Source organism: Pseudorca crassidens, chromosome 9, assembly GCF_039906515.1.
Source record: "Pseudorca crassidens isolate mPseCra1 chromosome 9, mPseCra1.hap1, whole genome shotgun sequence".
NCBI classification, from domain to species: Eukaryota; Metazoa; Chordata; class Mammalia; order Artiodactyla; family Delphinidae; genus Pseudorca; species Pseudorca crassidens.
The window spans coordinates 4997069-5542548 of record NC_090304.1 but is presented as its reverse complement, the minus strand read 5'-3'; the positions used below and the strand labels follow the sequence as shown (position 1 = coordinate 5542548).

Here is a 545480-nt window from a genome sequence, read left to right as displayed (position 1 = left end):
TTCTAGCAGCTCTGCCTCTGTCCTCACATGGCCTTCGCCGTGTGTGTCGAATCTCCTTCTGCCTCTCTCTTATGGGGACACACCTCCTCAAAAACTCGAAAGGTCTCCAGACACTGCCAAGTGTCCCCAGGGGAATGACATCAGCCCGGTTGAGAGCCACCACCCTAGATGATTCTTGCAAGAGGTTCTGCTGCTCTAGGGAAGCAGAGAATGGGTGACGGCTGACAGGCGGGGTCGGGTAGCGAGTGGTGGTCCAGGGACACGCTGGGTGCTTACAGGATGATCCCCTTGATGGGGATGTCACCGGGGGTGGCGCGTGTGGATGTGGGGTGGGGCTTTGCAGAGTTGGGGGTGGGAGAATGAGGGGCGATTTCCTCTGGGGGTTTCTGTGTTTTCCAGGAAGTAACCACCAGCCAGGGTAGGGGAGTGAGGGATTTGCTGTGACAAATCTGAGGGCAGAGCAGCAGCCTCTGGTCTAGGCCATGACCTTCCAGTGAGATCTGACAGACTCCTGTGGTCTGAATGGTGTCTCCGCAAATTCATATGTTGAAGCCCTAACCCCCAGTGTGTGGTATTTAGAGCTGGGGTCTTTGGGAGGTGATTAAGGTTAGAGGAGGTCAGGAGGTGGGGCCCCTGTGATGAGATCGGTGCCCTAATAAGAAGAGACACTAGGGAGATTGCTGGCTCTCTCTGCCACGAGAGGCTATAGGGAGAAGACAGCCACCTGCAAGCCAAGAAAAGAGCCCCCATGAGAAACCTAATCAGCTGGTACCTTGGTCTTGGACTTCCAGCCTCCAGAACTGCAAGAAAGAAATGTTTGTGGTATTTTGTTAGAACAGCCCAAGCTGCCTAAGATACGGACCTGGCATGATTCTCCACCTGGTGGGCGGGGCCTGGAGAAAGGGACCCTCTATTCCCTCAGGTAGGAGCAGGGAGAGAGCCAAGTTGCTGGGTGCCCTGTGAGGGGGATCCTTCTTGGGGGGAAAAATAACAGCAGTGCCCAGGACTCCAGGACCCCGGCCTCCTCAGTGGGACTCAACAGATTAATTCAGGGACCCTCGAACCTCCCTGGGGACCTGAAGATTCCAGGGGCTCACTCTGTGTTTCTGCCCCAGCAGGTGGCATCAGCGTTTTTAACCAGCTCCCAAATGATCTCAAGGCTCAGATGGATTTAGAAACTGCCACTGGATTCCCTGGGTGGAGCAGGTGGTTGCTCCCTGGTCATTCCTGGGAACAGCTACCCAATAGGTTTGTGACAGATCTGGGGGCCCCTGGCAGCACCCCTCCGGGCCTCTTCCACGTGGAAGCTCTTCAGACAGGAACCAACCCTGTCCAGAAAGCCCAAAGCCTCAGTCTCCCCATCCATAGAATGGGGAAAAAGAAGCAAAAAAGTGACACCCATCTGACAAGGTTGCTGGGAGGTAGTTATCGGACCAGGTGGGATGCTTCCAGAAACTTCAAAGCACTGCAGGCAGTGAGAAGCCTAAGGGGTGGTGGGAGGGACAAAGGTTGATGTGTCCTTTCCAGCTCCAAGAACCCAGCCAGGTGAGGCTGTGGCAAGGAGCAGAGGCAGGGCCAGAGGAGCCTGCATGCCCCTCACACCACGGGGCAGAGGGGCAGCTGGGGAGCTGTGGTCCCAGGACGGGCTTGAATCTCAGTGTGGGAAAACCCCAGAACCACTCTGCTTTAGCACCGTGGACCCAGGGAAACGTGTGGTCTTGAGAGCTCAAGCTCTTCTTAGCCGCTCTAAACTTCAGAATATGGAGAACACTAGGATTTGGGACACACAGAATCCTCTTTTTTTCTTTATGCCTTATGCGATGTTTCAAGCATACAAAAACACACAGGATAGCATATAATCATTCATGTACACACCACCCAGCTTCGTCAGACCTTTGCCTTACGTTTATCACCCTGTGAGTGGCATCATGCTCTTGGTGTATATCTGCTATCATTGAACATTACATAGGATTGCTTTGCATAGCTTAAACTTTAGACCACTGGTGTCATATTCTTATCTTTCTGCAATGTGCTCTGTTCCTCAACATTCTGTTTCTGAGGTTTTCCCACCATGATCCGTACTTACTCATACTGTGGTTGAATAAACACACCACAGTTTACTTACCCATTCCGCTGCTGGTGGACATTTAGGAAGTGCTCCCCTTTTGTGGATTACAAACATTGCTGCCAGTAACATTGGGTCACGTCTCTTGGTGTGTATCTGGGAGTGAAACAGGTGATACGGTTCCTACATCTTCAACTTTCCCGGGATTGTGGATGCTGCCTCCAAAGAGACTAATTAAAAGTCCTCTTCACAATTGTATGACAGTCCCCTTGTTCCATATGGTCTCCAGCACTTGGTATGGTTGGACTTTTTATTTTTTGCCAATGGGTGTAGCAGGTTGAATGGTGCCACCCTTCCCCACGAAGGTATGTGCATGTCCTGGAACCTGCGAATATGATCTTATTTGGAAAAGTGGTCTTTCAAGATGTAATCAAGTTAAGGGTCTTGAGATGAGATCATCCCGGATTGTTCAGGAAAGCCCTAAATCCAATGAAAAGGGTCCTCATAAGAAAAAGGAAGAGAGAGATTTGAGACAGAAGAGAAGAAAGCCATGTGAACACGAGGCGGAGACTGGAGTGATGCCGCCACACGCCAAGGAATGCCTGGAACCCTCAGAAGCCGGAAGAGGTGGGAAGGATCCTCCCCTAGAGGCTTCGGAGGGAGCACGGCCCTGTGACACCTTGATTTCAGACTCCTGCCCTCCAAAACTGTGAAAGAATAAACATCTGGTTTTTAAGCCACCAAGCTTGTGTAATTTGTTACGGCCGTCTTAGGAAATTGATCCAATAGATGTGCAAAGGCATTTACAATTGTTTTACTTTACGTTCTCCCAGTTGCTCTCGAGGCTGACCATATTGTCATTGGCGTGTGGGCCATTCAGGCTTCCTGTCAGTTCAGTTTTTTGCTCAGTTTCCTATTGTTTATTTTTCTTTTGTCTTACTGGTTTGTAGGAATTCTCTATATATTCGCAACAGTAATCCTTTGCCAAGCATCTTTTTAAAATTAATTCACTTTATTTTCTAGAGTAGTTTTAGGTTTACAGCAAAATTGAGCAAAAAATAAAGAGAGTTCCCTTTGTCCCCCCTCCACGCACACCGTCAGCATCCTCCACCAGAGGGGTACATTTGTTACAACCAACAAACCTCCCCTGACACACCATCATCCCCCAAACATGAACGTTGTCCAGACCACAAAAGTGACTAAGCGTTCCACTATCCTGGCTAGTATGGGTAACTGCTGGACCAATTACAGCTTTACCCTCATTCTAGTCTATACTCGCTACAGATAAGATTTATTCAGATACCCAACCATAGAAATAGCCCTGCTTCTTGTGTTTTTTTAAATTAATTAATTAATTAACTTTTGGCTGCATTGGGTCTTCTTTGCTGCGTGCACACTTTCTCTAGTTGCAGCGAGTGGGGACCATCTTCATTGTGGTGCACAAGCTTCTCACTGTGGTGGCTTCTCTTATTGCGGAGCACGGGCTCTAGGCGCATGGGCATCAGTAGTTGTGACACGTGGGCTCAGTAGCTGTGGCTCGCAGGTTCTAGAGCTCAGGTTCAGTAGTTGTGGTGCATGGGTTTAGTTGCTCCATGGCATGTGGGATCTTCTCGGACCAGGGCTCGAACCCGTGTCCCCTGCATTGGCAGGCAGATTCTCAACAACTGCGCCACCAGGGAAGTCCCAGCCACCGCAATAAGAAGCCCGCGCACCATAACAAGGAGTGGCCTCCACTCTCTGCAACTAGAGAAAGCCCACGCACAGCAAAGAAGACCCAACGCAGCCAAAAATAAATAACAAGTAAAGTAAATATTAAAAAAAAAAAGAAATGTCCCTGATGGCTGCAGCCTCTGCTGTGTTTTGAATGATGAACTTCTTTTTTCAAATGTTTATTTATTTATTTTTTGGCTGCATTGGGTCTTCATTGCTACGCGTGGTCCTTCTCTAGTGGTGGCGAGCAGGGGCTACTCTTCGTTGCGGTGCGTGGGCTTCTCATTGTGGCGGCTTCTCTTGTTGCGGAACACAGGCTTTAGGCGTGAGGGCTTCAGCAGTTGTGGCACTGGGGCTTAGTAGTTGTGGCACGGGGGCTCTAGAGCACAGACTCAGTAGTTGTGGCACACGGGCTTAGTTGCTCCGTGGCATGTGGGATCTTCCCGGACCGGGGCTCGAACCCATGTCCCCTGCATTGGCAGGCAGATTCTTAACCACTGCGCCACCAGGAAGTCCCTGAATGATGAACTTCTTAATGGATTTGCCCTTGGGCACACACTGGGCACAGTTGGTGCAACGAGTAGGCTGCATGTTGCCACAGCCCTTTTAGGCACAACTATTGTTCCTTCTTTTCCTGGTCATCTTGGAAGCAGGACCCGAGAGCTGGAAAACTGAATAATTTTTAATATGGCAATACTCCCCAAAGCGATCTATGATACAATGTAATCTCTATCAAAACTGCAATGTTTTGCAGAAATGGAAAAGCCAATCCTCATACATAATTGCAAGGGGCTCTAAATAGCCAAAAATATACTTAAAAAGAAAACCAAAGAGGACTTACATTTCCTGATTTCTCAACTTACTTCAAGTTATAGTAATCAAAAACAGTTTGGGGGCTTCCCTGGTGGCGCAGTGGTTGAGAGTCTGCCTGCCGATGCAGGGGACGCGGGTTCGTGCCCCAATCCGGGAAGATCCCACATGCCGCGGAGCGGCTGGGCCCGTGAGCCATGGCCGCTGAGCCTGCGCGTCCAGAGCCTGTGCTCCGCAACGGGAGAGGCCACAACAGTGAGAGGCCCGCGTACCGCAAAAAAAAAAAAAAAGTTTTGTTCTGGCTTAAGGACAGACATATAGACCAATAGAATAGCACCGAGAGACTAAAAATAAACCCAAACATCTATGAGCAATCGATTGCCAACTAGGTGCCAATATCACTCAGTAGGGAAAGAATAGTCTCTTCAACAAATGGTGCTGGGTTACCAGGACAACCACAGGCCAAAGAAGCTGAATACCTACCTCACTCCACGTATAAAAATTAACTCAAAATGTATCAACAACCTAGTATGGGAGCTAAAACAATAAAACTCTTAGAAGAAAACAGGGATGGGGGGGACTCCCCTGGTGGTCCAGTGGTAAAGAATCTGCCTTCCAATGCAGGGGACGCAGGTTCCCTGGTCGGGGAACTAAGATCCCACGTGCCGCAGGTCAACTAAGCCTGCACGCCGCAACTACTGAGCCCACGTGCCTCAGCTAGAGAAAGAAAACCCCACACGCCACAACTAGAGAGAAGCCCGCACACTGCAGAGAAGATCCCGGGTGCTGCAACTAAGACCCAACGCAGCCAAAAATAAAAATAATAAATACATAAATAAATTAATTAATAAAATAATAAAAGAAAATAAAACTTCTAAAAAAGAGAGAGAGAATACAGTGGGAAATATATTGCACTCTACTTAAAAAAAAGAAAACATAGGGATGAATCTTCATGACCTTGGATTTGACAATGGATTCTTAAATTTGACACCAAAAGCACAAATAACAAAAGAGCAAATAGATAAATTGGGCTTCACAAAAATTTAAAACTTTTGTGCATCAAAGGACATTATTAAGAAAGGGAAAAGACAACCTACAGAATGGGAGAAAATATTTGCAATTCCTATATCTGGTAAGGGTTCTATATCTAGAATATATGAAGAACTCTCACAAGTCAGCAACAAAAAGGCAAACAACACAATTTAAATATGGACAAAGTACTTGAATAGACATTTCTCCAAAGAAGATGTACAAATGACCAAAAAGCATATGGAAAGACGTCTAACCTCATCGATCATTATGGAAATGCAAATCAAAACCACAATAAGATACCACTTCACCCCCATTAGGATAGCTATAATGAGATGACAACAATAAAACCCCATAAAAACAGAAAATAACAAGTCTTGGTTAGGATGTGTAGACATTAGAATCTTCATACATCGCTGGTGAGAATATAAAACGGTGCATCTGCTTTGGAAAACAGTTTGCAAGTTTCTCAAAAAGTTTAACATAGATACCACACGACTAAGCAATTCCACTCCTAGGTGTATACCCCCCAAAACTGAAAACAGGTGTTCAAACAAATATTTGTTCATAAATGTTCATGGAAGCATTATTCACAGCAGCCAAAATATGGAAACAACCCAAATGTCCATCAATGGATGAATGGATAAACCAAATATGGTATAGCCATACAATAGAATATTATTCTGCCATAGAAAGGAATGAAGTTTTGCTGTGAACTTAAAACTGCGATAAAAAATAAAGTCTATTTTTTTTAAATGAAGTAGTGATACATGTGCTACGATATGGGCGAAACTTGAAAACATTATGTTAAGTGGAAAAAAAACAGATACCAAACATACTGCATGCTTCCTTTTACATGAAATGTCTAGAATAGGCAAAGCCATAGAGACAGAAAGCAGACTGTTGGCTGCCAAGGTCTGGGGACAGGAAAAATGGGGAGTGATTGCTGAATGGGTACAGGGTGTTCATCTAGTGGTGACGAAAATGTTTTGAAACTAGAGAGGGGTATGGATTGCATAATATCACAAATGCAGAAAATGCCACTGAATTGCGACTTTAAAATGGTGAGTTGCGTGTTATTTGAATTTTGTTTCCATGAAACTAAAAGACTATTGTTCCATCGGCTCATGCTCTTTCTGCTTCTTCTCTTGTTTACTCCCATCTGAGCCCTGAGATGCCTGGAATTCTGGCTGATGCCTTGACTGCAGTCTTATAACCTCAGTGCAGGATAACTGCCATAGACATTCCCGTTAAAAGAGGGAGAAAATGTGAGGCACGGTGGACCAGACTGGTCCAGAGCAATTCTTTTTTTTTTTTAAATATTTATTTATTATTTATATTTATTTATTCATTTTGGCTGTGCCGGGTCTTAGTTGTGGCATGCAGGATATTTAGTTGAGGCGTGCAGACTTCTTAGTTGTGGCATGCACGCAGAATCTAGTTCCCCCACCAGGGATCGAAACCAGGACCCCTGCATTGGGATCATGGAGTCTTACTCACTAGACCGCCAGGAAGTCCCATGGTCCAAAGCAATTCTGCAATCCAGCCAGGAACATGCTGGAAGTTCCTTGATCAGCTTCCAAGGTTTGGGAAGAATTCTCCATGGCTCTTGGCTCTGCTCTCTGGGTCCTGGTCGTCTGAGTCCTTCCTTTTTCATGAAAGGAAGCATGTGTTTGCAGCTGAGTGGTTTTCTCAGCCTACTTCCTGCCGGTAGAATTTGATGGATTCGGCAGGGTTCTGACGGCCTCTTTTTGTTTTGAATTGTCTGCGTCCTTTCAGTCCAAGCTGGCGAAATTTCTCAAAAACTTTGTGGGAATTCTGTGACTCTCACTGAAGTTCAGTCCATGTGATGAAAGGTACACCCACAGTTCTTTCTGAGGTAAGTCCTTCTCTATGTGGAGCTCCAGCAGAGAGGGCTAAGGGATTACCCTGTTAACCTTCTTGGAGGCCCCACTGTTCAATCGGGGCCCTCCCGTGTGGCACACCGTCACCCTCAGCAACTTGCATTCACCTTGGACCAGGCACAGTGCACCTGTGTTCCACTCCCCAGGATACCTGAAGAGCCCAGCTGTGGCATGAAATCCATGCAGACAGACCCTCGGTCACATGTAGTTGTCCGCAGAATCCAAGTGTGACATTTTATTGACAACACTTTCCACAGAAGTGTCCAAATACTTTTTTTTTTTTTTTTTTTCTGGCTGCACTGTGTGGCTTGCAGGATCGTAGTTCCCTGACCAGAGATTGAACCAAAGCCCTCAGCAGTGAAAGCGTGGAGTCTTAACTACTGGACCACCAGGGAGTTCCCCCAAATGCTTATTAAAGAGTTTTCTAATAATATTTCTTAGGCCTACTTGGATTTTTTTTTTTCCTACTTGGATTTTTGAGGTGACATATTCCCATTTACAAATTTCATGAAAACTATTTATACAAGCAGGATACAAGATTCATGATACAGATTCAGAAATCTGTTGCTTTTCTATACACTAATAATGAAACATCAGAAAGAGAAAGTTAAAAAAAAATCCCATGTAAAATCACATCAAAGAGAATAAAATACCTAGGAATAAACTTAACCAAGGAAGTGAAAGAACTGTACACCGAAAACTATAAAGCATTGATGAAGGAAATTGAAGATGACTCAAAGAAATGGAAAGATATCCCTTGCTCTTGGATTGGAAGAATCAATATTATTAACATGGCCACACTACCCAAAGCAATCTACAGACTTAATGCAATCCCTATCAAAATACCCAAGACATTTTTCCCAGAACTAGAACAAATAATCCTAACGTTTATATGGAACCACAAAACACCATGAGTTGCCAAAGCAATCCTGAGAAAAAAGAACACAGCTGAAGGTATAACCCGCCCAGGCTTCAGACTATACTACAAAGCGACAGAAATCAAAACAGCATGGTGGGACTTCCCTGGTGGTGCAGTGGTTAAGAATCCATCTGCCAATGCAGGAGACACAGGTTTGAGCCCTGGTCCGGGAAGATCCCACATGCCGCGGAGCAACTAAGCCCATGTGCCACAACTACTGAGCCTGTGCTCTAGAGACTGCGAGCCACAGCTACGGAGACCGCATGCCACAACTACTGAAGCCTGTGCGCCTAGAGCCTGTGCTCCACAACAAGAGAAGCCACTGCAATGAGAAGCCCATGCACCGCGACAAAGACCAAATGCAGCCATAAATAAATAACTAAATAAATTTATTAAAAAAAAAAACAAACAGGGCTTCCCTGGTGGCACAGTGGTTAAGAATCCACCTGCCAGTGCAGGGGACACGGGTTCGAGCCCTGGTCGGGGAGAATCCCACATGGTGCGGAGCAACCAGGCCCGTGCACCACACTACTGAGCTTGAGCTCTAGAGCCCGTGAGCCACAACTACTGGGCCCACGTGCCACAACTACTGAAGCCCACACGCCTAGAGCCTGTGCTCCACAACAAGGGAAGCCACTGCAATGAGAAGCCCATGCACTGCAACCAAGAGTAGCCCCTGCCTGCCACAACTGGAGAAAGCCCGGGCAGTAACAAAGACCCAACGCAGCCAAAAATAAATAAATTAAAAAAAAAAATGTGGTGTATATATATATATATATATATATATATATATATATATATATATACACATACGATAGAATATGACTCGGCCATAAAAAAGAATGAACTACTGCCATTTGCAGCAACATGGATGGACTTGGTATTATGCTCAGTGAAATAAGTCAAAGACAAATATTATATGATATCACTTACACGTGGAATCTAAAAAATAATACAAACGAATGTATATGCAAAACAGACTCACAGACATAGAAAACACACTTGGGGTTACCAAAGAGGGAAGGCGGGGGGGCAAATTAAGGGTATGGGATTAATAGATACAAACTACTCTATACCAAGTAGATGAGCAACAAAGATTTATTGTATAGCACAGGGAATTACACCCATTACCTTGTAATGACCTATAACGGAATATAATCTGCAAAAAATACTGAATCACTGTGCTTGTTCACCTGAAACTAATACAATATCATAAATCAACTATACTTCAATTTTAAAAAAAAGGAAAAAAGAAACCTAATTATACAAGTTCTCAGAAGTCTGCTCGTCATAAATGGAGCCCACCTGGGCACAAGCCCTCAAGGTTCCATTGCGCCCCAGTGACCCGCACGTGTCCACACGGGCCACACAGGCAGAGGTCTGAACCGCAGCTCATCTGAGTCTTGGCAGGAAGCTATAATCCACCAGGACTCCAGAGGGTGGGAGGCCTGTGGGAGCTGCTGCGAGGCCGTCTGCCTCTCGCCCACCTACCCACCTTGGAGGCTGTCCTGAGAGCTTCTTATCACCTCCAGTCTGATGAGGCCTGAGGCTTTCTGCTGCCCTCCTCAGAAGAAAGCACAGGATAAAAAGCCACTCAGCAGTGGTCTAGAATCAGCTCCCCAGCTGCAGGGTCTCCCACAGCAGCCTCGCAGTCTGGGCCCCTTGAGCTCGGAGCGAGTGACAAGGACCTCCAGGGGCTGGCACCTTGGGCTTATTCTCCTTTTCACTGTCCATGGAAATAATATGCCTTGAATCTAAAAGTGGCTCATTGTGCCTTTACCAGCCAAACCAGTCGGGTTGACCCTGGCTTGGCCTTGTCTTGGGTATGAGCTTGACCAGCCGTACCATCACCTACAGGCAGACCTCGGAGACCCTGCAGGTTCTGTTCCACACCCCACAAGGAAGCAAGTATCGTAATAGAGCAAGTCTCGCAAGAAATTTTTTTGGTTCCCCAGCGCATATAAAACTTCTGTTTACATAACAGCTCGCTGGTTCTGACCTGATGACCTTTCAGACAGCTGCGCATATGTCTTAGGTCAGGAAGGTGGGCCACAGAAGCTTCCTTGCTACAGTAAAGACGACATCTCTAGGATAAAGCCAGACCTGGGTCATCTGGCATAGTCTCGCCCCACCCCTTCCCCATCCCCACCCCCGCCCTTGGTCCCTTGCCCGAGACTATGATGCTGGGCGAGGCCACCCCTGTCCCAGAGTCGTTAACCACTTTGGGGTCCCCTAGGAATAAGTGAGTAAACAAGAAAGGGGCTCCCTGAGAGCGGCGGTTCCCTCTCTCGTGGGCCTTCCCTGATCAACACGGGGCAGCTCAGCTGGACGAAGCGGGTGCTACTGTTAGCACCAGAGCAGGACCCTGACTAGCCGGGGCCTCGTGCGCACTTCTCCTGACTCCTGGGCTGTGCTGATGGGTTGGCTGTCTCTAAAAGCAAAACTACAACATCTGTTGCCTCATAAGCCGTAATATCCAACACAAAAGGATTTGCCCATGTGCCAAATTTTGAAACTTCAACAACTATCAGAAGGTCTCCCCTTCTCATAAAAGGCTCATAGCCTGAACAATACCCTCAGGAAAATGTCCACGTTCACAAGCTTGCTCCGCATCCTGTAAGGGATGGAGACCAGACTGACCCTCTAAATATAAACCCGAAGACCCTCTAAATATCGACTTTCACTTTTGGTATCCTGCTGACATAGATCAACCTAAGTTGCAGAATTTATCAAAAATACGGACTTCCCTGGCGGTCCAGTGGTTAGGAGTCCGAGCTTCCATTGCAGGGGCACGGGTTCGATCCCTGGTCGGGGAACTAAGATCCCACAAGCTGTGCAGTGTGGCAAAAAAAAAAAAATTATCAAAAATATAAAATGCATAATTAACAATTCTAACGCAAATTTCTCACAGTACAGGTGAGAATCAAAATCAGCACATCATGAAGTGTCTTCCAGTAGGAGGTGCTCCCAAGTCCTGAATATGCAGATATTAAGCAAGCCCCCACCCGCCTATTCCAAGTCCAGGCCTTCCACCTCCTCAGACCTTTAAACCCAGGCGGTTACACAAGAACCGCTGCTCAGCCTTCTGCCTATTCCTTCAGTACGTCTTGGGTCTGGGACGCTGCCACGCATCGGGGCACCCTGCTCATGTCTGAAATACTCAGTGGGCCATCTTTTGGTCTCAGAGCCCAGCCCCTCCCCCTGGGCGACTGCTTACTTTCTTGAGAGCTCAGCTATGTATTTGAAAATCAATTTGTTTCTGATCCAGGATCTCTAGGTGTTTCTAGCAGGAGACTTTTCAGGCTCTCTAACACGTCATTGAGAAGTTAAAGATAGTTAAAATCTTACACTGTAGAGTCTTGGAATCAGATAATTTTGAAATTACCCTGGTGCAAGGACTTCCCTGGTGGCGCAGTGGTTAAGACCCCACGCTCCCAATGCAGGGGGCCTGGGTTCGATCTCTGGTCAGGAAACTAGATCCCACGTGCATGCTGCAACTAAGAGTTCTCATGCCACAACTAAGGAGTTTGCATGCTGCAACTAAGACCCAGCACTACCAAATAAATAAATATTAAAAAAAAAACATTCAATACCAACATTGTGAATGTACTAACTGTCACAAAAGTGTTCACTTAAAAATAAAAAAAGATAAAATAACCCTGGGGAAGATTGACGAAATCACAGAAACTGAGACCATGACACAGAGTCTGATCTTCCACTTCGGAGTCCAGACCTCTGCCCGGTCGCCTTATCCAGAGGTGACAGAGACATCAATGTCATACTTTACAACCAGGCCTGGAGCTGCCAAGGGGCTCCATCATTCACATCTGATGGCTTAATTAGGCTTTCCAAAAGAACTGGCCTGCTGGGGCTTGCGGCGGTGACAGTTACCCCGCTTGTCCTGGGTGTGTGTGTGTGTGTTGCTTGTCATGGGTGTGGCCTGTTACGTGTGTCTGTCTGTGGGTCTTGTCCGTGTGCCAGGAGCAGCGAGAGGAGGTATGGAGTCTTCTGATGGGGAACTTACCTTGGTGTGAGGCATGTGATCGGAAGCCGCGCTCCCTCCGTGTGCCTGGGCCACGCTTTCATTTGCTCATCACCGGAAATGACTCTGAAATGAGACCAGTTGTAGAACCATCCTCATCCCCTCCCCCACCTTGCCCGGCATGCCCAGGGGCCCACACGCTTCCAAATGGCACCCTGCCCTGCATTCACAGGCCTATTGCCCAAGCATCTGGTTGCCCATCTCTGACCGGAATTTAGCTGGAATCCTGCCAGGAGAATGTTGCCACATCTGCCGTCAGAGAAGTTCCGTTCCATGCCAGAGGCGGGTGGGGAACGGGAAGGACAGAGTGCTGGTCACACCGCGTGACCAGTCTTGGTCTGTTTGTCACTGAAAGTCTGTGTATGAGGCAGGCAGTTTTCAGCCCTTCATCTGTCTGAGTCTAGAGACCACCTGGTAGGGAGGCTGGGGAGAGGAGACCTATGGCCTTCACGGTCCCCCATGACTGCAAGACCCCCGAATCTGCCGAAAACAACTTGGTATCTAGTTCATGTTGGTTCGCAGCAGACCCTGGGGGTTCCCTTCCCAGGCATCACAGACCATAGGTTTAATCACCTTCCCTAGGCTGGGTCCAAAAAGGATCCCGCCGGTTCTCTGGACAAGGTGGGGGGTGGAGGCACGGGGTCCAACAAGGGACTCACTGTAAGTTACTCTGAGCCAGCCCTGGGCTAACAAGAGCCAAACTTGCCCTGTTCATGGAACCCTCAGTGTCTCAGGAGTTTTTTCATGGTGCTCCTAGGCCAAAAGAAATATCTAACTGTTCTATTTGTGAGTTATTTTAGGTCCAACCAATAAGTACTTAGGCTCTAATAACTTAGTAGTCGCTTAGAAAATGTAACACACACCAAGAGAAAGAAAAACTGTGTTTATTTCATTCTTTAATAACCGCCACGACTTACTAATTGGCCGTGTGCACCGGGCCAGCTTCTCAAACCTTGGAATCAGACTGGAGACCCCAGGCCTCACTTCCTATTCCACAGTGATTTTCACTTTTTATCCCCAAAGCACAGGAAACCCAGCTTCTCGAAGACATGACATGAAAGGATCGTGGTGTGATCTAACAGTGAAACTGTGGACCACCTGAACCTATTAATTTGCTCAGAGTGGGAAGACGTCCAAATTTTAGAAAAGCTCTGATATCCTCTGTGCCCTTGTGAGTTTCCTGCAGGGCCTGGGGACCTTGGTGCCACCACAGATACACTTTACCGAGGAGGAAACTGTGGCTCAGATGGGCCGACCCCCTGCCTGAGGTCGCAGAGCCTGGCTCCGGGGCCCCCGCTGAGGCTGCTGGAACCAAACTCAAGAGGACTGTATGAGGCAGAGGAGAGAGGGGGCCGCCGTTTACAGGTGGAAGAATCTAGGAGACCTGACGCTGAAGTGGGTGTAGACCAGGGTCTGGCAGTCAGCCAGGGGTGGAGGGTGTGTGAGGAGTGAGGAATGGTGTGGCCCCCAGCTTTGGTGGTACGGATCTGGGGTGCAATTGAGGGATCCAGGACTCTCCCCTTGCCTGTCCTCACCCCACCGTTCAAAGCTCTTCACAGTGGGACCTTAGTTCCCTCTCCCCACGGTGGGGGGCGCCCTCGGGCTGTAGGGGTCAGACCCTCCCACCAGCCTCTGCATCCCTCACGGGCATCACAGCTGAGGCTGTAGCCCAGAGACATCAGTAGCCAAGTTTACCTGGGCTCAGACATCTATGCCCCAGGCCCACACTGGACACGGGGTGACCTGCACTCGCCTCAGAAGTGGACTTGGCCCCCAAAGGAGTCCCTTGGGGAGCTGTGGGCAGAAGCGTCCCAAGGGATAAAAAAAAAAAAAGGATGGGGGTGGGCATGAGGGCTGGGGACGCTTGAGGACGGGGCAGCGGGACCTGGGTTTCTGGGCTTCGTCCCATCCTCTAGACTGACGAGGGACTGGCAGCCCCATCACACTCCGCTGCGGTCCCTACAGACCACCCAGAGCGCTTCTTTGTCCTGAGCTGATCGGGTGCGACTGGCAAAAGCCAGCTGGTGTGGGGAGGGGTGGTGCCTCCGGGAGCCAGGACAGTCTGGTGGGCGGGGCTTAAGGGACCCCCCCCCCCGCCCCCTCACCCCCCCACCCCCCGGATCAAGGCAGACGGCCACAGCGCCCAATGGGCAGGGTCAGCCAGGCACACACCCCGGGTGGTCAATGTCCTCCCACAGCAGGAGACTTCCGGATCAGGACAATACACAAATCTCTTTATTGCTCATGTTCTTAAAGTCGTACCTCTTGGCGGACCATGGGGATAGGATGTGCAAAGCGGGCGACGCACACGGCCCAGGCCTGTAGCCGAGAGCTGGGACGGGACTGGCGGGGTCCCAGCCCCGGGGCTGGGGCCGGTAGGGGGTCGTGGAGAGCGGCCCCTGGGGTCGGAAGAGGGTTTCGGCTGTGCGGTCCCTAGGCACTCTGGGCCTGGCCAAGAGGTCTCAAGGCCCCACCCTCCCTTGGAGGGGGCTGCGGGGAGGATCCCAAGCGCCCGGGGCTCTGGGAGGGCCGTTCCTGAACCCCGGGTGGGCCAAGGGTCTTTCCAGAAGTTGGCGCTGAATCATAGAGGCCCTGACCCGAGACGCGTTAAACCGAGGCCGGCGATCAGGCTTGGCCCCTCACTGCTCCTCGGGCCCATCGCCTCCCAGCGCCTGTTCGTAGGGGCAGGGCCGGCGGCAGAGACCGGCTGGTTTGGGGCCGGGCTCTGACCCCACGGGCCCCGCCTCCTCCTCCGCGCAGTCCCCCCGGCCGCCGCCGCACTCGCCCTCTGTGTCGCTCTCGTCAGAGTTGTCCTCCTCCAGGTAGCGGTAGCCGCGCACCTTGTGCTGGGGCCGCGGGATGCGGGGCTGGCGCGGGACCACGCCCCGCCGCAGCTTCTGCTCCATCCACAGGTACGAGGCTGCGGCCGCCACCAGCGTCACCAGCAGCACCGTCAGCTTAGCCTGGGCACACAGGGAGGGATGCGGCGGACCCGCGGGCATTCAGTCCTGCGCCCTCCCCGCCCAGCCCCTCGCCCCGATAAGCCCACTCCCATCTGGGACTTGAGCCCCGCAGCTCCTCTGCTGTCCTTCCCTCCTCCTGGGAGCCGCCCCGCCACCCATGCTTCCTGGGCACCCTCCTGCCCAGCCCTGTCCCTTATGGTCACCCTATCCATCAGGGCCTCGGTTTCCCTAACTGTAATGGTAATCCCTTTGCCTCACAGGGTAGATGTGAAGGGAGGCCTGGCCCTCCCTTACCAGAGCTTAGATTACTCTGTCCCTTACATGTGGGATCATAAGTAATGCTTCTTAGAGGTTTTGACTGTAACAGGCAGTCAGAAATCACTGTAAATAACTCAGTACGTACACACATATTCACAGGCATACTCCCTGCTATTCCCTATTCCATCCCATTTTTTAAAAAGTTGGCCGGAACCTGCTAAACTGACCCGCCAGTAGGTGAGAGCAGAGGACGAGGACCCCTGAGAGCCAAGAAGGGAGACAGACCCTCGGCAACCATCTCAGAGCCCAACGTCTAGAGAACAGGTTACCAAACTACCCACAAGGCGGCTGGGATGTGCCCACAAGTAGAGAGCAAACTGTGAATCCTTTCAGAAATGGGTAAACTGAGGCCTGCAGGAGGGGATGCGGTAAGTAATAAGCCAGTGATGGGTGTGGGGCCGCCCAGTGGACTTGGCCCAGGACCTGGCCTGGGGCAGTGGTGCCCTTCAGGGGCTGTGAGGCCAGGGCGGGCACTCAGGAAGTTTCTGTTGTCTAGGGGGTCGAGTGGGGGCGGGGCACTCACCTTCATGGGCAGGCTTGAGCCCAAGTAGACTGCGAAGACGGCTATGGCCTGCCACCAGTGGTAGATGGTGAAGATGAAGTCTTGCCTCTCCTTGTCCTCGTACAGGATTCCCAGGAGTGCTGCAGGTGGGCAGGACGGGGCAGAAAGGGGAGAGGTGCCAGCTGGGGCCCAGAGCTGCTGTTCTCCCACTAGTGACCCCCGATGCCCTGTGCTGGTCCCAGCCCTTGGCAGGAGCACCCAGAAAGCCGCTGTAAACCAGTCCTGGCTGGCCCCCTAGTGTACACACTGGTTATCACGCTGCCTGGGAGCTGAGCAGAGGCTGGAGCAGCGGGCCCCCCTGCTGGGATGCAACGGGCCTGCTCTGGGACCCATCTGTGGCCTCAGAAGTGGGAAGTTCTGTGAGCAGTCACATCCTGCCTTCTTCCGAACCCCAGGCATGCAGTGCCAGGCCTGCAGGGGCTGTTTTTCCTCACCCAGGGCTCAGGGTGAGCAAATCGCTGTAGCAACAAGCTTTCTGCAAATCAAACCTGAAGATGGGAGGGAGGAATGTGTTTCCCAAAGCATCCTCCCCTGGGTGGGGCAGAAAGAGCCTCGGACAGGGAATCAGGAGACTCAGATTCCACTCTCGGGACTGAAAGGTGGAGAGAGTTGGCACAGGGATGTGGATTCAGATGTTGGGTCTGTGGGTGACTCGGGGTAAGTGAACTCCCCAGAGCCACTTTTCTCATCTGTGAAATGAGATGACACGTATATGCTGTGCTGTGAGATTTTAATGGGAGAAAGCCTGCACGGCAGCCACTCAGGACATTGACACTCCCATCCTGAGGTCCTGCAGTGCGACTGTACCCCATGGGGGTGCTGTGAAGGGACACGGAGCCCCCCCCCGGGGGGTGGGGCATAAGAGGAGGGAGTAAGCAGAGCTGGGCAGAAGAGGATGCTGGGATCTGGCCCAAGTCCAGACATATCATGGGCTCAAGGTCCAGAGGCAAAACAGCCAGGACAGTGTGGTCCAGGGTGTGGGGCTCCATCCCCTGTGGCAGATATAGTGTCTGATTCTCTCTCTCGGATGTTGGGTGCTGGGGTTGCCTGAACCATCCCCTGCCCAGCCCGCAGCAGGCATGACCTCCACCATGCCATATAGGGGTGATGCTCAAAACTGCTAACGGCACCGGCCCATCAGAACAGGTGCCGATGTGGGAGACCCAAATGGCTGCACCCATGTGTACCAGCTGCCTGTCACTGGCAAGGGCTCACCTGTGGGCCCAGAGCATCACACAGATGAACTCTGTCCCACCCCCTCCTTTCTGCAAGCAGGGCCCCAGGCCCCAGTGCCTCCACCCTAGCAGCCCAGACTTGGGGCCTGGACTTGGCTACTCTGAAGGTTGCTGTTGGGATCTTACAGCCTGCTTCCAGCTCCTCTCCATAAAAATGCCATATGTGCACTTTCCCCCTGGGGTGTGGACAGGGCCACCTGCTGCGTCCCATGCTCCCTGGGGCACAGACCCTGACACCTGCTTCCAGTGTCACGAAAACTATGCCAGGCTGCGCCCTGTCCCCTGGTATGAAATGAGGCATCCCCAATGTGTTTTTTTGCACTGTCCCTAAGAGGGGTCCACAGAGCCCCATATCCAGCCCATGGAGCCACAAGATCTCACCCTGACTCCCATGCCCACCCTGGGGGTCCACAGGATGTCCATGGCGTGCCTCGAGGGTGTTCACAGCCCTCATCTGTCCCCGCAGTGTCCACGGGACTTCCTTCCACCCCTAGAGTGCACACAGGGATTCCCCACCTACCTCCACCAAGTGCACGGGACCCCATAACAGCCCTCCAGTGTGCCCATCAACCCCATGTCTGTCCCTGGGATGTCTGTGCTCCCCGCAACCGCCCTGAGGAAGCCCCAGGGTCCCCTGCCCAGCCATCCAGGGCCCACGGCTATACTCACTGCTAAGCCCCGTCTTGTTGAGGGCACTGCCCACACCCCAGAGCACGGCTACTGCATAGAGGACCCCGATGTGTTGCAGGACCCGGGGCGCGGGGGCCCAGAAAAAGAGGCTGACAGTGAGCAGCAGGTGCAGCCCAGCCCCGGCCACCAGAGGCGCCGGGCGCGGCAGCCACAGCCCCAGCAGGCCCAGCGCCGAGGCGGCCGAGGCACCCAGGCTATAAGCCACGAGGACGTACGCCAGGCGTTCCAGCCCCACCGAGCACACGCCATAGCCCTGGGGGAACAGAGATGAGGGTTGGAGGTCAGGAAGTTTGAGGGTTGGAGGTCAGGCCCAGGCTCTGGCCCTCCCCACGAGGTCTCACTTCAGGCCACGTCCTGCCCTCTCTAGGCCACCGCAGGGCCAGCTTCCTCCGAGGCTTGTGGGAAGGTTCCTCGGGGACAGACAGTGAGAAAATGCTTGGACAGTGTCCCCAGACACCAAGGCTGAAACCCGCACGGAGCCAAACACTTGATGGCTGTTTATCCCATCTCAACAGTGCAACTCCTCTGGAAGTCAGCATGGCCATTAGAGACTTCACAGATGAGGAAACAGGCTTAGAGAGGTGAAAGTAACTTTCCCAAGGTAGGGGCGGGATCGGGGGAGAGAGGGAAAAGGAGGAGGGGAATATCTGGGCCTACAATTGTCCCTTGGTGTCTGCGGGGGATTGGTTCCAGGACGCTTCACGGACACTAAAACCTGCGGATGCTCAAGTCCCTTATATAAAATGGGGTAGTACAGGCTTCCCTGGTGGCGCAGCGGTTGAGAGTCCGCCTGCCAATGCGGGGGACACGGGTTCGTGCCCCGGTCCGGGAGGATCCCACATGCCGCGGAGCGGCTGGGCCCGTGAGCCATGGCCGCTGAGCCTGCGCGTCCGGAGCCTGTGCTCCGCAACAGGAGAGGCCACAACAGTGAGAGGCCCGCGTACCGCAAAAAAAAAAAAAAAAAAAATGGGGTAGTACAGTGGGCCCTCCGGATCCGCGAATGCAGAGAGCCCACTGTACTTGTACATACTTATACATATATATTCAAAACTTATTCGTTGTTATTCTGTGATTCAAATTTAACGAACGTCGTGTAATTTTATCTGGCAACGCTCTTCAGGCTGCCCTTACCAGGGCGAGACCAGTGCAGGCAAAGAGCACCTCGAAGCCGCTGTAGATAAAGAAGGGCACGAGGTGGCGCAGGCGGAAGTCGCGCACGTGCTTGAAGGGCAGCTGGAAAATGTTGCCCCAGCCCACGCTGCGCAGGTCTATCTCCTCCGTGGGCCGGTACGCCGCGCCGCAAAGGCCCAGCACCTGCAGGCAAGAAGGTGCGGGAGGGGGGCGGGCATCCGGGCATCCTGGCCCCGCCCCCGGGACCCAGCCCCGCCCCCAGGCAAATCCACAAATGAGCCTCCGAGCCCTGCCTCCAGCCCGAAGACACGACCTAGTCACGCCCCCAACGCCTTAGCTCTGCCTCCTGGTCCCACCCCCAGGTTGGAGCCATACCTTCTGACCCTCGGCCCTAGATCCAGCCCGTGTCACAGCCAATCCTCTAGGACCCTGTCTTCAGCTCGACCCCGGACCAGGCCTGGACCCCCTCTTACTGGCCTCTGGGATTCCAATTCCTCTCTCAGTCCGCAGGCACCAGCCACACCTCCGAGCCTCCAGCCCAGCTCCTCGGCTCAGGCCCCCTCCCCAGGACTCAGCCCTAACTCTGGACTCAGAATAAGCCTCCGGCCCGCCCTCCGCGCGCCCAGCCCGCATTCCTCTCTCCCCGCCACGGTCCCCAGATCTGACCCCGTCACACCCCCAACCCGGGCCGCACCAGCAGCATGGCCAGGAAGGCCACCGCCATGAGCACGCTCTCCACCACGATGAGGTTTCGGCTCCGCGGTAGCGTCCGCAGAACCGTCTTGTTGAAGCCGGTGAGGATGCCCTGGCTGTTTGTGCCTGAGAAAGAGGAGGGTGGGGGGCATCGTGAGGCAGGGAGCAGGGCACACTGTCAGCTGGGCCACAAAGAAATGCAGCAAAGCAGGCAGGGGAGGGGAGGGTTAGAGGGGGTGGGCAAGGACCCTGCCGGCAAAGGCAGGGTTCCTTTGGGAAGCACTTTGGAGGTGAGGGCCACTGGGGCTGAAAGCACCTCCCCTCCCTCCTGCCCTATTGCCCTGAGGCTGCCGTGGGAGCCAGTCCACCTCCCACCTCCATACATTTGCCCTGCACTGAGGGTATACTTGGCCCTGAGAGACCCCACAGGCAGCCTCAGCCCAGATGGCACCTCCTCCAGGCAGCCTTCCCTGATGCACCTCACCACCACCCCAAGCTGGATCAGATGTCCTAACGACAAGGCCCTGTGCCTTGGTCATCAGAGCTGTAGGACACCAGGCTCTCAGCCCTGAGTCCTGTGAGCGAGGGCATCCTTTCTTCCCTTGAGGGCCCAGTGTCTGCTGGGTGACTCAGTGGGGGAGGTGAGCAGACCTTAGGGACCCCACCCCCATGAGCACTAACCGCAGTTCTGCACTTTGTATAGTGTGTGGTTCAGGTCATACAGGTAATGGTTCAGGAAGTAGATCATGGGCAGCTGGGCGCAGGCAAAGCTCAGCTGTGGGCAGGAGGGTAGCTTGGGTCAGGCTTGGGGCATGGAACCGGGCAAGGAGCACAGGCACAATCTGGGAGCGGGTCTGGGCACAGCCCTGGGGGAACAGGAGCCCTCCCACCTCTCGGGGGGCAGCCTGGTTGGGGGGGGATGCCCAGTGCAGGAAGACTTCCTCCTGGTCAGCGCTGTAGACAGGGAGGGAATGAGGTCTCTGTCACCAGAGGTAAGCAAACAGGAGTTGGCTCAAGAAAGGGCAGTGGGATTAGAGGGCTGAAAAGACTGTGGAATGGGCTCCAATGTGTGATTCTGGACCTGGAATACCCCACCCCCAGGGTCCCCACACACGGCACTCACGTGGAAGAAGCTGTAGAAGATGGCCTGGAAGACCAGGAGGTAGGGTGCGTGGGAGCCCCGAGGCGGGCGCTGCTGGGGGCCCTGTTCGTCCTGCTCTTTGTAGTGGGAGTACTCATAGTATTTCTGGGCCATCCTGGACCACAAAGGAGAGAAGGCTCTCCCCAGCCCAACCTCTGCACCCAGGCTTATGGACTGGCCAGCCAATGTCTCACGAACAGGAAAACTGAGGCCCAGAGGGCGGATGGGGCTGGTCCAAGGTCCCCAAGACGAGGTGGGCAACACAGGAGAGGCTCTGCCAGGTCTCCAGTTTCCCACCCTGCTGCCCACCAGGCTCACCTGGTGATGTAGTTGCCCATGGAGGCCCAAAGAGGCACAATGGCCATGCCCAGCGCCACGGCTGAGGGCACAAGCGTGTAGTAGCGCTCCCAGTAGTTGGTGGAGACAAAGAGGGCGTAGATGCCCACAGCCAGGAACATCATCCACTTGGTGCCAAAAAACCTGCGAGCAGTAGGATGAGGATGCTGCCACCACGCGCACATCCAGACCGCTGCAGCCCGAAAGCAGCGTGGCCACAACGCCAGGCCCCAGCTCCTGAGGCTGTATGAGGTGGGGAGGGACCCCTGGCCTTGGAGTCGAGGGTCCTAAGATAAGTCTCAGAGACATGGACTTGCAGGTGGCCTCAGGGGAGCCACTCTAACCAGACACCTGTAATGTGGGCTCTGCCCCAACCTCGAGCCTCTCACGGCCACTGCAGGGATAGAGGAGATAAAGCGGGGAGAGGGTGTCATAAGTCAGTGGCCCTTGGGCACATGCAACCCTCATTTGTGTCCTGGGCTGACTCGCCAGCCCCCCTTCTCCACCCACGTGCAGTGACTACAGGACCCAGGTGAACAGCTGAGGGACTTGTCCCAAGCTGGGACTGAGGACCAGGGAGAGGAACCCTGGCGCCCCTTCCCCTCTGCACTTTGCCCTTTCAGTCCACTGTGGTCAGTCGGGAAGTTTCTTGTAGAACAACGGCCTCACTGGCTCTGGGAGAATGTTGCACCGTGTTAGAGGCAGGTTGACGAGGGACAGGATAAGGGCCCATTCAGGGCACTGGAGGCTGATCAGGCTAGACACAACCATTGCGGTCTTTGGGTTGGTTTTGTTTTCGGTTCTGTTTGTTTGAATATTTGTGCTCATTATTTCCTTTCTTTATCTGAGTTTCCAGGAAGCTCAAAGCTCAATGACTCTGGTTTTCTGATACAATTACTTTCTCTTCTATTGCAGGGTCCTGGTTCTTTAACTATCCTTATCCTGCCATATAATAAATTGACAGGCAGCCTCCTCTGATCTATTTGGGGAAGGGCACCCAAACTGCACTGTAAATTTTGAAACACAAAAAGTAAAAATACTAGCACTCATTGCTGGTGAGGCTGTGGTTTTAAAAAGAATACATACAGCCAGAGGTCATGCAGATAGTACAGCCCTTTGGAAAGTCAGCCTGGTAGTTTGGGTTGGGGGGCAAGCATGGGGTTTGGAGTCACTGCCTGGGTTCAGACCTTCAATCTGCCAGTTGCTGCCTGTGGGGATGGGTTCAACCTCTTGGTCTCCCCGTGTCTAAGATCAGAGCATCCACCTTGGTTGTAGGGAATGCGATACGCTTATACAACGCCCAGCACATAGGAAATGAAATGAGTTTGCCATTAATAATACTGCTAGGTTTCAAGAGCCAGAAAGCCTTTTATACGCTTCTGACCTAGTAAGGGCGGTTCTGAGAGTTTATTCTAGGAGGCTTTCTTTCTTTCCTTCTTCCTTCCTTCCTCCCTCCCTCCCTTTCTTTCTCTCTCTCTTTCTTTCTTTAATTTTAAGATGAGGAAACAGCCAGAAGCATAAAGGGAACATGCAAAACAGAAGAGGGAGCCGCAACGTCCAGCCCTGAGCCACAGTTCAGTGCCCCCACGTCTGCAGAAGATGCTAACATCACGAAAGTCCCCACTGTGAAGCAGGCCAAGAGGTGTGCAGTGAAAAGAAAGCAAAAGTGACACTGCACATGCACATATGCACGCCCATACACGTACTCCAGTTGACAAGGACAGAAACGTTATCCATGCATGCCGCTGGGAAAACAAAGTCAGCTGATTGCCTGGAGGGCTTGGGAGGGGTTTTCTTTTTTCTGATTTCAATTACGATTCTAATGTTGCTTGTGCAATTGTGATAAAAGAGTGTGAGGGGGTTGTTATTGTTTCGGAAAGACAGGGGAACTCATCTAATGTGTCCACTGATCTCTGGGTCCCATCTGAGCACAGATCTACTGCCTGGCGGTAGGATACTTGTGGAGGGCATTTTTGTACTGCACCAGATGCCACTAAGGCTCCAGTATGGAGGAGACCCCCTGGGGCGCCTGCCCAGCCACACCCTTTTCAGTGAGAAATGTCCCTCAACACTGCCACAGCTGGTTGGGCTCGCGGTGCGTTCCTGGGCTTTGCCGGCTGATCAGATTCTCTCCAGAAACTCCACAGCCCTGATCTCAAAAGGTCATTGTAGCTCCAGGCCATAAAGGAGGGCATGAAGATGATGCCACATGGGGTACGGGCAATCTGAGGGAAGGAGCCTGAGTGAATTTCTGTTGCTTGAAACCCAAGGTGCCTTGGTTGCAAAGCTCTTGTTTCTTCCCCAAACCTGGGTTTCACCCCTTCTCTCTCACCCCTCCAGGTAGGCAAGTTCTCTCCCCACCCCACCCCCAAGAACACCAGGACAGCTGGAGACGCCATGTCCACCAGCCCTCGCACCCCTTCAAGATCAGGGAGGCAGCCCTCATAGAGACAGCAGTGTCGCACCTGATGAGCACAGGTGTGTAGAGCAGGGCCACGATGGGGGTCACGTTGATGCCCATCAGCATCTTGCTGTCGATGTCAGGCAGCCCCATGTTGCCGTATTTCACCTCCCGGTAGGTCTCATCGTAGTGCAGGATCAGCTGCATCTGCAGAAGGCCTGGGTACAGGGAGCAGGCATGGAGGGGGCGACCTGGCTCTGGGGGCAACCAAGCAGAGGCTGGAACGCAAGCCTGGCACCAAAGGGATCCCCGACTCCAACGCCTATGAGGACAGAGGGGAAGCCCAGGCTGGGCCAAGAGTCCTACCTGCCAGTGGCCACGACAGCGACTTGAATCCAGACCCCCGCCCCGCCCCCGCCCCCCCCCTCCGCCAGCCACTTGGACCTCAGCGCCCCTGATTCCGAAGGCAGCAGACCTGCCCAGGGCGCCCAGGGCCCGCCCACACACTCACGAAGCCTGTGGCTGGGCCCCGGGGACACTGCACCGTCCCCCCATTGCGGAGGCCGCAGCTGCAGCTGTGAGGGCGCAGAAGAAGTGAAAGAGGAAGGGAGCCGACTGGCCCCAAGGTTTCTCTTTCCCTGAGAAACCTCAGGTCTGGGGAGGGCGCGCGGGGGGAAGGGGAAAGACTTGGGTCCCAGCGCAGAACCCGCCGGGCCGTGCCACCTCGCCTGGCCCGGGGCGGAACGGCGTGGCCAGAGGCCCAACCCGCCAACCCGCGGGGCGCGGCGGGCCGCCTACCCAGGTAGACGCCGTAGGTGAGCATGCCGCCCGCGCTGGCCGCCAGCACGTTCTTGAGCACGCCGAGCCGCTTGCGGCGGTAGTAGCGGCGCTCCTCCTCCTGCTCGTTGTAGTTGGGGTACGCGCCCACCAGCTCGTCCAGCTGCGGGGCACGACGGCGCTCGAACCCGGCCACTGCACCCCCGGAGCCCCGCGTCCATCCCCGGCCGCCCCCGGCACCCCCCCTGGCCCTGGGGCCGCATCCCGCTCCCGCGGGGGAGACCCCGGCCCTTCTGGTCCCCGCGCCGCCACGCCTTCCCCGTCCCCGCTCACCGGGGCCTCGGGCCCGTCTGGGACCCCGAGTTGGTCCTCATCGCCCTGCGCACCCACGGCCCCCGCCACCGGATAGAGCGGCGGCTCCGCCTCCATGGCTGGACCAGCCGGAGGACTAGTCCGGCAGCGGACCCCTACTTCCTCCGGGCGCCGGGACCTGCCTCGCCCCGCCCCGGGGCCCACCTCCTCCACGAGGGGAGGGCCTGGCGCCGCTGGGGGCGTGCCCAGCGCGTGTGCGTGTGCGTGTGCGTGTGTGTAGGGGAGTGCCCGTGCGTCCATCGCGGCCTCAGGAATGCGAGGTGCGAGTTGGAATCCCAGCTCTGCCACTTCCCGGTATTGTAACTTTGGGGATTAACTCCACTTCTCTGTGCCTCATTTCCTCACCTGTAAATCAGGGATACTCAGCACGACTTCCAAGGGCTCTTTCGGGATTACTGAGTTAATGCAAAACCTTAGGAAAGTGCCAGGCCCATAATAACTCCCCTCAGCCTTACCCCTACCACTGTCATCCCTACCCCACCTCCAGCCCTACCCCTACCACTGTCATCCCTACCCCACCTCCAGCCCTACCCCTACCACTGTCATCCCTACCCCACCTCCAGCCCTACCCCTACCACTGTCATCCCTACCCCACCTCCAGCCCTACCCCTACCACTGTCATCCCTGACCCATTTGGTTTGTTTGCAGGTCAGCAAAGAGCCCTCATAGCGGGTGGGGGGGGGAGAGGGCTCCCGCCGCAGGACTTGGCAGCCCGTGCCCACCTCCCGCTCACCCTGAGCTTCCTTTGGGCACCCGTAAGTGGGAGCTCTGGCAGGGCCCCTGGGAGGCCGAGATTGTGGGGGCTGCCGGACTGCAGGGGGGCGACCCCCACACACACACACACCACCCTGTAGCAGGGACCAGAGCCTCCTGCCCCTGCCTGACTGGGCCCTGGGTCTGGGGCTGCAGTGAGAGCCCATGAAATTTCTGCTTTGCTCGAGCTGACACTCCACAGCTCTGGGTGTCAGCCTGGTTAGAAGTACTCTGGGAAGCTTTTAAAAATATTGGTTTCAGGATAGTCTCCTCAACAAATGGTGTCGGGAAAACTGGATAACCACATGCCCAGAATGAAATGGGACCTCTGTCGCACAGTATGCACAGAAATTAACTTCAAATGGATCAAAGACACATAAGACCCCATAACCTAAAACTCCTAGAAGAAAACAGTAGCTCCTCAACATGGGTCTTGGTAATGATTTCTCGGACACGACATCAAAAGCATGAAAAACAAAAGAAAAAACAAGTGGGACTACATCAAACTTAAAATGTCTACACTGCAAAAGAAATAATTAAAATAAAAAGGCAACCGATGGAATGTGGGAGAGTGTTTACAAACTATGCATCTAATAAGGGGTTAATATCCAAAATACATAAAGGAATTCATACAACTCAATAACAACAACAACAAAAACCGATTTAAAGATGGGTAGAGGGGGCTTCCCTGGTGGCGCAGTGGTTAAGAATCCGCCTGCCAATGCAGGGGACACAGGTTTGAGCCCTGGTCCAGGAAGATCCCACATGCCGCGGAGCAGCTAAGCCCACACGCCACAACTACTGAAATCCATGTGCCACAACTACTGAGCCCGCATGCTGCAACTACTGAGTCCACGCGCCTAGAGCCTGTGCTCTGCAACACGAGAAGCCACTGCAATGAGAAGCCCGCGTGCAGCAACCAAGACCCAATGCAGCCGAAAATTAATTAATTAATTATTTTAAATGACCCAGTTCCCCTCCTTCCCCCCCCACTCTGAACAATGCACAAGCTGTTCCTTCCGGTTGGAGAGCCCCTTCCCCTGCTCCTTCCAGGAGGGGTCCTTCCCGGGGCGGGTAAATGGATGACAAATACCCACCCCAGAAGGGCTGCTGGGAAGGTGGAGAGCTGGCCATGTGGAGGGTGTGAATTTACAGAGGCTCCTGGCTGCAAGGTGGTGGAACTTTCTCCAGACCGTGCCCAGGTGCAGATGTGAGTAAAGCAGACAGGCGGAGTCAGGCAGCCAGGACCTGGCAGTGGGAGACAGGGAAGGAGCAAGAGAGAGGGCGGGGCCCAAGGTGGTCCAGAGGCAAGGAGGAGGCGGGAGAGCAGGGATGCAGTGGGCACTGGGGGGCCTGTGGTCAGAGAGTGGATGCAGGGCTCATTACCTTGGGAGATGACAAAGTCCAGGGTATGGCCATGGCACGGGGTGGGGAAGGATGATGAGGTCCAGGAGGTCATGGGGCTTGGGGCACATGCAGGCAGTGGACTTTGCCGCCCCCAGGAGGATGCAGTCCTGTAGAACTGAGCGGGCCGGTGGGAGACCAGGCCGGAGGGGAAGGTAGCTGTCCGAGGTGGCCGGTGTGACCACAGAGGGTGGGTGAGGAGGATACCAGGGAGGAGCCCTGGCCCCTCCTAAGAGGGCACCCTCCTGAAACCGTATCAGAAAGGGGGCCCCTGGGCCTGGGTGGAGACTGGCATCTGTGGTCTGGAAATGACCTCCCTGTCTGCCACCTTCTGCACCTGCAGCAGTCATGGAACGAAATCCCTCAGCCAAGTGCACCTGGCTCCTCCAGCTCCTTGGACGGAGAACGGAGAAGCTGGGATGAGCCAGGGAGGAAGGGTGGGGGAAGGGCCCGCTTGCCATGCAGCGGGGTCCCCAGGGTGCCCGGTCTTGTCTGGGCGTTAGTGTGGGAAGCCCCCTCACCTCATCTTCCCTCACCCCAATATTTCCTCCCTTGCAAAACAGGAGTAGGTGAAAAAGGCTTCTGCACACTGAAAACAGGATGGAGGGGGCCAGCCTAGGGGCCAGGAGGAAGAGCAGCATCTCAGAGGCCAGAGGAGACCTTTAGGGGCAAGAGAGGGGAGTGTGACACCTGTCAATGAAAAAATAATCAATAAACAATCTGTACTGGGAATAGAAAAGAGTTTTATTTGAGCCAAACTGAGGGCTATAGCCCAGAAGACAGCCTCTCAGATAACTCCGAGGAACTGCTCTGGAGAAGCGTGGTTTTCAGCACAGTTTTATGCCTTGTCAGAACAAAGAACATCCAACAAGTCAGGGAGACATTCCTTCATGGTTTCAAAAAAACAGATCAGTACGTACACAGAGAGTCAGTATGGCCTTGGCACTTGAGAAAGAAGTCTTATTATCAAAGGAGCACCAGCATTGGCGTCCCTGGAAGGGACGCATTTCATCTTTATTTTTCCCTTTTGTTTTGTTTTGGTTTTTTTTTTGCGGTACGCGGGCCTCCCACTGCCGCGGCCCCTCCCGTCGCGGAGCACAGGCTCCGGACGCGCAGGCTCAGCGGCCATGGCTCACGGGCCCAGCCGCTCCGCGGCATGTGGGATCCTCCCGGACCGGGGCACGAACCCGCGGCCCCCGCATCGGCAGGCGGACCCCCAACAACTGCGCCACCAGGGAAGCCCTCATCTTTATTTTAACATGGACATTCTTTGCTTCTGGTCAGTGTGCCCTTTTCTTTAATGGTTAAAGCAGATGTACAATGTATGCTTGGAAGGCCACAAACAGACTGTTCCAGTTAGCATCAAGTTCAAGTTAACTCACGGATAAGCCAGCATGACTTCCCCAGACATCAATATGTGAGCATTTCTTTTATTGCACCCAAGGAAAGAGAGGGGCAGTGTCCCAGGCCCAATGGCTCTTAGAGAGAGAGAGGACAGGGAAGATTTTTAGTTGTCCCTATGTTGGAAAGAGGGCAAGCCCACAAAAGTCCTATAAAGGGGCAAAGGGAAGATGGCGTGACCTCTGAAGGGGTCAGGAAGCTCCCAGATGCAGCCACCTGAAGCTCCCTTCGCCCGAGAGCCCCCCGTCCAGCATTTTGAGGTTTTCAGGTGGCCCAGTATTTACCCAGAGCGGGTGTGCGTCGTCGAAGAAAGGGTAAAGGCCTCCTGGGCGGGCTTGTGTGCTCATGGGGAAGGGGGGCAAGGCTTACTGAACAGCAGATGCCTTGGGCAGACCCAGAACTCACAGGCTGTTTATCTCCCACCAGGAGGGACCCCCAAGACGAAATCAAGTGGAGTGTGTTTTGTGAACCAGCCAGAAAGCAAAGAGAAGGTAGGAGGGGAGCAGAGACACTGCTCCAGGAAGTGGGTGGTCTGCCTATACCAGTGGATCCTCCTGGCCTCCCCTGTGCTGAGCCCCACTGACAGCTACTTCTTTTTTCTTTTCCTTTTTTTTTTTTGGCCGCCGCTACAGCATGTGGGATCTTAGTTCCCTGACCAGGGATCAAACTCGCGCCCCCTGCAGTGGAAGCTCGGAGTCAACCACTGGACGGCCAGGGAAGTCTCTGGCAGCTACTTCTTAGGTGTTGGCTTTCTGCAATATTGCTTGCTTTCTGTGGGGTCTTGGTCCATGCCTAAAACAGAGGTTACTGTACCATTTAGGGCCCTAAAATGATTTAATTAAGTCCTTGGAGTCCTTGTTACATGTGGACTCCTTCTGTGATGTTGGTAACTTTTAATTTTGAATTGCATTATTAAAATCAACTCATTTTAGAACATTTGTGGCGGGGGCGGGGGTGGGGTCCTGGTAGCTTGTTTCCACACCTGCCATTACGGCACCCAGTGGTTAATGACACTGTCCTAATCTTATTAAAAGCGAAAAGGAAATATATTTACATCTAAATTTTAAATATCGATTAATTTTTAAAAACACTGACATGAAGAATGCAAATTCAAATGTCCCAAGCTGAGTGAGGAGTAATTTCGGTCTTGTTAGCTTTTGACACAGTGACCCTGGATGAATTTGAGAAGCAGGTGGTTTCAGGCTCTGGGCTCCTAGAATCCGCTGACGCTCAGGAACTCTGTCAATTACCAAGAAAATATCTCCGGATCAGTCCAGACTGGGGTTCGGATGTGACTGGCAAACTGCTCCTGGAGAGACAAATACTTGTGCAACAGGCTCCCTGGTTAGGCTCGGCCAGTGGGAGGTTCTGGGTTTGGGAGGAGGTGAGAGCCAGGGCATAACTAGGGTGGGGATGGGGGAGCACGTGGACAGTGGCTTGACTCCTCCAGGGTCCCAGTGTCCACAGAGCAGTCCTACCATGGTCTAGCTTTCCCTGGCTGACCTTGACCCTCTGGGGTCTGGTGACACCACTTCCTCCCTTTGACCTTTCCAGGCTCCCTCACCAACCCAATTCCCTGTACTAGATCTTCTCTACTCAAAAGACCTAGGTTGGTTTCTGTTCACTAAACCCTGACTTATAAATCCCCTTGTTTCCAGAAAGAATTTTTGCATGGCTTAAGAAGCTGCTGTCAGGGAGCCTTGAGACTTCCTATGAGGCTGTCCTAGAGGGGACCCAGATAAACACAGCCCATGTGACCTGCAGGGCAGAGAACAGAGCAAGGTCAGCGGCCCCTCCCACCCCATCCAGACCTCAAGCACTCCCTGTCACGTCTACCCTCACTGTTGTCTAATGGTTTTCTCTATACTAGGTTCTATTTTTGTTCTCACTATAAAAATAATAGATGCTCCTTGTAGAAAAACAAGCAGGAGAGATACATATTGCTCCCGGTTCGAACACCCTGAGACAGCTCCGGGGGTCTTGTGAAGTGTCACCCTGCCTTGCATCCAAAGTAGCAGGCAGGGTCCACTGCTGATTCATCTAACTCCACTTCCCTGGCATTGAGGCAAATCTTTACCATTTGTGTTTTTTATAAATGTATTTAGTTTATTTTTTTTTGGCTGCATTGGGTCTTCGTTGCTGCACGCGGGCTTTCTCTAGTTGCAGCGAGCGGGGGCTACCCTTTGTTGCGGTGCGCGGACTTCTCATTGTGCTGGCTTCTCTTGTTGTGGAGCACAGGCTCTAGGCACATGGGCTCAGTAGTTGTGGCTCGCAGGCTCTAGAGCGCAGGCTCAGTAGCCGTGGCTCACGGGCTTAGTTGCTCCACGGCATGTGGGATCTTCCTGGACCAGGGCTCGAACCTGTGTCGCCTGCATTGGCAGGCGGATTCTTAACCACTGCGCCACCAGGGAAGCCCTAATCTTTACCATTTTTTAAACTAAAAACCATGGGGTTGATGATTGTCACAAGCTGTCGGGAGGTCCCTGAGCTGGGATGTGCCAAAGACCCTGCCCAGCTCCTGGCACAGCAAGTGTCCAGGAGAGATGCTGCTTTCGGCTGAGACTCCTGGGAGTGGGGGTAACCACCCCCCAGCTCCTAAGCAAGAATTCGGGGTACCCTGGAGACGCTGCGGGCTGGGGACTTGGGGCTGGCTGGGTTAGAATCCCCACCTGTCCCTCTCCTGTGTGGCCCCAGCCCGGCCACTGTCCCTCTCTGAGCCTGTTGTTTCATCTGTAAAGCTCAGACCATAACATCTGAGAATTTGTGTCAAGTGCTTGGCGCAGGGCTTAGCACACAGTAGGTGCTTAGTAAAGCTTTGCTAAGTGAGCACATGGGTGAGTGCTGAGTGTGTCCAGGCACTGCACCCCAGTGGCCTCTGACTGCACCCCAGGGTCACACTGGCCTCTGTGGGTGGCTGCTGGGGGGAGCCAGGTGGTCCTGCCTTCAAGGCTGGGAGGGGGAAGGAAGCGGGGGCGGGGCCCCAGGACAAGGCCTGGGGTGGCCACTCCCTTAGGAAGGTGGGGAAAGGGACAGAAAAGCCTTCACACCTATTGAGCACCTACTGTATACCAGGTGCATTCCAGATGTGCTCTGATTTCGCCCTCACTGCAGCCCTGTGAGGCAGGTCGAATCAATCCCATTTTGGGGGGAGGAAACGGAGGCCCAGAGAGGGGCCTAACTTGCTCGAGGTCACCCAGCAGGTGGGCTGCGGAGCCAGGTTTGAATCTGTCGCAGGTGACGGTGGTGAGGTGCTCTTGGGCAGGTCTGAGGCTCTGTGAGCCAGGCTCACCAGGTGAGGGAGGGAATGATGAATGAAGGAATGAAGGAATGATGCCTTAGCCCATGACCAGCTCGTCCTCCCCGACCTCTGCCCGGAGAGGGAGGCCAACAGCGACACTCATGAGGGTCTTTTCATCCCGTTCTCCAAACTGAAACCCAGAGGAGTTGCAGAAGAGCAGCGCCTGGCTGGGCAGATGTGTCCCCTCCAACCTCGGTGCTCCCCCCAGCACCCGCCCCACCGGCTGACCCGGGACCTCGGCACAGCCTGCCACCCGCCGCAGCTGGTTCTAAGAGTGGCTCTTAGTGGTACCCCACGCAACGTCCCCCATTTATCTCGAGCTCCCTGCGACAAGGATGTCACCCCTAGGAACCACGGAGCCCTTGGAGCTGCTTTTTGTTTGTTTTTTTTTAAATTAATTAATTTGGCTGCGTCGGTTCTTGATTGCGGTGCACGGGCTTCTCTCTAGTTGTGGCGCGTGGGCTTAGTTGCCCCACGGCGTGTGGGATCTTAGTTCCCCGACTGGGGATCGAACCCTCGTCCCCTGCATTGCAAGGCAGATTCTTAACCACTGCGCCACCAGGGAAGTTCTGCTCCTGGAGCTCTGAGGATCAAAGAGGCATCCAAACCAGAAAGGGGAGAGGGCCGGTCCCTGTTCCTCCCCAAGGGGCAGTGCCCCCTCAGACTGGCGAGCTTCACTCCCAGGCCAGGTTAGGACCCCTGTGTCAGGAGGACAGGCCTCTTTGGGGACCTCCCAGGCTGAATTCATGACAAGTTCGGGGTAACCCCTGCAGGAGGTATCCCCGGTCAGGGAGGGGTCCCTCAGGATCCTGCAATACCCCTCCCACCCACCATACCTCCCCAGGTGGGTCCCTGATTTGCTGTGTGGCCTTAGATCAGTGGCTGCCCCTCTCTGGACCTGGTTCCTGGCTGACCGCTGCCAGGCTCAGCTCCAGCCCAGCCCCGCCTGACACTGGCTCTGCCTCTGCCTGGCTCAGCTCCAGACAGCAGGGCAGGGCTGTCACATGCTGAGCCACGTGACAGGCAGCGGCTGGGGGTTCCATCCCACGAAGAGGACGGGGCCCCTGCAGCCCCTTACCCCAGTCCCAAACGGCTGAAGCCTCCAGGGGCTACCAGAGCAGGTGTGGGCCAGGAGACCTCTCCTACCCTCCCAGGTAGGCAGGGGCAGCGGGGAGGGTGGGGGCAGTGAGGAGCATCTCCCAGGTGCCCAGTCGGCCCAGAGGCCCTGGGCCAGCATCCCAGACAAGACCTAGGGCACCAAGGTGGAAGGGCAGCAGCGGGCCCAGGGCGACAGGCATGGGGCAATAGCACAAAGGATATTCCTGTCCCCCTACCTGTAACCTAATCGCCTGCCTGTCTGACACCAGCACCTGCCAGGGGATCGTCCCCCTTTGTGCTGGCTCTGACAGGTGTGCCCGGGGTGGGGGTGGGGTGAGGCTGAGGGGCAGGGACACAGGAACCTCATGGCGACACTTATATCATGACGGCTCACCTAGAGGGCAGAGGGTGGCGCTCTTTCCGGGGAGGCAGGAGGGGACAGCAGGGGGTGGACCCAGCCCCGCTCTGGAGCAACACTTTCTCATGTGGGTCCCAGCCTGCCACTCATGCCCTGTGCCCTCTCTCTGGACTTCCATTTCCTCATTGTAAAATGTCAGGTTGCAGGGTGACAGGTGCTGTGAGCGGGGTGCTGGATGACGTGATGTCGGACACAGACGCGCCCAGGGCAGGGACGAAGCCTGCAGCAGGCAGGCCTGGGCCCTGGGATTGGATTTCTGGACTCCAGCTGTCTTTGGATCAGACCTCTTCATTTTGCAGATGGGAAACTGAGGCTCAGAGGGGCTGGCGGTGGGGGGGCTGGGTGTGGGGAGCAGGGCTTTCCCCCTGCTACTCCAGGCCACAGCCCGCACCCCACACCGTAATTCCTGGGTCCACTACTCTGGACTCATCCTCCATCCTTCCCATCAGGGGTCGAGATGGACCCCTCAGCTCAGAGCTCCCTGGAGACCTGCTGTGTGGCCCTGGCCTGGTGCTGGCCCTCTCTGCGCCCTGGCTCCTTCTCTGTGGTCCAGGAAAGGATCTAGAGGCCCCTGAGGGAAGTGATGGGGAAATCTCAGCCTGCAGCCTCCAGCCAGCCCAGAGTCAAAGTCAGGCACAAGGCCAGGACAGCCCCACCCCAGGGGCTGGCCCAGCCTTGCACATTTCATAACGGAAGGGCAGCTGGGTAGAGCAGGGCCCACCAGGAGGAAGGGCAGCTTCGCAGGGCCTCAGGTACGGTGTTCTGCAGAGGCTGGGCATAGAGCAGCGAGCAGTCAGGGCCAGGGACCCGCTGGCAGGTTGGCTTGGGCACTCTGGGCTGCCGTCAGTCCTGGAAAGCCTGGCCACTCACGGCCGCGCGCAGGGACTAGCTTTGTCTTCTCGGAGCTTCTCTGCTCGCCTGAGGAGAAAGGGGAAGGGGGAAGGGAGTTCCGTTTGCCCCAGCCTAAGAGAGCGAAGAGAGAGGCCAAGAGCCCCTGCTCTGGACGGCCGCCCCAGGAAGGAGTGCACCCCTGTCCCGGGGGCGGCCAAGTATCCATTTGGCAGCACATTTCCCGGGCAGCTGCCACGCATGCCCGCTGCTGGGGTGGGCTGTGCAGCGAGCGGTTCTGAGCGGTCGCGTTCCTGGGAATGGACTCTGCCGGGGTCCAGGAAGGCGAGGTTGCCAGCGTCAGGCAGCCGGGGCACAGCCTCTCCGTGCGGTGGGGCGGGGGTTGGCTTGGCCCACGGCCAAGGGTTGGTCCCCAGCTCCCCACACCCGCCGTGGAAGGGAGGGGGCCGCTCCCCAGAGTTTGGGAGACCTTGTAAAAATCCAGGTTAAGGCTCCACGGGGCAGGGAGGGGAGATCAGATTGGAGACCCTAGGGTACTGGGACCTGCAGAGCCTTCGAGGCAGCCCCGTGCCGTCCACCTTCTGACAGCCTGATGGGGGTCCCCTGGGCCCTCAGACCACCATGTTCACCTCTGTCACTCTTCCCAGCCCCGCATCCCTGCCCCCACCTGGGTCTCAAGTTGATGTCCTTGCCTCCCTGGTGCCCACACTGGGCCAAGGTCTCCTCGGGTTCCCACCCCAGGGTCTCCTCCCCGAGACCCCCCAGCACAGCTGTCCTTTGCAGTCTGAATAACCATCGTTCAGAGCCGTCCTCACTGAGCACTCACGGGGCTCGGCCCTGCACCAAGCACTTCACAGCACTATGGGGTGCCTACAAGGCACCATCCCCATTGCACAGATGGGAAGAGTGAGCCACAGAGAGGCCAAGCCACCTGCCCAAGGTCTCCTTGGGCAGCTAATAAACAGAGTTGCTGGGATTTGGGTCCAGGTCCTCAGGCCCCCGACACGCCATACAGAGGGTGCTCTTAGAAGGCCTGTGGCATAGACAGGGAAACCGAGGCAGAAAGGATGAGAGGGTGGGCAGAGGTGGGGGCTGGGAGGTAGCTCATCTGCAGGACCAGCCGGGGCCCAGGGACGGGGCTCGGGCAGCAGCTGTTCCCTGATGATGTTTGGAGGCAGCAGACCTGAGTGCCTGCCCCTTTTGTCTCCCTCCTTGATGCCCCATGACCTGGGCCTCAGCTTCCTACAGGGGTGCCAGCCAAAAGCTATGCTGCACTCACATCAGGCACCCACACTGGCACAGTGCCCGGCACAGTCAGTGCTTAGTCACTAGTATTATTATTATTATTATTATAGAATCCCCAGGCTCATGGCCTTGAGGGAAGGTGGCTGGCCCTGGGGCCCGGGGAACCAGGCCCATCCCTTGCCACATCAAGTGACTTAGCAACTCCCAGGGAGGTGGGCTTAGGGCCGCCAGACCACCCGATGAAGGAACCCCCTCATTTGTGTGTCCACAGTGGCTGCTCAGCTCCCTTGTGAGGTCACAGGCCCGGGGTCCCCCCAGGCCCGAGGCAGCCTTGCACATCTGCTTACCTGGGTTGAGTCCAGTTCCCTGCCCTGCAGCAGTCTCCCCTTGGGACCTCGGTCCTGACCAAACTGCAATATGGTGTGAGCTGGCCTCAGTGTTGCCAGGAGAGGCTGCTGGAATGTTCCAACCAGACCACCACCCCCGCAGAGCTCCCCACCCCACACTGTACTCGGAGATGCCCTCTTCAAGTGACGTGCCTTACATTTTTGTGGGTTCTGCAGGCTCTTAGGAAAGTGCAAAGACCCTTGCGGAGGCGGGAGAGGGGCGGGTGTGGTTTGCCCTCAGCATCCATCAGCAGAAGTCTGAAGGTGAGAGAGGATGGGGGAAAGGAAGAGGGATAAATATTTGTTGAGTACTTCGTAACAATAACCACAGCTGACCATTATTAAGCTCTTACCATGCACACAATGGCCGGTGCTTCATGTGGTGGAACGGTAGCATCCCCTTTTTACAGGCATGGAAACTGAGGCAGGGAAAAGATGAGTGACTTGCCCAAGGTCACACAGCTACAGAGGCAGGGTCAGGGTTTGAGCTCAGGTGGCGGCTTTAGGGGTCAGCAAGTCTCTTAGCTCTTGGGTCTCTGGCCAGTATGCCTTCCTCTCTGGAGGAGGGTTGGAGCTGGGGACAAGCCTGGAGTGACAGGGGCTCTGATGATGTCCCTGTTCTGCTACAGTCACCCTCTCTGGGGGATGTGGTGCCCGCCCTGTGCCCGAGACAACTGCCCCGTTTCTCCTGATCAGAGTAGGAGGCCTGTGGGGTCAGTTTGGCCCCCATCATGCCTATGGGGACAGCGTAGGGCTCCAGCAGGCTCTCAGCCCAGAGTGCCCATCAGGGCAGGCCATCCTGTTGGCTGGAACAGCTCATGGAGTCCTCCAGAAAACTTAGGGCCGTGGTGGCAGTAGTCACTTAACAATAGCTGGCAACCCTGAGGGCACTGACGCCCTGTCCTGGGCTTAGAACTGGCCAGCACGGTCTCATCCTTGATAAACACCCATCAGGTGGTAGGTGGAAGGGTGACCTTAACAGATGAGGAGATTGGGGCACAAAGCCCCAAATGATAAGTTAAGTAGGCAAGAGGGGTCCTGCTGCCCAGTCCAGTGGGAGAGGAAAGAGAGGGATGGGGAGGCGGGGCAGGGAGGTGGGCAGAAGGAAACCAGGTATTCATCACAAGGTATGACACAGTGCGGGGGGGAGCAGAGCCAAGGGCCCACTGTGAGAATGTGTAAGGGAGTAATCATGGTGGGCTGCCTGAAGGAGGCATCAGTCAAGCAGAGACCAGAAGAGAAGTGAGTCAGAGAGAGAAGGAGGAAAGGGTCCCCACTGGTCCTTGGCACCAGGCCGAGGACTAAGTGCATCAGAGAGCTCCTCTGATGAACTTCAAGTAAGCAGGCGGGCGCCCGGGGGAATGTCAGAGCCCCTACCCTGCCTTCCAGCCCTGGCTGATGACAGCATGGAGGTCTGAGTGCCCCCTCACCCCTCACCCCTCAGCATCCCCTGCTTTTCCAACACTGTGGCCGATGGGGCTGGGATGGGCAGCAGGGCCTCTGGGAGGTGGGGTTCTTCTTTCCCAGTCTTGTTGCGGAGCTGGGGCACAGGGAGAGGAGTCCTGTCACCCAGCCCTCTGAGCCACCACCAGCCAGCCTGGCCACCCTGGGCAGGGCCCCCAGGCTGGGGACAGTGGGAACAGAGCATTCGTATTGGGAGTGTCCCAAAGTGGTGGTTGGTGGACTCCGCCTCTAGTTACCAAACTTCCCCTGGTTACTCCACTCAGACCTGCTGGGGTAAGGGCTACCCGTCTCCAGGAGGGGCACCGGAGTAGGGTGGGGCCATGGCTTAGGGCTAATTTCCGGGTGGCAGGAAGAAGCGTGACCCCCTGGCTCCCTGCTCACTCTTAGGGGCCACGGAGTAGCTGTCCCCCAAGCCCACACCCAGTCCCGTGACTGCCTTGGGGTCCAGAACCCTCCTGCCCACTGGTTAAGAGGTGTGGTCTGTAGCTCTGTCAGTGGGTGTCCAAGTGTGCCCCTTGTGTGTGTGTTTGTGTGTATGTGTAGGTGGGGCAGCCCTGGTCCCTGCACTTACGTGCGAGTCCCCATGGGGGTGCCCGTGGGCCCACGCGGGTGCAGGCAGGGGCGGTGGAGGGCGCCTGGAGGTGGGGCGCCCCGGCCCACGCTGCCCCGCCCGGCAGGATGGACCCCTTCGCGGACACGCTGCAGCGGCTGCGGGAGGCCTTCGACTCGGGGTGCACGCGGCCGGCCGAGTTCCGGGCTGCCCAGCTGAAGGGCCTGAGCCGCTTCCTGCAAGAGAACAAGCAGCTTCTGCAGGAGGCGCTGGCGCAGGACCTGCACAAGGTGGGTTGTGGGGGGACAGGCAGGGGTGGGAGGAGGAGGGCAGGGGTGGGGAGGTTGAGACAGGGGGGATGGGGACAGCTGCATCCTCCATGAAGGGGGAACTAAAAGCCGTCAAACCCCGCCTCCTTTCCTGTGCCGTAACCCGCTCTTCTGCATTCACCCATTCATTCATTTCTTCCTTCACTCCACTATTTTTTTCTTTTTTTTGGTCGTGCGGTGCAGCTTGCGGGATGTTAGTTCCCCGACCAGGGATTGAACCCGCGCCCTTGGCAGTGAGAGCGCGGAGTCCTAACCACTGGACCGCCAGGGAATTCCCCCACGCCACTACTATTTATTGAACACTTACTATGGGCCAGGTACTGTTGTAGGCTCTGGGGATACAACAAATAAAACAAAGTTCCTGTGTCCAGGGAGCTGGACTCCTGGGGAGAGACACAGCTAGACAGTAAATAAATACACAGCATGTTGGATGGTAATGAATGCCATGGAGAGACACTCCCAGTGTGAAGGGGGTGAGAGAGGGCCAGGGTCAGGGTGCGGTTTTGTATGTGGGGGTCAGGGAAGGTTTCTCTGAGACAGTGGCGTTTGAAGGAGGAGGGGGAAGGATCCACGTGGACAAGGGGGAAAACAGCAGAGGGCACAGCATGTGCAAAGGCCCTGAGGCAGGAGGTGCTTGGTGTATTTGTGCTTGAGGAGCAGCAAGGAGGCCAGAGTGGCTGAAGGGGAGTGGAAGAGGCAGAGGTATGCAAGGGATGAGGTCCAGGGAGCTGGGTCACACCGCTAGGGCCGCATGTGGAGGACTTCTGCTTCACTAGGTACCGTGGGCATCACGGCCTCTGTCCAAACCCTGGAGGCCTGGGGGCTCAGCCCCTCCCATCTCCAGCAGCAGCCACAGCAGGACCTCAAGAAATACACTTCCTTGTAGGCAGCCTTCCACCGTCTCAGCCAGCAGGGCCCACCCGTGTGGCTGCCGCTGCCCTAGGACAACTGTCCAGGGGCTTCTTCTCTGGACAAAATGTCCCTTGAGCTTGCCACGAAGGCCACGGTGCCCAAGCTCACCCCTGACGCCCCACTGGCCCCTCACCACCTGTAACTCTCCAAGGCTGTGACTCTTTACCAGCTGGTGAGGTGCTGTTTTGATACTTAACACCTAGGACAGGCCCATGGTGCATATTGGCTGCCGGCCAGCCCCTGTGGTCACCACTTGTCCCCAGGGGGCTGCAGCAGTCCCACACTGGCTCGTGCTGAGCGCTGAGCTCATCTTCTCCCCAAACCTCCTGAGCCCATGAGCAGAACCCTGGGGTCATCCCTTTCTGCCCTCCTGCCTCCCCTGCCCTTCCGGTGGGCCTGCTGGCCCCACCCAGCTCATGAAAGAGATGCCGGCACTGGCAGGCCTGGGAGGCCCTCTGCAGCCTCCTTGGGCCCCACCTGATTTGCAGGCACCCAGCCAGGTGTCCAGAGCAGTCACTTCGAGACTAGTACCTCGTGGCACCTGGGGTCATGGATCAGGGCACCCCCGTTCACGGGGGCAGCACAAGTTGGCCACAAGGACTTGTCCTGAGGACGTGGCCTCCTGGTGACGCCTACTCCCTTTCTCGGGGTCCTCAAACCTTCTGTTTATCACCACGCTCCAGGACTGTAGCCAGGTGAGACCGGGCTCCCTCGTCTGCCATTTCTGGAATCGTCTGCTACCCCATTTATGAAACCAAGGCACCGGGTCGTACTCTCCTTGGCTCTCTGACACCCAAGGAGCCTGGCTTTGCCTCCCTGTGGGGAGTGTCCATTCACTGGACCTGGTCCAGGACAGAGGGGGCTCACACCCCCTACCCTGGCATGTCGGGCTCCCTGGGGACTGACACCCCACTGAGCCTCTGCCCTGCCCACCAGCTGGCCTGGCCTGGCCGCCTCCGTGAGACCTGACCCGATGGTCTGTCTGGTCCCTGTTCTCCCTATGGCTCAAATTTCACCTCCTGCCTGCAACCCTCAAGCCTCCAGGAGCCCGCGCCCCACAAAGGAAGCAGCAGCCCAGAAAATCCAATCTGGTCCCGGCCTCTGGCCTGGTCCCTCCCTCTGGGCTCAGCCAGCCCTGTCCCCCGCCTTCCCAGCAGGCAGCATCTGCCCTGTCTGACCTGCACAAATCGTCCCATTTAACCCCCAACAGCCCTTCCAGGTAGAGGTGGTCACCCCCAGTCACCCCCAGAGGAGACTCAGAGAGGGCGTGTTCTTGCCTAAGGGCACAGAACCCGGGCTCAAAACAGCCTCTACTCTTCCAAACTCCTGGCATTCAGCAGGGTTCAGATTAGCCCTCAAACAGGCCCAAACCTCAGTCAGGTCACAGGAGACCTCGCTGGGCAGGAGTGTGGGCTGTGGACACAGACATAGTAGAAGGCGTGCCTGAAGCAGGCTCAGCCCCTAGAAGCGCTGGGGGGCGTGGCTTCTCCCCCAAGGCCCTGCGCCCTCCCCCTCCCCCCAAGGCTCAGCTCTGGCACTCCTGGGCCCATCGCCCTCTCCTCTGACAGGAAGGAACTTGCACCATAATGGCTGAGTCTCAGGCATCAGGACAGCCTGGCTCTTGTGTCCTAGGCCGTGGGCCTCCAGCTGCCTGCAGCCCACAGGCTGCTCCCTCCTCCCTCGTGGGGGTGGGGCAGGCATGCCAGCCAGCATAGATCAGGACAAAAGCCCTATTGATTGTCTCCTTCTTCCGACTCCTGCCCTTGAAATCTGCCCTGGCCCCTGGGCTGTGGGAACTGATGGCAGAGACACCTGTCCCCAGTGACCAGTCCCCAGTGACCCAGAGACACCTGTCCCCAGTGTCCCCTGCAGACTGACATCCACACAGCAGGCCACAGAGGGCCACACAGACAGTCCTGTTCAAACTTAAGTTAGAGCCTGTCCCTGCTCTGCTCAACAGTCCTCACCCCAGCTGCCTGGCCTCATCACCTCACCCACTCTTCTCCCTGCTAATCAGGAACATAGCAAGCCTGAACCCGCCCCAGGGCCTTTGCACAGGACATACCATCTGCCTGGAATATTCTGCCTCCAGGTATCCATGGGCTCCTTCCCTCCCTTTCCTCACTGCTCAAATGTCACCCCATCCCAGAGGCTGGCACTGACCATCTTATATAAAATAGAGCAAAGACACACACACAGATACATGCGCACATGCACTCACACACACGCACACACACTCCAGCAGTCTCTATCCCTCTTACCCTGTTTCATCCTCCCATTGCGCTTGTCACGTCCTAATGGAGTAGTCAGCGTTCTCATCATCACGTCGACCGTCCCCCTACAATGTCAGCTCCGTGGGGCAGGTTTTCTGTCTGTTTCAGTCACGGCTGCATCCCCAGCACAGAAACGGCACCCACGCGCTCTAACCATTCAGTGAACATGGAGTGAATGCACGAATGAATGAGTGAATAAGACAGACCTTGCCTGGGGAGGCTTTGCCCACCCCAGGGCTCCGGCCACCTGCGGATCCTGGCTACCCTGGCCCAAGCCCTGCCCTTGCCCCTCCCCCTCCCCCGCAGTCAGCCTTCGAGTCAGAGGTGTCTGAAATCAGCATCAGCCAGAACGAGATTAACTCGGCCCTTAGGAACCTGCGGGCCTGGATGAAGGATGAGAAAGTGCCCAGGAACCTGGTGAGTGACCCTGGGCATCAGGGCCGCAGGCAGCCTCTCTGGGTGGCAGGCGGTGCTGAGGGGCTGGGGTCTTGGCACCTCACCATTCACCATCACTCTGGCCCCGACCCAGGCCACACAGCTGGACTCGGCCTTCATCCGGAAGGAGCCCTTCGGCCTGGTGCTCGTCATCGCCCCCTGGAACTACCCTCTGAACCTGAGCCTAGAGCCCCTGGTGGGCGCCCTCGCAGCAGGTGAGAGGGAAGCACCACCTTCTCCCTCCACCCCCCCCCCCCCCCCCCCCCCCCCCCCGTCCATCCTCCCAGGCTCACAGCCGCCCACAGAGCCAGGGAGGAGGGGGGAGCTGGCACCAGGTAGCTAAGAAGGCCTGGTTCCCATCTGGCCCACCATCCGCAGGCTGTGTGGCCTTGGGGCCGGCAGGGCACCTCTCTGAGCCATATTCTTCCCCTGAAGGTGGAGTGAGGCCGGCACCTGCCCTGCAGGTGTGAGGACTGAATGGAGACAGGGAGTGGCTACAACTGGCCCCCCCTCTCCCCGCCCCACCCTGCCCCACCCCCTCTCCCCGCCCCGCCCCTCAGGGAACTGTGTGGTGCTGAAGCCCTCGGAGGTCAGCAAGAGCACTGAGAAGGTCCTGGCCGAGGTGCTGCCCCGATACCTGGACCAGGTGAGCAGGGCCAGGTACAGAGCAAGCAGCAACACTGGGGCTGAGCACGGCTAAGCAGGCCCCGCTGGGCTGGGCAGCCCTTGGCGTGGCTCCTCAGACAGGACCTGAGTTCCAGCCTCACTCCTGCCTCCTCTGGGTTGTGTGGCCTTGGCCAGGTCACCGCCCCTCTCAGCCTGTTTCCCTCTGAGTGAAACAGAGGGGTGGGGCCTGTCCCCCGGGGGTCCCTGTCTGTCTCTGGTCGGCCCTGCTGGCCCAGCCCCGGCCTCAGTCCCAACCCCAAACCCGCCAGGCCCCAACCTTACACCTGCTGGGCTGGGACTGCCTGTGCCTAGTGCCCCTGGGGAGCTCCCCGCTCCCCACTGCCCCCGACCCAGCCCACCTGGAGCCCGGGCACCAGGCAAGGGGGGAGCCGTCCCAGGCACGCAGGTAGGCAGGCAGGTGCCCTCTGGGCCCTCAGGCTGGGGTCCCAGAGGGAGCCCTCCGCCCGTCTGGCTTGCAGAGCTGCTTTGCCGTGGTGCTGGGCGGGCCCCAGGAGACCGGGCAGCTACTGGAGCACAAGTTCGACTATATCTTCTTCACAGGTGAGGAGCCAGTCTGGGGGTTGTGCGGGATGGGAGAGGTGAGAAGCTTGCCCGGCCCCACCCTTAGGGGTCTTATCCCCAACTCTGAGAGAGGGACAGAAGCAGCCAGCCAGCCAGGGAGGATGCAGACTGGGGCAAGTGCTGGGTGGTGCTCTCGGCCCCAGGACGAGCTTGCTCCACTCTCCCTGAGCAGGCTGGGGAGCAGCCCCGGACCCCTGGGGACCCTTGGGAGGGATGGGCCCCATCCCGGAAACAGGGCTCTCCACCACTCACAACCTCACGCATCACAGCATCTGTCCTTGCTGAGCTCCCGCTGTGCCAGGCGCTCATTCCTGCGCCCACGGCCCTTCTGGAGGGCTGGATGAGGGTTTGGGGGCTTGGGTGACAAAAAGATGCGGTGCCCACTGCACTAGCCAGGATTGGGGCAGGCTGTATTTTGCTCCCAGAGGTCACCTGCCATCACCCTGACATGTGCCCATGTGGTCCAGACACCACCTAGCTTCAAGTGACCAGGATGGAGTTTCCAGAAGAGATGACAGCGTGGAGGATACAGACAAGGCGAGGCCCTGGAGGAGGGAGGAGGGGACCCGCCTCCTGTGTTGCACACTTTGTCCCCATCAGAGCAGGGGACATGCCATCTCTGCCTTTCTCCTCCCCAGACCCTGCCACGAGCCCAGGACAAGGCCTGCCAGCTGCCACCTTAACAGACAGGGAGGGCGACTGTGGGAGCAGAGGGGCCAGGGTCCTCAGCTGTCCCTACAGATTCCCAGGGGCCGGAAACACCAGGAGAAGGAAGCCGGGGTGGGGGCTGGCGGGGCGCCTGACCACCCTCCACCATCACAGCCCGAAGCTCAGTGGACTCTGGGCCCTGGCCCCCCAGGACCGAGGGTGCAGAGGCAAGGCAGGCAGATCCCCGGAGGCCAGCTTCTACACCAGGTCCCCGAGGCAGTCTGTGCAGAGGCCGATGGACCGCCCGAAGCTACTCCACCATAATCTCCTGACTTCTCCAGGCCTCAGTTTCCTTATTGGTATGATAGGGACCATCCCCAAGTCACAGGCCTGTCTTAAGGACAAATGAATGAATGGAAGCCTTTGTCACAGCACGTGGCCTGGGCAGCAGCCACTCACTCACTCACTCACTCACTCGGTGAATGTTTACTGAGAGCGCAGACGGGCACCGCGAGGCCTTGGGATAAAGCAGGGCTAAAGCCTCCTCCATTGTCATGGAGCCCGTGCAAAGGTGACCAGGGTGGAGGTGGGGAATTCAGTTGTGGGCGTAGTCAGGAAGGCGGGACAGACTAGGAGGTGTTTGAACAAAGATAGGAGGACCTAAGGGAGGAGCCGTGGTAGGGAGAGGCCCCTGGGGCCGGCTCAGCCGACAAGGGGGCCTGGATGGGAGGGAACGAGGGCAGGGAAGCAGGAGGAAGTGAGACCAGAGAGGTGTCTGGACTCTGGGCTCCCTCGGGCTGCGGTGGCTGGCGAGAAAGGCCAGGGTTATCACATCACAGGAATGGCAGCGTGGGGCCCTGGGCCAGGCGTGGGCAAGAGTGTGTCGAGGCCTGGGGGCGCTGTCAGGAGTGTTTGGGGGTGGCTGAGTGGAAGAGGGGACTGTGAGACCCAGGACACCAGCCCAGAGGAGAGGTGGGGACCCAGGGGAAGAGGGGGCAGACGGTGGGTGTGGAGGGCGCCAAGGCTGCCAGATTAGGTCAGGGAGGGGAGACCCAAATGAGGACCAGCTAGAGCTGGAGCCGGGCCATAGGAGTTACTTTCTGAGGAGAGTGGAGAGTGGGGAGGGACTTAGGGTGGCAGGTTAGAAAGAGTCGCCTGCAGGCCCAGCTGGGATCAGAAGCAGGGAGACGGGGGCTCCTGGCTGTCTACCTGGGCAGGTCAGGACAGGGAGCTGGGCCTGGCTTGCAGCTGTGGGCAGAGCTCCTCGGAGGGGCTGGTGGGGGAGTGGGGGAGGAAGGGGAGGGGGGACGACCTGAAAAAGGTCCCAGTGCAGCAGCAACTGACAAGGAAAAGCCAGGTGAGGGCAACTCTCCCCCGCCCACCCCCACCCACCCCCACCCCGCCCTCTACTCTACTGCCTCTCCAGGGAGCCGCAGGGCAGAGAGTGAGCCCCCTCGAGGGGTCCCAGCCCTGGGCTGAGGCCATCCCACCTGGCCCAAGTGACCGAGAGCCACTCTGGTTCCTTCCACCACAGGGAGCCCCCGAGTCGGCAAGATTGTCATGGCTGCTGCCGCCAAGCACCTGACCCCCGTCACGCTGGAGCTGGGGGGCAAGAACCCCTGCTACGTGGATGACAACTGCGACCCCCAGACCGTGGCCAACCGCGTGGCCTTCTTCCGCTATTTCAACTCCGGCCAGACCTGCGTGGCCCCCGACTATATCCTGTGCAGCCCCGAAACGCAGGCTCGACTGCTGCCCGCCCTGCAGAGTGCCATCACCCGTTTCTATGGCGAAGACCCCCAGAGCTCCCCAGACCTGGGCCGCATCATCAGTGAGAAGAATTTCCAGCGGCTCCGGGGCCTGCTGAGCTGTGGCCACGTGGCCATCGGGGGCCAGACTGATGAAAGCGATCGCTACATCGGTGAGTCCCGCCCTCCCTGCCACTGTGCCCCACTCCCAGCCCACCCCAGCTAAGGCCCCCCCACGCTGGGGGCCACAGCTGGGCCCCGAGTCTGGGCCCAGCCTGTAACCTCGGGCCCTGAGGCTCCCCGACCCCACTGCTAGAGCCCAGCCTGGTCCACGGCTCTGGTGCCACGATTCTGTGACACCAGTGTTCCGCGTTGCCGTGTCTGAGCCTGTGACCCCACGACTCAGCCCTCTGGCCCAGGCTCTGGATTCTCCAAGCTCAGACCCCAGAGTTCTAGGGCTCAGGTTCCAAACTTCAGCCCCAAGATCTGCTGCTCCACGGGGCCATGACCCCAGGTCCTGTGAGCCCACGATTCCTGGTTCTGAATTTCAACAGCCCGTCCTGAGCACCCGCTACGCTGTGAACAAAGCAGCCCCAGTCTCCCGGGCCGAACGGCTCAGAGGGTGATGCTGCTCCCCAGCAGGCTGGGACCCGGGACCTCAGGTCCGGTCACCCTCTGACTGTAAGACCAAGGCTGAGGGGCTCTCTGGGCCCCACAGGCCCCGGTCAGGCTGGGGAGCCCCTCAAGGTCACTTCCCGGGGGCTGTGGGGAGATCACCTTCCCCAGAACGTCCCTGAGCCTGGAGCCCTGGGTCCCTGGGCCCTGCCTGCCCGAGGCCCCAGCCCTGGGGCTGAGCCGTGCCCTGTGCCCGGGCAGCTCCCACGGTGCTGGTGGGCGTGCAGGAGACGGAGCCGGTGATGCAGGAGGAGATCTTCGGGCCCATCCTGCCCATCATGAACGTGAGGAGCCTGGACGAGGCCGTCGAGTTCATCCGCCATCGGGAGAAGCCCCTGGCCCTGTACGCCTTCTCCAACAGCAGCCAGGTGGGGCTGGACAGAGGTGGGAGCGGGTGGCAGCAGTGGAGGGTGGAGTGAGGTCAGCAGAGGGTGAGGTGGCACCAGGACCAGAGTGGACCAAGGGGCCTGGCAGGAGGGGCGGGCGTCCTGGTCCCTCGGGGGCAGTCATAGGAGCTCTGGGACGGTGGCGCTATCTTGGCTCTGTCCCTCTCCTTCCTGCTCGGGGCAGCAGGGCCTCCCCCTGCCGTCCAATCTAGGCCACATTCTTCTGGGCCTTTAGTCGGCGGCTCCCCAGGGTCTTCTCTAGGGTCCAGTGTCCCCTCTAAGTCAGCCCCACCTCCATGCTTCTGCATCATCATGGCCTGGTGGCGGCAGTGTCCCCTTCCTCTGCCTGGCTCATGGAAGGCACACACGACGTGGGATGGCACGACTGGGGGAGGATGAATGACCAGGACATGCAGGCCCAAGCATGAGCCCTGGTCCCCTGCCCTTCCCTGGGATTTCTCTCAGTGGGATTTCTGAGTTGGCGGATGGGGGTCCACTCCACCCACCAGCAGGCAAGCCCCGACCTAGCTGTTACCTGAGGGTCACACGTTGCAACTAACTATAGCCAAGTTTTCGTGCAACTACTGTTTAGTGTCTACTAATCATTCCCCCCCACTTTTTCTTCTTTTTTATAAATTTATTTATTTATTTTTGGCTGCACTGCGTCTTCGTTCCTGCGCGTGGGCTTTTCTCTAGTTGAGGTAAACGGGGGCTTGAGGCGAACGGGGGCTACTCTTCGTTGCAGTGCACAGGCTTCTCATTGCCGTGGCTTCTCTTGTTGCGGAGCACAGGCTCTAGGCGCACGGGCTTCAGTAGTTGTGGCAGTGGGCTCAGTAGTTGTGGCTCGCGGGCTCTAGAGCGCAGGCTCAGTAGTTGTGGGCTTAGTTGCTCCGCAGCATGTGGGATCTTCCCAGATCAGGGCTTGAACCCGTGTCCCCTGCATTGGCAGGCAGATTCTTAACCACTGCGCCACAAGGGAAGTCCCCCACCCCCACCCCACCACCCTCATTCTTCAAATACACCTACAGGCTGAAGAGGAAGGGCCTTCATTAAGTCAAGCAAGGATCAAGTTCATGTTTCCAAAACCCAAATCTCAACGTCCTCCCTGTGCTGCACACAGGCCCCCCGCTGCGTCCCTGCCCCGCCCCACCCCTGGCCTCCCCACCTGCCCTTCACTCTGCCTGGGGGGCCCTCCTACTCATCTCTGCCCCGCCTTGAGACTCAGCAGGCACCTCACATCCCTCCCAGGAACGCCTCCCTGACTGCCCGCCCCTCACCGTGCACCCTCCACGTCCCCAGGAGGATGCTGGGTTTCCCACCTCCCCATCAGGCCTGAGTCTGTGTCCACAGTCACCTGCATGGGCCACAAGCAAGGGATGCTCAGGAAACACGTCTCCAGTTGGGGACGGGTGGCAGGCTGCTCCACAGCCACCGCCTCCAGCTCTCACGGTGGCCTCAGACCCTGCAGTGGGTCCCAGGGCCCTGAGGGGTCTGGACAGAGCCCCTGCGGCCCCGGCAGCTCCGCCCCCAGCCTCATAGCTGCTTCTCTCCCAGGTGGTCAAGCGGGTACTGGCCCAGACCAGCAGCGGGGGCTTCTGTGGGAACGACGGCTTCATGCACATGACTGTCGCCAGCCTGCCCTTCGGAGGAGTGGGTACGTGCCGGCAGAGCCATGCCCTCTTACCGTCATCTCTCACCCTGCTCCCCTCTGCAGAGTCTGAGGCGGAACCTTCCATACCTGTCTCTGCATTTACATATGTGGGGGGACCCACAGATACACAGTTCAGGGTTTTTTAAACATCACTGTGATTGCAGGGGCTTAGCACACGCAGGGCGGCCTTGGGCCTTCTCTTTACTCCACAGTGAGGCTACGTGCTGCTCCTTTAACCCCTCCTGTGTCCCCTCTGTCCCATGCTTGGCATGTCGCACAGGAGACAGGGGCTCCTGCCGGCTCCCCCCTCCACCAAGCCCCAGCAGCCCCCAGTACCGCTGTGAAGTCCTGGCCTCTGAGGCTGGTCCCAGCAAGCCTGACGGCTGTGTGATGCGAGGCCACCACTTCCCCTCTCTGAGCCCACCTCCTCCTCAGGGGACGAGAGGGCCAGAGGCTTGCCGTCCCGCCACCTGCCTGCACCTGGCACTAGAGTAAATGACCAGCAGGTCCTGGCGGGCTGCCCTGGTGGGCCTGGACCCTCCCTGGGGAGCGGCTGGTGTCACAGGAGCACGGCAGGCTGAGATCAATGCTGTGGTGGTGGAGGTCCAGGGCTGCGCACCGCTGCCGTCCCCAGTTCTGGAACCCTCTTCCCCAGCACCCCCTCCTCAGGGAAGCGTGGGGCTCTGTCTGCAGGTGAATCTGACCCTGCTGCTCCCCTGGCAAAGCCTTCCACGGCTCCCAGGCCCTCAGACGGAGCCAGGGCTCTGACTCAGCTCCCTGAGGCCACCCTTCCTGGTCTGGCCACGGAGTCCTGCTCCCGCCCCTGCCCCGCTTCCCTGGTTGCTGCCCCAGACACACAGAGCTCTGCCCAAGTCCTGACACACCACGGTCACCCACCTCCAAGGCTCCCTGAGTTGTCCCCGAGCCTGGGCCCCTCTTGCCCCACACATCCACTTTATGTGGTCAACTCCACATCCCTCAGGCCCCACTCACTCAAGGAAGCCCTCCCGGATTACCCCTGATCCCACCAGGCTGGGTGCCCTGGACTTCCCACTGCCGGGTCCTTGACTGCCTCCCTACCTGGACATTGCGACTCATAACAACACAGCACTTACTGTATCTATGGGTCTGAACACTTGCTCAATCCCCACAACTCTAGGAGGTGGGTGCCACCGTCACCCCATGTCACAGAGGAGACCAAGGCGAAATCACTTGCTTAAGGTGACATGGCTACTTCAGAGCTGGGATTCAACCCTGGGCAGCTGCCCCGGAATCCACTTTTTTTTTTTTTTTTTACTTTCCATCTTTCCTCTCTCTTTTTTTCTAATTGAAAATGTTGTGGTTGAGAGTCCGCCTGCCGATGCAGGGGACACGGGTTCGTGCCCCGGTCCGGGAAGATCCCACATGCCGTGGAGCGGCTGGGCCCGTGAGCCGTGGCCGCTGGGCCTGCGCGTCCAGAGCCTGTGCTCCGCAACGGGAGAGGCCACAACAGTGAGAGGCCCGCGTACCGCAAAAAAAAAAAAAAAAGAAAATGTTGATTTACAATGTTGTGTTAGTTTCAGGTGTACAGCAGTGATTCAGTTATATTTCAGTTATATATATATACATGCTCTTCTTTTCAGATTCTTTTCCATTATAGGTTATTACAAAATATTGAATATAGTTCCCTGTGCTATATAGTAGGTCCTTGTTTATCTATTTTATATAGAGTAGTGTGTGTCTGTTAATCCCAAATTCCCAATACATCCCCCACCCCCCCAGAATCCACTCTTGACCACTGTCTACCCATCGTGCCCCAGCACCTGGTGTCCCCAGTATTTATTTGAGTGGGTGCTGGGGCCAGGCTCAGGGCTAAGCCCTTTACCCACAGCATCTCATGATTAGCCCACTTTACAGCTGGGGAAACCAAGGATCGGGGGGTGAAGTAGCCCACCCAGGTCATACTGTGTGACTGGCAGAGCCCAGGTCTGTCTGACGCTCCTCGGCTGGTCACTGGGGGCCTAACTGCTGTGTTCCCTGTCACTGTACAGGCGCCAGTGGGATGGGCAGCTACCACGGCAAGTTCTCCTTCGACACCTTCTCCCACCACCGCGCCTGCCTGCTGCGCCGCCCTGGGCTGGAGAAGGTCTACGCTCTCCGCTACCCGCCCCACACCCCACGCAACCTGAGGGTGCTGCTCGCAGCCATGGAGACACGCAGCTGCAGCTGCGCCCTGCTCTGAGCCACCCTGCACACAGGGGATCCGAGCGTCCCTCCCAGCTCACGTCTACGAGTCCTCCGCTGCCGTGGCCACCTGAGGCTGGTGGAGACATGACCTGGGGTCCACGACGCAGGGGGAAAACACCTGCCGGGGCCACGGCCCAGACCAGTGCTTGCCCTCCTCCCGCCTGGGGCTTCTCTTTTCAGGCCCTCAGCTGCCCCCCAGCCAGGATGGGCCAAGGTTTGGGAGCATCGGAAACAGTGCAGTAACCTGCCCTCCCGCTCCCACGCTGGCCACCTGTGTTCCGGGAGACGAGGGAAGATGTGGGTACCTCTCAGGACAGAAGGTGCCCTTTCTGTGGAGGGTGCAGAAGGGGTCCTGGCATCCGGTCCATGACACACTGTGGGCCTGCTGTGACCTGGGTCGTCCCTGCCCTCTCTGAGCCTGGTTCCCTATCTGTTGCACAGAGGAGGTGATTAACACCTCCTGAGATCATCATGAGGATTAAATTTTGGAGCTTAATTGCCGACTCCAGGCTCCAGGCGTCCTGTCTCCTCATTTGGGAGGGGGGAGGCTGCTTCCCTCTACTCTCTCCGCACCTCTCCCTCCAGGTCAGGTTGATGAGATGCCCATAGTAGGATCTCCCTTCTCTTCACCTCGGGCCTCTTAGGAGCTCTGAACTAGCTCCTGTTCCCCAAGTGGCTGGCCCTGGGCACCTTCCCCTTATCATGTCCCACACTGGACTCCTCCCCTTCCCTCTCCTGCTCATCCTCCTGGGCCCCCATGCCGTGGAGTGATCCCCCATCCACTCAGCCACAAAGCCAGACTCCCCGGCCTCCTGCTAGACACTCCCTTCTCACCTCCCAAGTCCCATCTTTGAGTAATTCTTGATGATTCTATAAAATACCACAGACTTCCCCAATCCACACACTAATCGCTGTGCCCCGGGCCATCCATCACCTACCCTCTTTCCCCGGGGCCCAGCCCTTCTCCTCAGAGATCTTCCCAAAGCCCACTGGACCATACTAGCCCTCAGCCTGAACCCCTTCAGTGGTGCCCCTGGCTCACAAGTCTGGACCCATAACAATCCTTGGGAGGCTCTGCACAGCCCTGTACACGCTCCCCCCCCACCCCCCACCGCCAACCCATCCTTGCCCTCTTCTAACGCACTGGATGTGTCCTCCTTCTCTGGTGGACCTACGCACAGAAGCTGGGCATGCTCTCTGGCCCTTCTGGTTCTGCTCGACTCCTCCTTGCGCTCTACTTGGATATCATCTCCTCCAGGAAGCCCTCCCTGACCACCTTCCACTCCCCCCAACACACAGGCGGCCTCAGGGGCTTTCTCAGTGTCCGCAGCCTCCCGGGTCCCTCTGCCACACAATTCACTGGGAGGAAACACGGGTTTGGAGGCTGTTGAGGGACGGGGCTCCCGGGTCATACAGATCCAGGAGTGGCTCAGGCGGCCGCACTTCGCAGATCTAAGGCTTAGGCCAAGTTACTACAGAAGTCCGTGCCTCAGTTTCCCCATCTGTAAAGCGAAATTAATCGTTCCTCCCCACAGGGCTGCCGGGGGAATTAAATGAAGACGCCAGGATGAAGGTTTAGCATAGAGTAGGCATGGCTCCCGCGAGGAATCACCACAGGCTACGATTCTCATCACCGTTATCATACACGCCCCGCCGAGGGCGAGCGGGTGTCCTCCAGCCCAGGGCGCCGGGTCCGACAGGAGCAGCAACCTTAAACCACGCCTCGGATGTCCCGCCTCCAAGAGCTCGGGAGTCCCGGCTCACTAGTTTCTCGCACCCAACCCGGCGGCGCTCTACACCACTTCAAGCCCCTGCCTGCTCCCCTAGCCAATCGGAGAAAAGACTTTTTCGATCCCGCCTCTTTCGGCTGCGCCACCAGCCAATCAGACCACACCACGAAGAGTCCACGCCCAATGGCAGCATCCCAGGATGTAGGCTCCGCCTCTCGACGGACAGGCCCCTCGGCCCTGGAAGGAGAGGCAGCGATTCAAGGTGGGTGTTCGGGGCTCAGGTGTTAAGGCCCAGCCTGGGCAGCGCGGCATCGGGGTCGAGTGTGCGGCCCCCGTTGGCTCCGCCGGCTCCGCTCCCGGGCTTTATCTCGGCCCGCTCAGAACCCGCGGCCTCTGTGTCCTTGAGCGTGCAGCGGGCGGGAAACCGGCACCGTCAGGGCGCATATGCACCTCCTGCGCCCGTCGGGTCAGAGGTCATGAGGAAGGGCGGGGAAGGAGCCGGGTTGGGTGCCTGGCACTGAAGTCAGCGGTCAAAAGAAATGGTCCCACTAGAGGTCACAGGTCACGAGAGGGGCACTTTTGGCCTCGGCTAAGTGCCAGGCTCTGGGCTAAACCCTTGGCATCTTCGAGCCTCCTCCATTCTCGTGACCTCCCATTTCACAAGTGAGAAAACCCAAGGTCACTTGGCAGGCTGGGAGACAGTTCCAGAAGGACCTTGATGCTGGGGAGAGGAATTTGATCTTGAGGGTTATTTAAGCCTTTAAAAGGTTCATTAGGGGAGGGCTGGGGGTGTAAAGGGAGGGGTCTGGCCTGGGTTCACATCCTGGTCCCACCCCCTCAGTGTGTGACTTTGGGCAAGTCACTTAACACGACTGAGCTGTGGCTTCTCATCTGTGCCTCCCTCTGAGGTCATCATGTGGACAAAGTGACAGTGCGTGTGACCCTTAGCACAGTGCCTGGCACGGTGAGCTCTGAATAAACGCCGGTGGCAGGTGGCAGTGTTAACCTGGGTCAGGTTGGAGGCCGGGAGGGCCTGCACCTGGGAACAGGAAGCCCGTCTGTGCCTCTGACAGGAATGGGGGTGAGCAGGGACAAGCTGACACAGTGGCACTGGGGTCAAGGGTCAAGGCTCCTGCAATGCTAGGGTTCCCGGGGGTGGGGGTGGGGAACCATGCCTGTCTGAGACCCACCTATGCCTCACTTCTTGCCCACAGATGCGCTGCCTGACCACGCCCATGCTGCTTCGGGCCCTGGCCCAGGCCGCACGTGCAGGTAGGACCAAGGGAGCCTTTCCTGGGTGTGAGGGGCCCAGCCTCCTAGCATGAGGTCGCATCTGCACAGCATAACCCCTATCCTTGCAGGGCATCCCAGTGGCCGGAGCCTCCACAGAAGCACAGTGGCAGCCACCTACAGTGAGTCCCGGGGCGCCGCAAGCCTCAGGCTTTCTGATCATCGTCCTGCCAGAGGCAGGGGAGAAGGCCTGTGTTCTGGTCCTGGCTTTGCTGGGGGCTCGCCCTCTCGGAGCCTCAGTTTCCACTCTGTATAAAGAGGATGGTGATCAAGATTGAATATGATTCTTGGGGGCCGGGTCTGTCATTGCAGGGGGTGGAGGGCCTTCCATGTGGCTACACCGTGTGATCTCAGACCTTCCCCGTGTAGGACAAGGAGGGAGCTGCCAGGTGTGAGCCCTGGGAGCTGTGCCTCTTCATCAGGACCCCAGTACCCAAGCCCCTTCCAACCCCCATCAACTCCTGGCTTGGATGGCCACACAGGCACAGGGAGAAGCTGGCGAGGACTGCCCAGGGCCTGAGGCTGGCCTCGAGGGTGCTCACTGAGGCGGGGGAGGTTTGGTGAATGAACAAACCCCTGGGGGGCCCAGCTGTTGCACCTAGAAGGAGGCCAGGCCTCGTCTCCCTGAGCTGGAGTCCTTGGGGAGGGCCTGTGTGAGGCCTGCTGCCACGGCCTCTCTGCCCTCCTCCCCTGCAGAATATGTGAACATGCGGGAGCCCTCAATGGACATGAAGTCGGTGACCGACCGGGCAGCTCAGACCCTGCTGTGGACCGAGCTCATCCGAGGTGGGCCCTGGGGGGAGGGGGGAGGCCGGCTGGTCGGGGGCACAGATGTGTTAGGGAGGAGGGCCCCCTCCCACCGTGCCTGTGCCGCCCCCAGGCCTGGGCATGACCCTGAGCTACCTGTTCCGAGAGCCAGCCACCATCAACTACCCATTTGAGAAGGGCCCACTGAGCCCGCGCTTCCGTGGCGAGCATGCGCTGCGCCGGTACCCGTCCGGGGAGGAGCGCTGCATCGCCTGCAAGCTCTGCGAGGCCATCTGCCCAGCCCAGGTGAGCCCCTGACCCCAACTGACCGCCCCCCGGCCCCTGCCGCTGGGAGAGGGAGGCCACAGCCTGCTGCAGAGAGAGTGAAGCGGGCAGCCCTGGGCCCGAACTCTGGGCCCCCTGCCGGGTGGGTGTCCTCAGAAAGTCCCTTTCCCGATCTGAGCCTCTTCCTCCCGTGAATGGGAGCCGACTCAGAGGCAGTGAGTCAGGGGAGGGAAACTTCCAGCCCTGAGCAGGCCACGTGACACACGTGGGTCCTGCCCTTGGGGGTCTGGTCGGGGGCATGAAACCCAGGCCTCGAGCCACGAGGCGGCACCTGAGGGTCTCCACTTTTACCCGGATGCAGCAGCCGTTTCAGGAGCGCTGCCTGTGTGCCTACCACAGGACCGGACCTAGGGACACGTGTGCCACAGCCGAGGCCCTCGCTGCCCCTGGTTGCTGCTCCTTTGAGCCCCTGGCATCTGGTTCTGTCGGAGGGTCCCACACGGACTGTTAGTGCAGAAACAGACAGACACAGCTGGGGCTCTTGGGCTGGCGGATGTGCCCGGCAGGAGCCCAGCAGGCTCAGGGGTCCTCACGGTCCACACAGCGACCCCCTCCCGGCGGCCGCTCCAGGCCACATCTCTGTGACTCCGGATGGCTGCTGTCCACAACCTGCCTCATTTCCTGGACCACTCCCAGGTCCTGCAGGCCACGGGTTGTGGCCTTGCTGTCCCCAGTCTAGCCACCGACCTGGAGCACGTAGGAGAGCCCCGAAAAAATAATAACAGTGGTGGCATCCAGACAGTGAGTGCCGGCTGTGGACCAGGCACTGAGCCAAACTCATGACTCATCTCTGCAACAACTCTAGGAGGTAGAGATTATTATCCCCATTTTTATAGATGAGGAAACGGAGGCACAAAGAGATGAGGCTAATAGCCAAAGGTCCCACTATGAGTGGTGGGCATTACACTCCTGGGGACATCTGAGGGCCTTTGCCACCTCCCTTTGAAGGTCCTCCCAGCTGTGGGAGGCCCCAGGCCACCCCTTCCCCCAGCTGGTGCAAGTGTGCACCCAGGAAGTGAGAGTTAAGGACCTGTGTTTGAGTCTGGGCTCTGCCCCCCACGTACTGTGTGGCTTTGGGAAACCCCTCAACCTCTCTGAGCCTCAGTTTTCTCATCCATTAAATGGGGATAACTAGATGTAATTGGGAAGGTTGTTCAACATGCAACCGACAGTAATGGGGCATTTTTTTACCGGGTGGGACCCCTTGGGTCTGCAGGTGCTATGGTGAACAAGGCAGGCAACGGCCCTCTCCTTGTGGGACTCACGTTCTCAGGGAGGAGGTGCTGGCCGTTAACAAACAAGAGAATGTCAGCTAGGGCAAGCGCTCAGAGGCCGACGTCACAGCCGCGCCGGGCGGCCTGTTAGGAGAGGGGTCCGGAAAGGTACATGCGGGCCGAGAGTGGATGACAGAGGGTCCGCTCTGTAGGCCCCGGGGGGCCAGTCCCGCAGGAGTGGGAATGAGCCGTGGCGGGGGCTGGATCCTGTGCCTGGGGCCAGCGTGGCTGGCAGGTGACAGTACCCTGTGCCACCCCCCAGGCCATCACCATTGAGGCTGAGCCTCGGGCCGATGGCAGCCGCCGGACCACACGTTACGACATCGACATGACCAAGTGTATCTACTGCGGCTTCTGCCAGGAGGCCTGCCCTGTGGACGCCATCGTTGAGGTGAGCAGGCCCCGCGGCGGGGGAGGCCGGGGCGGAAGCTCCTTGGAGGGGCCTGACGTGGCTGCGCCTGCTCCCCCGCTCGCAGGGCCCCAACTTCGAGTTCTCCACGGAGACGCACGAGGAGCTGCTCTACAACAAGGAGAAGCTGCTCAACAACGGGGACAAGTGGGAGGCCGAGATCGCCGCCAACATCCAGGCCGACTACCTCTACCGGTGACCGGCCCGCCGGCTGGCCCGAGGTCCCCTTCTGCCCAATAAAAGAGCTCTGACCTCCCCACCGCCTCTGTCATCAGTCCGCCGTCCAGGCCGAGACCGTCTGCGGCCTGACCACGGCCTGTGGCTTCCTCCATTGGACCAGGTCCTCGGACAGAGTCGCCCTCCTGTGCGACTCTGTGGGACCTGCCAGGCCCTCCCCGTGGCTGGGCCCGGGCCCGCGGCAGTGTGTGGCCCACACATCTTCCTGGGCATGTTCCCCAAGGCTCCGCAGGCTGGAGGTCGGCCCAGGTCCACTGTTCCCATAATCCTGTGTGCCCAAGGGGTGGGGCTGGGGCCTGTCCTCTCCTGAGGGCCACCCACAGCTGAGACCCTAAGGACCTAGAGCCTCTCGCAAGGCCGCAGGCAGAAATACATCAAGAGCAGGAACTTGGAAAGGCCAGAGCATCCTTGCTGGGAGGCAGGGGAAGGCTGCTCTGGGGGGGGGGGGGGGTGACAGTCACGAGGGGGTGACCCAGGCCCTGCTGCCTGTGAGCTGGCTCTGCCTCTCCTCCAGCCACATCCGCTTTTCTCCCCAGCTTCCCCAGACCAGGCTGCTGGCATGGCTTCTGCCGCTCAGGACTTCCTGCTTTGCAGTCCCTGCCAAGTGACATGGTTCCTTCTGGGGCCACACGCAAGCCCAGTGGCAGCAGAGTAGCCAAAAACAGCCCCCTCTAACTTGGTGCTAAGAGGTGTGAGAGGATTTCAATTCATTCTCAGCAATGAGGAAACTGGCTCAGAGGGGCGAAGTGTCTTGCTCAGGATCACACAGCACACATCTGATGAAAAAACTAATTCGGGCCTGAGAGATCTCGGAGTTCCCTTTCTCCATTATTTCCAAAAGTGCTTTTTACAAAACACTGATCTCCCAAGATGCTTCTTGGAAGGGTGTTCTAGGCACCAGTAAGTGTGGGAAATGCCCCAAGTGCCTCTCCCCTCTGGGACAGGCACTGCATGATAGCACATTCAAGGCTCTGAGAAGGCCTGCAGCAAAGAAACCCAGATTACCCAGCTCATTACCAGGAAGCCCCTTTTCTCAGATCCCCTGCTGACACCTGGACCTACTTACCAGGCCAGGATGGGCCATCTCCTGATGCAGAAGTGGCCCAGGACTTGTGTGGGCCCCACCACTGGCCAAGGTTCTGGGGTCCTTTGAACCCACAAAATGGCACAGAGGTGAGAAGTGCAGGACCAGGAAGGAAGACTTGAGCCCGGGGAGTGTCCACGAGTCCAGCACCACTAGTCCTGCTGGCTGCTGGGGGCAGGAGCTCTCCAAAAACAAGGCCAGTTGTAAGAGGCAGGCTTGAAAATCCTAAATCGCCTCTAATTTTGCTTTTCCCACACATAACCAGCACTAGACGCTTGACATGGAGCCTCCATCTGTACGCAGGTAAATAGAATACTTTCATTTAAAGTGGATGAGTCTAGGGACTTCCCTGGCGGTCCAGTGGTTAAGACTCCACACTTCCAGTGCAGGGGCTGTGGGTTCGATCCCTGGTTGGGGAACTAAGATTGCCCATGCCATGCAGCACAGCCAAAAAAAAAAAAATAAAATGGATGAGTGTATCCAGCTCCTGACTTGATTCTCTCCCTTACTGCTGGGTCAGAGTGCAGCTCTAACGCCATTTTGTAACATGATAGAGTTCCAGTTTGCCCTGAGCAGGAAGTATCGACCCGAGGCCCCCACTGGTACTCTGGTTGTGTCGAGGTTACTCCTTGAAAGTAGCCCCTCCGTGCCCCAGAAAGTGTCTCCCACTTTGCTGAAGACACTAGCCTTGGCTGTGACTCAGTTGCCAGCGCCCAGCTCTGGGGCTCCGTTTGCCCACCCTCCCCCCACCTCTCACAGGCCCTTGCCCTGAGGGGCCCCAGCGGGTGCAGGCTTGGCCTGTCCAAAGTGCAGGCAGCTGGACAGTCGTGAGCCCCAGGTTGTGGGTGCTGCGATAGGACAAACTGCACGGAGCTCAGTAGCAGCAAGGTCATGGGGACACATCCAGCCACAGGAGGAGTGACAGCCAGGGCAGAGCATTGCCCAGTGCCTGCTGGGTGCGGGTCCCAGGCCCTGGCCCTTGGTGTCCTGCTGCCATTGAGGAAAGAGGCCCAGAGAAGGGCAGCCACCTGCCCAAAGGCCCAGACCACTGGACCTGGAGTCCAAGGTGGTGGTCAGAAGCAGGAAGCTATAAGGACCTGTGTAATTGCGTGCGGCCTCACGCAAGGGGGAGGGGGTCCTAGAGGTGGGGACACGTAGGTGTTGGGCCCCAGGCCTGAGCGTATTGGGGTCTAATCAGCCCAGTGAGCCCTCTAGATGGTGGGTAGCCCCGGAGCTGGGCCTAGGCTGGGCATCTCCCCACGTCCCGGCCACGTAGATGTGCGCGGTTGGTGCTGGTCAGTGTCTGCTCCAGCCTCCGGGCCTCCTCGCCCGTATTAGGCGGCCCAAAGCTCCGAATGGTCTCCCAGCCTGGAGCGAGGAAGCGAGGCCGCCAGGCAAAATCCTAGCCCAGGGCCTGCCTCCGACCCGCGCTCCAGCTCCCAGGACTTCGGGTGGGGGTTCGGGGCGGGCCAGGGGCGGAGCTTCCATGGCTCCGCCCCTCCCGGCCCCGCCCGCCGCGGAAAGTGAGTTGCGTGGGCGCCGCGCCGGGGATCTCAGAGCTGGGAGTGCAGAGCAGCGCCGCGTGCAGCCGACCCGGGGGTAAGTGCCCCAGACGGGGGCTGCAGAGACCCCAGTTCTGCCTACCACCCTCGCTTCCCACTGCCCTGGGAAGCGGAGGGTGTCGTGGCGCCCCAACCCAGCTGGGTCAGTAGAGGCAGCTCAATCGTCCGGCCCGCGGGTGTCAGCCGTTGCCGGGGGCCACAGAGGCGAAAGAGGAGAAAGAAGGCGAAAGAGGAGAAAGAAGAGGAGAATGGGGGTGTTAACAGTCTATAACAAACAAGTAGTATTGAGCTCAGCTGTGCCGGGCTAGGTGGTGCTCAGAGCTTTCTCTGCTGCATCTTCCTGGCAGGGAGGGACCCATTCTACAGATGAGCAAACTGAGGCCCACCCAACTAGGAAGAGGCGGAGCTAGAAGAGAGCGCACGCAGACCCTCGTCTCCAGCCCAGCTCGTCGTGGCGGGCCAGGGGCTCAGAGGAGAGATCTGGTGGTTTTCTGGAGGAGTTGGCTTTAAGCCTCCAGCCTCCCAAGGGAGCAGGAGGAGAGGGGCACAGAGTGACTAGAGCCTGGACCCTGAAGGGTGGAGGCACCTTCATTTGTTCTGTAAATGTCTCTGGGTGGCCCCTGGCTCAGGAAGGGGTCAGGGAGGATGAGGGGGAGGGGATGAGACAGTGGAGGCCTGAAATGCCAGGGGAGGGATCTGCCCAGGTCTCTGCACCCCTGTGCTCACCATGGCTTGTCCCATCCAAGGGACGTGCCCAGGCCGCAGGGCTGCTGCCCTGCCTGGATCCCCAGACCTAGCTCCCTACAACCCCCCTTTGGCCAGCCCAGCCTTTTGGGGTACCTGGGGCAGAGAACAGCCCTTCCCTGAGCGCATACTGTGGGCTGGGACTTCCAAACCTGCAGCCCCAGGGCCTGGCTCCGGCCTGGCTCCGTCCCCTGCTGACCCGTCTATAAAACAGGGCTACAGTGCCCCCTCCCCCAAGGATTGCTGTTAGATTTAAATGAGGTATTGCGGGCGAGGGAGTTACATGGGGGCCCTTGTTATTTTTATCTCCCCACCTAGGTCCTGTCTCTGGTGGGGTGGCCAAGTCCCATTCACCCAAAGAGGAAGTGGAGGCCCAGAGAGGGTGAGAGACTCCCCAAAGAACACACAGTAATCACAGCTTGGTAGGGCTCAGAGCCTTGGTCCCTGGCCCTCTTGCCCACCCTTCCCTGTTCAGGGCCTGCTGCTTCCAGAGCCCGCAGCTGTCTCTCCCCATTCTCTCTTGTATTCTCCCGGGGCTGGGGAAGGGGCTGCTTTTCCTTTTTTTTTTTTTTCTTTTACATTTAAGTAAACCAGACCCAGGAGAGGAAGTGACCAACTAGGCAGGCCCCAGCCCAGCCCAGACAGCACTGGCAGGGTGTCAGATGTTCACCCTCTCAGCGGGGCTCTGGCCTGTTCCTGTCCCCTCCCCTCCCCCGCTCAATTTGCGAGCTAAGGAAACTGAGTCCCACAGAGGGGCAGGGGCCGGCCCTGGGCCCCAAGGGCAGTGGCCATGGAGCCCTGGCTTGTGGGCTGGGCGTCTACAGGGCCCAGGGAGGCTACCCTGGCGCTCCCCCTGCCCTGCGGGCGGCGATTAAGCAAAGGCCCGGCCAGGCCCTTCCTGCCCATTTCAGTTTCCACAGTTTCACTTTTGTTGGTTTCGACACCTGGAGGGCTCCTCCCTCAGCCCCTACCAGCTCGGCTGCTGCCGGACAGCCCGGGCCTCAGGGGAAGGTCCCGCTTCCTCAGCGCCCTCTGCCTGTCCTCTCTACCCTTCCTGAGTCCCAGAGGAGGCCCCCACCCCTCAGCGCCCACAGACCGGCAGGGAGGGAGGAGGGCCCTGGCTGCCTGTGGGGATGGGGCGGACCTCAGCCCTGCTGTTCCTGTCAAGGTTGCTCCCCAGGGTAGAAAGGCGAGGGCAGTCAGGTGGCCGGCGCTGGAGGTGGCCCTTGGCCTGGGGCCCCGAGGATGTGTAGGATCTCGGGTGAGGGCAGGTCACAGAGAGGGGACAGCAGGAGCAGGGGCCAGGTGTGAGAAGAGCCAGTGTCCCCAGGAGCCACTAGGGGTGGGGGGTAGGGGTCTCAGACGGGGCAGAGCCAGCTGGGAAGGAGCTTGACGTTGGACTATGGGTCCGGCTGTAAGGTCAGCTCGCCGCTTACTTCCTGTGTGACCTAAGCACCCCGCTAAGCCATCCTGGGCCTCAGTCTCCCCATCTGTCAGATAGGGGTGGTAGCGGGACCTTGCAGGATCATGTGAACCCAGAATTCACACCTGGTGGGGAACTGCCTGGGACCCCACCCGCCTGAGCTCCCACCCCTGTCGGCCCCACAGGACCATGGGCTCCATGTTCCGGAGTGAGGAGGTGGCGCTCGTCCAGCTCTTCCTGCCCACAGCTGCTGCCTACGCCTGCGTGAGCCAGCTTGGGGAGCTGGGCCTTGTGGAGTTCAGAGACGTGAGTGGGGCTGGGGTGGGCGTGAGGGGAGGCCTCGTTCTTGGGTGTCCCATACGGTGGACCATCTCCCCCAGACTGACCCCCGGCCCTGCTTGAATCCCGGCAACCTCTGCCATATATACTTTGCTCTCAGGCCGGCTTTACTCGTGGCTGAGACCGCCCTGTGCCAGCCTGGGTTCAGCCAGGCCTCCTGGGCCCTGCCTCACCCTTCCCAGGCCACATGGGGTCTGGTGTGTCTTCAGCTGGGCATCTGGAGGGTCACAGTATACTCAGCACCTTTCTGGGGGAGGCAGCTATGGCCTGAGGAGAGCCGGGCCTGGGCCCTGGTGGGGGGACCTCCTTGGCCCTCTGCCTGGAAAACTGATCCCTCCGTTTGGCAACCACAGCTCAATGCCTCGGTGAGTGCCTTCCAGAGACGTTTCGTGGTAGATGTTCGTCGCTGTGAAGAGCTGGAGAAGACCTTCGGTGAGTTGGCCCTGGGCCCACACCCCAGGCACACTTCCTGGAGGAGGCGCCAGTCAAGCTTGGTCTGAAAGGAAGAGTCCGAGTTGCCCAGGCGGACGGCAGAGAAGGGAGGTCCGGGCCAGGCCCTGCAGAGCCAGGACGGGGCAGCTGGGATCTTTGGGGTGTTCTTGGGTGAGCTGAGCAGAGGGTCCAGGCCAGGCCCGGTTTGGAAGAGGCCTTGAATACCGAATGAGGGCTCGGGACTTCACCCTCTGGGCGCCAGGAGCCACCCATAGGTTCCTAAGCAGGAGAGAAGCATGGACAGAACTTTTTCTGCTGCAGATGGACTGGGATGGGCAGAGGCCAGGATCCTGGGTCAGGTGCCCCCAAGGAGCAGCTGCTTGGCCCTGGGCAAGAGGGACCCCTGCCCTGGGTTCTATTCTGGAAATGCCTCTTAGGAGGGTCCTGCAAGGTGGGAGGATAGAGCATGTCTGTTTAATGGTTAGATTGACTGATAGGTTTTAAGTCATCAGGCAGGTACCCTGTGGGCCTCCATTGCAAGCTCTCATCCCCTGCAGTGCTAGGGCCACCTGCCCGAAGACCGCTATGGGACCCAGGCCAGGGGCTGGGGACGGAGAGCAGCCCAGAAGAGCCCCAGGGCGGGGGGAGGCGGAGAAGACCTGCAGGGATGGAGGTTTAGCCTGAGGTTTTTCCGGGGTCTCAGACTCAGTGAATCAGTTAGCTGGTGGCCAGCAGAGTTTGGGGTGGCAGTTGGAATTCCCTAGATGTTAGCCATCCCTTGGCTAATAGTGGCCATTGGCTGGTGGTGGCTCCTGAGCCGGCTCCCCGATGCCCGTCCCTCTGCACCCAGCCTTCCTGCAGGAGGAGGTACGGCAGGCTGGGCTGACGCTGCCTCTGCCTGAGGGGGCGCTGCCGGCGCCCTTGCCCCGCGACCTTCTGCACATCCAGGAGGAGACGGATCGCCTAGAACAGGAGCTCCGGGACGTGCGGGGCAACCGGCAGGCCCTGCGGGCCCAACTCCACCAGCTGCAGCTCCACTCGGCTGTACTGGGCCAGGGCCATGGCCCCTCGGTCAGCTCCGGCCCGGGCAGGGCGTGGGGAGGGGCGGGGGCCCCAGACCCCACCTGGGCCGGGACTCATGGCGCCTCTCGGCTCCTAGTTGGCAGCCAGCCACACAGATGGGCCCCTGGAAAGAACACCCCTGCTCCAGTCCCCCGGGGGGCCGCACCAGGACCTGAGGGTCAAGTAAGTGAGGGGCAGCTTCGCTCTCTTTCTGGTTGGTGCAGGGTGAGGCAGGCCAGCTCGGACTTCTTGTCCAGGGCCCTCGTGCAGCCGCCCTCAGGCCTGGACTTCCCTTTGCCCCTGGGGGTCTCTTCTGGCCCTGCCTGGCGGGCTCCTGCCTCCTCTGTGCGGACGGGGGCAGTGTGCCTGGCCCGGGTGAGGCGGGGAGAGGCTGGAGCAGCCCCTGCCCAGCCCCGCCCGTCCTTGCAGCTTCGTAGCAGGTGCCGTGGAGCCCCACAAGGCCGCCGCCCTGGAGCGCCTGCTCTGGAGGGCCTGCCACGGCTTCCTCATCGCCAGCTTCAGGGACGTGGAGCAGCCGCTGGAGGGGCCCGTGACGGTGAGCGGCCCGGGCGCGCAGGCTGGGGTGCGTGCTGGGTGGAGCCGGGACTGCAGGGTGATGTGCGCCCCGCTCCGGCAGGGTGAGCCTGCGACGTGGGTGACCTTCCTCATCTCCTACTGGGGAGAGCAGATCGGGCAGAAGATTCGCAAGATCACTGACTGGTGAGCCCCCGTCGGGTGGGGGGCTGGCCCCCCGCTGCCCTCGTGCCCGGGCCCCTGCGTGTCACCTCCACCAAGCCCGCTCTGTCTGCCACACTGCCCTGTGGGCTCCCTTTCGACTCAGCCTCTGCAAGCCCTGGACCCTGTGCCCACCTCACCTCCCCCCTCCTCCCTGCCAGCTTCCACTGCCACGTCTTCCCATTTGTGGAGCAGGAGGAGGCCCGCCGCGCAGCCCTGCAGCAGCTGCAGCAGCAGAGCCAAGAGCTGCAGGAGGTGGGCGCCCGTGGCCTGGCTGTAGCCCTGCCTTCCCCCCGCCCCTCCCCTCCTGACACCCCTCCCCCTCCCCGCCCCTCCCCTCCTGACACCCCTCCCCCTCCCCGCCCCTCCCCTCCTGACACCCCTCCCCCTCCCCGCCCCTCCTCCCCCTGCCACTCCTCCTGACCCCCTGCTCTGGTCGCAGGTCCTGGGTGAGACGGAGCACTTCCTGAGCCAGGTGCTGGGCCGGGTGCAGAGACTGTTGCCGCCCTGGCAGGTGCAGATCCGCAAGATGAAGGCCGTGTACCTGGCCCTCAACCAGTGCAGCGTGAGCACCACGCACAAGTGCCTCATCGCCGAGGCCTGGTGTGCCACGCGCGACCTGCCCACCCTGCAGCAGTCGCTGCAGGGCAGCTCGGTGAGCATGGGGGGGTGGTCTCCCACCCTCCCCTACTGCCAGGCAGGGGCTGGTTTCCTCCACACAACACATCTCCCATTCCCGGTGCCATCAGCGCCGTGCCTTTGCCGGGGCTCATCCTCCTCCAGGGAGTCCACCGTGATGGCCCTGGCCCAGCAAGCCCTCTTCCTGCCCCGACTTCCCAGAGGCCCTGGGATGGGCCGTCACACCCTGGAAGCTGCACTGGGTGTTAAGTTAGAAACCGGGTTCAAATCCAGGCTCTGCAGGTACTGGCCCTGTGACCTTGGGCCAACTGGAGGGAGCCTTGGGCTCATCTGTGAAATGGGGTTGCTGACCCTGCTTCCAGGGGTCGCCGTGCTAGGTGCTCACCTGTGGCCATGGGGCTCCCTCTCCTGGGCCACCTGGATGGGAAGAAGCACGCTTCTGTTTCCCGAGTGACTTTTGGGCCAATCTCTGGCCCTCCCTGAATCCCCCTGAACTGGGGCAGGTGGGGCTGGTCATGCTATTTCACAGGGAGAGGAGGGGCTGCCCTGGGTCCCCTGGCTCCCACCCAGCGAGTCCCCACAGTGTTCTCCATCTCTAGCTGGCCGTGGCTGGAGGGTCCGAGCGTCCCTGAAGGCCCCTGCCATCAGTCTTGTCTGTCTGTCTGCCTGCCGGGTGCCCCAGAGCGAGGCGGGTGTGAGCGCCGTGGTTCACCGCATCCCCTGCCGGGACATGCCCCCCACACTCATCCGTACCAACCGCTTCACGGCCAGCTTCCAGGGCATCGTGGACGCCTATGGTGTGGGCCGCTACCAGGAGGTCAACCCCGGTGAGAGGCACCACGTCCCCAGCCCCGGCCTTCGGGAGGCTCAGCTGCTGCCCTGGGTGGAAGCATGGGAGGGCTGCGTCGCCACCTGGGCCTGTCCCGCCCTCCTGAGGTGAGGGGCGCACTCCTGGTCATGTTCTTGGGGGCCCAGTGGAGGCACTTCACGTTTATCCCCCGCAGACACCCCCACTGCCCTGCTGTTAAGCTAACAGGGGAACCGGCAGAGTTGTGCAAAGGATAGCAGCTTTGCAGTAGGAATGGACCAGGTTGGAGGTCCTACTCACTTACTTTGATGAGTTTCTTAGCTTCTCTGAGCCTCAGTTTCCTCATCTATAAAATGGGGTTGATGGTACATACTTGAGCGGTGTTGGGAAGATTAATGATCGCCAAAGGCTGCAAACCAGTGGTCCACGAGGCCAGCATCAGTCTGCAGACGTGTTTTGCTTGGCCACGTTGTCTGGCCACGTTGAAAGGTTTGAATTGGGTGCAGCCCCAGGTCAGGTTCTCCCAGAAGCAGACCCTGAGATGGGGTCTCTGATGCAAGTGGCGTATTAAGAGAGGTGTTCCTGGGAGAAACCAGTAAGGGACCTTAGGGGACGGGGAAGCAGGCAGGAAGGGGAGAGCTGAGTAGGGCCAGTCTCAGGTGAAGCCCAGCCTCAGCCTGAGCCTGCAGGGAGCTCTAGAGCATGAAGGACACTATGGTGTGTCCACCTCAAGGCTGATGAGCAGGGCTTTCAAACCCAGCGCCCTCAGTCGTCTGCCAGCCCTCGCGGGTGGGCAGTGAGGCCGTCAGCTCCAGGCACGTCCACCTGGGTGCTCACTGGCCTGGCGAGGCTGCTGCTCTCTAAGTGGCCCACTGGGCAGAGGGTCGCACAGAGCTGCCAAGGGAGCTGCGGCCGCCTGGGCAGAGCCTCAGTGTCTGCTGCGGGTGCCAGGGTTTAAAGTGGGGGTTTTCGCAAAAGTCTGCATTTTCTCAAGACTGGCGAAAAGAGAGATTTGGCGACGTGGCCCACCTCCAACAGGCTGGAGCTGGGTGGCGGCAGCCCCTCCCGTTTGCCAGTGCCCGTCCCGAGGGCAGCAGGCACTGGCTTTCCTCCCTTCCTGGCCCCCTCCTCCTTCCTGAGGCCTGTGGGACCTGGCCTGTCATCCGCCAGGTTCTTCTCCCTCCAGATACCACCCTCCCTGCAGAAGGCTGGCTGCGGTGTGGCCAGTGGCCCAGCATCCCCCGTGTCACGGGGTAGGGGCTGCAGTGCATCTCTGTGTGAGCCCAAAGAATGGGTGTGAGGGTGAACCGTGATGAGGTCCCTTATGGGAGGCCAGGGAGGGGTCCTGCCTCATCCAGTGGGCAAGAGGCAGGGTTTGGGATCCCCGGGGCAGTACAGGCAGCACATGAGGATGGAATCCAGGGCCGTGTGGACTGAGACCAGGGTCACGTGGTCCTCTGGGGCCTGCTGACCCTGCAGGACCAGCATCTGGGAGCTTGACGTGGGGCCCCCAGCCCATTTCACCTGCCCGTAGTCCCTCTGCGGTAGCGGATGCCAGTCTGGTTAGAACAGGCCTGATCACCAGATATCCACGGTTGGTAATATGCCACCAGCTCTCAAAGCAGTAGCTTTGCGGAGTATTCGTTTCCTAGGGCTGCTGTAACAAAGCCTCATGGATGGGGCGGCTGAAATGATAGGTATTTATCGTCACTCAGTTCTGGAGGCCGGAAGTCTGAGATCAAGGTGTCGGCAGGGCTGGTTCCTTCTGAGAGCTGTGAGGGAGAATGTGTTCAGGCCTCTCTCCTTGGCTTGCAGACAGCTGTCTTCATGTTCGTATGGCATTCTCCCAGTGTATGTGTCTAAGTTCTAAATTTCCCCCTTTTTATAGGGACACCAGTTATATTTGATTAGGACCCACCCTAATGACCTCATTTTCACTGGGTTACAGCTGTAAAGGTTGTATCTCCAAAGAAGGTCCTTGTCTAAGGTACTGGGGGTTAGGACTCCAACATATCTTTTGCTGGGGTGGGGGACACAATTCAACCCATAACTGGGATGTGCGTTAGAATCCTAACATCTATGAGAAAATGTCCCCATTTTACTAAAGGGAAGCTGAGGCCCCAGAGGTTAAGTGACCAACTCGGCCTTCTGGAACTTGCCATGTGCCAGCCAGGACTACCACTGGGCTCTCTGTGCTTCTGCTTTAAGCTCTTCTCATAAATAATAATAGCTAGAACTGCTAACGTTATATTTATGGTCTTCCAGGTACTGTCCATGGATAAAGTCATTTATAACAGCCCTATAAAGTGGTGGTATTTTTATCTCCATTTTGCAGATGGGGAATGGAGGTTCAGAGAGGTTAAGATACTAGCCCAAGGTTGCACAGCTAGTAAGTGCCTGGATCTTGAGTGCAGGCAGGCGGTGTGGCATCCCTGCCTGGCTACACCACCTTCATGTCTCCTGGGGCCCCGGAGCCTGGCTTGGGGAGCCTGTGTGGCATCCTGTACAGGGATGGGGGTCCTGGCTGACCGCGTGGCCCCTCTGCCCGCAGCACCCTACACCATCATCACCTTCCCCTTTCTCTTCGCCGTCATGTTCGGTGACGTGGGCCACGGGCTGCTCATGTTTCTCTTCGCCCTGGCCATGGTGCTGGCCGAGAACCGGCCAGCCGTGAAGACGGCGCAGAACGAGGTGAGGGGCGACGGGGTGGGTGGTACGGGGCGGAGAGTGGGGGGGCTCCGGGCACAGCAGGGGCCCCAGGCTGGCTCTCGCCACACCTCTCTGCACCCCCAGATCTGGAGGACCTTCTTTGAGGGCCGCTACCTGCTCCTGCTCATGGGCCTGTTCTCCGTCTACACCGGCTTCATCTACAACGAGTGCTTCAGCTGCGCCACGGCTGTCTTCCCCTCGGGCTGGAGCGTGGCGGCCATGGCCAACCAGTCGGGCTGGAGGTGAGGCCCGGCCGTGCCCGCCCCGCAGCCCTGAGGCCCCCGGGCCCCTGACCAGCCCGCCTGCTCTTGTCACAGTGACGCCTTCCTGGCCCAGCAGCCGCTGCTCTCCCTGGACCCCAATGTCACCGGCGTCTTCCTGGGACCGTACCCCTTCGGCATTGACCCGGTGAGTCCCGGCCGCCTGTCGGAGGCGGTGGCGGGCAGGAGGGCGGGTCCGGGGCTCCCCGCTCGCCCAGCCCCTCCCAAGCACCAGGCCCAGTTCCGGGTACAGGAGGCAGGAGCCCCCCTAGACCAGGGCCTGCGTGGCAGGGGGGCCTGCACTGCAGCCACTTGAAAAGCAGAGAAGCGAGTTCCAATAAGGGCAGCCTTTTGTAGTCCCCTCTGTGCCAGGCAGGCACCGTTCTGAGCCCTTGTTGAATTGACTTGATGTCTAGTGCTCGTGACAGCTCCATGAGAGCACATCAGTACTGTCCCCATTTTACAGGTGAGGAAACTGAGGTTACACGCCCAAGGTCACCCAGCTAGGAAGAACTGGGGTTGGGGCCCAGGCTGCCCAGCCCAGTCTGTGCTCTTAACTGTTCCCCTCTGCTGCCCCTCGTCGGGCAGGTGACGGGTTGTGCAGAGGCCCTGGAGGGGCAGACAGGCCGATGGGAGTGACTCGGGTGGAGAGGCCCCTTCACGACACCCATCCCTCCTGCCACCACAGGTCTGGAGCCTGGCTGTCAACCACCTGAGCTTCCTCAACTCCTTCAAGATGAAGATGTCTGTCATCCTGGGGGTCACCCACATGACCTTCGGGGTGGTCCTGGGAGTCTTCAACCACATGTGAGGACCGGGGGCCTTGGGGTGGGGGGCCAGGCAGGGCCAGGGCGACCTGGTGACCCGGCTCCCCTCCTGCCCCAGGCACTTCGGCCAGTGGCACCGGCTGCTGCTGGAGACCCTCCCCGAGCTGGTCTTCCTGCTGGGGCTGTTCGGCTACCTCGTCTTCCTGGTCGCCTACAAGTGGCTGCGAGTCACGGCCGCCAGCGCGGCCTCGGCCCCCAGCATCCTCATCCACTTCATCAACATGTTCCTCTTCTCCAGCAGCCCCACAAACCGGCCACTTTTCTCCGGGCAGGTAGGCTGGGGCGGGGGTGGGGGTGGGGCGGCGGGGGTGGGGGGCTCACACCCCGCCCTGGGACCCCCTGGTGGCTGGGCCTCTCAGCTGCAGGATCCTCGTGGGAGAAGTGGGATGCAGGCCTGAGGCCGTGAGACAGGGAGGTCGAGGGGGCCTCCCTGGGAGCTCCCAGCAGGGGTGGTGGCTTCTATGCCCAGAGGAATTCCACACGGGGCGAAGTCCCTGCCTGGTGAGGGGCCCTGGGCTGGAGTGGGCTGCGGGCTCCCCGGGCCCCTGGGGAATCGCGTGACCCGAGCTGGCCGGTGGCTCGCAGGGGCGCCCTGACCATCGCCCCCTCCTCCCCTGCAGGAAGTGGTGCAGCCCACGCTGGTGGTCCTGGCCCTGGCCATGGTGCCCGTCCTGCTGCTTGGCACGCCCTTGTTCCTGCACCGGGAGCACCGCCGCTGCCACTCTCGGAGGAGGCAACAGCCGGTAGAGGTAGGGGAGCCTGGGGGTGGGGTCCTGTCCGGGACGTGAGCCCCATCTGGGGCTGGGGGTCTGTGATGCCGCTGCACCACCTCTAGGATAAGGACACAGCCGGGCTTCTGGACCTGCCTGACACGTCCCTGGCCAGCCAGGGCTCTGATGAGGAGAAGGCAGGATGCCCAGGGGACCAGGCGGAGGCCGAGGTGGGTATGGTGCCTTCCTGAGTAGGGGATGGCTTCCGGCCCCACCTGCCCCTCACTGCCACCTGTCCCCCCAGTTTGTCCTGTCCGAGGTATTCATGCACCAAGCCATCCACACCATCGAGTTCTGCCTGGGCTGCATCTCCAACACGGCCTCCTACCTGCGCCTTTGGGCCCTGAGCCTGGCCCACGCCCGTGAGTCCCGGCTCCTTCCCACACCCGGCTGCTGGATGCGTGGTCCCCTCTGGTCGCTTCTTTTTTTTTTTTTTTTTTTTTTTTTTGCAGTATGCGGGCCTCTCACGGTTGTGGCCTCTCCCGTTGCGGGGCACAGGCTCCGGACGCGCAGGCCCAGCGGCCATGGCTCACGGGCCCAGCCGCTCCGCGGCATGTGGGATCTTCTCAGACCGGGGCACGAACCTGTGTCCCCTGCATCGGCAGGCGGACCCTCAACCACTGCGCCACCAGGGAAGCCCTGGTCGCTTCTTAGTATCCCTGTCTGTAAAGGGGGGACGTCGGAGGAGGTCCCCCGCTGGCCCACGGGGAGGGCGGGCTTCGGGACGCCGAGGTGGCTTGGTGGTCCCCACGGTTCCCTCCTCCATCTGCAGAGCTGTCACAGGTCCTGTGGGCCATGGTGATGCGAGCCGGCCTGAGCCTGGGCGGCGAGATGGGTGTGGCGGCTGTGGTGCTGGTCCCCGTATTCGCCGCCTTCGCCGTGATGACTGTGGCCATCCTGCTGGTGATGGAGGGGCTCTCGGCCTTCCTGCACGCGCTGCGGCTGCACTGGTGAGTGGCCGCCTGGCTGGTGTGGGCAGCACGGTGGGGGGGGCGGGGGGGCGTCCCCTCACCCGCTCTCCCTTCTCACCCCAGGGTGGAGTTCCAGAACAAGTTCTACTCGGGTACTGGCTACAAGCTGAGCCCCTTCACCTTCGCCGTGGAGGGTGAATAGTGCCCACAGCCCTGCCCTTGCCTTGCTGAGCAGGGAAGAAATAAAGGGGAAGGCCCAGGGCCCGTGTCTTGGTCTTGTCTGGGAGGCAGGGGCTGGGGCTGCTGGGTGTGGAGGAGCCTGGGCTCTGGCATGGGCTGGTCCTGCCCCGGGAGCCTTTTGGTTGGATGGACACCACGCCAGCCTCTGTGCCCGTCTCCCTTATGTCTGTCTCTGCAGCTGAAGTTGGTGGGGGGGGGAGGTGGGAGCCACTGGTCTACGATCTGGGGCCTCAGGATGTCAGGATAGGACCCATGAGCACATCTGCAACGATCCCAGACTCTTGGGGTGAAGGGCAGAACTAGGCCCAGGGAGGGCTGTTTCCAGTACATTCTAGCTCAGAAAGATTGTCCTCCCAGGCTGGGCCAGGGGGAGTGAGCTCCCCATCCTTGGGGATATGCAAACTGGCTGTACGATGATGTCTGGGCTACCCTGGGTATGGAGGGTGGTGCCTGGCACCAGTTGGCCAATATTCTCACGTGCCTGTGCTGGCGCTGGCCCCTGGCACTCAAGATGCTTTGCAGCAGAGAGCAGCCTGGGACACCTGAGCCGGACCCGGCACTCCACATGGACAGTGGTGTCACACCCAAGGCCACCTTCCCACAGACAAGGGCAGAGGCTCGTCCAGGGCACCCTGAGAATTGCCCAGGGCTCCGAAGGTCAGAAAAGGGCAGAGCCGGACTCCAGGCCCTGCCTCCCCAGAGGCCACAGTCTTCCCCCATCCCTCCCTGGTGGGCAGTCCTGCTGCCAGGCCATCCTTCCGCTGGGGGGAGGGAGGTGGCATCCTTGGGCCTCTCTGGTCTGGGTCCCACCCCCAGCTGGGTGGCAGAGCCAGTGCTTCCCAGAGGCCTCGTTTTCTCCCGCTGAGGAGCTGCCAAGTGGCTCTTCCGGCTGGAGGCCCTGGGAACAAAGGCTGCCTTGAAGGCAGAGACGCCCTGGGCGCGGCGAGCCGGGAGGCCTGGCCCCATAACCTGGCCCCGTCACCGTGGCTCTGTCTGGCCAGTTGCTGGGAGGAGCCTGTCCCTCCAGAGCCCAGGGCTGCCCCGCTCAGGGCCCCCAGATGCTGGGCTGGGGTATGAGGGGCTGTCTGGCTGCAGTATGACACGCCTGGCAGAGACTTGGCTCCAGGAAACGTTGAGAGCAGTGTCTGGTTAGGAACAGAGGGGGTGGTGTGCGTCTCAGCATCTGGCCCAAGCCCAGGACTCCAAGCTCTACCTTCCTGGGGAGCAGAGCTATGCAGAGACTCGCAGGGTGGGGCAGGTGAGGGGAACCCTAAGCAGGGGCTCAGCGCCGAGAATGTGGCATGTTTCGGGGGTGGGTGGCAGGTGTGACCCCAGGGAGATGCTAGCTGGCCCTGCCCTGGCTTTGACGCGTGGACAGCCTGGCTGGAGAGGGCTGGCTGCTGGGGAACCAGCATGCGCAAAGGCACTGGAGGGGGCACCCCTGGGGCGTGGGGGTCACATCAGGAGACACAGAGACAGGGGGGTCACCTGCACTGGGGACAGGCCTGCTCGGGCAAGTGTACGGTCTAATCCAGGAGGATGACTGAGCGAACAGATGGGCATCCCAGGAATTCCACATACAGAGAATGCAAGTGATAGCCAGCGAGTGGATGTGAGGGAGACTGACCCCAAAGCCACCTGGCAGAGGAAAGCGCGAGAGGGCCTGGTGTCTTAGGGACGAAAGAGGCTGGGGGCAGGGGGCGGGCAAGGCCGGTCAGACCCTGTGGGCACAGGCAGGAGCTGGGAGCTGTGTTCTAAGATCACACACACAGGGCAGCAGCATCTAGGGCTGTTGGGTTTTTAAAAAAAAAAATTATTTTTGGCTGCACTGGGTCTTCGTTGCTGCGCACAGGCTTTCTCTAGTTGTGGTGAGCGGGGGCTTCTCTTGTTGTGGAGCATGGGTTCTAGGCGCGCAGACTTCAGTAGTTGTGGCACGTAGGCTCAGTATTTGTGGCTCGCGGGCTCTAGAGTGCAGGCTCAGTAGTTGCGGCGCACGGGTTTAGCTGCTCCGTGGCATGTGGGATCTTCCCAGACCAGGGCTCGAACCTGTGTCCCCTGCACTGGCAGGCAGATGCTTAACCACTGTGCCACCAGGGAAGTCCCTAGGACTCAGTTTTATTGCTTGGATATCATAACACACTCACCTGGTTAAAACTTTCGGTGTCTAGCAGGCCGGGCAGCGGAAGTCCCCCTCCTGCCCTGACCCAGCCACTCAGTTCCCTCCTGGACAGCCCGGTGCTCCCCCCTCCCTCCCGCCCAAGGGCTTCGCCTCCGGAGCCGGGTGGACGCACTGGAGACCTCCCCGAGACTAGGGATGCATCCGAGGGTGACAGCAGAGGATGGGCTTTTATCTTTTTTATTGTTTGTATAGTACAGTCTTTGTGGTAGCAGGAATGTATGCACAAAAAACAATTCAAATAAGAGTTCAGAGTGAAAAAAAAATTTATCCCAAAGGACTTTTAATACATACAGATTTCACAGCTATACTCTATCCCCGCCCCCATACTCCACATATAGGCTGCAGTTTCCCACCAGAACGACCACATGAGGTACACTGGGGAGCAGTGAGGGCAAGGTTTCCCTCCCGCACCCAGCACACCGAGGCCCCAGCACCAGGGCGACAGGAGGCTTCCCTGGGGCACGACCATGCCTGGGGGCGGGCAGCTGGCCCTGTCACAAGAGCCCAGCTCCAGGCTGAGCAGAGGTGGAGGGGAAAAGGCTGCAGAGTGTGGGACAAAGCAGCCCACTCCCTACCAGGAAAGCGGATTGGGCAGTGGGGGGGCCGGGGTGGGCATGTGTGTCCACGTGTCCCCGTGCAGCCTGCTGGCCCTCTGTGGCCACGGCCCACTGCCTGCCCCAGAGCCGGGGTTAATAAAGCACTTTCAGTTAGAGGGCATGGCGGGGCTGCATCCAGTTAGGGTGAGATTCATGAGATTCACCTGCAGAGGAAAACACGGATGACAGGCAGCAGTCAGCGGGCAGCCAGTCGTCCCCGCCTCTGTGCACCCCGCACCTCGGGGGCGGTCTGCATCTCCCAGGACCCCGGTCAGGCCACGGGGCATCGGCAGTGTCGCTGCCCACTCGCCACCCTGCACACCCGTTACCTACAGAAAGCCCAGTCAGCACTGTTCACCAGCACGGTCATTAACATCCTTTAAAGATCAACATTAACCAAAAGGCACCTGCAGTGACACTGCTTACTCTTGCTGTCTGCCCCACCTGACTGAAGTAGAAAATGCCTTCTCTAGATTAAGGGGGTCTGAGATGTTGCACTATTGCACTAGTGTACTATAATTCTGCTTCCTGATCTCATGTCAGAGTCCTAGAGAAATCGTAAACAAGATATGAAATAAATGTTCCTCAATTTTAATACAGTCTTTCGTATCATACACATCTGTGTTCGGCAGCGAGACGTCCGAGCCTTCTTGCTGCAGATACAGTAGTCGGAGCACAGAGGGAGCCTCGGGCTCGGCTGCCCCCGCGCAGTCCAGGGATGCAGCACAGGCAGGCGTCCCCAGTCACACCCCAAGCTTCCTCTTCTGGTCGAAATAGGCATCGAACCTGGCCTGGGCATACTCCTAGGAGACAGAAGGAAGAGGGGCCTCACCACGGGTCCCGCCCGCCCCCCGGCACAGAGCAGAGCAGCTCCGTGTGCTGCAGGCCATCCAGGAGCCGCGCTGCTCTCAGGACGGTCCTCTCCCGCTGGCAGCAGCCCCGGTCACCGCCTTCCCTTTACCCTCAACGTTCCCTACTCCATCAGCTGCGCCGGCCCGGCCCTGCCATCCCAGACAGGAGACGGGACTTCTGTCTATGTATCTGGTGCAGCACGGTTCACCGACTCATTCACCTTGAACGCTACAGACGCGGACTGACGGACACAACAGAGGCTTCTCTGTCAAAGCCCAAGGTCCCTGGGGCGTTAGCAAGGGTAGACAGACGGTAGGTGCCACCTGTTTGCTGCAGCGCCATTACTAAAAGGACACCAGGACGGAAGTGAGAAAACCTGGCCAGCCACCGGGCCCCTGGGTCCCTTCCCCTGTCTGCCCACCGGTGTGCAGAACACAGTCTCTTAAGGGCCACTCCAAATCGAAAAGTCTGCAGTGCTAACTGCCAAGATCACAGCACCACTTCAAAAAAAATTAACGTTGAGGTATAATTTACATACCACAAAGCTTAACTCATTTAAAACGTGCGGTGTTGGCTAATGCACACACCTAGCTCAACGCCACCACCACAGTCACCCTCAAGGTCCTCCTGGGTCCCTGTAGTCAAGCCCACCAGATCGCGACAGAAAGCTTCCACGTGAGTGTAATCGTCCGCTACGTCCCCTCTGGTGTCTGGCTTGTGACTAAGACACATCCACGCTGCCGTGGGCGGCAGTGTTCGTGGCTGAGTAGTTTTCTGTGATGTGGCTCCAACACAGTGTGTTCATCCAGTCATCTGCTGATGGGCATGTAGGTTGTTTCCACAGTTCGGGGCTACTGAAAATAAAGCTGCTGTGAGCACCTGAATACAAGTCTTGGCGTGGAAACAGGCTTTCATTTCTCTTGGATCAATACCAAAGAGAGGGACTGCTGGGTTGTATGGTAAGTGTAGGGTTTTTTTTTGTTTTGTTTTCTTTTTAACTTTTAATTTTATTGAAGTACAGTCGATTTAAATTTACTTATTTATTTTGGAGGCTGCTTTGGGTCTTCGCTGCTGCGCACGGGCTTTCTCTAGTTGCAGCGAGCAGGGCCTACTCTTCATTGCGGTATGCGGGCTTCTCATTGCGGTCGCTTCTCTTGTTGTGGAGCATGGGCTCTAGGTGTGCGGGCTTCAGTAGCTGTGGCACGTGGGCTCAGTAGTTGTGGTCCATGGGCTTAGTTGCTCCGCGGCACGTGGGATGTTCCCAGATCAGGGATTGAACCCGTATCCCCTGCGTTGGCAGGCGGATTCTTAACCACTGTGCCACCAGGGAGGTCCCGGTAAGTGTACGTTTGACTTTATAAGAGGCTGTCCAACTGTTTTCCACGCTGGTTTCACCCTTTTACATTCCCACCAGCAATGTATATGAGGTCAGCTGCTCCACAGTCTTGCCAACATTTGGTATCGTGAGTTTAAGTTGTAGCCATTGTCATGGGTGTGCAAGGCATCTCACTGGGGCTTTAACTTGCATTTCCTTTATGACTTTGTATCAAGCAGATGAAAAGATGCTTACTGGCCATTAGTTTACCTTCCGTGTAGTGTTCAAATCTTTTGTCCACTTATAAAGTAGGTTGTTTGGTTTCTTGCTGAGTTATGAGTTCTTTATATATTCTAAATACAAGTCCTTTGTCAGATATAAATTTGCCTTACTTTCTCCCAGTCCGTGGCTGGGCTTTTCATTTTCTTAATGGTGTCTTTCAAAGAACAAAAGTTTTAAATTTTGATTAAGTCCAATTTACTGTATTTTTTTTTCTTTGAGGGTTAGTGCTTTATGTGACCTAAGAAATCTTTGCCACAGTTACGAAGCTTCTCTCCCGTTTTAGCTTTTACATTTAGGTCTATTACCTGTTTCAAGTCAATTTCTGTGTAGAGCGCAAGTTCACAGTTCATTATTTTTTTCCATATGGCTTATTCGGTTGTCCCCGCATCATTTCTGGAAAATCTAATCCTTTCCACAATGCATTACCTTGGCCTTTCTGTGGAATGCCAGTTACCTATATGTGTAGGAAAGAGTCTATTTCTGGGAACTCTAGTCTGTTCCATCTGATTTATGTCTATCTTATGACCAACACCACATGGTCTTAATTACTGTGCTTAGTAAGTCTTGAATCAGGTAGCCTAAGTCTTCCAACGTGGTTCTAGTTAGTTTTAGTGTTTTAGTTATTCCAGGGCCTTTGCATTTTCACATACGTTTTAGAATCAGCTTGTCAATTTCTATCAAAAGCCTGTGGGGATTTTGCTGGGGTCACGGAGACGACAGAAGATAGTTTGGGGAGAATGGAAGTCTTAAGATTAGGTCTTCTGGGGCTTCCCTGGTGGCGCAGTGGTTTACAGTCCACCTGCCGATGCAGGGGACATGGGTTCGTGCCCCGGTCTGGGAAGATCCCACATGCCGCGGAGCGGCTGGGCCCGTGAGCCATGGCCGCTGAGCCTGCGCGTCCGGAGCCTGTGCTCCGCAACCGGAGAGGCCACAACAGTGAGAGGCCCGCATACAGCAAAAAAAAAAAAAAAAAAAAAAAAAGATTAGGTCTTCTGAATCCACAGATGTGGTTATCTCTATTTAGGTTCTTTTAGCAATGTTTTATAGTTGTCAGTGTAAAGATCATGCAATACTTGAAAAATGTTATCCCCAAGTATTTCAAGTTTTTTATGCCATCGTAAACACAATTAAAAATTTTTCATTTACAGTTGCTTCTAGCACGTAGAAATGCAAGTGGGTTTTGCATACTGACCTTGTATCCTACGACCCTGATAAACTCACTCAGTAGTTATTAAATAGCTCTTCTACTGATTCCTCTAGATTTTTTCATGTGCATGATCATGTCACCTATAAATATAAGGCAGTTCTTCTTCTTCCTTTCTGGTACTTCTGCATTTTCTTTCTTTTTCTTGCCTTCCTTTGCTGGCTAGGCGCCCCAGCAGCCTGTGAGGAGAAGTGAGCACGAACAGCCTTGCCTTGCTCTATATTTGGGGCAGAGGTGGGAGGAGCATTCAGTGCTTTACCATCCATTACCACGGCAGCTGTACAAGAGGTGTGTATATGCCCTCTACCTGGTTGAGGAAGTTCTCCTCTATCACTAGTTCGCTGAGACTTTCTATCATGAACAGGTGTTGAATTCTATCAAATGCTTTTCCTGCATTCACTAAGATGATTGTATGGTTTTTCTCCTTTATTCTGTTAATACGGTGAATTACACTAATAGGTTTTTCAAATGTTGACGTTAACCTTGCATTCCAGGGATAAATGCCACTTGGTCATAAAATATTATCCTTTTACATAAGTTGGATTTACTTTTTGCCAGTATTTTGATAATGGTTTGGGGGTAATGTTCATGAAAAGCAGTGATCTGCAGTCTTCTTGAAATGTCCTTGTCTAGTTTTGGTGTCAGGGTCATGCTAGCCTCATCGAATGAGTTGAGAAGTGATCCCTCTCCCTTTATTTTCTACAAGTCTGTAGGGCTGTTATTATTTCTTCCTTAAATATTTGATGATATTCACCAGCACCTGAAGTTTATAGGTTTTTTTTTTTTAAGAGGGTGTATGTAGCCTTGAATGCATGGCTAAGGAGGCTAGTAGCATTTATGGTTTTTTAAAAATTAATTAATTATTTCTGGCTGCATCCGGTCTTCGCTGCTGCACGTGGGCTTTCTCTAGTTGTGGCGAGTGGGGGCTACTCTTCATTGTGGTGCCCTTCTCATCACAGTGGCTTCTCTTGTTGCAGAGCACGGGCTCTAGGTGCGTGGGCTTCAGTAGTTGTGGCTCAAGAGCTCTTGAGCACAGGCTAAGTAGTTGTGGCGCACAGGCTTCGTTGCTCCGTGGCATGTGCGATCTTCCCAGACCAGGGCTCGAACCCGTGTCCACTGCATTGGCAGGCGGATTCTTAACCACTGCGCCACTAGGGAAGTCCCAAATCTATAGGTTTCTGATTATGAGTTCACCTTATTTAAATAACTATATGGCCATTTCTTACGTCAGTTTTGGTCATCTGTATCTTCCAAGAAATTGGCACACTTCAGGCAGGTTGTCAAATCCGTGGGCAGAGTTCATCGTCGTCTTCTACTTGAAGATCTATAGAGTCTGTAGTGATGGCCTCTCTTTGTACCCGGTTTTGGCAATGTTTGCCTTCTCTTTTCTTTCTTGCTTAGTACAGCCAGAGGTTTATAAATACTTCTGTGGTATCATTAATTTTCTGTATTTTTTGTCCATTTTATATTTCAATGATTTCTGCTCTTACCTTCATTCTGCTTCTATCTACTTTGGGCTTAGTTGGTTTTTCTCTTTCTAGCTTCTCAAGGTAGCAGCTTGTATCACTGGCTTGAGAACTTCCTTCATATCCAAGACAGCATTTAAGCTGCAAAGCCGTAAGTTTCCAAATGCTGCTTTAGCTGCATCCCACAAATTCTGGCATGTTGTGTTTTTATTATAATTCCAAATATTTTCTAATTGTCCTTATAATTTCTCATTTGATCCAGGGTTTATTTAGAAGTATACAGTTTAATTTCCAAATAACTGAGAATTCTCCAGATATTTTTGTGGTTGCTGGTTACTGATTTCCAATTAAATTGCACTGTGGTCAGAGAACTTACTCTGCAGTGCATTTGAGGCCTGTTTCACAGCCCAGCCTGTGGCCTATCCTGATGAAGACTCCACATTCTCTGACAAGGATGTCTGTCCTGCAGCTGTTTGGGCTCCACCCGTGTTCGTCAGGTTGAGCTGGCTGGGGTGATGATGTTCAGGTGTCCACCCTGCCTGTGGCAGGGTTTCCTGGGTCCACCCGCTACCTAGAGGTGTGCAATCTACTTGGTGAATAGTAGATTCCCCCTTTCCTTTCGGCTTTGTCACTTTTTGCTCTATGTCTTTTGTTTCGGTCTGTTTAGTTTTGGCCGTGCTGTGCGGCACGTGGGATCTTAGTTCTCTGACCAGGGATGGAACCCGTGCCCGCTGCAGTGGAAGCGTACTGTCTTAACCACTGGACCGCCAGGGAAGTCCCTGCTCTGTGTCTTTTGAAGAATTCAGGGGCACACACACTGAGGGTCTCTCTATGTCCTGCAGATGAAGTGATGCCCTCACTAGGATGCAACGCCCTTCTCTACCTTCGGTGGTTTTCCTTCTCTGAAGTCCACTTTGTCTTACAGTAACATCTAACCATGACTCCAAATCTGCTTTAAAAATCCAAATTTCCCCTTCTTTTGCCTAAGAGCATCTGTGCGTTACCAAATCTTCTGCCTAGAAGCAGAAACCATCCTCACTGAGGACCGAGGAGAACAAAATGCACCAGTCCTTTCCCACCACCTGTCCCAAAGCAAGGTGCTCGCTACACCTGTGTGCACCCCTGCCCCAGGACGCCCCCCACCACTCACTACGGAGCAAAGTAAAATGCCAAGGACACCGCTTAGGTTAGAATAAAAAGACAGCCTGGTTTGGTACAAACTTGCTGCACAAAAGCGGGTCTAACTCAATCAGCACCAGCTTCCAACTCTTAAGTCGGGTGCTGTAGGCCAGAGGATGGGGTGTTAACAGGTGAATAAAACAAGGCACGGTAGGTAACCCCACCACCGTTCCTTCACTCAGTGTCCCTTCTGTCAGAAGGGACTGAGGTCGGGGCTGGACCTCAAGGGTCTGGATTTCTACATCCCCCATCAGAACCACAGGACCACAGAGCACTTCTCTGAAGCAGGGGAGGTGGGACCTGCTGGCCCTGGGAGTGAGGGCAACTTCCACAGGCAGACACAGCAGCAGCAGAAGTGGCTTCAATTATGCAGCCTTCCTTTCTCCCCCAGCTTCCCCAGGGGGAGCCCGCTGTCCTGGTGCTGGTCACCTGGTTCAGGTACTCGGAGGGGAACAGGTAACCCCCTGGGAGGAACAGGCATTTACTGCCGAGCGTTCACGTACATGGAAGCATTTCTTTCCTGGGAGCAGAAGAGAAAAACTACCCCCAAAACATACCATGTACCCAAATTCAATGGATGAAATCTTGGCCTGTACGATGGACCAAAGTCCCCAGAAGAAATGGGACGCAAGGGCAAACCTGTAATTACAAAAGCAGGAAATGCACATGAGATGTGTGGGACCAGTTGGAGGACCGATTACATCATTTCCTGCCAGATGGACGTTCTAACTCATCTGGGTGCAAACTGTCTGCCTTGGCCGACCCAGTGGGACAATATTCCACGGCAACAGAGCAGCAGGAGCCCACAGCCATCCTCTCCCCACCGCTGGCCAGTGACCTTGCAGGTGCGAACACCCCGACTCCCTGTCCCTGGCACACGGAACACTCGCAGGACCCACCCGGAGGCCTCAGTGGCCGCTGCTGGTGAAGCGTGGGTCACACAGAGAGAGAAACCCTCTGGCACGCGTGTGAGCGCACAGCCTTGGCGGCCCCTACCCCACCAGCAACAGGTGGAGGAAAGCGCGGGCCTCCGGACAGCCTGCTGCCATCCCCCATGCCCCTCTCCCCCGGAAGTGAATCAGGAGGAGGGTGTGGCCAGGTCCCCACCTCTAGGCTGTGCCACGTTCCTCTTCACTGCGAATCCAAGTTCTTCTCAAAACGATAAAGATAAAGCTCTAATTCAGGAACGAGGGCTTCGGTGCTGCCCTTACCAGACCTGATTCTGCTTCTCTTCATCCCTGACCCACTAGATCCCCTGGTGCTACCCTTTCTGTCTGGGTCTCCTCCACCTCCGCTTTCCTATTTCCATCTGATCAAGAACCAGGGAGGGAAGCTCTCTTCTGCAGGCGGAGCCGAGGGGCCACCAGGGTGGCCTCAGCTCAATGAGAGGACTGTGGACAGTTCCGAGGACACGAAGGAGGTGCTCTATGCTGAGGGAGGAGGGCCACAGCCACTCCAACCGTCACTGTTAACAAATAATCTCATGGAAGACCCCAAAGATTAGGAATAACTCAGGCCTCCTGACCAAAGAGATGAGTGAGTGTGAGAACACAGTGATCTAGACCTTTGCGGAATCTGGAGCTTTCTCAGCCCTGCTTTGACAGCTGTTGAGAAAACAGATTTTTAATTCTTTTCTAGGAGAACCATGTTACTCGGTGGCACCCAGCTCTCCAGGAGCACGAGTGAGAAGAGTGTGCAGGCCCTGGCGGCAGCGGCTGTGCAGCAGAGTCCGCGGCGGGGATGACGGTTCGGAACGGCACCCTCGCTCCCTGACCTAGTGCACAGACCCTGCTCTCCTCACTGGCTGTGTGCTGAAATCTGGGGGATCCGAACACACTCGGCCACATGGACAAGAACCAAATGTTCTGTTTTTGACAACGTACAAGACCTCGAGATGTATGGTCGTGAGGGAGCTCCTAAAATACTCCTGTTTGCAAGGAGGCATCCCAAGTACGCGCTATAAAGAGGGAAGCTATCGTTACAAACCGACAAAGGAAAAAAATTACCTATTGACTTCAAGCAACATTTCTTCTTCTATAACGGACTTTTCTTCATTACTGAGGTTTTCAAATTCATTTTGGAATGCAGCCAAGTAATTGGAAATGAAATGGAGCTTAAAAAAAAAGCAATGACATTAGGGTCAATGATGGTTAAAAACAGGTGATGTCAATGCTGTCACGAAGTGCACACGTCAAGCGTGACTCTTCCGGACGTCAGCAAAGCCCGCCACCCTGCTCTGCCCAGGGGCGTGGTCCAGGGAGCTCACCCACCCGGCTGGGTTCACCGGGTTACAGTCAGAGAACTAATGGACTCGATGCCATACTGTCGGCAAGACCACTACTGCTTCTGCAGAAAGTAATTTAGGTAGAGTTGTTCCTTCTAACTCACACTCCTGTCTTCCACTGACCGCAAAGCAGGGTCAGCCTACTCCACACCTCCCCAGCCTGGCTGCTGCTCCGCGCGGCGCTGGCACGAGGCACCAGGGCACCCGGATGCTCGTCGGCAGATGCTGCCTCAGGGCAGGCGCCGGACCAGGCACTGTGAAGGGGCCTTCCACCCCTAAGATGCTGTGATGATGTCCACACTTATGTCCATAAACTGGCAGTGTCTGATTCTGGTTTGGAGAAGACAGTTTACCCTAAGGTTCTACCAGGCTGCACGTTGAGTCTACACATGAATTAGGATTTATGAGAGCCCTTGTTCTTCACTATTTCATACCATATCAAAAGGCAGCAGAACACAGCCAACCTCGGCTTGTTTGCTTTTGTAAAGAAGAAAACAGCCGTCAGTCTTTCTCCCTGTTAGAACCCTTGCTACCTGGTTACCCGGCTGGAAGGCGCTCCCCACCCTTTCCCTGGGTCGCCTCTTCCATCTTCCTGCTCTGAAGTCGGCTCTCTTACACTACGCCCCCTCCTCCACCAGAAAGCATCATTCAAGATCAAGCACTGTCCTAGGCAGGGGGCCGTAGATTCTGAAGTAAACCTGGCACAAAAAAGATGACTGCTGATACCTATTAAATTCTGTGTAACAGGCACACTCCCCACGACGACAAAATAATTTTTGCAGATGAGAAAACTGAGGCACAGAAATAGTACGTTACAACCAGCAGTGGCAGATCTGGGATTGAAATCCAGGCCCATTAGTTTTTAGAACCCATGCTTGAACCACCACCCTAGATGGTTTAATTTCTTGGGAGACCCTAAACGCTGAAGGTGGCAAATGAAGATGGAAAATCTGAAGAGACTGAAACCCTAAGAAAGTGGTAATTAATGACCCTCCCTCCCCCAAAAGTTCTAGGCCCAGATGGTTTTATGGGCAAAATCTACCAAACTTTCAAACAACACCATCTTAGATAAATTTGTTCCAGAAAATAAAAAGGGACACTCAACTCATTTTGTAAGACTAGTATAGTTTTTATTCCAAAAGCAGGTATGAATACTTTTTTAAATGAACATTAAAGTCCTATTTCACATATATGCATAGATGTAAATCTCCTAAAATAAGAAATTGCCTAACTGGATCCAACAGAGCATTACAAAAAAACGTTAACTCATTCAAATAGTTTATTTCAGGAATTTCAGTATTGCTTAACATTTTAAAACACTTCAATGGATTAAAGACAGAAAAGCGTGAGATTACCTCAGTAGCTACAGACAGGGTATCTGACAGAGACCAACACTTGCACGTGATTTTAAAACCTCAGAAAACAGGAATGGAGCTTCTTTACATTTCCATTGCTGTGCAGTGTCGGGGGTTACACAGCTCTGCCGCCTTCCACTAAAATGAAATCTGTCTTCTTACTGAAAATCTCCCCTCACTGGTTTGAGAGTTCTCATCTCTGGAGCTGCCTGCCCAGTGTTATAAAAGTCTAACTTCTTTTCAGCATGGCAAGAACCTGAAGCCTGCTGTGTTCTCCTCCCTGGGGTCAACAGCCCCACGTTCTCCCACCCTTCCTACCCACATAGCTTGAACTTGAGGTCCAAAACCGTCCCGGTCACTCTGCTCTGGACACGCTCAAGGTCATCAGGTCTGCCTGAAAATAAGGCCAGAAGAGAGCAGCCCAGGTCTGGCCACACGGCAAGGCTGTATTTGAACGGCTGCCCCTGAGCGTGGCCACCTGCTGGAGACTCTCCCCATGCCCAACTCAGGCAGGTGCTCGAGAAACCTCTCCTGAGTGAGCTACTGCAGCAACTGACTGCATCCGTCCTCACCCCCGGCCCCTGGGAAACGTTCTGACCAGGCGGGGATCCCGGGAGAAGGGATGTCGGGCGGCAGGGCCGCCCAGCGCGGGCGGAGCTGCTGCCCTGCAAGGCTGGCAGAGGTGGGCGCAGTGCCCCTCTCCCCAGCCTGCTAACTTCTGCAACACTACGTACTCATCCTCAACCCAAGGCTTCGGCAGAGGCTGAAGAATGGAATAGAGGGCTTCCTGGGGAGAGATTCCCACAGGACTGATTCTCCAGTCACTGGACTCGCATAACCCAGGACAGGAAAGGGGTCTGTGAACACTGCAACAGCTACTGAACCGCGGTGCCCACAAGACTACTTCTGCCTGCACAGAGTGAAACAAACGGAGGAAAGTCAGTGATCCCCAAAAGAAGGCTAGAGAGCAGGAGGGAGGCTGGGCTTTGGGAAAACACTAGAAGGAATCACAAAGGAGGCTGTGCTCCTCTCTGACTGGACGCAGTTTACCTCTGGCACAGGGATTTTAAAAGGCTGGACTCAAATACTGAGTCTGTATCTTGACACAAAATAACATTTTAAAGCAAAAGGACCTGCTTAACCAACTCCATGGTTTTAAAAGGGCATCTTTAAAAGTGAAGCTGTACTCATCTCTGACTGGGTAAAGCTGAGGTATGTGATTTACTTCTCAGTAAGTGCACTGAATACAAACACGAGTCTCCTACCTGTTGCTTCCTGGTGGGATACTTCAGGATGTTTGCTCTGAAAAGAGGGTACTTTTCGTAATTATAATCGTACATCCATTCACAGAAATGATTCCCAATGTCGAATCCCCTGAAAAAGAGCGAGAGGCACAGAAAATGAGGCAGCAGCCCCGCTGCGAGCGCCCCCGGGCCCCCGGGGTCCCGAAAGCATGAATGCTTCAGTGACGGGACAGACCAAAGCACCCTGGCCCGCTGTCTGGAGCAACCGCTCAGGAGTGCCGTCCTGCGGTCAGTGCTTTGGTGAAGCCAACGAAAGGCCAAGTTCTGGATTCTGAGGACCTGGCCCCTGCTCCCACTGACGCAGCTGAGAACAGGCTGCGCTGCCCCACGCGGCCATTGCGGCCGCTGGGACACAAAGTGCTGGCCTCCAGGGAGGAAACTTCCAACTCAGGATGGTATCGTGACCTACTTTCTCCTTCGTTCCGCACACACACAGAATACTGAAATAAAAACATTTGACTTTACCTGTAGTTGTAACTGCTATATTCAAAGTCGATGAGCATCAGTTTCTGGTTTTCAGAATTCTCCCTGCCTTCCAGCAATAAGATATTACCTGCAAAAAGGTTTGGATGACACGACCTTTGCTCTGGGCACGTTCTGTCATCGAAGGCGCAGGTCTCCAACCACAGGGCCCAGGGTGGTTCTGATCCTGTAAGGGCATCCTGACCACGTGGCGAGCGGACGTGGCCGAGTCACGGGACGGGGGGACAGGGTGCCAGGAGCAGCACTGACCTGGGAGGCCTGGCCCGAGAGCCCTGCTGCCAGCACCCCAAGAGCAGCGTGGCCTGGGCTCCCCCCCATTTCCACACGGGGGCAAGAAGGGAAAGGTCTGCTCGGCACCCCGGAGCTCTGGCACCCCCAGCAGCCCCGAGGCGGGCGGGGCTGTGGCCCCCAGCTGGGAAGCTGGGCCCTGGTGTCCACACAGGCCCCACTGCTTTGCCCCCAAGGAGGAGAGCACAGACAGTGCTCCCACGACCATATTTCTTTCCCTTAAGGCTGAATTCTGGGCAGAAGGGGCTTGGCTGCCAGACTGGCCCCCCAGGCACATGCTCGGAGAGGCCCACGCTCTACCCAACGTGCTGCATCTCTCACGGTGGCGCTGGCGGGTGGGCTCTGCTGAGCCAGGTTCAAGGCTTTTCGGCACACATCGTCCGTTTCCGGGAGCCATTGATAGGAGAACCGGGGCCAGACCCAGTGTCCAGCTCCCGCCCCCTCCACGCTCTCCCCGTGTTGCCGTGGCCGGCGGGGGCCTCCCTCAGCCCGTCGGCGACCTCTGGGCCGTTCACCATCACCCGTTACACACACGAGGCTGCTTGACCCGACTTGCCCAGCAATCATCAGCTAATTAGTAACAGGTATTCTGGCTCAAACTAACGTCTCACTGATGACAAGTCTTCACCAGGGACTGTTCTCCAAATTAAAAACAAGCCGTAGAGCCTGGAAAGGGCCCGAGGGTGGACCTCAGCCAGCTGCGCTGGGCAGGATGAGGACAGCAAGGCAAAGCCAGGCGCCATGGCAGTATCAGGGGGAGGTGCCCGGCCGGATGGGGCCTCTGACGAAACTGGTATGTTTGAAATAACACTGGGTAGAGTCTGGTTACAGTAAGGGGTACATGGGAGTGCAATTTTTTAAAGCAGAGAAACCCGAAGTCATTAGAAGCATGTGAGCCAACCCTGAGAGAGAAGGGGGCCCTGGCCAGCGTGCTGGGCTGCAGGGGCAGAAGGCAAGCGCCCCCAGACTGGCCGAGGAGCCATCTTCCTCTTTGATGCCTTTCGGACTGACAAAGCCAACTGACATGTTTACCGAAAGGAGTTAAACACTGAACAAATACGTGACTTCGTGTATCCCAGCTCTCGGTTTAGTGGATATTCTCATATTTTTTCTTACAGAAATGGGATGATATCCTACACGTTTTTCTAAAACTCGCTTTTTCTCCTCTTGATGTAGCCTGGAGATTTTTCTGTTGGTTTGTATAAAACTCGACCTCACTCTTAATAGTCACACAACACTTCGTGCACGGCCGTGCCATAACTCCGTGCACCTAACCCTCTCTTCATGGGCACCTGGCATTTCTCACACACACTGGAGGGAATCTTCTCAGTAGACACACGAGCCCCACCTTCAGCATAACAGGCAGCAATTCTTACCTTCCTGACAGTCATTGTGACAAAACACGACTGGAGATGGAGTGGATTCAAGTAATGATCTGGAAAAGGAAGGTTTTGCTGTCACTTCTCACCCTTTCAGCTCCCTCCCGTGGCAGGACCTCTGCACACGCTCTCCCCACTCCGGGGGGCCCTCCTCGGAGCCCTCTGACCTCGGACCCCAGGCAGAGCCCTCTGTGTCAGTCTGTTTTGACCTCTGGTTTCCTTCACAGCTCTCATCACAACCTGACATTTTTTTATTTACTTATTTTCTCTCTCTCCTAACAAAAGAGAAGCTCCTTGCAGACTGTCTTGGTCACATCTCCTCAGAACCAATCCTGATGCTGGCTCAGCAGACACTCAAATATGTGAGTAGTTAAAGGTGGAAATGCTGACACTCAGGCGATGGATGAAGGCTAGAAGCCTGCGTGCCCCCCGCACCCTGGAGACACCAGCGTAGCCTCTACTCAGAAACCAGTGTCAAGCTTCTTACTCCATCCCCCGCTAGCTTGGGCTGATCTGTTCCCCTCATCGGCTGACACTCGCTGGCCCGCCCCCATGGTTCTTGTTTTTTTTTTTTTTTGGCGGTACGCGGGCCTCTCACTGTTGTGGCCTCTCCGGTTGCGGAGCACAGGCTCCGGACGCGCAGGCTCAGCAGCCATGGCTCACGGGCCCAGCCGCTCCGCGGCATGTGGGATCCTCCCAGACCGGGGCACGAACCTGCGTCCCCTGCATCGGTAGGCAGACTCCCAACCACTGCACTACCAGGGAAGCCCCTTGTTTTTCGTTTTTGTTTCAGAAAAAACCTACCGCCCTAGTCACTGACCAGGACTAGAATTCTGGAATTTTACTTCCTCCGTGAAGCCACTCATATAAAACTGTAATTCCAGATGACAGAATTAATCTGTTTAAACTTATCCCACAAAACCAATGTAAAAGAGGAGAGGTGATGCCACTCATATAAAACTGTAATTCCAGATGACAGAATTAATCTGTCTAAACTCATCCCACGAAACACCAAGCCTCAGGTGATGCTTCCTAACGTTCACTGAAAGCAGGCGTGGTGACTAAGAACATTTACATTTCTGGACAGATGCACTTTTACTAAGTTAGGAAATGGAAGCAAACACTCACCTCAGGTTTTCTAGTTCCAAAGGCAGGTTGTAACTGAGGAATTTGTGGAGCTGCTTAACTTTGGATTCCCCAGTAAATTTAATTCTCAGCACTTGATTCAGGTATCTTGCAAAAGAAGGGAACAAAGGATCAGTGCTCAATTCACCTAGCTTGCTTTTGGGGCTCTAGTTCAATGTAACCATGCAAAACCCGCAGGGCCCCTGACCCCAGACGGAGAGGAGGGAAAAGGGCCTGGGGTTCAGTACACTCTAGGATGTGGATTTTCTGCCCATCTAGCCTGTTCAGGAGCATTTCTGCAAACAGTCTGCTTTCCTGGTTCAGGAATTGATTTTTACACTCAAGAACAATTTATTCATGAGACAATCATCACCAGCGGACAGCCTGTGCGCTGGTGGACCGGGGAAGGCCTCTGACCCGCACGGCAAGCAAGAGCTGCTCTGGAACCCCTGGGAGCCACCGGCGGGAAGCTAGGTGAGAGCCCAGCGGCTGATCACTTACTTTTCCATTGTTCCAAAAAGCCATTTTGGTTCCTTATTGAATGGCATTTTCATACCATGAAATCTGGCCATTTTCTCAGCTATTTCTGCAGAAATATCTGGCAAACTTAATTCTTCAGTGTCTAATCGCCGGCTCTGGAATTAAAAAGGGGAGTTAGAAGATGGCGTTCATCCAGGTAACCCTGAAGCGTGAGAGCACACAGCCCTAGAGCTAGAAGCGTCTTTCTAGGGCATCTAAGTCTCATCCAGGGCGCAAAATTCCTTCAGAACGGGCACTGTGCCCTGCAGACAGCACTACTCAGGGAGGGGCAGGCCAGCCACAAAGGGCCATTTCGCTGTGACAAAGTCCTTCTCACGCACCTATGGTCCTGCTCTCCCGTCACTCTACCCCACACTGCGGGGGGCTCCTTCCTAGGCTCAAAGCGCCGGGTCGTCAGCAGTTTATGCCGTGGCCCGCGTCCAGCTCCCCCATCGGCTCAGCCCTCCTCCCAGACACAGGGCAGGCGGTGTGGTGCTCAGAACAGCTTCCCAGCAGAAGGGGCGCCAGGCGCTCGGGGCGAGGGTTTCCCACTCCTGCCCTCGGGGCAGCTCAGCACCCAGCCTGGCCCAGAGCAGCCTCTCAGGGCAAAGCCGACCAGGGACAGGTGTGGCAGGGGGCTTCCTCCGTCTTCTGCTAGTGCAGCCTGCGGCCACACCCGTCCTGGCTGCGCTTTCACGGCTACCCACGGGAGCACCTCTTATCTTTTCCAAACCAACCACTTCCCTACCGAAACCCAAAGAGAGATTTTTCTGAGAATCCGAAGCCATACAGCACAGGAGTTAAGAGTGAGTGTCCCCAAGTTAGAGAAACCCCAGCTCAAATTCTGGGTTTAACACTCATTTCAACGCTATGTGGCCAAGGGTGTACTTTTATACCTCTGTGCCTCGTTCTCTGGGTTCTGTAAAATGGGAACCAGGACATCAAGTCCCCGACAGGGAGCTCTGAACTAAAGCAGACGCTGCAGGTCAAGGCCCCGGGCCAGCACCCAGCCATGGAAGTCTCAAAGGATGGCAGGTGCCTTGTGATCGGAGCTGAGAGCTCCCTGAAAGCATCAGGCTCAATCCTCCCCTCAACCCCAGACTCTCCCAAGTTATCAAGTCGCGACAAGGACAGGGAACTCGGCGTCTAGCGGCGGGACGCCAAGCACTCCTCGAGGCAGCTGGCGGAGCTTTCATTCGGCTGTTAAAGAAGGCCCGTAACTGGTTTGGCAACGGGGACAATTTAAAGCTAACATGCTCTAACGTGAACAAATCTTGGAATCCAAGCTCTTTTCCCAGCACAAAGAGATATGAGACTGACTACCATTCTCAGAGGTCACTGCTCTCGTGTGTCTGCTGGAGGACAGCCATGGGAACAGGTGAGATGAACTTCATCTCACCCCATTCAGCGGTCAAGGGTAAACCTGGAAATAACACACGCTGACAGGTTGAGGCAAATGGAGTCGCTGTTTCTGGCGGCAGAAACAGTTGAACCCTGGCAGTTTCATATGGTTCAACCTAGCATTTTAAAATAATTTTTAAAAAATCTTTACTATGTTATGTAGTAAACGTGTACACGAGTAGAGAACTTTAAAACTTTAAAAGAAGAACAGGGACTTCCCTGGCGGTCCAATGGTTAAAACTTCACCTTCCAATGCAGGGGGTGTGGGTTCGATCCTGGTGGGGAGATAGGGAGCCAAAAAACCAAAACATAAAACAGAAGCAACATTGTAACAAATTTAATAAAGATTAAAAAAAAAAGTTAAAAAAAAAATTACAAAAAACAAAAAGAACAGGAGAACAGTAACTATTCCATAGACATAACCACCTATGTGCCCTGATCTCAAGGAGCTGTGTTTCCCCTCGAGACGTTTCCATTATTCTAAGTTGTGTTCACTGGTCCTCTACCTTTTCTAAAAAGGGAAGTTTTATCACATGTGTATTTATTTATTTTTTAAATTTATTTATTTATTTTTTGGTGGTACATGGGCCTCTCACTGTGGTGGCCTCTCCCATTGCAGAGCACAGGCTCCGGATGCACAGGCCCAGAGGCCATGGCTCCGGGCCTAGCCGCTCCGCAGCATGTGGGATCTTCCCGGACTGGGGCACGAACCCGTGTCTCCTGCATCGGCAGATGGACTCTCAACCACTGCGCCACCAGGGAAGCCCCTTTTAAAAATTTTTTTTTTAGGTAAGTAGTGGATTTATTTAGAGAGAAACACACTCCACAGACAGAGTGTGGGCCATCGCAGAAGGTGAGAGCGGCCCACGTGTGTATTTATTAAACAATTTGTATCTTGCTTTTTACTGGGCTTTATACGAATGCTATGATACCGTTTGTAGCCTTCTGCAATTTGGTTTTATCAACATTATGTTTTTTAAGATGGATCCACGTTGGCACTTATAACCATACGAAGTGTTTTGTATTTCCAAAATTCTAATACTTTGCTATCTCTTTTGATTCTCATGCTAGACAGATGTTACTGTCTTTAATGGGAAAACTATAAATAAAACTATAAATAAACTACAGGGATTTCCCTGGTGGTGCAGTGGTTAAGAATCCGCCTGCCAATGCAGGAGACACCCGTTGGAGCCCTGGTCCGGGAAGATCCCACATGCCGCGGAGCAACTAAGCCTGTGCGCCACAACTACAGAGCCTGCACTCTCGAGCCCGTGAGCCACAAATGCTGAGCCCGTGTGCCACAACTACTGAAGCCCATGAGCCTAGAGCCCATGCTCCGCAACAAGGAGCCACCGCAATGAGAAGCCCACGCACCGCTACGAAGAGTAGCCCCTGCTCACTGTGACTAGAAAAAGCCCGTGCACAGCAACAAAGAGACAACGCAGCCAAAAATAAATAAATAAATTTATATTAAAAACAAAAAAACCTACAGCCAGGTGCCAGGGAAAAGACTGAAAGGCCTCTTCCATGTAGGGAGGTACATCCATTCCTTCAAACATGCCCCAGGCTGGCAGCTGGCACACACGGCACCACGTGTGAACGAGAAGAGGGCACCACGCCCCCTCCAGCCCCCGCTGGACGCAGGCCTGGCGAGCAGAGCACCCTGTCGGCCAGGTGTCCTTGTGCTCTGCACCACCTGCACGACTGTACCGGGTGGCCCTGCACACCGAGGCCTCTCATGGCCAAGACATCACATGAGGCAAGACATGAAGGCAGCAGCCCCTAGCCCTTAGGGAGCTCACAGAGCTCAAGAAGGGGTGCCCTTCCACGAGCGGAAACACAGGCCAGCAAGGCTCGGCATCTCCACCCAAACGAGCCGGTCACGAGGCCCAGACCTGCCCCACACTCAACTTTATAGGGAACTCTTGAGGCTTAAAGCCCTCTTCGGGGTTCGGGGCTCAGGGTACAGGGCACGGGGCACAGGGCGGGGGCTATGCACACAGAACTCTAAACAAGGCACACTGGCGGATGCTAGGGCAACACTAACAATGCCTCAGCACAGCAGGGAAGGGAAAACAGTCCTGCAAACAGAGGATCTGAGCAAGGCCTTGAAATGTGAAGGAACTTGACAGGCACATGAGGGCAGGGGAGACCCTAAAGTGGGGGGGGGGCAGTGGGAGACAAGGGAAAGAGCAGTGGTGGCGCCCGCAGGGCAAAGACCAGACACGTGGCACAGTGCGGGCAGGGCCACGTCCTGCAGCAGGTTCTATAACCAAGGCCCGGAAGTTGTTAGGTTTCACAAACAGGCCTCCTCGGAGATTCTGGGGGTCCGGTCCCAGACCAGCACAGTAAAGCGACCGCAACAAAGCGAGTCACGTGAATTTTCTGGTTTCCAAGCGTGTCCAAAAGTAATGTTTACACTACACTTCAGTCTATTAAGTGGCAATCACATTATGTCTCAAAAAACAATGTACATACCTTAATTACAAAATATCTTATTGCTCAGAAATGCTAACCACTGTCTGACAATGCAGGGCCACCACAGACCTTCTATTTGTAAAAACCCAGCATCTGCGAAGCTCAGTTAAACAAGGTCTGCCTGCGTGGTTCTGAATGGATGAACGTATCTTTGCAGGAAAGACAGAGGTTTTGATGTAAATTCAAGAGAAATTTTGTTTTTCTTTACTTCTGTGATAACATAGGCCACATTTACTATTTTGGACCACAGCGCCTCGGGCTCCTGCACTGACGGTGACGAGACAGACTCTGTCTTCTCACTGTGGCTCCCATCACCTGACCAGCCTTCCGCGCATCTTACCGGGATAAACTGCTCCAGGCGGCCTTGGGGGAAGATGCCAAAGAGCTTTGGCCCCAGCGACCTCTCTGCAAGGATGGCAAACATAACGCTCTCCAGAACCATGGCCTCGGCGCCCTGAAACAGATGGCAACACACAGCCGGTTAGTGAGCGTGGACCACGAGCCAGGCATCGGCAGTCCTTTCACACGAGCCGTTTCACCCACTCCCACAGCAACCCTGAGGGCGCATCATCATCATTATTATTTTTACCAACTGTTGTTTTTATTACCACTGTCCCCACTTTAAATACGAAGAAACAGATCTGTAAACCTCAGGATCCATGCTGGCAAACATCACACTATATTGATGAGATTTAAAATTCAAGTTGAATTTAGGTCACTGGTTCCAAAAATAGAACAGTATCAATATTCTATCGCTTCTATTTATTTTAAAACTCATATGAGTCTCACCCTTGGCATCTTATCAAAGGTCACAACAAGTCCATCCATTCTGGTGACGGTTGATCTGCTTTTCGGTCGAGAGTGCCCAGGGAAAGAAAATGGTTCAAAGGGCCCTCTGCCCATGAAACTGGCCTGCGGGGTCCCCCACGGGGTGCGGGGCCCATGCCAAAGTGCACCCTAGCACAGGGCGCTCAAGGGTTCGGTTTTCTGCTCTTATCCCCAGTCTCCTCTGTCGTTTAACATTTGTCTTCTTGTCTACACCTCTTTGACGCTCCTACGTTCCGCCTTTAGTTACTCCTAATAACGAAGAGGGATCTAGAGCCATTCTGCCTTCAAAATCCACCTTTTGGTCTCAATTCAAATCCACTCCTTAGTCCTCTTCCCTTAAGCAGGAAATTACAGCTTAAGAGTTTCCATCGGTTGGGGCGAAGGGCGGGAAGGAGCCCTGTGCCCAAGCGTCTTGAGGAGCTTCTATGGCGATGTGTCGGGAGGGGCACCAGGTGTGGTCTGGAAACTCTCTCAGGTGATTCTAGGTCACCCCTTGTTCAGGGGTGAAAGGGGCCGTGGGGACAGGATCTCAGAGAAACACTGCTCAATAAAACAGAGCTCTTTAAAATACACTCATTTTACCAAAATGGATGGAGAGACTTAGCAGGACAAACTCATCAGGCAGGGACATGATTCTGAAGTTGGCGAGAAGAAAACAAAAAGGAAAAAAGAAAAGCTACTTCCAAAGGACATGGGGCCATATTAAAGTAAAAGTAATTCAGTCACTTTTACATTTTGGGGAGAATGGGTTTGTTGGTAATCCATCCACCATCTTGTATAATCTCCACAATTATGATCTAACCATCATCACCTTGTGAGGCCCAACCTCTATTCACTAATTTGCAGTTCTGTACATATGACTGCTATGAACTGGACTGTGTCCTCCCAAAATTCAGAGGTTGAAGCCCTCACTGCCAGTGCGATGCTATTTGGAGATGGGGCCTTTGGGAGGTGATGGATTTAGGTGAAGCCACGAGGGTGGAGCCCTGACGGGGTCAGTATCCCTATAAGAGGAGTCCCCAGAGAGCCTGCCCTCTCTCCCTCTCTCTCAGTCTCTGCCTCCCTCTCCGCCACGTGAGGACACAGGCAGAGGACGGCATCTACAAGCCAGGAAGGGGCCGTCACCAGAACCTGGCCGTGTTGGCACCCTGCCCTTGGACCTCCAGCCTCCAGAACTATGAAGAATAAACCCAGGTGGCTTTTTCTGGCAGCCCGAGCAGACTAAGACAACGACAATCCAGACACAGCACTGATCTATCTAGTTAATGGATTTTAGGAGGATTCGACCAGACGGGTTTTATCTCTTAAACGCTTAGAGAATGAGAACGAGTTCCTAACGGCTCTACTGAGCTGGCAAAATGTTTTCTCTCACTCACCTGACCTCACAGCAAACCTAGGCAGGAGGTACGGTCAGTGCTGGCCCCATTTACCTCAACTCCGGCCTCAGAGACACCCCACGGGAAGCGAACCCTCTGCTGCCGCCCGCCCGAGCGATCGGAGGCTGGCATCGTGGACGAGGAGGTGCAGGGCTCGGCCCAGACCACGCCACCTGCAGGCAGTGGCTCTTGGCAGCCCCTTGCCCTCTGTACAGTCTCCCACCTCAAAACTCCAACCCACTCCCCAACTGTTTCCAAAGAGTAGGATCGGGATCTCCTCTGTCCTACGGAGCCAGGATTTTGCCAGGATTAAAATTTGGTTTTTCAACCTTTTTCTGTGTAGCGTGACTAAGCTGGAGGGCACTGGGGTTGGCATATGTAAGACACACATGTGCAGCCAATCCGAAATAGCCCTTTACGTCTGAAATGTCTAGTTCTAGACACAGATTTAACCCACAGTATGACTTCAGGAAGTGTGCGTGGTGCCCACGCAGTGCAAAGTCTGCTGGGAGCTGACTTCACACGTGGCACCATCACTGGTACCGGGGCCGAAGCCACACTGTCCAGGATCCTCCAGAGCAGGGTCCACCCAGTGCCAGGATGGTGGAGAGAAGATGGAAAGAGACTTAAAGAACTTTCCCATTCTCTTCAGCACTGCTCTGCACACTGTGAACAAGAAACACCTTTGTTCTTCTGTGATACTGCAGTTCAATATTTATTCACAGTAGGGAGAAAGGGTGGTGGTGTGTGGAGGGAAGAATTTGGAGAGGAAGGAAATGAAAGAAAATGCCAAGTCACAAGCAAGAAGGATGGGTAGGTTACGAAGGACAGCAGGTATCCTCAGGTCTCAAAACCCTCAAGGAAAGCGAGCTCAGTGAAGGACAGGCGCAAGGGCGTGACCCGGTCCACTGCCTGCAGCACCCGGGCTCGGCCCCCACCATCCACCCACGGCTGGTCCTGCTTTCTCAGGAGAGCAGCTCAATACCTCAACTTGAAACGAATCACGATGGCTTCAGAAATACTCATTCATATATTCACCCCCCCAAATGTAACTTGGACATATACTCTGTACCCAGCATGTGCTAAGCCCCAGGGAAACAATAAGACCAAGACACACGTGGCTGCTGCCCGGACAGAGCCTGCGTTCCAGGGACAGAAACGGCCGGAACCGAGCAGGGCCATTGGCAGACCGGGGCAGCGCAGAGAAGGAGCAGAGGGTATCCTGATGGAGCGTGACGGGGTGGCCACCCACAAGCAGATACGGTGACCCTGACGGGGGCAAAGCAAGGCCTGGGAGGGGCCGATGCACGGAGCAGAGGAACCGAGGAAGAAGAGGACCGAATCAGCCCGGAGAAGCTGCTGGGGCTGCCGCGGGGTCTGGGCCAGATACAAAGTCCTCGGCGTACGGCCAGCGTTAAAGCTAACGAACTGGCCGAAGAGGCGCAGCACAGAGCCTGAGGACGCCCAGCACCCACAGCAATGTTTCCAACCGACTGTGCCTACAGCAAGAAACCCACTTTACACGGCAACCTAACACCCCCCGATGTAGCCGGGCCAGCAGGAGGGGAACCGGGGCAGCCGGCAGTGCGGGAGGCGACGACGCCTGCCGTCAGACGCCGTGGAGACAGCGTGTCCCGCGTCAGACGCCGTGGAGACAGCGAACAGGGGGCGGAGGGAAGTGGGCCCTGGATTTGGCAACACAGAAGCTGTCGGTGACAGAACCAGAGCGGCTCTGGGAGCAACGGGGACAGGGTCAGACGGACCCCCGGGCAGAGCGGGCAGAAGAGGGGGAGGGGCCGGGGTGGGGGGCTGGGGGAGGGTTAGACTGACTTCTCAACTCATCTGTGTGGTTCTCCTCCTTTAAAAAGTCCAGCAATAATATCGAGATTATGACCCTCCTGAGAAGACGTAACAGCATTTCTCTGGTGGGGAGGGGAGGCCAAAGAGCAAAGAAGGTGAGACACACACAGCGCAGGCCAGGGAGGTGAGCCCACCAGACTCGCTGGCCCCCTCCTGCGGCTTAGCACCACAAACGGGAATGGAGCCAGGCCTCCCGCTGGAGGAGACCGGCCATTCAAAGAGGCTCAAGGGACACACACCACCTTCCCCATTCTGACAGCCAACTGCCCACCTTCTGACACAGAGGATCAAAAACAAAATCACAGCACCTACTACTGTTGCCTGCTGGGCCCCGAGCAGAGATCCAGCCGGCGCAGGAGGAGGAGGTGGTGTGGCAGTGACGCGCGGGTCCCCGGCGGCGAAGGCACGTTGGACTAATGAGAGGAAGGGACAGAAGAGTGTGCACAAGCAGTGGGATCCCGCCCTGAGTTTAGAATCTCATAAGAACAGGCAGACGTTAACACGTAATACGGAAACTTACAGTCACGGAAAGTGCAAAGGTGAGGCACTCGGTGCTGTAGGAGCACGAATGGAGGAGCAAACCTACATGAGAGAGCAGGAAGGGGCTCCCTGTGGAAGGAACCTGGGAGCCAAGATCCCAATTGTAAGTAGCAGTTGGGGGGAGTGGTGCGGATTGAAGAGCAGAGCATTCCAGCCAGAAGCAGCAGCATCTGCAAAGGCCCCGTGGCAGGAAGGAAACCACACAGCTTAGGGTCACACGGCTGGAGAGCAGGGAAGGGGGAAGGCGTTGTGAGATGAGACCAGGAAGCTCGGCGGGGGTCAGGCTGCCGGGCCCTGGCAGGATAAAGCCCACCTAACTGGGACCAGGGCAGGCAGCCACCACCGAAGGATTGTAAGCAAGAGGCTGACGCGATCGGATGAGCAGTTCAAAAGCTGGCTCTGGCAAAGACGAAGGGATGGTCTGCAGGAAATAAGAGTGGAAGCGGAAGCCCAGGGAGGAGCTGGTGGCAGTTTGGACTAGGCAGGTGCACAGTCCAGATGGAGAGAAAGTAGACAGATCCAAGATATGGTTCAAAGGAAAACCACCAACAGACTTGTGGATGGGACACAGGGGTGAGGGGACAAGGGTACAGAAGGTGACTCCCTGCTTCCCGGCCTGCCCAGAAAGGCCAGATTTAGATTTTGCTGTTTGGAGGGGTGGGGAGAGTATGGGTTCGGTCTTGGACCTGGTGAGACACCCCAGGAGACGGGTAGCAGCTAGTGTTAGTTCCAAGCAGGGCTGTGGGCTGGAGGAGCTGCAGACCCTTGGCCCCTAGGAGAAACGCAAGGACCAGCTTTGGATCAGGTGGCCTGGTAAGGCGGGGGGTGGAAATAGGGCCTCAGGCCTGGGGACTCTGAGTACTTAAGACAATCACAGACTGAGCCCACAAAGGAGGCAAAGAGCGGTGCAGGAAACGAGGGGCCTTTACTTCGTGTCCCTGTGTCCTGGCCACCTTCGCTGCTAAGAAGTCCAGATAAAACAAGAGCTGGAAACACACTTCAGATTTAGCGTCGTGGAGGTCCTAGTGACCCGACAGCTTCAACTCCCAGAAAGGACGAAAGTCTACACACAAAGGGCCCAGGAGGCTGAAGACAGCGTCACCCCATGCAAAACATCCATGGAACCGCGAGGAGAGAACAGCAGCGCTTTTATTCCTTTATATGCTCTCACCTCTTCTACATTTCTATTTCTTGATCACTTTAATAATTCGTATACAATTAGTAAAACCAGTGTATTTACGTGTGTCAATATTACGGGGTGCGTGGTGTGTATGCTACACACGCACACCCACACACTCCCCCCGTTATACACAAACCTCCACACACCAGGGGAGTGTGCTCAGAAGTTGTTCACTCCCTGGAGTGTGGAGATCACGACTCCAGACGCCCCACCTCTGAGCCTCAAAGAGGGGGCAGGTGCTCTGGACCTCGAGCTCTTCTGAATATACGCATTTCTGAGTGAAATCTCATATTTAGGAAGAAGCCTTCGGGAGCCGGGCACCACGCAGAGGGAAAAACACTCCTGCCCGCCCCGGGGGAGGGCAGCCACTGAGACACCTGGGCAGCGACAGACTGCCTCCACATCAGAGTATCACGCACGCAGGTCACCCCAAGTCGCCACCTCCTAGCACCCCAAATGCTGTTCAGATCACCCTAAAGGCACCAAGTGCACTCCCTACACCCTTAGTAGGAAATGGAACACAGACTGTTCGCTGGGTCTCACTGTGGCAGCTCCCAGTACCCCCAGAGCCCCTCCTCTGGGACACACAGCAGGACTCCAGGGCAGGAAGGGGCACTGCCAGAGCAGGGGGGCAAGGCTGCCCACCACCAGCTCACACCTCACACAAATGCAGAACGGACTGAATTACTTACTTGAAATTCATTGTCTTTCTGAGCTTGTTCGGATCCCTCCTTATTACAGGACCGCTACGAATGAGAAAAAGCAAACACTTCCAGTGAGATGGGGAACACTGAGCAGACACTAACTTTGCAACCATCAGAACAGTCACGGTTTACAAAACATCACAGATCTTTAGCGAGTGTTTCTCAGCGCAGTCTAAATGCACCACCAGTGTCCCACACTAGGACCAACACCTGAGGAAGCACTTCATTTCTTTACGAGAAAAGGGATGTGCTGTCGAGACCACACAGCTGTGAGTCTCACCACCATCCCGAGTACCTTTTCACAATTTCATTGCTGGAGGAAAGTCAGTGGAGGCTGCTCTCCCAATCAATCAGGCCTCCTCGAGACAAACGCTGGGCTGGCTTATCTTGTTTAGCCAGGTGGGTCTTTTGAGGCAACGCCAGCCCCAGGAGGGTGCTGTCCTGCAAGGGCAGGGGGCGCACGTGGGCTCGCGGCCGCCGAGGTCAGCACAGGGTGGACGAGGGTGCCCTGTGTGGGCAGGAAGCCTGGCACCCAGTCTGCGCGGCCAAGCCTGATCATCAGGGCGCCACTAGCTCAGTGTGGAGTCTTCCTCCACCCGAGAGAGGCCTGTGCCAGTTTAATAAAGGCCCAAACTTATTTCGTATGCTAACGTATTGAGAGATACTTTCATCGCTCTCCTCAATGAAATTGCAAATTATTGGTAACCAGGATCGAGTCAATAACACACCTCAACCACGAACTACCATAAGCAACTCTCTGGCCACATCCTTTCTTCATGGCAGATCTTATCTTTTAAAAGCAACCCCCCACCCCAAGTGCTTTAAAAACCTTCAAACGTGTCCTGTCAAAATTTTATACTCAAATATTGCCCCTAGAAAGATGTTATTTGTTAAAATTAAACTAAGTCTGCTTACGTCAGACACAGAAGCCCATAAAGGAAGCTCTTTAAAAATGTTAAGGTAAAAGATTCTTGAACATCCCAGGAAAAACATACCTTTCCATTCCACAGCTTTATCAAAAATACCTGTACCAAGGGTAGAAAGTGTGGACAGGAAAAAAAATGCCACGTTAAGCACCACCAGCTACTCTAGCATCATTCAAAACACCTAAGCGGTTTAAAGTGACAGCTCCCATCCATCATACACGGAAATGACATCCCACAGACATTTAATGTTTTGTATAAACAGTACATGTTCTAGTTTACTCGATATAAAAGTAAACAAAATAAATATCCACGTTCATATGAAGTTATCTGCAAAAGAGCTGCACTTAGACATACTCAATAATATCTTTAACACACAGTTAAGTACACTTTGTACAAAGTACAGAAAGTACAAATGGGGGATATATGATACTTTCATTTGTGTAATCTGCATTTCTCTGATGAAAAGATGCTACAGGTTAAATCCCGTTACAATGAAAGCTACAAAATGAAAATACTACAGAAATACTTTTAGACTCTTGCTGATGGCTTGACGTAGGGTGTGATAAAAACCCTCGGGAGGAGTACCTAGGTACCATGAAAGCGCCACTCCTTCCTTACCTCCAAAATACCCTCCTGACCGCACCATGGGCGGCCGTAGACCTACCCCTTAGCTGCTCCCTCCCAGCGGCCTACAAGTTCCTAGTGAATAGGGACTCCATCTTTCCTTTATTGTTGGTCTCCCCAGCAAACCCTGGTGCTCACTACACTTTGTGGCCTGCACAACTAAATAAACACTCCTGCGCTGGGAAGCTCAAGGAGCAACCAAGGGCGATGGGCAGACTTACATCTGTGATCCCAGTCGTGGGGGAACTGGCAACAGTGTCAGTCAGAATGTCCGATGGGGCTGAAATGTCCCCCAAATATTAAATCCTTGTGCTTTTTCTCCCCAAAGACAGTTAAGAACAAAAAAAGTTCTATAATCTGATATACTGTATATATATATATATGTATATGTATTTTTTTTTTATTTTGATACTTTGTAGGAAAAGACAAACAAGGAATTTGGATATCCTACTGAAATTTGTTGTAACGGGATTTGACCTGCACAAAATTCTAGGTGACTATGGTTATTCCTGTGCTGTTATTACTTGAACTGTATCTTCTTAGGGAGACAGTTAGGGGGTTATTTAGCCAGCAGAAGTTCCCTTTCCCTTGTCTAATGGTGCTCTCAAAGCCAGCAAGTCACCTCATCCAAGTTACAAGTTGGCTTGCTTCCGAGGCCATTCCTTTTTAACATATCAGCGCTGTTAGGTAGAAATAAATTCTATTAATCATTTCCCCACCCCCGCCCACCCCATTCCACCCCCAAGGGAATGCATTACTTATCCCATCAGAGCACCACCAGGAAGGCAAGATGGACTTCTGCCACACCCAGCCCTCTGTTCTGTTTCCTCAGTACAGAATGTTCAGGTTCCCTCAGTCCTACAGGTAAGAAGGGCAAGACCAGGAAATCGCCAACCAAGCGGACTGAATATTCACGGAAAGGTGAGAGAAGCAGCCTCCTGCAGAGGTAAGCCAACAAGAGAGAGTGGCCAAAAGAGAGTCCGAGGACTGTTCTGTCCAGGAAGAAAGAAGGTAAAATGTAACTTGGAATCTGTGGGATTTTATTTCAGACGCACAAATTTATTTGAAGCAGATGTTAAAACACATTGTACAAGTATTTAACATGACTCCAAATTCTTCACCAACTAATTTGTACATTAATAAAACTTAGCTTTCAATAAGTTATAAAATAAAGGTAAAAAATTTTAACATTTATTAGAAATTTGGACACTAGCTGGTTATTTAATATTAATTATTAAAAATTTTAATGTGAACACTAATGTAGTCATTTTTTTTTAAATCAGCTTATATAGGTACAGACTGAAACAGTCATGGAAGAAATAGGACAATGTCTGGAATAACCCTGGAGAATGAATGAAGGTAAAGAGGAAAGACAGCTGGTCAGAGAGAAAGATGGATACTGGGTACCTGGGGTTCATTATGCTCTTCTGGTCTACTTTTGTGTGCATCTGAAATTCTCCATAATAAAATGTTTTTAAAAATAAACGCTGAAACTTCAAGACCTAAGAAGTCAGAATGTATCCCACATGCTTAAGACAACGCCCAGCTCTGTGAATATACTAAAAACCACTGAATGGTACGCTTAAATCAATAAGTGAATCGTATGCTACGAAGATGTCATAAAAACAAAGAAGAAGACACCCAACGGTAATAAAAATGTACCACCGCTGGCTTCCTCCCATCTTCCTCATTCTTTTCTTCCTATTCTGGGCTTGGTTTTCAAGAGAATCTACAAGTATTCACTATAGCCCATGTATTCATTAGCTGTGCTGCAGCAATAGGCTAAAGTGGTAAAAATAATAAAGGGGGCGTGGCTGACATTTTGTTTAAAGTTATAGAAGAGTTCAAAAGAGGAAACAGATCTGTGATTGACCAAGCACTTGTAAATTTAAAACCTAAATTCCTAAAAGCCTGAACTCTATTAGCTAGGGCCAGCGGTCCCCAACCTCTTTGGTACCAGGGACCGGTTTCGTGGAAGACGATATTTCCACGGACCGGGGGTGGGAGGGATGGTTCAGGGGTAATGTGAGCGACGGGGAGCGATGGCGGGGTGGCAGGGCCCACCTCCTGCTGTGCGGCCCGGTTCGGTTCCTAACAGTACTGGTCTGCGGCCCGGGGGTTGGGGACCCCTGAGCTAAGGCAGTAAGATGAGAGCATAGAGGATTCTGACTTTTTACTTTACATATGCCTATACTTTAAAAAGTGTTTAAAAGTATATGTTACTTTTACAATAAATATATTTGGTACAAGGTTTCAAATGTTACTTTTCTGGCAAAATTGCATTTAGAGGCTTTTAGAGGTTTTTGTACTTTAAAGAAGACTCTGCAAAAAGTAAGTTACCTGATATTCCACAGTATAACAGGCTTATTTCTTTAAATTTGTTTAAGCCAAATAAACTCTCATCGCTTGGCCAGTTCTTAACAGAAGAGTCTGCTAATGCTGAGGGAACTAGTTTTATGATTAAATTACTTTAATAAAACCACATTTGTGAGATGAAACAAAGCAGCATCTTCATTTTCCCTAGTCTGTGTATGTGTAGCTGTGTGGAGATAAAGGCTCTTTTAAAACAGGAGTAAGTTGGTTGCAGCCTTGATAAAGTGCTTTGGGATCTAGAAATGAGTGATTAAGAAAGAATAATCCAAATGTTAGCTAGACTCAACTTCTAGGGCATCTAAGATCTGGTCTAGGAAAATCATCCAGCTCTCCACTAACCTGAGATTAACCTCCTGAGTTGAGTCCCGAGGGACTCCAGACTATCAGTGTTTATCCTGAGAGTAACAGGATGGGCTGCACTAGCCTGAATGTTCAGTAGCTGTGATGCTCGTCTGGCCCTGGAGTGACACGGGCTTCCTGACTATACTGCCTGTGGCTCTGAAGATTCTAAGATCCACACTGGTTATCTGACCACGTCGACTCTCTACGAGAGAAGAGGCTCTCAACGAGGGGGCCACACCTGTCACCATCCCTGTTAACCATCGATCGGACTGTGTGCCACCTCTCAGGTGAGCTGGGGCAGGAAAGGGTGAGAATCCTGACTCCCTAGAATGCACAGCAGTCATGTGGTTCTTCTCAAGTTTTCTTCTCAATATCACAGATTCTAACCTTCTGGCTTCCTCATCTCCATGAAAACATTCTGCATTTACTGCTTTCATGGCTTCTTACAGCCTTTTCTGAAAATATTTTATAGAACACATTAAAATGTGAGATGACAATGCAATGATTTAAAGTATAGCTTATGTGATTACCTAGTGAACACATATGGATTACGAGAATTTAAAGAGACAAATGATTCCTAACGTTTTTCTAGAGTACGTTCGATCTGCCCAAGGACCAAATCTAAGACAATGTGACCCTGCTGAACTTCACAAAATCGGATGTCTTGATGAACATCAAGAGGAGACTAGAATGTCTAAAAGGCTCTAGGCAGACGTGAACTAGGAGAAAGACAGGTGAGTGGAAGTCCAGGTAAAGAAGGCGCCTTTCAGGACCTTCTCAAAATTGAGGTCTGATCCAGGGTAACCTGAGGCCCCAAGACTCCAAAGGCTTCTGAGTTCCTTCGGCATGAGCACCCCAAGGGTTGACTTGTAAGCAACACGTGTCCAGGAAGAGGGCCTTCGCTTCTCCAGCCTGTGTCCTCCCACATCAGATCAGCACTGCTGAGCTTCATAAAGGCACAGGGTGGACGAGAAGGACACTAAATGATTAGGACAGAGAAGGAGGTTTCTAACTCTAACCAACACATCAATATGTACATGGCATTTCCTTAAGGCTGAAAGTGGTATGAAGGAAGAAGCAGCTAAATACTTCAAATGAACTTTCAAGTTGAGGCCCATAAATTTCTAAAATTACGAAATGTTTGTCATTTTCTACTGAGGAAACAGAAGAAAGGGTCTGATCTGCTTTGGACCAAAAAAAAAAAAAAACAAAAAACAAAACCAAAAACCCAAAGTGATATATTCAACATTCTGAAATCTTAACTACTGTACCTCTTTAAGCAAGCACAGACTGTAGCTGGTGCTACTTAACATAAGCATTACAACTTTGTTCTTAAAAAACATTTCTTGAAACCAAGAACTAAAAGAAAGAAATTAAAGCTGTAGAGAATGCTCCAACTTCAGAGGACTCATACTATACCGTGAATCGTGTCTGTCACCTGGAAACCAGAGTGCTCCAGGCACGATCGCATGGACAAGCCTGCAGCAGAGAACACATGCACATACAGCTAAAGTGGTACATTACCCCCAACGCCCTTCACGCCACCCAACACAAAGACATTCCTTCCCAAGAGGGCGGGCTGCGGTCACACCAGCGTTCCAGGGACCAGAAATCTGTATTGGCTTCATGCTCTAAAGCCCAAGCATTTAAGACCAGCAAGACAAAGACACTTTGCATATGTCAAAATTAGACACAGTAGTTTGTGGTTTATTTAGTTATCAAAAGAAGGCACCAAAGCAGGTACGGAAGGTGGTACCACTGTAGGTTGTAATTTGGCAACTATCTTTGGAGAGTATTAATGGAAGAAATACTAGGTTAGACCAAATGGGAACACGCAATGCTAGAAACATGTTTCACTTCCGAGAGGGAGGTTTTGACTGCCTTAGAAATAGGTATAATTACACCATGCTCAACACATACAAGGGGAGTTTTTAAAACCAGAGTAAATTAGGTCATGATGACCTAATACAATGAGAAAAAAAATCGAATGCACCGTGTTCAGTTAGCAGGGACATGTGCTCAGCCTCTCGGGACGGAGCAGGGCTCTGCACGGGGAGCGGCAGCCATGCCGTCTCAGCTCCAGAGGGAAGTGCCGCAAGCAGACAGCTTCTCAGTAGCCAAGAGTTTACTGCCAGCTATCTGTAGGCTGCTCTGTAATTTATCGTGACTGAATTTTTAATTAAACTGGGGTTAAGAGAAAACAGGGAAGAAGACATTTTGTTTTCTGGATTCAGAAAAGACCGTGTCCCAAACGGTACTCTTTTGAGTCACTGATACATATCTGCGTTGTGCCTTGGTGCCTTTCATTTAATTATGGTTAGTACTTCAACAAACACTAGTATTAGCCTTCTACTACTCAAAGAACAAAAACAAAATTTTCCCAGACAGCACTCAAGAGATCGCTGGTGTATTATAAACGTTCATGCCTGTGAGACCGTTCAAAACGGTGAGGCCAAATCTCTCCATTCATGCAGAGAAGGGACTGGCTCGACACAGTCACTGTTCTGACAGAGGCAGGGACAAAGCCCCCTCTGAGACTTCCGCCAACTGGCACAGGTTACATTGAAAGAACAATACGTACTGACATTTGTGTCTTCCACAATTCATGATAAATAAGCAAACTGGTTATTTGTAATCAGCCAAACTTGCTTCTGGGAAAAGGCTGCTACTGGACGATGCAGAGCTCATGTTCCTTCCCAGTACCAGAAAGGAAAAAAATCAAGTTACATTGACAGCTAATTTTATCGTTTCAAGCTCTCTTCTAGCAATTACATCTCTTTCCACAATGGCAAAGGATAAACCAGTACTTCTCAAAACTTCTACCGAGCTATCCTACCTGCCTTAGTCACGGGTAATTTTATAGTTGAATTCGGTTTCCATCGTCTATGCAGCTAATGAGAATAACCTCCTTGTCATTAAAGTTAAGGCTGGCCTATGTGAAACAGACACTGAATTCTACTGACATTCACTGTTTTAAGATCACACCAATATTTTTATATTTAATAGTCTCCTGCAAATAATACCGTGTGGTGTGGCAGTTTTTCGAAGCTGTGTGTGTCTTACCTTGTTTTATTCTCAAAAGGACCCATTTTCCCCCTTGTCCAACACAGGACTTTCCATACGCCCTAAAATTAACACAAATCCTAAACAAAACATCCAGGGTACAGCTGGGAAGTCTGCTTATGTCTCATCTTATACAGAAATGGAGGGGGGTGGCAGAGATAGCTGTTTGTGGGACAGAACTGTGGGCCTTAAACCCAACCAGGAGGTTTTACCTTGGCCTTCTGCTACTTAACCCTTAGTGAACTGCACCAGAGAGCAGTCATTTCAGGGCTGCTATGGAAATAAAGGAAGTCAGACATCTCGCAACACCAAGATGAAGAAAAACAAGAAAGTCGAGAAGCATCTCGTTATTTTAAACCAAGTTACTTGTAAATGTAAATCAAAAAATTACTGCTACATAATATTTGATCCTCACAGAGGTAAAAAATTCCAAACCTGGAACGAGGAGGAGAAAGGGAAAGAAGGGACATACTAAACTAAACCAGTCTATCATGTAATTAAGCAAAACAGCTAAACATTCTGAGAAAATACGTAAGTCTATCACTATGTGCAGTCATCAATTAACATGTTTCAGGGAAGGAGCTCATTCTAATCCACCTTGAAGGATGTGACAACTGCATGGATATGGCCAGTTTAGGAAATACCAAGTTGTATTTGTACAAACGCACATGCATGTATAGGGATGTGTGTGTGTGCTCTCCTCTAAGTAGAGGCAAAAATAAGGAAAGCATAACATTTGATTTGCATGATATTTCTGTCTTCAATCCATGCATTTATGAAAGTAATGTGACTTATTATTTGGGTTCCACAGTTGCTCAGCCACGTCTCTTAATTAATGCGAATCCTGGCAAGTTACTATCAGTTTTGGCCATTTCTGGTGAAATCCCTGGCACCACGCCGTGAGAGCTCAACTTGTAAAGTGCACGGCACCGCCGTCGGCCTCGAGAACTACTGACTGCTTAGTCTCGGCCCCTTACTTTCCTTCTCACTTAAACTGAAGTTCCTGTTCGGAGTTCCTGAATTTCTTCCCCTCCTCATGTTGCCAAAGTATTCAAATGGCCATTAATGTCCGAAACTCTAACTGGCAGCGAGTGCCCCTGCCAAACCCCAAAGAACTTGGGAACCAAAAATACTTGAGGCTGTAGGTTTCATGGTTTTACTAAGTTCAAACTTCAACAAGATAGTGTACTTGAGGGCTTCCCTGGTGGCGCAGTGGTTGAGAGTCCGCCTGCCGATGCAGGGGACGCGGGTTCGTGCCCCGGTCCGGGAAGATCCCACATGCCGCGGAGCGGCTGGGCCCGTGAGCCATGGCCGCTGAGCCTGCGCGTCCGGAGCCTGTGCTCCGCAACGGGAGAGGCCACAGCAGTGAGAGGCCCGCGTACCGCAAAAAAAAAAAAAAAAAAGTGTACTTGAACTAGGGACTCAATCAACTGAGTAATTATATTGAAAACATTGAGTCCCACCTACAAAGCAAAGGAACAGCTTTTTTCTAACAAAAATGAGTTTGTCGCCAGAGTCAGGTGTGAGACTGTCAGTCGCTTGCTCATTATCCATCGTGTGAGCTACTTGCCTGCCTTTCCACCCATGTGCTTTCAAGCACAGCTTCTACTCTTCATCAGCAGATGCAGTTTCAGGAATGGAAACTAACAGCCTAGCAAAAATAGAATTGAGAAGCTAAATCTAGAGTGCTGACCCCTCCTCCCCCATTAACTGCATGTAAAACATACTCTGATCCATTCGTTTGGTAAAAGTTAATTCCACTTTAAGTGGCTTCAATTCTTCTCTATTTTTCTACTGAGTTACCTAATAGTCTTTTTCCCCTTAAAAATAAATAGGGACATCGAATTCTGTTCAAATTCTATTTCCAGACATTTCTATTGCACTTAAGTACTATCAGGTAATAATTCTAGACTGCTAAAATTTCAAAAAGGACAAAATATTAACTACTGATGGTGAATCTTTATTAGGGGAAAAGAAAACTGCAAGGTCACGGCCTGCGTTGCAGCCGGCTGTTACTAAGTTAGCTGTCCTTAACAGGGCACACGTGCCAGCCAACGCAGCAGCCACCAGCTCCATGTAACCACTGCAATTTAAATTAAGTAAAATTACTTAAAATTTTAAACTCCATTCCTTGGCTGCACTTGCCACTTTTCAGGCATATGAGGGCCGCAAGTGGCTGGTGACCGGCGTCCTGGACAGCATGCATCAGAGCATCCCCTCACCTCCACAGGTCTCTGCTGCTCTCAGGGCACAGGGCCTGCCCCCGGCCTAGGAGGAGCGCACCGTGCACACTGAAAACGCTCCTATTTAAGTTGAAATAGAAACAAAGCCTCCATAAATCAGATTTAAATAGTCTCATATCGCATGCAATTCCAGCAGCTAGTTATTAAAGTATTTTTAAAGGGTTGCTTAAATGAAAGCACACGAAACGAATGGGCAGAAATGGGACTTAATTGTTACAGAAAGTCCTCAGAGAAAAAAATAGCTGAAGGTTGATTTCATTAAAAGTCCCAAAAGGACATTAATTGGGTATAGTTCAAGAACTGCTCTGAAACTGCAACTTGATTAAATAAAAAACTGGACTTCATGGTAAGCACAGACCCTGTTCTGCTTGTACACTGTCAGTCGGGGGCAGGGTCGGCCGTCAGTCAGCACGTGAACCTAATGCCAAAGTGGCCTCGGGTTTCCTCAGACACGCTAGCTTGTTCCTAACCTCAGACCCTGACCACTCTCACAGCTGGACAGGGTTAAGGGAAAATTACCCAACGAAAAGGTTCAGTCACATCATGACAATGTTTTTAAATGAGTTAATATCCAGAGTGCCAATTTTAACTTTAATATTTCTAAACATATAATCAAATCATCACGGATATGGACATGACCTGCTTTTTCGACTGAGCTGAAAGAGACTAGTCTTAAAAAAAAAAAACTGAGTGAGAAAACTATTCTCCGTTTCATGAAGGTCAAAATGGGCCCTTCCAAGGAAGATTTAAATGGGTATCAAAATTCTACCACAGAAACATACACATTTATATGTGTGGTCAGTAAAATGATAAATTCATGGTATAGCTTTTTTTTTAATCCAGACATTTGGGATATCCTATAACTGGTTAAGACAATTCAACAAATAAGGTACTTTAACTGATAGATTCAATTATTTAAGTAATATAAAAATTTAGAAAGATTAGGAATCTAACAAATTCAAAGTTTTAAAGAAATCTCAAAGGGAGGCAGTTAATAAATCCGGCTTCACTGAGCTCACACTTTTCCACTGGGACTATCCTGTAAACCCTTTTTGATGATGCTCTCCCCACATTCGAATTTTACAACCTAAGTCTGAGCTGAACATTTCAATGTGTGGAAAATCCAAGCATTATCCAAAACTATTAAAGATTTAACCAACATTGTACTTCCTATGGATATAAAGCTGGATGTATTTGTACTAGTTTACTAACAAATAGTTAAGTAAAGACAGAATTTACTTAGAATATAAACAAAAAACCAAGTTGTGCAGCCCAATTAAAGCAAAAGCAATATATTTAAATAGCTCTTACACCACCACTAACATATTTTAAGTCTCTTCCCCGGTAATCTGGGAAGAGGATGAGAACTGTGACCAGGCCCCTCCCATCCCCAAGCAGCCGAGGAACTCACCATCTTTAGAATTGCACCGTACAGCCGCAGGAGCACCTTCCGAGGCTCGTCACCAACGGTGGCCAGAGTGTCGGGTAAGGAGCACTGGAACAGCATGTTACTGAGGCCACCTCTGTCAGAAACAAGAGGACCGTAAGGATCTGTATTTTGAAAGCAAGCTAAATCGCGTGTGGATGAGAAGTCAGGATCCATCCCACAAGAACTGTCCTCATCTAAGTCTTCATTTAATCTCTCTGGATACTAGCAACATAAATGATTAACTCCGCAGTTCTCAGATCAATTCCACGAGTCACATTAAAAACAGGCAAATTCCGGATCTGTTCTTCTAGGACAGCAATGGGGGGAGTTTTTATAATTGCATGTGGCATCTGCCTCAGAGAGTGACAAGGAGCGAGGAGACCCTCTTCAGCCCTGGGAATGGGGGGAAATCCCAGATGCCTCCCTTCCAGCCCACATTCACGTATGATCCAAAATTCCCATCATATACCCATCACTGCCAGGTTAAACTCTTGGGGCAATACTTAAACCATCTCCTACAGGACTTTCCACTTGAAGTGGAAAGATCCACCCCTTCTCAACCAGGTTTGCCTAACAGCCTTTTCAAAAAATTTGCAACATTAACAATTACTGGAGCTCTCAGAGCTCTCAATACCCTAAACCTTCTACTGTGACTACCAAAGACAAGCAACAAGTTACAGGGGACGTTTAAACAGGAAAGCATAGCCTCGGGGACAAATCACCTGCCTGGGTTGGAAATGATTAGGTGCAGAGGGTGGTTAGTTAATGCAGGGACTGGAGTTAAATGAACACAAAATACTGTACAATTAGGAATTCGAGACCAGAGGCACCTCATCTGTAGTAGACTTCAGAGTCCCCCAGTCCTATTCATAGACAGTCAGTAAACTGCAGGGAACTAATTACATAAGCAAAGCACCACGCTGGAAGCTCGGGTAACACAACACTGAAACAGGCTCTGGTCCCTGCCCTTGAGCAACTTCCGCTCCAATGAAGAAGGCACACATAAAACTGTAAGACAGAATTCAAAATCATGGGACAATGTCTGAACCAGATACTTCAGCAAACCCTGAGTCTACACCTGCCTGTCAGATGCATCAATATCACACAGCAGTACAGGCGCAACTTGTGGAGAAAACGTTATCAGCAAGGTGGACCACAGCTTCCTAGAACGACATCCCCCAGTCACAGAAGCCAGCAGCCTCTTTCCCTGTTCTATCCACTGACAGTCTTAGTGAGGCTACGTTCCCCAAAGTGAGGCTAAAAACGAACCTAAATTGCATCATCACACGCCCAGTCAGACAGGGATCCTGAGCACACAGTGACAGGCACCGTCAAAAAATGGTCCAGGAGACAGAGTTCATTTTGTGTGAGGAAGAAAGATAACAGGGAGAACGTTTTATCTGGAGGTTGTTAACGCTGCTGCATTAACGGTGCCACAAAAATGCTCAAAGTTCCACCCCTGTGGCAGACACTCCCCACCCTCCTGGGTTAGAGAACCTGGGCTGTGCTCAGGCAGCAACGTGTCTTGCGTCAGGACTCTACTTACCAGCTGCCTCTACAGCTGGCCGGGCCTGTGCGACCAAGTCCTGGCAAATAAAATGTCAAGGAAGTGTCTATGTGGCTTTTGGGAAATCAACGTCAGACATGCTCACGCGCTTGCCCCCTCTTCTCCATCCATCCTGCTGTGTGGACCGAGGAGACAGTGGTGGGTCAGGGCTAAGCTACTGCCTCTGGGCTCCAAATTCCCACTCCAGTTCTGCTGTGATGCTGGGCTGGGACTCTGCCGATGACAAACCTCCTTTATCAGCTGCTCCCATTCATCAGGTTCTGGCGGCAGACGTGTCTGCTGGCCGCTCCTGCCCGCGTGCTGCGGCGCAACCCGCCCGTTCCCATCCTCACTTCTTTGGGCGACCCCAGCACCAGCCTCAGGGTCCCCAGCAATAGCCAAGCAGTGCCCTCTCCCTGGAGGTCGGGATCCCAACCCTGTGGGCCCCTCCTCTCAGCTTCCAGGTTCTGATCACCCCAACCTCTTCCCTTGTCCCCCAGCCCCAGGAGCCTGCTTCCTGCACACTTAGTATTCCTTATTTTAATCAATTCTGTTCCCTTTTTGCTTTTTTGGTTCTCCACTGCCTGTTCACCCAATTTCCTATATTAAATCCTCTATGGCTGCTGAAATACCTAGTGGTGTTTCCATTTTCTTGCTAGGATCCTAACTAGCACAAGTGGCCAGAGCTTCAGCAGCTTCTTAGATCACGAGATTAACGGCCACATCCTAGAAATAGCAGAGCGGTTAGCTGAAAGGAGTCTGCATCCCCACCAAGCCGTGAAGCCGCCACACCTGCTCAGCCTGGCTTCTCCTGGACCTCTTTAATGCACAATGGAAATCAATTTCTATGTTGTTTAACCACTGTGACTCTGGGGCCCTCTGTTATAAGCAGCTAAACCTAGTAGTAACTGATGCAGTGTCACCACATCCACTTACTCCTGTTCTTCCAGTCTGGAAACTCCTCACTCTTCTCTGCCATCTAAAAACTACCTACTGGGCTTCCCTGGTGGCACAGTGGTTAAGAATCCGCCTGCCAATGCAGGTGACATGGGTTCGAGCCCTGGTCCAGGAAGATCTCACATGCCGCGGAGCAACTAAGGCTGTGCGCCACAACTACTGAGCCCGCGCTCTAGAGCCCGTGCGCCACAACTGATGAAGCCCGTGTGCCTAGAGCCCATGTTCCGCAATGAGAAGCCCATGCACCGCAACAAAGAGTAGCTCCCGCTCGTTGCAACTAGAGAAAGCCCGCGCGCAGCAACAAAGACCCGACACAGCCAAAAATAAATGAATAAAATAAGTTTATAAAAAAATAAAAACTACCTACTGTTTAAAACCAAGTTCCAAGGGCTTCCCTGGTGGCGCAGTGGTTGAGAGTCCACCTGCCGATGCAGGGGACACGGGTTCGTGCCCCGGTCCAGGAAGATCCCACATGCCGCGGAGCGGCTAGGCCCGTGAGCCATGGCCGCTGAGCCTGCGCGTCTGGAGCCTGTGCTCCGCAACGGGAGAGGCCACAACAGTTAGAGGCCCGCATACCGCAAAAAACAAAACAAACAAAAAAGAAACAACCAAGTTCCAAGTCCAACCTCCTCAACAATCTTTTGCTGTCTTCCCTGCTAGCTCCTGAAGACAGGGGTCACGTCTAACTTCAATTCTCAAGGCCCAGTGGCCCCAGATGGTGGATGCTCAATAGAGATTTTCTGAAAATGACAATGATCCACAGCACTCTTCCAGAACCTCCCTTCTCCAAATGACCATCTTATATTGTTCTCTAATAGGCTGGTGGTCAGCCTTGGCTCTCTAATTTAGACTGTAAGCTCCCCAAGGGACAGTCCCCTCTTCCTGGGGGAGGGCATCATGTAAAAGAAAAGCCACAGGCTTCAGAGCCAGGGAGCCGATTCAAACCCTAGTTCTGCACTTACTAGCTGTGTAATCTTGGGCACGCTGCTAAACCTCTGTGACCCTCAAAAATGCACTCCTCTGTAAAGGAGCAGCACTTAAATCTAGTCACTGTAAGACCTCAGGGTCACGGAGCCCTGGGGCCGCAACGTCCTGAGCACGCAACAAGGGTGGGGTCATTCCATCCTCCCGACAACCTACAGGGCAGTGCCAGTACTGCCTCCATCACACAGAGGAGGAGACAAAGCAAGAAAGTGGCAGAGCCACAATGGAAGACGGCATCTGGCTCCAGAATCCTTGCTTTTACCCTCATGCTGAGAGACGGGACACAAGCAGGAGGGCACCACGTGCCATGCCAGACACACAGTGGTGCTGCGGGCACCGCCATCCATCACAGGAGCCCGACGTCAGGACGGGTCTGTACTAACTTGCATAAGACAAATGTCTCTGTTCCTGTGGCTGCTGTCACTTACGATCACAAACTTCGTGGCTTTAAACAACACACAGGGCTTCCCTGGTGGCGCAGTGGTTAAGAGTCCGCCTGCCAATGTGGGGGACGCGGGTTCAATCCCTGGTGGGGGACCTAAGATCCCACATGCTGCACGGCCAAAAAAGAAAAAAAACCCATATACCAAAAACCACTGAATCCTACAATTTAAGCAGGTGAACTATGTGATATGTGAACTATATCTCAATGGTTTAGAAAGGAAAAAAAAAATCTCATTTTTCTTCACCAGTGAAACTTGTATGTGCTTCTACAGAAACAACGTTTCACAGATGTAAATAAAAGTCATTTTAAAGAGTATTTTTCAACAGCTTATTTAAAGAAAAGCAATCATGGCATCTGGGAACCTCTGCCAGGAATAAGGACCTACTTTCCCAGGAGGCAAGCTAGCTGTCGACCCCAGCTCAGGAAGCAGGCAGGCGCAGAGACAGAAGGGCAGCCTTCTCCTTTCCCCTCCACTCAGGCCCGCGCCCCAAGTGCATGGCTTGTCACAAGGGCCTGCCACAGCCAGGCACAGCCAGCACGGGCTTCTGGCTACCAAGCAACAGGACAGGCATGACATCAGTTAAAAGCCCTAGTTTTCCTTCCTGTCACATACTCTCGAAAGCTCAGTCCACGGCGAGAGCAAACAGATGAACTACTGTTCTAAGCTGTGTTAACTTGATTCAGTTTATCCCCAGAGTCCCAAAGAAGGAAAGCAGGCCGGCTTGGCCACAAACAAGCCCACAACCTGGAAATCCTTCATTTCTTGTATTATCTGTAGCCGCTCACCCAATAGGCCCTAGTGGGAAGAAGTAGAACATGGATGATTTTTAAGTGACAATCAAAATAAATGAAACAATGTCATTGTCACAGATGACCCAAACTGTCAGAAAACACCTAGAAAAATGTCAGACACTAATGAGCTAAATAATACGACTAGGAAGAAGATACGATGGGAAGATACGCCACAGAATGACAGCAGAAATACAACAGCCAATTTACCAGGGGATTTGTCAAGAATATCCTTCCAAGTAAAACCCCAGGAACGCTCAAGGATTCCAAAGAAGTCTGAAACTTCAACCTTTTTACCATGTGGCAGAAGATCTTTATAATAAACATACATGTCATAATTAAACTTAGGAGGCACAGAGATACTCACATAAGCAAAATATCAAATAAGATGAGAATAACGTATTTATTTCATATTCAACATATGTAAGCAAGCCATGGCAGGTAGGACACTGAAAAGAGAAGTCACTGCTGGCGGGAATTCTAACCAGTGCCCTAGGGATCCAGCTGAGTGTGCGTCCCTAATCCTCACCCCACAGGTCCCTCAAACAGTACCAATGGAATAACGAGCAGAACACAGAGCTGCTTTTACAGACTGCTGATGAGATGCGAAAATCATAATTTCAATTTCTCTTGATATACAGCTTATCAAGAATTAACTTACAATTGAGAATAATTTGACTCATCAAATGACAACACACATAGAACATATAGGATATTTGAAAAGAAACCATGCAAAAACAAAGAACCAACTCCAAACTGAAGAACCAAAAGGCTAACTGGTTTATATGCTGAAGAAAATGGATTTGTGAAAACAGAGCCACAAAGCAGTTGCTTGGTAGTGCTGTGCTGCTCTTGGCACATTCAAGATCACCTACACACCACAAGTGACGAAGGACCTGGGTGACCTGGCGTATTTTTTCAAACTCAATTAAGTTTATCAGTTGTTGAAGCAACTAAAGTAGGCTGCCTTAACGTGTATTAAATTGTTTGACTTTCAGATTTTAAAAGCCAGGTTCCAAAAAGTTGTGTGTACATGAATCTGAAAGACCCCCCCAAAATAAAAAAGACAACTACTTTCCCAAATTCTATTATTCAAATATAACCACTTTGAACACTGTAGTATATATTTTTTCTTGTCATTTTCCTAAGCTCCTTTTCCCAATTTCTTTCTTTTTATTAAAATTGGGATCATGGGGCTTCCCTGGTAGCACAATGGTTGAGAGTCCACCTGCCGATGCAGGGGACACGGGTTCGTGCCCCGGTCCGGGAAGATCCCACATGCCGCAGAGCGGCTGGGCCCATAAACCATGGCCGCTGAGCCTGCGTGTCCGGAGCCTGTGCTCCGCAACAGGAGAGGCCAGAACAGTGAGAGGCCCACGTACCGCAAAAAAAAAAAAAAAAAAAAAAAGGGATCATGGTGAATATACTGCTCTACAAAGTTCATTTTCCACTTATATTATGAGCATTTTCCCTCAATTCAGCATTAAAAACATCATTTTTAATTGTGCATGGAATTTCACCTTAAAGATACAGCATGGTTTAACCAACTGCCTAATGCTAAAGACAGAGTTTTCCCATTATTTTTTACTTCTACACACAACTCTACAAATGTATACCTATATGTCAATCTTTATGCACAAGATTGCATAAATCTTGAGGAGACCCTTTAAAGCTGGGTTTTCTGGACCAAAGGGCACTACCATTTTAACATTTCTTGATGCCTACTGCCAAAGTGTCCTAAAACAGAGCCACACCGGTTCACTCTTCACCTGGCAGTGGTGTCAGAACTCCTGTCTCATATCTCGTTTGACCTGTTTTTTAATCAATTAAAACCTGATATTATCAAAAATATAATTTTTTAAACCATTAAACTGCTAGTGAAGATAATGAAATTTTTTAATGCTTCAAGATATACATAAAGTTAACAAATGGCATGAAATATTTTAAAGTTAAAAAAATTATTGCAAAGGGAATATTTGTAAGTACATCAATAAGGGAAAAATAGTTAATGAAAATAAACTATGAAACATACTGAAAGTTAGCAACTTTATTTAAATGGATTTCTTGATGTACGCCTTAGTGATTCTATGCTAAGTAACTTCCCCCCAAACTGATAAATGTCAATTCTTTACCCACCTCAAATGAAGCGATAATTAACTGCACTAATCATTAAGAGGAGAAAATAAAACTGGAAGATGTAAAACAGCAGATAATCTAAAATTTTAGTTGATCCAGAAACGGGTCAAAGAAACTATCACAGTTGGCATCGCATTGATTGTAATTTTATTTATTTATTTACATTTTTAAAAAAGAGATTTCCCTTTTTATTTTTCAATTAATTAATTAATTAATTAATTTATGGCTGCGTTGGGTCTTCGTTGCTGTGCGCGGGCTTCTCACTGCAGTGGCCTCTCCTGTTGCAGAGCACGGGCTCTAGGCACGCGGGCTTCAGTAGCTGTGGCTCGAAGGTTCTAGAGCTCAGGCTCAGTAGTTGTGGTGCACGGGCTTAGTTGCTCCGCGGCATGTGGGATCCTCCCGGACCAGGGCTCGAACCCGTGTCCCCTGCATTGGCAGGTGGATTCCCAACCACTGCGCCACCAGGGAAGCCCGATTGCAATTAATTTTAAAAGAACCCTGAAAAATTCCACAAAATCATTTCAAAACAAAAACCACTCCACGAAACTAAGATCTGGCATTTGATGCTACTTCCTCTCAAAGTTCCTCACAGCAGGAAATATCATCACGCCTTCCTGGTGTGAAAGGTCTTCTTAAAATAGAAGCCTAGATGACAACTGGTTACCTACAGTCAAACATGAACCAAAGGCTCCATGACTCACAGGATTATTAACCCCTCATACGTGAACCACCCTACTGCAAGTACACCTGTCACAAAAAATGCTCTGTTTCAGCACTTAGACCAAATACACAGGTTATGAAAGACTTCAAAATTCTGTTCTAAAGATCAGAATCTTACTTCAGAATGAAACAGAATTTTAACACCAATGCAAAATGGCGGTTACCTCTGGGCAAAAGAAGGGAACCCGAAGCCAAATGTTCAGATTTGATAAAGCTATTTTATTATTTTCAAAACTTTATTCTTTACTACTTTATAAATGTAATTTTTAATAAAGAGAGGTTGTTTCACATAAAACTTTATGGCATCTCATACACAATCACCAGCATATACTATAATGAACTCTTCTCAAAAATCAGTTGGTAATTTAGTATATGTATAAAACCAAGATCACTGGAAGCAAGGGGAAAAAAGGCGCTGGTAAGGGCTTCCCTGGTGGCGCAGTGGTTGAGAGTCCGCCTGCCGATGCAGGGGACACGGGTTCGTGCCCCAGTCCGGGAAGATCCCACGTGCTGTGGAGCGGCTGGGCCCGTAAGCCATGGCCGCTGAGCCTGCGCTCCGCAACGGGAGAGGCCACAACAGTGAGAGGCCCGCGTACCGCAAAAAAAAAAAAAAAAAAAGTTGCTGGTTAAAAGATCACAATGGGTCAAAGCAACAATAATCTTGTCCAATATCCTCTCAAACTCAATAGGGATATTTGTTGGGGTCTGTGGAGATCCTCTGACAGAGGGCTCAAAAGATCAGTGACATCTTCAAAAAGTTAAATGTTGAGTTACCAAATGACCCAGCAATTTCACTCCTAGACAGATACCCAAGAGAAATGAAAACATATGTCCTCACAAACACTGAACACAAATGTTTATAATAGCCAAAAAAGGGGAAGAATCCAAATGTCCATCAATTAATGAATGAATAAACTGCGGTGTATCAAGCAATGAAATATTATTCAGCCATAAAAGGGAATGAAGTACCAATACATGCTACAACACAGATAAACCTAGAAAACATGATGCTAAGTGAAAGAAACTGGTCACAAAAGGCCATGCATGTTGTATGAGTCCATCTATATGAAATGTCCAGAAGAGAGAAATCCATAAAAAGTAAGTAGATCAAAAAAAAAAAAAAAGTAAGTAGATCAGTGGTTGCCAGGAGCTAGGGAGAGGGGAGAACAGGGAGAGAACGCTAATGGTACAGGGCTTCATTCTGAGGTGATGAAAGTGTTCTGAAAAAACAGCAGTGATTGCCGTATAACTCTGTAAAAATACTAAAAAACACTGAACTGTACCATTTAAAAGGGTGAATTTTATATTACGTGAATTACATCTCAATAATGCTGTCTTTTTCCTTTCTAAACCAGTGATAACTTGCCTTAGTTTATTAAATCAACCATTCATTGATTTATTTGAACCTATGAATGACCGTCCTCTTAATATTAAGCTCCGTGTGTATGATCCATGGCAATCACCATTTGATTAAAATGTGCTCCCAAGTAGTGAACACTTCCAATGAAACTCTAGACCCTAGGAGAAATCAAGCCCTCAAAAAGATGCCTCTGATTTTAGGATCTGGAAAAAGAAGCAGCATTACTACGGACTTTGGAATAAGAGAAGTTACCGAGCTTCAGGAAACCTCTGTGGTTACACTGGGTTTCCAGCTTCCCACACCTACCTGTAACTCTATTTGGAGGTGGCACCTGTCCCCCACCAGCACGACCAAAGGTGCTTCCCTCTGGTCCTGGCCATACACTTCTTCTTCTCCTCCCCACGTATCTTTCTGCGGCCTGCTCCTGCAGCCCCCCAGTTTGAGGCCTGTCAGGGAGGGCTCACACACACACACACACAGCCCACCGCCTTCTCCACTCTCCCACGACCTGGTTTCCACAGCCCAGGCACCTTACACCATCCAGGCCATTGTCAAAACCATCAAGAGAAAAGATTCCAGAATAAAGCCTGGGGAGGGAAGGTTTGCCAACACTGGCCTCCCGTGCCCTTTGCCCTCCTCCTGTCGATTGGCTCACTTCAGTGCTGTTCATAATCTCTGGACTTTTCAAAGTTTTAAAATTATGCTTCAGTAGTTGTGAACATCTCTGAACCAGGTGGCTTCCACAGTACTCTTTATGCAGCATCCTGAATTCCACCCCTGCGCTGGCAGGCCAAACGCAACGCAGGAAAACTAAGAGAGGAAGACTCGGAAGAGATGAAATTTCCAGTAGCCTATGTGCAGGGGAGAGCAGTAAAAGGCCACAACCGTAACTTCAGGCATTAATTACCTGCCATCGTATGTACACCCTACAGAATCCTACTCACCCTTATTCACAGTCCAAAACGGACAAAGGGTGACTCACAAACCAGGTCTGTTCGCAGTTCTCATCAGTAAAACAGGGTCCCTGAAAAGGTCAGACACCTGGGGGGACCCCTGCCTTCTCCACATGACTCGTCTATATGAATGTCACTTGGCCCTGGACTGTGACAGGATGCCTGCCTGCTGAGGTTTCTAACCCATGGGAGCACTGACTGGACCTCAGGGGAGATATGCCACTTGACTTTATTACTTACCTAAAATACAGGACTCGTCAACACGCTCAAGGTCATTTGAAGTCCTTGCCAGACATCATACTCTCAGGATACTTTTGCACATACCTTGCAAGCAATAGGTACTATGGTAGAGAACTGCTTATCACAAAAAATCTGGGCAAAAATAGAGACAGGTGTATGTTATCTCTTCCTAAACTGAAGTGCACACCTGAGTGACTAGCTGAAATAACCATCATACTGTGTTAGAACTAGACAGGAGTCACCACTTATTAACACTTTAACTCCTGGTAAGCTACTCAGCCTCTCTGAGCCCCTGGGGTTAAGAATTCCTCTCCCTTGGGGCTTCCCTGGTGGCGCAGTGGTTGAGAATCTGCCTGCCAATGCAGGAGACATGGGTTCAAGCCCTGGTCTGGGAAGATCCCACATGCCGCGGAGCAACGAGGCCCGTGAGCCACAACTACTGAGCCTGCGCATCTGGAGCCTGTGCCGTGCAACAAGAGAGGCCACGACAGTGAAAGGCCCGCGCACCGCGATGAAGAGTGGCCCCCGCTCGCCGCCAACTAGAGAAAACCCTCGCACAGAAACGAAGACCCAACACAGCCAAAAATAAATAAATAAATAAAAATAAATTAAAGTAACTTTCATCTTAAAAAAAAAAAAAAAAGAATTCCTCTCCCTGAGGCTCACTGCCCAGATTAACGTAGTACCTGAGCACTTAATGAATGGAATCTTTTATTACCATGATAAACTTAACAAAGCAGAAGTTCTAGCATTCAAACTGTCCTGAAAAGATCAAAATGTTATTTCAATTAAAATATAACACTATATGGCTATTCAAAAGAATAAGGTAGTTCAATGAATACCAATATAAAACAGTCTCCAAGACACAGTGCTGCTTTTAGTGCAAAAAAAGTGATCTACTGTTAAGTATTAAAGAGGGAGGGGAAGCTACACATTCTCAGCCCCTCGCACAGGGCCTAGCACATTGCAGCTCTCAGTGTTTGCTGAAGAAACGAATACACCCACATATACTAATGTATGCATGACATCTCTCTGGAAGTGCTTGCTTCTAGGGAGAGGCGCTGGGGTCAGAGGTGGGAGAAAGACACCCTTTTGTAATGTTTGAATCTTAAAGCCAGTACACTGATTATCTACTCAAAGATTTTTTTTCTTTAACAAAATGAGCAAAAATAACCCTTGTTTTTTTCCAACTATCCTCTGTAATCCCTTCACAAATAAAAGGAATGAATGCTCAAGGAGGGAGCTATCCCACTCAACTGACCTCCTGGTTAATCATCAGGTCGGTATGAAGTACCATCCTAACCACAAGATAATTAGAGGCTAACAAATAAAACACTCTTGTGGAAAATCTAAAAACTCTTTGTACCTCCCTCCGTTCCTGCCTTAAATATAGGGTGGCAAATGTGATGTACCTGTTCATGTTTCAGGCCCCTCACTGGCCTGGGGCCCTTATTCTGAACATGAAATATCACTACAGAATGCTAGGGAGGTTAAGACACACACAGAGGAACTCAGATGTGAACGGCTTCCAAGGCAGGCCAGGGAATGTTCTTAATGCTTAAAGTAATACTGCTTTTTCTTATTTTCACACTTTCTCTTAAAAAAAATTAAGGAAAATGTTTAGTAACTTGGGCTCCAGTTAACTGAAACTTTCCTGCTGATTTCTCTACTCTAGTCACAAACAGATAATACCCTGTGTACGTTTCAGGATTTTTAGGCCCAGGCCTCATTTTCAGCCCTGAACTGCCTGACTGAGCCCTTTAAAAAGCCAAAATGTTTTTCACTGATATCAATCTATAATAGTAATGATCAATTTGTTTCTTGGTGACTTTTCCAACCTTCAAGTTTAGAGGCAGTTCTAGGTTTAGGCAAGTTGATTCTCACCTCCCCCAACTCATCTTTTTCTACGTTAGCCCCACTGTTCCAGAACCTGAAGCGTAATCCTTTCCAACAGAAGTCGACTGTGTTAGACAGTGAAGCATCTTGGGGAAATTTACATGTTACCTAAACACAGGACAAACCCCAAAACCCTGGTAAGGCACAAAATCAATCAAGATCCTCTTAACTTGCTAAGAGGTCACTACAATTCAAACAGGTTACTCTCACATTTGGGATAAAGTACAGTTAATTTCCAGACTTAATGGCAGTGGAGATTTTCAAGGAGGGAGATGAAAATGAACATTTCCCCGCCATGAGGCAAACGAGGTAACACTCCTGACTTAAAGGTCTATCAGCCCTGACTTAAAGGTCTATCAGCTCATCATTTATGGCACAGCTGTACTTTACCCAGGAGGTCAGAGGTGGCAAGAGGGCTCCCCACTCAAATACAGAGAGGACTCAACTGTAACGCAGGGAAGCAAAGGAAGGTGGCTGGGCCACAGCAACTGTAAAAACTACCCTTCCAGCTCCCCACCTTCTAAGGCTCAGTCCTCAGGGTGGGACCACGGTACGGCCCTTCCCTCATCACTCCCTCTCCAGCCACGAAGCTGCAGGGCAAGATGGCATCTTGGTTCCTGGCCGCTTCACAAATCCTCCCAGACTGTTCATCCACCTTGTGAAAAACACCAAATGCTACTGGCAGGTGTTGGCTATAAAAACTATCATTCAAGTTTGCTTGCTCTGAAAAGTTCTCATAGATTGAAAATATACTCCATGTGTAGAAAGGAGGTCAAATCCAAGTCAAAGATAAGGCCGAACAGTCCAGTAGATGTGGTCCATTCATGCTGTGTTGTGTGTCACTTTAACACGGCAGCAGGAAGCTGGTCTACACGGGGCAGGTCCTGGGCACTTGGGAATGTCACACCCTGTGCTTCAAGTACTCAGTGTGTGACAGGAAGTAGTTGGTAATTTTAACTACAAGTGATAAAGTGAATGCAGGGGAGAGAGCCTCTGCACTATTGTGTGCACTCTCTTTGCCCCACAGAAACAATTTTTTAAGTTTTGGAGTAAAATCACTTCACTAGATAGTGGTCTACTGTATAACATAGTTTTTATTTTAGCAACATGTATTTAATACAAGTAGCTTTACAAATGGCTTGTATCCTTTATTTGTAGACTTATCAGGTCTTTCCCCATTCTACATGGGGAAAATGCATGCTGTAGTGATACAACAAGTTGGTGAAGTGCCCAAGGTCTTGAAATATGCCATTCCTCACGTCACACATCTAGATTACTTTTTTTCCAATATTTAAGTTGAGGTGAAACACACATAACATACAATTTGCCATCTTAAACATCGGTAAGTGTACAGTTCAGTGGCATTAAGTACATTCACATTCTTGTGCAACCATCACCATCTTCTACCTCCAGGACTGCTCATCCGATAAAGCTGACACTCCGTGCCCTTTAAACACTAACGCCCCATTGCCCATCCTCCAGCCCCGGGCACCCACCAGGATACTGTGTCCCTATGAATCTGACTTCTCTAGGGACCTCACAGCAGTGACATCACACAATATTTGTTTTTGACTGGCTTATTTCACTTAGCAGAACGTCCTCCAGGTTCAGCCATGTTGTAACGTGTCAGAATCTCCTTTTTATCAAAGCTGAATAATATCTGATTACAGGTATATGCCACACTCTGCTCATCCATTCATCCATCAAAAACATCTATGTATTTTTAACCATTTGGAAAAGGAGTCCATCTAGGTGAGTCAGCTCAGACAACGAGAAACCTGAGACACTGCCTGCTCCAGAGAAGCCTTTAACACAAAGGTTTTCACCTGCTTAACTGAGATGGGAAATTTCTCGTCTGCACCTAACCAACTGTACTTTGCTGAAAACCAAAAAAGCCACTGAAACCTCTGCAAACTGTCCACAAGTAACATGGCGCAAAGCCCAGCACACACAGGACTTAATCTCCCTAAGGTTCAGGGCCTGCAAGGAAAATAGAAGACAGCGTAATATCAAAAGAGCTACTGAATTTAGAGCACAAACAAGAAAAAAGGAGACCTTTGCAAAATTTCTTCTAACCATCTAAAATTCAACTTGAAACGACCACAGCTCAGGGGGAAAAAAGCACTTCAGTAAAATGACAGCATAGTACACAGTAATCAGGAACAGGTGTCAACTCCCAGCTCTCTCAACACCAAGTCTACAGGCACAGTTACGAGAACAGGCTTTGTCCCAGGTGGGCTGCTGGCTCTGCAGACAGCTGCATGGTCTTGGGCAAATTACTCTGTAAGATGGTGTAAGAGTATCGAGTAGGGGTCTGTGAAGATTACAGGAGATAATGTCAGTTGTTTATTATCAATCTTTAAGAGTGTGTGGGGGCTTCCCTGGTGGCGCAGTGGTTGAGAGTCCACCTGCTGATGCAGGGGACACGGGCTCGTGCCCCGGTCCAGGAAGATCCCACATGCTGCGGAGCAGCTGGGCCCGTGAGCCATGGCCACTGAGCCTGCGCGTCCGGAGCCTGTGCTCCGCAACAGGAGAGGCCACAACAGTGAGAGGCCCGCGTACGGCAAAAAAAAAAAAAGAGTGTGTGGGACAGCTTCCCTGGTGGCGCAATGGTTAAGAATCTGCCTGCCAATGCAGGGGGCACGGGTTCGAGCCCTGGTCCCGGAAGATCCCACATGCCACGGAGCAACTAAGCCCGTGAGCCACAACTACTGAGCCTGCGCTCTGGAGCCCATGAGCCACAACTACTGAGCCTGTGTGCCACAACTACTGAAGCCCGCATGCTGCAACTGCTGAAGCCCATGCGCCTAGAGCCCGTGCTCTGCAACGAGAAGCCACCGCAATGAGAAGCCCACGAACCACAATGAAGAATAGCCCCCGCTCGCCGCAACTAGAGAAAGCCTGCGCACAGCAACGAAGACCCAACACAGCCAAAAATAAATAAATAAAATAAATAAATTTATTAAAAAAAAAAAAAGAGTGTGCAGGACAGAGAAAAGCTCAGTCTTCAGTCCTCTGCTCCAGGCTGCTCAACCTCAGCACTGTCCACATTCAGGGCACGGAGAGGAAGTGCTGTCCTGAGCACTGTAGGGTGTTGAGCAGTATTCCTGCCCTCTACCCACTAGATGCCAGTAATACCACCACCACCACCACCACGAAATCGTGACAATCAAAAATGTGTCTGGGGGCTTCCCTGGTGGCGCAGTGGTTGAGAGTCCGCCTGCCAATGCAGGGGATGCGGGTTCGTGCCCCAGTCCGGGAGGATCCCATGTGCCGTGGAGCGGCTGGGCCTGTGAGCCATGGCCGCTGAGCCTGCGCGTCCTGAGCCTGTGCTCCGCAACGGGAGAGGACACAACAGAGAGAGGCCCCCATACCGCAAAAAAAAAAAAAATGTGTCCAGACATTACCAAACGTCCCTCAGAAAGTACTTCTAAAATACCCATTTCAAGCCACCAACCTTAGCATCCTTGGGACACAGCACACCTCTGCCTCCTCTTCCCACCTGAAAGGTCCTTCCACCTCTCAGAGTTCAGGGATGCTCCCACTTTCTCCACAAAGTGCCCCACAGCCCTTCTAGCCCACATGGACCTCCTGGGCCTTATGTTTTTATTGTTTCATCACCAGGCCCTAGACTACTGTGATATTCAACAAAAAAAGTACTAGGCACAATGAGATGATTGAATGTTGATTTACAGGGAGATGGCAGTCTGGTTGTGGATGCAAGATTGGCTAATGCAAAGCTAAAGATGAGGGCTGTCCTAGGGCGGTAAAAGATTCCCTGCCAGTGGACAGAGGATGGTGAGATCATGGAGGGAGTCTAGGCTGACTGCCAGGCTCCGCCAGAGAGGAAACCAAGGAAGGAGGTGGTGGGCATAAGGGTCAGAGATGAGCAAGCCAAGAGACTAGACTGAAGAAAAGAACTCCTGGAGTTAATAAGCAATTATAGCAAGGTTATGTGATACAAGGTTAATATACAAAAATCAGTTGCTTTCCTGTATACCAGCAATGAACAAGTAGACAATGAAATTAAAGACGTGTTACCATTTACATTAGCACCCCCCCCAAATTAAATACTGAGGTATAAATCTAACAAAATATGTACAAGATCTATATGAGGAAAACTACAAAATTCTAACGAAAGATATCAAAGAACTAAATAAATGGAGAGATATTCCATGTTTGTGAACAGGAAGACTCAATATTGTCAAGATGTCAGTTCTTCCCTACTGGATTTATAGATTCAATGCAATCCCAATAAAAATCCCAGCAAGTTACTTGGTGCATATCAACAAACTGATTCTAAAGTTACATGGGGAAGCAAAAGACCTAGAACAGCCAACTCAATACTAAAGAAGAACAAAGTCTGAGGACTGATCGTACAGATTTCAAGACTTACTATAAAGCTACAGGAATCAAGATAGCGTGATACTGGCCAAAACAAAAAAAAAACAGACAAATAAATCAATGGAACAGAATGCAGAGGCCAGAAACAGACCCACATCAATACAGTTAACTGATCTTGACAAAGAGCAAAAACAATACTGTGGAGAAAGGATAGTCTTTTCAACAAAAGGTGCTGGAAGGACTGGACAGCCCCAGCCAAAAAAATGAAATCTAGACACAGACCTTATACCTTCACAAAAATTAACTCAAAATGGATCATTGACCTAAATGTAAGATGCAAAACTATAAAACTAGAACATAACATTAAAGAAAATCTAGTTGACCTTGGGTATGGTGATGATGTTTTAGATACAACTTCAGAGACATGATCCTTGAAAGAAATAACTGATAAGCTGGACTTCATTAACATTAAAAAATTCTCCTCTGCAAAAGACACTATCGAGAATGCAAAGCAAGCCATTAATTGGAAGGAAATATTTGCAACAGACATCTGATAAAGGACTATTATCCAAAACATTCAAAGAACTCTTGAAATTCAACAATAAGAAAACAACCTGATTAAAAATGGGCGGGGGCTTCCCTGGTGGCGCAGTGGTTTGAGAGTCCGCCTGCCGATGCAGAGGACGCGGGTTTCTGCCCCGGTCCGGGAGGATCCCACATGCCGCAGAGTGGCTGGGCCCGTGAGCCATGGCCACTGAGCCTGCGTGTCCGGAGCCTGTGCTCCGCAACGGGAGAGGCCACAACAGTGAGAGGCCCGCGTACCGCAAAAAAAAAAAAAAAAAATGGGCGGAAGATCCAAGCAACCACCTGAGCAAGGAAGATACACAGATCTTTTCCTGTGCAAATAAGCACATCTTTTCCTGTGCAAATAAGCACAGGAAAAGATGCTCAACATCATTTGCCATTAGAGAATCACAAATTAAAACAAGATACTACTACACACCTAGCAGAATGGCCAAAATCCAGAATACTGACAACACCAAATGCTGGAGGATGTGGAACAACAGGAACTCATTCACTGCTGGTGGCGATGCAAAATGGTGCAGCCCCTTTGGAAGACGGTTTGGCAGCTTCTTACCAAACTAAACATACTCTTACCATATAATCCAGCACCTGGGCTTGTTGGTATTTACCCAAATGAACTGAAAACATGTCCAGAGAAAAACCTGCACACAGATGTTCATAACAGCTGTATTCCTAACTGTCAAAACTTGGAAGCAATCAAGACATCCTTCAGGGACTTCTCTGGCGGTCCAGTGGTTAAGATTTCACCTTCCAAGGCAGGGGGTACGTGTCTGATCCCTTGTCAGGGAGCTAAGATCCCACATGCCTTGGGGCCAAAAAACCAAAACACAGATCAGAAGCAATATTGTAACAAATTCAATAAAGACTTAAAAAAAAAAAGATATCCTTCAGCAGGCAAATGGATAAACCGTGGTACGCCCATACAATGGAATATGATTCAGCACTAAAACAAAATATGCTATCAAGCCATGAAAAGACACAGAGCAAACTTAAATGCATATTATTAAATGAAAGAAGACAATCTGAAAAGGCTATACTGTATGATTCCAACCATATGACATTCTAGAAAAGGCAAAACTATGGAGACACTAAAAAGATCAGGGTTTGAGGGGAGGGAGGGATAAATCGGCAGAGGACAGAGGACTTTCTGGGCCACGAGGCTATTCTGTAGGATCCTACAATGGTGGATATAGTACACATCATTATACATTCGTCCAAACCTGTACAAGGTACACCGCCAAGAGTGAACCCTAATGTAAACTGTGGACTTTGGGTGATAATGACGTGTCAGTGGAGGTTCGTGGACTGTGACAAATGTACCACTGCAGGAGAAGAATGATGTCAGCAGTGAGAGGCTGTGGGGGGAGGAGGGTATAATGGGAACTCTCTGTACTTTCTGCCCAATTTGGTTGTGAATCTAAAACTGCTCTAAAAAAAGTTAAGTTTATTAATTTTTTTTACAAAAAAAGTAAGGCCCCTTAAGGGACCAAATTTTCACAGTGTGTAGTAAAAACAAAGTGTAAATGAAACTTTATCTTGAAAAATGGAACAGAATTATTTATGTCTTTACATGTAACATAATTTAGATTATCAAAGTAACTATGTACATATAAAGGAAATCAAGTAGGGAGTTTTGGCATAATTTTTCCAAAACCCTTTAAGATAGCACCATAAAGCACAATTCACTCCTTCTTTGACTTTTACTGTATACTTTTGCAAACACAGCTGAGGACTTTGCCAGTCTTTTCAAGGCCCTCTCTGTCTTTTGATATTTAAATGATCTGATTTTGAAGGGCCCATGGTACCATCTATCCTATCATTTCTCAACTCGTAGTGGGTCTGTGGGGAGATGTGTGTAAAACTTTAATAGTCCACAAACATTTCTTTCATCAAACTTCATGATATCTTGCATCTTTTGCAAGATTTACAATTTCATTTCACAACTCACTGTGACTGTTCTATCCACCAGCAATGAGCGTGATAATAACAAACATTGATTTGATGGGCAGAAACAGAAGCTAGTGTTCAGCTGTGATGTCCGGGCATGGACAAAATTTCCAAGTGGTCAGTACATTAATGACAATTTTCATGTTACAGTAATTTTTATCTTTCCCTATACCACTCATAGCTGGAGGGACTCAGGCAACCAGTAGTCTGATTACAAAGAGCCCTATCATCACATTAGGAGGACAGCAAAGAAGCCAATTTAAGCGAAAATCCAGGTGCTAAAGTCAGGCACTCTTCTACTACTGGAGATACAAAGATGAACACGACATGCCCTCTAGGAATTCAGTCTAACAGACTTGAACGAGTGAACACACATAATGTGGTAAGTGCTGTGACATAAAGATGTGTATGCATGAAGTGGTATGGAAGAAACCTAAATGAGGAAGAAACTAATTCTCTCTGGCTCTCTAAGTTAGGCCTTGAAGGAGGTATTTTAAAAGCAGACACCAGGGGGTTTCCCTGGTGGTGCAGTGGTTAAGAATCCGCCTGCTGGTGTAAGGGACACAGGTTGGAGCCCTGGTCCAGGAAGATCCCACATGCTGCGGAGCAACTAAGCCCGCGCGCCTAGAGCCGGTGCTCCGCAGCAAGAGAAGCCACCGCAATGAGAAGCCCACACACCGCATCAAAGAGTAGCCCCCGGTCACTGCAACTAAAAGAAAGCCCATGTGCAGCAACAAGGACCCAACACAGCCAAAAATTAAATAAATAAATAAATTTATTAAAAAAAAAAAAAAGGCAGATACCAGGCTGCCAGGATGTAGGAGAATGTAGAAGCAAATGTAGGAGCAAAGAAAGGTCTGGAGACTGAAAACACAAAGCTCATTCAAGAAGTGCAAGGACAAGTGTAACTAGCTCACTGTTAGTTGCTGCTGGTTAGGGGAAAGGAATGATTTTAAAACAGCAACAAAAAAAGAACCACCCTGAAAAATTAAGGCTGGGGCCCAAGTATAAACCATGCAAACAAGTTTGGATTTTATTCTCTAGCTACAGGACGCCACAGTAAACTTTTAAACAAAGGAGTCAGGATATTTGAGAAATCCCTGGCAATGGGATACAGAATGGAGGGGGGGTGGCCACCCAAAGCACAAGGATATCCACAGGTGCCTCCTGTTACAGGGTCTAAGCAAGGACAGCGGGCCTGGAGCAGACCGGAGGTGTGGGCACAAGAGCAGTTCACTAGGGTTTAGTTGCCACCGAGTGCTGAGGAGGGCTTTCTGAGCCAATGCAAAGGGTGAGAAATAATCCTGAGGCACCAGCCAGCTGCTGTTAATAACTCAAAGAAAAGAAGCAGGAGAAACATATTCCAGGGTGGGGAGGGGCAGAAGGGTCAAGTGTGGGATGGACTGGATGGGCTGCGCTGAGGCGGGCACCCAGCAAAGAGCCGGGGCTGGAGAGACGGATCAGGAACACGTGACAGCCAGAACCTGTACATGGACTGGCTATGGGGGGCCACTGAATTTCAACCAAGTGTATATCTTTCCCCACTTGAACTACCTCTTTTGCCTTTTTTTTAAAGCTAGGCATCACTCACTTTCCCATATCCTAAATCACCTCTTTTCTCCTTGTTAAACTCACTCCATAACTACATTCTATTCCAGAAAACAGGACTGAGGCAGTGTATCACACCACACAACATTATTTTAAAAGGTCCACCAAACCAAAAGGAAAGCTGTGTCTTCCAAGACCACTGATTCCTGGAGAAAACAAACAAAACATCCTTGATGAAATAAAAATTCATATTTTAAGGCAAGACAAGAAAAATTTAAACACAAAATTTTTCTCTGCCCATTTGGCCTCCTCCCTCCCCTCTGGCATGCATCGCGCATCTACGTTATGTGTTAACCAGACCTCCCCAATGACAGAAATACCTGCTCAACCATAAAGATCAATTTTTCTTCTTCTGGAGCCAACCATGTAACTCCTTTCCCAATCCTGTTAGGGGTCACAATGACCCACCACTCACTCACCTTGCACTTGAAGACATCTTTGGTGAACTTCACATACAATGCCAGTATATTATTTCCCTTAAAGACAGCAACTGGCCCAGAACAGACTGGTCAGACGACCTGGGGTGATACTGGGCCAAACCTAATGGAAGTTCTTAGCTTAAATACTTACTTATGATCTTATTAATGTCACTAGCTATATTACCAGTATTCTGCCTATTTTACAAGATTACTGTTTCTTGCATTACCAAGTGTGTGACTAAGCCTCCAATAAAATTAATGATGATTAGCCAACTTGAAATGATTGACCAAACTTACAGTTCTATAAGACCAACGATTATAACAGTATAGCTCTAGATATGGGAAGAAGCAACAAGAAGGAACCTTTGGGGTTTCCCTGGTGGCGCAGTGGTTAAGAAGCCACCCGCCAATGCAGGGGACACAGGTTCGAGCCCTGGTCCAGGAAGATCCCACATGCCGCAGAGCAAGTAAGCCCGTGCGCCACAACTACTGAGCCTGCGCTCTAGAGCCCGCGAGCCACAACTACCGAGTCCGTGTGCCACAACTACTGAAGCCTGCGTGCCTAGAGCCCGTGCTCCTCAATAAGAGAAGCCCGCGAACCGCAACGAAGAGTAGCCCCTGCTCGCCACAACTAGAGAAAGCCTGTGCACAGCAATAAAGACCCAACGCAGCCAAAAATAAATAATTAAAAAAAAAATTTTTTTTTTAAAGAAGAAGGAAACTTTTCCTGGAGCATAACAGACTACTAAGATAGGTGGTCCAGAGGCTTTTCGCTACTGTTAACAGGGCCTAGTCCACTAACAGCACACTGAGTGGCCTATCAACAAAATCTTCCCCTGGCCTGGGAATGAGCATTCTTAACGCAGTGGGACAGACTGGTCACGAAATGCCTCCCAAACCTTGGTTGAAATTACAACCGAAAGGGAAGGGGCTGCAGAATAAAGAATCCTGCCCACTATCCAGTTCAACGAGAATCAAATCATTAGCCACTGTAGTTGCTGACTTACAATACACCCTGAAAGGAATTCAGGGCAAAGATCAGGATGAAGTACTCCATGCCCTCAGAAAAATGACAGAACTGACCCTCAGAGAGATATTATATTTTCTGTAGAAATTTTTTATCCTTGCACCTTCCCACACTTAGAAAGGCACTAACAGCATTAATTAAGAAGTCATTCCTCATGACTAGCAGCCACCTTCTGCTGAGATGTGAGCTCGACTGCACGCACCCCCTGTGCAACAATCACATATATTTGGGCCTCCCCCTTTACCTCTTCAGAACAGTTCTCAGAGCTCTCGGAGAGGCTGTCTCCGGGTTATAATCCTCAGTCTGACTTGAATAAAATTTTCCATTTCCTTAGATTGACTACCGATCAGTTTTTTCATCGGCATCCTCAAAGCTTTTAGAATGTCAGGTTTGAGCAAAAACACAAAGGTTTATCTAATGAGTGACACTCCCCAGAAAAGCACCTCAAAAACATCTTACAGCTGGATCCAGGGTAGCCGAAACGTTTTCATAGGCAACAGGCAAGAGCACTGGAGTAGGAGGTGGGTTCAAGAGACCAGGCAGCTCACTGTGATGTCAGCACAGAGCCACTGACCTCAGGCAAGTCACTGCCCCTCTACGTTTTCCACTTTACAGCTGGACGACCTGACGATCACATGGCCTCGGATGATCTTCTCACTGAGAATTTTCAGGCCTAACTAAATGTGATAGTTTGGGAGACAGTTTCATTTCAGGAAAAAAACAAAGGTTTCATTAAGCAATTCTTTGGTTTTCTTTTCTCTTTCTACCTTTATGATTCTCACTGCTCCTAGGCATATCTGTAAGAGAGGCCACAGGCACAAAAAGAAAGTGAAGCTCAGTTAATTTTGCTGCATTTGCAGCTCTGGCGAAGCACTGGGCAGAGAAAAGGAATCAAATGACTAAAACTGGATTTGGGGCTTATCGGTGGCAGCCAGCCAGCGAGCCAGTTTCTAGATACTGCACTCAACCTGGTCAACCAGTTACAAGAAAATTAGCAGAAAAAGAAAACATTTTTTTTTTTGCAGTACGCTGCTGTGGCCTCTCCCGTTGCGGAGCACAGGCTCCGGACGCGCAGGCTCAGTGGCCATGGCTCACGGGCCCAGCTGCTCCGCAGCATGTGGGATCTTCCCGGACCGGGGCACGAACCTGCGTCCCCTGCATCGGCAAGCGGACTCTCAACCACTGCGCCACCAGGGAAGCCCAAGAAAACACATTTTTAAAGGTCTCAGTAGAAGTAAGCCCACTAAATGTTAAGTGATCATCTCATGGGAGCAGGATGGACAAAAACCAGTTTATCTTTTGCTGTTAAGTCTGAATACATACACGCTTACTTTTTTTGTAATTTAAACTTATGATTAGTTTTTTTAAGCTTAAAAGAGGGGGGGGAATTCTTTCTACCTCACTCTTAGTTATTTTTTGAGCCACACATCCTAACTTTGGCTGGTCACACACCTACATGTCTGAGCGGTTAGCGGGGAACTAACAAACGTCACCCCTTCACCCCTAACAAATGTCTCTTTCAGTGGGAAAAACCTAATCATGGACTTGAAGAACTAAAAGTAAGTCACCAAGTGATTTTTTTAAGCCAGCCAAAACATCCCTCCTTCATTCAAGGCCCTAAACCCAAAGGGACTTGCTAGACACAGTTTAAGCTTCTGGACAAAATGTACTTTGTGATTGAACAGTACTGTTCTCCTTAGAAGAGACCTGTTTTGCCACGAAAGCGGCATGTTTTCAACAGCCTGCCTTCTGGAGGGTCTTCGGGGGCCCGTTTCACGGGATTTGGCCTGGATTTCACAAAGGCTCCTGAAAGGTGGCTTCGCGGGTCGCAGAGCCCCCGGCTCCGCCCCCGACCTCAGACTCCGCCCCCGGCCCTCGTCACCCGACCGCGTCCGCGAAGCCCTCCCTCCCTCACGCCCGCCCCGGCGCGCCGCCGACACCGACCTGATGACACTGATGTGGAACTGGTCCTCGCGAAGGCCCCGCCAGGCGCCGGACAGGAACTCTTTGCACCACAGATAGGCCCTGCGCCGCGTCCTGGGCTCGGGCTGATCGTCGGCCGGCGGCGGCGGGGGCAGCGGCAGCGGCGGCGGCGGCGGGGGCAGCGCGAGCTGCGGCTGCCGCCCGCCCAGCTGCTTGGGCTCGAGGTCACTGGCGGCGTCGCGCTGCTGCCCCACGCCGGGCGCCGGGGTCGCGCTGCCGCTGCCGCAGCTCAGCAGCAGCCCGAGCGGCGAGGGCTCCGCCTCGCTCCCGTTGCAGAACTTGGTCTTCATGCCGGGCAGGCGGCCGAGGAGGCGCGGTCGGCCGCAACACGAGAGCACGAGGCTCAGGATCCGGCTGGACGCCCCCCTCACGGAGACCGGGCGCGGAGGCCGCTCGCCCGCTCGCTGACGGGCAGGCCGGGGGCGGCGGCGGTTGGGGGGCCGGCGGGCGGTCGCGGGGCGGCGGCGGCGGCGGCGTGGAAGCGGCAAGTGGCGGGCGACGGCGGCGCTCGCCTGATTCTGCTGGCCGTGGCGCTCGCTCCTGTACTGCCGCCGCACGAGGAGCGCCGGCCGCGTCACAGCCCGCCCTCGCGCTCGCCGCTGATTGGCCGCCGTCCGTCGGCCTGGCGCATCACAACCGCCTCCGCCCTCGCCACGCCGCCTCCCCATTGGCTGCGGCAGCACACGGCCTCCCCCCGCTGTCTCGTTTCCTGCGGCCTGGGGAGGCGGGGCCTCGAGGGGGCGGAGCGTCGAGCCGGTGCTGGGGTCGCGAGGATGGAGAAAGCTAGCGAGGCGGGGGGGGGGGGGGGGGGGGGGCTCCCCGAGTGGGGGCGGGGGCTGCGCGGCCCTTGAACCTCGGGGGAGCCAGAACTTGGCTTTGGTGGCCGAAACTTTGTTTGACTCCTCGAATCCTGCAGGACATCAGAGGCCGGGGCCTGGCAGCGGGCAGTTAGGAAGCCGGTCCCTGGAGGCTGGCTTCTCTTTCCGCATGACCTTGGGCGAGGCACCTCCTTCTGCAGCTCCGTGCGTGTGTTTTTATAACACTTCCCAGCGCCGGCTTAGCTCCCTGCGAGGCGCGGCCACGCCCCGTCCAAGCTGGAGCCTGAGAAATTATTGTCCCCGGGTCACGCCCGAAAGGGGGAAGAAGCGACTGGTTCAAGGCCGCACAGCTGGCCGCGGAGCCCTCTGAAGCCTCCTGCAGCCTCAGTTTCCCTGTCCGTGGTGCTGAGGATGCCAGGGCCTAGAGGCTCGGGGCGGGCGGAGCGGCATCCCCGCAGCCGCCCTGAGTACTGGCCAAAGGTGAGTGCCACGGGGCTGCTGGCTTTGTGGGTGCCGCCCCGCCCGCCCCCACGCTGGAGGCAGCCCCGTGACTGTGTGTAACGCACCTTTGCCCGCGGAGGGGAGGCAAGGGCCCCTGCTCGCATTTACCACATTTACTGCCCCATGTCCCTCACTCCTCTCACCCCGCCGCCCCAATCCTTTCCGAAAGCATTTGGAGTATGGATAAATTTTTAAATTACAGACCCTGTTTTTACCGGGCATGAGCTGGGACAAGAGGGTTCCCTGGCTGCTTAGGAAATTCAGCGCCTGGCATGCAGGAAATGGCTTCTACGTGGGGATTTCACAGTCTTCGGGAAGAAAACATCTCTCTTTAGCAGTGTGCACTTGGCTGAACTTGCTCCAAGAAAAATGCGCTCATTGAACAAAAGGATTATGATGAAAGGGGACTTTTGTCAAGGCAGCTGTGGAGGTGGGCCTGGACATTGAACTGGAGGGAGCTGGGAGCCATCCAGCATGGAGGAGGGGGCAGAGTAGGAGTCCCATTGGATGTTGGAAAAGCTGAGAAATCAAGGTCTCCAGTCAGGCCGTTTAGATAAGGGAGCCAAGGACTTTGTCTAAAAATACCAGCCCTCAGATGGTGGGGCTGTGTCTACGTTCTGCCCAGGTGACAGGCCTTTATCGCAGTGTCCCGTGACAGCAGCCTGGTAATCCCAGAGGAGTGCCAGAAACCTGGCCAGGAGGAAGGGGCACAGGAAGTAGGGGTTGAGCCTCTGTCGTTTCAAGCCTGGTTTAGGCTACTAGAACCCACAGACCCCTTTATGGGATCGCAGTTCCCTGTGGGAATAAAAAATTGCCTCATTAAAAGTGTTGGAAAGTTATATCTGTTACTGCTTCCATTTAATGGATATGAAGACTGAGTCCTGCGGAGGCTGAACAACTCAGGTGAGGCCCCTTGGCTAAGGTGAGGAGCCGGGCAGGTGTCCTGGCTCCTTTGTGTGAAGAGCACCATGTCCATATGGACAAAACTTCCCTCCCCTACAGTCAAACTAAAGTCCTGGACTGAGCTCTCAATGGCCCGTCCTTGGCCTGGCCAGTCAGGGCCCACCCTTAGCACCGGCGTGATCAATTCCATGCAACACCTCCAAAGCAGAAACTGAGGAGCTTGGCGTATAGTAATGCTAAACTATTAGGTTTTACATTAGGGGTGTTTGAGCTAGTTGAGAAGGCATCTCTACCAGGCAGTCAGGAGCCTCAGGCTGCTTACCTCTGCAAGGGGCATAATAATATCAACTTTCCAGAGTCATCTGTGATGGTGTATACAGCACACGGTAGGTGCTCAGGAAAAGTGCCAGGCATATCACCACCCGAAGGAGAAATCCAGAAAGGTAAATATGCCCATGACCCTTGAGGTAGCAACCCCATTCTCAAGACTTCCTCCCAAGAAAAGAAGTCATTGACAGCAAAAAGCCCTGTGCATAAAACTGGCCATCACCGTGTTCTCTCACTGAAGAAAGCTGGAAATAACCTAAATGTTTGTCTAGTGCCCTGGACTGGGCTAGAAAGGATGTTGGTGTATCAGACAGCAGTGAAGTTGGTAAGCAGGGTTCATTTTCCACACATTTCTCTAGTGCCTTCAGTGTGCCAGCCAGAGGACTTGGCAGTACTGGGCAGTGAGGAAACCAGCTATGCCTGGCCCCTGCTCCAATCTGGACTAGCAGTACTGCCCACCCCACGCCACCCTCTCCCTCTCCCCTCACCCTTGTTAGTTGCTCTATTGTGTATTGTCTGTGTCCCCACCGGACTGCAACCTCCAGGAAAGCAGGGACCTAAGTGTCTAGTTCTCCATCACAGTGCCCAGCAGGCCCTGAGGTTTGTAGGCCCTCGGAAGTATTTGCTGAACAAATGAAGTCCTGGCTCAGCACTTCCTAACTGTATGACTCTGGGTTGAGCCTCAGTTTCCTCAGCTGTAACATGGGGGTTATAATCCGCAGGGCACAGGGTTGTTGTGAGGGAGAGCGAGAGGACGTACAGGAAGTGTGCGGTGAGCAGGACCCCCCGCCCCGTATTGTTGTTACGTGCAACGTGCTGCATGGCGTGGCTTCTTGGCCAGCAGCTGGCATTCGGTGATGAATAATGCACACACTTGTAGCAACTCAGCCTCGGAAGACAATGTCATATGAGAAAAGAATGCAAACTGGAATGTACATTCTGATGACCAAAATGTGATCATTTATGCACGAAGCTGGACGAAGCTTGGAGAGAAATTTGCTATGGCAGCCACTGGTGCTGGAGAGAGTGTGTTCCAAGTGTAAAATCTTTTCTTGTAGGACATCGGAAAAAATGGTCCAAAAGCTCCTTGATGCTGAATTCTGAGAGCAGACACACGGTGTGGGTGATGTGCCTTGGACAGCTTAGAGGCGGGAGACTGGGGGGTCCCTGTCCAGTCTCTGACATTCCTGCAGACTGGTTCCTCTGGTCTGGCCTGAGGAACCTGGCAGAGGAGTCACCAGGGCCACTGGGCAGACCAGGGGCCTCCCCCAAGGAACAAAGGGATCCACTCAGGGGCCCCAGCCCTGCCACCAGCTCCAGCTGCAAGGCCTGTTCCTAGGAAAGGCTTTGTGCGTCTACCTCCCCTCAAAAGAGAGGGGCCACTTGTCAAGCACTTGGTACGAGCGGGACCTGTGCAAGCCCCTTACTTGTATCCAGCATCTTTGAACTTTCACTGCCAGCAGTGTGGTGAGTGTCATTAGCACTTCGTCTCTCAGGTGCGATGGTTTACCAGGAGGTAAAACCATTTGTCCAAGGCAGGCAGCTAGTAAGGACAGGACCCAGGACCCACCCAGGACTCTGCTCTCTGAATGTAGGAGAACCCCATCCTTCTGCACCAAAAACACCTTTGACCCAGAAAGTCCAAGGCACTTGGCACAGTGGGAGTTCCCTAGAGGGCTGGAGAAGGACAGCCCTGTGTCTGTGGACAGCTGGGACTTTTCCATTCTTTGAGGCTCCTAGCACTTTCAAAAATGAAGAAATGCAGGCATAACTTTTTTTATTGCTCCTCACAAATACATTTTTCCCAAATGGAAGGTTTGTGGCAACCCTGCATAGAGCAGGTCCATTGGTAGCATTTTTCCAACAGCATTTGTTCACTTCATGTCTGTGTCACGTTTTGGTAATGTTGGCAGTATTTCAAACTTTTATTATATTTGCCACTGTGATCTGTGATCACTGATCTTTGATGTTTTTGTGGACAAAAAATATTGCCCGCTATTTCAGTAAGGACAGCTGTGCTCACCACCCCCTCCCAGGCTACACTCAAGACCCGGCACCCCAACTTCAGCTCTGAGCCTTAAAATATTAACGTGAGCTCAGAGAGATCAATGGACTGAAATCCTACCTGCTCAAGATTGGGTTACAAAGCAGAAACACAGATGTAGAGAACAAACGTATGGACACCAAGCGGGGGTGGGGGAGGTGAATTGGGAGATTGGGATTGACATATATATACTTACATGTATAAAATAGATAACTAATAAGAACCTGCTGTATAAAAAAAATAAGAAAAAAAAGATTGGGTTACAGCCCTGCCAGCAGTGTGACATGGAACTGGGCCCCTTCACTCAGTGCCTGGGTTTGGCCCCAGTCCAGGCTGCTCTGTCAGCTAGAGACTTGGCAGGCCAGCAGCTTCCAGAGGTCTCAGCCTTTCTCAGAGGCATCCTTCTACCATACACCTGGCCTCAATGCTTCAAGGCCACAGGTAGGACCTAGGGCCCAGAGAGTTTAATGAAAGCAGGTGACTTGTATGCCCATGCGTCCGGTGGATGGGACAGGCCCTCGCCCCATACCCCATATGCAGGTATCCTGAGTATATAGCATTAGACGTAAAAACCTGTCTTTGGAACTTTTGCCTCCACCAACTGTGTGACCTAGGACAAGTTACCTACCCCTCTATACCAGATGGAGATAATTGTTCCTACCCTACAAGTTTGTTGGGGGGAGTCATGGAAGCCAGCAGGGAAAGGGCTGGGCTCAAAGTCAAGGACACACAAAGGGTAGCTGTGCCCTTCTACTGATTGTTCTCTGGATTCCCAGAGACTGGCAGAGAGCAGCCATCATCTGTTGTTAGTAAGAGTGGCCCTGCAGCAACTCATCCCAAGTACCATGAGGGAAGCAAAGCCTGCAGGACCTCTGGCGATGCAGGGCCTCCCAGAAGTCTACCAGGGCCTGGGGACTTTTCCATTCTTTGAGGCTCCTAGCACTTTCAAAAATGAAGAAATGCAGGCGTAACTTGTTTTATTGCTCTCCACAAATACATTTTTCCCAAATGGAAGGTTTGTGGCAACCCTGCATGGAGCAAGTCTATTGGTAGCATTTCTCCAACAGCATTTGTTCACTTCATGTCTGTGTCACGTTTTGGTAATCTTGGCAATATTTCAAACTTTTATTATTATTATTATATTTGCCACTGTGATCTGTGATCAGTGATCTTTGATGTTTTTGTGGACAAAAAATATTGCCCGCTATTTCAGTAAAAAACAAATGCTGTGGCCATCAAGCCATCAACCACTGCAGCCTTCCCCTTGCATCGCACTGTGAGGGGAATTCAGGGTGGAGAATAACAGGATACTGGCCTTAGACAGCTAAGATGCCTGTCAAAGGAATGATTTCAACAAGCCCAGTCTCTTGCATCTTCCCGCACAGAGAAAAGCACTAAAATCATTAACTTGAGATGTCTGGTTTTTGTGATTAGCAGTAATCTTTTGATGTTTGACTATAAGTTGTTTTTTTTTTTTTCCCAACAAAAAAATCCTATATATCCCGGCTCCTTCCTTACCTCTTCGGAATGTTTCCTCAGAGCTATCTGAGAGGCTGTTTCCCAGACTGTAGTCCTCAGGAAGGTCCCCAAATGAAACATAACTCAGCTCTTAGGTTGTGCATTTTTTCAGTTGACCTTATACTGCAAAAAGTTTACCTCTCAGAGAAGGCTCAGATGATGGTTAGCATTTTCTAGCAATAAAGTATTTTTAAAAGTATGTGGATGAAGAATGTCACCTGCCATATTAGTGAACAAAGGATGTTGTGGCTGTCAAACCATCAGCCCTTGCAGCTGCACCCAACGGTGAACTCTGAGGGGATTCAGGATGGGAAAGAATAGGATGCTGGCCCTAGAGAGGTAAGGTGCATATCAAAGAAATTACTTCAGTGAGCCCAGACTCTTACATCTTCCCATACACAGAAAAGCACCAAATTCATTAACTTGAGATGTCTGATTTTCTTTAATTAACAGTAATCCTTTAATGTTCTGACTACCTGGTTTTTGTTGCAAAAATCCCTATATATCCTGGTTCCTCCCTTACTTCTTTGGAGCGATTCCTCCAAGCTGTCAGAATGTCCTCCCAATAAAACGTAATTCTCAACTTTTAAGCTGTGTGTTTTTTTTTCAGTTGACAGGGTGTACACTGTTTTTTTAGACATAATGCTACTGCATACTTAATAGACTACAGTATACTGTAAACATAACTTTTATATGCACTAGGAAACCAAAAAATTCATGTGACTCGCTTTATTGCGATATTTGCTTTATTGAGGTGGTCTGGAACCCAACCTGCAATATTTCCAAGGCATGCTGGTACCTCAACGTAATTATCAAAACTGGGGCATATTTGAAACACTGAATTTGAACGAATCAATGCTTTTAACACATATGCAAAGGGTCCTATACAAGATAATTTTACTGTTCACAAGCTAATAGCAGAATTAATCAAAAATAATTATGGTTTTGGGGGAGCACTGAAGTGGTACGGTGTGAAGAACGTTTTCAAGCCTGACCGTGTCTCTCTGATTATCCTTATTTAGAAATGACACCAGAAATCTAAATCTGAGGCCCTAGGGCACAGGAGGCCCTCCTGGGGCCCCAGTGGTAGACCCTGATAACGACTGTCCATCACTGTCCTGCAGTGATCCCTGGGGCACCCCTGAGTGCATTTCCTGTGTCCCCACAGCAGAGCCTTCCCAAGTCACCTTCCAATTTTGGTGAAAACCTGTCCCGTGGTTTTGTGCCCTACATGCCTTACTTTTATTTTATTTTATTTATTTATTTTTGGTTGCATTGGGTCTCCGTTGCTGTGCGCGGGCTTTCTCTAGTTGCGGCGAGCGGGAGCTACTCTTCGTAGCGGTGCACAGGCTTCTCATTGCAGTGGCTTCTCTTGTTGCGGAGCACGGGCTCTAGGCACGCGGGCTTCAGTAGTTGTGGCTCGTGGGCTCAGTAGTTGTGGCTCACGGGCTCTAGAGCGCAGGCTCAGTAGTTGTGGCACACAGGCTTAGTTGGTCTGTGGCATGTGGGATCTTCCTGGACCAGGGCTCGAACCTGTGTCCCCTGCATTGGCAAGAGGATTCTTAACCACTGTGCCACCAGGGTAGTCCCTGCTTTACTTTTTTATAACACAATAAATGCAGTTTTTAAAAGATCCCTGTTATGATGGAAGTCACACTGTGGGGACCAGACTCCTGGGCTAGCAGTCGGGAAACCTTTGTTCAGGAACTGCACCCCACTGGACTACTTTCTCCTTAGTCAGCCCTGGGCCCTGCAGGCTGGACTTGTGTCAGGTGGCCTTGGGATTACTCTCCTCTCTGTGGAGAAAAACGAGCAGGACCCAAGGGCCCCGTGAGCAGATGTGTAAGCTGAGGCCCAGGGGCACAGGAAGGAGGCAGTGGTTCTGCTTACCCAGGATGCCATGGCCGGCGCTGGGCCATCCCCACCCCGCATTCTCCAAGCTCAGGATCTGGCCTCTTCCTCCTGGGAGGAGATACCCTCGCCTGGATGCCCCGAGCTCTATCCCCAGCACCCTCCTTAGTGACCAGCTTGGACGCAAGGGAGCTGGCAGCCCCCAACTCCCACCCTGGCCTGAAGAAGCCTCCCAGAGGTGGGGCCCCCCTGGCAACACTCTGTGTGACCTTGGCCAGTACCAGAGCTTCTCAGGAGGCCATCTAACAGGGCAGAGGGAGGGTTGGTGTCAGGGAGGGGGACACGCGAATGAAGAAGGGGGAAGATGGTTTTGGAATCCACCGGGTTCTGGGAAGCAGTGGGCGTACCCACCACTCCCAGCCCAGCTGCCAGGCCAAATTCCAAGGCCAGGGGTTGCTCCTGGGGAAAGGAATCCGGCCGGTTGGGATTCCTGCGCCCCTCTGCTGTCGGTGAGAGGGCGCTGCGCCGAGGGTCAGGTGGGGGGCGTCTGGGGGCGCCCCAGACGTGCCTCTGCGGCAGGGTCTCAGGGGGGCGTCCCAGCTGGACCGCTGGGCCTCCCTGCTCTACAAGCCCCCTTCCCGCGCTTGGGACCCGGTGGGAGCTGCTCCGCTGTTCAGTTAGGAGAGCTAAAGCCTTTTCCGGTTTCCTCCAACAGGCTTGATGAAGCCGCTTTTGCAATTAGAGCTTTTATTACCACGATAACAGCAAGGCACCGCCCGAAGCTGTGGCGCCAGCCTGGCCGGGGGAGGGTGCGGGGGAGGGCTCTTGGGCCGAGAGCAGCTCGAGACTTGGGACAGAACAAAGGTTCCGGTTCCCCGAAGGCACGAGTGATCCTGGTAGCAGCGATGGGTCAGCAGATCCTCCCAGGAAGCCAGGCCTCCAGACTGAGGCCAAGGACCCGCACAGCCCTCCCCCAAAGCCCCACACCACTGGCCCTCCTGCCGTGAGACTCCTCACCCTCTCCTGGGCTGGACGCTGTGTCTACCGACCCCTCGGTCCATCTTCCTCTTTCAGTGGCTGTGCCGTGAATGAATGGGCTGGGATTCCCAAGGTAGTGGGAACAATTTGAGTCGCTACCTCATATGGTTGTTAGAGGATTAAATGAGTGAATAGTTACAAAGAGCTTCCAGCCGAGCCTGACCCACAGCTGGAGGGTGAAAAGAGAAAGAACACTGTGCTCCTGGTCTCTTGTCCCCCCGTCCCCCCCCCACTGACCCATACACGTGGCCCTGCACTGTCTCACCACCAGAAACAACCCAGTCCTGAAATGCATTTCCAACATCCTAGTTTGCATCCACCAGCTCCTATCTGAGTTTAGGGCGCTCCACTGGGACCTTTCCTGGCTACCATTTCTGACCCTTTTTAACCCTCTGTTCAAGCTGTAATTACCACTTTCTCCCCTCCAGCCTTCCCTTCTCCCCACCCCCAGTGTAGATTCCACGCCCTCATAAACACGCCTGCCCCTCATGGCAGAGACTCCATGAGTATTTCCTCTACACAGGTGCCCTTCTCCTTCCTGGGAACACGGGACGACCACATATCCCCGTCCCCCACCCCCTTGCAATGGGCTAGGACCACGTGACTCCTTGTGTGGGTCACTTCTCCCTCCTGCGAGAGCCTCTTTGCCCTCCTGCTTCCCTGATTCCAAGGGAAGAAGCCAAGGCAGCGGCACTCGTTGCAAAGTACCTGGTTCCCTGAACCCACCATTCCCACCACATGAATGAACTAAGACACACACAGAGGTCAAACGTGTCCCTTCAGGGCCAAGGAGGTTAAATATTTGATATGCCTTCCTCACACCTTCTTTCCCACTCTCAGACCTAGGGAGCTGAGGGTGAAAACAACAGCATGGAAAGAAGGAGGGAAACTGAGTGACCATGTGGAGGAGAGACGCCTGACCAAGAACAAAACAGGATTTTATGTGAGCTGGAAGCAAAGCTTTGTGCTATTTAGCCAGGGTGATTTGAGGGCTCTTTGTTTTAGCAGCTGGCCTATCCTAACACATCACTCTCTTCCTCTCTTACATCCACCTGGCAAACCCCCACCTTAGGCAAACCCAACTGGCTCCTCTCCACCTGCCCTTCTCAACTGCCCCTGAAAAGGCTGAATATTCCAGAGGAACATCCCGTGACTGGTTCAACTGTTTTTCCTTTCAATTCATGACCATGTGCCCAGTGGGGTCCTCACACTGTCCTACTACCTATCCTAGGAAGTTGGTCTTTCTCATCTGAGATGACCAACTTTGCCATCTTAAACATTTTTAAGTGCACAGTTCAGTAGCGTTAAGTAAATTCATATTGTTGTGCAACCGATTTCTGGAACTCTTTTCATCCTGCAGAACTGAAACTCTGTAACCATTAAACAACAACTCCCTGTTCCTTCCCCCATCTGGCCCCTGGAAAGCACCATTCTACTGTCTGTCTCAATGAATTTGTCTATTCTAGGGACCTCTTATAAGTGGAACTATGCAATATGTGTCCTTTCATGTCTGGCCTATGTTATTCAGCACAGTGTCTCTGAGGTTCATCCAAGTTATAACGTATGTCAGAATTTTATCCTTTTTAGACCGAAAAATATTCCGTTGTATGGATAGACCATGTGTTGTTGTTGTTTAATGTTTATTTATTTTGGCTGCACCAGGTCTTCGTTGCGGCATGTGGGCTCTTAGTTGCAGCATGCATGCGGGATCTAGTTACCTGCCAGGGATCGAACCCAGGGCCCCTGCCTTGGGAGCGTGGAGTCCTACCCACTGGACCAGCAGGGAAGTCCCTGTTAGACCACGTTTTAAAAATTCATTCATCTGTTGATGGACACTGGTTGTTACCACCTTTTAGCTATTGTGAATTATGCTCCAGGAACGCTAGTGCCCACATATCTGTTCAAGTCCCTACTTTCAATTCTTTGGGGGATGTTCTGCAAAGTGGAACTAGTGGATCAAATGGTAATTCTCCATTTAGTTTTTTGAGGAACCACATACTGTTTTCTAATTTTTGAATTTTATTCTATTTATTTTTTTAAACAGCAGGTTCTTATTAGTTATCCATTTTATACGTATGAGTGTATACCTGTCAATCCCAATCTCCCAATTCATCACACCACCACCACCCCCCTGCCACTTTCCCCCCTTGGTGTCCATACGTTTGTTCTCTACATCTGTGTCTCTATTTCTGCCCTGCACACCAGTTCATCTGCACCATTTTTCTAGGTCCACACACTGTTTTCCTCAGCGGCTGTACCATGTCACATTCCGTCTATGCACAAGGGTTCTGCTTTCTCCACTTCTTCACCAACACTTATTCTTTATTGTTTTGTTTCCTTTTTTTTTTTTTTTTTTGCAGTACGTGGGCTTCTCACTGTTGTGGCCTCTCCCATTGCAGAGCACAGGCTCAGTGAGCCCGCTCCGCGGTATGTGGGATCTTCCCTGACCGGGGCACGAACCCGTGTCCCCTGTATCGGCAGGCAGACTCTCAACCACTGCGCCACCAGGGAAGCCCTGTTTCCTTTTTTACAATAGGCATCCTAATGGGTGTGAAGTGGTACCTCCTGGTAGTTTTTTTTTGGCCACGCTGTGCAGTTTGTGGGATCTTAATTCCCTGGACAGGGATTGAACCCGTGCCCTTGGCAGTGAAAGCCCGGAGTCCTAACCACTGGACCACCAGGGAATTCCCTCTCCTGGTAGTTTTGATCTGCATCTCCCTAATGATTAGTGATGTTAAGCATCTTTTCATGAACTCATTGGCCATTTCATATCTGTTAAAGCTTTTCGTAGCAAAGTATAACAAGCAGAACACAGTACCCAGTCTCTCCCTCCATTACCTTCTCCCAAATTTCATCTTAGACACTGCTTGTGATGAGATTCTCCCCGCTATTATTGGTCACCTCCAGCTTGGGGTAGAGTCCCCAGAGCTCTTCGCTCATACCTCTCAGGGTCAGGAGGCTTGGGGGGGCAGTTTGCCTTCGTTCTACTTCCTTCAGTCTCTCCCGCCTTTTCTTCTTCCAGGGATCTCAAGCCACATGTCCAGGACTGAGCTCTGATCCCCACATTCTGAAAGCCCCTGCTGGACTCAGAAACCACCAACTGCCTGGATCCCTCTGAGGCAGCGTCATCAGCTTGGGTACCGTTCTTTCTGCCCCTGGGAATCCCTGGTAACCACACCTCTGTCTTTTTTTTTTTTTATTTTTATTTTTTTAGCTGCATTGAGTCTTCATTGCTGCGCCGGTGCTTTCTCTAGTTGCAGTGAACGGGGGCTACTCTTTGTTGCGGCGTGCGGGCTTCTCATTGCAGTGGCTTCTCTTGTTGCAGAGCACAGGCTCTAGGTGCTGCAGGCTTCAGTAGTTGCAACACGCATGCTCAGTAGTTGCACTGCGTGGGCTCTAGTGCACAGACTCAGTAGTGCATGGGCTTAGTTGCTCTGCAGCATGTGGGGTCTTCCCAGACCAGGGCTCGAACCCGTGTCCCCTGCATTGGCAGGCGGATTCTTAACCACTGCGCCACCAGGGAAGTCGCCACACCTCTGTCTTAGGGAGAGGCAGGCGGGGGTTTTTGCCCCGAATTGATGCTCTACCCCAACCTCCCGCTCTTCTTTCTCCAGGTGGTACCTGGTTCCTCCCTGGGCTCCTTCTCTGTTTGAAGGGGGTGCGGCCACCCCGCCCTTCTCCCCATCCTCACCCCCTCTCCCCTCCCCGTTGCTTCCTTTCCCCAAAGAGGGAAATTCCAATCCTATAAAAGGCAAAGCTCCTTTTTATTTCAAATGGATTTTTTTCTTTCTTTTTTTTTTTTTTTGTGGTACGCGGGCCTCTCAGTGCTGCGGCCTCTCCCGCTGCGGAGCACAGGCTCCGGACGTGCAGGCTCAGCGGCCATGGCTCACGGGCCCAGCCGCTCCGCCGCATGTGGGATCTTCCAGGATCGGGGCACGAGCCCGCGTCCCCTGCATCGGCAGGCAGACTCTCAACCACTGCGCCACCAGGGAAGCCCGGATTTTTTTCTTGATCAAAAAAATTAATACAAGTTTATTGCAGAAAATTTGGGAAATCCTAAAAAGAAAAATGTTTAAATCCTACAAGCAGAGATCGCCGTGGCCACTGGGGCTTTGCTGCATTTCCTCCCAATGTCTCTGGGTCTATGGTTTTTGGATAATTTTGGATCCTGCCTCTTTTTTTCCTTAAAATTACACTGTTCATCAACAAAAGTAGAGACATTAATGAACGGATAGAGGGATGGACAGATGGCTAGAGATATGATGAGGCAATTATAGGAAAATGTGAATTGTGGCATCCAGGTGGAGCAAATATGGGACTCACTGAACAATTCTTTCAAATTGTCTGTAGGTGTGAAATTGTTCATAACAAAGTGTTGAGAAACAATCAGATTGCGAGCATACATGTATGTTAGGAAGCAGTAATGACACTCCTGGATATATACCTGATAGAAATGAGTGCTTATGTCCACACCAGATGTGCATGAACGATGCCCAGCAAATAGCCCCAAACAGGAAACAACCCAAATGTCCAACACAAGTAGAATGTATAAACAGATTGTGGTATATTCACACAATTGAATAGTACACACAACACTGTGAAGGAATCTCATGGACATAACATGGGGTGCGACGAGACAGACGGAAGAGTACCCACTGTTTGATCCCATTTATAGGAGGTTCTAGAACAGTGTATGATAGAACAGAATCCATGATAGACGTCAGGATCATGGTTTCCTTTCGGGAAGTATTGTTTGGGAGGGGACACTTCTGGGGGCTGGAAATGTCCTAGGTTTTGAGCTGGGTGGTAGTTACACAGGTGTGTATCTTGTCCAAAAACGATTGAGTGGTATCTTAAAATTTGTGGACTGTACGTAAATCGTGGACTGTACGTAAATCGTGGACTGTACGTAAAGCATACTCTTCAGCGGAAACATTTATCATCAGCGTTCTCCCTGTTCTTTGAAGATACCAGCTTCAGTGGTTACACATTTTCCCATCCATGGATGTGTCCCTGTTCACTCTCACCCGCCACACACCTCCCCCCAGAGCAGATGTGAGAGCCGCAGCCCCGCAGCCACCAGACGCCCCAGGTGGGTCTGCTGGTTTCAGACCACAAACACTGATCAGGTCAACTTAAGAAGTAAAAGAATTTTGGGCGAGGCTGTCAAGAGCCCACAGCCTGGGTTCTGCTCTAGGAGCTGCTGTGGCCGCCACTGACACCATGGATGCCAGACGCCACCAGGGAGAGTGTCAGGGAGGGACGCTGCAGCCATGGCCGCCAGGAAGATTCCCTGTGGTCCCTGATTCTCTATGGAAGAATGACAGGTCAAGACCCTCACAGTGGGGGATTCCATCCTGCAGAAGCCACAGCGGAGGTGGGGCCGTTAAACAAAGCAGCCCATGGGCTCCTACCCGAATAAATGTCATCTCACCTAACAGCAGCTGGTGTTTGCTGAGTGCTTCCTGGGTACCAGTTTCTACACAGGTTAGAATCCTCACATTAGCCCAGTGGGATGGGTGATGGTGAGGCAGGCGTGGGGAAATGTGGCCATAGGCCCAGGACCACATGGTGGGTCCCAGAGTCCCCTGCAGCGGGATTCTGGGTTAGATTCTGACAGTCTCAGGCATTCCCCAGATCTGAAAGGCTGGAGGGAGACAGATGTGACACTTGGCCAGTGGCTTCTGGGGTCTTCCTGGGGCTCACCCCCCTTGTGGTGCAATTCTTGCCCTTCCCAATTTCCAAACGCCAGGGTCGGGGGTACTGCCCACACTTTACTGCCCCAGCTCTTCCAGTGGTTTTGCAGCCCCTCAGGGCCTGAGTTCAATCCCTCTCTGCTTGAAATCTTCTTTTCCTGGCTGAACCTTACCTGAGACAGCACCTGGTAAGGAAGGCGTTAAAGAAAGTAGTTGGGTGAAACTACCACAATATTGTAAATCAACTATACTTCAATTAAAAAAAAAGAAAAAAGGAAGTAGTTGGTGGCACTGGCTTTAGAATGGAAAAACCAGGGTTCAAAAACCAGCTCTGTCACTTCTGTGGGTCTGTGGTCTTCCTCACGGAGAACACGCAGTGGTGAGGTCTGCCTTATGGCTTGTAGGAAAAATCAAGATAACATATGGAAAATGCAAGCCCCGTGTCAATATTTAGGTGACAGCTGACGATTAGTTGTTACCATTCCCATTTGGCAGATGAAAAAAGTGAGGCTCAAAGAGGTGATGTCATTTGTCCCAAATGACACAGCCATGAGGTGGCAGGGTGTGGATTCAAACCCAGGAGTGAGACCTCCGGAGCCTCCCTTTCTGCCTCTGTGTGTGCCCTGGGCCTTAAACACTGGGCAAGCCCGGTATGGTCAGCGCCCCACGGAAGGTACAGCAGCATGATGGGAGGGAGCAGCTGACAGGCGGCCTCCGTTCTCTCCTGGGACCGCCGAGTGGGGCCCGGCAGCACGGCCCAGACCTGTGTACTTCACAAGGCAGGGGAAGGAGTTGGCTGTTGGCAGAAGCTTGGAGCAGGTATTAAAGGAAGTAGTGGGGGACTTTGGCTTCAGAACAGAAAAACCAGGGATCAAACCCCAGCTCTTTCCCCCTTGTGGGTCTATGGTTTTGGGGCCCAATGCCCGGCCCTGGTCACCCAGCAATTCAGTGACCTGACCTCCAGCCTCTCATCCCATCACCAGGCCCAGCTTCCTCAGCGCAGTAGCAGTGTGTCAAAGGGCTGGAGGAGGTATCTGGGTCTCGGGCTGAGGCACCTGGGGTTGCAAAGCTGGCCTGATGCAACCTGCCCCCTTGGCGGCCTCTCCCTGTGGTAGCAAGAAGATGGGTGGCAGCTCCAGGCTCACGTCCTACTGATGAAGGAACCCCAGTGGAGAGAGGGTGCCCCTTGCCGCAGGGTCCCCGCCAAAGCCCCCTAGCTGCATTTCATTGCCCTAACTTGGTCATGTGTCCATCCCTGGACTGGTCACAGTGCCCAGGGACATGCCCTCTGACTGGCCAGCCCTGGAGTCAGGCTGGTGTGTGTGGTCCACCCTGAGTCACATGAATGAAGAACGCTTCCAAAGAAGGGGAGCAGCCTCCAGGAGAGGCATGTAGCAAATGACCCGACAAGGGAACCGGGGGCCCACACCTGTCCTGTCCCAACCCTGCTGACAGTGGCCGCCCTGGCTTCTTTATCCCCTCGGCAGCAGGGCTGGTGGACTTCGGAGGTAGGCAGCTGGGATGTGCTGGAGCAGCTGACCCTCAGGGCAGGTCCAGGAAGCCGCAGAGGAAAGAGTGTTCTCTTGGGGGAGGGGAGTGTTTGGTCCTCTCCCCCTACACAAACACTGAGTGCCCGGGCCAGCCTTCATTGCGGGGGGCCTCCATCTCGGGGGGTCACCATCTCAGGGGGCCTCCTCCAACAGCCAAGATCAGATCGAGAGCTGATCAATTGCTAGGCACCGTGCTAAGCACATTAAGCCAGTCATCTCATTCAATCCTCGTCCAAGCTCCACGAGCACCCATTTCACAGATGAGGAAACTGAGGCTCAGAAAGACGAAGCTTGCAGCAGGCACATGGCTGAGCCCAGGCTCAGACCCAGGTCTATCTGACTCCACCAGGCGCCCCTCTTTTTTTCTTTCTGAAATATCATCCATGTGTCGTTAAAGCAGTGCTGCCACAGCTGTGGAACAAGTAGTATCTGGTCAAGGGCTGTGTCTGAGGCCTCAGCTCTCGGCCCAGGGAGGGGGGTATTGTGAGGGAGTGCAGTGAGAGGGCGGGTGGAGCCTTTACTCCCGGGGCAGCTGAGCCCCTTCCCCGGCTCTCCGGCCCAGGTGCTCCCTCAAAGGACACTTCCTCTGAGAAGCCTTCCCTGCTGTGTTCACCACCCTCCCCTGTGTACCTTGTCCCCTGGGCTGCTTTCATCAGAGCCCCAACCACATCATGTGTGTGTGTGTGTGTGTCTGTCTGTCTGTCTGTCAGACTGTGGATGAGGAGTCCCCTGGGAGAAAGCAAGGACAGGGGATTCCCCGGTGCCCAGGTTGTGCTTAGCAAACACCTCACGAGTGAATGAACGAGGGTGGGAGGGAGTGAACAGAATTACAGGGTGAGGGGCCTGGCGGGCAGTCCGTGGGTGGCCGAAGCTGGGTTCTCTGCAGCTCCTGATGGCCGGAGTCCAAGGTCAGCCCACGGTAACAGGCCCTTCTCAACCCAGCTGACACCCTTTGGAAGCCACGTGGCCAATGCTCGCTGCCACCCTGGCTGCAGTCTGCGTATCTGACCCAGGGCCCGGAAGTCACCTGGCCCCGGGGTCACCCACACCCTTCTCAGTGCAGGGCAGCCTGGCCTGTCTCTTCTCTGACCCAGGTGCGGATGCCAGCCCCGCTGCCCCACTGGTCCTCACTGTGCCCACTGTCCAGTGCAGGCAGGCTGGCAGGCAGGGCGGGACTGTCCCCAGGGCCCTTGGTCTCCCTCTGGGCATATCCTGCAACTTCAGCCCCTCGTATTCCCTCCCTCAGGGGCGGGCAGCCGAGGTGCCCTGTCCTCTTGCACCTCCAGCTTTGCTTCCTTGTCAGGAAGCGCCTGCCATCCCCACAGAGAGGGCACTTGGCCCGGAGGAGAGAGATTTAGGCCCTCGTGCCTGCTCTGCCCCTGCCCAGGGCAGATCCTGGCCCTCAGGGGCCTGTTTCCCTCTCTGTGCTTCCTGGGTGTCCAGAGGCAGATTAGAAGGCTCCTTGAAGCTGAATGAGGCTGGGTTTGTGAGTTCAGGGCTCGCGCGGCCCAGCCCTCGGGGCTGTGTGGGAAGCCCCGGGAAGCAGCTATTTCTGTGCCCAGAAACGAGCTGGGCGGGCGGGGAATGCCGCAGAGAACCACGGGTTCCCTGCCGGTCCCCGCTCTCCCCTGGCATGACGGCTGGGGCAACAACAGGTGGCAGCAAGAGAGCCTGCTGACCCCGCCCACTTCCCCCTTGGCCAGCGGCCCTCCGCGCCCCAGATCCGGGCCATGTAACTGGGCCCTCCACAGAACCCGGGCTCTGCTCCCCGTTTCCTTCTCTCTGGGAGTCACTGTGTGGAGTGAAGGGTCCTGGGGCCCGGATCTGCTCTGACCCCTTTGTCAGCGTGGCCCCTGCGCTTCCAGCCTCACCGGGAGGGAGGAGGGGAGGCCGGCCCAGGGGGTCCCACGGCTGGTGGCAGCCTGACCCCTGCCAGCCAACCTATGAGGATGGGTAGTGGAAATCGCTCGAGGGGTTCTTTCTCCAGGGAGGAAGCCCTTTCCCATCAGCCAGGGTCCAGCTCGCCCAGGCCTCCTTGGGGTTGATACCTGTCGGGCCACAAGGACCCCATAGGGCACCAGGGATCAGGCTGAGAAGAGAGGAAATCGGGGTTAGAGAGGATTTGGAAGGTGACATCTGCACAGAGACCCGAGAGGTGAGAAGGAGCTCTCAGGTTGGGGTGAGGGTGGGCAGGAGGGGTCCAGGCAAAGGGAAAAGCAAGCAAAGACCACCTAACCCAAGTGAGCCCCAGGGCCACTGATAGACCCCCCACACTCACACACTTTGAGTCCCAGCCCACCAGGGCCTTCCAGGGGTCCTCACGCCCCCAGCTCAGCCCAACGTCATGGAGCCCTGTGGGCTCTCGTGAAACTGTCACACTCAGACCCTCGGGTTCCTCCTCCCAGGAGTGGCAATGAGGGGCCCCACCTGCTGCCTTTGCACATCTTTCCAGAGATCCAAGACAGACCCTGGGCGACCTCGCCTCGTGCTCCCCAAGGCGAGGGCTGACTTGTATCTGGGTGGGCAGGACAGACAGGCTGTGGGCCCAGCGCTGGCTGGGGATCTTACTACCTGGCTCCCTGCTGCAGCTCCAGGGCTGGTGGGAGTTGAACATTAACCCCCTTGGCAAGTGACCCCAGCTAAACAAACACGTTATCACATGTCAACAGGAGTTGTCTCGCTGGCCAGGCTGGCCCGCTGAGTCAGAGCACTACCTGCCACGGCCAGGGTGGGGGGCTGAGGCTGCCTGCACTGCCCTGGGTTCAGGTCCCAGCCCCCTCTGCCTCCGGCTCGCTGTGTGATCCCAGGCAAGGCAGTGTCCCTCCTGGGGCTCAGTTTTCCTCTCTACAGTGGCCTCCTGGGATGCGGGGCCACAGTTGGGGCTGGGGTCCAGAGGGGGCCTGGGGAGGTCCAGGCTGAGCCTGGGTCTGGCTGGGTGAAGCCAGAGAAAAAGCACAGCTTTTGGAATTAGATTCCAGGAAACGAAAGCAACTATCAGTTACCCATCAGCATGCATCTTTCTGCTGTTTGATTTAATCTTCCGCAAGGTGGACACGACTGCTTGTCTCCATTTTACAGAACAGGAAACAAAGGTTACGAAATTAGGAAGTGGTGGAGACAGAATTTGCCCCGAGGGCGCCTGACCAGAGCCCTTGCCACTCACCCCAGAGGGGCCCTGTCTCCTTCCCCCTGATCCCTGGTCTCCTCAGGGCTGCGGGCTGGGCCCACCTATTTCCTTTAAACCTCCTAGATTGGCCACACTGAACTTCTCACCATCCTTCTCACCTGTCCTTCCTTGTCTCCAGGACTTCGCACGTGTCGGCTGCCTCTCTGCTCTTTGAGTTTATGAACTCCTATTCATCCCTCAGGGCCCTCCTTAATCTCACATCCTGCTTGAAGCCTGCCTTGATTCCCCAGCAGAAGTGGGGACACCCTCCTCTGTACTCCATCAGTGCTTCTCACACACATCTAGTCAAGCACTTCTCACGCTTGTTTGCTGTTTGTGTATCTGCTGTGTGTGAGGGAAAGGGCTGGGTCCAAATCACTCCTGTGGCCCCTGTGCTTTTTTAATAAATTTATTTATTAAAAAAATTTTTTTGGCTGCGTTGGGTCTTCATTGCTGCACGCGGGCTTTCTCTAGTTGCGGCGAGCAGGGGCTACTCTTCGTTGTGGTGCGCAGGCTTCTCATTGTAGTGGCTTCTCTTGTTGCAGAGCACGGGCTCTAGGCGCTCGGGTTTCAGTAGTTGTGGTGCGCGGGCTCTAGAGCGCAGGCTCAGTTGTTGTGGCGCATGGGCTCAGTTGCTCCGCGGCATGTGGGATCCTCCTGGACCAGGGCTCGAACCCGTGTCCCCTGCATGGGCAGGCGGATCCTTAACCACTGCGCCACCAGAGAAGTCCCCCCCCGCTGTGCTTTTGGAGTGAGCATCCAGCACCTCTTCAGTGCTCAAGCAGGGAAGGTCGTCAAGGGAGCAGGTGAACCAGAGAGACCCTGTGTCAGCAGGAGACGGACAGGGATGGGGCAGCATCCTCTGGTGAGCAGAGGAGGCACCGGCCAGAGGAAGAAAGAAGCGGAATCCTTTGGAGCCATGTTAATGGTGGAGACCATCTCCGGCAGCCGGCGTTTTGAGGTTGGGACGGAGGAAGTTATGATTTAGGCCCTTTGAGTAGGGGTCAGCTGGCGAGCGCAGAGGTCAGAGGCCCATGAGGGCCGGGGGTGCCACGCACAGGCTGCTGAGGTGGCACACGTTGATGCCAGCTGACACCAACTGCTGGCTGGGGTACCAGGCCCCACATGAAGGCCCAACCAGTGGTCTCACTTAATCCTCAACCATCCCAGAGTTAAGTGCCAGTATTACCCCATCGTGCAGGGGAGAACGCTGAGACGAGAGGGGGCAGTGTTTTGCCCACGCTCACATAGCTAGGAAAGGGCAGAAAGACCAAAGGTGCTGCTCAAACCCGGGTGGGCAGCCTGGGGTAGGGGGTGCGGGGGGAAGGCCAGGTATCAACCACTAGCCGTGAGCCCAGACTGAGCCATTTCCAGGGCCAGCTCTGGTCCACTCGGAGGCTGGCAAGGCTCAGTCTTTCACTCACCCTCTTACCCGAAGAAGAAAAATGTGCTTTAACTGGCAAGAGCAGGAAATAAATGTCGTTCTGTTTGGTTTCTAGGAGAGTGACGTTGCGAAGGGCCTCCTCCACCTGCCAGAATCAGGAGGGAAGGTAACAGCCTCGGGCTTGATCCTGGGCACCTCTGCCAGTGCCACGTGCAGCTCGCGGCCCCAAGGAGGGGCTGCGGAGAAACCTCAGAGCCTGACCTGCCGGGAGCCAAACACGGGGTAACCCGCTTCACGGGTGTGCTTCCGACATGGAAATCAGCTTTCTGTCCTAGAATGGAACTCTGCCTCCCGGACCTGTCCTTACAGCTTCTGAAGTCTGTCCTGTGAGAGGACAGTTGTCCGGAGGGTACCATAGGCGTATTTTAGGGGATAACGCAAGAACCCTCCTGGTCAGATTCAGTCCCTCCTTCACATCTGGACCTTTGTGTGAAGCCACCGTCACCACCGCAGAGTTGCCAGGCTGGAGGATACCTTGGAATTCTTTTGCTGTCTTGAGGTATCCTTGTGTCTGACTCACTTTTTCAGATAAAGAAAAGTCCGCACCCCTCGGGGGCCCGGCAAACACACGTGGCACCTCGCCCACCCTTGACACATGGCGGTGGCTCACCCAGCATATCTGCACGATAACCTCTGGACAAGGTTCTCCTGGCTGCACGTCACTGCGTGGAAATGAAGGTAAGACGCAGTGGCTGCTACCTGTCACTCACTCCTAAGAAGCAGACGGAGACTTCCAGAATTAACCTGGGGAAGGCGGGGCCTCGAGACAGAGGCTGGAGCGACCCTTGGCTCTGTGACCCTCACCAGCCAGTGCTCTCCAGGCCGATCCACCAGGAGTGGGGCCCTGGGGCCAGAGCTGCCACTCGCTGCTGCTAGCCACGTGGCCTCGGGCAGGCTGACTCACTCTCTCCCTGAAACATATTACTACCCACAGCCCCGGGCCCCCGCCGCCTGAAGAGGGTGTCTCCCGTGTTTGTCCGCCACAGGCTCAGTCTCTGTCTGGCTCCGGGGGTGGTCGCTTGCTTCCCAGGGCTCACGGTGAAGGCTGATCTGCTCTCATCTTGGTTGACCTCGGTTCTGTGGGCCCTCCTGCTGCCTCAGGACCACAACACTCTCCCCCAAATCCCATTGAAAATGAAGCTCTTCCGGTTTCGAGAGCCTCCCCTCTGACCTCAGCCTCCTGTCCTCCCGGTGTGCTCGTCCAGCTACCGCTTGGCTGTTCTGACCACAGGGGCACCGCCAGGCTTTGGGCAAGTCCACTTCCCCTGGTCAGGGGCCTACTCTGGTTGCGGACTCCTCCTCCCTGAGTGCACTCCAGGCCTCTTCGTTCAAGCCCTCTCCTGCCCACCTGCACCCTATAGCCTCCAGCCCTGTTGCCTTCTGTGGCCCCCACCTGGCTGAGAGCCTCACACCTGTGCGGAGAAGTGCTGCCACCAACCAGCCTTTTCTCCCATGGGTGCCTAGAACACTGACTGGTACTGAGACTTCTGTGAAGCACCACACTGGGTTCCTAGTCAGCTTGCGCACCCTTTCTTGCTTTCAAATCTCCCGCACACTCAAGTTTTGGGCCCGTCATCTCCTCCCGGTCAGGTGACCTCACCTCCTACTTTAGACAAAATAGAAACCTTCATGCTGGAACTGGCTCCCCCCCTTCACCTACCACCTCTTTTCTTCCTGTTGCCAAGGAAAACAGACCTATCAACCTAAGACCACCCCTCCTTCCCCGGACTCTGAGTAACCCCTCCCCTCCCCCACCCTGTGGAAGCTTTCCACGCTCCGACCCTCTTGTCCTTTGTTAATCCTTAACCCCACCTCCCTTCCAGTTTCATCATTTCCACCTTCGGTCAAACCTCCTCTCCGCCTGCTCTCTCCTCCACCTGCCTGGCTCCTCCTGGAAGGGCCTCCCCAGGCGCCCCCAGGGCACGAGGACCAAAGAGCAATAGCACCTGCCTGACCTTGTGTCCAGAGGGCCCTGCGGCTGCCTGTCCTCTTTGCCCAGGTTATCTCACCTTCTCCCAGGGCTTTAATTACCCCCCACGCTGAAGACACACACATCTTGCCTCCCCACCCCTAGCAGCACCTAACATAATCACTGCTTGACAAATAGCAAAGAAATGCAACTTTGCCCCAGCCACTCTGGACACTGCCTGCTCAGGCTCTCAGACTGGGGAGAGGGCCACCTGCCGACTCGCTGGCAGCCCTCCTGTGGGCCTGAGCAGACCCAGCAGTGCTCTGCTTCCCCTTAGCAGAGCAGGTCCGACAGGGTGGGTGACGCCCAAAAGACAGAAGTCAGTCCACAGCAACTCGGCAGGAACACTCACAAATCTGACGAGGAGAAAACAGGATCTGGTAAAAAGGACTTTACCAAAGTTATTTCTGTGAGGCTGTAGGCCGTCTTCTGTCCTCCAGGTTAGCAGCTTTTCAACTGCTTCCAGGAACGTGAGCTTAACCCTCTGGGAGAGTGCAAGTGGCAGAAGTGCAGGAGGAAGGGTGGAGGGAGCTCGAGTGGGAGACCCCTCTGCCCAACCCTGCCCGTCCAATGTACCCTGCCCCTTCCTGAAGAGTCAATGTCCACTTTTCTTCTGAGCCTGTCACTAGCAAACACTAAGCGCTGCCCAAGCTCTATGACATCAGGGAGGGAGGAGGCTGGAGACCTTCTCGTCCTCCCTTGCAGGAGAGGTCACACTGACCGTAGCCCTGGGGTACTGAAGTGCCCCTGAGGTCAGCAGCATGCTTGCGCCCCACTGAGTGCCGCTGGGTTCTGCAGTGAACATCATGGGCACGTGTTAACAACAGAGTTGACACTGGAGAAAAGGAACTCACACGAGGGCTCTGGGCGGCGCGGGAGCTGCCACTGGTTATGGAGAAGGCGCAACTCATCTCAGGGTAGACAGCAAACCCGAGCCTTGAAAGGGGCTGTGGATTTAACAGGTGCGCCACCTCTTAGCCCTTTTTTTTTTTTTTTTTTTTTTTTTTTGCGGTACGCGGGCCTCTCACTGTCGTGGCCTCTCCCGTTGCGGGGCACAAGCTCCGGACGCGCAGGCTCAGCGGCCATGGCTCACGGGCCCAGGCGCTCCGCGGCATGTGGGATCTTCCCGGACCGGGGCGCGAACCCATGTCCCCTGCATCGGCAGGCGGACTCTCAACCACTGCGCCACCAGGGAAGCCCTGTTAGCCGTTTCTCATACCGGGAACCCAAGTTCGCGTGGATATTCCAAGTCATCGGGAAGTCTTCCCAGCCTGGTCTGCACCACTCACCCTGACCGCCCTCACCGCGAGTGGACGCAGCTTAACTGGCAACAGGACCAGGTGTCCATGCTGACCTACAGGTGCTGCAAAGAGGAGATCTGGGGGTGCGCAGCTTTCTCGGGGTCACCCACATGGTGCGGAGCTGGGCACATTCAGGTTTCCTGACTCCTAAGCCAGTCGCATTTCCTTTCCCAACTTAAGTTTTGCTACAGTAACTGGGAGAAAAAAACGATGCACGCCAGTGCTGGATATGCCAGTTCTGTCTCAGAGAGGGGAAAAAACTAAGTAGTCAGGCACCATGAATAACTGGGTGGCAAAAGCCTTCTTGGGTTTGAGGGCCAGGGGGCTATGTAGTTTGAAAGTGGTCTCCCCACCGAGAGAGGAACGAGTGCTCACCCCCCGTTTAAACCAAACGGCACCAGAAGCAAAAGGAGACCAGGGCTCAGAACACTCACAGATACTGAAAAGCTTCAGAAAGTGATTTTACAAATTCTACTGTACGTGAAAACCTTGTGGACACAGTCACCACTTTGATCTTTTTTTCTCAGATACAGTGAACACCGGCCAAACTGTTTTAATTTCCGAATTTATTAAAATGATTAACCTCAATACTGCAAGTGCATGTACAAAATATTTGTAAAAAATGTTTTTAATGAAACATTAAAGAACTTACCTCAAATGCTGAAAAAGTCCTTTTTTCATTCTTTCAGTACAAGGAATACATTGTATCTCAAAAGTATTACAACTCAGCAAAACAATTTAAAACAGTAATTTGAAAAATGATTGAAAATTGAATACCTTACATATAGTTCTATGATCATTTCCTAATTCTTACAATGCCAAAATCTTTACCAATCGTTGCATAAGCTCTAGCTACGTTTTATTGAATGCAACCTCTTCCAAGTGGTCAACAGTGTGTGGGTTTTGCCATTCCACACAGTGAAGTTCTACAGCAGAGCTAGACCAGCTCCGAGGCCCCTAACTGTAAAAACGGAAATTAGGTTTCCCTGGAAGGCGCCGGCAGTGGCTGCCGAGCGCTTGTGCACACCGACTCCTGAGGCAGTGACCACCACCTAACGTCACTGCTCGGACCCACGGGAAGGTCAGCCCCCAAAGACGAGGCCTCAATAAAGTTAAACTTCATAAATAAATTACTAAAATTAAGCTTAAAAATGGAGTAAAGTGGGAAATGCGGTATTTTGTTACTTTTTCCTTAAGATGAAATTCCTGAAATGGCTATCGTTGGTATTCCAAGAAAACAGTTCAAGATTTAGTCTCTGGACCTCTTTGAAAGACTCCAAACTAAGGTGGGAATAAAAGATGACCCCCTGCTCTCTGGTACCTCCCAGACACAGGGTCTGAGCGTGACCTTCTCAGTGGCCTGAGTCTCCCACTGCCACCCAGAGACACCGGGAGGACTGGGTGAGGTTGTAGACTGCTCCGAGTGCCTTGGGACAGACCTTGCAGGGCTGCCCTACTTCGAGAGGTGAAGAATTCTAGACGGAGCGAGCAAAGGGGGGTGTGAGTGGGCGAGGAGGTCAGCCACCTGCTCCCACATTAATACCTGAGGATGAAACTGCACCGTAACAAACAGGAACGAGACGACAGAAGACTATGGAAGTAATTCCTTGAAGAACAGAAGGGGAGAAAAATTCTAAATTTAAAGAACTTTTATGAATGTTACTGATTTCTATTTGGAACCTACTAGCAATAGTTCTAAGGAACTTAATTTAAATAGTATCCCCAGGAACCTAGAAACTGGTAGGAATCAGTAAGGAGTAACAGTAAGCACTGAGGTTTTCTCCACTGGACTTCTCATTACCTGCAGATTCCTTTAAGGATTTAAAGATATGGGCTACTTTTCCAGACACTACACGAATCTCCTGAATTGATCTCACTTAGGAACACTGTATATGTGAAGGTACACGCACACGCTTCCCAGAAGTAGAGCCCCACTGGTGTCAGACACCTGCTACAGATGTATATTCTCAGATTCTCTGCCCAATGATTTGTAAAATCATCCAGAGAAATGGAAGGTTGGTATTGAACATAAAGTAGTAATCAAAATTTTGCTCATTAAGTTACTTAAAATTAATTTTTCTCAAAGTGCTTCAAAAACAAATTAAATGACTCCTCTTTTTGTTTAACTGATAATATAGTCAAAAAAATCTTTGATATTTTCATACATAAACTAACATAAGCCAAGAACTCCCACTGATGCAGTGCTTAAAACTATATATTTATAATTTCCTATTTTATTGGCATGAATATTTCTAAACTTAAAAACCTTCCTGGTAAGTTCTTTTAATTTCTTATGACAAAAATTTCTCACAACACACAAATATTTACAACATATACACTGTTTTCAGTTCTTTACACTGAATTTCAAAGACAAACATTTTTTTATAGGTTACCACAGAACAAAAGCTGTGACTCATGTTTTTATTTCATAAACTATTATAAGTTAAAGTGAATAGAGTTCTTTAATATTCCTTGTAGCATTTTACAAGTGCAACAGAAAACTTGAAGACCCCAATTAAGATAGCTGTAGTTCATTAGATAAATGTTGTTTGTTGCCATCACATTTGTTCACAGCAAATTTTTTGAAAAAATAAGCACCAATCATTCTTGCAAAGAACAATTTTATCTAAAAGGATTGAAAAGTGTTAAATACAAGGTCTTTAATTTACATGACAAGCAATAAATACGCTGTATCGAAACTCCTCCTGCACACTGCGACCCTCGTACATATAACGTACTGAAAAGTTAGCTGTCACGCATGTAATGTTTTTTTTTTTTTTTTTTTTTTTTTTTAAAGAAACCGATTTCACTCCCACCCGACCGATGGTCTGCTATTTAACCAAGGTCACAAACAGTACACCTGGGCCAGCAAACTGTGAAACTGACAAAACTCCAAGGGGGAAACATCTAGCAAATAAATCAAAAAGCCAAAGAACATTGCTGGTGATATTAGCATATACTAGAAAACCTTAATATGCTGCTACTGTGATTTGTTTTAAATTATTTTTTAGTCATATATTAAAGAGCCAGTTGATGCTCTTAAAGTTAAAAAAAAGAAAATTGTGTAGCCACATTATTGTTCTCAACGTCCCGTGTGGAAAGTTGCTATCACTGTACAATTTTGCTTGAGCCTTTATTTTACAACAGGGCTTTACCTCTAACTCAGAATTGCACATAAGAAGGCTATTTAAAAAGTACAATAAAAATTTGCACAAATCAGACTTTTAAGAAGAGTCAGTACGCTGTACACTTTCTACAGTATTATGCTGATAAGTGAAAAGACAACAGAAGTGCTGCCCCTAAAATGTTTTCGGTTGAGGAGTAATTGACTGGAATTGTTTATTTCTTTAAAGTAGTTATCCCGGGTCAAATTAAGACCAAGAGCTTACTATGCGTTAAGCCTCAAAGACTGATCTTCTCTTCTCCTGGAAGAAATGTCAATATCTATAGAGTCTTTTCCGACTATGAGCCTCAGCCGCTTCGCCGGAGGAAGAGGGATAAAGTCGTCTTCAAAGTCGTCATCATAGTCATCCTCCTCTCCATCTCCCTCTGAAGAGGAGGAATCAGCGGTACTTTCTTCCTCATACTGACTATAGTCATCGACTTCCATGCGAGACTCCAGGAGAGAAAGAGGATCACTGCAGCACACCCCATTTTCGTGAAGCCCCTCTGCATACGACCCCCTACTCTCCTCGTCCCGTTTTAGCTGGATTTTTAATTTTGTAGAGCTACTGCCTGATCCTGAGTTAAATCCATTATTAAGCTTTGCTACATAGAGATTATTATCGTTTTCATGGTCTTTACTTAACTTGATGCTTATTTTTGAAGAATTCACTCCATCATTCTCTTGGTCATTTGTCTTGCTGCTGCTGTCATGACGCCTACGAAGAGTCAATTTGGGAATCCCAGAGTTATTTTCTAGGATTAACTGTGCATCATACCTAGTGATCCGCCTCTTCTTTTTACTTTTTGCAGTTCGGAAGCTGTCTTTTGCTTTGAAGCTGTCTGATGCGACCACAGAACCGCTAACGGGAGAAGGGGGCCAGTCCGTGTAGCTCCCGGGCACGCCCTCCAGGCTGCTGTGCTCGCCCTGGTCAGGGTGGGATCCCACCCCCTCTCGCCCCACGCCAGCTCTGCCGGGGGAATCGTGCACCGCGGCGGATTCCTCTGCTTCTGCCAACTGTCTCACCAGCTTCCCTTGCCGTGACTTCTTCCTTGACGTGCTGTCACTCTTAGGACACTTGGCCTCCCCCTTCTGCGCAGCTTCGTGAGCCAGTTCTTCCTCCTGCACCGCAGGAGATGCTTGCTCGCCACTGTCTGGGCAAGGTTCCGTCAAGCTGCTTTTGTAGCCATCCAACGTATTTGGTTCGAGCTTGATGTCGGAGGTCTCCTTCAAATTCATCCTCGTCCTCAAAGACCGCCGGGTTGTGTAGGTGCAGGGGGCGCCCTCCACGTGCGCAGGGGCGCCTCGCCCGGAGTTCTGCTTGTGCTCTCGCGCTGCATGTCTAGTTAAGCACCCACTGGCCGCTGCGGCCGGGACTGGTCCCTCTGGCTCCTTATCTTTTTTAATGGGCAAATTTTTGTACAGAACTACTTTAGGTTCTTTAAGTACTAAGTTTCCCATTTCGAGTTTTCCCGAAGCACTCTTCTGCTCCAGCCGTTTGCAATGATTTCTTAGTTTTATCTTTGAAAGTAAAGGCTTTGCAGGTTTTCTCAGTTTCTTTGGTACCCTGGAATTACTTATAGGAGTTAGCTTAGATGAGGTAGAGTTGGAAGGAGCTGGAATTCCTGACATGGACTGCCTTGTCAATGCTCTGCTCTTGCTGTTCTTTTTCATGCCAACGGAAGATTTTCGGTTAGAAGCTGCAAAGTTTAAAAAAAAAAAGAAAAAAAAAAGGATGAAAAACAGTCTTGGTAACACGGTAATGTTCAACAAAACAATGCCAACACCCAGATGATTAGCTATGAAATGTTTAGATTATACAAAAAACGTGGTAGACAGACCCCAGTTGCGTTTCCGCCAGCACTCCTACAGTTCTCCTTTACATTCGCTTTCTAATTTCTGCCTCTAATTTAAGAAGCATCTATTCACTTTCCAGGTACGTAATTTCAGGGTTAAAGAGCTCTTAGCACAGCAAGGACCTGGATTTCACTCTAAGTGTCCTTAATCTATCACGACACTAGTCCAAACTGAACACTTCTTTCCCTGATTTAGTCTTTTACCACATAAAATATCTGAAGTAAAGCTAAGTAAAAATAATATTTTTCTTTCATAGATTCTTCTTAAAATCATCATTTAAAATGTTTCTAAAATCCATTATTCATTAACTCAAAGTATGTTATTTGACTAGTAATCCAGAACCGGCGACAGGTGACTAACAGGCTCTCAGAGACAAATTCTATCACGATGTTTTCAAGTAAGAAAAAGAGATCCTAAGAACCGCATATTGTTACTCCCACTAGACATTTATCCCCAAATGCCGCACCTTCTAAGCTGTTCCCTTCAATGCTGTGAGGACTAGCAGAGGCTCTGAAGGCTGCGGAACTTACTTGGCCCCATCCCTCCGCTGACTGCCCGCTGCCGACAATCAAACCGCAAGAGGGAAGAAGCGCACTGCTAGAGTTACACTCTCGGGACAAGGGGGACCCAACTTCCTTCCTCTGGACAAGGGGATGACAACCTACTGGGAATGACAACCTAAGAACTAACATGACAGTTGGACGGCTTCTCAAAAGGCTTATATGTGACTCAAGTGTCAGGTGGCCCCGTGGTGAGCCTCTGACCTTGCCACTGACTTTCCTTTCCGCCATCTTTGTTTTTCTCTACGTCTACATTTTGGATTTATAGTCACAGTGTTTTACGTGAGTCACTTTCGCGATCACTTAGTCTGCTCCCCATCCCCCATCTGAAAAGCTCTTCCCATCAAAATACCCCTTTAAATCATTCACTAGGGAAGTTGAGATGACCAAACGAATCATCACCACCTCTCAACAGAAAACAGAGGGAATAAAAACCAGTGAACGTGGGTAAGCCCAGCACGCTGCCCGACAAGACTGTTGCTTCCTACACGCCTGAGGGTCGCCAGGGTGACTGCTGTTCCTTCTGCATGGCTGAGCGAGTCAGGTTACCATTAGTTAGTTTTTATTGAGGGAGAGGAGCAAGAATGCATAACAGCATTCCAAAAACATCAACCCGCCAAGAACAGAAGTCTCTGTACTCAGGAAGACGGGCTCACGAATGGCTCTGGGATCTCCAAACCAGCAGAATTCCCAGGAATGAGATCCACTGACTGAACCAAGAACATGCTTATCTGTGCCGGATGCTACCAGGGAGGCAACTTTTTTTTAAGAACAGTAGTAGCAGTAAAGTTTGGGTGCCACCCAATTTGAGAACCACCGACGTATTATGAACTGAATTATACAGAACTTACCAGAAATAATTTTTTAAATATAAGGATATTTAGGGACGGCTTTTGCTAAAGGATTTCTTTGTGCTTACAAGGCTTCCTACAAGGTGAGAGTAGATGTGCTTATTATGTAAACACACCAGTGCTGGTGTCTGCCTTTCTCAAATGTGGCTATGGTGAGACTTTGCTGTCTATGGCTCTTCAAGGACCATTCTATGACCAAGGTCAGCGGTTCTCATTTCATACCTGCAACCACCCCTCCACAATGATCATTACACCGTGTATCCTTGACTGCAATCCCCCTGCAATCTGGATCCAACCTGTCCTCCTAAACAGCGCCTTTGCCAGTCTCCCTCACAGACTCCTTGTCATGAAATCCGGTGGACCCTTTCAGCCCGTACTGTTGCTTCCTTCTCTGCAGAATGTGACGCTGCTAACCATTATTTTTCCTGAACCCCCTCCTGAACCCCCTCTCTCCTTGGCTGCTCGCGAGAGCACACTCTCCTGGCCTTCCCTCCGTGTCCCAGACCCTCTTCCTCCATCTGCCCGGTGGACTGCACTCCTCAGGCCTCTGCTATCCTAGGCCCCTTGAAAACTCTACTCAGTCTCCAGGCCATAAGCAGCCACTCCTCCACGGCTATCACCATCGATATGCTGGCAGTTCCCAAACCAAAGTCTCTAGCCTGATTCTCGCCTTAATTACAGATCCGCATCACCGAAGGTCCACTGGGACCTTGATCGCCCGCTAAGATTGTCTCATGAGCCCCTCACAAGTCAACATGCCCAAAGGGAACTCACCACCAAGCCTAAGTTCTCCATCTTGGTCAATACCACCAACACCCAGCCAGCTGCCCAAGCAGACACGGGGAGGTCATCCATGACGCCTGCTCTTGCTAACTCTCACCAACCAGCCACTGGTCCTGTGGAGTCCACTCCTGCAGTGCCGCTGGAACCACCTCCTCTCCATTCCTGATGCCACCATTTCCTGCCTTGACTCTGGCACTAACACCCGCCTTTCCTTGCCTCCCTACTGCTTCCCCGACATTCCATCCCCCACCACGCAGCCCAGATGATTCTCCTGGTATGCCACGTCACTTCTGGGCTTTAAACCTGCCAATAACCTAATACCTCAGAATAAAGTCCAAAATTTTAAATTATGCTCATATCCCTCCTTCCCACCTTCTACTCCAGCCTTGATGAACTTTACTGATGCAAATCCTACACTCGTGCCCACACGTTCATTTGTGACGTTCCCTCTGCTTGGAGCACGTTTCACTTGGCCAACTTCTCCTCCCCTTTTGAGACTCAGCTCAGCAAACACTTCTCTCAGGAAGCCTTTCATGACTCTACACATGACAGGTTACCCTTCCTGTGACTCTTCATGGCACCTGAGATTCTCCTCACTTGGGCACTGATTTTTCAATCACTGGATGAATCTCACTTACGGTGATTTTGAATCTGGGCTCTCGCCCTTCCACCCCTCCTTCCGAGAGGTTCATTGTTAGCTGACTGCAGTGAACCACTGACAAAGCACTTCAGTGTGTGTTTTAAAGAGCACAAGAGAGACTGAATTTGATGCTACGTGTTATTTCAATAGAGAGACTTCACTTCCGTATTTATGTATTTATCAGTGTATTCTCATCTTGTTTGAAAAGCGTTATCTCAACAAAAGCCCAGCTAAAAGGTGTGCTCAAGTCAAAGGGCACAAAAGGCACAGTCCGGCTGGGTAAGAGAAATGTGGGCAACGTGACTAAGCACCCAGGGCTCTTCATGGCGCCACGAAGGTGCTGCTACACTATCGCGGGGGGATGGGGGGTGAGCGCCAGCAACAGCAGGCTGAGGGAGAGATGGTGGTCACAATGGCAAACTAAGAAAAGTCTATCAAGAGACTGAGGATCCTGACACAGTGGAGGGAAGGCACGGCCACGGCTCCCCTGGCTTTGGCACTAACACACCACGTGTGGCTCTCTTCCCTCACGGCTGGGACAAATCCCAAATGCATAAACCTAGACAGTAATTTCACGTGAAGATACACATTCTTAGCAATTAGTATATACTAGGTACAGTGCCAAATGGGCAAATTAGTATGATCTCAATCATAATAAGCATTCTCTGAAGTAAGAGCTATGACACTAAATGAAAACCAAGTTCAGGTGGGCTAGCGTGCCTGAGAGCGTCCATCCGGTCAGCGGCAGAGATGGGACTTGCGCTGAGGCCTGTGGCCCCAGATCTCAAGCTTTTCACCACACCGTCACACGGCCTCTAAGGGACACCACAGAGCTATTACGGGGCCAGTCCCAACTCCTGGGAAAGGACCCGTGGTATGGCTACCGCGGTTCCCTCAGGGTGTCCTCAAAATCATAAGGCAGCTCTGTGTGGGCATCGAGAATGACAGCCAGACACAAGAGCAGCAAAACGACATCAAAGCTTCCAGAACGCTCGGGCTGCACCCGTGCCCTGCGCGGGACAAGCCCCAGAAACACACACGGTGGAGCCAAGGGAACACGAGGGCCACATACAGCCTGGCATGTTCCCAACACGAGGACCCAAAAACCCTCAACAGGATTTTAAAGACTTCAGTTCAAGGAGTCTGTCAGGCACAAGAAGCAGGCTCCACCTCATGCAACCAACACAGGAATGAACGGCTGGAAAAAGGTGCTGGAAAGGATTCTGAAGCAGCCTGCAGGCTCAGCAGAAAAGTGTTCAGACCAACCAGTGATGTCTGCGGCAGGCGAGAGAGTGACAGGTGGTGGCCCAGCCCACTGTCTCCAGGGCAGGCGCTCCTCAGTCCAGCTGAGTGAACTTATTCCACTGGTGGGAGTCCTCTGGGACTTGCACCAACTCGTGGCATTTTCAGTGGCTCACATCCAGGACGCAGCACTATGGGGGTGGCCTAGCCACTGAGGCACAAGAGGCCTAAGAAACCCGACTCTTCTAGTGATGGCATTATAATCAGGTCTGTGGACTGAACCTGTGAGAAGGGATTTCTCGTCTCCTCTCTGGATGCTAAAGCAAACAGTCAAGTTGTCGTTCTTGAGACACCTTCCAAAAAAGGACCTGCATGGAAGGAAGAAAGAATTTTTTCTTCCAACTAGGCAGAAACGTTTCTTTAAAAAGAACAAACACGCTGTTCAGAGAAAGCAGTTCCTCTATAGTTGTCAGCTGCTTAATTCTAACCAAACTGCAGGATAAGATGGGTACTCGGAATCTATACACAAGATGTATGCCCACGCCCCTTGGGAGAAAGGCTTGGGCACCTCTGGCCTTGCCTCCACTGCAGTGTCAAAGTCTTTTCTTTCAAACAGGTAGAAGGGTTTGGTCAAGACACAAACAGCAAAAGAAATACAGCCTAAAAGAACACGTGTAAGAGCCCGAGAAAACACTGCTATGAACATACTTAGTGCACAATGTTCTCAGAGACCGCTGGAGTAAACCTCGAACTCCTTCAGAGCCCCGAGCCACGTCTAGCAACTGTCACAATGACCCTCAAAGCTACTTATGCCAACCCTTGAATTACTCCAGACAATCACTGTGCAGAAAAGTAACCTGACTAAAGTAAGCACCCTGATACAAGCAGTCACGGTGAAGGGCTCTATTTCTGTTCTGTAATGCTGAGACTACAGCTCAGAGGGATCACCTGTTCCCTCTAGCCTTTAGCAAGTGGCATTTGCAGCCTGCTCTGCATAGTTACTGTGTACTGGTCCCATCCTGGAGCTAAGGCATAAACTCCCCAAGGGAGGGGCCCAAGTCTCATACACTTTTCTTTCTCTTTTTAACAACTAGCAGGCTTTGAACATGTATTTGGTTTATTAATAAATATCCCATAGATGGTCACATAATAGAACACTCAACACCTTCCAAAAATTTTTCCTATTTTGATTTTTTAAACTAAGTGGGGTACTGAGTTCAGTATCTACACATCAGTGTATGGTTAACGCGTAAGAACACAAAGCACCCGCACGAACGTCACAGAGCCACGTGGACAGTGCCGTGGCCATCTCCACGTGTGGCTGGCAGCACACTCCTAAGTGTTCTTATGCAGACATTCATAAAATGGGCCTCACAAGTCGCCAGTTTCACCAAGGAACCAGACTCAGAAAACAAAATGTTGATTATGCTGCGTTTATTATTAAAACCAACAATCAACAGTGAATGACGAACTAACTGCTCTTCTTTGTTCACTTTGGACGTTAAAGACTGGAATAGGAATGCGGCATCGCTTTTCCACGGCAGAGGTTACCCCTGGCCTCTGACTCCCAGCAGAAGGTAGAGTCAGGATTCAGGGCAGTGACAGTCACCATCACGGGAGACATCTTCCCTTTTCTTTGGGATTTTCCGTAGTGGAGAGGAGTACCCAGAGTTGGGCTGAAAACATCTGAAGACAGGGAGAAGAGCCTAAAATAATCAGACCTCAGACGGTACTTACTGCTAACAAGTATGTATGGACATTTAGAGTGCCAAAACAGGCATACTTTGGGGACCATCAAGTTAAAACTTTTAAACTTTATTCCTATCAGAGACAAGTCAGACTAAGGAGCCTACTGCTTTAGTGGCAACCAGAGAAAACTGGTGCTACCCAGATGGAAAACAGTAGCAATCAGGATGGTTCCAGGACTTCAAGGTTCCAAAAACGTGATGTGTTTTCTTGTGCTCACTTAGGATTCTTCTCTTTCTTTTCTCTTTATTCTTCATTCTCTTTTTCCAGTTTCCATCAGGTCTTGCCCCCCCACACAACTGGTATCTTAAAGCTTGTTTCCTTCTCCTTTTCATCACTCTTGCTACTTTCGGTCGAGTGGCTATTACAACACGTCACAGTATAATGACATTCAAACTGCTCCTCTATCACAATTCTGAGTCTGGTAACTGGTGGTTTGGTGAATTGAGTCAGTTCATTTTGAAAACGGCAAGCAAGCAGTAAAAGGGTGGAAGCCTTGAGGCCAGAAGCTATGAATTCCCCAAGTCCATCATCCATCCTAACAGACTGGCCAGGCGCAGAACACGTATGTGCCTGTGTGACGCCACCCCGTCCTTTGTCTTCTTGTGGGCCTAACAATATCATTACAGAGAAACTAACACCTTGAAAAGCTTTCTGTCAAACATATGATGACCCTGGAACACACGATGGAGAATTTAATATCCAGTTACCCAGTATTCAAGAAAAGCAGACAATTTAGTACCATATTAAATCTGGAGGCATGATACAGACTGCTTTTGTGCTCGAATCACTTCTAGAACCTTGCAGTGCTGGTGAAGTGCATGAATCCCAGAGTTTCTCTCAATGTTTAAAAGATCAAAACTATTAGAGCATGCTTTAGAAAGCAAACTATGTGAAAATACTTAAAAAAAAAAAAGATATGCTTATCAAATCTCCCTTACTTACTTGCATTGTTTTTTTCCTGAGTGGTATCTGCGTCAGTGTTAGAGCTGACAGATTGACTGTCTGAATTTTTGCTGCTGTCACCTAACTTTTTAAGCCTATTTAAACGTTTATCTGTTTCTCTGAGTCCATATTTGCTATTGATAACAGGAGCAGGCGCAGGCAGTCCCACTCTGGATTTAAAAGCACCAGTTCCCCGTCTGAAAGAGAAACAGCACAGGTTACACAAACAGCATTCTCACTGACGTAAGCCTGGTTGCTGAGCGCACTTGGCCACATCAGATCAGCAAGTGTGATGAACTGATGAGGCCCTAATCGCCACTGGAAAGCCGCTAAGCCTAGGACTCTCAAAATACACACATATATAAAATTAATGCAAAAAAGCCCCAGACTTAAAATAAAACAATTTATGATTACTGTCAATCAATTGTTAATTGCCCATGAGAAGTTATTGGTTGGACCCTGTAGAATTTCAAGTGTAGGTAAAAATAAATAAATAAAATTTCAATTTCAAAACCGACTGGTACAATAATTAGGTCTAAACTGTAACTGAAATAACCCACCTGTTAATTATATCCCAGCTTTGTTCTGCATAATTTAACACTACATTACTGAATATTGAGAATTACAGAATTAAAAGAGGAACCAGCGAATTTCCATAAATTAAATCATTGCTTAGAAGCTAATGTTAGATACAAACAAATACTAACTGAAATTCTGAATAAGAAGGCTAGGCTATCTTAGTGAAAATCTCACTTCTAGAATAATGAAAACTGTTAAATTCCTCCTTTAAAGTTACTGAATGAACATAATTAACAAAATGTTACTAAATAAAAGACATTAAAAGACTTGCTTTTACCACTGGCTAAGAATGATCTGTAACCTGCTTTAATTATTTATATTTATATAAATTCTAATGAAGTGGGTGCTTAATAAGAAGTCCTCCTAAACTTCCTTAATGAACCTAGCTTTGCAAATCTGTGCTTTATTCAGTGTTATAAAGGTAAATTTCTACTTGCTCTGCTCAAAAGAATAAATAAAATATAAATTAATGAGGTTAAAAAAATTAAGCACTACATATTGCATTTAAAAAATGATAAATCTCTTTGGCCAAAATTGCCTTCACTGACTTGCCTGTCACTGGCCTTAGCTTGTTAAAGAAAAGCCGTATAATAACAGCTTCTGAACTTGAGGCAAAATTGTGAGCACTTCCCATTATGAAGCAATACTGCCCTCCAAAAGATCCCATGTGATTTATTTCCTTCAGGATTTAGATGAGGAGAAAATAACTTTTCTCCTCCAAGGAATCTGAGTATTTCACCTTTTGCTAAGGGAGAACAAAAATTTTATTTTCTCTCCCTCCCTCTTAAACCTCTTAATGCTAGGGAGGAGCACAAAGCTAGTCTGAATGCAGAGACTATGTTTGGCGACTAAGGTGAGCATTCTTGCCTTCTTCGCCTTCCTAGAATGGATCTGGAATTCTACTTTTATTAATGCTTTTGTAAAAATGACAAACATATTGTGGGACTGCCTCAATTCTTTTTTCAAATGGTGCATTAGAAATCACTGTAAAAACCTCTAGGTAACCTTCACCACGGCAGGCCAACAATTACACTCCACTCCACCATAAAGTATATTCAGAAAGTAAATGCGTAAATCCTAAAGGCTGTTTCATTTCAGGTGGATTAAGGAATTAATAAATTTTGTTCAGATATTGTGCCTTTTTACCATAACCTGTAATATTTCTGGAAAGATGGGCCATACTTTAATACAAAATAAATGATCATGGTGGAATTATCTGAAAATTTATTTTTTTTAAGTAAAACTCCCCCATTCATCTGTTTCTCTACTTCCTTTACTTCTTTTTAACTTATGACAGTAACACATGCTTGTGTTTGCTGCAACAGGTGAGACAATCTTAGGCTCCGTCTCCATAAAGCAGAAGTCAGTAGTGCTCCCCAGGCAGCCTCCATCCCCAGAGCCCCCCGACCCCGCCCTGGCGCCAGTGCTAACCACCTGCCAGCACCTCATCTCCTGCTCCTTTGCCATGAGCTACACACCTATTCACATTGTTGTTTCTTCCTAAGCAAACAAAACCCAAAGAGGATAATACCATACATCTTACTCAGCAACCAGCTTTCTTTCTTTTTTTTCCCCCAGCTTTCTTATTACATCATGCACAAGTAAATCTGAACTGTTTTGAAACTTGTACCTTTTACACAGACTAAACATTCCATAATCTGTTCAAGCACTACTGGTGATTACTGAAACTTGTAGGTTTGTGGTTTCTGCTTGCCACCATGAATGCTGCTGCTCCCCTGCTTTGAAACCAAATCCTTACTAACTAATGCTCCTACTTCCATAGGATAGATTCTTCCATATGGAACTGACTGCCAGACAAAAGGGTGCGATTATTTTGAACAAATATTGCCAGATTACTTTCCCAAAAGGTTATAGCAATTTACAGCCCTAGTGACATTGCGTAAGTGCCTGTTTCCCCACATCCTCACCAGCAGCACAGAGTACGCTTCTAAATTTTGCCAATTTGATAGTGAAAACGGATACCTAGCTATTGTTTTCCTTGTTTATGGCCATCATTTTCTGTGTAGCACCTTCCTTACCTCTTTTCTCTAGTGGAAGTCTGTCTTTTTTTTTTAATGAGCTTATAAGAGCTTTTTGTCCTTGGGATATTAACTCTGCCGTGTATGTACTTTTTTCCCCCTTCAGTTTGTCATTAATCTGACTTTTGCTTTTAGCTATTCAAAAATTTTCATATTCACCATTTCTTGTCTTAACTTCTTTCAGAAGATTTCCACTACCCCAAGGGTAGACGTATACGTTCTAATTTTTTTCCTAATCATCTTACATTATATTTTTAAATTAAAAATTTTAATCCATCTGAATTTATCTTGTATATGGTGTGAGATGTTGAGCTTGGTTTTCTTCCAGGCGCACAATGAATTATGTCACTATTATTTATTAAAGAAATCATCATTTCCCCATACGTGGTATTAAGACTTCATACACACTCGGCTCTATTTCAGGAGTCTGTTCATGTCCTCTTATTTGTCCATATCGGCCAGTGTCATCAAGTTTTGATCACAACTGTTTCATAGTAAATTTTTAATAAGGCCAACTGCCCCTAACTATACTTTAGAATCTAATTTTTTCTTAGCTATCATCAGACATACTTTCATATAAGCTTTAAAACAATTTGGTCCTTCATATTCTTTGGTCCCTCACTAGATTTCATTTCTCAAATTTTCTAGAGTGAAATTTGCAGTACTTACTTATGAAAGTATTACAATTACTATTTTGTTAGGATGGTTATTTCCCAGAAGCGCACATCAAATGTATCCTGGACACTGTACCCACGATGTCAGCACCTCTGTAAACCCTCTGTCCCCTCTCCTTCCTTCTTTTCACCCTTCAGCAACTAGCACACTGTGCGTGTGTCCCTTTCATGGCACTGCCCTCACAGCTGGCACTGTGCTAGTCTTGTTTACCCTGCCTGCATGAGGCCTAACATAAAGTAACTAACTATTCAGTTACCATATGATGAATAATTGAATGAGTTCCTTTGGTCTCATCCTCTCGCCTAATTTCTGGAAAGGCAGAAACAATCTGGTGTTCCTGAGAATTTCAAGAATATTCCCAGCCAACCTTTAAATCAAACTTCCCAAATAGCCTGACAATAGCTGAGCCTACTGCTCCGTATGAGGCCTTTCCATTTAAAAAGGATTTGCACATGTTTCTGTTTATTCCTCACACTAACCCCGTGGAGCAGGCAGGACAGCCCTTCTGACCAGTGAGAAACAGTCTCCTGGAAGAGAACTAATCTGCCCGAGGGACATGATGACACATGGGGTTCTAAACTAGGCAAAGAGCTGTTTCAGGGGTGGTCTGGAATCCTGTGTATGTGGTTACATTTTTCAGGACCGCCTCCAAAAGCACATTTAGCGTATTACTTACTCCATTCATTCATTCACCAAATATTTATCAAGCACCTACTATATGTCAGGTACTGTTCTGGACGCTGGGAGTACAGCAGTAAATGAAAAAGATAAAAATCTCTGCCTTCCTGGAACTTGCATTCTAATGGGAGAATAACCAGAAACCACAAAATAAGTTTACAGCTAACATCTGAATATTAACTGTGTGCTGTTTTACATACTTTTCGTGAGATAAATTAAATCCTCACAGCAACCCTATGAGATAGTTTCTAATGTTATCCCCATTTTATAGATGGGGTAATTAAGGCACAAAAGCAGCTAAGTTGCCCAAGATCACACAGCTAATGAAATGCAGAGTCACAGGATTCCAACTCAGGGAGTCTGACGCCAGATCTCATGCACATCACTGTTATACTATGTTATCTCTAAAATGGTTTTAAAGCATTATTCAACTGTAATTAAACTACTTCATGGATTAAAGGGTCTTTTTGTGGACTGGTCTAAGATTTAACCAATGTTTGAACCATTTTTTTAATTTAGAAAAAGATAAATTTTATCCCCCTGCATTCCCACTCCCTCCCTGCAAAAGGGGCAAAAATTCAGCAGCATCAGGAATAGGTTTTCTGCCCTCCCTTCGTGGCAAAGATCCCAGAGCTGGGAGAGAAACACCTGGGGTTGTACCACGACCCCATGCCTCTGCTCTCTCACGACACAGGGGAAACCGCTGGCTTCCATGAAAGAAGGGAAACGTGGGCTCTGGGGAATCAGCATTTCTCCCGAGGCCGGATGGCTGGCGGAGAAGTAGTACCACCGCCTATCTTTGCTTCCATGTGTAAAAGGCTCTGAGGTCAGGCTGACTTGGACTTCTGCACCTGCAGTGTGGCCACACCACCAGCTCTCTCCCAGGACAGCTGTGAGGACTGAATGAGTCAGGGTGAGTAAAGCACCCAGTACAGCACGTAAAATGGGCTCAACAAATCCAGGTGTGCTCATCTGAAGAAGAATATTTACGTATATACACGTATACTCGAATCGCTGCGCTGTACACCTGAAACTAACATGATCTTGTAAATCAACTATACTTCAATTAAAAAAATAAAAACAATAACCAAAAAACCAAATCCAGGTGTGCTCCCTGTGTGGCCGATGCCAGCATGGGGGCCTTCCTGCAGCACCGGCCCGGACAAGCTCGTGAAGCTGCCTCTGAGCTCAGACACGCAGAATCGCCACGAGGAGACGAGCCGTGTGGACAAGGAGTCCCGCTAAGTCAGATTTGGGGGATTTCCACAAGGACTCCAGAATCTTGATGGGTCCCAAAAGGAAGTTCTTCACCAAGTAACGGAACTTAGAAATTATTAAGAGCACGTGCATCCAAACATAACAATTCCAGAAGACACAGCTTGGCAGTACCCAAGACAACCTCGGGGTTTTTACATGATTAGCAGTGGTGAACTTCACTGGCCATTTTCGGAGCAACCCCACCCTGGCACCGTGTGTGTGTGGGCGTGGGCGTGGGCGTGTGCATGTGTGTGTAAGGTATTTCCCATTCTCTCTTTAAGCATATTTGCATTCTGATTAACTCATAATGATAACTGCTGGTAATGATTTTAACATTTTAAAGGGCCAGGTGCTGGGGCCCCTAAATAGTTCTGTACTCTTCGGTTTTGCTTATGCATGCTGTACTGCGTGCAATGCTGTAGAACATAAAAGACTATCCCTTATCATTTAAAGGATGAGAAGATAACACGAGTTCATGCTCATAATCATCAGGTGGTTAAAAGAATGCAAGAGCCGAATATCTTACTTAATACTTTACCTTTCACAAGTGTAACACTCGCAGAACTCATTATTTTCTCCAAAAAACCCATCTCCATAATAACAAGAAATTTCTTCTCCAGGTTCAATATCTCTTAGAGCCTTCACACATGCTGTATCTCGACCAGTTGACACAAACTGAAATAAAATCAACTCATTAAGAAACTCATACCTGAAGCAAACACAAAATACTTGAGATAAAATATTTTTTATGCTTACCTTACAGTTAGGTCTGCAATCTGAAAAATGTCCAAAAGATAAAGTCAATTAACTGTAGATAAGATCTGAAACACGAACAATTACAGAAATCTGAAATAAGCTTTCCACATAATTTTACCAACTTTTGATAGAAGTTTCAGGTCTTAAGTTAAACTACAGGAATATTTATTTTAATAGGTTTATGCAAAAAGAAGAAATTTCTATTTCCAACCCTCCTTTAAAGGAAGATACGGTCATTCTAAGTTTTAGAAGTGCTACCCAACACTAGAGCTAACACCTTAGAAACAGAGCTTACCATGGTTTATAAACGCAGCAGGACCAAGCCAGAGCTGAGCACAGTTTTTCCTTGTGGAGTACATGACACTGAAGTCGTTTTCTCCATGTCTAAGTAGCATGTTCTCCTCAATTTCTGAAAGTTCGGCAATACAACCCACCAGTAATTCTATTTTGTCATTTCGTTTCCTATTTAAAATATGTGATGTTAAAAATTACTAGTAATTATAAATCGTAAGGCTTCTTTCAATAAAATAAGCCTGTCCAACAAATACCAGGAATCGAGAAGACTTAGCTGTGCATGTTTTAGCTGATTCACTTGGATCCCCACCTGGATGTCATCTCCTTTTCCCTGGAAGCCCCACAGCCTTGTGAACAGTTACTTGTGCAGCTAGCTGCCTTATCCCTACCAGAGACTAGAAAGTCCACTAGGAATCGTGCTACCTGCACCTCCAAATCCCCTACCGGACCCAGCATAGTGCTTTGCAGGCAGAAAGGACTCAAAGACCCGCCGCACTGCATTCAACTTGCTGACACTGGAGAAGGAGACAAGAGACAAGCAGCAGGAGGGTCGGGAGAGCCCAGAACTGGGACGCCGCCCTGCAGAGCAGCAACAGCAAATGTCATGCAAGCCAACAGGCACTCGTCAGTGTTCTAGCAGCCACATTAAGGAAGGAAAAACAGGTGAACATACTTTCAGTAACATATTTTAACCCAATATAACCCAAATACTATTTCAGCAGGTAATCAGTATGAAATATTAATGAAAAATATTTACAATTTAATATAAAATCTCACATGTATATCACAATTTGTAGCACTTCTCAATTCAGACTAGCCACATTTCAAGGTTTCAACAGCCACCCATGGCTGGTGGCCATGGTACTGGATGATGCAGCTCTAGAACCCAAGACCTCAAACCTCCACAGCCATGTGCAACACGGAGCCATGGGAGCCGATGAGCAGGCTGGATTCCGTCCCACAGCAAACAGATACACTCACTCACATACACACACCCAAGCAAGAAGCCCAGGAGGAAGGCTCTTTCCCATTCCAATTTCAGGTACCTGACCCGAAAATTTTTGCTATAAAAAATACTGGGGGTGGGCTTCCCTGGTGGTGCAGTGGTTGAGAGTCCGCCTGCCGATGCAGGGGACACGGGTTCGTGCCCCAGTCCGGGAAGATCCCACATGCCGCGGAGCGGCTGGGCCTGTGAGCCATGGCCGCTGAGCCTATACATCCGGAGCCTGTGCTCCGTAATGGGAGAGGCCACAACAGTGAGAGGCCCGTGTACCGCCAAAAAAAAAATACTGGGGGTGGTGTAAGAGAGGGGTTACATATTTCTTCTGGGAGATAAGGCAGGGAATAGGCATTAGAGGAAAGATATAATTACATATTCTCTCTTTCACGTATGACTTTTATCCCTCCTAGCTGGGCTCAACTTTACTACTTTTATTTAAGCTGGCACACATATATATATTTTGAAGCAGGCATTGTGCTAGGAAGCTTCTACGCACGAAATTCCTACGTAACCTTTCTTATAGGCCAGTAAAAAACTGACTCCGGATGCCAGGTTATTCAACCCCAGCGTCCCTAACCTCTCAGTAGTCCTTGAGCAGGCATCCAGACTCAATGAAAGGAAAACACAAAGCATTCTGGCTTAGAGGGAGATCTGGTTCAACTCAGACTTCTTCTTCTTGTTTTTTTTAATAAAAAAAATTTTTTTAAGTCTTTATTGAATTTGTTGCAATACTGCTTCTGTTTTATGTTTGGTTTTTTGGCCCTGAGGCAGGTGGGATCTTAGCCCCCAAACCAGGGATCGAACACGCACCCCTGCATTGGAAGGCGAAGTCTTAACCACTGGACCTCCAGGGAAGTCCCCAACTCAGACTTCTAATTTCACTGTCCCGACCCCAGTCACTGGGCTGAGGCACTGGCACTGCATTGGCTCCTTTAGGGTAAGCTCTGGCCTTATTCCTTCCTACAACTTTCTTAGCACATGAACAGTAATTTAAGAGAGAACTGTAAACAAAATTACTTTACGGGTTTATACTAGTATAATAGTTACCACTCTTTTGTTGCAACAATTTTGGCTCCATTTTGTTCCGATGAATATCTATTACAAGGCAATATTTCAAATCCACTGTCGGTTGCAAACATTCGCAAGTAAATAAATACCTAAAACAGAAAAAAAAAAAGTGATACCTACTTTACATTATTTATCTTGCTAGACTTCCTCAGAATTATAAAAGCAAACCACCAACAACAATGAAAAAATTTAAGATTAAGTAACAAATTTTGTTATTTTAAAATGTCCCATACTTGTATACCTGGTGACTTGGCTATGTTACTCTAAAAGCTCACAGTAAGTTTCCCTTCTGGATGACAGAGTTTTCTCTATGGAGAGTCACACAAGTTATCTGATGTGTTATTAGGTCTTCATATTGATTAGTTCTATGAAAATCTGATTTAAAATTTCAGTGTTCCCTACAATTTAGGCTCATGCAAACAGATAAACAGTACTAATTTGGTTAATGAGCTCACGTGCTCCTTGAACAATCTCTCCTGCATTTTGCTCTTGTTGAGAAAATAGTGCCGCGCCCACTCTCCTGAGGTCAGACATTTGAAGGCTTTCTCCAAGTGCTCATCTTTCTTGAAACGTTCAATTACTTCCTTTAGTTCTTCTTGTCTTCCTTTAATAGGCCGAAATCTGAAAGAAATCAGAACAATAACTTCAGTTGTCTTCCATCATCCTTGGGCCACTGCTTAAGAGATCTTGAGAAAAAAGTAACCTAAAAACAGCCAGACCTAGCAGAAGAGTCATAATAAGTAATCTGGATGATTATTACTAAAGTAATATTGATCACCAGGAGATATAATTTCTCTTTCTTCAAACTATACTTTAATATTTTTATTTCAGTTAGCTCATTAACTGAGAGGTGACCAGGTGATTCAAATGAAAGCTGTCTGATTCAGGCTTTTATAACTAGTCATCTACTTTGGGAGGTACAAAACAATAGATCTAGAATAGAGCTCATCTAATTGAGTTAGAATGACAAGAATTTTTTAAAACATGCAGAATCAAGCCAGAAGAGTGCAAGGCAATAAGCTTCAGAAGAAGGATGAAGCAAACAAAATCATGCCATAAACAAAAACATCCTCTATGTACATAGTTAGAAAAACCCCAAACTAAGCATCCCAACAGGTCTTGAAACACACCTTGATGTTCCAACATCCATGTCAAATTAATCTTTGATAACTGCGTTCAGAGAACAAAAAGTGTGCAAAAGTACAACTCTAGCGGTGATACTGTTGTGGTGGTGATGGAAGGAAAAACTGTTGGGGTAGAATTTTAGAAGGCTTCCATGTAAAATCAGCTATAATGACTACAGAATATCACATGGCTATGCACATATTAACACATGATACAATCATGGCCCAAGTAAAACTTAAGTTGTACTCATTTTAAAGCTATGTTCTCAATAAAACATGTAATATGATTAAAGGTACTTGGATCTTAATTCCAAAATTTCTTCTCATGTCGATTTCATTTGGTCTACTTTCCAAAATAAGGTTAGGTTTTTTTAAAATTAACATCCAACAAAACAAGGAATTACAGACTGTTCTTCAAATAAAACACATTAAGAAAAAAATATTAGTGTCTCAGGAGAAAAACTATTTGAACTATGAATCTTGCTCTAGCATCTAAAACTGCACATCGCAGACACCTGAGAATTCTAAACTGAGATAACAGCTAGCATAGACTCCAGCGAAGGAAGCATTCAAGCAGTATTTTGTTTTCCAAATAAGCTATCACAAATGTATTCATCACATTTCAGCAAGATTTTAAGCCACAATATTTCACCAAGGCTTATTTATTAGGTGCTGTGCACACATGTGCTATGGTGGAAAATGTAAGCTAGAAGACATGGCTACTGTTCTCGAAGGTAAAATTTTGCTGGGACCGAAAGCCATATGCATGCATCAAACAGATACGCAAGGCATCAATATGCAAGTGCATGTTCATGTGGTACAAACAACACTGCTGCAGCACTTTGAAGTATGGAAATTATAACTAAGGTGTGAGGTTTGTTTGGGAAGGGGGTGGTTTGGAGTTGACTTTGATATGGGCAATGAGGAAAGTGGTGAATTTAGATTTCTAAAGAAAAAGCAGAATATTACTATAGGCAGGAAGGAAAATCAAAAGAAGGAAAACAAAGTGAGAGAAATTCTAAGCAGAGGATCTTAAGGCTTGATTCAGAGATGACAGGAGCTGAGGGAGTCAGCTGGCGAGTAACAGTAAAGGAGAGTTCTAAAACGAGGAAGAGGGGAGACATGAGGAACAGGACAGTAACACAAGTTACTAGGCAGGATCTCTAGAGGCCTTCAGCTGTGAGAGCATGCTGACACCTCTAGGAACTTACTAGCTGCAGACTCCAGTTTCAGTAAGCTCTTAAAACTACTAAGTAGAACAATCTGAAGGAGTTCTAGAGACATCATATGAGGAAATGGACAATGCCCTGTTTTATTTCCCGTTTCAAACAGTTAGCACACCAGCCCTCACAGACAGACAAGTGGAAGTCCTTTAGACAATTCCAAATGTCTTTAATTAGGCTGTCAGACTATGGTATCAGAGAACCACTAACATAAAGATTTGCAGAACTGTGAAAGTATCCAAACTTCCATACAGTTATAATATTAAACTACTTACTTGCAGCCATCATTAAGTGATTTCGTCAAGATTGGGTTTCTCTAAGAAACCCAGTCTAAATCCTTCTGGCTGCAACCCTACACCACGGGGTTATTTGCAAATGAAGGACAGATAAGACCACCAAGCAGCTGTTAGCTAAGGCACACCACTCCAGGCAATACAAAGTGATGGGAAACAGATAACCGGAGTTTTACGCAGTAAACAGAAAAGAAGTAGTTCACTTTGAGCAAATACGATGAATAATCCATGATGTTAAGTGATGGACGGGGCTGCAAACGACAGGAGCCAAGCAATCTTTACATGTTCAACGTGGGACTGACCAACGGTGCCAATTGTAAAGTAAATGCATGGCTCGACACATTAGAGAGCAAGAGTCAGGACTAAGTTCACCTGAAGATCTTAAGAACATGGCAGAAAGTAAGTTACAGACCTGGAATGGACACTGGCTATTCCTGACAGGTTTTACATGTGCTCTCCGCTCCCTGAAACTTCCTCCCTGTCTACAAATACCTTTCAGCTATCCTTTTGTTTACTCTTTGTTCATGATGCCAAACAATTTATATGCTAAAACCAACACAAAATAATCAACTCCTGAGTTAATAATATTCTGCCTTCCACATATCCTGTGACTTTTATTTCTGCTTTCCTGCCTTCTACTGCCTCAAACACAAACCCCCAAAACTGTCCCTTGTTGCCCACTAAGCAAGAACCTCTACTTTACTTAAAATGTAATTTACTGTCAAAACTTACTGTCACAGTTGGCTGCTATAGGCGTGAAATGATAGTGAGGCAAAGGAGGAAGAAAATGGTTCTGGGTGCAGATGGGAAGGGGAAGAGACAGTTGTTTTCGATAACCCTATAGAAGAACATCAAAATCACCTGGCTGACAGTTCCAGTCAAATCCCATTGTAACAAAAACTGCGGGGAAATAAAAATTATTTAATAACATAAGATTGTTACAACTATTAGGGCCAGAGCAAAAGGCACTGAGGACCTTAGAAAAAATTAATTTTCTATTACTGAATAGAAAAACACGCTCTGTCCTCTCCTTAACCACAATCACTCTAAATCTCCCGTACGAATTGCACAAAGCTATTCTTACGCCATGACTTCTAAAGCTAGGAGAAAATTTAGATTATCTAAAAATTATCTCTTGTTCCATAAATGAGGAAAATAAGGCCCAATGAGGGCTAACTGCTGGAAGGACTGGGACTGTTACCCAGGCCTTTCTCGGCCCCGCTCTTATCTGAACCACGAGAGCCCTCTTGTGTCGTTCTGTCATGAGAACATGGTCTGACTTGTATTCACCGCTGCGAGCCAGCACTGAGCTCGGCCAGAGACAGCGCTGACTGGTACCCTGACAGCACCATGAAAGGGGTGGAAACAAATCGACTATTTGGGGGTGGGTGGGCTGGGGTGGGCTGGGGTGGCAGGGGAGGCAAGAGAAACGGGTATTCGGCATTTCCACATCAACGTGTCCCTCTTCCCTCTTAATATTTAACATTTGCAACTTTAAATAAACCAAACATTTGTTTTTCTCTTTCCACACCTCTCTGATCAATGGCTGGTATAAGAAATTTAAAAATATGTCATTTACAATTGTTTACTACTAAAAGGGGCAGAAAAAAACATATGAATTCACACTCCCACACACCTGTTCCCCACTCTTTCCAGAGACTGACTTCCCAGGTTTTCTTGCTATTTGGTTTTTCTGTTTCCAAACCCAAGAGACCACTGTGGCAATGAAGAAAAGTTGCAGATTTGTATTAGCTGCACTACCGTGCCCTTCCATTAGCATGTACAACCAAGAGCTACTGGAGGGAGGGGAAAGAGGAGGGGGGACAGAAAAAAGGGAGCAAGGGAAGGAGGGAGGAAGAGAGAGAAAAATGCTCAAATATTTAAGATATAAAATAAAACCATGAGTCAACATCGTGAACACATTTCCCCCTTGAAGAAAGATTAACTGCGAACTGAGTTCGTAGATGCCGAGTGGAGGAGTCATGCTAGGACCACAGCTCTTCATTCCTTCTTGACCTGAAAATAAACAGCAACCAGAAACATACCTGGCTGAGTCCTGCAATCAGTGCTCAGCTAATCCCATGGAGTGACTCCTGATTTTTGGATGATTTCTCTTAAAATTACCCTGTTATGGAGTACAAGTGGTTTTTTAAATACAGCTATTACTAAGACCATTTTAAGAGGTTTGCAAAATGTTCTAAAAATCGTGTTTATGCTGACACCTCCAATTACTTAACATAAAAGAACATTTATAAAGGCTGAAACAGGTTAGTTTGTATCTTATTACTGTTTGTAATGCTCTCTACCTACCTCACAGGGTTGTTGTGAGAAAAACTGTCAGATTTTGAAAAATGCCTTGAGCTCCTCGAAGGAAAGGCGCTATATAAATGCAAAAACAAACAACAACAATAAAAAACTATTTGTATAATTTGTACTTGTAATTTCTAAACAGACTTACAATATTGGTTGTAGCAGAAATCCCTAAAACGCTGTGATATTCAAGAACTTTATGAAGCCACGGGTCGGCCTAGCATGATAACAAAGTCCAGGAAGCTAAAACGCTTTCCTTCCCACATAACATCATTTTACCCTTGATTATATTAAGTTAGAAGGTCGAAAAGTTTCTTTATGCTTTCCAGTCAAGCACTTGATATTCAAGAGGCATTTAAAGTGATTTATAAATTCATATTCAACAGTGGATACGAATAATCAAATATATAAATAAGGAAAATAAAAATTAGATGGTTACAGTAGTGGAAGAATGAGTAAGGACTACACAGGCTGAAGTCTGTGTGCCCTGATAGGACTCTTCCCATTTCTTTACAATGTGATGTCCCCCAACTCCTCAGGATACCATGAAATCGCTGGTCACGCAGCCTGAACGAGAGCGCATTACTGAAAGCATCCATTCCTGCTTCGCTACATTCATCTCTCCACTAGCTTTTTAAAAAAATTAGAGGTATTACTAACAACTCTATTCTCTGGTTAAAAGGAAGAACTTAAGTTTCATAACTGACAAAAGTCAACTAAATTGAAATTAATATTTTGTTTATGCTTTTTCTAGGCATTCATGCCACAACTCTGACTGCCTTCTTAGTAAATACAGGGATACGTTAAGAGTAAAAATACAGGCAATTCATAATATAGCCAAATAATTAAATATCTACTGTTTCTGAACAGTATTCCTGAAGGTACAACTGAAATAAGTAGAGAGGAGGAGGGCATAAAAAAAGAGAAACTAAGTTCAAATCACAGATGTATAAATATGAGAACAAAGAGACCACTTATATAAGTAACAGACGGACAGTTTGGAGAATTAAAACCCAAAGCTCCAATCACGTCCTCCAGTCACTTCTTTTGCACCCCAAAGAAAGAGAAGTCCACAAAAAGCTAATAATTTAAGAAACATTTATGGTTATTCAAATAAAGCACTATAGATTTTCCTTATTGTCTATAAAATACCTTTGAAAATGGGGTAAGTGACATTCTGGTAAATTCTTGCTCAGAAGATAAAGAACTATAAGTGATAATTTTCAAATAAATCCACTAAGATTAAATGAAAATGTATATACCTTTCATTAAGATTAACAAGCTTCATTAATAAAAATTCTGTATATTCCCCAAATGTCAGCTTATGAGAGTCTGTTAAAATACCTCTGGAATGAATGCCTCTGCTGAAAGGCGGAGAGCACACCTTGCTTTGACACAGCAACATCAACTGCTCAACCGCACTGGCCTAAGTGCCGACACTTACAAAGCCAACGTAGCCTAACCAGGGAGCAGTAGCATTATCTACACCATGAACGGCTATTTTAGGAAGTGTCTGAGTAGGATTAAATGTTGCACTGGAAAATATGAATTTAGAGGTTCCTGGATATGGTAAGGTCTTAAGTTTTAACAATATCTGTGTGGTAAACCTAAACTTGACATTTTAGGATTACATGTTTTAAAGTGAGCCCTAGAAAACGACTGATAAGGAACTTTCTATCCATTTATCACATCGGGACAAAGCTCAGTAGGCTAGACGGTTTAAGACCTTGCTTCCCAACTGTAATTGGGAGCATGTTAGAAATGGAGACTCTCAGGCCCCACCTCACAGTTATTGAATCAGAACCTGCATCTTAACAAGATTCCCCAAGTGACTCATGCGTAAACTAATTAAAAGAAGCAGTTGTCAAGGAGGACTTTTTAGAAAACATGAGTATTTACTGTCACAGAACCCAGTAACAGGTAACTCTGCATCCTCTGGAATAGTCAAAGCGTGGGGGCTTCTGAATACATGGAGTTCTTTCCCAAGCCACTACAACTTTTGTTGTAATTTTGATGGAAAACTTTTAAAAATGGTTTATTTGCTCCCATGTTTCAGTATACAAGGCATAACGAACAGAATCTGTTTCAATGATGACTCCAGGCCGTAATTATGGGCCTTTGTGTAATATTCTGAATGCCACTAGACTGTTGTGTGAAACAGTGAATCACATTTCTTACCTCGGAGAAAAAAAGGCTAACAGGTGAGTTAAATACTATTAGGACCCTAATAGTAGGAGAATGAGCCCTGGTCTCTTGGGTTCACTGGGAAATAGGGGATGTGGGCTTAAAATAATGCAAACTAGATTTTTAGTTGGACACTACGGCATCCAATTCTGCTGATTTTCCAGAGAACAGCCATCCATTTGCCTATGTAGAAAATTTAAGTATGTGTCCCTCTGACGGCAGGGAACTATTTAAATAATCTCTCAAGTCCATTCCAACTTTCACTTCGTTTTAGTAAGTAAAGATATATGATGACAGGAAATTACATGAAAATACCAAAGGCACGTTTTAACCTGAATTACTTCTTTTGGGATTTAGACTATAATCGATAAATGAATTATCTTGTTTTAATTCTAGCAAGGGACAGAATTAAAATAGGAAAAAACGGACACACGATTTTCCTCTAATCACCTGCCCCCAATTAATTACTGGTGACCACCCCCCTGGTGATCAAGCACCTCTAGGGCAGTCACTGGCGCTGCAGCTACGGTAAGAGTGAACAGTGGTCCAGAACTTGTTCCACATTCTAAACCCCTGATGTTAGGCTTTTCTATCACTCGAAAGCCTTTGCCATGGAAGTTAAGAGGCAACACAAAGTTGTAAGGTTCTGATTTAGTGCTTGGCGGCAGTCAATTATGAAATTACCTAAAGGCCTTTTTGGGAGCGAGATGATGTTTAAGAGAATTAGAATAAAGAAATTTAAAGGGTCACAGATTTCAAGAGCTAGGCAGTATTTTATATAGATGGCATTTGATACTCAATAAAGTGGTTACACATCTATTTTCTTACCTGTATACTGAATATAACCACGTCTTTAAAAATATTCACTCTAACTTATAATGACTAGCTGAGTCTCAAAGATAAAACATAATGGCAAAAATGGGATAGGGAGGGTGGGAGGGAGGGAGATGCAAGAGGGAAGAGATATGGGAACATATGTATATGTATAGCTGATTCATTTTGTTATAAAGCAGAAACTAACACACCATTGTAAAGCAATTATACTCCAATAAAGATGTTAAAAAAAACATAATGGTAAAATTCCCTATATACAGTGGAAAGTATTTGAAAGAATAAAAGTTTGTAATAAAATCATGAAAAAAACTGATGCAACCTAATTTAGGTAGAAAAAAATCATACACATTTTCAAGGTTTTACAGGATGCATATATTTCTTTCAGGTAATTCTCATCAACATTTAAAACAGAATATGGAGATGCCCCTCCAACTCTGTATTTTAATAGAAGTATCCCGAGATAAAGCAAGAACACGGAATTAAAACTGACAACTCATGGAAGCTTATGTTGCTTTTCTTGACTCACACATGGAAAATCCTCCTGCAGCAAAACCTTTCCTTTAATGTCATTTTAAATTTTGACTGAGAGTAAAATTAGCCATCTATTTTCTTAAGTTCAACGATATCATCTGTTCCACTCAGGATAAAGACAAAATTACCTAGTATTCATTTTGTGTGTTTGAAAACCTAAATAGGGATCAAGAACCAAACTGGTTGCTAAGTCATCATTTTCACAGAGTTCCTTGGCAGACATTCCAGAAGATGGTACATATCGACTCTGTCCTTCGAATCCTGAATTACCATTACCTGTGAGAAGAAAAAAGAAGAAAAATTAACTCGCACTGAGTACTACTGAAATCTACCTTAAAAACCTTTAGCTTCACTGCCCATTCCAGTTAGTAATTAAGAATTGAAATTGCTTATTTCTATCAGTTTTACTAATTAAGAATTGCGTACCCTTTGCAAAAACAGAAAACTAAATGCAGTAAATTAACCTAGTTATTGAGAGCATTTCTGTTAGATATTATTATCAGGTTTCCCAAGAACGGGGTCTGGACAGTTGTGAGACTCTGGCTCAGATGCCTTACTTGCGTCTCCAAGGAAGAGCTGAGACACAGGAGATGGGCAGATGTTCATCACAGTAGCAAGACAGCACAAAGGGCCACTACAGACAGGGCTGGCATGAGAAGGAAACAAGAGGAACACGAGATACCGTCTGCAGTAAGCGCCAGAAGGCTAAATCTCAGGAACCAAAACGGAGCCTCCAGGCGTTACCTTCCACTTCCTGCTTGTGGGCAGACGTGTGATTATCATCCCCACTTTGCTGGCAACTCAGGCCCAGAGGTTAAGAAACTTGCCTGTGATTACACAGCCAGGTAGGAGAAGAGGGGAGAGAAGTAGAGAGAGTCTGACAGGCCTATTTCTAACACCTGTTTGAACCAGATTTTGAAGGAATGGATAAAAATAGGGAAGTGACTGAAAAAGATAACTGAAGTAACTGGGTTTAACTGTGGAAGAAAAACAATGTAAAGAGAGGAAAGCAAGGCCAAATTTGTATGGACGAAGTTTCATCAGTGCTGATTCACATTTGATGTATACGTCACTGAGGGTCTTCATGGAGTCAGCACATGCAGTTACAGAGGATAGCAGCAGTATAACTTTAAGCCTCTCAAAATTAAGAGGTGGAAGAATGAGTGACAAAGTGAGACGTCTAACCTTTTCACCCACTGTTCCAATAAAGAAATAAACACTTACATGTCTAAGTCCCTGCCGAAGGGTCAGTATATGATTTTGAATCAAATTATTTGCACGTAGGTATGTATAAAACTATCAAAGTTGTTATATTTTCTATACCAGCTTTATTAACACTTAATTCACATACCATACAGTTCACCCATTTAAAGTGTACAATTCAATGGTTTTAAGTATATTCACAGAATTGTGTAACCATCACCACAATCAATTCTGGCACATGTTCATCCCCCCAAAAGAAACCTCATACCTACTGGAAGTTATTGTCCATTTCTCCCTCCCCCACAGACCCTGGCAACCACTAATCTACTGTTTCTAGGGATTTGCCTAGTCTGAAAATTTCATATAGATGGAATCATATGTGTTTTTTTGTGACTGGCTTCTTTCAATTAGCATGTTTTCAAGGTTCATCCATGTTGTACCATGCAGCAGTACTTCATTCCTTATTATGGCCAAATAATATTCCATTGTGTGGATAGACCACATCTGGCTGCACCATTTTATCTTCCCAAAAATAGTGTATGTAAATTCTCCACATCATCACCAACACTTGTTACTACTTGTCCTTTTGATTTCAGACATTCTAGTGATTGTGAAGTGGTGGTTTTGATTTGATTTTCTCTGATGACTGATGATTTTGAGCATCTTTTCATGTATTGGCCATTTGTCTATCTCTGGAGAAATGTCTGTCTATTCAGATCCCTTGCGCATTTAAAAATGGGAGTTTGTCTTTTTTTTTTTTTTTTTTGCAGTACGTGGGCCTCTCACTGTCGTGGCCTCTCCCGTTGCGGAGCACAGGCTCCAGACGTGTAGGCTCAGCGGCCATGGCTCACAGGCCCAGGCGCTCCGCAGCATGTGGGATCTTCCCGGACCGGGGCATGAACTCGTGTCCCCTGCATCGGCAGGCGGACTCTCAACCACTGTGCCACCAGGGAAGCCCTGGAGTTTGTCTTTTATTATTGACTTGTAAGAGTTCTTTATTCTGGATACTAGTCCTTTATCAGATATGTGATTTGAAAATATTTTCTCCTGTTCTGTAAGCTGTCTTTCCACGTTCTTGATGGTAACGCTTAAAGTTTGCAACTTTGGTAAATTTCATGTACTTTTTTTTTTTCTTCTTTTGTTCTCTGTGCTTTTAGTGTCATATCCAAGAAACCACTGCCTAATCCAAAGTTATGAAAAAATTTATTTGTATGTTTTCTTCTGGGGGGTTTTATAATTTAAACTTTTAATTTAGGTCTTTGATCCATTTTGAGGGGTTTTTTTTGTGGTACGCGGGCCTCTCACTGTTGTGGTCTCTCCCATTGTGGAGCACAGGCTCCAGACGCGCAGGCTCAGCGGCCGTGACTCATGGGCCCAGCCGCGCTGTGGCATGTGGGATCTTCCCGGACCGGGGCACGAACCCGTGTCCCCTGCATCGGCAGGCAGACTCCCAACCACTGCGCCACCAGGGAAGCCCCATTTTGAGTTTTTTTTTTTTTTTTTTCATTTTGAGTTTTTTACATACAGTGTGAGGTCGGATCCAACTTCATTCTTTTGCATGTGGATATACAGTTTTGCCAACCCCAACTGTTGAAAAGACTATTCTTTCCACAATTTTATTGGCACTTTTGTCAAAAATCAGTTGACTACAAACATGAGGGTTCTTTCTGGATTCTCAATTCTATTCCATGAATATATATCTACCCACATGCTAGTATAAGACTGTCTTGATTACTGCAGCTTTGTAGTAAGCTTTGGAACCGAGAAGTATGAACCTTCCACATTGTTCTTTTTCAAGACTGTTTTAGCTATTCTGGATCCCCTGAATTTCCATAAGAATTTTAGGATCAGCCTGTCAATTTCTGCAAAGAAGCCAGTTGAGATTTTGATAGGGACTACATTCAATAGGCAGGTCATTTGGGGAGTATTACCATCTTAACAATATTAAGTCGTCTAATCAATGAACATGGGGTGTCTTTCCATTTATTTATTTTTCTTTCCATTTATGTATTTTTTATTTATTTTTGGCTGTGTTGGGTCTCCGTTACTGCACGAGGGCTTTCTCTAGCTGCGGCAGCGGGTGCTACTCTTCGTTGCGGTGCGTGGGCTTCTCATTGCGGTGGTTTCTCTTGTCGCGGAGCACAGGCTCTAGGCGCGTGGGCTTCAGCAGTTGTGGCTCACGGGCTCTGGAGCGCAGGCTCAGTAGTTGTGGCACAAGGGCTCAGTTGCTCCGCAGCATGTGCGATCTTCCCAGACCAGGGCTCGAACCCATGTCCCCTGCATTGGCAGACAGATTCTTAACCACTGTGCCACCAGGGAAGCCCTTTCCATTTGTTTAGATCTTCTTTTAATTTCTTTCAACAATGTTTTATCATTTTCAGAGTTTAAGTTTTATACTTTATTGTTAAATTTATTGCTAAATATGTTTTCTTTTTGATGCCCTGTAAACGAAATTGTTAATTTCATTTTTGGATTGTTTACTGAAAGTGCATAGAAATACAATTGATTTTTGTATACTTGTATCCTCCAACCTTACTGAACTCATTTATTCTAATATTTTAGTGGATTCCTTAGGATTTTCTATATACACAATCATGTCACCTGCAAATATTGTTTTACTTCTTCTTTTCCAATTTGGATGCCTCTAAGTTCATTTTCTCACCTAATGGTTGTAATCAGAACTTCTAGTACAATGCTGAATAGAAGTGGTGAGAACAAATATAGTTCTGTCTTGTTCCTGATCTTAGGGGAAACCATTCACCATTAAATATGACATTAAGCTTTACCAGGTTGAAGAATTCCCTTCTGTTCCTAGTTTGCTGTTTTTATCCTGAAAGGGTGTTGGATTTTGTCAAGTGCTTTTTCTGCATCTATTGGGATGACAGTATGGTTTTTGTCCTTGATTGTATTCATATGGTATTACATCAATTGATTCTCAGATATTAAACCAAACTTGCATTCCTGGGATAAATCCCACTTGGGCATGCTATAGAATTCTTTTATCTGTTGCTGGATTTGGTTGGCTAGTATTTTATTGAGGATTTTTGCATCTATACTTATTAGAAATATTGGTCTATAGGTCTTCTTCTCTTATGATGTCTTTGGTTTTGGTAGCAGGATAATATTGGCCTTTTCTTTGTAGGTAGTGGTTTTTTTGCTTTGTTTTTAAAATTACTAATTCAATCTTTTTTACTTGCTATAGGTTTATTCAGATTTTGTATAAATAAGATTTATTAAATCGGTTTCAGTAATTTATTACTTTCTAGAAATTTGTTCACTTAATCTAAGTTACTTAACTTCTTGGTATACAGTTGTTCATAGTATTCTGTTACAATCCTTTTTATTTTTCTAAGGCAGTCTAGTAATGTCTCCTCTTTCCATGTTGATTCTTGAGTCTTTCTTTCCTAATCAGTCTTGCTTAAGGGTTTGCCAATTCTTGTTGATCTTTTCAAAGAACCAACTTTTAAGCTTTGCTGATTTTCTCTATTCTCTTTCTATTCTCTATTTTGTTAATTTCTACTCTGTTATTTCCTTCCTTCTGCTTACTTTGGGTTTAGTTTGCTCTCTCTCTCTTTCTGGTGTTTTAAGGTGAAAGGTTATTGATTGAGATCTTTCTTCTTTTTTAATACAAGTGTTCACAACTATAATTTCCCTCTAGGCATTGCTTTAGCTGCATCCCATAAGTTTTTGGTATGTTGTGTCTTCATTTTCAATCATCTCAACGTATTTTCTCATTTCCCTTTTGATTTTGTCTTTAAGCCACTGGTTATTCAAGGAGTGAATTAATTTCCACATATTTGTGTTTCCCAAATTTCTGTTATTCATTTCTAATTTTACTCCATTGTGGTCAGAACATATATTGTATGATTTCAATCCTTTTACATTGATTGAGGGGCTTAAAGTATGGCCTAGTCTATGGTCCATTCTGAATAATGTTTCATGGCTCTTGAAAAGAATGTGTATTCTGCTGCTGTTGGGTGGAGTGTTCTATAGATGTCTGTTAGGAAGAGTTGGTATAGGACTATTTGAGTCTTCTTTCCTTCTTGATTTTCTGCTTAGCTGTTCTATCCATTATTGGAAGTGGGGAACTGAAGTCTCCAAATTATTGTTGAATTATCTATTTCTCCCTTCAATTTTGTGAATTTTTGCTTCATGTATTCTGTGGCTCTGATGTTAGGTGAAGTCGTTGCAGTTTATCTAAGGTGACGCAATGCTTTGTTTCTCTTCATCATTGGCTCTATTTTTGCACCATTTGTGCCCAATAATATTCAATGTGATGCTGTTCATCTTCACACTCTCTGGGTTTTTCCAACCCATCCCTCCAAATCTGTCTACACTTGGCAAAGTGTAGCTCATGTAATGGTCATTTTCTAAATTCTTATGTACTTCCAACAACCAAACTAATTAAGACCTTTTTGCACTGATGCCCAAAAAGGAGGCCAACAGCAATTTGGGGGAAAAAAAAACAGAAGATTTAAGAGATGCCTAATTTACTGACCAGAGCCAATACCACTGCCATAATCACTACATTTCTCAGTTCCTTCAGGTTCCCACCACATGCTAAGGGGGTGAGGAGGTGTCCAGGTAGAGGCAAACCCATCAGTCTTGGGCTCTCTCCTTACCCCTATCCCAAGCAGGGATATCGTCTAGTTTATTTGGTTTGTTTGTTTTTTGGTTTTTTTAAACAGAAGCAGTGACCTGATCTGATATGGAAAAGTTAAGGGCAGCCTGGGCCCAGTGAATAGCATAGACCCATAAAAGGTAGGAAGGAAATGAGATCAGAACGGGTACACTCTATCTGAAACTGTAGCAAATGACAGGCTAATCAATCCAAATCTACTGGAAGTAGGCCAATTCCAACACAAACTAAGGCTATTTAGTTGTGGCTACATTAACCTTAGGAAAAGAAGAAATATAAAAAGTTGTCTGGGACTTCCCTGGCGGTCCAGTGGTTAGGACTCTGCGCTCTCACCGCCAAGGGAGCGGGTTCAATCCCTGGTCGGGGAACTAAGATCCTGCAAGCCGCATGGTGCAGACAAAGAAAGGAAGAAAGGAAGGAAGGAAGGAAGGAAGGGAGAAAAAGTTGTCCTTAACATGGCCATCTAATTTTGGACAATATTTATATAGCTGCCTACTTAGCTTTACACTTATCCTGGGGCATTTTACTACTCTTAAAAGAACTATGAAACAGTATCAAATCTACACTTTCTTGAACTCTCAGTAAGTAGCCTCATTACCACCAAGAGATATAGAGGTAAAAAAGCAACTCATTATCAATACTTCTTCTCTGTTAGGATAAACTGTTCACCCTATATAAATAGAAGAAATGGTGACAATTTGAAAAGCTGCCCTAACTTCCACTTATCATGTAAATTAGGGTTGACTTTATCATTCATATTACTCTGTAAGTTTTTAAAAAAATACATACTTAAACTTACATCAAATATAAAAAAACACAGTTTGAACTTAAAAGAAATTTAATAGCAGTACTTTAATATTTTTAATAGAACAAATAACCATTCAGTTATAAATTCTACAAAATATAAAGTTATGCATATAAAAACATTATATTAAGAATTAAACTTGAGTTGTATACAATGTTTGATGAGAATAAAAGTTGATATAACTTTGAAAGAGTAAAAAAACTATACTGTTAACTGTGAGAACATAAAAAAATTGTTTTGAAAACAACAGAGAACAGAATACACATTACAAAGTGGAAAGAATTACTGCCCCATATCACAATCAAAAGAGTGACAGTTGAAGTATGTACATACATCTGCTTGACCTCCTCTCGGCTGCGTTCTTGCCAGCCTTCACGGTGTCCTTTCCCGTGTGCTGTAATTTTGATTGATTCTGCTGATGGTCATTAGACAACTTGCCTCCATTTCTCCTGCCATTCAACACCATGTTCTTGGATTCTCCCAACCACTTCATACCCACAGACAGCCTGACCCAGGTGCATTTAGTCACTCTCTTCAAATAGCTTAGAGAATAATTTCAATGTTCTCTCCTAACAGAAACAAAACATGAAAAAACAAAACAAAATGGGGAGGTAAATACATAAAAGACCATATGCTACACAGACCCCTGAGACATTTTCAGAGTATTCAAAGTAACTTAGCAATTAATGTTTCCACTCTTCACAGACTACGTTGGCTCCCCCTCCATCCCGCGTCACGCTGAGGTCTACGGTGCCCCCAGAATGAGGAGGGACTCGTTCTGCCTTGCTCATTGCTTGTGCTTTGAAGAGCGACGGGTAACCAGTAAGTGCTCAATAAATATTTATCTCTTTCAGTTGCCAGTAAGAATCATCTTTGCTTCTTATTACCCTGATACCTAGGTATATAGCTCAATAACCTGCTCAAATTACACGTTTTGGTAACATTCTATTAACTCTGTGAGGAAACAAGGAAGTTCTTTCTTCTCTTCTGAGGAGCTGAAGAAAAGGCATCTCAGTTAAGCTTTTTCCACAACAGCTTTGTAACATCCTTTTGTTGCTGTTAGTTTGAAGTCAAGATTCAGGATATTTAAGGGACCAACATTTGAATATCAAAGTATTGCCCGTCATGAAATACCTGCCTTAGCATTCCTTTACGATGGCAACAAAAATTGAGATTATTGTATTTGCTAATATAGTGGTATCCCTCACTATCTGAATTTTAATTAGCTGAATTTGGGCACAAAATGTCTTGGATAGCGAGAAATGTTTGTAATTTATAAGGACCTTCGGAAGTGAAGATATAATAGATTACATTTGTTGGTAATGGAATGAGAAAGGATGTCCATGACATCACCTCATTACGGAATTATGCTTTAGTGTAAGTCAGACTAAAAAGGCTCTAGGATAAGAAAGTGTAAAAAGAGAACTTGAGAGCTAAAGGAACTCTAAGATTCTAGCATAACTCTTTCAATTTGCAGATGGAGCTGAGGCAGCACGCCCAATGCCACACAATCAGCCTGCAGCCGTAGCCAGAGGAGAACCAGGCGTTGCTGCCCAAGGGCCTCTCATCTCACCACACCAGACAGAGCTCATTTTCCCTCACTTTTTCCAAACACACAGAAAAGCACACATGATAAATTATTCTGAAGTACTCCCAGAAATGTATACCTGGAGATGCCTTTAATGATACCCAACACAAATACAAAATATTAATTTTTACTTGACCTCCAGTCTCTTTCATGTCACAGGAATTCTGTGTGAATCCACAGTGTGGTAAAATGTGGGTGAGAGCAACATGCTTAGGCAAAAACGTGAACAACAGCTGATCCATATTAAGGATACTTTTACAATTGTTCTCGAACATGTAATTTTCTCTTGGTTCCTTCACTATTAAAATTCAATTAGTATTCAACTTTTATTGTGCCTATCTTTTGACTCTTCTTGTAGGTGTCACTAAACCCAGAAAAATGCTGCTACTTAAATAATAGGAAAGGGCAAGTAAAATATTGATACATCAGTTCTAAGCTAAATATTTTTCAACTAATACTTTATCAAATTAAACAGAAGACCCCCTACTGATGATCAAATCTCTTATATTTATACTTAGACAACCTGTCGTTTTGATTGGCTAATTCCTTCATGTTCCAGGAAGTCTTCCTTGACCCTCACTGCCAAATCCAGGTGGACACCCCTACTATAAAACTGGGTGAGGGACTTCCCTGGTGGCACAGTGGCTAAGAATCCACCTGCCAATGTAGGGGACACGGGTTCGAGCCCTGGTCCGGGAAGATCCCACATGCCGTGGAGCAACTAAGCCCGTGTGCCACAACTACTGAGCCTGTGCTCTAGAGCCTGCGTGCCACAACTACTGAAGCCCGTGTGCCAAGAGCCCGTGCTCTGCAACAAGAGAAACCACCACAATGAGAAGCCTGTGCACCGCAACGAAGAGTAGCCCCCGCTCGCTGCAACTAGAGAAAGCCCACGTATAGCAACGAAGATCCAACACAGCCAAAAAAAAGCCCTTATGTCACCATATAGTGAAGGCCTGTCTGCCTCCTTAATGGACTGAGAGCTCCTGAGGTCAGGAACTTATTTTTCTTTTCTCTAGTACAGCACAAAGTAGATCAAAGGCACTCAACTTACAAAAGAATAAATAAACTAGTTTGTGGTCTAAACCACCTCAAAGGAGCTGCCACTTTTGTACTTTTTTTTAAACTATAAATTATAACCTGACCTCTTCAAATTCTCTTCTTCCTCAAGATGCTTGTGCTGTCACAGGCGGCTGGAGCAGCTCTGGTACAGGCAAGACATGGCAGGAATCAGCCATCACCGCCATCAACCTCCCTACTACCTGCCATTATGCTTTCTGGTTCACCCCCGACTCTGCACCTCCAGAGAAAAAGAACAAGAAGGTGGTAAAGCGCTTTGGGTCCTTTAGGAAATTCATCTCAAGAACGCCCACATATAACATGCAACTTACAGATAATGATGGAAGAATGTGTTTTTAAGACTCTGTGGAGCCCTAATACTCCTCAATGATTAACACATAAAATGTAACTATACGGAACAGAAAAGAGCAATGTGGCTTTAGACAGAATTAAGAGACAAAAGAAAGAGCAAGTCACCTCTCCAGAGAATCCTTAAGTCGCAACCAAGCTTCCTACTCAGAGATAAAAAGTGGAACACCTGGGAAGAGGCCCAGCAATCTGTGTTTTAATAAGCCCTCCAGGTGATTCTGACACTAGTTTTCCAGTGTCAGAACTATTGTTCTAAGTTACTTATTCATTCATTTGTTCGTCTGTTAGGGCAAAGAGCAAATACCAAAATTTTAAGAAGTATGGAATAAAAATTTTTAATTTGAGGAAATTATACCTATCAACCTAAGTTTTACCAAGAATTTGGAAAAGTTCACCAATAAATCATTTTAGAAGTATACTCCAGCTACTGTGTACTAGAACACAGTGTGGAACGCAGACTGAGATCCACTCTTACACATCATTTCTATTAAATGTGGGTTAATGATCCAAAATGGAGCAAATTCCTAATCCTGGGTCTCATTTATATTGCAGTCAACTGATATTATTTTGTTTGAACTTAAGGTACCATAGCATAACAAGCACTGTCAATCACAAGACACGGCTGAATTTCACTGGTATGAACACACTGTATGTTATGTCTGGATGTATCCTAGCAGAGGCACCAATACTCTCCACTCGTCCAGATAACAACAGCTATCATTAAGGCAAAAGACTTACGCTCACAATGAATATTTTGTAAAAGCAGTTCTCGTAAAGCTATCAGAAATTGGGGGCTATTGATAAACTTTTAGCTCAAAACGAACATATACTCTACTCATCATTAGGTCACTGTTTGTTCTGCCCTCATGAGTGCAGGATCTGCCGTTGGCATGATCATTCCCGTAAGACTATGAGCTGGAAGAACACTTACACATTAAAGGTGGAGACGGAATTTCAAAAGCTAACACAAGTGGATATTTTAGTAGGAGAAACAGGAGCTGAAGACACTGGGTGGCTCCCCCAGAGCTCCCCCCTCCCAACAGAGCAAGGGTGCAGTCTCTCTGCCTTGGAACCCAGCTGGCTCACATGGAAACACTACCATGGTCGTGGCTTGGTGGACGTATCCGAGCTAACTGGCCACTGACTATATCTAGAAGTTAAAATTACCTCAAATTTATTCCAAAATCGGCAGAAAAACAATTCTCAAGAAAGGAGTACTGGCGACTCCTTAAATGGCCTAACAGCTACAAATCTTTCTCTGATCTGATTTCCCAATATAAAAATATCATGAGGGCTTCCCTGGTGGCGCCGTGGTTGAGAGTCCGCCTGCCGATGCAGGGGACACAGGTTCGTGCCCTGGTCTGGGAGGATCCCACGTGCCGCGGAGCGGCTGGGCCCGTGAGCCATGGCCGCTGAGCCTGCGTGTCCGGAGCCTGTGCTCCGCAACGGGAGAGGCTGCAGCAGTGAGAGGCCCACGTACCGCAAAAAAAAAAAAAATCATGAAAATTATTAGACATCTACTACATTCCAGCCACTATTCCAGGCACTGAGGATGCAGCAAATAAGGTTTCTCACCCTCACCTGTGCCTATATTCTAACGAAGAAAGCTCTGGGAAGCAACGAACGAACAAATAAATGCCAGCACCCTGGAGAAAATGAAGCCGTTTCTAAGTGGCGGGAGTGTTTCAGGCGGAGCCAGGGCGGGCCTGGGAAAAGCGGGGCAGCACTGGGGAGCGCGCACCAGGCAAAGAGCGAGTACAAAGCCAAGGGAGCAAAGCAGCTGGTGTGTCCGAGGACCAGCACAGAGCCCAGTGTGGCTGGAGCAGAGCAGGGGGTAAGAGGGGCAGGAGGAAGGCCAGAGGGCCTCCAAGCCCCTTCTGCGACTTGGGCACTAACTCCCAGGGAGAGAGCAGAGAAGTGACAGCAGTTAAGTGTTAAAGGCCCATGCTGGATGCTTGTCATGTGGCGAAGAGTTTGAATGCTTTTGAAAAAGCAGGTCTAATAAAGCGACTAACAATTTGGGGGGACGAGAGAGAAAGCAGTTAAAGAGACCACAGCCATCAATGAGAGGGGAAACAGATGCTGGTGGCTCGCAGCAGCAAAAGCGGTGAGAAGTGGTTCGTCTCAGGATCTTTTCCGAAGATTTTGCCAACACTGTGTGAAAGAGAGAGGGCTCAGATGTACTTGCAAGTGGAAGAATGGAATTAGCAGTTATGGAGGTGACAAAGACCACAGGGAGGTCGGGTTTTGGCAGGGGTTGGGGTGCAGGAGTTTGGTTTGGTCATGTTTGAGATGCCTATTAGAAACCAAGCAGAGATGTTTAGGCAGCTGGATCTGGAGGACAGGCCCAGGCTGGATGTATAAACTTGGAGTCAGGAGACTAATGCGATTTCAAGCCATGGGGCAAGAGGAAATCACCTAGGAAGTAAGTAGAGATAAAAGAAGTCTAAGGACTGAGGGACCCCCAAATATTTAGCGATCAAGATGAGGAAACAGCAGCTAAGGATACTAAAAGGAGCAACTAGCGAGGCAGGAGGAGAAGCAAAAGCAAACCAGGGCACAGCGCTTCAGGAAGGAGTGACCCAGCTGGGCACAGGCTGCAGTTGCTCATAAGGCAAATCTCTGAGAGTTGAAAGTCATGACAGATGGGCCACTGTGAGCCTCTCTCAGAAACGACAGAGAACTTCTGAAATGGACATAAAGTCTCGAAACATGGGCTCATGGGGAAAGAATGAGATGGCAGAAAGGACTCTAAGGAATAATGAATAAGAGAGTCCTAAGTTCTTGTTATTTGTTTCAAACAAGAGAAAAAGAGTCCAAATTTCAGGTGCCAGAAAAGATGAATGTAGTATTCACAGGATGGGAGATGGTGGGAATAGGTTAATTTGAGACCAGTATGCCTTGAGAGAGTTTACAAGGATCTTTGTTTAAAAAAAAAAAAAAGTTTTTAAACGAACAGATTAATTAGTTCTCTGGCCTGAAGTAATAAATCACCTGAGTATGCTGATGGACGGGATCCCTGGGGGTTCTGTGCAAGGCTTTGCCCCCTCTATTTCTATGAGTGTCACAAAAATGACACAACCGGGCTCTAAGGAAACGCAGCTGTGACTATGCTCTGGCATGGGCACACCTCGCACCCACCCCCAGGGACTACCTGAAATCAACAGGAAATCAACAGGAAAGGTTTCACTGGACCAACAGGTGGGGAAGGATGCACATACTTCAGATTCTAGTATCAAATGCACACAATTTATGACAATACAAAACGTGCCAGAAAACTGCTAAAATAAGAGTTGCATCTAAAGAGGAAAGTTTAATCACATTTTAATACCACAAAGGTAAAAAGCACACACACATCATCATACAATCCAAATCACCAACAGCAATGGCTGTCTTTGGGGGAATGGGATTAACATCAAAAAAAGATTTTTTCCCCAAAATGTTTACAGTGAACCTATTTATTTATAATTGGGAAAAAACCAAACAATCCGCTTCCCCCAATACTTGATATTCACGTTTCTAAAGAAACCACAGAGTTGTTCCATAGAAAAATGCGCTTCGTTTATGTAAAGTGCCCGCTCTATTCCCAGGGATGGACCCTCGACAAATGTCAACACCCTGTTAGCCTCCCACTGTCCCTTTATGGACACACACAAGGATCATAAACTCTTAGTGACTTTTGAGCTCAGCTGCTCACCTCCAATTTGAGAACTTTGGTTTCAATTCTTTTTCACTTAAAGCTCCTGGAAAGGAATTTTTTGTTGAATATCCTAAACACAAATCAGGATTTCAAAACATCTGTCAGAAAAATGAAAATATTGATTCTGAAAGACTACCAAGAATTTCAAAATAATTCCTGTGCCATTACCAAGAACTCTAAACAGTTTACAAGCTGAACTTGTCTGCAGATAGTTTATCTTTGAGAAATTATCCATTGACATGGAAACAATCCCCAAGTGGCTGAAAATGAAAAGATAACATATATTTTTAAAAAGCAGGGTCTAGCTTGCTAGAGCACTTTTGAAAATCTTTATTGAGAAAAAGCAGAACAAACATTTTTCAAGTGATTCAGTTACAATTTGCTAAGAAAACAATGCGATACACCAGTTAACAGTTTTATCTTTGGAGAAAAAGATTACAAGCAATTTTTTTAACTGTTACATGACATATTCTTCAAAAGGTTCAACTTTTCAAAATGAACATATATTACTTTGTAATAAAAAAATAAAGGTGTATATAAGGAAAATAAAACAGATTTCACAAAAATCCTTCTGCATCATCCGTATGTATGTAAGTTAAAGCCAACTTCTAAAACTTTAAACAGAGCAATTCAAATATCAGACTTCTAGGTTGATGGGAACTGAAAAAATATCACTGAACTACTTCCACAAGTCTTTGATGCCTTTGCTTGTGGACTCTGATGCTCAAGTGTCACAATCCCAGACTCCCAGAGGCTTTATATTTAAAATAAGCACAAGGAAGACAAACACAAATAAAAAGCATAGAAATGAAAGAAAGCACTGTCCAAAGAAGAAACAACAAACAAACACACAGCCCCCACCCCCACCCCAAAAGAACAAAGAGCACAAGGTGGACCAGGGGTGAAACTACTCAGACTACTATCAGTTCCAACAACATCCCACTAGTTAAGTAAAAAACCAATTCCCCCTTCTAGGGCCTCATGTGTGCAGCCTATCTCACATGTGAAAATTACATGCAATAGCAAAAATAAAAGTATTTTGAAACTGTTAAGAACTACCATTAACAGAATTTACCTTACTTACCAAGGCCTACAGGTCCTGCATGATCCAGCCCTGCCAGTCTCACCCCTTGCTCCAGCTAATACTCCAGACACAGCCTAGCTTACGACCCTCCAGTGTGCAAGGCATCTTCCCACCACTGGCCTCTGCACTTGGGCTACTGCCAGCCTGCCCATCAGTCCCCACCTCCCACCCCTCCACCCAGGAGATTTGTCTGGGTACATGCTTGAATATTTCTCCTTCATGGTGTTTATCACAACTGTATTCACTTCTTTATGTAATTACTTGGTGACACTTGCCTTCCCCACTGCAGTATAAATGAGCTAAGGTACACTTCCGTGTCACTGGAACCTAGCACAAGGCCCAACATACCACAGGTCCATTCATATAATATCCCCCTTTCTAGTCTCAAACGTAACTGCTACACATAAGCCCCAGTGGGTATTAGTTCTCTCCCTCAAATCTAAAATTACAAAAGGACTCTATAATATATGTACCAAAGAATTCCATGTCAGTATTTATCAACGGTTATTCCAAATTCATCTACAAATAACATATAGCCAAGGTTCCATGGAATCCTACAGTAATAATTCACACAATCAGACCAGTTGAAGAAGCCCTGAGAAGCCATCAGAAGCATGTGGGATCACTATTCCATTGTAATTCTGTAATGCAGTTTGACAGGGTAATTGCCCAGTTGCCAATTTCTTAGAAAGCTACCATGAATCCATGATCTCACCTATAACCTTAAAACTTGCTCCTATGAACACTGTCAGAAATAAATCTCATTTAAGAATTTAGATGACCTGTCAGAGTTCAACTAGTCCTAGTGGTACGAAAGAAAAGTCTTGGGGATTTTTCTTCTTAATTCAGCATTAAGCCCTTGTTGCTCTACAACTGGAGCCGTCATGCAGATTCAACGCTAATCGGGTATCCAGCACCAAACTCCAGAACAAAGAATAGGTCTTTATACTTGTAAAATAATTACTAATGACATGCCATTATTAAAAGTATCATTTCTGCTTTCCTTTTCCAGCTTTTGTAGAGTCAAACTCATATGCGTTTTGCTTCAGCCAATTTAACAGCTTTCTCAAGTAGCCTCAGGTGGCAAAGCCCCAATCAGACCAGCAAGAGGATGGTGCCTGAAAAGAGCAGTCCCACCAATGCATAATAATGCTCCACCCGCCCCCTTTTAGGATAAAATGATGGCTAGAGATAGCGTCACTAATCCTGCTAAGTTGGTTGCAATAACTTCTCTAAAGGAGGCTGGAAAATGGTCCCCAAAGATATCTATCAGGTCTTAATCTGAAACCTATGAATGTTAATTTATAAGGAAAGGGGTCTTTGGAGATATGAGTAAATTACAGATTTTGAGATGAAAGAGATTATCCAGGTGGGCCCAAAATGTCATCCCAAGTGCCCTTAAAAGGGAGAGGCAGAGGGAGATTGGACACCACACACACTTGAGAAGAAGAGGAAAAGAGTGGCGTGAGGTGGCCACAAGCAAAGGAATGCCACAGTCACCAGCAACTGGAAGAGGCAAAGAACAATGCTCTCTTAGAGCCTCTGGAGGGAGCCCTACCCATATCTTGATTTTGGTCCAGTGAAACCGATGGTGAGCTGTGAGAGAATACATGTCTGCTACTTTAAGCCACCAAGTCCGTGGCACTTTGTCACAGCACACACAGGAAACTAATACAGAGACCAGGAAAAAGCAAATCAAAGTAAAAATGCTTTCCAGTTAGACTCCAGAAAAACATAAAATTCCAACATGTCACAGGGAAAGAGATTTTAAGCACCTTTAAAAAGTTGTCTTAAATACACTTTTAAAAAAAGACATTTCCCCCTTCAACTGCACATATGAAACACGGCTACAGAGAGAGCTATATGGATTTTGAAGATAAAGCTGGTGTCTCAATTACATCTAATTACTCATGCACTGTTTAAGCACAGTTAACCAAGATCTTCCTTAGACGTAACATACTGAACATTATCATATTTACATATATGTTTACAATAAAAAAATGAAAATCAGAACTATTAGACTTTTTCATTTAGCAGACCATTTTAAACAGCAAAACAGCCACCACTGGTTAAGTCTACGATCAGACGTTTGCAACACTTATACTTATTCAGCCACTGAACTACAGCTGAGCATGTGATAAACTCATTACAGAAATACTGTTTCACAGTTCCTTATTTATGTACACCACACGTACACCAACACGTATCACAACAAAGGGTTTTATGTAAGAAAGATCTGTGTCTCCAATTGTCTCAGTAGGTATTTCTAAAATAAAGGTTTTAGCTGACGTGGTTGTTGAGGGGAATTCTGCCCCTAATCTCCCTAAAATCTCCTCCCCATCTCTCCGTGTCTGACCCATCCGCTTACCTCGTAGTGCCTATAAGTAAAATCAAGGACGCTTCCTTTGTTAGAGTAGTCTCTGAGACCCAAACAGCATTTTACTTTTCTAGAAACAGATGCCACCTAGTGTCAAGAGTCTGTAAGTACAGCCCACAGTTCCTGAGAGGCTATGAGGTAAGTAGAACAAAGGACAATTGATTCTTACTGGGCAAAGACAAGGGTGAGAAAAAACTTCCAAAAGGTGGTTCTTGGGCTGGGTCCTAAAGGCCAGGTGGCAGACCGTGCAGGGGGCAGCGCGCACAGTGGCTCAGGACGTGGCTCGGGGTGGAGTCAAAGCATCGGTGCCGCCCTGGCTCCACTCACTGCTCTCCAGCAATGTGACCCTGGACAAGCCATTTAACCTCGCTAATGTCTCATTAGTAAAATGAAAAGAGGTTTGGCACAAGGATTAAATAAGCAGAAACTGCTAATACAATAAAGGTCTCCAACTGTCTCCTCTTTTCATGTAACTAAGAAACAAAGAAGATATTCTGATGTATTATTCACAAAACTTTAAACAATCAAGCAGAAATTTCCCCTCCATTCCTCATCCTACCGTAACTCCCACAGGAAAGAAAAAAAAAATCACATCACCTCATCCATTAAAAAAAGTACAAATTTTCAACAGAATAAAAAAGGACCAGGGGTGCTAATTTATGATACAGAGTTGAGATCAGCTTTGCTTTTCCTACAGCTCCTGAAGAGAAGGAATGTGACTTCTGGCAACAATGTATAGTTAAACATCACTGAATTAGCCTCACATGTCAACATTCAGAGGGACTGCAGATTTTGTTACAATAGAATATACCTTGTTGTGTATCTGATAAAATATTATCTTACTGTAACTCCATTTGTTGAAATAATTGCTCCTCCATTCACTTAGTGCTTCCTATATTAACTTTATCATTTGTCACACCCTGTAAAGCAGGTACCTTTTTTTTTCTGGTTACACAGATGAAAGACTGGAGAATTTGCTCAACTGTACTCATAGAAAGGATCCCACTAGCTAAAAAGCATGTGATTGGCGGCAGAGAGACCAGTTAGAGAACCAAATGCAACAAAGAGTAGAAATGGATGGGAAGAGAGAGGCAAGCTCTGGTTTTTCAAATACGAGCTTGGCAAGACTTGGTGACAAATCAGACACAGGTGTTGAGGGACAGAAAGGAAGTCAAATCAGAAATCTCTAGCTGGGGTAGAAGTTTCAGTTGGGGAGACTGCAAGATTGCCATGAACTGAGTTAGGGACTGCAGAAGGAACACATTTGCAGGAAAGATGAGAAAGTTTGGTTTGCTGAATTTGAGGATGGGGCACTACCCACGTGAAACTGTCTTAAGATGTTAAAACTCAGGAGAGAAGTGACTGTGAAAGAGTAACATTAACAGAGGACTTTACAATTCACCAAGCATTTCAACATTATCTTAATTCAAAAAATCACAGAATTTCAGAGCAAAAAGTCTTAGATTAAAAGAAACAGGCTCAGGGACACGTATTACCTGCCCAAAGTAATTCACTTCTTCTGACAAGATAATATGCTACCAATATGTGAAACCAAAAAAAAAAGATTTTTTTGAGCTTTATCATGGTCAGTTAAATGAAAGGAAAAGGGGAGTGAAGAGAAAAGGGAATAAAATAAGCAAGAGACACATGCTGGCACCGTGAGAGTCAGAGAGGCCTTGCAAAGGAGCATTCCCCACTTACAGCGCCTGGGGCATGCCGCTCAATGCCTAGCAGTGTCCAACACACAGCTAAGTGATGTCCGCTCAAGACGTGAGTGAAGAACTGAGTGCCATGGGGATGACAGAGAGACACCTCTTAGCTCCAGTTCTCTGGGCACCATTTCACACTATTGCTCGTTACTATGACCCAAGAACTGTGCTAATAACTTCACATATATCATATCATTTAGCCACATCACAGTCCCTTAACATATACAATATATTTTAAATATTCGTTAACATATAATATTAAACTATACAACATAATTCATATAATAAAAACATTAAATATATACAACATATACAATACTACTATTATCACCCCCACTTTACAAAGGAGAGGAAGCCTTAGAGAATTAGAAAAAAAAATTAGCCAAGGTGGGGTTTAAAGACTGTACACTCTTGACACCATATAAGAAAGCAATATAATCCTGACTCAAATTCTTAAACATGCTTCGCCCCATACTTTAAGAGGAAGACCCTAGAACAAAAAGGGACATGGTTCCTGATTTTATGGAGCTCAGAGTATAGTGTGGGAAGAGAGACAATCAAATAAGCATGAAATGGTAAATTCTGGTAAGAGCTATAAAGGAAACAACTAGGATATCAGGAGAGAATAATATAGGAACAAACTTTAGACTGGATGATCAAGGAGGATAAATCAAAAGCATAAATACAGAAACAGTCATCTTCTTTTTGGATCAGAGACACTCCTGGTATCTGTTTATATCCACCAAACAAATATTTTCTGAAGCAACTGGCTTTGTCTAAATCCTCCTCTGAATGAGGTCTGATTTTTGTTTCTTTTTTAACGGGAAGGGAGAAGCAGGTTTGTATATGGCCTCTCCGGCTCCAGACTCTACGGGCTCACTGGCTGAAGGATCAGCCCCCTTTACTCTTTAGCTGGGGCATCCATTTTCCTAAGAGTAGGTTGGTTTTCTTGCTAAAAATATATATCCCTTCATAACATGCAACATAAAGATTTTTTTTGAAAATAAAAATACTCTTCAGAGATCATTAATACTTTTCAGAGATCATATATTTCAACCTTGTTATAAAAATGAGACAGACAAAATGAATCATTCGGAAGATTTAGAATCAACTCAATCCAACATTTATCAAGAACCTACTGGGAGCCACCGGGCACTGTTCGTGGTGCTGGAATATTGGTTGTGTGCAGGGAACACTAGAGGGCGCACGAGAGTTTCAGCTTTCAGGAAAATCTACACGGGGCTACTAAGGAGTGGGGGACCTTGCAAAACCACACAGAAGCATGTGAAAACCAAGTATCTGATGAACAGAGCAGAAGAGTGCAGAATAGGAAGCAGAATGACCCTTCACTGAAGGGATCTTTTGCCTTAAAGCTGAGAGGCAATCCTAGTGTCATGAGAGATGTACTGACCCGGCGTTCCTATAAAGATGTGCAAGTTAGGTGTCTGTTGCACCTTAACCCACATGACTGAGGGTTCACCAGCCTGGCAACCCTATGAGGGCGGCGAGACAGGTATTACCACTACAAATGAGATGGCTAAAGCTCAGAATGGAGTTGCCTTCCTGAAGTCAAACTGCTTTAAGTTGTAAGGCTGAGTCTAGAACCCTAGCATTCAGGCCTAAGTCTGGGGTTTACTTCAATATTTGAGTCACATGTGCATCACCCACAAACAAACAGGCTTATCACTGGGGAATGCTTCCTAGCTCCACTTAACTTTTGTGTACTCTTATAATACAGAAAATAAGACATCTTGCAGAAATGCAGCTGATAGGCAGGAGCCACAGAGATGTGGGAACCATATAGACCTTAAGAATTAGGCTTTTGGGACCCTAGTCTCCAAATTCTAAAACCCAAATGAATGTAAGCTGTATCATCAACTTAATATTTCAAAACAAGGAGAAAAGACTACATGGAATATACAGATGAACTATGTAAACCAAATGCAGAGATGGCAAAATATGATTAAAGTCGCTCTTAGAAGTGAGAAAATGGGTGGCGCTCAAGTGTAAAAGACAAAGTATAATTTAGAATTGGAAGTGATCTCAGAGATTAATGTTTAGCTATTTTACAGATGAAGAAACTAAGGCTTGCCCTGTCAGTGTGTTACACAAATAAGGTGGAGCAGACTGGAACACAGGTACTGATTCTTACTCCAGCGGACCTTCATCCAGCCCCAGAATTACACGTACAACTGTAGTTCTAATTATAATCAACCTTAGAAGATGGTGCAGGGTTTGACTCTGTCTCACACAGATACCAGTCAGCTTCAAATCTGGCTGGCAGACGTGGGAGCCAGAGGCAGCAAGTGACCAAAGTGGTCCAGTGGTCCTAGGAACCCTTTAATCTGATGGAAGGAAAATCATGAAGCAAGGCATAATTTATAGTATAAATGACTACGGAAATCAGTGACTTTATTTTTTCCCTTGTGTGACAATATTTTAGAATTAATGCAAATGGTTCTGGTTCCATCACCAACTATGTAAAGATAATATATCCACTCTAACTTACTGCCTATGAGCAATATGGGGATCAAAAGGAAAGTGTTTTTTGTTTTTTTTTAGCTAGACATAAATGCTGATTTACAACAATAAGGTGATGAGTCTGTCATGCACAGATGGATTCTCTCTATTCCACACCTTTAAAATAGCAAAATCCTGTAATGCATGTAAAATAAGGTGTGCATGACTAAAATTTGGGGATGTGTCTGTTGAATAAAATAAGATATAACTGTAAGTGAAAACTTACTTAGACTTTCTGTAATCTGACTAGGACAAACTCCAATCACATTAATAGAAAAACACAGGGTTAGATATTGGTCAGGCATGATGTTTCCTCTCAACCAGCACTTCTAATCTTCTAGGAAACACCAAATTACAGGGAAGAAAAGGGATTATTGTAAGAACTAAAGTAAAAACAGATTTGTAGAAGGTTTTTTTTGGGGGGGGGGGGTGGAATGTAGAATTGGTAGAAAGAATTTAAAGGAAGTTGTGAAACCTTCCTAAGACCCGGGGTCCCCTGATTTGCTCGCTAGGACCCTTCCCCATTCAGCTTGTTAGATGAAACATTTAAAACCACAGGATTCAATTCAAAGATTTCAGAGTTGACAGTCTGTCCAAGAAAACAATTACTTTCAAATCACTGTGTTCTAATGGTTAGAACTCCCTAATACTTGAAATTTAAAGTGCATTGGCTAGTTTTATCCTGTAATAAATTTAAGTTTGTGCTTTTTATTGCAATTAAAACCATTTCCTACACCAAGACACATCAGTAAAATACTTTTCCCAAAATAAAAAGTAACTAAAAATCAGGCTAAAAAATTAAGTTACATCTTACACATAAAACTTCTATTGCGGGCTTCCCTGGTGGCGCAGTGGTTGAGAGTCCACCTGCCGATGCAGGGGACACGGGTTCGTGCCCCGGTCCGGGAAGATCCTACATGCCGCGGAGCAGCTGGGCCCGTGAGCCATGGCCGCTGAGCCTGCGCGGCTCCGCAACGGGAGAGGCCACGACAGTGAGAGGCCCGCGTACCGCAAAAAAAAAAAAAAAAAAAACAAACATATTGCATAGAGCTCTATCTGAGATACTATCCTAAGCTCTCTTCCTGCATTTACTCAATGTATCTATGGAACCAACAGTGTGTCATACTGGAACAAGGACACATGTTCCCTATCTTTAACATTGTGTGGAAAACTCAGCAATTAGTGTTCTAGGGCTGACACAGTCGTGTAACTCTTGCCCATGAAGAGGAAGGAGTTTGTGAGTGGAGAGAAAGTAGAGCTCATATATAGCAGGCAAAAATAGAAAATAATGGAACTGACATCATTCATCTGAAAGGATTTGCTCTCATAAGCCGTGGGAAGGGCATTCCTGTGGACAGGGAGCTGCTCAGATGCTTCACACACAAATGACTTTGCAACACAACCAGGCCACAAGCTCATGTCCTATAAGCCCACAAATTGACACTCAAAGAAAAATCAGATTCAATCCCAGATACAGATGACCCAAGGGAAAATTTATAAACCAACATGCTCCACCCACAAAACTCTAAGCTCAAAGACACACAACCTGCTACCACTTCCTTCACATGCATATTCTGCTATACCCCTATCCTCCCCTCCCCCCATTTTGCCCACTGGTATTTGGTTCAGGTATGGAGCATTCAAGACATAAGCACTTCAGTGTGTCTGTGAAGACAAATGAAAACATGGCAAGAGGGCACGTGGAAATGACTTTGAGTGTGGTTTCAAAGTTTATGGGCTAATAAAAAATTAAGCCTTACTCTACTCTCCTCTTAAAGAGTAAGTATCCCCATTATTCTTTTCACACCCAAACTAAGTTGTTGTGTCAATGACAACAACGTTTTCAATAACAACAGAATGAACATATTTTGAAAAACTAAATATAGGGACTTTCCTGGTGGCACAGTGGTTAAGATTCCACGCTCTCAATGCAGGGGGCTGCGGGTCGATCCCTGGTCAGGGAACTAGATCCCACGTGCACGTCACAACTAAGAGTTCACATGCCTCAACTAAGGAGCCCACCTGCTGCAACTAAGACCCAGCAAAACCAAATAAATAAATAAATATTAAAAAAAAAGGAAAAACTAAGTATAAATCACCAAGCTCTATTAATTAGCATTTTTCATCCAGTGTCCACTGAGCACCTACTCTGTACCTGCTCTGAGCAGAGGAGATAAATAACAAGCTCACAAGAAAGCTGAGGGGAAGGTCAACAACCAAATATGATACAATGTAACAACTGCTCAGGGAACAAAGCAGAAGTGTGTCTTCTCCTGAGTGGGTCAGCCCCTGCCCTTGTGTTGTAAGAGGTCTGCAAGGGGTGTGAAGATTTATCCAGGAGGTAGCACTCTCACTGGGCCTTCCTGAAGGCGAGTATCAATCCGGGGGAGGGGATGCAGGAATGCCGGGCAGGGTGCGAGCAAAAGGCACCAGGCAGGGGAAACCACTGGGGCCCGGGCTTGGAAAGGAAGAGGAGAATGCTTAGATGACGGGCCCACACCTGTGGTGGAAGTTGCTAAACATTCGGCTACAGACTTGTACGTATAGTAAGTAACTCTTTAAGTAATCTTCCCAGTATGCACAAATTATCTGCGATTATTTCAGGCTAAACTGATTGCCCCCTCCCTTTTCAAAATATTTACGCTTTTATGACTAATCATCAGAAGTTATAGGCGTGTTCGTAATATTAAAGGAAGAAAAGCTTCAGCTAGCAACTGTTTCCTCTGATGACCCTATAAAGCCACGTTCAACTATACTTTATATCAAAATGGTTTAAATCTAAAAAGGTCCTGATGAAAAGAAGCGCAATCACAACCAATCAGTTCTTCTGCCTACCACTCTAGATAAGACTTTTCCCCCAGGGTGAATTTCATACGGCAAGTTCTGAAAAATTAACTTCGAAGAACACATGTTCACCCCCTCAGTATTCTTAAAGTTCCCCCAGTCAATGGGTCGGAAGTAAAAGAGCTCTAACACGGGGTCAAATAAACCTAAACAGAGAGGGAGTGAGTTTCTCTGGGTCCAACGTGCTTCTCTAGCATTCCAGCAAGTTGGGTCGAGTTGTCATCTTGTCAACGTTTCCCCCACTCTCATAGGTAGGGGTGACGCTGATACATCACCTTTGGATGTGAAAAGAATCGAGTCACTCTGGGAGGACCGACGCCTTTTCTCGGGACCCGAGACGCCGGCCAACTTAGGGGGCCCGGGAGGCAAGCCCCGGCCAGGAGCCGGAGCCGCTGTCAGGGGAGGGACGGAGCGGAGCGGAGGACGGGCCCGGGAGGAAATCTGAAAGGAGGCTCGAGCCCAAACAAAAACAACCCAAAGTTGAGCGCGGCAGAGGGAGCAGATTGGGCGAGACCATTCACGGCTGCCCATTGGAGAAAAGGGAAAACAGAGTCCCCCAATCGCGAGCGGCGGGGCTGCTCCCCTCGTGCGGCCGCGGGCCGGCCCGGCGCTGCCCGGCGGCCGCTACCGCTCCCTTCCGGCGGCGGCGCCCACTGCAGGGCCCGCGCCCCCCGGCCGCCGCCGCCGCCGCCGCCGCCGCCGCGCCCCTCCCCCGACCGTCCCTCCACCCCCGAGGCCCCGGCCCTGGCCCCCACCCGGCCCGGCGCCCCCGCTCCCGCCGGCCCGCCCCCAGCCCGCCGCCCCTGCGCCCCCCGCACCGGCGCCCGCCCCCCGCTCACCGCCGGGCGCTGCCCGCTCCTCCTTGGGGCGCGTCGAGGCCCCGCCGCCCCGCCGTTGCGCTGAGGGGCCCGCGCTGCCCGGCGACACTTCCCCGTCCCCTAAGAATATTAATCACCAAAAATAATTCCAGAGAAAAATGGAGAGTAAAATCCAAGATGGCGGCCCCAGCCGCAGCACCGCCCGCTCCATCCGCTGTCGGGAAATGAGTCCCAGCCGCGGCCGGAGCCCCCCGCCCCCACCGCGCCCCCGCGCCCCCGCGCCACGGGCCTCACCTCGCCTCGCCTCTCGCGCGGCCTCGGGGTGCAAAAGGCAGCCGCTGGCCTGGGGGCTCCGCGTTCTGAGTCCTGGCGCCGCGCGTGCCGCCTCCGGTGCCTGGGCGCCCTCACCTCATAGCCCCGGAGCCTCACCGCCCGCGCCGCAGACGCGTCGCCGCCCCCGGTGAGCCGCTCGGACGCCGCCCGGGAACGGTGGAAGGACACGAAAAGGAGTTCCCGCGGCCAGGCGGAGGGACACCACTTCGGCTCGTACCGCTCTGGACGCCTCTGTTGCTTTTACGGGACCAGGGGTGGGGGGAGGCGGAGAAACCCGAGAAAGAAATGAGTTCCCCGCCGGGTGCTCCCGCGGCGGAGGAACAAAAAGCGAATTTTGAGGGGATGAGGTGAGTCGTTGCTTCGCTTCGCTCGCGGCGGAGGGATCCGTGTTGAGCAGTCGGCAGGGATCCCTCCGCTCCTCGCTGCCCTTTAAATTGCGGCTGGAGGCGGTGCCGCCGCGCGTCCCTGGGGCGCCACCCGGATCTCAGGCCTCTCTACGTACCCGGGCCCCGCGAGGCCGCCTTCGACGCTCGGTCCCTGGCGCAGCTGCACCCACCGGGGACAGCCCTGGGGAATGGGCAGGCTCCTCGCCCACGGCGCCTCCCGGGTGCGCCTAGGGGAGGTGGCCCCGCGGAGGCGAGCCTCTTTGTTGTGGGAATGGGTGTCATTGGAAGCAGATACACCCTTAAAGACCATGTGGGCAGCCTGAGCGTTACACCGCTTAGTGTGGGAGGGAGGGAGGGGGAGTGAGCCTGCATTAATCGGGCCACTGGCTTCCTAGTGTCAACCGGCTATTTCTTGAGCACCTACTGTGTGCCGGGCTTTCCGAGAAACGGGTTTTTCAGCTTCTCCCTCTAGTTGGGCAGTGCCGGTACCAAGAATGCAGCTCCCTCCAGGAGCTTTAGGCTGGTGGGGAAGTTGCCCAGAGGCTCACACGGGCCGGGTGCTGCCCTGCTGGGAGAGTGCGAAGCCTCGCCCTTTGGATCCTGCAGTTGATGATAATGTCTACAAAATAACAATGAGAGTAGCATGTATTACAGCCTTTACTGGATACCAGGCACCGTCCTCAAGCTTTGGTGCCCTATCTCGTTTACTCCTTACAACGACCCCCAGGAGGTGGGGACCGTTTTCCCCATTTTATACGAAGGGAAGCTGAGGCACAGAGAGGTTAGGTGACCTCTAAGACAGCCAGTCAGGGCTTGAGCCAGAGCCCTTATCCAGTACTCTGGTCAAAAGCTCAGACGTCAAGAAGTTGAGGTGGCCACAAGCTGGGCAGATGCCTAAAGGTCTCCCCCAACCGGAAGAGTGGAAAAGGGATGGTTAGGAAAGGCGAGCCCAACAAGTGCAAAGGCCCTGGGGGCTGGGAGGGGGAGGGGTGGTAAACAGCCTGAGGCTTCCGGAGGTCCAGCGTGGTCATGCGAAGAGGAGGCGGGCAGCACAGGCCCGTACTTCTATTCCGGGAAGAGACCCACGTCTGCCATGGGTTCCTGCCACCCCCAGGGCCTGGCACAGAGTAGGCACACCAGAAAGGATGCTTCAGTGGAGAGCGTGGATGACCACAAGGTCTGTGGTCCAATGAACACTGAGCACCAACACAAGCGCTTACCCCATTTTCCCTCCTCCTTGACCTTGGGTGGCAGACATGATGCTTATTACCCCTTCCACAGATGGGAAACTGAGGCCCAGTGATTTGCTGAGGGCATGTATCTAACAAGAGGTGAAGGGAGGTCTAGATCTTACAAAACAGAGCTCCTCCCGTTGCCCTCCCCCTCCCCCCTGGGGAAGCCCACCTGGTGGGGTTGGTGGGTTTGGGGGTACAGAGCCTTCACCACCCTTCCGGTAAAGCAGGTGCAGGCACGTGGCCCTGCACCCTCTGCTCTTTAAAAGCTTCCGGGTCATCTGTGACGTCAGAAATTGCCTTGCCACGTTCCTCTCTGCAAGCACAAGTAACGAATGATTGCTTTGGTTTTATTCGCTTCTGATTTATCGCTAAACTTTCTTTCCAAGATTTTCATAGTGTTTGGCTCTAAATACTCAAATTGCATCCCACTGAGACTGCCTTTGCCACCCTGTTTCCTCCCTGGATGCCCAAGGGAGGAGAGCACAGTGGGCACCACAGCCCTGTGTGCATCCCCCTGGGTCTCGGTGCCTAGGCCCCAAGTCCAGCCATGCCCGGGCAGCCCTTCACAGCCCCAAACGTCAATGTCTTCCCCACTCCAAGCTTTCCAGAGTCCACCCCGACAGTGACCCCTGAGGCTGACACCCAAACCCTGACTCTGAAAAGCCCCCAGACTCCCAAGACATTGGCACTCCCACTCACTAGCCCTAAGTGCCGAGCACCAGGCCAAGCGTTCTGGGTGCAAGGGAGCAGGCTGGGGAAGGGCGGGGAGGCAGATGGGCGAACCCACACACAGGTTCCTCTGGCTCCCCGGTTCTGGTTCTGTCCCTCCCCCATGCCCCCTGCACTGCTGCTCCTCCAGCCTCAGCTGAGAGGCCCAGGGTGGCGGGAGCTCTCTGCAGAGCCAAGCTGGAGCTCAGGACCTAGATGGGGCCACGCTGAAGGGAGGCCAAGGCTGAGCTGGGAAGAGGCCACAGCCCAGAGCGGCCCTCCTGGGGGAGACTGGAAATTCGACTTCCCCACAGGGAGTGTGGCCAGCTGGAGGCCTCCTCCTGCCAGCTGGCAGAGGAGGGGGGATGGGGGACAGGAAGTAGTGTGGCCAGGCACCTGCCCAGCCCCCACGTGACAGGAGCCATTGGCGTTTACACTGAGAAGCCGCTGGATGCCCCAAGTGGAGGTGCTAAGCCACAGAGGCCGTGGGACCCCACCAATCCCGGACAGAAGGAAAGGTGACGACTCTAAAGAAAGACTGAGTTGGCGGAAGGGGCCCAGGCCAGCCCCGGAAGTGCCAGGAGTGCCAGCCCAGCCCGGAGCTGACCTGGGAGCCACACCCTTGCCAGGGTGTGGGCTGAGGCCACAGAGTCTCTTCCAGTCCCCCCAGTAGGGCCCAGGGGCACCTCAGAGACCTAGCCTGATCCCACCAACCCTGCATCACTCTCCAACTCCCCTTCTCCAAATACCAGGTTCACCCAGCAGCTGGCTGGCAGGGATTTACTTGCTGGAATCCTGTGCCCACAGCGGGCTGGCCCACAGGTCTTGCTGAGCCCAGAATTCCAGGCTGGGTGGCGAGTGGCTTCTCATTGTTAAGTGATATCTTGGCTTTCAGACTCTGCACTCGTGTCTCCCCCACACTCCGTCCCCCACCCCTGCCCTGAAGGCAGAGCTGTTCTGATGAAAGCAGGTGCCCGAGTAGGAGGCGGGGGAAGAGGGTTGGGGACATACCCAGGATGGTGCCGGGGACCTGTCTGGTTGGCTGCGGCTCCCGCACCACCTGCCTGAGCACTGCTACGCCCGCTGCACCATCCTTGCCCCTCCACTGCCCACCCCTCCCTTAATAGATGAGGAAAGGTCGAGTGACCTGCCCAAGACCAAGTCAACACAAGCAACAGCAGCCAACTTTATGGCAGCTCTGAATAGGGGCTTGGCGTGAGTCTGACCTGGGTTTGAATCCCAGTTCCACGTGATTTGGGGCAAATGATGCAGCCTGTCTACACACCAACCCCTCAACTGTGCAAAGGTGCCGGTCCTTGGACCTGCCTAAGTAGTCTCATTCGTAGCTTTAAAATCGCTTATGTACTGAAGATGCCCAAAATCCCATCTACGGCCTGCATGTCTCTGAACTTCTGACACCACGCTTAGGTGTTTAATAGGCATTTCAAATATAGCAAGGCTAAAATTGAAAACACACACACACACACACACACACACACACACACACACTTCCACCTCTCAGAGAGATATTCTTCCCATTGCTCAGGTCCAATACCTAGCTTTTATTCTCCCTTAATGTCCTGTGTGTTTTGCTTGTTTATTTTGTTTTCTCCTTAGTACACATCACCATCTAGCATCCTGTATCTTTTACTTATTCATTGCATGTACTGACTGCATCTCTTCCAGGCTGTAAGTTCCTTGAGGGCAGGGGGCTTTGTCTGCCTTGTTCACTGTTCTATACTCAGCATTCAGAACAATGCCTGGAGAACTGGTACAGAGGCTTAATCCATGAAGACTAATGCTAACCTTCCAGGATTGCTACAGGGATAAAAGGAGGTGTAAGCAGGTTTTTAACCACTCTCCTCTTTCTGGGGCTCAAGCTCACGTCGAGGAGTTTTCTCCGCCACCCACCCCCGCAAGTGCGCAAACTTCCCTGCCTTTCAAGCTCAGGGCTGCCCTGGGCTTTGTATCTGCCTGGGGCAACCCCTTGGGCCCCGGGAAGAGCCCTGTGCCCCTGAGGGGTGGTACTCTGTCGGGTTCCCACCACCAAAAAGGAGCCCAGCCATAGCCACCCCTGTCCTTTCAGACACACCTGGAATAAACACAGAGAGGAGCAATGACAGCTGAAAAACTGGTTTCCTCAAGGGCGGGGAAAGCTTGCTCTTATTATCAGTCAATAATTTCAAACTCACAGGGAGGTTCCAAGTATAGTGCAAAGAATTTTATTTTCCTAACTGTGAGCTGTTGCCGAGACGCTCCGGGACTTCTGAGCAGAGTAGGGTGTGTTTCCAGGCAGCTGAGATTTCCTCTGACAAAACCAGGTAACTAGGATCAAAATCGAGAAATTAACGTTGGTGGGTGGATGCCAAGATTTCATCTTCACACCATAGTCAAGTTTTCCCAATGACCCTAGTAATGTCCCTTATAGCAAGGGAGCTTGTCCGGAGCCCCAAGTTACCGTGGTTGTTGGGGGTTCAGCTTCCTTCACTCTGGAGCAGTTCCTCACCCTTCCCTTTAATTGCATGACTTGGGCAATCCTGAAGGTTACAGAGCAATTATTTTGTAGTACATCCCTCAGTTTAGTTTTTTTCTGATAGTTCTCCGTGATTAGATTAAGGTCAGGTGCCTTCGGCAGGAACGTCACAGAAGCAAGGCTGTGTTTTTCTCACTGCATCCTCTCAGGTGGCGAGGGATTTCAATTTGACCCATAACCAATGATATTCACTTGGGTCCCTTAAGGAGCGTGTGCCAGGCTTCTCCACTGGCAAGTCACTTGTTTTCCCTTTGTAATAAGTAAGTGTTCCGTGGAGAGGAACTTCGGGAGGATGTACACGTTCGATTTCTCATCAAACTTTCAAAGTATTAATATATTTACATCAGTATGGACTTATGGGCTCTTATTTTGTTACATAGTTATAATCTGTGTTCCTCTCCCTCCCCCTCACCCCCCCTTCTCTCTCTCTCCAAAGATATTTATGACAGCTTTATCTATAATAGCCCCAAACTGGAAACAATGCAAATGCTAACCAGCAAAAGAATGGATAGACAAAGTGTGGTCTATCCACGCAATGAAATCCTACGCAGAAATAATAATGAATGAGCTACACATGGATGAGTTTCAAAACCATTACGTTGCAGTTAAAGAAGCCAGAAGCTAGAGTACAAATTGCTTGATTCCAAGCATACGATGTCCTAGAAGAGAAAGAAACTGATCTATGGGGATAGAAATCTGAAGCATCATTTGCCTCCGGGCAGGTGGGATTGACCAGGTAGGGACGCTTTCTGGTGTCGTGGAAACATCCTATATCTGGGGCTGGTTGCCTGGGTATGTACAGTTTAAGTCTAAGTTCTGTACAAATTACTGAATGTAAATTATACACTCAAACAAAAGAGGAACAATCTGGAAAAAAAAAAAAGCGAATTGAACTGGGCTACTGCTCAAGGGAGACCTCTCCAATTTTTCCATGACTTGTCCTGTGGTTGAGTAAATTTTGCAAAATAGTGTTTCCTCGGCCGTTCCCCAGACATTGCTTCTGGGAGTGACCCAGGTTCAGAGGAGTGCACGTTCCAGGTTCAACGTGCAGGTGAGGGACCTGAAGATTCTTGCTCAGCCGTCTGGCACTGTTAGACCTGGCTATTGCTAACTGATGTTTGAAGGGACGGGGGTGCTGCCTTGCTTCTAATAGACTTGATGGAAGTTTCTACCACTAGGTGAGTTTCCCTGCTGCAGGCCCTTGGGCCATCCCCCAGACGCCTTCTGACCTGCACCAAACGGGGACCCTCCAGCCAATTTTTTTTTTTTTTTTGCAGTACATGGGCCTCTCACTGTTGTGGCCTCTCCCATCGCGGAGCACAGGCTCCGGACGCACAGGCTCAGCAGCCATGGCTCACGGGCCCAGCCGCTCCGCGGCATGTGGGATCTTCCCAGACCGGGGCACGAACCCGTGTCCCCTGCATCGGCAGGCGGACTCTCAACCACTGCGCCACCAGGGAAGCCCCCTCCAGCCAAATTTAATTCAACTTTGGTCTTCTCAAGCCAAGATATATGAGTTGCACATGGGGTCAGCTCTTTGCTCCATCACATCCATGATTCCCTTGTCATACCTCATAGGTACACTTTGGGCTGTTGGCTTGTCCCCTGGTAAATTCCTGGGGGTGCTGTTCCCTGAGTCAAAGGTAGAGATGATTTCCGGCCAGAGCATTCTGGGTGGCCAGGCAGAGAAGGTGTCTGGGGCCCTGACCCTGGCTTCAGAGTTGGGGGCCCCTAGAGGTTCAAGAAGGCCTTAGGATGGCAGAGGGAGCTAGCTCACCAAGGGGGAAACAAGGGGCTTCAACTGTCTCTCCTTAGGGTCGTTCCTGCTCTTTAATCAAAGAATGGAAGAAATGTGACAAGCCCCCCTCCACGAGCAGCTGAAAGGGTGAGCGCCAAAGACGCAGAATCTTCATTTCCTTTGTCCCCACGGCCCCCAGGCCTTGCTCCCTGCAGTGCCCAGGCCTCAGTGCAGGCCTTCAGGAGACTGGACATTCCGTCAGTCGCGGAATACAACGGAGCCCAGTTTGGGGCGGTGAGTTTCGGGGACCGGTGAGAACTTGCTGGAGAGAAGGAGGTTTCCAGGAGAAGTCCGGGTGGACGTGTAGATGCATCCAGAGGGTGGGGAGGGCAAGCGAGTCCCCAGAGTGTTGGAGCAGGGTAGGCACAGGTCCTCCCACACGACTTGCCCCACAGGTGGCCACAGTAACACGCTGGTCCAAGCCACCCGCCCCCGCCGCATCCTGCCTCTGAGCCTCTGAAGAGAGACCTGGCTGTAGGGATCTCGTTCCAGCCTGATCCCAGCACAGGCTCTTCACAGGGTACCTCTCGTTACAAAGGGTTTTAAACCAAGCAGAGAAGAGTCATTCAACCCAGAAAGGGCTCGGCCCAGAGGGAGGTGACCGTCTTCTCACTTCTATTAGTTTCCTGCGGCTTAAAACAACAGAAAATTATTCTCTCACAGTCTGGAGGTCAGAAGTCCAAAATCAAGGTGTGGGCAGCGTCACTCTCCCTCCAGAGGTTCCAGGGGAGGATCCTTCCTGCCTCTTCCAACTCTGGGATTTCCAGGCGTTCCTTGGCTTGTGGCCGCACCCCTCCAGCCTCTGCCTCCGTCTTCCCACAGCCCTCTCCCCACTTGTGGAATCTTAGTTCCCTGACCAGGGATTGAACCCGGGCCATGGCAGAGAAAGCGCCGAGCCCTAACCAACGGACCACCAGTGAACTACTGCCCCCCACCCCGCCTTTCTCTTACGACACCATTCATTGGATTTAGGACCCACCCAGGTAATCCAGAATGATCTCATCCAGAGATCCTTAACTTAAAATTACATCTGCAGGACTTCCCTGGTGGTGCAGTGGTTAAGAATCCGCCTGCCAATGCAGGGGATGCAGGTTCGAGCCCTAGTCCGGGAAGATCCCACATGCCATGGAGCAACTAAGCCCGTGCGCCACAACTACTGAGCCTGCTCTCTAGAGCCTGCGAGCCACAACTACTGAGCCCATGAGCCACAACTACTGAAGCCTGTGCACCGCGATGAAGGGTACCCCCTGCTCGCCACAACTAGAGAAAGCCTGTGTGCAGCAATGAAGACGCAATGCAGCCAAAAAAAAATTACATCTGCTAAGACCCTTTTTCCAAATAAGGTCACATTCTCAGGCTCCAGGGGCTAAGATGCAGACACATCTTTCTGGGGGACACGATTCAACCCACTGTGTCACTATTTATTTTGGTACACAAATTGCCCCAGATTGGACCAGTGGGAACCTTTCCAACTGACTTCTGTCTCTTTCTATCGGTCTCCATTGCTGTTTGAGCCCCAGCCTGGGATCAATCCTTTCTCCAGGGAGCTCTGGTTCCTTTAAGGGGAGCCAAGCTCTGGGTGCCTGGTGTGCTCAGAGCCTCTCAGTGGACCGAGCCAGAGAATGTGTGTGTGGGTGTGTGTGTACACGTATAAGTGTATATAGTATACACACGTTTGTATGTGTATGTGTATGCCCACACATGGTTACATCTATATTTCTGTACCTAACTATCTCAATCCACACAGATCTCAATCCAATTCCAACCCAACATCACGGTTTCAAGTTATTGATAGTTTTCTTCCTTTCCACCTTTGTAACTCCCTTCACCAACAGTTGAAAACATGGCTCCGCTATAGTTAATACATTTACTTACTTGTCATTATTACATACAACCCCCCTGTAGGTAATGACCTTGTTAGCACCTGCCAGCTGCCCCCCAGTGAACGATCTCCTCTGCCTGCTCAGGCACCCCTACTCCGTGCCAGACTACCCCTCTATGTGGACGCCCACCTCACTCAACTCTGACCCCTTGTGCTGGGCCACCCTTCCACTCCCCCTGCACGGGTGCCCCCGTCACCCCGCTCGGGCTCCAACACCCCACAGTGGACCCTTCCTGACATGGGCATCCTCCTTACACACTGGACCCGCTGCCCTCCTGTGCAGACACCCTCTGCTGTGGCTCCCCTTGTGCAGGTGGGCACCCACCTTAACTCACCTCATGGCTTTTATTTATTTATTTATTTAATTTTAATTAATTAATTTTTGGCTGCGTTGGGTCTTTGTTGCTGTGCGCGGGCTTTCTCTAGTTGCGGCGAGCGGGGGCTACTCTTCGTTGCGGTGCACGGGCTTCTCATTGCTGTGGCTTCTCTTGTTGCGGAGCATGGGCTCCAGGCGTGCGGGCTCAGTAGTTGTGGCTCACGGGCTCAATAGTTGTGGCTCATGGGCTCTAGAGCGCAGGCTCAGTACTTGTGGCGCGCAGGCTTAGCTGCTCTACAGCACGTGGGATCTTCCCAGACCAGGGCTCGAACCCGTGTCCCCTGCATTGGCAGGCGGAGTCCTAACCACTGCGCCACGAGGGAAGCCCCACCTAATGGCTTTTAGACTGGAACTTTCAAGAATGGAAGGGAAGGGCTTCCCTGGTGGCGCAGTGGTTGAGAGTCAGCCTGCCGATGCAGGGGACATGGGTTCGTGCCCTGGTCTGGGAGGATCCCACGTGCCGTGGAGCGGCTGGGCCCGTGGGCCATGGCCGCTGGGCCTGCGTGTCCGGAGCCTGTGCTCCGCAACGGGAGAGGCCACAACAGTGAGAGGCCCGCGTACCGCAAAAAAAAAAAAAAAAAAAAGAATGGAAGGGAAGAGAGAAAGGGAGAAGAAGAGCAGAATTGGTTTAAAAGGGTTTAAAACCCTTCCTGGAAGTGAGAAAAAGTAACTGCAGCAAAGGAAAAAGGACAGAGTTGTTTCCAAATTAAGACCGGCTGCCCGGGGGGTGATGCAGGTAAAGCCGTGGGCACAGGGCACAGGGCTCTGGTGTCAGGTGAGGCAGGAGTCCCTGGCTCCCACCATCCCTTCTGAGCTCTGCCTCTTCATTTTATCTGGGAACAGAGTTTCCAACGATGAAATAAAACTTAAGGGCAAAGACGCTCTGTCAGGAGAGGTACCAGTATCTGGTTCAGGTCGGCATTCTGCAAATGCTTGCTTATTTAATTAAAATAATAATACCATACATCCATGTTCATAGCAGAATTATTCACAACAGCCAAAAGGTGGAAGCAACCCAAGTGTCCATGGATGGATGAATGAATAAGCAAAACGTGGTCCATCCACACAGTGGAACATTATTCGACCTGAACGAGGCAGGAAATTCTCACATGCACTACAATGTAGATGAACATTGAGGACATTATGCTAAGTAAAATAGGCCAGCCACAAAGAGACAGATACTGTATGATTCCACTTATATGAGGTCCTAGAGTAGTGAAAATCATAAAGACAGAAAGTAGAATGGTGGTTTCCAGGGGGCTGGGGGAGGGGGATGGACAGTGAGTGTTTAAAGGGGACAGAGTTTCAGTTTGGGATGATGAAAAGTGTTCTGGAGATGGATGGTGGTGACGGTTGCACAACAATGTGAATGTACTTAATGCCACTGGAGCGTGAGCCTGGGTGGGGCAGCTGAGGCCACCCCTAAAGGGGGCTGCCTGCCAATAGCACATCAGCAGCTGGGCAACATGTCTTCCATTCCTGGAGGGGATCCAAGTGGTGCAACGGAGCACACACCATAATCTACCCCTTTACCGCTTGGACCCCTCTCCATGTAGGGAGCAGCTTCTCCAGGGTTCAGGTGGATCACTTTTCCCAGGGGAGACTTAGGAGAGAAGGTTAATGGGTGAACTACAGCTCTGGCCACTGCAGCTGGTCTTGGGACACGATGATATTTATTGTCTCCACAGTTATTTCTTCAGGGCCAGTCTCGGTGTGACCCAGACCCTCATCCTTGGTCACCATGATTTTCTCAGGCTAAGCCTGTACACTTGGGCAAGAGAGTAGCAAGAGAAGTAGTTTTTCTAGATACCAAGTGCATTCCTTCCTGCCCATTATGTAACAGTGGCTCTATCTCCTGACCATCACCCTGCCAAGGTGGTGGTTTCTCCTATCTGTTGGTCCCTGGACACAAGGAGCCTGACGTGCCCAGGTGGCAGCCATAGCTTCTGGTTCAATGGGCCTCTTGCTGTGTCACCTGGTAGAAAACTCCCCCCTTTGGGGAAGTCTCTGACCCTGAAGAACTCACAGTAGTGGAAGTGGGAGGTACAAAACCCCTAAGTGGGTTGCTGGGAGTGATGACAAGCAGGGCCACTCCTCGGTTACTGAGCTAGTGTCTTCTTCCTACAAGGGACACAACTCCTTAGAAAAGTCGTTGATTTAAAGCACAGACTGCCTTCTGGGAGATGGTATCCCGTCTGTACCAGGTTCTCACCTACAGCCTGACTCTTTGGCTGTGCCTCCTGCAGGCCCTTATGTTGCTCCACCGCACCAGCAGCTTGAGGGGCACTGGTGTGTGATATGTCCAGTGGATCCCACGGTCATGTGGCCACTGCTGCACGTCCTTTGTTGTAAACTGAGTCCCTTGGATGTAACGGTATGGGGGGACCCTGTGCTGATGGATCACCCTGTAAGCCGTGGTGCCAGCTGAGGCTCTGCAGGGAGAGAATCAAACTCATACCCAGAATATGCCTATTCTTGTCAAGAGGAAACCTGGCCCTTCGTGTTGGAAGGGGTTCAAAGTAGTCAACTTGTCATCAAGTGGCTAGCTGGTCTCTTTGAGGCCTCATCAGGGACCCAGTTTTAGTCGTAGAGTAATAGGGAAGAACATTTTGTATTCTATTACACGTTAACCACTAAAGGGATGTTGCCTATAAGCTTAAGTTATACATAATGGCCCATCTCTGGGAACCCTGCCTCCCAGGTGATGAGCATTAAGCTAAAGTATCTTTGTTTAGCTCACAGGAAACATCCTGACCAGGTCTACCGGTGAACGACTGCAGGAAGGAAGAAATTAACACATCCCCTCCGGAGGCTGACCAGAACTGGAAAGTGTTTGACTTTACTCCCCTCCCCTTTTAGTATCAAAGAAGCCTGAATTCTAACTCAGGCAAGACGGTTCTTTGGGACATGAGTCCGCCACCTTCTCGGTCTGCCAGCTTTCCAAATAAAGTCACTATTCCTTGTCCCAACAACTCGTCTCTCAACTTATTGGCCTGTCGTGCGGTGAGCAGTACAAGCAACATCACTGCTTGCAGGTTAGACTTTTGGCAGAAGCAGTGGCTAGATCAGTCTTGGTAGGTGAGCGTACATGCTGTTGGCCCACACACAGCCTCCATCCCTGCCACCATGGCTGCTCCATTCATGCGCCCAGTGTGCCAGCGCTAGGGTGGCTGTTGAGAGAAGCTGGCTGGTGTCAGCTGGCGGGTCATTCTGTCCACTTGTTTGCTGACTCTTCTGTGTGGACGTTTGCTGGTGGATGTGTTGATATGCAATACAAAGATCCTTGCACTGCATTCATGCATACCTCCATATAGCCACCCACCTGCCTCTACCCCTTGGTCCCCAGTCTTCCAAATCTTCTCCTCCCGGGGCCACTAAGCAGCCAGCCAAACCACTCACCGCTGCCCATGAGTCTAGATATGCTCTAACTTGGCCAATTCTCTCTCTATACAAAGTGGATGATCCAAGAATGGCCTTGGCAATGGAGGCGATGACTCAGCAGGAGAGCGTAGACAGAAAAGAGGGTTTAGGACTAAATGCCAAGAAAGGTTCAGATTTAACAGGTGGGCAGAGGCAGACAAGCGCATGGTGGAAGCCAAGAAGATGCTTCCGGAAAAGTAGGAGGAAACCCAGGAGATGTGGCCTCATGGAAGTGACAAGAAGAGATCGTTATAAGAAGGAGGATGGGCCAAATGCTGGAAGAGGTATGACAGCAAACAGAGGAAGACAATCTGGACTCTATAAATACGCCTTGGTTTTTGTAACAGGGAAGGGAGAGCCTGACATGGACAAGCACAGGTTCAGGGGAGTGGTGGGAGTGGCGACCCGATTGAGAGGGTTCAATGGCGAGCAGAGGGGATGAACGGAGTTGGAGTGTGTAGGCGAGCCTTTGAACAAGGGCTTAGAAGGATAGGAAGTTCGTTCTAATGGCACCCAGTTTCTCTGTGAAGATGGAGGTGAGGTTGCCAGCTAAGAGTAAGTGGAGGAAAAGGTGAGCAATTTGAGGACAGTGGAGAAGGTCCTCGTGTGGAGGAGGGGAGAGCAGCTTAGGAAAATGGGAAGCCTTACTCAAAGCAGCTGAAGGGAATTGTGAATTGGTGGTGGAACCATCTACATCACCATGAGATTGCTTCCAACAGCACTTGGCATCTCCATGAAGGAGGCAGACGGCTGGATTCTGTGGCTTTTCCAGGCAGGTGGCTGAAAGCGCAGGGGCCAAGAGGGTAAGGATCGGATTAGACACCTTTCATGGGCTCTGCACAATCCATGACCTTCTCATCCGTAAGAACCGTGCCCTCAGCCTCCACAGGGGTCATTTCTGGCATGACTCTGCCCCCATGGCCAGGGGTGGTCATCTGACCCAAGTTCAGCCAATCTCTCTCCCAGGGAGATTCTCATTCTCGGTTTCAACCAACACTACCATGTGCCAGGTCCTGGGGAAATAACAGCAAACATGAGAGACAAGGTTCCTGAACTCAAGGAGTTTATGGTCTAAGAGGGGAGATGGACATTCAACAACTAAACAAACAAAGAAACAAAATAATTAGGGTTGTGATAAAGGGGATGAAAGAAGCAAAGTGGCCGTTGGGATGGTAAATGATGCTGATGGATGCCTGCCTTTTTGTTTTTTAATTTTTATTTATTTTTTTGGCTTCACTGCAAAGTTTGCAGCATCTTAGTTCCCCGACCAGGGATTGAACCCGGGTCCTTGGCAGGGAAAGCCCAGAGTCCTAACCACTGGACCGCCAGGGAATTCCCAAGATGCCTGCCTTCGACAGAGTGGTCAAGGTCAAACTCTCCGAGCAGGTGGCATGTGAGCTGAAGTGTGAGAAGGACCCAGCCACACAAAGAACTTGGATAGAGGTATTCCCAGCAAAGGGACAAGCAAACCCAGAGCCCAGAGTGAGAAAGAGCTTGGTGTGGTCCCCTAGGAAGTGTCAGAAGACCATGGACACTGGAGCATGCTGAGCAAGTGGGAGACATCCAGAGATGAAGTTGGAGAAAAGAGTAGATGTTGGATCACATAGGACCCTCTAAGTTTTGCTGAAGAACCTGGATTTTATTTGAAGTACAAGGAGAAGCCAAGAGGGACATGATCCTGTTTTCTGGGCAATATTTTCTTTTTATATAATTCCAAACAAAATTGCAAGTCTAGTACAAGAAATTCCTATATACCCATTCCTCATATTCACCAATTATTTATATTCTCCTTCTCTGTTGCAGTTATTCAGTTGCTGTAAATACTGAATCATTGCTCTTGGGAGAGATACAGGGTTATGTTCCTGCGAGTCTCTGGCAGCAGCATTTTCATCAACTGATCAATATGCAACCTTGTTTTGTTTCTGTTTAAAGATAACTTATTTAATATATATTGTGGATTCATCAACACCGAGCCCACGGCCAACAGCATGACAGCTCATGCCTGAAAGAAGCTCATGTAACACACGTGATTTCTCCATGAAGCACATCATAGCCTTCTTGTGCTTAGGGGCACCAGACAGCCCTTCAGCACTATGCCTGGGGGCTGGTTTGTTTTGTTTTCTTTTTTAGTTTATTTTTTTTGACTGCGCTGGGTCTTCATTGCTGCCCTCGGGCTTTCTCTAGTTGCGATGAGAGGGGGCTACTCTTCGTTGTGGTGCGAGGGCTTCTCATTGCGGTGGCTTCTCTTGCTGCAGAGCACGGGCTCTAGGCGCGTGGGCTCAGTAGTTTTGGCATGCGGGCTCTAAAGCACGGGCTCAGTAGTTGTGGCGCACGGGCTTAGTTTTTCCGTAACATGTAGGATCTTCCCGGACCAGGGCTCGAACCCGTGTCCCCTGCAGTGGCAGGCGGATTCTTAACCACTGTGCCGCCAGGGAAGTCCTTGCCTGGGGGCCGTTTTAAATAGCAAGATCACCAACAAAAAGCACAAAAATGCGAAAACATGGCATTAACTAGACTGTGAAAAGGACATTTATTTACAGTATGAGATGGGGAACAAGAAGGAGGGGCATCACCTAGTTTGACCTCGGCTGGCACCAGGGCCTCTGCAGACTCAACATTCTCACCTCTGTGCACACATGCGTGTCCACAAATGACCGCAAAAGCACCCACGTATCGATTTTAGAGCTACAAATACATTTTTGCTAGAGGGGAATCTGCAAATACGGAATCCACGAATAGGGTGGATCGACCGCATGGACATACTGTTGACCTTTAAAAATAAAATAGCCAGTTATTTTACCAGCAAATGAGTTTATGTGGGAATAGCAGCAGAATTGAAATTCGGGACTTGCAAGCAATGGCAAAGCCATAGGCAAGTCCAGAGAACAAAGGAGGGGAGCATTACTTTGTAGAGAAAAAGGAGGAAGGTGTCAGGAGCTGCTATGAACAAAAAGTCCATTGGAAGGGAGCAAGAGTCTGGGGTGGTTTCTTTTTTTTCTTTTCTGTTTTATGCTGTATGATTCCGTTTATGTAACATTATTGATGTGAAGAAATTACAGAGATGCAGGACAAATGAATTATTTTCAAGGATTAGGGATGGGGGGGAGGGAGGAGATAAGATCTATACCTGCACCTCCTCAAGGTAGCATGAAGAACATCTTTTACTTCTGTTTCCTGATTGTAGGGTGTGAATCTGCACATGTGATAACATGACATAGGAGCACACACACACAGCCGGGGTGTTTTTTGGTTTTTGGTTTTTTTTTTTGCGGTACGCCAGCCTCTCACTGTTGTGGCCTCTCCCGTTGTGGAGCACAGGCTCCGGACGCGCAGGCTCAGTGGCCATGGCTCACGGGCCCAGCCGCTCTGCGGCACGTGGGATCCTCCCAGACCGGGGCACGAACCCGTGTCCCCTGCATCGGCAAGCGGACTCTCAACCACTGCGCCACCAGGGAAGCCCCCAGGGTGTTTTCTTATTGGCTGAGTCGCGCGGTGGCATCTCGTTGACCGGGCCGTGGTCAGGGGAGAAGGAAACCTTCCTTCCTCCTGCTGGGGTAATGAAGTAAGCTTCTTCCCACCCAGAATTAAGCTGCAACTGGTGTTCTGTGGGCGAGAGCTCCCCCTTCTGGCTTCCCATCTTGAATGAGGTTTCCTTTATTTATTTTCGCAATATGTATACGTAAATACTATTTTTTACCTTTTCAGTAGTATGTTGCAAACATCGTGTCTCTGCACCCCTGAGTACTTCAGTGTATTTCCAAAATGGCCATTCTCTTACATAATCACAGTACAGTTTTCAAAAGCAAGAAATTTACCAGTGGCACTGGGGAGGGGAGGCAAATCAATCAATCAATTAACTATAGTTCAATAAAAAAAAGAAACTTAGCAGTGATACAATACTATTATTTAATAGTTTTTCCCCCTAGTCCAGCACCAGTCCACGATCACATATTCCATGACTTTCGCTGTCATGTTGTCATATCTTTTAGTCCCTCAGTCTTTCTTTGCCTTTTGTGATCTTGTTTTGTAGAATATCCTTCAGTTTGGGTTTTCTGATGTTTCCTCATGATTAGATTTAAGTTGTGCATTTTTTAAAAAATAAATTTATTTATTTTATTTATTTATTTATTTTGGCTGTGTTGTGTCTTCGTTGCTGTATGCGGGCTTTTCTCTGGATGCGGCGAGCAGGGGCTACTTTTCATTGTGTTGCACAGGCTTCTCATTGAGGTGGCTTCTCTTGTTCCAGAGCACGGGCTCTAGCCGCGCAGGCTTCAGTAGTTGTGGCACACAGGCTCAGTAGTTGTGGCTCGCGGGCTCTAGAGCACAGGCTCAGTAGTTGTGGCGCACGGGCTTAGTTGCTCTGCGGCACGTGGGATCTTCCCAGACCAGGGCTTGAACCTGTGTCTCCTGCATTGGCGGGTGGATTCTTAACCACTGTCCCACCAGGGAAGTCCCTCATGTAGTTTTAGTTTGCATTTCCCTAGTGACTAATGATGTTGAACCTTTTTTCATGGGCTTATTTGTCATTTTTATATCTTCTTTGTTGAATTGTCCGCCCAAATCTTTTGCCCATTTTTAAATTGGATTGTTTGTTTTCTTATTGTTTAGTTTTGAGGGTTCTTTACATATTCTGAATACAAATCCTTTTTCAGGTCGGTTATTTGTACATTTTCCCCAATCTATGTCATATCTCATTCTTTTAACAACGTCTTTTGCAGAACAAGTTTTTTATTTTGATGAAGTCCAATTTATCGATTTTTTTTCTTTTAAGCATCATGATTTTGGTGTCGTAACTAAGAATTCTTTGCCTGACTCAACATCATAAAGGTTTTCTCCCATGTTTTCTTCTAAGAGTTTTATAGTTGTATGTTTTACATTGAACTCTGTGCTCCACATTTTGTTAATTTTTATATAAGGTGTGAGATACAGGTTGAGGATTTTTTTCTTTTCCTCCTCTCTCTGTCTTTTTTTTTAATATGGATGTCCAGTTGTTCCAGTGCCATTTGTTGAAAGACTATTCTTTCTTCATTGACTTGCCTTTTCATCTTTGTTAAAAATCTGGGAAGTATGTGTAAGTTTTTCAACTTTGTTCTTTTTCAACTTTGTTTTGCTATTCTAACTCCTTTGTCTTTCCATATAAATTTTAAAATCAGATTTTGATGGTGATCAAATGCAATCTATAGATTAATTGGTAGAGAATTGCCATCTTAACGACATATATATATATCAAGCCTTCCAAACCACGAACACAGTATCCGTTATTTAGGTCTTATTTGATTTCTTTCATCAGCATTTTGTAGTTTTCAGCTTATAGATTCTATACATACTTTGTTAGATTTAAACTTAAATATTTAAAACTTTTGGGAGTTGTTTTAAATGGTGTGAGTTTCACTGCCCTTGTTCGTTACTAGTGATCCCTGAGCTCATTAAAAACTTCATGACAGGGCTTCCCTGGTGGCGCAGTGGTTGAGAGTCCACCTGCCGATGCAGGGGACGCGGGTTCGCGCCCTGGTCTGGGAAGATCCCACGTGCTGCGGAGCGGCGGGGCCCGTGAGCCATGGCCGCTGAGCCTGCATATCTGGAGCCTGTGCCCCGCAACGGGAGAAGCCACAACAGTGAGAGGCCCGCATACCGCAAAAAAAAATAATAATAAAATAAAATAAACAGGAAAGTATGACTCATTCACAGGAAAAATAAAAAAATATTGACTGAATACATCCCTTAGGAAGCCTAGAAATTGCAATTGCCAGTCAAGAACATTAAATCAATTGTCCCAAATATGCTCAATGAGCTGAAGGGAACCATGGACAAAGAACTAAAGGAAATCAGGAGAACAATGTTTGAAGAAAATGAGAATATCAATAAAGAGATAGAAAATATAAACAAGGAGAACTAAACAGAAATTCTGAAGCTGAGAAGTATAATAGTTGAAGTGAAAAATTCACTAGAGTGGCTCTATAGCAGACTTGAGCAGACAGAGAAAAGGATCAGTGAGACAGTTTAAATTATCCAGGCAGAAAGAATAAAGAATGAGTAAAAATGAGCAGAACCTATAGGATCTATAGGACACCATCAAACATACGAACATATGCATTATAGGAGTCTGAGAAGGAGAAGAGAGAAAGAGGCAGAAAATGTATTTGAAAATGAAATGGCTGAAAACATCCCAAGTCTCTAGAAAGCATGAATATGTGTATCCAAGAAGCTCAACAAATGCCGAGTAGGATAAATCCAAAGAGATCCACACCAAGACATATTACAGTGAAACTGTCAAAATCCAAAGACAAAGAGAGAATTTTGAAAGCAGCAAGAGCAAAGCAACTCATCACATACCAGGGATCCTCAATGAGATTAACACCTGATTTCTCCTCAGAAACCATGGATGCCAGAAGGTAGCGGGATGATATATATAAAGTCCTGAAAGAAAAACAAAAAAAACAAAAAACTGTCAACCAAGAATTCTACATCAGCTAAACTGTCCTTCAAGAATGAGGGAGAAATTAAGATATTTCCAGCTAAACAAAAGCTGAGGGAGTTTATTAACAGTAGACCTTCCCTACAAGAAATGCTGAAAGGAGTCCTCCAGGCTGAAATACAGGGATACCAGACTGTAACCCAAAGCTGTAAGGAGAAATAAAGAACATTGGTAAATGTAACTATATAGGTAAATATAGAAGCCAGTATTATTGTACTTTGAATTTGTAACTCACATTTTTTTCTAATGTGATATAAAAGATACATGCATAAAATAACAATTATAAATCTCTGTGAATGGGCAATGTATAAAGATGTAATCTATGACAAGAACAATATAAAGGGGTAAGGGTAGGGCTATATAGGAGCAGAGTGTTGGTATATTATTGAAACAAGTTGATATCATTCAGACTAGGTTGTTATGAGTATAAGATGTTAACTGTAGCCCCCAAGGTATCCACTAAGAAAATAACTAAAACTATAGAGAAAAGGAAAGAAGAAGGGAATCAAAATGGTTTTCTACCAAAAAAAAATCAAATAAATAACCAAAAAATAGGCAGTAATGGATAAATTGAAGAACAGAAAAAGATAAGAAAACAAATAGCTAAATGGCAAAGTAAATCTTTCCTTATTAGTTATTGCTTTAAATGTAAATGGATTAAACTCTCTAAAAGGCAGAGATTGACATATTGGATTTAAAAAGAACATGATCCATCTCTATGCTGTCTATATGAGACTCATTTCAGATACAAAGACACAGAGGGGTTGAAAGTAAAAGTACGGAAAAAGATATTCCATGCAAATAGTAACCAAAAGAGGGCTGAGAGGGCTCTATAATTTTCAAACAAAATAGACTTTAAGTCAAAGATGATTATAAGCAATAATAAGGATGTTACATATATTGATAAAGATTCAATCCAGCAAGAAAATATAGTAATAATAAACATATACCCACCTAGCAAAGGGGCCCCAAAATGTATGAAGCAAAAATTAACAGAATTGAAGGGTGATAGAGATGGTTCTATAATAATATTTGGAGATTTCAATACCTGTCAATAATGGATAGGACAACCCAACAGAAGACCAATATGGAAATAGAAGACTTGAACAATATTATAAACCAATTAGACCTAGCAGACATATACAGAACACTCCATACAACAACACAGAATACATGTTCTTCTCAAGTAGGTATGGAACATTCTCTGGGATAGATTTGTTAGACCACAAAACAAGTCTTAATAAATTGTAAAAGATTGAAATAATATAAAGTACTTCTTCTGATCACAATGGAAAGAAACTAGAATCCAGCAACAGAACAAAAACTGGAAAATTCACAAATATGTGGAAATAAAACAATATGCCCAGAAACAACCAATGGGTTAAAGAAGAAACTACAAAGGAAATTAGAAGATACCTTGAGATGAATGAAAATGAAAACATGGCATGCCAAAACTTATGGGATGCAGCAAAAGCAGTGCTGGTGGGAAATTTATAGCTATAAATGCCTATGTTAAAAAAGAAGAAGGATCTTAAATCAGTAACCTAACTGTATACCTTAAGAACTAGGAAGAGAAGAGCAAACTAAACCCAGAGCTAACAGAAGGAAGAAAAATAATAAACCTTAGAGTGGACATAATCAAAATAGAGAACAGAAAAACAGTAGGGAAAGTCAATGGAAAGACCAAAAATTGACAAACCTATAGCTGATAGAGAAGAAAAAAAGGAAGAAGACTCAAATTACTAAAATCAGAAGTGAAAGGACAAATATTGTTTGGTTTTGCTGACATGATTCTACCATATCTAAAGTAGACAGAGCTTCCCTGGTGGCGCAGTGGTTAAGAATCCCCCTGCCAATGCAGGGGACATGGGTTCGAGCCCTGGTCCAGGAAGATCGCACATGCCACGGAGCAACTAATCCCGTGTGCCACAACTACTGAGCCTGCGCTCTAGAGCCTGCGAGCTACAACTACTGAGCCCACGTGCCACAACTACTGAAGCCTGCATGCTTAGAGCCCATGCTCTGCAACAAGAGAAGCCACTGCAATGAGAAGCCCGTGCACCGCAACGAAGAGTTGCTGCAACTAGAGAAAGCCCACACACAGCAACAAAGACCCAATGCAGCCCAAAATTAATTAATTAATTATAAAAAGTTTATAAAAACAAAATAGGCAAATTCATAAAAACAGAAAGTAGAATGGGTTGCCTGGGGCTGAGGGAGGTGGAAATTGAGAGTTATTGCTAAATGAGAACAGAGTTTCTGTTTAGGATGATGAAAAAGTTCTAGAAATAGATAGTGGTGATAGCTATACAACATTGTGAGTGTACTTGATGCCACAGAACTTGAATACTTTAAAATAGTTAGAATGGGGACTTTCCTGGAGGTTCAGTGGTTAAGACTCCTCGCTCCCAATGCAGGGGGCCCAGGTTGGATCCCTGGTTAGGGAACTAGATCCTGCATGCCACAACTAAAAAAGATCCTGCATGCCACAATGAAGATCCCACAAGCTACAACTAAGACCCAGTGCAGACAATAAATAAATAGATAATTTTTTTTAATTAAAATATAAACACAATAATAGTGGGGATCTTTAACACCTCACTTACACCAATGGACAGATCATCCAAACAGAAAAATAATAAGGAAACACAAGCTTTAAATGACACAACAGACCAGATAGATTTAATTGATATTTATAGGACATTCCAACCAACGGAACATTCTCCAGGATAGATCACATCTTGGGTCACAAATCAAGCCTCTGTAAATTTAGAAAACTGAAACCATATGAAGCATCTTTTCTGACCACAAAGCTATGAGATTAGAAATCAATTACAGGGAAAAAAACATAAAAAACACAAACACATGGAGGCTAAACAATACGTTACTAAATAACCAAAAGATCACTAAAGAAATCAAAGAGGAAATCAAAAAATACCTAGAGACAAATGACAATGAAAACACGACGATCCAAAACCTATGCGATGGGGCTTCCCTGGTGGCACAGTGGTTGAGAGTCCGCCTGCCGATGCAGTGGACACGGGTTCGTGCCCCAGTCCGGGAAGATCCCACATGCCGCGGAGCGGCTGGGCCCGTGAGCCATGGCCACTGGGCCTGCACGTCCGGAGCCTGTGCTCTGCAACGGGAGAGGCCACAACAGTGAGAGGCCCACGTACCGCGAAATAAACCCCAAAAAACCAAAAACAAAACCTATGCGATGCAGCAAAAGCAGTTCTAAGAGGGAAGTTTATAGCTATACAAACCTACCTCAAGAAACAAGAAAAATCTCAAATAAACAATCTAACGTTACACCTAAAGGAACTAGAGAAAGAAGAACAAACAAAACCTAAAGTTAGCAGAAGGAAAGAAATCATAAAGATCAGAGCAGAAATAAATGAAATAGAAACAAAGAAAACAATAGCAAAGGTCAATAAAACTAAAAGCTGGTTCTTTGAGAAGATTAACTAAATTGAAAAAGTATTAGCCAGACATTAAGAAAAAGAGGGAGAGGACTCAAATCAAAAGTAGAAATGAAAAAGCAGGAGTTATAACAGACACCGCAGAAATACAAAGCATCCTAAAGGACTACTACAAGCAACTCTATGCCAATAAGATGGACAACCTGGAAGAAATGGACAAATTCTTGGAAAGGTATAACCTTCCAAGACTGAACCAGGAAGAAATAGAAAATATGAACAGACCAATCACAAGTAATGAAATTGAAACTGTGATTCAAAATCTTCCAACAAACAAAAGTCCAAGACCAGACGGCTTCACAGGTGAATTCTATCAAACATTTAGAGAAGAGTTAACACCCATCCTTCTCAAACTCTCCCAAAAAATTGCAGAGGAAGGAAAACTCCCAAACTCATTCTATGAGGTCACCATCAACCTGATACCAAAAGCAGACAAAGATACAACAAAAAAAGAAAATTACAGACCAATATCACTGATGAATATAGATGCACAAATCTTCAACAAAATACTAGCAAACAGAATCCAACAACACATTAAAAGGATCATACACTATGATCAAGTGGGATTTATCCCAGAGATGCAAGGATTCTTCAATATACGCAAATCAATCAATGTGATGCACCATATTAACAAATTGAAGAATAAAAACCATATGATCGTCTCAATAGATGTAGAAAAAGCTTTTGACAAAATTCAACACCCATTTATGATAAAATCTCTCCAGAAAGTGGGCATAGAGGGAACCTACCTCAATATAATAAAGGTCACATATGACAAACCCACAGCCAACATCGTTCTCAATGGTGAAAAACTGAAAGCATTTCCTCTAAGATCAGGAAAAAGACAAGGATGTCCACTCTCACCACTATTATTCAACATAGTTTTGGAAGTCCTAGCCACAGCAATCAGAGAAGAAAAAGAAATAAAAGGAATCCAAATTGGAAAAGAAGAAGTAAAACTGTCACTGTTTGCAGATGACATGATGCTATACATAGAGAATCCTAAAGATGCCACCAGAAAACTACTAGAGCTAATCAATGAATTTGGTAAAGTTTCAGGATACAAAATTAATGCACAGAAATCTCTTGCATTCCTATACACTAATGATGAAAAATCTGAAAGAGAAATTAAGGAAACACTCCCATTTACCATTGCAACAAAAAGAATAAAATACCTAGGAATAAACCTACCTAGGGAGACAAAAGACTTGTATGCAGCAAACTATGACACTGATGAAAGAAATTAAAGATGATACCAACAGATGGAGAGATATAGCATGTTCTTGGATTGGAAGAATCAATATGTGAAAATGACTATACTACCCAAAGCAATCTACAGATTCAATGCAATCCCTATCAAATTATCAATGGCATTTTTTACAGAACTAGAACAAAATATCTTAAAATTTGTATGGAGACACAGAAGACCCCGAATAGCAAAAGAGGTCTTGAGGGAAAAAAATGGAGCTGTAGGAATCAGACTCCCTGACTTCAGACTATACTACAAAGTTACAGTAATCAAGACAATATGGTACTGGCACAAAAACAGAAATATAGATCAATGGAACAGGATAGAAAGCCCGGAGATAAACCCACACACCTATGGTCAACTAATCTGTGACAAAGGAGGCAAGGATATACAATGGAGAAAAGACAGTCTCTTCAATAAGTGGTGCTGGGAAAACTGGACAGCTACATTAAAAGAATGAAATTAGAACACTTCCTAACACCATACACAAAAATAAACCTAAAATGGATTAGAGACCTAAATGTAAGACCGGGCACTATAAAACTCTTAGAGGAAAACATAGGAAGAACACTCTTGGACATAAATCACAGCAAGATATTTTTTGATCCACCTCCTAAAGTAATGGAAATAAAAACAAAAATAAACAAATGGGACCTAACGAAACTTAAAAGCTTTTGCATAGCAAAGGAAACCATAGACAAGATGAAAAGACAACCCTCAGAATGGGAGAAAATATTTGCAAATGAATCATCAGACAAAGGATTAATCTCCAAAATATATAAACAGCTCATGCAGCTCAATATTAAAAAAACAAACAACCCAATCAAAAAATGGACAGAAGACCTAAATAGACATTTCTCCAAATAAGACATACACATGGCCAAGAGGTACATGAAAAGCTGCTCAACATCACTAATTTTTAGAGAAATGCAAATCAAAACTACAATGAGGTATCACCTCACACCAGTTAGAATGGGCATCATCAGAAAATCTACAAACAACAAATGCTGGAGAGGGTGTGGAGAAGAGGGAACCCTCTTGCCCTGTTGGTGGGAATGTAAATTGATATAGCCACTATGGAGAACAGTATGGGGGGTCCTTAAGGAACTAAAAATAGTATTACCATATGACCCAGCAATCCCACTACAGGCATGTATCCAGAGAAAACCATAATTCTAAAAGACACGTGCACCCCAATGTTCATTGCAGCACTATTTACAATAGCCAGGTCATGGAAGCAACCTAAATGCCTATCAACAGATGAATGGATAAAGAAGATGTGGTACATATATACAATGGAATATTACTCAGCCATAAAAAGGAACGAAATTGGGTCATTTGCAGAGACGTGGATGGACCTAGAGACTGTCATACAGAGTGAAGTAAGTCAGAAAGAGAAAAACAAATATCGTATATTAACGCATATATGTGGAACCTAGCAAATGGTACAGATGAACCGGTTTGCAGAGCAGAAATTGAGACACAGATGTAGAGAACAAACATATGGACACCAAGCGGGGAAAGCGGTGGGGGGTCGGGGGTGGTGGTGTGATGAATTGGGAGATTGGGATTGACGTGTATACACTTATGTTTATAAAATGGATGACTAATAGGACAACAAATAAATAAATAAACATTTTTTAAAAATCATGGAATTAAAAAAAAAAAAAAGAATCCTTCCTGGTCCCCCCTCCACCTCCACCAACTGCCTGGCCCTACGCCGGTCCCCAACCTCTTGTGATGGTTGCCATGGTCGCTGCCCACTTGCTCACCTGCCTGCCTTCCTCCACCCTCCTCCACTGGACTCGGCTGAAGCCGCCCTCATGAGGCTACCTGGGACGTCCTGGGACAAGTGGCCACCACTCCTTTGTTCCTTTCTTGCCTGGGTGACAGGGTTGTCCACTTCTCGAAACAGTCTCTTTTCTCGGACTCTCTTGGCGGAAGAAGCCGCGCTTTCTCTCTCCTCCTCTGCGAGGCCAGGTTGGTCTCCTCCGTCTTCTCCTCCCCTCCTGCCCCTGGCTGTCTCTGCGCTGGTGGCTCCTGATTTTTCTCTCCTTGGGGACCTTCCTGAACTTCAGATTCATATCCTATGTCCTTCTGACACCTAACAGACATCTCAGCCTCAGGACATCCATAGAAGAACTCTATTTCCTGCCCGTTCCTACCCCCAAGTCCTCCCACATCCCCCCATCAGGAGGCAGGGAAGCCTCCATGTAAGAGTGTGGAAACGGGGGTGGCATCCCTGGATGTGAATCGGGATCTGCCCCCTGCCAGCTGTGTGAAGCGGGGCAGGATCACTAATCCACCGGGCCTCAGTGTACCCTCTGTGGTGGGGGGTGGGGAATGGTCAGGAGAGCGCTATCTCACAGGGTCATAGTCAGGATGAAATGAATTAACGCGTAAGGAGCCATGGTTCACTGCTCCCCACCTCCCAGGAAATGACATCACCAGCATCCCAGGTCATCAAGCCAAAAACACAGGGGTCATCCCGGCTTCTGCTCTGTGCGTGTGGGATGTGTGTAAAGAAACAGTGGCAGTCCTGCTGACTCAGCTTCCAAAACCTGTCCCCAAGTTCATGGGCTTCTCTCCATCTGTGAGCACACCCTGGTCCAGGCCATGTCATCACTCCCCCGGGCAGCGGAGCAGCTTCCCAGCCTCCCATACGCGCTGCCCCCAATCTACCACTCCCACCACAGGTTGCAACCAGAGCGATCTTTCACTTAAGAGAGTTAAATCAAACTCTACTGTTCTCCTTTCCCTTCTGCTAACATTTTATCATGGAAACTGCCAGACATACATAAACACAGAGGGGGTCGGATGACCTGCAATGAACTTACATGCATCTTCCATATTCAGCAATACGACGATGTGTCTTCCCTCCACACACCCCCAAGCTCCCCTCCTGCACCCCAGACAGCACATCACCTCATCTGTACATACTCCACTCGACAAAGTAAATTTTTTTTTGGCCACGTAGTTCCCCTACCAGGGAATGAACCCAGGCCGGCAGTGAAAGCCCTGTGTCCTAACCTCTGGACCGCCAGGGAATTCCCAGCACAGTAATATCTAACCCCCAAATCAGATGATGTTATTCCTTTGCCCAAACCCCTCCTGGGCCCCTACCTCCTCACCCTGGCCTTGACCCCAACCTGTCCTCTCCCCTCTCCCCCTCGCCCCTCTGTTCCCCGTGTGGGGCTCTGTGTTCATGGTCTCTCTACCTGGAACCCCCATTTCCCTGACTTTGCATGAATGCCTCCCACTGGCCCCATGTGTTCTCAGCTCCCCTGTTTGGATTTCTTCCCTAATCGCAGCGAGAAGCCAGTGGAGGGATCTAGGCAGGAGGGCACGGTGATCTGGCTTCGGTGTGTGGGACGAGCTATGGGTGGGATGGGGGAGCAGGAAGGCCGGGGTCTGAGATCATTAAATGAGATGAGCCATAAGGCAATCAAGCCACGACATAGCAAGTGCTCAAAAAATATTAGCTCTCATCAGTGCCCGTGCTGGGTAAACCTTGGTCCCCTGCTTCTGAAGCAGAGTTGTAGGAAGAAAAATATCATCAGTGCCCGTGCTGGATAAACCTTGGTCCCCTGCTTCTAAAGCAGAGTTGTAGGAAGAAAAATCGTGTCCGAGTGTGACTGTGCTTGCCCCGAGCAGCCCAGCTGGTGGGGTTCTGGGGCTGTGCGCTCCCTGGACTCCTGGCTTCCTCCGGTGGGGAGATAGTTACAGGCACAAATGACATAATTCCACGGAGAACATTCCTTGCCAACGTAGAAGAGACCTGGTCTAGGAGCAGTGAGTGGGTGAGTTCTTCCAGGGTGGGGGGACCAGGAAGGCGCCCCGATGCCAAGAGAGCCGGGCTGGAGGGAGTCCCCCCACCTCGGGCAAAGTTGGGGCGTGGGTGGGGTGGGTGCAGCGGGCTGGAGGGGGACCCAGTGTCTCCAGCCAGGGCCAGCACCCAGGGTGAAGGAGGGAGCCTCGGCCGCCAGGGGGAGCCCGTGGACTTCGCTGGCCTGAGGACGCGGGGCTGCCCCCAGAGGAAACAGCCTCTGCGAGGTAGCCAATATTTGACTACAGACAGGCAGACCGACCAAGAGTGAATCCTGTCCTGCCACTTGCTGGGAGGGTGACCTTGGGCAAGTGACTTGGCTATCCCGTGCCTCGGTTTCCTCACTGTGAAGGGAAGAAAGCCCCAACTGGAACCAAACCCCGAAACTGGCTCACTTGACCTTGACCTCCTGGCACCTTCCCCTCGGACTCTCATCCGTTGAACAGGGACGCTGCTCCTCCCACGTGCCGGTGTTGCTCTGTGCACTGAACCAGCCACAGCCCCTGTCGCTGGAGCAAAGAGCCGGGGGAAAGAGGCTCTGAGCACCCCCCTGCCAGAGGCCACCCCCTCGCCCCCCAGCATCCCAGGTGGGTCAGGTGCCCCCGCGTGCCTCCTCTTTCCTTCCTCATCGCTTCTCACTCTCGCGCACCACATGGCGAGCGGCGGAGGGGTGGGGGACAGCTTCACGTCTGAATCCCCAGTTGGTTGGCGAATAGCTAGTGTGGAACGGGCCTGATGAGCTGAGTCTGAATGGGACTTTCCCCCCTGGCCCCTGCAGGCTGGTGCCTTCCAAGGCAGGGGATGGCCTGGGGCTCAGACGTGCAGCTCCCCTAGATTGGTTTATTTTTCATTTTCTGGCCACACTGCGTGGCATGTGGGATCTTATTTCCCCAGCCAGGATCGAACCCGGGCCCCCCGCATTGGAAGCACGGAGTCTTAACCACTGGACTGCCAGGAAAGTCGAGCCCCTCTTGCTCTGGACAGGCCTGCATGGAGGGGCCCTCCGTGCTCCCCACCTCCTATGAGCTTTCTCGAGGTTGGCTCCTCCCCTCAGTCTCTGCTGAGCCAGACGCACTGGAAGGTCTGCCTGGAACGCCTGGTATGGCAGCTTGGTCTTTATCCGGGAAGGGCTGCTGACAGGGAACGGTGTGGTCAAGTTTGTATCTTGAGGGGGCCCTGGCTGCAGGGTGGAAGACAGCTGGGTCGGAGCTGGCAGGTGGTGGAGGGGCCCCAGGCAGGACAGCAGGAAGGACTCTGGCCGGGGAGAGGCCCATGCACAGGAACTTAGGCTGGTCAGTCGGCCTCAAGGATGAAGCCCAGGGCTCCAGCTCCCGTAAGCAGCGACACCACTGGTTTTAGGAAGAACCCTGAGGGCTGAGGCTGAGCTTGGCCTCGCGTGTTACGAATCTGTGGCCCATCATGGAGCCAAAATGACTGTGGATGGTTGGAATAGGACCGCTAAGGAGGGAGGGGGTGGGGTGGAGAGCACGACCGATTCTTGGGAGGAAAGGACTTGGAGTCCTGGCTGGGGCAGAGGGACAGGCAGGCCCCGTGACACTCCACATCCCCATTCCTCGGAGGTAGGAGTGCCAGGCAGAGGCCCCTGGTCACAGGCTAAGGATGAAAGCCAGCCCTGCGGGTTGCCCCTTGTTCTACACCCCTGGAGAGGAACAAGCCACCCAGTGTTCCATGGCTCACGGGGGTCTAAGGCTCTGTCTCCATCGGGTGAGACCCCACCAGCCAGGGTGTGGAGCCTGCCCTTGACAGGCGGCTGGGGTGATGCTGGCAGAGGAAAAGGGCACCCCCTAAATCCCCCCGATTCTCCACTCTGTGCAGAGCTGCCTGATCCGGGCAGCAGGTGGCCGCTCAGACTCAAGGACAACAGAGCTGCAGCCTGGCCTGGAGCTCCGAGCAGTGAGGTTGACACTTTCCCAGCCACAGTCAGCGCCAGCACCTGTGATCACACGGCAGATGGGCCCAGGTGTACCATGGGTCGGCTAGGGCAGGGAGAAACACAGGTGCATAGGCTGCTTGGAGCCTAGCTGTCAGGACACACAGCATAGCTGTTGGGGAGGGAAAGGGGTCTGCTGGGCCCCCTGAACCAACCAGTGAGAAAAGATGGGCTGGGGAAACCTGGGATGGAGCTAGAAAACGGGTGAGGACTGTTCCCATCCCTCCTCCCTACTCTCGTAAGTTATTTCAAATGGTTTGGGAGTTCACTACCATTGTCTTTTATTATGCGCCATTTGAAATCCTTCTTGGAGGAGGCAGAATTTCAATAAGAGGAAGTGGACACGCAGGCCTGGCTCAGGAGATTTCTGTGATGGGGAAACTGGAGTCTCCAGGTAGAAGGGTCTCCTCCTCAGGGTTCAGAGTAGTTGAGAAAGCAAGAGTCAACTCCCCACCTGGAATCGCTCCAGGCAGCATGCCCCTGGGGGCCGTGACAGACAGTCTCCCCATCGCCCAGGTAAAGCGGCTGAGTCCACAACACGCCACACTTGCTCCAGGTCACACGGCTGGTGGCTGCATACCTGGCCTGGGAACGCAGCCTCACGTGCTGCCCGCCAGCTCTCTTGCCTCCCTCCGGCTGGTAAGCAGATGAAGCTAGAATGCCAAGTGCAGCCCCGGCGGCTGTAAAACAAAATAGTTAAGGAAAGAGCTGGACTCTGGCCCTCAGCGGGTAAGTTAGGTCTCCTCTGCCTCAGTGGCCCCGCCTTTAAAATGGGGATCAGAGCCCTGATCTCCTGGGGCGGGGGTGAGGGCTGAATGAGTTTCGTGCATGAAACACAAGGACAGCATGTGACACAGGACAAGCACAGTGTGGGCGCTGAGGGCTGTTGGGGACACGAGGCCTGGCACCGGGGCAATCGTGCTGCTGAGGAGAGGGCCCTGGGCTCACTCGGGCCTAGCGCTCCCCTGGGTTCCGGGGTGACCTGGAGCGAGGTGCTAGTTATGACTAACCCACGGCACCAGCTTATTGGGTTTCCACTCGGCCAGGGCCCACCATGAGCTGTGCGGGGTCACCTAGAGCCTGGTCTGGGCCGGCCCCGTTGTGTAGCTCAGGTGTGGCTTACATGTTGCATTCGGCTCTCGTGCCCAAACCAGGCTTCACGCGTCCCCCACTTCACAGTGCTGAAAAAGGAGGGTTAGAGGAAGGGGCCCCACCTCCACGCGGTGCCGGAGACCCTCAAAGGCTGGGGTTCCTCCCGCCCAGGTAGGGGCAGGTTTGGGCCTAAGAGCGAAGCCCAGGAGAGCAGCACAGACACAGCAGATGGCCAGGGCCTCGTGTTACATTCAACGTTTACAAGAACACACCCTGTCACATGCATCTCGAAAAGGCTCCCCGGCCGCCATGGGCTGGGGTGGGGGGGGGGGGCAGGACGCAGCCCACACAAATGGGGAGACAGGGTCTGAGTGGAAAGGGTCATTGCTTTAATTCAGGTCGGGACCCACCCCGGGGCCGCCCACCCCACCCCAAGGCAGAATCACTGCCTGCTCGTGATCGTTACAAAAATAAATATGAAAAAAGCAGCAACTCTTTAGTGATCGTGGAATTAATCGGACAACGATTAAATGTGTTTAAGCAACTGGCACGTCTCCTAAACTGCACCAAAAGGATCTGGAAGCACTTGGTTTGGCCTCAGAGGCAACACGGAAGGAGGGGAAGGGCCCAGCCCCAGGCCCGGCCGAGCGCCCTCCCCTCACATCTCTGAGTCGGCGTACATGCCGTTGATGAGATAATCCACCTGCGTGTAGTCCTTCCTCTTGTAGCTCTCGTAGGCCTGCAGGGCAAACAGAACCAGGACTGTGATGAAGAGGGTGACCCCCAGCAGGAGCACTGCCAGGAGGAAACTTCTGTTCACCGGGGACTGGGCCAGGGGCTCGCTGGAGACCACCAGGTACCGGCCTTGGGTGCTGAGCTGACATGCGTCTGTGGCTGGCACCTTGGAGTCCCCTGAGCTCCCAGGGGTCGGCCCCATGGAAGCAGTACCAGGCGCGGCATCAGGCTCGCCCTGCTCCGGCGTCTGAGTGGTGCCTGGCCCCGCAGCCCCCGGCATGGATGTGACGGGGCTGGGCCGTGTCGGGGGGGCCGGGCTGGAGTGAGGGGCAGGTGCTGGCGCTGTGCTGGCAGCCGGCTGGGGGGCCTTGGTCGTGGTCCCCACTGTCATGGATGCGGAAGCCGAAGAGGGGGAGGCGGGTTCTGGGGTTGTGTTGAGGAGGGTGGGCGCAGGCCTACTTGCCGCGTCAGCCGCAGTCCAGGCCGTCGGCGCCTGGATGGTGGGGCCCTGTGTGGACGCGTTACGTGTTTGGGGACTCAGGGGCACCGTGGGGCTGGCTGTGGCATGGCCGGGGGTGTGCCCGGGACGACCGTGCGAGTCCAAGGGGCCGCTTACGCTTGCCAGGGCCGCAGCAGCTGTGGGAGCACCCGTGGCCGGCGTGGGTGTCATGTGCGTCGCTGGCCCAGACGATGTGCCGCTGCCAGGCGCCCGCGTGTGGGGTGAGGACGGGGTCCGCCAGTCAGACGCTGGGACAGGCGGCGTGGGAACCCCGGAGGTGGCTCCATCAGGGGTCCCTTCTGCCGTTGCTGACGCGCCTGCCTCTGTCCTGTGCGTTGTCCCTGCTGTGACCGCAGGAGAGGTGGGGTCGCCTCCCCAAGTCCCTCTGGTCAACGTGATGGGAGAAGGTGTCACCGAGGTCATTCTTGCAGACATTTCATTCAAGGCTCTTGTAATGGTTTCCACGGATGAGTTTTGTTCTGAATTCTCCAGCGTCTTGTTGAGGACTGAGTACCCTTAGGGTCAGAAAAGGGAGGAAAAGATACGATCACCTTCAATCCTGTGCAGGTGGATCATTCAGAGACTGTCTTAATTTCCGGCCCATGGGGCTGGCCGGGGAGGCTGTGCGGTGCCTTGCTTCTTAGCCCGGCAAACACGTTTCCCTCTCATCTCCTCCCTGCACACATCTGGCCCGCAGCCCATCGCAGAGGCGCTCAGCACTTTGATTTAAAATCTCCTCGGTGCTCTCTGAACCCCAAGCCCATGAAAGGCTTCAGAGCTTCATGGTTTTTTTTTGGTTTTTTTTTTTTTTTTTGCGGTACGCGGGCCTCTCACTGCTGCAGCCCCTCCCATTGCGGAGCACAGACTCTGGACGCCCAGGCTCAGCGGCCATGGCTCATGGGCCCAGCCGCTCCGCGGCACGTGGGATCCTCCCGGACCTGGGCACGAACCCACGTCCCCTGTATCTGCAAGCGGACTCTCAACCACTGCGCCACCAGGGAAGCCCCCAGAGCTTCATTTTTTGATCCAGTTCTCAAAATATCATCTCTCGCATTACAGGTGTGATTCGCCATTAAAAAAACCTATCCAACACACACCCAGGTTTACACAGCAGATAAACCGTTGCCCAGATATTCATACCATGCAAGAATTCTTGGCTTTATGATCGGATTCAAAGCAGGATTCCTGGAGAAGAACAGTGTCTGGCACAGAGGAGAAGCGCAACTAAATATGTGACGTGTGGATCGACAAACTCCCCAATAAAGACGAGGTTTATGGAAGGAAGGAAATTTTGCAAGGCCAAGTAAGTCACCCTCTCAAGGCTGAGGCCAGGTCCCATGTTGGCCCAACAGGCCTTTGCAGCCCAGCCCCCGGGAGCTGCGGGGCCCCTGCAGGCCCGTCCAGCACTCACACGGCTTTCTCACTTACGTGGATGCGGGGCTGTCAGGTGGCTTTCAGATAAGGACCAAGAGGAAACCCAGATGAGCACGAGGGCTGTCCACATCTTGCAGGTGAGCTGGCAGCAAGGCTGGGCGGTGCCCGAGGCCCCCAGCCTGCCGTTCCTCAGGCTGCTGACAGCTCCCTGCTGCTTGGCCGAGGAACCTAAGGTCAGGAAGGGAGGCATCTGGTCAGTGACGCACGGGGCACAGGCCTGGCAACGCGCCGGCTGTGGAGTGCTCCAAGAGGTCCCAGGGTGCAAACCCAGCCAGATGTTTCCCCTGGGGCCTGGCATTCAGGAAGAGCATTCAGGAAGAGTGTCTCAGCCACGTGTTCAGGGATCCGCCCAGTGCCTGCTCTGACGGGTTTATAGCACTTCCTAACCCAGTCTCACTATGTGTCTTACTATCCCAGCTCAGAGTTCAGAGTATGAAAGAGCAGCAGAGAGGGGGGCCAAGACTTCCTCCTCAACTTCTCTGTGGCCTCTGCAGGGCCCAGAGCACTTCTCTGCACCCGTGACAGCTGACCACATGGAGAGATTCCACTTAGCCAGCCATCCACCACCCATCACCCATCCACTGCCCATCACCCACCCATCCATCCATCCACCCAACACCCACCCATCCATCCACCCATCACCCACCCATCCATCCACCCATCACCCACCCATCCATCCATCCACCCATGACCCACCCACCCATCCATCCACCCATCACCCACCCATCCATCCATTCACCCATCCATCACCCATCACCCATCCACCCATCATCCACCCATCCATCCATTCACCCATCCATCACCCATCACCCATCCACCCATCATCCACCCATCCACCAATGACCCACCCACTGCCCATCACCCATCCACCCATCACTCATCCATCCATCTATCACCCATCACCCACCCATCCATCCATCCATACATCCATCCACCACCCATCACCCATCCCCCTGTCACCCGTCCATCCATCCATCCACCCATCACCCACCCATCCATCCACCCACCCATCCATTACCCATCCACCCATCACCCACCCATCACCCATCCACCCATCACCCATCCACCGCCCATCACCCATCCACCCATCACCCATCCACCGCCCATCACCCATCCACCGCCCATCACCCATCCGCCCATCATCCATCCACCGCCCATCACCCATCCCTTCGTCCAATACTCCCCGAGTGCCTGCTCATGCGCCAGGCAGTACACTCAGGACAGAAAGATGAGAGCCGCACAGCCCCCTCCTCCAGGGAGCCTGCCTCCAACGGGAGACACGGAAGAGAGGTCAGTGCAGGCTGGTGCCAGTGTAGAGGGACTAAGTGTCGGGAAACAGGGAGGAGATGGCACCTGGGAGGCTGCGAAGGGTCAGGTGGAGGCTGGTCCTCTGTGCAGAGGCCCCAGAGGTGGGTGGGACGGGACAGGGTGCTGCAGGGCCCACGAGGCACGGAATTCAGCTGGTGGGGGGTGGAGGTGGGGGCCAGGGAAGGTAACCTGGCTAGTAACACCTGGGCCACGTTCTGAAAGACGGTTGGGATCCACCTGGTGGGAAAGGGGTAGGGGGCAAGTGGCAGGAGCAGCAGGTGATGACAGCAGGGCCAGAGGCCTGGGGACAGCGCAGTGAGACCTGGGCTTAAACAAGAGAGAGGCAGGCCACCACGGGGCAGTTTGGATTTTGGTGTGGGGGGAGGCGAGCCCGTGCAGGCCCGAGGCAGGGGTGTGACAAGCGAGGCGTTCCGGCAAGGGGCAGCTGGGGTGGCGATGCAGGGGGCAAGGCCTGTGAAGGCTGAGAGACTCAGTAAGGGGGTTCCACAGCAGGGGACAGAGGGTGGGCTAAGTGGACCTGGTCGCAGAAGCCCTGGTCTCCGAGGGTTACGGTGCAACTGCAGAAACTTACAGAGACGCCACGGCAGCTGAGCCTCAACAGGATTGGCTTCCCGAGCACACAGCGGGGTCTCCCCACTCACCCCAGGTCTCTCCCACATGCTGGCAGGCTCAGGTCCCTCACCACAGGGGAACCGAGGGGGCAGGTGGCCTCAAGTGCCCCATCACTCCATGCCCTGCCGGTCCTGGGTGCGCCCTGATCCTGTTCTCAGCCCCACCCAACTGCCGGAGTCCCACGAGGCCCAGGTCCCCTCGGACAACAGCCCAGTCACGTGCAACGAGGGCTAGTCCTGAGACTCAAACTCGACGTGGGCACAGGGCAAGCAGAGCACAGTCTGCTGGGAGCCTGAGGGCTGGCGACTCCTGGGGGTGCCTCCACAATCAGTCCTGCCCGAAGATGCCCTAGGCCCTCGGCCTTTCCCCTGGCCCTCATGGCGAAGCCCTTGGGTTCCACAGAATGTCTTGGAAGGGAGCCTTCAGGTCACCCTGAACGAAACGTCCTGACGGACTCCTCGCCTTGGCACGGATGCTAACTGCTGCTCTCCACGGCCCTCCCGTGGAGCAGGGCAGGCTCACTGGCTTCCCAGCAGCCCCAAGGGTCACCTTCAAGCGTCCCCATCCTGGGCCTGCTCCATCTGCCATGCCACAGCTGCCAGAAAGATCTCTGTAACCCACAAAGCTGACGCTGCCTCCAATGTTAAACCCGCTGCTCTCCCAGGATAACTCCTAAGCTCCTTAACATGGCGAGGCCGCCTTCAAAGTCTGACCCACGGCCTCTCCCCTGCGAGCCCACCCTCGCCAGACACGTGAAATACCGGCAGTTCCTGGCCCAGCCCAGCCCCCTCGAGGAGCACTTCCAGCCCTGCTGGCGGCCACGCGCAAGCAGTCCCCGTGCGGCATAAAGGGGCATCTAGAGGTGGCTTTCTTTCTCCTGTGAGCAGCGGGGGCTCTTGCAAAGTGGCCCCACGACTGGAAAAACCCTTTCGAGCACAAACTCTGCTGGAAGGCTGGGCACTCCCCTCCCCCATGCTTCTAATCCCTTCGTGAGAGTCACTAACTTTAGTTTAGCTTCATGGCGCACTCTCCCGCCAAAACTGTCCATAAGAGCTCCTGGTGTCTTACAGGTTTAAAAAGGTTCCCCAGCCCTACAAACCACAGATTTGCATCTGTTTTCTCCAGAGCAAAAGGCATTCTTTGTTCTGACTGAAACAGAGGGGGTGGGGTGGGGAGAGAAGAAACAGACCAATGTCATGAGGGGGAAGGACCGAACCAGGGAGGTTTCAGGCACAGAGAGCTCCCACTCCCCCCACATTAGCTGAAGTAAATGCAGCTGGGCTCTCCGTCAATAAGTGTATTTAAACGACTCTCTCTTTGGCCAGTCACATCCACTGAATGCATTAAAAATGCCACCACTGAGCCCAACATGCTCCCCAAGTCTGAGCCCTGGATCTGACAGGGGCTTCCTGAATGCACCCCAGGCTTTCCACTGCCACCTCACTACAAATCTGCGGAGCAGAGTCAGGAAACTTTTTCCTATCGAGAGCTAGATAGCAGATATTTTAGATTTTTGTGGGCCATACGGTCTGTCTTAGCTATTCAAGTCTGCGAAAGCAGTCATGGACCATAGGTATGTGATGGGTGTGGCTGAGTCACGATAAAACTTTATTTACAAAAACAGGCAGCGGGCACAGACGTGGCCCACAGGCCACAGTTTGCCACCCCCGCCTCTGGCGCTTCAGAGCTGATGCTCCAGCTAAGGCAGGAGGAACTGATTCAAGGGCCTGAATGGGTTTCCGCCTTCCCGTCCAGTCCCTCATCCTGGAACAGACACGGGCCGTCCCATTTTTGGTCCAGGGACAGACTCTAGTCGGTCTCCTCCCAGGGCCCCTTCTGCTAGGAGGCGCCCCCTCCGCACCCCGCATCAGTGAGATGCAGCACCCCTGCCCGTGCAGCGAGGGGCTCCCATAGTATCGTGGTCTCATGACACGAGGCCCAGAGAGAACCTCACAGAAACAGAAGACGGCCCAGAGGACCACACGGTTCCCATACCTGCCTGGGGACCCCCCACCAGGGCCACCCAAGAAGGCAGAAGCTCTGACAGCGAACGGGCCTCCTGCACACTGGACGGCTTGGCCCTCTGCGGTTCGCTGTCTTTCCTTTGCCCACCCTGTCCCTGCAAAGCCCCCTCGGGGCCCTTTTCGGGCTCACTGTCCTGTCACTGAGCAGGTGGCCCTGCCCGCAGGGCTCTGGACACTCACGAGAGGCAGCTGCTCGGGGCGTGTGCCCAGGCTGGGCCATCTTCCTCGGGGGGCTGAGGGCTTGACACTGTGCGCTTGTCGGGCGAGGTTTGGCTCTGCAGGAGGCGAGGACGGCTTTGAAGGGCACTCCCAGGCCATGGCACGCTTTGTGGCACACGTGGGATCCAGGCAGATGCTCCACTCTGGTAGAAGATGCATCTACGGTTTGAAAAAGAATAAACGCTCCTTAGGAAAAGCACAGGGGAAAAATCCAGTGAGGAGGGAGGCATTTTTCTAGTGTAAACTCAGGAGGAGATGAAAGAAACTCAGCACCTCCTAGAGTGGCAGATATGTGTAGGTGGTGATGCCTGAGAACCACACGGACGGGCCTGCTCTCTATCACACACGCCCATGTGCACACACAGCAACACACACGCATATGTGCATAGGTACACGTGCGTATGCATGCGGTCACACGCACACACACGCACTCGTATCCATGTGCACATGGCAACACCTTCGTGCACACTGCCACGTGTGTACACGTGCAAGCATACACATGCACATGTGCAATCACACACAGTGACATACATGAGGTGAGCGTGTGCATGGAGCATCTCTCTAAAGCTATCTCAGGAAACTCCACTGGTCGCTCAGGAGACCTCTGCTGGATGCCATCACTGTCTTCCCTCAGCCAGCGGGGCTGGTGACCACTCCCACAGAGGCAGGAATTGGCCGCTGTGCGGAGTCAAGAACAGGCCCTCGTGCTGTCACTTCATCTCTCTGGTATGGTCCTGACTCCGCTTTCCAACAGCGTATTCTAAATGTCAAGATTCCCACGTGGGGGCCTGTGCTAACCTAAGTTGACTCACAACGGACAAAGCATTAACAAGACTCAGAATCATAGTCTCCCCTGAAAAGGCTTTAGTGAGCCTTAAATGAGGGTCTGGCCAGTTATCCTCATGATCTGGTGCAGAGTGACTGGGCAGATCACGGTCTCAGAAAGAAGAGACCCCTGTGCAGGAAGGGAATAAGCAAGAAGGACTAAGTGTTGAGTAGGAGAGCAGGGCAGGTGGAAAGACAGGAGGTTAGGCTGGTGCTGGGAGTTCCCATTTTCAGGGGTCAGCCCCTCACAAGTTCTGCAGGGAAGGGGCAGCACCCCACTAGCCAGGCAACCCTGTATTAGAAAGGCACCCTCAGAATGTGGCTCTGGGTGCCTACTTCATGACCTTCTCTGGTCCTTGACTTTGTGCTACCTCTCAACATCTCCCATTTCCAATTTCTTATGTTCCCAACCTTGGCTTTACTTTTAACTTCTATGAAACCGTTTGTTATATGCAGGGTGCTGTGTGCAAGTTACCTGATATCAGACTCCAAATTGCTTAATTCCTTTTTCTGGATTACAATTCTCCAAATTGCTTAATTCCTTTTTTCCTGGGCTCAACACAAGTGTTGCTCGCCACATTCCATCACACTAGTAACTTATTTATCAGCGGCAACGTGGTCCCAGTCCCTGCACCAAGCTGGAGAAACTATACATACCGAGGGACAGGAATTGCGGAAGCAAGTACAGGGCAAACCACAGATACCTGCCCTGACACGTCACCTGGCTGAACTTTGGTATCGCGACACAGACTTGTGGGTTTGTGTATACAGACATTGTCCTGTGGTCCAAAGGAAGTGTCTCTGTGGCAGATGGGAACCCAGAGCACTGGAGAGCGTCTTAACTACATCGCTTCCTTCCAGGTTTTTGGAATTTTTGGTATCAGGCTAAATGCTGATCAAGAGGCTAGTTTTTGCTGGCAGTCTGGGTAGATTTGACATTCCTTTGTCCATTAGGCAAGTCTGGCATATAAGCAGAACATCTGTATTGAAATTTTAGAGATGCTTCCTCCAGGGAGAAAAAAAAACAACAACATTATTAAAGGCAGATTTCTAAGTAGATATTTATGTCTTATGGCAAACCATGGATTCCTCATACTAGCCTAACAGCTAATTCCACACACTAACTAGCCACCCGGACTCACCTGGAGGAGGCGAGCAGGTAAATGTAAATGCACAACACCGTCCCAGGTAGAGCGGGCTTGGGGGAGGCCTGGGTCGCCTAAAGGGGCCAACTCTTTCTTTGAGGGTAACTCCTCCTGAGGCCCAGCCTTGGCCGGGCAGGACCCTTTAGCTCCCCACCCATCCGGGAGTGTCCCAACTTCCCTCTCCTCCGCTCCCAAACTGGAGCGACCCGGGTCTCTTCTCTGGTTTGGGATCCCCTTAAGCCCTCCTCCTGTCTCCCGCCTCTTGGGCTCCCCATCCATGCTCCTTCCGAGTCTGGGCCCCCAACTGACTCCTTCCGTTCTTTCCTCTCCTCCAATTCCTCACCTCCAGTCGTCACCAGCTTGCATTCTATGTCCCCATTCATCTTTTCTCTTGTCCCGCTCCTCTGCCTCTCGTGGCCCCATGCCCCCTCCTCTGCCTCTCGTGCTCCCATGCACCCCTCCTCCTGTCTCCACCTCCCTCTCTCAGCCCCAAGCCGGCTCAGGCAGCCTTGACAACAGCTCCACGGACAACAGCGAGGGCCCCTTACCCGGGCGTGGCAGGCCTGCGGCGGCCCGGAGGCCCTCGGGCGGCGGGGAAGCGGCCGCCGTCCGGCGTGCGGACGTGGCCGGCACCGGAGCAGCGCGACCGCAAGCCAAGACTGCTCAGGGCAGCCGCCCCAGCTCTGGCCCCTCCCGGACCGCCCCGGAGGTGACGTCACGGGAGGGCGGGTCCTGGCGGGCGGGGCAGCGTCGGCCGAAGCCGGGAGCCGCCCAGCGGCTCCAGGCGCTGCAGGAGGCGAGCCGGAAGCGAGGGGCGTGGCTGTACCCAGGGCCCCGCCCACCGCGGAGGGGTCCAGCTACGTCTGGAGAGCGGCTGGAAGCGGCTATTTCGGGCAGGTCTCTGCCGGAAGTGGTGGTTCCTGGTGCTCGTCTCACAGTCTGTGGACACTGCCCTGTAGCGACAGAGGTACCGGGGCTGCGTGATCTCAGACCTACCCCGACAGCGTGACCCTGCCACATGCCCGCCCTCATCCCTCCGACTTTATCCAGCCGGGGGGGCGGGGGGGCCTGCGCTGGGAGTAAGCCATAGTCGGGATGGCCGCCAGCGTGTTTTGAGTGCTTACTCGTGCCAAGACCTGGGCTTGGTTGGGTGATTTAACTCTGCAATAGCACTGTGACGCGCTTCGCACCCGTTTTACAGATGCTGAAACTGAGGCTCACAGAACGTTTGTTAATTGTGAGATGTGAATAACAGTGGGGCAAAACGGAGTATAGAGGAAAGCGAATGGGACTTGACCTTCATTAGGTATAGGCTTTGGGGGCCTTCCCTGGTGGTCCAGTGGTTAAGAATCTGCCTTCCAATGCAGGGGAACTCGGGTTCGTCCGTGGTGGGGGAACTAAGATCCCACATGACGCAGGGCAACTAAGCTGGCAGGCTCTAGAGTCGGAGCGCCACAACTAGAGAGAAGACGGCTCGCTGCAATGAAGGATTCCTCATGCCACAAGGAAGATCCCGGATACCGCAACCTGACGCAGCCAAATAAATAAATAAATATTTTAAAAAAAAGAAAGCGTGTATTAAAAAGCAACAACAACAAAAAAGAAATAGGCTTTGAGGGAAGGGAGGGGGATGGACTGGGAGTTTGGGGTTGGTAGATGCAAACCATTACATTTAGAATGGATAAACAACAAGGTCCTACTGTAAGCACAGGGAACTATATCCAGTCTCCTGGGATAAACCATAATGGAAAAGAATATTTTAAAAAGTATATATATGTATAACTGAGTCACTTCCCTGTACAGCAGAGATTGGCACGTTGTAAATCAACTATACTTCAATTTAAAATATCAATAAAAAAAGAAAAAAAAGAAATAGGCTTTGTAAGTTACTAGTTTTGTGACCGTATCCCAGTCTGTGTAAGACCTTCTCAAGTTCCCCCAAATCCGAACCAAAGCCTGTCTGTGAAAGACAATCTCAATGGGAATAAACCAAAAGGCTTTATTTTCAGACAGTTTTATAACGTGTCTTGGGTTATCAATGGAAAAAAAAAAAAGTTGCCTGCCCCATCGTAAACAAAGAAGGTTGTAGTCATCAAGCCATCACGTTACAGCCCTCCAGTGGGGAGCCCTGAGGGAACTCAGGATAGAAACTGGGTCCACCCCCCAGCCCCGAACCCCCTCCACCCCTCCACCCCCTGCAATATAGCAGTCTGCTGCTGCAACCACCCCAGACAGTGTGCCCTGAGGGGACTCGGTTGGGATAGCACAAGATACTGGCCCCAGATAGCTAAGGTGCATATCAGAGGAATGATTTCAGTAAGCCTAGACTCTTGCATCTTCCCATATATAGAAAAGCGCTAAATTCCTTAACTTGAGATATCTGATTTTCTTTAATTAACAGTAATCTTTTGATGTTCTGACTCCCTGGTCTTTGTTGCTATAACTCCTAATGTATCCTGGCTCTTCCCTTACCTCTTCGGAGCAGCCATTCAGAGTTATCTGAGATGCTGTGTCCCGGGCTTAAGTCCTCAGTTTTATCTGCCAAATAAAACATAATTTTCAACTTTTAGGTTGTGTGTTTTTTTATGTCAACAGGGTCCTGGGCTAAGAAACTAAACCAGACACAGAAAACCGCGGGTGTGCGAAGACAGGGTCAAATAGCCAGCTCTGAGCCCTGGGAGCACCTGAAACTCCATTTAAAACTGTCACCACCCAGTACCTCATGGTTTCAGGTTGTGTAGGTGAACTTACCCTGCAAAGACAGGTTTGCTGAGACGCAGGCCAGGTAGGAGGGTTTGTGAAGGCAAGATCCTTTTTTTTAAAAAAAAAAAAAATTTATTTATTTGGCTGCTCCGGGTCTTAGGCACGCAGGATCTTTAGCTGCGTCATTCGGACTCCCATTTGCGGCATGCAGGATCCAGTTCCCTCACCAGGGATTGAACCCTGGCCCCCCGCATTGGGAGTATGGAGTCTTAACCGCTGGACCACCAGGGAAGTCCCAAGACAAGATCCTTTGCTTTAAGTTTCCCAAGTAGCTCAGGTCTAACATGAAAAATGCAGCACCTCTGTTCAATTCACAAGTGAAAATACACCTAAACAGCCAGTTGCAGTTCTGTGCTTGCCTTCCTTAAAGTCAGCCTCTGTGATCCTGTGTTTTTATTTCCTCTTTGGTAAAAATCGGAAAAATTTTTCCCGCTAGGGCTGAAATTACAAAGATAAGATGCAGCCCAGCTTCTCAAGGAGCTCATAGTCTAGAGCAGGGGTGTGCCGACCCTCTGTCTGCTTTTGTAGTAAAGCTTTATTGTAATACAGTTACGCCTCTGTTATGTATTATCTGGCTGCTTTTGCACTGCAAGGGCAGAGTTGAGTCGTTGCAGCAGAGACTGTGTGACCCACAAAAACCTGAAATATTTACTGCCTGGTCCTCTAGAGAAAATGCTTGCAAGCCCCCAGTCTAGGGGGTTGCTAGTAAATGGATTTCAGAGAACAATGGAAATATCTGGCTGAGATGGTCCAGAATACAGGGAAACTCATTCTCTCATAGGAGAATCTGGCAACTTTCAGTGGATTGGGGTCACCTGGCACCTAGCGTCCACTGAGCACATCTCTGGGAACCGCATAGCTGCGTGTGTGGAGTATTATATGGATGAAAGCAGGCCTGCTGGGCTGCTTCTGATGGCAGCGGATGAATTAAAGACAGAGAAGGATACACTTAAATCCTCAAGTTGTGTCTCAGGACACAGATGCTCTCGGGTGCTTTTTATGCAGAAATAGCTAAATAACAAATCAGCTTGGTCCTCTTAGTTGTTGATTTATAATCTCATTTGAATGTAAGGCCATGCTAGATCCCCCATGTAAAAGGACTCTGGAGTAACACTGCCAGGCTTCAAACCCTGGCTCCTTCACTTTTAGCTGAGTGACAGTGGGCAAGAGGCTTAGCCACTCTGTGCCTCAGTTTATCCTACAGTCAATTCTCATGACTTGTGGTTGTTATGTTTAATAAAGCCGCCGTGAACGCTGACTTAGTGAATAGTGAACCATTGCTCCTAGGGAAGAAAAGACCAATACTTGCCCTCACGCTCTACCCTTTACGGTCATTATTTATTTATTTATTTTTGGCTGCGTCGGGTCTTCGTTGCTGCACGCGGGCTTTCTCTAGTTGCGGAGAATGGGGGCTACTCTTCGTTGCGATGCATAGGCCTCTCATTGCGGTGGCTTCTCTTGTTGCGGAGCACGGGCTCCAGACGTGTGGACTTCAGTAGTTGTGGCACGTGGGCTCAGTAGTTGTGGCTCACGGGCTCTAGAGCACAGGCTCAGTAGTTCTGACACACGGGCTTAGTTGCTCCACGGCATGTGGGATCTTCCCAGACCAGGGCTCGAACCCATGTCCCCTGCGTTGGCGGGCGGATTCTTAACCACTGCACCACCAGGGAAGCCCCGGTCATTATTTATTCATCGACAGTTCATTTTTACATCCTGAACACAAAACTAAGGACATTGAAATTATGAGAATTTTTAGAATAAAAATGGATAATTGATGAGGACAGGAATATAATTATATACACATTGGATTGATCCTCCTGACCTGTCACTTATAATGTGCAGAAATATGAATTTGCCTTTCAAATATTTACTATGGATAGCTGGGGAAAAAAAATCTTAGAGATTATGAAGACAGGCTACTATGGATTTATACTGATTTTTTTTTTTTCTTTCAGTTTTTTTTTTTTTTTTTTTTTTTTTTGCAGTACGCGGGCCTGTCACTGTTGTGTCCTCTCCCATTGCGGAGCACAGGCTCCGGATGCGCAGGCTCAGCGGCCATGGCTCACGGGCCCAGCCGCTCCGCGGCATGTGGGATCTTCCCGGACCGGGGCACCAACCCGTGTCCCCTGCATCGGCAGGCAGACTCTCAACCACTGCGCCACCAGGGAAGCCCTCTTTCAGTTTTTTAAAAATCACATTTTAAATTTCAACACATGTTTAGTTAATTTAGTAGAATTATTCAAAGGTATTTTGTGTACTTTAAAAATCTTTTTATTGAGGATTATTATATGCACAGAAAAGTGTACATACAGGTTTATAGCTTGATGAACTTTCACCAACTGAACCCCCTGTGTAATCAGTCAGATAAGAAAGGGCAGTACTAGGACAGCCTTGTCCTCCTTCCCGGCCCCAAACAAAAATACCAAGTATCTACAAAGATTCAGAGCAGTTTGAATTCTTACACATTGCTGATGGGAATGCAAAATGGTAGAGCCATTTTGGAAAACAGTTTGACAGTCTCTTATAAAGTTAAATATACACTTGTTATATGACACAGCAATCCCACTCCTAGGTATTCACCCAAGGGAAATGAAAACGTGTTCATACAAAGACCTGTATGAAAACGTCTGTAGCAACTTTATTCATAATTGCCAAAGGCTGGAAGCACCCAAATGAGTCAGTGGGTGAATGGATATATAAATTGTGTTATATCTATACTTAACTATAAAAAAGCACGAATTACTGATACATTCACCGACACCGATGAATCACAAAAGCATTATGCTAAGAGAAAGAAGCCACACAGAAGAGACAGACGCTACTACGGCCGGCCCAGCATGTCCCAGTGCCCTCAGTCTCCAACTGACTCTGTGGGCTGGTCTTAAAGGAAATCCTGTTTGGTGGGCTGCCAGGCAATTTTTTAGCTAACTGTAATGATAAGACGGGAGTATTAATCTATTCTGAATCTTATCTAGTTGAATGCATGTTAACAAACAAACAAACACAAAAACAAAGCTTGCTCAATCTACCTGCAGTGACTGTTGCAGAACCATCATATGCAAAATCCAATGGAATGGAAAAGGATTTTACAGCTTGTATCACTAATGCACTGTTGTAATGTATGCAAAGTCTTAAAGTTATAAGTGGTAAAGTGAATTTCTTCACAGAGCATCTGAAAAAAAAACACAGAGAGACATATGATTTCATTTATAAGATACTCATGAAAAGACAAAAGTATGGAGACAGAAATCTGTGGTCACCAGGGAATGGGATGAGGATAGAGGGATTGGCTCAGTGTTGCCAGATAAAATACAGGTTGCTCAGCTAAACTTGCTAAATCTGGCCCCCCCAACAAAAGGGCATTAGGGAAATTTTTGATGGATATATTCTGTTATATATCTTGCTTATGGTGATGGTTACACAACTGTATACATTTGTCATAGCTCATGAAAGTGTGAATTTTACTGAATGTAAATTCTGCCTAAATGAGTTTAACTAAAAAACAAAACACTGCTGTAAAGAAAGGCAAAAGTGAAAATAGGATTGTGATGGTAGTTACATGAGTGTGTGTGTGTTTGTGTGTAAGTGGAGTCAAGCACTTAAAATGAATGCATTTTGTTGTATGTAAATTATACCCCCAATAAAATTTATTTTTTACAAAGTTTTACTGGAGGTAAAGAGACTCACTTACTAATTATACAAAATCAAAGACTGGAGGTAAAGAGACTCACTTACTAATTATACAAAATCAAAGACACCAGGAAGATGTATAATTCTAACTATTCTAAATTGGAATGCACCCAATAACAAGACCTCAAAATTCATAAAGCAAAATTGGCAGAGAAGAAATGGAAAAATCCCCAACGTAGGGAGAGATTTTAATATGCTTCTTTTAGTAATGTATAGAACAAGCAGACGCCCCCCCCAAAAAAAACCAAAACAAAACAAAAACAAAACAGTAAGATTATTAAAGACTTGAATGACATTACTAACAAATCCTGGCCTCATGAACATACATAGATTGCTCCATCTAATAACTGGATAATTTATAGCTTTATTGGATGTCCTGGGGAAAAGGATTAAGAATATGCTTATCAAATCTGCAGATAAAACTGGAGTTTCAACCTTCAGCCCTTGGCTTGGCCACACAGGGTCACCTTATCCAGGGTTCTGTGGAGGGTGGCAGCACAGAGAAATATCTGATGGCAAACCCTGGGGGCCCCAGGCAGCAAATACAGCTCTGAGTAAATGTGAGGGGCTGTCACATGGCATGTCTTTCAGCAGCAGCTGCAGAGCTCTTCATGGACAAGGGCAACAGTGCAGCTGGAGGTGTTCATACTCCAGGAACCCAGGGAACATGGCTCAGAGTCCAAGAAATGGAAAATCGAGGGTGGAGGTACTTTGAGGATGAGCAGGGACTCTTGTCAGAAATGATTGTTTAAAAAAAATTGGTTTTAAATGTTTATCTGCTACTTATACAAACAACATATCTTGTATATCCTGACTATGAAAATTTTGAAGAGGTTACCACGAAAAATATCTTGATCAGGGGGAACACTCTGGCGGTCCAGTGGTTAGGGCCCCATGCTCTCACTGCTGAGGGCCGGGGTTCAATTCCTGTTCAGGGAACTAAGATCCTGCAAATCTTGATCAGAAACTCTGTGTGTGGTCATTGCAAGCATGTATTCACCACATATGATATGGGTGGGGAAGAAGTGATGGGAATCTCTATTACAAATTTAGTAAAAAAAAGGGCTAATGTAGTTGGATAAAAACTAGGAATTGCTCAATATGATAAAGAATAATTATTTCAAATTATTATCCTACGTTAGACTTAATGATTTTTTGAAAATTAGAGGTGTTCCTAGAGAGATCAGGAACGAGATCCTAATGAACATTGTTCTAGTCAAAGGAATGAGAGAAGAACAATAAATAGAGTAAATTTTTTACTTTATTTTATTTTTAAAATATTTATTTATTTATTTATTTAGGCTGTGCCAGGTCTTAGCTGCGGCATGCATGTGGGATCTAGTTCCCCGACCAGGGGTCGAACCCGGGCCCCCCAAAATGGGAGTGCAGAGTCTTACCCACTGGAACACCATGGAAGTCCCTAGAGTATATTTTTTAAAGACAAGTTTTCATTATTTACATAATATAAGGTCAATTACCTAGAATGTCTCAGAGAGTCACCTTAAAATCAACTAAAATGTATAATTTAATAATCTGTCCCAATGCAAAATAAGTATATGTCAGTAGATTTCTTGTATGCCAATAAAAAAAAACAGCTTAAAGAATGTCAATTACTCTGATGACAAAAATATAAAATAGCTAGGGATACATTAGTGAGAAACATTAAGGACTGTCAAGTTTTGGAATGTTCTTTGTATGGAAGACTTCAAAATATACTTGAATAAATGGAGAGGTATATTCATGTTCCTGGCTGGGAAAGTAAAATCTTGTAAAGATGTAATTTCCTCAAATTAATTTATGGGTTGAATACAATTCTAATCAAAAACTCATTTTGTATTTTTTTGGAACTTGAGAAAATAATGCTAACATTCATCTGTAACTCTAAACGGTAAAAATAGCAAAGAAACTATCATGCCTTTCTGTATTTTGCAAAATTTCTATAAAATGTGTATTACTTTTATAGTAAAAAAAGTTTTCCATTATAAAAAGTTTTTTAGGAAAAATGTTCTTCAGCAACAACAAAAGACAGCTTAATCCCAATACACATTTTAAAACAGTATAACATGTAATCACTGAGACACAAACCTTTCCCTATTCTCTGGATGTATCCATTCCTTATTAGATTATTGTTAGAAGTTCAAGTTAAAGACCTGACAAAGGAATGGAAAAATAATTCTTTGAGAAGGTTTGATCTGACTTGGTACGATTTGATACTGTTTTGCTTAGAGGAAAAAACAAAGAAACAAATCAGTTACAGTCTTGCAGAACCTGAATGATTTTTCCAAGAATTATGTTGATCAACTGTGTAACAGAGCAAGTGAACAACAAAAGTCACTGGTTTGAACAATAGTGTACTTGGAAAATGAAGAAAGGCTGCTTTCTGTGCTAGAGGTTTTCACAGCAATAAGCCCTATGGTCTCATCTGTATTCCACGCGGTCATTCGTTTACCTCCAGCCAAACGGATGGGAATGCCCAGGTACATCTGACACATCCGAAACAGTAAACCTCAGTCACTGTTTCCGATTATAACCCAAGTCACAAGAGGCATCACAGTGAACCCTAACCAAGACCCCCGTGGTAAATACTGCACTCTGCCTCTCCTTTATTTTATTTTTATTTGTATTTTTGCCTGTGTTGGGTCTCGGTTACTGCGCGAGGGCTTTCTCTAGTTGCAGCGAGCAGGGGCTATTCTTCATTGTGGTGCATGGGCTTCTCATTGCAGTGGCTTCTCTTGTTGGAGAGCACAGGCTCTAGGGGCGCGGGCTTCAGTAGTTGTGGCTCACGGGCTTAGTTGCTCCGCGGCATGTGGGATCTTCCTGGACCAGGGAACCCGTGTCCCCTGCACTGGCAGGCGGATTCTCAACCACTGTGCTACCAGGAAAGTCCCATGCCTCTCCTTTAAATTTCTGATTTAAGTTTCTCTGTGGCACTTAAGGTTTCACTGATCATACACACACACACACACACACACACACACACACACACACTCTTATCCTCAAGATTTTGTGTTCTGTGGATTTCATGTGTTTTGGAGATGTCTGACTGTCCTAAAAGCTGGTTTAGAATTTCCACTGCATGTTTCCAGAAAGGCAGGCTGGGAGAAGCGCTAGGGAAAACCTTTTTATGCCTTGAAGTATACACAGGGAGGTACCACCCTCCACCGCTCCTGGGCACTGCTTTCTACCAACCTCCGCATCCCACCTCCGATGGCATCAGACCACTGCCTTCCCCACCCCTACTTTATTATTTTTTTAAATATTTATTTATTTAGGCTGCACTGGGTCTTAGTTGCAGCATGAGGGATCTTCATTGCAGCATGTGGGCTCTTAGTTGCGGCATACATTCGGGATCTAGTTCCCTGACCAGGGATTGAACCCAGGCCCCCTGCATTGGGAGCACAGATTCCCACCCACGGGACCACCAGGGAAGTTCCCCCACCCCTACTTTGATGTCGTCCCGGGGGACTCCGTCCTTTGTGTGCTCTTTCTTTGTCCCCGCCTCAATGACCTTCATGGCTTCTCTGCTTCAACCTCCTTTCCCAAAGCCACAGTCGGGACCCCGCCCGGTTCAGATGGAGAGGCTCCATCTCAGAGATGATTCCCTCAGGATCCCTGCTCTCGAACCATCCTTGAAGCTCTCAAACCTCCCTCCTCCCGCTGCACCTGATCTTGGGCTCCTGCACACCTGCAGCCCCTTCCCCCTTCTGCTTTCTCGCCCTGCTGTCCCTTCCTTCCTCCCTCCTCCAGCTTGGATTCTGTGATCCAGCAGGTGAGTCACTGTTACCAGCAGAGTATCTTCCCCGTCCTTGTCCTTCCAGTGCACCCACTTGGTGACACCGTTCCCCTGGATGACTCAGCTGTCCCCCTTTTTCATGCCTGCCCCTGGGTGCTAAGGAAGATCTGTGGCCTCCTGCCTCAACTAGGCCCTCTGTGCTGCCAGAAGTCCCATGCTTTCCTGGTAGGGGATCACTGCCACTCCTTCCACCCTCTTCAAACTTTCAGCAGAAGGTCTTGCCTATTTCTTCAAAGAGAAAATGATGGGAGCCCTCTCAACTCCCTCTCTCTCTACCTGCAAATGAGCCTGGATCTGCATCCATCTTTTTCTATCAAGTAGGAAGAGATGTTGTCTCTTGTCAAGGATTAGCTCCTCACCTGAGGTGTGGGGATCCCATCCTCCCCTGTCTCCTTGAGAACCTTACCCCACTGATGGACCACTTCCCTCCTGGATGCCCCACCCCTCCCCTGCCATTGGCATCATCCCTTCAACAGTGAAACACACTCAGCTACTTTTCTAACTTCCTGAGATGAAAGTTTATCACATTAACTTTCAACTTTTTTTCCTAAGATATGCATTTAAGACTATAAATTTCTTCTATGTACTGCTTTAGCTGTACCCCAAAGTTTTGGGATATAGTACTCTCATTATTTGTCAAATATTTCTAAATTCCCATCTGAATTATTCTTTGATCTATTTGCTATTTAAAAGTGTGTTTCTTACTTTCCAAATAAATAGGAAAACTTCCCAATTTCTAGATTAATTGCATTATGGTTGGAAAATATATTCTGTATTATTTTAGTCCTCTGAAATGTGTTGAAATTGGTTTATGGATCAGTGTATAGTCATTTTGTGTAAATGTTCTGAATGTGCTTGAAAAGAATGTGTGTTCTTCAGGGTTCTATATGTGTAAACCAAGTCACTTGTTAATTATGTTGTTCGAATCTTCCATATCCATACTGATTTTTTGTCTACTTGTTCTATCAGTTACTGAGAGAGAAGTGTTAAAATTTTCTGTTGATTGTAGATTTTCTATGTCTCCTTGATGTTCTATCAATTTTTGCTTTACTTATTTTTAGGCCATGTTATTAGGTACCTATCAATTTAGAATTGTTATATTTTCCTGTAGAATTGACTATTTTTCTTTATGAGGCAATCTTTATTTTAAAGGATTGGCTCAAAGTCTACCTTGTCAGACATTAATATATAAATTATCTTTCATTTGATTAATATTTGTATATGTATATATATGTCTTTTTCTACCCATCAACTTTCAATATTTCACCATCCTTATGTTTTAGATATGTCTCTTTTAAGTAAGTGTTATTAGATTTTTAAAAATTCAATCTAACAATATTTGTCTTTTAACTGGAATATTCAAACATTTAATATAATTATGGATTTGCATGTAATGTAATTATGTTTAATGCAACTATGGACTTATTTGGATTTATATCTACCACTCTATTTTGTACTTTCTATATGTCCCACTTATTCTGTGTTTCTTTGTCTCCCCTTTTATGATTTCTTTTGGATTGGTTAATTTAAAAAAATTATTCTACTTCTCCCCTCTGCTAATGTATGATTTATGCACTGTGTTTCTCTTCTTTTAGTGGTTACCCTCTGAATTAAGACATTGATAATCTATCTTACCAGTGTCTAAACAGATGATGTAAGACTCTCAGAACTTATAATTCCATTTATTCCCCTCCTGATTTGTGTGTTACCATTGTCATGTATTTTAATTTGATGTTTTAAATTTATTCTGTTAGACAATGTTTATTTCCATTTACCCATATGTTTACTACTTTCTTTTCTTTTCATTTCATCTTGTTTCCCCAGCCTCCCATCTGTGGTCACATTCCTTCTGCCTAAACAAATTTACTCTAGTGAGCGTCTGCTGTTTGTGAATTCTCTCAGCTTTTGTTTGTCTGAAGATGTTTATATTTCTCCTTCACTCTTTCCTTTTTTTTTTTTCTTTTTTTTTTTGCGGTACGCGGCCCTCTCACTGTTGTGGACTCTCCCGTTGCGGACAGAGCACAGGCTCCGGACACGCAGGCTCAGCAGCCATGGCTCATGGGCCCAGCTGCTCCGCGGCATGTGGGATCTTCCCGGACCAGGGCACAAACCCGTGTCCCCTGCATCAGCAGGCGGGCTCTCAACTACTGCACCACCAGGGAAGCCCCTCTCCTTCACTCTTGAAACATATTTTCCTTAGGTATGAAACTCAAGAACTTCCCTGGTGGTGAAGTGATTAAGAATCCGCCTGCCACTGCAGGGGACACAGGTTTGAGCCCTGGTCTGGGAAGATCCCACACGCCGCGGAGCAACTAAGCCCATGCACCACAACTACTGAGCCTGTGCTCTAGAGCCTGTGAGCCACAACTACTGAAGCCCACGCGCCTAGAACCCATGCTCCACAACAAGAGAAGCCACTGCAATGAGAAGCCCGTGCACCGCAATGAAGAGTAGCCCGCACTCGCTGCAACTAAAGAAAGCCCGTGTGCAGCAACGGAGACCCAACACAGCCGAAAATAAATAAATAAATAAAAACCTCAAGACTGACAGTTATTTTCTCTTCGTACACTGAAGATATCCCTTCACTGTCTTACTTCCATTGATGCTGCTGCCATGTCAGCTGCCAATCTTCCTGTTCCTCTTCTAAAGGCCATCAGTCTTTATTCTTGCAGCTTTTAGGAATGTTCTCATTGTCTTTGATTGTACGCTGTATCTCAGAGTGAATTTCTTTTTCTTGCTCTGCTCTTCCTTGGCATGCCTCCCCTAATTCACAACCGTGAAGCAGGGCTAGCAAATTGCAATGAAGAGTTCTCTTCAGAGAGGAAACAATGAAAGACACCCAGGAGTTGGTGGTCCACCACAGTGATGAATCCTGCTGGGCAGGCAATGGGAGGTCCCTCTGTCCTTGACAAGACCCTGATTTTGCTCCAAAGGAGGAGCCCCTTGTCCAGGATCTCTCTCTTTTTTTTTTTTTTTTTTTTTGCCGTACGCGGGCCTGTCACTGTTGTGGCCTCTCCCGTTGCGGAGTACAGGCTCCAGACGCGCAGGCTCAGCGGCCATGGCTCACGGGCCCAGCCGCTCTGTGGCATGTGGGATCGTCCCGGACCGGGGCACGAACCCATGTCCCCTGCATCGGCAGGTGGACTGTCAACCACTGCGCCACCAGGGAAGCCCTAGAATCTCTTTGAGAGACTGAATATACAAACAGACAATGGCCAAACCATATATGAGAGTAGAACTCTGACCCACAGTCTACACGAGCTGCCCAGGAAACCAATCCCCTTATCCACTCTGAATAGCCCAGGAAGCCAGCCTGCTGGCAGTCAGACTTGCAGGAAACCACATTCGTATCTCTAACAACAATGCAGGCAGCGAAACAATAACTTCTGTAACAATCAGCCCCATACGGCCAGGACTTGATTATGAACTGTCAACTTTTGTCCCTGTTTCCAATTGAAGACCAACAAGAGAACAACAAATAAGATGCCCCACTTCTAGTCAGCCCACTTCCAACTCCCCAGGCCAGCAGCCTCCAGTCAGGGCACACCTGAGGTCTCCCTTCCCCCCATAAAGCTTCTGCCTGCCTTTGAGTCTCTGCCAGATGCAGATGATGGTGGCAGACCCCCTTGCTATAGCCAGCTCTGAATCAGTAGCCTTCGCTTTTTCTCCTTTGGGCGGTCTTTGTTTATTTCCACACTTGCCATTCACCTCTTTGACTACAGCACAAGTTACCCTCCTCGGGGGCTGCAGACTTTCCATCCCCATGCTTGCCTCTGCTTGCACCTGAGAAAAGACGGCCCCTTGCCCACCCACCTGTGTGGAGGGCCCAGCCTGCTGGGTGCCTTCCTGCAGGCCCCTAGAACAAAGAATCCCTCGTCTTCCACTACATACGGGGTTTCTACTGACCAAGAGACACATTTGCTGCTCACGTTCTCTGGAAGTCGGACGCTGAGATGCTGGGATTTGCGTGTGGGTGGTTGATTGGGGAGGGTTCTTGGGATCAACACCTGTGGGGAAGCAGAAGAGGCAAAACTGGGCAAAGGAAGAAGTTGAAAGCCTCAGCTTATCTTACAGGGGACTTCGGAGCTGGGACAAAGGGCCTGGGCCTTTATGCCCCAACAGTGACCCATTATTGAACGTGGCTGCCCCAGGAAGGGGTCACGAGCTTGAAGAGGCAGCCTTCGTTTTCCAGGAGAGGGACTCTCCATGAGAGCAATCAGCCGCCCACACTGAGCAGGGCCGGGGTGGGGGGGGCGACAGAGTGCTTAGGTCCCCAAGGAGGGGTGTGGAGATCTGGCCAGCTTGGCAGTGTCCACCACAGAACCCCCAAACCCAGCCTATCCGGAAGCCAAAGGAACTGCACGTTCACATCAGCAGAGAAAACAACGACAGCCTCTACGGGATGACAGCCAGCTGAACCGGGAGGCTCCTGCCGAGTCGGCACTCGCACAAGAGGCTTTGGAAGAGAACAAGGGGAACCCAAAGGACGTGCAAATAGGCGAAGACGGCCTCCTGAAACGTCCAAGATTAAACGTTCAAAAGAGGAAGTGGAAAAAAATGAGTCCCCGCTGAGAACCTTCTGAAAGATCGGGTGGCAAAGCTGGCAACGTAACGCAAAATGACTGTGAAAATGGAAATCCAGACGAGAGACAGGAGGTCTGGAAACGGGTCCAGGGCACTGGGCCCAGACTCTAGGGCCTCCCGAGAGGGGAGGCAGGAGGGACAGGTGCAGCTGTTGGAGAGACAGCAAGGCTCTGGCTCCACCCTCCAGGACGCCTTCCCTGCCCACTGTCTCCTGTGGCCACATCTGAAGTGCGTAAGGGGACCATGCCCTCCTTGGGGGGATGTCCAGCTTGGGCGGCCCACTTCCCACCTGTGCAAGTTTGGGGGGCTGCACGTGGCTTTTGTTTCAATGCCCGAAGAGCATAGGGTTTTATTTTTAATTTAAAAAATTTTTTTAATTTATTTTTTATTATTTTAAGTATTTATTTATTTGGTTGTGTCAGGTCTTAGCTGCAACAGACAGGCTCCTTAGTTGTGGCCTGCGAACTCTTAGTCGCGGCATGAACGTGGGATCTAGTTCCCTGGCCAGGGATCTAACCCCGGGCTCTCGGCATTGGGAGCATGGAGTCTTAACCACTGCGCCACCAGGGAAGTCCCATTTTCTTGATTTTTGTATTGAAGTATAATTGATTTACAATGTGTTACTGTCAGGTGTACAGCACAATGATTCAGTTGTATAGCTATATATGATATATATAAAAATACATATAAAGAATATATATTGTTTTTCAGATGCTTTATATATATATACAGAATATATATCTATTCTTTTTTAGATTCTTTTTCCTTATAGGGTATTACAAAATATTGAGTAGAGTTCCCTGTGCTGTCCTGTAGGTGCTTGTTGGTTATCTATTTTATATATAGTAGTACATAAATGTTCGAGTCCTAATTTATCCCTCCCCCTCTTTCCCCTTTGGTAATCGTAGGTTTGTTTTTTGTCTGTGAGCATAGGGTTTTTATAAAGTCTGGTTTCCTGGCTTCTTTGGCAGGACAATTCCCTCGAAGGATGACCAGACTTCTGACCAGTTTCCATGTGCAAGCACCACACCCCCATCCCTTCCTCAACGCAATTCTCACCACCTCCTCACCACCACAACCCTCTCATCCCCATGTTACCCACCTGAGTGTTTTCTTCTATTTAGGTTTATTTATTGTTGGCTGCACTGGGTCTTCGTTGCTGCACGCGGACTTTCTCTAGTTGCGGAGAGCGGGGCCCACTCTTCGTTGCGGTGTGCTGGCTTCTCATTGAGGTGGCTTCTCTTGTTGCAGAGCACGGGCTCTAGGTGCACGGGCTCAGTAGTTGTGGCGGGCTGTAGAGCGCAGGCTCGGTAGTCGTGGCGCACGGGCTTAGCTGCTCTGCAGCATGTGGGATCTTCCCGGACCAGGACTTGAACCCGTGTCCCCGGCATTGGCAGGCGGATTCTTAACCACTGCGCCACCAGGGAAGTCCCCCACCTGAGTGTCAATGGGTCTTTGCCGCTCACAATCTTGGTCAGGCTTGTTTCCTATTACATTGTGTCTAGAAGCAAATTGATTTTCTTACTCTATAAGGTCCCAAATTTCTGGACAGTTACATGGTTCCCTTTCCCTTTTGCTTGAAAATGGGTCCAGTTTGCCTGTTGCCTGTCTCTGGCTCCTAATTCTTGGCTAAACGTAGCTAGTGTTAGTGTTCCGTCTTCCATATTCCCCTCGGTCTACAAGCTCAGGAGGAGTATGGGTGACCTCCTGAATCATCACGGGAGACGTTGAACTTGATGTTTTGCCAGTGTATCGTGTGCGTGTGTCTGATAGCATCTTCCACGCTGCCTGCTGTCTGACTGCTGAGCCCAGCCACACATTGTAATTTTCTTCTTCCTTTTTCTTTCCGCCAGCAGTAGCACCCCACTTCTAATACCAGTTTGGGTATTGGGACAATACTATCTGCTGCAACGGTAGCTCCATCCAACTGGACTCTAATATTACAAAGTCCCAAAATTGACCGCATCCACCTTGGCCACGCTGGGCTCCGGCCAGATGACAATGACGCTGTCCATAATTAGGTGATGAGTATCAGGACTCTCTCCCCTTTCTAACCACATAACTGTGCGAGGCCACATTTCCCTCCTATGCTTCAACGCAAATAACATTTTGCAATAATTTGAATGCGGAAACAGATACAACAAGCCAGACATTAAAGAGATTTGCAAAAAGTTAAAACAATGCCATCGTCACTAATTTTTTTTTGGTAAATGCAGCTATTTTTCATTAAATTTGTCATTTGTATCAGCATGCAATGGGTTTATCATTGTTATTTTTATTATTTTTTAAATTTTATTTTATTATTTTTTACACAGCAGGTTCTTATTAGTTATCTATTTTATACATATTAGTGTATATATGTCAGTCCCAATCCTCCAATTCATCACACCACCACCACTCTCCGCCGCCCACCCTGACACTTTCCCCCCTTGGTGTCCATACGTTTGTTCTCTACATCTGTGTCTCTATTTCTGCTCTGCAAACTGGTTCATTTTTCTAGATTCCACATATATGCATTAATATACCATATTTGTTTTTCTCTTTCTGACTTACTTCACTCTGTATGACAGACTCTAGGTCCATCCACATCTCTGCGAATGACCCAGTTTCATTCCTTTTTATGACTGAGTAATATTCCATTGTATATATGTACCACATCTTCTTTATCCATTCATCTGTTGATGGGCATTTAGGGTTCTTCCATGACCTGGCTATTGTAAACAGTGCTGAAATGAACATTGGGGTGCATGTGTCTTTTTGAATTATGGTTTTATCTGGGTATATGCCCAGTAGTGGGATTGCTGGGTCATATGGTAATTCTATTTTTAGTATTTTAAGGAACCTCTATACTGTTCTCCATAGTGTCTGTATCAATTTACATTCCCACCAACAGGGCAAGAGGGTTCCCTTTTCTCCACACCCTCTCCAGCATTTGTTGTTTGTAGATTTTCTGATGGTGCCCATTCTAACTGGTGTGAGGTGATACCTCATTGTAGTTTTGATTTGCATTTCTCTAAAAATTAGTGATGTTGAGCAGCTTTTCATGTACCTCTTGGCCATCTGTATGTCTACTTTGGAGAAATGTCTATTTAGGTCTTCTGTCCATTTTTTGATTGGGTTGTTTGTTTTTTTAATATTGAGCTGTATGAGCTGTTTATATATTTTGGAGATTAATCCTTTGTTGATTCGTTTGCAAATATTTTCTCCCATTCTGAGGGTTGTCATTTCATCTTGTTTATAGTTTCCTTTGCTGTGCAAAAGCTTTAAAGTTTCATTAGGTCCCATTTGTTTATTTTTGTTTTTATTTCCATTACTCTAGGAGGTGGGTCAAAAAGATCTTGCTGTGATTTATGTCCAAGAGTGTTCTTCCTATGTTTTCCTCTAAGAGTTTTATAGTGTCTGGTCTTACATTTAGGTTCTTAATCCATTTTGAGTTTATTTTTGTGTATGGTGTTAGGAAGTGTTCTAATTTCATTCTTTTACATGTAACTGTCCAGTTTTCCCAGCACCACTTATTGAAGAGACTGTCTTTTCTCCATTGTATATCCTTGCCTCCTTTTTCATAGATTAATTGACCATAGGTGCGTGAGTTTATCTCTGGGCTTTCTATCCTGTTCCATTGACCTATATTTCTGTTTCTGTGGCAGTACCATAATGTCTTGATTACTGTAGCTTTGTAGTATAGTCTGAAGTCAGGGAGTCTGATTCCTTCAACTCTGTTTTTTCCCCTTAGGATTGCTTTTGCTCTTTGGGGTCTTCTGTGTCTCCATACAAATTTTAAGATATTTTGTTCTAGTTCTGTGAAAAATGCCATTGGTAATTTGATAGGGATTGCATTGAATCTGTAGATTGCTTTGGGTAGCACAGTCATTTTCACAATATTGATTCTTCCAATCCAAGAACATGCTATATCTCTCCATCTCTTTGTGTCATCTTTGATTTCTTTCATCAGTGTTTTATAGTTTTCTGAGTACAGGTCTTTTCCCTCCTTAGGTAGGTTTATTCCTAGGTATTTTATTCTTTTTGTTGCAATGGTGAATGGAATTGTTTCCTTAATTTCTCTTTCTGATCTTGCATCATTAGCGTATAGGAATGCAAGAGATTTCTGTGCATTAATTTTGTATCCTGAAACTTTACCAAATTCATTGATTAGCTCTAGTAGTTTTCTGGTGGCATCTTTAGGATTCTCTATGTATAGTATCATGTCATCTGCAAACAGTGACAGTTTTACTTCTTCTTTACCAATTTGTATTGCTTTTATTTCTTTTTCTTCTCTGCCATGGCTAGGACTTCCAAAACTATGTTGAATAATAGTGGTGAGAGTGGACATCCTTGTCTTGTTCCTGATCTTAGAGGAAATGCTTTCAGTTTTTCACCATTGAGAATGATGTTGGCTGTGCGTTTATCATATGTGACCTTTATTATGTTGAGGTAGGTTCCCTCTATGCCCACTTTCTGGAGAGATTTTATCGTAAGTGGGTGTTGAATTTTGTCAAAAGCTTTTTCTGCATCTATTGAGATGATTATATGGTTTTTATTCTTCAATTTTTTAATATGGTGTATCACATTGATTGATTTGCATATATTGAAGAATCCTTGCATCCCTGGGATAAATCCCATTTGATCATGGTGTATGATCCTTTTAATGTGTTGTTGGATTCTGTTTGCTAGTATTTTGTTGAGGATTTTTACATCTCTATTCATCAGTGATATTGGTCCGTAATTTTCTTTTTTTGTAGTATATTTGTCTGGTTTTGGTGTCAGGGTGATGGTGGCCTCATAGAATGAGTTTGGAAGTTTTCCTTCCTCTGCAATTTTTTGGGAGAGTTTGAGAAGGATGGGTGTTAGCTCTTCTCTAAATGTTTGATAGAATTCACCTGTGAAGCCATCTGGTCCTGGACTTTTGTTTGTCGGAAGATTTTGGATCACAGTTTCAATTTCATTACTTGTGATTGGTCTGTTCATATTTTCTATTTCTTTCTAGTTCAGCCTTGGAAGGTTATACCTTTCTAAGAATTTGTCCACTTCTTCTAGGTTGTCCATTTTATTGGCATAGAGTTGCTTGTAGTAGTCCCTTAGGATGCTTTGTATTTCTGCAGTGTCCATTGTAACTTCTCCTTTTTCATTTCTACTTTTATTGATTTGAGTCCTCTCCCTCTTTTTCTTGATTAGTCTGGCTAAAGGTATATCAATTTAGTTAATCTTCTCAAAGAACCAGCTTTTAGTTTTATTGATCTTTGCTATTGTTTTCTTTGTTTCTATTTCATTTATTTCTGCTCTGATCTTTATGATTTCTTTCTTTCTACTAACTTTGGGTTTTGTTTGTTCTTCTTTCTCTAGTTGCTTTAGGTGTAGGGTTAGATTGTTTATTTGAGATTTTTCTTGTTTCTTGAGGCATTGTATTGCTATAAAGTTCCCTGTTAGAACCGTTTTTGCTGCATCCCATAGGTTTTGGATCGTCATGTTTTCATTGTCATTTGTCTCTAGGTATTTTTTTATTTCCTCTTTGATTTCTTCAATGATCTCTTGGTTATTTCATAACGTATTGTTTAGCCTCCATGTGTGTGTGTTTTTTACATTTTTTTCCCTGTAACTTATTTCTAATCTCAGAGTGTTGTGGTTGGGCAAGATGCTTGATATGATGTTAATTTTCTTACATTTACCAAGGCTTGATTTGTGTCCCAAGATATGATCTATCCTGGAAAATGTTCCCTGTGCACTTGAGAAGAAAGTATAATCTGCTGTTTTCAGATGGAATGTCCTATAAATATCAATTAAATCTATCTGGTCTGTTGTGTCATTTAAAGCTTGTGTTTCTTTATTAATTTTCTGTCTGGATGATCTGTCCATTGGTGTAAGTGAGGGGTTAAAGCCCCCCACTATTATTGTGTGTCGATTTCCTCTTTTATAGCTGTTAGCGTTTGCCTTATGAGGTGCTCCTGTGTTGGGTGCATATATATTTATAATTGTTATATCTTCTTCTTGGATTGATCCCTTGATTGTTATGTAGTGTCCTTCCTTGTCTCTTGTAACATTCTTTATTTTAAAGTCCATTTTATCTGATATGAGTATTGCTACTCCAGCTTTCTTTTGATTTCCATTTGCATGGAATATTTTTTTCCATCCCCGATCATTGTTATTTTTAAATGAATAAATCATTTAAAGATTTCTTGGTTTTCATTTCTAATGTGGTAAATAGCAACAGGTCGAACCCTTATAGAGCTCTTTGGTTCCCTCAAACAATTTTGAGTGGAAAGGGGTCCTGAGACCACAATGTTTGGGACCAAGTGCTGGAAAGGCTGCTGTTCCTCAGGGACTGGCCCTGCTCCCTGGTCCAGCTCACCCCCTCCTCTGACTTCTCCGCATTTATTCCATCTTCTGTGAGTTTCAAGGGTCTGTTTTGAAAGTCAAAAGCCAAGGATTAACTCTTTTATTTGTCATCCTGCCACCTGAGCTGGAATTAGCATGGACACTTCACAGCCCTTATGCTCTAGCCACCATTCCCAGGACCTGCCCTACAGCCCAGGGGCACATGGACAGCGGTGTGGGAAAGAGAGTTCTTCCCTAATTATCTGGGGAGTGGCGGGGGAGAGCATCAGGCTTACTTGTACTTCATAGAGTTCAGAGAACAGTTTTGTAACACCTAATGAGATGGGAAAATGTCCTTGTAATCGAATGCTCTTTAAAATAAAAAAAAAAAAAAGCAGGCACATTCTCAACCAAAGAACTTTGCCTTGGCTGTACCCACTGTCTGGAATGTTCTTCCCCCGGATGACATCTTGACTGCATCCTCCCTTGCTTCTTTGTCTCCCCTCTCAAGGAGATCCTTCCTGACCACCCTATGTTCTCCTGATCCCCCAACCCTGTTCTACATTTCATTTTTCTGTAATACTTCTAACATATTACACAAGTATTGATACATTTCTTACTTATTATCTATCTCCCCTCCCTCTAAAGTATAAACCCATGACAGCAGGGGTCTTTGTTGGGTATCCAAAGCACAGGCCTGGCACATAGTAGGTGTTCAATATATATATATATATATATATTTTTTTTTTTTTTTTTTTGCGGTACGCGGGCCTCTCACTGCTGTGGCCCCTCCCGTTGCGGAGCGCAGGCTCCGGACGCGCAGGCTCAGCGGCCATGGCTCACGGGCCCAGCCGCTCCGCGGCATGTGGGACCTTCCCGGACCGGGGCACAAACCCGCGTCCCCTGCATCGGCAGGCGGCCTCTCAACCACTGCGCCACCAGGGAAGCCCTGTTCAATAAATATTTGTGGAGTGAGTAAATGAATGATGAATAAATGCCAGGTTGATAGAAAAGAAGAAACATGCGTCCAAGTCTTGCGCCCACGGAGCACACAGTAGCTCTAAAGGTATGTACCTTTAACTTCATCTCGGCTCTGGTTTGAACCCTAAACCCTGAGGCTTCATCAACTTCCAGCCTCATGCCACAGCTATGTAGCCTGGAGTCTAAATAAAGTCTGACCCAGGGTGACTCTCATACCTACCGCTCTATGAAGCCATAACTGGAGAGAACTAAAGATGTATGTGCAGGGATGTTAGTGGCAGTATCAGGTCTAACACTGGAAAACTGGAAGATGGCTAAAGTTACCTAACATGCTTAGGTAAATTGCAGTACGTCCATCAGAGGCATTATTAAACAGTGATTCAAATAATGCTTTTAAAGAACCATTAATAATATTGGGAAATGCTCAGGACATCGCATTAAGTGTAAAAAAAGCAAGAGATAAAAATTACGTATAGGGCTTCCCTAGTGGCGCAGTGGTTGAGAGTCCGCCTGCTGATGCAGGGGACACGGGTTCGTGCCCCGGCCCAGGAAGATCCCACATGCCGCGGAGCGGCTGGGCCCGTGAGCCATGGCCGCTGAGCCTGCGTGTCCGGAACCTGTGCTCCGCAACGGGAGAGGCCACAACAGTGAGAGACCCGCGTACCGCACAAAAAAAAAAAAAAAAAAAAAAAAAAAAATTACATATAAAACGCAATCGCTCTGGTGTTGCATGAATTTTATGTGAATTTTACGTGCCTGCTTTAAAATATAAAGATCAAAATAAAAAGTGCAGTTAGAAAAAAGAAGGAAATAATATGTATAAACATTGGAAAAGAAGTAGTTAAATCATCCTTTTTTAAAAAAGCTGGTATGATTAAATAGCTAGAAAGCCCACGATAATAAACCTAAAATTAAACAAAACAAAACAAAACACACCTAGCACCCAGATCTTGGTTTCTAAATATCCTTCTTTGTAAAAGGAACCAGGTTCCTTGGAAAACTGGTTAACTGGTTGATTTTAATGCTGGGTCAGGGAATAAATATACGAGATAGTCCTGGAGAGCGAGAAAGTAAGGAAGTGCTATTAAAAAAAAAAAGGGTAGCCACAATGAAGTCAAAGGCTGGAGCAACTGAAGTTACAAAATAAATAATGATAGCATGCTTTTATAACCCAGAGAATAAAACCAACACCCATGAGTCCATATTGACATAGATAACTGAAAAAAGTGAATACCTGGGGGAGAATGCTCTTATCTAGTTTCTTTGGCCTACCCCATTTCCTCCTTCCCACGAATCAGATGTTTCCATTATTTTGTACAGTAATTTGTTTCAATTTAACCAAATGTCTACCGTGTTCTTTGCTCACCATTCCCTCTTGTAATTCAGACCTTGTTTCCCACTGAAGGACACTGTCAAGCCGCTTCTCCGCTGAGGGCTTATCGGTCAACTCTCTTAGTTTTGTCTGGAAAAATCTTTATTTGGCCCCGTTCTTGAGGACCGTTCTGCTGGGTTTAGAATGCGGGGTTGAGATTACTTCCTGCCCCTCGAAGGCTGTTCTCTGCTGTGCACTGTCAGTCTAACGGGCATTTCTTCTTTCGCATTCTGTCATTTTCTTCGGCTGGATTTAAGAGTTTTCTTTTTGTTCTGCTGCTTTCCCGGCATGACAGTTAATTTACTGCCTCCCAGCCCCAAACCCACCCCTCACTGCCTGCTCTGTGGTAATGGGGCCGGAGGGGGCTGGAGGGGCGGCAGCAGAGGGTTGTCACCCTGGGGCTGGGTTTCCAGGGGGAGCTGGGGGCGCATCTCTGTGGCCTTCTCCTCCCTCTACCGCTGTCTTCAGTGAGGTCCGGTCTCTGCCCAGGGACCCTCTTGCATGGGCCTCTATCTCAGCTCTGGGGCTGTGCTGCTCCTTATATGTACTATTCCAGCATTCTTTAAAGTTGTCTTTATCTCTGCTACCCAATCCCCCAGGACTCCAATCCCCTGCTATGGTTAATTACTCTTTAGAATAAACTTTCCCTGTCCGGTGACTATGTGATTTCTGTCTCCTGATTGGGACCCTGAATGATACACCTATGACATGTCTAGATGTGGATTTCTTTCTTTCTTTCTTCCTTCCTCCCTCCCTCCCTCCCTCTCTCTCTCTCTTTCTTTCTTTCTTTCTTTCTTCCCCTCTCCCTCCCTCTCTCTTTCTCTCTCCCTTTCTTTCTTCCTTCCTTCCTTCCTTCCTCTTTTGAAAATCCTGCTTGGGATTCATTGAGCTTTTTGAATCCAAAGACTTGATAGCTTGCTTTATAATTTCTGTAAAACTTTCAACCATTATGACGTTAAATATTGCCTCTGCACCCCTCTGTGATTTTTCCTTTTATGACATCGATTTGGTCTGTTAGCTCTTCTCTCTCCATCTATGTGTCAATCTCCCTAAGAAAACCTTTATTGAGTTATAGTTCACACACCATACAATTCACCCATTTAAAGTGTACCATACAGTTTTTGGTGTGCTCACAAACTTGTGCAGCCATCACCACAACGAACAGAAAAAGTGAAAAACATTAGAATGTTTTCATCACCCTCACCCACCAAAAACTTCCATACCCATCGGCAGTCACTTTCCATTCTCGCCTCCCTCCAGCTCCTGGTAAGCAGTCATCTGCTGCCTGTCTCTGTGGATTTGTCCATTCAGGACATTTCAAGTAAATGGAATCATACAATATGTGGTCTTCTGCGCCTGGCTTCTTTCACTTAGCATAACGTTTTCGAGATTCATCACGTATTGTTACTTCATTCCTTTTTGTGGGTGAATAATATTCCGTTGCATACATATATCACATTTCATTTATTTGGTGATGGACATTGGATTGTTTCCACCTTTGGGCTATTATGAATAATGCTGTTATGAACATTCAGTGCAAATTTTTGTGTGGATGTACACCTTCGTTTCTCTTGAATAGATGCCTAGGGGTGGAACTGGTGGGTCACATGGTAACTCTACGTTTAACCTTCTGAGAAGATTCCAGACTGTTTCCAGAGCGGCTGCACCATTTCACATTCCCCAGGAACGCGTGAGTCCAGGTCTTTTTTATTTGCTCGTCCCTCCGTGCTTCCCCCTGGGTAGTTCTGTCCGTCCCTCTCCAGCACACTCTCAGGCCTTGTCTGATGTTTCACCTCCGCATTCAGTTTCTGATTTCAATTGTAATTTTTATTTCTGGAATAGTCCTTTTCTGCAAATTTGATGGTTTCTTGCTTCTTTGTCAGACTTTGAATATCCCTTTTTCATCTCTTTAAATGTTTGAAGAAGACTTCACACCGACAGTTTGAGAATGCAGTTTTTACAGCCTTGGGGCTGCAGTTCGCTTTTTCTGCTGACTTTCGCTCATGGTGGCTCATTTTCTGCCGGGCTCAGCGAGTTTTATAGCTTTATTACTGGGAACTCTTTGAGGGCTGGGTCTGAGGTGCGTTTGTTCCGGAGCTTCCTCTGCTTCGCCAGGCTCCGGAGGGTGAGTTTTGATGTGGTTCTGCCTCCGACGCGCTGGGACCGTAGCGCTGTGTTGAGACCCTCACAGGGACTTTTTTCTTCTTTTTAACTTTTTCTGTTCTAATCAGAGCCAAGGCCAACATGGGGACATCTTCTCCCTCCCACCCCCAAGACACCTGGTGGAGGAGACTTTGCTGGTGTTCACCCGCTGGAAATGTCCGTTTTGGGAGGTTTCTCAGATTTGCAGGCGTTTCTGATCTGACTTTCCACTTTGCTCAGGGAGGTTCCTGGGAGTGGAGGTGCCGCCAGGACAAGGCTACCTGCAGACTGTCCTGATATATATACACATATTTTCAATGAGGAGCCTGCGCACCACAACGAAGAGTAGCCCCCGCTGGCCCCAACTAGAGAAAGCCCACGCACAGCAACGAAGACCCAACGCAAAAATAAAATAAATAAATACATTTATAAAATATATATATATATTTTAATGGAGAATTTCAAGTTTCAAATATATATAAACATACAAAGAAGAGTATAATGACCCCAATAAACTCATCACACGTTGCTGACGATCATTAACCCATGGCCAGTCTTGAAGCCCACCCATCCTCAGTATGATTCTGAAGCAAATTCCAGACGTCATGCTATTTCATCTGAAAATACTTCAATATGCATTTCCCAACGATAAGAACTCTTTTCAAAACAGAGACACACTATCTGTATTCACGCCTAAAGTTTAAAATAATAATTTCCTAATATCGTGAGTGTTCAGTTTTCTGCTGTAATTAGTGTTCGAATGGTCAATTGCCTCAAAACCATGAGATGGCTTTCTTGCTTTCTTATTATTTCTGGCCTTAATGATACCCCCTACTTTCATGCCAACTCCACCACGCATTAAAAAATGTTTACTTAGCGGGAGTTCCCTGGTGGCCTAGTAGTTAGGACTCCGGGCTTTCACTGCTGTGGCCCGGGTTTGATTTCTGGTCGGGGAACTGAGATCTTGCAAGCTGTGTGGCACAGCCAAAAAAACCCCAAAAAACAAAAAACAAAAAAACCCCACAAAACACAAAAACCAGTTTAATTAGTGTTGCTTCCAATACTTTTATGTGTTTCGTACCAAGTGGCATTCTCTGTATATCTACTCTATTATTTTGCCAGAAACAGAAGTTCCTGCCCATGATTTTGCTTTTGAGTATGTGCCTAGCAAAAAAAGAGTGGAAGGGCATATATGAAAATGCAAACAGTAGTTAGATCTCAGCCATGAGATTATATACGATTTTTGCTCTCTTCTTTATCCTTTCCTATGTTTACAAACTTCTCTTCAACGAGCACGAATTGATTTTATAATCAGACTATAAAATATAAAATGAAGTCAATGGACCTAACTAACACCATAAGCACTGCCTCCTAAGCCTGGCTCCACTCTCCCTGTCCTTCAGCCTCACCGACACCAACTTTCCACAAACACAGGGCCGCCTCAGGCCATTTGCACATTCCCTGGACTCTTCCTCAGATTATTGGGGTTGGCAAGAGGCAAGTGGGGGAGAATCCTGACCGCATCCACCCTGCCTGCCAATTGGCTTACCCGTAGCTGAGGGTCCTGAGCCACCGGGAGAGTCAGAGCAGGCTGGCAGTGGAAATCTACCTAGAGCCTTCTTCCCCAGGTGATCCAGCAAACCTGACAGCAACAGGGGTCGGGGAGGACAGCTGCCAGAGTGTCCACTGCAGCCCCCACCTTGGTGGAGGGCATTTGGGAAGCAGTTAACACCCCCTGACCCTGCACACGTGACTCGGTAGCAGTAGTTTGTACAGGTTTGTACAGGTTCGTGCAGGACGTGGAGGGCAGAGCCCCGGGTGCAGATTACAGGTGCTTAGATCCGAGGCTGACACAGGCTGTGGCCCCAGGCCAGGTACTCAGCCTCTCTGAGCCTCAGTTTCCTTGTGGGGTTGATAACAGAGTCTTCCTGTGGGCAGTGCTGGCGTGGATGTGTGGATGTATAGGCCTGGGTGTGAAAGTCACCAGCAGACCAGGAAGGAGGATCTACCAGATGTTATGAAGCTCAAGCTCAGGCACCCTCCTCCAGGCACCTGCCGAGAAGCTCAGCTTGGGAGCCCTCTGTGCCCTGGTAGCAACGTTTTCTATCTGCAGCCTGGTTTTCTTAATCCCCAGCAGAGCCGAGCCAGGCAGCTACTGTTATCCCCACTGGCACAGATTAGGAAACTGGGGTGCCCAGGGGTTCCACAGCTTGCCCAAGGGCATGAGGTGGGCATTCGAACCTGTCCCCCGATCTGGGGGCCGCATTCTCTCCTTTTGTCTTGACAGCATCGGGTAGAGACAGCCAGTGCCATTTCTTCTCTGGCGAGGTCCTCTTCTCCACGCCCCTCCCTTTTGACAAGTGCTTTCTTCTCTGAATCCCGGAGCGCCTGGAGAGCCCGGCAGGGCAGGATGCTGCTGTCCCCTCGTGGCCACAGGGATCACTGCAGGCAGGCCTGAATCAGGAGCGCCGGGAGCAGGGACGTGCCTGAGCCGCCCTGGCTCTCGAGGGCCTCAGCCTTCTCTCTGCTCCCCCCACTCCCCCGACCCCCGAGGCCTGTTGGGGAAGAGAAATAACAAGTCTGCATCTCCACCGCTTGCTCACTGAGAGATCCCAGTCAAGTCACCTAACCTTCCCCGGCCTCAGTTTTCCCCTCTATAGAATGGGCATAAGTGAGATCTTCCCTCTACAGTTAGGAGGATTTCGTGAGCAGGCAGGGGCTCCTGGAGGACCTAGAACGCCGGGCTGCGGAGGACTCGCCGGCAGCCTCCCGCCCAGAGGGAGCAGCTGGAAGCCCGCGGGCGGTGTGCCCGTCAGTGGAAGGAGGAAACAGTCCTGGTGCAGATTCCGCAGCCGTTTGTTGACTGGGAGGTGGGGCTGCTCATCAAAGGCGCCGCGCGCCCTGCCCGCTGCTGCGCGCTGTGATCTTTGGTCGGATGTGTGGTCCTGGCCTGGGAGGGGAGCTGGCAGGAGACACGTCCCCCACTGCCGGGCGCCCCAAGCATCGGCTCTCAGCCTTGCCTGCTGCACCTGGTGCGCGTGCCGAGGGGCAGGGTCTGCCTGGCCGCCTTGTGAGGGTTCGTGTCCTTGCGGCCCAACGCCCCCGCACGGGTATCTTCAGGCCCAAAGCCAGGCCCAGCTATCCTGGGGAGTCTATGCAGCCGGAGAAGCCCCACCCACTCGCGCCAGAGCCTGGAGGCTGCCGCAGCTTCTCACCGGAGCCTGGGGCTGCCGCAGCTTCTAAGACCCCAGCAGGGAGAAGGAGGGGCCTTCGTGGGATTAGCGGGGGCCCAAGACACCCCCAGGCACCCTCCTCCAGGCAAAGCCTCCTGGGTGTGTGCGTGTGGCATGCGGGGGGGCACTCCCATGACTCCCCTCTAGAATCTGGAATCTAGAATCTGGAATCACAGCTTCTGGGGATGGTGAGATCCACACCTCCCCGCCCCCGCCCATCTGAGCTCCAGGAACGTTCCTGCGCAAAGTTCCACTTGTGCAGAGCTCCCACTTGGGAGCTCTGCCGTCTGGGTCCTCGGCCCTGCAGCCTGCCTGCCTTCCATCCCCTCCCCCTTCGGTCCCCCACAAGCCAGCTGCTCCCGGCCCCAGTACTGCGGGTCACTGTTCCACACCACACCTGCCTCCCACGGAGACCACCCGGCCCCACCGCGGCTGCCTGTTCCAGCCGACCCTTTGTGAAGGCTCAGCTCACCTCATTCACCCCACCTGCGCCCGCCCCTCCTCCACCCGCTGTTGGCTAGGAGGGACCTCATCCCCATGGGTCTCTGTAGCAGTTACTCTCTCCCCTCTCCTCACCTCCGTCCCCACCTGACCACCCCCCAACTCATCCAGGGAAAGGTGACCCTAAGAGACCGAGGGGCCAGGAGGACTGTGGCCAGCCCAGAGGAACTGTGCGCACGGCCTGGGGGAGGGAACAGAGGCCAGCGGGAAAGGGGGCTCCAATCCTGGAACATGGCAGGAGGAGCTACAGGGCACTGGGGAGCCATAGAGGACTCCTGTGAAGGGAGGGCCACTGTCAGATGGGCATCTGACAGCCATGATGCGGGCTGCACTGAGGGACAGGTTACAGTGGGGAGAGCCCCGGGGAGCCCGAAGCTACCCTGGAGATGGAGCAAAGTGGCCCCTGGGGGGCTGTGCCTGAAGCAGGGGAGTGTGTGTGTGTGTGTGTGTGTGTGTGTGTGTGTGTGTGTGTAGGAGGGACAGAGGCTGGGAGAGCGAAAGAGCTGCTGAGGCCGAGGCTGGAGGTGACTCAGGGCAGCAAGGGAAGGAGGCTGGGGGTGGCGGTGGAGGAGACGCAGAATCTAGACTCAAGATGCAGCAGGGATGGGAAGGTCATCGCAGGGGCAGGACTGCCCGAGCAGGCGCTGAGGCCAGGCAGCAAGTGTAGACGGTGGGCCGGAGGGGCTTGGCGGCCCAGGGGACAGAGAGGAAAGAACGACAGGGAACGGTGAGTTTTTGTCGTACTTTCTTCAGAAGGGAGGCTCTCACTCAGGTTTACAAGCTGAGCCGCTGGAGCCAGAAGAGGGGGCGTGAGCTGGCCTGTGGCCAGGCCGGAGGGGGTCCCTGCAGGGAGGGCCAGGACCTGGGGAAGGGGAGGTGGTCGGTGCACAGCGGGGGTTAGCCTGGTGGGAGGAGGGTCGGGGCAGAGCCGGTGGCTGGGTCTCAGTTCCAGCCTGGCCACTTCCCGGCTGGCTGACCTGGGGCGGGTGTGCTGAGCTGTTGGTATCTCTCTCGAGGAGTGGCGTTAGGATGGGACTTTCTGCCTCCATTTCGTCTGATACTGAAGGTCTGAGCCAGAGCAGTAAGTAACATCTTGCCTGGGGCTCCCAGCTTTAGGGGCCCCTACCCCACCCCTCCAGCCTGCTCATCCTCCGCAGGGGACACGCTCCCTGGCGCTCACCACCCCGCACCTCGGCCCAGGTACGTGGGCCTGGGAGTCGTTGCCCAAACGGCACAGGGTCCAAGTCCAGGCTGTGCGGGCACCTCCCCCAGACACGTCCTCCCACTGCGGACCTCGCCTGGGGCTGCATCTCCGTCACCTTGTTCTAACCCAGAGGGGTCCAAAAAGTTATACGTGGCACTACCTTCCTGGTGTTATGTGTCTCCAATAAATAGTTTGGAAGAGCTCTCCTCAGAGCCCTCTCCTAAGCGAACAGAAGAATTTTGTTACATCTAAAAAAAAAACCCACTCATGATTCTTAATATCATCAGAGTTATTTTTTCAAGCAGGATATGATCCATCAGGATCTCCCTTTTGTCTATTTTTTTTTTTTTTTTTTTTTTGCGGTACGCGGGCCTCTCACTGCTGTGGCCTCTCCCGTTGCGGAGCACAGGCTCCGGACGCGCAGGCTCAGCGGCCATGGCTCACGGGCCCAGCCACTCCGCGGCATGTGGGATCTTCCCGGACCGGGACACGAACCCGTGTCCCCTGCACCCGCAGGCGGACTCTCAACCACTGCGCCACCAGGGAAACCCCCTTTTGTCTCTTTTTATCCAGAAAAATCCCTCCACCTTTTTTTTTTTTTAATAATGGCATTGATGTATTGAGAATGATTTATCATTTTAAGTGGCAGGCACAGTGCCGGGCCTGCCCTGTACTTTGGCCCTCCACGTGCTTGGGGTGAGGGTCCTGCGGAGGAGAGCCTGATTCCTCCAGCCCGAGGGCGACGGACTCGCTCCTGTTTGCCTTGACCTTCCCAGCGTTAGCTCTGAAAGTTCTGTGTTCTGCGAACCCCTCAGTTCCGGGCAAACCGAGATGGCTCATCACTCTAATTAGTCCACCGCCCACCTTGAGAGTAGAAAAGCGTCCCCTTCAACCCGAAACTGGCAAGAGGGGCTTCGAGGAACCAGGTGAACATACGTTCCCTGGAGCTGTGGTCCGGGTGGGGGACAACGCATGGGTCTGCTGCTTGCTCCATGCCTGACACGTTAAAGGCCAAGGTTAGTGCTGTAGCTGCCTTGCCAGCCGTGGAACTGGATAGGTAGCCATGTTTCCAGGACGACTGGTCAAAGGCGTTATGTCCTGGGGGTCAGGCACCACCTGAGAAATATCTAAGGTCCCACAAAGAGCCTCAAAGAGAAAGATCAACATTCAGGATCCCCCAAACCTACAGGGTCCCAGTCCCCTCCGGCCCTCCCTCCATCCCCAGCCCCAGCCTGGAGTAGGAGAGGGAGGCGGAGCTAGCCCTCCCCCACTGTGGCTCCCCTGCCTGCAGCCCAGTTGAGCTGGAGGAGGGGAGAAGCTGTCACTTTGAATAAACTTCCGTTTTCATCATTAAACCAGAGCTGGAACTGCAGCTCCTGGGCTGACGCCATTCCTGGGACTAGAAGGCAGCCGCACACCTGTCTGGCCCAGGTGTCCATCCAGGTGCAGGGAAAGGTCTTCCTGCCTTGCCCTGTGGAGTCCTGCGTGTTCAACTAAGTGAACGTGGTATGCCTGGCCTCAATAAAAGCCAGGTGTTTGCAAGCCACCATGTAATTCCAGATAGCTCCTCAAGGTCAAGGATGATGGGCCGCCCACTAGGTCCAGTGGACACGTGTCCATGCCCATCCCACTCATCTGGCAGCGCCACACGTGGCCCTTTCCCTCCAATCACTGTCTTCCCTGGCTCCTGGGAGCTGCTCTCTTCTGGTCTTTCTCACCTCTGAGCTTGGGGGGCCCCAAACGCTCAGCCCTTGAATCTCTTTCTTCGTAACTGTTCCTCTGGGACCATGGCCTTAAATACTGAAGACTCCCACGTTTCTAAGCCCAGCCCAGCCCTCTTCCCTAAAGCCCGGTCCCTGCCCACGCTACTCCTCCACTGGGAAGTCTACTAGAATCTCAACTAGACAAGTTCAAGGTGGGACTCCAGACCCTTCCATTCACCAATGCTTTCGTCTCAGTGAATGGCAGCCCCTCAGCCGGCCTCCTTGGTCCCTCTCCTGACCCTTCAGTCTCTTTCCCACACAGGAGCAGAGGATCTGTAACATGGAAATCAAGTCCCATGGTCCCTCTGCTCCTGGCCCTCTGATGGTCCCCCAGCTTACTCAGAGGAGGCAGCTCCCAAGACCCTGCAGAGCTGGCCTGCTGCTCTCTGACCTTGGCTGTCTCAGGCCCTCTGGCCCCTCACTGTGCCTCAGGGCCTTTGCACGGGCCTTCCCTTCTTCCGGGTCTCTGCACAAATGTCACCTTCCTAGGGAAGCCTTCCTCACCCCTTGCCCTGCTTTACCTTCTCTAGAATGGGTATCACCCCGCTAGAGCAGGAGTGGGCAAACGCGCCTATAAAGGGCCGGTGGGTAGACACTTTAGGTTCCACAGGCCACACGGCCTCTGTTGTGACCACTCGCCTTTGCCGTTATCATGTAAAATAAGTTGGAGATGATACCCCTGGACAAGCCCTTACCTCTCTGACCTCAGTTTCCTTCCCTGACAAATGAGTTTGTGAAGATTAAGGACTGTGTTAGACTCCTGTGGCCGCCATGACAAACCGCCACCAACTGGAGGGCTTAAGACAGCAGCTGGTCCTCTCTCACCATCTGGAGGCCAGAAGCCTGAAATCCAGGTGTCCGCAGGGCCGTGCTCCCTCCAGAGGCTCTAGGGGAAGACCCTTCCTCACCTCCTCCAGCGTCCGGGGGCTCCAGGCATTCCTTGGCTTGTGGCTGCCTCCCTCTGTTCTCTACTTCCAGTTTTGCATGGCCCTCTCCTCTTCTGTTATCAGACAATGTCATTGGATTTAGGGCCCACCTGGATAATCCAGGGTGACCTCCTCCTCCTTCTTTTCTTTTTTTGCCCTTGCCACGCGGCTTTGCGGGATCTTAGTTCCCTGACAAGGGGTTGAACCCAGGCCCTGGGCAGTGAAAGCCTGGAGTCCTAACCACTGGACCGCCAGGGAATTCCGTATCATTCCCATTTTATGAATGAGGAAACTGAGGCTCGCAGAAATGAGGTTCACCTGTGTCCTTCACACCCCAGCTGTCTCCGTAGAAACCAGGAACGCTACCTACTAAGCCTTTGCACTGCCCACCACCGCACACCGATGGCAGCCCTTCCTTGCCTGCTCCTGGTGCAAGATGCTGGGCACTGGTGCCACTGCAGGGAGAGGTCTGTGGGGATCCGAAGGATGGCCAGTCAGTGGACGTTCCCACTGCGCGCCTCCACTGAGCTGCCCTCGGGAGGACGCCTGAGGCTCAGAGGGCCCGGAAATGCTGGAGCTCAGGGCACACCTCTGACCACAGCGGCCAGGCCTGCCGGGCGGGAGGGCTCGCATGCCCAGAATAACTCACCAGAGTCAGCATGTTCCAGCTTGGGAGGGAAACCAAAGAGGCACTTTTCCCCAAGTGTCATGGGGCTGAGACGTCAACCACTGATGGGCCCTAAATGGAACCCAACTGAGGCCCTGTCCACAGAAACGATTAGATCCGACAGGTGCTGAGCCCCGCCCTTGCTTCATTGTGATGGAACTCACATCTGAGCAATGAACTGAGAGTGAACACTTCCAAACGCACGGCCTAAGAAAAGTGTGGTAGCGTGATGATCTGTGACAGGCAGCCTTCTGGGGAAGTGGAAGCTTAGCACGTTCTCTGGTTGCTTCTTACATTAGTGAAGAGTCTAAAAATTACTGCCCTTGTGAGGTTAGAATTCTGCAGAATCAAATAGTGCTTCAATCTCATTGTTCTTTGCAAACAGCTTTTCTCAAAGCTCTGATCAGAGTCAGGCAACTTGGGCTATCGTTCTGATGCCTTGAGACCCGGGGCACAGTCCTTTCCCTCTCAGGGCATCTCTGGTGGCCCCTGCACAGCTGACATCCCACAGGAAACCCTGGGGCACCCCAGGAGATGCTGCCAGCCCTGCCATTCCCTGACTTAAATGGCCTCGTCCGTATTTACTGAATTCTCCCATTCTGAGACTCAAGCTTTCTATCTCCCTCTTTGAGAATAAAGAATCCCATGGTGGGCTTCCCTGGTGGTGCAGTGGTTGAGAGTCGGCCTGCCGATGCAGGGGACACGGGTTCGTGCCCCGGCCTGGAAGGATCCCACATGCCGCGGAGCGGCTGAGCCTGTGAGCCATGGCTGCTGAGCCTGCGTGTCCAGAGCCTGTGCTCCGCAATGGGAGAGGCCACAACAGTGAGAGGCCCACATACCACAAAAAAAAAAAAAAAAAGAATCCCATGTAATAACTGTAAATGGAAAGTAACCTTGAAAAATTGTACAAATGTAAAATATTTTTAAAAGATTAAAAAAATGTAAATCCAAGGGTAGTTACTTCTTTCTGAAATTAACTGGGGTGTAATAGAACTAGTGACTACGTACAATAAAAATGTTCCAAATTTGAAAAAAAGAAGAATCTCAATGTCTGTCAGTTTATATTCTTGGTTCACTTTCCTTTTAATCATTTGCATAACTGAGCACAGGGTCTTCATCTTCTCCACATCCTTTCTCAGATTTAGAAACTTGACTTGAACTTTGGACCAGCTGTTGTAATAAATGTCCCCTAGCAGAGCCCCTATGGTGGGCCACCCTGGGCCCCCTTCCCCTCATCCCCACAGCCAGTGCCCTTAGCGAGTCCCATGAGCTCTTCCTAAAGCATCCTGAATCCAGTGCCTTCTTGCCATTCACGATCCCCCCATCGCTACCCATCCAAGCTGCCATCTCTCCTGGGTGCTACCATGGTATCCACCTGCTGACCAGTCTCCAGCATCCTCTCTTCCCTCCTGACAGTCCTGTCCCCACTCAGAAGCCAGAGTGCTCCTTACATAAACATAAATTGGGACTTTCCAGTTCACTCGGTCATTCAACAAACATTTATTGAGCACCTACTATGTGCCAGGCCCTGGTATAGGCTTGGGGGATACACGTGGAACAAAACAAGTGAAAGTTTGTTCTTGTGGAAGGAAGAAAGATAAGTAAACACTAGTATGTCAGATGTTGGTCAGTGCAAAGGAGAAAAGTGAAGCAGAGAAATGGGGCAGGAAGTGCTGGTGAGGATGGGCGGTGGAGGGGGTGTGGTTTGCAATCTCCAAAGCGGGTCAGGGAAGGTCTGGCTGGGGAGCTGAAGATGTGACGGAGTAAACCATGTGGGTAACTGTGGTAAAAGAGTTCCAGCACAGAGACCAGCAAGTGCAAAGGCCCTGGGGCAGCAGTGTGTGCTGTGTGCATAAGGACCAGCAAGAAGGCCACCGTGGCCAGAGCCGGGTGAGGGAGAGGAAGAAGAGTGCATAAGGAGGTTGGGGAGACAAAGGGAGAGATGTAGCCAGATCAGGCCCTGTAGGTGCCATAACGCCTTTTGGCTTATATTCTAACTGGTATGGGAGCCATAGCAGGTTCTTGAGCAGAGTAGGGATGTGAGCTGACTTGTTTTGACAGACTCACTGGCTGCTGTGAGTTTAGGTTGAAGGAGGTCAAAGCTGGAAGTGGGAGACCCACTGGGGTGAGATGTGGCCCAAACCGGGGTGGTGATATTGGAGGTATAAGAAGTGTTAAGAGTCTGCCTCTGTTTTGAAGGTAGAGCCAATAGGATGTGCAGCTGCTGTTGGGCATCGGGTGTGAGAAAGGAATCGGAAAGGATTTTGCTCCAGGAACCCCTAAATGGCTTCCCACTGACTTGGGATAAATTCTTGACTCCTTTTCCAGGTCTGATACGCAGCGGCCCCAGCTGGCTTCTCTGACTACTCCATCTGCCCATGCCACTCCTTGGTGGTAGCTCAAACGTCCCTACCTCTCTAAGTAAGAATTTCCCCAGACATTGCAGCGCAACACGCTTCATGTTTTGGGGCCTTCCTTGGTCTGTTAATGGTGTTTTGGTTTGTTTGTTTTGGTTTTAAATTTATCTATCTTCTTTTTGTTTTTGCTTGTCTCCTTCCCTACAATATAAACGCCATGGGCCAGAAACATTCTGCCTGACCACTTGCTTTGTAAAGTCGTCATGAACACGTGAAGAATGCCTGCACCCATGTAGTACCGGCTTATTCATGTGAGTTGCCTATAGTTGTCTCAGCACCTGCAAGGTAAGCACTGTTCTCACTGTTCTATAAGGGAGGAAAGTCTGCCCAGAGAGGTTATATTTGGACCTACCCAAGGGCACACCTAGTTCTAGGAAGCCACAGAAGCAAAGTTTGAACTTGGGCCTATGGGTTCCAGAGCTTGTGCTGCCCCTTCCCAGGCCTTCCCGTGCTCTGAGGGTTCAGTGGCTGAACTTGATGCTTAGGTGGGCACGGCGGAGGGGGGGGATGGGTCGGGGGTGGCCGGGCTTGTTGAATGATCAAAGGTGAGGTCTGCCATCCTAGAGGCCGCCTACAAGCATATTTGGAAGAACAACGTGTCTACCGCTCGGCCTTCGAGTACCATAATTAACGTCTAGGGTACACATTTAGTTTAAAAATAAAACCTCAACCCCCCACCCCGTCCCACCCCACTTCCCAGCCCGTGCAGCCCCCACCTGACTCCATCACCCGCCTCTGTCCCTGCCCTGCACCGACTCGCGGTCGCCCTCCCCAGTGTGAACAGGTGTCGCAGGGCCGCCCCCGACTGGACCCCGGCCGGGGTGGCTGCGGTCGCTGAAAAGCGCACGCACCTGGCTCGGGGCCCCTGGCTTCCAGCCCAGAAACTGCCTCACTGTGTGCTCTCGAGCAACCCCCTTCGCACGCTCCGCCCCCGTGCCTTAGTTTCCCCAACGGTCAAGCCCGGTCCCGGCAGCTCTACAGGTAACACACCTGCTTCCGGGACTTGATCGGCCCCTGGGCCCCACGGGGTGCAAACCCGGCGCCCGACCCCGCGCCCCCGCGGAGCCCCGGCGGCCGGCCCCAGGGGGCCGGGGCCCCAGGCAGAGCCGCGGGGACCTCGTGCGGCGGCCGCCTCGCCGCGGGCCGGCTCCGGGGGGCGCCCGCTGGAGGGCGCGGCCGGCGCGTGGGGCGCGGGAGGGCGGCGGCGGCGGCGGCGGCGGCGGCGGGGGGCGGAGACGCGGAGCGGCTTCCGCTCCCGCGCCTCCTGCCTCCTCCCCCGTCGTCCTGGTCCGCGGCGCCCGAGGGGGGAGGCGGCAGGCGCCCGGAGCCGCGCGAGGAGCCGCGGCCGCCGCGCCATGGAGCCCGAGTGAGCGCGGCGCGGGCCCGTCCGGCTCCGGACAACATGGAGGCGGCGCCGCCCCGGCCTCGGCCGCCGCCGCTGCTGCTGCTGCTCGCGCTCTGCTGCAGCCTGGCCCCCGCCGCGGGTAGGTGGGCGCGGGCCGGAGGGACAATGGCTCGGCCGCCCCGCGGCCAAGTGCGCGGCGCCGCCTCGGAAGCGACTTTGGAAGTTGGGGGCGAGTTGGGGCGCGCGCCGCGGGTCCCCGCCGCCCCCCTGCCGCGCCCGCTGCCCGGGGGCTGCGCGCGGGCCCTTTGTCTAGCCCGCCCGAGCCCCTCCCGGGGAAGCCGGGTCCAGTCCCGCGTCCCTGGCCGGCGAGGAGGGCGCGCGGGCGGCGTCGACCCCGCCAGGTGCGGCGCGGGCGGGTCCTCACCTGCGCGGCCCCCGGGGCGCGCTCGGAAGTGCGCCCGCCCGAAGCCCGCCGGCCGAGGCCGTGCGGGGACCGGGGGGGACCCCGGCCCGCGGGCACGCACGGAGCGGGGACTTTCGGCCCGGAGGCAGGCCTTGCCGCCCTGTGTCGGGAACTCCTTCCCGACCCTGTTTCCGATGGCCGCGCGGCCGGCCTGCGAGCTCCGGGAACTGATTTAAATTGCAGAGAAAGTTCTGAACCGGGCGCCGGGCGGCCTGGCCTGTGGCGCTACCCCTTTCACCTGAGTTGCTGTCGGTTTCCAAACGGACTGACACCTGCCAGGTGCCCGGACGACCCGTCTGGCCGCTGGGGCCCCAAACAGTGACACCCGGCCGGTGTCCACCCCGGGCGCCGGCTGCGTGGGGCCGCCTCGGGGTGACGTGGTCCCAGCGCGCGGCGTGGGGCCTCAGCTGGACACCCAACCTTTGGGAGATCGGGGACTGGAGACCTTTCTCTCCAACTTTTGGTGTGTCCCAAGGGGTGGAGTTGAGGTCAGGAGGACTCAGGAAACGAAGCGCCTTGTGAAAAGCTACACATGTTCTTTTAATTTGGAGATTGCCATGTGGTTTTTGAAGCAAGCCTCTCGCTACCTAAATCATTCTCTTCCGACGTGAGTGTTTTGTTTTTCTGGAGTGTGGCTGGCCAAGTGGACACGGGAGTGCGAGTCCTGTGCTCTCCAGGCTGCTGTTCTGCTGCGGGCAGTTGCGGGTGGGTGGGGGGCGGCTCCGGTCCCTTTGTCTGGGCCTCTTTAAGGCAAACAGCTGTCTCCCTGAATATTTCCAGTGTGGACACTGCAGGGAGGTGTCCTGGCCTGGCTCTGTGGTCACATTCCCAGCGCTGCGGCCCCTCCATTGAGGTTTGGGGAGCGGAGAGGGGGTAGTTTCCTCAAGCCCTCTCCCCTCCCAGCCCAAGCCCGGAGACTCTTGACGGTTTCACCCCAAATTTGCCTGTGTCTCGGGAGCGTGTTTACATTATTGGCCCTGTCTGATACGAGCAAAACAAGGTGACGACAAAACAATGACAGTATCTGGGTAGTTCAGGCCAACCCTGCTCCTTCTCTTTCCGGAAATGCCTGGATCACGGAGGCAAAAGGGTTTTTTTTGGGAAGATGTTTGTTTTAAAGGTGGGGTTTCTCAGCCGGCTGCGTTGCTGTTCACTGTGTTGCAGTCTTGGATTTCCTGGACCTTTGGGGTGATGTTGCTGGGCTCCAGTGCCTGTCCTGCGGTTCGAGCCCCCAGGGAGAAGGAATCACATCTGTGGAGTTCAGTTGTGCAGGAGGCAGAAACAGACTCGATTATTTTAACGTTAGAAAGCATGTCGACGCGAGGTTTTTAGAGCACCGGCTGATGTGGAAATCTGGTCCTGAAATGGGACGAAAAGGAGGGATCTTGCTGCAGAACTCTTTTGACTGTTCTTGACATGTCATGTCCCTGATCTCTGTGTTAGATTTATGCCACAGTCCGGAGTGGAGCCAGTAAGTTGGTAGCTAATTATTTTTCCTGATTGCTTCCTGTTGCCATTTGAAGCGGTGAGCCCACGGAAATGCCTTTGTTCTAGTGGTCCCGGTGCTGGGAATGGCCTGCCCCAGCCCCACGGCTCAGGCCTCTCCCTTTTAGCCGCACAGAACTTGCTCCAGGACTGCCCCCTGGGTGGTTACTGCAGATGCTTACTGCCTGGCCCACGGGGAGGGCCCGGCAGGTGGGTACTGAGTTAACTAATTGCTGCGGAGAGTCCGCTGAGAGTTCCCCTAAAGGACCCTCTGCTTCCCGAAGCAGGGCCCACGTGCCTTGAACCCTCCCGTTCAGTTCCAAGAATTTACCCAGTGTACCCACATGATCCAGCATTTGCTGTGGAGATCCCGTCATATTTGGAACCCGTTTAATTTCAGCTGCACTGTGTCACCGCTCAGGCAGTTAGCAGAATTTGCACACGGGATGGGGGTGTGTGCAGTTAGGTGAGGACTCAGCGTGCCTTCCTGCCCTACAGCTTGGGCTTGCCAGGGCCGAGGGCGGGGGCTTTGGGGTCAGATCACTTGGGTCGAGAGGCTCAGTACCTGTTTGACTTGGGACACCTTACTTAGCTTCTTTGTATTCTGTGTCCTCACCTGGTCCCCCCACCCCCCAGCCAACATGGTCCGGAACGTTAAATGCTGCCTGGGAAGCCCTTAGCACCATTCCTGGCCCGGGTGAGGAACCGGTGGTGGCAGAGCTGCAGTGCCTGTTGTGTAATGGGGTCCTTGATCTTTCTGCCTGGAAGGTCTAGAAGCTATTATCACACAGTCCGGATTTTTCTACTGTGTGGGACCTTGGACCTCTAGCCCGCTGTCTGACTTGTTTATCGCTGCAGCACTGGGTGAGGGTTCTTGTGGTGGTTAACAGTGTGGGCAGAGCCTCGCTTGTCGGGGGAGCTTGGGCAGCTGACTCCACCTTTGTGTACCCTAGTTTTCTCTTCTGTAAAATGGGTATAACAATACTTCCTCCCAATAGTTCAGTGAGTTGACGCGTGCCTGTATCAGGTCTTATTATTGTTGCTGCTACTCTTGGTGCCTGGTGAAGCCCTGGGGAGAGGATGGGACGGAATGGCAGAGGAGGCCCGGGCCTTCGCTGTCGGGGTGTCCGGTTGACGGAAAGGCAAACAGAAGCTGACTGTGCAGCTCTGGGAGAGGTGGGCTCAGTCCCAGAGCCCTGTCCTCGAGAACTGGCGGGTCTCTGCTGAAAGAGGCCGGATCGCGCTGCAGAGTCTGGACATGGTCCAGAGAGCGATGGAAGCTTCCGGAGACTTTAGTTGGAGGAGGGGGATAGGAAACGCAGGGGAAACGTGTTGAATTGATTTTTTTTTTTTTAAATTGAGGTGAAAATCACGTAACATAAAATTAACCATTTTAAAGTATACCATTCAGTGGCATGGAGTACGTTCACAACGCTGTGAAAGTTCCCCTTCTGTCAAGATAAAAACATTTCCATCACCCCAGAGTAAAACCCTGTACCCATTAAACCATAACTTCAACGACTTCCCATCCGCCGATCCCACGAATCGGGGTCTCTGTGGACTCGCGTGTTCCGGACGCTTCGTGTACAGGGAATCATAGGCTGTGCTGCCTTCTGCGTCTGGCTTATTGAGCGGGATGCTTTCGAGGTGCGTCCACGCTGTAGCACTTGTCACTGCTCCGCTCCTTTCACGGCTGAACAGCCTTCCGTCACGTGGAGAGAGCACATTTGCTCATCCGTCCACCTGCTGATGGGTTGACCTTGCTTGAGTACTTCTCCCAGTGGGCACGGGATGGGAGCCGGTTGTCCTTGCGGGGTTTGGACAGTGGAGGCTGTTTAAAGCTGGGCCGGGGACGTGAGCAAATTAGCTTCAGAGCTGGGAGAGCCGGGCCAGGGGACAAGCTAAGGGCCCAGGGCTGGCCTCTGGCAGGGGAGGGGCGCTGGGAGGTGGACTTAATGCCATGTTCATAATTACAGAAGCCCTGGGAGGAACTGGACATCTGCGGTTTAGGAGGCCTCTGGGCTGGTCACTTACCACGCTCTCAGAATGGGGAGCCTCTGACGGAAGCAGGGGGCCAACGTGCAGCCCCTTCCCCTGCTGGGCCTGGGACACATTTGTGCAGGAAGCAGTGACCTCTCTGCTCTGCAGGCATCCTGGTGACAGAGTGGTTCCAAGCGCTGCTGACAGCTGTGGGCGGCAGAGGCACAAAGAGCCGGCCCCCTGGGCCCACCCGCCGCTGCGGGCTGCTCTCTGCTTTCTCTTCAGCTCAGGAAGTGGTGGTCTGCTAACTCTTGGCCTCAGTTTCCTCATCCACAAAATGGGGACGATGGCGTGTACCTTGCAGGGTGCTGGCTGGGGTTCAGTGAGGAGGAAGCTGAGGCGGGCCATCATGGGAAGGACGTGGTGGCAGGGGGAGTCCTGCCCTAGGCGGCCGTTTCCTTTTAAAAGAGTCCAAGGGTCAGAGTCCCAGACACCATCTTCCAGTGGGGGACTGGGAGAGGGGAGGGGTGTTGTGGGCGTGTTGACCTCAGGCTCCAGCAGTGGTGGCAGCTGCCTGGGGCTGGAACCTCAGGGTCTGATCGTATCTGTGCCCAGGGTCACATGTCCGCTGTCCTCTGTCCCCCTGACTCAGGATCTCTTTTGCCCAGGACCTTGGGAAGTTGTCCTGGTGACATCGCCTGTGAGCCCTTTTGCAGGGCTGGGAGATACTGTACTTGCTGGGTATTTTCTTATTTTCTTGGTTGGTATTTGATTCAATGTAGATTTTTTTCAGTGCTTTCAGTTTGCCTGCATGTAGTTTTTCTAGTGGTTAAACTGAAGCCAGGAGGTGCCTCATCTGCCCACCCCCGGGCCCCACTGCCCTTTCTCTGCTGGGCCTGGGCCGTGTGGCTTCCCCGAAGGCCCAGCCGGCTCCACCCTTACCCCTCTGGGACCCTGCACTCTCAGGTCTGGAGTGTGGCCTCCTGAGGCTGTGGCAGGCCCCAGCTCTGCCATCCCGGCCTGCTTTTTCCCACCCTTAAGTATACAATTTAAGAGCGGCATTGATTACAGTCACAATGTTGTGTGACTGTCACCACCATCTGTTTCCAAACAAAATTTTTAGCACCCCAAACAGAAACCGTATCCATTAAGCAGTCACTCCCCAGTTCTCACTCTACCCCCAGCCGCTGGTAACCTCTGTTCTTCTCTTCTGTGTCTGTGGATTTGCCTTTTCTAGGTATCTCATATTTGTGGACTCACATGATGTTTATCCTTTCGTGTGTGGCTTATTTTAATACTTTGTTTATCCATTCACCTGTTGCTGAACACGTGGGTTGTTTCCACCTTTGGCTATTGTGAAATGCCACCGTGAACACGGGTGTGCAGGCATCTGTATGAGTCCCTGCTTTCACTTTCGGGGGATATACCCAGAAAAGTGAAATTGCTGGATCACACGGCCATTCTGTGTTTAATTTTTGAGGAACGTGAAACTGTCTTCCATAGCAGCTGCACCATTTTACATCCCCGTCAGCAACACACAAGGGTTCCAGGTTCTCCCCATCCTGGCCAGCGCTGGTTATCTTCCCTCTGTTCGGTCCTCACCAGCCTAGCAGGTGTGAAGTGGTGCCGCACTGTGGTTTTGACTTGCAGTTTCCTGGTGGCTTATGATGTTGAGCATCTTCACACGTGCTTGTTGGCCACTTTCTTTTACAAATATGTGTATTTTAAAATGCAAGACCTACATGAATACCTATAAACAGCTTAGACCCTTAACTGCGTGGTACCTCTTTCTGGGAAGACCAGTGTCCTGGTCAGAGATGACCGCACCTTCAGCACGTAGTTTAGCGTGTTATTTTTGTTTTGAACGTGTACTCGTATTTTTAAAAGCTAAGTAGTATTTTGTAGTACGGGCACACCGTATTTCATGGCTTTTACCCGCTTGCGGAGCACTTAAGTTTTTCCAGGCTTTATTGCTATTACAGGGCGTGACACAGTGAATAACGTTGCATATGCATCTGTGCACGTGCATACAAGCATTTTTGTAGGATACCTTCCTTGTCAAAGAGTATGTGCATTTATACAATATTTTTTTAAATGAGTTAAGATCATGTGCTCTTTTGTTTATTTGTTTGTTTTTTGGCTGTGTTGGGTCTTCGTTGCTGCGTGTGGGCTTTCTCTAGTTGCGGCGAGCGGGGCCTACTCTTCGTTGTGGTGCGTGGGCTTCTCACTGCGGTGGCTTCTCTTGTTGCGGAGCACGGGCTCTAGGCGCATGGGCTTCAGTAGTTGTGGCATGTGGGCTCAGTAGTTGTGGCTCACGGGCTTAGTTGCTCCGCGGCATGTGGGATCTTCCTGGACCACGGCTCAAACCCGTGTCCTCTGCATTGGCAGACGGATTCTTAACTACTGCGCCACCAGGGAAGTCCCATTTATACAATTTTAAAGATACTGACAAATTCCTCCAAAAAGGCTGCACCAATTTATACCCTACCAGGCATCTCTGAGGGTACATACTTTTCCTTCTCCTTTCGGTGCTGGGAATCACCAGATTCTATTTTTAAAAATCAATTTGGTTAAAAATTATAACACATTTGGTTTGCACTTCCCTTCATTACTGGCTTATGTGCAAATTGCCTACTCTTATCCTTGGCCCATTTTCCTGTTGAGTTGCTTATCCTTTTCTTATTGATTTGTAGGAACTTTTTATTTGGTGTGGACATTCATTCTTTATTATATTTCTTCCAGATTTTTCTTCTGATCTGTAGCTAGTCCTTCATCCTTGTTTCTGGTGGTTTATTATGACGAAGACATTAGAAAGTTTCATGTAACAAAACTCAAGTCTTTTCTCTTATGGGTTCTGGGTTCCATGCCTTGTTTCTCTACCCCGAGACTATAAATACATCTTCCTTTATTTTCTTCCAAGACTGTTATTATTTTGTTGTTTTATATTCAGACATCATTCTGTTTTTTCGGTTGGGAGGAGGAACATGGTATGAGGTAGGGATCTGAACTGTCCCCCCTGTAAGTGGATAGGGAGTTGATGGCATGGCCTGTCCTGTCCTCATTCATTTAAAATACCACTCTTTAACTTGCAGTGTCCGCAGGTGCTTGGCTCCTTATTCTGGAACCTTCTGTCCTGCTCTCTTGACCTGTGGCTGTCTTTCTGTACCAGCCTGCTGCTGTGTTAATTTCCATAGCATCATAGTATATTTTGAGGTCGACTGTGCAATTACCCCTTCGTCGCTCTTCTCGAAAAACTGTGTTGACTCTTCTTGTGCATTTATTCTTTGGGGATAAACTTCAGAGTCAGCCTGTGAGGTTCTGTCCTTTGATCCGGGGACAGTAAACGGTGACATTCAACAGGTGTCGGAGGGCTGGACTTCAGAAGTGGCCTCTGACCAGGCAGGCTGGTCTCCGTGAAGGAAATCCACCTGTGGCTGCCGCGGAGCTGGCCTTCGCATTTTGGGTGCCTCCTGGCATGTGGCGTGTGCTTCAGAGGCGGTGTGTACGCTGGATTGCCTGGGACGCGCCTGCTCCCTGGCTCACGCCAGCATCTGCTCAGGAAACAGGCTCTAGTGCAGCTAATCCCAGCGCTTGCCCAGAGGCAAATATAATTACTGCGTGAATGATGGCTCCCCTCCCCTCGTTCATTCCAGAGCAAAGTGTGAGCAACTTTAATAATTTCTTCCCTGGGCTGTACCCTCTATTAACCCAGATGGGGAGGCGGTACCTGCCTAGGTAGGTCCCCAAAACTCTCAGGAAATTGCTCAGTGGGCATTAAAGGTCACCTGAGTGCATGGCCCCAGCCCGGAACTTGAGCCCCGGGGGCCTGGGTGCTTTCCAGACTTGCCGCGCGCGGACAGCTGCCACCTGGGACTCCGCCCTGGAAGGAGCAGGCGTTGTCCACGATGGGAGCTGAGGGGATGTCCTCCCCGCAAGCCGGTTGTAGGTCAAGGTGTGTTCTCCAGCTGGCCTTTGTGGGGGAGGCCGTTTCTCTGAACTTTCCCCAGAGTGAGCTTGGTTCCCCGAAGGAGACTGAATGCGGGGAACCGGGGTGCGGCAGGCGTCCGTCTTAGCCCCGCTGGATTCCTCTTTACTCAGGCCGGAAGCGGGGAGCACTCTGATGACCGTCCGTCCTCTGCTGTCCAGATTCAGGCCTGTCTCCGTTCCCTCCCGCACCCAGACCCCCCGGCTGTGAGGCTTCCCCCTGGGGCCTCCACAGTTACCCCATGGAGGACTAGATTCCAGGTGGAGGATTACATCAACTTCTAGTTGGTCTCTGCTTTCTAGAACCTTCCCCTTGCCCGTTTATCTTTCACTCTGGCCAGATTAATTTTTCTAAAACTAGTTTCATCATATCCTTCCCTTTCTAAGAAACACTACACTGGTTTCGTGGTGTCCAGAGTTGGAACTTTTTGGCCCAGTATTCCATGCTGCCACTGAGGATGTGCCTCTGCTGTCCGGGGTGAGCACTTTTCCAGGCAGATCCATCTCCTTGGAGTCCAGAACCTTTCATGGTCCACCCAGCCTGAGAGGGCCTGGAGGACAGATAGTCTTCATCTTCGTCCTTCTGCCTCTGGCCTGGTGTCTGGTGTGTAGTGGACGCTCAGCGTAGCTGCCCTGAGGATTCCCGAGGCCTTGTCTGTCCAGGGAGCGGATAGTTCCCATCCTTACTTCCTCCGGCCCCTGAATCTACAGCGTTGCGAGCTCCCGCCTGCATCCCAAACTCCAGCCTGGCTTTGTTTCCCAGATTGTGAAACAACTGTCCTGCTACATGACAAAAGGCTTCTGGGGCCAAGTGTGGGACCCCCCTCCCCCCTCTAGAGCCCATATTTCTGAGGTCTGGATTCTAAGATGGCCTGCAGCAAATAAAGCTGGCCTTTATTCTCCTTCAGGAAACCCAGTGCATCCTAAACGCACTGGACTGCGATGTCCTGTGTCCACGTGACGCCTCCCCACCTTCCGCAGCCCGGACTGAGACGTGACAGTGGGGCCTGGCGCCTGCATCCTTCACCTGTCATTTTTATCGTCTTTCAAAAAACTGGAGAACATTTTCAGTCATGCAAAACACGTAGAAATAGTGGTACAAGAATTTTTATGCTAAAAAAGGTTTCTGTGCTTTTGAGTTACAACTACAGAGTAGGTAGCTGAGTGACAATATTGTTGATGAACTTTCAGGAGTTTAAGCATTAAGAGGGCATTGCCCTGGGACTTCCCTGCCGGTCCAGTGGTTAAGACTCTGTGCTTCCGCTGCAGGGGGCACGGGTTCGATCCCTGGTCGGGGAACTAAGATCCTGCAAGCCGCGCAGCGCATCCAAAAAAAAAAAATTTATTTTTACGAGAACGTTGCCCCTTCAGGGTCGCGCCCTTGAGCATCTGAAGCTTGTTCCAGTCGCGTTGTCACTGCCCGGGTCTCTGCATGAGTTTACTGAGCCCTGGTTGACTCCCGGGGCCCGTGCTGTATTGTGGGTGGGCGGCTCCCGAGCCCGGCCGCCGTGGGCCTCCCACTGCTGCCCTCCCTTTCAAGAGGCTCTTACACCGGTCGTGCCCACCGCAGCCTGGGTCCTTGCCTGGCTCCCTGCTGCAGCTCGTAGGCTGCCCAGAACCCACAAACTGCTGACCGCTTGCTCTGGGTGCCGCCGGGGGGTGGTCTGTGCCGGCTTTCACGGCGTCGTCAGTGTTGGCAGAGTTCTCTCCGAGTGGAGTGTCAGCTCACAGGGCTGAGATGCTGGCTGTCTAGCTCTGCCGGGGCGGGGCTGGGGGCGGTCCAGGGGACCCGTGCGTGTGCCCCTGCCCGGGAGAGCAGGGTCCTGGTCACCATGGTGCAGGCGGTGATCTGCCCTCGAGGCAGCCCGCCCCACACCTCCCTTCAGAAGGCACTGGAGCAGTGAACGGTTCAAGATGTACAGAGGATTGCCCAGAGCCGAAGAGCAGTTTCCATCCTTTTGGCTACCAGGTCTAGCTTTTTAAAACTTTCCCCTTTATTTGGAAGGAGTTTATCCTTCCAAGGAAAGTACATTTGGGAAGTAGTAACCTTTTCTCCTTATTGATCCCAGACACTCACGATCACCAAGCCGGGCTGCTGGGGCTTGCAAGGTTTCCATCAGCCTCTCGCCGGGGAGTTTCCATTTGGCTTTTCAGCCGTGAAAGTGCCTCTTGGGGCCAGCACACCGCGTGGCCCCCTGGGCTGTGGGCCCGGACTGGGAATAACTGATTTGGAGGATGAAGCGGGATCTGCTCCAGGATCCAGGAAGGTCGGGCTGCAAGGTGGGCCCTGGGCTTCAGGCAGCCCCCTTGCTCTGCTCCACCCACGAGGATCCCAGAAGATGCACTCAGAGCACCTGCCAGGCGAGCCTTTCTCCCCCGGCCTCCTGTGTCTTAACATCACCGGCCTTTCTGGAGCTTCTTGTCTAGGTACCCAGTGCCCCGCCCTGCCAGGATGGACGGTGGCTGAAGGTGGGACCCTACCCCCCACACCGCCCCCCAGCCCTGGATGCCTAGAGGGTCGTGTTAGGGACTTTGGACCTGTGAAGAGAGAGTTCTCCAGAAACTCTGGGGGTGTAATCACTAGTCTGATCTCACTGCAGTAAGGTTTAAGGTCTCTGGATGGCTGGGATCTCAGGGGATGCTGTATTTTCAGTGGGGAACTGGACAGGGTTAGGGTTTTTCCGGACTTCCCTGGCTGGTGTCAGCAGAGCAGGGTGGTGACGCAGATGGGGGGGTGCCCAGTTAGGAACGCGTTCCGATCTGTGAGGGACACCAAGGGACACATTTGGTTCAAGTGTCCCCTGCCCACTCTTCGTAGATGTGAAGAGGACAGGTGGGCCTCGTCTGCCCCTGCCTACCCGTAGCACCTAAGGCCAGCTTGGTCCCTAGTGGACACTCGGGAAGGTCACCCCACCGTGGCACACGTGGCGTGATGTGTTGTCCCCTCCAGCAGCCGTGTCCAGTGCTGGCCTCCGAGCAGACCCGCTGTCTCAGGCACCCCTGGACAGAGGACACACTGAGCTCCCGGCCTGCTTCCCTGTCGTTCCCCCCCACCTTCGGTTTGCTGTGAACAGCTGAGGGAGCTGCTGGAGGAATCCCAGCCGCGAGCCTGGGGGCCCTGGGGGCTGCCCGCCCAGCCTCCCCGGCCTGGAATCCCAGGGCACAGCAGGCCCCTCCCACCTGTTCTGGTTCGGTTCACATTGCTGGCTCGCTCCCAGCTCTGCAGCCTCGAACGAGTGAGCTACCCCTCTGGCCTCAGTTTCCCCACCTGTTGGGGTGTGTGGGGGGGTAATCGTAATGCCACCACATAGACACACCTGAGGATGCAAAGAGGTGAGGCCAGCGCCCGTGGGCCCTCAGTAGTTATTAGCTATTAGGGTTACTACGCAATCATAGTTGTTATTCTCTGGGGCAAGGGCCCTCAGGGGATTCTGGAATCAGGTTCAACTCCAGCTGAAAGGTGGCTTGGTGGGAACCGTCTCAGCTCGGCCCACTCAGTCCATCTCTGATGAGAAGGTGAGTGTTGAGTTGCGTTCATTGCCCCGAGTGGCCTGATGGCTCCAGTCCTGGACTTGCTTCCTTGCCGAGGTCAATCCGGCATTTATTTTGGAGCTGGAAGCCTGGTGGGGTGGGTGCCGGGAACCCTGGGGCTGCGGCCGCAGGTACAGGTATCTGAGGGCAGCGTCTCTCCTGGAACCTGTGCTCTGTTAGAGGCGTGGCCAGGAGGGTGCGGCCAGGAGCTCAACCCCTGCCTCTCCCTCCTCAGAGGATGTTGTCGGAGACCCTGCTTCCTTCTTGCCTGAGCCAGCCTGACCGACCCTCGGGGTCTCCTCTCTCATCGGCTGGCCAGCATCCCCCTCCTCCCAGCCCCCCAGCATCGCTGGCCTGCCCGCCCCCGCTTCCTACCCCGTCACCTTCCCCGCTGAAGGCGGACGAGGCAGCCCAGGTGCTGGCTCTTCACCCTCAAACTGAGGCCCCTACTCCTTGTGGCTCCCCTCTCAGCGCCCTTTACCTTCAGGGTGGAGCCGCTGCTCCTGTGCGGCCCTGAGCCCCCCGCCCTCCCTCCGTACCTGCCCTCTGCACCTGCTCAGGTGGGACCGGCCTCCTCCTTGACCTGGGAGGCTCCCGGCTCTCCTGACTCTGCTGTTGCCTCTGGCCCGTGTGCCCGGCACAGAACCAGGCCCCTGGGAGCGGGATGAGCACAGGCAGGCAGGGGCTCCATCCTCATGGCTGGCACCGGCCAGCAGTGACTGTACCGGTGAGGGCTGTGAAGGGCCTTCCTTCCCGCGCCTGCTCCCCGGAGGTGCCCCCTGGACCCCGTCTTCCTCTGGATCGGTCTCCCTTGAGAGAAAGCACGGAGGCCTCTCTCCCTGAAATGTTTACCTTCTGGAGGGCTATTGCTCCACTCCTCCGACCAGCTCTAGAGGCAGGGAGGTCAGCCTCATCTCCGTGGTCACTGATGAAGCTGAGGGGCAACGTGAGTTTGTGGAGTGACCCAGTGATGGGACGCGCCCCCTTCCTCCACCCCCAGACTCAAGGCTTCATCACGCAGGAGACACGTAGCTCCACGCTTAGAACCCCTGAGGCCCCCCCAGAGCCCAGGTGGTCCTTGTGAGGAGGGTTCCCGGGGTGGGGGGAGGGAGCATGGACTTGGGCTGTTGGGTTGTTGTGTGGCTACAGATGGGTGCACAGGAACGATTGCCTTCCCTGCCCACCCCGGCAGGTGGGAACCCGGGGTGGGAGCCCCAGAGATGAGCAGGAGGCGCTGTCGGCCCACCAGCCTGTTCGGGCTCGCCCTCCGGAGCAGTGTCCCGCTCTCTGGGCCCTGCTCCCTCTGCCTGAGAAGGAGGGGCAAGGAGCATCGGGCTGCAGCACGCATCTGTGCTGCCCGAGGACAGAGGGGCTGTCCTGGGACACACGAGGGGACCCAGACAGAGGCCGAGGGGCCGCGATCCTCCTGGGACGGTCACGGCAGTGCCTCAGGGGGCGGTCTCCCCCTGTCTGGATGCTGCCCCGGTGTCTAGCCCTTTTGCAGAGAGTTCTGGGGTCATTCGATGGCCCCGTGAGGTAAAACGAACGGATTTCAAGTGTGGAGAGAACCTGAGCGCTTTGATCTCTCGTCGTTGATTGGCTGAGTGTGACTTTGGTCACCTTGTGCCTCACTCTCCTGGTCCATAAAATGGGGTGATGGCAGCCCCACCTCCTATGAGGACCAGGTGACATCGGGTGTGACTGACTCACGTGCTGTGGTCAGATGTGGGGAAGTGAGAGGCATCCAGGCCCAGGGACTGAGCGAGGGGCTGGGGGAGGGGAGGAGGGGGGTCCTCCAGGTTTTCTCTTTGGTGAAACCTGCTCCGTCTTTGCCTACCTGTCTGCAGGGTCCCCAGCGTGCTGCACGAGCTCAGCTGGGGCCCCGCGAAACCCTAATCGTGGGCTTCTTCACGTTCTTATGAACCTCCAGACCTGATGCCCAGCTTGGTTCCAGAAATAATCAGTGTGCTGGTCCTCGGCGCTGGACTTCACAGGCAGCCCGCAAACTCACATAAATATGTGGAATTGAAAACTGACAGCTCCTCAGAGAATGTCAGCGTCCTGAGCGGCTTCAGCTGGGGCCGGGGGCAAGAGGTTTGAGTTTTCTTTTATCTGATGGTTTTTGTCTGTCCCCTTCTGTCTGTGGGACTAGGTGTCCTGAGCCCGAGGTCCTGTTGGCTCCTGGGGGAGTCTCTGGGTCCTGGCACCCAAGTGGCGGCTTTTTTCCTGGAGCAGAAGATCATTGGAAAACAGAGCCTCCCCATTTTGCCCCAAAAGAAGGAGATTTTGTGAATGATGGTCAACTTGGCACGTCCTTATTATCATTATTTTTTTGCTACACTTAAAGAAAAGCTGGTACAAAGGTATGTTTGTTTCTGAAGCGTGTTTCCTTTCCCAGATGTTCTTTTCTGCTGATTCCAAAATGCATTCTGAGCTCACCTCTCCAGTTTCCTCTCTGCGGGGCAGAACAATGAGGTCTCTGTAACCACACGGGGAACACGCCGCCTTCCTTGCCAGTGGGCATGGGGGGAGGTGGGACGATCCCACCTTCCCCCACCTCGGTGGAAATGACCAGTCCGTGCCAGCCTGGTGAGAGGCCCTGGCTGACTGCCGGAGGCCGGGCGGTCTGCTTGCTTGTGGGGGGGGATTTGAGGGTTGGGACTTAGAGGCACAGGAGCCTGCACCTTTGTCCCCAGTCCTTGAGTTAACCGCGTGGCCTTCGCGCTAAATTCTTGTGTCTGCATCGCGTTTGCGGACCCTGGGACTTGGTACTGTCTCTCTTACCAGGCGTTGATCCGGCCCCTTTCCTCTTCTTTTTGTCTTGTATCCAATACCAGTCCTGTGCCAAGGGCAGGTCTCCAGGACACAGTGCAGATGCAGAGTTGGCTGGAGAGCCAGGTAGAACCAGGTGGGGCGTCACCATGAGCCCAGGGGCTTCAGGCCCTCCTCCGCTGCTTGGCCTCTCGCTTCGTTACTGGAGACACGGGTGTGTGTGTGCTCCTTGGGGGAGCTGTGAACCACACGGAGGCATGTGCGCGCTCACACACGCACACACGTGTGCGCACACACGGTACCCTTAGAAGTTCCTGCTTGCTTGACTCCCAGGGACAGCTAAGTGACGCTGAAAGCTTGCACTTAGGGCAGTTCTGATGCTGGTCTCCATTAAGAACGACCCCTATGGATCACTGTATTTGAGGCCTGCATTTAACGAAAATCTTTATTTTTTGGTCAATACATCCTGCCTCAGAACACCCGAGATAGACATCTCTAGACGTGATAGATCAAAATAGCTCACATTTATTGGAAACTCAGTGCACCAGGCAGGTTCTGAGATGTTCATCGATTGACTCATTGAATCCTTCCGGCCTCTGTGGGGGCGGGATGCCATCAGACCCCATCACACAGGTGAGGAAGCTGAGGCCAGGAGGGCCTGGGGAGCTCTCCGGGTCATACGGGGACTGCAGTGGGCAGACTGAGGCTCCAGGGCCCACCTCTTCATTGCTGTTTGAATTGGCTGACGAGCCACAGTGCGTTTAAACAAGCGTGGCGCTGAGCCCTCGGCGCTGACAAGGAAACAGGCCTGGAGGGGGCAGTGCCGTGAGAACCCCTCTCCGGGGTGGCCCGCCTCCTGTACAAACCTGGGGTGCCACCTGGGGCCTGTTTAGGTTGGGGCCTCGGGCCTTCGGCTGAAAGCCACTGACTTGCCTTCTGCCAGAATGGACAGGCGTTGTCATCCTCCAGGGCCCGAGTCAGTCCCCATCCCAAGACCTGTCTCTCCATCTTTGCCGTGGCCTTGGGCCGCTCCCGGGAGCCTGGCAGGCCAGGAGCCATGGAACCGAAATGGTATGTAATCAGAATGCTATATTTTGTCGAAAATAAGAATGTTAGGAATGGGCTGGTTTCTGGCAAGTCAAACTGGGACTCTGAAATACATATTTTTCCTGCTCTGCCCTGAACCTTCTAATTAGTGAGAATGCACATGGGCAGACATAAATCAAATGTCATATTCCCTGAAAACTTGTCCTAGGTATCACTGAGTGGGTAACATCCCGCCGTTGCTGAATTAGGGCTTGCAGAGTGAGTGCATGTGTGGGGGGGTGTGTCGGGGTGTTTGTGGGTGCAGGGGAGGGAGGGAGGGACAGAGGTGCCTGAGGTGAGCCCTCACCACCTGTTTCCTTCCCTCTCAGACCCCTGGGCCTCTGCTTCCGGCCCCCCCAGCCCTATCTGCACCTGCACAGCCACTGCAGGGGAATATATATATTTGCCCAATTAAAACATAATTATGGGGGAAATGGCTTTCATGGAGAAGCGCTTTCCCTTGCAGGAAAATCTCCCCTGTGCAGTGTTGCGTAGACCCCGGCTTCCACCACCAATGGGCTACAGTAATGGACTCGGTTTTGGGAAAGGCCATCTGTCTCTGCTGACTGGCCCTGGCGTGGGATGTGTCCTCCCCTCACTGGTGTTCGGACTGGACTCCAAACAGTAGTTGTGAACCAGCTCTGGGTGGCCTGTGGGCCGGATGCGAACACTCGGCCTGGGGGTCCCAGTCAGTTGGGTCACCGGTTCTGTGCTGCGTTGGTCGTGGAGGGTGGACCGATGCCTTGGAGACTGTTGGGTCGTCGTCTGTGTCCCGGGTGGTGTGTTGTAAGCGATTTCCTCGTAACCAGATGGAGGAAGCCTCCCCACCTAGGCTGGCAGCCACCGGCCACAGCCGGAGGGGCTCCTCGTGGCAGCTGCACGTGTGGGGTGAGTGAGGCCCCCCCCAGGGAGCCCCGGATCTCGGTGGCCATCAGCCTCCTTGTCCGTGAAAGGCGGGGGAGGCAACTGCGGGGTGGAAAGTGAGGGTGCGGAGCTGAGATCACCAACATCCTAGGACCCCAGGTTTTTCAGAACGTATCCCCTGGGCCAAGGGTAGAAACTACTTGTGATCAGATACATCTGGGGAGTCCTGGGGCTTAGGAAGTGAACTAGGTTTCTCACTGCGGGACTTCTCAGAGCCTTGAGACTGGTGGTCACGTGCCCCTGTGTCCCCCTCTGCCTAGGCAGCCTTGACAGGTTGGGGAGGGAGGGCGCTGACTGTCCTGCGAGCTGGGTTGTGCCCAGAGTGACACACGGCATCGCCGGCACTGCTTTTCACGGTCACCCTCGCTTTGGGGTGGCTTCTTCAAGCTGTCACCTCTGCATGGCGGCCCTCTCTCTCTCCGAGGACCGTGTGGGATGACCCAGCGTCCTGTTTGAGTCTTAAGGTCAGAGTGAGCTCCCGGCCGTTCTCATCGAGGGATTTTGTGTGAGGAACATAAATGTTCCTGGAGGTACTTGTTGTTGCTTTGGGGCTTTGTCCCCTCACACAGATTTAGTCTAGAGTCCATAGGGTTTTGGGGCAGGGGAGGTGGTGGAGGGAGAAGCCCGGCGCAGCATCGGGGCTCCACCCCCACCCCTGCCAATTGCATGCTGCGTGGCCTTGCTATGTGACCTTGGTGACCCCTGTGCTTTGGACACCTTATCTGCTAAAAAAGGTAGATAAGCTAGCTCCTCCCTCAGCAGGGGGTCATGAGGGTAAGTTGGGCAAAGGTAGAGGGTGGGGACCACACAGCAGGCGTTTCTTCCTCTGCCTGGCCCCCTTGAGTCTGTGGTCCCCCGTGGGTGTTGGGCTGGGGGCTGGGCGCTGGTGGTTACCACTTGCAAGGTGGGAGGCTCGGTGACAATCTGATATCATCCCTGGGGTGACCCTGGGCTGGGGGTGACCCTTTGCTGGGTGGGAATTAGGGCCACACGGTCATTCCTGGAACGGGCCAGGTCAGCTGGGTCGGGACCCTCAGGGTAGCCCTTGGGGGCGGTTGGCTGCCCTGACTGACACCCAGGGGTCCCTCTGCAGGCACTGGGCCTGGATCAGGTTCTGACCCTTTGTCCCCCAGATCTTCCAGTAGCTACCAAGCCCAGGCTCTTCCCAGAACGGAGGTTCGGTCCTGTCCTCAGCATGGCCAGTGTGCCCTCCTGCCTGCCCTGGGGCCTGAGTGGCCCCGTGTCAGGGCCATAGCCCCCCGTGCAGGGGACAGCCCCCCAGCCCATCTCCCTGTTTCCTGAAGCCCGGGAGGCCCGCGTCCTAAGGTTCTTTGTGCTCTAAGGTGTCGGAAACAAACGACCTCATTTTCTTTTTATCTTTTGCAGCTGAGTTCTTCTTTCCTGCTCCACCCCGCCCCCCCAAACCTGCCCCCCGACCGTTTCCTGTTCACCTGCTTCCCTGACCTTTGAAATGTGGTCCCTGCTTCCCTGACCTTTGAAATGTGGACCCTGCTCGGGAAGCTTGCCGGGGGCCTCTGGGTTAATTACCACCTTCCTATAGGTTGAGTGCGCGCGTGTGCGTGCGTGCGTGCGTGCGTGTGTGTGTGTGTGTGTATGTATGTATTAGAGAGACTGGGATGGGGGCTGGGGAACATCAGAAATGGGGGTGACCGAGCTGGAAGGGAGAGGATTGTCTCCAAGCTGAGTTGGGAGCCTGGGCCTGGCTGAGGGTCGGGGCGGTGGGGGGGAACGTGCGGAAGGGGGTGGGGTGGGGTGGGGAGGCAGGTGGGGAGGCACTGGGAGCCGGGCAAGTGTGGGCTGAGTGCGGGGAGCAGGGTGAGACCACATGGCTGGGCTGGGACGGGGGTGGGGGGTGGCCTTTGTCCCGCACCCAGCCATGTGCACAGACCTTAGGAAAGCAGGTTGGTGAATCCACAGCTCACCTGTCAGCCCGGGGCGAGCGTAGGACTTCCAGTGTTCCGGAAGTGTCCTCGAGCTCCTTCCCAGCCCTCACCCGTGCGCCCGGCCCCGGGAGCCACGTTCTAGTTGTGTCTGTTCCAAGCGCCCCCACCGCTGTGGTCGCGATAAAAGCTCTTTATAACCCGAGCAGCGTTGGTTGGGGAAAGGCAGGCTGTCCTTCCGAATGGTTTACCGTTGTCTGCCCGTCGTGGCGACATCTGCTACAGATCTGGGGCGAAATCTGGCGTTTCTTCGTTACTCGTATGCGAATGGCAGCAACTCAATCAATCGGTCATCATCAAGACAGCGCCTGGGATCCAACACGGGGTTCTGTGGCCGGAATTGTGGTCGCCGTAGCTGCACGAGGGCTGCCGTGGCCGCTGCCCCTGCCGTGAGAGCAGCACAGGTGGCGAGGGCCTCCCGGGAGCTGAGGGCAGGGACGGAAGTGTGGGGCGGGGGGCCCTCGGCTTCGAGGAACTTCCCACATTAAAGTGAGCTTGGAGTTTTAGTATTGCTTCTCCCTTAATTACGAAAGTTCCGTGAGACACCGAGGTGTGATTTTGCTGAGATGCTACTAATGGTACAGCAGTGACTATTTCCAGCCATTTTAAGGTCTCCGAGCCTCATTCTGGGCCAAGCCGCGTGTGGTTCTGTTATTGCGCTTGGAGGGGAGGGACGGAGCTTTTCTGTGCTCGGAGCTGGGGAGGCTCGTTCGCTTGCACTTTGGGGGACCGCACAGGTTTCTCCTTGGTTCCCATCGTTTTAGCCAGATCAGTGCTTTTCACCCGTTCCCTCTTAGAGGGGACGTGGAGCTTTCCCGCCTGGGGAATGGGGGGGCTTTGTCCCCATCCCAACCCAAGTGTCTTTGAAGTTTCCTGTTTTATCATAAGATTCACGGGAACTTGGCAGTCTCTCTCTGTTACAGTCATGCTAGTTTCATTTTTTTTTTTAGTGCTTTGAATTTTATTTGAAGCACCTGGGGTTATATTGAGGAAATAATGTGCCAGAATGTATGCCAAAAAAAAAAAAACAACAAAATTTTACGGGGACGCTAAAGAAGACCTAAATAAATGGTCGTGGATAGGAAGACAATGTCGTAGAAATGTCAGTTTTCCCTCCATGATGTAGAGATTCAGCACGGTTCCCAGGAGTGCACTTCCCTTCCCTTCCCGGTGCAGAAATGTTGGTGCCTCGCATTTGAGGATGTGAGGTCATGGTGGGGTGCCACGTAGAGGTGCAGCTGGTGACATGGGCTGGGGGAGGTTAGTGCCGGGGAGGCCAGCAGAGCTTATGGGAGTGGTTGGGAGTTGGTGATACTGAGCAGGTAAGTAAATATATTGACAATCACAAAAGCCACGTTTCCACTTTGGAGAGCGTACTGACAAACGTAGAAAGAGGGGAGACTAGAAGGTACCCCGAGGAAAGGTTTAACATTGCAAGGACAGCCATGAAGTCATGAATTTTTACCACGTGTACACACACACACACACACACACACAGAGAAATAGAGAAATGTTACGGGTGTGTGTGTAGGAATGTGCGTACATACACATACAGTGGGTTTTCGTTATTCACAGTAGTTCTGGTGTATAAAGCCACCGCAAACACTGAATGAGTGAATTCTGAACCACTGGTCCTGGGGGAGATACAGGCTTGGGTTCCCCCCCAGAGCTTCCGGTCACATTTTCATCTGCCGATCGACACGCAGCCTTGTTGGACGTGTGTTTCTGTTTAAAGACACCTGATTTAATAGGTATTGTTGGTTCATTCACACTGACCCATGACCAGTAATGCTCTAAGCTCATCTAACACCCATTTCCTCTGTGCGTACACCACGCTGCAGCCACCCTGCACACCAACAGCCCCTCAGCCCTGTGCCTGGGGCCGTCTTCAACAGTGAAATCACCCACAGAAAGCACAGAAAGTGCCAACAATGTGGCACTAACGACTGGAGAGGACGCACGTTTACAGTGTGAGCTGAGACGGCAGGGCAGAGCTCGCCTGTGCCACCTTGGCTGGGGGCTGGCGTATCAGGTGACTGTTTTTCCGCCCCTCTCTGTGCATGTGCACGTCCAGGAATGATCGGAAAGCCTCTGGGCATCGATGGGGTTATAAATAAATCTGAGCCAGTGGGCGACTCTCCAGGCTGGCATCTGTGAATAAGGAGGAGGGACTGTGTGTATGTTCCCCAGCTCCGTCTGCTGAGAAGGCCCAGAAGCAGTGAGCACACCCAGGTCTTGGCTTCTAAGGATCACTCTCCACTCAAAGGAAGCAGAGCTTCTCGAGAAAGGGCCGATTCTCCAGCTGAGGCAGGGAGAAATACACATGAGCCTGGAGCATGTCACTGTCCCAGAAAGAAAGTAAAGAAATCCTCAAGCGATGGTGGGGATGTGTCAGGGGGACCCAAGAGCCAATGCAAAGGGACTCTCACCGTCCAAACGTAGGAAACATTTGAACATCAAAGTAAATGGGAATATTAGATCTTAACCCATTTCACGAAGTAGGTATAGATGAGTCTACACTGGCTTCAGTTAATGAATACATAGTACATAGTAGACGTGCTTTAATGACCAGCCAACATGTAAAATAAAAAATCCGGAATGAAGGCTGTAGCTGTAGTTCTGAGTCATTCTTTTTAGTAGCTTATAATCTACAGTATTACTAGACCATCAGTTTTTATTTGTTATTATTTTGAATAGTGTTAAAATACACATAACTTAAAATTTACCCTCTTAGCCATTTTAAAGTGTCCAGTTCGGTAGCATGAAGGACATTCATGTGTTGTACAGCCATCACCCCCATCCATCTCCCACCATAACTGAATAAACTAGTAAACCCAGGCTTTCACCACCACAGACAACAGTGTCATGAGCATCGTCGTCTGTCTCTCTGTCCTGCCAGCTAAGCTCTGACATTTTTGCTTTCTTCGTATCGTAAAAACTTTAAAAGCAATGCCACGAAAACTCCCAACACGGATTTTATGGAACTTGGGGAGCTGGTTGTAAAATGTGTAAGGGGATGTAGTGGACCCAGGGCAGCCGGGACTTTCTAAAGGACATGAATTAGGAGGGGCTGCCCCTTCCGGCAGCCGGGGCTGGTTAGAAAGCCTGCTCAGCACGCGGTGTGGTGCAGGGCTGGGCAAGTAGAGAACAGAGGGCACGTGGAAGCAGACGCGGGCACAGCTGGAGGAGGAGCTCCTGCCCCTGGGGATGCAGGTGTGAGCGAGTGCGAAGGAGGGGTGGCGAGTGCCCAGTTGGAGAAGCCCAAGCTAGAAGCCACCCAGAGCCGTTAGGCGTCAGGAAAGTTACTGTGGGTAGAATTCATTGCCTTGAGCACATAGCTGCATCTCGGGGTCGGACCTCTGCATGCTAGGCATTCGCTCAGTCTCGTTCATGTCTCCCTCCGCCAGGGAGCCCGCCAGCTTCACCAGACAGTTTGTTCTCCTCCAGGCACCTCCTGTCCATGTCACTCATCTGCCTTTTCTTCCTGCTTAGGTGGTTAACCGCATGTGTGCGTGTGTGTATAATGTGTGTCCTGCCCAGCTGCGCTGTAGGCTCCCTGAATGTACCCCACGTTGTCTTCCACTTCTTGGCCTTCCCCGTGGGGCTGGTGTGGGACGAAGGACCATTGCTGACCCATAATCCATAGTTTGCCTCCAGCCTCCAGCCTGCTCCAATGAGCAATGTAACGCTTGGTGAATATCAATAAGGCATGTACTAAAAACGTTGCTTATTTTGGTGTAGTAGCAGAGGATTGGGTTACAGTGAGTTGGGTTGTGTTTAGTGTAACCATGTGAACAGTGTAAAATACAGGCTATTGGAATGGAAGCCCAGACATCTGCTATGAATTCTATATATAAATACTGGCTATGCTTACATGGGTTAAAATGGGGTTGTTGGCACTGGGATCTTCAGACTCCTGATTCCACTGTGGTAGGGACTGCACGTTAATCACGGGTCCTGGTACCCGGGCCAGGACGGGGAAGAGTGGCCTTTTTCTGACACCGATGGGCCGAGGATGCTGGGAACGGCATACCTACCCTAGAAATAGGTGGGAGTGGTCTATCCCCGTCCCCTGGCAGGGAAACACGGAGAACCCACAGAGCTCTGTGGGTGTTCTGAGGGCCATGCCAAGAAGGGGCTGCGTGAATCCAGGGTCACAGAAAGGGTCATCCCTGCCTGAGTCAGCCAATTGGGAAGCCAGGATGAGGGAAGAAGGTCACGGGGGGAATTCAGTGGGCTTGGGGTACAGTGGTGCCTTGAGAAAGTATCTGTTGAGGTGAAATGTATGCAACGTAAAATGAACCATTTTAAAGTGAATAATCCATTGGCCTTCAGTGCATTCACAACGTTGGGTAGCCACCGCGATCTAGTTCCAGAACATTCCATTGCCCCTATAGGAAACCCTGTCCCCATTAAGCGGTTTTGCCTCATCCCCCACCCCCACCCCCCAGGCCCTGGCCGCTATTAATCTGTGTGTCTGTCTTTGTGGGTTTGCCTGTTTGGGGCATTTCATGTGGCTGGAATCCTGTGCTGTGTGGCCTTTTGTGTCTGTCTTCTTCTGGAGCATGTTTTCAAAGCTCATCCATGTTGTAGCCTGTGTCGGTCCTTCACTGCTTTTTATGGCTGAATTATATTTCATGGTATGGATAGAGCACGTTTTGTTTATCCATTTGTCCATGGATGGACATTGGGGCTACCTCTGCCTTTGGGCGACTGTGAATCGTGCTGCTGTGACCATGCATGTACAAGTATTTATTTGAGTCCTCTTAGTTCTCTTGGGTACACACCTGGGAGTGGAATTGCTGGGTCACGTGGTAGCTCATGGGTAACTTTTTAAAAAGTTAATTATTTTTGGCTGCGTTGGGTCTTTCTTGCTACGCACGGGCCTTCTCTAGTTGCGGTGAGCGGGGGCTACTCTTCATTGCGGTGCACAGGCTTCTCATTGTGTTGGCTTCTCTCGGTGCGGAGCGCGGGCTTCAGGCCGCGGGCTCAGTAGTTGTGGCTCATGGGCTCAGTAGTTGTGGCTCGCGGGCTCAGTAGTTGTGGCGCACGGGCTCTAGAGCTCAGGCTTACTAGTTGTGGCGCATGGGCTTCGTTGCTCCGCAGCATGCGGGATCTTCCCAGACCAGGGATTGAACCCGTGTTCTCTGCACTGGCAGGCGGATTCTTAACCACTGCGCCACCAGGGAAGCCCCTCGACAGGTAACTTTTTGAGGACCTGCCGGGTGCTCTGCACTGCAGCCCCACAGCAGCCAGCGGCGCCTTTTAAGTCGTTACCATTTCCTGCTGGATGGATGAGGAAACAGGCTCAGAGCAGAGATAAAAAGTCTGGCCCCAAATCTCGCAGCTGGAGGCCAGGCTGGGGTTTGAACGGGAGTCTGAGCTGACGTGCTTTCCTGTGTAGCAGGACCGGCCCGGGACTGGATGAAAGAAACTCTTAATGAACTACCAGCACAGGTGCTGCCCCGGCTGGTGTTCACTGAGTGCCTGACATGTGCTGCTACCGGGCTGAGGCTTTGTATGAATTGCTCTGTTGAAGCCTCACAGTCTCTGAGGTGGGGGTGCAGTGAGGACCCCCATCTCACAGGACGTTGAGCTCGGAGAGGCCCAGATCTGAGCCGTGCCCCTGAGCTGGCTCCAGGCTGCTCACTCGGGGGGGGCCGACCCGGTCTGTGTACCCTTGTGATACGTGGTCCTGAAAAAAAAGAACTTGCACAGAGAATGTCATAGCAGCGTAAATGGAACCTGGGGTTAAAACATTTCAAGATGGTTATCCAGAGGCTTAGCCATCTTTCATCGCGCAGTCCTTTCGTCAATCTTCATCCCCACCTAGCACCTTCTCATGCCCGCAATTCTAGTACAGATCGGGGCTCACAGCTACGTTGTGTGTTGACTTAACGTTTCTTACACATTTTCTGGTGCCACTGCAGTCATTTTCTTACTGCTTTAACGGACACAACTTTCTGCTGAGAGAACGGACTAGGTACCCCAATGTTGGAGATTTTTTATTTGTTTATTTTTCTTATTATAAGGAAGGCTGCAGCGAATATTGTGTCTAGGACCTTTTCCTTCCTTCAGGTGTTCCTTGGGATAAGGTCCTGTGAGGCCCGTCTCTAGGGAGAGGGTTTAAACGTTTTATGGTCCTTAATACCAGACACTGCGGTATTTCCTAAAAGGGCTGTTCCTGCATCTGCGGTGGCCAGGTGACCCCGCGTGAGTCCTGGGGTGCGGTGGCGGCTGGGCTGCCGGTCCAGCTCTCAGCCCCTCTGCCCTGCACTCCTCTCCCTCCTCACACTGCTTGTTTCTTCTCCTCGCTGCCCCAAAAGCTTGGGCCACTGGTCAAGAGATCATCCCTGGAGTAACCTGGGGCAGGTCAAAGCACCCTTCCAAGAGCTGCAGTCTCCTCACCTGGGAGATACACACCTGAACCCCTTGACCTACAGGGTCTTGGGCCCGTGGGCCTGTCACCTCGGGAAGGAGCACAGAGGACCATCTGCCGCTTCCTGCGTGCTTCGCCCCAGGACCTTTGCACTGGTCATCCCCTCTGCCAGGATGCCCTCCATCCGGCCCTCTCTCGCTGCCCCCTTCAAGTCTTTGCCCAGGTGTCACTTGCTCAGCGAGGCCACCCTGACCATCTTACGTGAAACGGCAGACCCCACTCCCCAATCCTTTACCCTGCTCTGTTTTGCAAACCGCAGCATCGATGTTGTGAGGCATAACTGACATCGCCTTACCCATCATGTGGGTCGCCTGTTGTCTTTTCCCCCCACGTCATACAGGACACGAGGGTGGGTTCTGGGTTCGGTTGTGTGTCCCAGCCAGGCTGGCATGTGCTACACGACACCCCGCTGCCTGCCCACTGGCTGGCTCTGTCGCGGTCTCAGCCCAGTGCATCACTCCTCAGGATAGCCTGTCCTGATGCCAGCCCCTCAGCTGGCCACTCTAATCCTGCCCGCCTCCCCAGCCTCCCTCCTCCCGTGGGGAAGGAGGGGCCCCAGGCGGCCACATCTCCCAGATGAGCCAGGGTACCCGTGGCCCCTGGTAGGCTTGAGGCCGCATCAGCCGGGGCTCCCCAAGCCCTAGGAGGGGCACTGGGAGGGTAGGTGCCAGCTGGGGGGGGCAGCCCCCCACAAGAGGCCCCCATCGCCATGGGTCCCCAGGGTAACCGGAGAGTGAAGTGGGTGCCTCTTCAAACTTAGGACTTGAGTGTGTGGTGGTTTCTAGATGTCTTTGAAGCAGGAGTGGCTTCTCCTGGAGAGAGCCTGCCCGCCCTGGCCCTCCTAGGAGTCTCAGTTTGGGAAAAGCGCAGGAAATTGAAATCCACCCCCCATCACCTGTGGCCTTTGAAGGGTGCACCTGAACTGCCCAGAGTGTAAACTGCGGGGAAAATGTGGTCTTTCCAGTTTGGGGAGAAAGAGCAGAGCAGAGTTAGGATTTTTTGTGCGGGGGCAGCTTCCAGGGCTCCCCGCCTCCTGATTCTCCCCCAGCCCAGGCTCCCTGGCCTCTGGGACTTCGGCTGCGGGGAAGGGTTAACTTACTGGGTGTCTGGCCAACAGCTGGGACTGGCGACTCGCCCCGTGGGTACCTCCTTCCAAAGCGCTTCCCCTGGGGGCCGGAACGCCTCTGATTGGAGACTGCTGTCTGCGGGGCCATCCATCTGTTGATGCTGATGCCGGGTGAGTTTCGTCCCTCACCTGTGGCCACCAACTCCCAATGGAATACCTGTGGCAGCGGGGAGCTTGCCTCCTCCTGAGATGGTCCCTTGCACTGTCGTCCAGAGGTGCCAGTTTAGAGAAGAGTGAAGCCAGCGTCCTCCCTGCTGGCCTTCGCGAGGGGTTCTCAGGCGGGAGCTGGGTCCATCCTGGTGGGGGAATGTCACGGGGCTTTGGTGTGCGCGCCTGTGTCTGCTTCTGGTGAGAGGGTCAGCTTATCAGAGGGCTCTGTGACCCCCGAGGTTAGGAACCACCCGGGCCGGTCCTGCCTTCGCCGGATGAGAGGGGAGGAATCTCAGGAGGCCGGGCACGGTGAACCTCGCAGGCGGGGTGGGATTACTGGTCGTCTGTGCTCCAGTGGCCGGCAGGGCCCTGGTGACGATGAATGGGCAGGTGCTCTGGGGGCACCCGTCACCCTGCATGTGCTGCGGGGTGTCTGCAGCAGCTTTTCTGCCTCGGTCCACGGGCCTCCAGATCCCACACGACTCTTCCTGCGAAGGCCCTCTGCCTCTGGTCTGTACGATTCTTCCTCCTCTGAAGGTCTGGACCCTCCCTCATCTTGGGTATCACCCCCTTGCCCACCGTCCTCCGACCGGCCGGCCTCTGACCCTCGGAAGGCACCGGACTGCCGGCAGCGCCTCCGGTGGTGTGTGTCACTGCCACTCTGCTCTGTGGAACCTCTGGCTGACAGTGGGGACCCAGACCCTTCTGGGCACCCCGCCCTTTCCCTTCTCACCTCTCACAGAGCAGAGGTGACTCACTGTCTTGAAATTAGGATGCTAGGATGCTAGTGGGGTGGGTGAAATGTATTTATAGAGCAGCTGCTGTGTGCTGGCCCTGGGCGGGGCAGGGCATTCTTAGACGGGCAGACAAGCCGTCCTGGAGTGCAGGGTCCACTGGGACCCTCAGCATATTGTAGCAGCTGGGAAAACAGGGAAACTTCCATTTTTAATTAAAAAAACCTTTTTACTGAAGTGCGTATACACAGAAAAGTGATGCCTTTTTACAAACTAGATACACCTGTGCAGCGAGCACACGATGCCTGTTCCGGAGTGTGGCACCTGGTGTGCTGTTGAACTTGGTTCCTCTCGAAGCCTTGTCTTACCCTTCTGTAAAATGGGTGAACTGTCACCCACAGCCCAGGCCTGTGTGCCGAGAGCCCAGGGGGCCCAGAGAGGAGCCTGCCCAACTCTGTGTGCCGTGAGTGACCTTCAAAGAGCCGTCAGCCTGTGAGGATGCTCACTCTTTATCACCTGTCTGTACCTGCCTGGGGCAGGGAGGGGTGAGATTAGGGACAGAAGTTCTTTGGTGGCCATCTCCTCCTCGCAAGAGGTCAGGATGCCCAGCTCGGATGTAGTTGTTACACCCCTGTGTTTGATCTTTGCCGTGTCCCTGCTGCCACAAAGAACTGTAGACGTGACATAATGATGGTGGTGGTGGGAGGGGTGGAGCCCCGGAGACGGTCCTGACCTCGAACCCTCCGCGCGTCCTCTACCCTGCAGAGGAGGGGCCTGGGTGGGACACACGGTGATTTCAGGAACTGCAGCGCCGTCTGCTGCGTTGAAAGAGCCTCTGCATGGGTGGCTGGGCCCGCCCAAGTGCCTTCCCGGCAGTGGCTGGGGATGGAAGGAAGGAACCGGCAGCCTCGGGCACGGGCCGGGCGGGGTCCAGGCACCTAGCCCCCCGTCCTGGTCTGTGCGGCCTGCGGCTCAGCCTGCGGTCCTCACGGTTTGCTTCTACCCCCACAGCCTCGCCGCTCCTCCTGTTTGCCAACCGCCGGGACGTACGGCTGGTGGATGCCGGCGGAGTCAAGTTGGAGTCCACCATTGTGGTCAGCGGCCTGGAGGATGCGGCCGCGGTGGATTTCCAGTTCTCCAAGGGAGCCGTGTACTGGACGGACGTGAGCGAGGAGGCCATCAAGCAGACCTACCTGAACCAGACGGGGGCTGCCGTGCAGAACGTGGTCATCTCCGGCCTGGTGTCGCCCGACGGCCTGGCCTGCGACTGGGTCGGCAAGAAGCTGTACTGGACGGACTCGGAGACCAATCGCATCGAGGTGGCCAATCTCAATGGGACGTCCCGGAAGGTCCTCTTCTGGCAGGACCTGGACCAGCCGCGGGCCATCGCCTTGGACCCCGCTCACGGGTAAACCCAGTGCCTCTGCTCCCTGGTGCGAGTGGGTGGGGTCGTGATTTCTCTCTTGAACTTACTTGAGCCCACGTACCTTTTTTAGAGAAAATGCGGCAGTCTTAAATGGGTTCGCTTTCAGAATTGGTTGTTGTTGAGAACCATTTCCCCGTGATACCCTGTGTTGTGGGTTTTTTTAAACTCGCTGCCTCTGCTTGGCCGTGGATTCGAATCACTAAACGTCCCAGATGTGTGTGTGACGGTGTCCGAGGAGGTGCGAGCGCTCTGACAGGTAGAACTCACACCTTTCACTTCCTTTATGACTGCATCAGCTGAAAACGGGGGGGAAAAGTGAAACTCCTTGTCCAGAAGGGGAACTTGCTGCAGATGGTTTCTCTGGTGTCTTCTGGAAGCCCTCTGCTTCCCCCTGCCTCCCAGTCTGGCTGAGCTCACGTGACCTACGAAGGCTCAGGGCCCAGCCATGAGTTCCAGGTGGGGTTTTGTGAGTGGCGGCAAAGCTAAGAACATGTGCAGAGTTGAAGGCTGGGATGGAGAGATTGTGGGGAGATGACCGAGCTGCCCAGCCAGGCCAGGCTCATTGCAGACTTTCATGAACGGTAGCTGTTCGTTCGGTCATCCCTCGGCCCTCTATTCCCTCTTCCTGCCGCCTGGGAAGGACACACTCTTAGCCAGGCTGCATCAAGCTAGGCACCTGCCTCCTGGCCGTGCTCGACCCACTGCTGGGTCTGCCCACTCCTCTGCTGTTCATGTGTCAGAAACGGCTGTTGGGCATCTGGAACAGAAACACCGTAGGACTCTGGGTTCTGGTCCTGATGCCCCTGACTTGCTGTTGCCCCTGGCAGTGCCCTCCCCTGCCCTGGAGGGGTGGTGACACTGGCCGCACTGCCTGCAGCCCAGGCTGGAAGGACCTCTCAGCCCACCCTGGGGTGGGTGGAATGAGGTTTGGGGGGCAGAGGCCTGTCCTGCCAGTGCAGGTGCGTGGGTAGCTAGGGGAGCACCCTGGGTGAGGGGGCGCTTTGGTGGCCAAGTAAACCTCCTTACGGGGGCCTTCTCGGCGTGTTGACTGAGAAGGCACACTAGACTGGCTTCTGATGTCGGAATAGCTGGAGCCTTCTGGAGCTGCTGGTTTGAAAGCTGAGTGTTTGTGTGTGTGTGTGAGCTCCATTGGGAGGTGCTTAGTACTTAGTTGGGAAGTGCTCAGTTGGGAGGTGCTTGGTACTTGGTTGGGAAGTGCTCAGTGAGGAGGTGCTTGGTACTTGGTTGGGAGCAGTCGTCTTCATGCTCACACCTAGTCTGGCTTTGCCTGTAGCATCCCTAGGAGTTGGTCCATCTCTGGCCCTGTCTTTTCTTACTAAATGTTTGAAATCTTTTCTGATCTTGCCTCTGAATTCTTCCCCCAGATCCTGCTGGGATCACACCCCTGCCCCTGAGGTAGAGTTGACTTTGGTGTTGATGCCCTGGGCAGGATATCTGAGGCCCCAGCCTCTCCCCCACATCTCCCGCCGCCCCAGTGATGTGTCTGATGCGTGACGGAGCGAAGTGGTGGTGCTAAGTGTCCCACTCACCAGATTGAATGGCGGTGAGAACGCTGGACTCTGGTCCCAGCTTCATCTGTGGTGTGATCGAGGTTAGCAGTGTCCGCTCCATCCCCTTAGACACCGTTGCCCAGGAGGGAAGGACTCCAGGCCAGTGCATAGGCACCATGGGCAGCGCCCCACTCTGCCGAACACTGGCCTGGCGGTGGTCCTTGCCATGAGTTCAGACTGAGTCCTGAGAGCGGGGACAGGGGGCTTCATTCTCTGTCCTGGCCACACACTCGTGTCTGCAGGGAGCATCACTGCCTCCTCCTGGCCCTGTTGGAACCTCTGTTGTCTCCGTGTGTCTGTCCTCTCGTGACGCAGCCTTTCTGCCTCACAACTAGGGTCCCTCCTTAGATGAGGAGATACTGCCCCTGCTACGTCATCAGGAAGGAAGGTTCTCAGTCTGAACGTCAACCTCAGGGTGCACGTGACCAAGAGCCCCATAGCCAGGAGGACCACAGACCCCAGGGCCTGGACTTGGTCAGGTTCAGCAGCACAGGTGGCAAAGGGCAGGTGTCCCGGCGAGGCTGGGGAGGCACCTCCGCTCCCAGCACCAGGTGCCCACTTGGGCAGCAGAGCGGGCTCCAGGGAGGACTCTCTGGCCCTGAGGACCTGGGGCCGGGAAGACATCAGCCCAGTGCTGTGGGGTGGCCCGGGCCTGTCCCAGCCCGTGAGGGGCTGCAGTGGCTCCTGGGTCTCGAGTTAAAGCCGGGCTGAAACCCAACCCCCTCTTTAAGATGCAAAATGGCCCTTCCCTAAAATAACACACAACCACAACCGCAGCCAGCCTCTGCCCTCTGCGCGCTGAGACCAGGCTGCAGGGCTTTGCTTCAGGAGTTGATTTTCCTCCGTGGAGCTAGGCTGGGCCTGTGGCAGCGTTGAAGGCTCTGCACGAGCACATCCACGCCAGCTGGGCTCTGGGAACAGGGTGGCTCGCAAATTCCCCATTTAAGGAAACCAGCCGGGCCTCTGTTATGAAACCCGGGGGAAGGAATGTGAATTATGCTCCTCGCGGAGGTCCTGAGCCTGCACATTTTCCGGCCTTTCCCGTTGGCCACCAAGGAGCGTTCAGGAGCATGTGAGTGGATGGCTCTGAGACTGATTCTCCTGACACCTTCTGGGCAGCCGGCGGGAGGGCTGGGCTCTTTCCAGGCTGCTGGGGGTGGGAAAAGCACAGGGAGAGAAAGGTGCCTGCACCAGGCCGGCGGGAGCCTTTGCTGAGAGCCTCGGGTGCCCGGAGAAGTTCGCCACCACCCCAGGCTGGGGGGTGGGTCAGACAGCGGCCAGGCTCTGACCTCAACCGGAGAACCGTGTTGTGCTCCCAGAGCTTGTGACCTGGGGCAGCGCAGCCTTCCGGAGCCTCGGTTTTCTCACCTGTCCAATGGGAATAGTCCCTGCGTCACTTCTTCAGTGGAGAGCAGAGTGGAGAGCTTGTTGGAGAGGTGTTCCAAGTTCCCTGTCCCCATGGGGGCTGGAGAGCAGGGGAGCTTGGTGACGATGGCCGGGTGTGGTTGGCCCCTCGCCGCACGTGAAGCCCCCAGGAGCTCATTATCATCATCTGTCATCACCCGTCTAGCAGGTGGCGACAGTGCCAGCTCCGAAGTGACACCCCTCTGGGAAGGCCCCACGGCCCCGTGGACGGGGGTGGCCTTCGGAGCTCCCATCTCGGGGGAGTGGCAGCTTGTGTGCGTGTCATTTTCTCTCTCCTGCTGGACAGAGACCCCCACCAAAGGGCAAGGCTGGGCCTGTTCTCCCCACGTCCCTGATGACTTTGCTGGTCCCTCGTGGACGGCAGCTCAGGCTTTGCTGAAAGGCATGAAGTTTTACCTCTGAAGATGTGGAGGCTGAGAGCGGGAGTGGAGAGGGAGTGCGGGGAGGGGACTTGATCCGTAAGAGAAGCAGCTCGAAGGGAAGCCAGCCTGTGGGCCCAAGCAACTAGGGCGTCTGAGAAGTGGCCTGTTTTCGCTCCCACTGTGTCCCACGGCCCCGCCTCTCCCCATCCGGGCTTGCGCTGTCTTCCCTGGCAGACCCTCCCACGAGGGCACAGGTGGCTCCCAGGAGCCCCCTGCCCTCCCCTTGCAGGCCGACTCCCATCTGCCTGTCTCTAAGCGGCCACTAAGGCTGAGGGTAATGGGGTTTGTTGATTGCTCAGGACTGACCTGTGCCCACTCCAGGAGGGGGTGTGGGAGCAGACACACCACCTGGAGAGGTTCATGAACCTCGAGTGGAGGCGGGGCTCCTCCAAGGGAAATCCAGGCACTGTCCCCCTTCTCTGCGGAGAGACACCGGTGGACAAAGTAAAGTGAAACAGGTCTGCCACCCCTTGTGCCCCATGGCTTGTCCACGGCCGACTGGGCCAGAAACCCAAGGGACTCATGTCCTCAAGGCTGGTGCGGTTCCCTCTGCTCTCCACTGAAGAGCCATGCTGGGAGGGCGCCCCGCCTGGACATCTGGGCACTGGTGGGGTTTGAACCCATCAGCCCAGATGCCTGCCTATTATCTCTGCTCATGTGAAGGGACATCAAATAAGGAAGCCTCTAAGGAGGCGGTGGTTTCTGGCTGGAAACTCTAAGAACATGGTTCAGCAGAGCTGACTCACCCACAACCCACCCAGGAATAACTGGTATGTTTCAGTGAATACCTCACCTACGCATTGTTGTTTTTAACAGACTTCTTTTTTTTTTTTTTTTTTGCGGTACGCGGGCCTCTCACCGTTGTGGCCTCCCCCGTTGCGGAGCACAGGCTCTGGACGTGCAGGCCCAGCGGCCGTGGCTCACGGGCCCAGCCGCTCCGCGGCATGTGGGATCTTCCCGGACCGGGGCACGAACCCGCGTCCCCTGCATCGGCAGGCAGACTCTCAACCACTGCGCCACCAGGGAAGCCCCAGACTTCATTTTTTTAAAGCAGTTTTAGGCTCACAGATAAATTGAGGGCAAGGTACAGAGAGTTCCTGTATACCCACGTACATTTAACCTTTGTCTTTTGACAAAGATTTAATGTCACGTATCCATGGTTGTATTATCCTACAGAATCGTTTTGCTGCCCTACAGATCCTCTGTGCTCCGTCAGTGCATATCCCTCCCCAGTCCCTGGCAGCCCCTGATCTTTTTCTGTCTCCATAGTTTTACCTTCAACAGTGTCGTATGCGGGAACCATAGAATGTATAGCCTTTTCACGTTGGCTTCTTTCACTTAGTAACATGCATTTAATGTTCCTCCGTGTCTTTTCATGGCTTAATAGCTCATTTCTTCTTAGCACTGAATAATATTCCATTTTACATATTTTAATTGCCTTTTAGAAGTTCATTTACAGCGTTTTCATAGTAGCAAAAATTCAGAAGCAACGCAAACGTTCAAAGTGGTTTCACTTAAATAATTTACCGTACTCTATAGCCATTAAAAGAACAAGGAGGGTTTCGACTAGTAAGAAGAGGATACCTAGAATATGTTGCTAAATGAGAACAAGTGGAAACAAGTGTATTTGATTATCCAACTTTGATTAAAAATTAATATATTACACGGAATTCCCTGGTGGTCCAGTGGTTAGGATTCTGCGCTTTCACTGCCGAGGGCCTAGGTTCAATCCTTGGCTGGGGAACTAATAAGATTCTGCAAGCAGTGCAGCCAAAAAAAAAGAAAAAATTAATATATTACTGACTGCTTAGAAAGCAAATCGGGAGTAATGATACCCTCGGCCCGGAACATTGGGCGAGATTTCAGGGCAAATTCACTGTCTCTGTTTCATATGCTTGCATTCATATAGACAGAAATCAAAAACGAAACAAACACGAGCTTTTCTCATCGTGCTTCTGTCCTCCTTGTTAGGTACATGTACTGGACAGACTGGGGAGAGATACCCCGGATCGAACGGGCAGGGATGGATGGCAGCACCCGGAAGGTTATTGTGGACTCGGACATTTACTGGCCCAACGGGCTGACCATCGACCTGGAGGAGCAGAAGCTGTACTGGGCGGACGCCAAGCTCAGCTTCATCCACCGCGCCAACCTGGACGGCTCCTTCCGGTAAGTTCCGCCTGGCTCTGGGCCCCCACCTTCCCCACGGGGCCCTGGCCAGTCCCAGCTGGGCGTTGGCTGATCCTTCCCAACTCAGGCCAGTGGTCTCAGACCTGAAACCCTGGGGGCCTGAGGCCTGCAGGCCTTTTCAGAGCTGAGGTCCATAACAGTGCACACACCACGTCTGACATCCCACCCAAGCAGGGTCTGGGGTGGCATCTGCATCTATTTTATAGCAAAATGTAGAATGCTCATTCTCAGTGGGATCGCAAAGGCTAAAGAGCCCTACATCCAAAGCAGTTTCATGGCTCCTCAGGGTGTGAGCATCAAATTAACGTAGGATCCAGCAATTCTGCTCCTAGGTTTATGCCCCCAAAGAATTGAAAATCGGTATCGAAGTAAATACTTGTACACGAATATCCATCGCAGGAGCGTCCACAATAGCTAAAAGGTAGAAACAGCTGAAATGTCCACCAGCAGATGAGCGACGGATGGATAAGCAAGATTGTGGCATGTCTGTGCCATGGAGCGGTGCTCAGCCATTGCAAGGAATGAGGCACGGGTGGATGCCACACCACGGATGGGCCTTGAAAACATGCTGCTAAGTGAAAGAAGCCGGACACCAAAGGCCACATATCGTGTGACTTCATGGATGTGAAAAGTCCAGAACAGGCGAATCCTTAGGGACAGAGGGCAGACGGCTGTTTCCAGGGGCTGCGGGGGGAGGGGAGACGAGGAGTACCTGCTTGGTACATTCAGGGTTTTCCTGTGGGGGTGGAAATGTTTGGGAAACAGCTGGTGGTGATGGCTGCACATGGTGAATGTGCTATGCAGCCCTGAATTAGTCACTTTGAAATGGTTGATTTGGTGATATGTGAATTTCACCTCAAGACATTTTTTGTACGTTTGGTTTTCTTTTCTTTTAAATTTATTTATTTAATTAATTTATTTTTGGCTGCGTTGGGTCTTCGTTGCTGCGCACGGGCTTTCTCTAGCTGTGGTGAGTGGGGGCTGCTCTTCGTTGAGGTGCGCGGGCTTCTCATTGCAGTGACTTCTCGTTGCAGAGCACGGGCTCTAGTCACATGGGCTTCAGTAGTTGTGGCAGGTGGGCTCAGCAGCTGTGGCTCACGGGCTCTAGAGCGTGGGCTCAGTAGCTGTGGCGCACGGGCTTAGTTGCTCCGCGGCACGTGGGACCTTCCCGGACCTGGGCTCGAGCCCGTGTCCCCTGCATTGGCAGGCGGATTCTCAACCACTGCATCACCAGGGAGGTCCTGTTTTTGGTTTTTGATTGCGATATAATTGGCACATAACATTGTATTCATTTTAGGTGTATGATGTCGTGATTTGTTGTGATTTGTTATATGTGTATGTTGCAAAACGGTGGCCGCAATAAGTTTAGTTAACATCCATCACTATAGAGAGTTACATTTTCTTCTCCTTGTGACGAGAACTTTTAAGATCCACCCTCTTGGCAGCTTTTAAGTATACAGTACAATATTGTTAACTGTAGTCCCCGTGCTGTATGTTACATCCCCAGGACTTACTCATCTTATAACTGTAAATTGGCACCTTTTGATCCCCTGTACCCATTTCACCCACCCCCCTCCCCTGGAAGCAGGGGTTCTCTGTATCTCTGAGTTCTGCTCTCTGTATCTATGAGTCTGGGTTTTAATTTTTTTTTTTTTTTTTTTTTGCGGTATGCGGGCCTCTCACTGTTGCGGCCTCTCCTGTTGCGGAGCACAGGCTCCGGACGCGCAGGCTCAGCGGCCATGGCTCACGGGCCCAGCCGCTCCGTGGCATGTGGGATCCTCCCGGACCGGGGCACGAACCCGCGTCCCCTGCATCGGCAGGCGGACTCTCAACCACTGTGCCACCAGGGAAGCCCTAATATTTTTTATTGAGTTATAATTAACATACAATATTATATTAGTTTCAGGTGTAAAACATAGTGATTCAATTATGAAATGGTCACAATGAGAACAGTTAACCACCCATCACCAAGCAAAGTTATTATAGTATTATTGGCTGTATTTCCTATGTGTACGTTACATACTTCCCCATGACTTATTTTTTTTTTTAAGATTTGATTTTTTAAAAAAATTTATTTATTTTTGGCTGCATTGGGTCTTCATTGCTGCGTGCAGGCTTTCTCTAGTTGCGGTGAGCGGGGGGCTACTCTTCGTTGCGGTGCACGGGCTTCTCATTGTGGTGGCTTCTCTTGTTGTGGAGCATGGGCTCTAGGCGTGCGGGCTTCAGTAGTTGTGGCACATGGGCTCAGTAGTTGTGGCTCATGGGCTCTAGAGCGCAGGCTCAGTAGTTGTGGTGCATGGGCTTAGTTGCTCCACGGCATATGGGATCTTCCCAGACCAGGGCTCGAACCCACGTCCCCTGCATTGGCAGGTGGATTCTTAACTACTGAGCCACCAGGGAAGTCCCCCATGACTTATTTATCTTGTAGCTGGAAGTTTGTACCTCTGATCTCCTTCATCTGTTTCATCTGTTCCCCTACCCGCCCCCTTTGGCAAACACCTGTTGGTTCTCTGTATCTATGAATCTGTTTCTCTTTTGTTTTTTAGATTTCACATATAAGTGAAATCATACGGTATTTGTTTTTCTCTGTCTGACCTTTTTCACTTAGCATAATACTCTCCAGGTCCATTCATGTTGCCACAAACGACAAGATTTCATTCTTTGTTATGGCTGAGTAGTGTTCCATTGTGTGTGTGTGTGTGTGTGTGTGTGTGTGTGTGTGTGTGTACACACACACACACAGAGACACACCATCTTTTTTTTATCCATTCAGTTTATCTCTCGACAGACACTTAGGTTACTTCCATATCTTGGCCATTGTAAATAATGCTGCAGTGAACACAGGGGTACATATATCTTTTCAAATTTGCGTTTTCATTTTCTTTGGGAAAATACCCAGATGTGGGATTTCTGGATCATATGGTGGTTCTATTTTTAGTTTTTTAAGGAACCTCCGTGCTGTTCTCCGTAGTGCCTGCACCAATTTACATTCCCACAAACAGTGCACGAGGGTTCCCTTTTCTCCACATCGCTGCCAACATTTATCGTTTCTTGTCTTTTTGGTAATAGCTATTCTGTTCTTCCTCTTCTATTTTTTGGAATAATTTGAGAAGGATAGGTATTAACTCTTCTTTAAATGTTTGTTAGAATTCACCTATGAAGCCATCTGGACCTGGACTTCTGTTTTGGGGAAGTTTTTTGATTCCTGATTCAATTTCATTACTAATTATCGGTAACTATTCAGATTTTCTGGTTCTTCACGATTCAGCCTTGGAAGATTGTATGGTTCTAGGAATTTATCCATTTCGTCTAGGTTGTCTAATTTGTTGGTATATAGTTGTTCATAGTATTATCTTATGATCCTTTTTAGTCAATAAATCTTTTTAAAAAGTGACATGAAGGAAACAGGGAAGAGGCAATGTCAGGTCAGGCTGGGAAAGAGCGCGAGTGTATGATTTTTGGTTGTTCAGTGGTACCTTTTGAGTGTGACTCCCTCCTCAGTGCTGTACCAGGGACTGAGGACACGATGGTGACCACCCATCCACAGTGTCCACCTCAGGAAGCCTATAGTGGGGTGCGGGTCATTAAACCAGATAATCGCGTACTACCAGCTGTGTGAATTACGATTCTATTATCGTCGTCCATAATCTCATTAAAAACAAGTTCTCGTTTGCTGGGTATCATAAATACACAGATGAGAATAGCTTTTTTTTTTTTAACGCTGATACAAGTTTAATTTGCTTTGATAATATAAATTATTGACATCATAGGAATGAGCAAGTATCAGTAACTTTGGTCCGATTTGTGTTACGTTGTTAAAGCATCAGGCAGGACAGGTGTGCTTCTCATCAGCTTGTTGTCACCAGGTGTGGCGTCCTCCCTGCCACTTTTCTTCCTTCTTTCTTCTCTGTGGGGCACTTTGGCAATAGCCCCCCTTCTGGAAACGGGTTAGACAGGGAGCAGCTGGGTGTGCAGGGCCCCCCACGTCACTGTCAGGGGTGGCGGGAGGCTGGCTGGGTCTGGAAGGTGCCCTGCGCACCCTGGCAGAGGGTTCCTGGGATGCCCTGGCCTGGTCTCACGCTGCTCCATCACCGCTCCTGTTGTCCTGCGTGATGTCGATGGGTCAGCCGTGACAATGGAAGGCTTTCAAAATGGGGAGCACAGTGGGGACCCCCTGACGGCTCCTCCACCCGCCTCCCCCCCACCCACCCACAGGCAGAAGGTCGTGGAGGGCAGTCTGACGCACCCTTTTGCCCTGACGCTCTCTGGAGACACTCTGTACTGGACAGACTGGCAGACCCGCTCCATCCACGCCTGTAACAAGAGGACTGGAGACAAGAGGAAGGAGATCCTTAGCGCTCTCTACTCGCCCATGGATATCCAAGTGCTCAGCCCAGAGCGGCAGCCTTACTGTAAGTCGGGGCCAGGCTGGGGGTGGGGCAGGCTGGGAGAGGCCCCTCTGCAGAGCTGGTGTCGGGGTGGCTTCAGGCAGGGTCATGCCCCAGCGGTCCTCGGGGGTGGCAGAGGGATTCCCAAGGAAGGTTGCCCTGTTTTCAAGGCCCAGTGGAAGTTACGTGTTTATTCATGAAAAATCTGCTCCAAGTCAGAGTTCTCAGCCTGGGGTCCCCGTGGGGTCGTGGCAGGGGTCCCTGATGGTGAAAAGCTCCTGTGACAGGCAGCCAGCAAGCAGGGCCAGGGCCTCGGGCTCGCCCCCTCCCACGAGGACCACCACCTGTTCTTACGGGACCCCACTGGTTCCCATGGGGACCACGGAGCAGGGCGGATTCTGGCCACGGTGCTGTTGAAGGTTCCAACTTTGTACTTAAGAGTGGGCTCCCAGGGGTGGGGCTCTCTGGAGTGGTTTTCTGGGGAGAGCATCGTGGTCCTTACACGCAGGTGGGTTTAATGCTTTACGTTTCATGGGTACCACCCTCCACCCTGTCCTGGGCAGAGTGAGATGCCAGGAGTATTTGTCAGTTCATTTGCACGCTGGTTGTGCAAGGGCTTGGGAGAATGAAAAGCACTGTCATCAGCTACCAGAGGCTCGGCCCAGTGGCCATGTGTGGCCACCAAGCTTCTGTGCAGAGCCCATGGGGTCCAGGCATGTCACAGAGACAGGCCTCTGCTCCAGGACCCCCCCGACCCAGGGCCTCCCCTTACCACGCAGGCAGGTCCTGGGATCCTGCCAGGGAGGGCTGGGGACAGTCTCCGCAGAGGAGGTGTCCTTTGAGGGGCCCTTAGGAAGATGGGGTTTCTTGTGGTAGGAGATCGGGAAGAGGGGGCAGGGCGGGGAGGATGCGCACACTGGGAGTGGGGGGGCGTGGGTGTCTAGGGCCCATCCGGAACCTTCTCCCGCCTGCCCTGTCTCCCCAGACCACACGCAATGTGAGGAGAACAACGGCGGCTGCTCCCACCTGTGCCTGCTGTCCCCGAGGGAGCCCTTCTACGCGTGCGCCTGCCCCACTGGTGTGCAGCTTCAGGACAACGGCCAGACGTGCAAGGCAGGTGAGCCAGGGAGCGGCTGGCGGGAGGGGCAGCCACCAGCCTGGGTGCCCCACGATCTGCTTTCCTTGGGGAGGGGTTCACGCGGCCCGGGCTCTGAGCGCTGACAGCCGAACAGCCGGGATTCAGGTCAGATCTGGGCTCTGCTGCCTGATGGGCGAACGACCTTGGAACTCAGGTTCCCATCTGTAAGACGAGGTTGTGCCAGATGGGCAGAGACCCCAAGTAACAAGCGCACTGCCGGCATGCGCAATCGCACCCTAAAAGCTGGCTGTCTTTGGCTATTAAATCAAAACTGTGTTTATTGTAACGAGAGCAATGGTGTTAGAGAGTGTGCGAAAGGAGGTTCCCAGCAGACACATCCTCCTCTCCTCCCGACCCTTCCAAGTGCTCCCACCGCTGTAGTACCTCGGGCCCTCCTGGGAGCTCATGTCTTTGCTTTTCTGCTTTTTCATGAGCGTTGATATGGAATTTATAATTCATTTTTTTAAACAATATTTATTTTTGGCTTTGTTGGGTCTTAGTTGTGGCACGTGGGATCTTTGTTGTGGCACGTGGGATCGTTCGTTGTGGCGCGCGGGCTTCACTTTAGTTGAGGCCTGCGGGCTCCAGGGCACATGGGCTCTGTAGTTGCAACGCGTGGGCTTAGTTGCCCCGCGGCATGTGGGATCTTAGTTCCCTGACCAGCGATCGCACCTGCGTCCCCTGCATTGGAAGGTGGATTCTTAACCACTGGACCACCAGGGAAGTCCCTGTAATTCATTTTTATCCTTGCATCCCATTCACATGGACTCTGTGCTGTAATAACCCTAGCCCCTACCCCCATACCCCGGCATGCCGTGGAAACTTAGGTTGTGGACACATCCTTAACGGGAGCTTTCTTTGGATGCACCAAGTTCAGTTGATCTCCTGCCCCCCCACGCAGGTGATTCTCTTTGCTGTAGGTATTTTTGCACCTCTTGATTCTCCCCTTTGGTTTTCGGGCACTTGCTGCTTCAAAGACTCGTGCTGTTTTTAAAGAAGTGCCGCCCTTCTCCATCGCACTGCCTGGGGGCCTTTACTGCCAGGCGTGGGCCTCAGGATGTGCTCTCCCAGAAATGAGACGCATCCAGGATACAGCCTGTCCCTGGGGACATCCAGGGCCCAGCCCAGCCCAGCAGGGGGGGCCTGCCTACCTGAGATGGACGGCCAGAGAAGGTCCTTCCCAGGAGGCACCATTTAAGTTGAGGCTTAGAGGATTAGGAGGGAGAAGGAACAGTGAGAAGGAAGAGCCTGTGGGCTGCTCTGAGGCAGGAAGCAGTTGGTATCAGGACTGACCTCACAGGTGTCTGATCTGTGCAGTCACACGGGGCCTCAAGTTCAGAAGGGCCGCGTGCTTGGTTTCGCACTCTGTTGTTGACTTGAAATGCTGAATAACTGTTGCACGAGGGGCTCTGCATTTTCATTTTGCAGTGGTTCTTGCATGATATGGGGCCAGTTCTGCTTTGTGTCTTGGAGAAACTAAGGGAAATCTGGAGATGGTCTAAACATTTCCATGTATCTAACTCTGCTGTTTTGTCCACGTGTGTCTATACATTTCACTTGACATTATTGCAGGGGCATTTGCAATGACAAGAGGTATATATGCTTCAAAAACCTGCGTTTTAGTGCCTGAAGAATGTTTTATCAAGCGGGCATACCTCTGAACCATGTTTCCCTTGTCGGACATTTCTGTTCTGTTTGTGTTTTTGCAATTTCCGAGTCCTGCTGCCGTGAGAGTGCTGGCTTGGGGCTTGGCCCTGGAGCTAGAAGGATCTGGATCTGGCGTCTGTTGCTGCCATCGATGGGTGCTGTCTGCCTGAACCCTGTGTTGGATCGATTGGTGATGTCTTCTCTGGGAGAGGGAGGGGAATGCAGGCATGGTTGCCATCTCTGCCCACTCCGGGTGTCTGGAGCCAGGCTGCATGTGGACATTTGGGGAAGGAATAGGGATGGACACAACCCCCCAGAAAGGTGGGTCATGCAGTAGTGCCTGCCCCGACGGGGGACCTTGTGCAGCCGCTTCTGTTAAGGGGCCCAGGAGTGGGGTGTGGGCAAAAATGAGGTGTGAACCCTCGTAGAAGCCCAGAGTCATGGTCCAGTGAAGTTGCACAGCTGGAGAAGCCTGGAGTTCCAGAAGCAACTTGCCCAGGCTACCCTGGGGTACAGAGAGCTATTGGTCGTCTGGCGTGGATGGTGCCTGGTGCCTCCCTTCCTTATCTGTGAGATGAGGGTGGGTGCCACAGACCACCCCCTGCCAGGGAAGCTGTGGAGGACCCAGTGCATTAACAGGAGTTGAAAGTGCCTACAAGGTGCCCTGTGAGTAGTGGGTACACAGTATACAGCAGCCATGCCCCCCATTCACACCACTGGCAGCTCATCAGGCCCAAGGGGCTAGGTTTACCTCTTTTGTCCAGGGGTCCTGCCACTCCTGGGGGAGGCCCCATTTCTTTTCCAACCAGAAGAGGCCGAGGCTGTAGGCTCCTTTCGGGTTCCCAGCATCCCAGTAGCTGGAGCCTCTGAGCCCTGGGGACCACTGCCCAGGGCTGAGCCCTTTGAGAGCATTTTGTTCCCTGTGCAGGCATTAACTGCGGGGCGAGGAGGCCTGGGGTGGAGGGCTTCCTGGAGGAGGGGCCGGAAGCTCTGCAGTGGGTGCTGATACCGACACCTACGGCGGGCGGGGGGGTGGGGGTGGGTAGAAACTGGGGGATTAGCAGCAAAGCCTGTCCTTCCTGTCGGAAGCTGGTTCCCAGCCTCCTTCAGGAGGACGGCCAGCCCGCAGATTCCCCGGGATTCAGCTCTGCGGCCACCTTCCCTGGTCTCACCAGAACTGTTCTTGCGCCCCCCGAGCCGTGAAGCACACTTTTACAAATAACCCAGTTGGAGAATGCCAAGTGCGCGGAAGAAAAACGTTTTTGTTGTCATTCCGAGGGGCTCCTGCTTGGGTGGGGGTCTGCACAGAGGCAGGCGCGGGCTGTCTTTACACTGAGCCTGCGTCCTCCTGCTTTTGCTCCAGCTGCCCTGTCTAGGGTGTTAGGTCAGAAGGAGGGAGGAGCTCACAGAGGGACAGAAGCCATGGGACAGGAGCCTTGCTTTGCATGAGAATGTGACTGCTGGGGTCCTGGTTTTTATAAGACTGGTTCCCACCCCACTTGCTTCCCAGTAATGCACTGGTTGGTTCCGGGGGTCAATGGCGGCTCCTGTACCTTCTGCCCTGGACCTGTTTGAAGTTAAAGGGGTCCGGGGCAGCTGGGGTGGGAAAGGGTAAACAATTTTCTAAATGTTTTCGTTGAAGTCGAGAAGAAACCCACAAGCTTCTCAGAGCATTTCAAGGGTTTGACCCCAAGATGGCTTTCTGGAAATTCGAGGTGGTTCTCAAACACCTCTCCATATTCTTCAGCCGGGCATGAGTGAGAAAGGGGTCCTGTCCCCGAGGGCCTTTCTGTCTGTTTGGACGACAGAGCGAGTCAGAGACGGTTCTGTGAGCGAGGACCTAATGGGGCCTCGGGCCTCAGATGTCACAAAAAGTGACGGCTCCGTGGCAAACTGGGGGCTTTAGGACACGGGTCTCTCACCCTCCGGTTTCTATTCCTTGCCACAAAATACCATGTTAAAGGACAATGTTTGATTAAAAGGCCCAATCCTATCACCTGAGCGCGGTAGCCGCTTTCCTTTCCTCAGGCGGCCTTCTGAGCTGCCAGGCTCCTTCGGCGATGCAGTTCTGCATCCTGGTGGACATAAATTACACGTGGAATGTGGGTTTTGAGTGCTGACGACGTGCAGGGTATCAGATGCGAACGCTGCCTGGAGACGGTGGCTGGTAACACGAGGGTAATGGGAAGAAAATGAGACACTAAGTCCTACTGAATGTCACCAGCAGAGCTCTGAGGACCTGGTGCAGACACCTCGCCGGCCGGAAGAGAGCGGTGCCCATGGAGGGCCGCCAGGGTCTTCTGAGGCCCGGTGTGTCCTGTGGGAGGATGGAATTCCGGGGCTGGCCGAGGAGGCCCTGGGATCACTTGGGGATCTCTTCTTGGCTTTGGAACTGGTGAGGTCCAGTGTGCTGGGGGGGTGGTGGTGAAGAGCCCAGGCCACACAGTGGGGGCTCAGGAACTGGCCCTGGGCTAGAGGAAAGGCCTTCGGGAAAGACAGAAATGGACAAAGCCCGCACAGGTGTGACTTCCATCCAGAAGGGGCTGTGTCAGAGGCAACAGATATAACATGGCTTTGGTCTGCGGTTGAGAGCCTGCCAAAGATTTTTGGGGTGAAAAGGAAATTCCGTCTCAGGCAAACCCAGAATTGAAGAGTGATTTTCAATCACGTGATGGCTTTCTATGTCCAGTCTTCCTTTTACGATACCTTAACTCACGTCCAGGCTGTGTGATCTTGGGAAATTGACTCAGCCTCTCTGTGCTTCTGTCTCCTCAGATGTAAAAAGGGATGATCGTAGTACCCGATTCATGGGGTTGTTGAGAGGAAGGCCTGGATGCCCCACAAATATGAACTGTGCTTGAATTTGAACTTGAACTAGGAGCCAGGCAGGCAAGATGGCAGGAGAGCAGTTCTTCCCTGGACATTTGGAACCAGAAGTGGACGTGGAGGCCAGCTGGTGCCGAGAGGAGCTGGGAGGGGGCGTGGGGTTTGGGGAGCCCTCCTCACACAGCCGGTGAGGGCGCCGGGCACGTGGCTCTCCTTTCTGTGGGATGCAGGCCGGCGTCGGGCTGGAGGGTTTCTGGGTTGGGGGGGGCAGGGACCTGGCTGTGTTGGAATTGCTCGGCCCCTTATGTCACATCCAGGTTCCCCGGCCCCAGCAAATCAGTCTCCACGACAAGGGATAGGGCATGGGAGGTGGAGAGCTGCCTCTGCACTGGACACGAGCCCCAGGCAGCCGCTGGGCAGCGGGTCGGGCCACCCGCACAGCCGGAAACACCTCAGGATTTGAAGCCAGGGCGTGACTTGTGGATTCTTGGGGCTCTCATCCCAGGCGTCTGACCTTTTATGCTTCGTGGAGCTGAAGGTGAAGAAGTTTTTGTGACATGTGTGAATCCCATCTTTTCCTGATTTTGAGCAAATGAGAGCCAGCCCTGTGTAGGGGTCATTGCCTTCCCCAAGGAAGGCACTGAGATGGGGTGATGCTCGGACCCCAGAGAATGGGGGCCTGCGACATCCCAGGGACATGTAGGGGTCCCCCGAGAAGCAGAGGATGCAGTGGGGGCGGAATCGCTCGCTGCTGGATGCCGGCAGAGCGGGGAGTCCGTCAGCCCTCCGAGCTGCAGTTTCCTCGCCTGTGACCTGGGGAGATCAGAGGACCTCCCCCTGCTCCGGGTGCGGGGGTGGGGGGGGCGGAACACTCAGGATGGGAGACTCGGGACTCCCTGCCTTTGGCCTGAGGGGCGTCTCATGTCGCACGGCCCTGCGGGTTGGGTAACACCCACTGGCTCTGGGGTGCCGTGTCTCAGGTCCCCAGGGAGGGTCCTGTAGGTTCTGAGACTGGGAAGGATGTCACAGCAAGTGGCCCCTCCTCAGCTCTGGCTCTGCTGGGGGCTGGGTGAGACCTGGGGGGCCGAGTGACTCTTGTCCCCCAGGCGCGAGCGGGCCAGGAGCCCATCCTGGGCCAGGCCGTGCGCCCGCACGCCCTCCAGCCTGAAGCACGGGCCTCCCCGCACCCTCCCTCGCAGCTGCACAGACGGAGGTGCCCAGCTGGCTTTGGTTTTCCCCATGTTTTTCCAATTATGTGGAATGGGCTAAAAACGGCAGCAGCGGGGCCTTCTTTGGGAGTTGCCACCACGTCCGAGGGAGACTCCTGCTGCCCTTGGGCTGGACCTCTGTGGGACCTGCCCTGCTGTTTTGACTTTTGTCCCTGTGTGTTCCTCGTGCCCGGAGGCTTCTGGGCCGTGCGCCCCCCTCCTCCGGGCCTGAGCAACCTGGGCGAGTGACCCGTGGGCCCGTGTCCAGGGCGTGTGGCTTCACCGCCTGGGGGTGGCCAGGCTGTGCTGGGGTGTCATGCTCTCCCCCCGCCCCGGCCTTTCCAGATGAGGCTGCCGTCGGGGCAGGGCGGGAGTTGGGGGCCTGGTGATTTGCAGTCCGCCTGCCGCACCTTGCCAAGAAGGAGTTTTAACAGATGTTCTCGGGGACAGGAAACAAAAAGACGGCGGGGATGTGGCCGGCAGAGGCAGCGGGAGGAACAGAGGCGTCCACTGTCGGGTCTGACGGGCAGACTGACAACTGGGCCCCTCACATCCATCCGTCTGTCCGGGAGGATTAGCCGGGGCTCAGGGCCAAGGAATAAGGGGTGCGTTTGTTCCCAGTCTGGCTGTCTTGTCACTTATCAGGGAAGTAGGTCGAAGGGAAAAGAAAAGAGGCCCTTGTGGCTGAGGCCGCCGCCGCCCGGGCTGTGATTGGCGTCGGCTCTGCAAACAGAAGGCAGCTGCCGCTCTCAGCCATGGACCGTGAATTTTTAACAGCAAGAAAATCAGATTGCACAGTCCCAGGAAATTGTGTAACAAGCCCAAGCACTAACTTTTTTTTTGGTAAGAAATTGAGGTATAACTTGCGGACAATAAAGTGCACAGATTCTAAGTGTACGTTTTGATGAGCTTTGACAGTTGTATACATCAGCCTAACCGCCACCCCTCGACAGATACAGAACGTTTCCACCACCCAGAAAATTCCCTGGTGCCCTTGGCAGCTCCCCCGCCCCACGGAGGCAGCCGCTGTCCTGACTTCTATCACCGCGGATTAGTTTTGCCTGTTCCGGAGCGTCACAGAAATTGAGCCACACAGCATGTGTTCTTTTGTGTCTGAGTCTGAAGACTAACTTTTAAACCTAATAAAAGAGGAGAGGGGAGCATGTCATATTCTTAGAAAGAGAAAAGTGTCATCGTGGGGCTGGGGCCCAAGGCAGACGGCGCCTCCTGGGTGTGTCAGCTGTACGGATGCCCGTGTCCACTGGCCGCAGAGTTAGACTGCGGTCACCCCCCTCCCCTACTAGCCCCGTCCCTCCTAGCCTGTCGGACATGCCCCTTGCTTCTGCAGCTGAGCCCAGCTCCAACCTGGCCCTAGATTGACCCCGGAGCTGAGACGGCTCCCCTCAGCTTTGGAGACAAGTTCTGGGCTCTTAGGGTCCAGGCCCTTGTAGACCCCCCCAGCTCCCAGGCTGCCCTTCCTGGCCATGTGCCCCTCGTGCCCTCTCTGGCTTTGGTGACAGCTGCAGATTCCCTGTCTGGGTACCACTGACTGTGCCCTTGGGCCTGGGACGACTCTCCAATTCCATGTGCCCTGGGGGCGGTGACCAGAGGCCCCGGGTCTGCTGGGCTGACCCCTGGGGCTCCTTCAGGCCTCTGTTCAGACGCTGCCAGCCCCTCGAGAGGTGTGTCAGGCTCTGTTCCCACCTCCACGAGGAGGGAGGGATGCTGGCTTCCCGTGGGCCCCGCCAGGCCCGGGGAGAGAGCTGGGAAGTCGGCTAGCTGCCTTCAAGAGCTTTTGCTGTGGAAGAGCTGAGGTTCTTTGGTCGTCCTGGGACCGGGAACGACTCCGGCGACTGTGCCAATAGGGGCCTCCCCATGTCCCTTCCCGGCCGCCCCCAGGGACAGGCTTGGGTGGGAGTCGAGACATCTGAGTCTGTCCCGGATCCCGCAGCACGTGGCTGTGACCCCGATGAAATGCAGGATTTTCGTGCCTCGTCGACCTGGGAGTTATCGGACAAGATCGCATCTCTGAAAGTGCCTTATAAGCTGTCAAGTGCAGGGCGCTTGAGTTGGGTTCAACCGTGTAAACCACTGATGCTTGACCACCTCTGAGCTAGAGAGGTGGCATTTTCGTATGGCTCAGCCCACTCTGTGATTTTGGCCTCCACTGCTGGGCAGGGTGGGCAAGCCCAGTAATAACGTTTCTGTGCTCATTGGTGCTCCTGGGGGCTGGGGGTGGGGGGGGAGGGTGGCGCTGTGTGAGGGAGGGTCTGTGGCTAGCCTGCTTCATAGCCAAGGACAGGCAGAGCTCGCTCAAGGCCACGGAAGAAGGGACAGAGATGGGATCTGAACCCGGACAGCGTGGCTCAGGGTCTGCCCCAGCCCCTGCCCTGCACCGCCTGGGCCCCGGGGGCGGCCACATGTGGTGCACCAAGGCCGTCTGTGGGACACCTCTGGTCTGCCCTCCGTGTGGACCAGCAAGGCCCCCGTGTGGGCTTTTTAAAGAACTGAGCCACCTGCCTGAAGAGGTGGGACGCAGACTTCCTCATGCAAGTCCCCAGCTGTCTGACAGCCCTCAGCCCGCACTCCTGCCTTTCGGGGGACCAGGCTGCCCACTTCTAATTTGTCCAGCCGGCCACACTTCGTTCAAACGTGTCTCTCTCTCCCCACCCCCATGGGTACCTGGGTGTGTGTTCAGTGCCGCTGGGAGGGGACGTGCTCTGGGGCGGTGGCCTCGAGCTCCGGGGCTCACCCGCTTTGTCATGGGACCTCCCAGCCTCGCTGGGGACCTTATCCACACCCGAGTGCTACCTGTGAGGACACAGGCCAGGTTACTCGCTCAGCGTCGCTCAGTGAGGCAGTGGGGCTGGCCTCTGGGGGTCACAGGGCTGGCGCTAACCTGGCTGCTATCCGGCCACCCCTGGACGCAGGGCAGGGGTGACACCGTGCACACAGCCCCAGCTCCAGGCTGGGGTGCCTGTCTGGCTGGTGGTTCCCAGGGGCTGCAGCCTCCCCGAGTGCTGGCCTGGAGGCCGGGAGTGGGCCGTGCGGGGGGACAGCTGCTCGGGCCTCGGGTTTCCAGCGGAGCCGGTGCCCGGCCTGGCCACTTCCTCTGCGCCTTGTGACCCTGCGGCCGCTCGGCGCGGTTTCCTGGGCCTGGGTGCCAGCTTGTGGTCTCAGTGTTTGTCCAACCACTTACCCCCGGGGGGCAGTGGAGAAAATCAATTGCTAAAATACAAAAAGAAACCAGCTGCCTGCCAGCTGTGAAGCTGTTTATGGCCTCAGAAACTGCAGCGTGGAGGGCGGCCTGTGCTGGGCCTGGCTCTGCCCTTGTGGCAGGAGGAAGCTTCTGGGGTTGGTGCGGCCTTGGGGGGACCTTGGGGCGTGAGACTCTATGTGTGGGGGGCTGGTCCTTCCCGCCGGGGGCCGTGACCTTGGACCTGCAGTTGGTTCAGCGAGGGGTGGAGGTGATGTCCACCCTGCCCGCTGGGTTGGAGGGCGGGAGGTCAAGGGCCCTGCCTCTTTCATCGGCGTTAATTTGGTCAGTCTATTGCCTGGGATGCGCTGTTACTTTGCCCTTTAGTGAAAAATCCCTTTCCCCACGTTGGGGCTTGGAGGGGCTTAACCGTGAGGCCGTTTCAGGCAGGTTCCCACACTGGGCGACCGCCAGCAGTGTCCTGCTGGGCTGTCTGGGGGGCTGTGGGTGCTTCTGCCCCATCCTTTCCTTCTCCTGTTGTTCTGCACCCCCAAACAGCTCAGAACCTGGAGGTCGAATAGATCGCACCCCGTCCCCCCAACCCCGGCCTGTGGCAATTTAATGGAGGGCTAGGGCGCTTCTCCCACCCCCCCACAGGTGGCCTAGTGAGAAAGACCCGGTGGGTCCCCGGAGTCCAGACCCACCTCCCCACCTAGACCATGCGATCCTCTAAGGACGAATGCGTGCACCCCTCTTTTAAAGCCTTGGTTTTTTCTTGTTACAAAGTAACATTTGTGTTCACTGTAGGAAGGAAGACATCCAGAAAAATACCGGAGAGAATAAGATAGCCACCCAGAGATAGCCGCTGTTAACGTCTTGAGGTGCGTCCTGGCCTTTCTCCACGCGCACGTTCACAGCTCTCTGCGTGATTTCTATTGTAGGTGCAGCATCACGGCTGACTTTCCTGCTTGTCATGTCGCGAGCTTTTCCTGCCTCTGCCCTTCTCCAGAGCGTGCTGTCTGGGGTGTGTAGCGGCTGACCTGGACCCCCAGCCCCTTCGTTTATGTAATGCTTTCCTTTGTGGGATCTTGAGATCGTTTACAGGTTCTTTCCCTCGGGTGTGTGGGTTTCGCTGTTTTCACCAAGCCTCCGTGACCCTCTGTGACCAGGAATCCATGTGCATTTCTAGCTGCTGCTTTGGGCTGGCTTCTCAGAGGGGAAGTTGCCGGGTCAGAGGGTCCCTGAGCCACACTGCCATCCAGGAAACGTGTGCCCGGGACAGTCCCCTGGGAGGTTAGGGGGACGTGCTACCCCCCGCAACAGAGTGTTAACCCGTCTTGCAACCGAGCTGGTAGCCTCTGGCCTCCTGCTTCTACTTGCAAATTACGGAGAAGTTACCCATTCTTTGTGTTTATTGGTTGTGTTTTTCTTCTTCTGTTAATTTGTGTTTATGGTTTTTGCGTGTTTATTGTTGGGGTCTGGGTAGTCTTCTTGTTGATTTATATGCCTTTTACCTTTCTTTAAAATACTTAACAGACTTTGTTTTTTAGAGTAGTTTTCGGTTTACAGGACAGTGGAGTGGAGAGCACTGAGAGCCCCTCTGTACCTGCTCTCCCTCCTGACGCAGTTTCCCTTAGTATTAGAATTGATTTCTAACATTGTAAAAGTCACACGTATTTCCCGTGCAGGGGTTGACACACCGCCACCACGGGCCAGATTGCTCGCTGCCTGTTTTGGGGCAGCCGCGGGCTAAGTTTCGTTCTTACATTTTTACATGGTTGAAAGAACATCACGAGAAGAGCGTTTTGTGACCTGGGAAAATGAGGGGACCTTCAGATGTCAGTGTCCACGGAGGACATTTTCTTTGCACACCTTTGCTGACCCGTCGTCTGTGGCAGCTTTCAAGCGGCCGCGGTAGAGCCGAGGGGTTGAGAGAAGTGGCCGTGGCCTCGCAGAGCCGGGAGCGTCTGCCACCTGGCCCTTGACAGAAAGCACACAGACCCCTGCTGGAGACCGGAAGGCCGGCTGGAATGGTCCAGAGATAGCACTGCGGGTGTTCACCTGGGTTTCCTGCTGGCCTCTGTTCCAGGTGGCTCTCTGTGTGTCTTGTGGCGGGGCTCCTGCTACAAGCACGAGCTTCCATTTGCACGAGGCTTCCTTGCAGACAGCGGTGGGCTCAGAGCTGCCCCGGCGTCCTGCGGGCAGAAGGTATTCAGGGAAGAGTCGTGGCCTGCGGGACCACTCAAACCCTCGGGGGGCACCCAGCCTCCGAACTCAGACCAGACCCCACGGGGAGGGGGAGGTCGATGGTCAGCCCCACTCCTGCCCACAGGGCTGCAGGGCGGCCCCTGCGCCCTCCGGCCTCCACGCTGCTGCCCATGCCAACCCTTCTGTCTGGAGTTCCTGCCCTTGAACCCATCCTCCTATGGAGACTGTCCCCTTACCCTCTGTTCCGCACCTGTTGGGAGCTGAATCGTGCGTGTGTCCCCCCCACCCCCGCCGAATACACACAGTGAAATCCCCACCCCGGAGCCTGTGGATGTGACCTAACTTGGAAGTAGCGTCTTTGCAGTTGTAACCAAGTTAAGATGAGGTCATCCTGGATTGGGATGGGCCCTAAACCCAGTGACTGGTCATCTTATAAGAGGGAGATTTAAACACAGACACACAGGGGAGGAGGTCACGTAAAGATGGAGGCAGAGATTGGAGGGATCCAGCCACAAACCAGGGAACATCAGGGATCGCTGGCAACCATCAGAAGCCGGAAGGAGCGAGGAAGGATGCTCCCCAGAGCCTTCCATGAGAGCGCGGCCCTGCCAGCACCTTGGGTTTTGACTTCTACCTCCAGGACTGAGAGAGAATCAGTCTCTGCTGATCCGAGCCACCCGGTTGGTGGGGATGTTACAGCAGCCCTTCTCTGTGTCCCCTCGTTTGCGCGATCCCGGGCCTGGCACAGGGACGGTGCCCCAGAACGGACGGTGGCTTGGTCTGAATGGATGTTGGCAGGGAGGGAGGCCGTTGAGCTGGACGTGTCCGTGGCATTGGGCCCTCTGTCCAGTCTGCTTTTCTGTTTTGAGGCGAACATACTGCCAGGAAGGCAGTGCCCTGGCCTGGCCTGTGCCCCGTGCCCTGCGCTTGGCTCCGAGGCACGGATGCCCCCGCTCCTTCCTGCCTGCGTGCAGGGGGAGGGGCAGAGGTCAGGAGCCTGCCCAGACGAGGCTCCAGGGACCTCTGCGCAGCCAGGAGGGAAGGTTTCACTTTCTCTGGCAGCTCTGTGGGGCAGGCTGTTTGTTTAAACAACCCCAGAGGAAACCATTTGGCCAAACTGTTAGTTTCTAAACAGTTTACTTCCCTGGTGTTTAAACGAACTCCTCCCCAGGCTCTGTGTCTGGTCCCAGGGAGGGGCTTGGCCTCTCTTCTTCCGGGCCCGGCACAGCGCCCTGCGCCCACCCCAGGGGGCCCGAAGCAGGCTGCCGCTCACACCTCCCTACAAACGACCCTGGAGGTTGCCCTGATGAGCATCTGTCAAGGAAGGGGCCCAGGCCCGTGGTCCCCTCTTCACAGCTGCCCCCGCTGGCCTGGCCCTGGATGGCGTGCCCCACGCCTCTGTGCTGGGCACCGCCTGCTCAGACCTTCAGGCAGACGGGCCGGGCCGCCGCTCTTTCCTGGGGGTCCTGTTCTCTGCATTTTTCTCGGCAAAACTCAAGTAAAAACCTCAAAGGCTCTGCAGCCCAAGGGTGTCGGAGACACCTCCCCGGCCCCAGCCTTGGAGTCAATTAACACCTACAGATTTATCCCAGAGTTTAATTACTGCCTCAGCCACAGAGACTTAATCCTGAGGAATGCTGAAAATGGGGTTCCCTGATGGCGGGGTGTGCTTGAGGCTTTGTACTGACCTGGTTACCAGAGGGCTGGCGCCAGGCACACTTCGCCCCTGGTGGCTCTGTGCCCACGGGGACAGGCTGCTGGAATCTGCTGCATGGTCACAGCCACATGGAGCCCAGAGGCTCTTGCAGCTGGAGGCCAGTCTCCCGCCACCAGTCTCAGCCGGCCCCCTTCACAGGTGCCCGTGACCCCAGCTTTCCTTCCCAGCACTGATTCGTTAATGGTCTTGCTCACTGAAGGTCTCTGCCTTGTGACCCCAGGAGCACCGTGGGGGCAATTCCCGCATCTTTTGTGTCCACCCCGAGCCCCAGCACCTGGTCCGGGACCTGGCCTAGTGTAGCTGCCCACAAAGAGACCGGGGGGGTGAGCGAGCCTGCTGGGCCAGCGCATCGATCTTGGGCTTCCTGCGTGTACCAGCTCCGGGGATTGAAGTGTTTCGTGGTACCTTGCTGCCGTGTGTCCTTGGGCGGGGAGCTTAACCTCTCTCTGCATCGGGTTCCTCCTCAGGAAAATGGGGCGTGATCACACCTCAGAGATTGGTGTGAGGACTGTGCTATTTCAGGTGATTGTGTCTGGAGGATCATGGGAACAGGGACGGGTGAAACAGGCTGGAAATAGGTTTGGCGACCAAGCGTCTGGTTCCATCGGGACCCAGCATTTTCTGGGGAGCTCCCTCCCCCAGCCTCCATGGTGGCAGATTAAGGCAGAGCCCTCCGTAGAGTTTGGTGTATGGTCCCCTTGATGTCAGAGCTAAATGGGGACGCAGACACCATCAGGTTGGGCTGATTCTTCACTACAAATGAAGAAACTAAGGCCCAGAGAGGGTTAGGGACCTGCTCAGCATCACACAGCAGGGGCAGGGCCAGGAGGTTTCTGCCCTGAATTCTCCCTGCTTGTCCTAGGATGTTAGCACCTGTTCTGGGCATGGCCCTGTGCTGGGGGCTGCAGAGCGCAGAGGGGCAATGTGCCAGAATCCCTGTGAGCCAGTAAGGGCGGTGCGCAAGCAGAGGGGCAGGAGGCATGTATGTGTGGTCAGTCCATCCACTTGGAGGGGAGGGAGGAGCAGCTTCCTGGAGGAGGAGGAGGCCTGCGACCTGGCCCTCGAAAAACGGGTCTGATGTCACTAGAACATTTTGGGAATGGAGCCCAGCAGAAGACGATCGGTTGAAATGCAGAATTCCCCTCCCCTCCCTCCAGCACATACCAAACCAGAACTTGCATGGACACCTCTAACGAAATCTGAGTTTGGATCTGGGACGTTTCCGACGTAGCCGGGCACCTTGGGCACCTCCCTTTCCCCCCCATCTGCCCCAGTTTCCCCAGCGCTGGGCTCGTGAAGCCATGCTGTCCGTGCGCGCCCTCTAGCGGGAGTATCGGGTTATGAACTCTGGGCCTCAGAGCAGCACAGTCCGGATGGGGTTCCTGCCCTTAATTGAAATGCAGGGCAGGGGGCCCCAGAACCCCTGTAAAACGCTGGGTTCTGAGGGCTCCACCCCTGTGACAAAAAGCCGGTCAGTTGCTCGAGGGCTGTGGCTGGACCAGGCATGAGGAGACCAGGCAGTCGGCTGCAGAGCCCAGGCCTGGGGGCCTCGGCATAAGGAGGATGCTGGGCTGCCCCCATCGCTCACAGCTGTGTAACTTCAGGTGGGTCCTTCCCCATTCTGCGCCTTTCATCAAACCAGGCAAGTGGCCCCCGGGTGCCAGAGGTGTCTGTGAGCCTAATCTTCCTGCTTCAAGGAAGCAGGAGTCTGAAGACCAGAAAGGTCCAGAATGAGTGCGTGGACTGTGACCCAGCTCTGGGGGAGGGGCCACACCCTGACCCCAGCAGCCTCCGGAGGTGTCCGAGTCACGGCTGGCCAGCACCCCTGGGGTCCCTGAGTCCATGTGAGGCTCCAGGTAGTAGCACGTGAGGCTACTTCTGCTGGGAGTTCTGATGAGTCCAGGGAGGATCCAGGGCAGAGTCAGATGTGTTTTGTTTACGGCAAGTTATGCTCAGAGACCAAGACTGTCTTTGCCAATAATTTATCTAACACAGGTTCACTGTGGGAATTAGGATTTATAATATTAATAATAATAGTTCACAAGCCAATACCATATGGGATAATGTCTCTTAATAAGTCAATAAAGAAATAATATACTCCAAACCAATTACATTATTGTTCCAGGCAAAGGGAAAGTGAAGGATGTCAAGTCCAAATGTAGTTGAGGTGTAGCTTTCTACGAGTTGGCTCTCCGTAGTCAGTCCGTCCAACTAAAAGCTGGGTGTTGGGCTTCCCTGGTGGCGCAGTGGTTGAGAGTCCGCCTGCCATTGCAGGGACACAGGTTCATGCCCCGGTCCGGGAAGATACCACATGCTGCGAAGCGGCTGGGCCCGTGAGCCATGGCCGCTGAGCCTGCGCGTCCGGAGCCTGTGCTCCGCAACGGGAGAGGCCACAACAGTGAGAGGCCCACGTACCACAAAAAATAATAAAAAAAAAAAAAAGCTGGGTGTTGGCTGCCAGCTCAGGTCCCTTGCTGCCGGGGCACGTCGCTAGCAGGTGACAGCACTGGTGACGGCGGGCCAGGTGGGCTGCTCTGAAGGTCGTCACTCCAGGGGCCCTTCCGTGGCTGTACCACTGCCTACGAGGAGGCGCCTCACCAGGGCAGGAACAGCTGTCTTCTCTCTTCCTGAGGCTGTTGTGCGCTCTCACAGCACCACCGACCAGGAGTGGCCTGTCCATGGCAGGAGCTCAGCCAGGAGTCGCCTTGCCCAGTCCTCACAGACCCTTGGTATTTAAAGCCTCAATGTCCATTGCGTCATTGTCCTTATGGAGAAGCCCCAGTGGAGCCCGTCGCCAGCTGAGTGTATCGACAAGGACATGTCGATGACGTCACCCTGGCACAGCTTCCTCCACGTAAACAGATTCACCTTTAGATAAAAACAACTTCACTTAAGTCGTAAACAAGCAGATTGGAAATCACAACAAACCAACACACAACAGTACGCAATACTGCTGGGGGGACAAAGGGGGAGATGGGGCGCCTGCCCCCAGGGCGCTCACCCCTGTGGGTGAGACGGCCACCTGGGAGCCATGGACCTGTGATGACGTGTATGGTCATGGGACCCGAAGCTGCCTTGCCGGATGGGCGTGGGGAGGCAGGGTGGGCTTCAGGGAAGAGGTGGCATTTGAGTCCAGTTGGGGCTTTGAGGAGTATGGTGGGCGAGTGGGGCCTGGAGCCCAGGGCCCAGGCGGGACTGGTAGTTGGGGCTGGTTTGTGGCCAGGAGAGGGGCTTGCAGGGGAGAAGGGGGACTGAGTGTGAGGCAGCTCTTACACAGTGATTGAAGCCAGACGACCGTGTGGCTTTTGGCTGGCTGCTTAACCTCTCTGTGCCTCCATTGTCTCATCTGTGAGATGATGATACAAATAGCGCCAGCCTCACGGATCTCTCTGAGGATGAACTAGTGGCTGTGTAGGAAGATCTCGGGGAACATCACCTAACATTACTTGTCCTTGCCAGGAAGCCCCGGGGACCTGGCTGAGCCCCTCTCCTGCCACGCCCACTGCAGGCCCGGTCTCCTGTCCTGCCGCCGGCCTCTGACCCCACTGCTCGTGTGTCCACAGGGGCCGAGGAGGTGCTGCTACTGGCCCGGCGGACGGACCTGCGGAGGATCTCGCTGGACACGCCGGACTTCACAGACATCGTGCTGCAGGTGGACGACATCCGGCATGCCATCGCCATCGACTACGACCCGCTGGAGGGCTACGTGTACTGGACGGACGACGAGGTGCGTGCCATCCGCAGGGCGTACCTGGACGGGTCGGGGGCCCAGACGCTGGTCAACACCGAGATCAACGACCCCGACGGCATTGCAGTCGACTGGGTGGCCCGCAACCTCTATTGGACGGACACGGGCACCGACCGCATCGAGGTGACGCGCCTCAACGGCACCTCCCGCAAGATCCTGGTGTCCGAGGACCTGGACGAGCCCCGCGCCATCGTGCTGCACCCCGTGATGGGGTAAGGCTGGGGGCGGGCGTGGGAGCCAGGCTGCGGGGGGCCGGTGGTCCTGGGGCTTTCTTCCCACGTCAGGATGAAGCAGATGGCTGGGCCCTGCTCCCAGAGTCCTGGTTCAGGAGAACTGGCCTTTCTAACAAGCTCCCAGGTGATGGGCTGATCTGGGGACCAGACTTTGAGAAGCTCTGACACAGAACTTGGTTACCTTTATAGAAAACCCTGGAGACCTTGGGTAAGTCATTTCTCCCCCTGGGCTTCAATCTCCTCACCTGTAAGATGGAGCCCTCCACTGGGGTGATTTCTGGTTTAATAATGGTAACAAGAGTGGTGGCCACTGCAACAGTTACTGCACACGTGCCAGATCTCTGCCAGGCACGTTCCACATAGCCAGCACATTTTTCTCCTCCTCTCGCCCCGTGGGGTAGGTACAGTTGTACGGAGGAGGAAGCTGAAGCCCAGAGAGGTTAAGTGACTTGCCCAAGGTCACACAGCTGGGAGGTGGGGATTGGACCTAACAGTCTGGTTCCAACTTTGCAATTTAGGATTCTGGGAATCTGGTCAATCAGTGTAGGAGCCTTTCTGAGACCCTCAGCTGCTCAGAGGGTAGCAGCTGAGTGCCTTCCTGGGACCTCATGACCAAGAACACGAAACTGGCAGGCCCCAAGAGGGGAGGAGTGCTGGGACCTCTTGGGGGCTGGGGCTGCAGGGGAAGCCCCCTGCCCTCAGTGAGGGATGTGGGCCCACGTCCTGGGGATGGCCTGGAGGGGCTGGGAGGGCAGCCCTGGAAGGCAGCTGGTCCCGGGAAGGTCCCTGGGGGGTGACTGAGCTGCATTGACTGTAACTGTGACCACGAGGCACGTGCCCCATCGGAGTGCCCACAAGGCATCACGTGCTTCTCCCATTGCCCCAGGGCTGAGGCTCAGTGTGAGGCGACCCCGCAAGGTGCCTGCTGTGTGTGGGGGGCAGGGGTTGCAGCCCCTCTGCCCAGGGAGCCTGTACTCTGGTCCCCGCCCCGGGGCTTTCAGACGTGCTCTTGCTGTGGAGCCGCCTCTGTCTATAGAAGCCCAGCGGCACAGCCCTCGGAGGCGGGTCACGGGGCTGTGGCTGGACAGGCCCAGGGCTCGAGCAGCACCGCGGAGCCTGGGGGGGAGTGGACAGACAGAGGCTGCTCTGTGTGCTGTCGAGGGGCAGGGCCGTCCCCCTGGGAGGGGGGGTGGGGGTGAGAAGCGGGCCCCCGGGGTCTGAGGGCCAGGCAGGCAGGAGCTCGTGGCCAGCTCCCGTGTCGGGATGCGGGCTCTGGGTTCGGGAGATGGGGACCTGCTCCCACTCTGCCACCGATGAACTCTGTCAAGTCACCCCCCTCTGTGGGCATTACCTGTGAAGTGGGGGTGGGGTCCCCCCTGGCCTCGAGTGTGAGGACCTCAGGAAACGGGGTCGGGTCAAGTATAAGATCACAGGGTTCAGGGGTGGGAGAGGAGAGGCCGCCAGCCCGGAAGGGCGCTGTGCTCAGGGCCCAGCTCTGGCCGCTTTCTCTGGGCTGAGCCCCCCCACCCCGGAGGGCCCCCAGCGCCCCACGGGATGTCACTTTGCTTCTCGGGGCCGCAGAGAGCGCGTTGCCTGCTTTGCTTTGCACGTGGGAGCCCTTCAGCTACTCGAAGGAGGTTCCACTCTGCCTCTTCCTCCCCCTGGGAGCTCAGCCCCTCCCTCCCCGGGGTCCCTTGACAGGGCGTCTGCTGTTTTGAGTCCTAGCGCCCCGTGTAGTTAAGCCCCTGCTGTCCCCGTGGAGCCCCTGGTCCTGCACACGGGCTCGGACGTGGTGGGTGGGTGGGTGCTGTTCTCAGTCCTAGGGGTGCAGCCTGGATGGGACAGATGGGCAATGTCACGGACATGTACTTCTTCTCCAGCCTCATGTACTGGACAGACTGGGGGGAGAACCCCAAAATCGAGTGTGCCAACCTGGACGGGCAGGAGCGGCGCGTCCTGGTCAACACCTCCCTGGGCTGGCCCAATGGCTTGGCTCTGGACCTGCAGGAGGGGAAGCTGTACTGGGGAGATGCCAAGACGGACAAAATCGAGGTGAGTCATCCTCGTTGGTCCACGGAGCTGCTCAGCGCAAGTGGAGGCGCAGTGCTGCAGCCGTCGAGCCCTGATCTTTATGCAGAGGCTGGCCTGGCCGCCCCTGCAGCCCATCATACGTGTCAGGTGGGCAGCAGATAGATGCCTGTGCTATGCTATTTGGCCAAATAGAATCCTTGAAGAAATAACTTACTGTGATGTGTTTCTGACATACGGAAGGTATGTAGCTGAGTTAACAGCACCATAGGGTGTATGTGGTTATGTAAGATGTTATCACCGGGGACTTCCCTGGCGGTACAGTGGTTAAGACTCCGCCCTTCCACTGCAGGGGGCGCAGGTTCAGTCCCTGGTCAGGGAACTAAGATTCTGCATGCTGCGCGGTGTAGCCAAAAAAAAAAAAAAAAAAAAAAGATGTTATTAAGGGGGAAACCGGGACAGGGTACGCAGGAACCCTCTGAACTCCGTGTGCAACTTCCTGTTTCAAAATACAAAGTCATAATAAAAGAAAGAAATAACACATACCCACCACCCAGCCTAAGAAGTAAAACATAATGTAGCTGATGCCAGAGGGGACCACTCTCCTAAGTTTGACGATTCGTTCCCCAGCATTAAAAGACATTTACTATGTGGACGTCACGCGGAACAGCACGCAGTCTCGTGTGATCTTACATGATTAAAGTGGTGCTCTGTACGCGTTCTTTAGCATCTTGCGTTTTGCTCAGGGGTGCGTTGTTTGCGGTGCTCTTGACCATACGGTAGTTAAATTGGTCCCTGACGTTGGTGCCTCTCCTCGGCTGGATGCCTCCCTCGCTTCCGGTAGCTTCTGGATAATCCTCGTCAGCTCTGGTCACATCACTGCTCGTTGATATCACCACCTGGGGGTCACCTTCGCTCTTCTCACGGCTCCATGGGGAGACCCCCACCAGGCAGCTTGCAGGGGGAAGGCGGGAGCGAGACTATGACCGTGCGTCTGTGTCGCGGGGTTTCAAGCCACGCTTCTGAGCAGGAACGCGAAGGGGACTCGGGGCTGGGCAGATCCCTCTCCCACGCAAACCCAAGGAGCTGCAGTTGGCACCATTTCCTGTTGGAGTTCCCTATGAACTGTCACTTTTGAAAGGATCTTGTTTGAAGACACTTGTCTCTCTAGCCTCTGAGCCTGAAGGCGAGACCCCTGTTTCCTGCGGCGTGGCCACGCCCACCGTGTCCGTAGCCACGCCCACCCCGGGAGTGGGTTGGGGATGCACGTGTCCAGCTGACACTGCCAGACGCGCTACAGGCATCGCTCGGTTTACTCCCACAGCAGTGGGTTGGTTGGGGTGGGTTTTTTTGGTAAAATAAACATAAAATTGACCATTTTAACCATTTTAAAGTGTACAACTCAGTGGCATCTAGTACATTCACAGTGGTGTCCAACCATCAGCACTCTCTAGTTCAGGAACATTTTCATCACCCAAACCCCATAACCTGTTAAGCAGTTGGCCCCCAGTCTCCGCTCTTCACCCCTCTGCCCTGGCAACCACTAATCTCCCATCTGTCACTATGGCTTTGCCTGCTCTGGACATTTCATGTGAGTGGAATCATACGATCAGTGGTCTTTTGTGTCTGGCCTCACGCAGCAGAACGTTTGCAGGGTTCATCCATGTGGCAGCGTGTGTCAGTACTTCATTCCTCCTCCATTGTATGGAGAGACCACATTTTGTTCATCCGTTCATCTGTTGGTGGACATGTAGGTTGCTTCCACCTTTGGGGGATTGTGCGTAATACTGTTATGAGTATTTGTCTACAAGTTTTTATTTGAGCATCTGTTTCTAATTCTTTGGGGCACGTACCTAGGAGTGGAATTGCTGGGGCATATGCTAGGTTTATCTTTAACTTACCGAGGAACCGTCAGGCTGTCTTCCACAGTCTGCACCATTCTACATTCTCACTAGCAGTGTGCGAGTGCTCTGAGGTCAACATATCCTCACTGACACTTGTAAAATTCTCCTATTATCACGGCCGATTCCACGGGTGTGCTGTGGTGTCTGGTGGTTTTGATTTGCATTTTCCTGAGGACGAGTGATGTTGAGCATCTTTCCATGTGCCTGTCCCACAATAGTCTTTTGAGGTATGTGGCATCGTCCCCACGTGTGGATGAGGCACTGAGGCCCAGGGGACAGTAACCTGCTCAGGGTCATGCAGCAAGTAGGTGCTTTTTGATTTTCTGCTTTCAGAGTCAATCCACAGACAGAGCCTGAAGCGTCAGGCTACTGTACGCAATATAAACGTTACCTGCCGTGGTTATGGAACAGTGGGATGGACCAAAGTTAGGAGCGGACAGGTGGGGAAGAGCTTCGGGGTAACCAACAGAGGCCCTAAAACGCTGACATCGTGGTAACAGGAGGATGGGGGAGGGGCGTGGCATAAGTGACAAAGTCATTGCCGGCAGAGTACGCGGTGGCTGGTACGGACAAACCGGGAACATGCGCCCCAGGCGTATCACCTGTTGATTTGGAGCCAATCACCAGGAGGCCCCAAAAGAGAGACAGAAGAATTGGAAGTGTTTGGGATTCTTTAATCCAACAAACTTGGGAAACGTGCGGAGGCTTTCCTGCCTCACTTCTCTCTTTGGAGCCTCTAATACACTTTAATAAGCAGACCTCCCACGGGGCACTAAACTGCGTAAGTGTTCTCCAACTACACGATCTACGGCCCCCTTTCTTTCCGTGCTGTGGCTCCGGTGGCACACACTTTGGGAACGCTGACCTAGGCCGCCTGCCCACACGTCCAGAGCTGACCCCGGCTTCGGGGTTAGTGCTGGACTCTCCCTCCGCCCCTGCCGCAGGGAAGCCACGGACATGGACGGACATAGAGGTGGTTCTCCGTGTGAACTCCAAGGGTGGGAAGCGCCCTGATGAATCGCAGGGGCATTAGGTCATGGCGGCTTCTTGGAGTCAAGCCCGGAGCCCAGGGCAGACCCTTCTGGCATTCTTTTCGGTGGTGAAATGCCCCAGGGTGAGCTTCTTGGAGGTGGCCCGAGCATGCCTGGGGACTTGCCCACGTGTTCCTGCTGTGGACACCCTCCCCCTACTCGGGCCTCAGGGTTTGCTGCTGAACACCCAGTGGGCGTCAGCTCTGCACCAGGTGCTGGGTCACCTTGGTACATACGCCCAACAGATGCTCCTCTGGTACATGTTACATGAACCTTGGGATCAGGCCACCAGCCCAGGTGCAGAAGCCCCTGCTGGGGTCACGGTGGATTCCATGGGCTTCGGGGGAATAGCCGAGGGCAAGGGGCCGTGTCTCCTTTCCTGAGGACTCAGTCAGACTCCAGGCCGGGGGACGGTCAGGGGAGGGCTCTTCCAGGTCAGCACAGCGACGGGACACGCTTCCAGCAGTGGTCACGTCTCTAAGACGTTATGCCCGAGACAGATGCTAAGGAGCCTGAGCGTGTTTCTTGGGCATATCTTGCCGGGTTGCTTTGGATGGGAGAAGCGATTCTGTTCCGCGTGGTTGTGCGCGTGGCCTGGCTCCGAGCGCAGGCGCCGGCAGGAAGGAGCTCCACGCCGTGTCCACCGGCTTCCCTTTGAAGAGGCATCAGTCAGGTTCCCGCTTCGCCCGCCCGTCCCGAAAATGACTTCCCAGGGCAGCTGTGGCTGATACCCCGACAAGCTGAGAGGAGAACAAAGGTCTAGAGGGCCGAGTCCACGAAGTGGGGATTCCTCTGGACGGCGGTCCTGGCACATAGATGGATTTGAGCAACCGAGTCCGGACTGCGGGCAGGGCCGCGCCGCCCTCCAGGTGGGCCTCCTGCCGCCTTGCCTGTGACGGCATCCTGGACAGCGGGTTCAGGCCAGCCTCGGGTTGGCAGCCCCTCGGGGGATTAGCTCGGGGTGGCTCCCCGTCTGGGGGTGGGGGTGGGCCCGGGGCTGGCTCACTCTGGAAGGCAGCCCTGAGGTCCCCTCCCCGTCCTCAGGGACCAGGGATGGACCGCCAGGGCAGTCCTGACATGGCGCAGGTTGGAACCGTGTGGGGTGGACATGGGTGTAGCCCCCGCCTCTTTCTGCACCCACAGAGCTGCCTCTCTGCTCCCTGCTTTCGCACCCTCTTGGTCTGGGGGTTCCCTGGGGCACCTCCTTAACCCTCTTCCTGAGTCTAGAGCCCTTGGGGTTAGAGGTTCCTGCCCACAGGTGCTTAGACTTTCCCGTGGCTCCAGCCACATCCTCAGGACCCGGCCTCTCGCCCTTTGCTTGCGTGTTTCCCCCTCCCCCTCCCTGCCCAGCTAGGCTCCCAACCCAAGAGCGTGTCCTCTCCTCCTCCAACCTGCCACAGCTCTTCGGCCTTGTGCCACAGGGTTCAACTTTATTGGTAAAAGTAACTCGGACTCACTGTCTCCCTCTTCTGTCTCTAACTGATGGCCCCTCGGGCCCTGCACTTCCCTCCTCTCCCTCTGACCAGCTTCTTGGCAGGTGCTGGGCCCATGACAGCCCAGCGTGGGTCCTCTCCCAAGCAGATTCTTCCATCCGGAGCTCTTTCCTGAGCCCACGTGCCCAGCTGCCCCCAGCCCTCTCCCTCGGAAGCCTGAGCCGCCTCCCGCCACATGCCACGGTCTCACATATGGGAGCTGCTCACCTCATCCACGCACTTGGCCACACGGTGTAGGGTCTTCCTTTCCAAAACAGCAACATCCTGGTTCTGGCCTGGAGGCTGCCTCTCCCAGCCAGAGGCTGTAAGGCCTTCCACATCTATGCAGGGCTTGTGCTCTCACTTAGCTATGGAGTCATCATCATCTTTTCACTTGTTTGTGAGCGGCCATGTCTCCCAAAGCAGGCGGGAGCTCTCTGGGCTTGAACTGGGGTCTCTGTGCTGATCCCCTGGCAGGGAGTCAGGACACACCGGGTCTGCATCAGAAGCGACCTCTCCCTCTTAGGCCTTCCCCCACTCTCTCTGTCCCCCACTTCCCCTCACCGGCCCGTCCTTGCATCCTCCTTCCCCACAGCTGCCTGTCGGATCGTCCCTGAGTGGAACTCCTGTCCTGTCGTAGCTCGTGCTGCCTCTTTCCCTCAACCCCCCTCCCCGCCCCTGGGCGAGCATCTGTTCATCCTGCAGCACTCACTGAATGTCACCTCGTGCTGGAAAAGCAGCACAGGACAGACCCATGCCCTGGTGGGGTCAGTGTTCTAGAAGGGGAGATACAGACAGCAGTGACCGGGACAACCGCAGCCCGTCAGGGGGTCAGTGTTCTAGAGGGACGCCGAGCAGAGAGGATGGGGGCCCAGGGGGCGGGGGGGCGGGTCGTTCAAACTCCCCTGACAGCACCCTAGCAGCTTTTCCAGCCGCGTTGGTTCTGAAGCCCTGCCTTCTCCTCTCACTGACTTGTGTATATCCTGTCTATTTCCTTCTGTTTCTAGAGTAGCGGGAGGAACGGTGCCCGTTATTAATCCTGAAATAGGCAAAGCGTTTAAACACCCTTGTGCTCACACAGTGATCAGGCAGGTCTCTGGATGGCAGTTTTAGCCATTCCTGGGTAAGAGCAGGCTCGGGCCTTGCCCTTTGCGGACTGGAGCTGTCTTTCTAAAGCTTCCTCCCCAGCTGTTTCCCCGCCCCGAGGATGGAAGAAGAAGTTTTGCAGGTCGACCCGTAGTCCAGGCTGTTTGGCCCGTCTCTGGGGCAGGAAGTGTCACCTGTGTGTGGCTTGCCTTGTACTCGTTGGAGGCCCCGGGGGTCACTTGGGCTCTCTGCAGCCCCCCCCCGCCATGTCTTCCTCGGCCGGGACCACGGGGAGGTTGTGTCCCTCGCAGCCGCCATCTGCTGGTGGCCGTCTACTGTCAGGGTTAAGCATTCATGGGGAGTACCCGGTGGGGAGTGACACACCCGGTGGAGCAGGCGGGCCAAGGATGAATCACAGCCTGAGAAGTTAAAAATACATCCGTCCCCCTGTTCCTGACATTTCCTGAGTCGATGGAGGTGACTTCCAGCACGAACAGAATAAACACTCATTGCAGGAGTGACGGATTGGCTGTGTGTCCGGGTCCATGAGCCCTGGGGGAGAAGGGTGCAGGGCTTCCGGGCAGCGGGGCCACAAGCTGTGCGGGTGTGTAAGATCTCTTTTGTTACGTGAAACAATAACCAGAGCAGTTTTAATTTGGGGCTTTGTGTCTGAGTATAATTGTTCCATCAGAGAACAGAACTCTTTTTTTCTTTAAACGTGTGCTTTCAAAGGGTTGGTCTTGGGCTCTCGCCTCTTTGCACGGCCAAGTCAGTAGAAACAGAGGATTCGGTGTAAGGCGATTGCACCTCAGGTGACTTTTTGGGGTCTACTGTTTTGTGGGTGGCCGTGCAGACCCCGCAGCTGTGGGTTCTGCCTCTTGGAGTACGGCTGAGGGCGGGCTTCTCTGGGGTCTGCCCACCCTTCTGCGCATCACGCAGCTGTTGATCTGCGGGTCGTGTGATGAGCTGGCCAGGGGATGGATGTGTGCTCTGCTTGCCCTGCCTCTACCCCACTCCAGACCTGGGCTTGGTGTGTGGAGTCAGCCGAGCACAGGAGGGCGGAGGCCAAAAGGTCGGACAGCAAGGCTGGCTGGCACTCGGGCGCCTTCGGCACCTGGCTTGACCATTTTGATATAACTTCCTGGAGGTATCTAGTTTCCTCTCCTGAAAATCAAGGGCAGGGGAACTTCTTGAGCAGGGGTTGAAACCCGTGGACCGGAGGCCAGAATGACTATGTTTGTGCCACTTTCAAACGCACGGTGGTTTTTACACTTTTTTTTTTTTTTTCCCGGCGCTGCACAGCTTGTGGGATCTGAGTTCCCCGACCAGGGATTGAACCCAGGCCCTCGGCAGTGAGAGCGCAGAGTCCTAACCACTGGACCGCAGGGAAGTCCCTACATTTTTAAGTGATTGAAAACAATCAAAAGAATGGTATCTCGTGACATGTGAAAATTATATGAACTTCCAGGTTTTTTGTTTTTAATTTTTGTTGTTTGCACAAATAAAGTTTTATTGGAACACACTCGCGCTTGTTTTAGGCACCCTCGGTGGCTGCTTTATCGCGACAGGGACCTTATGGCCTCAAAGCTGAAGGTATTTACGATCCTTTTCAGAAGCAGCTTGCCAGCCCCTGTCCCCGGCAATCCGCCTCCTGTGCTCTCTCCCGGCTCCCGTGTTATCAGGCGGCCCAGATTCGATTCTGTTCTTTCTGGGCTCCGCTCAGGGCCCAGGAAAGGGGGAGGCCCCCGAGTTGGCCCCAGAGGGAGCCTGGGGACGGGGGGGTTGACACGTGTGCTCCCTGTACACAGGTCCTACTTGTCTGCTCCAGGATTTGGGAAAGGCCTGGTCCAGCAGAGTTACTTCTACAGATGTGTTGGATTTGGTCAAGGTGTGTTGAAAGCTGCCGTAAAAAGGCCGCTTCGGGACCATTTATTTTCTCAAGTGTTAGAGTCTTGTTGTCCTCCCAAGTTGGAGGGCCTGAGAGGTGTTTCATGGGGTCTGTAATCGTTCAAAGTGGGATGGGGTGAGGGAGGGGCTTCCGAGGCAGAGGGAGGCCCTGCCAGCCCAGAGCCAAGGTTCTGTCCTTGCGGTGGGTCCCGCCAGCCCAGCCCGGGGAGGAGCAGCTCACACCCTCCTCACTTTGTTCTGGGCAACCAGAGGGTGGGGCGAGGGTGTGTGTGGGGACAGAGGTTGGGGGAGGGATTGCTGCTGGCCAGCGGCTGTCTCCCCGCCCCCCACATCTGGCCCCTTGTCCTCTGCGGGCTCACTTTCATCCTTCCTAAGCTGAGGAACATGTACTTCCTCCCCTCAGTCAATAGCACATGCACTTATTTATGTCTGGAATTGAGCTGTTAAAGGAAATAAAGAAAATGTGGACATAGAGAAGGATGAGAAAAATCTCTTCAAGAGATGCTGTTGGCATTTTGGTTTATAAAAGGTGGAGTCTTTATTTTCCAGATGTGGGTGCTCTCTTTATAGCGATCATGTCCTACCTCTACCATTCTGCCCGCCCCCGCCCCCAGCACCCAGCCCTGGTTATTCTGTGTCAAGGAAGGAGCAGGGGGTTGAGCCCTGCCTCTCACGGGCTGTGTGTTGTTAGAGACACTCTTTCTCTTGCTGTGCGCCTCCTCGGCGGGAATCCCAGGCGAGACCCCTCCCCACGTCTGAGTTCTGTGCGAAGCGTGTGTTCATCGCCTTTATGTCGCCTTCCTCTTGTGGGGCCGAAGCCGGAACCAGCACCTGCTGGTAATCTATCACCTGCCCTGTATGGCTGACCAGTGGGCCAGGCCTGGTGCCCAGAGCTCCGCACGGAGATCCTACAGCCCAAGGTCTACACTCCAGCTCGTGGTACAGGACAGGATCCCATCCGGTGTTCTCATCTGGGCTGCTCATTGGAGCCACCTGTGGGGAGCTGCTTTCAGGACTCGTACCTGGCCTTCCAGTTTGGTGTAATTGCCCCAGGTTGGGGCCCAGCCACTGTTCTTCGGTTAAGTTCCCAGGGTGACTTTATTTATGTTTTAATATTCATTTATTTATTTGACTGCACTGGGTCTTAGTTGCAACACGTGGAATCTTCACGGTGGCATGCGGGATCTTTAGTTGTGGCTTGCGGGCTCTTACTTGAGGCATGTGGGATCTAGTTCCCTGACCAGGGATCAAACCCAGGCCCCCTGCATTGGGAACGTGGGGTCTTAACAGCTGGACCACCAGGGAAGTCCCTCCAGGGTGAGTTTAGCTGCTACCCTCAGTTACAGGTAGAGAGGTTGAGGTCCATGTGGGATGCAGAGGGACTTGGCTGTGGGGCAGAGCTGGGGTGGGACCCCTGGCTGTAGGACCCAGAGCTGCCTGCTACTCCTGGTTGGGCCAGCAGTTTTGTCCTGTGCTGTCCAACAACAGAGGACCAAAGTCTTTTCTGCTCAGCACACACCCGATCTGTCTTTTGTGTCTGCCACCTGCAAACCTGAAGGTTTGTAGCCTTTCTGATGAGCTGGAAATATAATCCGGTTGCAGGAGACCTGTTGAGACTTGCCTTTAATTCATCATGTCTCTTTCATCCTGGCTTGAGAGCCAGGAGAATTTGGATGTTACATTTTTATCTTGTTTTTCACATCAGCTCCTACAGGGTCATCTGTCATCACAACCACATCTTATCCTGATTGTGTGTTTCAGTTGGTTAAGGCGTTTTTACGTTTGATAGTAGTTTTCTCCTCTGTGGCTTTTGTGGTTGATGCTTTTAATCAGTGCCGACTCTTCAAGAAAAAGATCTAGCTTTTACATCTCAGAGTAAACAGCCACTAGTGTGTCTGGTGTTGGAAAGCATCTTAGAGCTGTAGGCTCAGACTTAGACCCAGAAGCGTCCTCAGAGTTCACCTGGTGCTGACCGAGCAAGAAATTAGTCCACAGACAAGTGGGAGGCTTTGCCCAGGGCTTGCAGTACGTTGGCTGTCCAGCCTTTTGGAACTGAGCTCCGCGTCAAGGGTGTGAACTGGTGCCTCCCCGTTCTGCATCTTGGCAGACATTACTAATCAATGAGCCCATCCCGGGTCGGAGACCCACACCTTGGTATCCCAGGCAGCTACTGCTAGTCGATCAGCAATGGCGAGAGAGAGGACACCTGTTTGTCTTGCCTGCCCCTCTCAGCCCAGCGCCCACCCCCAGGTAGGGGAGGCAGTGGGGAAGAGCCCCTGAATGGCCCCATCACTGAAAACATCACTCATCCAGCTGCCCCAGTGAGCCGTGGCTTTGTTAGGTGGCCTCGCCAGGCGCAGACGCTGCTGGGGCCCGTCCTGTTCCAGGCAGTTCAGGCCCGAGGCTGGTTCAGCCCTACGTCTGCCATCCTGCAGGTGATCAACATCGATGGGACAAAGAGGCGGACGCTCCTGGAGGACAAGCTCCCACACATTTTCGGGTTCACGCTGCTGGGGGACTTCATCTACTGGACCGACTGGCAGCGGCGCAGCATCGAGCGCGTGCACAAGGTCAAGGCAAGCCGGGACGTCATCATCGACCAGCTGCCCGACCTGATGGGGCTCAAGGCTGTGAATGTGGCCAAGGCCGTCGGTGAGTCGGGTCAGCCTCCAGCCATGGGTCAGCCATGCCACAGGCTCGTGGCTGCCCTTTTGGTCCACAGGCAGCCCAGTTGGAGGCCAAAGCCGGGGGGGGTGTAAGTGACCGGCTGGGGCACCACTCTGGGGCTGGACAGCACAGGAGATGGTGAGAATATTGGTCCAGGACCAGTGGCATGGGGGTGGGGTATCGACCAGGCATGGTGACTGGGCACTGCTGGCAATAATTGTTCTCACGAGGGCTAACACTTGCGGAGCGCCTGCTGCGTGCGAGGCTGTGGCTAAGTGCCGTAGTGCCCAGAGCAGCTCTCTACGTGAATTACGATGTGGCCCTATTTGCGCTGGGGAGAGGGTGGCAAAGCCGTGTAGCTAATGGGTGGCCGAGCTCAGGACTCATGCCCGGGTCTGCCTTGACCTCGTGGCTGGGCTGAGCTGTGGTTGTTGTCCAGTGTGACAGCCTGGACCCTCAAGCACACACCTTTTATCTGAAAGCCAGGATCTGCAGAAAGCTCCCTTAACACAAGGATTTGCCTCTTTATAAATATGATTCCCAGTGCAGGTCGACAGGCTACACTGGGAACAGTGGTGTCCAGCTGTGGTGGGAGGACAGATGGGGGGACGGGACTGTGGGCTCTGTGGCGGCAGGGACCCTGTCCCCAGCTGGGGCCCTGCACCCAGCACTGCACCTACACATCAGAGACACTCAGCAACCCTTTGCTGGAGGGAGGGAGGGAGGAAGGACCAGAGAGGCCCCAGTGCCTGCCCTTAAGTCTAGTGGGTGAGACACCCCTTAGTTAGCTCTGCTGCCAGGCTGGTGACTACAGTTGAGGTGTTAGAGGGATGCCTGACTTTAAAATACGAGGGAGGGCACTTGAGCTTGGAAGTTAGGGAGCAGGTGGGGGTCAGGGTTTGCCCGGCAGAAGGGACAGCTGAGCAGAGGCCTGGAGGGGAGGCCGTGGGCGGAGACCCTGGGGGGATCTAGTGCATCTTGGTCTCCGGGAGAGGCCTTTAGTCACAACCTGCACTCCTGAGACAAGGCGATGGAATCAACACACTCAGTTTACCAGCGCCTTTGAAAACACGTTCCTCATCCACTGTGGAACGTGAGGTCCCCCGGTTAGTGAGTGTCTGAAAAATAAAAAAGAAAACCCTAGAGGTAAGAAACATGATATATCCATTGGGTGTGATTTAAAGTTGAGAAATTGGACCCCTCCCTCCCTCTTTCTCTCTCTCTCATGTAGGGATTTACTGGGAAAGATGGGGGAGAGGATTCTTTTTCTAGCTGAAATACTTAACACTAAATTAAAGCCAATTTTAACAGCACTGCAGCAGATGAGTGAGACTAACGGCCTGGCCAAAAATACACGAATGCTAAGTACAGTCTGCTACAATGAGAAAGAGGCGCCTTTGGCCGTCCTGGGTGCATCTGAGTTCGAGGGCACCGAGAGTGCCGGAAACGGGAGGAGGAACTGTCTGGGTGGCGTCTCGGGCTGCGGTCCGGTCAGCAGGCCGGGAGTCCAGGCCCGGCGGGGTGGGGACGGCAGGGGGTGCGATTGTCCCCAGGTCGCCATGAGGATGGAGGAGTCCAAGTGCGGAGATGCCCTGGGCCCAGAGCCAGCCGTTGTTACGTGCCTTCCCCGTGCCTGGGGAGGCCCTGGGTTTCCATCCACCCACCTGCTGTCCCTGTGTGACGTCTGGCAGAAATGAAGCCTCGTACAACCGTGGAGCCACTGCCCACCCCCTCTTTGCTGGGCCTCTGGCGTCTAGAGCCTGTGTCTTTCCGTCCAGGGACCAACCCGTGTGCAGACAGGAATGGGGGCTGCAGCCACCTGTGCTTCTTCACGCCCCGCGCCGCCAAGTGCGGCTGCCCCATCGGCCTGGAGCTTCTGAGTGACATGAAGACCTGCATCGTCCCCGAGGCCTTCCTCGTGTTCACCAGCCGGGCCGCCATCCACAGGATCTCTCTGGACACCAATAACAACGACGTGGCCATCCCGCTCACGGGCGTCAAGGAGGCCTCTGCCCTGGACTTTGACGTGTCCAACCATCACATCTACTGGACTGACGTCAGCCTGAAGGTACGGCAGCTGGGAGTCCTCCCTGTGTACCTTTCCCGTTTATACCTACCTGGTGATGGTATCGCCTCAGAGGCTGAAAAAAGGTTTTCTTCCTTTTTTAAAAAAAAAAAAAAATTATTTATTTGGTTGTGTGGGGTCTTAGTTGCAGCAGGCGGGCGCCTCAGCTGCAGCTCAGGGGCTCCCCAGTTGTGGCACATGGGCTCCTTAGTTGAGGCACGTGGGCTCCTTAGTTGTGGCATATGAACTCCTAGTTGTGGCATGCGGGCTCCTTAGTTGTGGCATACGAACTCCTAGTTGCGGCATGCATGTAGGATCTAGTTCCCCAACCAGGGATCGAACCCGGGCCCCCAGTGTTGGGAACATGGAGTCCCATCCACTGCACCACCAGGGAAGTCCCTTGTTTTTTTAATGGTTTGTTAAAATTGAAGTTTACTTGCTGTACAATATAAGTTACAGGTGCACAATAGAGTGAGTCACAATTTTTAAAGGTTATACTCCATTTATAGTTATTATAAAATACTGGCTACATTCCCCGTGTTGTACAATATATCCTTGTAGCTTATCTTATACCTAATAGTTTGTACCTCTTACTCTCCTACCGTGACGTTGCCCCTCCCCCTTCCCTCTCCCCACTGGTAACCACTGTATCTGTGAATCTGCTTCTTTTTTGTTGTATTCACTAGTTGGTTGTATTTTTTAGGGTTGCACTTATAAGTGATATCGTACAGTATTTGTTTTTCTCTGTCTGAATTATTGCACTTAGCATAATACCCTCCCAGTCCATCCATGTTGTTGCAGATGGCAACATTTCATTCTTTTTTATGGCTGAGTAGTATTCCCTTGTAGAAAAAGTTTTGGTTTTTTTTTAAAGAACTATAGGGAATTCCCTATAACCACTGGACTGGTGGTCCAGTGGTTAGGACTGGTTAGGACTGCGCACTTCCACTGCAGGGGGCACAGGTTCGATCCTTGGTCGGGGAACTAAGATCCTGCAAGCTACACAGTGCTGCCAAAAAAATAAATAAATTTAAAAAATTTAAAAAAATAAAAGAACTATAATATTTATCGTAACTCGATTCACACCATTAGAACATTAGTGAACCTGTGTTAATGAACAAGCATGAATGATTACAATGAGCAGGTCCAGTGGACACACAGGTGGCCATTTCTAGAGTGGTTGTGTGTCCGTGTATTTTTCGATTCACCCCACCCACTCCCTCACGAGTGCCCACTTACTTAGCAAGCTCTTTCTTTGTTCCGGATGCTAACATAAACATCCTGGATGAATACAGGAAAGCCTCTTTCATCTTCTAAAGCAGGGTTTGGCATACTGGTCCGTGGACTGGCCTCTGTGTTTTGCCGATAAAGTTTTATTGGGTCACACTGGTGCCCACTTGCTCATGGATCGTCTGCACCTGCTTTTGTGCCACTAGGTTGTAACGGATCCACATGTCCTGTGACACCTGAAATATTTACAGAGAAGGTCTGCTGACCCCTGTTCTAAAGCACCGGACAACCCAAACAGTTTAATCGCCTATCTTTTATTCTACTGTTGGTATTACATGGCTCTTAAAGATTTTTCTGATTTTAAGAGTCACAGGGTTCATTGTAGAAAGAGAGAAAAGTATATTATACAGAAAAGCACAAAGAAGAAAATAAAAACACCTACGTCCCCACCATCCCAAGTCAGCCACTGATGTCATTTTACTGTATTTCCTTTGAGTTTTTCCCTATGTTAGTATTTCTCATAATCACAATCATATGCTACGTAGAATCCTGTATCCTGGTTTTTTCCACATCTCATTATAACAGGTATTTTATCAGCCTGTTACAAACTCTTTAACATAATTCTTTAAACGTGTAGAATATTCCTTATCATATATTCCTTATCATACTTAACCGTTCCCTTATTTTATTTATTTTTCTTATTTTGCGGTACGCGGGCCTCTCACTGCTGTGGCCTCTCCTGCTGCGGAGCACAGGCTCCGGACGCGCAGGCTCAGCGGTCATGGCTCACGGGCCCAGCCGCTCCGCGGCACGTGGGATCTTCCCGGACCGGGGCACGAACCCGTGTCCCCTGCATCGGCAGGCGGACTCTCAACCGCTGTGCCACCAGGGAAGCCCCGTTCCCTTATTTTAAATGTTCTTCCAGTTTTTTCCGACTCCAAATGATACCACAGGAACAGGCATCTCTGTGGGTAAAGCCTCTTCTGTGTTTTCATTCCTATGGATAAAGTTTCAGGAGGAAGATTACTGGGTGAAAGGATACAGTGATTTTTTTTTTTAAGGTTACAACTATTTTGAAGGGTCATGATACATATGTATATATATATATATATAATATAGCCTATATATAATGATATATTTTTATAATTATATACTATTATATAAAATATTTTTACATATCTTTAAATGAAGTATATATTTTATATATATTACCAAATTGTTTCTTCTAAAAAGGTTGTATTTTGCTGCTTTTCAAATGTTCCTTCAAAAACTCAAATGTTGGGAAAAACTTATAAAATATAAAAGAAATAAAAAGAATAAAACCTCGAATGTTGGTGATTTGGTCCCAGGTGTGATCAGTAGTTGCTCTAGGAGACATCTGCAGAAACTCTGGTTTCTAACCGTGTCCCTTTCCTCCTCACCTGCTCCCAGACCATCAGCCGGGCCTTCATGAACGGGAGCTCCGTGGAGCACGTGATCGAGTTTGGCCTCGACTACCCGGAAGGCATGGCCGTCGACTGGATGGGCAAGAACCTCTACTGGGCGGACACCGGGACCAATAGGATCGAAGTGGCCCGGCTGGACGGGCAGTTCCGGCAGGTCCTTGTGTGGAGGGATCTGGACAACCCGAGGTCGCTGGCCCTGGACCCCACCAAAGGGTAAGGACCATTTTTGTCCAGCAGGCGTGTCCCCGTCACCTCTCTACACCAGCCAGTGCCTTGATGACCTGAGGCCGCGGCAGACGGCTGCCCACCTGGCGCTCTGCGGTTGGAGCAGTAACGACCACTACTAGCTTTGAGGTGGCCGGGGCCGGCGGGACCCTTGGAGGTCATCTGGTTCATTTCATAGAGGGGACACTGGGGCCCAGAGCAGCAGGCAGGAAGGGAAGCCTCTGTATCAGGCACCGCATTGGGCACTCCCAGAGGGGTCATCTCATCTGGGCGTCCAGGGGCCCTGCAAGGGGCGGGTGATTTTACAGATGCAGAAACTGAGGCTCAGAGAAGCTCAGTGATTTACTGAAGGTCACATAACTGGTTAGAGCAGGGCTGGGCCAGGAAGTCCCATGCAGTCCTTTCTAGGCTCCTGTCCTGGGCTTCTCCCCTCCTGCTTCTTGCTGGCCACTTAGCGGCGGTTTAAAACCCACCTTGCAAGCTTGCAAGGCACATGCTTTTATGTGTCAGGCAGCCTGGGGGCCCTGCCCTGGGGCCAGAGAGGCCAGGGTGGAGTCTTCCTCTGCGCTCAGTGCTCAACCCATAAAGCATCAGTGGTGTGTAGGGAGCGCTCCGAACCCTGCCTGCCACGTGCTCTTTCAGGGAAGGGAAGATTTCGGCAGAACAAAAAGAAAGGTCCAGGTTTTAGCGAAAGAACCAGTAAAACGTACACAATTCTGGAATGGGGATTCCTTCCCCGGAGCCACTGCTGAAGAGAGAGGAGGGAGGACCCGTTGGTGGAGACGGCAGAGCTGAGTTCGAGTCCTGACCCTACGATGCCTGTTGGCCTCAGCGTCTTGTTTTCTACCTTCTTTAAGGAGAGGAGACTGTGCGCCCCGATTTGCCCACGTGCTTCCTGCCCGTCCCGGTTCACCCTGGCATCCTGTCCAGCTTAGTTAGCGTTTGTCCCTGACACAGGTGTCCCAGCCTGGATGTCGTGTTGCACGGTCACCCTGTCTGTGCACCCGAATGGGAATATCAGGGCTTAGCTTGCAGGGGGGCTGCTGTGGGACCCCAGGAGGCAGCATGTAGCTCCGTGACTGCTCCCAGAGGGATGGTGGGGTGGAGGGGCCTCCGAGGGTCTCACCTCTTCCCTGCTTCCTGCAGGGATGCCATCGGCACAGCCGAGGAGATGGCGGCAGGTGTGCCCCCTGCCCTGCCGTGAGGGTGGCCGTGCCTGAGCCTGCCCCGCCCTGCTCCCATGTCTTCCAGCTACATCTACTGGACCGAGTGGGGCGGCAAGCCCAGGATCGTGCGGGCCTTCATGGACGGGACCAACTGCGTGACGCTGGTGGACAAGGTGGGCCGGGCCAACGACCTCACCATCGACTACGCCGACCAGCGTCTCTACTGGACGGACCTGGACACCAACATGATTGAGTCATCCAACATGCTGGGTGAGGGCCGGTGCGTCCTGCCGCGAGGGGGCGTCCCTGCCCCGGCGTTGGCCATGCTCAGCCCCCATGGCGCTGTGCCCTTGGGCCCGCCAGGCCCGAGCCCCACAGGAGGTGCGGCCACGCCCCGGGTGCTGACCCAGCCTCGCCCCCTCCTGAGGGTTGTCCCTTTCCGCCCCTGGTGCTGTCGCTGTAGATGTGTCAATAGAGACCCCAGTGACAGCTGTTCCCTACACACCAGCTGAGAGCCGGGTCCCGGCCAACCCCGTGCCAGGATTCTAATTTGACCCTACACCACAGAGCGTAGGTTTTCGTTGATGGCGAAACTGAGGCCCACGGAGGTCGTGGGACTTGTGTGAGGTCACAGGGTGCCACTCAGACCCCACGGCCACGTGCTACAGCCCCATCTGACCCTGAATATCTACTGGGCGCTAGGCATTGTTCTGGGACCACTCAACACCTGGGATTAGATTAAAAACAAAAACAAAGAAACCCTCGCTCCAAGCCACCCAGCGGTGAGGGCAGGATTTGAGCCTGGAAATCACATGACTCTGGACTTCTTGCAGGGGGTGGTTATATTAGCTCCCCTGGGTGATACCACATGATGGGGCTGCCCTGTGCGACCGAGAGAATTTGGCTTCCTTCCTAATCACTGCTGCTGCCGCCACCTGTGGTGGGTGTGGTTGTGCCCATTTTACAGATGAGGAAACTGAGGCATAGGTGGGCCGAACGGCTTGTCCCCAGGTACTGTGTGAGCAGAGCCAGGACTAGAAGCTCAGTGGCCTGGTTTCTGCTTGCGGCGGGCTGCACCCACCCTGCATGCTGACTGTCCTGGTGTATGAGGCCAAGAGCAAGGCTTGAATGTGTCTTTGAGACTGCCACCCCCAGCCCCACAGGGAATTACAAGAGGCTGGTGCCAGGTGGGAAACCAGTCACAGCACAGCTGTGGTTGCCCGAAATAATCAAGCTCCCTGATTACCCCAGAGTAAAGACACACTGGGAGGAAAAGCAGCAACAACCCTGGAAACCCCCTCGACTCTGCAGATTGAGGGTGGTCGTGTGCGTCCAGTCAGGCCGTTTTCAGCCGTATTCCCACTGAATGGCGTAGACGTGTAGGGAGCACTTGGTTAATAACAGGGGAGGCCCCGGGCAAGGGAAAGGTGGGAATGTTGCCTGGCATGGCACGAGTGGGCATGGAGCGTGAACTTGGGGCCCCGCCATCCTGGTTGCATTCCTGGCCTTGCCATTTGCTGTGTGACTTGAGCCAGGTGACTTAACCTTTCTGTGCCTCGGTCCTCTAATGCCGATGGTCCCTTCCTCCTACAGCTGCTACTGTGAGAATTAACTGAAGGCACTTCTCATCAAGTCTGGAGCACAGTCACTGCCCTCTGAGTGTTTAGTTAATGATCGTTGTTGTTGGAAAAGTCCACTGCGAGTCCCAGTCCAGGGCCCGGGGTGGAGTGGGGGCGGACAGCGTGTGCGTGACAGGCAGTCAGGGAGCACCTTTATTTCAGAACTATCTTTTTTCTAATGATAAAATGATCAACTTAGAAAATTTCTAAAAATGCAGAAAAACAGGAAGCAAAATTTTAATTATCCATTATTTCACCAGTCAGTAATAATGTATATTCATCTGTTGGCATATTTCTTTCCAGTCTCAAAATTTTTTTGATTGATTTTTTAAGCAAATATTTTTAACTGTTCGTCTCTGAAGATTTTTTTCACTTTTTTCCTTTCTAAAAATCATTTTGAAAACATTATTTCAAATCGTGCCACATATGATTTTCATTTGGCTTTCTCCCACTCCTGTACAGGAGGAGCATGTCCCCAGGTCACCAATATGTTTTCACTGGTACCGTTTTTACTGTGAAATAGAGCATACGTGAGGCATTCATACAACACACACACTTTGACAAGTGAAGACTTAGAAACCCATGCCCAGGTCGAGGGACAGAACTTGTCGAGTGTCACCGGGCCCTGCACCTGCTCTCCCTCCCTCATGCGGCCCTGAGCCTGCGTGTTGCCGCAGTAGTCCCAGCAGGTGCACACAGGTGTGTGCTCTGCGTGTAACTGCTCGGCGGGTCATGTGATCAGACCCTGGTTCGTTTCACAAGCCCTCTGCTGCTGGCGAGAGAATGGCACCAGCGTTCCCAAATGAAAGCAAGGTGTGGGCAGGGCTACCTTCCATCTGGAGGCTCTAGAGGAGAATCCATTGCCTTTTCCATCATCTGGGGGCTGGCTGCATCCTTGACTTGTGGCCCTTCCTCCATCTTCAAAGCCAACTGTATAGCCTCCACCAGCCTCTCTCTCACTGTCCTGCTCCCTCTTACAAGGACGCTAGTGTTTGCACTGGGTGCACTGGGATAATCCAGAATCATGTCCCCATTTCAAAATCCTTAATTTAGTCACACCTGCAAAGCCCCGTTTGCCGTGTAAGGTACTATATTCAGAAATCCTGGAGATTAGGATGACCTCTTTTGGGGGGAGAGGGGGAATGTTCTTCTGCACGTAGTTTTTATCAAGCACTTAATTTGTGCCGGCATTTTGACCATTCTACATGCATGATCTCATTGAATATTTATCACAATTATATCACGAACCTCATTGTTTTTTTATCATAATTTATTACATTTAATTATCATGGATACCCATGAGGGCACTCTTACGAATAACCATTTTGGGACTTACCTGGTGGTCCAGTGGTTAGGACTTGGCGCTTTCACTGCCGTGGCCCTGGGTTCGATCCCTGGTTGGGGAACTAAGATCCCACAAGCCACATGGCGTGCCCCCCCCCCAAATACCCATTTTTCAGATGGGGAGACTGAGAGTCAAGAAGTTTACATAGCTTTCCCAAGGTCACATGCTGGTCAAGGGAGAAGCGAGGGGGCCCAGGCTGACTCCAGAACCTGGTTTCAACCACTGTAGTAGACTGCTAGGCAGAAGGTTTTATTTTATCAATATTTAAAATTTTTATTGACATATATATACAGTCAAGTACAAAAAAGTAGTCAAGGGGCTTCCCTGGTGGCGCAGTGGTTGAGAGTCCGCCTGCCAATGCAGGGGACGCAGGTTCGTGCCCCAGTCCGGGAAGATCCCACATGCCACGGAGCGGCTGGGCCCGTGAGCCGTGGCCGCTGAGCCTGCGCGTCTGGAGCCTGTGCTCCGCAGTGGGAGAGGCCACAACAGTGAGGCCCGCGTACCGCAAAAAAAAAAAAAAAAAAAAAGTAGTCAAGTTGGAGAATTTTTACATACAGATACTTGTGCATACACAGAGGCATCAACATAGCCTGTGTAGCTCCCACGCAGATCAAAGTAGGGAAGTTTCCAGCCCTCAAAAGGCTTTTAGTCAATCTCACCAGCCTCCTCGGGTCAGTGCTGCCCTGACTTCTATCTGTGTGTACTAGCTGTGCTGTTCTAGAACTTTCTATCACTGTGACCGCACAGAGTGTGCTCTTCAGCATCTGGATTCTGTCACTCAGTGAAAGTTGCCCACATTGTTGTTATTCTTTTTTATCATTTTATCATTTTATTCTTTTTTATCATTTCCATTGTATGAAGATCCTACCTTTTTAAAAAAATTTTTTTATTTTATAAAGTTACATTTTATTTGTTTTATTTTATAAAGTTACATTTAATTTATTTATTTATTTTTGGCTGTGTTGGCTCTTCGTTGCTGCGCGTAGGCTTTCTGTAGTTGCGGCGAGCGGGGGTACACGGGCTTCTCCTTGCGGTGGCTTCTCTTGTTGCAGAGCATGGGCTCTAGGTGTGCGGGCTTCAGTAGTTGTGGCACGCCAGCTCAGTAGTTGTGGCTCGCAGGCTGTAGAGCGCAGGCTCAGTGGTTGTGGCGCACGGGCTTAGTTGCTCTGCGGCATGTGGGATCTTCCTGGACCAGGGATCGAACCTGCGTCCCCTGCATTGGCAGGTGGATGCTTAACCACTGAGCCACCAGGGAGGTCCCAAAGATCCTACCATTTTTTAATAATCCTACTATTTTTTTTTTTTTTACTTTGGCTGTGCTGAGTCTTAGTTGAGGCACGTGGGATCTCTTAGTTGCGGTATGCGGGATCTTTAGTTGTGGCATGTGGGCTCTTAGTTGCGGCATGTGGGATCTAGTTCCCTGACCAGAGATCAAACCTGGGCCCGCTGCATTGGGTGCTCGGAGTCTTAATCACTGGACCACCAGGGAAGTCCCTAATCCATCCTACTATTGACGGACGTTTGGGTTGTTTCCCGTTTGTGGCTGTTACACATAGTTGCTGCCGTGCACATTCTCTTCTGTGTTGTTTGGGTGGATGCTGCATGCATTTCTCTTGTGCTGCAAGAGGGGAATTGCCTGCCCTCAGGGCAGGTGCACATCCAGCCTCAGTGGACCCTGCTCGTTTCCCAAAGTGGTCACATGCTTTATGAGCCCGACGCAAGTGGCCAGGCTGCAGGTTGAACTGGTTCAGCCACAGGACGCCCGTGCGGTGCCATTGCTGACTCGGTACCCGTGTGTCTCCACGCAGGTCAGGAACGGGTCGTGATTGCCGATGACCTCCCGCACCCCTTCGGCCTGACGCAGTACAGTGATTACATCTACTGGACAGACTGGAACCTGCACAGCATTGAGCGAGCCGACAAGACCAGTGGCCGGAACCGCACCCTCATCCAGGGCCACCTGGATTTCGTGATGGACATCCTGGTGTTCCACTCCTCCCGCCAGGATGGCCTCAATGACTGCATGCACAACAATGGGCAGTGTGGGCAGCTGTGCCTCGCTGTCCCCAGCGGCCACCGCTGCAGCTGTGCCTCACATTACACCCTGGACCCCAGTAGCCGCAACTGCAGCCGTAAGTGCCTCGCTCTGCCCCTGTCCCTCACTCCCACATTAGATCATCAGTCTGACTCTGGCGGTTAAGGTGGAAAGAAGCTTTTTATCTGGGGAAACCTTGGTGCACATGGGCAGTCGGGCAGGTTGTGCACTGCACATGTTGCCTAATGTTACCTGGAGGCTCAGGCTGGGTGGAAGACCTGTTGCTTCATCAAGACACGAGTAGATGGTCCAAGCCCTCAGCGGGCACGTCGCATGGGAGGCTCTTTGGATGTGAAAAACAGTCCCTGGGGGAGAGCACCCACTTCTAGGGCCAGGCATTGTTCCAAGTGCTTTTTATGGCCCTTAATCCTCCAGCCTATGGGGTAGGGAGTATCACTGTCCCCATTTCACAGACTAGGACCCTGGGCACAGAGATGTGTAGTTACCCACCCAAGGCCACACAGCTGGTAAGACTTGAACCAGGTTTGGATCCAGGCAGGCTGGCTCCAGAGTCCCTGCCCTGACCCCTTGCGTGTGGCCCCATGTCCACGGTGTAATCCTCACACCGACCTTCTAAACGAGGTAGGCCTTTTCACTTTCAATTCTAAGAAAAGCGAGGTTCAGAGAGCCTGAGAGTGACTTTCCCATGGGCCCGCAGGGAGAACAGGTGTGTCCTGTTGGCAGGCTTTTCTCCTGTGACATCAGCAGAGAGCTAGTTATAACTCGGCCTCTGTGCAGCGCTAGACAGATCGTAAAGCTCTCTGTCATCCGGGCATTGTGTGAGCCTCTCGCAGCCCCGGGCCTTAAGAGGACTGAGCTTCCTTGGCCCAATTATGTGGATGAGGGACCTACAGCTTCGAAGGGTTAAGGGGCTTGGTCGAGGCCCCAGGCTGGTATGTGATGGGCCTGGGGCCACAGCCTGGGATTCCCCACTCTTGGGCTCCCTTTGGTCCTGTTGTCCTTGCCACTGGGGGCCATAACCTTGAAGGGTCAAGCGGAGGTGCAGGTCACCCTCTGCCCAGAGGGGATGTGACTCGGGTGCTGGCTCCCAAGGCCGGCAGACCCAGGGCTGTGACTTGGATTCATGTGGCCCAGCTGTAACTCTTGACGTGGCTGCAGCTGGTGGCCTCTACACATCCTGGGTCCCGACAGCCCTGAGGAGTGTCCCCTCCCGGTGTCACTGTTCACGTCACACGGTTTTCAGCCATTCCCTGGAGCACGTAGAAGCCCCTGGCGAATCCCACCGTCACCAGAGCATCACACACACTTATGGGTGGGAGCTGGATGTTCACTACCTTTCCCTCCCTCTGACTTAAGTCTTGATAATCTGAAAAGAAGTGGATATCTAGTTTTAAAATAACACACACACTTATAAAACATGGAAACAGCAGCGACGTGTAACATGGAGAATAAAATTACCCATAGTCCACCCCCAAGAACCAGTTTTGTGTCTTTCCAGCCTTTTTCCACGTACATCTCGTAGGTGCGCACGCAAATCTACTTTTTACCAGAAAATGGAAGGCCGTCCTCCCTGCCCCACTCCCTGTTCGGCTCCCAGACGCTGATGCGCGCCCGCCCCCGTTTGCCTCTCTCCAGCACCCACCACCTTCCTGCTCTTCAGCCAGAAGTGTGCTATCAGCCGAATGATCCCTGATGACCAGCACAGCCCAGACCTCATCCTGCCGCTGCACGGGCTGAGGAACGTCAAGGCCATCGACTATGACCCGCTGGACAAGTTCATCTACTGGGTAGATGGGCGCCAGAACATCAAACGAGCCAAGGACGATGGGACCCAGGTAAGTGTGCTTTCGGGGGGGCGCGGGGGGCCCTTCCACGAGGGGCTCGCACTGGCGGCTCCCAGGCTACCGCCCCCTTTTCTTAGCAGAGGGGGTGCCAAGAGGGCACAGTTTGGGGTAAACGGTGATTGGGCTCCGATTATGTCATTGCCAGGTATAAGGCTGAGCCGTGTGAGACCCTTAGACTGTGATTCTGTGTAGAAACTGGATTTTGCAGCTGTTTAAGTAGCAGTGGTGGGCGTCAAACCCCATGGGGTTTTTTTTTCCTTTCCATAGTGGTTCTGTGCAGGGATAGTTGATGTTGGTTATTCTAGATTTATCTTTTATTTCAGGGGAGTTGGATAGTCAGTTCTGTTATAATGCAATGTACATGTGTCTGAAAATCACTGCACTGTACAGAATCGCCCAGTACAGACCACAGGTCTGATGGGGGAAAGGGGGCTAGGTGTGCAGCCCTCAAAAGGCCATCAGTGACAAACTGAAAAAAAAGAGAGGAACCTGGCAATACAGGGGCCCTGTCCTTTGAATGGTAAATGGTTCGGTACACAAATGCTGCAGCAGATACGGCTCCTGACGTTGCAAAGACCTGAAGCTGGCGGAGGACGTGGGGGTCGGAAGGTTGCAGCTTGTGGGTTTTTGTGGAACGCGGAAGGAGGGTTGTCTGAGATGGGACGTATCGTTGTAACCCCGGCGTGGATGGCGTGGCTCCCAGTGCCCGGGGGCTAGGGGTCGCTGGAGGCATGTGTGTTTGTGGGCCCCTGCTCGGTGCGGTGCTGCTGTGTGCTCTGCACTTGCCTAGGGTTTCTCCTGGGTGCAGTTGTGCAAAGTGAATGCGAAACCTGCTCTCTGCTCAAACTGTCCCTGATACATCACTGCATGGGGACGCATACATGTTTTCCAGACGTGAGTCTAGCAGAACTGACTCCTTTTCTGTGTTAGGTGTTTGTGACCCGTGCCAGGAAGGACACTGTCACTGCAGCCTCGGGGCACACCCGGCGTATCCAGCCATGTGACAGGGAACTGTGGCCAGAACTCCAGTAGGACGTGCCCGGCTGGTCATGCCAGTTTCTAAAGACGCCTTTCACAAAAGCTACCGAACCCGATGGTCTCTTTCTCAGTCGAGTGGTCAGTGTGACAGCTTCTGTCGTCGTGGTGAAATCTTGATACTGTTAGAACAGCGATGCAGATGCTTGTGTGTGGAGATTTTCAAAAGATTTTCGTGTCTGTAACGTAGGTGTTTCTCTTTCCTACCCTGAACCGGGTGCCAGTACTGCCTGTACGACTGGGCCTCACTTGCGACAAAATACTTCATCCACCCACGATGTAAAGTTAACAAGTCGTCCTTTGACGTCTGTGTCCTTGGTTGATGCTAAAAGCCCCAGCTGTGCCCGAGCAGCTGTGATTATCATCTCTGTGGGAGCAGAGCCTGGTGGAAACGGTGGGAATGGATTTCTTTCGTCCCACCCTGGGCGCAGGTGACAGTCGCTTTGAGTCCTTTGGAGAACAGGGAGTGTTAATTGGTGGACCATGGCTTCCTGCTGAGAAAGTTGCTGGGGCACAAATTACCTTAAGGTCCCCTGGAGAGGCGTCCTTTTGCATTCTTGTATGGTGTCCAGCAGGAGTGGGGGAAGACTTTGAAGAAGAAGCCCTTCTAGGAACACTTAATCTGGAAAATATTCATTTCCCTTCCTGTGTCTCTTGCTAAACTCCACCCTCTGGTGGCTTTGATTATTAGGGGTGCCACCCCACCTCCAAGGATGGTATTCTTAATTATCATCTACTTGGCTGTCGTTTTTCTATTTAATTTTTGATTCTTTTATTGTGGTAAATATACGTTACATAAAATGGGCCATTTGAACCATTTTTAAGTGTACAGCTCCATGACATTAAGCACATTGATATTCTTGTACACCCGTCACCCCCATCCATCTCCAGAGGAAACTCTGTCCCCATTAAACACTAACTCTCCATCCCCCGCATCCCCCCAGTCCCTGGCGCCCACCCTCCTGCCTTCTGTCTCTCTGCATTTGACAGCACTAAGTCCTTTATATAAGTAGAATTACCCAGTATTTGTCCTTTTGTGACTGGCCTATTTCACTTAGCACAATGTTCTCAAGGTTCATCCACATCATAGGAGGTATCAGAATTTTCTTCCTCTGTACGACTGAATAACACTCCATTGTCTGTATAGAAGACATTTTGCTTATCCGTCCGTCCATCAGTGGACGCTGGGCTTGCATCCGCCTGTGAGCTGTTGCTGCAGACTTTCCCACTGGGTTAAGTACCACTTTGTACTGGGGAGGGGGCGGGGTATGGATTGTGACGTTGAATCGGATTCTGCTAAGATTTTTTGCACCGGCCTTGGTGCTGTTCCTCATGGTAAAATTGGAGTTTGGGTTTTATAAATCCGGCCAGCTGTGTAGAGTTTACCTCCTCGTTCCCGTGTGCCTGGGGTGGGACGTGGGTGGTGTGTTGTTACAGCACGCACTTTTTTCTCAGCTGGTTGTTCCGATGAGCGTGTGCCCGGCTCCCACACACCCACCCTCCGCAGGGAGCCTGGCTCTGGCCAGGGCTAGCTGGAATCTTGCTTTACTCCCGGGCCGTCGGCTGCACTGGGCTGTGGTCTTTGGCCAGAGAGCTCTGTGGCTCTTGGGAAAGGAATGTGCCGGCTGGAGTCGACGCCTGGCTCCTAGGGCCCACAGCTCCCGGGGGTGGGGGTGTTGTTACCTGCAGAGATGCGAGTGACATGCTTCCAGCTGCCCAGCGGGGCTGGACCAGAGGCTGCTGTGTGTGTGTTTGGGGGCGGGTGGTTCCTCTCCAGCTGAGTCCAAGAGGCTGGGCCTGGGGAGGGGGGCTACTTTTTGGCTGCAAGCCCCCTCTTGACCACCAGGAGACTTCTTGTTTTATTGACTTCTGAAAAGAGGTATGTTAAGAGGGTCTGCAATGAGCTGTGATCAGAACATCATCTAAAGATGATTCCCTTCTCAGAGGAGGAACTTTTCATCCAAGCTGTTGGTGGCAGCAGCCCAGGAGCTTGGGAAGCCCCTTTGCACCAGGTCAGGTCACCTGAGAACCCAAGGGGACCAGATCCACCAGGGAATCGGCCTCTAGCCTGTGAGGGATGTGAGGGAAGCTCTGGGCACTCTCCTTCTCCTGCATCAGTTCATGAAACAAGGTCCCCTTTAAAGGAATTCTCTGTCGGTGGCTCCGAAAGCCAGGGCTCATCCCTGAGAGGCAGTAGACGGCATGGAGTCCAGCAGCGCTCCTGGGAGAGGCTCAGGGTGGAGACCAGCAGGGAGTGTGAGGGGGAAAACAGACCCCGCGAGGGGCACGTGCTGCCCCTGGGCTCCTGGTATGCGCTGCGGGGCAGCCCTGCACCCTCACCTGGCCTTGAACCCCTGGCCTGTCTCCCTCAGGGAAGAGTCTATGAGAGGTGGACCTCTGTGCTGGACACCTATTGTCCTGGCATCCTAAATTTAAAAAACAATAAGATTTGAGGGCCTTCACTCTGGAGAACAGTATGGAGTTTCCTTAAAAAACTAAAAACAGAACCACCATATGACCCAGCAATCCCACTACTGGGCATATACCCTGAGAAAACCGTAATTCAGAAGGCGTCATGTACCACAATGTTCATTGCAGCTGTGTTTACAATAGCCAGGACATAGAAGCAACCTAAGTGTCCATCGACAGATGAATGGATAAAGAAGACGGGGCACATATATACAATGGAATATTACTCAGCCATAAAAAGAAACGAAACTGAGTTATTTGTAGTGAGGTGGATGGACCTAGAGACTGTCATACAGAGTGAAGGAAGTCAGAAAGAGAAAAACAAATACTGTATGCTAACACATATATATGGAATCTAAAAAAAAAAGAAAATGGTTATGAAGAACCTAGGGGCAGGACAGGAACAAAGATGCAGATGTAGAGAATGGACTTGAGGACACGGGGAGGGGGAAGGGTAAGCTGTGAGGAAGTGAGAGAGTGGCACTGACATTTATACACTACCAAACGTAAAATAGATAGCTAGTGGGAAGCAGCCGCATAGCACAGGGAGATCAGCTCGGTGCTTTGTGACCACCTAGAGGGGTGGGATAGGGAGGGTGGGAGGGAGATGCAAGAGAGAGGGGACGTGGGGATACATGTATATGTATAGCTGACTCACTTTGTTATACAGCAGAAACTAACACACCATTATAAAGCAATTATACTCCAATAAAGATGTTAAAAAAAAAATCCAAGGGAAGGAAAAAAGATAAAAAAAGATTTGAGGGCCTTAATCCAAAAGTCTGAGTCTAAGGAAACAAGAAGTGAGAAGATGTCTTGAGCCAGGGGCCTGTGATCCCGGGCTGACCGCTCAGCTGCTGGGCGGTCCCTCTGTACGTGCGGGCGCAGGCTGGCCAGCCCGGGTGGGGTGACGACCAGGCAGCCGGGTCCAGTGCCGTCACTGGTGGCGGGGCCCAGCTTCGGAGCCCATGGGCTAGAGCTCTCCTGGAGGCTGTTGGGGGGGATCAGCTTCACTCTCAAGCGGATGTGTGGGCAAGAGCTGGTTTGAAAGGAGAGATTCCCAGACACGGTTGGGCTTTTGACATTTGCTCTGCACGCGGGCACAGGCCTCCGCCCTCCCCACCGTGACTTTAGCCGGTGCTCGTTTCTTACCACCCTACAGCCCTTCGTTTTGACCTCTCCGAGCCAAAGCCAGAACCCGGACAGGCAGCCGCACGACCTCAGCGTGGACGTCTACAGCCGGACCCTGTTTTGGACGTGCGAGGCCACCGACACGATCAACGTCCACCGGCTGAACGGGGAAGCCATGGGCGTGGTGCTCCGCGGGGACCGCGACAAGCCGAGGGCCATCGTCGTCAACGCCGAGCGAGGGTGCGGGGCCGCGCGGGTGGGGTGCTGCACCCGCTGGGCTGTGCCAGGGGCCCCTGCCGTGAATGCCGGCCTCTCGGGCCGGGAGGGATCTTCCACCCCCGACACTCCCATCTGCAGCCGGAGTGGGGCAGGGAGACACCAGCTCATTCCCAGGCATGGCAGGGAGGCAGAGACGCCCAGGGATGGCCTGGACTGAAAGCCTGTGCAGGGGAGAGGGCTTTGCTGAGAGGCACAGGCAGGATGTGATTCATAGGTTTCATACCATCCCATCCAACTTGAACCCTATTCAACCATCCCTTCCATAGTGTCCCACGCGGTGGTGGGTTACTCATTTGCCTAGGGGAGGTCACTACCTGACTGGGAGCTTCTTCCTTCCCTGAAGCTCCCTGATGGGCCCTCAGGTTCTCTGGTAGGTGGGAGAGCACCTGAGACACGTTGACACATGTGGAGGGTCCCAAAGGGAAGGACCAGGGCGGGAGGGTGAGGGGGCCGAAACCACATGACATGAGATTGGGAAATAAAGCCAATCGGGGAGGATTTGGGGGTGGAAGGCAGGAGGATGGTGACCACCTCAGGTACCCGCAGGGCTGCCGTTCAGAGCGGGAATCAGACTCATCGAGGCACTGTGTGCTGAAGCTTGTGCCCGGGGACCGCCAGGCAGACCTGAGTTCAAATCCCGACTCTGTCACCTACTGCCTATGTGACCTCAGGCAGGTGACGTGACCTCCCAGGGATTCAGTTTCCTTGTGAGGACAGCGGGGAATACCAGCCCTGCAGCCCCCGGGGGCTCAGTTACTGAAGACGGTTCTTTAGGAATCAAAGGAGGGGGCGTGTACTAGTCCCAGGGGCTGCCGCAAGTGACCACAGACTGGGGGCTTGAAACACGGAGGTCTATTCCCTCGCTGTTCCAGGGGCCAAAGTCAAGGGTGGCAGGGCCGTGCTCCCACTGGAGTCTCTAGGGGAGGTTGCTTCCTGCCTCTCAGCTTTGGGGGCCCCGCATGCTCCTTGGCTTGTGGCCGCGTCCCTCCACTCTGCCTCCGTCTTCACGTGGGCTTCTCTCTGTGTCCGTGTGGCCTCTTCTCTCTCTTGAGGCCACTCTCACTGGTTGCGGGCCCACCCTAACCGGGGCGGCCTCATCTTGATACTTAGTTACATCTGCAAAGACCTTGTTTCCAAGTAAGGTCATATTCCGAGGTTCCAGGTAGACATGAGGTCTTGGGGGACATTTTCCAGCTCCTCCAGGGCCTGACCTTTCAGCTCCGCATCCAGCCCCTAGAGGCTGGGGTCGTATGACTGGTCACTTTCCGAAGCCCCGCTGGGTGCCCGCAGGGTCTGGGGCCGGTCTCTCTGGTGCTTGGCTGAGGACGTAGCGGACGCAGTGCCCGTCCTTTACCTGCTGTTCTCTCGCAGGTACCTGTACTTCACTAACATGCAGGACCGAGCAGCCAAGATAGAGCGCGCGGCCCTGGACGGCACCGAGCGCGAGGTCCTCTTCACCACGGGCCTCATCCGCCCCGTGGCCCTCGTGGTGGACAACACGCTGGGCAAGCTCTTCTGGGTGGACGCCGACCTGAAGCGCATTGAAAGCTGCGACCTGTCAGGTGCGCTCCCTGGAGCCTCCCCGAGGATCGGTCCCTCGGCGGCCACCACGTCTGACCCACCAGGACGCCCGCTGTCCTGGTCATCAGTCATGGCATAGCAGTCACCACGTTTGTGGGGGACCTACTGCGAGCAGGCACTGGGCTGGGCTTTACCATGTATAGTGCCCCCGCCCCGTTCCAGGATGTGGGTCCCAAGTGATCCCCAGGTGGCAGGGGCCGACGAGGCTCAGAGAGGGTGAGCCAGCTGTGCAGGGCCCCCAGCGTTGGGTGGAAGAGGAGTCCGACCGCTCTGCCCCCAGTGCCCATGCTCTCAGCTCCTCTGCCGTGGCCGCCTTAGTCCGGGAGGTCCCTGGGCCAGAGAGGAGTGAGAATCAGTGCTTAAAGGGGCTTTTCTTCCGGAAGTTGGGGTGGGCTGGGGGCAGGGGAGGCACCGTGCTTGCCAGGGGCCAGCGACTGGGGCCACGGCCCTGGCCGAAGGGCAGCCCAGGTAGAAGCAGGGCTGTCCGAGAGGTGGCCTCAGATCTGCCTGATTCCAGGGAACGTGCCCCAGCCCCCAGCCCTGGCCAGAGCCCGGCGTCCCCCAGGCTCCCGGCAGCCCACCCTTCTCCCGCGGCAAGCGTGGGCCGAGCTCTAGGGGTCAGCCGCCACTCAGGGGGAGCGCCTCCCTCTTGCAGGGGCCAACCGCCTGACCCTGGAGGATGCCAACATCGTGCAGCCTGTGGGCCTGACTGTGCTGGGCAGGCACCTCTACTGGATCGACCGCCAGCAGCAGATGATTGAGCGCGTGGACAAGACCACGGGGGATGCGCGGACACGAGTCCAGGGCCGTGTCGCCCACCTGACCGGCATCCACGCCGTGGAGGACGTCAGCCTGGAGGAGTTCTGTACGTGGCGGGTGGGCAGCGGGCAGCAGGCAGCGGTGTGTGCAGACACCGCCGAGGGGAGGCTGGGCCTCTTCACAGAGCACAGCGGCCCCTGAACTGGCCCCCTTGGAATAAGGCAGGAGGACAGGCCAATGTGAGAGTTGTAGGACTGAGATCCTCTTTCCTTTCTTTCTGTCGGCCAAGTCTACTCTCGGCTCCTGGAGGCCACCCTCAGGCCCTCTCCCCATCAGTGACAGACCGAACCTCTCTGACTTCCTTTTCTACCAGCTGGAACCCACTCCGCTTTCCAAGGGCTTGCGATTAGATTTGGCCCAGTTTTAGACGAGTCTCCCTTTAGATTGACTCCAAATCAACTGATTAGTAACCTTAATTATATCTGTAAATCCCTTCTGCTGAGTAAGGTAGCAAAACCACAGGCATAATAGCTCCTCACATCCTCCCCAGCTGGGGAGTAGGGTAGGACATTTAGGGGGCATTTTAGGATTCTGCCTGCCACAGTCTGGCTGTGCCCAGGGGCCTGGGAGAGGGACGACGTCGGTAACTGGGACCTCTGGTTCCTCTACCCACCTCCGTATATGGCTGTATGTGGATATGGAGGTGTGTGTGTGTGAAGTGTCTACCTCTCCCTGTGTCTTCTCGCTTTTCTCTCTTCATTCAGTAAATACACCTGGGCTGCCAGCTGGGTGAGCAGAGCCATCACTGTCCTTGTCCTGTGATGCCCACGGTCTGGCCGCCTTCAAGGCCCTGGAGCCCCACCAGCCTCACCCCAGCCCATTTACTATTGGCCTCCTGCCTCGGCCACACCATGTGTTGACTGTTCTGCACCCCAGGTCCCGTGCTCAGCATATTATTACATTATATGTGTTATTTCACAATAATTCTACTTTACAGCTGAGGAAAGTGGGGCTCAGAAAGGGTACCACCTCCCCCTGTCACCTAGCCAATAAACCTGATGGGGCTTGGATTTGAGGCCAGAGCCCACAGTTTAGGCACTGGGATTTTTTTTCTGTTGGGCTCCCTGCTCAGGATGAGGGGCATGACCTCTGAATCAGTCACTTCTGTGTTGACTGCTGGGCAGTGGGTTCTGTCCTTGTGGGTAATCGGCTGGATCCTGGATAAGCGAAGTCACTAGGAACTAGCTTCCGGATAACCGAGGCACCCCCACGCCTCTGGGTTGGAAAGCCTGCGTTCACCTGGCCCCTTACACCATCCTCAGCCAGGTCCCGGTTCCTGGTTGTTGCTGGCAGATGGTCAGAATGGTGAATGCTGAGCCCACAAATGTCGAGACCCACTGCCTGCTGGTGTCGGCAGAAAGCCAGGCTCATTGACCGGCAGCTCCTTGGAACCGAGCGGCTGGAAGGGCCAGGAGACGTTCAGTGAGCAGATTTGAGGTTGGAGACCGGGTGCTAACGAGTGCTAATGTGTGGGGTCTAGGGTGACAGGGAGAGGCTCCTCGTTTTGGATGAGGGCGGGAAGTCCTTGGGTGAGCTCTGCCGTGTTGATTTGGGACGTGGGCCATCCATCCTGCCTCCCCACAAGATGCACAACTAAACTCTAAACCAGGGGTGGCGCTCTGCAGCCCGTAGGTCTGTGTCATCCTGGCTGCCTTTGCTTTGCGGCTGGCCGACAAGGAGTCATGGTCACCTAGATAGGTGGCCTAAGCCCATGAAACCAAAATTATTCGCTTTCTGATTCTTTATGGCAAAAGTTTGCTGACCCTGCTCTAAACCATGACTCTGTCATTTTGAAAACACCTAATCCTCAAGGTTGAGGAGGAGAAGCTATGATTTGCCTTTGGGGGTCCGGGTGAGGAGCAGAGTGCTTTGCTCCATTTCCTCTCACCTGAGGGAGCTCAGCCACCCTCCCAGCCTCCTAACCATTGTCAAGGTGTTGGGCACATGAATGAAGTTAATTGAATTGAAATGTTCAAGTTCCCCAGGGTTCAACACCCTTATTATTTTAACTTCCATGTGTATTAGTTTCCTGCAGCTGCTATAACAAGTCACCACAAATTGGGTGACTTAAAGCAACAGAAATGTATCCTCTCACAGTTCTGGAGAAATCCAAAATCAAGGTGTCTGCAAGGCTGTGCTCCCTCTGGAGGCTGGAGGTGGGGGTGGGGAGGCAGAGGAGGGGATGGTTCTGTGCCCCTCCCACTTCCTGTGGTTGCCGGTGTTCCTTGTGGCTGCATCATTGCAGTCTCTGCCTCTGTCATCACATGACCACCTCCCCTGCCTTCACCTCTTATGTCGTCTCTTATAAGGACATTTGTCAGTGCATTTAGGGACCACACAGACCATTCAGAATTAGACCCCATCTCAAGATCCTTAACGTGATTACGTCATTTGCAAAGACCCTTTTCCCGAATAAGGTCACATTCACAGATTCCAGGCATTAGGAAGTGGACATATCTTTTGGGGGGCCACCACTCAGCCCACTACACCATGAGAGACAGACACACAGGTGGGCAGTGTAGCATGATGGTCATGGGCACAGTGGGAGCTGGTGCAGACAGGCTGGGGTATGATGTAAGGAAAGTTCTGTAAGTGCTTTTGGCCTCCGTTTCCTCATCTGCAGAATGCAGTGTCAACAGAAACAGACTCCATAGGCTGCCCTAAGAATTAAGTGTGAGGATCCCCCACACTCCTACTGGAGTGCCAGTTCTTGTGAGTTCCTGCCCGGCATGCATCCCCTCCGTCCTCCAGGCCACAGTCCTGAGGTAGGAGGTAGAACCCGACCCCCTCCCTCTTTTCTCTCCACAGCAGCCCACCCTTGTGCCCGGGACAATGGCGGCTGTTCCCACATCTGCATTGCCAAGGGTGATGGGACGCCACGGTGCTCATGCCCAGTCCACCTCGTGCTCCTGCAGAACCTGTTGACTTGTGGTGGTAGGTGTGACCTCAGCACTTTCTGTTGGGACGTTGAGCAGGACCCGATTCTCTGCCTGCCAGGTTGCTGCCTGACAGTCTTTTAATACATAGTCCCCGTGGCATCCAGTATCCTGAGCAGACTGTCTCTTTGTCCTCTTTTCTAATATATGCATTTCAGGGCTATGAATTTCCCTCTAAGCACTGGTTTTGCTGCATCCCACAAATTTTGATAAATTGCATTTTCATTTTCAGTTAGTTAAAATATTTTAAAATTATTCTCAATAATTCTTGGCCCTTGTGTTATTTTGAAGTGTGTTGTGTAACTTCCAGATGGTTGGGAATTTTCCAGCTATCTTTCTGTTATTGATTTCTAGTTTAGTTCCATTAAATTTTTGTGGAATTAATTTCCATTTCCTCATCCCTAAAACAGAAGCAGCCATCCTCCATCACAGGCTCCTCATGGGAGTAACAAAGACAGCGGAGAAAGCATGTGCACACGCGTGTGTGGGCGAGTATGTGCGCATACTCCCCCTCCTCCTCTGAGCTCCTGGGGGCCGGTGTTTACCCTGTCCCTTTTCTTCCCATGCTCACCCCCATGACCTCCACGCTATGTCTCACACACGGCATACGCTTTGTATGATTTCTGTCCTTTTAACTTCATTCAGGTATGTTTTATGCCCCAGCGTGTGGTCTACCTTGGTGAATATTCCATGTGAGCCTGAGAAGATGTGTCATCTGATGTTGCTGGGTGGAGTGTTCAGTAAATGTTGGTTAGATCCAGCTGATGGATAGTGCTGTTCAGGTTGTCTGTATCCTTCCTGACTGTTTGTGCTGTCAGTTACTGATGGAGGTGTTGAAGTCTCCAATAGTGGGTTTGTCTAATTTTTTAGGACTGTCTTTTCTCCGCCTTCTACCCTTGATTGTCTTCTTCCCTAAGGTTGCACAGGGAGTGGCCAAGAATGTAAGCTGCAGTGTCAGACAGACCTGGGTTCAAATCCCAGCTTCGCCACTTCCCAGCTGAGTGACCCTGGGCTGGTCACTCACCTCTCTGAGCCTCCACTTCCTTCTCTGTGAAATAGAGAAATTGAGAGCACTTACTTGATGGGGTTGTTATTAAGTAACAGAGTACTTTACATGGTCCCTGACACATGGCACACAGGAATGCCAGCTGCTATTAGTTGTGAGAATGGCAGTAGTAATAAAAAGGAATAATTGTCATTGTCACCATGATGAAACCCAATCCCCAGGACTTCCTCTCCTCTTCCTGCAGGTCCCCCAGGTGACCTTGGATGTGCTGTTCCTGTGTTCCTCTCTTCTTCCCTCCTCCTCTGAGCTCCTGGGGGCCGGTCTTTACCCTGTCCCTTTTCTTCTCATCCTCACCCCCACGACCTCCACGCTGTGTCCCACACACGGCATATGCTCAGCACATCTCGGGAAGCAGGACCATGGGCCTGTCCTTCTGGAGCTTTCTCCTGCCCCACCTCACACTGTGAACCCCAGAGAGCTTGGCCAAGAACAGAGGGGATGTTTCATGACTGTCCCGTGGTGGGGGCCACCTTGACCCTCCTGAGCTTCCTGGTGGCTTGTTTCTGAGTTCCGGCCCCAGGGCCCAAGTGGTTGTGCAGGTCCCACAGACATCCAGGCTGCCCTGGAGGAGACGGGGCCGGGGAGAGAGCTGCACAGAGTGCTCAGCTCTCCCTGGGACCCCAGCCCTGGGCCTCCCCAGGGGAGGACGCATCCCTCTGTCACCCGCCCCCGGGCTTCGGCCCTCAGACTTGAGGATGCCAGGCCCTTCCTCACGGCCTAAGAGGCCTGTATTTACTGTGTCCCTGGCCTCTGCTCTGGGGGCTCACAGGAGGATAAGGGCTGACTGAGATTCCCAGGAGGTGCCATGGACCCTCGTGCCTCGTGCACCGGCAGAGCAGCGCCACTGCCAATGCTGCGCACGCTCACATTACCGAACCAGGCACCGCGCGTGTGCACGCACTCGCTCACACGTGCCCGTGCGCGTGCTTTCTCCGCTGTCCTCGTTACTCCCGCGAGGAGCCTGTGATGGAGGGTGGCTGCTTCTGTTTTAGGGACGAGGGGACGGAGGCTCTGGGAGGTTGGGGGGTCCTCGGGTCGCACAGCTGCTGGGGGAGCCTGGGCTCAACCCCAGGTCTGTGCAACCCCCATCCTGTCCCGTCCTCACTCTCTGGCCGCTGGAGCCTGCCCCACGTGGACCCTCTTCTTCCTGCTGGGCTGTGGGGGGCTGGAGTCCAGGAGCGGGGCCTCGGCCACTGTCCACATTGCACCTTTCCGTGGCCAGCATCCCTGTGTTCTCTGTTGGTGGCTCAGTGTGCACACATCCGTCGTTGGCTCCTTTGTCCCCGGCTGTCCTCTGTGGCCAAGCCCAGTGGGAACAGCGGCCTTGTGTTCATTTTTGCTCACATCTCCTCCCCCATCTCACATCCCTATTCAGCCCAGTGTGGACCCCGCAGTTATGGGGGAGGCATGTGGGTTCCCAATGTTGAAAGGCTTAGTACATCTTGAAATCAGTACTTTTGTGAAACTGAAAGCTTTGTTGTTTTTTTGACCGTGCTGCGTGGCTTGTGCACCTTAGTTCCCTGACCAGGGATTGAACCCAGGGCATGGCAGTGACAGTGCCGACTGCTAACCACTGGACCGCCAGGGAACTCCCGACACCTTTTTCCTTAATCAGATTTCAAGGGTATTGAGGACTGTTGCTAAACGTTAAAACGAAGTTTGGACCAGTTTCTGGGGCTCAGTTTCCTGTGATTTTCCAGACCGAGGAGTGGAGAGACGATGACGGGCCCCCTGGGAAATGGGGGCAGCCTGGGACCAAGGGGCTCCTCCTGTGTCTCTCTGCCAGTGCCCTGGCATCCGTGCCCACCTGCGTCTCGGCCTCCAGGACAGTGCCACTCACTGAGTGCTACTGCGCGTCTGGCCCATTCTTAGCCTGCACTGGGGAAGTTGACCCCGAGGGGGAAGTGACTTGCCATGGCCACCTGGTATGAGGTGGCCCCAGATCTCCTGTCCTTCACCCTCCCAGCTCACCACCCTTCCACGACTCCCTCCACCAGGGAGCCTTCGAACCCCATCCTCATCCACTCTGCTCCCCACTGTGGAATCCTCACCACCTGCCTTTCCTCAGCCCACTCTTCAACAAGGTGCCCGGGTCTTCCACCGGTGCCCCCCCCCGCCATACCTGTGGGCTCGCTGGCCACCCACAGAGTTCTGGCTCCGCTGCCCCAAATGTGTAACAGGTGTGGGTGCTGACCACCCACTTTCTGACCCTCCTATTTCCGGCGGGGGTGCAGTGGACACTCCCCTGTAGCCAGGCCGTGCACACGGACAGCTTCATCACACACTGGGGGCTGGAGGTGGGACGCAGACAAGACGCAGGGCAGTGGAGACCGGGTACAGCACTTGTGAATTGGGCGTGTTCCCCGCTTTGAAACCCAGAGGTGTTTCGCCCAGTTTTTGCCCTGCTGGGCGGCCTGTGATGGTCTTTCTCTCCTCCCCAGAGCCTCCTACGTGCTCCCCGGACCAGTTTGCGTGCGCCACTGGGGAGATCGACTGCATTCCTGGGGCCTGGCGCTGCGACGGCTTCCCGGAGTGTGATGACCAGAGCGACGAGGAGGGCTGCCCAGTGTGCTCGGCCGCCCAGTTCCCGTGTGCGCGGGGCCAGTGCGTGGACCTGCGGCTGCGCTGTGACGGCGAGGCTGACTGCCAGGACCGCTCGGACGAGGCGGACTGCGACGGTGAGGCCCCGCCCCTTCCCTAGGCTCGCGCTCTCCGCCCTCCTGGAGCTTGGGCTCCATCAGGTCACGCATAAAGCCTTGGCCTGGAGCGAAACTGCCGTGGCCCCTCAGCTTGGGAGGGGAGAAGGTTAGTTGCAGGCCCACTGAGAGCTGTTGCGCTCTGCCTCGCCAAGCACTTTGGCTTGAAGGCAGACTGAGGGTCTATCTTGCCTTCCCTCCTTCAGTCAGGAATTTTACAGAGACCCAAGTTAAGTCCAGTAGTCAGCTGGGTTTGCATGGTTTACACCCTGGTTAAGCCCCATCCCAAAAGGCAGTGCTGTCCTCCACCAAGCCGTCTGTGAGATAACACTTACATCTGGGTGGTTTCTAGTATCCCCTTGAACCAGGAGTTACAAAGAGATTTGCTTAGTCAACCTGGGTCCACGCTGGCTGGCAGTATCTTCCTTTTAGACCGTGACAGTGAAACAAATCTCTGTGCTCCCTCTGAGGTTTTCTTACATAAAATGACCTGCTCCGTTGGTTCCTGCCACACACCGTCAGCACCACGGCCCCATGACTGCCACGGAGCTGTTAATGGGTCGTTCTAGCTGCCACCCCACAGCCACCGGTCCTCTTCTTGGATAACTCAGATATTATCTGTCCACTGTCCCCATTCGTGGTGAGCAGCCATTCTGTGGAAGGTGAAGGCCTGGGGGTCATTTCCCCAGATGTTTCTGTAAAGCCGCAGTTGTTAAGTCTTTCCAGCTCACAGCCCCTTTGAATTCGATGGAGACTGTAGACCAGGGATGAGCACGCTGCGGCCTGAGGGCCAAATCCAGATCACCACCTATTTTGGTAAATGCAGTTTTACTGGGACACAGTCAGGCTCATTCATTTACATATTGTCTCTGACTGGTCTTGCGCGGAAACAGCAGAGTTGAGTAGTTACAAAAGAGACCTATCTGGCTCTATACAGAAAAGTTTGCTGAGCCCTGCCTTACATCCTTGGCCCCAGCACAGTCTTGTGTCCAAGATCTCAGCAGGTGGCAGGAGCCCTGATTAGGGACCGTCCCCTCCCTCCTCCCGCTGTGACTGTTTCTCCTGGAGAAAGGAAGCATCAGGAGGACAGCAGGCCCTAGTGGAGGCTCTGGGCTCTGCCCTCTGTTTCAGAAGCCTCCTCTCCTGCTAGGTTACCAGCAGACCTGCCCACTTATTGCAAGGACAGGGTTCCTTGTCTCTGGTTTCCAGAGTTGGCGCCTGGGGCAGGGCGGGTGGGGAGCTTAGACGGCAAGTACTGGGGGCGGGTGATGCCTTCCTCATGGGGCCATAGCCCTTTCCAGGTCAGCAGGGAGGCAGCAGTCAGCACCCAGGCTTCCTCGTCCTCCTTGCGTGGCCCGCCTCTGCCTTTCCGGTTGCGCTGTGCTCCCCCTTCCTGACCCTCAGAGCTCTGCTGGTGCATCCCCTGTCCCCTGCCCCTCCCACTCTAGGAGCCCAGTTCCTTGTGGAGCCAGCGGCTGTCCCCTTCCTGGTAACCTGGGAGGGCCTGGGCACAGGGGCCGTGGTAGTCCCGGTGCTTTGCGGGCCTGACCCATGGTAGGAACCTGATGAATGAATACCTCCCTGGGTCGTTGAGGTCTCTTCCCTGCCAGACCGCCCCCAGCATTGCGTGGGCCTCGGAACTGGGGTCCTCGAGGGGTGGGTGAAGACTGGCTTTGCTGTGACCACGCCCCGACCTGGTCCTAGAAGGGGTCCGTTTGTCTGCTCTGTATTTGGAGCCCAGACCTCTGTTGTTGGGTCTGGGGGGGCGGGGCAGGGAGCCCCGGTGGAGGTCATCTGCTTAGTGCTCCTGGCTGCATCATGCCCTGCAGCCTCTCTGAACACAAGGCCCCTCCTTGCAGCCGTCTGCCTGCCCAACCAGTTCCGGTGCGCCAGCGGCCAGTGCGTCCTTATCAAGCAGCAGTGCGATTCCTTTCCTGACTGCGTCGATGGCTCCGACGAGCTCATGTGTGGTGAGCTGGCTTCCCCGAGGGCGGGGTTGGAGGGTTGCCCTATGCTGGGGTTCTGTCCCAGGACCGTCGGGTCTAGAGGGAGGACGTGGCAGGGACTGAGGAGGCTGGGAGGTCAGGAGTATTTGGCCTCAGTAGGGAGTCAGGGAAGCCTTCCTGGAGGTGGAGGCGGCTGTGAGGAGGGGGAGGGGGAAACTGTGAGCCAAGGGGCATTTCAGCTGCGACAGAGGCACAGAGAAGGCATAGATGTGCCAGGCCAGACCTGAGTGTAAGGCGGCATGCTTCTGCCCAGAGCCCTCACTCAGCAGCATCTGTCAACAAGATCACCCTGACAGAGTAGTGGGTGAGTCCATTCCCTGGCAGCCTGCTGTCTGGCTGAGGAGGAGTGGTGTGTGCCCATGCACACACGTACACACACACACACGCGCGCACACACACACACACAAACACACACACACACACACGCTGCATGCCCCTTGAGTGATGTAGCTTGTACGGCCAGGGATGTAGGGGCTAGAGAATGTGAAACCAGGGCAGTCAGAGAAGGCTTCCTGGAGGCGTTGGCTCTTGAAAGGCTGTCTGGTTCAGACAGGAAGGGAGCTGGATTCCCAGACAGGAAGTGGGAATGTGTCTGTGTGTCTGGGGATATGGCCACTTCGTTCACTGCAGAGGGACGGGGGCTGAGAGCTCTGCCTGCAGGATAGAGGCGTCTTGTGAATGGGGAAGAAGGAGGCGTCCCCAAGGGACTCACTGAGCGCTCTTGTGCCTTCACATAACCCGGGTCAGGCCCCTCAGCTACCATCTCAGGAGCGTGGTCTGGGGGCCAGAGGGTAGCAGTGGGAGCCCCGAGGGGTCTGAGCCCCGCGCCTCTGCTGGGCGGGTGTCCGGTGTGACGGCGTCTGTCTTCAGGCTCCCATGTGATCGTGGCCCCAGCCGCTGGGGGTGATGTTTATCCCTAGTCAGGCCTCGTCGCCGGAACCAGCGGCTTTCCTCCCTTTCCTTCGGGCTTTGGCCGGAGGGGACGTTGTCGATTGCTCTCAGACACGTGCCACCCTGATGGGAAAGTGAATGTCCTTTTGTCAGAGTTGAGTCTGGAGCCCAGACATGCCCTCCATGCCGCAGGTGGCTTTGATCGTGGGGTGAGCCCCAGGAGTGCCCCTGCCCTGGAGCCCTGGGTGAACCTTTGCAGCCCTGAGCTGGCTCCTGGCTTTTTGGGTTTGACTGGGCCCCCGAGGCCAGGCCCTTTACATTCCACTTCTCACGCTTTCCCTGCCTAGGGCCTTCAGGATTCCCGGCCTCTGTGGCAGGCAGGCGTGAGGGGCTCAGATGGAGGGCCCCCGGCCCTGGGTGCTTGGGTCAGCCCCGCCCCTCCGCGTGGTCCCGTCTCCCCGCCCCGCCCCCTCCTGCCGCCTGGGGCTCGGGCTCAGCTGGACTAGGGACGTGGACGTGGGAGGACCCAGCGCCTGCTTCCAGCCGAGAAGCTCCGGGTCAGGGGCATGAATAGGAGGCTGCTTCGGAGGAGTCGCTGCTGAGGGGCCGGGGGCCGTGGCAGAGCTGAGTCAGGCCGAGGAGGGGGAGAAGGTGCTGCGGCTCCATCGGCGGGTGCTGGGCCGGGGCGGGAGCCGCCCGCCAGGGCACACAGCGCCTGCCCCGCAGGAGGCCCGCTCCCTTTGGGTTAACGTCCGCTGTCGCTTCCTGCCCGTGCTCTGGCAGAAATCACCAAGCTGCCCTCGGACGACGGCCCGGCCCACAGCAGCGCCATCGGGCCGGTTATCGGCATCATCCTCTCGCTCTTCATCATGGGCGGGGTCTACTTTGTGTGCCAGCGCGTGGTGTGTCAGCGCTACGCCGGGGCCAACGGGCCCTTCCCGCATGAGTACGTCAGTGGGACCCCCCACGTGCCCCTCAATTTCATCGCCCCGGGCGGCTCCCAGCACGGTCCCTTCACAGGTGAGGACCCTGGGCGGCGGTGCGGAGGCAGACAGGGCGGGATATGGGGCGAGTGGATCAGGAATGCTCTTTGGACTTGACCTGAGATGTTCTCGTGGGGTGTGTCCTGAGTCGTCCCCCGGGGACGGCTGGGCGGGGACACATCTCTCCTAGGGCTTCTGCACCTGAACCTGGGTCTCCCGGGCAGCGGGGCTGGGGAGAGTGCGCCGTGCGCGTGGGGCGCCCCTGCCCCTAACTGGCCTCGTTCCCCCACCCCCTCCCCGCAGGCATTTCGTGCAGCAAGTCCATGATGAGCTCCGTGAGCCTGATGGGGGGCCGAGCCGGGGTGCCCCTTTACGACCGGAACCACGTCACCGGGGCCTCGTCCAGCAGCTCCTCCAGCACCAAGGCCACGCTGTACCCGCCGGTGAGTAGGGGCAGGAGGACGCCTGGCCAGCTCAGGGCCCCCCGCCCACCAGGGGCAGGCCCGTCCTGTGACCTCAGGATTTGGAGAATTACTTGCTGTTCCACCACTTAGAATGGTGGGTGCGTTCAGCTTTCTCCCCGTCCTGACCTGTAGTTTTTCTCTTCAGCATCATTTTCTGTTCAGAAAAGAGTGCTTCCTGTTCCTTGTGGATAACCTGGAAGCCACATAAGATTCTAAAAAGTGGGAGTCTCACCCACAATCCCACCTCCCGGGGTTGCCGTTGGGCGTTTCCCTGTCTGGGTGGCCCTCTGGTTCCTCGGGCCCGCCCCATCGGCAGGGCCTGTCTGGATGGACGCAAGCTTCCCCTCAGCGTCCCCGCCAGAAACACTCTATTTTCCCACCCACAGCCTTGCTGGTTCCCAGAAAATAGCCGGATGGTTTTCTAAGGACAGGCACTCCTGGGGTGACTGTCGTGGCTGAAATGCTCCCTGGAGCTTCCGGCAGCCTGAGTGGGGTGACGGGCTGGCCCTAGGCCGAACCACACCCTAGAACGAAATGACTCTACAGAGGGTGAAGGGCCAAAGCCCCCAGTATCCCAGCCCCACACCAGGATCCCGAGGGGGACCCTCTCCTCGAGGCTGGAAAAGACCCCCATTTCCAAGGCGTGGCCCCAGGGTAACTGGGGCAAGCGTGATACACGGATGTGAACTTGGTGTTACATATCAGGTTCTGACTTGATACGGTTCTGTGCTCTATAATTCTCCAAAACCTGACTTCCTGTGACGGCATGCTCTTCTGACGTGAAGACAGCCCCCTGAGCTTTCTCTGGGGGGTCGCCAGGGAGCCCCACCCACCAGGGCTGGGCCTTCCTGCCCTTCTGGGTGTCCCCCGTATCCGGGGTGTTGCCCCTCCTTATCACACCTGACCTGGCAGGACCAAGGAGTGGGGGGCAGGATCAGAACCAAATCCGGCAGCTCCAGGGCCCGACTGTGTTTCGGGGCAGAGGGAACAAGCAGCCTGGAGCTTCACACTCCTCCCCACCGTACCTCTCATCCTTCCTGCTGCTACTGACACCTGGCTTTCAGATGTCCCATGTAACCAGCTGAAAGCACCAGGAACCCGTGTAAGACTGAGCTTACCCCAGGACAGCCCCCTGGACCCCCCCATGCAGGCAGCAGGTTGCTCGGGAAACTGGCTTCTCCATCCGCAGCCCCTGCTGGGAGCTGGGGAGATCTTATCTGACAGCAAGAGATGACACTGACCACCAGCAATCTTTTTCAGCGGCTTTATTGAGATATAATTCACATACCCTCCGATCCACCCATGCACTTACAGTGTACAGGTCGGTGGTTTCTAGTATATTCACAGAGTTGTGCAGTCATCACCATCGTTAAACGTAGAACATTTCATCATCCCAGAAAGAAACCCTGCACGGAGCCAGCTATGTAAAAATTAACTACATTAGTTTGAATCAGTAATATCTGTTCGTGGTACAGAATTCAAAGGGCACAGTGAAAGGAGGGCCCAGCCCTGCTCAGGAGCTCACCCCTCCCCCGGAGGTACATCCTGTGGTGAGTTTATCGTGTGTCCTCCCAGAGGAAGTCTGTACGTAAGCGAGTATACAAGAGTATGAACTTTATTTTCCCAACAAAGAGAGTAATTTTTTTTTTGGAGATAATTGTAGATGTATATGCAGTTGTAAGAAATAATACAGAGAGGACCTATCTCCCTTTCACCAATTTTCCCCAGTGGTAACATCGTACATAACTATGGTTGTCTCAGCCCATTCATGCTGCTCTAACAAAAATACCATAGACTGGGCAGCTTAAACTACACACATTTATTTCTCACAGTTCTGGAGGCTGGGAAACTCAAGCTCAAGGTTCTGGCAGGTTTGGGCCCGGTCCCTGGTTCATAGTAGTTGTCTTCCCCACTTCCTTTTCTTTCTTTCCTTCTTTCTTTTCTTTCTTTCTCACTGCGAGGCTTGCAGCATCTCAGTCCCCTGACCGGGGATTGAACCCGGGGCCATGGCAGTGAAAGCCTGGAATCCTAACCACTAGGCCACCAGGGAACTCCCTGTAGTGGCCGTCTTATCTGTATATGGTGGAAGGGGTGAGGGGGCTCTCTGGGGTCGCTTCTTTAAGGGCACTGATTCCGTTTATGAGGGCTCCACCCTCGTGACTTAATCACATCCCCAAAGCCCCACCTCCTAATACCATCATGTTGGGAATTAGGTTTCGACATATGAATTTGTGGGGACACAAACATTCAGTCTATAGCAATAGTACAGTAGCATAATCAGGGCATTGATATGATACACTTTGACTTTATTCACAGTTCACCAGTTTTATATATGCACTTTTATTTTAAGACAACTTTTATCTATCTATACCTATCTATATCTATCTATCTGTGTATCTATGTATCTATGTATCTATCTATCTATCTAGCAATTCTAGGTTCACAGCAAAATTGGGAGGAGGGTAGGGAGGTTTCCCAAATCCCCCTTCCTCCCCCTTTATCAACATCCCCCACCAGAGTGGGGTACTCGTTACAGTCCATGAATCTACACGTCACCATCACCCAGAGTCCATGGTTTACATCTTGAGTTCGCTCTTGGTGGTGTAGTATTCTGTGGGTTTGGACAAACGTGTAATGACATGTATCCACCATTTTAGTCTCATACAGAGCAGTTTCATATGTACTTTTTAAAACCTGCATGATAGCATCTGAAGGTAATGACAGCTCCTCTCTGAGCCTTGCTTTTTGCTACCAAGGATCAGTGAAAGCTGGCCTTTACCCAGCACTTCTGAGGAATACACTCTTCGTGTGCTGTTGTCACCCCGACTCCAGAAGGGGGCGCTGTCAGCCTCCTATTTGGCAGATGAGGCCAAGGAACTGAGTGGTGATTACCCGCCCCCCTCCTCCCTGGGGCCATTCTGTCCAAGCTGACCACTCCCCTACCCTGCCTCTCCTGCACCCTGAAGTTTGTTTTGCTTCTCGGGCAGAGCTGTCCCCCTCTTGGTGACTGGAGAGTGCCCTTTTTTGGGGTGCGGCTGGGCCCACACCAGTGGGTGTCCAGTCATTCCCAGAATCTCGTTACCCTAACAGTGATGCCCGGAACTCCTGCGGTTTCCTCATTTCCCCTCCTGGGTAGGGGCCAGCGGGAAGATGCCCTGCAGCTAAGGCTGAGCATCGGTCATCTTGACCTTTCTTGCCAAGGGTCCCTCACAAGGGGACAGTCCATCTTCCCGCTAGCAGAGGGCCACACCGGCACGACCGTCCCTCTCAAACACACTCTCGTCAGGTCCAGTTTAGGGTAAAAATGGTATAGTGGTGTAATTTAAATTTATATTTCTCTTATTACGTATGATGTCAAAGATCTTTTTGTATGTTTAATAACCTTTGTAGTTTTATTTTCTCAGATGGGTGCGTTTATGTCCTTTTTCTATTGGGTTGTTGGTATTTTTAAAATTTATTTGTAAGGGCTCTTTATATAGAGATATATTAAGAAAGTTCGCCTGGGATAAGGGTTGAAAATATTTTTCCTAGCTTTCTGTCTTTTGATTTGGTTTATGTTGCGTTTTGCCATTTATACAATGAAATTATTCATCTTTTATGGGAGTTTGGGGGGTTTTTGGTCATACCCAGAAAGGCTTTCCCTTCTTGTAAAAATGTTTCTTTCCATGCTCTCTTTCTTAATGTTCTCAAGGTTTCGTGTTTGTTTTTGTTTTTTTTTTTCTAATTTTTGGCTGCGTCGGGTCTTCACTGCTGCACACAGGCTTTCTCTAGTTGCAGTGGGCGGGGGCTGCTCTTCATCGCGGTGCGCAGGCTTCTCATTGCGGTGGCTTCTCTTTGCGGAGCACGGGCTCTAGGTACGCGGGCTCAGTCGCTGTGGCACGTGGGCTCAGTAGTTGTGGCTCGCGGGTTCTAGAGCACAGGCTCAGTAGTTGTGGCTCACGGGCTTCGTTGCTCCGCGGCATGTGGGATCTTCCCAGACCAGGGCTCAAACCTGTGTCCCCTGCATTGGCAGGCAGATTCTTAACCACTGCGCCACCAGGGAAGTCCCTTGTGTTTGTATTTAATTTTGATTCTCCTGGAATCAAGTTTAACTTTGATTCTCCTGGAATGTAATTAGGTGTACTGAGTGAGGCTGGAGGCATCCGACTTTATTTCTGTGCTGATGGCTACCAGGCGGCCTTTAGGGAATTCCCTGGTGGTGCAGTGGTTAAGAATCGGAGCTCCCACTGCAGGCGGCACAGGTTCAATCCCTGGATGGGGAACTAAGATCCCACATGCCAAGCAGTGCAGCCAAAAGAAAAAAAAAAAAAAAAGCGGCCTTTATTAGTCGAGGTCCAGTCAGGAGACGGAAGTCACATGGCGATTTGAAGAGAGAAAGTTCAAATATACAGAATTATTATCAGGGATTAGAATTGCAGGGAATTGGCCAGTGAGAGGTAAAGAGAACTCTTTAGAACGCAGGAAAAGCAGATGATCTGAGCGGGGAAGAGCCCCTAGCCCCCACGCACCAGGCGACCGAGAAGTCGCCGAGGTGCTGCACCAGCAGAACTTGCTAGAAATATGCCCATTGTAGTATTGGGGAGACTTCTTCCTTGACCTTCACCTCCCCAGCACCCTGCGGGAAGTAGCACCGACAGCAGCAGGGGAGGGGACTTGGGCAGGATCCCAGAGTTCTCCTTGGAGGCAGCAGTGAAGAGAAGCCAGGTCCAGTCAGGTTCATGGGCAGATGCGGAAATAGGAGCGCAAGGGCCTGGGGTGTGGGAGCCGCTGGGGGAGGCCCTTTCTGCTGGGCTTCCCTGACTGGTTTCTGCTCTCTCTCTGAACACCACCCTCTTCCCCCAGGCGTGCCTTCCTAGCTTTGGGGTCACACCCCGAGGAAGCCGCAGGCTGGCTATCTGGGCTGAAGAGGGCCCTCCCCCACAGAATAAGGAGAGGGGTCCGTGCCAGTTCCTGACGGGTAGGGGAGGGGTCTGGGCACGTCCTGTAGGTGACTCACCTAGTGTCAGGACAGCCTTGGGAAGCGGGTCTCCTTAGCCCCATTTTAGGAATGAGGGTCCTGAGGCCTCAAGAGGTGAAGTCCCTCACCAGGGAGCAGCTGGGAGGTGATAAAACAGGTCCCAACCCACATCTGCCGAAGCGGGGGGGGGGGGGGGGGGGTGTTGGTGAGGGAAGGCCGTGCCCTTTCCATCGCCCCAGGGACCTGGGGGAATTCAGTCCCTCAGGGCACTCAGACTCCCAGGTCTGGCTGTGCCCCTGGCAGGAACAGCTCAGAGGAGGGGCGGGGGGCGCAGGCAGCGATGGTTGCTGGGGAAGGTGCAGACCCCGCGGGTGTCTGGCCCCCAGGTCCCTCTGCCCCTCTTGTGGGGCCGGTCATGTGCCACCTGGCTCTTGAGGGCGCATTCATGGGGAAGAGCTGTGTACTTATTATCACAGTTCGGGGCCAATATAGTCCCTTGAGAATGGGGCGCCCCTTCCTCATTTGCTGAGAGGGTGGGGAGGGCGGGCAGCAGGGCTGTGGCCCCTCCTTCCCGTGTGGTGGTGCGTGTGCCTTGTCAGGGTTCAGGCTGGGATGTGGGTCCCCTGAATGTTAGGAGTGAGGAATGAATTATAGAGATTAGACTTTGCACCACATGGGAGGAGATGGGGGAGTAAAAGACCAAAGAGGGGAGTTGACAGAAAAGCCCCTGAGGAACCTCGGGAGGCACTCAGTGGCGTGGGGACACGCCCGGGCCTGCAGGGACCCTTCCCTGCTGGTGGCACGGTGCAGAGGGGGCTTGTGTCGGGGTCCTGAGTGCGCAGCCGAGCTCCCGGGCCTGGGGTCACCACTGATCAGCGGGCCGGGCTGTCCCCCTGCTCGTGCCCACCCTCGGGCCACAGCTGCCCCTTCCCCTCCCCAGACCAGGAGGGGCCCTGGGAGGAGGGCAGCTGGTTGGGGGTGGCCGGTGGGCGGTGGGGACCGCCGGCTCCGGGGCCCGTGTGACCTTGCTTGGCTCCCCTCAGATCCTGAACCCGCCGCCGTCCCCCGCCACGGACCCCTCCTTGTACAACGTGGACGTGTTCTACCCTTCCAGCATTCCCGCCACCGCCAGGCCGTACAGGTACGGAGCCCCCGCGCCCCGCGGTACCGGGCCTGGTCCCCATTTCCTGCGGGAGAAAGCGCGGAGGGGTCGGGGCGCCGGTGGGCGTGCTGAGTTCAGAAACCATCCTGAGCCCACGGTTGGCAGCCCTGGGGGTGTTTTGTAAGCCGGGCCACACGTGGCCTTGAATGACGCCCCCAGGGGTCTCCACCGCAGCCGGCCCCGTCCCCCGGAGGGCTCTGCGCTCCGTGCCTGAATCCAGCGCTGGGACCCCGGTGGGGCGCCAGCCCTTGGTACCTCGGCTGGCCCTTGATGGGGCGATCCTTCCCCCTTTCCCACTGCGAGGGCCTGCTTGGGCCCCGGGCCTGCTCAGCTCCGACCCCGCACTCCCAGCTGTCCCTTTAGGGGTCGCACGACCCCCTCCTTGGTGGGGAGCGGCCAGCTGGAGAGCGTTGAGGAGAAACGGGATCCGGGTTTACTGGCCTGTGGCCAGGGGCGGGTCGGAGCCAGGGTGGGCGAGGTGAACCTGCTGACCTTCACCCGGTGGTCTCAGCCGACAGGGCCCGCCCACCAGGTGCGCTGGGCCCCCCACCCCCACCCCCGGGCGAGCTACCTGATGGGGTAGGTGGAGGGTCGGCCCCGCCAGGCTCGCCCGCTGTGTAGAGAGCAGGGCTTGGGGGTGGCGGAGGCCCTTGGTTCTCCCGGAGTGGAAGACCCTCCGAGCGCGGCACCGCCTGCCACCTGGTGGCCGTTTGGGGAACTCCGGGGCCTGGCCGGGGAGCCGGGCAGCCGGGCAGCCGTGCAGATTCCGGGGAGGCCCAGCCGTTTACTGGGTCACTGCCCTGTTCAAGAACCTGCGTGGGCTCCCCAGTGCCTCAGTGTCACCGTGTGTCCCCAGAGCTGTCACCTCCACACCAGCCAGGCCAGGCCCCTCAGCCTCCAGTCTACTGCATGCTTTGCTCCTTCTGCCCTGGTTTTGGTCCCCCTCCAAGACCTCTGCCCTCCCCACTGTCTGTGGGCGTCCCTTCTTGCTCCCAGGGCTCCACGAGGCACATCCTGCTGCTGCACCTTCCTCAGTGTAGGCGCCCCTCGGGTGCTGGCCCCACCTTCCCGCCCACTGTGAGCCCCACTGTGGCTCTTAAACACACCACGATCCCCACCTTGGACTCGGGCCAAAGGGTGATGTCACGGGGGACGGTCGGGAGGCATCTCTGGGATCAAGATGGGAGGCCAGCTGGTCTCCAGTATTTACAGTAATGGTAGAAGGGGGAACGGTCGTTGACCACTTTCTGGTGTCAGATGCTGTTACTAGCGCGTTCCAGGCAGAATCTCATTTTAATCCTCACAAGCTCCTTTGAAATGGATACTGTTTCATCTTCCCCATTGTGTCAATGAGAAACTGAAGCTCAGAGAGGTTAAGTTGCCCAAGGTCAGCCAGGTAGGCTCTGGAGGCCTCGTTCCCCGTAAAGGTGACCTTGGCCTCGGGCTGCAGTCCTTGTCAGGGCCTGGGCTTGGCAGCCTGCAGGTGGCAATATTGAGGCTCAGAGAGGCCACACAGCCAGGGGGCCCAAGTGCCCAAAGGTGGACGTGCATGTGGGCCAATCTGAACCCAGGTCCCCTTTCCCTTGCTGTATCCCCTCCAGACCGTACATCATCCGTGGCATGGCGCCCCCTACGACGCCCTGCAGCACAGACGTGTGTGACAGTGACTACAGCGCCAGCCGCTGGAAGGCCAGCAAGTACTACCTGGATTTGAACTCGGACTCAGACCCCTACCCGCCTCCGCCCACACCCCACAGCCAGTACCTGTCGGCGGAGGACAGCTGCCCACCATCGCCCGCCACAGAGAGGAGCTATTTCCACCTCTTCCCGCCCCCTCCATCCCCCTGCACGGACTCGTCCTGACCTCGGCCGGGCCACCCTGGCCTCTCTCTGCCCCTGTAAATAGTTTTAAATATGAACAAAGAAAAAATTATATTTTATGATTTAAAAAATAAATATAGTTGGGATTTTAAAAACATGAGAAATGTGAACAGTGATGGGGGGTGGGCAGGGTGGGGAAAACTTTGTACAATGGAGAAAATATTTATAAACCTAATTTTTTAAAACATCATTGCCATTCTTTCATGCCGTGTGTGTTGGAGCTGAGTGTCCCCACGGAGTGAACGCTGACCTCTGGCCCTCCCTGGACAGCTGTCGGAGTCGTGCACTTGTCCTGGGCATGGGCGTCTTGCCATCAGGCTCCCACAGGGAGGGGTGAGACCTCTGGGCAGAGGCCTGCGGGCGGGTCAGCTCCGTGGATGCCTGACTCGTGCACGACCTGATGCTTGATTTCATGCTCTGCTGTTGCCGTCCCGAAATTCTAAATAATTTTGAAGACCGAGGCCCTGCATTTTCATTTCGCATTGGGCTCTGCAGGTTACATACCTGGGCTTTGGGCTGTTCCTGGCTGGTCCTTGCTACTGTCTGACCTGTGCGCGCCGGCCCAGGGCCGCTGCTGCCCGTCAGGACAGTGCTGGGGTGGGGTGGGGGGGGCGGGGGAACTTCCCCGGTGGTCCAGTGGTTAAGACTTCACCTTCCTCTGCAGGGGGCGCGGGTTCGATCCCTTAGCTCAGGGAGCTAAGATACCGCGTGCCTCGCGGCCAAAACACCAAAACCTAAAACAGAAGCATATTGTAGTAGATTCAATAAAGACTTTAAAAAAATGGTCCACATCAAAAAAATCTTTGGAAAAAAGTAGTGCTGGGGGGACACTTCCCTGGTGGTCCAGTGCCTGGGACTCGGCGCTTTCTCCGCCAAGGGCCTGGGTTCAAGCTGCGGTTGGGGGCCAAAAAGAGACAGTGCTGGGGGCCCTGCCATCCGCGCTGACCCCAGTGGATGGCGCTGCCGGGCCACACTTGCCTCGGGTTGGGGAGGGAGCCCCCCCAGGCCTCCTGCTCTCCGGGCCCCCACAGTGTCCGTATCTGCAGTTGGGCTGTGGAGAGCCTGGTCCTCACAGAGGCCTGCCCTGTGCCCACCCGGCTGGTACTGGAGGAGACATGGGTCAGGCCTGGTCCCTGCGCCTGGGGGTCCCCAGTCCGTGGAAGCAGCGGTGTGTCCTGAGGAGGCTGGGCTGTTCTGCGGCCAGGCAGGAAGAACCACACTCGCAGGGCTGGGAGGAAGGAAAATGCAGCAGCCAGGAAGGGCCTGACTGCCCCACCCCCACCGGAACGTCGGCGGGAGGTCAGGGCGGGCAGAGTGCTGGTGTGCCCTGCACTCGGGAATCAAACCACAAAGAGCCAGAAGACGTGCCTCCCCACACGACCCTGAGATTGCACCCTTGAGCCCTGAGGCCTGGAGTGCCGAGGTGACAGCAGAAGGAGGGGAGTCTGGTGGGATGAGGAGGGCTGTGGCCCCGAGGGCTCCCAGGCTGTTGGGCCAGGGGACACAGCTGGGGATGGGCCTGGGGTCCTGGGACAGACCTTTGAGGGGTAGCCTCCCCTGACTCCTGATTGCCCAGGAGATTGCCCGGGAGTTCCCTGAGATCGTGGGTCAGCGTTGGCGGCGACAGAAACAGGTGGGCTTGCCGGTGCTGCAGATGCTGGGGATGGGCCGCCTGCCGTCGGTGCAAAGTAACAGCGAGCATGGACGGCCCGCCCTGAGTGCCGAGCCGGGCCAGCTGTGCCACCCCTGGTGGGCATCTACACTCAAGGCCCCTTTGTAGACCGCAGGGGGCAGATCCGCCTCTGCCTGAAAAGCTTCATTTCTTATCTGCTCCATCCAGCCGCCCCGTCCGTCTGTCAAGGAAGGGTACCATCCCTCCCCGCCCCTGGGGCTACAGTAAGGCTTCCATGAGATCAGCCTTACTCAGTTGGGGCCTGGCAAGTAGCAGGTTCTCCGTGAGTGGGAGAGGTGACATACTTGCCCAAGGTCACAGCGCTAAGGACCAGCAGAGCTAGAGTGCACCCGGCCCCCCGGGCCCAAGGCAGAAGCTCCTGCCCACAGAGCTGCCTGCGGAAGGAAGCTCAGGGCTCGGAGCACTTGGGCCCCCTCACTCTCAGGTGCTCGTTAAAGCACCAGTACTGATGCAGGCAGCCAGTGGGGCAGCGGGGGGCGGCTGCATCATGGGGGAGAACTCCCACCCCCCAACTCTCCTGCCCGGTCAGCCATCCAGTCTGCTCGGGAAGCCAGGGATCTAGCCCAGGGTGGGGCAGCGGTGGCTGGGCCGCTGCTCCCTGGTGGCCTATGTGCACTGGGAGGAAGTCCTCCCCTCCCTCTCCTGCAGGCCCCGGATAGAGCCATTGCATGGCCGGGGGCCAGAGGGTCAACCCACTGGCCTCCTACTATATGTCAAGTAAATCTATCAGCCTTTATTAAGTGGCTACTGTGTGCAGAGCTCTGCACTTAAGTCACATGCTGGGGCCCCAGAGAGCAGTGAGATGTGACCCCCTCCCTTAAAGGTGCTCAAAACCTAGTAACAGAGGCAGTTTCCAAAGCTGTGGGGAAAGGACAGTGTTATATCCTGGGAAGACAAGGAGGGCTTCCTGGAGGAGGTGATGTCTAATCTGTCTCTCAAGTATGGGGGTGAAGTTAACGGGCTTATTTCATTTAAATTTCACAACAGCCCAGCTAAGTCAATGGTATCCCCAGCTTGTAGTGGAGGAAACCAAGGCTCAGGGAAAAAGAAGTAAAGCCAGAATTTTTTTCATTCATTTGTTCAATCCTTCCTTTATCCAATAAACATTACCATCTGGCTACTGGGTGCTGCTCAATGTGGCCAAAAGGGCTTCTAGTTTCCCTTTAAACCCTCTCAGCTCTGCGGTGACACCCACTGCTCCCCAAGTCTCTGCCATCCCTTACTGAGCCCTGCGGGGTTTCCCTCATGTGATGGCCCCCTCCCCACCAACCCCATCAGAGGGGATCCATTTGTTCATCTCGGCCGGCCTCCAACCCCAGGACGGGTGTGGGAGCTCCTCCCTGCCTGAGGTCCAGACCCCCCTGGGTCTACAGCTGCCCTGGGCAGCTGAACCAAATCCATGTGCCCATATCTGGGGCACGTCCACTGTCAGGCAGGACGCTGGGGAACCAGGATGTGGGCAGTGCAGAAAGTTCTGTCCCTGAGAAGCCTGGGTGGTTGTGAAGCTGGGTGGGCTTGGATCCCACTTGGCCCCTGTTCCTTCTCCAGAGCCACTCAGCTGGCGCTTCTAGCACTGGGACCCCCTTGTTGGACCACACCCTCTGATGATGGAGCTGGGGTCCCACCAAGGAACACCCAAAGGCCATCTTCTCTTTTCTTTCCCTGCAAGCTCGATGGTGGTCCTACTTATTAGCAACCCTAGTGGTTCCCCTTTCTATCACCAGTCCTTTGGTGGGAAGGGAAATACTCACCTCCCCCCGCAACCCAGACTGAATCTTAACGCAGTGAAGAAAAGGAAAAGAAACAGAGTTAAATTACCATGTTAAAATGGGCCTACCCTTCATATCCCCCTAGATTTCCTCACTGGCCCCTTCTCTCCAGCCTCAACACATCCTAACCTGACCCAGCAACCACCCAGCACCAGCTCTGGCCCTTCCAGAGCATGTCCTCTGCCAGGGAAACCCCACTCCAGCCCTCAGATCAGGACTGAGCCTTGGTGACCTAGCAGAAGGAAAGACAATGGTGGTCTCTGTTCTCAAGGCAAGCTCATCCAATTTAAAGACTTTTCTTTATCCTGAGCTGGTCTTTCCTATCTGAGTGCATGTGTGTGTGTGGTAAAACGTCCCTTCTTTTAGGAAATCACAGTAATAGTAAATAGTATTTTTTAAAAATCACTACTTGATAGAATTAAGATCTGGCAGCTCTGTGTCTGTTCCTCAAGGTTAAGGAGTCGTAGCTGGGTGGTGGGCATACGTGTGCTCACTAATACTTTTCTGTCTACTGTTGAGTATGTGTGAAATTTTTCATATAATTTTTTTAAAAGTCTAGATGGGTTGAAAATTGAAATATTAAAAATTAAATTACAAAGGGATTAGGGAGAAAAAGACGAAGGTGGCAATTTGAGAAATCTAGAAGTTTTATGATGGTGAGGCCACTGCAGAGCTTTTGAAGTCACTCTCCTCCTTAAAGCCTGTCAATGGCTCCCCATGGTCCTCAGGAGATACGCTCAACTCAGATGCCTCCTCCTCCAGGAAGTTCTCCCTGACTTCAACCCTTCTGGTTAGGCTAGGAGCTTATCATAATTGGAGACTTTGGGTGCCCACTTATGTTGGACGAGGTACTGCGTTATTTCTTTTCTTTTTAATATTTATTTGGCTGCGCCAGGTCTTAGTTGAGGCACCTGGGATCTTCCTTGCGGCATGTGGGATCTTTAGCTGCGGCATGCAGGATCTAGTTCCCTGACAAGGGATTGAACCTGGGCCCCCTGCATTGGGAGTGTGGAGCCTTAACCACTGGACCACCAGGGAAGTCCCTGCATTATTTCCTTTAATTATAGTGCACATGGCTCTGTGACCCACCTCAGTCTGGGATGGAGGAGCCTGAAGCAGATACCGGCAAGTCCTTTGATGATGAATGAGTAAAGGGATGCACGGATCAGTGGGTGGCTGGGCCACCTCCTCCCCAGGAGGGCAGGTGCCACACTCAGAGGTGTCCCTCTGAGGCACCGCCCCCTGTCATCAACAACACTGACTTGTGCCAGAGGACCAGAACTGGGACACGGACAGGCAAGAGAGAGACCAGATTGAATAGGACGAAGGCTTTGTGCTGGATTACTTGGAAAGGAAAGGCAGGAGATAGGTAGGCTTAAGACTTCCTCACCAGACAAAAGGTAGCCATTGGAAGAACAAGGCGGGCCCAGCTGCAGGGAAGGGTCACACGAAAGAGCATTGTCAGAGCATCGGTCAGTCAGAAAGACCAGGAGGTCTTTAAAAAGAATTTGTAATGAAATTAACAATGAATTACTGAGCATCTACTGTGTGCTAAGTACTAGGTACTGTAGTACAGCAGTGAATAAAACAAAAACTAACCTCAAGAAGCGTTTAGTCCAATGGATCTAGAAACAGAAAGTTCAGTTTTCAGTCCTGCTCAAGAGCACAGGGTTCATCTCATATTTAATGTTATTTAAAGCATCACATTGTATAGAGTGCTTTTACTGTCCCGGGGTTCCCTGCAGCCCCTCCCCTGCTCCTAGGTCCAGTCGCTAGGCACTGCCCCTCTGGTCCTGTGCTACTGCTATAGCACAGCCTTGCTGCTCGTAATCCAAACAGTCCTTTCTAAAGTATGGCCAGCCCTGAATTCACCCTTCGGTTGCTCCGAAGCTTTTCCTGGCCCTCACTGTCTGAGGATGAATCCCAAGTTCCTCTGTGTATCCTCCAAAGCTGCTGAGTCCCTCCCATTGTTTCCCCCCAGACCTGTGATCTCCACGACCTGGTCCTCCAACAGTTGTGCCTCCCCCAACCATGCTTCTGCAGTTCCCTCTGCTGGGTATGCCTGCCTCTGCCCCACCCCGGACTATCTGTATGTATGTCCCCCTCCCTAACCCTCTGCACCAAGCATGTCTTCTGAACTGGTTTCAATCTTGACTGTGTTCTTCACTAGCTGTGTGGCTTGGGCAAGGCTCTGAGCCTCTTCCGAACAGTAGAATCAAGGCAAGTAACATCTGCCCTTGGTTGCTGCCTTCCTAGAGGCCCAGCGCCCTTCAGGGCATGGACACAGGCGGGTAGGTATTATCACCAGCACTTTACAGACGAGACCTGGAGATTCAGAGGGGCACTGACCACCCAGCCAAGGTCACTCGGCCAATACGGGTGTCTAAATGCTTTCTGGGTCTCAGTTAACTAACATGTAATGTTGGGATGATGAACTCCTTCTAGATTCTGCTTCTAGCCACAGGCTCGCTGAAAGGGGTGAGCTGGGGCAGAGGCATGTTTGCACCAGAGACCCAGCTCCCCAGGTGCTGGGGTTGACCCAGTTCAAGCTGAGCTCCATTCTCCCTGCCATTTGGCACGGGGGCTCAGAGAGTCTGAGTCAGGGAGGTGGAGGGCCAGCTGGGGCGGGTGCATAGGGGTGCAGCGGGACGCTGAGCATTGGGAAGGCAGCCCAGGGGCCAACTCCAATGGTCCTGCCATCCCGCTACCCCCAGGGGCCAACTCTGTCACTTTTCTCAGGCCTGGCCTCTGGGAGACAGCCCGGGGAAGCCCCGCAGGGAGCCTGCCTCCTGTCGTTGAGGTGGAGTGGTCATCTCTGACCAAGCCAGTGCCCCCAGGGAAACCTGCCGTTCTCCCTGCACGGGGTCCTCTTTACGACTCCAGGCCCGGCACGCATCTGAGCATTGGGACTGTTGGTTTCCCCCGGGGCGTCACCTCTCCCCCCACAACCCAACCTGCTCCAAAGCCCCATCCTGGGGTCTCAGGTCTCTCTCCCTGCCACCCAGACCTAGGCCCACGGTTCTGTTCTCCCTGTCCCGTGGGTGAAAATGTAACCTGCTCAGGAAGACCCCGACCACTCTGCGGTCTGCTTTACTTACCTGGTGTTGCCCAGGTGGAGTCTGACGTCTCCCACAGACGTCAAAGCCGGGACCGTCTGCTCCCTGCGCACCCCCGCAGGCTGGGCACAGACGAAGTGCCCGCTAGATTCTAAGAAGCTCCTGCGTAAATCCTTCCGCGAGGCAAAACAAAGACCCCCGCCTTTCCGCACTTCGCCTCCCTCACGGAACTGGGCGCACAAATTGGGACACCTGGCCCCTCACTTTGCCCCTGTAACTCCTGGTACTGTCGCCGCCTTTGAGAACAAAGTGACCATCCCCGACGGGCGACCCCTCGATCTTTATAAAATTCAACCGTGGAGAATACGGGCGTCGATCCCGCTACCTCTCACATGCTAAGCGAGCGCTCTACCATTTGAGCTAATTCCCCAGCTCGAAAAGACTTCCGCCGCCGAAACACATTGTGGCTCACGTCATCACCCGTTTCCTCCAGGCCCTCCGACCCGCCTGCCCGCCGGTCTCGCTACCCCATTGGTTCTCTTGCAGCTCCCAGAGCTACGGCCATGATTGGTTTGGCTCAATTTAGTTTTAAAAAGCATTGGCTATCGGATTGGTGGTCCGAAGCGTCCGTCAAGCGGAGGCCCTGCTGTTGCTACGGCGTAGGGGGACCCGGCCAGGTTTCTCTCGGTTTCTGATTTGTTTCTCCAGACTCCGGGGTCCTAGAGGTTCCGGATCCGTCAAGTCCATGGGAAAAGAATGCGCCCCTCGCACTTGACGGACGGGGTCTGCGAGCCAATCGGAGTGGGTGCAACGGGGCAGCAGTGTGACCCAATAGGTTGCAGGGGGAGGGAGAGGGAGGCCAATGAGCGTGGAGCCGGGGGCGGGGGCAGGGCCTTGATTGGTCGCGAGGCGGCCGGAGGGAGGGCGGGGGGAACTCAAGGCCTGCTTGATACGTCCGCCATTTTGGGCGCTTCGCTGATGGTGTCGGTGAGCGCGTTTCCCGCCTGAGCGCAACTAGCGGCGAGTCGCGGGCACCTCCAGGTAATGGGGGGAGGGGGCGGCGGAGCGGACCACGGCGCGGGGTGCGCGGGGTGCGCGGCGCGTGGGCGGCGGCGGGGCCCCTCAGCCCGGCCTCGGCGGCTCGGGGAGGGAGCGTCCCGGCCCCCTCCCCTCCCCCCCGGAATTCGCCGCTGGGCGGCCGGGGAGGCGCGGCGCCCGGGCTCCCCGGCTCGTCCCCGCCCGCGCCTGTCAGCCGCTTGCTCCCCCGCCGCAGGCCGCGGGGGCCCCGCCGGGCCGGGCGTCTGGGTGGGTCGCGGGCCGGGCGGCGAACTTTGAGCCCGCGTTGACGTCCGCGGCCTGGCGCGGCGGCCGGGCGCGCCCCTAACCCGGCCGGGCCCCGCTCCGCTCCGGCCTTCCCGCCCCGAGCGCCGTCCGCTGCCCGCGGGCCCCGGAGCGCGGAGCGTGTCAAGTTGAGGCGGCGGCTCGCCGGAGACTCGCGAAGGCCATTGTTGGACGCGGTTCTCCGGGAAACAAGTTCTGTGGGTTTCTGCTCCTTCGCCGTAGAGTCATCGGGATACGCAGAGCCCGGCTCGGAGCGTTTAAACCTCCTTCCGAGCGATTTGCTAACTCCGGTGTTGCGACTCCAGCGCAGACCTGGTCGCGAAAGCCTCCCTGGCGCAAATGCACTAGGGGGGGTGGTCCTTCTTTCGGCCGCAAGTACCTCCCTCTTAAAGAAACCCTCTCGCCGTTCCCTCGGAGGGGCTTCCTCCCGGTCCTACTTGCCATGATCACAACTTGGACTCTTGGTTGTAGGTGGACGGAATGAGTCCTTGGATGTACCTGTGTGTCCTGGCGTTTCAACCTCGGAGCTTCGTGTAATTTTCTCGGTACTTCACCATTTTCTCTGTGGGTCGAATAGAGCTTTATGTTTTGTTTTTCTGGGAGGGGCGCTTGGGAGTTGTTTCCTTTCATCCTCACAGCACTTAATGTTAATGTGGCTGTTTTGTTAATGTGGAGTTGAATGCGATTATGTCCTCAAGGTCACGTTGTAGGTAGGCAGCAAGTGGGAAAGAGACTCCAGATTTCCAGCCACTGGAAAGTCTCCTAAGCGCTGGTAGTGGGGGAGCTTTCTTTGCTCTCGGGTTAGACTGCCTGGTTTCAGGTCTCAGCTTCACCACTTTCTAGCCCTGTGACCTTGGGCAGGTTACCCAAACTCCCTGCTCCTTCTGTGATACGGGAATAGCAGCAGCGTCTCCCTCCTTAAGTTTGTCGGGAGGAAAGGAGTTAATACGTGTAAAGAAGCTAGAAACGGTGCCTGGCGCGAAGAATACACTGAGTAATTAGTGGCCATTATTAATTTAAATTTGATTTTTAAATGTTTAGATACTATTAGGAAGTCACATGAGTGTTTAAGTCCTGGCTTTTGGTGTCTGTCTTTAGAAAGCTCTGCGTGTTTAAGAGTCATTTGGCCTGAGAACCACCCAGGAGAAGGGGTGGTTGAAGATTGATTAAATTACAAACGTTTTTTGGAGTAATTAGTGGTGGTGCCTCGGAATGGTTTAAGAGATGGTTAAATAAAGAAAAGGCCATCGGGAGCTCAAGTCGGATTCTGTTCCTACCGTACTTTTTGGATACTACGTGTTGAGTGTGGTTGGCCCCCAATAATTCTAGAGTTTCTTAGTGTACTCCTGGGTTCTTACTGAGATTTGAAAGGTTGCTGTGTATTGAGGTACACTTCAGTGCAGATAGTTTGGGAAGTAGCTGTTGTCCTGGATGGATGTTTTGCATTTCAGTGTGTTTGATCAGAGTCTAGAATATCTAACAAAATGCCACGCACTCACTCACACGTATACTCACAGTCTTTTGATTCTTGCCCCGTGCTCTTCTGCCTGGTACTTGAAACCATGCTTGCCTTTCCGCTGGAATTACTTGCTTGGGCCTTGGCTTGCTTCGTTGCACTTGGGGAAGTGTTATTTTGATAGACTTGGTCTTAAGTACAGATGAGCATCTCGCTGGTTTAACTTACTGAGGAACAGGAAGAAGATTGTTTTAGATTAGAAAACTAGCTTTTGTGTAAAGTATAGCAAAACAAAAACTTGCTGGTTTCAATTAACTGCTTGGGAATTTGAGAATCAGACCATAACTGGACAGAAAATGAATAGTGATAAAATTAAGGCTTGACTGGGTGAGGTTTGCTTAGCCTCTTTAAAGTAAATTTTTGCATTGATTTGGTACAAAGATAATGTGCTTGTTACAGATGAGACATCTTCCTTAAAACAGTATTGGTCAGGATTGGAATTTAGTTTGCTTCTTTGATAAACTTGTATCTTGGGGTTTTGTATTTTGGATATTTGAGAGGCAGCCTGAGTGTGTATATTGGTCTAAAATTTTACAATGCTTTATTACCCTTAAGAATGATAGCGAAGTTCTTCTAACCGTCTGCTCAGCTAAAACTCAGCTCTGAGTTTATTTCATAAAAAGCACAAGAGGCTGTGGTTGCTCCTCCTCATAAGTCAAGACCTGAGCCCTGGTGTGAGCCGAGGATTCGCTGCTTTTTCTTAGGTGAGATGGATAGAAAAAAATAGACCTGGCCTCTTGGCTTTAAAAAGCTTTCTTATCTCTCCTTTCTTAAGAGAACCTCAAATCGTTGGTTTTTGATTTACTCTAGATCAGTGGTTCTCAACTGGAGGATGATTTTGCCCCAAAGAAACATTTGGCAATGTCTGGAGACGTTTTTGCTTGTCACATCTGTGGGGTTGGGCAGTGTACTAATGACTTCTAGAGGGTAGAGACCAGGGATGCTGCTAAACATCCTATGATGCACAAGATGGCAACCCTCTCCCCCCAATAAAAAATTATCCAGCCCCAAATATCAGTGGTGCTGAGGTTGAGAAACCCTGCTCTAGATAGATGGCCTAATCTGGCCTGCATTGGAATCATTTGGGATACTTTTTAAGACCATGGGTGATGAACTCCACCTCTAGAAATGTGTGGTGAGAGTGAGAATATGTTTTTAAAAGCTCCTCAAGTAGCACTGAAGTGCAGCTAGTTTTTGGAACCACTCTTGTAGACCACAGATTTTAGGGACTGCTTGTGGGTCAAGGAATTCTTTGTGTCATCTGTGAGCTCTACCTATACCTAGATCCTACCTTGGACATTACTTAGTGGGGAAAGATGGTGTATGTACGTTATTTTCAGGTGCTGAACTTTAAAGGAGACTGAAATTAAAAAAAAATTTTTTAAGTGAATTTATTTTATAAAATAATTGAGAACCTGTTTTTTTTTTCTGTTGCTTCATGAGAATCTATTGCCATAGCTGAAACTTAGTGCTGTCAGGTGTTTAGGATTGTTTGTGCCTATGCTAAATAACCTTATCCTACTGTGATTTTTGAGTTTTGTATCTTTTGCCCTCATCCTGTCAGTCAGCTGTCAGTTCTGTTTTTAGATGCCAGCTTCATTGTTATCTTTTTTTTTTTTTTTTAAATGAAAGCCTATTTCCAGAGAGTTAGCCCTGGATTGATTTGCCAATTCTGCCCTTTGAAGGCAAGAGAGAGGCAAACTCTATGCTTATTGTTTAACACAGTGACCCTTGCTTGCTAGCAAAGGGGGATTGCCTGTGCCCTGGACTCTGACCAAAGTGGGTGAGTGTTTTTCCTCCTGGGGAGGTGAGGTACAGTAGAAGAGAGACCGGCAGAGATCCTTTTCTCACACACACTTAGAATATGCATGATCTAGTTTATTGAGTGGAAAAATGTTAGTATAAAAATTGTACAGATTTTTACCAACCAAATGTTAAAATCTCGACATATAAAAGGGAGGAGATCAGGGAGGCACTTTCTAATCCTTCATCCTGAAATCAGGCCTGTGGCTATGCTGAGAATGACAAGTGACCACTCCTCCTGTCTGCTTCTTCTAGTCGTCATTTATTTGGTCAGCAAATATATTGAATCCTTACCCTGTCAGGAACCGTATTAGGGATTCAGTCATGAACAGGCATTTAAGACTTGCAGTCTATGGGGAGAGGCAGCATTGACAAAAGAGATGTCCTTTTGGCTGTGAGGCCAGGGAACACAGCTTGTTAGACTTGTATGTGGTGTAAATAGCAGACTCTTAATGAGAGGCCCTAGAGACTTGAGAGGAAAGAGCTTGTGTCTGCTGGTTGGGTGGTTGAGATTGCCAGAAGTCTCTTGCCAAAAAATAAAATAGTTACACCTTTGTTTCTCATAGGTATTGAATAGTTACTTCCACTTTCCTCCTTGGTTTGGTGTGTCTAAGCAGTGCCACTCTTCCCATGCTGGTGAAGCTGCTTTGCAGTGACAAATAGGATTGACCTATATTGTCTTTTGCTCCATAGATGTTGGTTGCAACATCTTGATCAAACTTGAAACACTGACTGTTCCCATACTGATCAGAGGCTTGGTGTAGGTTCATGCTAAACATCTTGAGCATCCTTGAAATCCATGGTGCTTCCAGTGGGAATGGGATTTTTCCTGCTGCAGTCTGGATCGAGGTTGACTGTAGATTTGACTTTGACTTTGGCTTACATTTAGTTGCCACGGAAACCCCCTTTCCTTCTCCCTCCCCCTTTATTTTTCTTTACTGGGAGGGGAGAGAGAGTTACTAGTCAATGCCCAGTTTCAGGTTTTGAATGATTATGAACTGACATCTGGGTACCAGGTAGATTGGCTAGACGGTAAAGAAGCAAGTAAAAGGGAATCTTGGCAGTACTCGAAAGGCTTCTTAACCTTAAAAAGGGCATTTTTGTGTCACAGACTTTGCAAAGGTCTGGGGTTACTCTGAGTAGAGGAGGTTTACTACTTCTCACTTCTGCTGGCTAGTGTTGATCTGTTTTATTAAGTATTAGTGAAGACTACACAATCGACTGATTTTATACAAATAAAGTTTGATAGGTTCTGAGCATCTTTTTACTGATATAAGGAGACTCTGATTTTGTACTTCTCAACAACTCTGGAGAAAACTAGGGTATTATTAACTCCAGAATATCTTACAGCGGGAGTATGTATTGACTTGGAATGGTTTGTGTACACCAGATGCTGACTGCCCTGAAATATGGTGGCCCAAAGGAAAGATGAATGAGATTGTTTTTTGAAACATTAGGCAGCCGAACTAAAAAGGCGGCAATAAATAAATAAATAAGTAAAAGCAAGCAAGCCTGCAGAAGTAAAAGTATGACTGAACGTTGAGTCAGACTTGGAGAAAGCCGTGTGGATTGCTAGTGGGAGCCTGGAGTTCCCTGGACCTGGATGTAAATCTGAACAATAATGCTGGTGTCAATAGTAATGCGACACACTGACAAGGAGAGAAAGGGGAGCTTGCCTGAGAATGCATGGCCCTCTGAGACCCTATCAGGGTGAGTAGGCAGCAGTTACACTAGCCACTAAGGCACACTCCGGGGTGGCCTCCTCTATCCCGTAAGGCTTAGTGTAGTCAGTAGGCATTGGCTGGACCTTGGTGAAATCTGGGCCTTCAGTCCCCAGATGAGGCAGTGGTGTGAGGAACATTGACAAGTATTGACTCGAGTGGCTGTCTGGGGCTTCCTTTCATGAGAATCATGGTTTTGGAGGTCACTGATTATTAGAGAAAGATTTAGGTCATTCTGGAAAATCACCTGTAGGCAGCAGAGAAATCTCAGTTCCTGGGTGATTCCTTAGGGTTTCGGTGGCCCCAATAGACCGTAATTTCAAGTGTCATTTGTTTCAACAATAACATCATAGCTGGAACTCACGGCGAGTTAAGAATAAACACAACATTGTAAATCAACTATACTCCAATAAAAATTTAAAGAAAAACGAATAAATGGTTAACTTCTGAGTTGGTGTTTTGTTTGTTGTTGTTGTTTGTTTTTTAGTGGTAGTACATATCTGTTTTTGTCATTGTAGTAGATGAGGGAGTGTAGTGTCTCCTGGTTTACTTTTGTTGACTTAGAGATACATAGGGTTTCTGTTGCCTCTGGACAGTGGGCAGGTCACATCTGCCTCTGTTGCCTGTGATGAGACCCAATCCCTTCTGATTAAACAATACTCTTTGAATCACCCCCTTCCCCCCTTTCCACTGTGGACCTCTCATCCTTGATTTATTATACTCTTAGATGGATACAGTAGCTATGTATTTGGCACCTATCATAGGGATAGTATTTTAAGCTAAGGAAGTTTTCACAGATTAATATCTGTTCTCTGTTCTCAATTCAGAGTGTCTTGTGGAGGTCAAGAGTGCACAGGACCTAAAATAGCTGACTTTGAGTTCTGGCTTCCACAGTCTTCCAGCTGTGTAATCATAATGTTAGATGACATCTCTGTTCCTTTGTTTCCTGTTTGTGAAATGAATATTAAATATAAACGAACTAGCACAATGCCTAGTAGACAGTAATATTTGTTTTAATATTACTGTTATTAGTCTTCTTCCTAATAACAGTAGAAATAAGTTCAGAGATGACTAATATAAGCTTCAGTGAAATGCCCTGAAAAAGTGAGATGGAGTATTATGGCATCATAGAGGACCTTCGAGGTCTAACTAGCTGCCCTGGGGAAGTATAGGATGATGGCGAAGTGGGTGAGGGCAGGTTGTAGAGTTCGGTGGTAGTGTTGTTGTTGGCTTCCTTTTCCCCCCAAATTTGGATTATGTTATATAGATTTTATTTGCTAAAATGTGATAATATTTTCTTACTGGGGTGGGAGTAGAGATCATAAATTTGAGGTTTTGCACTTTGCTTTCTAAAATATTCATCTTTAAAATCTCTCTGGTGCTTTAAGACAGTATAAAAATCCCGTTTGCTTTGGAATCCCTCGTGTTATATGGAACCATATTTTTTCAGTGTACTGTGCTCTTGGAGATAATCACACGTCTTGAAGGATCAATGTTTTGTTTTCGTTTTTAACTTTTATTTATTTATTTGACCGTGCCACGAGGCATGTGGGATCTAGTTCCCTAACCAGGGATCGAACCCGTGCCCCCTGCAGTGGAAGCTCGTAGTCTTAACCACTGGACCGCCAGGGAAGTCCTTGAGAGATCAGTGTTTTTTAACAGAAGATTGGCTCTTTTAAATTTTGCTTTCAGTTTCTTTTCAAATTTCACATTATAACCAGACAACTCTTTTCTGTAAAGGGCCAGTCAGTAAATATGTTAGGCTTTGCTGGCTATATGGTCTCTGTAACTACTCGATTCTGCTGCTGTGGTATAAAAGCAGCCACAGTCAACATGAAACACATGAAGGTGGCTGTCTTCTAGTAGAGTTTTATTTACAAAAACAGGTGGTGGGCTGGATTTGACCTGTCTTGCTCTAACCTGTTCTTTGTTTCAATTTTTAATGAGATCATATGTTCAAGGAGTATATGTCAGCATGTGTACAGATATTAAATGTTAAAACTACCAGTTGTGCACCCACTGACCCCCTTAAGAAATGGAATGTTGCCACTACCTTTGGCTTCCTGTATGACCTCCCCGACCACTCCTACCTCTTCTGACCTCCCCAAAGCAAGGGCTGACCTGCATGTATCATTTTCTCGATTTACTTTATGGTGTTACCATCTGTGAATGTATCCTTATATAATATAACTTAATTTTTGCATGTCTTTATATAAATGGAATCATTTTGTTCTGTAATTCCCCCCTCCCCTCTTACTGTTTTTGAGACTCATTTATTCAGATGTTTGAGTACTTATGTCTTAGGCGATAAAACATACGTTCTGATGCTGGCTGTATTAGCAGTGAGCAAAGAAGACATTGTCCTTGTCCTCTGGAACTTACGTGTTGGTGGAGAAAGACAGTTAAAGACAGAAAGTCAAAGACACGGTAGTCATGTGGTGATGCAGCTGGGAGCAAAGTCAAGCCAGGTGGGTGGGGGCTGTTTGCAGATTGAAATAAGGTGGTCAGGAGGGGCCTTCCTGAGACCTCTGAACACAGGAGGTGAGGCAGGGAGCCACGTGGCTCCGGGTGGGGGTGGGGGTGGGGTAAGGGGAGTCTCACAGGCAGAGTCCAGTGCACGTGAGGTGCTAAGAAGGGTTGTACCTGTTGTGTTGGAGGGACAGTAGAGAGCCAGGCTGGAGGGAGAGTGGCAGGAGAGAAAGTCGGGGTGGGGGGGCGGTGGGGGGGTGGGGGTGGGGTGGGGTGGGGGCGGGAGCCAGTCACACAGGCAGTTGGGATTTTGTCTATTTCTCTGAATGAGATGGGAAGTATTGTAGTGTTTTGAGCAGGGGTGTGATATGAGATCTGATTTATGTTTTTAAAAGGTTCCCCTGAAACCGTGTTAAGAATAGCTGCCCCTCTGCTGCCCAGGATCCAACAAAACAATAATGGCAGCTTGGACTGACGGGGCACAGGGGTGGAAGTGAGGAGTGGTTGGATTCTGGGTGCATCTTGAAGGTCGGGCCAACAGGCTTTGTTGACAGATTGAATATAGCTGAGAGAACGGAGTGAAGGTGATACCGACCAGGGGTTTTTGCTTGCGGTCAAGGTGGTGGGAGGTGCAGGTTTGGAAGTAAGATCAAGAGCTGGGGTCTGGGCCTGTTGCATTTGTGACCGTCTTCGTTCGAGAGCCAACTGGAGCCACGTAGGGTTACGGCGTTCGGAGTTGAGGGGAGAGGTCTGGGCTGAGGATAGACATGTGAGAGTCCTCAGTGTTTTCATGACACTTAAAAGTCCTGATGTTGAGTGAGCGCACTGATGAATGAGGGCCGAGGCAGCAAGGAAAATGGGGACAGGCAGGCTCCCAGGTAGAGGAGAACCAGGTGGTCCTTGCATCTTTGAAGATGGGGGAGGTGTCGTCAAGGGGGAGGGAGTGAGAACCCACGCCCAGTGCTCCTGCTGTGCCCTCAGGTGAAATGAGGGCCCAGACTTGTCCTCTGGCTTTGGTGGCACATGAGTCACTGATGGCCTTGACAAGAGCAGTCCCCACACGGTGGTGCAGGAAGAGCCTGGAAGGGAGGGTTCACGAGGGATTGAGAGAAGAGGAGGGCAAGTGGAGAAAGCCCTTTTGTGGGCACTTGGCGCCGTGCTAAAGGGAGAGTTGGGGCCCTGAGAAAGTTTGGTTGAGATGGCCGAAATTACAGCATTTTTGTACTGTTCGTGGGAAATGGTTCTGTACAGAATGAACACCTTGATGAAGCGGGAGAGGGGACATTTGCTGGGAATGGGCCCACGTGGAGCACCCGTATACTCTTCCTTGGTGAGATGAGGGAGAGCATAGTAGGGGAGCTGGCATGGTGGGAGCAGGGCCGTTTTCTTCTTTCTTTTTCTCTCCGTGAAATAGGAGGATTTGTCAGTAAAAATGAGGGTGAGTAGGGGCCGGTGGGGTGTGACAAGAGAGGAGAAGGTATGCAGTATTCTATGGGAAGATCAGAATGTGAATGGACTAGCCATGTGGAATGGCCTCCTGAGGGGAGCCGTCCTTAGTTTAAAGTGAAAAAAGCAGTTGTGTTCTTTTTCCTGGGAGCAGAGTAGGCAGTGTTGCAGTTGTGGTTTACCCAGGCAAAAGTGGCAAAGCAAGAGAAGTGATTGTAATGGTGAGGTATGGACTCGAAGCTGGGAGGTGAGGGAAGTGAGACCATGCAGATAATGAGTTTTGTCTACAGTGATGTGTGTAGCTATAGTTTATTCCTTTTCACTTCTGTGTTCTATTTCAGACTGAATATCTCATTTTATTCTCTGTCCTATCATTGTAGGATAGGATTGTTTCCACTAAAGAAACAACGAGGCTTTGAACAAGTGCAAAAGCATTTTTCCAAGGTATGAAGCCTTGGAGAGAACTAGAATTGCAGGGTAGTGGGGGACCTGTACAGCTTTAACTTTAGTTAAAAATAGTTGCCAGTTTACCCTCCTACCAGCACTGTTGTTCTGCATCCTTGCCAGCTCTTGGTATTGTCCGACTTCTTTGTATTTGCCAGATTGGTGGGTGTGAACTTACATCTCATTTTTTAATTAATAGCTTTATTGAGATGTAATTCACATATTACAATTTACCCACTTAGAGCGTACAATTTAATAGGTTTTAGTATATTCACAGAACTGTGTAATGATCACCACAATCTAATGTTCGAACATTTCATCATCCTGAAAAGAAACCTTGTACCCATTAGCAGTGACTCTCCATTCCCACCTAACCTCTAGGCAACCACTAATGGACTTTCTGTGGATTTGCCTGTTCTGGACATTTCATGTAAATGGAATCATACAGTATGTGGTCTTTTGTGACTAGCTTCTTCCACTTAGCATGTTTTCAAGGTTTATCCATGTTGTAGCATATTTCAGTATCAGTGTCATTTCATTTGATTGCTGAATAACATTCCATTGTATGCACATATGACATGTTATTTATCCATTCATCAGTTGGTGCATGTTTGGGTTGTTTCCACTTTTTGACTGTTGTGAACAGTACTGCTGTGAGCATTTGTGTATAAGTCTTTGGAGGGGCATAGGTATTTATTTCTCTTGGTGTATAGTAAGGAGTGGAATTGTTAGGTAATGTAACTGTGTTTAACATTTTGAAGACCTACCAAACTGTTTTCCAAAGTGACTGTACCATATTATATTCTCACCAACACTGTATCAGGGTTCTAATTTTTCCATGTCCTCACCAACATACATTATTTTCCCTTTAAAAAAAATTATTGCCATGCTAGTGAAGTGTGGTATCTCATTGTGATTTTGCCTTTCCTGAATGACTAATGCTGTTGAGCATCTTTTCATGTCCTTATTGGCTGTTTGTGTATCTTCTTTAGGGGAACGTCTGTTCAAGTAATTCTTTGGCCATTTTTATTAATTCATTTATTTCTGCATGGTTTTAATGTTCTTCTTTCATATTACTACTGAAGTTGAGCATTTTTTTGGCTATTTGGATTTCTTCTTTTGTGAAATACCTGTTTGTCTTTTTTTTTTTTTTTTTTTTTTTGCGGTATGCGGGCCTCTCACTGCTGTGGCCTCTCCCGTTGCGGAGCACAGGCTCCGGACGCGCAGGCCCAGCGGCCATGGCTCACGGGCCCAGCCACTCCGCAGCACGTGGGATCTTCCCGGACCAGGGCACGAACCCGTGTCCCCTGCATCGGCAGGCGGACTCTCAACCACTGCGCCACCAGGGAAGCTCATGTCTTATTTTTCTTCCTTTTGAGTTGTTTGGTTTTTCTTATTTGTAGGAATTCTTATATATTTTGATTTTTATTATTTGTGTGACAAATGTTCTTTCCCAATTTGTGACCTCTTTACTGTGTTTATGGGATTTTTAAAAAAGTATTTTTTGAAAGCATGTAATAAAAGGGCAAAAATGGATCTTAATATCTTCTAATCTTTTCTTCTAGCCCTCATACTACCCAAGTAGAGGAGGAAATAGATTTTTTGGTTTATAGGTAGTTGTCTTTTAAAAAGTTTTATGTTTTTTTCTTTCTACAGGTCTTGCATTTGTTGTTGTTGTTGTTAGATTTGTTCTTTGGTTGCTTTATAGTTTTTGTTGCTGTTGTAAATTTTTTTTTAAGTTAAAAATTTCTCTTTGCTGGTAAATGGAAATGTAGATGACTTTATATGTGAGTCATATTCATTAACTTCTCTAACTTAATAATTTGCTTGTGGACTCTTGGGGGTTTTTATGTAGATAATCATCTAATCTTTGAATAATGACAGGTCATTTCTTTCCAGTCCTTTTACTTTTTATATCTTAACTCTAGTCTTAACTGCACTGCTTCATGGCAGCCATCACCAGTGCCAAATATAAATGGTAATGGCGGGCATCTTTGTCATATTCCCGGTTTTAAGGGAGATGCTTTTATCTTTCACCATTAAATGTGTGGATACTTTTTTTTTTTTCCTTTAACAGGTTGAGGAAGATTTCTTCAATCTTAGTTTATGGAGAAATTTAAAAAAACATCACAAGTGGGCATTGCACTTAATTGAATGCATTTTCTACGTCAATTGGGATGATATTACAGTTTTTCTCCTTTAGTAATGTGAAAAATTGCTCTAAAAGGTAATATTGGAATTAATTTCACATTTCTGGGATAAATCCATCTCAATCATGACATATTCTTTTTTTAAACAAAATTGTTCTTTTGTTTCGTTTTTGGCTTTTTTTTTTTTTTTTTTTTTTTTGTGGTACGCGGGCCTCTCACTGCTGTGGCCTCTCCCGTTGCAGAGCACAGGCTCAGCGGCCATGGCTCACGGGCCCAGCCACTCCGCGGCATGTGGGCTCTTCCCGGACCGGGGCACAAACCTGTGTCCCCTGCATCGGCAGGTGGACTCCCAACCACTGCGCCACCAGGGAAGCCCGCATGTTTTTTTTTTTTTTTTTTTTTTTGACCTTGCCACTCGGCTTGCGGGATCTTAGTTCCTTGACCAGGGATTGAACCGGGGCCCCAGCAGTGAAAGTGCCGAGTCCTAGCCACTGGACTGCGAGGGAATTCCCTTAGATATATTTTTTTACTTGCTAATATCTTAGGATTTATGTATCTATGTTCATTGGTAAGATCTTTAACTTTCCTTTTTTGTATCAGCTCTATGAGTTTTGCTATTAAGGGTATTCTCAGTCTAATAAAATAAGCTGTAGTGTTTGTATGTTTTTTTTCTCTTAGAGAGTTTGTATGTAAAATTGTAATTATCTGTTCTTTCATTTTGATAAAGCTTGCCTGTAAAACCATCAGGGCCTGGTGTTTTCTGTCTGAATTTAAAAATTACTGGCTTGGTTGCTTTAATATTTATAGGCTCATTAGAGTCTTCTTTTTCTTGAGTCACATTTGGTAATTTACATTTTTCTAAAACATTTATTTTGTCCGTGTTTTCAAATATATTGGCAGAAAATTATAATCTCTTTTGACTTCGCCTGATTTGTAATTAATTACTAATATTTAGTTTCTTAAACAAGGATTTTTAGCTCATTAATTTTCAGGTCTTATGTATACATATATATGTAAATAAAGTAGTAACTACCCTTTAAATACTACTTTAGCTCCAATTCAGTAGTTTTGCTATGCAAAATTTTTATCTTTTAGTTCTGAATATCTTCACATTTTCATTTTGATTTCTTCTCTGCCTTAGAAATTTAGAAAGTGTATTGAAAAATGCTGATATATTGATATATATTTAATTTATTTATTTATGGCTGCATTGGATCTTCATTGCTGTGCGCGGGCTTTCTCTAGTTGTGTCGAGTGGGGGCTACTCTTCGTTGTGGTGCGCGGGCTTCTCATTGCGGTGGCTTCTCTTGTAGCAGAGTATGGGCTCTAGGCACACGGGCTTCAGTAGTTGTGGCATACGGACTTAGTTGCTCCACGGCATGTGGGATCTTCTCGGACCAGGGCTCAAACCCATGTCCCCTGCATTGGCAGGTGGATTCTTAACCACTGTGTCACCAGGGAAACCCTGTATCTTTTAATCTTTGTTATTGATTGCTAACATACATTGTGCTAATAAAATGTGGTCCAGTGTGATTTTGATTGTTTGAAATTGTTGAGGCTGTTTTAATGGTGTCTAGTTTGTGGCAAATTTTTATCAGTTTTCCATGTGTGTTTAAAAAGAATGTGTTTCCAATTTTAAGGTCAGGTTTTCCCATGTCTATTGGATGAAACACATTAATTGAATTCACATTCAAACTAGTGTCCTTAACTAATACTGTCTGCTTGTTCCATCAGTTACAGAGAGGGGTGTTGTTAAAATCCCATTGTGATGGAACATTTGTCAAATTCCTATAGTTCTCTCAATTTTTGCTTTCTATCTATACGTTTAGAATTGCTAAGTTTCCAGTGACTTGCACAGTTTGTCATTCTGTAACGAATCTTTGTTTCTAGGAACATTTTTTCCACTAAAATATATTTTGTCAGATATTGGCATAGCTGTACCAAGGGACTTTAGTTAATGTTTGCTTGGTATATATTTTTCTGCCCTTTAACTATCAAGTTTTGGTGTCCTTAATGTTTTAGGAGTGCCCTTTGAAAGCAGCACACAGCTAGATTGCATTTTCATAATTTGAGTTTAAGGTGGTTAGTCTATTTACATTAGTTGTGATTGAAATATTTGGTTTATTTCTACTTTTCGTATTTTGTGCTCTCTAATTGGGCTTTTTTTCTGTTCTTTTCCTTTTCTTGCCTATATATTGTGGGATTTTTTTCCTTCATTCCTGTCTGCTCTTTTTACCTACACCCAGTAAGAGATTAGACACTTCTTTTCTTGGTGATCTTAGACATTTCATATTTAACTTAAGGCCTGAAGTTAATTGATATCTTTACCCTTATAAGAATTTTCAAATGCTTTTAATCCCAGTTTATATGCAGCTATTGCCTAATTAGATTAGAACTAGAAGTGAGCTGTCAGTTGTTCCTTATCCAGGAACTTGAGGTATTCTGTGCCTAAAGTGCTCTTCATGTTGGCCAGTCCAGCAGATATGTTTAGTCTTTTTTTATTTTTAGATTGCTGGTATTACTTTTTATTTTCGATTGTTCTTTCTGCGTCTTGCTACTTTTGAATAATCATGTACCAGATATTGTTTTGGATATGTGTCAGCATTCAGAAAACTTTAAGAATTGCAAGTAATGCAGGCTGTTCATTTTTTAAAAACTCATTTTTATTTTTTGGCCGTGTTGGGTCTTCGTTGCTGCGCGTGGGCTTTCTCTAGTTGTGGCGAGCGGGGGCTACTCTTCGTTGTGGTGTGTGGGCTTCTCATTGCGGTGGCTTCTCTTGTTGTGGAGCACGGGCTCTAGGTGCGCAGGCTTCAGTAGTTGTGGCTCGCGGGATTCAGTAGTTGTGGCGTGCAGGCTCAGCAGTTGTGGCTCACGGGCTGTAGAGCACAGGCTCAGTTGTTGTGGCACACGGGCTCTAGAGTGCAGGCTCAGTTGTTGTGGTACACGGGCTTAGTTGCTCCGCGGCATGTGGGATCTTCCCCGACCAGGGCTCGAACCCGTGTCCCCTGCATTGGCAGGCGGATTCTTAACCACTGCACCAGGAGGGAAGTCCCAAGGATGTTCATTTTGTTAAGAGCTGGCAAATGTGATTGTTTTTTCCTCTTTAAATGGAGTGTTCCTGTGTCAATAAGGAATTTCTTAAAGATTTTCTGGTTCTTCATATTAATTAGCTCATTTTTATATCCAGAAATGGAAAAGATTTCAAGACTAGTTACCTTTTTAAAATGGGATCATTTGATTGCTAGGAAACGTTTATGTGAACTTTAAATGTGACTCTGGCCAAGTATAGAACACCAAAAACAATCTGGAAAAGGGATGTGGATCAAAATAGATTCTGAGCTGAATCTGTCTTTGCGAAAGGAAAAGAGTAGAGTTCAGCATTTATAATACGTGGCCTATCCTGAGGGAGAGGGGGGATGGTTTTATACTTATTTCTTTATATTAAGTCTTTTCTTACTCTGACTAGTAAATTAAAAGAGGCATGGAGGAACATACTAGCATAGGCTGGGCTGGGCTGGAACTCACTTTATGATAGTGTGGTTAGCAAGACTTGTAAATTGAGGAGAGTTAGGGGGTTTGGTGCCAGTGCTGCTGATGCCAGGAGTAAAGAGTTAATAACTACTTCTAGTCCTATCCGAGTAATGTTCAGTGAGGCCAAGGAGCTTGAAATGCATAGGTATTATAACTATTGTTTTCATCAAATTTCAAAAAATAGAGTTTGATAATCTTCCAGGGCAACGAGGAAAGAATGAGGAAGAGTTGTAGGGGGCACAGGGTAGAGAGAGAGCGAGCTGGTTTAGCAGAATTGTTGTGAGGATTAAAGTTAAGCGTTATTGGGCATGTTTATGTTTATCCCCTGAAAAAAGTAGAGTCCATTCCTGCCATTTACCATATTGTCAGGCTTAAAATTTTTCAATTTTTGGCATCAGTGACTGCTGAATTGCCTCTTGATTAGTGTAAACCTTCAGCAGCCTGCCCTTCTTACATACCTGCCTTACACTGGGTAGATGTGACTGTCTCTTCCTATTTTGTTTGCCCAGTGCCTGTTATTACGGTTGTCACTTGTGCTTGAGTCATTACTTGCATATTTTAACTCTTTTCACCTTAAGGTGAGTGTAGGATGTTCATCTTTTACATGAAGAAGGAACCTCTGGGAGGGAGGGAGGACGTCTAGCCAGAATGATTTCGGGAAAGCGTTGTTAAGTTGATGAGAACTGGATTGGAATCTTGGTTTGACTACTGAACTAGCTGTCTGACTTTGGGCAAATTATTTCACTTTCTGAGCCCCAGCTTCTTCCTATATAAAATGGAAGTAATATTAAAGTTCTCCTCCCTTTTCCATAGAAGATAACTTTGGGTAATTTGAATTTGTAGGGTTTTTTTTTTTTCCCTTGCAAGTGTATTAATGTAGAAGTCATAAACTTTCACAGAACAAGTGATTAAGGCTATGCTGATTTTGTTAATGGTTAATATTTTATGAACTCTTTCACTGGCTTTGGTTTTGAAATCTTGACTGGTAGTAGGATATTGTGAAATTTTCTTTTTTATACTCTGTTGCCGTTTTTCTGTTTAGAATAGAAGCCTTAGTTTCAAAAACTTAGTCAATGCGTGATTATATTTGCTTTGAAAAAAAGTAAAAATAGGTAAGACTAAAATCTCTTCTGCTCACCTTCCCCCAGTTCTTTTCTGTCTTCTGCTGTTAATAGTTTTGTCTCTATTTTTTTTATTCTTTTCTATGTGTTTGTATTACTTATATATGTGCTTATAGAAACTATACAGTGTTAGGCATACACCTTTTTTTTCTTATCATTCATCACTTTTCATTGAGTCCCATGCAGTACACAGAGATCTGCCTTCTTTTTAATTACTGGTATACTTTATAGCCATTTCCCATTTCAGTGGGCTTTAGATTTTTATTTTTAATCACAAACAAATTTGGGTTGCTTTTATTTATTTATTTTTCAATATAAATTTATTTATTTTTGGCTACGTTGGGTCTTCACTGCTGTGCGTGGGCTTTCTCTAGTTGCGGTGAGCGGGGGCTGCTCTTCGTTGCTGTGCGCGGGCTTCTCATTGCGGTGGCTTCTCTTTTGCCAAGCACAGGCTCTAGGCGCACGGGCTTCAGTAGTTGTGGCACACGGGCCTCATTGCTCCGCTGCATGTGGGATCTTCCCGGACCAGGGCTCGAACTCATATCCCCTGCATTGGCAGGCAGATTCTTAACCACTGTGCCACCAGGGAAGCCCTGGCTTGCTTTTAGTTTGTTACAGTAAAGCACTTTGTTCTTAGAAGCTTCTAGAAGTTTAGTGTTTGGTACAGAAGTAGGTGAAATACTAAATTATAAGCTGGCTTCTTTGCTTTTTATCGTTACGTACAAAGTACAACTGTTAAGCAGTGGAAGGAAACCTTTTTTTAGAAAGCTTTTCTATTTATCTCCTTTTCAAATGATGTATAACATATATGACGTTTTTAAGCTCTACTATAAATGAACAGTGATTTAGCAAATCTTTTCTTCCTTGTTGTAGAATATGCATAACACAAATTTACATTTAACCATTTTTTAAAATTAATAAATTTTATTTCATAAGCAGTTTTAGGTTCACAGCAGAATTGAGGCAGAAGTACAGAGCCAGAAGCCTATATACTCCTTGTCTCCCCACGTGCCCCCCCCAACCTCCATGAACCTGTGTTGACACATCATTATCACCCAAAGTCCGCACGTTACATTAGCTTCACTCTTAATGTTGTATGTTCTGTGGGTTTAGACAAATGTATGATAGCACGTATCCACCATTGTAGTAGTCTGTAGAACAGTTTCACTACCCTAAAAATCCTCTGGGCTTTGCCTGTTCATCCCTGCCTCAGACTTAACCCCTAACAACCACTAATCTTTTTTTTCTTTCTTAATATTATATAATGAAAACAGGTGTATTTATAACTTCAGCATACTTCATAAAATCTTTATTCACTGAAAATAGACAGATGTTTACAAAGAACATTTAACTTAAATTTCATAGTAGCTTATAAAATGGCACTTGAAAGAGTGACCTGTATAAGGAAATAAGAGTCTTGTCAAGAGACAGTAAACTATAAATATACCACAATGTTAAAAACCTCAGTGTTCTATAAGAAAATCAATAAATATAACTTAATCTTTCTGGGGGGAAAGGTATTTAGCATTACAAATTTAAAGTACAGATTTTATATATGAATTCAATACGGAATACATTTAAACCTTACAATGCTACATAATCATCGTCTATCTTGTGGAAAACAATAAAAATACGCACTATTATGTATAAAATAGATAACTAATGAAAACAGATTGTATAGCACAGGGGACTCCACTCAATGCTCTGTGGTGACCCAAATGGGAAGGAAATCCAAAAAAAGAGGGGATACATGTGTCCGTATAGCTGATTCACCCTGCTGCACAGAAGAAACCAACACAATGTTGTAAAGCAACTACACTCCAATTTAAAAAAAAAAAAGTAAATTGAAAGAAAAAAGAAAGAAAGAATAAAATTCTTAACCACACACAAAACAATTATATACTTTTTGAATATGTGTACATCAAACCAAAAGGTTAATTTTACTTTTTCCTTTATTGACAACTTTGGGTGCATTTTTAGGTTTTGGTTCCCAGAGGGCATTTATTCCAATGCCGTCTTGAAGCCGCGCCTCTGTCCAGGTCGCCAGCCTTTTCCTTGTCTGTTATTTCCTTGACTCTGTTCATGTATACTCTGATTCTTTCCAGTTCCTGCTTTACTGGATGTTCCTTAGGATTGACTCCCTGAGTTGCCGCATAAACCCAAAACATTGAATTTAATGTGTAAGCAGAAACTAAATCCACTTTTGCTTGTTTAAGTGGGTCCAACTTCTACAACAACTCATTTCTAGAAACACACATCATACTCTTCAGCATCTCATCCACAGCCCCAATGGAATTCTCAAATGTTGATAAATATTCATGAATTTCTCCTGGGTAGTCTTCATTAATTTCTTCATCTGCCATTATTATCAACTCTTAGGCCTTCCACTCCTGCCTCCCAGAAAGCAGTTGGCGGCGGTGACGTCAGTGGCACACAGGCTCTGCCCACAGCGAGCAGCGCTCTCCGATGACCTCACTAATCTTTTTAATGTCTCTATAGTTTTGCTTTTTCTAGAACGAATTATAGTAGGAAACATGCAGCACTGTAGCCTTTTTAGACTGGCTTCTTTCGCTTAGTAATATACGTTTAAGGTTCCTCTATGTCTTTTCATGGCTTGAGAGATCATTTCTTTTTAGTGCTGAGTAATATTCCATTGTTTGGTTGTACCAGTCTATGCACTCACCTACTGAAGGACATCTTGGTTGCCTTCGAGTTTTGGCAGTTATGAAAAACCTGCCATAAACATCTGTGTGCAGGTTTTTGTGTGAACATAAGTTTTCAGTTCGTTTGAGTAAATACCAAGGAGCATGATTGGTCTCATAGAATGAGTTAGGAAGTATTCCTTCTGTTTCTGTCTTTTGGAAGAGATGATAGAGAATTGGTATAATTTTTTCTTTAAATGTTTGGTAGAATTCATCAGTAAACCCATTTGGACGTGATGCTTTCTGTTTTAGGTTATTAATAATTGATTCAATTTCTTTAATAGATGTAGACCTATTCAAACTGTCTATTCTTATGTGAGTTGTGACAGATTGTATCTGTCAAGGAGTTGGTCCATTTCATCTAGGTTATCGAATCTGTGGCTATAGAGTTGTTCATAATATTCTTTTATTATCCTTTTATTGTATATGGGATCTGTAGTGCTTCCCCTCTTTCATTTCTGATATTAGCAGTTTAGGTCTTCTTTCTTCCTTAGTCTGGAAAAAGTCTTATGAGTTTTATTGTTTTTTTTTTTTTTTTTTTTTAAGAATCAGCTTTTGGTTTTGTTGACTTCCTCTACTGATTTCTTGTTTTAAAATTCTTTTATGCTCTAATTTTTATTATTTCAATTTTCTGCATAGTTTGGAATTAATTTGCTCTTCTTTATCTAGTTTTCTAAGGTGAAAGCTTAGATTATTGATTTTAGATGTCTTCTGATATATGCTTTCAATTCTATAAATTTTAATCTAAGCACTGTTTTTGCTGCATCCCCCAAAGTTTAGTAAGTTGTATTTTCATTTTATTCAGACATTTTTAAAGTTTCTCTTGAGATTTTTTTGTGTTTGATCCATGTGTTATTTAGAAATGTAATGTGTAATTTACAAGTACTTTGGGTTTTTCCAGCTATCTTTCTGTTACTGATTTCTAGTTTAATTGCATTGTGGTCTAAGGGCAGACATTGTATGATTTCTGTTCTTAATTTGTTAAGGTGTATTTCATAGAATGTCTTGGTGCGTGTTCCATGTGTGTTTGAGAAGAATGTGTGATTTGCTACTGCTGGATGAATTAGTCCATACATGTCAATTATATATGGTTGATTGATGGTGCTGTTGAGTTCAGTTATGTCCTTATTGATTTTCTGCTTGCTGGATTTGTCTATTTCTGATAGAGGACTGTTAAAGTCCCCAGTTATAATAGTAAATTCATCTATTTCTCCTTGCAGTTTTATCCTTTTTTGACTTGTATTTTGATGCTGTTGTTAACTGCATAACATTAAGGATTGTTATGTCTTCTTGGAGTATTGACCCCCTTTTCATTTTGTAATAACTCTTCTTATCACTGACAGCTTTCTTTGCTCTGAAGTCTTCTCTGTCTAAAATTAATATAGCCACTCTCAGTTTGTTTTAATTAGTGTTAGTATGGTCTAGCTCTATCCCTTTACTATTAATCTATATGTGTCTCTGAATTTCAAGTGAGTTTCTTGTAGACAATATATGATATGCCCGGGTGTAGGTTTTTGTTTTTGTTGTTTTGCATTTATCCTGCTTGGTGTTCCCTGAGATTCCTGGATCTGTGGTTTGGTGTCCGACATTAATTTGGGGGAAATTCCCAGTCATTATTGCTTCAAATATTGTTTCTCTTCCTTTTCTCTTTTCCTTCCGGTATTCCCATTGCATGTATGGTATACCTTTTGTAGTTGTTCCACAGCTCTTGGATATTTTGCACACTGCCCCCCCCCCCCGTTTTATTCCTCTTTGCTTTTCCATTTTGGAAGTTTCTAGTGTCATATCTTCAGGCGCAGAGTTTCTTTCCTCAGCTATGTCCAGTCTACTAATGGGCCTATCAGAGGCATTCTTCATTTCTGTTACAGTATTTTTGGTCTGTAGCATTTCTTTTTGATTCTTTCTTAGAATTTTTATCTATTTGCATTATTTTATCCGTTATTGCATGTTGTCTGCCTTTTCCATTAAAGCTGTTAGCTTTCCTGGTTTGATAATTCCAGCATCTCTGGCGTACATGACTGGTTCTGATGCTTGTTCAATCTCTTCAAACTGTTTTTTGTCTTTTTAGTATGCTTCGTAATCTTTTTTGAAAGGCAGACATGATGCACTGGTAAAAGGAACTGTGAAGAATAGACCTTTGGAAATGTAGTGGTAAATTGTCTGGGGAGGGGAAACGTTCTGTAGTGCTGTGATTCAGTCTCCGTCTTTTGGTGAGCCTGTGCCCCTGAGCTGTGAACTTCACCAGTGCTTCTCTGCTTTTTTCCTTTTCTTAGGTGGTACAGGATGGCTAGAGTGGCCTGGAGTTGTGTACTTCCCTTTCCTCATGCGGAAGGTTAGAGGGGGCTGGAGTTGGATATTTCCCTTCCTCCAGGTAGGTTAGGTTCTGGTAAAACCTCAGTGGGTTAGGCTCTGGTAAAATAGTTTTTTTTTTTAAGGTGAGCTTTGTTAAGAACGGAATGTCCTGATATATTTCAAAAAAGAAAAGAAAAGCAAAGAAAATGTTCTTTTCCCCCTCCCAGAAACATGAGGGGAGGGGAAAAGTCTATTCACTCACCTACTGAAGGACATGTTGGTTGCTTCCAAGTATTGGCAAGTTTGGATAAAGCTGCCATAAACATCTGTGTGCAGGTTTTTGTGTGATCATAAGTTTTCAACTTCCTTGGGTAGATACCAAGGAGCCGATTGCTGGATTGTATGGTAAGAATATGTTTAGTTTTGTAAGAAACTGCTACACTGTCTTCCAAATGCCTGTACCATTTTGCACTTTCATCAGCAGTGATTGAAAGTTCCTTTCACTCTACAGATCCTCACCAGCATTTGGTGTCAGTGTTTTGGACTTTGGCCATTCTAATTGGTGTGTAGTTGTGCCCAGTTGTTTTAATTTGCATGTTTTTGGTGCCATAATGATGTGGATCACATCTTTGTTAATGACTATATTTCAATGGATAGATAAAAGAACCTTGGTGCAGATAAAATCATTGTTATTCAGGTTCCATGTGTTTGTGGATGACCTGGATTGTTTATCCTGTGGTGGTCCCCACAGTGTCCTGTGACCTCTATATTTAGACATTTCTCTTTTTTTTTCTGTTATAAACTCTTTGGACATTGTTATATATAAGACTTTTTTACTCAGGATAAATATCTTAGTATGAACTCATTAAAGCAGAGTAATTGGGTCAAGGAATGTATAGATTTTTAACACCCTTTGATATCTATGGCCAGAAGAATTACCCCAGTTTATGCTTTTATCAGCAGTTCCAGCCAGTTTTATATTAATGTATATTTAAAATCTTTTTTATTAGGGGAAAATTTTAACACAAATATAGAATAGTGTAATGAACCCTCAGGTACTCAGCTCCAACAACCATAAACCCAAGGCCAGTCCTGCCCTACTTACTCCTTCAACCCCCACTTCTCTCCTGGATTGTTACTATTTTAAAACTCTATTGAATTGTAATAGAAATATAGAAGAGTACACATCATAAATGAAATTTTCACAGTCTGAAACTCACCTGGGTAATTGGGTCCCGGGTATCTCCTTTGTCCCCTTTCAGTCATACCCTCCTCTCTGCCGAGGGCAGCCAGTATCCTGATACTTAACTGCATTAAGTTTTGTTCCTTAAATAAATAGAATCTTATGGTATGTTCACTTGTGTCTGAGTTTTTCTCTTGACATTGTGTGTGAGATTGTTGGGGATATACCTAGAAGTGAAATTGCTAGGTCGTAGAGGTGTGCATATATTCCATTTTGGAAAACTGTGGCTGCATCTACTAAAGTGGCTATCCCAGATTACACTTTCCCCAGCAGTGTGTGACGTTCCGCTTACTCCATACTATCATTAATAGCTCATATCTTTCTTTCATGCTTTTCATTTTAGCTACACCCCTAGCTGTGTAGTGATACCTTACAGTAGTTTTAATTTGCACTAGTGAAGTCAAGCACCTTTTCATGCTTTTTTTGGTTGTTTAGTTATCCTTTTTCATTTTTATCTTTTTAAAATTTTATTGAACTATAGTTGATTTACAGTGCTGTGTTAATTTCTGCTGCACAACAAAGTGACTCAGTTATACATACATATATACCCATACACACACACATTCTTTTTCTTTTGTTTTCATTCATTCATTCATCATTCATTTATTTATTTTTGGCCATGCCACGCGGCATGTGGGATCTTACTTAGTTCCCCTACCGGGGATTGAACCTGTGCCCCCTGCAGTGGGAGCACGGAGTCTTAACCACTGGACCGCCAGAGAAATCCCAATATATACATTCTTTTTAATATTCTTTTCCATTATGGTTTATCACAGGTTATTGAATATAGTTCCCTGTGCTATACGGTAGGACCTTGTTGTTTATCCATCTTATATACAATATTTTGCATCTGCTAATCCCAAACTCTCAATCCTTCCCTTCCCCAACCCCCTAGTTATTCTTTTTTAACAAAGAGTAATATTTGTCTCCTTTTCTTTTGTCTGTTGCATTATCTGTTTTATCGTATTAACTCTCTGTTGCTTCATAGCAATTATCCCCAAACTCAGTGGTTTATAACACCAGTAAACATTTAATATCTCATAGTTTTTGTGGGTTAGGAACTTGGGAGCGACTTGGCTGGGCCATTTGGCTTGGATGTTATCAGCCTCTGAAGGCTTGACTGGAGTTGGAGGATCCTTCCCAAGGTGGCTCATTCACATGCCTGGCAAGTTAGTCCTGGCTGTCGGTGGGAGGCCACAGTTCCTTTTCATGTAGGCCTTTGACAGGATTGCCGAAGTGTCCTGTCCCCAGGACATGGTGACTGACTTTCCCCTGAGAGAGTGATTTGAGAGAAATAGCACCAAGTGGAAGCTATCATTTTTATGACACAACCTCAAAAGTCTCAGTGCATTTAACAGCGGCCATGGCTCATGGGCCCAGCCGCTCCACGGCATGTGGGATCTTCCCGGACCGGGGCACGAACCCGTGTCCCCTGCATTGGCAGGCAGACTCTCAACCACTGCGTCACCAGGGAAGCCCGTGGACATATTTTCAAACACAACAATTGGTAGGGTTTCTTTTATTCTGGATATGAATCTTTCAGGAGATACAAACATGGTGAATATCTTTGCCTACTCTGTGGGTTGTCATTGTGTCTCTGGAGGAAGAGGAGTTAATGTAATTCAGTTGATTAATTTTTCCTTTATGGCTAGCCCCTTACATATTACTTGGAAGAAAATCTCAAAATAATTATCTTGTTTCTTCTGTAAATATGTCAGTATAGATCTTTCAAAAATAAACTTTTTTTTGTTTTAACCATAACATAACCACAGAACTATAACATCTAAATAAAACTCCCACAAAGCAGTTGCTTGATACTATCTAGTACCTAGTCGGAGTTGAAATTTCCAATTGTCTCAAATGTGATAATTTTTATATATACAGTTTTCTAATTTTGGCAAATCAGGATCCGAATAAGGTCTACCAGTTAAAACAATTCCCCCTACCTCACTTGCCATCTGTGGAAGACCTCGATTTTTTTTGTCTTGTAGTATCCCCATAGTGTCCTCTGCCTTGTAAGCAGGTAGTTGTAAGTTTCTCTGTTTGGGCGTAACCTTTCCTGCAGTCTCGCTCATGTGTCTTCTTTGGTTGTGATCTGTCTCTGGAGGTTGAATGTGGACCCAAATTGAAATTTTTAAAGGGCTTCCAACCTAAATCACATTGAAATCCATTCAGATTATAGTTCTAGACTTAAAATGTAATAATGTTTGTTTTGAAATGTACTCTGTGTGTTTGTGAGGCCATCTGAGAGTGCATTTTTTGTTTCTTTAGAAGACCCCACACTGACTGTAAGCCTTGCCCTCTTGAAGATACCACACCCTCTCTAGTTTAAATGTTGCAGGGCATAACATAAGGTGGTGTGATACTTTTTGCAAACCCCCACCTCCCAGGTTTTTTGTTTTGTTTTTTCACTTGACATATTGTTGGTACAACAATATTATGTTAATTTCAGGTGTACAGCATAGTGATTGGATATTTAAATACATTACAAGATGATCACTACCTAAATCTTATTAATTAGACTTTCCATGTTAACCGTCTACTTTTTTTTTCCCTCCTTATACTGTCCACTAGCTTTCCTTCTCTCATGGCTGATTTTTTGAGTTGTGATGACTAAGTTTTAAGGGTTGATGACTCAAAATCTTTTTAGGCCACCTTAAATTTCCAGTCTTCCCCAGTTTCTGACTTTCCCTTCTAGCAGAAAATTTAGCACCGAAAAATTACAAAAATTAATGACGTAATTAGGATGAATGTTAGCGAAGTAGACAAAGTATTTCTTAGAATTCATGTATGTGTAAAGTTTCAACTTAGTTGGTTTCTTAACAGTTCTGAAACTGATTACTATGATTGGAAAGAGCTGGGTAGGTAGAAGGAGATTGTCACTTTGTCCGTATTGTTACAATAGTTTAGAAGAATGTATTTGTGTATTATTTGTATAAATTCAAATGATTTATTGTAAGAATGCAAACTATGAAAAACAAAGAAGGCCTTTCTCTGACTCCATGTCATGGGTTTCCTTAATGAAAGGGTGACTGGGTGCAGTGACCCTGCTGCGGTACCAGCTAGAAGTCAGGACACCTGGCTTTGGTATGCTCTGCAGAGCAGGTCTTAGTATACATTTGTTGAATTTAAAAAAAAAAAGTTGTTTTAATACACATAGTATTTCATTTATTTTTTAAAATTTATTTTATTTATTATCATTTATTTTTGGCTGTGTTGGGCCTTCGTTGCTGCGCGCAGGGGCTACTCTTTGTTGTGGTGCGCAGGCTTCTCTTGTTGTGGAGCACGGGCTTCTCTTGTTGTGGAGCACGGGCTCTAGGCGCACGGGCTTCAGTAGTTGTGGCTCACGGGCTCTAGAGCGCAGGCTCGGTAGTTGTGGCGCACGGGCTTCGTTGCTCCACGGCATGTGGGATCATCCCGGACCAGGGCTCAAACCCATGTGCCCTGTATTGGCAGGCGGATTCCTAACCATTGCGCCTCCAGGGAAGCCCAAATTGTACTTTAAAAGTATGGTTCAACTTCAAGTAAGAGCTAAATTTTCAGTGTTTTGTTTTTAAATGAGTGTACATGAAGGATACCAATTGTTGACCATAATTCTTTCAGCAAATATCTGGGTGCCTGCCCAGTGCCAGGCCTGGTGCTTTCAATGCTTTGGTCACATGTGGTTTAAAAAGATGGCATGCTGGTGCCCTCAGTGAATCAGGACAGTGTCTCAATAGAGATACAGTGCAAGCTACATATGTAATCATAAATTTTCTAGTGGCCTTATGAAAAGGAAACAGGTAAAATTAATTTTAATGTATTTTATTTAACCCAGTAATACAAAATATTGTCAGTTCAGCATGTCATATAAAATTATTAATGAGATATTTTCACTTCTTTCTTTTGTACTGAGTCTTTGAAGTCAAGTGTATATTTTACACGTACGTACTTCTCAGTTCGAACTAGCTATGTTTCATGTGCTTAAAGCCTTACATGGCTACCACAGTGGACCGCATAGATCAGATTATCACCACTGTTATTATTGCTCATGTGGAGTGGCAGAGGACACTGAATAGGAACGCAAGTAAACGGTGGCTTAAAGGGCCAGAGGAGATGCAAGGAGATGAAGTAGGAAGCTGTTTTTATCCTCCGGGTGGTGGCAGAGGAAGATGAAGAAGGGGAGATACTCAGAAGATGGAGTTGACAAAATTTTGATGAATTGGATATTGGAAGGGAAAAGAGGAGCCAGACTCTGTCTTTTACAACTGGGATGTGCCTTTTCTGGGACAGGGAGAACTTAGTGAGGAAAAGGTTTGGTTGCTGGTCAGTGTATGATAGAGAGCAAAAACCCGTTTAGGAGATACTAAATTTAATGTGCTTGCAAGACATCCAAGGGGAAATGTCTGCTAATAGTTGGGTACCTGTGTTTGAAGTGCAGAGATGGCCTTAGTTGGTTTTATAAATTTGAATCGCAACTGTGTTTACAGAGGTATATTTAAAAACCTGTGGAAACGGCTTCATTTATTCAACAAAACCATTTTTTGTTTTTTTTGAAGTCTCCCCAGGCCTTGTTTTGGTTGCTTCGGCAACAGGGTGAGTAGAAGACATGGAAGTGGACACCCCAGCCACTGTAGTCAGCTGGGGAGAGTGTACCTAGGTAGTGTCCACAGTCTGAACCCTGTGGGAACCTCTGCCTCGGAGGAGACCGAGAGGTGGCCAGTGAGAAAACAAGGTGGGTGTGATCTCAAAGAAGCCAAGTGAGGAGAAGGTGCCAGTAAGGAGGGTCTCCTGGTGAACAGTACTGAATGCTCCCGAGAGCGAGGTTGAGAGGAGGACAGAAGAGTTTCACTTAGGTTTAGCCCCATCTGGAGGTCACTGGTGACTTAAAAAGGCAGTTTCAGTTGAGTGGTACAGATTGGAATGAGCTGAAGAGGGAATGCTTTGAGACAAAGGGCTCCTTTTCTTACTTTTAAATAACCACTACAAACCATTGAGAAGACAGGCCCAGTAGAAAAATGAACAAAGGATATAAACAGACAGTTGGCAGAAAAGTGAAGTATAAATGGCTCTTAGACATGAACAGTGCTCTTAAGAGAAAAAGACGTTGTTGGGCAAGGGTGTGAAGAACCAGGCATACATACTTCCATTGGTGGTGGGAATGTGGATAGCCATGACCTCCAATGGCTATTGTGCAGCTAATTAGAAATGAACATTATTTAATCCAGCAGTTCCACTTCTGGGAACCCTGGCATGTTTTGGTGATAGTGAAAATTGAAAACTAAATGGTCCATCAGTGGTGGCCTGATTAAATCAACTGTAATGTAAAGGAAAGTCAGTATCAGCCAAAACTTTTTTTTTATTTTTTGGCTGCGTTGGGTTTTCGCTGCTGTGCGCGGGCTTTCTCTAGTTGTGGCGAGTGGGGGCTACTCTTCGTTGTGGTGCATGAGCTTTTCATTGCGGTGGCTTCTCTTGTTGCGGAGCGCAGGCTCTAGGCGTGCGGGCTTCAGTAGTTTTGGAACGCAGGCTCAGTAGTTGTGGCTCACGGGCTCTAGGACACAGGCTCAGTAGTTGTGGTACATGGGCTTAGTTGTTCTGCGGCATGTGGAATCTGCCCAGACCAGGGCTCGAACCTGCGAACCTGCGATTTTTAACCACTGTGCCACCAGGGAAGTCTCGCTAAAACATTTTATTCTTCAAAAGGTAGAATTTGGTTTTGTTTTTTCTACCATGCTATAAACCAGGGACTTTGAGAGTGATTCTTTCCCCCCATTTTAAAAGATTGAAAAAAATATCAGTGGGTCTGGTATAGGCACAGAAGGTATGTGAAAATATGCCTTTGAAGAGCGATGTTAAGCCTGTCATTCTCTCTTGACTTTCTGCCTTTTAACACACTTCACATGAATTATTAGTCTATATTCCCATCTCCAGATACCTGTTAGGGTTCTTTTTAAAGGATCCTGTCCTGTTTTATATATGTTCTGAGTTGTATACCACAGGAAAGATGGGTATAACATATCTTACCAGCTTCATGGATGAATTCACACTCCAGTTTGCCTTATTGCATCTAAAAATAACCATAGTTCCTATCGTGAGAGCATCATTTTACTTGGTTTGGATCATTGATAAAGTAAGCGAGCATCTGATGTCTGAGAAAGCTGGATGTAGCAATGGCGATTATACTACAGCTGCCTGATGGAGGAGGAAGACTTCCTTTGTCCACCTTCTGTGAGGGAAGGGACAGTACAAACCTCTGTGTGCTATATGTTCTCCTGCCACCTACGTTAACCCGGTTTTACTGATCTTCCTGCTTTGGAGAAAGCAGCGTGTTCACATATGGACTTAAAGCAAAAACGAAAACTGGGTACACCCTAATACACCAAATCAGTCTCCCAGCAGAGTACATTGATACTGTAGTGGGTTGGCCAGAAAGTTCGGTTAGTGAATATGTTGTTCAATAAAGTTCTTCGTGAAAATGAAAAATGTATCTTTTATATTTACTTAAAACCGAACAAACTTTTTGGCCAACCCAATATAACTTTAAATTCTCTGTCATTGGGACTCTCTACTTTAAGATCTTGTTTAAATTTAATTAATTTCATTTAAGAGTTTGAGTCTGTGGTTATTCATTGATTCCTTTTTCTTCATTTCCTAGAGTATCCTGGTTTCACTTATATTTCTTCTTAGAGCCACAGGAAGAAGTAGTTGAGAGTTTGAAGCATCTTAAATGATCGTTTAGTCTAATCATCTCATTTTACAGATATGAAAACAAGCTCAGAGAGATGAGTTTACTTGCCCAAAGGTTGACTGAACTGAATGCATGCTCTCTTGGTCTTCCCCATTAAATTTGGTGAAGTGAGGAGTAATATGATACCCTTGTATCATCAGGGTGAGGTAACCTGCCATAACTTTGAGGTGGGTGTGTGGTTTTATTTTTTTGGAAAGATTTTTGTGTACTTATTTTTTGGCTGCGTTGAGTATTGGTTGCTATGCACAGGCTTTCTCTAGTTGCGGCGAGCGGGAGCCACTCTTCGTTGCGGTGCGTGCGCTTCTCATTACGGTGGCCTCTCTTGTTGCGGAGCACGGGCTCTAGGTGCGTGGGCTTCACTAGTTGTGGCAGGTGGGCTCTAGAGCGCAGGCTCAGTAGTTGTGGTGCACGGGCTAAGTTACTCCGTGGCATGTGGGATCCTCCTGGACCAGGGCTCGAACCCGTGTCCCCTGCATTGGCAGGCAGATTCCCAACCATTGTGCTACCAGGGAAGCCCGGGGTGTGTAGCTTTAATTACACTGCAGCAGTTTTAATGAAGGCTTTTTTTTCCCTTCGGGTCCTAGTTGCAGCACGTGGGATCTTTGTTGCCTCATGTGGGATCTCTTTAGTTGTGGCATGTGGTCAGGGATCTAGTTCCCTGACCAGGGATCAAACCCAGGCCCCCTGCATTGGGAGCACAGGGTCTTAGCCACTGGACTGCCAGGGAAGTCCCGAGACTTTTCATTTATATGCTGCACTAGTTTATTTTTAGTCATGGAGACAATCTAATGGAACTCTGTTTATATTTTTTGGTTGAGAAAGTTGAAGCCTAGAGATGTAAACTTATTCAAAATTGTAGACCATAAACATTTATCCTGTGCTTAGTTTTTAATGTGAGTCGGAGCAGTGCTGCCCAGTAAAATGGTATTCTTTGTTTGTCAGCGTGGCTATTTAAGTTAAAAGAAAATTGAAAATTTAGTTCCTTAGTCTTACTAGCCACATTGCAGGTGCTCAGTGGCTGTGTGTGGCAGGTGGCTTACTGTATTGTACAGTGTAGGTCTAGAGCATTCCCCTTAAAACAGTTTTTTTTGATAACTTTAGAAGTTTTAGTGGTGGGCACCAAGAGTTATGAGTATGATTAGAATTGCCAGCTAGAAATCAGGTTTGTGTTTAAACGTAGGAGGAAAAAAATCACTCAGAGCTTGTGGCAGTGCTATAACCAGTTGTGACTTGGGCCCTTTCTTGGTTCATATTTCATTTGTTCTTTAGGATAGTAACCAAGAGCCTATATGAAGAAGGGCTTTTCCTTTTCCATCTGTCAGGTATCTTGGTTTGCCAGTTGAAAATCCCATCCTTGGGTTGAATTTTCAGTGATACATTCATTCATCTTCATGCTGCTTAGCATGTTTTCCAGTCTCTGTACTTCTATTTCACATATTAATCACTTGGTTACTAAGATGCCCTACAAAAAGTTTGATGTCTTTCTTGCTTTTGTACTCAGGATTATGGAAGTTTTTACATCAAATTAAGCTTGATGTGTAACCATGGCTGAGCCAGCTAAGTATAGCTTTGGCGATTGGAATCATGTAGTCTTCTGTACCATTGCTATACATCTCTGCACACTGTTGTTGTTGTAAGAGGCAGCATTGGATTTCTGGGCTTTACTTTGGATGCTAGTTTACTAATTTATGATTTGGCTCGATTTTAATAGCGACTTAGATTGGTTTGGCTTTCACGTACGATGGCAGTGATTTGAGTGTCCATTAGGGTGCATAGCCGGACGATGACGTAATCCAGTCAGGTGCCAAAGTTTTTACTTAGTCCTTTACGTACTTGATTTTGCTTTTAAAAGGTGGTAGTATGGATTTACCTTGGGTGTTCTATACTTTAAAAAGCAGTCTTTTTGCATTCTTGTCACAGTAATTTTTGATTAATGCTTTAGAAGCCTGTATTCTTGCCACAGCTTGTATTAAATTGATTGGTTCTGAAATTAGCTGATAGTTACATATATGTGTGTATCTATGTGTGTATATATATATATAAAATACATACATATATATTGAAAGATGCCTCTGAAGTCATCCAAATGATGTTACTTACTTAGTTTGTTTCTCCCAATTATGAGTGGTTGTGTGCTCATTTTTGATGATTTTTGTGGTCAAAATATGGGTTTTTTTTTTTTTTTTTAAGTTGCAGCGTGCTAGGCATTGAGGATAAAATGGTGAGCAAGACCTCATAGAGATGGAGTATCTTCCCATCTCATTATCTTGCATCTCTTTAGACTTGGGTGGTTTGGAGAGCATTTGTGAGCACATTTGCAGAGATAGGATCATTGAGATCCACATTAAAATGATAACTCTGATTGAGCTGGCCTACCTTAGGGCTCCCTGATGTTAATAAGAGTAGACTTGCTTGATTTTGTGGGTCCAGGCTCTAGGCTGTATCACCTGTCTGTAACTGAGAGGTTGTCTTTAGTTGTTTGTGTATGATATGTGACACAAGGAGAAAATATTTTCTTGCATGTTATGTAATAGCTACGGCTTCCTCTTGTGAATTTGCATTTGTGAAGAGTATCATGGAATTTATGGTAAAAAGTCATATGAGAGCATAGGGAGCAGGTTATTATTCCTTTTTCCCCAAAGTGAGTTTTTAAAAAATAAATAAATTGAGGGTTCATTAGGGTTATTTGGAGCGTCCTTTCTTATTATTCTCAGTGGTAAAGTAGGAATAATACCTAAGAGGTTTGAGAAGCGTGTGTATAATGCTGGCACGAAGGGTTTGCAAGGGTAGGTATTCATTCTTGCTATTCTTGAGTTCTGTGACTAAGCAAGTACATATTTAGATACTCTTTAGCTGAGAATCTGTTCCTTTGCTGTTTTAGGCTAAACCAGCCCTCATTCTTGACTGATATTTTTATAATTATGTTCTTACATTCTCTTCATTGGCCTTAATCAGGATCAGTAGTATTGGAAAGAGGAGACCCTTTTTGATAGAGTTATGTTATATGCCTATTGAGGAAGATGTGGCTCCTTTAAGGAATGATTGGCAAAAAGAAATACAAAAGTAAAAGTATATTATCTTTAAAAAAAATCTTGTTTTCCTTTTCTGAGGGGCCCCCTCTGGATCCATTTCCTCTGAAAGAATAACCTAATGATATCAACTGCTATAGACTGAATGTTTGTCTCCCCTCTAACATTTATATGTTGAAACCTAATCCTCAGTGTGATGGTGTTGGGAAGTGAGGCCTTTGAGGGGTGATGAGGTGTGAGAGTGGAGCCCTAATGATTGGAATTGGTGATCCCAGAGAGTTCCCTCATCCCTTTCTGCCGTGTGAGGACACAGAAAGGGCTGTGATCTATGAACCAGGAAGGGGGTCCTCACCAGACACTACAGATGCTGTGATCTTGGACTTCCTAGTTTATAGCAGTGTGAGAAGTAAATTTTTGTTGTTTGTTAAGTCATCCAATATATGGTATTCTGTTATAGCAGCCCGAATGCACTGTGACGTCAACTAGTAAGCTATGTATTATATTCTTTATTAGCAAATCTGTATTTTTCCTCCTTTAGCTTGTATGACATTGTGCTGTTGCTCCCACTGCCTTTCAATAGTCTGCTCTCTAGCCATGCCCCTTTCTCATTTTTGTCCTTTAATCATGATGTAAAACTTATGGTTTCCTAGTAATTAAATACGACGGGAGAATTCCTCCTTTTTCAGTTTCTGTATTCTTTGGGAAGACCTTTTCATCATCCTTATGGATTCCACCATCATCTGTATGTTTTAACTTTTAACACAAACATTTGTTTCCAGCTTAGTTAGGTTTTTTCCGGTGGGCTCATGTCATAGTTTGTCTGGATACTGTCAGTTCAGTTCGTTCCAGGCCAGGATCAGGAACTCTTTTGTCTTCATTTCTAAAACAGTGCTTTTCTCGTTTCTCCTTCACCATCAGCACCCTCTTGGGACCCACAGGCTTAAAGCAGAATTATTTTTTTCCATTTTACTTCTCTCTCCATTTATTATTTCACCAAGTCCTGCTTCATTCTTTCTGTAATTTAATTTGCCCTTGTCCATGGCCACTGGCACCATATTTAAAGCGTTGATTACTTTATTTTTATATTAGATTCATAAATTTATTGAAAGAGGAAGAAAGTTTAGAGTTAACTTAGTCCAGCTCCTTTATTTTGTAGATTAAGAAATGGATACTCAGGTCAAATGACTTGCCTTAGGTCACACAACTAATGAGTAGCTGATGTTATAGTTCTCTGGTCTCAACATTTAATACTCCTTCCCAGTCTAGCATTCTTCTTAAAATTTTATTTGAAAAAAATTTTTGTCAGTTTTGCGTATCTCCATTTAAGAGTGAGCTAGCTTTAGGAGGTTGGATAAGATAAGATGACAGCACTTTTTAGCCACCCCTCCCTCTTTCCCCCTTCCCTGAAGGCGACTATATTACTTAGAACTCTTTTAGCCAGTTAAAAAACACATATTTACCTCCATATGTGTGAAGAGCATACTGGAAGAGTTCATAATTACATGCATGCTTGCTGATTTTTTTAGTTTTAAGCACATCTATTGATTTCCCTTTCTGAAAAGATATGGAAGATAAGGATTAGCTTACTCTTTTTCCCTCACTGCACCCTCTTCCCCACAGTCTGTCTTCCCCATCTTTCCAATACAGTTTTATTGCAATTTTGGTTAAATCAATATTTATCCATTATTACTTGGGATGCTATTTATAATGTTAAGTAGTAAATTATAAATACTTTTCCTAAACAACTTCTGGTATTCCTTGGAAATGTTGTGTCAACTTTTTTTTTTTTTTTAATGTACTAGTCACTAATTTAGCCTCACACTTTTCACCAGTTACATGTTCAGGTATTCCATCAGCTTTATCTTTTTGAAGAAATTTTTATCTGCTCCAGACTGGACGGCTTGTCCTCCCTGCTGGGAACACATTGTCTGCTGGGACCCTGGGAGTTCATTTTGCCTCTCTCCTTCATTGAATTTCCTGTTCCTGTTTCTCTGTTGTTTTAGTGGAGCACAGTCTCTAGTAGTTTTCTGTGAGGAAGGGGGTGTGAGAGGGTAAGTCTTTTGAGACTTTCTGTGTACTCTTGATTGATAGTTTGGCTGGGTGTAGACTTCTGGGTTGGAAGTCATATTCCTAATGTATTAGTCTGCTAATTATTCTCAGTGCCCTTTTAAATAATATCTTTTTTTTTTTTAAATTTGATGGATACATTAACTTATCTTTCTGAGGATAATTTTTTTAATGTACTCTTTTTCTTGTATAGTCTTTACTCCATCCTGCATTTTTCTGTTTTGTTTTGCACTCTACGTTTCATGATAGAGGCTTTCCTGAGATGTTATTAGAACCCGTGGTTTTCGTTCACATTTAAAGTCGGGGTATATACACACACAACACATAGAGTTGAATCATATGAAATTGCCATTCTTTCTCAGCTTTGTTCACTATCTGTGAACATACTTAGTTCTCAGATCTTCATTTCTAAATCACACCCTCCACTAAAAGGAACCAGGGCTCCTTGGAGAAATGGGTGATTTTAGAGCTGGGGCAGAGAATGTACAAGATTAATCTAGAACATGTTGTTATGCAAGGAAATAAGGAAGTACTCAAAAAACATGGAAAGCACACAGTCCTCTGCTTGAAGGGGTTCCCACTGGCCAAATCTGGGATAACTTGAGCATCAGAATGAATGGTGATATTAATAAATAAAATAAGAATCCGTGAGTCCACACTGATAATGAATGAATGGGAAAAAGGGAACATAACCTTACTGGAATTATAATGTCAACTGATAAGTGTAGAAGGAACAGTAGATTTACAAAATAAACATCGTTTTATAACTGTCAGTAACAGTTAAGACAAGAATTGCCAGTGGATGCTAAAACTATTGGGTGAGTGTTTTAAGAACATAATCTCAAAATATCTTCCTACAGATTATTTACTAGTTAATTACTAAGGGGAAACTGGTTATTTTACAGTGGAGAAATGAGGCAAATATCATCTTAACCAAGTGATCAAAATCCCAATAATGGGACACACAGACATTATCTTACTACTTATGTGATACTCTAGGAAAAACAAACCTCACTTACCACTTTTGTGGTAGTACTGCCAGATACTTATACCCTATATTCTTCAAAGATGCCAGTGAAAGACAGAGAATTGCTGAAGAACTGTTTCAGATGGAAACATGACATTAGGTGTGATCCATGATCTGGATTGAGGTGAAGGGGGATTGCCGTAAGGGACGTAGAGCAGTTGGCAGAATTGGAATGTGAACTGTGGAGTCTGTATGGGTTAACACAGTTAATGTGTTGCATTCCTGACTTCGTCGCTGTGGAAGAGAATACCCTTGTCGTTAGGAAATACACAGCGAGCCATTTAAAGGTAAAGGACGTGATGGCTGCAGGAGATGGATGCAAGAGCAAAAGTGACACAGTGATTAGTTGTGAACCTAGGTGAAGGCTCTGTGGGAGCTTCTTGTACTGCTCTTGCAGCTGTTCTGCAAGTTTACAATGAAGACTTTTAAAGAAAAGATTGGAGTGAGGGTGGTTGATTGGAGCCCCCATTCATGGGTGGGGGCTCAGTGGCTGTGAACCTTTCAGCAGTGTGATGAGTTGAGCTCCTTTGGTTGGGAAGTCCCCAGTGTCAGGATTTTCAGGTGTTTGTTTCTTGAGGTCAGTGATTAGAAGACACTTTCAGTTTTCATCCTGGCTGGGAATGTCAGAGCCCAATAGGAGAATCTGGCTGGGGATGGGGTGGGCAGTTGAGGGGGCCTGTCTCTGCATTCTTTCTGCAGTTCACACAGTCCCTCTGTTTTCACTGGCAGGCCCACCCTCAGCTGTGCTGGAGTCACCATCCTTTTTGGCTTCCTTCTGTCATCTGATGGGGCTGGGAAGGACAGAAGAAGGCAATGAGATTTGGGAATCTAAGTGTTCATTATATAGCTTTTTCAACTAGTATTCCTTTTGCTCCCTAATTTTGTTGGTTCTTGGGATTATGCCTTTAAAAAGCAAGACAAAACAACCAAAACAGTTCTTTTACTGTACTTTTAGAGGCATTTCAATGTGTCTTCAATATACATTCTTTACCCAGGAGTCCCAATAGTGCATTTATATACCATTTCATTCTGTTTTGTATCTTTTGATCTTGTTTCCCACATTTTCACAATTTAGAAAAAACCAATTTCTTATCATCAATAGTATAGACCCTCTCTTTCCCGTAATTAGTCTAAGGGAAAAGACTGAACAATTAAACAAAGACCTTTTTCCAGAAAAGTGGGTTATGTCTCAGCATACTTGTTACAACTTAATAAGCACCTGGATTTGTGATGCTCTGAGCGGGTTGACAGCTGTCTTATCTTTTGGCTTCCCTGGATGGGAGTGTGCAGCACAGTGAGGCAGGCAGGTTGGTACAACTCTGCTGGGAGCCTGTGATTGACTGACTGGCTTGGAAGTGGGTGAAGTGGGTAATCTTTTTTTTTTTTTTTTTTTTTTTTTGGCTGCATTGGGTCCTTGTTGCTGCACACGGGCTTTCTCTAGTTGCGGCGAGTGGGGGCTGCTCTTTGCTGCAGTGCGTGGGCTTCTCATTGCGGTGGCTTCTCTTGTTGCGGAGGGCGGGTTCTAAGCATGCGGGCTTCAGTAGTTGCGGCCCACAGGCTCAGTAGTTGTGGCTTGCAGGCTCAGTAGTTGTGCATGGGCTTCCTTGCTCTGCAGCATGTGGGATCTTACCCGACCAGGGCTTGAACCCATGTTGCCTGCTTTTGTAGGTGAATTCTTAACCACTGCACCACTAGGGAAATCCAGAAGTGGGTGATCTTGGCTGGTGGGAGAAAAGATTGTAGATCAGTTGAGGATCCTACAGCTACTCAGATTAAATGTCAAATGTATGTATGTGTGCGCAGGCGTGTGCATTTTGTGGAGTATATAACTTCATTGGATTTTTAAAGGGGTCTGGAACCCCCAACACAGAGTGGTTGTGATGGGACTAGAATTACCTATGACATTTAGAAATGTACTCTTTACACTAACATGCTAAGTTGGTCATGTCTAAACACTGCGGTGGCACATGATCTGTTCTTATGATTTAAAGCAAAAATTTAGGTGATCAGTTAAACACTTTTTTAAGTTTTTGTTGAGAAAACATTTCACTGGTAAAATGTTTTTTAGAGTCAAATATTTTCTTCATTTTAAACTAGGTTTGTTACAGTTTTTGTTGATTCATTTTGTTTCTTTTAGCAAGTGGTTAGCATTGTTTCTATTTATTTTGAGGGAAAATGTTGAGTTGATCAGAATGTAGTGTGAATTTTGTGGAACAAAGGCATTAAATAAATGGCATTTATTTTGAGATGCCTTGTAGACTGCACCCTTATAGGATTTCTGATTGGTATATTGTCCATAGTTTGTGTCTTTTCCTGCAGTATTTAGTTATAAATGAAGTGCCTTGGAAGACAGTTTAAATTTATAGTCCTTTCATGTGAAGCATCTGGTTAATTCACATTAGAGACGGGATTCAGCTGCAGCTAGTACTTCAGTGAACTTAATGTTCTGCTCATAGTTCCTAGTAAGTTACAGTTGTTTAAAGGTATTACACGGGGCTACTTGGGGACATTTAGAGGGAGATACTTCTAAAACTTGTTTTAGTGTTGTAAAATATGGTGCCTTTGTAGCTAACCCTGTGTTGAGTAAGAATGTCATTGATGTTTTCATAAGACAAAGATAAGCATATGTATTTTTTCTTATTTGCTCACTGATAGTGCTCTTACTGTGTATCTATTTCTGGGTTATTGTTTAGTGTAGGATAAAAGCTTAGGTAGAGGGATGACAGTGCCTTTTTTCCTCTTGTTACATAGAAAAAAATTCAATTAGCTAGTACTTTTCAATCCTCTGAGGTATAGTTGTGTGTGAAAGAAGACCTTGAACCAGTATTTTTAATGGCAGCTCTCATCCGAACAAAAGAGAACACGTTGTCATTTTTGCTCTTTTTTTCTTTATAGGGGAACTTCTGTTTCATGTGCACCATCCCGCTTTATTCTGCTAATCTGCTAATGCAGTAAATTGGAAGACAACCGTTGCCAGGATAACCTGTAATGGGCAAGGAGCCACAGAAAAGAAAACATTTCTTTTAATTTTTAAACTTGGTTTGAAAGGTAAGGTCACTAAAATTATGAGGAGTTTCATGAGTTACATCAAGGAAAGCAGTTTTCTGACTTGAGACCCTGGAGTCTAGGTGGACCTGGTCTGGGTCATCACTTTGAGCCAAGTACCACCTGGCTCCGTGGCGCTATGGTATTTTTAGGAAGTTAAATAACAGGCTCTGTAGTTTGCTCTGGTATGTCGTAGAATCTGCAGCACCCATGGGATTCCCAGTTTCCACAGAATGGGGGTTGGGGTGGGATTGAGCTGGGCCCTAAGGACTAGACAGGCCTAGTAAGCTGATGTAGCATGCCAGAGAAAGACTGCTAGTAGCGACCCAGCTACTGCTTCTAGGTCACCTGGCTGTGTGTGTGTGTGTGTGTGTGTGTGTGTGTGTGTGTGTGTGTGTGTGTGTGTGTGTGTGTGTGTGTGTGAGAGAGAGAGAGAGAGAGAGAGAGAGAGAGAGAGAGAGAGAGAGAGATTTGTGTTCCTTTTACACCAGCCAAAGGACATCTGGCTTCTAGCCAGCCACCTGACTCTTTTGAGTCTTAATTGCTATCATTTTGCAACTCTTTACTGAATTTTTTTGTGAAAGACCAGAGGTTTACTTTGCATATTTGGCTTTTGAGTCAATTGGCACTTAATAGAAAGTGGCCCAGTAGGACCTTTTTGGGGCTATGCACACATACTTAATCCAATTTCATTTGTTCCATAGTAACTGGAGGAGCAGGTGGGCATAAACCATTTAATCATCTACCTTTCAGGCTTCACTGTCTCAGGAGATACTATAGTTGTTCTGTTATAACAGGTCTCTGCTTCTAATCCCCAGGCCCCAATCTTTCCTAGGCAGTAAGCCACTTCGCCTATGCTCTCCCCCACCTCCAGTCCTTTGTGAATAACTCTTCCTCAGCATCCCCTTCTGCTTACATAGTGAAGCACCAACTCTTGTAGAAAGGTTCTGATTTGTCCAGTTTTTATCTTCATATTATTCTGTATAAATCCTGATGGGGAGAATTCCCTTTAAGTAGTCATTCACTCTGAGCACCTTGTCTCATATGGTTTTGTCTGTTTGTTTTTGCTCATGTGGCCCAGCCCTTCCTTTTCCTCTGCCTTGGGATAGGTTCTAACCCATAGGTATGAACTCTTCAGTTTCTTACCTGCCTGACTGAGTGGAGAATTCAGTTGAGGGTTCAGATATAAGAAGTCCAGTAGTATGCAGTGATAAGCTATGATCTGACTGTCAGATTCATTTATAGTTAAAACAATTATCCATTTTTCTGTTGTGATGCTGGATTTCAAAAACTAATTTTTTTTTTTTTTGCGGTACGCGGGCCTTTCACTGTTGTGGCCTCTCCCGTTGCAGAGCACAGGCTCTGGACGCGCAGGCTCAGCGGCCATGGCTCACGGGCCCAGCCGCTCCGCGGCATGTGGGACCTTCCCGGACCGGGGCACGAACCCGTATCCTCTGCATCGGCACGCGGACTCTCAAGCACTGCGCCACCAGGGAAGCCCGGCTTCTTTAACTTATTAACAGGCGACCTTAGAAACCAGCTTTGATTGAAGCTTTGTTTTCATTTTTTTATTTTTGTGAAGAAGTTCTCCTGTAATAAGATACTCCATTTAACATTTTCTGACTTTTCTGACTGTTCCTTTCTTGTGAGTTGGGAATACTGTGATGACCGCTTAGTCTGGTAATGTCAGCATATAGTGTATTTTAGCACAGGGATGGTATGATTGCATAATAAACAGTGCTTTGCCATCTAATTTCATAACAAAATAGTTCACATCCCATTTGTACCTTAAAAACACAACATTTGAAGTCCAGATTTTCTTTTCTTGTTTTGACATGTTGGGTGTGCACTTATAATAATAAAATGTTGCAGTACAGCATATGGCACTCTGAGCACTGTTGAGTTATACCCGTGTCACTGCGATTTGGAGAGCGCCCAGCTGCAGTGCAAAGTGATAGCACCGTATGTGGTCTCTTGTGACACCTGCTCAACTCTGCCCTGGTAGTGTAAAAGCAGCCAGAGACAGAATGTAAAGGATGGTGTGACTGTGTTCTGTTAAAACTTTATGGCCACTGAAATTTGAATTTCGTAGAATTTATACAAGTCACGAAATATCGTCCTTTTGATACTCCCCCACCCCCACCCCCAAAGAGTTAAAAAGGTAAAAACCATTCTTCGCTCAGGGCCTGTATTTATAAAAAAGGTGGCAGACCAGATTGGGCAATCTCAGTATGGTACCCCCAGGTATCCTACGTCTCTGGAGTTGCTTCACACACTCATGGCAGAAAAAATGGGGTGGGAAAGGACCTAAACTGAAAAGGTACCATTGTGGTTTTTGCTGTTGGTTGGATTTTTCTATTTCTTTGTTTTTTGTACGTAGGAATCTTAAGTGCATGTAGTCACCTCAGAGTCTTTCTGTTAGATAGTCTTTTATAATACCCTGATTTTAGATTGTGCTTATATTTATAGAGCCTGTCCTAAATGCCAGGGATTGTGCTGCTTTATATTTTCTTTCTTTCCATAATTTTTTATTTTATCATACATAGGTACATAGCTTACATAGGTGCATAGTTTAAAAAGTCAAATGGTATCACAAGATTTATAACAAAAAATAACAATCATCTATTTCATCTTTCCCATCCTATCCCCTCCTCATCCCAGCCCCTAGTGAGTAAGTGAGTTACTTACTCACTAGGAACTGCTACCTCCATCTCTTAGCTGTTTACTCATCTTTATTACTTCCTTATGCATTTCTAAATTATATACCTGTAGGTAGCAGTTTCTAATCTGTCTTACTTCTAATTATGAAGGTTAAGGTTTAGCTCTTATATGCATAGCTCTTTCCCTCTCACATCTCCCAACATAGTTAAAGCACAACTTTGGTTAATATCAGTAATAAAAGTATGTATATTTTGGTTAATTAATCCCTAAATCTCTGACTTAATTTGCAGAATCCTTCTCAACACGGTAACATACATCTGGCAATACACTTCCTTGGACATATCCTTTCCAGAGCCCTCTGCCTCATGGTTTACTCCAAACTGGTTCCTCTTGACTTCGTCTGTAGCTGCAGGTGTCCCCCCTTCTGGGAGTCATCTTTGCTTCTCTGTGTGTTGGATCCCTGGTCTCATGGATTCCGTGTCTTCCTCTCATGGCTTACTGCCATGCTTTAGTGAAGCCCATTCTCCATCCAGTAGCTTCCTCAAGAAACTGTGAATAAATCTTTCAGACCTTCCAGGTCTAAAAATGTTCTTTTCTAGAATTGCTATTGAGGAAGCTGATGTCATTCTGATTTCCAGTCCTTTTATAAGTTTTTCCTCACTAGAAGAGTTTAGATACACTTTTTTTTTTTTTAATCTCCGATACCACGGGCTTTCACACTGTGTCTTAAAGGATCTTTTACCACTCAACGTGGTGCCACATGTAGGTCTTAGGGGGAGAGTCACTTCTTTATGCTCTGAGAAAAAACATTTTTTTGACAAGGGAGATCAGTGGTGAATTATAATATGTTCTAAAACTTTTGTTACTTGGATGTTGGACTTTCGGAATTGTTTCTCCATTTTCTGTCTTTCATAAATTTGTTGGCATTCTCCTTGGCTGTTGTTTCCTTTTCTTTGTCCTTTATTGTTGTTTTCCTAGAGCTTGCAGAAGGGCAGAGAATTGTGTAGGTTTCAACCCACTAAGCATCTGGAAGTTTGCAGAATCCTTTGCTATTTTCTTGTTGAGACTCCATGTCAGCCCAAATGTAGCCATGCCTTTTATATCACATACACTTTGAGAAGAAATTCATAAAACAGTGTGGTGATCATTTAATATAGTCTTTCTGTCCAGAACAGGAAGTTGTCTGTCATTGCCCTCATAGAGAATCATCCAGGCTTCCAGAGGACCTCCAGCCTTGGGGTCTTGAAGGTGTTGGTGTTCCTAACCTTTAGCAAGTTCCTGCATCTTCTGCTCACAGATAGGACGGATAATCTGTCCTTTTCACTCACTGGCTCTCATTTTCTCCCTTGGGCACTGTCCGTGATAGTATAAAAGAGCTTCGAGATATTCAAAGCTAGTTATTTTTTCCTCCAAGTGGCAAGTCCTTCTGTCACCCTGGTCCTCTTTGGGTGCCATGTGGTTGGCAGTCTCTTCATCTGCCCCAGAACAGGATATGATATTGCTTGGCATGAGCTGATCTGCCCAGGGAAGGCTTCAATAGAGTTAGTATCTCCCGTGGTCCTAGATGCAGTTGATCTATGACACATTCTGAGGGTTACTTGCTTATTAGTCACAGCATAATACAACTTTATGTCAAACTTATAAGTAACTAAAATCTTTGGACTTGTTTCTTTCTTTTAACAGTTTTCTTAGGCCTAGCAACCTCTACCCCCCACCCCATGTCATGCTTTTCAGTTTTTATTTTAAAAGGACTTTACATTTAACCATGTTAAGTAAATTTCTCTTGGTTTCATCATGTCAGACAGCTTTTAAATGCTGATTCACTCGTGTTTTCTGTGCATTTGGACAAACCTGTGGCATTCTGGTCAGTCAGCTCTGATAGCACCACTGGCCACAAGAGCTGAGCTCCTCCAGTGTCACCACCTACGCTCTTTGGGCTGAGCTCCCAGCCAGCTTGTCTGTCAAGTGATTCTTTTCCCTGCCCATGAAGACATGGGATTCCCGTCCATGAGTGTATCCCAAGAGCCATTAGATGGCAGGTTAGCCTGCTGCTGTTTCCCTTCTGCAGGCTGGCCTGGGGCTGGCTTGTGCTCTCGATGACTGCTGCTGGGACCGGTCGCTCACCGGGTGTTCCATGCTGGTCCTTTGGCTGTGTGCCGTGATGGGAAGAGCACAGACTTGGGAGCGCAATGGGCCTGGGCTTGAGTCCCAGCTCTGGCCAGCTTATTCACTAGCTGTGGTCTTTGGTAGATCATCTCACCTCTTAGAATCTTAGTTTTTCCATCTGCAAATGAGAGCGAAGCCTTGAAGAGTTGTTGTGAGGTACAGATAATGTATCTAAAAGCATCAAGTCCAGAGTCTGGCATATGGTAGGCACTTAATAATTGTGAGCTGCTATTAGTCATTTTTCCTCCTTTAATAGAAAGTTGCCGTATCAGACCATTTACTGTTATTGTGGAATAGCTAGAAGAGATTAAGGGGCTATAAAGACTGTAAGCAGTGTTCACGTCTCATGTTCTACACTGAGCTTGTATTCCTGAGCAGAGTCTCAGCAGTCCAGGAGTCTGCTTTGCTGGTAAAATATTCATGACGGAAAGCACTTCCTAGAGGTTAACAAGTTATTACTGCTAGTCTAGGGACTGTTGAGATAGCCCTAAATGCTTTATGATTATACACATTATTTATGTCTTATGTATGTATGGCTGCCGTGGGTCTTCGTTACTGCACATGGGCTTTCTCTGGTTGCAGCGAGCAGGGGTTACTTTTCGTTGCGGTGCGCGGCCTTCTCATTGTGGTGGCTTCTCGTTGTGGAGCACAGGCTCTAGGTGTGCAGGCTTGGTAGCTGTGGCTCGCAGGTTCTAGAGCGCAGGCTCAGTAGTTGTGGCGCACGGACTTAGTTGCTCCGTGTCATGTGGGATCTTCCTGGACCAGGGCTTGAACCCATGTCCCCTGCATTGGTAGGCGGATTCTTAACCACTGCACCACCAGGGAAGTCCTGATTATACACATTCTGATTAAAGTTTGCTGGGCAAGGAAGATCGAAGGTTAAAAAAAATGGGGGTGGGGACCTTTAAAATTTGTGACCAATTTGCCATGTCTGTCTCTGTTATAGAGTTGCTTGTAACTCCAAATTAACCAGGGTCGTTAGCTCGTTCTTAAACTGAAGCTTGTTTCTTTTTTGGCCTTTTTTCAATGGCATCTCAATGTGCTCTAGAATTTCTGATTTGGAAAGGCTGTTCTCTTTGGGCATCTTGTCTGTAATGGACATATGAATAAAAAAGTAGCCACTGTCACTTGATTCAAGTTGGATGACTCACAAACTGCATATAACTGATTTCACTTAGTAAAAACATGGGCGAGTTGGATTTTCCAAGGCTTTCCCCTGCACTGTGTTAGTATAGAGTTCTCTTTCTAGCTCTGCTGTTTTCATACTGTTCCTGACTTGCTTAGGACCAATCTTCCTCCCTACAGTTTTATTTATTGTATTTACTTTTTGGCCACGCCGCACAGCTTGCAGGATCTTAGTTCCCTGACCAGGGATTGAACCTGGGCACGAGCAGCAAAAGTGATGCGTCCTAACCACTGGACCACCAGGGAATTCCCATCCCTACAGTTTTAGATTAGGAACTCTTTTGGGTTATTTCAGATGACAGGTGTTCTAATCGCATCACGTTTCCTCTGGCTCTCCAGTTACATGTCACTTCTTTCTGATATTTCAGATTTGTTGACAGCTCTGCCTGGTTTCAGAGATTCAGAGAATTCTGGATGCTTGAGATGGAAAACCCTCTACTTAGAATTTTCTTATTTGTGTAGGCACACACGCACACACACACACAGAATAGACACCTAGATCCAGCTAGGTTTTCCTTGCCTTTATTGCTTTGATCTCTAACAAGGCTCCTGGCAAAAACCTGATTGCCATTGTGTCATCCTCATTACTTGTCTTTTTTCTTTCCAACCCCTTAGTCTCACTTTAAAAAAAAACTTGTTCTTAGTATAAATAAGTCATGCTTTGCATATACTCATATTGAAGTTGTGGAAATTATGCACAGAAATTCATGTCCACTTGCATTTTCATAATGAGAACTTGTAGAAGGACACATCACTGTACTTTAGTGTGTGGACTCCATGACAAAAGTGAGGCTGGACTTTTCTTGATTGGCAGTTGGCTGTTTAAATATAAAAGTGAAGTGGGCGATTAAGATCACACCTCTTGCCTGTCCACAGCATCTTAGAGGTGTATTTGGAGTTAGCCCCAGGGTGTGGGTAGGCATTTGTTTTCTGAGGATCGTGTGTTTCCCAGGTAGCTCAGAATTCCAAGGGCAATCTATAAATTTGTATCATCTGATACCTAAGTGCAGCTAGGAATGAAGAAAACATGAGAATTAGGCTTTGAGGAATTATGGGTGAAACTGGAGGGGGGATAATAATTTAATGTGAAATTTCTTAGGGAATAACTTGGTTTTCAAAGTAGAGGCTGTTGTAGGGCCTCGCCATCCTCTGTGAGTTCTTAAAACGGTCTCTGGGTCACCGCTCTTTATCTAGGCTCACCCCTGTCCAGTCCATCTTTCACATTGACAGCATTTAAACTCTAGATCTCATCTTGTTGCTCGTTTGCCTTGTCTCACCTGACCTCAGTGTCCCACCTCAGTGGTCTTGTCTTCAGCACTCCCTTCCCTATCCCACATTTTAGTCATATTCAAACACATGGCCGTTCTGGGAACAGGTTAGAGCTCTTCCCCTCTCTGCCTTTGTGGGAGTACAGCGTCTGTTGAAAATGTACTTGCCACAGCTTAAATTTCGTCTCCTCTGTGTCATTTTCCTCTACTTTTCTTGAGTCATTTGTTTCTGTATACTGTGTTAATCTTTGCTATAGCTATTTTAATGTGCATTTATCTCAGTTAGAACGGACTGGCTCCCTCCCTCGCTTCTGCAGCAAGCCTGCCCGGCTCTGCTGTGCATTCGTGCATGGCTCTTTGAGATCTGGCTTTGCGTTGCCTAACCTTTCCTAGTGCCTTCTGAAAGTCTCTTTCTTCTTGTCATCAAGACTTTCTCCCTGCTGTGAATTTCTTGAAGCTCCAGGGTCTATCCTCCATGCTTGTAGGATCACCTATTGAGCCCTACCTGTCTTTTGAGGCCCAGCTTAGGCCTCATTTATAGCAAAGTCTTTTCTGTCCAGGCTCCCCTCCCTTGAGCTCCCTTTCTACAGAACAAGCTTGGAGTTTATGCCATTTATTTTCTGTATTTTCTCTGTTCTCAGTTTTATTGTATTCTTCAAGGAAGTAGGCACCGTTATCATATTACTCCTGCATTCCCCAATACAGTGCAAATTAGTGCTTTAAAAGTACCTGTTACGGCTTCCCTGGTAGCGCAGTGGTTGAGAGTCCGCCTGCCGATGCAGGGGACACGGGTTCGTGCCCCGGTCCGGGAAGATCCCACGTGCCGTGGAGCGGCTGGGCCCGTGAGCCATGGCCGCTGAGCCTGCGCTTCCGGAGCCTTGTGCTCCGCAACGGGAGAGGCCACAACAGTGAGAGGCCTGCGTACTGCAAAAAAAAAAAATAAAAGTACCTGTTGATTAATATAGTGCATATTAAATGGATTTTGCTCCTTTATTTACTACTCGGAAAAGCTGAAATATCAAAGAAAGTTACAAATTAAAACTGGGCAAAGCATCTACAACATCTGGATGGTAGAAACTTGATTGCTTTTGATACGTTCTTTGGAAGAAGCAGTTTCAGAGCTAATACAACGAAACTGGCCCTGAGTTTGTATTGCCCTTTCCTCTAAAGAAATTCGTTATCTCTAACTGGCACTCTGATACTTGCTTTGATTAGTCTAGTGTTCGGGTGGGGGTGAGGGGACAACTGTATGAGTTGGATACCTTTGTTAACAGTGGAGAGGCAGCTACTGGGTAGACTTCCCAGTCCTTTGTGATCTTTTTCCTTAGTACTTAAAGAGAACTGCCATCAAAGCCCAACTGTTACTCCTTCCCGATGTTGCATGTTTCTGCCTCTTCGTGTGAAAATTATAGCTTTTGCCTAGGCCTTGAGCGTTGCTGTTGGGGGAGTTTATCATTAACTTATAACACAGAGCTGACCTCCCTTCAGAGTGACTCTGCACTCTGCTATTTATAGATACTTTCCTCTCTGTCCCTTCCTGGTGGCGTGCTGCTCTCAGTGTACAGAGTGGCAACCACCAACCCTTCTTCAGCCTAGCCGTCCCCCCATTTGGGTCTTGTTATATGTGGCCCAACTCAGTTCTCCGCACGCCTGAATCCAAGCCCAGGGGTCCTGCAACTCCAGGTGTCTGGACACTGGCAGAAGCAGGAGAGCCAGTAAGAACAGCCTTTCAGCAGCTCAGTTTGTTCACTACACCCTGTTCCCAGGCTGCTGGTAAACTCGGCCAAAGGTTTGGGGTAAATGTGCCTGCCCCTCGCGGAGTAATAAGCACGTTGTTTTGAACCTGAATAGAGGCAGTGGTGCTCGCTTCGGCAGCACATATACTAAAAAACTGAATGGAGGCAGTGAAGACTCAGTTTTCTCCGGGACCAGTGGGGAGTCTATTTTTTTATATTAATCAAACATCATTGTTTCCCAACATGTTTGAGTGACCTGGGCATTTTATTTTTCATCATAATATTTTTGAATTAACTTAGAAAATGAAATAAATTCCCACAGACACGTAACTATTTCAAAATTTGGCCAGGTGTATCTCTACCAGTAATGAGCCACTTGTAGCCCTCCTGATTCAAGCTAGCATTCTCCATTATCACAAGGTAAAGAATTTGAAATTTTACCTTTTATCCCTACAAATATTCCTAGAAATTAGAGGCTAAAAAACAGTTCTCGTTTTCTTGTGACCTACTTGTTTGAGTTAAGAATGTCCAAGTTGTTTCTTTTATATGTATATATGTATATGTGTGTATATATATATATATATATATATGAGAATAAACATGATTTCCCAGGTATGTTTATATTTTAAAAGAAAGAAGACCGTGGCCCGTAGCCTCTCCCCACCCATCCCACATTGGCCCTTGTGTGGAAAAGGTGGGTAACTATTGACTTTGGCTGTGGAAGGAGATGGGGAAGGTATTTTAGTACCAGGAGAGAAACTTTGAATCATAATTGTAGCAATCATACAATTTGAGCTGTCTTGTCCTGAATGGCCACGTGTGACTCTTAAGCACCGGAAATGTGGCTGGTCCAGATTGCGATATGCTGTGAAGTTTCAAAACACCCATATTTTGAAGACTTAGTACCAAAAGAATTACATGTTGAAATAATAATGTTTAGCTATATGAGGTTAAATAAATACATTTAAAATTAATTTTACCAGTTTCTTTTTTACTTTTTGGTGTGGCTGCTAGAAAATTTAAGCTTACATGTGGCTCACATTGTGTCTTGAGTGATGTTTCTGTTAGCACCAGCTCGGGTGACAGTGGAGGTGTTGTGTTTCTCGTGCTGAGGGCCGGGGCCTCTAGAGAGTGCTGCAGGCAGACTGAGGTGTGTAGGGATTTGAACTTGGGGAGCATGTGCTTACGTGCCTTTGTATAAGACCCAGAAAAAATTTGTATTATAACTATTCCCTTCATAGCACATCAAAAAGAAATAGTATTAAAAATCTGTAACACATTTTGTTGTCTTAAAGTCTTTCCCCTGTGTTATCTTAGGTGAACGCAGCTACTTCTCATGTTTGTGTAGGTTGTACTTCTTACTTTAGGTGACTGCAGCTATCTAAACTGGATGTATGTTGTGCGTGTTTGTTGCAAGACTGGAGCATGCGAGGAAGTATTTAGGGTATGGGATCTTGGGGATTGAAGTGAGCCAGTTACGGAATGGCATACCAGAGGCTGGCTTCGCGGGTGTGCGGCCTGTAGTCCCACGGGGCCCACACCCAGAAGCGTTAGCTTTCAGGCTCAACATTGCTGTCTTGAGATTCTTCATAATCTTTGTATCTCTTTTTGAACCTTTGAACCTTGTGCCCTGGGCCGGCCATTCCTGGGTACAGGGTTTCCACCATTGATAGCAGTTCACAGACTTGGGCTTTACAGAGTGTAGTTTACCCCACTTGGATAGAAAATTGCCAAAATTAGGCAGTTAGTACATAATGAATAGGGGATTTTGTATTTTAAACTCATTAAAGTTCTTCTTTGTCATTTCCACAGTTTCCTTCTCATTTGTAGGCAGGACCATCAGCAGTTTCTCTCTCCAAAGCTCTTTAATAGTTTACCTTTTAGTGTGTCCATGGTGTCATTTTTTCTGGCCTCTGTTGGAAAGTGTTACGTTTTGCTTCTGTTATGTTGAAGGAAAACCCACTAATACCAGCTTGTCCACAGGGAGTTTCTGAAATAAATAACAGTCACGTGTTGGTATAGTAGGCTTTTCCTCTGTTTCTCATGGTTACATGATTATTTTGAATATACTTATAGCAGTTTATTGCAAATGATCAGCAATGGTTTAAACCCAGGACAGCAGCAGCATCTGAGGACTTGCTAGAGGTGCAGAATCTCAGGCCTGATCCCTGCTTTCCTGAATCAGAATCTGAGACTGTGTTTTAATAAGACCCCATGGAAGTTCGGTAGCATTGGTTTAAAGCTCGCTTGACTTCAAGGGGGTGGTATGTTGATTACACAGAAGCTTCCAGGTGCTGAGTGCCGGTATGTCTCAGCCACCAGACCGGGCCTTTCTCATCTACTCACAGCCAGTTTACTTGTTTGAGGATATTGGGGCTTAGAGAGGTGAAGTGGTTTTCCTGAGGCCTCAGTGCCAGGCAGTTGTGGAGCCAGCATTGGAATCCAGTATGTTGAGATGCTTAAGAGTCCTAACAAGGTTTGAGGAGAAAATGATGTTTATTTGATGGAAAGCAAGTGGTTGTAGGTGGTTTACATAAACCACAGTTGGGCCCTGTTCAATATACTCTTCCAGCAGAGCCTTGGCAGATTCTGCAGAGGGACTGACGTCCTTCTCAAACCTCTTGCACGTGACTGAACCACATCACCATACCAGGTCCCGTGTCATAGAGACAAGGTAGCACCTTTTGTTTCAGAAACAAAGTGTCACTGCTTAACTGCTTTTGAAATAAAGGTACTGTGGCCCAGGTTTTGCTTCCAAGAAGGATGATATTTTAATTTCACAGGACCCTTAATTAAAGCAGTTGATCTATGATGAGTAGATTTATGGATCCTTTGGTCCTATTTCATGCATATACAGTGATAATTTTCACTTGTGTCTTCAGTTATGAGGAAGGCGGAGCATAGCAGAGGTTGTCCTCTGCGGCAACTCCTGCCCACATACTCTTCAGCCCTTGTGGAGAAAACCCTATTTTCAAGGTACCTCATTCAACTTATAAAACAATTCTAGGATTTTGCAGAAAGATGGTGGGTAGTTTGCTTTTACCATTTCTCTCTTTGTCAGTATTGATTTAAAAGCCTGTGAATTGGTTTACTGTAAGAAATTGTATTCCCTCTTATCGCTAAATCCTGTTGAAGTATACCTAGGTTAAGAATTTTAAAGTGTATTTATGTTTACTAAAAGTGAGCTGTTGAAGTTCTGACTTTTTTCAGTTTCTTCAGAGTATCTTAGTTACATTTTTTAAAGGACTCCATTGACCTCAGGGCCCTGGGCAGTTGAACTTTGTAACAGTTAGTTCATACCTAGCTTGATTTTACTTCAAAGGGCACAAATAGAAGTAGGGCCAAGCCAGGGGTAACTAATTTACCAGTGCTGTTCATTTCCAGTCAATTTGCTGTTTGGTTAAAAGATAGAATACATAATGTTTAAGAGTATACTGTGGTTATATTTTATTTTTAAGTCGGTAGTATACCTACCCAATTTAAAGAAAATGCACCGTGGAAATGTATATTTTAAGGTGTTCTGATTTGAAAAATGCTATTCTAATTTAGGATAGTGGAAAGCAAAAGGAGTTAGGCATTTTAAAACAGATAGTTGCTCAAGAATTCCTTTTCTTGTGTATAATAAAATAAGTATAATAACACACGATGTCATGCGCTCAGGAGTTTGGAGGAGCTGGTTGGTCAGGTCGGCCATCCTGCTGGAATACAGAGCAGGTGTGTATGATGGCTCATCGTAACCCGGCCTAGGACAGGCTCTCAGATCGGCAGGCAGCGATCTTCCTCGTGGTGATTTGGGGGTGCAGGCACCTTCCTTTTGGGCTCTGTAGTCCCTTAGGGCCTTTTTTGTCATCAACATCCAGCCAGATGCCGGGGGGAGCACATGGAGGTTTTTATGGCTCACAGTACATTGGAGAAAACTTTGTAATGTAGCCATATCTACCTGCCCGAGAAGTTGGGGACATGGTCTAGGTGAGTGCCTAAGGAAGGGAGAGAATGGATCTGGTAGACAGTCCCGCCTGACACCACATGGCTCCGCCCCTCCGGGCGGGCTGTGAGGACTGTGGGGGACATGCCCGTGTGGGTTCAGAGATGGCAGAAAGGAATGTGTTAGTCAGCACTCTATTTCCTCTTGAGCAAGGGATGCTAAACTTTTTCTGTAAAGTACCAGATAGTAAATATGCAGGCCACCCATGGTCACTGTCACATATGCTTCTCTTAAACAACCCTTTAAAATTATCAAAGCCATTCTTAGCTTGCAGTTTGTGGGCTGGATTTGGTCTGTGGGCCGAAGTTTGCCAACACTTGTTATTTCATCACCACCAATTATCAGTTTTCTCTGTAAATCAGTATATGATGAGTTACCTTTATAAGGTTAAAATTTTGGAGGTCAGTTTTTAATTGAGGTAGATAATGTGATTATATCTTGATCCATATTTTAGAAGTATGACTTTGGTTTGTAGATGTTTATAGTTTTCAGTTGATGAATATGAGTGTATATCTTGTTTATAACTAGCCAGTAGTAAGGGCTTGATATGAGATTTGCTTTTGTGGTTTATTAGTACTTTTCATTATACTTTGCCTTTATGTGTGGGATTACAAAAAAATGAAAAGACATGCTACTTTAAATGAGACCTATTTTTTTTTTTGAAGACTTAAGGCTAAATTGTTAACTGTGTCCAGTTTTCTGACTTCAAGTGGAGAGACCATTAGATTAGCAGAAATTCGGCTTATAGACCAAAATAAGCACATACTGACCTGATACCAGTGGGACGTGGGAAGGTATTTGAATGTCACTAATGGCTTTTCAGTGTGACTTTGCTGAAGTATTTAAAATAAGGACAGTGAACTCTTTTGTCTGTAGACATCCTAGGATCGAATTTTCCGTGATCAACTTTGAAGACAAGGTGAATGATTGTTCTTTAAGGTGATCTTGCTACAGTTTTTTGTTTCTTTGTTAAGAATGGCATAGGTTTTGCCATTTTATGGCTTTCACATTTTCAGCTGTGAAAGTGCTGTCAGTGGCTAAAAGTTCTGGTTCGTGGTGGTTATTTATTTAATGTTGTAATATTCTGAAGAGTACCATGTACTTAGGTCTCGATACTTGTCATTTGTTACTGAAGATACTAGTTCTGTGTAAGAATGTATGTTTCACCCTGAAGAAAGGGTTTATTTTCTTCCTTTCCCAGCACTAAATTCTTAAAGTATGGGTGGGTTAATTTTGCAGGTTAAAATCATCCCAGGTTTTATCATTCTTTCAGCATTTTCAAGTCAAAATTTTTTGTTATCAATAAAAATATTTTCTGAGAAGGAAAAAATCTTGCCAGTTTTACTTATTTAGAAAGTATTTTATAGATTCGATATGGAACTTGTTTTTCTTATGTGACCCAAGTTGACATTTTAGACTGTAAAACTAGATGGAAACTTGAAAAATTAATATGTGAAGTTGAAATTGTATTTGAAATACTCTCTGCATTTTGTTTAGAGCAGCATGTTTTGGAAATTTGATCTTCACTCATCATCCCACATAGACACACTTCTAGAAAGAGAAGATGTAACACTGAAGGAGTTGATGGATGAGGAAGATGTTTTACAAGAATGTAAAGCTCAGAACCGCAAACTTATAGAGTTCCTGTTAAAAGCAGAATGTCTCGAAGATTTAGTCTCATTCATTATTGAAGAACCACCTCAAGACATGGATGAAAAGATCAGATACAAGTAAGAAAATTCAGTCTTCTCTTTAGGGTGGGGCTGAAGTGAAGCGGGGGTAGGGTATATTATCGTCCTTGTTGTCTAGCAGCTCTGCAGGGCTGTCGTAGACCAGTTACAGAATGTTAACATGTCAAGAGCAACAGGCTCAGTGGAGCAAACAATCCGTTCTAGAACTAAGTCCAGTGAAATCACAAGATTTTTAAAGTGAACGTTCTAAATTTTGGCCAGAAGGTTTTGTCTAAGGGCAAGGTGCATTATAAACAGTGATAAAGTTTCCTAAAATACTAAGACAATCCAAGTAAGTATTTTCTCTTTTTTGCAAATAGGAAGACAGAGATGATGTGACTACTCAAGATTACACAGCACATCTGGGCCAGAGCTTGTTTAATGAACAGCGCTGCTGATTAAATAAATTCTGACCTTTTGTTAACTGAAAATAAGGGTATGGGTCTTGGTCAGCATTACTGTAGCTAAATTTAAGCAGCTAACACCTGGGGTAACTGCAGTGGGTTTATCTACTTCACCACCGGTGTCGTCAGCTTACAACACTTCGTATTCGGACCCCTGGAAACTCTGCGCTTATTCCTTATGTATTTAAAGTGTTGGGATTTCAGTTAGTTACTTTTCCATCTCCAGCTCTATTGAAATATTTGTCCCCCCCTCTCTGCCTGAAAATGGAACCAATTCAGGAACAAAACAAAAAGTCATTGATGAAGCATTAAATAAACTTAATGGAATAGGAAGAATTATGGCCTACAGTAGATTCTCCTTTGCCCTTTTTCCCCCAGTCTGTCCCCCTTATCAGATATCCTTTCATTTCTTTGTGGGGAGAGTTTTGCTGTCAGAGGAATAGTACTTAGTAATGCTTCCAAGTTCTCATGGCTTGGATCTTCAAGGAAGTCATGTTCTCTGCCAGCCATTAAGGTTGACAGCTAGCATGCAGCACGTCTCCACTCAGAGAGCAGTACCTCAGAAAAGAAAAGGACAGAAATTTGACAGGAATACCAGTGTACTCCTTTCGCCCCAAAGATAGATACTTTGCTACTTTGGAATTCCCTTCACAGTGAACCACCATATGTGGATGCTGCTTGTCGTGGGGCTTATCCTGGCTGGAGGCAGCGTGGTGTGGGCTTGGTATCAGGCCCACCCGGGATGCGTGTAGCCCTCTCCTAGGAGCTCTGAGAACTTGAACAAGAGGCTTACCCTTCTTGGATCTGTTTTCTCACATGCTGAATGAAGCTAATACTTCTTTAACTGGAGAAGAGTAAGCAAGCCTTGTGGAAATTGCTTATTTTACCAAAAAGTAGTCATGGCATCTGTTGTATTGCCATGCCAGCGTTTTTTGTGCTACCTTTGAGGTTGAGAGAGCAGGTGTGTTTCCCTGGGCATGCAGCCTTCTGGTTGGCACCATTTCGAGGGAGCATGGCTTGAGCTGAGCAGAGCAGTTCTCTGCTGCACTTCTGGCCTGGACAGAGCCACCAGCTGTGGTAACATACACAGAGCCGGATAACTCGGACAGCTGGATTAGCACAGAGTGATTTTTCAGAGGGAATCTGAAAGCTTCTCTGGGTTAAGGTTGACTGTAGTCATCTAAGGAAATTTAGACTAGTGCTTTTTAGTTTACGGATGATGGGGTGATTGCTGTGGTTTGTGAAGTTTGTAACTGCGTGTCAGTTACACATGTGGATTGAACCCATCACTTTTAATCCAGTGATCATACACAAGGTGTTAAAGGTTTGTCATTTTTACACTAACTTTTTAATCTTAATAACAGATACCTCAGTTTTAAATAATTTAGCAGAAATTTGAACAGAACTTTAAAAATAGGTCCTTAAGTACTAGTGTAAACCCAAAAGCTGAGATGCTGTTGGTCGGGTCAGGGTTCCCACAGAGGGACTTTAGAGGCAAGAGGAGAACCCGGAGGGGTGCTTCCCTCAATGTCAGGGGAGGCCAGGCTTCAGGACGGGGAGATGGGACAGGGGACCCAGGGGATCCAGGGGCTGTGCTGACAGGCCAGGTAACCATTGGCATTTACAGCGTGGAGCACATGGGCCCCTTCAGTGGAGGTTCTCCAGGTTGTTGGACACGGAAGCCAGGCTGCAGTGCTTCTGAGGAAAAACTGGAGACAAAGCAGAGAGTTCTTTCAAGTAGTTCCCTGGAAAAGGAGCAGAGAGAGAAAGTGGGAGCTACAGGCAGATGTGGAGCCAGGAGAGGTGTGGTGTTTGTTTTTCTTCATAGATGCGAGAAATAACGGTGTGTGTATGTGCTGGTGAGGGTGATGCAGCGCAGGGGGAAATGGGGCTGGTGTGGAGGGAGCGGGAGGTCTCGTGATGCTCTGTGCTGGCCTTGGTCGAGAGGACAGTAGGGTGGCTTCATAGTGGGAGGAGGAAGGGGACCGGCTGCAGGTCAGGGGTATGGTTGGGCTGGACTCTCTTCCTATCGCTTCTGTGCAGCTGAGGTCAGAGGGTGGGGTGGGGCTGGAGAGGCCTTGCTGAAGGGTGGCGTAGAGGAGGTCTTGGGGTGTTTCAGAAGCTTGTTTAATCTTAGGGAGGTAGGGAGGGGGAGAGAGAGTAGCCCCAGCCTGTTCTGAACCAGAACTTTGAGGCTTTGTGTTTGTGCCTGGGCCCCCACATGCGTGCTTCTTTAGCTCAGTCAGACCTCCAGGTCGCCGGTGGAGAAACAGGTGAAAATTTTAAAAGCTGCCCACGCGTTCTTCTGGACCTTCTGCATCAGAATTCTGAGACTACTCCCTACACACTGGGCTGTGGCCGGAGCTGGCGTCTCCAGCTTTTCCCGGCCCTTTGCCAGCAGCTTCCAAATTGGGGCAGTTGGGCTGACTCCGCCACCACCCCCGCAACCCCAGCCCCGTTGCAGCATTCGGGAAGTTTTATGAAGTAGAAGAAAAAGGGGAATTAAGACAGCTAGTATTTATTTATTCCAGGCCTCCTTCTCGGTATTTTGTATGTATTATTCTCCCCCGTGAGGTAAGGACTGTTGTCTTAATATTGCATCCTTGGAAACTGAGGCCCAGAGAAGGTAAGTAACGTGCCTGAGGTCATACAGCTTGTAAGTGGTGGAGACAGGCTCTGAGCCTAGGTGGTGTGACTCCAGAAGCCACACCTGTCGCCATTGCTTGCTCCTGCCTCCGGCCCTTTGGTGACTTTGTATTATGGGGTCTTTGAGTCCTTGTGTTCTATAAAGTGAGGAAGGCTTTAATTTGATTGAGCCAAAGCCTCCGGAAGACAGCGATTTGATAATGTGATCTTTGGGGATATTCTCATACGGTTCAGTGTTCCTCCCTCATGGCAGAGCTGCTAGGTGCTGCAGCTTCTGGTCTGTTGCCAGTTGCTTCTCAAGCCCGTGGTCTCCAAACAGGCAGCTGCTTGGATGCTTCAGGGGTGCTGCATGGCTTCCGACCACACCCTTTACCCCTCTCTTTAGCCATATAGCTGCTTCTAGCTGTTTTGTCACCTCCCTGTCCTGATCAGCATTTGAGCTTGCCACTCCCTGCTACTCACCTGGGAGGGATAAAGAGCAGAGAGGTGAACGGTGGGAGGGGGAGAGTGTAGTCTGGACGGGCCTTGGAGTCTCCACTGTTGCTCTGAGAACAGATGAAAAGTCATTTGTGGTAACAGAAGTGAGTGGAGAAAATGCATCTACTGCCTACTTTTCAGAGTGCCCTTGCGCTCAGGGGCAAACGTGCTTTAGGGGCACAGGTATTTCTAGGGCCGTGGGGCCTGTGGAAGAGGACTGTGTCCCACAGCAGTGAGATCTGATGGTGGGCTGATCCCAGAAGATCCTGGAAGACTGGTGTGGAGAGCTCTGTATACGGTTTTACCACCTGGGTAACTCAGGCCATGTCCTGTTCTCTCCTGAGTATATCAGAATATTTATTCTCATAACATGTCATATGGACTGCACTCTTGATAAGCCCGGCTTTCTAACTCCAGTTACAACCCATCTGAGAATACAGGCAGCCTGTCCAGGAACCTAAGTGTATCTTCAATAGTTAAGGGTGCTGTGTGCAGTGCAGTTTCCTGGAAATGGGCGTCCCCCGCGGTTGTCCTATGAGCTGTGCTGCTTTGCATGCCAGAGCAGGCTGCTGAGGGCTGCGGCCCCAGGCTTTGACCTGCCCCATCGCGCCTCCTCCTCTGAGGAGGCCCCGCCCTTGCCTTCTGAGTCCCAGGTGTGCTCTAGTTTTGTTGGGTTCAAGCTTGGTTTAGAAACCATTTTTTAGACACAGGAGAAAATTCACTCTATAATCTCTCTAGATTAAATTGAACGGAATGGATTGAAATTATTTTCTAATTCCCAGAAGATGACTTTGTTTATTTTTCACAGAGTTTTAGGAAACCTTTCTGATTTGCATTTTACTTTATGTAATTAAACTGTTAATACAGATGATGATATAAGTATCCTGTTCTTCTAGGTATCCAAATATATCTTGTGAGTTGCTCACTTCTGATGTCTCCCAGATGAATGATAGACTGGGAGAAGATGAATCCTTGCTAATGAAATTGTATAGCTTCCTCCTAAACGATTCCCCCTTGAACCCACTACTTGCCAGTTTCTTCAGCAAGGTGCTAAGTATTCTTATCAGCAGAAAACCAGAACAGGTAAATATTGTTTTCCAAAAAGGTAAGTATTAGGGCTGATCATCCCCCTGAGATGATCCCCCAGTAATTTTGTTGCTTCAGTGTTCTGAGTGTGCCTTAAATCCAGGTTCTGTAAAAGGATATATTTTAAACCTTAAGCATTCTAAATGCTTGCTGACTTAACACTGACTTACTCATTAATGAATACATTCTAATTTGACCTCTTCTTTTCTGAGTACCTCACATCTCAGTTTTTCAGTATACTTTGGCTTCCTCTTTTGACAAGTGGTTGGAAGCATGAGAATGTTGGGGTCCATTTGTGAGGATAGTGTGGGGAGGGTGCACACTGAGCGCTTGGTGTGTGGGTGGCATCTTAGTGACTATGGTAAAGTAACAGTTTACTTATTTTTTCTTTCCCCTAAGGATGATCACAGGTGAAACTTAAAAAGCTTTCCCATAAATGCAATTGATGGTTAGTTTATGCAAATGGTGATTGTTTCTATTTTGACTCCACTCAAAAACTTGAGCCATCTGGGTACTGACTGTCATGTGCGTACACATGGAGCTCTGCTGTTCCTGTCCGGTAGGGCTTAGCAGGAGCTCATTCCTCACTGTTAACGCCAGGAACCTCTCCCCCCTCTTCCTCCTCTTCCTTCATCATCGTGGTCATCTTCTTCGTGGTGTTGTCCATCTATGTTCTCACATCCCGTCCCCCACGCTTCATTTTGTTCTTAATTCAGATGTACTGTACTTGGGAAACTTACTTTCCAAGTATCTGTCCTATGTGTAGTGGTTCTCGAAAGTGTGGTCCCTGGTCCAACAGCATGAGGACCACCCAAGAACTTGTTAGAAAAGCAAGATCTTGAGGCCCATTCCAGACGTACTGAATCAGACCCTCTGGGGGTGGGGCCAGCAATTTGGGATTTAAGAAGCCTCCCAGATGACCGTGGTGCACGCTGAAATTTGAGAATCACTGCTCTAGTGGGAACTGGTGTGGGAAAGGACCTGCTTATTACGAGGAGGCTGTGATCCACTTACGGAAACAGGCACCCAGGGAGCAACAACAGCCTCAGATGCCCGAGTGCAACCTAGCAGTCCTGCAGAGTGCAGCCAGCAGGGGTGTGATGACAGGGGTGCAGGGGTCACACCAGTTGGGCCTGGCATCCTTCGTGGTGGAAAACAGGCTCCTTGACCCGTCCTTGCTGTCAGCAAACATGGAGGGACTGGAACTATTTTAGGCCCAGTACGTCTGTCCTTTGCCAAGGCAAAGTGGATACATGTCTTATTTTAGACGAGGCTGTTCTTTCATGTTCTTAATTGAGCAGGATTACCTTCCTAAGTGTATTGGAATTGAGGTTCTTTTTCCTTAGATAGTAATCCCCAAATCACGATCACTGCAATACAGATTGTCGTTCCTTCTTCTGTCTTTTGATGAGAAGTGACAGTACTACCGACTGTTTTAGGAAAGTGCAAGCCATCCCATCAGTCTAAGGTACCTAGTCAGTTCCAGATGGTTGTAGTCACAATTGAGACAGGGCTCACACCTTCATCATGCTTTTCTCCTCACTCTGTTCTAGGGAAACCCAAATTTGTGGGTCCTGGATTTCAGTGTACCTTTATTATAGAGTGAGAATACACTTAAAGCTCTCTGGTGTTCTACGTATTTGCATTGGTCTTCGAGGCCAGACATGTTACCTGTGTAAGGAACATGGCACGTGCCAATTAAATGCCGAGAGGAGGGCCCATTCGCTCTGCTGCTCGTCGGGCTTCTCATTTAAGCCCTCAGCCACGAGAGGATTCGAGAGCCCTTGCTCTTTCAGCTTCAGGGAAAGGTCACACTGCACCTTTCTATCCTTTTGAGAATTTTGAGTGTAAATAAAGGTTTCCCATCACATAATGTATTAGTAAGGATATATGCAACTGCAAGTAATGAAAAAAATTCAGACTCAGTCTGACCTAACCAGTACAGACATTCATTAACTCGTGGAGCAGAAGGTCCAGCTGCGTGAAGCATCGTCAGTGTTGGATGGGCGGGCCCCCCAGCAGTGCGGTCCTCCAGCTTGCTGTCCCTGCTGTGCCACCACGGCACTGGCTGGGACTTGTGCCTTTGGGCTCCAGAGTCAGTGCTTTTGCCACTAAATAATGCAGTATTTTGGCCACATTTGACTTTTTCTGCCTCTCTTCTCCACTGTGCTTTTAAAACTACCATGTGACTCAGTTGTGAGTGGATTAATTATGTATAACTTCTTGAAGGTTTATGTTACAGAGTTCAACCTCATTGTCTAGAGAAGCAACATGTGATGGTTAATCCTGCATTTACACCCGATGATGGTGTGAGGCAGTTTTTAGTTCATCCCTGGCTGTTAGACGTTGTGTGGGATAATGGCAGACTTGTGGCTTTGGGGGCATTTAAATCTCAGGGCATCCACTTTTTAGCTTCTAGCAAGATATTTCACTGGTCTGAGCCTCAGTTTCCTCATCTATAACACTGAGTTGAGCAACCCTGCCTCACAGGCTTCTGAGAGACTCCGGTGAGACTTTTGTCAGGGCAGCTGCCACGCTGATTGTGCTGCTTCTGGGACTTTAGAACAGGTGATTTGTGCACACGGACAGGAACCAGAAGGTACACAAGGGTGTCCAGGCCAGAACAGGTGCCTTCTTCCACCTGCGCAGGAGAGACCCAGGTGGCGGTCATGACTGTATGACTGTTTTCATAACTCCTCGGGGTAACTGTCAGCCTCTTCCACACTCACTCACCCTCCTTGTGTTAATTTGATCAGGTGAATTGCTGACATAAAATGCAAATGTGATTTTCTATGGCACGTGAATTAGCCACTTTGATGTAGAAATCTTTATATTTTTTCTTACTTGCTAGAGTACAGGTAGGATTTTGAATGTTTATTCTGTGTTTTCATGTAAAGCCTAATCGACTTGCTTTATGTCCATAAACTATTAAGTGGTGTATTTGCTTGCTCTTTATAGGGTGTTAAATTTTTAGTCCTCATTCTTTGAGAATTAATAATGAAAGTGAACAGAAATAAAAGATTATGGTGTGTTTGTATTAGGGAACATGTGATAATTTAAGAGATTTTTTTCCCCAAGAGGTTTTTGAATGTTGTAACAATTAGAAGGCTTTCCAATTTGATATCTTACTACTAATTCAGCATTTGCTATTCCTAAACTTAAAGTGGTGGTGGATTTTGGAGGGGGCAGCTAGATGGGTCATGACTGAAAGCATCCTAAAGTTGATAGTTCCCAAGTGGTGTGTCTTTCAGTTGTGGCTGTTCTCCTCTAGATTGTGGATTTCCTAAAGAAGAAACGTGACTTTGTGGACCTTATTATGAAGCACATAGGAACATCGGCCATCATGGACTTGTTGCTCAGGCTCCTGACTTGCATTGAGCCCCCACAGCCCAGGCAGGATGTGTTGAATGTGAGTAGGATCACGGCCGCTGTGGACGGGCTGGGGAGTGGCGCTCGAGCTGCTGGGCTGCTCAGTCTGGGCGGGATTCTAGGGGATTGGTAGAAAGTGGTCTGGGAAACGGGGGTGGGGGGTGGATTCCAAAATGGGAAGAGATTCAGATCTTTCAGGATTAGGATTCCTGACGTGTACATCCCTAGGTACATAGGCTGTCTCCTTGTGAGGGGTTCTTTCCCTTTGCTGGTCTGTTCTTCAGTGGGAGTAGGAAGGTAGAATGGGAGCTAAAAGTGTCATCTGAGAATTCTGTGAGGCTTCTTTCTTGAGAAGATGGTCACACTGCAGAGATATCTCTGAAAGTCAAAAAGAAGAGGTGTTGGCATTTCTAGGGAATCTGGCTTCAGAAGTAACTTTCTTCTCGTGGATACCTAGGAGCATGGGATAAGAAGGAGAAAGGAGTTTACCTCCAAAAGGGCACATATTTTAAAATTTGGTGAGGTAGTTATTTCAGGACATGTGTGTATCCTGAGGAGCTGCCTTGGGTGGGATTTGGGTGGGCAGATGAGGGTGTGAGTGACTTGAAGGTGAGGTTTCTCACAGCCTCTCGTCTTTGCTTCTTGTCTTCTGTCTCTTCCTCTCTTTTGTCCCTTTCACCGCCTCCTTCCAGAACCATTCCCCAGTCCAATCCATCTTTTTTGTTTTTTTAATTAATTAATTTTTGGCTGTGTTGGGTCTTCGTTGCTACGGCTGGGCTTTCTCTAGTTGTGACGAGCGGGGGCTACTCTTCGTTGCGGTGTGTGGGCTTCTCATTGCAGTGACTTCTCTTGTTGTGGAGCACAGGCTCTAGGTGCATGGGCTTCATTAGTTGCGGCACGTGGGCTCAGTAGTTGTGGCTCATGGGCTCTAGAGCGCAGGCTCAGTAGTTGTGGCGCACGGGCTTTGTTGCTCCATGGCATGTGGGATCTTCCCGGACCAGAGCTCGAACCCATGTCCCCTGCATTGGCAGGTGGATTCTTAACCACTGTGCCACCAGGGAAGTCCCTCAATCCATCTTTAATACTCAACCTCAAACCTTAGAACTCTGGAAACAAGTTTTATTGAAAAAGCTAAAGACCTGAAGGCCCAGAAGGAGGGTCTGTCAGGTGGTGTCCCAGGGAAGGACATGTTCTACCAAGGTGGGCAGGCGTGCCGGAGCGTGTGTTTGTGTGAGTGGGAGAGTCTGGGGGTCGGTTCAGTGCTGGGTCTGTAGGAGCAGGCAGAGGTCTACTGAGAACCGTGGTCATGTGAGGAAGTCAGCTGCGGGGGCCTCGTGGATGGCCTGGGAGTTGCCTGTGGGAGAGGGCCCTAAATTGGGACTCTGGCCCTTTTTAGGTGTGCTTTTGTGGATGTGAGTCTCTTCTCAGTAGAGGTTGGGGATTCCAGGGAAGGTAGTTGAGGATAGGAGGGATGGTCACCTTTATGTTTGGATTATTATTGGGGGAAATTATTCAGTGTGGTTTCTTAGGATTCCTTTGGTCACTGCTGGGTTGAATTTTAGGGCCCACTTCCAGAGGAATAGGTGCGTTTCTGGAGGGGTGTGGCGGTGGGTCGTGAATAAAGGCGTAGCTCGGGGCAAGGCTAGTTAGAAACCCCTCAATGTCTTGCTTTGATTGGGGGGCCCACCGTGGGCTTGGGCTGTCGGTGCTTGTTAATAGCTGCGGACTCAGTGAGGGTGGGCGTGTGATTCGTTCACTGACCACAAAGTTTCCTACTTTTTCTCTTGGCCGTCAGGACCCTCTGCCCCACCTCCTATGTAGAGGTGTTTGCATCCTGTTTTAGGTCGTTGCTACTCAAAGTTTGGTCCCAGACATCACCTGGGAGCATGTTAGAAATCCCAGGTCTCACCCCTGCCCTGCTGAGTCAGAATCTGTGTTTGAACAGATTCAAACACAGTGTACTTCACGTACACATTTTAAAACATCTTAAAATGTAAAGTTGGGCCTCTGCCTTTGTGGTAGTCTCCTAATAGCTTTTGTTTGCATTTTCCTTTGGCATGTTCTCCTTAAGGAGCCTAGAGACAACCTAAGAATTTCTCCACATGCCTTTATCAAAGCGTGTCCGATTTCTTGCCACCCACTCCTAGCCTCACCCCACCCCACGCCCAGCCCCGCCGCCATCTCTGTTAACCTTTGGGATTTTGTGTGTGTGCACGCCCATTCCAGGTAGTGAGTGCCTTGTTTATTACGGTGTTCCTGTTCCTTGTGGAACTAATATTACGCCGGCTGATTTTTCATTTATTCTCATCCCCTTCATATTTTCATTCATGGCAGTATTTCGTATATGGTGGAAGAAGAGAGTGTCCTAATCATGGTGATAGCTTGCTAGCATGTGGCAGGGCAGACAAACTCTGTTTCTGTGGTGCCCGCCAGCCCCCACGTTTCCTGCGGTTGTTTTGGTTTTAGAAGGTAAAAAGTTCATCATGTGTTTTAAGCCAGAGGCTTGCTACTAAATATTGCTTTTCTCAGCCTTTTTGAAGCTCTCTTAAAGTGAATGCTCTCTTACAGAAAATGTATAAGTTCCATTCCCCCCGCCTTCATGTCCAAAGTACAGACCGTTTTAGTACCCAGTGTCTGAGAATTAACATCACTAAGAAACTGATGTATAGAATTTTTGGATGTGGGTATTGTGACTTGGGGAGTAGTTGGTACTGTAGCTACTGTTAAAATAATATATTCACTGGCATTTTCCTTGGGGGACTTTTAATTTCCTGTAGTGTTCAAAGTCCAGAGAAAACCTGTAACATTCTACTTAAAATGTGATGGATATTTCCAAGTATGTTTATCTTCATTGGGGCTTGAACAAGAGCCACTCATTGCTATGATTACTTCTACAATGTGTTTTACAGTGGTTAAATGAGGAGAAAATTATCCAGAGGCTTGTGGAAATAGTTCATCCATCGCAAGAAGAAGATGTAAGTTCTCTTGTGTGACTATAAACTTGATTTAAAAAAAAAATGAACCATGTTTATTTGGGCACAGAGCATAATTGTACTAGATGTGAAGGTAGAGGGTAGGTAACAGCGATCACCTGGCATTCTTCAAGTTGACAGGTTTCTAAACACCAAAGGCTTTTTAAAATACTGCATTTTGCCGATACTCAGAAAATTTCCCGGAATGTGAAACAGTGAGCCTTGGGTCTAGCTCCTTCTCCTTCTTAGAGCTGAGACTTCGTGCTGCATCTGCTTGCCTTTATTACAAACCTCCTCCACACTTTGTTTTTCTTTTATACCCATCATTAGTCCAAATGATGTGGCCACGTCTGTGTGCATTTGTTTTTTCCATTCTGGCTAAAGCTTTCCAGACAGCGCAGCAGGATCCTGGTCACCATTGAATCCTTAAGAGGGATGAGCTCTTGGTGGTTCTACTTCCTGGCTCGGGCTTTTGTGCTGACAGGTTTGGCCTTTGTCCTGGGTGCTAAAGATTGACTTGGCAGTAGAATTGAAGCTACTTTGGAGTTTGCACGTTGAGCTCCATGCTGAGGGGATGCTTGGGGGCGGGGTGGGGTCTCCAGGACCAGGGGGTATGCTGCTGTAGAGGAGGCTGTCCCCCTACTTCTCTGCTGCTGCCCTTGTTGCTGCCTTCAGTAGTGGACTGACTCTTGTGGAGCTGCCAGCATTTGGCCATTTCTGCCTATGGAAATGACAGTTCCACGTGGTTCAAGGTAGTATCTACAAAGGAGTTGTTTCAAACAACATGCAGGGTATGTCATGGGGCATGGGCAGCCTCCTTGGATGCCTCTAGCTTGGACTAATCGGAGAGTGAGCGCCATAGAGGAGACAGTGCAGAGGAAGGAGCATGTGGCCGGAGCGTGTTCTCCCCACCAAGACAGATTTCCTGTGGAGGTAGATGTAGCCCCTTCTACTGCAGTCCATTAAAAAACTTCTGGTACCTGGAGTTTATCTAAAGCAGCCTCCCCATCCCACCGCCCCCTTCAGAAAAGAGAAGAGCTAACCATTAAAGGGGCTGTTGATTCCCACCCTCCCCTGAGACAGTACATCATGTGCTCCCTGCAGTATTGTTACTGCTGACTCTCAGGAAGGACACTCCAGTGTGTGCACGTACTGGGTGCTAGAGCTTCGACGGCGCCCTCGGCCTGGTTGGGGTGATGAGCCCTCCTGCTGTGGCTGGGGGAGTTGGATGGTTCCAAGAGCACATTTCCCATGTGCTGGAAATGTGGCCGGTGCAGGCCGAGGAGAGTGAGGACAGGAGCGTGGCCTGCCCTATTCATGGGGTAGGGAGGACACATCCACAGACGAGGCTTGCTCATCACTAGGTTCCTGCTCAACAGGTACTGTCCTTGTCTGAAGGGTCCAGGAGAAGTTGACAGAGGAGAAGCCCAACTCTGCAGCAACTTTTTTTTGCAAAGGACAAAGCGTTTGGGGCATCAGCACCTTCTCTAACTGACTTGCAAGAGAAGTTAATTTTGTCTTTTGGACAGTCCTGTTGATACTTCCGTTTTGTATTAAGTGATGAATTGCATATATTTATTGAGGAAATGTTAGACTCCTGATTGCAAACAGTGGATTTTGATACCCTGGTGTGTGTTGTCATCTGTGCTGGAACCTGCTGGTCTCACTGGGCAGGTGGTGCTCAGTGCCACATGCCACGGAGCATAGGCGTTTGGTGCTGAGATTTCAAACTTTCCTGTAGAATAGCACACTGCGCACTGAAAGAAGTAATATTTCTTATCCATTAGTATATTCCAGAAAGCTGCGTTTATTTTGTTAAGCCAAAGAATTGTGTTCATCTTTCTTTGCTGCTAAAAGGATATAAATTTGGGGGGTTATATTTTTCTTCAAGTATTTAATTAAAGAAATTTTTCCTTGTCAGAACTTTAATTACATTTCCCTACACAAAGTAACATGTATTTTGTTTGTGGTATTGTTAAGTAAAGCCTGGAAGGGTAAAATACTCATGCTTGACATATGTTATTTCTTTGGACCCTGGCTTTTTATTCACTGTAGCTTATGGCCAGTGTTAATTTGTGTTATTTCTTAAGCAGTTTCTTCACTAACTTTATTTTATTATAAATTTGACTTCTGATGTGTTTTATAGTTAAAATTGTACTTCTTTCCTTTAGCGGCATTCAAATGCATCACAGTCACTTTGTGAAATTGTTCGCCTGAGCAGAGACCAGATGTTACAAATTCAGAACAGTACAGAACCAGACCCCCTGCTTGCCACTCTAGAAAAGTATGTTTGAAACTCTCTTCTTGTTCTTTTTTCATATTGATGCTATTTGATGTGCTTCCAGTGTAAGTACTTGGTAAGTGTTTCTTACGTGGGAATCCTGTCCCTGGAAAATAACCTGTGGATGGCTGAGAAGGCAGGAAAACCTGCTTATCTGATCTCAGCCAGTCGTGATGCCCATTGGAGACTTACAGGGTAAGAATGTAAATAAATGACATTTATATGTAGACTTTGAACTTTTCAATAATTGTAAACTAAGTTCTATAAAACTATCATGGATGGGGCAGTGACATCATAACTGCTGTCACTGCCTCCATGGTGTTTGGGGAAGATAGGTATATGAAGTAATTTGACCCATCTTAGTCAGTGATTTTTTCTTTTTTTAAATTTTTTGGCCATGCCGCGTGGCTTGCGGGATCTTAGTTCCCCGACCAGAGATTAAACCCGCACCATCAGCAGTGAAAGGGCCAAGTCCTGACCACTGGACCACCAGGGAATTCCCAGTCAGTGATTTTTAATCAGAAGTTCTTCTTAGGATCCACTGTACCTTGGCAGCTGACTGGGGTAACCTGACCAGACCTGATTCGAAGGCTTATACATCTTGTATGTTTTGTTTCTTTATATTGCTTCTGCCCTTATTTTTAGATAATTCCTAATGAACAGACATCTCATGTGTTTCAGGTGGAAGACAGCTTGGGGGTGGTGTAGTATTTTGAAATCTGCGAATGGCCAACCTACCATACTGGTATTTGTAGATTCATACATTTTCAGGAAGAGTATGGGCATACGTTTGCCTGCATCCCTACAACTGAACGTTATTTTAGTAAACAAAAATAAGGCATTTCCCCACTTTGGATGAGTAACTGGAAAGAGTGCCTACAGTTAGCGTTGTTATGTACGAATGGCAGTCTCGCATCAGTTTACTGCTACTGTTGTTCTTCTTAATGACTTTGTTGGAATTCTTTAGTCCTCCTGTATATTGAGACTCGTTTGCATCTTTTGGCCGGGAAGACCCTTTTATTAAACTAAGACATTTGTGTGTATTGTTTACTTGGCAAGTGTGAGACAAACAAGGAACAAATTAGAGACAAGATATCTTGTTTTAAACTCTGTATTCTGAGAAATAAAGTTGTATTTTCCCAGTGTGCATTGTAGAATCGGAAGGAATTGACTAGTTCTCTCAAGTAGCAAGACAAGAGATTATCAGCTTCTGAGTAAAATGTCATCTTACCTGCCCCATTTCAGTTATTCTTGGGCATTATGGCATATGTACTCCTTTTATAATATACAATACCGATAATTGTAGTAGAAATAGGTTGAACCATGTAAAAATTAACTTACTCAAGGTTAAAAAATGTTGACTGACAGTAATTTCATATGGTTCATGACTGCACTGTCCAATAGAAATATAATAAAAGTCACATGTAATTTAAAAATTCTAGTAGCCATATTAAAGTAAAAAAAAGGTGAAATTAATTTTTATGTTTTATTTAACAGGTACAAAATAATATTTCAACATATGTTCATTTAAAAAATTATTAATGAGTCTACATTCTTTACTTTGTGCAAAGTTTTGGAAATCCAGTGCGTAGTTTACACTTAGAGCAGGCCAGTTCAGACTAGTTACCTTTTGAGCGTTCTGTGGCCACAGGTGGTGCTTGGCTCCCTTCCTGGACTGTGCAGGTTCACCCCGAGTGTCAGGCTGGTCAGTAGTAATCACTGAGTTCTTCTGTGCCAGCCCTCTCTTCACTCAACTCTATTTGGACTAAACGTGGGATCTAGCTATTGGAGCCTCTGTGTGCACTAGCTAATATATTTCAGACTGTGTTTTTAGACCTGGATCAGGCAACTGTACGTTGATGCAGAGAGGTACATAATCAACATCATTAAATGTTAGAGTAAATTTCTTCAACTACATGGTCCTAAAGAGTCAGGGGCTCCATGGTGTCACTGAGTTAAACCTTCACTGCACTGAGCATCGGGGAGACTTAACTCTATAACAGTGCTTCCCACACTCTTCTTGAGGATGAGAACCAACCCTTTTTAATATCAGACGTGTTCCCACATTATAGTCGTTCTCTTTAGTATCTGTTGATTGAGGAAGTACACAGTGACCAAAGGCTCCTGTGAGCTTAGTAAGCTTTTATTAATTTTAACAGTATCTGTGTATATTTTATATATTGTTATATATCTGTATGTATTTGATTATCACCTAATAATATATAGCAGTGTTGTGTTATAAGCCAGTCTACTCGGTATACAGGCTAACCCCCACATAAACACCGTATGTGTAACTGGAAGTGTAGGTTAGCACTGCAGGAAAAATTGGAAATGAGCTAAGGTTAAAGAGAATGGTCAAGGTGGGTAGGGATACCAAAAGGCCTCTAAGAAAGTGGACCGAGGTGTTAGGTAGTGAGTGTTAGCTTGGGAAACAATCTGAGCTTAAATTGAATGTATTTAATTTAGTAGCTCTGTTGTGGGAAAATCTGAAGTTCCAGAATTCCTTTAAAACTAGTTGTGTTAGGGAGGGTTGGACCAGGCAGCTCCTAATTCTTGATACTAATGAGCTTACAGTGGGTCGGCCTCTGGGCCGGGTTGAGCCCAGTTATTTTTATAGATGCGAGTCTTTAGCTGCCCACACAAAAACAAAACAAAACAGAAGTGCGCCATCGTCTCAAAGGCCTGGGTGAAGAACCTGGCTGGCCTCGTGCATAACACAGCTCACATAATGAACTTTATTGGTGTTCGTCTAAGAACTCCATTTTTTTTTTTGCGGTACGCGGGCCTCTCTCTGTTGTGGCCTCTCCCGTTGCGGAGCACAGGCTCCGGACGCGCAGGCTCAGCGGCCATGGCTCACGGGCCCATCCACTCCGCGGCATGTGGGATCTTCCCAGACCGGGGCACGAACCCGCGTCCCCTGCATCGACAGGCGGACTCTCAACCACTGCGCCACCAGGGAAGCCCAAGAACTCCATTTTTTAAAAAGTGGAAGTGAATATGTCTTCTCATTTGTAAATAAATGCCTTATTATTTAAAGAATATGAAGGCATTCTTTTTATCCTGTTTAATAAGCTCAGTTCTTCAGTTTATGATTTCTTCTGTATTTGGTGATATTTGTATGTTTAGCTAAGACTCAGAATATGGCTCAGCTGCTGTGTTGCATCTTGACCGTCACATTTTTGCTGGTTATTATCTCATTTTTGTCCATTAGTAGAATGCTATCCATGGGTATGGTAGACTTCCAATTTGATGCAGCCATGAAAGAGTGAGAACCTCTTTGTTAGCCACTCCCTTCAGGCGTCAGGGTTTATGAAAGGTGATATTGCTCTCTGGAAAGTTAGACACTACAGCTGAATGAGAAGGTGGACATCTACAGTTGGATGCCCTGTCGGTACCCCTCTACCTGGGGTGAGGCTGCTATTTGAAGAATATACGTATTTACAGAAAAGCAGTCTGTTTTCCAGAGCTCAGTTCCAAGTTTAATAGTTACTCTGTAGACTGCTGTGTGTTTAGTGACTTTTACAGTACTGTTTTGGGTAGAGATCTCACAAGCAATTCTAGTGCTGGTCTGAGAGTACTTGAAAGCTACTTCCTGCAAGGGGATCCTCTGAAGTTAGGTTAGATACCAGTTTTATTTGCTTCCCCCAAAGAGAAAGAGATTCTCTCCTACTTGCTGCCCTAACCTGGCAAAGGAACTGGTGTTAGTAGCCAGTGAGCACAGCTGTACCTTGGGGTGACTAGTGTGTCTGCCAGGTGGGCACCAGGGACAACACAGCTGTCCCTCTCATTGCTAAGGTGATTCCATTTCTTAATCCCCATGGGTTCTAAAAATTACTGAGATCCTAAGAAACAGGTTTTCCTTGAGAACATCCGTATAAATGTATTCACCTAACAGGTTACCCTTGTATTCTACATTAATTGTGACCTTGTATACATGTATGGGGGGGTGTCATGGGAAGAGCCTGTGGAGAATACTTTTGGGGCAGTAGTTCAGTCACACCCATTTCACTGCTACCACATTATTTTGGTTTACCAAATTTTAGTTGTAGAGTACAGTGCAGCAAGTGATGTTATCTTGTATCTGTTTTAGATCTTTGTTAATTATACATGAATGCCTTTGTGGGAAAACATTTATGGTTTCTTTTGTAAAAAGTCCCCTCCTTCTGTGGGGCTGAAGGGTTCTGAGTCTTTTTACCGCCCGTCCCCACCATCTGAGTAGGAGGTGACTTCCAGTCGTGAGGTGTTTGTTGGCTTTCAACAAGATTGGCAAAGGCAAGCAGGGCCCAGATGACTTTGCTGAGGGGAGGGGATAGGAATATATATATATATATACGTCTGTGTTACATTTATGATAAGCAAGATCACTGGCCTTCCTTACAGATGTATGAAACATAAAGTATTGTCAGTAAATACGCACGAGTGAGGTTGAACTCTTCTATACTCGTCTTACTGATACCATGACCTTTTTCTCCGAAGTTGTTTGTGTTAAACAGTGTTACAATTAGTGCTCGACTATTGATTTGTTTTCCTAGGCAAGAAATCATAGAGCAGCTCCTATCAAATATTTTCCACAAGGAGAAGAATGAATCGGCCATAGTCAGCGCAGTCCAGATATTGTTGGCTTTACTTGAGACACGGCGACCAACGTAAGTTTTCCTTTCTATCTTGCGAAATGAGCCATTTGGTTTTGCTTTTAGAATTTTTAAAAGCTGAGAGTTAAGTTGTTGGTTGATCGCTACAGTATCATGCCCGTGAATTTCAGGTGTTGAATCTTTTTCTACTATATAAATAGTTTTATATGAATGGGATGCATAGATGCAGTTGAACTATATGGTTTGGTAAACACTATTGGCAATATGTGGATTCTAGTCATTTGGGGTATTGTAGTAGTTACCAGAATGCTTCTATAATAAGTCAAACCCATACAGAATGGCTCAAACACAAGAGAAGCTTATTTCTTGCTTATGAAAATTGAAAATAGGTGTTCCTGGTTTGTATGCAGCTCTCCTCCAAGTGGCAGTTCAGGGCTCTTTCCATCTTGTGATTCTGTCCAGTGCTTGCTAACTTGAGGCTTTGGGTTGTTTTTTTCCGGGGTTTCACATATGAGGCAACTACAGTTCATTAGGCTGTTTAAAAATGGACGGGCAGGTGGCTTGAGGCCTTAAGGAAAACTTTGTGCTGTGTGTTTCAGAATCAGAAATATAGTCTTGTTTTCCCTATGTATGTGCCTCTGGACAAGTCGATTAATATTTGTCATATTATTCTTTTTTTTCTTTTTTTCTTTTTTTCTTTTTTTTTTTTGCTGTACGCGGGCCTCTCACTGTTGTGGTGTCTCCCGTTGCGGAGCACAGGCTCCGGATGCGCAGGCTCAGCGGCCATGGCTCACAGGCCCAGCCACTCCGTGGCATGTGGGATCTTCCCGGACCGGGGCACGAACCCGCGTCCCCTGCATCGGCAGGCCGACTCTAAACCGCTGCGCCACCAGGGAAGCCCTGTCATATTATTCTTTACAGTTTATACCCAAAGCTAATTTACTTATTAATTGTCAGAGTTTTCCTAATTGTTCTCTGGAGAATGAGAATTTGAAGAGGTATGTATGTGTTTGCATTCTGGAAACATGTGGTTTAGAGATTAGAATTTGTATTTTCTTACCCACTATTGGATCCATCCAGTAAAGCAGAGGGCATGAAGAGGAGGAGAGACACGGTCTGCTGTCAGCATATGAAAATTTAGCCATCCAGCGTTTCTGGATTTAGTTTGTGATGTCATTTTGGTTTCCAGCAAAATAGTAAACACAGCCTTACCAATCCCTGCCTCCCAAAGTCTTCATCTCTATTTCTGGTTCTTTAATCTCTGGTTAGTGATAATGGAAGGGCAGTGTGGCAGCACTGCTTCAGCTCTGTTGTCATTTGGAGTTGTATCTGCAGTTTTGACTTTGCCTATGTCTTCCCTGGTAAATCATATTTTAAATAGCGTAACCAGTAACTTAAGGTATTAATCAGGTGATACAGGACTGTTATCTTGCTACTCATGCTGCAAGGCAGTTGCATCATCTCTCAAAATGGTTTAAAAGCACATGAGCTGGTGCTGCGAGATTTATATTGACAACTCTGTCTTGAGAATGGAGACGATACAGTAATAAATGACAGGAAGGAATTTCTGATCAGAAGGAACTTATCCTCAGACCACAAAGGTTTATCAAATACTAAGCACGATTAACTTTAAAGAGGGGCAGGTGGAGGGGTGGTGGACAACTGAGATCTTAGCCTTATCCTTATGTGATTTCTGAATCCCTAGGATAAAGGATAAATCTTAAAAATATTTGGACAAGAAAAAAGTGGGTTAACTACAAAGCAAATCACGTTGCCAGACATGTCATTTGTAAAGCTAACTAAACACTGAAAAACAGGGGGCAGGATTGTGACCCTGAAGCACTTTTGTTGCTGTGTGAGGGCAGGAGGCATTTTCAAGCGTATGGACCTCAGTGTCCCATCCGTGTCCTGTACCTGGGCCAGATTACTCGAAGATGGACTTTACCGAAGCCAAGCAGAAAAATAAGGTAGAATAAAGAACTTAAGATAAGGAAATATGTTGGTGAAAGTAATGATAAATGAAACAGATAGGAATGTGACAATTCATATGACTATGAAAGTTATGTTAAGAATGAATAATTGAATAAGTCAAATGTTGAAAAAAAAACCCCAATAAATTCCAGATTATTTTAATAAAACTCAAGAAGTAATGAGAGGGCTTCCCTGGTGGCGCAGTGGTTGAGTCTGCCTGCCAGTGCAGGGGACACGGGTTTGTGCCCCGGTCCGGGAAAGAAAGGAGAGAAAGGGTAAGTTAGTGCACAATATAATTCTTATCTTCTACTGAGGAATGGAGGTACTTTGATACACAGTTTCATTTTTCATCTTAAAAAAATGATAGTTCCAATGTCTTTTTTATAAACGTAGAATAATAGTAGGTTATGTAACGCCCAAAGCGCCTCAGGTGCAGGGAGAGCAAGGACACCCTGAGAACTACAGACTCAGGACTTTGCACATACCTGCGAGCCCTGCTCAGGAAGTACTGGAGGCCGGGTAAGAGCCCTGAGAAGGCCTCCCTTGCAGAGTAGGGCTGCGGAGTGCAGCAGCAGGGTCCTTCTCCATTCCCGCCCCTGCTGAATAAAACCCTGAAGCCACTGGCGAAAGGGCAGCAAACCCTGTAACCCTAAAGACTCGATGAGGAGGAAGGGACCAGGAAAATGTCTCTGCCCCACAGGACAAGCAGGGACACTTTTCAGGGCCCAGGCTATTAGAGAGCCCCTACCACTGAGGTAAGGGCAGGATCACCGAGAGGGCCCCACCCCTGAGGTCCATGAGCACTTCCGCTGCCTGAGACTGAGGCTGAACCAGAACAACAGAGCGGTCCTCCCCACCAGGCCACCACACATCGAGTGACGAGAGCAGCGTGCTGGCGGAGGGAAGGCTGCAGTGTGGAAGGAGGCCATCAGCACAGGAGCAGGCTTGAAGGGAAGAACCTCAGCCAGGGGCAGAGCAGAAGTTGAGAAAACCTTGGCAATCCATCCCTAACTATAAATACAAAGTGACTTGAGACACATTTAAAGTCTTCAGTGTGCCGAGAGAAGTCAGTCATAGGAACAACAAAACCCAAACCTAACTCAGCTGCTGACTATAAATTGATCCAGAAACCCCACACTAAAGACCTAGAAAAAAAGGGGTGTATCCATTGCAAATACTAGTTATATCAGTCTCTGTTGTCTTACACAGCATGTCCACATCACAGCTAAAAAATTGCAAGACAAAGAAGCAAGATAAAAAGAACCCAAACAAACTGAACTCTCGAGAAAAAGCAGTCAGGAGAACTAGATTCAAAAATGTTGGAACAATCTGGTAGGGAATTTAAGATAACTATGATTAATGTGTTAAAGGCTTGTGGGAAAAGTGAGCAATATGTGAACAGATGGAGAATTTTAACAGATATGGAAGATCATACACAAATGCTAGAAATGAAAACTACAACAGAAATTGAAGAATGCCTTTGGGCTCATTTGTGAACTTTGACATAGTTGAGGAAAGGATCAGTGTAGGACACTAGAAGTTACCGATACTGAAATATGAAGAGTTAAACCAGGAAGACAGTTGCTTTGTGAGGCCTAGAAGTCATGAAGCATCACCAGGAACAAGTAACCGTGTGCCCAGATCTCAGTTTCTCATGCCATCCTCCAGTAAAGGAACCAGGGCTTCATGGAGAAGTGGCTGGTTCTGCAACTGGGCTAAGAAGTATACAAGATGAATGTGGAGCATCCTGTGGTGCAGACAGTAAGGACGCGCTCCGAGAGAAAACCCACAGCACCGGGTGTGTGAGAGGGGCACGGGCCAACTAAAAGCTCCCAGTGGCCAGAGCTGGCAACACTTGCACAATAAAATAAGACAGTATTGTTTTATAACACAAAGTATAAAATACCCATGGGTTCATACTGATATAAATAAGTGACTGAATAAGTAAAAGAGGGTGAAGAGACAAACCTCCCCTGTGGGAGAATTCCAAATAGTTCATAATCCCTTCTCAAGGAGGAAGAAAAAGACTGTCCGTTCTTGACGTGTAGACTGCACCTCATGACTTCCTTCTAAAAAGTGCAGTATGAAGAGAGAATAAAATGAGAACTTGACAGTTACTCTGTCAAGTTTGACAGAGAAATCTGACCAGCACTTCCTCAGCCATATAATCAAAGTCAGCAGCCAGCACTGTTGTGTTGATAGTATGTAATGAAAATGTCATTTTACTTGTGTGTTCTTCCTCTCAAAGACCCATGATCATGAGAAAAATGTTAAGACCAGACCCCAAATGAGGGACATTTGCAAAGTACCTGACCAGGAAAGTCTGAGTAACTATCACAGCCAAGAGGAGGCTAAGGACACTTGAAAGCTAAATATAGTGTGGTGTCCTCGGTGGATTCCGGGTCAGAGAAACAACTGTAGGCAAAAACCAAGGAAATCTGAATAAAGTATGGATTTTACGTGTGAGTACTGGTTCATTAATTTTGACAAATGAAAGATAATAACGGGAAACTGGGTATGGGTCACATGGGAACTCTGTACTATTTTTGCAATTTTTTTGTAAATCTAAAACAGAAGTTCTAACAGAAATGGACATAACGTTTAGACAGAAATCAGTAAGAAGCACAGTACTAGCAATTCAGTGGACCTAATTGACGACACCAAGTGCTGGCAGGACTGCAGGGCAGCAGGAAATCTCATTTGTTGCCGGTGGAAATGCAAAATGGTGCAGCCACTTTGGAAGACAGTCTGGTAGTTTCTTAGAAAACTAAACATACTTTTACCATACAGTCCAGCAGTTGTGCTCCTTCATATTTACCCAGAGGAGTTGAAGACTTAGGTTCACACAAAAACCTGCACACAGTTGTTCAGCAGCTTTATCCACACTTGGCAAAGCTTGGAAGCAGCCAGGAGGTCCTCAGTAGGTGAGTGGATAAATAAACCGTAGTTCATCCAGACGGTGGAATATTATTCAGCACTAAAAAGAATGTGCCCTCATGCCATGAAAAGACATGGAGGGACCTTAAATGCAAATGAAAAAGAAAGAAGTGAGGGCGTCCCTGGGGGCGCAGTGGCTGAGAGTCCGCCTGCCGATGCAGGGGACGTGGGTTCGTGCCCCGGTCCAGGAGGATCCCACATGCCGCAGAGCGGCTGGGCCCGTGAGCCATGGCCGCTGAGCCTGCGCGTCCGGAGCCTGTGCTCCGCGGCGGGAGAGGCCACAACAGTGAGAGGCCCGTGTACCGCAAAAAAAAAAAAAAAAAAAAAAAAGGAAAGAAAGAAGTGAAAGAAGCCAGTCTGAAAAGGCTACATACATTCTGGAAAATGTCATATTTTACTGTGGAGACAGTAAAAAGATCACGGTTGCCAGGGGTTGGCAAGGGGAGTGAAATGAATAGGTGGAGCACAGGGGACCGTTAGGGCAGTGAAAATGCTCTGTATAATATCATAGTGACCATTACATGTCATTATTTGTCCAAACCCATTAGAGTGAACCATAATGTAAGCTGGGTTCTGGGTGGTGATGATGTGTCAGTGTAGGTTCATGGATTGTAATAGACATACTCTGGTAGAGGATGTTGATAATGGGGAGGCTGTGCATTTGTGGGGGCAGAGGGTATATGGGAGTCTCTGTACCCTCCCCTCCATTTTGCTGTGAACTTAAAACTGCTTCACAAAAATAGCTTTAATAAATATCAACCAGTATAACTGATACCAACAGACTAAAGAAGTAAAACCATGTGATCATTTCATTACATTCTTGTATGATAAAACCTCTCTGCAAATTAGGAATAGAAGGGAACTTGGAAACTGAAAAACAAAAAGAAAACCCATAGCTACCATCATTCTTAATGGGCAAAGACTGAAATCATAGCCCCTAAAATCAAGGACCATGGCAAGAATATTTCCCGTCACCAGTTCTATTCAGCCTCATGCTACAGGCCCTAGCGGTGCAGTGAGGCAGGAAAGAAAGAAAAGGCATCCAGATTGGGGACTAGGATGTGGACATACGTTTTGTGGGGGGACCATTCAGCCCACTGAACAGCTGAACCAAACAAACAGAGCCAGTGCTGGTGACAGTGAAGCCTCACACTCTCCGACTGGGATGTTAAGTCATGCTGCCATCTCCTAAAAACACCTGGCAGTTTTTTAACAAACAGACCTTTATTGCAATATATTATCCAGCACTCTTAGATATTTACCCAAGAAAAGTGAAAATTGTGTCACACAGAAACTTGTAAGTGAATATTTGTGCCCTTTATTCATAATCATCCCAAACAGTAAATAAGCAAAGTTTCCTTAACTGGTGAGTGGTTGAGGGAGCTGCGTGGATGCAGATACCGTGCATCTGGACTGTAGATCTCTGTTCAGAGAGGAAGGGAACAGACTCCCGATGCCCCAAACAGCCATCACTTCTTGTGCCTTTCCAAGTCTGTGTTCCAGATTTCATGTATCTCTTCGGAATATCAGCACAGGTTTTGTTTTGGATTTGGCAGATTTTTACATATATTTGAAAGGATTAAAATGTGAGAAACACCATGGATATTGATTGTAGTACCTGAGTCAAGGCAGGTACATAAATTGATGCTCACTAAGTATTTATTAGATGAACAAATAAAATGTATATGAATGATTAAGGAATTTTAGTATATGTTTTTGTATGGGTTTTTTTTTTTTTTCACATAAGTGGGGAAAAGCGGATCATTCTATAAATGTGGCTTAGAAGTGACTCGCCACTTGGGGAAAAAAATATCATGTCTATACCTGTTTTGCATAAAAATAAATTCCAGATGAGTTAAATGAAAAACACCAGAGGAAAAGTATGCAAATACTCATAGGATTATGGCATTGTAAAGAACTTCTAAGTATGGCTTCCTGGACAGAGACCATAGTGAAGAATGCTGTATTTGGCCACATAAATTATTAAAACCCCTACACATTAAAAAGCACTACAGTCAAAGCAAAAGGCCTTTACTCTACCTACTCCCCCTTTCTAGGAGTTGAGTTTCTGAAGGCTGTTCCGTGTAGCTCTTAGAAATCACTCGCCCGTGTGAAATGTTTTCAAGTAACAGCCCTAATAGCCACTGTCCAGGTGCTGGCTGTGTCCGGCAGCGCCCTCAGTCCTTTGTCTACATGAGCGTGGTCCCCACAGCAGTCCTGGGAGGGACATTCTTCAGTGGTTCCCGTTTTCCATATTAGAACGAATTACTGGTGAGTGAAGGTCCAGGGTTCAGGCTCAGGCAGTCGTGCTCCAGCAGCTACATTGTTAAGCGCTAGTTTGCACTGACACACCACTCTCAGGTTTATCTTTTAATCTGAATTGTACACCCACATTTTTAGACCCCTCCCTCCTTATGTCCCCAAACTTTGAGAACCCCTGTGCTTTCTAAAACTGATTGGGATTTGGGAGTCTCATTCCACTCGTAATTGCTTTTCTAAAAGGAGTGGTTTATAATGAGTATAGATGAAGCTTTATGCAGAAGAGTAAGTTAAGACTTTTAAATAGGAAGCAGTGTTGATTAGTCAAAAGAAACTGTATAGAACTAATACAGGCTTGTTTATTATTAACAGTCTTCCAGTGGCAGGCAGTGTGATGTGTCCTGTAATTCAGGGATCTCCTGCTGCTTTCCAGATTTTCTGGTTAGAGACCTGATATTAGTACAGTAGGTATAAGGAGTTAAAAGGTTTAGGAGAGAATGGGAAGAAATGGATATAATTTCTCACCCGACACTGTACATCTTTGGATTTCAGACCATGTTGGCTGATCCCTATCAAGGTTTTATTACACCCTCTTCCTATCCTTCCAGAAATTTTGATATAATCACTATATATTCTATAGCTATTATGTATATCCCTATACGCTGATACGGAGCACCTTGAGTGATTTGTTCTGAAGTAATAAATAAAATTAACTTGCTTTGTTTCAAGATTTGAAGGCCATATAGAGATCTGCCCACCAGGCATGAGTCATTCAGCTTGTTCGGTCAACAAGAGCGTTCTAGAAGCCATCCGAGGAAGACTTGGATCTTTTCATGAACTCCTGCTTGAGCCACCCAAGGTAAGGCAGCTCTCTGAAGCCCGTTGACCAGCCAGTAGCTAGATTTCAGCTGTTGTTAGAAAGTAGATGAACCTTGTGAGTTAAAGGACTGGCTGTGACTCCCATGTGCAAAGCATATTAGAAGGTACACGGGCAGTTGTTTTCATTGCTCTTGAGCTAGTTTTTAATTGGCTTTTATCGATATATAGCGTCTAAATTGATGAATAGAATAGAATTAAAATTAAGTAAGTTACTCATCTGCTTAGGAAACTCAGCTTTTTGTTCTTCCTCTATATTCTGCATACTTACGTGCCAGTACAGTCGTTTTCCTCTCACAGCGTGTTATTGTCACATCTTTGAGGTAAAAGCTAACCTTTTAGGAATTAACCTTTGAAACTGAGCTGTCTTATTCAGAGTTGGAGCAGTGTAACCACCTGATGAACAGGTATCTCATTTAAGAAGTAGTTGGCTGAATGTGACTTGGAGTGTTAGTTTTTTCTGTCGGGAGCATCCATGTGCTAATCCAGAAATGACTGTTAATCAGGCAGCCACTGAAAGCACAGACAGCAGACAGCGAAGACCTCCAAAAGAGGGGTGTCCAGGGTCCATAGTGGTGTCCTTCCGTGACACCCCACCCCCTCGGGTTGGCGCAGATCGAGCTTTAGGGGACAAGGCTCTTCCTTTTGGCATCTCTAGGGTGGAAGGCAGTTCCATGAGAGTTCTACCGCCTGCACTAGTTCTTACACTTTGGTTTTTCCTTCTGCCCTGCATCATTGCATCCAGCATCCCAGGCTCTGGAAAGTGTGTCTCTGTGACGTCTACGGTGCGAGTTACTGGGAAATTAGTAGACTAGTGTCTCCTTTCTAAAGTAGATGTTTTCTGTTTACTTAACCATCTTGTGGGGGGGGAGCTGGTGTTTAACTGTGGCGTCCTTTGTGCCAGACCTGGGAAGAAGAGGAGGGAGAGTAAGGAGAGGAGAAGGATTTGCTCAGGAGAAGAGAAGTGGAAGTTGGAGGGGAAGGAGGTCCTGTGAGAGGAGAGGGTGTGGCCAGGTTCCCCTGACCTGTGTCTCAGGTGCCACAGTCTTCTTTCTAGGTGGACAAAAAAGGCAGCGTCTAACATGGATTCTCACACTGGTACTCTTCTTGGGCCTAACTCGGAAGTAAGACAGTGTTTGGTTTGCCCTTCCTCTTGTTCACGGCTAGGAGTGAGTTCAGCTTGTGGCTGCTTTTTACTACATGATGTGGTGAGTGAGTAGGTCCGTGTTTATTAGAGCTGTGCCACAGGGAGTGAAACTGGGGGCCGTCCAGTTCCACTGGGCCTGGAGGAGCGCAGGCAGGGGGGCAGGGATCCCCTGTGGACGAGGACATGGAGAAGGGCATCCTCGCTTCGTTGTCACAGGTCATCATCCTTTCCTGCCAAACTTCTGAAGTTCCGGAATGTTCTGTGTCTGTCTTTTGTGATTTCAGAGAATAGAAACTCCCTTTTATGGACAAGAACAGGTTTGAGGTTGATCCTGTTTCAAGGTTGTGATCCAGAGGCAACTTCTGAGTTTGCACTTTTATCACAGATTTGGCAGAGATTGAGAACTGTGATCTAAAACCACTTGTAACTTTTCTTAGTTTCTTAGGTTTCTGGTCAGAATTGGAATATTGCATTTTTTTTCGTGGACTTCAGTAGCTTTCTGCTTCATTCCTGTGGTGTTTGCAATGTTGAAGGCAAGGGGGTACTTGACTTCTTATAAAATTTGTAGTCCAGGGAAATTACTTAATTGTTTTCCCTCATGTTCATTTCATCATATCTTAAAGATATCATCAGTAGGAGTTTTGGATTTTCCTTCAGGTGTAGAATTCAGGCCAAGTTGTTTGCAGGCTTAGTTTACCTAGCGTTGTATCTTAGTACATACTCCTACACCCTTTATTTGTTTACTGAACTGAATTTAATTGGAAAGCTTTTTCTTCCTCAGAAAAGTGTGATGAAGACTACGTGGGGCGTGCTGGACCCTCCCGTGGGGAACACCCGGTTGAATGTGATTAGGTTGATATCCAGCCTCCTCCAAACAAATACCAGCAGTATCAACGGGGACCTTATGGAGCTGAATAGCATTGGGGTCATATTGGTACGATATCCCCTGAAAGATGTCTTAATTTGCCCTTGATACTTTATGGATACATAACTGAAGGTAGAACCTCATAAATTTACAGTATGTGTCAATGACTTTCCTTGGTCCGAGTGTAAACAGTCTTTTATATAGTTTTCCCTTTGAGGTTATCATCAATTTTGAATGCTTTCAATTTTTCAGTAGTAATTTATTGTTGCCGTGCGTAAAGAACTGTATTAGAGAATTTGGAAGATGATTAAGACAGATGTTTCCCTTGAGAAGCTCAGTCTCGTATGGAGGATAGAGTGAGTGTAATCACCCTCTTCAGGGGATTGTATTAGCAATAAACGACTGGGGCTTACAGCATTATTTTCTCTTCATAATTAGCCAAGGGACAAGCTTTGATCTTCTTTCCACTGAGATAGTATACGAGGTCTCTGACACTGTCTTGATTTGAGTCTAAAAGACTGTTTCAATTTAGTGTGAGACTATCTTTTGATTTCGTCTGCTTCAGTGGAAGCAGAAGGGAATGTAAGGGAAAAAGAAGAGCCCAGGAATTACCTGGACTTCCCTGACCCCTGAGTTCCCCAGCTCCAAGGCCTGTGTTTGGGATCCATGGGCCTGGCCCCGGGGCCTCTGCTTGCTCTGTCCTGCCTCTGCACAGCACAGATGGGTTCCCAGGACCCACACTGTACACCCGCTGGCCACACTGTACACTGGGAGGAACTTGGCGTGTGTTTCAAAGGAGAGTCTGGGTGTTTGCTCTTTACATGAAAGGTATTGAATGTACACTTCATATACATTTCTCATGTGATCCTAGGTATAAAACTTCATATACATTTCTCATGTGATCCTGGGCATGATTTTTCAGATCATGCCCAGATAGGGGATACATTCCATGGCTAGTAAGTGGTGGAGCAGGATTTGAATTCACATCCAGTTTCAAACCCATGCATGCTCTATCAACCATTCCCTTTGTTCTTCCTAGTGTCACTGAGATAGATACTTCAGTTGTTTTTCAGCTTTGTGTTAAATGACATGGCAGTAGAAGGTGTAGAGAGCAGGAACATTTGGAGAAAGATGAGACGCTACAGGATTGCAGTTTCCTTGCCAGCATAACCCTTGCCCTCTGGGGACATAGTTTTTGCCCTACCCTCTGACAGGGTTATAACTTCCTAATCCTGTCTCTGGGCGTCTCACTGAAGTCATCAATCACTAGTCTTTCATCTTCCTAGTAGTAAGTTTACAGCTATTGTTAATTCATTCTGTTGTTAATCTTAGAGCTTCTTTTGAGTGATTAATATGATAAAACTCCTAAGTGGATCATTAATCATTATCTTTTCATTTTGAGATTAGATAACCAAGACTCAGCGATATCCTGAATACATACTTGATGCATTTGTGCTTTTTGGAATTGTCTTTTTTTGTGTGTGTGCTACTGTTACCTTTTCAGGTAATCTGGAAAACCCTTGCACCTCCAGGAGTTCCGCACGTCACCACCTCTCATACCTTTCTTATTTTGCTCTATCCACTGATAGTTCTATGAGTTTTGAATGCCCGAGTGGTTATTTTTTTTAAGGTGTGAGCACCTCAAAATTGGAGACCGTATTTTTGTCTGTCTCCCAGGTTGCACCTAGCACTGTGTGCTGCTCAGAAGTCATCAGTAAGCATTTGTTGAGGCAAAATGAAATTCTCATAAATTTCTTTGGAAATTTACTGAACTCTTAATATCTGTATTAGTCACGTTGAAAACAAAAAGACACTTTCTGTCTGAGAAATTTATTATTGTCTTTATGTGTTTATTGTTGGTCTCTGTTAGTTTCCGTGCAAATTCTGACATGTTAAATGAGCAAATACCATGCTATTTAGTCTATGAAGGCATTTTAAACTGCATTTAAAATAAAATGTGTTCCTTTTAATTTGGCCTATTATACTAGGAACACATCATTTTCACTTTATTAATTCATTATTTGGTGAATGTGTTGCGGTAGTGGCTTAAACATAGAGGAGACTGAATAAAAGAAAGCATTATTTTTCTTTTTTTGTAGGACATGTTCTTCAAATACACATGGAATAACTTTTTACACACACAAGTGGAAATCTGTATTGCACTGATTCTTGCAAGTCCTTTTGAAAACACAGAAAATAGCACAATTACTGATCAAGACTCCACTGGTGACAATTTGTTATTGAAACATGTAAGCTTACTTGGTGTCTTTTTTTCTGCCACTCCTGGTTATAGCGTTTTTCTGCTTAAGGTGTGAAGTGAATTGAGGTTTAAGGGTGGGAGGTTACATTTCAGAGTCTGAATATTTAACTTGTAATGGTACTTTTAACCAGTGATTCTGTAAATCATATCCTGGACAATTAACCATTACATGAACTTTAAAAAAAAAAAAAGGCTAAGTGGCTTGCTTATTTGGGAAAATTAATAAATTTGAAGATTTAGAAATCTTTTGGAGATTAAAAGAACAATGCAAATTTAAATACTGCAGAAAACATTTGAACCAATTATTTGGCTTGCCAGAGTTTTAATTTCTTGTGCTGAATACATGACTGAAAGTTGGGAGAAGTGAGTTCTTATGCAGTGTCGAGGAAGCCTCTTCTGGGGGTCTGTTTTCTTTTGTTAAATATGAGGTGATTTTACTAAGTCAGTCTTCAGGTTTCTTCTTGCTCTGAAGTTCTGTGATTGTGTGACATTCTCTAGCTCATACTGGGTTACGCCCAAACCTTGAAGATGGGAAAGGCTAACCTGGAGTAACCAAGTAGATGGGGAAGACAAATGACATTTGAATAAGACTGGCTGTGCACATTCGATAATGCAGCCCACAGCACTGGTCATTGGCGTGCGGAAGTTTGGCAAGCCACACCTATTTTTAATACGAATGCAGTAATGTTAGCTCATAGAGAAGTAAGTGTTGCTCGCATTTAAAATGTACAAGTATTGCTGTGGATTGTGAGTTAAATTTTTGCCAAGGCATAATTTTCTTTACTCCATTTCAGAGTAAAACCTGTCTTTTGCTTTAGGTTAGCTGCTCACTGGTAGCAGTACTTGAAATATATTATTTCCTCGTAGGTTCACTGCTAAAGGCATAGATCCTGTCTTGAATCCCTGTAGTGTTCTGGGGCCCTTGAGTAAATTTATTTTCACGGTGCCTCTGATTTAGCCAGTAATTCACAGCTGTATTAGGCTTGCTGGGTTATATGTATAAAGTGATAGGTATCACTTTTCTGTTTAACTAGAGTTCTGTTTCACTTTAAAAATTTGACACTTTGACATTTATGTCAATGTTAAACTGGAACGTTCCTTTTTATTCAGCTCTTTCAAAAATGTCAATTGATAGAACGAATACTTGACGCCTGGGAAATGAACGAGAAGAAACAGTAAGTAAATTGTTTTCTGATAGGAGTTCAGTTTGATTTTTAATTTGAAGAAAATATACTCCCTTGCCCTAGACAGGGAACAATGAATATAATATAATTACATGGTACAGGCCACTTTACGGTTACAAATGGTTCTCTTGGGACTTCCAGATTATTTAATTGTAACAGATATTTTTCTAGTAATTTACTTTTAGATCCCCCTGTCTTTCTACCTGTCTTGAAAGAACAGGGGTTGGGAGTACTCCCCACCTCTGTTGCTGCCTTTGCAACTTCTTGGTCCTTTCTGAATGGCTGTTCTTCTGAGAATAATGGGGAGTTGAAGGGAAAGAATTACAAAGTAAAGTCCTCCTTAATTAGCACCTTTGTCCTTGTTACCCGGGTTCTCATGGAAGAAAAGAGTCACTTTGTGCTTGGAGCTAGAGGGAGGGTAAAATTGCTTAGTATTTCCTTTTTTAGAAAATTTCCATTAGCTGATTGGCAAGATTACTTGAAGTATTAGTTGCTGCGTGTGAGTAGCTTTGTTACACAGAGTTTTTTTCCCTAGTGGTTTTGTCTGAAACAGGCATTCCTCTCTAATGCCCTGGGAGCTTTTATGCCATCCCATAGATTCTGAAGCAGGTGGGTATGTTTGGGAAACACTCTCAAGGTATACTTCTTGTGTTTGTTTTTAAGTCAGGTTTATTGAAGTATACATTTTTGGGTATACATTTCTAGGGATTCTGACAAATGCATTCAGTCATGTAACCATCACAGACAAGACACAGAACGTTTCCATCACCCCATAAAGTTGTCACATGCCCCTTTATAGTCTAACCTTTCTCAGGATCTCCCTGCTCTGTGTCTCTGTTCAGATGTCTCTTGCAGTGGCCAGGAGAGCTAGGTAACTCACGGGAGCTGCCTGCTTTGTTTTCTGGGGTTTGGTTTTTAAAAATTGCTTACTAAACACCGATAGGGCTTTGCTTTGACTCTGGGTGGTGAAAGGTGGCGTGTAGGTTGAGGGTGGCAGGGGTTCAGTCTTGGTGGACCTCAGATACTTTCCTCCAAATGGAGCTCCTTTGGGGTGCTGTCTGTGGCCAGAGTGGCGTCTCTGGTTATGTGTCTGCCCCATCTTAGCCTTCCTTGACCCCCTTCCTCTCTGCTTCCTCGTCTCGCCAGTGCTGAGGTGTCCTGTGTGCTCTACTTCCCGCAAGCTCCATCTTCTGAAGGCCTGGCTAATAATATTCCTCCCCTCTTGGGGAGTCCTGAAAGAGCTTTTTAAGGTTTCCTTGAACAGGAAGTCTAAAGAAAATTTGGAGCCTTGGGCCAAAAAACTTGGAGATGGGTGTTTGTTTTCCCTTGTGAGGGTTTGAGGGAATACCAGAGTTTCTGACTAAGAATTTGCCCAGAAGGAACACTCCGGTCGTGGGATCTTACTGTGAAACTGAAAGAGGCTCATAGCAGTTCAGCTAAGGTCCACCTTATGCCTTCAGACCCTTAGGTATTCCCAGGCCCTCTACTAAGCTTATTAGCAGATATTTCATTTTCCAGGCAAGCCTACAAGCACAGTATGGTTTTTCTTAGTGACTCCTGAAAGATTCTCCCTTGAAGCAAAGAGCTCTTCGGTTTGTTTCCTCCTGTCTGCAATCAAAAGTCTTTTGTTTCATAGAATTTAGACTTGACACTTTGTAAATATTCGGGCGGAGAAATCACTGTGATGTGAAAAGTTTGTCTAAATGTAAAGATGGGTCATAGTTGTGAAGATTGGACTCTTAAGTGGGGAAGGGGTGAGGAGTAATATGAATGTCTGTGTCCAAGTGGGAAGTGGGCCAGATACAAGTTGACTACCTCTCATCTTGGCCAAGTCCTCAAATCAGCTAATATTTTAACTTGAGAAATGCCATTGGTAGATAACTATCTCGATGATTGATTGATACAATTAAAATTTGATATCTTAGCAAAATGAACCAGCAGAATTCTCACCTCATTTCCCTACAATCTGTTTAAAGTCTGAAAAATAGTTTCACAGAAAGATAGGAAGGAAAGTTACAGAATCATTAGGCATCAGTGAATGTTTGGGGTTTTGTTTTTAAAGATACTGTGTTACTGAGGATGGTTGGTTTGAGTCTTTGAACAGAGTTTGTCCTGTTGACTGAGGCTACAATGTAGTCTTTTGAGTAGACAGTTGCTGCCACACTCCCACCCCCTACCCCTACCCCAACCTGGTTATATTACGTACCCTCTTCTTCCGCCTGTTCTTGTCTTTAGTGCCTCAGTTTTTAGAATGATTGCTTAAATCCACTGTACTTACCAAGCTGTTCATCACTCCATCCTCTCAGGAGTCTGAATATTTGTCCTTTACCCCTGGTAGAGCCGAAGGAGGAAGACGGCATGGCTACATGGGACACCTGACAAGGATAGCCAACTGCATCGTGCACAGCACTGATAAGGGCCCCAACAGCGCCTTAGTACAGCAGCTCATCAAAGGTAATGGGTTTATGGAATTTTCATTACATTTTTGTTGGATTGGAGAAAGGATTTAGGGGTAAAGTGGAAATATTCATAGCTTTTTAAATAGCTGTCTGAAGAGTTTCCTTATATTATCTCGAGATTTGAATGAGGCTCTTGAGAAGGTGTTTGAACAATATAGATTTTTGCTGTATCTCTGTTCTTAGTTCTGCAGTCCTTTTATTAAGTATTGGCAGGCTCAGCCGGTAACTAGTTACCCACTTTCATTCTCTAAGGGTATTGCTCACTAAACCGTTCCTTTGAGCTTGAAGTACTCGTAGGCTGACAGTTGAGCCACTTGAGCTACAATTACTCTTGCTTTTTATTTTCTTCTGAAGTCCCCTACATAGCCTATGGATTGAGTTCCTTTAATGGGCATATTAAAGCATTTAACAGCATTTTTTCCATCTCTCTATTACTAAAATGAACAATATTAGCCAATATCCTAAAGGACTCTTTCTGCACTAGCATTTGAATTTAATCAGCCCAAGGTTACTTGGAAGAAACCGTATTGATGCCTTTTACACTGGCACCAAGGCCTTGAGTCCATCTCCTCCCAAATGAGAGCATCAAGAACTCTGTGTGCTCCAGGTTTGGTACCAGTGGGATTACTAGTCCTGTGACTTACTCTGAAGGCAAAACATCTTCAACCTCTGTGGTACAACATTCGTTCAGTTATTAACTTGCTGAAAATCATCTCTCAGTCTATCCTACTATTTCTCTCTTAAGAATGTTTGTGTTCAAGAGGCTGTTACCTATTGAATGTGCACGAAAAGTATAGTTGTGGCCCAGTGATGGACAAATGGGGGCTAGCGCACCTGTAATTTTGCTTCTTGAGCGAGATGTTAGCCAGATCATCACACTTTATGTCCTTTGCTGTGCACGTAAATTGGCCATGTGTATGATTTTTTGTTTCTAGATCAGTCTTCGTTTTATGGAAGTTGCTTGCCTTTGTAAGAGTGTGTACACACGTGTGTTTAAGCCATAATTGTCAGATGACAGACAGCCTTAGTGAGGCCTCCAAGATTACAGCTATAGTTGCATTTTCTCAGAAAAGTATTTGTGTATCCTTTTCTTTACAGTTTCTGTAGAAGGTAGCTTTCACTATTGCATACGGATCCATATGTTGGCCTATGACACAAACATTTAGGAAACATTATCTTTGAGCAATTTGAGAAGCCAAACTGGGTTCCGTGGGACATTCATTGGCCAGATGCCAGTCAGTTTCTCAAGAAAGTGCGCAAGAGCTGACATTTGCAGTGTTTCCTAAACTCACACGACCATGAAGCAAAACTGCTTTTACCCCCACCTTAAAGACCGTTATCTTTACAGGGAACTTATCAGAAACATATTTTCCAGGTTAAGTTTTTAGCAAAAGGTCTTAAAAAACTTGTTGAATTCAAAGAACTGCTTAGGGCTCTTAGCATCAAGCATAGACCGTGGTGGGGAGGGGGTTCCTGAAAAGTTCTCGGGGTTCAGACTGAGCATGGCTATACCCCGTCCCTCCGAGAGCTCAGCCTGCAGGGATTGCTTGCCTTTGAGGAACCACGTGGGTGGTGCCCTCTCGAGTTACCTGTTTATTTGTCTGTGTGCAAGTCACTGTAGTGATAATGTTTTTTCCTTTTCTCCCTCTGAAGATCTTCCAGACGAAGTCAGGGAGCGATGGGAGACGTTCTGCACAAGCTCCTTAGGAGAAACTAACAAGAGGAACACGGTAGATCTAGTAGGTTCTACAAGGTTACATTTCTGTGATTTCAGTGCTCTTGGCCTTTGCCCGTCTATTCAGAAAGATGTGAGACATCTTCCACTTGTCCTGATAATTGTAGGCCAAGCTCATGTTTCTTACCAGTAAAAGAGGTCAGTGCCCACCGTCCTCTTGCTAATTTGTCTAGTCAACTTCCAAGTTCCTGCTTAGGATGACGTAAGGGTACAAAGAAGCTACTCATACCTGCTCCCACTGTACTCGGTTTCCACCTCCCTCAGTGCCCTGCTCCCCAAGCACCTCAACAGAGCAGCCTCTAGCCTTCCTTTTACTGTGTTGGGTTTGTTGCCTTATGCCTAAATAACCCCGGGTGGTTAGAAAACCTAAGTATTCGATATTTTCTAATGTTACTGAGTTGAGTTGACCCTCATTAAAGTCATTCCCAGTGGGGGAAAATTTTATAGATGACTTTGAAAACCCCAGCTTTAATAGATTGGTACTTTGAGCCAGGGAATAATGGCATTGATAATATTCTTAAAAATTATATTGGACTTTGGAATGTAGTCTTTGTTTTCTTTAATACGTTAAGTTTTAAGGTAAGTATTGCTTTTGCTTTTCAAGGAAAAGCATTTCCTTTTGCAAGCACATGCCAGCTGATAGTTGAGGTGGTGGCCTTGACTCTGCGTGGAAGTAGGTGTGTCAGGCATTTAATTCTGTATTTGAAATTCAGCGGCCGCAGTAACGCCTCGATTGTTAGGCAGCCTTATCTGCTCAGAGCAGAGCCTAGAAATGGGGTGGGGGTGGTGCTGCAGAGCGGTCACTAGTCATCCTGCGTCACCCGCCCGAAGGGCCCGTTGCCTCCTGCTTTGCAGATTGTCTAACAAGTTTGGTTATCTTTTTCCAGACTCTTGACAGGTTGGTGGCTTGTTCAGGTGGATATAGTGAGAGAATTATTAGGTATTAGGAGTTGGAAGAAATATGAAGTTGAGAGAGAACTGTAAAAAGGGAGCTGTGTAGGGACATTTAGTTAAAATAGATTTGGTGGCCCTTATTGTCGCAGGGTGTCACAGCCCAACAGAGGAAATGGCATTCACTTTGACAGCCCTGAGGGATCAAGGAAGGGTTAAGTAACTTTTAATGAATGTATTACCCACTGTACATTGTTTTTTCCCCCCAGTCAAATTGGTTAAAATTCTGGATCATCAGGGTCTTATTGTAGGGTGAAATTGTTCTCTCATACTGTTAAATTGAACCTTTTAATTTTAGAGGTTCCCAGATTGATTCCTTGTTAAGAATGCAGGAAATGTGGTCTCCTTGAAGGGGATTTTTGCCTTGTTTCTTATTCGTAAAGAAATAGGAGTATTAATTCTGATCTTGCTTGGGAAACTTCGTCAAAAATTGCCTTTTGGGGCTTCCCTGGTGGCGCAGTCGTTGAGAATCTGCCTGCTAATGCAGGGGACACGGGTTCAGGCCCTGGTCTGGGAGGATCCCACATGCCACGGAGCAACTGGGCCTGTGAGCCACAACTACTGAGCCTGCGCGTGCTCCTCAACAAGAGAGGCCGCGATAGTGAGGGGCCAGCGTACCGTGATGAAGAGTGGCCCCCACTTGCCACAACTAGAGAAAGCCCTCGCGCAGAAACGAAGACCCAACACAGCCAAAAATAAATTAATTAATTAAAAAAAATAGTTAAAGCTTTAAAAAAAATTGCCTTTTGATTGACTTCAGAGGTAGAAGTAAAGAATGTCCAGTTAAACTTGTTGTTATCAGGATTTTTTAAAAAAGTTATCTTTGGTAATTCAAGCAGATTTCTTTTGTGAGTAGTTTAAATATTTATAAAGATGGACTTTCATTGCAGTTCAGGTAGCACTCAGCTACTTTGCACGATGCCGTCAGTTATCTAGTCTGTGACTGTGTGTAATGTCATGTATGTCCACACAGAGGAGCATGGGCTTGCCCTGCATAATTAGTGCACAGCCCTTTTGGGTCAGACACATCTAGACATACATTTACACCTGTGTTGAAGGAAAAAATCATCACGGGCTCCACCTATCACGCTGATTGAAGCTCAGTTCTCCTTTGCCTATTGCACTTTCTGCCGTAATACTTGGACTACATAGATAATCTACAGTAAAATAAAAGAAGGAGAAGTTCGCTTATATAGCAAAAGTGGTAAGATATATAGAGCCCTGTTAGCATTGCTCATATCCTTTGTTGACTTAGCCCCACTCTGTGCTTTTGTTGTTTCTTGAGACTTTTGTGTTGATCTCTCAGGAGCTCTTCACTTCCTTGGTTTCAAATACCCAGTACTAAAATACTACCTCTACTTAGTCTTAAGTCCTTCTAATAGGGAATTTTGCTTTGTAGTATTTTTAGGGATATGGGTATTCCAAGTTTTAAGGATCCTTATACATTAATCCTGGGCCGCCAAGGAGAGTTGAACTGTAGCCTCCAGGCTCTTCATTTTCTGCCCATAATGTTTCAGGCTATATCCCACATGTTCCAGGGAAAATGTGCTGTTGTGAATATTATTATAAACACAGTTTGGTACGTGCAGTGGGTGTTGCCCTTGCAAAAATGTCATACAGAAATGTCATGCCCACTAAGTCGTGTAGTGCAAAGTCCAAATAAAAGCATTCCCTTCTAATTGCTTCAGGCATACTCATCACTGAAATTGGCAGTTAAATAATACATTGCTTATTCCCTACCTCCCTCCCCAAATAGATAGATTAGATACACTGCCCTGACTTAGTTGGTTTTAGGATGATGGCTCAGATACCTCTCTGGGAATTATTTCAGGTATATTCATAGGACTTGGGTCAACTAGTAGTTCAGCACCAAATGCTTGAGTTAGTGCATTGTTAGGTTGCCCTGGCCTGTTCTTTATTTTCTAGCCACAGCCAGGATTCGTTTGTTTATACAGCAAACACTCACCTATTCTACTGGCTGTGGGCCTGAGGACTTGCTCGGTTATGTAGGATAAGCTGTGCCAGCCCCAGGCTCCTGCCATCTTCTAGGGCAACATCTGTCTTCCAGCTCCTATCACTTCTAGGGCAACATTTGAATTACCTTCTCTCTGAGATCTTTGAAGTACTTTAATCTTCTGACCCCGTCATGCCAAAGTATATGAACAAGAGATTCATATCCTGCTTATGTTTTTATGTTGGGAGTTTATCATGAGTAAAAGTTGGTGTTTTAATTATATCCAGAGGCCGCACTGTTCTGACTAAGCCCCCAAACTGTAAAAATTGGTAAGGGTTTAGATACAGGAGATTTAGATAACGTAGGCAATGTTTCTGTACTGACTTTGGAAGATTGAGTTTCTTTCATTCTCGGCCTGCCTCTCCAAGGGTGAGGATCTTTTTTTTAAGGTTGAGGTAGTTTATGAGATAGTTTATGGAGGTTGTGTAGAGTAATACAAACATGCATGTATGGATTGCCTGGAGATCCAGCAGGTCAAGGTGGAACGTCTGAGGGTTTGCATTTCTAACCATCCCCAGGTCATGTAAGTGCTGGGGGTCCACAGTGGGACCACGTGCAGCAAGGAGCAAGTGTCTGTAGCTTCCACTTTTCACTGGAGGTTACCAGTTATCAGGTTACCAGTTATCAAGTCATACTTAGGATTCTCCTAGCAACCTAATCAGCCAAGATGAAGAAAACTCTTATTTGCTTTTTCTTTTAAAGACAGTTAATAAAACTGAAATTTTATTATGAAAGAAGGTAACAACTCAAAAGCTTTTTTTTCACTGCAGCTTCAAGAGTATAGTTTACTTAGAATGCATCTTGCTTGGCAAGAATGTTCTTATGTACTTGTTACTTTTTTTAAAGTTATGATTCTGTATTCTCATTTAGTGATTTACTAGTATTCGTGAAATATTTGAGGGGCTGCTGTGTGCTGGACACTGTGGCTATTGCACTAAACAAGACTGGCAAAAATCTGTGCCTCAGTGGAGATGGATAAACAGATGGAGGGTAAACTAGGGGGAGGGAGTCGGGGAGTGTTTTGGGCAGATGTGCAATTTAGAATTAGGTGGTCTAGGAAGACGCCATGGAGAACGTTTGTGTAGAGGCTGGAGGGAAGTGGGGCAGGAAGAGCGAGTGCAGAGACCGGCACAGCGCCCGCGTGGCTGTATCAGAGCGGGCCAGGGAGAGAATGGGAGGAGAGATTTAGAGGTTCTGCGGGCCAGATCTCATGCAGCTTCACGGCAGGCTCCTGGGGTTGTGATCTTAGTGAGATGAAACCGTTAGGTTTGGAACTAAATAAAAAGTGACACGATTTGATGTCAGTGATTTAAAATCCTGTAATGATTTAAAAGATCATTGTGGCTGCTGGATTGAGTATAGACTATAGTGGGACAAAAGGTCGAGGCAGGGACACTGGTTAGATGCCTAATATAGTGTTAATCCAGACGAGGGAGAAACTTTCCACTAAGGAGGTGATAATAGACTTGATGAGAAGTGATGGGATTTTAGGTTCCATTTTGACAGTAGAATGGACAGATGTGGGTGAGACAGAAGAAACAAGATGACTAAGATTTTAGCTGGAAGAAGAGGAATGAAAGAGGCATTTCCTGAGCTGAAGATGCCTCAAAAGGGGTGTGTTTTGGAAGCTTAGATCAGGGACTGAGATGAACAAGTTTTCCCCTGTAGGTAAATTAAACGATCTTTTAGCTCATTTTATTAATAACGATTTCAGACTGGGTATGGTGTAGGTAGGATCAGAGTCCCCACATCTTTTAAAAACATAATTGAGAAGGTGTGCAGGCATTGTGTTATTATTAATAATAACTTGGTAAAACAGTAGTTTCTTTTTGGAGGAAAAAATTAATTGCTTTGAGGATACAAGTTAAGGAGAATATATAAGGGGGTCACAGTGTCTGGCACATAGTAGTTGCTCAACAAAAGCTAGTTGCTTATTTTAATTAATGACCTGATAAAATCTTATTTTGTAGCAAAAAGTATGAATGAGGACACATTATATCCTTTTTGAACTTAAACAAGACATACTAGGAGTAGTCAGCTCCTTCTTTTCCTCTCTAGTTCACCGAGCTTGCTTTTTGAATTGTCTTCTGTTTTTGTGCCCTCCCCGCCCCCCGTGGTGCTGCACCCCTACAACACACATGGGCTTAATATGATTCTTGTACTGGCCAGCCAAGTTGCCCGAAGCTCCTAAATCCACTGCAGTGGGACAGCTTGACCTGCTCTTGACTGCAGTTGCCCTGCAAGGTGCCAGCTGCCATGACCAAGCAGTATTCCACCACCTCCTTTCTGCATCCTGGCTGGGCTCTTGTGGAACACCCTCACCCCCATATCTTTCCCACCAGCTTGCTAAAGCCACAGTTGACTCAAGCAGGTTCCCTTCATTGATCACAAATTCTGCCTTTGATTTCATCAGACCAGATTCAAAATTAGTGTTAATGCTTTCTCTATACTTTAGGGAGGATAGAGAGGGAATTAATTGGAAACACTGGGTTATTCACTTTTACTCAGTATCTTCACCAAAGATAGCCAGACAAAGGGAAAAGAGATTAATTTTATTCAGGCAGTGATTTATTCAGAATTTCATAAGCCATACCACATACAAACTCAGTTGGATTCTACTTTGGGCTTCTTGAATCAGTGTTGGAACATCACAAAGCAAACCAGGCTGGTGTCTATAACTCTAGGCTTCTAGGCACAGCTTCAAGGGCTGGCAGGTAACGGCTGCTTGTGTCTCCCCCAAGGACAGTGCTCTCTGCCCAGAACACTTCTACAAAAAGTACGGGACGAATAACTCAGAAAATACAGTGTAAGTTACCCTTAGAAGTATAGTGCTTGTTCTTAGAATTTTACAGACTGTTCATTTTTATTACTTGCTGTAGAGCAATTACTGTCATTAGTGTGGTGCTTAGCCATTTGTATATCTTCATTTCTAATTGTTAATACATTTATGAATTAATAAAAATCACTTACCATGAATTGGTGAGCAGTTCGTGTTTATGCTTTTGCTTATTAATGTGAGTTGGTTTTAAGTTGTGAGGGCAGGGGGTTACGTTTTAAGTGGCAGAAGACTTGGGGTCTTGTAATGAGCAGGGGACTACTGACCTAAGTCATATTTAGCATTTATGAACAATGCTTTTCTTAGAATGGGCAAGAAATGCAAGAATTTAAAGTGAAATGGTTGTATTTAAACCTGACCTTTCTAGTGGCTCATTAGTGATCCCTGGGAATTGCAACTTTACCCTTCAGGCTTGGCATATTTAATTATTTCTATATTTTATCTGAGCCATTAACTTCTTCCTTCCCTTTTACCAAAATCACTTAAATGGAGTACCACAGCTCTCACATGCTTTCTGGTGCTGTTAATCATGAGTGAAGTAACCACAGGTGGGCAGCAGAAGGACAGGTAGCCAAACCGTCTGGCTGAGTGAAGTGTACCCTTGAATTACTGGGTGGATTTATTACAACTTAGCTGTTACTTATTTTTGTTCCTGCTGTTGTTAACACATTGAGAGAAAAACTAAATGTGATTTTTCCGTAAAAATGCTGATACAAATGTCCAAAACTTTTCTCTGTTAAATAGTTTTTTACATTTCTATGCATATAGGTTACAACCTGCCATATTCATTCATCCAGTGATGATGAAATTGACTTTAAAGAAACGGGTTTCTCACAGGATTCTTCTTTGCAGCAAGTGAGTCATGCCTAAAGTTTTGCTTTTTGTTTTATTTTAAATGCTTAGTTTAGTTGCCATTTGTGAATCAGCGTTGGAGTGAGACATGCATTAGGTTGTGATTTGGGGTTAACCTGTTAGCTAGGCAAAGACATTTAAAAGAGGAAGCGTTGGGTACATGAGAGGAAGGTTTATGTTGATTGTAATTCCAGGGAATGTTTCTTCAGATCTGATAATAATGATGAGTCCGGTAAATTTTCAGGAGATTTGAATGAACTGAACAGTTCAGTAAGCGCCTCAGACATGCTCATTATGCAGACCTGCACAGTAGACAGTTCCTGCAGGTCTGTGGATAAGAATACGAAGACTTGTTCAACGTCAGTGAAAGTACCTTTCACAATATCCCTGAACCCCAGATGGCTTACATGTTTCCAGTATCTTCAAATTGTGTATTGACATCTAAGTTAAGTTGTAATTGAAGTAATTCATGGCCACCCTGTCCTCCTGTTCCCAAATTCATCGCTTTTATCAGCTGCTGGTAATCTTTGTTGGGGAGAGAGCAGGGTATAGAAATAAATGCGCTGATTTATCATCCATTGGTGGTTCTTGGGGAGGTGAGGAATGATTTCACTATCTCCACTGGGTATCAGGTTTGGGAGCTAAATAGAGAAGCCCCTTTGAAAGTTATCAGCTCTTCGTATGAAGAAGTTACCCTTAGTCAGGACCAGGTCTTGGCCTGTCAGTTGATTTGGTGTGGCAATGGAATTGACGTAGTCACCTTCCCACCTGGCACTGAATGTTGCTTAGCTTCTTTTTTCTCCATCTTTAAGCCCCTTTTACCAAGGCCAGGATGAAGCTTCTGATGCTTATGCTGGCCTTGCCTTTCGGTGTCCAAGTAGACTGACACACTCTGGTGTAGGTTGAGCTAAGCAGTTTCTTGGTTTGGTACTAAGGCAATTTAACATTCATGTATTCAGGCTAGGCCTGAGGTAGCATTTTGGTGGCTGGCAGGCTTCTCTTGATTCTTGACACTGCCCTTTGGAAGCCAGCCTCCCGAGGAGAGAGGCGGGGAGCTGTCAAGCAGCAGGGCCTCATTGCCACCTCTCACCTTGGTTTGCTCTCCGGCAGCAGCGGCCACCCCGTAGGCCCAGCTGGCTCACTGTGAGTCCTCGTGCCTTTGAGCAGTCCTTGCCCAACCCTGGAGCGCCCGGGCAGTATTGACTTAGCCCCCTCGTCCTGGTCTGAACCCCAGGGCTGCACATTGCTCCGCCCCTACAAAGAAAATCGATGGTGTACAGTGTACATTTCCAGGATGATTTTGATCTGGCGAATAGCTTTAAGAAAAAGAATGCCCTTAAACATCTATTTGTAAATAAGCTAATAAACTCGGAACTTCCGGGCAACTGATTTAATCGGGTACTGGTGACATTTTGGTACCAGGAAAGTGGATTCCCTTACGTCTCTTGAAATCTGGTTACAGGGTCATAGCTTTTCTGGGGAGAATTTTCTAACGTTTTTTTTGCTTTGACTGCTGATGTGCATATAAAGCAAGCCCAGTCACCAAACTGCCTTAACACCAGGCTGCTGTACCTGTGGGTTTATCCACTTTATGTAACCCTCTAAAAGGAGGAAGAATAATTACTCTTTTCTGATTGACAGCCTTCCAGTAAACTTTTCTTTGCATGTTTAAACTATACACCAGTCATGGATCATTTTGAAAATAAACATACTCCAAAGCATTTTTTTCTGAATTTAAGAATACAAATCTAGGTTAATGTAAGAATTTCATGCTGGTCTCCTTTATAATCAAATCAGTTTATATATATCAATTTGAGGTTCTCATTCACATTTAAAGCTAGATCTGTTGCTAATGCTCGAGTACAGAGAGCTTAGGGCAGCTCACTTAACAGACTTGGGGGGGGCCATACTTGGCTCGGGGCGTGCTCACAGCTTTGGTGCCCCTTCTGGTTTCCTCACCTCCGGAGCTTGACTCTTCCTCCTCCTAAGGCTGCCTCACAGGGTAAAGGGTGAGGAGGTCTTCCTCGTGTGGTGTCTGAAGAACTAGGGCTGGCTGCCAAGGATGGACACCACTCCCGCTGCCCCTGTCCTCAACAGGCTTGTTCATAGGCCATCAGGTCTGTGGACGGGGACTTTCTGTTGCCCGGGTGGGTCCACCCAAGAGATTTACTTAAGAAAGTGGTGGGCTCCCTTCTCAGTGACTTGAACAGTCCCTGGCTTTGGCCAGGATGACAGTTCTGAGACGTGTGGGGGTTTTTTTTTTTCCCTTTTTTGCATAACTAAAAGTTTTTAATAATCGCACAACTGTATGGTGCTTTCCAGATTTGGATTTCTCAGAGTCCAAAACACTTTTCTAAAGCTTCAAATAGAATACAGTAGCAGTCCTCACTTATGTGGGTTTAGTAAGCCTCGATGACTTTATTAGTCAAAATCAGACTTGAGACCTAAGTTCTTTGCTGGCTTTATCTTCCTAGAAGCTACAGTAGACTCAGAGCTAATGAGGACTACGGTTTGTTGGTTTTCTTTTCCTCTGCGTTACTACGTGGAGGCTGTGTCTGTCAGCAGCTATATATCTCCCTCCATAGATGAAGAGAGACAATGCAAATATGTGTGTGCATGTTTATGTGTATCTGTGTATGTATCTATATGTTTGTACATGTATGCATTCACACATGTATTTATAATACACTTAGTATTTGCATTCTGTTATGAAGCATTTAAAGTATTATGAAGCATTTAAAGGAACACTTTTGGGAATATTTCTTCCCTTTTACACCCAAAAGATTTACAGTATGATCTCTAGAAGTATAAAACATTTAAAGAAAAAGAAGAAAAAAAAAAGAATCAAAACAGTTGAAAAGGACCTTTTCCCCTTGTGCAACCAAATTTCTAATCTGTCAATAAACTCAGAGCCTGGCTTATACTGCTTGCTCGGAAGAAGGACTTCGTGATTCTTTGCCACACCTTTGAAGCTACCAACCATGCGTCATACCTTATAAAAGATAAAGCAATTCAGACAAGTTGGTTTCTTTCTACTTACATATTTTATATTCGTATGTCCAAAACTCAGCCCAGCCTCCCAGAACTTGTCCCTACCGTTCTGCTTTCACCCAAACTCCCACAGCTTTGGTGTGCCTTACCAAATGCACCCCTGGGGGGCTGGCTCCAAGTGCTCATGTGCTCATGTAGTATTGTCTCTTTGGGCAAGGAAGGGAGCAGCGGGAAAGTGTGAGAGTGAACAGAGGGGTGGTGGGTATCGAGGTAGAGAAAAGTGAGGTTTTAGGTTCTCGGTAAACTAGATGCAGCATTTTTTAGACCTAAGGAAAAGATGCCTTCCAAAGCCAAATATAAGGTTTATTTTTAAATTATCCACTATTTGGATTATCCATGCCATAATTCCCTGCCACCAGAATGAATAATCAGGAATTAACGGCAGAGGCATTTCTGCAGTGTTTGTCTGCAGGGTAGAGTCCGTGGGCTCTGCTCAAATGGAGAACCGAGGAGAACTTGGCCTTCCCAGTAGTGGCCTCAGGAGCGACGCTTTTAGTTCAGCTGCCAGCTGCTGCTTGTGCCTCCGCGAGGTCCGTACACAGCTCTGTCCGTGGGCAGCACGCACGTTATTTGTCTCCATATTTATTGCTCGGGGCAGAGTGAGGAGTGGCACTTGCATATCTTCATCTGTTCTTTACTCCTGATTGAGAACATGGAACACGTTTGCTGACCTCGCTTGTTCCCCCGGGCCTGCTTGTTGTTTGAAATTAGAATAGCAACATTTTTGTGGAGTCCGCTTTAACATTCCCCCTTTCTTGCCTAAGAGAACCCAAGTGAGCCTGGTGCTCTCTAGAAACGGTGTAGTAAACAAGAGCCGACTCCTGCATGGGTCTTTCAGTGTTGTAGGCTTTTCAGAGTGATTTTGGATCAGTGTTATAACTTTCTGTCCTCTCTCTAAGGTAGGTAGGATAGTAGTTACTTTTCTACTCTTCCTAGCCTCTGAGCCTTAAATCTTTTTTTTAAGAAAATGAAGTGTCCCTGAACATTGTGTTGTAGGATTGTGATTGTGATTATTAGTCATTTTTCCTCTGGTGCCATGTTGCTGTAGTGGACTGTGGGTGGGGAGATGCAAAGAGGGAGGGTGGGTGGTTACCATTGGTTGGATCTTAAGATAAGGTTGGTTGTGTTCAGAGGTGACTGATACACCTTATAATTTCAGACTGTCACATGTCACTTGATCACGCTTTTGAACTAGACCCAAACCTCTCTCTAAAGATAATTTGGAATAGAGGTCAGTGGTCACTTAAACATTTCTTACATGACATGTGCATTAGAATAATTTATGGACCAAATTCCAAACATTTCCTTTTTGGGGTAAATCGTGTCTGAAATTATTTGATTTTTTTTTTTTTAGAAAAACACACCAACTTTTTAGGCCCTATGGCTATATAAATAAGATGATTTCTGGAAAACAAATGAGCAAATAGTATGTAGAATGTCATTAGAATCATTATATCACTGTCACTGGTCCTGGGGTTGCCAGGCCTTTTCTGATTATCAGATGCAACAAATGACGTCCAATTTTATTGACCAGTTTGGCTTCAACGATGAGAAGTTTGCAGATCAAGATGACATTGGCAAGTGAGTATGTCTTCTGTTTGCATAACTGTCTCCTACACTCCTGCTCTTTGTGAGACGTTCTGGTTCTCCTGGATTCTTGGAACCCTTTTGCATTCGTGAGTTGGGAGGAACCTGCCCTCCAAGTGTTCCTTTAGTTCCAACCTATCAGCCTGAAGCACCCAGACAACATGTAGGAATAGAATGTCACTCCCACAGAGCAGGCTTGCCCTTGGGCTTGACATCTTTCACAGAGGTTTATTTGTATTAGGTGTAGGAACTCAAGTCATTGTGCTCCTCTTTGAGGTTTTAGTGCTAGATCACATCATCTAAAGTAGTTAATCCCTATGTCAGTTACCTGGTTACCTGGCTTGAGCAGGTGTGGTTCTCTTACAGCACACAGTGAATGGGGTATCATATTATGGCTGAGCAGCTCTACCCCACGTGTATTTTCTCTAGCTGACTCACCAGAAGGCAGAGTTGGGGCTTTTCCGCCCGAGAGCCAGGCCGTAAGTTCATTCATTCTGCAGTCAGGGAAAGAGGAGCATAGAAATGGGGATTACTGGTAATGTGCAGAATTAATGGATAGAAGATGTGTGGGCCATCCACAGAAATGAAAACAAATGTTCTAGCATCTGACCTTGGGAAATGAGAGGTATTTATAAATGAAGTATTTACAAGAGGGGTGTTACAGCTCACCAGCCAACTTCTCTCTCACAGGGGCTCCCTGATGATGGTCACCAACACCCAGCATCTCTCAGGGTTCCCCACTAGCAGTAGATGCTCAGTAGTTGGTTGAACTACAGCCAGTGGAGGCTGTTGTTTGTCATAAGTTGCAGTTTATGGCAGGTGAGAAGCTAAAAGACTTTCCATCACACTCTAATTGTGCCAAACAACATGCTGTGTTGGCACAGGGGCCTGGAGGCTCCACTGTAAGTAGAGCAGTAGTTGAAGGCTGTCAGCTGCCCTAAGAATCGGCTCATTTAAATCCAGAAAGAGCAAGGACTCGGTGTTTGTGTCTGTACCCCAGGAGCGCTCACACCAGAACCCGCAAGTTCCCCCATGTGGCATCTCAGCATTTGTCTGTCTGGACTCATTTATTAAGAGTTACTAGTTAGGGACTTCCCTGGTGGCGCAGCGGTTGAGAGTCCACCTCCCGGTGCAGGGGACATGGGTTCATGCCCTGGTCCAGGAGGATCCCGCATGCTGTGGGGCGGCTGAGCCCGTGGGCCGTGGCTGCTGGGCCTGCGTGTCCAGGGCCTGTGCTCCGTGGCGGGAGGGACCACGACAGTGAGAGAGGCCCGTGTACCGCCAAAAAAAAAAAAAAAAAGTTACTAGTTAGGAATCCATAGTCTCTTTAGAATTTGTATTGGGTATTTGGAATAATGTTTGATGAGAACACATCTTTTAAGGATTATAAAATAGTCCCACCTACTCAAAAATTGTTTAATAGGCTCTGAATTCTTTTACTCCCTACTTTCTGCCTAACTATGCCATATTATAGCATAAGATTTCAGGGGTATCTGTGTTTTATGTATGAATTTGACTCTACCTGGAGAAAGTTCAGGGTCTGACAGCTTCTGTGACCTTTTTCGTGCTTTGACCTATTTCTTCTTTGCAAATAACCTTTTTGGGGTTATGAAGTATGGCCCATGGAACCATGGTTTCTACCGTGGATGTTAAAAATCTTCTATAGGAAGGCTTCGAGGGTGCGTTTATTAGGTCGCAAGAGGCTTCCATTCCAGCCTTCCCATCCTGTGTAAATTCCTTATACCAAGGGAGGAGGTATCATTTAATGCAAGCAGAGTTTGTTTGTTGTTACTTAACAGAGATTTTAATGATAGTGTAAATATTTTACATTTGGAGAATTTCACAAATACTGTTTCTGAGTCTATAGATAATTAACTATTCTTGCACTTATATTTTGTTTACAGTGTTTCTTTTGATCGGGTATCAGACATCAACTTCACTCTCAACACAAATGAAAGTGTAAGTATTAAGGCCTGTCGCGAGTAACAAGCCATACGTGAGATGGACAAGTGGGAATGGGGTTCTCTCAGAGCCTGCCTGCAAGAGCTGTGTGCACTGGGACCCCTACGCCCTAGGAAACTTTGTCTCAGATTGCTGTGACTTCAGCCACTCACATGACCTGCCTGGCCCCTGTGGGCATGTGAATTTGCAACCCTGATTTAAGATGTGACAGGGCTAATAAAACCAGTGTAGATATTGAGCTTCAAAGACTGCTGTTTGACTCGAGCCTTCTGCCTCTTATATCTGCTGAATGTCACCAGGAGCGAAACTTGGGCTAGATCAGGGCCAGCCTCTCATCGCCAGGCGGTTCTGAAACGCCAAGTCAACCACATCAGCAGATTGACACAGGATTAGTGTCATTTTAATGGGCACAATGTTGATTTTTATGTCACTTAACATGAGAGACCAGTGGTTTATCTGCTGTTGTGATAAGTTAGAAACTAACCGATTGGACCATGACACTCGTCACTGCTTAGCTGGCCCGGTAAAAGAAGAGCTCTTTGTGTTAGGGTAGGTCTGGGCTGCATCTTAGGTAGGTGGGCCAGGGAGGCTCTTAGAATTAAAATGGTGCTTTCACCAGATGAAAGTGAGTATATGTAGACAGTCTCAGTTTCTTGTATGCTAGTTTTGAAGCCAGTCTTTTGGGGGGAACTTTCCGTTGCTACTTACACAGAAGCTGACATTAGATGCTTACATTTTATCTTGGTGTATGTGATAGACACAGTTTTTTTCTTAAGGATATAGAAGAAGATGATTTACATTGGTAACTTTTGCGGAAAATAACTTGATTTTAAAATTGATTTTCTCTCTCTCATTTTTATGTAGGGAAATATTGCCTTGTTTGAAGCATGTTGTAAGGAAAGAATACAGCAGTTTGATGATGGTGGCTCTGATGAGGAAGATATCTGGGAGGAAAAACACATTGCATTTACACCAGAATCCCAAAGACGATCAAGGTGAAAGAGAGTTCGTTATAGTAGTAATAGTGTCCAGTGCATAAGGCAAATGATTATTGGGAGACGTACATTGTAACCTCTCCAAACATATATGTTTGACCTAGAGATCAGTGCTTTTGTCACGATCAGAAATGCCCTTGTAAATTGATGTGAGTTGGTGCCACTGCACTTGTGTGCAGTGTGAACAAATCAAGGTAATCTACTTGAAAACACTCGAAGTGTTTAGACATAGTTCATGAAATGTTGTGACACAGCCAGTTCTTATTGGCAAGTGATGCTGAGGAATGTAGTCATATCGTGCTTTGAGTAAACAGTCCCTTACCAGTAATAAGAGCAGCAGCTGAGTTATGTGTTGTTTCTTACAAAAGACTGAAAGTTTCCCCGGGGAAGGGAAAAGTTGTTTCTAAAAGTTAATTTAACTTGGGGAGACAGAGTCATGTCATTTGATACCCACTGGGATCAACCCAGTCTCTCTCCTCTCCCCCTCATTTTTAAAATTCACTCTATCCAGAAACCCCAGTTACAATGCAGAGCTTGTCAGACTGGATAAAAAAATAAGGCCTGGGCTTCCCTGGTGGCGCAGTGGTTGAGAGTCCGCCTGCTGATGCAGGGGACACGGGTTCGTGCCCCGGTCCGGGAAGATCCCACATGCCGCAGAGCAGCTGGGCCCGTGAGCCGTGGCCGCTGAGCCTGTGTGTCCGGAGCCTGTGCTCCGCAGCGGGAGAGGTCACAACAGTGAGAGGCCTGCGTACCGCCAAAAAAAAAAAAAAAGCCTGATTTATGCTGCAGATGGGAAATAAATTATTTAAAAACTTAAATTAAAAAAAAACTTTAAACACGTTAAAATTAAAGGTAGAGGGATCTATATTAATATTAAAGTAGATTTCAAAGGAAAAGGATAAAGGAAAGGTCATAAAGGGGTTATTAGAAGGACATAATGCCAATTGTAAATGTCTACATATCTAATAACAGGGCTTCAAAATAGAGCAAAAACTGATAGAACTGTGAAGAGAAATAGGCAGATTCTACAATTCAGATATTTCAGTACGCCTCTCCCAGTAAATATATTCAAGTATACATGAAATATTTACCAAGAGAGATCATATTTGGGCCATAAAGCAAGTCTCAGTAAAAATGTTTCAAGTCATACAAAATACACTGTCTGACCCCAATAGAATTAAATTAGAAATCAGTAACAGATCTCTAGAAAATCTCCAAATATGTGGAAACAAATAACACATGAGTTAAAGAAAAAAATCACAGGGGAGGGACTTCCCTGGTGGTCCAGTGGTAAAGAATCTGCTTTACAATGCAGGGGACGCGGGTTCGATCCCTGGTCAGGAAACTAAGATCCCACATGCCACGGGGCAACTAAGCCTGTGGGCCACACCTACTGAACTCGTGCACCTCAGCTAGAGAGCCTGCCTCCCGCAAACTACAGAGCCCATGTGCTCTGGAACCCCACACACCACAGCAACAGAGCCCACGTGCCCTGGAGCCTGCATACCACAACTAGAGAGAAGCCCACATGCCGCAGCAAAGAGCCTGCATACCTCAACGAATATCCCATGTGCTGCAACTAAGACCCAATGCAGCCAAAAATAAATAAATTAAATAAATGAATAAATAATCAATCAATCAATCTTAACCAAAAAGAAACATTTAAAAAATCACAGGGGAAGTTGCACAGTACTTTGAATTGAAAGAAAGTGAAAATACAGTATATCAGGATTTGGACCTTGCAACTGCAACAGTACTTAAAGGATCATTTTTAGCACTAACTGCTTACATTAAAAAAGAAGAAACATCTCAAATCAGTGACCTCAACTTCCACCTTAAGAAATGACTAGAGATACAAAACAGAAAAACAGTAGGGAAAATCATTGTAATCAATGAGTCATGACTAAAAGTTGTTCTTTGAGAAGATTAATAAAACTGATATACCTCTAGACAGAATGGTTCAAGGAAAAAAGAGAAGATACACATTATTAATATCAGGAACAAGAGAGATGACATCACTACAGATTCTACAGATACTAAAAGGGTAATAAGGAATGTTAGGAGCAACTCTGTGCCAATAAATCTGACAACATAGGTGATCTTTGAAAGACACAAACTACCAAATCTCAAGCAAAAAACGATGACCCGAGTTGTCCTGTATCAAAGAAGTTGAATTTTTAGTATAAAACTTCCCACATACACACAGAAAAACTCAAGGTCCAGATGGTTTCTCTTTGGTGAATTCTACCAAACATTTCAGGAAGAAATAACACCAGTTTGTACAAAAGCTTCCAGAAAATTCAAAAGGAGGGAATAGTACCCATCTCATGCTGTGAAGCCACATCATTGTAACTTGATACCAAAAGCTGGCATTGCATTACATGATATGAAAAGAAAAGTGACCTGTTATTCTCATGAGCATAGGTACAGAAACTCCTTTAAAAATTATAGCAAATAAATGCAACGAGGCGTCATGACCATGCAAGGTTTATTCCAGCAATGCAGAGTTGGTTTAACATTTGAAAATCATTCAGAAGGCATGTGGCTGAATCCAACATCTATTCCTGATAGGAATGCTCAGCAAACTGGAGATAGAAGAGAATTTCTTCAACTTGTTTAAAGCTTCTCCAGTCAACCTACAGTGAGCATCATACTTAATGGTAAAAGACTGAATGATTTCCCCCCAAGGTCAGGAACAAAACAAGGATATCTGTTCTTACCACTGCTTTTCAGTATTGTGCTGGAGGTTCTAGCCAGTGCAGTAAGTCAAGAAAAAGAAATAAATGGTTTCTAGATTGGAAAGGAAAAGGTAAAATTACCTTTGTTCATAGACAATGTTACTATCTATGTAGAAAATGTGTTGTAATCGACGAAAAGACTACTAGAACAATAAAGTGGGTTTAGCAAGATTGCACAATCTTGGATCAATATAATTGTATTTTTACGTACTGCAGCCAACAATTAGAATTAAAATTACTAAACAGTACTATTCACAGTAGCATCAGAATATTAAATATATAGGGGTAAATCTGACAAAAGACATGCAAGGGCCATACACTGAAAATTATAGAACAGCTGAGAGAAATCAAGACTTGATAAATGTTTAAGAATTGGAAGACTTAATATTGTTAAGATGCCAGTTCTCCCCAGATTGATCTAGATTCAGTGCAGTCCCAAACAAAATCATAACAGGTTTTTTTGGTAGCTGTTGACAAGTTGATTTTTAAATTCATATGAAAATGCAAAGGACCTAGAATAACCAAAACAGCTTTCATTAAGAACAGCATTAGAGTATTAACACTACCTGACTTCAAGGTACAGTAATTAAGACAGGGAATAGATCAGGGGGACAGAACAGAGAACCCGTAAGTAGACCTGCACACATATGTAGACATCTGATTCATGGTGGAGGTGCAAAAGCAGATCAGTGGAAAAAGGATAGTCTTTGGAAGACATAGTGCTGGAACAGTTGGACTTCTATATGTAAAAAAATGAACTTAGTCCATACCTCTTACTGTATATACACATTAACCCAAAATGGATCTTAGGCCTAAATGTAAGACATAAAACCAGAAAACTTAATACTGGAAAATCTTTGTGACCTTGGGTTAGGCAAAGATTTCTAAGATACAACACCAAAAGTGCTGTACATGAAAGAAAATTTTGATAAGTTAAACTTTATCAAAATTAAACACTTCTGTTCTTCAAAAGACACTTAAGAGAATGAAAAGACAAAGCATACACCAAGAGAAAACATTTGCAAATCATATATCTGATAAAAGACTTCTGTGTAGAGCATATAAAGAACTCTCGTAACTCTATAGTAATAAAAAAGACAACCCAATTTTTAAAATAGGCTAAAGATGTGAAAAGAACACTTGAGAAAAGAAGATGAGCACTTGAGAAGAAGCTCAGCATCCTTGGTAATTAGGGAAATGCAGATTCACGCCACCAGGGGACACCTCCACGCACCCTCCAAACAATGCAGTTGTTTAGATTATGATCTGTGTCTTCAAGCAAAGCCCAAGTGGGAGAACAGCGGGAGACCCAGAGTAGGATCAGTCTTAACAGAATGACGGGCAGATTGGATCCAGGTGAAGTGCAGTACGATCTTTTTGTTGTTGGAGGACTTTTGAATTCTTTGGATTTAGTTGGTGGCCGACAGGCAACATTAAATATTTTGGTCCTTTTTTCCTTAGCTCGGGGAGTACAGACAGTGAGGAAAGTACAGACTCTGAAGAAGAAGATGGAGCAAAACAAGACTTGTTTGAATCCAGTAGCGCCAACACAGAGGATAAAATGGAGGTAGACCTGAATGAACGTAAGTTGCCTTCTTCTGTATCAGCCGCTGTGTGTTGGAGATAGCCTACAGTATCTGAGATGTCTTCTGAAGGAATAGTTAAGTTGAAGCACATGTTGTCATTTGAGTCCCCTTGAAGGTTTAAGTCTCAAGGACCGGGCCTAAGGGAAGGAGCAAGTTACACCTTTGATGGGAGAGCATCTCTTTACGGTTTGGAAACCTTCTGTGTGAGTCTGGCTAGAGGATAGAGCACACTGGTAGGTCCATCCTCTGGCTACAGAGACTGGGTACCAGAGCAAAAGGGGAAAGGCCGTAGATTCTGGAAAGATGAGGAAAGACTGATCTGTAGAATCAGGAGTGCACTTAAACCAGAGGAAACACCTTAAAGCTCGAACAGTTTTAAATGGGTTCTCCATGGTTTGTTTATGAACCCTGTAATCCTAAAACTTGTCCAGCTAAGTGCTTATTTATGTTTTGCTGCTTGCTAAGAAGACTTGTGTTAGCTGGCATTATAAAAATACTGTTAACTTCTAAGAGTCCGGACAAATTTTTTTGTGCAAGAGCCATGCGGGTTGCTACTAGGGCTTTCCTCAAGGCTGAAAGGGCTTCCTGTTACCCAGGAAGGCCTTTTATGACTCAGTTCCAGAGGCTGAAACCCAGCTCTGGAGGTCAGGTTCAACCTCCTCGTAACCTCAGAGTTTAGCAGTAATCCAGCAAATCCCACGTGTTACAGACCCAAAAACGGAGAGCCAGAGAGGAAGTACAGATCCTGTGTCCTCTCACTCCTTTTCCAGCTCACCTTCTTCACGAGGACGTGATACCGTTCAAATCAGCACGCCTTTATCAGGTTCCTCCTGTGTGCCAGGAGCTTAGAACCTACTGACGAAATGGAGAGGTTTACCATCCAGTGTGATGAGGATGGCGGGCCGGGGGAGCTCGGGGGGCCCGGCTCACCCCAGGCACCTGCAGAGACCTCCCAGAGAATGGGATGCATAATAAGGACAAGTAGGGATCAGTCAGTTTGCACAGAAGGCAACTCATATGAAGGCGCAGAGCTGTTTAATATAGCTCAAGAAAAGGGTGAGGTGGTGGAGGTGAGGCCAGAGGCCAGAGGAGAATTTTATCCTGAAGGCAGTAATCCTCCTCCTGAGGGTTTTACTAAGAATTACAGTATTTGATCTGTTTGGAGATGATCACTGTGGGCAGCAGCGTGAGAGCTGGATTAGAAAGGGCACACTGGAGACAGGAAAACCAGCAAGAGACTCTCCATTACATGTGAGAAATGGCGAGGGCTGATCAGGACAGGGGCCAGGCAGCAGCGAGAAAGAGACAGGCTGGAGACCCTGATCTTTTAGCTCTAGAATGTGTGTGTGTTCACGTGTACGGTTCAGTAGTGTTGAGTATATTCACATTATTGTGCAGTAGATCCTCTAGAACTTTTTTTGTCTTGCAAGGCTGAAGCTGTACCCATTAAATAACCACTCCCCATTCCCCCTGCCTCAGCCCCTGGCAGCCACCATTCTACCTTCTGTCTCTGTGACAGAGAGGACCTCATCTAGGTGGAATCACAGACCTAGGGACCTCATCTAAGTGGAATCACAGAGTATTTGTCCTTCTGTGACTGGTCTATTTCCCTTATCATGATGCCCTCCAGGGTCATCCATGTTGGAGCGTATGGCAGGATTTTCTTCTTTTTTAAGGCTGAATAATATTTCAGAGTCTGTGGTTCTTTGAGGTCACTGGGTGGGTGATAAGTGACTTGGAGAGAGACCACACACTTGGTATGATTCACTACCACTGTCACGGTGACGCTGGAGCTGGGTGTGGGGACAGGGAGAGATGGAGGGGGAGCATCCTGGATGAAGGTCCCATTCACCCTTACTCGATGGGGTGTGGCCTTACAGGTCTCAGCCCTCCTGACTCTGCTCCTTGGGAAGGGCTTCCTTTGCACTGACAGGTCCACAGGGGTCGAGGTGGGGCCGGGGAATGGGGGGGTGCTCCTCTCCTAGGGCTCTGAGCTGCCTCACCCCCCTGACTTGGAGAGCCTCCGCCATCCCCAGCAATCTCTGTGGCTTCTTTCAGTGGTTTTCGGGACTGTTGAGTTTTTAATGTTAGACTAATTCTGGGGAGCTAATCTGGGAAAGAATATCCCAGAATGATAACAACAACAGGAAAGTCATTTTTGTGTAGCCTAATTTAGTTATGAAGTGAAACTTTGACTTGGATGGAATGAGTCTAGAACTTTGCATATGGTGGGCAGGCAAAAATGCCTGTCAGATTGACCCTTCTAAGGTTGCAGGTGAGGTTTTCAGACATTGAGGTATCATCCCTTCTCAGTGCCAGTGGAGCCCAGCCGCACACATACAGAGTGCAGTGCAGGAAGCAGGCCCTCATTTAACCCTCAGGACTAAGCAGATGGTCGTATCCAAATTGAACAAATGAGGAAACCCAGGCTAAGGGGAGTTAAATAACTTGCCCAGAGTCACAGTAAGGTGGTGTGTCTGTAAAATTGGTACACTTCTGTTGTACACAGGTACTTCTTGGTCATTTGTCTCGAGGAGAATCCCCAAATAGCTAGCAGATTCCCTAGTCTAGCATTCCTTGCTTACAGCCTGGAGCTTCCAAATTGTGATAGAAAACATCCCTGATAAAGAACAGTGGTCCCCACACCCAGCTTGTCCCAGCAAGGATTTGGGGACTCAGCATTGAGTACTGTGAAGGAAAGCATGGTGTGCGATGAGAGCGAGCAAACAAACAGACCTGATTCCATCTGAAGGGACACATCTCAGGTGTCGACATTTAAACAGAGACCGGCAGGTTGGACCCAAACTGCAACATGAGAGGAGCAGCACAGACAGGGAGTAGCGCCCCTGCAGTCCCGCCACTCCCACCTCTGAACGCACTCCTGTGCCTGCAGGACCTAGAGAGTCAAGAAGAAAAAAACTCCTCTCTACTTTCAGAATTTCACTTCTGACACCAAATGTGTGAGTTTCCCACACAGACCGTTGCTCCACACCAGCTGAGTGTCCTGTGCAGCTCCGTTCAGGCACAGACTACGTGGGCTTAGAGTCAGACCACACAGGTTAAGGGCTCAGTCCCACAAGGTAGCTGCCCCATCCCAACCAGTACTTCTGACCAACTGGCTATAAATAGGGAGTTCCCGTGACCTCTTTGGGTTTGATTATTTGCTAGAACCGCTCATAGAATTCAGAGAAGCACTTTATCTGCTATTACCAATTTATTACAAAGGATATTTTAAAGGATACAAATGGACAGCCAGATGAAGAAGTAAATAGGACAAGGCCCAGAAGGGCCCCAAGCACAGGAGCTTCTATCCCCATGGAGTTTGTGATGTGCCACCCCCTGTCGCCACCCCGGAAGCTCTGAAGTCCGGCAGTTTGGGTTTTCATGGGGACCTCGTTAAGTGGACATGATCGATTAAGTCATTGATCATTAGTGATTAACTTGACTTCCAGCCCCTCTGCCCTTCCGGAAGGTTGGGGGAAGGGGTGGTGGGCTAGGTCTGAAAGTTCCAACCCTCTCGCCACCTGGTTGCCCCTCGCCGGCCCCCACCCTGCGGCTGTCCAGGAGCCCCCAGCCGCCAGTCATCTCATCAGCACCCGTCTGTCACTTCAGAGGTTCCAAGGGTTTGGGGGGTGGGTGGTCAGAGACCAAACACATATTCCTTATTATGTCACAGGAAGCCTTGCTGTTGTTTGTGCTAATGGTAGTAGACTGCAGGGCGGCCGTGGAAAGCATGAGTGTGGAGCGTGGCCGGCCGTGGACTGAGAAGCATTAAGGTTGTTTCCAGTTTACTGCAGTTGAATAGCCGGCATGCTTTTCTTTAAAAAAAAATAAACTATTTATTTTGGAATAATTTTAGATTTACAGAAAGGTTGCAGAGGTTGTCAGGGAGTGGCTGTATACCCTTCACCCATCTTCCTCCTGATGTTAATATAACCTTGGTACATTTGACAAAATTAAAAAATTAACATCAATGTGTTCTTTTATGTGTGGCTTTGTATTCTTGTGTGATAATCTCTATTGGAAAAAAATCATAGAGAGGAATTGCCAAGGGATCAAAGGGAACACACAGTTTTATAATAGGGTAGATGTCACCAAACTGCCCTCCAAGTGGCTGTACCATGTCCGCTTCTACCCACGGTGTATTCGAGTGCCCTTGGCCCACAACTGTGGGCTTTTCATCATTGCACATCTGTTTTTGAAAAATACTTGTGTTATAGTAAACTACTGAGGTGTTCTCAAAATGAAATCCTTCCCCTCTTTTTAGCGCCCAGCTGGTCAGCCAGCTTTGATGTCCCCATGGAGACAACGCACGGTGCTCCCTTAGACTCTGTGGGCTCTGACGTCTGGAGCACAGAGGAGCCAGTGCCGACTAAGGAGACAGGCTGGGCTTCTTTTTCCGAGTTCGCGTCTTCCCTGAGGTGAGCATGTGCGCCAGCTCTCTAAAGCTTTCCACAGGAGAACCGAGGATGCCATGGGTGTTGTTGACACTGTTGGTCACCTTGATTTTCTTCCAAGTTGAATATAGTGCCTTAAACAAGGTAGAGCATCAGCAGGGGGAGGGATTGACACAGCTATGAGTTACAAGAAGAACAGTCCTCCTCCTCCTTTCATCCAGGATGAACTGGGAAAGGAGTAGATCGTAACAGAGTAGGCTGGGGAGGCATGGCCAGCAAGTCAGCACAGTGCTGATGAAGGTGTCGGGACAGGCTTGGGAACAAGGTGAAGCCAGAGAATTCCTGGCAGACGCCTCAGTGTGGAATATTACAGAAAAATGCAGAATATATCTTGAATTGAATAGATAATACGAGCTTGTATTTCGCTTGTAGCTGGTCTAGTGCTGTAAATTAAGGGGTGTGACAGGTATGGCTGTCAATCTTGTTAACTGTAATTCTCAGTAACAGCAACCTGTCATTTTGAAGTTTTCCTGAATAATATTGTCAGCATTTGAGTATTAACCATGGACTTCATGTCTTGTTAGACTTACTTTGATTTGATTAACGTTGTTTTATTTCATCTACTGAAAAACAATCAATCTCCAGCACCCCATTTGAAAGACTTCGTTGCTTTCCCCATTAACCAGTGATGCTTTTAAACAGTCACGGCTAATGGAAAAGATGCGAAGACAAACTGTTATGAACTCGCATGTACCGTTACAGACAAACCAAAGAGGCGACCTTACAGCACCTCTAATAATAGCAGCGAGCCGTTATTCAGAGGTAAAAGTGAGATTTATGGAAAATATCTCCAAAATATGATGAATTACTTCACTGACTCTTCCAGTGCAGGACAATCAGGTTTCCAGCTCTTGCTCTTCTGGTTACTTGAGAATGTTGTTGGAGCATCTTGTTTACCTTTACAAGCCCTTGTGCACAGGCCGTGTTTTCTCATTAAATATCATTAGGAGGGCCAGGCCCTCTAGGCAGTTTGACTTGAGGTGATAAGGATTTTTGTAAAAATGGCACTGCAGATACAGTTCATATTGTACAGTGTACACACTGCTGTGCCAGCCCTGAGAGCCTGGTGATTATGTGACCATGAGGGGCTGGGGGCATTTTGAAACTGTCTAGAAACCTCTGAGAAGTCCCTGTGTGACTGCCCTGCTGATTTAGCAGAATATCGGCCCACCCACACTCATCTGCTACTCCAAGCCGCCGTCCATGCTTAGATCTGTGTGTCATTCATTGGAGTCTATAACCAACTGTGTCTCCCCAGTGGAACTGGAACTGATGTTCAAAGGTTTTTTGGGAATAATGATAACTGACGTCTGTTTCTCACTGCTAACCTCTGAATTTTCTCTCTTCTAAAAGTACAAAAGACTCTTTAAGGAGCAGTTCTCCAGTGGAAATGGAGACCAGCACGGAGCCAGTGGGCCCGCTGGCGCCCAGTGTGGCTGCGCTGGCAGTGCAGCCGGAAGGTGGGTGCAGAGAGCGCTGGGGCACAGCCTGTGGGCCGCTCCTTTGGTGGTGGTTCACACTATAACTTTATGCTGAGTTTTCTAGATCGGAAAAGTTGTCTTTGTCCACAAAGCAGGTTTTTAAAAAAGTTCAGGGGCTCCAAGGACCCAGGAAAATGAGATGGTGGGTCTGATGTGAGCAGGGCTATTGAGGAAAAGAAGTTGTGTATGTTTGCCAGAACCACAGCATGCTGATCCTAGAACAGTAAGGGATCTAAGTTACCAGTCATTCGGTTCCCTCAAGACAGGAAAGGAAACAGGCCCAGAAAGGATGAATGGCCTAGCTTACAGCACCCAGGGTGAATAAAACCAGAACTAGTCATGTGTGCTCCAAACCCATCTTGCACCCAGCTCTTTCGTCCCTTGGAGTTTGCTTTCTTGGTGCATATGTGTATGTCTGGGCACATTTCAGGCTCTCTGGTGGTTTATTTCCTTCCCACCTTTGTGAATAGGTGAAATGGTCAAGGGTATCCAGTGACTATCTTTTTCAAAACATGCACTTGTTCCTTGCGTAGGCCCTGAACTATTTTCAACCTGATGAGGGGCGTGGGAGGTGGGGGGAGAGCACGGAGGTTAGTGAGGGGGCGAGGAGTGGGCGTGGATAGTATGTGGAGGAAACAGAGAAGCCAGTCCTTAGAAAGGAAATGAGGGTACAGGTAGAGGGCACAGGACCCAAGGGGCAGGAAATTAATAAAGCCAGAAATTAGTATTTTGTAAACATTCTGTATATAGATGACATAATTTGTCCCTCAGCGGTTCTACAGGTGGCTTCAAATACCCCCATTTTGTGGATAAGAAAACTCAGGCATAGGTTGGGTTCTTTGCCCTGGGCTCTGAGGTTGGTAAGTGGTAAGGTGGTAAGGCTGGGTGTGAATTCAGGAAGTCTGACTTCAGAGCCTACACTCATAACCAGTATACCCCATGGTTCCCTCTTATAGAACAAAGAAATAATCCACAGGGAACCACAAAAAGGTAACTTTAAAAAAAGAAAAGAATAGGACCCAAGTGTGGGACAAGTGAGAGGAGAAGGATGAATGAGAAGGGTGCATGGATAAACCATGAACTGGGTTCTGGTGGGTTGTGGTTGTAGAATATACGACCACCTGTCCTGCGCTGGGAACTGGAGAACATGAGGGGCAGGAGAGTTGACTGGGAGAAAGTTGGGTGTGCAGGTAGCTGGGGAGACGGGGGGACTCACCAGTCCTACGCTGTGGGGAACCCACGCAACTTCTCTTCTGTGGGCATCGCTAAGAGGCAGCAACAGGCAGATCATGTCACTTTCCTTCTTCTTCAAGCAGTAGAGGTAACGTTGGGTGGCTGGGTCTGCACAGATGTTCGTGACATTCAGCTGTGTGTCCTTTTCAGCGCTAGGCAGTGTGGCCATGGAAGCCAGCTCTGATGGAGAGGAGGATGCAGAAAGTACAGACAAGGTAACTGAGACAGTGATGAATGGCGGCGTGAAGGAAACTCTGAGCCTCACTGTGGATGCCAAGACAGAAACCGCGGTCTTCAAAAGGTAACCAGGGCTACAGTGTGCTGGCAGCTGCAGGTTGTTGGAAGGGCGGGGGGAGGCAGAGGGGACAGAGACCGCAGATACTAACAGCTTTAATTTGATTCAAATGTGGGTTCAGACATTAGCCTGACATCTTTCTAATATCTCCGTTAAATTCATTGAATCTTTACAAAGAGATGGAGTTTGGTTCATTAAGTGGTCCTCCCCCCCCCTCCCCGTTTTCTTTAAAGATTATTTATGTAGTTATTTATGGCTGCGTTGAGTCTTCATTGAGGCACGCAGGGTCTTTCGTTGCGACGCGCGGGCTCCTCTCTAGTTGTAGCGTGTGGTTTTCTCTCTCTAGTTGTGGCACGCGAGCTCTGTGGTCTGCGGCATGCGGGCTCTAGTTGAGGTGCGTGAGCTCAGTAGTTGTGATACACGGGCTTAGTTGCCCCACGGCATGTGGGATCTTCCCTGACCAGGGATCAAATCCGCGTCCCCTGCATTGTAAGGAGGATTCTTTACCACTGGACCGCCAGGGAAGTCCCACCCCTCCCCTTTTAATAGTGTTTAGAAGACTGTAGGTTCAGAACACTGATGGATTCAAAATACGTGAGTATAAAAAACTGACAATTTCTAGCCATGATAGGAATTGCACTGGATACAGGCAGGCTGCAAAGCTTGGACCATCTAAGCCAAAGGTTTGGTACTATACAGATCATTTTCTCCAGACATAATGCAGTCAGCAGAATTCAGTAGCAAAATGATAGCTTTAAAAAAACATATTTGGAAATTAGCCTCACTTCTAAACTCATGGATCAACAAGGAATCATAATGAAGATGAAAAACTTAAAACTGAAAGAGTAATGAAAAAGTTCTGTCGAAACCTACAGACTGGGCTTCCCTGGTGGCGCAGTGGTTGAGAGTCCACCTGCCGATGCAGGGGACACGGGTTCGTGCCCCGGTCCGGGAGGATCCCACATGCCGCAGAGTGGCTGGGCCCGTGAGCCATGGCTGCTGAGCCTGCGCGTCCGGAGCCTGTGCTCCACAACGGGAGAGGCCACAACAGTCAGAGGCCCGCGTACCGCAAAACAAAAACAAAACAAAAAAAACCTACAGACTGCAACTGAACCAGTGCTTAGAGCTCTGGTCTCCATCTTACACAGACCCTTTCAGATCACGAGAAGTAATGCTTCCCAACTCATGAAGTCAAGCAAAGTATGAAAGAAAAAATAGTTGTAGGCTAATTTCACATGTGGGTCTATATGTAGAGCACTTTAAAGTTAAAAACTAGCAAACCAAATCCAGCAATGTGTTTTTAAGTCATGACCAAGGATGTATCGCATGAATGTAAGGATGTTATAACATTGTAAAGATTATTGAAGGTAATTCACAGATAAAAGGATAAAAACCCTTTGGACCTTCGGTAGACAGAAAAGCATTTGATAAAAATTAAAGTTGTTTGTGACTATTTAGCAACCTAGGAATAGAAAATAGCTACTGATAAAAGTGTCTACTGAAAGTCTACAGCAGACTTTATTCTTAACGGTGAAGCATTATTTTGAAGAAATAGTCCCTTCAAAGACATGACCCAGACAGCGAACCCTGCAGTGACTGCTTCTCTTCAGCACTGCGCTGCTGGTCTTAGCACATGCAGCATAAATAAAAACAGATTTGAAAGAGATAAAATGGTTACTGTTTGTTTGTAGGTTATGATTTTCTACATAAAAAATTCCAGTGGAATCTATAGGTAAATATTAGAATTATGAGGAAAGTTTAACAAGTTTACTGGATGAACCCACAAATCAATTGCACCTTATAAGCCAACACAAGATGTCTTAGATGTGTCCCTCCCCCTTTTTAAATGAAAAGTTAAACGTTGTCGATAACTAAGACTGAAAAAAAACAAAGGCCTAAATAAATAGGGAGATATACCATGTTTGCTATGGGACGGTATCTTTGGCATTTCTTAACAAATTAATCTATAAAATGAACGTATTTCTCATCAAAATCCCAATGGAGTTTTTATGAAAGGGAGAAGCAGATTGTGAGAGTCCCAGAGAAAGACCAAGGGGAGCCAAGAATAGCCAAGATCATGTTAAAGAGAGTAAAGTAAGGGGGCTTCACTGTATTAGGCAGCAAGACTCACTATTATTGAGATGATGCGTGTGACCTAGGCACAGAGTTGTACAAACAGATAGACAGACAGACCCCCTACACTTACGTGTTAGGGTGACATAAGCTGGTGAGGAAGGAAGGGACTAATAAATAGTGATTATCCAATGTTGGAGAAAAATAAGATTAAATCTCTCTCTCAACATAAGTATGAAAGGCAAAACTACAACTTTCAGAAGACAGCATAAGAGAGTATCTTACAACTTTATGGTAAAGGGTTTCTTAACCATAAAAAAGCCAAACCATAAGGGGAAAGATTAATAAATTTGACTTTATTTAATTTCTAGTATTCCAAAAGACACAATAAAATGAAAAGACAAGCCGTAACCAGCAAAGAAACATGCAGTAGCAGGATATAGGAAGAACCTAATATCAAAGGAAGAGACACAATCTAATAATAACTTTTTTAATTGACAAAGAGTACAAACAAGCCATTATTGGTGGAGGAAAACAAGGAGCAGACTAACGGGTCAGCCTCAGCCTCGCGTCAGTGACAGTAATGATTCAGTGCTATTCCATGCATTTTTGTTTGGTTGTTTGTTGTTTTGGCTGTGCCATGAGGCATGTGGGATCTTAGTTCCCCAAATAGGGATGGAACCCATGCCCCCTGCAGTGGGAGTGCAGTCTTAACCACAGGAACGCCAGGGAAGTCCCTCCATGCATGTTAATCTATTAATTCCTATCTAAATTGTTACAGAAAATAGAAAAAGTGCAAAAGGTGCCTTTATCTTTTTACGAGGCAGTGAAATCTTAATTCCAAAACAAATAAGGATAATTACGGAAAATGATCAGCTTATGTCACTTACAAGCAAATTAAATGCAAACATCCTATATAAAATATTTGCTAACTGAACCCGACAGTATACTAAAATTAATTCATAATGATCAGTTAGAGTTTATCCCTGGACTGCAAGGATGGTTCAGCATCAAGAAATCTGTCAGTGTAATTCACTGCATATTAATAGAGTGAAAGAAGGTCATTTGATGTTTTTGATGAAGCTTTTGAAAAAAGCTATATATGATTAAAACACTGAGCAAATCAGGAAGAGAAATGAATTTCCTTAACTTGGTAAAAGCTAAATACCAAAACACTACACCAAAAAGTGTACTTAATGAAGAAATTTTAGTTGCATTAACTTTCATGGAAGGAGCAAATAGGGATGCCCATTGTCACTGCCACTGTATAGGCAGTCCTGGGGAGTGTTAATAAGAAAGGAAAAAGAAATAGAGGTATAGGTAAAGATGAGATAGGAAGTGATGAAACTGATTATTTGCAGGTGATAATGATCAACTACAGCTAGGTCAGTAGCAGACTTGTAAGATTTCAGCAAAGCTGCCAGGTAAGAGAGCAATTTAAAAAATCAGTAGCCTTTCTCTACATCAGTAATAGGCAACTAGGTTGTATATAGAATAAAAAGGAAAGTGCCAGTCACAAAATACATCCAACTATAAATTATTTAGGAATTATCTTAACCCAGATATCTATAGAGAAAACTCGAAAGTGCTAATAAGAGGAGCCACAGAAGAAGATCTGGACAAGTGAAGGCCATCACGAGATGGGACAGCTCAGTGCTGCAGAGACACCCACCATCACCAAATTAATCTGTAAGTTTAGTGCAGTCCCAGTCACAATTTCAGTTGGATTTTTAAGACACTTGATAAGCATATTCTAAAATTCATGTGGAATAAAAAGTTTCCCAAATTGCTTAGAGAGCCATAGAAAGGTTAAATAAGAGACTTACCTTGGCAGTACTGGTCATGCTGCAAAGTCAAAATACTTAAAACAGTGTAATATTAGCACACAGATAGCTAAAGGGGCCACTGTGGTGAGAGGGAGCTCAGTCCCAAGGCGGATGGCGCAGCAGGTGACGGAGGCGGGCTCACTCAGTGAAGCCTGAGCACGAAGGGTGAGAGCACACGTGCAGCGCCTCCTGTGTGCCCGGCGCTGTGCCAGATGTTTTTCACGTGTTAGCTCGTTTCTTTCTTTCAAGGACCCTATAAGTACCATGGCTATCCTCCCACTTTCCAGATGACGAAAATGATATACTGGAGTTAAGTGATGTGGCCAGAGTCTCATGGTAGTTAGAAGAAAATGCAGTGTATCCTGACCTGTGGACAGAAAAGGACTTCTTTTTCAAAACAAAACAAAGCAACCTCAAAAAAAAGCAACCTCCAAAAGCATAAACCTCATGCAAAGAATAGAATTGGATTACATCAAATTTAAGAATTTCTGGCTAATAAAGTATTGTAGACAAAATTAAGAGACAGATGGCAAATTGAGGGGGGGAAAGCTTACAGCTGTAAATCAGTCAGAAATTAACATTTAATATTCAAACCAGTAAGGAAGAGATGTAGAAAACCCAAATCAGAAAATGGGCAAAAAATATCATTAGGCAGTTTACAGACAAGGAAACCCAAAGGGGCAAAACTAAGAAGAGATACTCAAAACTCATTCATATCAGACACCTCTTACTAGACTGGCAGGAATTGGAAAGGTGGGAAATGCTGAGTATTGGTGGGGCTCTGGGGCTACAGGAGTCCTGTCGCCCTGCTGGTGGGCATGCTGGCTGGAAGGGTGACCAGCATTTTCCACTCCTGGGTGTAGAGCCCCGAGAAGTGTCCCAGCGGGTCCACTGGGGCCCCAGCAGGCAGTGGCAGCGTTGCAGCCCTGTGCACAGAGGCACCGGTCGCTGTGAGAACGCGGTAGAACGGGAGGTGTGCACCGTGGGATGCTGTGCTACAGGCAGCAGGAAAAGATGGCCCTCCAGACTGTGCTGGTACAGAGATAAATGCAGGGAGGTGTGCGGTTCCAGGCCAGTGATGTGTCTCAGAATACACGCACAAGAATGAAAGTAACATGTATTGAACACATCAGGATAGTTGCTTTGGTGGGCAGGGAGTGGAGAATGGGGATAAATTAGGAGGAGTAATGAACTAGACTTCCGTTCACTTTCCTCCTTGTAAGTTGCCAGACCCGTCTGAAAGCCACCGAGAAGTCATCCTAAAGTGAGGTTTTTCCTAAGCAAATCTGGGACAGGACCCCACACTGAGAATGATGGACTGTCCCAGAGGGAACCTTTAGCTGCCCTTAAGCTCAATTTAGTGCCGTCTTGAATTGTGTCAAAATGGGAATGCCAGACACAAGATAGGCAGAAGTCTAAATTCCCCGCCCACAGACAGTTGACAGCATTTGCTCCTTGTCTTTCTCTGCAAGAGCTCTATCTAAGGGGAAAATCATCCTTTCATGTTTTGTTTCCCCAAGCCTCTCTGTGACCCCTCAGGACCAGTTTTTACCTTTCTGGCCACTGTTCCTGGCTCTCTTTCCCTCATGGTTTGTCCTTCTCACGCAGTCAGAGGACAGCTCGGGAGCTCACCCTGGCTCAGGCTGCGTGGCTCACGCGACGTCAGCCAGCAAGCTGGTGGGGGATTGGCCCTGAAGGCAGAAATCTTGAACTAAAGACTCATTCCTTCAAACAGGTTCCTTTGACACCTTCACCGAGTCTGCAGTTCTGCTTATGTGCAGTCGTGGACATATTATTCCCCCAAATACCTCATTTATAGGAGTATTCTGAAACTCTTGTACATTTCTTTTTCTGTTTTGCACACTTGGCTTCAGAGTGTTGAAATCCTACCGGTATGTACAGTGATGGGGGACCATTCTTTACCAGACACCAGCTGCATTACATGGTCCCTCTTTCGGCTCCCAGTTGTGTGTGATCCTCCCCTTCCATGGTTTCCCAGTCGTGTCTGTGGTCCCTGTGATCCCACCCACCCACCAGCATGCTCAGCCCCGGGGCTTGGATCCATGGCCGCCATGACTTCCAGAGCCAAGTGCATGCGCCCTCCTCCTCCACCCGGTGCTGCCGCGTCGGGCGTCTAACGCTGCCTGTCGTCCTCTTTACTGCAGTGAGGAAGGAAAACTGTCTACCTCTCAAGATGCTGCTTGTAAAGATGTGGCGGAGAGCCTGGAGACGGCAGAGGGGAAGTCTGCAGCCCCCCGGCCCCCCAGCAGCAGCCCAGAGCAGAGGTAACCACCTGCTTCCGGCCATCCTGCCTGGGCCCTGCTCTGGCTTTGTCTCCTGGGAGCTGGGAGGGAAGCTGGTATGGCGGTGGGGGGTCGTTACCGTTGTCCTCAGGTGTTCAGTGACTTGCACAGAAGCATTTTCTCAGTTCCGAATGGTAATCAGGGTGACTGAGCTGAGAACTTAGACGTAACAGTTCATCTCCTACTGCAGAAACTGAAAACTAACTGGTTTTCGGAGATTCAGTAACATCACTGGCTCTTTGAGAAATTATTTGGGCTGGAGGGGTCTCTCATGCTGGCATATCCCCACCCCACCCACCCACCCCTTTTTTTTTTCTTGATGAGGCACCAGCTTGAGGCTGATACTGAGCCCTTCCAGGATTGGGTTCCCTCAGTGCCATAGTCACCCAGCTGCCAGGCACACACAAGCGGCTCCCTAGTGCCCGGTTCCCACAGATGTGTCCACGTGACACACGGGAGGGCTTTCCTGGAGACCCTTTCATATGTGTGGCTGAATGCTCTCCACTCTCAGACGAGCCCCTCTTTGGTTTTGTTTTGCAAAATATTTATCTTGTCCGGATGAGGTGTGAAAATCCCACCACCGGAGCCAAGGGATTTGAAATGCGACGTTATCTGTCTAGTCACTTTGTTTTTTTTTTTTTTGCTGTACGCGGGCCTCTCACTGTTGTGGCCTCTCCCGTTGCGGAGCACAGGCTCCGGATGCGCAGGCTCAGCGGCCATGGCTCACGGGCCCAGCCACTCCGCGGCACGTGGGATCTTCCCGGACCGGGGCACGAACCCGTGTCCCCTGCATCGGCAGGCGGACTCTCAACCACTGCGCCACCAGGGAAGCCCTCTAGTCACCTTTTGCTTAGACTGAGCCCGTGGTCTGGAGGGACAGGCCTAGCCAGAGCCCCAGCCCGCAAGGGCCACCCTGGGCTGTGTGCAGCCCCGCAGGCAGGGCGAGGGCGGCCTCCTGTTGCTCCAGAGCTTGTGTGGGAAGTTCAGGACTTGCCCTTGGACCACAAGGACCTTCGCTCAGTGCTGCGCAGACTGAACTGTTTTAATTAAATATATCCAAGTTTGTATATTCCTTCCATAAGGAATAAAGTAACTTTTAAAGCCATTTCCGAGAAGTACTTTCCCTCTCACCTGATGCCCCCAAATCTAGGCATTTTAGGGGCAGTGTAACCAGTGGGAACCAGCAGGGGGCACTCTCTGTTCACTGGTCAGTAAACCTGTATGTTCATAGTGTAGGAAACCCTGCTTTTGTTTCTCTCATGGAAATTACAGCTGGGATGAGGGGTTTGCTTTTGTAATTAAAAACTTGTGTGTGTGTGTGTATAAAACAAATTAATTATAAGAACTACTTGTGCGTGCTGGCTCTAGTGGTGGCTTTGGGAGGAGGAGACGGGATGGCACTCCGGCTGCAGGGGAGCCAGCCCCAGCTGTGCATCTAAGGGTTTGGGCAAGTCACTTTTTTGCCTAGGGTTTGGTATGTTTTTTCAAAGGTCCTCTGTAGGTGTAATAACCTAAGCAGTCATTGTCACCTCCCTAGTGTCTCCCTGTAAATTTCCTTTATATGGAGAGCTGCCTACAAGATATCTAACCTGTCCCACTTTGGAGTCGTTGCTCCTGGAGTGTGTTCTTGGTTTCTCTGACATGAGTGATACAGCCAGCCTGTGGGATCGGTTACTGGGCTCTGGAGTGCAGAAGTGTTTGCCTCGGGGGACCCACTTGCTCTTCGTGCAGAGACACATCTGGGATGTGGAGCCCTGCCTCTCCTGATCTGCAGGACTCAGGCAGTGGAGGAGAAAGGTGGGGAGAGCCAGTGGGAGAAGAGGGGGCATCACTTGTCTGCCTGTCCTTCCTCCATCCAACACACATATGAGTGCAGCAGCCACTGGTTTAGGCCTGGTGATAAAACAGTAGCAAAACAGACCCCACAGATAACATATAGGGACATGAAGAATAAATAAAGCTGGATGAAGGAATAGAAGTCCCACTTTAGGTAGGGCAGTCGGGGCATCTGAGCTGCTGTTTTGGCGGGGACAGAGGTAGGTTTTCTGATGTGTCACACGTGCATTCTAAAAGCTTACGGCACTGTTGACAATGAAGATAGCCATTTGGGACTTTCTGTATGCAGTCTTACCGAGATGGTTCCTGTCACAACCAAATATTATTTTTGAGGTTGACAGATGTGCACTATTGCACGTAGAGCTTTTCATTGCCACAAAATTTTATTTTTCAGTATTAAGTATGCATGGTATCTGTGCCAGCAGTGTGCAAACAGGTACCTTGCATACGTTGTATACTTACCTCTTTGCAGGGGCGGGGGTTATTGTCCCCCTTTTACAGGGGGAGAAAACTGAGCTGAGAGAGGTTAAGACACAGCTTGTAAGTGGCGAAGGCAGGGCATGTGCCCGGCTGTGTCTGGTTCCAGAATGCTGGTGCCTGTGTCTCTGTGATACATTGAGACACCATGGAATGTAGGTAGAGTCTGCTGTGTGAGTGGAGCTATAACTTCGTGGGTCTCTGTTAGGATTAGCAGGGGTCTGGAGCACTCTGTAAAGTTGGAGTGCCGGTTCAAGAGTGCTTGTGCTTCCCAATTTCAGCTCTAAACATCTTTTCCCAAGTCTCGTTCATAAGACGTAGGTCACACTGTAGTTCGGCAGGAAGGTCCTGGGTACCCTGTCACCACTTTGTTCCTTTCATATCCCCCTCTCGCCCACCCCTGCCCCCCACAGCATCACCCCTGATGTTTGCTTCGGGGGAGCACGTGTTAAAATGCACACCTTTGTTCTCAAAGTTGGTCCTTTTACAAACTTTTGTCGTTCCCCACCCCCAGCCCCCAGTAGCAAAACCCTATTTTTATCAAGTGAAATTTTATATGGATTGCAATATACAGAACAGAGAACGAGCTGTTTTGAAGGAGGGATGAGCAAATAGCTCCTGAAGGTTCGGGGACCACTGACCAGTCTGTCCCTGTGCTTCTGAGAGGCTGAGGCGTGGTGGGTCTCACGGAGCCCCCGCTCCTCTGCAGCCCTTGCTAAGTGCTTAGTTCACCGGAGCTGAAGCTTAGAGCTGTTCAGTTAGATTTTCTGGAGCTTTAGGAAAATGCATTTAAGAAGCATTTCATGAAGTAACTGCTGAGTGCAGGCTTTGTGCTAGGCACTGCGTAGACAATATGCAAATAAACGCTCCCCACCCTCGGGGAGCTACACGGAGTTGGTCTCACCCCGCAGGACTGAGCAGTCGAGCATGCCGGGCGATGCGGCGGTTAACGGCCCCGTATGATGAGCGAGCTCCGCTGCCGCTGCTGCTGCTGCTGACCGGGGACCGCAGGCGCCACCGTGCGGGGTCCAGGGCTGCGTCGGGAGCCCACCGAGCCACCGCTGCTGCACTCACTCTGCAAGGGATCAGGACCAGCAACCTTTATATTCTAGAGTCTAAGACGTTGTACAGAGAAACCCAGAAGTGTACAAATATTGCACATTGACAAATACCAAGAATTTTTGCGTATGTTTATATTGTATGGTTCTAAATAATGGGTAGCCTGTGAAATAAGACCTTGCCACCCATGTAACAATAGTAGTAATACTGTAGTTAAAATGGCTGTAAGAATAGTTTTATAAAAGTGAATACACAGATCTATTGTATTTGAAACATAACTATTTGACAATTATTAGTGTGACCAAAGTATTAGGCAGTTTTCATACATTTTTCACCTTGTACAAAGTTCTGAATTCATTTTTCTTCCAGGTTGGCGAGGAGTTATAGGATTGAGATGCCCTCTAAGTGTTATTTTGGTTGTTCTAACTTACAAAAGTGATTTTGCATAAGAAATACTTGGTGTTCTTTTTATAACCAGTTTTTGATTGGTAACTGTTTTCTGTATTGTTTAAAGCGGATCAAAAAATGTAAGTCTATTGGTAGAGATTAAGTATTTATTGCTACAACTTAGTTGATAAATTGATGTTATTGTAAAGCCATATGTTCTGTTAAAGTCTTGTTTGCTTGAACTGATTATCCCTACAGGTGAAACACTAGAATATTTGGAGTGTACATGGCTTGTGGTTTGGGTTTTTTTTTGTTTTTGTTTTTTGTTTTGTTTTGGTTGTTCATCTGCCTTTTAACCCATTCACCAAAATTTACCTTGTTAACAAGCAACACCAATGAAAGTTTCAGAGCAATCTGCGTATCTCACATACCTAAATCGTATTAGGCAAGTCAGTGGGAAAATGCTCGTGCTGCTAATGGAATTAGAGTGCGTTCATTTTACAGGCTAGTGTTTTTAAACTAGAAATCAAAATCTGGCACCTGAGCATGTTAATTGTTTTACTGTACCTTGTGAGGTTTTCACTCGTAAATTCTAAACCAGTGTATTTTTTTTTAAGAACTGGTTTGTGTACATATATAGTGATTATGGATACTAATTCAGTGTAATTTATAATTTTCTATGTCAGTATAAAAATACATCACAGCCTTCTCAAACAGCTGAAGCAATATATTGTATATTGCCATATTGTCTGGTGAAAGGGTTAAATTACTTCACCTCCTGCACTTTTAGATGCAAATCAGTTTTTCATTTCTGTAATAGAAAATTATTCACGTATTTTTACATCATTTGTTTTTCCTGACCAGTATTTAAAACCAAAAGGATATTCTGAAAAATGGCCAACGATTTTTTTTAGAAGTAGCATCCCAAGCAGCGTGCCTAAACATTACATTGCATATGGAAATAAAAAAATCAAATGTCTAATGCCTTATTTCTGATTTACTTTTCCATTGTAAATGGTGTGGAAACCTTTGATGAGGTTTCCCGAGGCAGACCTAGCCCTCAAGGACAGTGGAGTCGGCAGTGCCCCTGGGACAGACGGCAGGGCTGCTGTGCCTGGCCTTTGCGCGCCTCCTCAGGGACCCTTTCTGTTGGGAGCTCCTCTCAGAAGACACTGTCCTCGGGTGCTCTCCCCAGGACTCTAGCACTGCCAGAGGACAGGGCGCCCTTCGCTTGTCTCAAGGATGCTGACTGATGCGGCCCGGACCTCGGGGACTGTGGAAGGACGGCACGCTCTTGTCTCGCCTGGTGGAGAGCTTTGTGGGCACCGACCTGGCTCCAGGGGTGCACGCGCTGCCCCTGTACCGTCTGGATTTGCTTGGCTTCTCCATCCCACCCAAGGTAAACACGGTGTCTTATTTCATCCCACCCACTGCTGATGAAAGGGCACTCAGGGTTTCTCCTTGGGGTGGTGTTTTGTTCTGCTCGACTCGCGTGGCAGGGAGGGGGCATGGGTGGGCAGCACAAAGGCTGTTGGGGGTGGGAGGGTGTCAGCCCCGGGGGCAGGAGCGAGCACAAGCTCACTGAGTTTCTACTTTCATTTCTGTGGGTTGGCCATACTGAATGCGAGACTAACAGATGTCTACTACACCATACCTGTATTAAAAAACGACAACAAAATAAAGCCTGATTCTTTGTTTCTAGAAGTCTTCTCTTGTACCTTGCTTGGGCTTTAATAACTAGACAGGGTGTGGGGCCTTAATGAGAGAACCACCGTTGGTTTTTGACGGGTCAGGCTTCCTGACACCAGCTCTCGTGCTGCATGCACCAGATCCTGCGCCGGGGAGGCCGAGCAGCTGCACCCAGGAAAGAGCCTGCTGTCCGCGGGCTCGGGGGCTTGTCCTGCCCAAATGGCAGGAGCAGCCAGAGCCCGACGCGCAGGGGCTCCGTGTACTTTGTTCAGGGGATCTGCTGCGAGCTTGTGCTGTGTCTGTCCTCCGTGTATAACACCTCCCCAGCCTGGGGTTTTGGCATCCGGCCCCAGGAGGTAGCTTTGGAGGCAAAATTTCTCAGGTGTTCCATAGTGGTGTTTAGAACGTGATGCTGTGTCACAGCTGCTCCTTTTCCCTCCTCCGTCTGTTCACATAAGCAAGTGTCCCCCTGGCTGTTATCAATGCCCCCAGAGCCAGCTAGCCACCACGTCCCCCTGTGCTAGTCTGGGCACACACCTCTGGGCCCCCGGATGCCGCAGGCCCCGCTGAGCGCTCAGAGCCGTGGGCTCCGGGCCGGGGCTGGCATTCACTCACAGGCCGCCCCACCCACCCAGGATGGAGAGCTGCTTTTTGTCTCAGCTGCTTTTTCTGTCCGATGGGGAAACCACAGCCACGAATTCATGGATCTAAAGCACATAGAACAGTTCTTGCCTTACTGTAAACACTTCATAAATGGTAGTATGTGCTGTCTCCTCACTTCTCAACCCCCTAAGGTCACCTACTGGCCTTTCTAAATCCTGGCTTTGAGCCTGTGGTTCTGTTTGCAAGCTGAACCTCCAGAAAACTCAAGCACCTTCACTCCAGGCAGATGGATTTAGTCATTTTTCAGCTTCAGGGTCGGCTACCTCCCACGTGCCAGCTCTGGCCCAACACCTGTGTTTACAGGTGGTTTTCTTGGGACAGAGCTATGTCCCTTCGTTTGTCCATTGTCCACTGCTTTTGCACCACGGTGACAGGCCAGGAGTCGTGTTCCTTGTCTCGCTCCATAGCCGGTGTTCATTCTTTCCTTCGATTCGTTTTCTTCTCTCTGGATCCTGTTCCCGTCCTTACTGATACCTTTTTGGCTCGGCCATTCATTTTCAGCAGTCAGTGCGTGCTGGCTTTGCCCTTACCGTCTGTACCAATCGTTCATTACTTACATAATGAACAGACGACACAGTGCTGCCTTTGAATTTATTACCCTAGGTGGGTTCTAAATGCTTAAAGGCAGGGACCCCTCAGCTGACTATTTCATACTGCCTTCCGTAAGGCATTGAGTGGTTTGGTTTTGTTTCTCCTGTACAATTCTCCACTTGTTAACAGAAAACTGAGTTCTTAAAGCACTGTTCTAAAAGCTTTATGTGCATTAACTTGTTTTCACAGCAATTTTGTGAGATAGCTAGTTAACCCTCATTTCACACGTGCATAAGAGGGACACGGAAGTTAAATAGTCTTGTGCAAGGATGCTCAGCCAGCAGGTGACAGAGTTGTGAAGATCAGGTGTAGCACATTTACATGTATAACAGAACAGTGCTCGCCTGTGTAAATGCTCAGTTAATACTAGCTGTTACAGTGCACTCCCAAACAAATCTTTCTGGTATTTTTTTCCTTAGAAGTTGTCAGTTTGATTTCAAAGTAGAGCAGTGAGTGGAGACTATGAAACAGCAAGTGTTTAACAGCCAGTAGAACAATAGAAATGTTACAGGCGAAGCGATGGACAAAGCCTGACAGCTGCAAGACAGTTTCAAAGCAGACCAGCGTAGGTACGTTTGATAAGCTTACAGGAGCAGAGGCGTTTGAGGGGCTTGTGGGAATGTGCCTTCTTGCTCCTGGATCTGACCCTCGACTGGCTGCTCTCATGATTCACTGGCAGAGTTGAGTAGTTGCAACAGAGGCCACATGGCCTGCAAACCGCAAAATATTTACTGTCTGGCCCTTATAGAAGAAGTTTGCTGAACCCTGAAATAGATCAATGAAATGGAATAGAATCCAGAAATAGACCCCACAAATACATGGTGAGTTGATTTTCAACAACAGTGCCGAGGCAGTTACATGGGAAAGGAAAGTCTTCTCAACCAGCGGTTGGATATCTGTATGCGAGGAAGTTAACCTTGACTCCTCTCCAACACCATATACAAAAACTAATACAAAATAGATGGTAGGGAGAATTCCCTGGAGGTCCAGTGGTTAGGACTCCGTGCTTTCACTGCCCAGGGCCCGGGTTCAGTCCCTTGGTCAGGGAACTAAGATCCCATGTAAGCTACATATCACGGCCAAAAAAACAACAAAATCTATGATAGGTCTAAAACCATAAGCATTTACACAAGCTTCCGGAAGAAAACAAAAATACCTAATCAGCTTTGGAATGGGCAAAGAATTCTTAGGACACAAAGCGCGAATCATAAGGGAAAAGACGTGGGGCTTCCATCAAAATGACATTTTTCTGTCCTTCAAAATGAGCAGGTGGGCTTCCCTGGTGGCACAGTGGTTGAGAGTCCGCCTGCCAATGCAGGGGACACAGGTTCGTGCCCTGGTCCGGGAAGATCCCACATGCTGCAGAGCGGCTGGGCCCGTGAGCCATGGCCGCTGAGCCTGTGCGTCTGGAGCCTGTGCTCCGCAACGGGGGAGGCCACAGCAGTGAGAGGCCCGCGTACCGCAAAAAAAAAAAAAAAAAAAATATGAGCAGGTAGACCGTGGACTGCCAGGAAAAAAGTAATCTCTGTGTGTCCTGACAAAGGACTCACATCCAGAAAATAGAAAAATGCAAATCAAAAATGAGATGAAAAACCCAATTTAATAAATGGGCAAGAGACTTGAACAGATCATCACAAAGATACACAAGTGACCGATAAGAACATGAGAAGTTGTTTAAAGGCATTAGTCACTAGGGGATGCAAATTAAAATCGCAAAAAGCTACCATTTCCCATCCAGTAGAACGGCCAAAGTTAAGAAGACCAAGAGTACCAGATATTGATGAAACTGTGGAGCTAGTAGAACTCAATGTATGTCCACAAGACATACAAGATGTTTGTTGTCAATTTGTTCATAATAATGAAAGATCAAAAACATGTCCAACAGCAGGAAAATGGGTAAGCAAATTGTAGTATTTAGTAGAATATCTCTCAGCAATAAGTAGGGATGAACTATTATAAATGCAGCATGTTGTATGAATCTCAAAAACACATTTAGCAAGACACATGGAGTATGTACTGTATGTCTTTATATGAAGCTTAAAACTGGCAAGACTGATGGACAGTGCTGAAAATCAGGACATTGTTTGGTCCTGAAGGAGAAGGTGGGGTGGAGGGATTGTTAATAAAGGAATATGGAAATCTATGTCTTGCTTGTGATCGTGGTTACACGAGTGTAGACATTTGTCAAAACTCACTGAACTCTACACTTAAAACCTATGCGTTTTATTATATGTAATTTATACCTTTTTTTTTCCTTAAGATAAGGGAAAGGAGAAAAATAAACACTGTTGAGGAGAACTCATTCCCCATGTCACATAAGCCATCATGGAATTGCCATTCCTCTCCAGCAGAAGAGGGATTTGGGAACATGATCTTGGGGCATGCTTGGGTTAGTGTTTTCTGGAATCCAGTGTGGCTTTGCCTGCCCATGGAGAAGGTGCCTTCTGGGTTGCCCTTTTCCTACAGGCAGCTTTTGTCCTTGTGTGGGGAGAGGCCTGTGTTTGTTGAGTGCTTCCTGTGAGCAGGTGGGTGCATTTAACTTAGGGGCTAAGTATTAGGGAGCATCCAAGCCATGTCCTTCAAGACACGCTCATTAATTAAATGAGTATTTTGAATCCATTTGCTGTGGTTTATTTCCCAGAGGGATGCTTTGGAGGGTTAAAGGCCGGTGGGGGAGGGGGCAATATTTACTGTCTCCTCTAAGGCTCTCACCAAGCTCTTGTTACATTAAGATAATAAAGGGGCAGCATTGAGGGAGTGGCATGAAAGTGGGCCCAGCACCTTCTTAGGGGCCCAGCTACTGAACCTGGCTTAATGGCTAAGTCTAATAGGAGAAAAGGATGAAGCACTGAGCAACGTGAGGGGCAGTTGCGGGTCTCAGGTTTCCCTGTGGAATCCTAATGCTAGAGTTAACACTCTTGGCCTCTCTTTCCCTCATCTCTCAGTCTCAGGGGAGGTCACAGTGATTTATCTGGTTAATTCGGAGAGGATCTACACTTTGTTTCAAGAGCCTCATGTACTCGTCCTTGCATTTGCTGGCCTACAGAGGAGTGTGCTGTGGTCTGTTGTCTGTGTGTAAGCTGTCCAGCTCTGCTAGTGGTTAGGTATGCAGCTGTCTGAGTCAGGAGTGAGGGGGTTACCAGGCCCATTTTGTCACACATCTCTGGTTAGACTTTCTCACTTGGTTTTCTCCCTGTGTCTCCCAAGTGCTCATTTTCACTTATTTCTGAGCTTTGGGGTAGAGAGTTTCCCCTAATCCACCCCCACCCCCAAACCAAGAAAAGAAAGGATGTAAGTTGCTACACTACATCTAGATTCTCTTTAAAAGGCATGGTCAGACTGGGGTTGAAAATAAAACCCAGCAATATGTTGTTTATATGAAAGTCATAAAAATGAGAAAGGCTGAAAATGAATAGAAAAAGTGGAAAATGCAGACAAAAAGAAAACATGACAGTATGAGGCAAAGCAAAATTCAGAGTTAAAAGCACTGTTTAAGGACTGTGCATCAAACTAAATTGTAGCAGCCAATCGTAATTACTAGAAATGCAAGGAATGGGACTTCCGTTTCCAGATATGAGTGGTTTTATCAGATTAAACATCCTGCCAACAACAAGTTTTAAAAAGCTAGCTCTTTGGGACTTCCTGGTGGTCCAGTGGTTAAGACTCTGTGCTTCCACTGCGGGGGGGCACGGGTTCGATCACTGGTTGGGGAGCTAAGATCCTGCATGCCGCATGGCCCAGCCAAAATAAATGAATAAATAATAAAACTAGCCCTTTGAAGGCACTGGAGAGCAAACAGGGCCGCAGGTGCTCAGAGGAGGAATGCGCTGAAGTGAATCTGATGTTCGATACCACTTTTCCCCTTCTGGCTTTTGCTGATTAAGGAACATGAGGCCCAGCAGAGAGCAGAGGCTCTGAGCTTTCAGCAGCCTTACAGGGCTGGGGAGACCTTGGAATGAAGGGTGACGGAAGAAGCCAAGACAGAAGGGACAAGATCCTGGAGAAAAGAGGATCATAAAGTGAGCCTGACATTCACTGCTCTTCCTCTCCAGGCCTTTGATGAGTCCTAAACTGTGCAGGGAGAGATGCCAAAAAGCCAAGTAGAGAATAGCAGCTAGGAAGAGTCTAGACAGCTAAGTGTCGGGGAGGCAGGATTGGAGCTTAGGGACTCGAGGAGGAGGGACTGGTAAACAGCAAAACCACCAAAGGACCACAGCCTAGAAGTAAGAGCAAAGACCAGTCTTACCAGAAGAAACAAATTCCCTCTCAAGGAAAACTGCACCACCTAAAGCCACTACCATTTTTAATACACAACGTTGGCTTTCAATAAAAGTTTCTTAGGCGTGCCAAGAGACAAAACATGCCAAGTGTTTTTAGACTTTAAAATGCGATTAATATAGTCAAGAAAATAGATGACCACTAAAGGACTGGAATCTATCCCCCCCTGCCAAAAAAAATTTCAAGTGGAAATTCTGAAACTGAAACATACAGTAATTGGAACTTAACACCCAATAAATGAATTTAAAAGATTGGACAAAGCAGAAGTTAAGATTTATGGACTTCATGTAGGTTTGTAGAAAACATTCAGACAAGTAGGAGAGGAAAAGGATTGAAAATACAGAACAGTACCTAAGAGAAATAAAGGATACAGTAAGAACGTAACATGCATGTATTTGGAGTCCCAGAAAGAGAAGGAGAAAGAATGGAGTAGAAGAGACACCAAAACTATCAAAGACTTAAGCTATAGATTCAAGAAGTTCTGTGTATGCCCAAGGAGGATAAATTCAAAGAGAACCACAACTAATGCTCTATGGTAGTCACAGTAAGGCTGTCAGAACCCAAAGAGAAAATCTGAAAGCACCTGAGAAAACGACTTTGTCTTTAATAGACATGTTATTTTCAACAGAAATGCGGAAAGCCAGAAGACATGGAATGACGTATGCCAAAAGAAAAAGGCGCCAGCCTAGAATACTTAGCAAGGTTTCCTCCAAAGTGAGAGCAAAATAAAAATATTTTCAGAAGAACAAAAACATTTCAACTCCAGTAGAGATGCACTGAAAGGAGTTTTCCAGCCAGAAGGAAATCCTCCCAGATGGAAGCCTAACAATGCAGCCGGAATTGAGAGCACCAGAAAAGGAAATAAGTTGTAAAAGGAAATGAATATAACTGTCTTGTGGGGTTGAAAACACACTTGAATTAAGATAGTGCTGGGAAAACTGGATATCCACATGCAAAAGAAAGACATTGGACCCTATACACAAAAATCAACTTGAAAATAGATTAAAGATTGAAATATAAGACCCAAAAATATCAAAGTCCTTTCTCTAGTTGCAACGACCGAGGGCTATGTTCGTTGCGGTGCGCGGGCTTCTCATTGTGGTGGCTTCTTGTGTTTCGGAGCACGGGCTCTAGGCACACCGGCCTCAGTAGCTGTGGCTCACAGGCTCTAGGGCGCAGGCTTAGCAGTTGTGGCACACAGGCTTAGTTGCTCCGCAGCACGTGGGATCCTCCCAGACCAGGGCTCGAACCCATGTCCCCTGCACTGGCAGGCGGATTCCTAACCATTGTGCCACCAAGGAAGCCCTAAAAAAGTTTTTTAAATGAATAAGCAAATGTCTAATTTCACTAGTGAATTAACTTCAAATTTAAAAAAAAAGTTCTCCTGCGGTACAAAAGGCAAAAGGCAGAAGGAAGTAAACAGTTTGCCTTCACGGTCCTGGCATCATCTAGTTAATTGAAAGTACTAATAACCCTCTAATAAGGATGCATGCTGTACTCTCTAGGGTCACCACTAAAAGAATGTGCAACTAGAAGTTAATAGAGGGATAAAATAGAATTACACCTGATTGCAGCAGACAACAGAGATGGGCTGCTTTGCTTGGAAAGGACTTGAAAGGACTGGTTGCCCGTCTTCAACGAGTGGGGTTGGCTGACAGCCTCGAGCTAATAGCTCCTTCACGGTCTCCTCAGCTTTCTGGCCTAAGTCATGCTGTACTGGCCCTCAGCCCATCACTGAACAAGATGGTTGTACAAAGGCCTATAGCCATTTCCCCCCAATATGGGGCTTCTCCAGACAATGATCTTTGCCCCAGGGCTCCCTCTCCCCGTTGGGCTGAAAGAGAATTACTGTGTCTGCATCGCAGGCTGTGACAGCACCCATCCAACCCAACTTCTCCCCTTCTCCTTTCACAGACAGGTAAGCCTTTTGTATTCCTAACTCTGTGTCAGTGTTGCTTCCTGGAGAGCCTAGCTAGCACAGTTGGCAGCAGGAATGGCCCAGGAAAGCAGGTGGCGAGATGGAGTTTGGGGGCTGGCTCACTCATTTCCTGGCTGGGGTAGAGTGTGGACACTAGCTTAGGTGGTTCAACGGCTAAAACAGTTGCCAGTGGTGTCTCAAAAGAATGAGCTGGTCGGGGGCAAATGCACTGGCCAAGGTGATGCCTTAGGCATCTGAAATGTACCAGGTGGGTTGGGAGTAATAACGAGGACAGTGGAGACAGATGCTGGTTACCAAGCTGCACTGAGACCCTTCAGATGGATCATATGGTCCTTACAGGAGGCTCCTGGGAGCGTTTGCTGCTCTGGAGTTTTAGGTAGCTTTTAAAAACGTGATTTGAACACTTAGTCAAGCTGACAGAGTACGTCTGCCACCTGATCTCAATGTTGCCACAAGATAAACTTGGTACATTGGACACAGTCCAGAATGTTGAAAAGAGAAAACTGGAAAGGCATTGCTGGACTCCAAAGTAAGGAAAACATCTCATGGGACCAGAAACGAAGTAGATGGGAGCTGGAGAGAAGGGCTGAAGATCCAGGTCTAGAAACAGGCGGTGGCCCCTGGGAACTGAGGCGCTGGGGCGAGGTAACAGCTATTCACAGAGGTCCTCGCAGGTGGGAGGCTGTGGCAGGCTCACTCGCTTGTGAAACGAACGGGAAAAGGGAGCCGACCTCTGCTTGGGGCTGCAGCTGACACAGAGCAGCTGGGGACCTGAGCCTGGGATTCCAATGCAGTTGATGACTGCATCCAGAATATTCTAGGGCCCCCTAGGCAGAGCGGGCACTAAGCACCATCACAGGAGATGGTTTGGAGCCAGGACAGACCACCATAAAACCACTAGACAAAGCAGTGAACGCAGAGGGAGAAAGAAAAAAACATGCCACCTCAGAAGACCTTAAAAACGCCAAATTCCAAAATACATAACGGAATTCTAATGTCATCAAAAAATTATGCAACTCAATATTTAGGATCCACTTCAGATGAAACTAATTTTATAGAATAGTTTGATAAAGGCTAAAATAAGGATGTCTAGGAGGCTCAAGGAGAGGAATGAAGATACACGGAAATGAAGATACTCCTCCCCACCCAAAGAAACACAAAATTATAAACAAAACATCTAGAAGAAGTGGAGGGGAAAAAATACAATTAGAAATCTTGGAGATGAAAAATACAGTCATTGAAATTAAAAGAAAAAGCCCCAATAGACAGGATTAACTCTGGACATAAGTAGAGAACTGATGGATTAGAAGATAGTTCCGAGAACTTCAGCCAGAACCTTGCATGAAGAGAAAATGATGATGAGAGAACTTGGAGGGCTTGGAGGATGGATCAAGAGGCTGTAACATGGTCTAAGGAGAGTTGCAGAAGATTGTGGAGAAGCAATATTTGAACAAATACTAGCATATATTAGCTGGTAATTTTCCAGAATTAGAAAAGACATTGATTCCTCAGTTTGAAGTTGTGTTTGGAATCCTAAGCAGGATAAAGGATAATCCCTTAGCACTTGCTCAGTTGACCTAAAGGGGTATCTGCAGGGCATCATTGAGACAAAATGGCATTTTCTGGAAAGTATATAAAATGTGGTCTCATTAAAGCACAAATGGATGACCAAGGGCAAACAGATCTGCAATGAGTATGGGAATGTGGGAGCATGGGTTAGGGAGGCGGGGAGCACACAAGAATACACACCTGATGTGATACAACGTGTTAAGAGAATGAAGAATAAAACATACGATGATCTCAATAGATGCAGAAAAAAGCATTTGACAGAATTCAACATCCTTTCATGATAAAAGCTCTCAACAAACTGAGTATAGAAGGAACGTACCACAACATAACGAGCACCATGTATGATGAGATAGTGATTTCATTTCCTTCCGATACATACCCGAAATTGGGATTACTGGGTCGTATGGTAGTTCTATTTTTAATTTTTTGAGAAAACTGCATACAGTTTTCCGTAATGGCTGCACCAATTTACGTTAACAGTGCACAAGGGTTTCCTTTTCTCCACATCTTCACCAACACTTAACCTCTTGTCTATTTGGTAATAGCCTTTCTAACAAGTGCGAGGTGATAATCTCATTGTAGTTTTGATTTACATTTCCCTGATGATTGGTGATATTGAGCACCTTTTCACGTACCTGTTGGCCATTTGTATACCTTTGTAAAAATGTGTATTCAGGTCCTTTGCCCCCTTTTGGATTATTTGGGTTTTAGCTGTTGAGTTCTGTGAGTTCCTTAAATCTTTTGCAGTTTAACCCCTTATCAGATACATGGTTTACAAGTATTTTCTCCGATTTGTAGGTTGCCTCTTCATTTTGCCAATTGTTTCTTTTGCTGTGCAGAACCTTTTAATTTTATTTATTTGTTTGTTTGTTTATTTTTGGCTGCATTGGGTCTTTGTTGCTGCGCACGGGCTTTCTCTAGCTGCGGCGAGCAGGGGCTACTCTTTGTTGCAGTGTGAGGAGTGCAAGGGCTTCTCATTGCAGTGGCTTCTCGTTGCAGAGCACAGGCTCTAGGCGCGCGGGCTTCAGTAGTTGCAGCACGTGGGCTCAGTAGTTCTGGCGCATGGGCTTAGTTGCTCCACAGCATGTGGGATCTTCCTGGACCAGGGCTCGAACCCGTGTCCCCTGCATTGGCAGGCGGATTCTTAACCACTGTGCCACCAGGGAAGTCCTGTGCAGAACCTTTTCAGTTTGATATAGTCCCACTTGTTTATTTTTGCTTTTGTTGCTTATGATTCGGGTGTCATATCCAAAAAATTATTGCCAAGATCAATGTCAAGGAGCCTTTTCTCTATGTTTTCGTCAAGGAGTTTTACATGTCAGTTCTTATGTAAGTCTTTAATTCACTTCAAGTTAATTTTTTGTGAGTAGTATAAGATAGGGGTCCAGTGGGTTGAAATTCAGCACCAGCTTCTGTTTGCTATGATCCACACAGATGCTGCCCCTGCCCCTCAGAGCTCCCTCCATGCCAGGGTGGAGAGATGATGCCAGCAGAGCAAACACCCATGTGAGAAGTTTCCTTGATGGGGATTTTAAACACTTCATTTTCATAGAATTTCTGGTGGTATAAAAATATATTTGGTGGTTTCGCTTTCTTTAAAAAGTGTATTGTGACTTCCCTGGTGGCACAGTGGTTAAGAATCCACCTGCCAATGTAGAGGACACAGGTTCTGTCCCTGGTCCAGGAAGATCCCACATGCCGCGGAGCAACTAAGCCCATGTGCCACAACTACTGAGCCTGCGCTCTAGAGCCTGAGAGCCACAACTACTGAGCCCATGTGCCACAACTGCTGAAGCCCACGTGCCTAGAGACCGTGCTCTGCAACAAGAGGAGCCACTGCAATGAGAAGCCCGCACGCCACAACGAGGAGTAGCCCCCGCTTGCTGCAACTTGAGAAAGCCCGCGCACAGCAACAAAGACCCAACGCAGCCAAAAATAAATTAATAAATTAATTTTTTAAAAGTATATTGGATTTTAGGGCCTTTTTTTTTATGTAACAGGGAATGACATGATTTTTCAGGGAAAACAATCTAACAGTTTGTGTAGACTGGACTGAAAGACAAAAGCCAACATGAAATAACTCATAAAACCCTTTCCCTCTGATTACAGCAGCGATGCAAGCTCATTACAGAAACTGCAGAACATAAAGAGAAGCACAAAGAAAAAAAAAGGTCACCTGCAATTTCATCACCTAGTCTTACCCATGATTTACATTTTAATGTATCTATTGCACTCAGTTTTTCATGGTATTGTCTATCCTCTGCTTGTTCTGCTTCTTCATATGTCAGGAACAATTATTAAGGCCACTCAAGTGAATTGAAAACTGCGTTTTAAAAAGGGCCTTTCCTCGGACTTCCCTGTGGTCCAGTGGTTAAGAATCCACCTTCCAATGCAGGGGACACAGGTTCAATCCCTGGTCAGGGAAGTAAGATACCACATGCCGTGGGACAACTAAGCCCACACACTGTAACTACTGAGCCTGTGTGCCACAACTAGAGAGAAGCCTGCAACGAAGAGCCCCTTACACTGCAACAAAGACCCAGTGCAGCCAAAAAACACAAGACAGTTCTTTGTAGCACTCTCAGTAACAGTAAAAAAAAAAAAACTTTGAAACGTGCTATTAAAAAAAAACGGGGGAGGCCTTTCTTTTTCTATCGTGATATTTCTTGGGTGAATCCTGCGTCTGAGTTCTGAGCATCTGTTTCATCCGTAATACCAGAGTGTGTCCATGATCATAAACGCCACATCCTAGGATGTGCTGATTTCGTTGGAGCCGACGTTCTTTATTTTAAAAACTAGCCAACACGAAATGTTCTATGTCAGTGCTCTGTTCTCCACCTTTGAAAAGAGAACCTGTTCCGAGACTGAACCAGGAAGAAATAGAAAATATGAAGAGACCAATCACAAGCACTGAAATTGAAACTGTGATTAAAAATCTTCCAACAGGGCTTCCCTGGTGGCGCAGTGGTTGAGAGTCCGCCTGCCGGTGCAGGGGACACGGGTTCGTGCCCCGGTCCGGGAGGATCCCACATGCCACGGAGCGGCTGGGCCTGTGAGCCATGGCCGCTAAGCCTGCGTGTCCGGAGCCTGTGCTCCGCAACGGGAGAGGGCACAGCAGTGAGAGGCCTGTGTACCGCAAAAAAAAAAAAATCTTCCAACAAACAAAAGCCCAGGACCAGACGGCTTCACAGGCGAATTCTATCAAACATTTAGAGAAGAGCTAACACCTATCCTTCTCAAACTCTTCCAAAATATAGCAGAGGGGGGAACACTCCCAAACTCATTCTATGAGGCCACCATCACCCTGATACCAAAACCAGACAAAGATGTCACAGAGAAAGAAAACTACAGGCCAATATCACTGATGAGCATAGATGCAAAAATCCTCAACAAAATACTAGCAAACAGAATCCAACAGCACATTAAAAGGATCATACACCATGATCAAGTGGGGTTTATCCCAGGAATGCAAGAATTCTTCAATATATGCAAATCAATCAATGTGATACACCATATTAACAAATTGAAGGAGAAAAACCATATGATCATCTCAATAGACGCAGAGAAAGCTTTCGACAAAATTCAACACCTATTTATGATAAAAACTCTGCAGAAAGTAGGCATAGAAGGAACTTTCCTCAACATAATAAAGGCCATATATGACAAACGCACAGCCAACATCGTCCTCAATGGTGAAAAACTGAAACCATTTCCACTAAAATCAGGAACAAGACAAGGTTGCCCGCTCTCACCACTCTTATTCAACATAGTTTTGGAAGTTTTAGCCACAGCAATCAGAGAAGAAAAGGAAATAAAAGGAATCCAAATCGGAAAAGAAGAAGTATAGCTGTCACTGTTTACAGATGACATGATACTATACATAGAGAATCCTAAAGATGCTACCAGAAAACTACTAGAGCTAAATCAATGAATTTGGTAAAGTAGCAGGATACAAAATTAATGGACAGAAATCTGTGGCATTCCTATACACTAATGATGAAAAATCTGAAAGTGAAATTAAGAAAACACTCCCATTTACCACTGCAACAAAAAGAATAAAATATGTAGGAATAAACCTACCTAAGAAGACAAAAGACCTGTATGCAGAAAATTATAAGACACTGATGAAAGAAATTAAAGATGATACAAATAGATGGAGAGATATACCATGTTCTTGGATTGGAAGAATCAACATTGTGAAAATGACTCTTCTACCCAAAGCAATCTACAGATTCAATGCAACACCTATCAAACTGCCACTGGCATTTTTCACAGACCTAGAACAAAAAATTTCACAATTTGTATGGAAACGCAAAAGACCCCGAATAGCCAAAACAATCTTGAGAAAGAAAAACAGAGCTGGAGGAATCAGGCTCCCTGACTTCAGACTATACTACAAAACTATAGTAATCAAGACAGTATGGTACTGGCACAAAAACAGAAATATAGGTCAATGGAACAGGATAGAAAGCCCAGAGATAAACCCATGCACATGTGGTCACCTTATCTTTAATAAAGGAGACAAGAATATACAGTGGAGAAAAGACAGCCTCTTCAGTAAGTGGTGCTGGGAAAACTGGATAGGTACATGTAAAAGTATGAAATTAGAACACTCCCTAACACCATACACAAAAACTCAAAATGGATTAAAGACCTAAATGTAAGGCCAGACACTATCAAACTCTTAGAGGAAAACATAGGCAGAACACTCTGACATAAATCACAGCAAGATTCTTTTTGACCCACCTCCTAGAGAAATGGAAATAAAAACAAAAATAAACAAATGGGACCTAATGAAACTTAAAAGCTTTTGCACAGCAAAGGAAACCATAAACAAGGCCAAAAGACAACCCTCAGAATGGGAGAAAATATTTGCAAATGAAGCAACTGACAAAGGTTTAATCTCCAAAATTTACAAGCAGCTCATGCAGCTCAATGTCAAAAAAACAATCCAAAAATGGGCAGAAGACCTAAATAGACATTTCTCCAAAGAAGATATACAGATTGCCAACGAACACATGAAAGGATGCTCAATATCACTAATCATTAGAGAAATGCAAACCAAAACTACAATGAGATATCATCTCACACCGGTCAGAATGGCCATCATCAAAAAATCTACAAACAATAAATGCTGGAGAGGGTGTGGAGAAAAGGGAACCCTCTTGCACTGTTGGTGGGAATGTAAATTGATACAGCCACTGTGGAGAACAGTATGGAGGTTCCTTAAAAAACTAAAAATAGAACTACCATACGACCCAGCAATCCCACTACTGGGCATATACCCTGAGAAAACCATAATTCAAAAAGAGTCATGTACCAAAATGTTCATTGCAGCTGTGTTTACAATAGCCAGGACATGGAAGCAACCTAAGTGTCCAACAACAGATGAATGGATAAAGAAGCTGTGGCACATATATACAATGGAATACTACTCAGCCATAAAAAGAAACGAAATTGAGTTATCTGTAGTGAGGTGGATGGACCTAGAGTCTGTCATACAGAGTGAAGTAAGTCAGAAAGAGAAAAACAAATACCGTGTGCTAACACACATATAAGAAAAAAAAAAGGTCATGAAGAACCTAGGGGCAAGGTGGGAATAAAGGCACAGACCTACTAGAGAACGGACTTGAGGATGTGGGGAGGGGGAAGGGTAAGCTGGGACAAAGAGAGCGGCATGGGCATACGTACACTACCAAACGTAAGGTAGATAGCTAGTGGGAAGCAGCCGCACAGCACAGGGAGATCAGCTCGGTGCTTTGTGACCACCTAGAGGGGTGGGATAGGGAGGGATGGAGGGAGGGAGACGCAAGAGGGAAGAGATTATGGGAACATATGTATATGTATAACTGATTCACTTTGTTATAAAGCAGAAACTAACCATTGTAAAGCAATTATACTCCAATAAAGATGTTAAAAAAAATTTTTAAAAAAAAGAGAACCTGGCTATTGAGTGCCAGGCAGAAAGGGG

General features: G+C 49.5%; 9 protein-coding genes, 3 long non-coding RNA genes, 1 other non-coding gene and 1 pseudogene across 66 annotated transcripts; 7 read left to right on the top strand and 7 right to left on the bottom strand.

Moving 5' to 3' along the window:
* Positions 1-14692: 14692 nt before the first annotated feature.
* Positions 14693-25245, bottom strand: UNC93B1 (unc-93 homolog B1, TLR signaling regulator). 2 transcript variants are annotated; one of them, XM_067748062.1, is made up of 11 exons: positions 25060-25245; positions 24748-24889; positions 24014-24167; positions 21531-21692; positions 21195-21327; positions 20753-20846; positions 20073-20197; positions 19379-19561; positions 18227-18500; positions 16284-16402; positions 14693-15442 (listed from the first exon to the last, which is right to left on the bottom strand). In XM_067748062.1, the coding sequence occupies exons 1-11, from the start codon at positions 25153-25155 to the stop codon at positions 15119-15121; spliced, it is 1806 nt and encodes a 601-aa protein (XP_067604163.1). In that variant the 5' UTR covers positions 25156-25245; the 3' UTR covers positions 14693-15118. The 2 variants fall into 2 exon arrangements, with proteins under 2 accessions (XP_067604163.1, XP_067604164.1); XM_067748063.1 differs by having other exon boundaries at positions 24014-24156; positions 25060-25242.
* A 43-nt stretch (positions 25246-25288) lies between these two features.
* Positions 25289-29590, top strand: LOC137229885 (uncharacterized). The gene is made up of 3 exons (XR_010945900.1): positions 25289-25392; positions 29083-29147; positions 29289-29590. It is a non-coding gene; the product is annotated as an uncharacterized lncRNA (long non-coding RNA).
* A 3374-nt stretch (positions 29591-32964) lies between these two features.
* ALDH3B1 (aldehyde dehydrogenase 3 family member B1) lies at positions 32965-51006 on the top strand. 8 transcript variants are annotated; one of them, XM_067748066.1, is made up of 12 exons: positions 34157-34222; positions 36128-36214; positions 38092-38254; positions 41785-41895; positions 42008-42128; positions 42474-42559; positions 43059-43140; positions 45344-45730; positions 46112-46219; positions 46434-46600; positions 48173-48272; positions 50300-51006. In XM_067748066.1, the coding sequence occupies exons 3-12, from the start codon at positions 38093-38095 to the stop codon at positions 50488-50490; spliced, it is 1515 nt and encodes a 504-aa protein (XP_067604167.1). In that variant the 5' UTR covers positions 34157-34222; positions 36128-36214; position 38092; the 3' UTR covers positions 50491-51006. The 8 variants fall into 8 exon arrangements, with proteins under 8 accessions (XP_067604166.1, XP_067604165.1, XP_067604169.1 ...); XM_067748065.1 differs by lacking the exons at positions 34157-34222; positions 36128-36214 and adding an exon at positions 32965-33108; XM_067748064.1 differs by lacking the exon at positions 36128-36214 and having other exon boundaries at positions 34116-34222.
* Positions 51007-51643: 637 nt separating this feature from the next.
* Positions 51644-56546, top strand: NDUFS8 (NADH:ubiquinone oxidoreductase core subunit S8). Of its 4 annotated transcripts, none has more exons than XM_067748072.1 (7): positions 52388-52487; positions 53440-53497; positions 53587-53637; positions 54212-54301; positions 54396-54568; positions 56144-56272; positions 56358-56546. In XM_067748072.1, exons 2-7 carry the CDS (start codon positions 53440-53442, stop codon positions 56487-56489), a joined length of 633 nt encoding a protein of 210 aa, XP_067604173.1. In that variant the 5' UTR covers positions 52388-52487; the 3' UTR covers positions 56490-56546. The 4 variants fall into 4 exon arrangements, with proteins under 4 accessions (XP_067604175.1, XP_067604173.1, XP_067604174.1 ...); XM_067748073.1 differs by lacking the exon at positions 52388-52487 and adding an exon at positions 53167-53189; XM_067748075.1 differs by lacking the exon at positions 52388-52487 and adding an exon at positions 53885-54070.
* A 2579-nt stretch (positions 56547-59125) lies between these two features.
* TCIRG1 (T cell immune regulator 1, ATPase H+ transporting V0 subunit a3) lies at positions 59126-71093 on the top strand. Of its 2 annotated transcripts, none has more exons than XM_067748054.1 (21): positions 59126-59210; positions 60236-60299; positions 61526-61646; positions 62033-62111; positions 62962-63182; positions 63271-63356; positions 63603-63729; positions 63811-63893; positions 64070-64163; positions 64351-64563; positions 65230-65374; positions 67907-68046; positions 68149-68306; positions 68382-68472; positions 69013-69131; positions 69210-69423; positions 69772-69894; positions 69987-70091; positions 70166-70283; positions 70694-70871; positions 70956-71093. In XM_067748054.1, the coding sequence occupies exons 3-21, from the start codon at positions 61530-61532 to the stop codon at positions 71032-71034; spliced, it is 2490 nt and encodes an 829-aa protein (XP_067604155.1). In that variant the 5' UTR covers positions 59126-59210; positions 60236-60299; positions 61526-61529; the 3' UTR covers positions 71035-71093. The 2 variants fall into 2 exon arrangements, with proteins under 2 accessions (XP_067604155.1, XP_067604154.1); XM_067748053.1 differs by having other exon boundaries at positions 69772-69900.
* A 2319-nt stretch (positions 71094-73412) lies between these two features.
* On the bottom strand, positions 73413-134768 carry CHKA (choline kinase alpha). Of its 7 annotated transcripts, XM_067748061.1 has the most exons (13): positions 134150-134746; positions 110232-110343; positions 100245-100274; positions 99238-99291; positions 93102-93215; positions 88865-88998; positions 88367-88471; positions 87236-87294; positions 85554-85641; positions 85050-85158; positions 82152-82258; positions 80703-80784; positions 73413-74650 (listed from the first exon to the last, which is right to left on the bottom strand). In XM_067748061.1, the coding sequence occupies exons 1-13, from the start codon at positions 134476-134478 to the stop codon at positions 74591-74593; spliced, it is 1383 nt and encodes a 460-aa protein (XP_067604162.1). In that variant the 5' UTR covers positions 134479-134746; the 3' UTR covers positions 73413-74590. The 7 variants fall into 7 exon arrangements, with proteins under 7 accessions (XP_067604162.1, XP_067604158.1, XP_067604159.1 ...); XM_067748057.1 differs by lacking the exon at positions 100245-100274 and having other exon boundaries at positions 134150-134744; XM_067748058.1 differs by lacking the exons at positions 99238-99291; positions 100245-100274 and having other exon boundaries at positions 134150-134744.
* Positions 134769-158860: 24092 nt separating this feature from the next.
* On the bottom strand, positions 158861-212579 carry KMT5B (lysine methyltransferase 5B). 9 transcript variants are annotated; one of them, XM_067748046.1, is made up of 12 exons: positions 211956-212579; positions 211683-211781; positions 193927-194162; positions 187075-187222; positions 183398-183466; positions 178903-179068; positions 178427-178536; positions 176381-176547; positions 176086-176105; positions 175868-176004; positions 170102-170298; positions 158861-163177 (listed from the first exon to the last, which is right to left on the bottom strand). In XM_067748046.1, the coding sequence occupies exons 3-12, from the start codon at positions 194084-194086 to the stop codon at positions 161703-161705; spliced, it is 2649 nt and encodes an 882-aa protein (XP_067604147.1). In that variant the 5' UTR covers positions 194087-194162; positions 211683-211781; positions 211956-212579; the 3' UTR covers positions 158861-161702. The 9 variants fall into 9 exon arrangements, with proteins under 9 accessions (XP_067604147.1, XP_067604145.1, XP_067604146.1 ...); XM_067748044.1 differs by lacking the exon at positions 211683-211781; XM_067748045.1 differs by lacking the exon at positions 211956-212579 and having other exon boundaries at positions 211683-211869.
* Positions 212580-214733: 2154 nt separating this feature from the next.
* LOC137229877 (uncharacterized) lies at positions 214734-223884 on the top strand. 2 transcript variants are annotated; one of them, XR_010945896.1, is made up of 4 exons: positions 214734-214841; positions 217462-217592; positions 218672-218888; positions 223648-223884. It is a non-coding gene; the product is annotated as an uncharacterized lncRNA (long non-coding RNA). The 2 variants fall into 2 exon arrangements; XR_010945897.1 differs by having other exon boundaries at positions 214742-214841; positions 217293-217592.
* Positions 223885-241565: 17681 nt separating this feature from the next.
* C9H11orf24 (chromosome 9 C11orf24 homolog) lies at positions 241566-251741 on the bottom strand. Its single transcript, XM_067748043.1, is given in 6 exon segments — positions 241566-241805; positions 241808-241989; positions 243082-244150; positions 245064-245237; positions 249215-249412; positions 251567-251741. Coding segments are annotated over 6 exon segments (1872 nt in total). The 5' UTR covers positions 251676-251741; the 3' UTR covers positions 241566-241665.
* A 37112-nt stretch (positions 251742-288853) lies between these two features.
* LRP5 (LDL receptor related protein 5) lies at positions 288854-396433 on the top strand. 9 transcript variants are annotated; one of them, XM_067748013.1, is made up of 23 exons: positions 288854-289052; positions 316560-316956; positions 322364-322561; positions 326798-326994; positions 327956-328087; positions 344474-344870; positions 346772-346943; positions 356756-356972; positions 358766-359055; positions 361714-361940; positions 363204-363388; positions 367891-368214; positions 369774-369973; positions 374649-374857; positions 376268-376458; positions 377133-377342; positions 380105-380230; positions 383740-383976; positions 385824-385964; positions 387675-387911; positions 388178-388317; positions 394339-394436; positions 396059-396433. In XM_067748013.1, exons 1-23 carry the CDS (start codon positions 288971-288973, stop codon positions 396318-396320), a joined length of 4869 nt encoding a protein of 1622 aa, XP_067604114.1. In that variant the 5' UTR covers positions 288854-288970; the 3' UTR covers positions 396321-396433. The 9 variants fall into 9 exon arrangements, with proteins under 9 accessions (XP_067604114.1, XP_067604116.1, XP_067604118.1 ...); XM_067748014.1 differs by having other exon boundaries at positions 288856-289052; positions 385854-385964; XM_067748015.1 differs by lacking the exon at positions 385824-385964.
* LOC137229875 (uncharacterized) lies at positions 396375-403823 on the bottom strand. Its single transcript, XR_010945894.1, has 2 exons — positions 402899-403823; positions 396375-397072 (listed from the first exon to the last, which is right to left on the bottom strand). It is a non-coding gene; the product is annotated as an uncharacterized lncRNA (long non-coding RNA).
* PPP6R3 (protein phosphatase 6 regulatory subunit 3) lies at positions 403772-530484 on the top strand. 19 transcript variants are annotated; one of them, XM_067748024.1, is made up of 27 exons: positions 403781-403897; positions 404669-404742; positions 425374-425471; positions 442381-442533; positions 457029-457261; positions 461685-461871; positions 465146-465283; positions 468153-468218; positions 470387-470499; positions 475029-475142; positions 482985-483114; positions 485060-485212; positions 487243-487392; positions 488514-488578; positions 490926-491041; positions 492700-492785; positions 499351-499437; positions 503969-504066; positions 505977-506031; positions 506899-507029; positions 511229-511350; positions 515621-515774; positions 517164-517270; positions 518675-518825; positions 524593-524610; positions 524884-525003; positions 528246-530484. In XM_067748024.1, exons 5-27 carry the CDS (start codon positions 457035-457037, stop codon positions 528295-528297), a joined length of 2640 nt encoding a protein of 879 aa, XP_067604125.1. In that variant the 5' UTR covers positions 403781-403897; positions 404669-404742; positions 425374-425471; positions 442381-442533; positions 457029-457034; the 3' UTR covers positions 528298-530484. The 19 variants fall into 19 exon arrangements, with proteins under 19 accessions (XP_067604126.1, XP_067604128.1, XP_067604125.1 ...); XM_067748025.1 differs by lacking the exon at positions 404669-404742 and having other exon boundaries at positions 403772-403897; XM_067748026.1 differs by lacking the exon at positions 425374-425471 and having other exon boundaries at positions 457034-457261.
* LOC137230838 (nuclear nucleic acid-binding protein C1D pseudogene) lies at positions 422320-422819 on the bottom strand (annotated as a pseudogene).
* Positions 448717-448788, bottom strand: TRNAK-UUU (transfer RNA lysine (anticodon UUU)). Its single transcript has one exon. It is a non-coding gene; the product is annotated as a tRNA-Lys (tRNA).
* Positions 530485-545480: the final 14996 nt, after the last annotated feature.

What these genes read in the sequence shown, in the direction of transcription:
- NDUFS8 (XM_067748072.1), top strand. Translation starts at nt 53,440, where the DNA reads ATGCGCTGCCTGACCACGCCCATGCTGCTTCGGGCCCTGGCCCAGGCC. An exon ending in CACAGTGGCAGCCACCTACA is followed by an intron (nt 53,638 to 54,211) that starts GTGAGTCCCGGG and finishes CCTCCCCTGCAG; the next exon opens with AATATGTGAACATGCGGGAG. An exon ending in GTGGACCGAGCTCATCCGAG is followed by an intron (nt 54,302 to 54,395) that starts GTGGGCCCTGGG and finishes TGCCGCCCCCAG; the next exon opens with GCCTGGGCATGACCCTGAGC.
- TCIRG1 (XM_067748053.1), top strand. Translation starts at nt 61,530, where the DNA reads ATGGGCTCCATGTTCCGGAGTGAGGAGGTGGCGCTCGTCCAGCTCTTC. An exon ending in TGAAGACGGCGCAGAACGAG is followed by an intron (nt 68,047 to 68,148) that starts GTGAGGGGCGAC and finishes CTGCACCCCCAG; the next exon opens with ATCTGGAGGACCTTCTTTGA. An exon ending in CCTGAGCCTGGCCCACGCCC is followed by an intron (nt 70,284 to 70,693) that starts GTGAGTCCCGGC and finishes CTCCATCTGCAG; the next exon opens with AGCTGTCACAGGTCCTGTGG.
- LRP5 (XM_067748013.1), top strand. Translation starts at nt 288,971, where the DNA reads ATGGAGGCGGCGCCGCCCCGGCCTCGGCCGCCGCCGCTGCTGCTGCTG. An exon ending in GAATGTGGCCAAGGCCGTCG is followed by an intron (nt 356,973 to 358,765) that starts GTGAGTCGGGTC and finishes CTTTCCGTCCAG; the next exon opens with GGACCAACCCGTGTGCAGAC. An exon ending in CCAAGGACGATGGGACCCAG is followed by an intron (nt 369,974 to 374,648) that starts GTAAGTGTGCTT and finishes ACCACCCTACAG; the next exon opens with CCCTTCGTTTTGACCTCTCC.
- KMT5B (XM_067748046.1), bottom strand. Translation starts at nt 194,086, where the DNA reads ATGAAGTGGTTGGGAGAATCCAAGAACATGGTGTTGAATGGCAGGAGA. An exon ending in TCTCACAACAACCCTGTGAG is followed by an intron (nt 179,069 to 183,397) that starts GTAGGTAGAGAG and finishes GATTTCTTTCAG; the next exon opens with ATTTCGGCCTATTAAAGGAA. An exon ending in GAGTGTTACACTTGTGAAAG is followed by an intron (nt 170,299 to 175,867) that starts GTAAAGTATTAA and finishes TTTCTCTTTCAG; the next exon opens with ACGGGGAACTGGTGCTTTTA.
- ALDH3B1 (XM_067748065.1), top strand. Translation starts at nt 38,093, where the DNA reads ATGGACCCCTTCGCGGACACGCTGCAGCGGCTGCGGGAGGCCTTCGAC. An exon ending in GGTGGGCGCCCTCGCAGCAG is followed by an intron (nt 42,129 to 42,473) that starts GTGAGAGGGAAG and finishes CCCGCCCCTCAG; the next exon opens with GGAACTGTGTGGTGCTGAAG. An exon ending in GCTGGGACCCGGGACCTCAG is followed by an intron (nt 46,220 to 46,433) that starts GTCCGGTCACCC and finishes GTGCCCGGGCAG; the next exon opens with CTCCCACGGTGCTGGTGGGC.
- CHKA (XM_067748055.1), bottom strand. Translation starts at nt 134,478, where the DNA reads ATGAAGACCAAGTTCTGCAACGGGAGCGAGGCGGAGCCCTCGCCGCTC. An exon ending in ACGGTGCAATTCTAAAGATG is followed by an intron (nt 99,292 to 110,231) that starts GTGAGTTCCTCG and finishes TCTCATTCGTAG; the next exon opens with CGGTCCTGTAATAAGGAGGG. An exon ending in TATAGCAGTTACAACTACAG is followed by an intron (nt 85,159 to 85,553) that starts GTAAAGTCAAAT and finishes GCTCTTTTTCAG; the next exon opens with GGGATTCGACATTGGGAATC.
- PPP6R3 (XM_067748025.1), top strand. Translation starts at nt 457,035, where the DNA reads ATGTTTTGGAAATTTGATCTTCACTCATCATCCCACATAGACACACTT. An exon ending in ATAGCATTGGGGTCATATTG is followed by an intron (nt 485,213 to 487,242) that starts GTACGATATCCC and finishes CTTTTTTTGTAG; the next exon opens with GACATGTTCTTCAAATACAC. An exon ending in GCTGGCAGTGCAGCCGGAAG is followed by an intron (nt 517,271 to 518,674) that starts GTGGGTGCAGAG and finishes TGTCCTTTTCAG; the next exon opens with CGCTAGGCAGTGTGGCCATG.
- UNC93B1 (XM_067748062.1), bottom strand. Translation starts at nt 25,155, where the DNA reads ATGGAGGCGGAGCCGCCGCTCTATCCGGTGGCGGGGGCCGTGGGTGCG. An exon ending in CAACAAGACGGGGCTTAGCA is followed by an intron (nt 16,403 to 18,226) that starts GTGAGTATAGCC and finishes GCCCACCTGCAG; the next exon opens with CACTCCTGGGAATCCTGTAC. An exon ending in GCTCAAGCCTGCCCATGAAG is followed by an intron (nt 15,443 to 16,283) that starts GTGAGTGCCCCG and finishes CTGTGTGCCCAG; the next exon opens with GCTAAGCTGACGGTGCTGCT.